Raw genomic sequence first — 576716 nt, 5'->3', positions numbered from 1 at the left:
GTAATGGAAGACTTCTTTTTAGTTCGATTTTTTGAAATGTTAGTGAGGCGTCTTTTGTTTCTTTTCTTTTTCGCAAGCAGATTTAACTTCCTGTACGTCAGAGGTGGCTCCAGTCTGAACAATATGCATATTCTCAGAGACTTGTTCTGAGCCATCAGTTATTTTTGCTGACTCGCTTTGAATACGCCTCAGACATTTCCTTGAGGATTTCCTTTTTACTGCCAGTGGAAGTGTTTTTTTATTTTTCGTCTTTTGTTTGAAGAAAAAAGTGCTGTCGCCATGGATTAGATTTTGAAATCGTATCCAGATCCTCCACTAGGTTTTCAGCCACAGACTGTGGACTTGAATGAAGAGAGAGCCTCCTTTTCCGCCTCAAACACTTCCTTCACACAATTGCCTTGTGCAATCCCACAAAGAGCCCGCCTCATCCACTACAAAACACGAATCTTGTTTTGGACAATTGGCCAGTGTCTCATTTCTTGAGGGACTGCGGTTGCTTTTTCCCCTCTCCCAGGACTCCAGCCTGGACCCGAATGCGTGTAAACCTAAAGTATACGCTTTTTTTCCCCAATAAAATGCTGTCACACAGGTTAACTAAAGCATTTAATACGTAATGTAGCGCTGTTGGATGGAGTCTGATGATGATTCCAGCATTACACACAAGGGGCTGTCAGGCCCTGAAGAGTCCGGCCAGGAGGTGGGTGAGCAGGAGTCCTCTCCACCATATCCCAGAGAAGCGGAAAGACGTCATTCCTCACTTACCCAGTCCCAGGGATGACATACTCCGGTCCCCTCAACACCTGCCGTGAATTCTGACTTCTGTGTGAACGAAGTTCAGATAATCACACACACTCAACAACTCCCCCGTGACCAATCGTATGCTACAACCGAAAGACGCCACGCTGTGGTATTAGATGGAAGTGCGTTTTTTTTTTAAAGTCCATGATTTTCCCTTTCAATTTTGGCTTCAATGTGCTTGAGCATGGATGCTTTTGACGCTCATTTTCAGCACAGACTGAAATCATCAGGTTTTCTTCCATTGAGGCGTTTGAACTGGTGCCTTCTTGATCCATAACTAGAGGGGGATGCACTTGAAGCAAGGAGAAACTACTCCTAATGTGTGGTTTGCTGCTGCATAAATAATGCATAGACATCCTTTCGAACACAAGGGCTCAGAAGTTTGACGTTTACCTTTAGTTCAAAGTTCGTTATTCCACAGCACCCACAGCAACTACAATAACTGCACTTAGCGAGCACTTGCTGCATATGCACTGCACAGCAAATTCGGTTTTGTAATCTCCTCTCTTTCAGTTGCCGTATGCAGCTGAGCGGTCCAACGCCAGCTACGATCATGGAGGAAGATCAGTAGTGTGATTCTCCTCTCCTCTCCAATAACGGCACTTAGTGTGCACTTGCCACATGTGCGCTCGGCACACCGATTTCGGTTATGTAATCACCGCCCTCTCAATCACAGTACGCAGCTGAGCGGTCCAAGCCACCTCTTTCTTTCAAATGTTCCCTTTCCAACCGATTCCTCTAATATTCTCCCCCCCCCTCCTTCTCTCCTGTTGCTGCCTTTTGTCGCTCACTCTCTACGCTCTGTCTCTCTTCCTCATCCCATGTCTACTCTTTGGTGTGCTCTTCCATCAGTCCCATCCTCGTTTTTCCTATCCTATTTCATCTCACATTCCCTTTCATGCACCTACTCCCTTTCCCACTCATTCTTTTACTGGCTGTATCTCCCCAGCTCCTTTTATTCCAGCGCCAAGCCTTTCTCACTGAGTTCCCCGTTTTCTTTTAGCCCACCTTGCTTCCTGTTTTCTACCCCCGCCCCCTGCCCTGGTCTGCCCCATTTGCTCTCTGTATCCTTTACTATCTTGTTGTCATCCAGGACTCACTCGCCATCTCGAAGTCCACTTTGCCTGCCTTGTGGCTTGGCAGGCAATCAAACAACCTGAAGATTAGCAATGTATGTGCTACTGTAATTGCAGATTGAATCGGGACATAAAGGGTACACCTTAATGCAAAAAGACTCAAGTTCTGCAAAGGGTTAACCCAACTGTGAGGTTCTTGGTCAGCCTTCAGTGAGTGGGTGGGTTGGTCTGGGCTCTGGTGACTACAAGGCTTAGTCTCCTCCAAAGAGACTGAGTTAGGCTGGCACCAAGATGAAGCAACAGCTCCTTAAAGGTACCCCCCCCCCAGACCTCTCTGTATGGTCGATGGCAAAATACTGAATGTCTCGGATGATGAGAGGAAGACAGATCTAAATAATACAAACATTCCCCTGAAAAGAAACAAAGTTCATAAGAAGTAAATAAACTGAAAGCAGAAATTAAGAAAACTCTAAAATGGCCAAATCAAAGTCCTCCTGTCCAGGTAATTTCCTATTTCCCCATGGAATTTAAAAAAGGGTTTGACATTGAAGAAAAACTGCAAGTGAGTGCATTTGCCTATGGGTGAAGCGCAGCGTAGAAGTCTAATTAGTGTAAACATAGGGGTGGAGACTGAGGGCAACAGTCACGCAGATCAAGCTACCACATGTATTGGGCACATGGAAGATGTGCCCATTCGTGGAGAATCTTGCATTGTAACTTGACCAGAGGAACAATCAGGAGTCAGGAGAAAGTAGACTTTAGTCTGGGTAAGTCCCGCTCCCAAAACACCAGCACCTTTCTGGTTACCTCTTTCAGGAATCGTTGTGTGCACATTTCACATTTTGGGCAAGACATTAGACCCACTGGAGTCTAAGGGTCACCATTCAGGTCTTTCAATTTCAAAACAATGAAAACAAATGCATGCTCTTCACACGTGGGATATTCTCTTGCTGAAGGCTTCTCTAGAAACCCAAATTGTAAAGCACTAACCAGTAGTAGATGACCGCAGTCTCCTCCCAGGAGCTCTGTATAGTACCCATCACCAGTTCCAGAGCTCCTCAGACCAGTAGAATGAATGACCTTTCATGCTCTCTGTCCACCTCACTGTCCACAATACCGCCGATAGGCCGAGCCTTCCCAGCAATTTCCCAAATTCAGCTGCACAGGGTTCGTCGACTGGCAGGATTTGGGGAAGGCTGTGGTGAGTTTCCAATAACCAGTGGAGAATGGTTAAGAGCAAAGCATGACCTTCCCCCTTCAGAGGTCTAGCAATCTCTAAAAGCCTAAGGAAGATCGGCACCCCCCTCACTCAGATGGGGGCTTGGAACCATCTCAGTGAATTAAAAACGAACCTAGCATCCTACTGGCACATATGCGGGTGGAGGAAGGAGGCATTGCCACAATTACACATGGTCCAGGCAGGGATGCCCTTTGTCATCTTGGTTAAGTAACTAAATAAGACAAAAAAGAATCAGGAAAGAGAACAGCACATAGTTTAGCCTAGACAACATTCCTACCTAAACTTGAGACATTCCATCTCCAGGAAGTGGAGGCACTGATTGTAAATGGTAAAGCCCCAACACTCTTTCCATCTTAGCACTTCAAAGAAAGCAAGGCAAGAGGGTAGGCAACGTAACCCAAGCTTGTTGGATCAGGTGGAAAAATAGCAATGCCTCCTTCTGGCCAGTACGAAGCCCCAGTCCCATCTGGAAACAGACTATAGGCTTAATTAAACATGACCTGTGGTGGGGGTATCAGCGATTTGCCCAGCAGAACAGCAATTCCTCAGAAAAAATGTCTTTTCAGAAAGTCAAGGACGTGCACTGCCACTTTGATACAGCCTAGGTTCTTTGTGGGCAGTCTCCATGCACATGTTTTCCCTCCCAGCATCAATCCTTTGCAGAGATGGGGGAAGTGAAAGGGGGTTCCAATGGAGACATTCCTCCAATGACCTCTCATCTGTTTAGATAGACCTAAGCACAGGCCCAATTTATAAACCTGCGTACTGAGGATACCCCCGGCTGGCCAATAGAGCCGAGGTTTGCTCCTAAGAGTACTTTAAGACAAGATAGCTGCACCTTGAGATGAATGGGGGTGCAGATCCAATTACTCCAACATCAATCAATAAGGACAACTCAATGGTTTGGCAAAGGGAGTCCGTTTAATGACAAGTACAAAAAACAAGGAGTCATGGAAATCAACAGTGATGCGATCGTCCATCTCGTTTCAACTCCAACGAACTTCAGAAAAAACACATCATTTATACTCAAAACTCGTCATAACTGACGCGTAACACTCAAAAGTTTAATAAGCATTTCTATTGGTTCGGAAAAGGCAACTTTAATATAGGCTCTATAACTGTATATGGTAACGGAGTGAGGGGATTGGGTAAACACTGTCAGGTGGGCATCTAAGCCCTTCCTTCAAAAATGACTACTGTAGATGTCACTAATAGTACAATGTCTCATTGGTTCTACTAACTATAGGACCCTAGATTATTTGGTCCATTGTGATTGGGTTGGCAACAACCCCATGCATACATTTCCACTTTACTTAGCAGCATGCAGAATGGTCAGCCAGGAGCAGGGTGCGCCCCTTAGCTACCCGGCCTTCCTCCAATTAAGGTTACAATCAATCATTGCCTCCGCAACTATGTGTCAATTATCTCACTATGGTTGGCCTCGAAATTGCATCTTCCGTCTGGAAAGGTTCTGATATCTCTGGCTTGGGCTGATGCCAGGTGTAGGTGTGAACTTGTGCTTCTCCTTGCTCAGCTGGTCACGTGATGCAGACACCATGAATCTGTCTAGTTTCTCGCATTTTCTGTATTTGATTCTCATTCAGCTCGCCACCATCCTACGCCTCCTTATCTTTCGCATTTCAGAAGCAGGATATTCTGTTCTTAAGTTTCAATTATGTGAAGCTACTGTTCGTTCCTCTATTGATATGACCTTAGCTTTCATGGCACGAGTTGCATATGCCGAGTTTCGATTCAGCCATCTATTCTCGTTTTGCTAGAATATGAAGCTTGTCGTGCTTGGCCTATAGTAACCTTAGTTGATTCTGCTTTTCGTGTAAAGTGGATTTGTACTTATAATACTGTGCTTTGTTTGAGGTATATTATGTAAACATGGCGCTTGCCACGCTATTCTTCTACTAATGGTAGCAAGCCGCACTGGTTTCTTAGCTTTCTTGCGGTTACAAGCATATATACAGGCGTTAGCTGGTTGGATATCTTCATCCTGCTTACAGCTTAACTCTCTTATGCTTTTGATAGCTTTCTATCACTTAAAGCTCACAATCTCTTTTCTCATGGCATTTCGTCTCTTTGTGTCATTCTTGGTTCGTCATTTGTTCTATCTGTGAGTCCGTCCGGGCTCTCGTGATGTCACCATTCGTCTTCCATTGAGATCTTTTTGGTTTCTTCCGGGGCGGTACTTAGGCAATCTTCATTTCGTCTCATTTGCTGATAGGGTTTTCTTAATGGATACCTTACTGTCCATGGTTTTCTTGGCATTGGTATGTCAATAGGTGTTGTTCTTCTAATGGGTACTGGGCAGAGCCCTACTGCGGCTCTCTGCTGGTTTTATTTGCTCATCATACGTCACATATCTTGGCGTGAACGTTCCTGGTACTTCAAAATGGATGATTGGAGTGCAGGTTTTATTTGGGATCTCCTCTACACCTTTGAGGATCCATGAGGTAGCTTCAAACCAGCTCCATCCCAAGTATGCCAGGGGTGCTTAGCCACACCTGGTGCCGGAAGCAACTTCCTGGGTTTATATATGGTACCACCAGTGCCACCTTGCTTCAGTTCTTTTTTTCCACACCCCTGCCGTTCTTAGGAATTGCCCACTATTGTTTCTATACTTGACTGGCAAAGATTAGAAGGAGTTGAAGCACCAAATGTTGTTCTATAATCCGCATTGGCTCTGTGCTTGGCACCAGGCACCATATAATGACATTGAAGCCTGTAGCTTGTGTCAGCCATGCACTCTAGAGCCATTGGGCCGTGGTTGACCACAGTGTCACGCTGTCCAAGACACAATAATGGCGGCTGTCTCATTGTTGTCATTGTCAGAGCTACCCCTCGCCCAGGCACGTTTGCGGCAGATGCCAGAAGATAGCTCTGTGCAAGGTGGTAAAGAATAATAGGTCCAGGTCATGGCTCGTGTGATCCTCCTCCAAGCACATGTCTACTCTGCTTCTAGGAAATGACTTTGAAGGTACCCCGAGTGTAGAGTCTGTGTAGAGCATCTATGAAATGAAGGAAGGTAAGAAAATTGTACCCTTTTCCTCTTGCTCTTCTAATCTGGCTGAGTTGGATGTCTATAAGCAGGGCATAGGCAAGATGGTTGTACAGAAGGCCCTGTTGCTGCTCCTCTGAAATCCCCAGTGCCACCTATTTGACACAGTGTGTGATGTTACAAATAGCTGGCATTGTCTGTGATGCCAAGTGATGCTCTAGTTGTGACACGATGGAGCAAGGACTCCCCCCTCCCAGTGCATATCATTCTCTCGGTCACTCAGAGGCACTGGCTCGCGTCAGTACGATTTTTGATCTTTAACGAGGATCCTGAGTCCCCCTTTGCTGGTTTTTCAGAGTTTGATGGAAGTGACGAGGCTGGCCCCATGAGGAAGATGGCCTGGAATGCATAGATGAGAATGGGCATGACCCTGACATAAACACTGAGGTGTTTTGGGTGTGGCTACCCGCTAATAAAGAAGAGTGCAAGAGCACTAAGGAGGAAAGCTCAGTCACAGCCTCATTAGTGTTGATGTGCTAATGTCTAGGCCTGCAGTGGCCATCTGTGGGGGATTTGTTTGTGCAGTGTAAAATTTTACATCATTTTAGAGGCAAATCAGTTTGTCTGAGGGAACCTGCGTTTAGGTCTTACAAGATAAAACAACTTTGTGTTCTCCCAGCACGACTACGACTGACTTCCTTCAGATAGGTCCCATTGCACTTCCTCACCTTGCCACGATCCACCCCTCTCTCCCTCTCTCTATCACTCTCTCTCTCTCTCTCTTTCTCTCTCTCTCTCTATCTCTCTCTCTCTCAAAGAGATACATAATACTCCATGTGTAACCGGGATCTGGAAATTGGCAGATGAGGGGAGGGAAGTCGTCCAGAGACTCCACTCGTCACCATAAACTATGTGCTTCGTGTTACACTGGCAAGAACCTTTGGTTCAGAGCAACGGCTTCTTGAGATATGAAGCCGCCAGGCCACCATTTCACTTTCTTTTGTATGTTGGTTGGCATGCTGATTGCGGCCTCAAACCTCAATCTAACTTGCTCAGGCGCTGTTCTCAGTGGCCAGCAGGGACTTGTGCCTTTGTCATCAAACAGCATCTGTCAGGCGATCAGGGCAGAGTCCAGAATCATTATTCTTGTAACTCAGGGGTGTACCCCGGAGTCCCACATATGCCATAAACTCCTCTCACACAGTGCAATCCACCACGGGCCAACATGGCACACCTCCCCAACACCAGTCACCACTCGCGTGTTCTAGAAGACACACAACTTTGGTTTTAGAATGAGGCTGAAACCCTGCAGCGGGTTCTTCACTGTGACACGGGGAACAGGAAAGATAAAAGGGGGAGTGTGAATTTCTTGAAATGCATCATCAAGATGGGTTTACCAATCCTTGGCCTAAGGGGATGCCAAAGTGCAAAAAGGTGAAGAGAAGTATGCTGACAGTGAAAGAAAGGGGAGTATGGGATGGGTAGTCCAATTACACTGCAATTTGAATTGGCAGTATCTTTGGTCCCTGAATCAGTGCAGGCTTCAACATCTACCTGGTGTACACCTGACTGATGGAGGATTTGGGTTACAATCTGGTGTGTGCCTCCTTAACAGGGTGACCCCCAAATCAACTAGGTCCAAGGTTTCAATCTGATCCACCACTTTTACTTTTAATATGTGCAGTCAATTGCGCTTTTTACCACTGTGTTATTATTATTATTGATTTATTATTTTTTGTTTTAATGTATTCCCTACTTTTAGTTGTTTATTATTTGAATTGTTTTTACTTGTTTATTCATTTCTGTTTTTATTGAGCGCTGTCTGTTTTTTTGTGCATATTTGTATACGTGTTATATTATTTCATGTTTTGGGGATATAGAATGCAGAGATGCATTTCTGTTTCTACAGTTCGAGGACTACATGCCCCAGAATTGAAAGGACATCTTGGTATACTAACACACATTATATTATTAAACATGAGTACTCATACTGCATGTACTGTACATAGACATTGTATGCGTACCAAAGCTGGGGAACTTCCACCAGGTCTCCCCATTGAATTGTGCGCTTAGATTTGATGGGAGTGGTAGTCCAAAACAATTGATGAGTTCAGGAAAAAAGAGTAATTTGGGGACAATGCTTTGCAGTAGTTGGGGTGTGTACCCGTACATGTATTGGACATATTTGTCTCATGTACCCAAGCTGGTGATCGAAGTGAACTGTTTCTCCAGCACCCCTCAAGGAATTATAGTGTGACTTAGGGAAAGGCGCACAGTTTTTGTCCCTTGTTATCCCTTGCCCATCCCCAGACCCCCCACCGCCATGCACCCCACACTTTAATTCTCTAATCTTTGACTGATTTTACATTAAAGTGGAGCATTTACAATTTACATTGCCTGTGGCGTATCACGGTACACCCCACACAACCAACCTGCCACCAACACATTCAGCAGCCTTTGCATTCTTATTTAATTACTACGTGACTGAGGCAGTGATGCGTGGCTTTTCATATTTGGTTTCCTGGCCAACCTCCACCGATCACGCAACTTCAACATTCATTCTCTTGCCTCTGACTGCCTTTACCAAAAGGGGCTCACTCTAGACTTGGATCCACCCCCTGGCATTGACTTAAGTAATGGCTCTTTAATGGGTGCTTAGAGGACGACTGTCAGGCAATCTATTGTGGAATGGTGTGTCCTAGACTTCACTCCTCACCCCTTCATGGGACTGCTATATGTCTGTTCATACAACAGAGAAGTTCATTCACTCTGGTGTCCCAAGAAAGTGATTGTTACCATTGTTCCACCCCTGCCCCCAAAGAGATCACAGTTGCCAATCACCTACCTTCTAAACCCAACTGCCCCTGGCCTTCTCCTCACCCACTCCCAGCCAGGTACTCCTTACCTCCTCACCCATACCCTTGCAGGTCCCACTAGCTCCTTGCCCCATCGCCATCCCCATGTAATGCCTACCTGCCCAATGGCTCAGAAAAAGATGATTCTAAGTATCCCGTTGTCCAATTAGGAACTGAAAACCATTCAAGAAGCGGGTTAGAACGTCATTGTTAGTATCTGCGAGCACTGCTGGGAGATAGGGTTATGTTATGTTAAAGGTACTTGTATGGCGCACCGTCACCAACAGAATTGGTCCCCGGGCGCTGTGGCGGATCTGTAAACGAGAAGGGCGGTTGGGTTAGTCGGGGGGAGGGGAGAAGGAGAGTGGGAGAAGTGGTGTGCTGTTGGAAGCTTCTGCTCGGTATACACCGAGTGCTGGGCTTTGGTGCTGGTATCGGATCGGGCGAGGCCTCGAGTGCTGTGGGTGATGATTATGTGTTGTTGATGCGGTGTGGTAAAGTGCGTGCGGATTGCTGGGAGAGAGATGGTTGTGTAGCTTTGTGTGGGTTAAGTATGTAGAGGATTGAAGGTTGGGTTAGTGGGGTCTGTATCCTGGTTCAGATATTTATGGTTCCGTTAGAGTTGTATATCTGTGGGTTGGGTTGTTGCTGGTTCCTCGTGGGCCGAATCGCTTTGTTGGTGCTGCGCTAATCCAGCTATATCATAGTGAGTATTGTTTCAATTGGTAGGTGCATCGGAACCTTCGGGTGTGGGACTGTGTAGGTAATACCTATTCTCAGGTTATGTAGTGTGACACTGGTCGGTCGAGGCTTTGGACGGTTCAGGGTCGGTGTGGTATTGATGTGGCGTCCTAGTGCATCTGTCTTGGTGAGCTTGTGTATTCAGTTGTTTGTTTCCTTCTGTCCTGTCTGTCTTTCCGTTGGTTCTTTGTTTTCCGTGGGGTGAACATCTTTGGGGCTATTGTTTAGTTGTAGTTTTTTTGTGTGGTCGGGCTTTGTGCTTTCTGCTGTGTATTGGTGGACAGTGTGTAGTGATAAACAATCTGTTTCTCAACCACTGGATTGGGGCTCATGGTGCAGTTCTCCCTTTCCCTCTCTATGTTTTGTCTTTAGCGCTGTTGGGGATGGTTATAATTTAGGTCGTGGTCCACTCCATGATACGTCCTAGTGTTTCTGTCTTTGTCTTGCTATGTTTACGGTCTTTGGTCGTATTGTGGCTGTCTCCCGTTCGGTCGTTTAGAATGTCGTGGGATATTTACCTTGGCTTTTTCCCCATTGATTGATCGGTGTGTATCAGGGTCTCTCTATGTTCATTGAAGTTTTAGTTGTGTGTGTGCCCCTGTGGCCGGTCTTTCTAGTTATGACGTGAACAGCTAGGTCTTGAGTAATTTCCTGAATAATAGGTGGTTTCTTGTGTTACATATGTATTTTGGAAGGTCATTCCAGGTTTTCGGGACTTGGTGAGAGAAGGAGGATCCTCCAAGTTTTCTTTTGTTGTAGGGTTTCGGTTCCAGGCGGATGTCCATTCTTGATCTGAGCGTTCTTGTTGGATGATGTAGGCGCAGTTTGTCTCTTAGGAACTCAGCAACTTCGTTGTGTACTGCTCTGTGCGTAATGCACGTTGTTTTGAATTTTATTTGTTGTTTTATTGGTAGCCAGTGCAATGTTTTCAGCGCTGGGGCAGTGTGTTCCCTATGGGGTAGTTTCAGGAGTAGTCTGGCTGCAGCGTTTTGAATGCATTGTAGTTTTTTTAAGAGTCGGTCAGGCATGCCTAGGTATAGGCTATTGGCGTAGTCTACTTTGGACCTGACGAGGGCGATGATGGTGGTTGTTTTGTTGGTGAACGATAGGAACGGTAGGATCCTCTTTGCCGCTCGCAGGAGGAAGAAGCATTTCTTGAGGAGAGCGTTTTCTTGTGGCTCTAGCGTGAGATTATTGTCCATCAGGACCCCCAGTTTTTTACAATCGGCGATGGTGCTGGGGTTGCCCCGAGTTCCCTTTGCCAATGGATGAATTGGTTTTCACCTCCATTTTTTGTGACTATCATTATTTCAGTTTTGCCTGGGTTGATTTTGAGGGAGTTGGAGTTCATCCAGAAGAATACATCGCGCAGGCAGTTTTCTAGTGTTGAGTTTATTTCTGGGATGTCTTGTATTTTGAAGATTATTTGTGTATCGTCAGCGTAGTTGTAGCAGGTGAGGCCGTGGCTTTTGATGATTCTGATGAGTAGATACAGGTAGATGTTGAATAGTAGCGGGGAGATGATCCTTGTGGTACTCCACAGGTGGAATCTCTTGGGCTGGATTTAAAGGGTTTCATCCATACAGTGTACGTTCTGTTTGTTAGGAAAGATTTGATCCATAGTAGGGCAGTGTCTGTTATTCCGAGTTCTTCTAATCTCATTATGAGGGTGTCATGGTTGACTGTGTCGAATGCTGCCGATAGGTCTAGGAGTATCAAGGCAGTGCTGTTGTCCGAGTCTGTGTTGATTTTTAGATATGATGCGCATTACTGTATACATGTGGGCTCACTTTTGACCGGTAGGGGCAGAGCTGCCAACGAGTGACCTTTGATGGATCAGACACAGTTGTTGCCCTCCCTCTTCTTCTGAGGACCACCATCATTGCCTTTGTGCATGCAGGTTTCATACGCACCACACCCATCTTTGTAACAATAAAATAAGCAAATCCTTCCAGTTGAAACTGTGCCCCTCAAACCACCACTCTCTTTCCCCTGCCCTCTCTCCCTTTCCTGTGGCTGGTCCACTCGTCGCTCACAATATTTCCCCCAGTACTTCCTCTGCCAATTTTGCCCTTACTCCCCAAATTCAGTGGCTGGGCCACTGGCAGCTGCCTAGCTCCCCTGCGCCCCTCCACCCTGCCTTTACTCCTGATGCAAGGGGCTGGGCCACTGGCAGCTGCCTAGCTACCCTGTGCCCCTCCACCCTGCCTTTACTCCTGATGCAAGTGGCTGGGCCACTGGCAGCTGCCTAGCTCACCTGCGCCCCTCCACCCTGCCTTTACTCCCGATTGCGAGTGCCTGGGCCACTGGCAGCTGCCTAGCTCCCCTGTGCCCCCCCTCCACCCTGCCTTTACTCCTGATGCAAGTGGCTGGGCCACTGGCAGCTGCCTAGCTCCCCTGCGCACCCCCCCCCTGCCTTTACTCCTGATGCAAGTGGCTGGTCCACTGGCAGCTGCCTAGCTCCCCTGTGCCCCCCCCTCTACCCTGCCTTTACTCCTGATACACGTGTCTGGGCCACTGGCAGCTGCCTAGCTCCCCTGCGCCCCTCCACACTGCCTTTACTCCTGATGCAAGTGACTGGGCCACTGGCAGCTGCCTAGCTCCCCTATACCCCTCCACCACCCTGCCTTTACTCCGGTGCAAGTGGCTGGGCCACTGGCAGCTGCATAGCTCCCCTGTGCCCCTCCACCCTGCCTTTACTCCTGATGCAAGTGGCTGGTCCACTGGCAGCTGCCTAGCTCCCCTGTGCCCTCCACCCTGCCTTTACTCCTGATGCAAGTTGCTGGTCCACTGGCAGCTGCCTAGCTCCCCTGAGCCCGTCCACCCTGCCTTTACTCCTGATGCAAGCGGCTGGGCCACTGGCCGCTGCCTAGCTCCCCTGCACCCCTCCACCCTGCCTTTCCCCCTGATGCAAGTGGCTGGTCCACTGGCAGCTGCCTAGCTCCCCTGCGCCCTCCACCCTGCCTTTACTCCTGATGCAAGTGGCTGGGCCACTGGCAGCTGCCTAGCTGCGCTGCGCCCTGTCCCCCCTGCCTTTACTCCTGATGTAAGTTGCTGGTCCACTGGCAGCTGCCTAGCTCCCCTGCGCCCGTCCACCCTGCCTTTACTCCTGATGCAAGCGGCTGGGCCACTGGCCGCTGCCTAGCTCCCCTGCGCCCCCCCCTGCCTTTACTCCTGAGACAAGTGGCTGGTCCACTGGCAGCTGCCTAGCTCCCCTGCGCCCGTCCACCCTGCCTTTACTCCCGATTGCAAGTGCCTGGGCCACTGGCAGCTGCCTAGCTCCCCTGTGCCCCCCCCACCCTGCCTTTACTCCTGATGCAAGTGGCTGGTCCACTGGCAGCTGCCTAGCTCCCCTGTGCCCCCCCTCTACCCTGCCTTTACTCCTGATACACGTGCCTGGGCCACTGGCAGCTGCCTAGCTCCCCTGCGCCCCTCCACACTGCCTTTACTCCTGATGCAAGTGACTGGGCCACTGGCAGCTGCCTAGCTCCCCTATACCCCTCCACCACCCTGCCTTTACTCCTGGTGCAAGTGGCTGGGCCACTGGCAGCTGCATAGCTCCCCTGTGCCCCTCCACCCTGCCTTTACTCCTGATGCAAGTGGCTGGTCCACTGGCAGCTGCCTAGCTCCCCTGTGCCCTCCACCCTGCCTTTACTCCTGATGCAAGTTGCTGGTCCACTGGCAGCTGCCTAGCTCCCCTGCGCCCGTCCACCCTGCCTTTACTCCTGATGCAAGCGGCTGGGCCACTGGCCGCTGCCTAGCTCCCCTGCACCCCTCCACCCTGCCTTTCCTCCTGATGCAAGTGGCTGGTCCACTGGCAGCTGCCTAGCTCCCCTGCGCCCTCCACCCTGCCTTTACTCCTGATGCAAGTGGCTGGGCCACTGGCAGCTGCCTAGCTGCGCTGCGCCCTGTCCCCCCTGCCTTTACTCCTAATGCAAGTGGCTGGGCCACTGGCCGCTGCATAGCTCCCCTGCGCCCCCCCCTGCCTTTACTCCTGAGACAAGTGGCTGGTCCACTGGCAGCTGCCTAGCTCCTCTGCGCCCCCCCCACCCTGCCTTTACTCCTGATACAAGTGGCTGGGCCACTGGCAGCTGCCTAGCTGCGCCTCACCCCTCCACTCTGCCTTTACTCCTGTTGTACGTGGCTGGGCCACTGGCAGGCTGAGTGGCAGCTGCCTAGCTCCCCTGCGCCCCCCACCCTGCCTTTACTCCTGATGCAAGTGGGTGGGCCACTGGCAGCAGCCTAGCTTCCCTGCGCCCCTCCACCCTGCCTTTACTCCTGATGCAAGTGACTGGGCCACTGGCAGCTGCCTAGCTCTCCTGAGCCCCTCCACCCTGCCTTTAATCCTGATGCAAGTGGCTGGGCCACTGGCAGCTGCCTAGCTCCCCTGCGCCCCTCCACCCTGCCTTTACTCCTGATGCAAGTGGCTTGGCCACTGACAGCTGCCTAGCTCCCCTGCGCTCCTCCACCCTGCCTTTACTCCTAATGCAAGTGGCTGGGCCACTGGCAGCTGCCTAGCTCCCCTGCGCCCCCCCGCCCTGCATTTACTCCTGATGCAAGTGGCTGGGCCACTGGCAGCTGCCTAGCTCCCCTGCCCCTCCCCCCCGCCCTGCCTTTACGCCTGATGCAAGTGGCTGGGCCACTGGCAGCTGCCTAGCTCCCCTTTGCCCCCCCTGCCCTGCCTTTACTCCTGATGCAAGCGGCTGGCCCAATGGCCGCTGCCTAGCTCCCCAGCGCCCCCCCCCTACCCTGCCTTTACTCCTGATGCAAGCGGCTGGGCCACTGGCCGCTGCTTAGCTCCCCTGCGCCACCCCCCCCAACCTGCCTTTACTCCTGCTGTAAGTGACTGGGCCACTGGCCGCTGCCTAGCTCCCCTGTGCCTTTCCACCCTGCCTTTACTCCTGATGCAAGCGACTGGGCCACTGGCCGCTGCCTAGCTCCCCTGCGCCTGTCCACCCTGCCTTTACTCCTGATGTAAGCGACTGGGCCACTGGCCGCTGCCTAGCTCCCCTGCGCCCCTCCACCCTGCCTTTACTCCTGATGCAAGCGGCTGGGCCACTGGCCGCTGCCTAGCTCCCTGCGCCCCTCCACCCTGCCTTTCCTCCTGGTGCAGGTGGCTGGGCCACTGGCCGCTGCCTAGCTGCCCTGCCCCCCTCCACCCTGCCTTTACTCCTGATGCAAGCGGCTGGGCCACTGGCTGCTGCCTAGCTCCCTGCGCCCCTCCACCCTGCCTTTACTCCTGGTGCAAGCGGCTGGGCCACTGGCCGCTGCCTAGCTGCCCTGCCCCCCTCCACCCTGCCTTTAATCCTGATGCAAGCGGCTGGCCCACTGGCAGCTGCCTAGCTCCCCTGTGACCCTCCACCCTGCCTTTTCTCCTGATGCAAGTGGCTGGCCCACTGGCAGCTGCCTAGCTCCCCTGTGCCCCTCCACCCTGCCTTTACTGGGCCACCGCCAACCTTCCCCCCTGATGACTCTCTGTTCCTTCGCCTCCTTCAGTTCCACTGTACCTTAGGCAACTTTGGCTCAAATACTGGATGACACCATCTCACTGAGCACAGTATCCTGGACCCTGCACTGCCTGCACTTTTAAGTACTTGTGTCCTGGCTCCCACAGTAGTACTTCTGCCATCATTCTTTGGCGGTGTATGCTGCTCTACGCATATATTTCTTTACAGTATGTACTTATGAATTGTATTTAATGATGACAATGGTACAAGCAAAAATCATCATTAAACAAAGGGCATGACAATATACAATGCTATCAAGGAGATACATAAGGAATAAACATTCACATATGGGGGCATGCAGTCTGTTTCCATTATTGGTTGAGGCCCATTGCTCTTCACACTCACAGGGGACACTTTCTTAATATGGTTTCACGTCCTTGCATATGTGCCTTGGGTCAGGACCCCTCCTATTTTTACAGTAACTATTGTTTTTAGTGTGCTTTATCAAATACTGACATACTCTCAGAACTGCATCTCCGTTTTTACGATAAGAGGACTACCAGTGACGTCATTTGGGGGTCGGCAGGGGTTTCAAATGCGACCCCTGGGTTTCCCTTGCTACCCCTGTGGTCACCCTTGCTACCCCTAAAAAGAAATGTATTTAAACGATGTCTTTTTTAAAAAAAAATGTTACATTGACGCTCCTGGGCTGTGGCCAGTGCCATATGGCTCTTTGTTTCTGGAGAGGCTGGAATTTATGTTGAGGCCTCTTAAGAAAAATCAGGGGGTTCCACGAGTGTAACACTGAGCAGCGAAAGAATAGGAATAACAAATAATTTGTCTTTCTGGAATTCTATACAATAATTGCTAGACTCTTTATAAGGGTGAACGGTCATGTTCTATCGCTTCCCATGATGTCACTTCGGGGTGGGGTCAAATGACATTTCCTGTGATGTCATCAGAGATCAAGGATCATGTGATGTAATTTCCACTACCCCTGGCATTTTGGTGAAATGACGTCCCTGAGGACTACATGTCCCAGAATGCATGGGGCACATTGGTAAGCAGTGACCACAATGCACAGAAAAAGTAAGGCATTTTCATGATAGAACTCCTAGTGCCATGTCAATGGCTTGTGTAGCGCTTAAAACCAACGGGTTTATTTTCAAACACCCCAGTAATTCCTATTCCAATGTGTAGCCACATACCGTAGCTGCTCCCCACGGGCTAATAGAACTGATGCTCATATTGATATATAGTAAAGTAATGCAAGCCAAGCAGCCCACTCAGAGGCCAGTATCCTCACCACTTCACAACCCACCCCGTGCATATGAACCCCGGAGAAGCATAGCTCAACGTTAACACACCCTCTTGCACCACCAGGCGTTTGGCATTACACACATTGGCACATCATGATTGGCATGGCATGGGCCGCAGGTGGAATTGCACGCTATGCAGGAGCTATCTCCTTATCCGCGGGTGCCTTCCAATGAAAGCCACGCACAATTAAAGGTGAGAAACGAAATGTAGAAAGGCAGCCCAAACCATAAGCCACGTTTCTATAAAGTGTAATGTGCTGAGCAGAGGGCGAAAGGGTGATGTGGCCCAAAGCACAAATCTAAGTTCCAAGGAAATACATTTTAAAAAGCCCGTCCAAACTGTTTATGAATATGTGTATCTTGTAAAAACCAAAAATATTAGGACGGGTAATGCTTTTTCTAAATCTGTAGCTCTGTAATTAAAAGGTGCCACTGTTTAGCAGGAGTTAAGCCATCAACGTACAGGACTAGGGGCCCATTTAAACCATCAATGCACAGGACTAGAGGCCCATGACTGAAGCCAATTGCCACCGACTTCTTGAGAAAATGCAATGCACAATGTTGCTTATGAATTGAAATTCCACCTGATCTCACACGCCTGCCTTTTGATAGACAGCACCACAGTGCGGGGAGCCTGGGTATGTTTGGAATGGACCTGGTTTGCGCATGCGCGGGGCTATCAGCGACTCAAGTGCGCACCATGAACACAGAAAACAAGTGCGATGGGCTAATGCAACTGGGCAGTACTATTTTTGTCTACACCACAATGTGGCAAAAGGTCAGATAAACAGTGGCTTGTTTATGTACCTCACCAAGAGGAAATAAAAAGGCGTGAGTAAGAAGGAGGCACGCGGAGAAAGGGCATACTTTTTTTTTCTTTTTGTTTAAACTATTTATCGTTTAGAATACAAATTAAACAAGAAAAGGCATACACTTATTAATGTCAAAGGCATGCACTTGAAATATACAACTAATCATCCAATTATAACGACAGCTGCAAGTCTTTTCCTAATCTACTGTACAAACCTCTATTTTACAACGACAATCCAAAACATATAACAATTGAACACATCAACATACAATATATAACAGAATATCCTTGTAACCTTCCTCATATCGTGTTACATCTATCAACATGCTTGGCAAACTAATACTTGCCACATAGCTCGTTGAAAAATCCCCAGATGTGGCACTCCGGCTGCTCGTCGCTCTGAAATGACGCCGGCAGCAACTGATGATTCTATGTGAAATTGGCGCGTCGCCTGTTTGAAAAATTGTCAACAATTATATTTTCCGCGATGGCTTGGCTCTTCCCTTTGGATGCCAAAGAAGTGAATTGAATGACCTGGCCCCTTTGCCGACTGCCGTCATGACGCCTTGGACCTTGACGGCTTTACCAACGGGTGCCCCCTGCCCCCTCTTGGTTCAGCTTCCCTCAGATCTCCTCGCCATACAGTGCTTTACCATTGGCACCCAAGAGTTCCCCTGCAACCATTCACAATCCCCTATGACTCTTCACTTGTGCCACCCCACCTTACCTGGCAGATACAAGTATGAACCCCCCAACCCCCCAGTGGCGACTCACCCAGCTCTGTTCTCCGGTGTTGATCACTGGCCATTCTTTCATTTTGGTGACACCGCAGATGCAATGCCTCCCTTGAGGTCCCAGGTGCTGCTCCAGACGCTTCACCACTTTTCTTGGTGCCTCTCTCCCATCATGCCTGTCTTTCCTCTACACCACTGCCAGCATGGTTTTACTGTCTCGGGAGGATAGCTCAGGGGCAACATGCTCGTCTGGGAAGCAAGACAACAGGGAGCACCAATAACCAATCATATCATGTCACAGTCCCCCACAGCCACTGACACCTCCTTTTCGCCGGTTTCTTTTTCACGCATGCATGTTTATAGTCTCATTGACAACATAGCAATAGCTTGATTGCTACTACTAATGAACATTGAATTTTTTTTTTGTCAATGTATTGATTTTGTGAAAAGTAGTGAAACCATCATCAAGGGAGTTCAAATTTGTCAGAGTGATGGAAGACATGAGCTGCTTACATCAAGGCTATTCCATCACTACCCCAACGAAATTATTCTAACCCCTTTTTGGTTGATCAATCACTTACTGCTGACTGACCTGTTTCTGCCTGTAAATTCTCTAATGGACACAATTCGGAGGATAGATGTGATAATCTTCTAAATTCTTTCTGCATACTAGAATCTAAGGGCTCTGTCACAAGTTGGGCGGTAGGTATCCTGACGGTAAATCCGCGGGGATATCGCCCAACCCAAATTGCATTACCGCAACTCGTTCTGGTGGTATTAGTGATGGATCCCGAGTTGCGGGGGCTGGGGGGTGGTTGCTATTACCGCAGCGCTAAGTGCCGACAATGGGTGGAAAGTGGCAAGATTTACCTCCAGCGCTGGAGGTAAATCTCCAACTATCCACCCAAACTCAGGATTGGGCAGAGCGGTAATGCAGCAGTAATAGCATTATGCCGCATTTTTACTGCTTCACCTAACCCATGCTGATCCCCTAGGGCAGGATCTCCAACTGTTGGCCCTCTAAAGGGGTTAAGCTACAACCCCCATCATCCCTAGCCAGCATAGTCAATGGTGAGGTATCATGGGAGCCATCGTGCAAAACATCTAGAGAGCCACAGATTGCCAAACCCTGCTCTAGGGCATATTGGCCATGGAAAGTATTATGTATTCTACCATTAAGGGAACTCTCGCAAATTCGCCGAAATATTGGGTCTCATCTGAAGTTTGGCAGTATCCCCGGAGTAAATCCACTGGGATACCACCAATACAAATAGCGTTACCGCAACTTGGTCTGGTGCTATTAGTGCCGGATACCATGTTGTGGTAAGGCAGGTACTCCTCATTTTGTTAAGAGTCCATAGGACTCTATGGGGCAGTATCAGCGCTATTACCGCTGGCGCTAATAGTGCTGCGGTAATAGCACCGCAAATTTGTTGAAAGTTGCAAGATTTACCTCCAGATAACAGCTGGAGGTAAATTTGCTACTTTCCACCAAAACTCGGGATTGGGCGGAGCAGTTATCCGGTGGTAACAGTCTTACTGATGCATTTTTGCTGCTCTGCCCAACCCCTGATGAGGCCCATTGTGCCTTTTCATAAACTTCACATCTAGGCAAAACCAAGATCTTCCAGTCATGGGGAACTAGATTAAGATCTCATATGTTTTTTTCCAAATGGAAATTTGTTTTATTATTTTCTTTTTAGGTGTCATTCTTAAGAGTATTGCTATTAATTACTTTTGGGTGGCTCACCGCAAATGGGAGAGGAAAGAAGAATCTTGTTTGGCAGGTCTTGCTCTCACATATATAACATACTTGCCCTAAAGCTAAAATTGAGACAGTGTGATGTACAAAGAGATTTGAGGGCTGAAACACATGCAGTGTAAATGTTAAATACTATTAATTAATGGCCCTGAAACCTTACCAAACGCAGACACATTTGTTCATGAGGTTCTGTGTGCCATCAGCTACATTGCCAAGACGAATACTAAGTGATGCAGAGTGACTATGCTTTAATGAGTAAGATGGAGGTATTAATGGCCCAATTACTTACCGGTAATCTTCATTACACCGAGTCCCATTCTCCTTGTCACAGTCCTTGCGCCCCTCGAGACAAGCTCTGCAAATTGCACTTTTTAAAACTGCTATAAAGACCCCTAGCACCGCCATAGTTGTTCTTCTATGTTGTTTTTTTTGTCATGTGCCCTATATAAACCACCCACTCCCACAACACAGCCTGTTATATGTCAAGCTAGCTTCGCACAGGCTGCGGGGAGGGAGTGTAGGACTATGACAAGGAAGACTTGGACTCAGTGTAATAAAGATTACCAGTTGTGAGTCTAGAAATTACCCTTCCATAGCATAGACGGTATATTTTGTTGACCGAAAACCAACCGCATCATATATTCAGCATTGTTGGTATAGACTCATGAGCATAACCAAAGAGCGTCCATTTTGTAGGAATAGAATTCGACATTTTTGTAATTTTTGCTTTCTTGCTTTCTGTTCAAAATGCTTTGCTGTAAGTGAATTCTATTTCGTTTTCGCTCATGCATAGAGCGAGGCCACAAGTTACATGCTGAAACGCAGCCCAGACAACCAGACAGCAATGCCCCAGTCTCCTCCCTCCCAAGTCCTTTGAAGTAAGCAGTAAGGCATTTAATCACTACACAGATGCCAGCTAGTCTCGCTGGAGCGGCATAAACTGTAGAAATGAACAGTTAAAGGCTGAATTATGCTCTTTTCTGCAGCCCCCCTTCATTGCGCCCCTGTAGATCGAGCTGACCTCTAGCCCACAAATAGAAACTTGAAGATAGTGAGGCCTGCAATGTGTCTCTCCCCTGCATGCAGCTTGCTTGTAAGAACAAGAGCATTATGTTCGCTAAAACAAAGAATGGTGTCTGCATCTTTGCAAATTGCAAACTGTTGCTGAATAAATGTCTGAAGGGTGTCATATTCGTCATAATTGTCAATCATCAAACCATTGTAAAGAAAGATACATTATGGGCGGTTTTGAATGTGTCACTACTGATAATAAGATGATCATTTTGTATATATGTAACTGATGTAAAATGCACACTCTCTTGCGTCCCACGACGTGAGACCCAGTCGGCCCACTGAGACTATTTGCTCTGCAATAAACCCTAGATTTTGGGAACTGAACCTCTTGTCTAGCGTATCAATTTGTGTGTGGTGATTGTGCCTTGTTTCCATACGCGAGGGTCCACTAGGGACCCCATCAAGATGACACCCGAATAGGGACCCTCCCCCACTTGCTACATCGTAAATGTAGTAATTTAAGGAAGGTGAGAGAGAAAAAAAAACAAAGTGAGGACGAGACGATCGAGCCGGGATCGAGAGGTGTTCAGGGTGCCCCTGTGAAAGTGATGAGAGACTCCTTTGCAGATCTGTACACAACTGATCCCTGATCGACGTGTCCGGCCAGAGACCAAGAAGTTGAGGGTCCCGAAACGAGGCAGAGCGAGCCAAGATACGCAGACACAACAATTCTTGGTTGCGTCAGTATATGGATGAATTGCGTCTTGAAAGACGACTTGGTTGATCAGGTGAGTCGTGCACCAATTCAGATAGCCCTGATATTGGTTGAGGGTTGCTCTTGCAAGATCAAATGCCCAGGGTAAGGTACGAAAAAGTTTAAAACATGCCCGGAATTTGTCTTCCTGTCTAGTGGGATTTTTCCGCTGCAGTAGACAATCTTTGGAAACTGGCCAGGCTGCGCCACCCGAAGGGTCGCCAGCGTATGATATGTATGTGAAGTATGGTATAGGGGCAATAATGTTTTGTGAAATTTGACATAGGCAAACCAGACATGAGGAAGATTTGCAATGGCCTAAACATGGGAGTTATGAGATGCCGCGTATAGATTATTTGGAATCAGTATTGCTGCGGAAAAAAGCACGCCCAGCGACTTTTGACGTCATTAGGGACTGGAGGAAGGAAGCTATGATCCGTGTGAGAAGCAGGGAGAAACATGCGTGCAGGCATAAATCTAGAGAAGAAAGAGCGCAAGAGCAGGACAACAAAGAATGGGATGAGCAAATAAGACAGACGGATAGATGCGTCAAGATAGGTATAGACAGAATATATCCCCAACAAGAGTTGCATTCATTAGACAAATTAATTAATAAGATATTAAATGAAAAGAGACAAGAACGTCCCAAAAATAAGACTGATACAATTGCATTAGCTCCCATTGCACAGCCCATCCCCATTGTCCAACCACCATTACCGCCGCAGCCACCACACCCCCTTCCAGTCATTCCAACTGCACCAGCCCCTCCCCTCCATGTTGTTTCACCCCTGCCTCCACCTACTGAACTTGAATCCATTGCAACACGAGAAGAGAGTATGGGAAGAGCGGGGACGGCACAAAGTGAGTGTGCTAGAATAACCTGTAGTGCGGTTAGCAAGGAGAGAAAGAAGGAGTTGAAAGAACAGGCAGAAATTTATATAGAAGGAGGCGATGAGACATCAACGTTAGTTTGATGTATGATTATAGGAAGCTGAGTGAAAAACAGGTATTGTTGGAATGTATGGGAGAATAATAATGGAGAGATGGAAGTGATTAATTGGAATGGTGCCGCCACAGAAGTTGCGGGATTTGAATGCTTTTGCACGGTTCAGAGAAAGGGATACAGAAATGAAGGAACATGTGGATAGGCTTTTTGAATTTAAAAATGAACTTGATGAATTGTATGCTGAAATGTTTTCCATGCCTGGGTTTCGGAACAAGGACGTAAGGAGAGGGAGATAAGAGGCGGTACCATACGTACAATGGTGATTTTTTCCGCCGTCAAAACAGGCTAGTGAGGAAATGAAAATATGCACACGAGAGGCGCTTAGATGGATCACAGATGCTAGCATTCCTACAATGGAAGTGCATGAAATATTTGATCAGTCACATTAGCAATGCAAAGAAAGGCACTGCAGGTGATGGTTGAATATTTACAGGATAAATATATAGATAATAAGCAAATTTGTCCATCTGAATTAATGGCAGGGTATAAGAGAGCATTGACACAAGAAACAGGAGAGACTACCTTATCCCTTGACTTGGCTATAGTGCTGCATATGAGGGAGGGGGAAGGTAAAGCGAGTGCGATATTTCCCATTAGAGAAGTTCCACCCACTTTTGTTCCAAAAACAGAGATTCCAGGTGTAAACGGAGCACCAGCACAAGTGACAGGAGCACATTATACAGCACAATATGTGCATGTCCCTTTCTCCAGTCGGGAGGTGAATAATATAAAACAAACAATCCCTGATTTGAGAAAAAATACGGCGGGATTCTATAAAGAAGTAGAGTCGTATTTGAAATCATCCATTTTTACTATGAATGATATTGACCGAATATTCCCAGTAATTTTTCCAGCAGACATATGGAAGCAGATAAGAGAAGTAGATGATCTGGATAGTTTTGGTGACACATGGGAGCATTTAGCGAAAGAGGATGCAGACAGGAAAGCAGGCGAGAAACCATCGTCAAATATGGCAGCATTACCAGCACGCATAATACAGAAATTGAAGGAAATAGTTCCAGAAAAAAGAATTGTATGGGACAAACTAACTGCATGTGTACAAGGCAAAGATGAGTTAGCTACAGACTATTTCAATACATTTGAGGAAGTGTTTACAGATTTTAGTGGGCAAGATGTAAGTACTGAAGTGGGGAAAAGATTATTCGTTGACAAATATGTGAGGGGAGTAATACCTCCAATCCAAAATTTGATAATGACATCTGAAAGTGCATGGCAAGCAAAATCACTGAGTGAAGTATTACACATGGCCCAATATTATGAGATCAGGGTGAATACAGAGAAAGAAAAAGAAGTAAGAGATAGAGTTAACCTAAAAACGAGGGTGTACAGCAAGTAGCGGGCCACAATAGAGGAAGAGGAAATGTGCAAGGGAGAGGAAGTAATTCCAACATTCATGGAGGTCCTCTGGGTTTAAATCAGTGTGCATATTGCAGGGGAGAGGGTCATTGGCGAGCACAATGTCCACATTTGCAGAACAGAAATGGGTATGGTCAAAGAAGACAGAAGAGAGGTCGCCCGGAACACATGGACAGGATAGAAATAATAATATGCAGAAAACCAGAATAATCAAGGAAATAGCAATCAGAACCAGAACCAAGATCAGACTCCTTTCTTCCAAAATCAAAGTCAGCACAATGGAGGTGGGGGCGGAAATATTTTTGATATACAATCAAATACATACTATTCCGGTGATTACACATCAGATATTGTTTCCCCGATAGGACAGCCAAGACAGGGGTCAGAATCAGTGTCTATTCCCGTTGACCAGAAAGGACCCTACATAGAAATGAAAGTTGGGAATAGGGAGCACATTTTTCTTGTAGACACAGGTGCACAGAAGTGCTCGATAGACCATCATTGGTTCCAGAAATACCGCTGTCAGGGCAAAAGAATGTTTCAGTAGGGTTCGCAGGCACCCCAGTAATTAATCCTGTGTCCCAATCAGTACCAGCTACAATAGGGCCATTCACAGAATATTGTCCATTTTTATTGACACAGAATTGTGGTGAAAATATGTTAGGTTTAAATTTGTTGAAAAAATTAAGTGTGATTATCCATTGTTCTCCTGATGGAGTGTTTCTGACAATATCACCGCAGAATATACCAGTGTCCGAGTTCTTGTCCAAACCTCTGTAAGGAGAGTTAAGTGAAGAACCGACTTGTTTATGGGCAATGAATGACAATGATGTGGGATGTTTGAAGATAGAGCCAGTGAAAATTGTTTTGAAAGAAGGATTAACATTGCCACGTATTCCGCAGTATAAGATTTCGATGGAGGGTGAGAAAGCATTGAAAAGTATTGTCTCAGATTTGGTAAAAAGGAATGTGATTGAAGAGATTACAGGTAGCACTTGTAACAGTCCCATTCTCCCAGTGTATAAGAAAGGAGGTAATGAAAAACCGTTCCATTTCATAATTGATTTACGCGCATTGAATAAAGTGGTTGATCCTCAGTTCCCATTGGTCCCAGACATCACCACAATTCTGACAATGATACCTGCCTCGGCTGCATATTTTAGCGTGATTGACCTTAAGAATGCATTTTTTAGCATTCCAGCACACCAGGATATCAGATATTTATTTGCTTTCACGTTAGGGGGGGCGGTCATTTATATTTACACGCATTCCACAAGGTTATACGGAGAGTCCAAGTATTTACAGCAGAGCATTAAAAGAACAGTTAGATATGCTAGAACTACCGGCGGGTTGTGTATTATTGCAATACATAGATGATCTGTTGATTTCTGCTGATACAGAGGAGATTTGTAAAAAGAGTACTGTTTTATTATTGTCACACTTAGCAGCACATGGCCATAAAGCGAGTTTGAAAAAATTCCAATATTGTCGAAAGGAGGTGGCTTATTTGGGCTACCTACTTTCGAAAGAGGGGAGAAGACTGACACCAGAAAGGATAAAGAGCATCTCTGGTATGCCTATTCCAAAAACGCAGAAAGGAGTCAGAGCCATAATAGTCATGGCTTCCTATTGCCACCAATGGATAGCACATTTTTCGATGATTGTGAAGCTGATGGTGGCTTTGACAAAAAAGGATGTTGTGATGCCTTTGCAATGGAATGAAGAATGCCAGAGAGCATTTGATCTGCTCAAAACTGTGTTGTGCTCTGCCCCAGTTCTGGGCACACCAAATTATGAAAACGTTTTTAGATTTTTTGTGCATGAGAATGAAGGCTGCGCGCTGGCTGTTTTAACACAGGAACAGGGAGGAAGAAATAGACCATGCAGTTATTTTTCTTCTGCGCTGGACCCTGTAGCAAGCGCTTTACCATGTTGTTTGCGAGCTGTTGCAGCGACTGCTGCGTCAGTGAAACAAACCGAAGGGATGGTGTTGGGGAACACCTTAATTTTGATGGTGCCACATGCCATAGACGTTCTCTTAAACAGAACGCAGATGCAACACCTCACATCTGCTAGATTAACTAGTTATGAAATTGTCCTGTTCGCACCAAACATTCAAATTTTGAGGTGTTGCACTTTGAATCCTGCAGAATTAATGCCACTGCCCAGGGAAGTAGTAGGTGGGAATGAATCACCTCCCCATGATTGTTTAATGGTTACTGAGGAAGAAACGAAAGGAAGAGTTGATTTAACAGACACCCCACAGAAAGAGCCAGTTGGAGAACTGTTTTGTGACGGCTCCTGTTTTAAATTACCTGATGGCACATCAACTGCTGTCTATGCCATTACGACACAAAAAAGTATTGTAGAAAGCAAAAGAATCCCCTACAACTCTGCACAAGCCGGGGAGATAATTGCGTTAACCAGAGCATGTGAAATTTCTGAAAATCCGAATGTAAACATATATACTGACAGTCAGTATGCCTTTGGGGTGGTACATAATTTTGGCCGACTCTGGGCTGAGAGGGGGTTCCTGACATCACATTGAACTAGGATTCAACATGGCCCTTTGATAATGCGATAGCTCTCTGCACTTAGGTGTCCGAAGGGACTAGCAACAATAAAATGCGAGGCGCATAAAAAAGTAACATGTAAAGTGGGAGAAGGAAACGCATTTGCAGACAGAATTGTGAAACAAACTGCCACTGATTTAAGCGCCAAAATATTAACAGTACAGTCAGAGGAAGTGCCCTGCAGGATAGAGAATGGGATTGCTACAGTCAAAGAGATGCAGGCGGACGCAACTGCTGATGAAATACAAGGGTGGGCTGAGGGCTCTTCAGAATTAGATCTGGAAGGTTGCTGGGTGGACAGAAAGAGTAGAAATTGGATGTTGCCAAACTCCTATGTAACTGCAATGGTCACTATGGTCCACAGTCCCACGCACATATGTGCAAAGAAGATGATTCAACATTTGACTTCAATGTGGCAGAACACGCAACATAAGAAAAAATGCGGAAAGGCTAGTACAAAATTGTACAACGTGTTTGCAACACAATGTTGGAAAAGGAACAGCTGTACCAACAGGTAGCTTTGGCCCCCCCTCCATGCCATTCGAGGTGATCCATTTTGATTTTATAGAAATGGAAAGGTGTCGAACTTAAAATACATTCTGGCGGTAGTGTGTGCATTCAGTAATTGGGTGGAAGCATATCCACTGAAGGATTGTACAGCCATGAGCTCCGCTAAGGTGATGCTAAAGGAGTACTTTTCACAGTTCGGCCTGCCCCGGGGTATATGGTCAGACAACGGCCCGCATTTTGTTGGCGCCATAATATTACAGATTTGCGCAGGTCTTCAGATTGATAAAAGATTCCATTGCGCCAGACATCCGATGAGTGTGGGTCTTATTGAAGGACAGAACGGCATATTGAAGAGTAAGATCAGTAGAATTTGCGCAGGAAACAAGTTGAGATGGACTGATGCATTGCCACTAGCTTTGTTGTGCATGCGTACATCTGTGCAAGCAAGGACCGGGCTCTCCCCCTATAAAAATTGTAATGGGGAGGCCTGCTAATGTTTGGTGTGCGCCGCAGCGTAGACGGTTGAATGAAGTAGAATATCCTGTGCTTAGTACATATTGTTACATCTTAATACAGAAGCTTTGTTTGATTCATCAGCAGGTGCAGGAGGCTCTTCCTGTCAGATATACTGGTCCGGGGCACTCTCTGCAACCAGGCGACTGGATCCTTGTAAAAAACTTCAATGAAAGTCATCACTTGCGCCAAGATGGCATGGGCCCTATCAAGTTCTCCTGGCAATGCAGACAGCAGTCCGTGTAGACGGCAGGAAGGCGTGGATACATGCCACTCACACTAAGAGAATTCCATAGCCATTGAAAGAACTGCCCGATCCAGATGACAGGGAGAAGACAGCTGCCTCCGAATTGAAGGAGATTGTCGCCAGTTCTCTGCCACAAAATCTGCCTGAATCTGATACAAAGCCTGAAAAGATTGCTACAGAGGAAGAAGGTCCAAGAGTGCCCCAACCTCATCCAGCACAACCTGTATCGCTGCAGGTTGACACGAAACCTGCATCATCACTGTGGTGCCCAACATCTCTCGCTGCGCCACAGGCTGGCTTCGAGCCTGAATCTGGAAGTGCACAAGCACTATTTGACGATCACACAGTACCCGTAGTAATGCAGTACAATCTACGTCCTTGAAATCGGAAGTGATCAGATCTTTGTTTCATTTTCTTTGTTGCCTCTATTTCCCATTATAGATGAAGTGGGAACCGGAGGACTAGGGGAGAGAGGCGTGGGAGTTGTGCAAATCTGACAGCTCAGGAAAGCAGCTCCCTGGTGCTATCTTTGGAAACAAAATCGATGTGTTGATCACCCTGCATGGACAAGCGGGGCTCATATGGTACAAAGGCAATTGATGACTGTTCTGAGTTCTTTCAGCAATGTGCAGAAGCACGATAATCTTGCCCAACCTTTAGCAATCCAGGCTGCAGAGAACTGGCTAAAACACTTTGTCAACATTTCAGGACTTACTGATATTTGAACGAGTGCAGCGGTGAGAGGTATTCACGATGAACATTGTTGGAAAAGAAGAATCAAGAAGATGCCTGCATCAGCTCCTGCACCAATGCTGATAATGTAGTGAATATAGAGACTGTAAAATTGCAGAAAAATAATTGCCGTAAAAGGTGTATGCTAACAATCGCAATAATCATGTGCGTTATGAGTATATTAGCACCGATAACGATAGTCCTTGTATTATGGTATTTGGAAGAGATACATCAATTGGGAGTGTTCTTGCCTATCATAAATATTTCTGTCACTGAAAGCCCAGTCAATGTCATTTCCTATACTTTGTCCCCGATGGAGGAAAGATACAGGGAAGGATATGGGATTAACACGTTACTTCTGATAATGAATATGACACATGCAATTCTGAGAAAAAAATAATTGTTGGGTGTGTACACATATACCACAACATGGTGGGAAGGGAAAAGGTTGGTATGTGCAGCCATTGTCGTTAAGCTCTGCATGTTATGTGTCCCTAAGTGCACTATATTATGTGAAATGGAATAAGAGTGAAACGGGTCAATTAGATAGGACAAACATGGACTAATTTGAAGAAATAATAATGAAACCTGTAGGTTGCTCTATATTTCGCAAAGCAAGACCAATAACACCAGTAGTAATGCCACAAGATAAATTATATGTGCCATATAAATCATCTGTAATCACGTTTCACATGAACCCAGAAGGGAATAAAGATACAGTGCCCCCTCCTATACAATAAATTACAGTCCTCGCTCTGTTCCATTTTGCTTGAAAAAGAAAGGCTCCTATTTAGTAGGAACATTCACTAGGTGTATGAACATTGCAATCCTTGAGAGAGAGGAAGAACCAGTATACACAGGTGATCCTGTCTATTTCATATGTGGGGAAAAAGCTTATCCCTGGTTGCCGAGAAATTGGGGAGGTACTTGTTACTTAGGGATTCTATTTCCGGGGGTATTTCTTTCAAAAACATCAGACATAGCAAAATTGTCTAGATCAAGGCCGCAGCGAAATGAGGAAGGAGGATTCATTGCAGAAGATATAGCAAAATCATTCATACCGTTTTGGGGTCAAGCAATAAATTCATATAACATAAGACAGCTGTCCAGAATTTTAGAGAAAACAATAAATGGAACAACGGATATATTGTATAATATGACTCTAGAGGAAAAAGCAATCAGACTAATGATACTTCAAAATAGGATGGCTCTCGACATCATTTTGGCTGATTGTGGAGGAGTTTGTAAAATTGTGGGGTCATCGTGTTGCGTATTTGTAAGTGACTCCTCCCCTACGATTTTTGAAGCGATAAAAAAATTACACGACCTGAGCACTGAACTTCATCCTCCAGAAGGTAGTTGGGAATTAGACATAAGCTCCTGGTTTTGGGAATTATTACATTCATGGGGATGGAAATTGGTTGCAATTTTACCTGCAGTGCTCAGAGTTTTCTTAACATGTTGTTGTTGCATACACAGTCTACCAATAATTTTCACTGAAGTAAGTGATGAATGCTTACACATGGTGACAGAAAAAAAACTGCCGGACTGAATTCAAATACAAATCATGAAATGAAAACAGTGAAAGAATTCATGTCAATTAATGTTGAGGATAATGATGACGATTATAGCAGTATGCAGAGTTCAGAATCAGATACATGGTCAGAGGAAGACGCAATGTTAGGCTGATGCGTTTGGCTAACGGCCAAGAGGAGGGTTTGTGAGTCTAGAAATTACCCTTCCATAGCATAGACGGTATATTTTGTTGGCCAAAAACCAACCGCATCATATATTCAGCATTGTTGGTATAGACTCATGAGCATAACCAGAGAGTGTCCATTTTTCAGGAATAGAATTCGCCATTTTTGTCATTTTTGCTTTGTTGCTTTCTGTGCAAAATGCTTTGCTGTAAGTAAATTCTATTTCGTTTTCGCTCATGCATAGATCGATGCCACAAGTTACATGTTGAAACGCAGCCCAGACAACCCAGACAGCAATGCCCCGGTCTCCTCCCTCACAAGTCCTTGGAAGTAAGCAGTAAGGCATTTAATCACTACGCAGGTGCCAGCTAGTCTTGCTGGAGCAGCAGAAACTGAGAAATGAACAGTTAAAGGCTGAATTATGCTCTCTTCTGCGGCCCCACTTCATTGAGCCCCTGTAGATCGAGCTGACCTCTAGCCCACAAATAGAAACTTGAAGATAGTGAGGCCTGGAATGTGTCTCTCCCTGCACGCAGCTTGCTTGTAAGAACAAGAACATTATGCTCCCTAAAACAAAGAATGGTGTCTCTACCTTTGCAAATTGCAAACTGTTGCTGAATAAATGTCTGAAGGGTGTCATATTCATCATAATTGTTAATCATAAAACCATTGCAGAGAAAGATACATTATGGGCGGTTTTGAATGTGTCACTACGGATAATAAGATGATCATTTTGTATATTTGTAACCGATGTAAAATGCTCGCTCTCTTGCGTCCCACGAGATCTGAGTGACACACGTTGCAGGACGGGAGACCCAGTCGGCCGACTGAGACTATTTGCTTTGCAATAAACCCTAGATTTTGGGAACTGAACCTCGTGTCTAGCGTATCAGTTCGTGTGTGGTGATTGTGCCTTGTTTCTATATGCGAGGGTCCCCTAGGAGTCATTAACCCTCATTCATCTTCCTCGTTACAATCCTTACTTACTAGAGGACCTACCAGGCAGTATCCTCGCAAGACCAACATCTGCACACAGAAATCCGCTGAGCTTTGTGACAGGAACACTGAAGTAAATCACCGCAGACTGGTGAAGTTATAATTTCTTTATGTCGTATCTGTAAATACTCTTTTCCTTGGAAGCCTTCCCCAGAACAAAGTTAACCTTATTCTCCTCTTGTTTCTCCTTTAGTTCCCTGACCACATGAACATTTATCTTACTCAGCTTAGCCCTACCCAACTACGGTGGGCATGCCCTGGTATTGGGCTTTCTCCCTCTGAGCATCTCAAACAGTGATACCTAACGGTAGTCAAATGAGCTGTAACCCTATAAGCTACTACTGTATCATCAGCAACTTTTCTCCAAGCTCTCCCTTCCCAAATAGCACTTCGGATGTTGTCTTTAATGACTCCGTTGAATTGCTCTACAATACCAATTGCCTCAGGACGATAAACTACACAGATGTCATGCTCTATGTCATTCCCTACCAAAAATATCTCCATCTTCTCAGACACCAACTGCACCCCATTGCCCATTAAAAGTATGGAGGGATACCCTTCCCTCTTAAAGCTGGCATACAGAAAACAAATGATGTCACTAGCACAAACATTTTGTGGCCAGAATGTCTTTACCTAAAGAGACAACATATCCACTAGCAATAGACAAAATATAAGAGGGTTCGTTGACTTCGCAGGACCCACAATGTCATGTCCCACACGGTCCCAGGTATGGAATGACCATCAACAATGTCATCGGTTTAGATCTGCTGGTGCAAACTTTGGCACCGTTCTCACACTCATTATATACTCTCATCAATCTTTCCCCTTGCACATCCATCCCCGACCACCAACAGACTTGCCTTATGAACTGTTTTGTCTACCATAAGAATTTCCCACAGGAGGAAATAGCTTGTCATCTCTCAATATCATACACCCCTTCAGGTGCAGTTAATCAAAACCATTTTCACAGCATCAGGTAGCATCCCTCTGTGTATCTATTCACTCTTCAAGCCACTTTCAATCTTTTCCTTCATATCCATCATGACAGGAGCCGCACCCATAGTAACCTTCCATTCCTCTTCAGATACTGCTTCATGATCAACTTCCAGTATCTTTTCCTCCCTCACCTCATCCTGCTCCTCTACCACATCAGTAAGACCTGCTACTTTCTTCTTAACACCCGGTTATATCAACTGCCCCTTTATATGATTAAGTTCATTCAGAGCGCATTATAAATACCCAAATCAAATCAAAATCCTTAAGCACTTGGAAGGCAAAAGCTATGGTACATTCTTTCCCATCGCTCTCAACCCATGATTGCTGGCATCAGTGGTCAATATGCTCCTTCTCTTAGGATTAAAATTGCTCAAGGGGGTAGCTCTGTTCAGAGCCAATTTGACTTCCTGAACCTCAGATTCACATCCTGGATCACATTGAAACGTCCCTCCCTTCTTCACCAATTGCCTCGAGTTGTGAGTCCTGATAGAAAGATTCGGAATACATTTAGAGCAGTACTCTGCCATCCTGAGTAATGTCACAATCTGTTCTTTGCTGCTTGAACTGGGAAAACCCAAGATATTATTGACCAGTTCTTCCTTTGGGAAAACCAGACTCTGAAATCTCATAACCCAAATATTTTATAACTCCTGTGTGGAACATGCATTTTTCCTTGCTCTGTGCAACCGCTGCTCGTGTTCTTCCACAGATTTACCATAAACTAGAACATCATCTTGTAAGCGCAACACGGCCTCATTGTGAAAGGAATTGTACAGAAATGTCGCCCTCATTTGTGCACCCCCGCAGTTACTGCGACTTTGGGGGCACACAAAATGAGGGCGACATTTACTGCACCCAAGCAGTGCGGGAGTTGTGGGGGTGTCCCCCGCTCTGCTTGGGCGCCGTAACAGGGGTCAGGGGTATCGGGGGTGTCCCCCGTTTACCATTTTGGTAAGCGGGGGACACTAAAGAAAAAAAGAAAAGCACCCTGCGGCGTCAGCTCTAACCCACGTTAGTGGAAGGAGCTGACGCCGTAGGGATAGTAGGGTGCAGGCGGCACACACAGAAGTGTGTTGTGTGTGCCGCCGTGAACGGTAAATTGGGGTGGAGGGCAGGAAGGGAAATATAAGGCCGGGGAGCGGGCACAGTGATCTATATGATCCCTGCGCCGCGCCATAACTGGCATCGGCATTTCAGCCGTCGCAGTTATGGGTGGCGCAGTGATCACATAGATCCTTGTGAAATAACGGATTCATCAGGCGTTGGAACACGCCAGCCACTCACACTAATCCAAATAGCATGTGTTTGCACTGAAATAGTCCTTCTGCGCTAATGAATGCAGTGATGTTTCTAGATTTTGTATTCAAAACAATCTGGTGGTACACGGATTTCAAATCCAGGATACTTTGCACTTTAGCACCACTAATGGTTCCTAATATGTCAGTGATCTTCGGTAAAGGATACCTTTCTGTACAATAGACCAGTACACAGAACGTAAGTCAATACACAGTCTCAATTTTCCATTAGGCTTAAGTACAATCACCAAGGGAGAAACCCACTCTGACAAATACATCCCCTCTATCACTGCAATTGGGTCTGTATCTATAACCCTACAGTCCCCTTACCTGCACTTATCAGCCAGCCCTTGTCTGCACTTTAAACCTTGCACTTGCCAACTTGTTGGCTGCACCACCAGTTGTTTGTATCCCTTGCTCTGCACGTTTCACTTCTTCTCCCTCCCTTGCACTTTCACCCTTCCCTATCCCCTGCACTTGCGCATTCTCAATGTCACTGGGCCTAGTAAGATCATTGCTTTTTCCTCCCTTGTTCCCCTCCCTTGCCTCGTCACGCTCTGAAACACTTGTGTAGGAGCGTGATACAAATAAAATATCATGCCATATCACATCACGCCTTGTTTCTCCATTAGTTCTAGCTCTTCTTTCACCTCATTCCTCAGATTGATGGGGACATTCCTCACATTATGCACCAGGGGATACACAGCTTCCTCAGCATTGGATTCGAGCTTGATGCTTAATCTCTTCTGGTGTGACCAACTCACTAACTGGAAATTCCCTTTACTGGAGATGTACACTTTCCCCCTGGCATGCCTGTCCTTGATTTCCATTATGGCCCAAAATCCTCCTACCAAATTAATGCATTTGCCCCATAAGCTATTGGGTTGTTGTCTACTTTCTTCAGCATGATTCTTTCCATCCATGTGTTCTGAAACAATAACCTGGGCATGAGTGTATACTTGACTCCTGTGTCTATCACCATATCTATTTGTTCCCCTTCGTTCTTAATCACCGCCATAGGTTTCTCAGCATAGCCATCTCCATCTGCAATGCTTCCTATGGCATCTAACATGTCCTCCACTGCATGTGTGCACTAATCCAACGCCTCACATAATTCGTCCACACAATCAATTGATTCCACTTTACTCCTGCAGCATGCTGTGAAGTGCCCCTTTTTGTTGCTTCTCTTGCACATTGCCTTGAGACCTGGACATTTGTCCCTATTTGCAAAGTGGTATAGACTATCACATCAAAAGTATTTCGTTGTCTCCTCTTCCTTTTCTTTGAATTTGGCTTGTTTCTTCTTAATGATTTGCTTCTTTTTCTGTAATGTCTTCCCTTGCACAGCCAATACTTTCATTGCTTGCACGGTCTCTGCCTTCTTAATTTCGGATTCAATCCTTTTTTCCAGCTCCTTCACTCACCCGTGTGTATGTTCAACCACCTTTGCAACTCTAATGACTTCTTCTAAGGAGGGGTTGTTCTTGGACCACAGAGCCTCTCTCAACTTACTGTTGCTGCATTAAATCATTAATTGGTACCATATTCTTTCTTGCATGGTGCTCCCAAAGTCGCAGGACGACGCCAATCCCCTTCAAAGCAGTGACATACTGTTCAACTGACTCATTAGGTTCTTGCTTCCTTTTTCCAAAATGATAACGATGTAAAATAATGCTCTGAATTTTCTCATAATGCCTAGCCAGCATTTTTATACATTTCTCAGACTCTGTTAAATTAGCAGATTCATCTTCTGATAAGGCTGGTAGGTTTTCAAATTGGTCTTGCCTATAGTTGCCTAACTGTACGTAGTCATCGAATTACTTCTTCCATCACTTCCTTGCATCTGAAGAAAGTACTTAAGGAGTGGTATTCTTTGCAAACTTGTCGTGCTGTGCTACTTATCTTCAGAAGGACTGAGATGTTTGTTTTTTAAAGTACTGAGACGAGGAAGGAGAATTAAAACTGATCATTATGTCCATGCCTTAAAGATAGTCATGCAGCGTTTATTTATTTATTTATTTATTACAGTACCAAGACGATGAAGAGGAGTTAAAACCAATTATGTCTGTACTTTGAGGACAATCAGCATTCACAATGGCTACATGTTGTCCGACGTTATAGGGTCCTTTCCAGTAATGTTTTGCTTCCTCCCAAGCTTTGCGTTGTGCGCAGCCGCACCTTCAGAGGTCTCTTCCTCTGATGTCATGCTCTCCGGCTAATGGTAAACACTGGGCTCGATCACTCCAGCCTTCAAAACACGCGGCCAAGGTGTGGGTCTCCCAAATGCCTCTGTGTGGCCCCCACTTTCTTCAGTCAATGTCGGGGTGGTGGTAGGATACCCCAAAGAGGTCCAGAAGGCCTCCGGTGGCAGACAGGATAGGGCACTGATACAGAGCTAACCGCCGCAGAACACAGGTTCCACATGCGGCTGGAGCTCCTCGGTGAGGCTACTGGCGATGCGACCACTCGTCGCCAGTGAAGTTAGTCACTGCAGACCGATTAAATGATCATTTCTTTATTTTGTATCTGTAAAACGCCCCACTGGTTCTTCTTCCAACTTCTCTCTTCAACGTTCTCTACTTTCTCCCTTCACCTCCCTCATTCTATATTCCACCTTCCATGTTCTGATTCTAACTAAAGAAGAACGTTACAAACATCTCTGACATAGGTAAAGACATAGACTCTTGGCCACCCGGCCGGATGTGAAGTTTCCTCTGTTATATTGTAACATGAGTAGGTGAGACCTATGTTCGAAAGGGTCCTATGCCCTGACCTGTGGAAAGACCTGTCCAAAAAATTAATTCACAGCAGGAAGGGGTGTGGGCCAATGACAAATGAAGGCATAATGATTCATCCACTGATGACTAAGTATTGACCCTGGTAGCCAATGGCAAAGGCCTCAGGGAATGAACATTCATGCACATAACCCTCAGATGCCGAGCAATTATAACATTCTTTACCTTTTGAGAAAACCCATCCTTCCAGAGCACTGTTAGTAGATGATATGGGGAAGAGCACTTTGTTTTTAAGGACCCATATGGGGATTTGAACCAGTGCTGTGCAGGTAGGTTACTGGTATCATAGCACACACTGAGATATCATATTGAGACCTAAATAACCTATGATACAGGAAGAGGCATCATGGACCCAAAATATCAACAATCTCGATTCAGGCCTGCCTTGATAGAAATGAAAATGGCCAGACATGAATTAGCATAGACTAAGTGCTGGGAAACCAGGAAGGATTGTATAATGTTCGAGATCGAGATCGAGTGATGATATTATGGAGAACACATATAGCTGGCCATTTCCTCAGAGCCCCGAATTCAGGGATTCACTGCCTACCTGTGCTAAATCCAACCAGAATATATGGATGGACACCCTGTCATATTTACTAGTGGGATTCCAGAGATCTGGAAACGGTCATACTAAAATGGCAGAATCAAAACCTTGTAAGGCCCCCAATGGGAAAACACTTCCCAGACCACATCAGGCTACCCGAACACGTGCCACAACTCCCGATAACTAGCAAGCTATTCAGACGCCACCCCAAAGTCCTCTTTGCACTGTGAAGATGACAAAACCAAGATTGGTTTTGGTGAAGAAACAGGGGTGCCTCGCGTTGTCCCTCAGGCAGAAGGAATTTGAGGGAGTCAACAACTGTATCTCAGCCTATCAGGCGTACAGATAGATGCGCTACCAATGCATACCGCACTTCAGGCGACGAGGTGCACACCTCCCCCAGCAGGATCCCTTGACGCTCTAGACTAGGATCAATAGCTGATCTAAGAGCTGCAGTATTTCCCCACTCTGATGAAACGTCCATATCAGATGGAAACCCTGCAAACATTTGCCCACTGTTGCATCCAATCATTTGCAATGCCAAGTGCCCATGAGGTCGCCCTAGTGGGTTCCTGCTCCCTGGACTTCTCATTCCCCATAAGCCAATTCCTGCCCGGCTGGGCCTCTGCAAGAGCTATTGGATTAGGGTGACTAGACGTCCGGGTTTTTGCAGCTCTGTTCCCCATTCTCAAGATTATGTTTCCATTGGAAAGTGCAGGGGTCCCAGTTTTTGGTAGTTGGTCTTCATATCTGACAGGCATGAATGCACAATATCAAACAAAAGAAATGCTGCATTTTACAACTTAGGATAGTGTTAGTTTGGGATAAATTCATTATAATATGTGTTTATTTGAACAGTAACACTTAAACTCCCTTCTCCTCCAACCGCTACTGAAGTGTAGTGCCTTGACAGCCACTTTCAAGAGTTAGTCCTTCTTTTATGTTAGCTGCCCTGTCCCTGTTTTTTTACTTCTTAAATCTGGTCACCCTACGTTGGATGCTAAATTAAACAGTGTGCCTCACGGGGTCAGATGAAGCAATTTCTCATAGGAAGGTTTCCCTAACACTCAGAAGAGTGCTCAACTGAAGCAGTTTATTTTCCATGACAACAGGAAGGCCAAGGAGATCAACAGGGTCTTGTATTTGTGATCAAGCACTGAAACAATGATCACCGCCATGCTTGCTATTTGCTGGTGTAGCAAACATTTACGATAGCTAGTCTCCGGCCACTTGCAAGGCAGCGGAAACTGCATTTCCTGCAATCCCTTATTTGGGGAAACATCTGTGTGTGTACATGGTGGGGAGCAATGGGGAAACGTCTGTGTGTGTAATGGGGAAACATCTGTGTGCGTACATGGTGGTGAGCAATGGGGAAACATCTATGTGTGTACATGGTGGGGAGCAATGGAGAAACATCTGTGTGTGTACATGGTGGGGAGAAATGGGGAAACATCTGTGTGTGTAATGGGGAAACAAACATCTGTGTGCGTACATGGTGGGGAGCAATGGGGAAACAACTGTGTGTAATGGGGAAACATCTGTGTGTGTATATGTGGGGAGCAATGGGGAAACATCTGTGTGTGTAATGGGGAAACATCTGTGTGTATAGGGTGGGGCAATAAGGAAACATCTGTGTGTGTACGTGGTGGGGAGCAATGGGGAAACATATGTGTGTGTACATGTGGAGAGCAATGGGGAAACATCTGTGTGTGTGATGGGGAAACATCTGTGTGCGTACATGGTGGGGAGCAATGGGGAAACATGTGTGTGTAAATGGTGATGAGCAATGGGGAAACCTCTGTGTGTGTATATGGTGGGGAGCAATGGGGAAACTTCTATGTGTGTATATGGTGGGGAGCAATGGGGAAATATCTGTGTGTGTACATGGTGGAGAGCAATGGGGAAACATCTGTGTGTGTAATGGGGAAACATCTGTGTGCGTACATGGTGGGGAGCAATGGGGAAACGTGTGTGTACATGGTGATGAGCAATGGGGAAACATCTGTGTGTGTACATCGTGGGGAGCAATGGGGAAACATCTGTGTGTGTAGATGGTGGGGAGCAATAGGGAAACATCTGTGGGCGTACATGGTGGGGAGCAATGAGGAAACATCTGTGTGAGTACAGGGTGGAGAGCAATGGGGGAAACATCTGTGTGTGTAATGGGGAAACATCTGTGTGCGTACATGGTGGGGAGCAATGGGAAAACATATGTGTGTGTACATGGTGATGAGCAATGGGGAACCATCTGTGTGTGTACATGGTGGGGAGCAATGGGGAAACATCTGTGTGTGTAATGGGGAAACAAACATCTGTGTGCGTACATGGTAGGGAGCAATGGGGAAACATCTGTGTGTGTGATGGGGAAACATCTGTGTGTGTGATGGGGAAACATCTAGTGTGTATATGGTGGGGAGCAATGGGGAAACATCTGTGTGTGTAATGGGGAAACATCTGTGTGTGTATATGGTGGGGGCAATGGGAAAACATCTGTGTGCGTACATGGTGGGGAGCAATGGGGAAACATCTGTGTGTGTACATGGTGGAGAGCAATGGGAAAACATCTGTGTGTGTAATGGGGAAACATCTGTGTGCGTACATGGTGGTGAGCAATGGGGAAACATCTATGTGTGTACATGGTGGGGAGCAATGGAGAAACATCTGTGTGTGTACATGGTGGGGAGAAATGGGGAAACATCTGTGTGTGTAATGGGGAAACAAACATCTGTGTGCGTACATGGTGGGGAGCAATGGGGAAACAACTGTGTGTAATGGGGAAACATCTGTGTGTGTATATGTGGGGAGCAATGGGGAAACATCTGTGTGTGTAATGGGGAAACATCTGTGTGTATAGGGTGGGGCAATAAGGAAACATCTGTGTGTGTACGTGGTGGGGAGCAATGGGGAAACATCTGTGTGTGTACATGTGGAGAGCAATGGGGAAACATCTGTGTGTGTGATGGGGAAACATCTGTGTGCGTACATGGTGGGGAGCAATGGGGAAACATGTGTGTGTAAATGGTGATGAGCAATGGGGAAACCTCTGTGTGTGTATATGGTGGGGAGCAATGGGGAAACTTCTATGTGTGTATATGGTGGGGAGCAATGGGGAAATATCTGTGTGTGTACATGGTGGAGAGCAATGGGGAAACATCTGTGTGTGTAATGGGGAAACATCTGTGTGCGTACATGGTGGGGAGCAATGGGGAAACGTGTGTGTACATGGTGATGAGCAATGGGGAAACATCTGTGTGTGTACATCGTGGGGAGCAATGGGGAAACATCTGTGTGTGTAGATGGTGGGGAGCAATAGGGAAACATCTGTGGGCGTACATGGTGGGGAGCAATGAGGAAACATCTGTGTGAGTACAGGGTGGAGAGCAATGGGGGAAACATCTGTGTGTGTAATGGGGAAACATCTGTGTGCGTACATGGTGGGGAGCAATGGGAAAACATATGTGTGTGTACATGGTGATGAGCAATGGGGAACCATCTGTGTGTGTACATGGTGGGGAGCAATGGGGAAACATCTGTGTGTGTAATGGGGAAACAAACATCTGTGTGCGTACATGGTAGGGAGCAATGGGGAAACATCTGTGTGTGTGATGGGGAAACATCTGTGTGTGTGATGGGGAAACATCTAGTGTGTATATGGTGGGGAGCAATGGGGAAACATCTGTGTGTGTAATGGGGAAACATCTGTGTGTGTATATGGTGGGGGCAATGGGAAAACATCTGTGTGCGTACATGGTGGGGAGCAATGGGGAAACATCTGTGTGTGTACATGGTGGAGAGCAATGGGAAAACATCTGTGTGTGTAATGGGGAAACATCTGTGTGCGTACATGGTGGGGAGCAATGGGGAAACATGTATGTGTAAATGGTGATGAGCAATGGGGAAACCTATGTGTGTGCACATGGTGGGGAGCAATGGGGAAACATCTATGTGTGTACGTGGTGGGGAGCAATGGGGAAACATCTGTGTGTGTACATGGTGGAGAGCAATGGGGAAACATCTGTGTGTGTAATGGGGAAACATCTGTGTGCGTACATGGTGGGGAGCAATGGGGAAACGTGTGTGTACATGGTGATGAGCAATGGGGAAACATCTGTATGTGTACATGGTGGGGAGCAATGGGGAAACATCTGTGTGTGTACATGGTGGGGAGCAATGGGGAAACATCTGTGTGCGTACATGGTGGGGGGCAATGGGGAAACATTTGTGTGTATATGGTGGAGAGCAATGGGGAAACATCTGTGGGTGTAATGGGGAAACATCTGTGTGTGTACATGGTGGGGAGCAATGGGGAAACATCTGTGTGTGTACATGGTGGAGAGCAATGGGGAAACATCTGTGTGTGTAATGGGGAAACATCTGTGTGCGGACATGGTGGGGAGCAATGGGGAAACATATGCGTGTGTACATGGTGATGAGCAATGGGGAAACATCTGTGTGTGTACATAGTGATGAGCAATGGGGAAACATCTGTGTGTGTACATGGTGGGGAGCAATGGGGAAACATCTGTGTGTGTACATGGTGGGGAGCAATGGGGAAACATCTGTGTGCGTACATGGTGGGGAGCAATGGGGAAACATCTGTGTGCGTGCATGGTGGGGAGCAATGGGGAAACATATGTGTGTGTACATGGTGATGAGCAATGGGGAAACATCTGTGTGTGTACATGGTGGGGAGCAATTGGGAAACATCTGTGTGTGTACATGGTGGGAAGCAATGGGGAAACATCTGTGTGTGTACATGGTGGGGAGCAATGGGGAAACATCTGTGTGTGTATATGGTGGGGAGTAATGGGGAAACATCTGTGTGTGTATATGGTGGGGAGCAATGCCAAAAAGGCGATAGCAAGCTCTGACAATCCTGGGGCCCTGGAGTTCAGGAGAAGGAAGGAAGCCTGTGCCAGGAGCTTATGTTCTGCAGGTGCCCACATCAATGGGACAGGGTTTAGAATATCCCCATGGAAACAGCTGTCTGCTGTCCAGCTAGACTGCAACCAAGCCATGTCATTTTGGTAATAAACGAACCATAGGATGCATAGATGCTTGGTGGCCTTGTCCAAACCTGACGTCCACTTGTTTGCCTCGGCTTTGCTGTACCAAAGTAGTGCTTAGGGACTGACATGTAGTGTGGCTGGAAATAACCGAAAGGTTTGGGGGAGATGTGCTTACCTTGCGGCATGTGCTCCTTCCATATCTAAGGTGGTGGAGCAAGGGACCTCTTCCCATGGAAACTTAAATATAGGCCCAGCAATGTCTAGTCTTATTCTGAACTGCGAGGGCCCAGGCACCAGGTGGAATGCTCCATGGGTGCTCACCCTACTACAGCTCTGCCCATGTGGATCGCTGCTTCTCGCCCCCTGAACGTGGGATAGAGGTTCCCAGAGGCATTGCTCGGAGGGTAAGGGGGGGCTAAGGGTGCTATAGCCCCGGGTCTTTTGGTTGTAGCCCTGGATAGAAGCTCAGGGACTACAATCAAAAGGCTATAGCTAGCTCCGAATCCTGCCAGTCCCGACATTACTTTAGCTCCTGATCTTTTCCAGACCTAGCAACACCCCTGGCAGGTTCCCATGGTTGCCACGAGTAGGGGGTGAATAATTGGGCACGCCAACCAGCCTGCCTTCCGGGGTGCACGCAGGCAAGTAATGGACTTCGTGCCTGCCCAGCAGTGCTTAGAGTGGTTCATCCACCCAGGCGTGCTGCGTAGTTCTCAGTGTTGGCAGACATTATCGCGGGGAGCCAGGCAATATCCGCTGCTGACAGAGGCCCTAGTGTACGGCAGGCAGATACCACTTATCAGAGCCTCAGACATATAAAGACTGAGGAGTGGGAGATGAACTGTGAACTGAGCTTGTGCCCCCCCTCTGACCATAGGATGGGAGCTGGATAAGAGAAAACTGATGCCCAATTTCCTGATGGGTCATGCTGATGTGGAGAAATGTAACCACTATCAATGAAAAAACGCCTGATCTGTTATTCATTGATGTATATATTATTAGAAAGCTTCAGGCTTCAAGCCAAGCCATTCACCACTTCACTTACTCTGCTTCTATTGTGAATCACTTGCCTAAGGACCCTTCCTCCTGATTGGAGGCATGATCCGGCCTCCCACCGGGATAGGTCCTGCGCTTAAAGCACTTAGCGAGCCGAGTTTACCTTGGTTTTCTGGGAAGGAGCTGCAGAGAGACTAGAACAGTGAGGAATCACAGCCAAAACTATTTAAAGTGAGTTAATAGTTGAAAATATTTATTTATTTATTACTATAGTTGTATTTTAGTTCATAGAACTTTAACAACTGTATCAACAAACAACTTTATAGTTATGAATGAAGATTATGATGTTTTTGCGTCATATTTAACTATAGTATGTATGTTTATGTTAATGTTAATGTTAAAGGACATTTGTACCGTGCACTATCACCACCGGAGTGGTCCCTTGGCGCTCTGGTGGCTCTGAAAGAGGAGGGGAGGTTGAGTTAGTGGGAGGAAGCAGGAAATGTGCAAGAGAGCAGTGATGTGCTGTTGGCGGCCTCAGCCCGGTGGGTCCGTTGGCTGGGCCTGGGGTGTTTGCGGCCCTTAGTCGTCGTGCACTGTTGTGCAAGGCTATGTGTGTTTTTTGTTTTGTTGTTGTAATGTAGTGATGTTTGTGCGGTTTGTTGTGCTGTAGGTTTTGGTTGTGTTTGGTTTGGAGTTTGAGAGGTGTATGCAGAAAGTGAAATTGTTAGTAGGGTTGGTTAGTTTGCGTCTCTATCCTGAATTGAAGCGTTCAGCTTTTTTAGTCTCCCTTGTTGCGGCTCTGTCCAGATCTGGGTCTGACTGGCATACAGGTTCCTTACTCCTCTAGCCCCCGCCTCTAACATGCTCTCTCATAGCTCCCCTTATCTTCCATTCATACTCCTGTGGCCATTGCACCTGCCAATGGCAACCTCTCGGGTAGTGGGGTGATTGCCAATATCTCAATAATTCCACACCTGTGTAGTACCTGGCGGTGATTAAGTAAAGGCTTGCGAGAGTGTTGATGGGATTGTCTGGGGTAGTTGACTCAGCCTCTGTGCGTGCCGCCTGTGTTCCAGTCTATCCGGTGTCACCCGTACAGGTGCCGTGGGCGTTACTCTCTCGGGTCAGGGATGTCTGTGTCTTTTCGGTTTAGTCATCCTTTTTTTCCAGTTTTGGTTTCTTGGTTTAGTCTGTGGTGTTGTAGAGCCAGGTTTTTAGTGATTTCCTGAATTTTAGGTGATCTTCAGTGCTTCTTATTTCTTTTGGGATGTTGTTCCAGGTTTTTGCTGCTAAGTGGTAGAAGGAGGTGCCTCCAAGCTTTTTCTTATGGTATGGTTTGATTTCCAGGCGGATTTCGGATTTCGGATTTCGGATTTCGGAGTTGTATGAAATGTATACATAGGAATTTAACAAAATGAGGTGGATTTATATGAATGTATTTTTTGTATAGGAATTTTTTATGATGAATGCAGGATTGTTATGTATTGTCATTGTTGTGAGAATAGTTGAAAATAGCTATTTACCCTGAGATATTACAATGGAAGCTACAGGTGATAAAGGTTTCTGTGGGATTGTGTCGACCAGGCTCCAAACAAGATCGCCAGGAACTTAGTTGATTTGCCCACCCACAGACCGTGTGAATGAAAGTCTAAAGCACTTCACATTCCCAACTAAGTACTAACAAGGCCCTAGACAACTGAGTAGATCAGCATACCTGCCAGGTATTCGAACATGTGACCTGCAGATTGCTGATCACACACAGCTCTCAGCAGCCAGTGCTGACAGACTCTAATTCTTACCACCCCTTCCACCCCCCTCTTGAGCCTGCCTCTCTGTGGGAGATAGCAGATAGGGGAACAGGAGTGTTCATCCTGAAATGGTTCTTAGCCTGCTTAGGTAGTGCTCTGTGACCACTAGCTGCTCTGCCCACCATTACCAGGAAAACCAGATCCCCTATTCGATGCCCCCATTGCTCTTCGTTGAGAATTAATATGAACGGGAAAGCAGTAACTCCAGCACTCCAGGGCCTGGGAGGCGCTCCCCTGACGCTCACCTGCTCAGCAGGGTTGCTGGGAGGAAGTGGAGGATAAGTCACTCCACAGACTGGCCTCCCCGGCAGTTACCAGGCAATCTAAAATCTATTTTATTCGGACTGCGTCAGCAGAGAGCCCGGCAGATCTCACTGACAAGGATAGGGAGGTGACTGCGTCAGCAGAGAGCCCGGCAGATCTCACTGACAGAGATAGGGAGGTGACTGCGTCAGCAGAGAGCCCGGCATATCTGACTGACAGGGATAGGGAGGTGACTGCGTCATCAGAGAGCCCGGCAGATCTCACTGACAGGGATAGGGAGGTGAGTGCTCAGCAGAGAGCCCGGCAGATCTCACTGACAGGGATAGGGAGGCCTCATCGATTTCATCGAAGTCACATCCATCAAATGTATTGGGCCGAATTTGGCTGCAGATATATGTGGGGGGTGAGTAAGGGTAATAATTAAGGTGGGGAGTGAAGGGGTCTGCGGGTTTCTCCCCCCACATATATTTGCAGCCAATTGGCTTACTAGAAGAAGGCGGGTGAAATACAAAAAATAGATGGGTTTGAATACTACCAATCACATAGCAGCATAACCACATACATTTGCATTAATTTAAAATTACTTCTATCTGTAGTTACTTATCTCTCCGTTGTAGTTCGTGGAAAGGTTTGAAGAACCTTCACGCTGCGGAGACAACACCACACGTAATTAAATATTTGGACACGGTAGACTGTCCAAATATTGACCATAGGGTAATGATGTGTTCTCACCGAATCGCTCGAGATATCTACCGGGCTCAGGTTATGCGACGCTCCCACGTGTGTACATTCATCTGCGCCATCACAATGTTTTAGTCACTGTTGCACCAGGACACTGCAAGAGACGGTGCTGTTTGGTTTTGTCTCACTTGCAAAGGGCCACCTATAGGCGAGGCGCAAGCATTAAATACATATAGATGGACATGAGATGAGTCATGCCAGTGGCAGATGTAGATCCTGGGTGCTCAGCCACTTTACTGGAATAGGGTGCCGCCGCCACGCCAGCTTGTGGAAGGCTTCCCCAAGCTGGCGTGGTGACTGCGCCCGAGAAATGCCCCCGTGAAATGCTCCTCGCCCTGTGCTGTGCGCCAGCCCAGGGTGAGGAACTCGAACAGGGCGCTACCAGTGCCAACGAAGGGGCGTTTTTCAAAGTCCTCCCCATGCTGGCTCGGCAGCAGTGCCTTATGTAAGTGAAAAGCTCTCCTCACGGGACGGTGGGGGGGAAGAGGGAGGGAGGACTTTTCACTGAAGTAGGGGCTGCCTCGCCAAGGATGCAAAGGGTGATTACCACTTCTGCCAGCACAAGGGAGCTTTTCAAAGGCTCCTTGGTGCTGGCGTGGCGGCGGCTATAGCGCCCTTTGCAAATTATATCGGTTTGGCGCGGTGTGCGACCGATCGCCCAGGTCACTGCACCCCCACCCACCTTCCAATCTCTCCCGAGCACTCCAACCTCACCTCGGCATCATATTGCTGCAACCATCAAATGTCACCACAGCAAAGACCAAGCACCCCCCCCAGCACAGCAACACACCCACCACTGAACTGAATGTCAGTGCTACTCCCAACACCAACCCCCAGCGCCTCGCCCAACACCCAACCTCACCCCAGTATGTTATGCCAGAATCCACACCACCCAACCTCACACTGTCCTCCCACCACCCAATGATACATCAGCACACCACTGACCAAACTCAACACTGCATCATATCCCAGCACCCAACCCAATACCAACAAACCCAGTAAAATAACCATCCCCCACCACCACCACCCAGTTCTCCAGCATCACACCCCATCACCTAACCTCACTACAGCACTGACCTCAGCACACTGCCACCCAACCTCACTGCAGCATTGCATTCCCCCAGCCAACTACACCCCAGCGCCTTATCCTAGAGATGCCACCAACCACGCCTTATCATAGAGATGCCACCAACCACGTCTTATCCTAGGAGATGCCACCAACCACACCTTATCCTAGAGATGCCACAAATCCTAACTCGCCCTGGCACCCACCCACTCCAGCACACCCCAGCAGGCCCACCACCCACACACCCAAGCTGAACACAGCACCCCCACAACCCACCCAGAAACAAGCTAGACAAAGAAACTCCCACCACCCATCCAGATCCAATTTTAACCCACAGCCCTTGTCATCAACCCATTGCCAAGCACCCCACCGCCCACCAACAACTAAACTCACATGAGGACCCGCCAACTCTAAAGCCCCAAAGCTTACAGCAATCACCCACCTCAGCTCACCCCCAAACACCATGCCCTAAATTCAAAAAGCACAACACAGCACCCAGCCCAACCCACCCTAACTGACAAAAACACAACCCAGCACCCACTCCAGTACCTCACCAAAGCACACCCTCAACCTACCCAGCACTTTGCACCAGGCACTTTATGTAAAAAAACACTCCTTACTTCAACGCCAGACACCTTATCCCTCAAGATATTGCAGACTCAAAAGAATTTCTCCTGACCATTAGTTAAGATGATCTATCTTCCTCTCTTGCTGCTCATTTAACTGGCAAACCAACTTCTTCTTCGACAGGGGCGTTGCTAGGGGGGGCTAAGGGGGCTATAGGCCCTGATCTTTTGGTTGTAGCCACGGATAGAATCTCAGGAGCTACAGCCAAAAGACTAGCTAGCCCCCACTCCCAACAGTTGTGACATCAGCTTAGCCCCGGGTCTTTTCCAGACCTAGCAACTCCCCTGTTCTTCGATGCGTTTCTAACCACCTTCCAAACCATATTCGACAAAATTACCCTGTCCTCCCAACCCATCAGAAAATCCACCAACATTTGGTACTCACAGGAACTTCAGGGAACTTAAGACACTAAGGGCCTCATTACGAGTCAGGCGGTAACCCTGCTGGTGCTACTGGCGGGTTGCCGCTGGACTCATAACATTTTACCGGCTCCTGACTTCCTGGTGCCATGGGGACATTACAGGTCCCGGCGGCACAGGAAGTCAGGCGCTGGATTTCGTAACTCCCCATTCCCATAGAATACAATAGACACCCATGCTTCATCTACAAGACATCCATGCTGCACTTCTAGTATACAAAAAATGTCTTGAAGGCAAAATGTGAGTCTCTACATACCCACATTATATTTATTTATTTATTTCCACTTGTTAGGCGTTTATACAGGAAGCAAATACTGTTTCAAAGCGCCCACAGGGAAACAGGGAGGGGACAGGGGATGAAAGACAATGTAATTACAACAATGTTAAATAATTAAATACAATAAAACAAGAAGAGACAATGGGGAGGGGAAGACAAACCTACTATGACTTGTGAGTTTTCAGAATGTGCAAGTGCAGAGGGGAGATGGGTATGGGATATGTGCTGTGGTGCTCATGGAGAGCAGCAGAAGAAGTGCTTTGAAAGAAGGTAAGTGCAACCTCCAGTGGTGGAGGATGAGCCGACGCAAGTGCAGAGGATAGACAGCAGCTGGGATGATAAGATGTGGGAGGTCAGGGCACGAGGATGCATAAGGGCCCTGCACACCAGTCAAGCTACTGTGTGATTAGCAGGGGATAGAGGGAGGGAAGGAAGAGGTAAAGAGTAATGTCTTGAGGCTTTTCCAGAACTTAAGGAGGTCCTGTTCAAGACGAAGAGGGAGGGGGAGGCTGTTCCAAAGAAAGGAGCCCACTGACGAAAGTGATCGACCACCTGCTCTCTGTTTAGCAAACCGCTTCACACGCAAGGAGTTGGTGCCAGAGGAACGCAGGTGTCTACAGGGGGAGTATTTGGTCAGAGAGAGTTGCAGATAGAGTGGTCCCCAGACAGTCTTGTGGATGATGCAGAGGGATCTGAATTTAATCCGTGCTGCGATTGGGAGCCAGTGAAGACTTTGAAGGGCAGGAGATATGCGGTTCCTGGGCTTGAGGCCAAGGATAAGTCTTGCTGCCCTATTCTTGCTGGAGAGGTTGCAGGGTGCACGAATGTAGATTAAGGAGGAGGCTATTGCAATATTCAAGCCTAGAGAGAACCAGAGCCCGGGTAACATTGAGTCTCTGGGGGAAGGTGAGGAAAGGTAGAATTCCTTTCAGAAGGAAAAGCTGAAAGTGGGCCTTATTCACAATGTCCTGAGTATGAGGGAGGAAGGAGAAAGAGGAGTCAAAGACGACTTTGTGTTTTCTGGCTTCTGAAGATGAAGTAGGGGAGAGTCCATGGAAGAGGGCCAGAGTGAGGGGTAGGAGTCAGACGCCGGGGTCCCGATATGAGGATCTCTGTTTTGCTTGCATTGAGGCAAAGACCATTAGAAGTACACCGGGTCTGGATGACTGAGAGGCAGTCAGGGATGAAGGAGGGTGCAAGGGCATCTGTAGAACGTTTGAAGAAGAGTTGTGTGTCGTCAGCATAGCACTGGAAGTTGGGGAAGGAGGAAATGAGGCATGCCAGCAGAGTGAGGTAAATGTTAAAGAGCCAAGGCGAAAGAATGGAGTCCTGGGGGACGCCACAAGTGGAGGCGGAAGTCGGGAATGAGAAGGTGCCCAGTATGACTTTGGAAGAGCGGTCAATGAGGAAGGAGGTAAGCCAGTCCAGTGCCCACTCCTCAATACCAAGGGTGTCAAGAAACCTTTTTATGAGGATAGAGTGGTTCACTGTGTCAAATGCAGAAGAGAGATCAAGGAGGATGAGGACAGCAGTGAAGTTGGAATCAAGTGATGCGAGAAGTTCTTCACAGGTGTTCAGAAGAGAAGTTTCCATGCCACTTTCCCAGGAAAGGGGTGAAGGAGATGGGGCGATAGTTGGCTTGGCAGGAAGGGTCTGCTGGCGTTTTTTTTAAGGAGGAGGCGCACAAGGGAGTGCTCGAGGGAGGATAGAAAAGACCCAGTAGCAAATGAGTGGTTACAGAGATCAGCGAGAGCAGGCGTGAGAGAGGAAATGTTGTTCTTGATGGTACTATGATTCTGGATGAACAAGGGGCAACCTGTTTGGAAGAGACCTTTATGGAGTTCACAACCCTGGCGACTCCTTCCGGTGAGACAGAGAGAATGAGGCAAAGAAGGAAGGAGGAGGGTGAGTGGTCAGGAGAGGCAAGGGGGGGATGGGTTGCAAGAGTGCATTAACTCCACTTCTAAGCTGCCTGCCAAACCTTTCTCTATAGTCTGCACATTCACTAACCCCTTGCACTAGGCAGCAACTCATACCTACTGCTAACTTAGCTAACACACCCAATTAATTATTTCTTAACAAAATCCATATGAGTCATAGTAATCAGATAGATCAGTAATCTCCTAAATTAGATAATGTCAATCTATCTGACGTTACTTCACTGATCTATTCATCACTACCAGTTCGGCTTACTCATTTGTCTTTAATGAGGTTGTCATGATTCCTGCCCCTGGCCCTAATAGACAAGCCATTTGGGCTGTGCCACAATCTTCCATCATGGCCTTAAAGGCCTCACCATTTCGCCCAAGGCTCTCTTGGAGCCAGTCCTGGTGCCTTTGGCGCCAGGCTCATGTGTAAAGCAAAGAGAACTTGAGAACTGGGCTTGGCAATAGCCTTTTACACAACATGGATGCCCCCGCATAGCTCAGTCCTAGAACCGAGCTATGCGGTCTAGTCTTTTAGGTGTGGTCAGACCCAGGGGTACTTGGGATACATGGGGGCTATAAAAGCCATGCCCAGCCTGAGGAACCGCTTCGCGTTACTCTGCGCTTGGCAGCATGACGCTCTCCTCATTCAGCTCGGATCTTCACCACCATTCCGGAGCTGGTTACCTGCAAGAACAAGTACACTGTTAGTCTACACTTACCTGTGAGTGAATCCTGCTCCTGTCCTCCGCTCCTGGGTCCTGAGAATTTTACGTCTCAGCGACGTTCCCTCGATCCTGAAGAAGCCGCAACCCGGGAAGAAAAAGAACAAAAGAAAACAGCATTAGTAAGCGTTTATGCTTCAATACTGGAAATAGCCAAAATATCGCACGCCTACCTGGGTTTAAATCGCTTTCGGCCCACTTCCACTCCAGGCCATAAGGATGACCTGCTAGAGAGAAGAATCACTGATTAGCACACAAAAGATCAAGAAGGCGGCGCGGGCTACGCTTTACTCACTGCTCTCCATCTTCTCAGCAGCATCCATTCTGGGACATCTGAGCGGCCTGTAAGGAAGGGAGAACAAACAGATCAGCATAAGAAAAGGCACATAGCGCTGCTTATTGAGCTTTCACTTACCATCTCGTGCGCTGCCCCAAGCAGCACGGTACCACTCAAACTATTCTTGCACCTAAGGAAGAAAGAGAGACATTAATAGGGGAAATTGCAAAGTAAAGGACAAAACTGTCAAACCAGCAGTCTTACCTGGACAGACTGAAGTCGCAGCAGATCTGGACTCAGAGGGGCCAACCAGTGAAGCAACAAGGTTGCGACGCGCCCATCCAATAAAGCACCCCTGCAAAGAGAAGCCGGACGGAGAGCGCACCATACAATAAAGTAGGGTGAGGAGAGCACTAGGGAGGAAGTTGGGTCCACAAGGGAGGTGGGCTCCAGGCAAGAAGAGACAATAAAATAAAACCCAAATTCCTGTGTTTTCAGACCCAGTCCTCGGCCGAACAAGAGTCCAAGGGAAGGGGTTCGAGGTCGGAAGTGGTCCAACCAGACTGAGTGGCGTCCCCGTGGATATCAGGTGAGCGTTACAGAACACAAAGCCTCACAAACTAAAATGCACCTGGGCGTCATGGAAATGTCAGAAGCCGATCAGTTAGCTCAGATGCTGGGGCAGTTACATGCTGAGGTGCATCCAGCCAGACAGGAGACCAGCACCCTGCAGAGGGAATTGATAGTGGCTAAGGAACGCACGGATGACCTGAGTAGGCAACTTCTCCAGTCACAGGCAGGACAAGCCCCATTGCCTGGGAACGTCTCATCTATGTCAGCGCCAGCAACCAATCCTGTACAGATAACCCTTCCAGGAGCAGTTCCTTTAACCCCACCTGAGTGCTTCACGGGAAACCCAAAGAAGTATGCAACATTTATGAACCAATGTCGCCTCCAGTTTCTTTGTAGGTCTGGGGCCTTCCCTAATGACCAGTCACGGGTTGCTTTCGTGCTTTCTTATTTGAGTGGCAGTGCTGCGGACTGGTCTGTACCTTTTGTTAGTCAGGATGATCCACTGCTACGTGACTTCGGGAGCTTCCAGCAGGAGATGGAAAGACTCCTTGCTCGTCGTACCCATGGACAGGCACTAGACAACAAGCTTTTGTCCCTTTGTCAAGGAAACCAAGACCTACTAACATATATAGCGACTTTCAACAGGCTCGTGGTTGAAGCAGGGTGGCCTGTGGAGAAGAGAACTACGCTATTCCACCAGGGATTACGGGGGGAGCTAAAAGATGTTCTTGCCCAAGTGGTTGATCCACCAAAAGACTGTGCAGAGTTTATTAACCTTGTGGTTCAACTAGAACACAGGTTGCAAGACCGAAGGGCAGATCGGGGTAGACTGGTCACTCGTCCTATGTACGTTCGGTCAAGGGACAATGCCCCACGAGTAAAGGACAATTCGGTGGAACCAATGCAACTAGAAGGGGTAAGGCCCCCTCTAACCAAATGCCGAAAGAGACAAGAGAAGAGAGCAGCAGCTATGTCTATACTGCGGAAAATCAGGTCATTCAAGAGGGCGCTAGAGGGCCAACCAAGATGGCCGCCAAGGCTTGAGCTCCCGCGCTGCCCCGGAATAATCCGAATGAATCCTGCTGTTCCAGAGTTGTTTTTTCTCAACCAAGTGGTGTCCCCGGCTCCTGAACTCCTGGTCTCCCCTCCCCCCTAATCCAGAAGAAAATCGGCTCTCCTACGCGCCGCTACAACCCACCAAGTGCTGGGGCCTGGCGAGTCGCGTGGGCCTGGCGGGCCGCCCCCGCGTGTAAGCCACTCCTGCGAGGCGGTCGTTCCGGGTGTCCCAGGCCCCGGTGCAACCGTGCTGCCCGGAGCGCGAACGGAGGCGGACCATCGGTGCGAGCCCCTAACAAAATATCGGTGGCCCCGCCTCCCCATCGCCCGCTCCTGCCGTTAGACAGAGGCGGTGAGCCGCGCTCCGGAAGGCGGGCACACTTCGATGCCCGACGCGACCGGGGGCTGAGGTGGCCCGTATTGAGGGAACCTGAAGAGAGAGGCGACGATGGAGCGAAGCCCGGACCGGTGCCAAGACTGAGGTACGAGTGGCTGGAGGCGGGAGCGGGGAGAGGTGACTCATCATTCTTAACATCCTGCTTCATTAGGCCGTCTCCGCCCCAGAGTCGAACCCCAGTGGCCCCGTCCGCTCCCGGCGGCCCTGCCCTCCAGTGCCACAACAGAAGGGGCCCCTCGACCCTAGGAACCCAGGACTAATACAATCCACCCGCTATCCCCGTAAAATCAACTTGCCTGGGCAGAGCACCCACGCAGATGGAGGTACAGCGGAGGAGATAGCGCTGCCGGAGGGACTCCATCAACCAGGGCTCCCGCAAACTCACCACAACTATCACATAGCGGCCAACTTTTAAACTGAAAGCGAGCCGGCCCCCGCTCCTGTCCTTCTCCCTACCGACAGAACGGGCCTGGCACGACCACACACTTACTGCAGAATCCTCACAACCACACCAGACGGCGCCATTTTAGAAGGCACCCTCACCTGCCGCCACCCTTGGCTTCTATCGTGGCTCTTGCCCCTTCTAAGGGCTCCACAGAGAACCCACTTCACAGCAGACCTTCAGTCAAAGTCTACGAACTACACCCATTCAACAAATCACGATGGGGAAAACCGATAAAATGCAAAGGAAACTGAACTTTGACAATGGCACAGCAGCAAAAACACCCTGCCTACAAGACGATGACGATCCCACACCGAGAAGCTCAAAGCAAACGGAACCAGGGAACAATTCGCTGGAAATAAAAGAACTCCTCCTTGAACTGAAGGTGGGCATCGGCAGCCTGAACAGTAAAATGGATGGCCTATCCTCTAAAGTGGACCATTTACAACACTGCATCGACACCCACACAGAGCGCCTAAATGAAGTCGAACAGCGAGTCTCTGGCTTGGACGATGGCGCGGCCTCCCTGTCGAGCAAGGTATCCAGACTGGAGTGTCAAATGGCCACAACTCTGGCCAAGTGTGAAGACTTGGAGGGCCGATCTAGACGGAATAATATCCGCATCATCGGAGTGAGAGAGCAAGAATCCCAGTCGAAGATGGAAGAATGGGTTGAGTCACTCTGTGTATCTCTCTTTGGTCGAGAAAACCTCTCCCATCTGTTCATAGTGGAGAGAGCACACAGAATCCCATCCGCCAGACCGGCCCCTGGAGCTCCTCCCAGACCGATTATTGCAAAATTACTTAATTACAGGGACCGGGACACCATCCTCCGGCTGGCTAGATAAAAGGGAGAGCTGCTACACGACGGGGACAAAATCCACCTCTACCCCGACTTCTCTCCTGCAGTCCAAACACAGAGAATGGCATTCACCAACGTCAGACAAAGGCTCAGGGACAACCAGATAGCCTACTCAATGCTGTTCCCAGCACGGCTCAGAGTGCAATACAACAGAAGGATCCATTTCTTCCAATCTCCTGAAGAGGCCCACACATACCTCGACCAGAACGGATGCCCTCACCAACACCCTCATCAACCCCGTTCCCAAAGAGAAAGGAATCCTAGAAACCCTCCTTAAAGAACCGGAGACTAACACACCCTAATGGACCACAACAAACCCACCGGAACAAGAACAAGATGGAAGAAAGCGGGGCAGGGACAATTGGGAGGCCCCAAGCACCCCTTATACAGTATTTTTTACTTCATTCAAGTTGGGAGGGGTCCCGACGGACAAGTTGGGGGTTGTCCGCATAATGGGAAAAGTTCTATGGTTACAGGGGGGAAGACCGCTACAGGCAGCCTGGAGACCCCAAGGAAAGTCTCCGGCGTCAGTTCGTTTACGGGCCAGTTGGGGGTTGCTCACAAAGACAGTTCACCAAAAGCAGAGGGGGGAAGCTGCACCACCCACCCACTGCCACTCATCACCCCACCATCTCTCATCTCATCATTGGCACTACTGCGCCATCCAACAAGAACCTCACAAACAGCAACCAAGGCGATCAATTCAAGGTTGACTTTGACGCTCCTGGTCCATATAGACCAATCAAATGGCAAGATATACCCTAATCCGCTCCATTCAAAGTTGCAACTTGGAACATAAGGGGGGGTAACATCCCGTCCAAAACACGGAAAATTCTACAGTATCTGAGGAGACATGAGGTAGATGTGGCTATGGTCCAAGAAACACATCTAATCCCTGGCAAAGACCACACATGGGCCAAGTCCTGGGGCTGCCACAGATACTTCTCATCTTACTCGTCCTACTCCAGGGGAGTCGCTATCCTAATTCACAAGAGGACTGACTTTCACCTAATCAATACAACAAAAGACTCAGAAGGCAGAACCATCCTGGTGAGTGGCATTATAGCAGGCAAGAGAATAACCTTCGTCAACTCTTACGCACCTAATGTAGACGGCCCAAATAATTTTGGCTGGGTTCTGTCACAACTCTCCTCACAAGAACCGTCTACAATAATATGGGGTGGAGACATGAATACGGTTCTCGATCCAATTACAGATGGATCGAGAGCCATACCTCAACCTAAATCTAAAGTCAGCCTACAAATAGCTGAAATATGCAGTGCATTCGATTTAAAAGACGCTTGGAAAGCGGCCAACGGAGAAAGGCGTGACTACACATTCCACTCGACGGTACACAACTCGAGCTCAAGAATCAATTATCTGTTCGTCTCAGCAAATGGCCCTCTAAAGTCTGGTCCCTGCCACATACTCCCAAGAACTCTGACCACTCCCCGGTTATCCTAAACCTCAACCCCTGTCATCCTAAATCCACGCTGCAACGCTGGCGCTTCAAAACCGGTTCCATGCAAGACGAGGTGTTCGCTACCGAACTGAAAGAGGAGATTGACACATTCTTAGAAAACAATATTGGCTCAGTCTCCTCTACCTGCACGATCTGTGAATCTTTCAAGTGCTTCTTTAGGGGAGTGTGTCAAGCCAAGGAAAACGGCATCCTCAAACTCATTAGACGAGAGCTGGCAGCCAGTGAGGACCTACTCAAAAACCTTGAACACCAGGACACGAGCTCAGGCAACCCGAGAGTAAAAGCTGCTCTGAGAGAGGAACTACAGAAATTCAACGCCACGGCAGAGCGAGAAATAAAATTCCTAAACCGCGGCTACCAAATCAGACAGTACGGCGAAGGTCAAAAACCTGGTGCCCTACTAGCAAAATTAATAAAAGCCGACCGCAAGCTAACTCCAATCGAATGCATCCGCAATACACAGGGAGCGCTAATGTACACAGATGAGGAAATGGCGGAAGAATGTAGACTCTACTACCAAGACCTCTATAACACCCAACAGAATGGAAACTAAGATCTTCCACTCGAGTATTTAGAAGACACAGAATTGTTTTGGGTCAAAAGTCAGCTACGGGATCCTCTCAACAAACCTATCACACAAGAAGAAATCCTTGAAGCTATCAAATCTCTTCCAAAATCCAAAGCCCCTAGCCAAGACGGCCTCACCGGAGAATTCTATAAAGCCTTTGCGAATACTCTGGCCCCTCTCCTAGCAGCTGTGTATGAGGAAGCCCTAGAAAAAGGCACTCTCCCACAGTCTACCTGCGAAGCCAATGTTGTCCTCTTGCATAAACAAGACAAACCTCCAGAGCAATGCGCATCCTACCGTCCCATCCCCTTGCTAAACCTAGACAATAAAATTCTAGCGAAGGTTCTCACAAGGAGGCTGATGCCACTGATGCCCGCCCTGGTACTTGCTGACCAGGCAGGGTTCATACCAGGTCGCAACACAACCTTTGGAATCAGACGGCTGTTCGCCGTCATGGAGGCGTTGGACCCATCCCAGCAAGCAATTGCCGTCCTGCTCGACGCTGAAAAAGCGTTTGATTCGGTGGAGTGGCCATTTCTTTTTGCAGTGCTCACCAGGATGGGACTGGGAGCACGCTTCATTAAACTAGTATCCCTGTTATATACCAATCCACAAGCAAACATCATAGTGGGGTCAGCAAAGTCAGCTACCATCAATCTGCGGCGAGGTACCAGGCAGGGCTGCCCGTTGTCAGCCCTTTTGTTTGCCTTGGTAATGGAACCACTCGCCTCTAACCTGCTGGAACAGTGACAACATAGAGGACTCATCATTGGCCCACATAAACTCATCATTTCACTGTATGCAGACGATGTCATGCTATTTGTACGAGATCCCGCAGATAATCTGAACCCGGTCATGAGGGAGGTGATCAAATTTGGTGCAGCGTCTGGGCTGAAAGTCAACCAGTCAAAATCCATAGTATTCCCACTGACCTCGGCGACCAAACCCTTTGCCGATGACTTCAAGCTCACGTGGAAGACATCCAAAGTCCGGTACCTTGGAATACAACTGTCACAAAATCACCAAGAAGTGTTCCACGACAACTACGAAGTAGTCGCCAAATCACTACAGGAGAAGGTAGCTTGTTGGAAAACCCTACCGCTAACCCTCTGGGGAAGAGCCTCCCTAGTTAAAATGGTGATCTTACCTAAGATGCTGTACTTATTCACAAACATTCCCTTATTATTACCGCAACCCTTCCTGAAAAAATTGAAAAGTATGGTCCTCGATCTACTATGGGGGGGCAAACCAGCCAGAGTGGCACACTCAATACTGACTCTTCCAGTGACGAACGGGGGTCTGGCCTTGCCAGACATGGAGAAATACTTCTGGGCGACACAGGAGCAATTTCTTGGCCATTGGTACTCGACACAAGCAGTCAGACCCCACGTGTAGGTGGAGCGAGCCCTAGTGACACCCAACGTACTGAGGGTGGTTATCTTCAGCCAGATCCCGGTCGCCAACAATACCATGAATGTTGTACTCTCGATGTATAAAATCTGGAAGAAACTCGCACAAAAATGTGAAGTACGATCGAGGTACTCTCCACTCCTCCCCATCAAATTCATACCCGGGATCCCGCTGACGTCTGAAAGAGTTTTCCATCAGTGGGTGGAAAAACTTAAGATAAATTCTATAGGAGACCTGTTCGCCGATGATACCTTCCTGACTCCAGAACAGGCGAAAATGAGAGGCGGGACCACAGCGCTCGACATCTTTATCTATTTCAGAACTCGCCACACATTTCAAGCGCTCCTACCCGACTTCCCTCACCAACCACCGACCTGGCAACTTCTACATAACGTAATACAATCACAAGGAGAAGGTAGACTGGTCTCACAATTATACAAAGCCATCATCACCAACACAACCTCCGACAACTCCAGAGCAAAAATCAGATGGGAGAAGTCCCTCGGTACAACCATCTCTGAAGAAGACTGGTCGTTCATCCTCAAGCAAACGCAAAAAATTGCACTGAACACACGCCTCAAATTAATCCACTTTAACTTCCTTCATCAAACCTATCACACACCAGCAAAAACCAATAAACACCATCCTGAAACTCCCTCAAGATACGGGCAATGTGGAGCAGCACCAGCTGACTTTATCCATCTCACTTGGGACTGTCCCAGACTGACCACGTTTTGGAACCAGGTTCTAGTTACTACTGGAGCAATCATCGGTGAAGCTATTCAACCTTCCCACATGGCAGCCCTACTGGGATTGACAAAAAAGCTATCAGCACCAACAAGAAGACTGGCTGGCCTACTGTTAACATTTGCCCGGAGAAGGGTCGCCATGGCATGGGGCCAAGGTCCGCCCCCCACAGTCTCCGCCTGGCATAAAGACATCCTCTATTGCCAAGATGTTGAAACTGACTTTGTCAAACTGCTGCCTCTCCACGCCCGTCCTCCTGACATATGGGGCACACTGACGCTGTTCCTGATGAAGGAGGCAGAGGATGCCCCAGCCTCCCCTACCAGTACTCATTACTTATTGACTGCGACGTTGTTAACACTTAAGCCCAACACTCAGTGGCACCCTATGATGAGGAACTGGCTTGGTGCAGAGTGTGCCGCCATGGAAACCGAATACCATGATGGGGGGCGCAGGGTAGGGTGCGGGGAGTGGGGAATGGGAATGGTGCAAGTTAATTCCACCCTAATGTGGGTGAGAAGTTGTATTGTGTTCAGAAAACCAAAAATAAAGGTTTAAAAAAAAAAGAAAATCAGGTCATTCCTCAAAGATTGTCCCGTGAAACTGCTGAGGAGAATCGTAGGAGCCACTGACAAAGAAAATACAAATGAGGAGCCGGAAAACTACCAAACCCGGCAAATGCAGGGGTCTTTTTGTCAAGCGAAGAAAGTGAACTACAGACCTCCCATTTTGCGTCGCCCGTGATCCTAATCAACCACCAGCAACCGTCTAGGATGCATGCCGTAGAAGCATACATTGACAGCGGAGCAGTTGGGAATTATATGCACCAGGATCTCGCAGCAAAGATTGGGCTTCCTCTATGCCCTAAATCGACCACTGAAACAGTCACCACCATTAATGGTACGGAAATAGCCTCCGGTCCAGTATCCCAATGCCCAACAGTCTTAACCCTTCTGTGTCAGGATGGTCACTGGGAATCTATTGCCTTCGACCTCATCAAGGTGCCCCAGTTTCGGTTGATCTTAGGGATGCCGTGGTTGGTAGCTCACAATCCGCGTATAGATTGGCATGCAAGGAAGTTAGTCTTTTTCCGAAGGCTGTACTTGCACTTGTTACTACCAAGGAAAGAAGTCAACGAATACAAGCTCATCTGTCCATGGAACAGCGACAATAACTCTGGGTGCGACCGGTACCCTATCAAGTGAATACCAGGACTTTCAAGATGTGTTTCAGAAGGAACAAGCTAACACCTTGCCACCGCACAGGCCATATGATTGCCAGATCGACCTGGTACCTGGTGCACAAATCCCTTGTGGTCGAATCTATGCACTTACTGAACCTGAGAACCAACATTTGAAATCCTATTTAGATCAATACTTGGCTAATGGTTTCATCCGCCCTTCAAAGTCACCAGCAGCATCTCTCCTATTCTTTGTGCCAACAAGGGAAGGAGATTTGAGGACTTGCATCGACTACCACGCATTGAACCAAATCACCATTAAAAATCGCTACCCCCGCCGCGTATTCTGGAACTGTTAGATCAACTCAAAGACGCCCAAATCTACACTAAATTGGACCTTAGGGGAGCGTACCATCTCGTTGGAGTGAGAAACCGGACGAATGGAAGACCGCTTTTCGTATCAAATATGGTCTCTACGAATACCAGGTAATGCCATTTAGACTTTGCAACTCTCCCGCTGCATTTCCATATTTCATGAACGATGTCTTAAGAGTACTAATTGATGTCTGTGCCTTAGTCTATATTGACGATATTCTCGTATACTGGGCTTCAAAACAGGACCACGTCAAGCATGTCCGTTCCGTTCTTACGAAACGCCGCCAACATCACCTCTATGCCAAACTCGAGAAATGCTCATTTCACGTTACTGAGGTACAGTTCCTTGGCTTCGTCCTCACCCCAAAAGGAATCCGAATGGATGTGTACAAAGTCGATGCCATTCTAAACTGGCCATCACCAAGGAATCCAGAGCATGTTGGGTTTGGCAAATTTCTACTGCCGATTTATCCCAGGATTTTCTCAGATAGTGCATCTGATCACATCACTATTAAGGAAAAGCAACAAAAAATTCCAATGGACAGAGGAAGCAGAAAAGGCCTACCAAGAACTGAAGGTGAGGTTCACTTCCGCCCGATCCTACGACATCCTCGCCCCAGACCTTCCATATGTGGTGGAAACAGATGCCTCAAGCATGGCAATGGGTGCTGTCCTCTCGCAAAGGGACCCAAAAATGGTCAGTTGCATCCCGTAGCCTTCTGATCGCGTAAATTCTCACCACCTGAACTCAATTACGCTATCATGGATAAGGAGCTTCTAGACATCAAATCAGCCTTTAAGGCCTCGCGACACTATCTGCTAGGTGCCATGCATACTTTCACTGTGATAACTGACCATCGAAGTCTACAATATCTAAAAACAGCAAAGGCTCAATCCTCATGACATCTACACTGGGCCCTTTTCTTTACGGAATTTGATTACATAATCACGTTTTGGCCCGGGGTGAAAAACGGAAAAGCTGATGCCCTTTTACCGTATGGGTATTGATGAACAGGTGTACATGACACCCGATCCAGTGGCCATCATTCCAAGCGACACGCTCCTGGGCATTACAACAACAATGACTCAGAAGGAACTACAACAAGAGATCCAACATTTGATGAGCCCCTAGCTATTACAAGTGTGGAATACACGGGGATAACACTATACAATCAAGGACCAACTTCCATATTTCAGGAACTGCTTATTCTTGCCCAAAAAGGAACTACAGAAACAGGTCATCTCAGGGTATCTCAGGGTATCATGACTCTTTGATTGAGGGTCACCCTGGGATAGCTAAGACTCTAGCCAAGGTAAAACGAAGCTACTGGTGGCCCACGTGGCGTAAGGACATCATTCAATTTATCCTATCCTGCGGCGTATGTGCGCAAAATAAGTCAACAAAACAAAATCCAGCTGGATTCCTTAGGCCATTGAAATTCCACCGGTGCCCTGGCATACATTATCTCTTGACTTCATCACTGATTTACTGCCCCGTCAAGAATGCAATACCATTCTAGTGGTCGTATGACTTCATGGGTTTCCTTTGGTACTAATCTCAGACCGAGGTACCCAATTTGTGTCCAACTTCTGGAGGAAATGCTGTTCCATGGCTCAAATCGATATCCGACTATCCACTAGCCACCACCCCCAAACGGATGGCCAAACTGAAAGAACGAACCAAACACTCGAACAGTAGCTGCACTATATGCTACATCAAGTGGAAGGAAGTTGGAAAGACTTGCTGTGGATAGCTGAATATGCCTATAATAACTCCTTGGACAGCAGTACGGGACAGATTCCTTTTTATACCATATACGGCAGACATCCTCTCACCTCCGAACTGGACGTTCCCACTACCCTGGAAATGCCAGCCATTAAGACTTTGCACACCATCATTTCTCAGACCTTCAGAAAGGCAGTTGAACATTTGCACCAGGCTAAAGATCGCCAAAAGAAATATGCTGACCAGCGTCGTGAAAGGGCTCCCAACTACCAGGTTGGAGATGAAGTCTGGTTGGCATCAAAACATGTGCCTATAAAAGGAACCCGGACATTTTGCCCACGATATTTAGGTCCTTTCACCATCAAATCTATTATAAACCCAGTAGCAGTTAAACTGGCCTTACCTTCCAACATGCACATTCACCCAGTGTTCCATGTGTCCCTTTTGAAACATGTCCAACCTGGAACTCGAATTACTATACCACCCAAACCAGTCATGGTCAATGGAGAACCGGAATTCGAGGTCAAGAACATCCTGGACTCAAAGTATATCAGATCTAAATTATATTATCTAGTGGACTGAATGGGGTATGGCCCACAGGACAGTACATGGAAACCCTGCAATTATATCCATGCACCACTTTTGATACGGCGGTTCCATCATGACCATTCCACCAAGACAGGACCAGAAGAACTGCTCTGAGAGGGGCCTTGGGGGGGAGTCAGTCATGACCCATGCCCCTGGCCCTAATAGACAAGCCATTTGGGCTGCGCCACGATCTTCCATCATGGCCTTAAAGGCCTTGCCATTTCGCCCAAGGCTCTCTTGGAGCCAGTCCTGGCGCCTTTGGCGCCAGGCTCATGTGTAAAGCAAAGAGAACTTGAGAACTGGGCTTGGCAATAGCCTTTTACACAATATGGATGCCCTCGCATAGCTCAGTCCTAGAACCGAGCTATGCGGTCTAATATTTAAGGTGTGGTCAGACCTAGGGGTAACTGGGATACCTGGGGGCTATAAAAGCCACACACAGCCTGAGGAACACGCTTTGCGTTACTCTGTGCTTGGCATCTTGACGCTCACCTCGTTCAGCTCGGACCTTCACCACCATTCCGGAGCAGGTTACCTGCAAGAACAAGAACACTGTCAGTCTACACTTACCTGTGAGTGAATCCTGCTCCTGTCCTCCACTCCTGGGTCCTGAGAATATTATGTCTCGGCAACGTTCGCTCGATCCTGAAGAAGCCGCAACCTGGGGAGAAAAAGAACAAAAGAAAACAACATTAGTAAGCGTTTATGATTCAATACTGGAAATAGCCAAAATATTGCACGCTTTCCTGGGTTTAAATCGCCTTTGGTCCACATACACTCCGGGCCATAAGAACGACCTGCAAGAGGGAAGAAACACTGATTAGCACACAAAAGATCAAGAAGGCGGCACGGCTACACTTTACTCACCGCTTTTCTCAGCAGCATCCATTCTGGGACATCTCAGCGGCCTGTAAGGAAGAGAGAACAAACAGGTCAGCATAAGAAAAGGCACATAGCGCCACGCATCGCGCTTTCACTTACCATCTCGTGCTCTGCCCCAAGCAGCATGGCACCACTAGAACTCTTCTTGCACCTAAGGAAGAAAGAGAGACATTAATAGGGGAAATTGCAAAGTAAAGGACAAAACTGCCAAATCAGCAGTCTTACCTGGACAAACTGAAGTCGCAGCAGGTCTGGACTCAACGCACCCCTGCAAGGAGAAGCAGGACGGAGAGCGCACCATACAATAAAGCAAGGTGACGAGAGTACTAGGGGGGAAGTTGGGTCCACAAGGGAGGTGGGCTCCAGGCAAGAAGAGACAATAAAATTAAACCCAAACTCCTGTGTTTTCAGACCCGGTCCTCGGCCGAACAAGAGTCCAAGGGAAGGGGTTCGATGTCAGAAGTGGTCCAACCAGACTGAGTGGCGTCCCCTTGGATATCAGGTGAGCGTTACAGAGGTTCTTACCGGTGACATCGTCCTATTGCTCCTTATGTTCAAACGTGCTTGCTCCCAAGATGATGCATTGCCAGCACTGGTGCCCAGGTTAAGGCCTCAGTCCTGGCTCACTGTGTCATTAAACTTATGAACCTTTCTCTACAGGAGAGGGCTTTTCCTCTTGGCATCAAAAGTGCTCTTATTACCCCATATGAAAAAAAAACAATCCTACTGTCCTTAAGAACTATCGCCTAATAGCAGGCCTGCCATGGAGGGCTAAAGTCATTGAGAAGGTCGAAGCCTAACAATTACCACTTTTATTGAGGGCAACCCCATCTTCAATGTTATCCAATCCGGGTTTTGCCCCACGTGCAGTACTGAAACTGCCCTGGTCACTGTTTGGAATTACCTGTTACACCACTCTGATCAAGGCCATCTGTCTCTACTGGTCATGCTGTACCTGTCCGCTGCCTTTGATTCGGTGGACCATTCTGTTCTATCCAGACTCTCCCGTATTGTTGGCACTCAAGGAGCAGACTACAGTGGTTTCGTAGCTTCCTTGCCAGTAGAACACAGATTATCAAATTCAGACCTTTTGTCTCTTCCCCAGTCTCTATCATCTGGGGTGTCCTTCAGGGACGTCATTTGGGGGTCGCCAGAGGTCGCAAGTGCGACCTCTGAGGTCTCTCTTGCGACCTCTGTGGTCTCCCTTGCGACCTCTAAAAAAAAAAAATGTTCTTATTTTTTAAAAAACATTTTTTTTGCAATGCAATGCAAGCTCCTGGGCTGTGGCCAGCACCATGTGGATCTTTAATTCTGGAGTGGCTAGCTTTCTTGTTCAGGCCCCTTTAAAACAGAAGAAAAATAAGAACAGGAGTGCCACAAGTCTAACACTTTCAGCACTGACCCTAAAAGAAAGAATAGCAATGCCAAAAAATGTGTCTTTCTGGAATTCTATACAATAATTGCTAGACTCATTAAAGGTTTATTTCAGGCACACTTCAGGGGGCGAGTCATTGATTTAGTCTGTTCTTAAACGCCTCAACTCAGCCTTTCATCCTTCTGAGGTTTATAAATGGGTACCAACACAGGTTGGGTGATATTGTGTGTATATTTCTTCTATGTAAAGCGCTTAAGCGTAAGTGCTATATAATAACACATCATTATCATTTGGTCATGAACGTCTGCTTGCATTCACAGTAATTTGGTAATATGGGCCTATACACACTGATCTTAACCATACATATGGCGATCCATTCTTGTATGAAATGCACATCACGTTATAGTGATATCGTAACCACATTTATCGTAGTGTACAATGCTATGTAATGCCACTTCTTGTGTTGTCAACGGGTGAAGGGTCGTGTTCCATCGCTTCCAGCGATATCACTTTGGGGTGGGGTCAGATGACATCACTTCCTGTGATGTCATCAGGCGGTCAATGGTCGTGTGATGTCGATTCCGCTACCCCTGACATTTTGGTGAAATGACGTCTCTGGTCTCCTTCAGGATTCCTCCCTCTACCCTATTCTTTTTTAACATCTATATTCTCCCACTAATGTCCATCATTCAAAGTTTTAACGTTCAATTTCATTCCTATGGAGATGACATTCAACTCTACATCAAAAACAGAGCTGATGCTTTTGGGCCCGTAACATCTTTTGCAAGACTGTAACCAGCATTTTGCCACCCTCGCTGTTCAGTCTGCTGATTATCCTGGGGACTAAGGTAAATAATCTGGATTTGGAAATGTCACAATCTGGACACGTCACTGACAGTGCCACGTGTGCTTTCATGCACATTCAACTTCTCTGGCGTGTTCTGTCTTACTTCCCACAGATCTGCCATGCACCAGTGGTCAGAGTACTGCTTATTTCTAGGCTCAACTATGCAAACCACTTTATGAGGGAGGGTCTACCCAAATACCTTAATACCAAAATTAAGCGACCTATTTCATTTTAATTTGAAACTGCTGAAAGATTCTCCCATCTCTGCTGCAGCCTTCATTGGCACCCCATACAATCTCGAACTTTATTCAAGATCGTGTTCCTCGTATTTATTAAATGTGTGCACGGACTGGTTCCACCTTAACTTGCTCCAGAGGCGTTGCTAAGGGGTTGAAGGGGGGGCTGAGGGAGATATAGCCCGGGTCTTTTTGGTCATTGCCCAGGATAGAAGCTCACGGTCTACAAACAAAAGGCTAGCTAGCCCTGGGTCCCGACAGTCCTGGCATTAGCGTAGCCCCAGATCTTTTCCAGACCTAGCAACACCCCTGACTTGCTCAACGTATTCAATTGCACCAACCTTCACGTTTCCGCCGATCTTCAAACGCTCCTCACTATCCTCACAAGTCACTGCTCTTCTAGGGGCAAGAGGTGAGTTTCTGTGCTCGGCCCAAAATCTTGAACAACCGGCCCCTTTCGCTTTCTTCCATGGATTCTCTAGCTTTCTTTTTTTCCTGACATGAACCCCCTAGAAGGATCACCAGCACAGGAATTAACTCAGCAGCTTCATGAGAACATATTATACAATCCAGCTGTGCCCAGATGCAGCGGACTCTGCCCGGCACATTTGTTATCTGCGCAAAACAAACTAAGCTACCTCATCCCAGCACCCCAGGACCCACCCACCTTACCTGCCCTTTAATCATCCCAGAATCCAGTACAGCTCATTCAAGATCACCCCAGCACCCTCCCATTGCAGCTCACCCAACACCTCAACACACATTCATCCAACTTATGCAAGCGCCCACTCACCATAGCATCCCAGCACGCACCTGCAACTCAACTAAACACCCACATACCCAGCATACCTCATCCCACAGCTCACCCTATCTTACTCCGCCAAACTCACAAAAGCTGCTGCCTAGCCTTGCTCATATTAGCGCATCCTAGCAACTCTCCACACTACCTCATCCTAGCTCACCTGAGCAATCCCTGCTCACCCAAGATCACCTTAGGTACTCACTCACCATAACTCCACGCAGCAGCTTGACTCACCCAGCTTAGTACAACCCAGCACCCTATTCTAGCTCACCAGCTCTCCACACCACCCTACCTCAGCAGATGAAAACCCAACTTGCTCATCCTAGCTCACCTCAGCAACTTGTACACCCACCTACTCTCCCTCACCCCAGCAACTTCCCACCCTAGCTCACTTGACATGACCATAGCTCCCCTCGGCAAACCTAAGCTCATCCGTCAACTCCCAAGTTCACTCCAGCAACAACCCCACATGCCTACTCTAGACAAGTTCATCCCAATAACACCAATACGCACCCACTATAGCTCACCTCAGCAGCATCCCATAGCTTACCCAAGCAAGCCCCCACTCACTTCCCGTGAAATCCACCCAATCTAACCCCCCAGCAATCCATCTCCCACTCAATGCAGCACCAACAGTAGCTGTACACCCACCCACCCTAGCTCATCCTGCAAAATGTAGCTCAAGCTAACCACATCAACACCCACCCACAGTCCCTCACCTAAACAGCCCCCAAACCCCACAGCCAAATACACCCCAGCATCCCATTAAATGCACCTCCATCTCACTCAAAGAACGTTGTACTTACCCAGCCTATCTCACACCAGTACACCCATAGCTCACCCAGAACCTCATGCTCAGCCAAGCACCCACATAATACACCCTAGCAACTCCCCCCACCCAAGGTCATCCTGGCTCATCCATCAGCCTATCCTAACTCACCATAGAAGCAATAGCTCATCCCAGCAATCAATGCCCACCCACCCAAGTTGACTACAGGAGCCCCCATCCTCTCCCTTCATCAACCCCATCTGCACCCTGAGCTCACCCTAGCTTACAGAGCTTACCACAGCAAACTTCACCACACAAGCTCATCACATTCACTGCACCCACCCTAGTACATCCCAGCTACTCCACAACCCTGACCTTTGCTCTTCCCAGCAGCACCTGCCCTTACCCACCCTAGCTTACCCTAGCACATTTAGCTCACCCAAGGACCTAACCACCCAAGCTCACCCCAGCAGAGGAATGTTATACCAACATACCCACCCAGCTGCCACCACAAACCTACAACCATTCATCCACACAAGCCTACCTCAGCAGCTAACACCCACCTGCCTTAGCTCAACCCAGCCACCACCAGAAACCAACACCCCCTAAGATCAGCCCAGCAGCCCCCACCCACCAGAGTTCATTCCAACAACCCTCACTTCTGCAACCTCCACCCTTCCACTCTCCCTAGCTCAACCTAGTACAACCCACCCGAGAATATCCCATCAATCCTCACCCACTATAGGTCTCCCCAGTAACTTGCATCCTACCCACCCAGTCTGAGTACTGGCAACATAGCCAACCTCTCTACAAACCATGACAACATCATTGTCCTGGGGGGCTTCAACATTTGGTTCGAAAGTGAAAATGAAACTACAACAAACTCCACCACTGCTCTACTGGAAACACTTAACTTAAAACAATAGTAAATGGTCCCACCCATAGAACTGGACACACTTTAGGCGCAATCTCCTGCAGAGAGGGACTCTCGACTGCCACCCCACCGGTACCAATAATATGTAGCAACCATCATATGATCCTGTACACCGTTAAAATCCAGAGCCGCATGATGCCCACTGGAAAAGAGTTGACCTGGAAACCTTAAGAGATATATTGGAATCTACCAAACCCGACATCTCCCAGCTAAATAGAATGACACCAGACTCAGTGGAAGAGAAGCTTCTTCACACCTGGAGCACAGATACGCTACATCAACTGGCACCCCTAAAACTCTTCAAACCCACACCAAACAAAATAGCAGCGAGATGTTTCACAGAATAACAGAAGGAACTCAAAAAACAAACTGCAAACTAGAAAAATGATGGAGAAAGCACTGGAACCAATTGGACAAAAACAATTACCAATGACAAATTTGAATAGACAAATCATCAGTCCTGAAAGAGAGACAAACATTACTACACTGCAAGAATCCAATTGGCAACAAACCTCCAAAAATAAATGTTCAAATTCATCAAGGAAATTAAAAACCCAACTTCTTGCAACAACTGCATAGTACCATTGCAAACCCAATGTTTAGTTTAGTTTAGTTTCGTTTATTTACTTATATAGTGCACCCAACCCAGGGGTATCTGGGCGCTTTTACCTAGATGTGACAATATCACAGCCCATCTAAGAGTAAAAATAGAAGCAATACAACATATCATCGATACAGACAGCAGTACCACAAACACCCTTTCATAAACCAGCACTCCATCATCCACTACAGCACTCAATCGATTTGAACCTATAAGCGAGGAAAGTTTCAACAAACAAATAAAAGACACCATCATTGTTGAATCTCCCAGTGACCCATGCCCACCGGTTATCTACCAAAAACTTCTCAACCACAAACACCAGCCTTATACTTTTGACTAATGAATCTATCCCTAAACACAGGAATAGTAAAACATCATTCAAATCAGCGTACATCAAACCCCCCTGGAAAAGATGAGACCGGAAATACAGAACACCCTATGAACTACAGACTGATATCAAATCTACCATGCCCAGTTAAAAGTCCTAGAGAACTACGTCTACAAAGACCTACTCAATCATGTAGAAAGCAAGGAAATACCTGACCAATCCCAAGTCGGCTTCAGACCCATGATAGAAGCTAAATCAGCACTCCTCTCCATATGGGACGACCTAAAAATAAACAAGGATAACAGCAGTCAATTGGCCCTCATACTACTGAACACATCAGCTGCCTTTGACAGAATCAGACACACAAAGCTAACAAAGAGACTGGAGGAATGCAGCATTAAAAGCTCTGCACTTCAATGGCTGAAATCATTCTTCACCAAACAAACCAGAAGAATTCACATACTCCATTTACATCAAGCACTATAAATATCACCTGCAGTGTACCATAAGGATCAGGCCTCTCCCCGCATCTCTTCAACATCTACTTGACCTCTCCTAATGAATCTCATTCAAGCCCATGGCCTGACATCGTTAAGGTAACTTCTGACCGACAGCCTGACAACACTCTCAACAAATGCCTCACTGACATCAACACCTGGATCACAAACAACAATCTCAAGATAAATCCAACCAGAACAGACATATAGATCTCCTCACCAGAAGGAAATGCAACAAAGGCATACCTGACCTGGCCACCGAACATGGGAATGCAACCAGCGACATCGACAGTGGTAAAAAATCTGTGAATCCTCATGGACAACGGCCTCTCTTTGGAACCACAAGTCAACGAAAGAACGAAAAATAAATTCTAGCTCCTGCGACTAAAAAGAGGGATCCTCCATTACTTCAATTTCCCAAACAGAACCCTAGCGATCCTCGCATTGGTATTATCAAGAGTAGACTATGCCAATAGTTACTACCTTGGGATACCAGAACGCCTCACAAAAAAACGAAAACACATTCAAAATAATGGTGCAAGACTACTCCTGAGACTAAATAGAAGAGACCACATCACAGCGGCTCCAAGAAGTCTACACTGGCTACCAGTAAAAATGCAATAACTTCAAAATCATCTGCATTGCCCATAAATCACTACACGGACAAGGAGCCAAATTCCTCAAAGCTAAAATTTCCCATTACCAACCAGGAAGATTGTGCAGCAAACTCCAAGTAGAAACAAGAAACTATGTGGAACTGCCTTCTCCTATCTGATAGCCAAACTATGGAATTCGATACCAACAGAAACAAGAATGACTGAAGACTACCTAACATTCAGAAAATGACTAAATACCTGACTTTTCAACTCACTGAGATAAACATAGATGCACAAACCATACATCTGGACTAAAGCAAACACTGGACAATACAGAATGAAGAACGGGCAATAAAAACTATTCAACACCCATAGATCACCAGAAACCAACTAACCACCCCTTTCTTTTTTTCCATATCCTCACACCCCCCACATACTACACATGCCCAGAGGACTAGTGAAACAACCCCCAAAAACATGCACCACACACATCCACATGTAATCAGGCTACATACCCAATACCTGCAGACAACTAACAACTCAGAGACTGGAAGCCAACAGAACAAGCACAGTGCACATAACAAAGCACACCTAGAAAACTCACACGCACAGACACCAGTTTCTCCTGGTTCTGCATGCATCAACAGATTATCACAGCTTCCCTCCTATCCCTCTCTCCATCACTAATCAACCCCACCCACTTTTCTCACAGATCCACGTGAGCGCCTAGAGACAATGCAAACGACAGCGGTGCATGGTATCACTCAATCAGCATAACATAACATCACACTCTCACCCCAGTCCCCCAAACTGAATCTCGCCCCAGCAGTCCTACCACACACCCCAGCTCACCTCAAAAACCGAAACACAAAGGATGTCTGCCCAATGCACCAAGCACATAATAACACAAAAAAACCTAGTGGTTCTGCGCTTTGCTAAAATTGTATAAGTGTTGGGGCTATTGTGAACCACAAAAGGATATGACAGTCACAGACATTCTTTCTGTTCTTTTGTTAGGCTTGTTGGGGCTTAGAGCCTTTGTCTTGCTTTTTGCTGCCTAGAAGCACCAGTTCAGACTGAGCCCATTAATGGAGTTAGATTAACTGTGTTAATAAGCGGTCAGTGCAGAGGAGTATTAGCCGTGGGTTCTATTCACCTCAACAACCAGACTAATCACCCACCAGTCGACCCATCCATCCTAGCAATACCCAGCACCTCAGCACACACCCCTGTAGAGCAACCCGACCACCCCTACTACCTATGTCATGTTATGTTATAAAGCTTTTATACTGAACCATAACCACTGGTCTTATGGTGCCAGGATTCTCCGTAAAATAGGGCATTATGCTCCTGCTAAGGGCAACCAAACCTTGGTATGTGCAGGTAGGGAAAAGGTGAGAAAGATGGAAACGTGGAAGCAAGGATAGAAAATAGACAATTGGAAATGTACAAAGAGGGTTTAAAAGCAAAAACTGTTGGCTTTGTTAATGCATTATTATGCATGCAGCCAATCAGACAATGCATTCATCTGTTGTGGAGAATGCTGGGAATAGAAGCTCAAAGGTGTTCATGTTAACTCCTGGCTCTACAAGCAGAGGACACTGTCTGCTCATTTTCACCTGACTGACTCCCCTCTCCTCCCACAACTTGCCCTTCCCGGCAGTTCTGAAACCACTCCTCTGGCAGAGCATTACTACTGTAAACATATGACCAACGTAAGAGAAAAACACCTGTCGCAACCTGTTGTATGGATCTCTAATTTACAACAATGTTTGTTTCCGAATTTTGGAAACAATTTAAAAGAAGTCTTTTTTTTCATGTTTTCATTATATTGTTAAAACACGGACACATCTTATTAGAGGCTCTATTAAAATAGAATTATTCCTTGCCTGTTTAATTGTCTCGAATTATTTTAATATGCAATCCCCAGCGGTGTCCAATAAAAGCAAACTTTAGGTGTGCTGAGCATTGTGCCTGTTTTGATGGCTGCCTGGGCATGTTCAAACTTCCTTGGTCAAGCTAGCATTCAACTTTTCTCGGTCAAAAGGTCTGATCCCGAAATTAGAGTGGAATTTTAGGAATCTGTCGGGGTAGAGTAGACAACGTCAGTTTCTAATTTTAAGAGAAGGTTCTAATTCCTTGGCGCAGCGCGGTGGAGGAATGGTGGATTTCAAAAAGCAAAACGCCCCTGGGCGTGTCTCCCTCATGTGCGCACTGCCATTATAAACATGTCCTGGCATCCAGCATTCCATCACAATTACGCCTAGTAGTGGCTTTACGCAGACTACACTTAAATCATACAGGTTAAACAGGTAATCCTAAAGAAAGGTTGTCTCACCAAATAGTATACAGTCGTTTCATCGACAAGTCATTTTTACGAGTACAGAATTAAGAAAAAGGTCATCAAAATTTTGGGGTGGGGAGGCGTGGCAAAGGGCAGATAAGGGGTTAGGGGTTCGGGAAGAGTTCAAAATAGGTGGCGGATGGGAGTTTAGGGGGGAACCCCACTTTCACAAATAAAAATAAACGATGAGGTTTCTCATAATTGTGTACTAATAAAAACGGCAGTCGTAAAAATGACTGTTGTTGCAAGGACATAGAACCCCACCAAATAAAGTGATCTGACTGCAAACATTTCCTTGGAAAGAGAATGTGTTAAATTCAAGCAAATACAATTCTATGCCTTTGCTTGTGGGGGTCATTATGATTTGGGTGGTAACTGCAAAATCTGTGGTATTTGGCAAACAAGGCAGATTTGACCATACGTCCAATTCAAGGTTTGGTCGAATACTACCAATACTACTGATGGACATTCTGCTGAAAATCTGCCTATTTTTTTTTTATTTTTAAACTTTTTTTTTATTACTTGTGTATAATCACTTTGTGAATTTTACAAGGAAGAACTATTCTTTGTGATTCTCTATGGGCAGAACGTTGCATAAACCTGACGATCGTCATTTTTCCTTCTCAGCGTGGGAGTTGATTTTTTTGAAAGCGATGTCGAATAATTTTGCTGCAGTGATAGTCCATTTGGTGTTTTCTCCGGACAGCAACCTGTTCCACCAGACGTCTTCCTCTAAGATCGAGGAATCCATCCCACGTGGTGACAGGTAGGCTGTCCTTTCCAGGTTCAGTACTGGGCAGTTCATCAGCAGGTGCCTTAAGGTTTCAGGCTTGTCAGGTGTAGCACATAGTCTGCCTTCCTTGGTCCCAGACTGAAGTCTGATGGATAGAATTTCACACGTGGGAAGCAGGTTCAAGCGTGCTCTTAAGAAGATCTTCATAAGACGTTTGTCTGGCAATATGGCAGTGGAGTTTTAAGCTTGTTGAAACTGGGTGGCAAATGCTTTGCTAGTTTGTTCGCCTGGGCTTTATCAACTGTGATGATCCAGTCCTGTGATTTCATTTTATACTTTATTCTCTGAGGGTTCTTTATAAGGTCATCTTCCGTGCATGCCAGTTCTCTTAACGTTGCTTGTTGTTTCTTGGCCCAGGTGTTTAGGATGTTGGTATGCCCAATGGTAAACTCTATTGCAATGATCTTGTAGATTGGTAGTGTGTCCGGAAGAAGAGTTCTTCTAAAGAGTTGCATAGCACTCTGATCAACTGTTGATAACAGGGAAAGCAGGCCCATATCACGCCTGATGTTTTCTATTGGGACTGAGTTTGGAAGACCAAGGACTGATCTCCATAATAGCCCTTCAAGTTTAGGCCAGATTGTTTCCGGCATGGTGAGTGTTGCTCCCATTCTGTAGGTTAAGGCTGGAACAACTTTGCCTTTGTAAAATTGTATCACCGGAACCAATGAGAATTTCCCATATTGTTTATCGATTGCTTTCATCTGAGCTGCCAGGTTCCTTGATTTTTCCCACAACGTTTGTTGCATTTTTCACTCATGCGCTGAACTGTCAATTGTTACGCCCAAGCATTTAAAATGGGAGACTACTTTGATGTTAATGTTTTCCAGGTGCCATCTTCAGTTACGTCTATTGTTCGATTGACGTTTTTCAAAGATCATGACTTTGGTTTTTAGTTTGTTAATTTCCAGATTGTTTATACCCATATACTGCACCAAGTTTATGAGTTGTCGTTGTAAACCAATTTGAGTGTGGTCTAACAAGATTAGATCATCAGCATATAGTATACGGGACACGTTAGTGTTTCCTATTTTTGGTGGAAAAGCTCGGATTGATGGTTCTGTGTCCTTGAAGTCGCCCAGGAAGCTGATGAAAAGAGTCAGGGCTAGCGGGCAACCCTGTTTGACTACGTGCTCCGATGGGATCTCTTTTGATAACAGGCCTTGGTTGTTCATCCGCACCCAAAGTTTGGATCTAGTATTTATCTCTGACATTTCCAGTTTTTCAATTTAGACCAAAGAATGCATCGGTCCACTTTATCAAAGGGCTGGGAAAGGTTTACGAAGGCCAGAAACACTGTTGGTGCCCCTTGCTTGACTTTGGATTTTATTAGGTTCAGCAGAAGAATATTTACAGCTGTTCCGCTGTTTTTTATGAAGCCCATTTGGAACGGGTCGTTCGCTGGTGATGACTTTGCCCAGAATTGGAAGTGTTTGAGTAGTAGTGTAGCAAAGATTTTTCCAATGATGTCCAATAACGCTATCGGCCGATAGTTCATTGGCTCCTCTCTGTTGCCACGTTTGAACAGTGGCACTATCACAGAATAAGACCAGGAGATCGGGATTGCCTTTGATGAGCAGCAGTGATGGAATAAGATGTTGATGAATCTGGTCCATTCTTCCAGGTTTTGTTTAAGGTCAATGTAAGAAAGACCGTCTGGACCTGGGGTTCTTGAGGATTTTAGACATTTGATGGCGTCCCTGATGTCGTCTTCTGCGGCTAGGTTAATCCACGGCCCGTTGCTCTTATGTGCTAATGGTGGAATTTGAGCCCAGGGGGCTGCGAATAGGTTTTCAAAGAATTCGATCCAGTTTTCTTCTGTGACTGAGTTGGCTAGTTGGTTATCTTGGGTCTTGCCAGTTTTCCTGATGAGAGACCAGAAGTCGCTGGATTTTTTGGTGCTCAGTGTTCTCAACATGGCCTCTGCGTCGTTTTGGTACATTAATCGTCTATAATTATGTAGCCAGGATTTATAGCTCTTTGCTTCTAGTTGCCACTTTAGCCATGAGGATTCGGTGTTCTCGGTTTTTGCTTTTCTTTTCGATTGCCTCAGGAGCTTTCTTCTTTCCACCAGGGTTCGGTCATAATCATGATTATGCTTCCTGCCCGTTGTTTTTCCTCCTTTTGGTTCGACCTTGTATTTTAATAGAAATGGGAGATAGTCTGGTCGTTCCATTTCTTTCGGTTTATTTGAGATGTTTCTTTCGTAGTTATCCGTGATGGTCTTGATATTGGTGGCAGTCAGATGAAGTCTGGTTTGTTGATTGTTTGCCTCCATTGATGGGAGAAATAGTTTACCCTCTGGATGGACTGATGCCCACGTCATAGAGAGCAGATTATGATTGCTTTCTATGGTCCGGATTACTTCGAAGGATTCGATAAGTGACAATAGGCTGTGTGATACAAAAAGATAATCAAGGGTTGCCTTGGAGTTTTCGCACTCCCACATCAGGATGATTTTTTCCCAGGGTTTCAGCCATGCCACATTATGGAAGTTCTGTGAATTCATCAGCAACAACCATGCGGTTCCTCTTTCTTCCGTCGAGCATTTATGATTGGATTTGGGCATGTTGACACTTTCCGGATCACATTTTGCGTTCAGATCTCCGCATATGATTATGTGAGTTGTGTTCTGATCCACTCGGATATTCTCAATGGCGTCTGTAACTTGGTTGCAAAAAATGTTAGTTGATGATTTCTGGGGATTCCAGTAGATGTTTATGATGGCTAATTGGGATGTGCATGATGTTCTGGACCTGGTGTCCTGGTAGGTCCATATAGTTAAGACCGCAAGCATCCCGTATGACTCTACTAGTTTTTTGGTGACCCTTATTCCTGAGCCAAGCTGGGTTGCGAGAAGGAGGCCTGAGGACGGGCATCCGAACATGCCCTTCGTGGCTGCGAAAGTTCGATCGCATCCAGGTTAGGTTTTTCTCTTAACCAGGTTTCCTGGAGGCATACAATGTCATACACCCCCAGGACCTGGTTGTTTGGATCAGTAAGATGCATGTGGCCTCGAGTATTCCATGAAGCCATTGACAGAATATTTGTCACAATTGATCGGGGGATGGTGAAGCCCTGATCCAGTTTGACCTCAATTGTGATTGCTATCTGCTAGAATTTCCCTTTACGGCTGCCTTCAGCCATTGGCACGGTCCTTTTGGGGATCTAGTATCTCTTTTCTCTTGGAATTTTACCCTGGTGCGAGGGGTATGGCCACTTGACTTCTCTGCTGATGGTGCAATGTTTTGTGAACTGGTGAAGTAATGTTTTGTCAGATCCTTGTGTGACAAACCTTGAAGAAGCCGTGACACGGGTGTCGTTGTTGGTAGAAGAGAAGCGTCTTTCTGAATGGACCATGTAGGATCTTTGATGGTGGGGCTCCCGGACAAATTCCCTTCTGCCGTGTCTGTTGTTATAAAGATCTTGGGTTTTGGAGTAGTAAGGGGTTTTGTGGACCCGACCTTCATCTTGTTGTGCTTTGCAGGATTTTGTCTGTGGATTTTCAAGTTCTGTTAATAGAAAGCCAGCTTGCTTAAGTTCATTATAGGCCTCCACCGGAATTTCCTGAAGGGCCCAGGATTTTATGTGGAGAAATGCCTTTGCCTTTTGGTCCCTATGATAGGACTCAATCAAGCAGAAATCTTCAATTTTTTTGCGATCTCTGAGACTCTATTTTGTTCAGAGTTTTCAACACCGTTTTCCTATTTAGTTTCATATAGGTGGATCTGCTAGATACTTGCTCCAGTTTGAAGACTCGGGTCCCCCTTGAGATTTTTTCTGTACTGATTGAATGTTCAATGTGCTGTTTATCAGTTGGTCTTTCGTCTGGCAGACGGTGCAGCTGCCTTTTGGATGGCACATCATCGTGAGTGGAGAGGCTGCTTATGCTTGGCGAGTCTTCTCCATGGGTTATTGTCCTCAGAGCATGTTTTTTTTCTTGATGGTTTTCTGTCACTTTCTGGTGGGTGACCCCTTCTGACAGCTGAGTTTTTTTCCCAGCTGGTAGTTCCTGTGTCACGTTATGGATGTCATTGCTGACGGCCAAGACTGGCCTCAGGCTGCTCTGGGCCAGAGAGCTAGTTGGAGATGCATCTGGGTGTAGAAGTGATAAGTTCATCAGGCTACTTGATGCCAGAAATTCAGCCGGTGACTTAGGTGATTTGCTGAGGTCAATGAGCAGTAGCGCCTCTCTTTGTTTGTTTTCTTTAGGTTTTATTTTGGCCGATGTTAGGTCATCTTGATCATTCGGTTTATTTGGACCTACAAGTTTTTCTTTGACAGTGGCTATTTGTTTTACTCCTGCCAACTGTAAGACTGGGCCTTGCTTCTTTGCATGACTAGTCACTGCGTTTTTTTTCGTGGGACTAGTGAGTGTTTTGTTGACCTCTCACTGTTCTCTGGTATCTGATTATTGAAGTTTGAGGCCAGGGTGCCTCGGGTGATGGTTTCATCAGTCTGTGAAGCTTTCTCTGATTTCATTGTTTGAACTTGAATAGTTGGAGTGGCATCGCTCTGTTTAAGTTCTAAGCGAGCCAACTTTGCCACCCAACTGGCTCAGAGGTTGCTGTGTTTCGTTTCTGCTGTTGTTATGTACCCCTCCTCGAAGGTAAGTTCAGACTGTATTGTTTCCAGAATCGACATGTTGTCTTTTGTAGTGTCGTTAATGGCTTCATATAATTTACAGAAGGGTGTCAGAGCTATAGTGATGGCTGACATGATTGTAGTCAGGTCAGGCTTCTTTTTGGGCGACCCTTTGTGGGGATAGCCTGGTAAGTCGCTGTATTGTCTGCTTTTCACCGGACAATCTCTAAGTTCCATGGATAAATCAGGAAAAACAGATGACAATTCCAATGAAGAGACCTTCTGTTGAACCTTTGCTCTCGTTGGCGTCGAGGGCTGTTCGCTGCTGCTTGAATTTAAACTCACATTGACTGGGTGAGATGTCAATGATTTGCTGCCTCGATAGGGTCTTTGCAAGTGGATGCTTGCCCACGGTTGAGGGCTCATTGAATGTCTCACGGTGATCTCTTGACGTTGCTGCTCCATGATTAGTTGCCTTGGAGTTGCATTTGGTTGGCTAATTTGCTCTCCAGGAGGCCCTGTCACTGCTTCGATTGCTTCTTTGCCAGCAGACGGTGTAGAGATTTTTGACTCAGTCATCTGATGTCGGGTTTCTGGTTGCATAGGCTTAGGTACCTGTTCAGGACCTGGTAAGAAGCTTGATGATGAGGCGCATGGTATTACATTAGATGGTTGTGTAGGGATTGGTATGAGGGGCATAGTGTTTAGATTGTCTGTTTTCCTCAGTTTCGGTACCGGGAATGTTTTTTCCAGGACTTCCAGAATTTCTGCGTCTGAGAGTTCCGTATCCACATTTAATTTACGTTTGCATTGTTGTTTTTGAAGAGATTGAAGAGAGCATTCGATATCGAGGGGTTTGAAAGGGTTTGTTTCCCTATGTCATTTTTCTTGCATGGATTCGAGTTGAGTTTTCTCCCATCCAGTGATGTGGCATTTTTTCCTTTTGTTTTGCTGCCAGTATCTGCTCTAGATGGTTGGTTTTCGCTGGCCTTTCCCCCTTTTGTTTTTCCGGTTTTGTTTTTATTGTAAATTATTTTCCTTGGCAATGGGGGGGGTAGATTGTGACTATTTTGTGTACTATTCTCAGGGGCTGGGCTTATTGAATCACCATATTCAGCAGTGCTGGCGTTCTTTTGAAAAGCTTGAAGAGGCAGGCTGACCGTTGTAGGGCCGGAACTGACCTGTGACGGATCATTGATAGGAGGCCGTGGACCCCCACCCACGCTGATGATTCCGTCCAAGGGGGGCAGGCCACAGCCTTCAACATGTGATGGTTCAGCGTGGATCATAGCCGTTGCCTGGATTGCTACCGGTCTGGACAGTCCAAGACTGTCTGAACTGTGCCCAGGATCGTGTATGATGTTGTCATTAATATTTCCATGTGTAGTGAATTGAGGCGTCAGTGACCCAACTGAGTCTGTGGTGTCAGGCTGGGCCGGAGAAAGGGCCGGAGAAAGGGCCCGCCCAGGTCGTCCTCCGACAGCCTTGGCCGTCATCCCTCTCGCCGAAGCGGGACTCCGGCCAACGCTAGACCCAAACGCTGGAACAACCGTTGTAGTGGCCGCAGCTGCTGGAGGATCGGATGGCGTACGCAAGTCTTCGTAGACCTGCGGTGAGTTCCCAGGACATTTGTTCTGCTCCCCAGTTGAACCAGAACAGTCTCCGACTGCCTTGGGCATTAGGGTGAGGCCAGCTTCTTCTTGGGCAGAAAGTACGGGGAAGCTTGTATTTCTCTGGCTCCTTGCAGGCGTGGATGCTTCTAAATTGAAGATAGAGGGATGTGACAAGGTATGCAGAGTATGTGGAGAACTCGTATTCCGCGGACGAGGTGCTCCTCTGGCAGGTACGTTGTTCTTACCTCTCTTCACAGGGGAGGCTGAAGCTGCTTTGTCCGGTCGCTCTCGGGGGATTACGCTGCTCGGAAGGCAGTGTTTTGGCTTGCTGTCAGGTGAGACCGGGGAGACATGGCTCAAAGCCGTCCCGTTTGCCATGGCCCCCTGCCCGCCTCGGCCAGCCGAGGACTGCAGGACTGATCTACTCGGTGTCTACTCCGCGTTCCACTCCGCGGAAAGGTTTGAATGTTTTGTGGGTCCTCCCACAACAATAGCAATGGAGGAGAGACTGGAAAGCGACAAACAGCAGATCGGGGACTGCAGGACTGCTCTACTCGGCATCTACTCCTTACTTTTACTCCTGGTGCTGCCTGGAAAAGTCTGCCTATTTTCATCTACACCTCAGAGGTGGAGGAAAAAGTTCCAGTGGGCCAAATATGTCTTTCACTTTGTTTTACTTAATAGAAGGGAAGCATAGACACTTCTCCTCAATACAATATTTTTTTTTACAATGGTCCATGGTAAGCGGGTGAAAAGGTGAATATCATGGATACGTCCACTCACTATCTTATCCATTCTAATGCAGAAATGGGGCAGTACTGAACCTTTTCTGCATTAAAACCTGTACTATATTGGTATAGACGAATACACTACATTATCTCTTTCCACCATCACACTGATGGGGAAAGGAGAATAATGGCAGAGGTGGTTGTGATGTCGTGAAGCCATGACTCACATCACGTGATAAAGGAGGGTGGCCGGAATGCATGGGGAGCAGGGTGGGCGGGACAGGAAGGAGTAAATTGGTTGGAGGAGCGCAAAGCATAAAGTTACGTGTGTCCCAATCCTGCCATCTTCGCGCCTGTCATTGGGGAGCCGTGTAGTACAAGGGCAACGCATGGCAGGAACGGGGAATGCTTCCCCACCCATTGGTGGGACGACACCAAATTGGTGACAAAAAGCAGTGGACCCGCTCTGTGTAGTTGGCAGTTGCTGTGCTGCGATAAACTGGCTTAGCGGATGACCACGGGTACGCTGCGCCGCAGACCACAGGGGCATCAAGGACTGGGACACTCCTTCAGAGGTGCCGGCAACTGCCATAAAAACAGATCGAAGTGTAAGTTATTGGAAGGTGCGAAAGAGCAGGGCTCCAGCAGAGCCAGCGCAGTGTAGAGGGCATCACTTGAACTGCCTCTATGCCGGAAGAGGCAATTTAGCAGAGCATAGTCAATTTAGAGCTGCGGGTGAGCAGTGCACAGCCCAAGCAAAGCAGAATGTACTGCAGAGAAGGAGGGACACAGCATACGTGTGCCCAAGAGGCAAGGAGGCAACACTCCACGGACAGTCTAACAGGTCACATAGGGCCGCACCCAGCACCCACAACCATATCACCATGTCAAATACAGAGAACCTCACAGTGCCCATCATGCCGCAAGGGGGCCTACTCCCAAGTCTGCAGGAGAACCTGGCCACTTCCATATCTCAGAGACCAGCAATTTGGGGCATAGGTTGGCCAGGAATTTTAACAAAGAAGCTGCGAGGCTGCCTGGAAAAAACGACCCTCAGCAGACAACAAACTTAAACTCACTAAACTCTCATCTCTCTATAAAAAAGAAATATGTCTAGCAAAACGTACATCCTTTGATATGCGTATATCTCAATCCAAATCCGACATGAAAGAACTATTCTCTATTCTCAAAGAATTAGAGACACCCATAGCACCCCTTAACAGATGCATTAAAGTTAAATGGTGCTCTGAAATCCAAAACACTCTAGCCAACAAAATATCCACCCTAAAAAATAAAATTTCTAGCAAAAGAGCTTCCTTAAACAATTCCGCCCAATCCAAAACTTCTGTAAGCAGCACCGCTAACAAATCCATCCGATTCAACTTCACCAAAGTTCTATTCTTGAAGTGGAAAGAATCATCCTGTCCCTGAAACCGTCTAACTGCCAGGGCGATCTCTGTCCCACACAGCTCATCAAGGATGCTGCCCGAGACCTCTCTCCATTCATATCAAAGCTAATCAATTCATCTTTTTCCACTGGAACTATCCCCACCAACCATAAACAATCCTGGGTACTCACACTCCTAAAAAAAAACACTCTCGACCCATCCACACCTACCAATTACAGACCAATTACAACAGTACCTTTCCTCCTAAAATGTTTGGATAAGGTTGCCTATGTACAAATACAAAAACACTTGGAACTACACCACTTACTGGGAGCCAGACAATCAGGCTTCCTTCCTCAGCACGGAACAGAGACAGCTCTTATCGACCTTAAGACCCAAATTGATGAGTTTAGAGACAACGGCAAAGCTGCCCTACTCCTCCTCCTAGACCTCTCGGCTGCTTTTGACTTGGTTGATCACACTATACTTTGCAACCATCTTAACACAGCAGCTCACTTTTCGGACAAAGCAATTATATGGATTAGATCCTTCCTAAATGGCAGAACTATGAGGGTTTTTTCTCCTACCGCAGCTGCCGACCCTATACCAATCACCTGTGATGTGCCTTAGGGCTCTTGTGTCTCGCCCACATTGTACAACATTTTTACCAAGCCCCTCTTCGATGATCTGGATCATCTCGCTATCACCTACACTAACTATGCAGATGATACCCAGATCCTCCTCCCACTTTCTGGGGATTATGAAATGGATTTGGCCTTGGTGAATAGAGTGCACATCATCAACCAGGCATGGATGGCCACGCATGGTCTATGCCTGAATGATGATAAAACTGAACTGATCATACTGGGCACTACATCCAAAAAAAACTTGGACCCGATTACTCCTCTTTCATAATCCATGGTAACAGAATCAGCGTAGGACATGAGGTAAAAACACTAGGTTTTTATCTTGACTCGAACCTTACATTCAGCAAACAAGTTAACTCACTAGCGTCCTCTACGGCTTACAAATGTAAACTTATCCGCACCTTATCCGCACAGCTAAGCCATTCCTCTCTGACACGAGCTGCACTACCCTAGCAAGAGCCCTCATCCTATCTCACCTGGACTACTGCAATGCTCTCTATCTGGGGTCTACTAAAGCTACGATCAGAAAAACATAAACTCTGCAAAATAATGGTCTTAAAGCGGCATTAGGCATCTTCAGAAGAGACCACATCTCGGAGAGTAGCCGACAGAATAACTGGCTTCCAACAAATGATAAAATCCTCCTAAAAACTTTGTCACTCACAGACAAATCCCTTAATAATGCTGCGCCCACCTACTTGGTTGACAGATTCCACCGACAGATATCTTTGAGACCTTTTAGAACTGCCTATAAAGACTGCCTCTCTATTCCTAAGTTTAATCGTTCATCTATAGGTGGTAATAGTTTCCCGGTGAAAGCTGCTAAACTGTGGAAATCACTACCTCCCACATTGAGAACTGACCTACCGTACCAAAACTTCAGGACTAACTCTATCTTGTGGCTGAAAGCGAATGTGCAATAAACATTGTATCATTGTAACTAGTTAGGATTCGCTCCCTGAAGCTACTCCCACCTCTCACTATATACTGCTGTTGCATGTAAACTGTATGTATCACTGGTACTACTGTTTTTCGCACCAGTTACCTGTAAATAGGTCTTATTTGTGTATATACTGTATTTAATACCTGTCTGTAAATATTTACGCTGTTGTAACTAAGCTTCACATATACGTGTAATTGCTGCGCCGTGTTACCTGAAGGTATGTCGCGCATTATAAATTATAAAACAAGCAAACAAACAAACAAACAAACGTGTACATCAGAGCCATAGGCCCACTAGATGACGACAAGAAGCACAGCCTATTCTTGCTTTCCATAGGGCCCAATGTGAGAGATATTGTGGATAAATTCCTGGCTAATGCCATGGATTCACATGCTACTAGTCAAGAGGCGCTCACACCAATGTGGACTATGAGTGCCACGTGTTCCACATCACTATGCAGAATAAAGGTGAAACGATGTAAACTTTGTGATGCGCATATGCATTTACATGAAACACTGTAACTTCAACAATTATTCCAACAAAGAAGTACTACGGTGCCAGAACATAGCGGGGTGTGAATCCACAGCATTTCAGAAATGCCTACTCCAAAAGCCCTGGTCGCTGGAAGAAATACTTCGACTGTCACGCTCCGACACAGCTTTGGAGATGCAGGTCGAAGTCATGAGCAACATAAAGGTGTCCAGCCCACAATCAGAATTGATCAACAAAGTAGTGACTGCAGCAATACATTAAGACAATGGTGAACCTTTCTGCTACAGATGTGGGTATGAATTCCCACATGAGGGCGCATGCCCCACTTTGGCCAGAAATGTCTCGCAAGCAAGAAGGAGAATCATTTTAAAGTAGTGTGCTGAATGTCCTGCAGCCAAGCAGGGGGCGAAGGTGCAAGTACCACAATACCACATGTCAAAGAGCGGTCAGGTCTTTACAAAGCGGGGGTGCCACAACTTTACAAACACCCTCATAGATGCCACAAGGAGAGGAAGGAGGAGGGGAGACAACACGAAAAAGCAATGCTTGAATGGTGCTCTCATCGCTCGTCCACATCTTAGCGACGGATACGACCAAAACAACATATTCGGTACCTAGTGGAACAATCCACGTCAGACAGTGACTCCAGTTGCATGTCCGCAGAAGAACCAAGAAAGAAAGGCTACCTATATAGGTTAGGAAACCCCACAGCAAAGGGCAAAGCCCCATCATTCTGCTACAAGTCAGTGATATACAGGTGGAATTCCTAGTGGATACAGGGTTGACAGTGAATGTCAACAGTGAAGATGTCTACAGCAACATTTCATACACTCCCAAACTCAAGCCGGCAGAAGCGAACATTTACTCATATTGGTCAAAGACCCCACTACCATGCAAGGGGTACTTCGTGGCTGAGGGCAAATACAAATCACAAACCAAGAAGCTACCAATTCACGTGTTGGAAGCAGCGGTGGAAAGCAGCTTCATCCTGAGCGAGCTGCAAGACAGCACTAGATATGGGACTGATCCATGTACTATATCAATTCATGGCTTACAAATACATAGACTCAACAGCGAGAATTGAAAAACCTATCCCCATGCTCTTCAAGGGCCTCAGAAAATTGAAATATAGACAGATTAAAATGCACATAGATCTGGAGGTGCGCCCTGTTGTGCAACACTACAGGAGGACTACCTGTGAACATTCAACGGAAGGTAGAAGAAGAATTACACAAACTACTTGAACAGGACTACATTGAGCCGGCGGTAGGAAAGACCCCTTGAATCTCACCCATAGTCCCTGTCCCCAAAAAGGATTCTACGCCATTTGGCTATGCGTCGACATGCACAGACCAAATGAGACTATAAAGAGGGAAAACACCAGGCCCCATGGATCACAGACATGATCCACCTCCTCAATGGAGCACATATCTTCTACAAACTGGACTTGAATAAAGGATACCACCAGCAGAGATAATTTGATGGTGCATATTGTCAACTGACAACTTGGCCTACTTCGACACCGCAAGAAAGACAGAACTCACTGTTGATGCCAGTCTGGTGGGACTTGGTGCCATTCTACCACAAGTAGACCCAAAGTCACCCAACAAACAGCATATTGTCTCTTATGCCAGCAGGAGCCTCTCCAAGGTGGAACAGGCTGAGAAGAAAGGTTTAACGGTGGTGTGGGCCTGCAAGCACTTTCACCTGTTCCTATGCGGCAAGCCGTTTACCATTGTGACTGATTACCAGGCCCTACTGTTGAACTATGTCAATCCCCAACCCAAATTCCTCCTAGGATTGCCAGATAGGGTCTATGGTTACAAGACTACCGATTTAGAATCACGCATCGGCCCATGAGAAGAGAATCCTACAGACCTCCTATCCCGCCATCCTATCGCCTCGTCGTCAACGGGTCCAATGATAGCAGACCAGTACATCCGTTATGTGGTACAGACAACAACCCTGAAGGGGGTCGACATCCCACAGATCATTCAGACGACGGAGAAAGACCAGGCTTTTCAGATCATCCTACAGTGCTTGGAGTCAGGCTGGTGGAAACATGCTGAGCAGGTGTGGGGGAGTGCCTGTTGTGAGGTGCGACGAGACATCAGAGGCTTGCTGCTTATCATGGACAAATTAACCTGATCATAGGAAGGGCTACACTTGAAGGGGCCTAAGATAGTCATCCCTCAAACCCTAAGATGGAGGATACTGGAGCTAGACTACGAGGGACACTGGGGCATAGTATCCACCAAACGGTTGCTGCAGCAAAAGGTCTCGTTCCCTACCTTCACACTCAAGTAGAAACACTCCTCAAGAATTGTCCCACGTGCGCTGTGATCAACCTGTATACCAAACCCAAACCGCTGAAAATGACAAAGCCTCCGGAGAAGGCATGTGATGAAATTTCTATTTATTTCTTTGGCCCCATTGACAGAGGCAAATGCATGCTGGTAGCATGGATGAATGCTCCAAGTTTCCAGAGGTACAACTGGTGAGCTCCACAGCTCTCAATAGGATTTTCACAGCCTATGGTGTTCCCCGAGTAGCAAAGCTGGATAACAGGCAACCTTTCTGAGGTCAGTACTTTGCTGAGTACATGGTGTTCAAACACAGGAGAATAACACCTCTTTGGTCCGAAGCTGAAGGGACGGTAGAGTGTTTCATGAACAACATCAAAAGAAACGTCCAGATCGCTCACCTGACGGGAGACCCTGTGAAAAAAGCGCTGTACCAACTTCTTCGTTAAAATACCCCCCACAGCATGACGGGCAAGGGCCCCTCCGAAATCATGTTTAGCATTAACATCAGAACATGACTGCCATACCTCACCCTACCAGAGGAAGCCTACGCGGAAGATCGTATCATGAGGGTAAGAGATGACCGAGCCAAGGAGGGAATGGAACATGAAGTAGATGTCAAGAGACAAGCCGTGAGGTGAACCTACATCAGGGGGACACTGTGATAGTGCTACAACCCCACACTCACAAGCATATCGTGGTTTTCAACAGTGCCCCGTTGACAATCACGAAAATAAAAGGGTCTCTCATAACTTTTGGTGATGAACGATGGCAAGTGACACACAACTCCTCTCATTTCAGGAGGGTAACCGGGAAAGTGGTGAGGAGTTCTGCGAGTGATGAGACAGAACTGGAGGAGTCCAAAGCCCCATATGAAGGAGATGGAGAAGAGTCCAGCCATGACATGTGGGACCCACATGCTGGTCCTAACCCCGAGAAGGTGAGTCATCCTGGCTGTCCCCAGAGAGCTAGGAACAGACCACACAGGCTCATCGAGGAAATGGATTAAAAGTCAACTGTTTAAAAAGTGGTGAGGTTGTGATGTCGTGAAGCCACGACTCACATCACGTGATAAGTGAGGGTGGCTGGAAGGCACAGGAGCGGTGTGTGTGGAAAGAGAGGAGTCATGAGCGCAAATAATACATTTACATATGTCCCAATCCTGCCGTCTCCACCCCTGTCATTGGGGCGCCGTGTGGGAAGTACAAGGGCAGGAACGGGAAATGCTTTCCCACCCATTGGCGGGACGACACTAAAGTGTTATTCCTGGGATACTGTCAGGGGTATTCCAGAAATACCACCTTCCCCAGTTATGAACTCTGAATAAAGAGAATTTTCAGAAATGCCACTGGTAACTTTCTCTGGGGGCATTTATTTCCGAAAATCCACCCAAATCTAAATAATGCACCGAATCAGGCGTTAAGGGGTTAACGGCGCCGTAAACGGCGCCGACCCTTAACTCCTGATTCCGAGGTCCCTTTGCGCCATGGTGAGTTTAACGCCTGCTTTTTGCAGGCATTAAAATCCATGGCGCTAAGGGACCATGGTGCTAATTACGCCACCGTAATTTACCGTGGCGTAATTAGCGCCTTCCCCACTCCCATTATGCCCTATGGGGCAAAAATGGGAATGGGGAAGGGTAAAATGGGAAATGGGGATTTACCGCCCCACTCACCTTGGAATGGGGCGGTAAATCCGCCATCCACCATGGTGTAAACATAGTTTACACCATGGTGGTAAGGGTACGAACCAGGCGGTAACTTACCGCCTGGGTCGTAATGAGGCCCCATGTCTTCAGAAGGACAAGTCCTAGGGCCTAATTTACTTTAAAAGTTCCAAACATATTTTAATAATAGAGATGGGCCCTGCAGAGAGGAGGGCTGCTGCTGATATTCGCCAAACTCTCTGAGGACTTTATTCATTGCCGCTGCGTGTGCCTGTGCGCCTCTGTCTGGACCCCCTGGAGCCCTTGCCACCTCCCCTCCTAGTCTGGCGCCCAAAAGAAGGACGACGCCAATTTTCCTTCCGGACACTCACACAACTCTCAGTCAGGGCATTCGAGGGGAGGACATAAAGGTAAGGACAGCGCCTGCTGGAGTCTGTTCCAGACAGTTCTACGGAATTCTGCCTGGGCCATCCTCTATCATGGCGAGTTTATTCTTGCTAACAGACATTGAGAAGGAGCTCCCACCCTTGCCCTGAATCTTTAGCATGCATTTCCCCTAACTGCCCCACTGAACTCCCACTTGCCTGTGCTCTCCTAAACTGTTGCTCTGTCCTGCGCCATGCTGGCTTTATTTATGATATCATCGGTGATAAAGACATCCACATTTTATTTCTCATAAAAATAGGTCTTGGAGTATTCTGTGCCTGCCATTGCCTCCCTTGTGCCACCTGGTAACACTATTTGACGTATTCCTCGTGCGATGAGGGGGGAGGATTGCGGTCATTGCCAGAAGGATTTTTCTGGATCTATACTGTCTGGACTGCACTATTGCACTAACTGGCTTAGAGGTTCTTCTGTCCGAGGAGGCATGGCCATGCAGGACATCTGGCAACAGTGACTCCGGGTGAGCGCCTGCTCGGAGTGCCGGCCCTAGAATTTGCGGGGCCCTGGGCGGCACAATATGTGGCCCCCTTATTTGAATTGCAGAAAATGATGTCACAAAAATAGTCTTTAATATCCGTGGGAATCAAATAAACTAACGATCAGCGTATGAATTGTAACTGTTCATATCACTTATGAAAGCAAAACCTATTTACTGGGAACATATAAAAGCAGTCAGAGAAAGCAATTTCTGCAGTTCTTCAAATGTTATCAATAGGGCTCTAGTTCAAGAAAATGTGGGGCAGGGCTCATTAACATACACACAGGGACTGTCTGTATCTAAAAGTGAAATATGCAAATACAATTCAACTGACCTTCCCTAGTGTCAGGTCATTAGGAAGGTGGGGGAATGCACAGAGCCTTGCGCGGCAGCAGCACAATGATGCACACCCTGACACCAAGCTGGTTGGAAGTGAACTGACTTATTTCGCGCGGGATGCGCACGCCGCGTTTCCAGGTCCATGACCCTTGATTCTTATTGGGCCGTCTGGATGACGCCAGCATCTCGCGATGCTACATCTCCCCCCAAAATAATTACAGTCCTCCCCCATTTCTTCGATCCAGCGTCGAGGCTTTCGTATGGCGCGACAAGGTCTTCTTTATTAACGAGATGCAATTGTCCCATCCACATGGTCTGCCATCTTGTCGTGCTCTTCTCGGTCTGGCTCATCTTCATCCGCTGAGTACCCCGATTCTCTTCGTCTCATTTCTTCTTCATCTTCATTTTCTTGCTCTTGTCTGTATGTTTGAGTGGTGCCATCTCCTGTTTTTCTGAAGAAAGAGCTGTTCCTCGTAATGACCCATCCATCTCTTTCCGCCGTGACCATTGCTTCCTTGATGTGAGATACTGTCATGGGTCTGGGGTCGAACAGTGGCATCTCCTTGTGTGTCTGGGTTTGCTTTACCAATACTTGTTCTCCTGGTCATATATCTGCCTCTCGTGTCCTTCTCCTACGGTCCGCGTAGTCCTTCATTTTTTCTCTGGCTCGGGTGTCTCTTTCCCTTGTTTTTGTCCTTTCTTCGTCCATTTCCGCTTCCTGATATTCCTGTGGTATTCTTGACCTGATGGAGCACCTGAACATGTTCTCTGCCGGACATTTCCCTTTGGAGTCGGTTCCATGTGTTAAAATAACAGCAAAAATTGCTGTTTACACAAATAATTGTGGCAAAAAAGCTGTGGTTTTACCGCCGCAATCCATGTAAAGCATGCGGGGGACACCCCCGCAACCCCTAGACCCATTATACCATTTAAGGGGAGCAGGGGACACCCCCACAACCGCCACTCCCCTTAAATGGTATAATGGAGTACACCTTTACCGGGTCAAACCACAGCATTTTTGACACGTTTTTTTTTGTAAAGGCAAAATTTTTGCGGCATTTTTATTACTGCATACCGTGGAGTCATGCAGTGTGTTCCGGCAGTCACTTAGTAGTTGGTATAGTGCCTGCTCCGTGGGCATTTGGGTGATGGTTGCAATGTGGATTGCCCCTTTAATGTCAGCCATAAAGTGCTCCACCACTCCATTAGCTTGAGGTCAAAGGGGTGTAATTTTGTTGTGTCTCAATCCCAGGTAGTTTTCAAAGCTCAGGAAGTCTTTGCTGCTGAATGGCGACGATTGTCCGATTTTACTACCTTTGGTACTCCAAAAGCTGAGAAGATGCGATCTAGTGCCGGTATCAGCACAGTGGCTGCTGTGGACGCCACAATTTCAATCTCGGGCTTGCGTGAATGTTCATCTAGTGCTACCAGCACATATTCCATGATCGTAAGGGTCCAAAGAAGTCTATCGCCACTTCTTCCCATACTCCTTCAGGGAGCTCCGAAATGTGTAGTGGCTCCAGGAATCTTGTGGTATGCAAGCTGAGGCAAATGTGACCGTATTTTTGCATTTCTTTGATACGCCTGTCCATTCCTGGGAGCTATACCTGGCTACGCAACGTGTTTGGTGGAGACGATGCCCCAGTGACCCTCATGTGCTATTTCGATGACTTTCTGCTGGAGGGTTCCCCAGTATGACTATTCTGTCTCCTTTCAATAATAAAGATGACAGTGATATGGATAGTTCGTCTCTTGATTTTGCCAATGTTTTGAATAGCCTCTCATCCAGCACTGGAGTTGCCTGATGTGCCTCTTCCCCTGACTTCTATCTCCCGTTACCGATGCATGCCATCACGAGAGCCAGCATGGCATCCTCGCCTGTGTGTTTCGCGAGCTCCGTTGTTGCTATTGCGGGTGGGATGACGTGGTGAACGATATAGATAATATAACCATCCGCCCTGTCGTGTGAGAGTGTACTTCCAGTGAGCGGATGTTGACAGAAGTCTGCTGGATTTTTTCTTCTTTGCCAGGTTTGTGTATTATGGAGTATTTGTATTCCTGGAGACGGAGACCCCATCTTGCGATCCTTGGTGGCATTTGGGCTGTTGGCTTTTTTTATATCGTGACAAGAGCCTGGTGGTCCGTGATTATCGTGAATGGTCGTTCATACACAAGTGGAAATATTTGCAGGCCCACACCACTGCAAGGGCCTCCCTTTCAGCTTGTGAGTACCTCTGCTCTGCCTCTGTTAGGCTCCTTCTTGCACTATTTTCCTTTTGGCGTGCTCACTTCCAGAGTGTTGAGCTAATATTGCCCCCAGCCCCACAGGGCTTGCGTCGATGGTGAGCTCTGTCTGCAGGTTTGGATCAATGTATGACATACATACGGCCGCAGCCATGTCCTCCCGTATGGTGTTGAAGCGTTCTTGCTGTGCTGGTCCCCACATAAATTTTGCATCTTGTCTCGTGAATGCTCTTAGGGATGCGTTAGTGGTGGTGAAGTCTGGGAAGGATCTGGTGCAATAATTGGATAGACCCAGGAAGGATTGCACCTGCACTATGTTTCCAGGTCTCGAACACTCTGTCAGTGCTTTAATTTTGTCTGGGTCGGGTTGGATTCAAGTCACACTTGTCTCTATTTAGCATGAGATTGGCATCGCACAGAGCCGTGCATACCTTCTGGCAGGTGGCGTAATGTCTTTCTTGTGACTGTTCGAACACCAGAATATTATTGCTATAGTTGATGCAATGCGGTATGTGTCTGATGAGGCGGCATATTTCTTCTTGAAATATCTTGGCCACTGACGAGATTCCAAAACTCATGCATTTGTATCTAAAGAGTCCCAGGTGTGTGGTGAATGTTGTAATGTAACGCAACTCCTCACTGAGCTCTATCTGGTGATAGCCTTTGTTCAAGTCTAGGCGGGAAAATACTGTGGTGCCTTTGAGAAAGTGCGTCATGTCAGTGATGCTGGGCGCTTGGTGGTGTTCTCGAAGGATGCTTAATTTGGCGCCCTCATGTCGATACACAGTCTGATCTGACCATCTGCAATTTTCTACGGCCCGGGACGATTGGTGAGACCCATGGGGTGGGTTCACTCGTAGGCTCTATGATGTCCCCTTCTAACAAGGACAAGAGTTCTTTCCAACTTGGTGTTGAATGTTGAAAGGAATCCCCCTAAAATGTTATGCGACGGGTTTCACTGTCGGGTCGATGTGTAGGGATATTTTTCTTCCTTTGAGCTTTCTGATTCCTTTGAACAACAAAGGAAGCTTGCTGCCACTTTCGCTGCTGGAGACATGAATTTCCCTGCCATGAGTCAATAGCGGATGTTTATAATTCCCATTTGAACTGCAGATTTAAAGCTTAATATACAGCCGCTTTCAACCTCTGTGGCCAAGACATGAATCAATAAATTGTCTTTCTTCTCTTTGTGATGGCACGATGTTCTGAACACACCCAGGCAGGGCAGTGATTCCTTGGCGCCATACGCATAAATGTCTACTTGAGCCTTGCATAGCCTTGGTTTGCTCTTCAGTTTGAGATAATCTGACATGGCGTTGATGGTTGCTCCTGAGTTTACTAAGAATTCAAACTCCTGGTTCTGTATTGTCAACGCCAGGTTGGGACTATGTTCTGATGCAGTGGGAGTCCCTAGGGCATAAAGATACCACTTTTTGCCTTGGTCCGTGCTAGATTGTGACTCTGACTCGCTGGTGGAGGGAGTGGGTGTGTCAATCTGTGTATTCTTCGTCTCCCTTTCTGGTGACCCTCCAGTGACTTTGAGTGCTTTACTCTTGCATGTTGTCTTTCCTTGTGATATTTTCTTTTGGGGTCTCGTGTTCTGTCCTCCCTGTGGTAACGGGGTGGGGATCTCTGTCTATTCATGCCCTGATCAGTGGAGGAGGTCCTCATTTACTTTGTATTTCGGCACATTGCGCAATAGTGGTCTTCTCCTACGCAGACATCGCACGTCCTGACCAATGGCTGGGCATGATCCGTCATGGGTAAGGTCGTATCTGCATTTAAAACAACTGACTTTTCGCTATCTGATGTCATGAGGCATTGTCCCATGTGATGTTATTTTATTAATTCCCTCTTCTTTGATGACAGGCTCTGTGATCTGCGTCTTGCTTAACGTGGAGATTTGCAGGTCTAGGGCTGATGAGGTTCTCACCAGCACAAGTATTTCCACCGAGGAGTGCAGTCCTTGCAGCAACTTCTTTTTTAATGACGGACTCACAGCCTGCGATCACTTGGGATTTTACGTCCTCCTCATTAAAGTGGAATTCACAGTGTCTCACTCGGGCTCTTAATCGGGTGACAAATGTGTCCATACTCTCCCCTTTTAGTTGCGTGGCAGTGTGAAAGATGTGCCTTTCGTAGTCTAAATTGCGATGCGTGGCAAAATGTTCTTTTAAGATCTTTTTCAGGCCCTCATACTTGTATTCCACATCTTCTGGCAATTCACGTCAGGCACCTCTGGGCCTGCTGTCATGGTGAGTAGACCAATGATCTGTTTGTCCTCATAGAGGCCTACTGCATCCAGGTAGGCGTCAAACTCCTTCATCCACCTGGTCCATCGTGGACCCAGGCTGGTGGTGTCCACTGTGTTGAAAGGCAGGATTCACGGGATAGGGGAATGCATCCCTCCCTTTTTGTTTGTGTACGCTGGCTGGCGCGGCTGGGTTTTGTTCCTGGTCTGTCATAGTGCTTTTTTCTTGACCTGCGTCACTCTGCCTGTGGGTCTGAGCGACAATGGCTCTTCTATGGGGTTGCCAGGCTGGTGCACCTTCTTGTGGCTGGTGTGCCTGATGTGCCCTGGTGCTCCCTTGCTTTGGTGCCCCTCTCAGTCACTCTGGGGCAATTAAGGGAGTTACAGGCCTTGTGGGGTGCTCCTGTGTGCCTCACGCACTCAGCCGTGGGCCTTGTAGGCCTTGATGGTTCCTTCCTTGCAACATCCAATGTCATTTCGGAACGTTGCAGATGCCGTGTGTAAACTACTTATCATCCGCGGTCTGGGTTAATTTCCTCGTTGCCAGTGTGAGGTCGTTCGGAAGGTGGGGGAAAGCTCAGGACCTCGTGCGGCAGCAGCGCAATGATGCACACCCTGACACCAGGCTGTTTGGCAGTGAACTGATTTATTTTGCGCAATGTGCGTACACCATTTCTGGGTCCATGACCCTTGATTCTCATTGGGCCGTCCGGATGACGGCAGCATCTCGCGATGATACACCTAATAGAAGAACATTCACAATACAAATGAGCATGGGCTTTCAAAAAATGAATCATAAATAAACCAAACATTACCAGATAGAGGAGATTTTCCTATAACGCTGCTGGCAAAGTATTAAAGGTGTGCCCCTTTTAAACCCAATAATCTATATTGAAATATTCCATTGAAAGCAAAATACCAATACTAGAGATGTGCTTTTGAAGACACTTTTATGTGGTCTTGTGGGTGTGTGCCCAGAGAACTTGAGGACCCGCGTCAAATCCTGGTGGACGAATACCTGAGCAAACAAGCTTTTTCTGCATTGCGGCCTCAAAAACACCCAAGGAGAATAGCATCCACACTGTGAAGTGGGAGGATGATGTTAAACCACATGTACCCTCAACTTGTACCATGAAAATTAGTGGAAATTAGCAAAGTAGCAAGGAGAACAGCATCTTTTGTCACTGTATTGATGAACCAGGTAAATTATCACAACCAGTATGCCCCCTGATCCTTTCCCCTCCTCAGCCCAATATTTGGCTTTCAACAATACTCTTTTATAAAGAGGACTTGAAAAGTACACCCCAGAAAGATAGGAATCCTTATAGAAACAGATACAGTACAACTATTGCATTATTTTCTCCCATCTTGAAGAATACAAATACCAGAATGCAATTCAGCAAAAGGACAATAAATGGCTTGTAGTCTTTCTTTCAAGACTTATAGACGCATAACAAAAGATAATGTGAAAAAGTAATCTAGGTGTTTTACATGGTTTGAAAACATCATGCTTCATATGTTGCGAGTGGAAAATGTGACATTCTACAAAAAAATAAACCTATTTGGCACACCAAAAAGCGAACACATGAAAACCAGCGGGAGATAGTTTACATTTTTTTTGTTAACCTATTTTAATTGTCTTCAAAGAAGCCGGATTTGAGCAGCAAACATTTTTTTGTGTGTAATTTCAAAATAAAATACCCCTTTTGAACGACTTTTCCAAAACAGTGGTTCTTAAACCGACCATTACTTATCAAAAGCTTCCACTATAAATGCTCTGCTAAAACGAAGTCCTAACTGTTAGGCCCCACGCGGTCTGATGGGCGGAGTGTATATTTGTCTCTAGAAGAGAGTCACTGGATGTGGGAGCTGAAAGCACAGCCTCGCTAAGATTGGAGCCCTGTGCTTGGAAGCAGGGCAGGCGTGCAGCTCCCGTTTAAAGCAATTTGCATTATTTCATATACTCTCTGCAGCTGGTGACTACGGCCCCTAAGAAGCCGAGCCCAGGGTGACAGCTGTTGTAAAGCCTTCATGCTAGACATCCAGAGTGCACTTCTGAATCATAGACCAGCTGTAGTCTAGGTTTGGTTCCAGGTAGGCTTTATTCACATATGTACAATCTGTACAATACTCCAGTTACTCTCATCAGTATTTACAGCACACGTAGACATGGACAGGAACATGGGAAGGTATAACATTAACTTATAAAGGAGCTGACCCACCAGCCATCCATTCAACCCAGCTCAGGCCCCCAACTGACACTCACAGAACATTCACACACACAACCACCCAACATTCTCCTGAGCTGCATTCAAGCACCAACATTTTGCAGCAAGCATCCAGGCCAGTGGCAAGACAAGACTACACTACAACATCTCCCTTTCATACCAGACTCACCGCACACAGCATCTCCCTTTCATAACAGACTCACCACAGACTCTCACCACAACATCTCCCTATCACCAAACCATCTAACCAAACAAACGCCTTCCATTCGGACCTGCCACATCCAAACACAGAGCCTGCCACACTCTGGCACCAACCATAAACAATCAAGGAAATCAATCATACATCCGGGTGGGAAAAACAGGGGGGGATCATGCATTTGCCCCGCTACGGACCTGGTGTCACCACAACATGACACCCAAGGGAACATAGTCCAAGTCCAACCATCTAACAAACAAAAAGAGGTGTTGCCATGACAGGACAACAATTGCAGAGGGGATACTTGGATCACACCTCTTCCTCTTTACACCCTCACATCTCATCCAAACACAAATCGCTCCCACTTGACTCCCTCATACATCCTACAGAATCACCATCACACAAAAAACAGCTACCACCACAACTAACAAGCAAACTACAACCAGCCACGGTGAACATACGCACACATCACTTATCACCAATATCATCCAAGGCAGACACTACCAGACCCATGCCAAGACACCAAAAAACAAATGAAATGCTCCTGGTAGCATTCACATTTATTTTTTTAACATAGCTATAATAACTAAAAACCATAACAACTCAGAACAGTGGGTACCCTAATAGGCTATGTATTCTTCACTCTCCTTAGTGCACTTTAATTACATTAGAATTTTCAAATTTTCCATAAATCCTCACACCATTTTTTATTTTTTACTTAATAAGCGCGCAACTACTGAAGATTGCTGCACCATTCAAACTTTAAAAAAACATTTGTTGGATGGCCCCATACAACTTTGCATTTTCATTTTGTATAAACTTCACACAATTATATATAAGTGCACAATTAATGAAAAATTGTCGCACCATCCAACCAAAAAAAATACTTGGTGGATGTTCCCATACAACTAATTTGTGGCCAACTATTCACATTTGCATCACCATCAAGACAAGACTACACTACAACAACGGCACACACTGCTCATGCCCCGGGCCATCGTCCTGCCTGCTCGAGCCCTGAAGAAAAGAGAATGATATTGTAAAATGCCTAGAAGGTGAAACAATCCCCAGAGCCTCGTGGGGGCAGAATGGCAGTGTTTTACAAGCTGTGAGACAGTGTGAGAGGCGTCTGCACAGAGAGCCGTCTATAATATCGCTGAACGCCAGAGAAAACGTACCTGCACTAGAAAGGCTGAGTTCTTTTAGAGTATAGAAGACTGGTGGTTAATAGCTGCCGATTATCACAATACGGCCAGCCATCAGGGAGATGAAATTCTAAATGCCCACTGATTATTGCCTCATTGCTTTTTTTTTTTGAAAACTCTTTTCATTGAAGTTTACAACAAGTCCAAAGAAGCAAACGTTCCCTCCCACAAATTGACGAGCATTTAAAGTCAGAATCAGCTTCGTTCTGAGCGGGCCCTCCAGTTCTATTGTAGGTCCAATAGTCTCAAACGTTGCGGGCACCATATCACTCTGTAGTCCTCCTTGAGAAAAGCCATTATTTCCCCCAGTCCGCTGCAAAGTTCTGCACCTTATTGTCCATTGCGTAAATTGCCCACTCCAAGGCCACTATTTCCCAAATTTTCCGTAGCCAATCCTGGTACAAGGGGGTCTCGAGTCTTTACCACCTCTGCGCTATTAACATCATAGCTGCTAGAGTCAGGACCACCCTAGCTTTCTCTCTTCCTCTGCATTCCTCACCCTCTGAAGCCCCACGGATGCCCAATAGGATCTGCACTGGTGTCTCTTCCGCTCCCGGGCCAAAGGCCTGTTCCTGTGCCCTTTGTACCTCTTCCCAAAAGGGTTAGATCTTGGGGCATTTCCACCAAATATGTTCAGCTGTTCCTGCCAAGCCACACACCTCCAACAGCTACCAGATTGCCCTGGGAACATCTTGTGAAGCCGGGCGGGAGCATAATGCCACCCGAATAAAATCTTATATCACGCTTCCTGCAGCTGGGTCGCTCAAGCCAGTTTAGGTATCCTCCTCCATAACCTTTCCCACTCATCCCTACCAATATCTCTACTTAGCACCTGGTCCCACTGCTGCATGTAAGCCCATTGAGAATCCATGTGGGAGCTAACTAAAATCTTTTATATATATTAGAAATTAAGCCCTGCGTTCCGTCGTTGGTTAGAAGGAATCTCTCAAAGCGCGTGGGTTCCCTTGTTGCTGCCTGTCTGACTCCCGGGTAAAGAACCCAGTGTCTTATCTGTGCATATCTCAGCCTTTCCCCCTCCTGTATTGCGAATTCTCGTTTACATTCTTCAAACGAGAGCAATTCTCCTCCCCTAAACATATCACATAGCTTCCTACAGCCTCCCTCTTGCCATCTCCCAAACGCCCCTTTTTCCAGACCCAAGGTGAACTCTCCATTGCTAAAAATGGGGGTAAATGGCGATGGGTACGTAGTAATTCCCCTAGATCCCACCAGCCTATCCCAGGTGTCCGCCATTAGCTTGATTATTGTGCTTTCATAGAGATGCCGGGGTCTGTGCACTTTTGGCAGCCAAAGCACTTCCGCTAAGTTGCGATGAGCCACCGCCCTATCCATTCTTATCCAGAGTTTATCTTGCTGGCTTTCTTCCCCTTTCAAACATTCCCTAATGATTTGGAGCTGAGTTGCTTCATAGTACTGCCGAAAATGTGGTAACGCCAAGCCTCCCTCCACCTTTGGAGCCATCAATAAACTACCACTCAACCTGGATCTCTTCCCTTCCCAAACAAAATCTTTAGTCAGGGAGTCCATCTCCTTAAAAAAGTTTGAGGGGACCGGCTGCGGGATTGCTTGAAATAGGTACAGTAGCCGCGGAAGTGTTACCATCTTTACCGCCGCTATTCGCCCCAACCACGACACCCTAAATCCCCACCATCTATGGTTATCCCTCTTAATTTCTTTAAGAAGGGGGGGAAGTTTGCTGAATACCACCCGGCTAAGGTTGCTGTAATTCTCACCCCTAGGTATCTAATCCCTCCCGGGCTCCACAGAAGATGAGTGCTTCCCTTTGGCTCATCCCGTTCCCTTCCCCTTAGTGTTAGATTTGAGACCTCAGATTTGTTAGTGTTGGTCTTTAATCCTGAGACCTAACCAAATTTTTCCAGCAAGGAGATGCTAGTCTGAAGCGAGTCGCTCGGCGCTGTTAACATGAGCAGCATGTCGTCTGCGAAGGCCGCAACTTTCTGCTGCTCCCCCCTGAGCTGCCCCGTATCCCCGCCACCTCCCTTATTGCCTGCAGAAGAGGCTCCAAATAAATTGCGCAGAGAATTGGTGACAATGGACAACCCTGTTTTGTTCCCCTCTGCAAGTTTACCCGTCTGGAAGGAGTCCCATTCACCATTATTCTAATAGAAGGGGCTTGGTAATTGGCCTGGACCATTGTCATGAATTCTCCCCTAAAACTCATCTTCTCCATTACATGGAACAGGAGGACCACTCCACGCGGTCAAATGCTTTTTTCGCATCAAGAGCCACCAAGACCGCGGGAGTGCTCGTTCTCTGGGCCTTTTTTCGACTAAATGGGCTACCCGTCTGATATTATCTGCAGTTTGTCTGCCTTTGACGAAGCCTGCCTGGTCTGGATGTATTAGAAGAGGGAGAATGGCATCTAATCTATTTGCCAGAATCTTTGTATATATTTTCGCATCTATATTGATCAAGGCAATGGGTCGATAGGCTGCTCTCTCTTCTGGGTCTTTATGTGGTTTTAGAACGAGGGTCACCTTCGCTTCCTCCATAGACAGGGCAATTCTACCTGACTGTCGAAACAAATTAAACAGGGAGGTCAATTGGGGGGCCAGCTGTGAGATAAACAATTTGTAAAAGGCTGCAGTAGAGCCATCCAGGCCTGGGGCTTTGTTGACTGGTAGGGCTCTAATCACCCCTCGGACCTCCTCTTCTGTGATTTCCCTGTTGAGGGCCTCCCTCGTCTCCCTACCAATTTCCCGTAACTGTACCGACTGTAAGAACTCTTCCTGCTTAACAGTACTTGGATTTTGGGATGCGTAAAGGGAATCGTAATACCCCACCAGCGCTTCCTGTATTTCTTCCCGCTTTGTGACTTTATCCCCCGAGGGTAATTTCAGCGCTGAGATTGTGTTTTTCGCCTTCTTTCCCCTGAGTAACCGCGCTAAGAGGGTGTCAGCTTTATTTGCCTTCGTGTAATATTTTTGTCGCACCGCCAACAGTGCTCCCTCTGCATTCTTGGTACGCAGGAGGTCCAACTGCCCCAGCCCTCTCCTTTATTCCCGCATAGCCACCCGAGAAGGAGTACTTCCTGCTGCTTGTCTAGCCACTTCCATCTCAGCCTCTAATTGGGACTCCAAAGCCTTCAGTTGTTTCACTCGGAACGCAGCTGCTGCAATTGAGTCCCCCCTGATAGTAGCCTTAAATGCGTCCCACCTCACCCCCTCTCCCGTATCCTCCTTCCTGTTGACAGCAAAGAAGACTTTAATCTTCTGACCCCACAAGGACTGCCCTTGGCAATTTCCAGCCCCATACTCCTCTCACCCTTCGGCCCAGGTCCAGCACTGCCGAAACTATTTTATGGTCTGCTATTCCTATCGGACCCGTATTCACCTCCCGGATGCCGCCGACTAGACCCACCGAAGCCCATATATAATCTATTCTGGATTGCGTACCATGAACTCCGGTAAGAAGGTATAACCTTCCTCTTCCCCCTTTAGTTCCCTCCATACGTCTCTCAAACCCAGCTCACCAATCTTTTCCTTCAATTCAGTCGACATTACCGCCCCTCCTCCCCTCACCCGATTGGCATCTCTGTCCCTCTCCCTATCGGAAGCTATATTAAGGTCTCCCATCAATACAATCTGACCCCATGAATGTTCTTCTAGCACTTTCAGAACCCGCAGCAAAAACTGTTCCTGACCGGAGGTAGGGGCATAAACAACCGCAATGGTGTAAAGTGCATCCTGATATCTCCCCCTGACCACCAAAAATCTCCCCTCTTTATCCCTTGTTACTGTATCAACTCTGAAGTCAACCGAATTCCTAATGGCTAGGGCCACCTCTCTTGCTTTACTTTGCTCTGAAGCATGGAGAATGTGATCAAACCCCCACAACCTCAGCCTTCCCTGATCTTTGCCCAGGAGATGCGTTTCCTGAAGCCCCATAATGTCAGGTCTTTCTTTTCTCGTGAAGTGTTCCAGCTTTTTCCTCTTTAGAGGGGAGTTCAACCCCCTCACATTATGTGTCAGCCACTTAAGAGGCCAGGGCTTGAAATCTGGTTTCCCCAGTAAGCTGTTACACTCCCGCCTCCCCCTCCCTTGAATGACTCGCCAACCCCCGTCCCTTGTCCCTCTCCCACCTCCCTCCCTGATTCCCCCCTTCCCCCCTGGAAGGACAATCCCTTCCCGCTTACCCTCCACTCCTAGCTCAGACATTTCCGCCCTTTCCGTTCCCAAAATGGTTGCACCCCCTAAGACCCCTAGTTCCAAATAATCTTTTAGAGGCCCACCACCCCTTTTATCGCTGGCACAACTCAGGAGTCAGACAACGATACGTTTCTCTCTTCACACAGGTTTTCTTTTCGCAGCCTCTTGTCCCTTCCTTCTTGTCTTCTCCTTTTCTCTCCCAATCTCTTCCATTCCCAGAGTTTTGGTCTGGGGCGACCAGATGAACTCGACGGGGCTTCCTCCGACTCTATTCGGAGGAGGTCAGCCCCTCCCTGCAGGGACGTGATACGCCTCGGGATCCCTTCCCATTCAAAAAGCAGACCAAATGGGAATGTCCATTTATATCGCACACCCTTCTCATTGAGGGTCTTCAATATTGGGCCCATTTGTCTCCTTTTCATTAGTGTGCTGTTTGCCAGGTCCTGCAATAGTGCAATCTGTTGGCCTTTGAACTGAATGGGTTCCCACTGCCGTGCTGCTCGCTAACCTGCCTCCTTCTGGGTGTACCTTATAAAGGCAGCTAGTACGTCTCTAGGCCTCGCCGTCTGGCTTTTGGTTATCCGCCCGGTTCTATGCACTCGATCCAACTCAATCTTCTCGGGGCTCCCTTCGTTCAGGATTTCCGCGAAAATGCCTTGGAGCACCACCTTCAAGTCCTTGTCTAATACCGACTCCGGCAGCATTTTCACTCTGATATTGATCCTTCGGGATCTATTTTCCAAGTCCTCCATTTGAATTTCGAGATTTCGTGTTGCCACATCCAGCCTCTCAATGGCTTCGCTATTAGCTGTTGTTTCTTCGTCTACCTCTTGAAGGCCCCTTTCCAGCGTATCCGTCCTCTCCCCCAATTGCCGCATCTCCTGTCTTATCTCCCCCAGAGCTTCAGTCAGATCTGCACGCATCAATTGAAATTGAACTTGGAAAGTTTTGGCCAGATTAGATTGTGATGCGTGCAGCTCCCCCAGAAATTCCTGTCTGGACATAACAGTTTGTTTCTCCAAGGCCCCTCGGGTAGAGTCCTCCCCCAGCCTCTCTTGAAAAGTCCCATGTCCCTCCTTTGATGTATGCACAGGCCAGATTGCAGGGAGTGTGCCCGACGTGTCACTCGAAGCCTGAGCCACCTTCCCCCCTTTTCCTTTCGTGGTCATACTGCTCCCTTCCCCGTCCTTTGCGCCTAAATAGTTCACTGGAAGTCTATCCATGACCAATCTTCGTCCCACAGAACCTCCTCTGGGCTCTGGAAAAGCTGTGATATGTTGCCACCGGGGGTCGAGGATTTTTGCCTCAAAGAACCCCTTTTGAGAAGTAGACCGCCGGAAAACAGCAAGGGGGAGAGTTGTGAATTGCTAACTACTACTTCTCTAGCCCTCTCATCCGGGGCCTCCCAGGTCGTAGCAGAGCTGGCCTCTCTCCCAGGCGGCGCTGAACTAACTCTCACTCTGCGCCACCATAAACAACAGGGGGAGCACCCAGTCTTCTATCAGACTCACGCTGAGATCTTCTCCACTTCGTTTGAGGGGGAGGGGCAGGACTGCCAGACCCAGCACCAAGACTGTCACAATGACGCCCTTCTCAGAGGCCTGCATCCCGTTCCCGTGCCACTCCGTGCGTCTCTCTACCTCTCCTGCAGCCGGCGCAGTGATCGCAGCTCCCCCGTATGAAAGGGGCTCAAGCCGGGTGCAGGCCTCCACTGCCGCCCAGACCAATCCCTCTGACCTTCAGCATCTTCCTGATGCTGTTGGTATGTTGTTGTCTCCTCCACCCCCCTGCTCTTCAACCGCCGCCTCCCTTCTCCTGCTGTGCGGTTGTAGCGTGTCTACTCACGGGAGGGCTCTCAACTGCACAGCTGTCTGCCCAGGGGAGCGGGCGTATCCCCACACAATATTTCCCGGCTCACCCGCTCCCTCTGGCCTCCTCTAGATCCCCGCCGTACCTCTCCTTCTGAGGTGTCTCCTCTCTCCTCTGTGCAGCTCCACCTTGTTGGGGCCTTTCCGGGTGCTCTGCTCCCGGCACCACCCTCGTGGGGGGGCGCAGATCAACAGGCCGCGTCCGCGGGCTCACCCGCTCTCCACGGCGGCTTCCCCCAGAGCCAGTCTGCTTGGCACTCCGTCGGCAGCGGCGGTGGGGCAGGGGCTGACCGCTGAACTACGTCTGTGGGTTCTCTCTCCCCCGCAAGCCGCCTCCAAATTCCCCCGCGGCTGTTCCTCCTCGGGCAGCTTCTATCTTTGCACTTCCCGATCATTACCGGCGCTGCCCTCCACCGCCGCGTACTCCTCTGGCCGTTCGGCTCCCTTCGGCTGCGCACTCAGCTGCGGCTCTCTCCCCGAATGCGCTGCTCCTGAGACCTGCTCCAGGCCGCTCCGTGAAGCCAGGCAGCGTCTCTCCTGATCTCCAAATCTCAAGACGTTTTCCCGGACAAAACCGTGGTCCGTTAGTGGGGCGGTGGGCACTTTCCAACAGTCAGGTCCGGGGAACGCCGTTGGCACGTCTACTCAGTGCCGGCGGCCATCTTGGAATCCGCCACATTGCTTTTTAACACTGGTTCCTCTTCATCACCCCTTGCTGACAAAGCAGGGTGTATAGCTTTTCAGTGGGCATTTAGTGTTTTAGCTCCCTATAGGCTGGCTGTCTAGTAATAATTAGCAGATATTAAACATGGGTTAATTTCATTGTTTCAAATGTGCGCTTTTCAGAGCTTGTATTTCAAGCTTCATTTGTGTCAGTCCTTCAGGCCGCCACTTCCAAGCGCACATTTAAAGCCCCAGAATGAAAGCATTATGGAAAATGATCCATTGCAGCATTATACAACTAATGATTGGCACATGGAGGTAGTGTCTGTGGCCCTCCCCTGAGCTTCGAGGGTCCTTTCAATTGAAAGGGTTGAAAGGCCATGGTGCCTACCCTTCCCCAAACTCATCTCGAAATTGCTGCCCTAACAGTGGGCACATATCCTTGGAACAAAACTAGAGGCAGTTGTGTGGCAAGGGACCCCGCAGAGCCTCTTTGCAACAGGCATGGGGGCAGTCTGGGTGACTCCAGATTTGGGAAAGTGACAATGGTGTAGTGTTCTGTACTGTCAATTAAGCACTGGACCAAAGCATTCATGCACTGCTGATGGTTTATTAATTGTACTTTTTGCTTTCATATTGATTCTGCAGTACATATATATGTATATATATATATATATATATATATATATATATATATATATATATATATGTATATATATATATGATATATATATATATCTTTTTTTTTCAAGCAACAAACTTTAGTTGCAGAGACGTTAAGGTGAGAACTTAACAAAACCACACAGGATTTTAATTGATGCAGCTGCACGTCTTCGCCCCTGTTGCACCAGCCAATCGCATCACGCGCTGTGGTTACACACCTGAACATGACTCGGAACCGCATCGACAACTGGACCAACCACACACTGCAATGTCTCAAAGTGGCTACACCCATGACGTATGATGAAATCTATGCATGCAAAATAGACCAATTGGACGCTGAGCTTCACTGACTCAGCTACGCATCTGTGTGAGTGTTGTGCCAGCCAATCTGATCACGTGCTGCGGTTAGGCGCCTACACATGACTCCTAACCACATCGACAAATTGACCAACCAGACGATGTGATGTCTCAACGTAGCTACACCCACGCCATATGACAAAATCCGCTCGTGCAACATGGACCAATAGGAGGCCGAGCATCATTGTCGCAGCTACACGTCTTTGTGCCTGTTACGGCAGCCAATTGGATCACACGCTGCGCTTACACACCTACACTTGGCCCTTAGTTACATTAGCAAATGGCTCAATGACATGCTTCAATTTGTTGATGCGGCAACGCTCCTGCCGTATGACAGAATCTGCGCATGTGAAAGGGACCAATCAGGGCACACGGAAGTACATAGACGTGAATAATCACTACACCCACAAAAAGTACCTTTATATTGATCATTGTTATCAGTGCTTGTTGGTGAACAGATATCCAAGTAACTGCAAGAGCCTTTGGCGACTTCACGCTTACTTTTCCATTCTTTTTGCCCACTTTCGACCTAATACTCTTTTCCCTTGTCTTGTGATTTGTTCAATTAGTTTATTTTTTGTTTTACTTTTTTTGGCATTGTCTTTTTAGTATTATCATTTTTGTTGTTTTCTATTCCCCTGTTAGACATTTAAACATGTCTGGCAGTAATAGCAGCAGTGATGACAAGGTTGTGTGGGTCCCCAATCCATCCCCACCCTGGAAGAAAGCAACTGGAATGCAGGCCACTGCAGACAGTTAGCGATATTTCAAGGTGAAAGAACACTGCTCTAAAAAAGAGGGTGTACAATGCGCGTTGTGCAAGAAAACACTGAAACGTGGACCTTTAAATGTTCCCTCACAAAGCCTGGGAACATCAGTCATGATAAATCATCTGGTGCAAGTCCACTGGGACAATGTGGATGATGTGTATCGGAAATCACATGAGCACCACAAAATTAAAATGCACGGGCCTCATGCATTAATGTGACTGAAAATCAGGAGCACCTCCATCCACGAGTGGGACACCACCAACAGTGGATGAACCCTCAACTTTTGCTTAAGTGTCAATTCCACCTGTTGCTATGTTACGGCTCCCAGCGTATCAGTTATAAAAGTAATGTGCTGCCTATGCCACAATTGGTTTGCCTCGGGAGGTGCCACAACAAAAGATTGGGACAAGTTTATATCTGAACAACAGGTTAATTATCATCCTTGTTTTTTTTTCATTGACGACATATTCCCCCCTTTGTGAGATTTATTTAAAATGTACCAAAAAAATACATGTTACTTTTTATTTTAATTCCCTTTGTTATATGTTTCATCCTCATGTGTTTTCTATTCCTGTTACACCCACCTCTTTCCTTCCCCCAAAAGGGCTCTTTCCGTCCCCCAAAGTTTTCCCTTGTAACCGCGGTTATAATGTGTCCTGATGGGGTCTGTAGCCGCGGATAGGATCTCACCAATCGTTGCTGGCCTTAGACGAGTGTTCAAATATCTGCATCTTGTTGGCTGGTGCGGTAGCTACAGCTGTATATTTATATAAAAAAAATACAAATCTAAAAATACAAATCTGTGTGTGTGTGTGTATATATATGTGCATTCAACATACATATATATATATTATATTCATATAATGTCTTACCTGATATCTTTGTATGTATGTACCATCTTGTTTTGAATGACAGCAACATTTCTGAAACAGAATGAAATGTATTTCATAATAGAAATAGAAAGAAAAAAAATATTTTATTGTAAAACTTCAGTTTAATATATTCTATCAAACTTTTGTTACATTAGATTCAAATAAGTAAATTCTTCTCTCCTTTCTAATGAATTATAAGCCAGGATCAAATTTGTCGAACAAAATGAGGACTGAAGAAAATAAAAAGTGAAAAAAAAGAAGAAAACAGCCTCATCACGTCCTTAAAGTACTATTGGGAGCTCAAGTTGAAACTAGCTGTAAAACTGCATCAGTAAAGTTAATTAGACCACAAGAGAGCTTGATATTGTGGCCTGCTACAACATGTTCCCACAAATCGTCAGGCACATAGATTTGAGGTTTAAATTCATTTAAATGTAGTTCACGCAGTTCAGTCAGCGTTGGGCATGCGGTAACCAGATGTTTTAGAGACTCGACTTCAAATGATTTGCAAAATAGACAAGTGTTAGCTGTTGTCTCTTTGTTCTTACGAAGCCAAAGCATTTCATTGGTATTTAAGGCATTCAGTCTGAGTCTTAAGAACTGTGACCTATGGTGGCGAGATGGGCAGTTCGTAAGATACTTTGGTTGGAAATATAATTTCACCAAACCTCTGGAAGTAGGCAAAGTAGATTTGAGTGCTAGGCGATTATTATAAGTTATTATCCAGTCCCATGCAGCTAGCTTCTTTTTGGCATGTTGAGGGCGAAAAAGTAACCCTTCTTCGGATATGCCGGCTTCTACCATAATTGCGTTTAATTTGGAATTCCATGATAGTATAAGGGAAGAATCATGACTTTCTTTTTCATTCCAGAAGATTTTGTATGCAGGAATGGAGGAACCAAGCAGCATTTTGCATAGGGTGGATAATGATTTCCAGACAATCGTCATGTAGATTGAATTTAAAGCTAATTCATATCTCAGAAGTGACATTGAGATATGATTAGGGAGGCCCAGCACACGCCTCCAAAACTTGCCTTCCAATTTATGCCATAGGTTATAGTTAACATTCCAGGCTGATTCGTCGCCTAAGGTGAGAGTTGGAATTACCTTCTGAAGGTAAAACATTATTACGGGAGTAATTGAAAATTTCCCGTAATACTTGTTAATTTTCGGGCCTTGTAGACTCAGATTTTTTGTTTTGTCAACCAGGTCGCTGATCCAGGCGGCTTCACAGATCGAATCGTTGACCATTACGCCCAAGTAGCGAATTGACTTGACGACATTTAGGGCCTTTTTATCAATAAACCATCTGAAGCTCCTATCTTTCTTTGACATAGTTCGTCCTATGCACATGATCTTGGTTTTTTCTGTATTTAGGAGCAGATCATTGGCAATTAGGAACTCGTTTAGACGGAGAATAAGATGTTGTAGGCCAATTTGTGTTTGATCGACCAACACTATGTCGTCTGCGTAGACCAGATATTTGACAAAGGAACCGTTTAGTTTTGGCGGAAAGCAATGGACAGAATTTAACCACTCTGGTAGGTCAGCAAGGAAGAGTTTGAAGAGATCTGCGGCGAGGAGGCATCCTTGTTTAACCCCTTTGAATGTTCTTATTGACTCAGTGCGATCGCCTTGTGAATTCACTGTTATTTGAATGAGGTATTACAGTGCAGGGCGATGATGGGTTCTAGCAGATGTTCTGGGCACTGCCATGATCGTAATTTGGCCCATAATTTGCTGCGATTGATGGCATCAAAAGCTTGACGAAGAACAACGAATGCAAAAAAGATTTTTTTCTTTGCCTCCAGTGCTGACAATTTTAAGATAGACAAAATTGTGAGGTTTACGTCGACTCCCACTTGGCTCGTAAAGCCCGTTTGGCGACAATCAAATTTGCCCGCTGAGAGAGCCCAATTCACCAGTCGTTGGTGCAGGAGAGAGCCAAAAATGTTCCCGATAGTATCGAGAAGGGCAATCGGGCAGTAATTCACAGGATCAGCTCGACTTCCCTTCTTACATACTGGGACCACGATTGCTTTTGACCAAGAAGAAGGGAGCTTCTTGCTATTTGTGATCTGAAAAAATAGCCCGTTGATAAATTTGGCCCAATGTACTTTGTGCTTTTTGAGCAGAAGGTTTGAAATTTGGTCAGGGTCAGCAGCTCTCGAGTTCTTTAGCTTAGAGATCGAGCTCTCAAGCTCTTTGCAGGAAGGTGTTATGTCCCAGGCAACAGTTGTCACAATGATCGACGTGGATTCTTCGCACGCAGGCTTTTCATAAATTGAAGTGAAATATTCCCGCCATTTGCTGCTTGTAATTTCATTAGAAATTGATGAAATGGATTTGGAGCAACCCTTGTTCAGGAGTGCCCAAATTTGGCTTGTGTTTTTAGTTACAATGAGCTTTAACATTGTTTCTGCTCGACTTTGGTCGATTATAGTCGAGTGCGATTTTAGCCAGTTTCGATATATCTGACGCCGTTCCTTGACTTTCCTTGCCTTGGCGCATGGATTATTGAGCTCTCTTTTGATTAGCCGTAAATCTTTCCTTAATGATTTTTTAGCTAACGCTATTTCAGCACTATATATATGTTTTGGAGATGACCCAAGCAATCTTGAATTAGAGATTTTCAAGTTGTAGTCAATCAGCAAGGGCGTATATTCCACGATTTGCAATGCATTTAGACTGTGGCTTAAAGATGCGATTGCACGTCCATTCGTTACTAGTCTGTTTCCTGCAGAATTCGTTTGTAATTGGAAGGAATATTTTTCTGACACGCTATAAGTCTTCTTTCCAAACAAGCCGTAGCAAGTCGTGGTCGCTGAGTGACATTGGCTGCACATTAAGGGAAATGGCTTCATCGAAAAGCTCCATTGAGGTCCAGATATAGTCAAGGGTGTTTGTTCTTGATATACTATGCCAAGTTGGGTTGGGAGGGAGATCACCTTTAATAGATCCATTCATCATTTGACAATTGCGTTGAAGGAGAGCATGAGACCAAGTTTGACTTCTACAAATGACTTCATTGCCTGGAAGCCGAGCATTTGTCATGGTGGATGGATCAAATTTAAACCAACTGCAAATAAGGACGCCACATATAATCACAGAAACGTTGTTATAGGCTAGAAAAGTGTCATCGATTACTGTCAATACTGATTGGATGAAGGACGAGGCTGAGATCATCGCAGGGTTCCACTATCCATTGATTAACAGATTTGAGATAGTATTAATCAATGATAATTTGATCAGAGTGCTTTGAACAAATGGATTAGGATTCGAGAAAGCTACTAGAGACCACCAATTCTGTATTTTCAGAAGGGTTATCAAACCAGCAAATGGACAGCCCTTGGTGTTTTGCCGGCATGATTTATCAAGATGGTAAATCCATCATGAGTCGGGGGGTCACGTAGCCAAGTTTCATGTAAGCAGATAACAAACACACTCTCCAGGGGTTCTTGAAAAGTGTTAAAAAGGTGCGTCAACCCTCGCGTGTTCCATGAAAGCAAGGTTAATTCCTGTTGTGTGGAATTAGCTCATTGTTATTTATGGGGTCCTTTTGGAAATCTTCGTTCATTGTTTGCCCTTCTTTCAAATGCCTGATGCATAGTGGCATCAAGGATATCTGGTGAGGATGCTAAAGATTGACGTAGAGCTGACCGCTGCTCAACCTTGCGACTCTCTTCATTATCATAATTTGCTTTGAAAGATGAGAGGGATCTCATAAGAGGGGGTTCAACAGTGAGGTCGAAACCATAGAGCAAAAGATCCTCATTTGCTTGTTGTAATAAGTTTTTCACAGCTGAAGAAGATATATGAAGAAGAACTTGATCAGACGACAATTCTGTTATATATTCTACGATTTTAATGGCGTCTGATGAGATTGATCGTAGTGGTGGAATGCATGAAAATAGTTTTAGTATATTTGCTCGATTTAAGTTGACTTTGTTGCCATCCGAGTGAATATTTTGGAGACGGAGTTTCCCCCGGCAGGATGATTTCTCAGAGTTTGAAGTTCCGGAAGCTCGATGTACTTGAAGCGAGCGAGACTTCCACTGGTTTAGAGTTTGTTTAGGATTTAACTTTGAACTTAGAAATTGCTGAGAAGCCTTCTTGATGATGGCAGTTGGCTGGCATGCATTAGCCCCAAATTGCGGTTTCCTCAAGGTTCCAGTAGCAGCTGATCTATTCGTCGCAGGTGGCTCAATTAATGTGACCCCTTGTGTTTCACTAGAGGCGTTGATAGTGCCATCAAGGTCGACTGAATAGGTCGATAAATTGAATAAGTCGATGGAAGAGTCAGGATTGACATTATTAGTGCAAATATCACTAAATGCTACTCGCCGGCGTTTGGCTGAAATCTTTGAAGGCCACGGTGAAACTCCTATTCCTCTCAATGGAAGATTGGAAGCGGTAAAAACTGCAGGAGTTGGGTTTGCTTTACGATCAAACAAACTTGTCTTCTTAGGAGTCGTGATATTTCTTATAAATGATTTCACATGCTGTTGTACTTGTTTCTGTGGTATACTTTTTTTCTTGAGTTGCTGAGCTTGTTTTACAGAAGTTTTTTGCAATTTAATTTCAAGACTCGTGGTGATAGTTTTTGCAGGACCTTTAAATATGTTAAAGGAGTTTGCTGACAAAGAGACATGATCAGATGCTTTTTCTTGGGACGGGATCTCACTTGATAAAAGACTGATCACTTGAGTCGTAGAGGCCTCTGCATTCAAGTTGGGATCGGTATCTTCATGGCAGACAGCTGAGGAGCTCACCATAGAGCCGGACTTGACCGGATCTTTGGCAGGTGCAGCAGGAACATCCAAGCCCTGTGAATGTGAGGTTCGAAGCAGGTTATCTTGCATGTTGGTTGTACCCAAGGGATGGGGGTTGACGTTTTTTTGCACCCATTTCACTGATTCAAGCAAACTTTCCATCAAGGAATCATTCTGACAGTGATGGCGTGCTGCTAAATCACTCAACCTGTCTTGCCATCTTGCAGAGTTTTCAGCATTGGACTCCATTTGAACTCGCAGGAAACCTAAGAATTGCTCAAGTTTATCGATTTTTGCTGTTAAATTGGAGTTGGAGCTCCTTGGTCACTTATTGTCTCAATCAGGGATTCAAAAATTTTAGTGAACGGAGCTAGGGCAACAGCAGAGGCAGCTAGAACATTGTTATGTAACTGCGAGAGGGCTTCAATAGAGAAGCCAAACGATTGCGGGACAAAGTCGTGAGGCGTCGAAGAACAAATTGAGTTTTCCAGATTGTAATGTGGATTTGAGATAGAACATTTTTTGGCGTGGTTTGGCGCTTGAATATCTTCTCCACAATGAGTCAGGGAGGCTTGAGGAGTACTTGCATTCAGCGAAGGATTTGCACACAAGGATTGAGTTGTGGAGGTGCCTTTTGCTTTTAACTCGGCAACTCTTTGCAGGCGGCTAGCACGAGCAATCGCACTCCGATCGAAGTGAGTAGGAGGTGGTTGAAATTCTTGAGCAAGAGACTGAGGTGACAAGATGGATGAACCTCCATAGTTTGTTCATTAGCGCTCGACATGGAGGATCGATCAGCCTCCGGAGCTTGGCAAGCTAAAGCACTGTCATTGCCAAATTCGATGCCATCAATGGCAGATCCTGAGAAAGCGCGGCCAGCTGTATTTATCCCAGTAGGATCGATTGAAAAGCAAGGAAGAATAGTTGAGGGCAGAGAGCATGGAGCCGATTCAAAAGGCCTCATTGAGTTTTTATCATCAGATAGTAAAGTCTGAGTGGAAGGCAATTGAGAGAAAGGACGGCAAGAGGATTTCATCTGGAGCAAAATGTCCCTGTCAAAGGAAGGACAGTTTCTGACGGGATTAGGCATAGAAAGCCGCTAAGCCACGGAGGGTTGCTTGGTGACCAGTGAAGAAGCCAGTTGATTTTTCACAGCAAAGTTTGAGATCCTTAAAAGTTCCTCATCCCTAACTAAGTATGTTAAAGGCCTTTTATCAGTTGGCAGGGCAGTGGTTTGCATAGAGTCATTTGTCGTAACAGACTCAGAAACTATAGATACAATTTGAGTTGACTCACTGGGGTTTGCAATGTTAATGAATGAAGAAACCTGTAGAGGCGCCATGATATCTGAGGAAAGACAGGAGGTAAGCATAGAATGAGAAAGGGGGCTTTCCGTGGAAAGATATAAAAGGGGCGCCTGTTCATGCAAGCAAACCGGAGGGAGAGGGAAAGGGCTGTCTGAAACGGCCTTGACAGCATCACAGGCTGAGGTGACAGCTTCCGCGACAGGCACGCTGGAGGACTGTTCATGATTAGATACTCGGTTGGAGGGGAGGTTAGTAACAGGAGCGCTCGAGGAACAATAGGCTAGGGCTTAGGCTGCTAAAACAGCAGGACATGAGGTAGAGGGAGGAGTTGGAATCTCTGGTACCTGACATTGTTCACCGGGATGCAACAGGGATGAATGCGGCGATAAGGGGGCAGCCATAGTCAATGTTGGAACGTGAGAAGATTGGGCAGCCAAAAGAGCCCGCCCCGTGGCTTTGCTTACCTTGTCCCCGACGGCTGCCTTCATCGTGGACCAAGGATTTGGCATGCGACGCAGCTGGGAAGATTGCTTTCGAGTCTGTGGGCCATCCGCAGATAAAGTCATTTCTCGTGCAGCCACCGAGAAATGGGGGAGAGCGGGTACAGCGGGCTGGTAGCGGACTGGGGCAGACTGGGACTCAGCTCCTTGACTCCGCGCCACGCTCCGCGCTCCAAAGGTGTTTTTAAACACTAAGGCTGATAGAAACAGAAACAGGACTGGTCGTGCAGCACCTCTCTGGACAGCAGAACGTGGAGATTGGGGCAGACTGGTACTCAGCTCCTTGACTTATAATCATACTAAGTGAATACTGAATGTATTCCTAGTGCAAAACCAATAAAGGTGTTTGCATTAATCATGCTACAGAGGAAAACAACTTCTCATTGGAGAGAAAAAATCTCTATTCAAATATGACATCTGTGTAAGGTACAGTGAGCTAAAGTGTGGCTGCGGACTCCTGAGTGGGTACCTTCCCAAAGAGCAGGTCAATGGGCCATGTTCTTTCTCGCAGAGGGGTGCATATGGACTATTTTTCTATTTTGTTCAGTTACAATTTCTATCATAGCTCTTAATGCATGAATTCAAAAAGATGTACTTGTTCCTGCTTGTCCACTAACACACATCAATAGAGGTTTGTATTGAACACAAGGAAATTCATGCATGTCACGCTGTAAACCATGTAAGAACCTATCTTTGATTTTATAATAGACCTCTTTTTGCTCTATATTAAGTTAGCTCTATACTATTTCATCATAATCTGCACCTGCAACTTTAGTTTGTTGCATTGCACGTTCTACTTCTTTCATTGCAAGCTCAAAATCAGTTTGAATAATTGCATCACAAAGCACATTTTGATGCAATTATTTGATGCAGAATCTTGACTGCCCTTAGGAGTCTCTGTTGCCAATTGAGCTGTCAAACATTACTGCAAAAGACAAAAATGTAACCATTCCTTTTTCTCTGATTTTTGGCAAGATAGTTTCATGTGGTTGGTGAGACTTGCCTTTTCATGACTCACTAGACAACCATCCATGTACTTTAAACTGTCCTCTGTCACTGTTTGCTTTAATATTTTGATATGAGTAGCGTTCTGCTACTTCATATAAACAAAGATCCTCCAACTCTACAGATTGATTTGGATAAAATGTGTCAATCAAGTTGCTTTTCAGAACCTCTGTACTGTCAGGTACTGTAGAGCTAACTGCTGAATTTCACTCAAAGGCTTCAGTACCCGATTTCTAGTAGAATCTGGGCCAAGACTTAACCAAAGTACATTAATGCTACATCCATCCCAAGCAATGGCTGTTTCGTCATCAGCAATATACTGTACATCGGTATTTGCATCCAAAGCTAAGCAATGACAGGGTTGTAATCATTAATGAATTGGCATTACTTATCTCTTTTTAAATGATAGGTATTTCTTGGTGATTTACCAGTAACATGGTGTCGAACAGATGACATCAAACTATTTGGTCAACCAACAGGTGTTATGGACCTTGGAAAGCCAAATCTGCACTGAGTGTAGTGCTTGTCTTTGCTTTTGTATTTTCTCTGACAGTACTTACTACATGAGTGCCTTTGAAATCTTTCTAGCTTGTTCCGTAGATCAGCATTCACATGCTGAGCAGGAATGGAACAAGTAACATATTTTTCTACTAAACCCCAACACAGAGCCATCACCTTCTTTACCAAACTGAGGTCCATCTTTAATCCACAACAGCATATGTGGATCCCCACATGCCTAGTACTATTTCCCTCAAAAGAAAGGTTCCACAGTGCCTAGTGGACTATTTTCCTTATTAGATATAAAGTGTAACATGGTTAAAAAGAAAGAACTGCAATACACTTACAGGGTCCATTTACTACAATTATCCTGGTGTCATGTGTCCTATGTCTGCTTTTTGTGTATTAAGTTCATGAATCTGCTGTGCAGGATCATCCCAACCATACTCAGCACAACTTAAAGTCACAAACCAAGTTGGAGGGCCCAAATGTCTGATCATGCATCTAACTTCTGAGTGCCTCCTATACGAATATTCCTTGGTTCCTCACATTGTGGCAAAATATTGGTAAGTTTACCCTCTAAAACTTCATTTTTTTCTTTACCCTGTTGCAGCATCTCACATGTAGACAGATTTTGAAATTTAATTCTGATCTGAAGTGTATGAGCAACGGCATAACATCATGTTGAAAATTCACTTTCATACAATAAGTGAAAAATATATTCAACATTGGTGCAGAATCGGGAATCTTCAGAATACATTCTTGTACAATGATCTGAAGAAGAAATTGGAACCTTCCGATCATCCAATATGCCTCCTGTTCCAGTAGGAAAAAGCATAGGTGAACAACAAGCTTCTTACGTCTTTTTTCGCAGACACTGATTGGTGCACCTTTCGTTGCTTTCATTTGGTACAATTCTTTTTTTAAAAAACGTTTATTTTTGTCGGCAGAGGTTCACAAGGCACATACTTCAAGCCAACAAACAATTAAATCAAGCATAGCATAAAACATCGTAGTGGTTACAGAATATAGTTCCAACAGTGGTTATAGAGCATCGACAGATACAGAAGTACACAGCAGAAATCACGGTGTATGGATGGAGACCGGAGACAAGCCAGATCCGTGCGTGTTCTCACTTTGATTGTTGAGATATGTATTAAATTCTTTCCAGATGTTCCTGGGGCGAGATTGGGCAGGCAGCATTGTCAGGTATTCCTCCTCACTGTTCTGCGACCATGTGAGCATACCCAGCTATTTCTGAGAGGCCGGTGGGGAGGAGCGCTTCCAGTTCTGAAGTATACATTTTTTGGCAATCATGCAAGTTATATTCAAAAACTTTTTCAAGCGCTTAGTTTCGTCAGACCTCCAGACCCCAAACAGAACTGCCAAAGGATCGGGATCAATTACAGTTTCAGTTACTGCACTTAGTGTATGAAGGACACTGTCCCAGAAATCGGACAATTTGTTACAGGTCCAGAACCTATGTAAGTGATCAGCATCCACTGCCCTGCAGCGCGGGCAGAGGTGCACCTCAGAGCGAGCAAACCCTGATGTCCTGCATGGTGTATAGTAAAGCCTATTGAGAAGCTTGTATTGCATGGCACGAAAACGGAAATTGAGGGAAACTTTTTGTGTGTGGCAGCACATGTCCTCCCACAATTCATCAGGTATTTCTAGGCCCAGTTCAGCCGACCATCCGTCACACGCCCCAAGAGCCAGAGTGGGGATGATGTCTTGTAGGATTTGATACAGTGAAGAGACGATGCCCCGTGCACCGCCCAAGTTGGCGATGTAGGCTATCGCCGGGTTATCTGGGGGCTCATACGGAAAGGAGGGCCATATGGTGCGGAACGCGGCGCGAAGCCTGTAGTATTGAAGAGTCTCTAGGGGGATCTGGTGTGCCCCGGTCTCCAAGTTTGGGGACCTATGAATTTGCCTTCGGGATAAAAGTTGGACAGCGCCCGATACCCTAGTGCACCCCAGTGTCGGGCCAAAGCGGTATCAAGCGTGGGCTCCAGGCCAGGAAAGGCCCACACGGGAAGCCATTTGTAATATGGGGAGGGCCCACTTGTCGAGTGTAGCAGACGTGACCAGGCATACAGAGTCGCAGCACTGGGGTCGACGGGGGAATCAGATGTGTAGCGTTGATGTAGTATGAAGAACATCAAGATAATACCAGCGGAGGCAAGCCATTCTAGTTTGACATGTGGGCGCACTGGGGAACTCGGGTACCAATGAGTAGCATGCTGGGCCTGGGCCGCGATCCAGTATAGTCTAGGTCCGGAGCAGCAATACCACCCCGTTTGTATGAAAGTGCCATGTCAGTCCACTTCTTGCCCACCGCACCGGAGTGCCAGAGAAATTGTGCACAAAGTGTATGCAATTTAGTGAAGTAAGCCCTCCCAGGCCATATAGGAATGTTGCAAAAGGTGTATAGGAGCTTGGGGAGCAAGATCATTTTAATAAGGGATAGACGGCCAGCGACGGACAACGGAAGAGTGCGCCATCGTGAAATTTTGGTCTCAACTTTTCGTACTACAGCTGAGTAATTATCGGCAAGCAAGGTAGGCTTAGTGAGAGACATCTGCACCCCAAGGCATCTAACACCCTCAGGGGCCCAGTGCAGGGGATACTCGGTGGTGGGCTGCAGGGTAGCTTTAGTGAGCGGGAAAATCTCCGATTTGGAATAGTTAATCGTAAATCCGGAGTGGGTGCCGACCCGGGTGATGTCTCTCAGTATGGGATCTAGATGGGTTGTGGGATCTCTGACGTATAGTAGGACATCGTCAGCATATAGAGATATTATTTCAGGATCGTCAACCAGTCGTACTCCTTTACGCGAGTGACGTGCACGGATAAAGTCCGCCATCGGTTCTATCACCAAAGCGAAAAGGATCGGGGAGAAGGGACAACCTTGTCTGGTGCCTCTGAATAGCGTGAACATCTCGGATGTTAGTGAGTTGACTCGTACCCGCGCAACGGTGGGAAGTGTATAACAGTTTAATGAACCCTATCATGTTAGGGCCAATGCCCATTGTTTCGAGGACCAGCCACATGTATTTCCAAGGGACCATATTGAAGGCCTTCTGAGCGTCCAGCGTAACCGCTACGGCCTGGACGTCTTGATCTATACGGCACATGACATTGAATAATCTCCTGATGTTATGGGAGGTGGACCTGCTGGGGACAAAGCCTGCTTGGTCCTCTTGTACCAAGTGTGTCATAATGGGCAGAAAGCAGTTAGCAATGATCTTAGCAAAGATCTTTGTGTCTAGGTTAATGAGGGAGAGAGGTCTATAGGACCCGCACTCATCCTCAGGTTTACCTGGTTTGAGCAGTACCGTGATGGCTGCTTCCCGCATGGAAGGGGGAAGGATAGCGGCTCGGCATGCCTCATTCCAGACCTCCAAGAGCCGGGGGGCCAGAATAGCTACGTGCTCTCGGTAGAAGTCCGCAGTGAGGCCGTCAGGTCCCAGCGCCTTGCCTATAGGTAAGTCTGAGATAGCCGATACTATTTCGTCTAGCGTAAACGGGCATCCAACTGGTCCCGGGTCTGTGGGGAAATTTCCGTGGTGGGATCTGGTCGGGGAGTTCTCGCATATGTTGTTCAGTATGCTCTACGGGCTGGGAGTAAAGGGATCTATAGAACTCAGTAAATATATCCAGTATTCGATGGTCCGCTCATTGAACGTCACCATTCCGATCTTTTATGGAAGTGATCTGCGTACGGCCCAATTCCCCCCTCAGAAGTGTCGCAAGTGTCTTACCGGGCCTGTCCCCCTCCCCAGATTTCCTAGATTTCCGGCTGAAATAATGAACTTCGCTGGTAGCTAGAGTGTTAAACACCTGGAGCTTGTCAGAGATTTGGGCCAGAGTGGTGGGGTCAGTCCCGGAGGAGCAACATTGCTCCAACCTTTTCAGTTTGGCCTCAGATCGCCCAAGAGTGGCTCTAATAGCTTTCAACACCCCCGCCTCCAGGGAAATAGACATACCCCTAATGTAAGCCTTAAAGGCCTCCCATCTAACCGCAGCGGACGTGTCCTGAAGAGAGTTAAGCTCAAAGAAGGACTCAATGTCAGCTAGTATCTCAGATTTAAACACAATGGGCCTCATTACACGGACGGCGGTGGACCAAGGTGCTATTAAAATACCGGCACCGCCTTGGTGGAAAGGGGAATTACCGCCCGATTCCAAGGTTGGTGGGTGGTAATTCCCCCTTCCCCCATTGCCCTTCCCCTTTCCCATTTTTGCCCCATAGGGCATAATGGGAATGGGGAAGGTGCTAATTACGGCACCGCAAATTGCGGTACCGTAATTAGCTCCCTGGTCCCTTTGCGGGTTGGTTTTTAACGCCTGAAAAAAGCAGGCGTTAAAGTCTCCAACCCGCAAAGGGACCTCGTAGTAAGGCGGTAAGGGTTAACGGTCACCGGTACCATTAACGGTGACCGTGAACCCTTACCGCCGTCCGTGTAATGAGGCCCAATGTCTTTTAGAGCTTCGGACTTAAAGCGCCAAGTGCAGAGTGTTGGGATGGGAATTCCCAGTCCTAAGGACAATGTGATTGGAGCGTGATCCGAGAATGTGCGGGGCAAAATGCGTGTATCTTCCACCCTACCCATGACCTCTCTAGAGACCAAAAACAGATCTATCCTGGACGAACTATCGTGTACAGAAGAGTAATAGGTGTAATCCCGCTGCTGGGGGTGAAGTGTTCTCCAGGCGTCACAAATGTTGAGCGACTGCATGTGGCCATGCAGCCTGCGCGCCGCACCAGACAGAACTCTGGGTGCCGTGGCAGTTCTGTCCAGGGCAGTGTCCAGTATAAGGTTCAGATCCCCCCCCATATGATCTGCACCCCCACGAAGCCCAGCAATATGGTAGTTACAGTGTCAAAGAATTCCGGAGAATCTACGTTGGGACAGTAAGTGTTAACCAGCAAGTACTCTTTATTGACCAGTGTGCAGTGTAATATAACATAACGACCCTCAGGATCGACATAGCTTTTATGCAGCACAAACTTGATTGATTTGTGGATCATTGTGAGAACGCCCCTAGATTGTGTGGAGTAAGAGGTAAAGAACCTGGCAGAGCCCCATGATGGGGCAACAGCCCTCGGAATAAGTCCATCGGAGTGTGTCTCTTGTAGAAGCAATATCTTGCAATTGTGTCTGTTGGCATATGCAACAATCTTACGGGCCTTAGTGTGGTTGCTCAACCCCCGAATATTCCAGGACATTATGAGAGTAGCCATTTCAGAGGTAGGTATCTACAGATACAGTACCCACAAATCAGTGAACATCCCAGCTCCCGTGATGGTATGAGCTCCCAAAGTTGGAACAGCAAGTGGGCATGTGGCCCTTCAGCATGCGCGCCGCGAAACCTTGTGTGCCTTTTTGTAAAACAACCCCTTTCCCACCCCCCACCCTCACCACTAACCATAGATCAGCAGTGTGAACATCACCCACCCTTAACAGCGCGCAGTTGGGCCGTCCCCAACCTGGCCCAATCTGCCTCGAGGCCCAAATGGGGCCAACACATACCAAAGATTTGAAAAAAAACAGTGTAATCGCAATGGGGTGCGCCATTGCCGTGCACTAGCACGCTTGGAGCCAAATGGCTCAGTTGCAAAATGAACAGTGGTGGCGGACACATGACACAGGCCCCGCCCGCAGAGCGGGTAATCGGGGACAGCACACGAGCCCCTGCGGTTCCGACATAAACCAAAACAGTTTCGACAGTCAAATATCGTACATCCCTACATCCCATATGCGGGGAGCGGGGTATATCGCTGAGAGATTAAAGACCTGAACAACAGGAAGACAGAAATTGAGGTAGGACAACAGAACAATGCGAGACTAGCTCTGTGGAGTGCGTCGCAAACACGCCAATAAGGATGTGCACATTAACGCTGCAGCTCGTAAGGACTGCAGGGGCGTGGGTCATCGCACGCGCAAAACGTTACAATAAACAGAGCAGCCTTACCAGTACCACAGTGCAGATTAAGTAAACAAGTTCAATAAATGTCCACAGTCCGTGCCATTCACAATTGATTAGCATCCACACAGCCATGTCCAGAGCCCTGAAGCGGTATTTGCATCTCAATGAATTTCACCGCCTCGTCAGGGACGGTGGAAAAGTATAGTTTGCCCTTATGAGTGAGTTTAAGACGAGCCGGGAATAAGATGGCATATGGTACATTGCGTTCCCTGAGCATTTTCTTGACGCCAAGGAATTGACGTCTCTCCTGCTGAACCGCCACCGAAAAGTCTGGGAATATTCTGATGGTGTGAGACTCCAGTTACAGCTCCCCTTTCTCCAGTAACAGGCGAAGGATGAGGTCCCTGTCACGATAATTAAGAATCTTGGCTATAATAGGTCTGGGGCTGTCGCCAGGTCTGGGTCGCGGGGCAAGGGCCCGGTGAGCCCGCTCCACCGTGAAACAAGGGGAGAGGTCTGGATCCCCCAGCAAGTCCTTGATTAGTTGTTCGACTGCATCTTCCATGCGCCCCTTCAGGGCAGTTTCAGGGACCCCAATGATGCGAAGGTTGTTTCTGCGGGAGCGGGACTCCAAGTCATCGCATTTTGCTTTAACACTCTTCATGTTGCGCGATAAGGAGTACGTGTATCGCATCTTCATTAGTGGAGATCCGGTTTTCAGCCTCAGTGATTCTAGATCCAGCCTGGTCTACACGGGTCTTGGGCGAGGCGAAATTCGCATTGATATCGTCAAGCTTCTCATGAAAGGAGGCAAAGTTTTAGCCATTGATTCCATCATGGCAGTGAGGTCTGGCGCCGCCACCCCCGGATTAGGGTTGTTGTCAAGTTCTTCCTGCGGAGGCGACGTGTGGCCCACCTCAGGTCGAGGGACCGTCTTAGTGATTTTGTCCATGGCACCCCCTTTAGCAGATCCTTTGGAGCGACTCGACATGGCCGGAACCACAGGGGGAGGTAGCAGGGTAAAGGGAGCGGGCTCCGGCGGCGTAACGGGCTGCCGCAGGCATGATAAAGATTGGTCAGTCCAGCCAGTGATTTAGGCATTGAAGATATCCCGTGAGGGCGCGGCAGCCGTCCCCGCCGGCTCACGCCAGGCAGCCCAGCCCAGGCCCCCGCGGCCACAGACGGGTCGCAGATGCGCCTCGGTCGCCAGCGGCCTATGCCCCCAGCGGAAAGGATTGTCTGGTGGGGCCGGGGCAGGAGCGAGCCGGCCCACGAGTGTAGTGTGTGCCCCAGGGTGCCAGGGGCAGAGCAGCCAGCAGCGAGTCCGACGGGAGGCACCCGGTCGGGTCACGATGAGAACAGGGCCCAGCGAAGGCCCAATGGCGGCGAGACACGGCGGGACAGAAATCTCCAGTTCTGAGGGTCCGATTTCTCCCAAAACTCGACGTGCGGATAGAGCTCGTTGGCCGCAGTGCAGGGATCGTAGCAGGGACACAGGATCCAAAGCAGAACCGCAGATGTCAACGGATAAAATGCGGCTAGGCACGGAGCTCTTGCACTAGGCAGCCATCTTGCAGGCTGCTCAACAGCGCCCCCCCACTTGGTACAATTCTAAACTGTAGCCCATGACTTCACGTGAGGGTAGAGGATGCACAGTGCAATGTTCATACAAACTATTCCCTTCTACAACAGATAGACATTTGAACTGTCCTTCAATGCTTTTGTTTGTTGACTCAACATCAAGTCTGGTAAAGTCAGACTGCTGTATAAATCATTGTGCTCCAATAGAAACAGCAATGCGTTCTTTACCTTTCCAATAGCTATAAGCTTTTGCTAAATGTTCTTATTTCATGTGGCAAACACCATTTACTAAAACAAAGAATCTGCAGCATCACACTTCACTCCTAGAATGTTCACATTTTCTTGCAAATTGAGAGGTAAATACACAACTTTGCCTCTCACAACTTGCACTAATGATTTTTTTAGGCAGGTTTGACATCTTTGCTTGCAATCTAACAACTTGGAAAGGATGAACAGTTTGCAAAGCAATCACTTCACATGTGTTCAATTTTTGAAGCACAACAGGGATATCAGGCACTACCATGTCGTTCAAGGCACTTCTTGGAGGAATACTTGTTCGATTATAAAAGCCAACACAGTGTCTAAAAACATGAATTGCCTCACTTGTGTTAAATCGTTATTCTATAAACGAATACAGATAAAGTTGCTTCCAAACATCTTCTACACTATGTTTAACGTTCTCAATGTACACTAGTTGCACTTGAGACTTATAAAAAGTGTGCTGACAAGATGCGCAAATAATGTAAGGTCTTTCAGTAGAAGACAACTCAAACATTGCAATACTTTTTTATACTATTCAAAAATCAGATCATTTGAAAGCATAGGATCCTCATTTTCACTTCCTGTAAGTGTTTCATCTACGCACACATAATCTTTTAAATGCATTATATTTATCATTTGCTGTGTAGAAACTAAACAAGTGTTTGATTTAAAAGTGCAAGAGACATACTTGGTGTTTTCCACTCATATACGTTAACTATGTATGATGTGCAGACATTATCTGTATATGATGAAACTGACCCTTACATCTACTTTTATCAAGACAAGCTAGAGAATGACCCAGAAGTCCTGTTTTTTTCACGAACTTCACAGCATGATACATACATGTGGACACATTAATCACTTAGAATGGTTGCTGTAAGCACCTTAGCTGTGCACAGTTGCCTCACATATCATGTATACAGCTATGTGCGCAGCAGTTAAATGTGCACAAATGAACATCATTAGAATGCTCCCAGTAGTGAAATCTCTGATTATTTAAAAGTCACCAAATAATTTTTCTGTGTGAATTTTACCAAGGAAACAGGTACCCTATGTATTCTCTGCTGCATCATGATCTGTCCTTGAAAATTATTATTTTTGTGCAAAACTTACAAAAACCTCTTTAAGACTTTACAAGAAAACGTATCAATATTGCACACATAATTACATGTCCATACCTCAGTTTGCTTTTTTGGTTTTTTTCTCGACTGACCTAAAGTTTCAATTTCTGTATTGACAGACCTTAGGATTTCATCTTTTTTTTTTAAATCACACCATTTTGGACTTCATAGGTAAGTCCACTCTCATCAATAGCAAGGGGAACTATCTTTCCCTGACTGTAACTCTCCTCATTAAAAGATCGTTCTGTATGAGAAGTGTGTTTCCACCCTCTGCCACATCACACAAGTTGTCACATATAAGTACATGAACTGTTTCTATATTTCAATGGAATGGTGTAGTCAACTTATGTTACTTCTTAAGTTTGTTGAATACAAATATTAACAATTTTTTTTTCATATGAAAATCTTTTAAAATCATTACTTCTACTTTTTGAAAAATGGTTCACAACATATCTAGATTTTGGTTTCACACTTCTCTAAAGATTTGTAAAAACTCGAGAGTGGAACATATTCCTATATATATCTTTACTCCTCTGTTTCAAATGTATAGCACATTTGCTTTCTTTTCATCTAAAAATCTTTGTTTTTTTTACTAACTATTAATGGATTTGGTAAATGTTTTCTTTTATCACTTTCACTTAAAACATTCTGGTTCCATTAAATTGTTCAGTTGACACATCTATCTGAAATTGCAAATTTTCAAAAGTATTATCAATAACAGCTATAGATGTATTATCAACACTATTTATATGTACATATTTGGAAACACTGCTTTTTAAAATATTATATTATAAAACATTACTTCCCTGCAATTGATCCTTTCTTCTGGCACATTGTTCACACTTCTTTGTAGGCATTGTAAAGGAATGCTGTAAAGAAAACATATATAATTACTATATACACACCTAGGGCCTCATTACACGGATGGCGGTAATGGTTAACGGTCACCGTTTATGGTAACGGTGACCGTTAACCATTACCGCCTTACTACGAGGTCCCTTAGCGGATTGGTGCTATAACGCCTGCTTTTTGCAGGCGTTAAAAACCAACCCGCTAATGGACCTTGGTGCTAATTACGGCACCGCAAAATTGCGGTGCCGTAATTAGCACCTTCCCCATTCCCATTATGCCCTATGGGGCAAAAATGGGAATGGGGAAGGGCAGTGGTGGAATGGCAAATTACCGCCCTGCCAACCTTGGAATGGGGCGGTAATTCCCCCTTCCACCAAGGCGGTGCCGGTATTTTACCGGCATGGACCAAGGTGCTAATAGCACCTTGGTCCATGTGCTAATACCGTCATCCGTGTAATGAGGCCCCTAGTCTTGTAAAATAAAAGAACGGTTAAATGTGGGCTACAATGTAATACTGACACCCATAGTCTACCTGTTTTTTGGCAAATTCACACCAAAAGATTGTTTGTGGACTCTTTTACATAATCAGAGATTTCACTACTGAGAGCATTCTAACGGTAGTTATGTGTGTGGAACGAACTGCTACACCCATTGCTTTATACATTACATGTGACGGAGGTGAGCACAGTTGACATTCTCACAGAAACCATTTTAAATGATGAATGTTTCGACTTCTGAGACTCATGCTTTTATAACCCGAATAGATGGGTACATATTGCTGTGATAAAACCTACAGTAACCTACGCTATCAAAGAACTTAATCTTCTTTAAAAAAAAGTCTATATTATAAGAAAATGTCTTTAGCACTGTACCTCACAATACTCTTTTAAATGTCAAAGAATAACTTAAAACATGGTACCTATTCTACATAACCTGACCAGGCAAAATCAGCCCATACTCCAACTTTTAAATGTGGGCATTATATGTGGGAAAACTGTGCACAGCTCAGGTGCTTAGAGCAACCACTCTAAATGATGAGTGCTGACACCGCATGCATAGGGTACCTGTTTTCTTGGCAAAATTCACACAGAAACATTATTCGGTGACTCTTTTAAATAATCAGAGATTTCACTACTGGGAGCATTCTAAAATGTTCATTTGTGCACATTTAACTGCTACGCCAATAGCCATATACATGATATGTGAGGCAACTGTGCACAGCTAAGTTGCTTACAGCAACCATTCTAAGTGATTAAAGTGTCCATGTGTATGTATCATGCTTCTACAAAATGAATAGAAGGAGAGTTGCATCACACAAATACAGGCAACAAAACTGTTTTCCACTTGACAGAATATTGTGCTTCCATTTCTACAATTTATACTGAAAAAGCTTATATTAAGAGAAGGTTTCCTTTCACCACTATACCTCACAAGGGTCTTTTCAATTTCACAGAACTTCTTAAAATACAGTGCTCATCCTGCATGACATGACCAAGCATAATTAACCTGTACTGCAAATGTGAAAGATGAGCAGCATTCCATACTGAAGCCCACAATACGCAAATTCTTCTTGGGACAATTGACAGTGACAAACTATTCTGTAACTCTTTCACATCACAAGGCATAAAATAACTAGTATCACATGCAATTCACTGGATAAGAATGATTAATTGCTTTTCATTTTATAAATCATGTCGCACTAACTGCGATGTAGTTTCAGAGAAGGTGAGCATGTTTATTATTCTTTGTACCAAGCTCCAGGATAATACAGGGCCTAATATAGAGGAAAGCAGAGATCCAGGCTGCAGGCTGACCCCTAGATTCACTTTTAATGAGCACTTTGGCTGATGGAAACTGCAGATAAGGGTGACTCTGTGGGAGCTTGTCTGTCTTCCACTGTAAATATTGGGAGGGACAGCAGGATGGCACTAAAGAAGCTAGCCCTTTCTCTCTGATCTGTCATTGCTTCCACCTCTTTACCCCAGCAGTTTTCCATGTGTTTGCTCACTTTTGCACCCTTAAAAGGTCTACCCCTTTTTTTATGTTCACTTTGCTCTCATGTATCCACCAACCCTATAACTTTCTATCTTGCTCATCTCCGCTCATCACTTTTGAGAAGCTCTTCTTTCATCTATTTTTTTCTCACACATCTTGCTTCCTAAATCAATTGTCTAATTCCCCTCTCTTCCCTGTCCACCTTTGCTGAGCTCTATATTCCACTCAGACTGCAATGGCCTTAAACATGATAGGGCTTCATGTGCGCATGCAAAAATCTATTTTGTCATGCATCTGAAAGGATGTGAAAGGCTGCGTGTGCGAATGTGCATTTTTCGTGTGCATGCATGTGAAAGGCTACATTTGTTTGTGCCTGAAAAGCAATGCTGCATATGCCTCATTATAAATCAGGCAGTAAGGGGTTAACGGTGCCGGTAAAGGTGCCGGCGCCATCAACCCTGCACCGCCTCATTACGAGGTCCCCTCGCGGGACCCGCTCTGCATGTCTGGTTTTACCAGACGTGCAGAGCGGGTCCCGCGAGGGGAAGAGGGAGCAAGCAACGGGCCGCTCGTAATCAGCCCGTTGTTTGCTCCCTCTCCCATTCCCATTCAGCCCTATGGGGGCTGAAATGGGAATGGGGAAGGTCCGGGCCCGGGTTCCTGGAGGGAGGAATTACCGGGCCCTCCGAACTCAGAATGGCCCGGTAATTCCCCATTCTGGGAACCCAGACCCGGACCCGAATTTGGCGGCAGCCATGCCGCCAATAGCGGCATGGCTACCGCCAAAGTCGTAATGACGGCCTAGGTGTGCACATGTAAGGCTGAGGTCTGTGTGCATGTGAAAGTCTGCATTACTCATGCGAAGCTGCGGTTCCATGGTATGTGTTGCTCTGTGTATTTTACATGTTATCATTCGGAGATCATCTTAATTCAATGACCGCACCAAAAGATAAGATAATGGTTAACCCATCTATTACCAGGTTCTATTGTCCGAGCCAAGCATGCAAAGTGTAGACTAGTCTTTTTTTAAATTAATACACATGCCATGTGATGGGAACTTAATATGCATGTTGGCAATAAACTCATGACAAACATGAACGTTGCTTTCCATTGAAAGTTGCCAGGTTTATAATTTAAGTGGCTGTGCAATACATGTAGCCTCCCCTAATTTGCATATGTATTGACATCGCTGGAAGCGATACCACAGAAAATGAGCACATATGTAGACTTGGATATTAAATGTGATGATGGTAAGTTACATTCCAAAAGTTTTTATAAGTAAGCCAAGAGACAAATAACTTTGCTGTGCAGATTAAGTGGCAATATCATTATTATATATGAAGCAGTACTTTGAGTGAGCTTTTTTGTGTAGCATACACATGTCAACTGAATGGCTCGTGGGCACACACGTTAGTTAATTCTGAAGCCGGGATTTGAGACCAGTCTGCAACATAAGGCCCTTAACCAAATATCTTCCCAGCTTTAGTTGGTAGAAATAGTACTTTGGTTTGAATAACACTCTGTTTTGTAGAGATGTTTTGAAACTTAGAAAAAAATAATCTTTCAAGCTGAACAATGTATAAATCCATGCTGAGAATAAACACTATGGTCGTAGCTTTTGTTACTAATTCTTGAATGGAAAATTACAAGAACGCAAAGTAATTTTAAGCTAAAAAACATCCTAGGAGTTTGGTAAATGTACATTTAAGACTTAGACACACATAAAAGGTATTGTATGATAAGGTCACCTTCTTGTAGTCATTGTTTGACAGAATCAAGCTTGCTACTGCATATCATGTGATGGAAAAGTAAACACTTGTCAGAAACAGTGGTTCATCAATGAACCACCACTAATAAGGAGCGTTTCATTTAAGGAGGAGACAGTAGGGGAGGCAATGAAGCTGTGGGGGGAGAGAGAGGACAGCAGGAGAGGAAAGGAAATTGATGTGGCACGGGAAGCGTCTATCAAAAGAGGAGAAGGTTAGCCTGAGGGCCTTGTATCAAGACGGTACCATTCAGATAAACATTAATGATGACCTTAGAGGAGTGGAAGGGGGCCAGGAGGGCCTCCCACCGGGTGCCACCATTAATGGGAGAAGAAAAGAAAGGAGAAAGCACAGAGACCATGTGAAGCGTCCACAGGTCTGGCGAGGGAACGACAAAAAGGATGTCAGTGAGGGTTTGCCTGGAGGAGGCGCTGGTATAGGTGTCAGCGATAGGGTGGCCTGGGTTGAGACCAAGATGTCATTTTTAAACTTCTTCCTACCAGATTTAGTGAGTAGAGCAGGATAGTCGACAGAGAAGCAGTTTGAAAAGATAGGAGAAACAGAGAGCACCGTAGAGTAGGTAAGAGAGAGTAGAGAAGAAAGGGCGGGGGCAGTGAGAACACTAGGGAAGGCCACAGGGAGGAGCGCAAGCAGACAAGAAAGAGAGAGACGAGACAATAGAACAACATGACAGGAGCTCAGATAATGGTGGAAAAGTTCTCTAGATGAATGCGTTGCTAAGAAGTCAAGAGCACAGAGAGGCACCTCTTTCACAACATCATTTTAAATACCAGAGAAAAACACACCATAGAGTAGGTAGGGTAGAGGAGAGAAGAAAGGGGGTGTGGAGAACACTGGGTAAGGACACAGGGAGGAGCGCAAGCAGACGAGACAGTGAGAGACGAGACAATAGGACAAGACGACAGGAGTTCAGATAATGGTAGAAAAGTTTGCTAGATGAATGCTTTGCTAAGAAGGCAAGACCACAGAGTGGCACTACTTTCACAATATCATTTTAAATACCAGAGAAAAACACACCTAAGTCTGAGAGTCTTGTACAGAGGGAAAAAGGCCCAGGTTTCACAATGTAATTTTAAATGCTGTCACAATGAAATGTTTAAATACCAGAGAAAAACACACCTAAGTCTGAGAGTCCTATATAGAGGTAATAAGGCCCAGGTTTCACAATGCAATTTTAAATACTGTCATAATGAAATGTTTAAATACTGGAGAAAACACACCTAAGTTTGAGTCTCCTGTATAGAGGGGAAAAAGGCCTAGGCTCACAATGAAATTTTAAATACTTTCACAGTGAAATGTTTAAATACCGGAGAAAACACACCTAACTCTGAGTGTCCTGTATAGAGGGGAAAAAGGCCTAGGTTTCACAATGCAATTTTAAATACTTTCACAGTGAAATTTTTAAATACCAGAGTTTAAATACTAAGTTTGAGAGTCATGTATAGAGGGAAAAAAGGCCTAGGTTTCACAATGCAATTTTAAATACCGGAGAAAAGGAGTAGAACACATCTAAGTCTGCGAAGCTGCTATGTGGCCGGGTTAACAGGGTAGAGTGAAGGCTCTATGCCTGACCCGGGCCACTCCTACCTTACTTAGTCACTGCTGATTGATGGCTGGCCACTGGTTTCCCCTGTGGACACCTGCGGACACAACAGGAGCCGCTGCTGTGGGATTCGCCCTTTGCCTTGGGGCCCTTAGCCGCAGGGGCTGCTGGGCAGAGGGCTGGGTCAGCTAAAAGGAGCTATCAAGCCAATCAGGGGAGGAGGGCAGTCTGGGAGGCGGGAGGAGGGAGGCCGTGGATGAGGAACAGACAACAGGGACAACGAGAGGGAGATACACGGCCAGAAGGCCCAAACAGTTACCAAAATTAAATGCAGATGGAGCGGGGTAGATTACAGCTCCCAAACAGCACCTACCAGGAGATATGGAGAGTGGAATAAAGCGAGCAGAAACCTAGCTAATATCATCAAAGCTGAACAAGGCGTAAAACAAGGGGTAAGACCACTGTGGCGATGGGTACAGATGGCACAGTACACACAGAAGCCAAAAAGGTCAACAATATCAACGAAGTGTTCACGAAGTTCTACTCTGAGTTATACACAAACATAGACCAGGCGACAACGGAAGAACTCAAACAGTACTTGACATCCTTCCCACTGCCCCAGTTGGAGAGGAGCGAGAGAGAAATGCTAGACCTCCCCCTCACCCTCGAGGATGTTGGTCAGGCAATCAAAGATCTAAAAGCCAGCAAAGCACCCGGCCCGGATGGTCTTCCGGCAAACTTATACAAATGCTTTAATACTGAATTGGACCCCAGAATGCTGGAAGTATGGGAAGAGGCTATAGAATCCGGCAGGCTCCCAGACTCCATGGAGGGGCCATTATCACGGTCCTAATCAAACCACAGAAGCGCATTTCATACCGGCCCCTGTCCCTGATAAACTCAGACACCGAAATATCTGCTAAAGCAATCGCCAATCGTCTCCTACCAAATATGAACAAACGGACACACCCGGATCAGTCAAGTTTTGTCCCCACACGATCTACAGCCCTAAATCTCTGCAGGTTCTTTGCCATAACATCCAACTGGACCCAAAAGCAAAAACAGTGGCGATCACGTTAGATGATGAGAAAGCATTTGACTCTGTCTCCTGGAGCTACATGTACGCCATATGCAGTTCGGGCCCAGTTTCATACGATTCATCCAAGTGCTATATCATAATCCGAAGGCCAGAGTCAGAACAGACAAAACCCTATCACCAGAATTTACACTGCACAGAGGCAGGCGTCAGGGATGCCCACTGTCACCCCTCATATTCGCCCTCACCAAAGAGGGCATGGCGGCAGCCTTGCGACACAAACACTCATGGTGGGAAATTTGTATCAGAGGGCCCCCCAGTTCACATCACTATATGCTGACGATACCATGTTATATAAAAGAGACCCAAGACCAACCTTCCCCCTGTGATGCAAGCGATCAACAAATTCGCTAAATTCTCAGGCTACAAAATCAACCGAACTAAATCAGAGGTCATCCCCCTAGCACAGGGTACTGATAGGATGGCTGCCACAGAGCAATTCCGCTGGTCTCCGAAACACAGCCCGATACCTAGGCATTATAATGGCCACGGACAAACAAACCCTCTACACCACAAACTACAAGCCCTACATAACGATATTCGAAGCTAAATTGAGCGTCTGGAACAAGCTCCTGAAATCTATATATGGCCGAATAGCCCTGTTAAAAATGGTAGTGGTGCCCAAGTTACTTTTCTTATTTATCAATATTCCAATATGACCAGGTCGCCATTTCTTTGACAAGCTACAGAAGCTTGGCTCCAACTTCATGTGAGGGTCGTACAGTGAGGCTTAACTGGCCCAAACTATGCAAGCAGTATGACACATGCGGACTGGCCGCCGCAAACCTCCTGCTGTACTACCTCGCTGCACAAGCACACTTTGCAAAATATTGGTCCAATGGCACGGAGCAATATGCCCATATACAAGCGGAGAAGTTTGCATCTGCCCCCACGAACCTGCAATCTATGATTTTTGCAAAGGCAAGGAGAAATATGGATGGGTGGATCCTGGATCCTGCACAACGCAAGTTTGGGTCAAACTCTTCCACAGGGTGGGATGTACAGAACCATACTGGCCATACTCCCCCCTTTGGCACTACCGTGACATGGCACTTACGTTTGATGCGTCTACGAGACCTTTTTCCAGAGGAGAGTTTTGTCTGATTAGATGAGGTCCAGGGGAAGGTTGGGACCGGTCTTAACACAACACTGCAATATCACCGCTTGAGAACAACATGCAGAAACAAGTGGTCGTCATTTCCTTCAGCCCCAAATCCGCATCCATTCCTGATCAGTACCCTATCACAGGAAGGGTTCAAAGGTAGCATCTCAATGCTTTACAAGGCGGTTCAGGCACACATCCTCTCAAAAAACAAAATGAAAAATAAGTGGGAAAAATCCCTGAACATATCCATAGAGGACATGCAATGGGCAAGATACTGCCACTATACCAAGTCCATCTCCCTCTGCACAAACTTTAGACTGATACAATTCAAAATGCTAAACCATCTGCACATAACCCCCAGTAAGATGAATACATTTGACTGATCCAAGCAGACACGCTGCCCCAAATGCATTTCCCCTGACGCTGACTCAATGGATATGTACTGGGATTGTCCCCCAATCAGACAGTTCTGGGAGGAAGTGGCTACCGCACTAAGCGACATTTTGGGAACGCAGATCCCAGCTAACCCACTGAAATACCTGCTGGGTGACATAGGTAAAGCATCAGAAAAAACATGCAGACTCTTTGCACTGGCAGGAGAGGTGGCTAAACAGAATATCCTCAAATGCTGGAAGGCAAAAGTGGCCCCCACAATCCAGTCATGTTTCAAGGACCTGATCTCTGTACACAAATGTGAAGAGAGTAATGTCAAAGGAGTCACTTCTACCTGTAGACCTAAAAACATTTGGGCACCGCTCCTCTGATATCTAACCGACACCTAAAATGATACAGTGAGTGGGTCGGCAACACACATTCCCGTGTGATATGGACCAAATGCCCGCAATTCTACCTCATGGACCTGTGACAACTCAATATGCATAAACCTGTACTGTATAACGCAAATGTAATGTAACCGTAAATTTGAAAAAATAAAGGTTTTAAAAAAAGAACAGAAGAAGCTTGCTTACATAATACTTTAATACATATATGTATATCGCTCAGGCTGTGTATTAGGATTGTGGTATTTTCATCGCAGATGGTGCACGTGGGCACAAATACTGTATGGTGCTGTAGACTTGACTGTTGGAGGACGATCCAGGGTGCACAGTAAGAACTGCACCGTGTTTGGGTCAGCGAAATAAATGCCACATACATAATAGAGCATTCAGTTCTATCACACAACCTTACTACATTTCCACGTCCAACGCACGTGATTATCTTGTGCACGCTTGGATTTGAAGATACCCTAAACACATTAGACTCAGACGCACATGGAATATAGATTCCAGTCTTGTTCTTGTGTGAATCGGAGGAGGTATAACCTTTTTTATAGTGCACCATGATGAGTTCCCTAGAAAACAGAGAAGCCACTCAAAGAGCACAAGCTCATTCACTCGTCAATGAGACAATCACCACAAAGAAGACCAGTAATAGTATTGTGGCCATTGTAGTTGATAATGAAAAAATAACACTACTCAAGGAACTTGAAAAATGACAAAAAGAATAAGTAAGAAAGTGGTGGGAGCAACACTCCCTACAAAATTACATCGATGTAGGAAGGATACTACAAGGACTATGGATACTGACAATCCCGTCCTTTGAAGAACAAGATCCTGAGATGTTGAAAGAATGGGCTGTGGCCACTAATTGCTGTTCTACTACTTTCTTGAAATTATTGGTCAAATATGCTAGTGGTGACCGTGAAAAGATATTGTTGAAGATGGCAGAACTAGAAGCCACATTGAAACTTATACCGGAGAGTGGGGCAGCTAAAAAACTAAAAATGAATATGGAGAAGAATCTTCTGAATCATGAAGAAGAGATAAAGGCTCAAAAATGGAGAAAGTTTCTACGAGATAAGGAGGATTATGAGACAGGGCGGGTTTATACTTTGCCCGCAGATTTGATCAACTACATCTAACTGCCATGAGTAAACCAATGGAACAAATGCAAGACAATGAGACCATGCTAAATGACACCCCTTCAACATCTGAGTCAGATGTCACAGGAAGCGAAAATGAGGAATCAAGTATACTACAACAAGATGGCAGAGTGGAAAAACAGGGACAGGTAGGAAATGCAATAGGAGGTTGAGGAAGAGGCAGCGGAAAAAAATGAGGAAGGGGCAGAGGCCCAGGAAATGCAAAAAAACAACACACCAGTCAGATTGCTACACTCTGGGAAATAGACATCGCCAAGGAACCATTGAGAAACCAGATGAAGATAATCAATTTATCGGATCATATTCTTACTGAAGACCAACAAAAAGTTCTTCATCTAGGGCTCAATTTCTGCCCCACTGCACATTACGATTATGTGGAGACACGTATAGAGGTTGATCATTTTATACGGAAACCTAGGGCCTCATTACGAGTTTGGAGGCAGCCATGGTGCTATTAGCACCATGGCTGCCTCCAAACTGGGCTCCATTACCGGGTTCCTGCAATGGGGACTTACCGGGTCATTCCGACATAGGAGGACCCGGTAAGTCCTCCTTGCAGGAACCATTCCCCATTTGAGCCCCCATAGGGCTCAATGGGAATGGGGAGGGAAGTAATACCGGGCACATTAAAAATTGCCCGTTATTACCTCCCCCTTCCCCTTGCGGGACCCGGAAAAGACGTCTGGTTTTACCAGACGTCTGGTCCGGGTCCCGCAAAGGGAACCTCGTAATCGGTGCTCCCGTAATGAAAGGTGCTGGTCCCGTACTGGCACCCTTCATTACGGGAGTGCCACTATTGTAATGAGGCACTTAGACTATTGAGGTTTTTTGCCGCCAATACCTACACAAGATCTATCAAACTGACTGCTATGGGCAGGACAGACATCAATATTCCCTGCAGGAAGATGATAGTGCCGCTACCAATGAGCCACTTGATTTAGAAGCTTTAGATATTGCCACAGATTGGACGACTAAAAGCCTGTTGAAATCTAAATCGAGATTCAGTCCTATTGTTCCTTCAGGGAGCAATATTGAGGCCTTTCAAACACTGGTCATAGAGGATCCTAAACATATCCGCAAGATCAAAAGACGTCCTTAAGAGAACATGTCACTGGCCAACAAAATTGCACTCAAGAACTGCATAATCTACCTAATTGCATTATCAAGCCATCTGATAAAGGACGCAAAATTGTTATCATGAATAGGAGTGATTATGTGAAAGAAGCATACAAACAATGAAATGATGTTCAGTGTTATGAAAGGATCAGTTCTAATCCCATCAAAGAACTAGAAATGAAAGTGATGGCGCTCATAAAGGTTTGGGAACAAAAAGGCATTCTGGAGGAACAAAACTGCAGATTTCTCTTCACTTCCAACTCCATCACACCTACTATTTACTTCCTCCCTACAACCCATGTAAATATGACCAAACCCCCTGTTAGACCGATTGTCACCTTTTCTGGTTCCCTTTTGGAAAATATGTCCAAATACATTGATGAAACATTGTTCCTGTTTGTTTCTTTTCTCCATTCGTATGTGCGTGATACTACAGACTTTCTCTTCCATATTGATAGAATGCCATGGGAAAGTTGTTACATACTGGCCACCATGGACGTGTTTTCCCTTTATACTTCTATTGCACACAATTTTGGCAAAAAGGCATGCAAACACTATTTGAATACCCGGTCCCTCAATAATTTGCAACATACGGCCATGTACCTGGAGATGCTAGATTTGTGTCTGAGAAACAATTAACTCACGTTTAACAATGAATATTTTCGACAGCTGCAGGGTACTGCAATGGGGACGGCGTTCGCACCCCTATGCCAATCTAACCATAGGCTTCTGGGAGAAAACCATTGTTTGAACAGAACAAAATGAAGCCATAACAGAAAATATAATTTTATGGTTTTGATTTATTGATGATTTGTTCATCCTTTGGAAAGGGACAGTAAAAGATTGGCTGCATTTTGTGAAGCTACTTAACAGTAGTGATTACAATCTTAGATTCACTGAGACACATTGTGATGAATGGTGCAATTCAATCTCTTTCTCCCCTGCAAGCACACTCTCCTCACCTCAGCTGTCTGAGTTGTCGGTCTCTTGTAGGCGTCGTCGTGCAAGGTGGTCTCTTTCCTTCTTACGATGAATGTGCTTGTCACAGAGGGAAGCCACAGTGACTGCTGGATAAACAGCTGTCCCGCGATTCCCTTTCCGGAACCAAGCCAGAAATCAGGGAAAAACCCAAGAGGGAAAAAACCCTGGGGTGTAATGTAGACTCTTCCAATCCGGATGACAGGACAATCGCTGATGAGAGCAATGGAGCGAGACGGATAGCAGAGTAGAAGATGTCCAACAGTCCAAACCAAGGAGTAGCAGAGTTAGGGAAGTCGGAAGCTCCTTGTGGCAGTTTGAAGATATGGCACTGGAACCAGGAAGAGGAAGAGGGAATGCAGAAAACACAGCTTAGAGAAGCCCAGCAGAAAGAGAGTACGGGAAAGATCCCGAAATCAGAAGAGAAAGAGAGAGGAACGGATAAAACACACCAGAGTACCGCCCAGAGCAGCGGCAGGAAATGAAGCAAGGAGTAGCGTTCCGAGGAAAAACAGGAACACAGGCAGACAGGAAAACCCTCTGGCAGATCCGAAAGGCGGACGGCAGAGGATCGGAGCGAGGAAACCCGGAAACAGGAAAACATCCAAAGTGGATTGCAACGCAGCGTCTCCCAGGAGGCGGGGAGTTAAATACCCCCAGCGGCGCTGCATCATGTAACTGGGGCTGGTAGCAAGAACACAGAGAAGGGACTAAAACACCCTACCTCTGTGTCTCCAGCTCCAATGCGGAAACATCCACCAATTTTGGCTATGGCCGTGATGGCGGATGACACACATAGTTATACTTGTCTTACATATCTAGATGTTAACCTGCGAGTTGTGGACCAGCAACTGACTTCTGAGTTACACAGGAAACCTACAGGGTCAAATGCCCCAATATATGCCTTGTGTGGGCATCCCAAGAAACTTCTATGGAGCGTCCTCTATACAAATGTATCCGTCTCCGTAGAAACTGCTCCACCTTGGACGTTTTTGACAAGGAAAGCAGAATAACGGCGTGGGGTTTTCACGAACAAGGCTACCCCAAACAAATCATCGAACACCCCTATATTAAGGCACGCCTGTCTGAGAGACTGAGTCTTCTTACAGCTCCTAGTGTCAACAGTAAATCCAACTCAGAGAAAACAGTGACACGACTCATATTGACGTCAGCACTGAGGCACATACTCAAGAGACATTGGAAGGTGTTACTGGCGGATAATGATTTATCAAGCAGACTCAATGCCAACCCTGATATCAGTTTTAGACGTAATTGTTCTCCAAAAGATACTCTTGTTAGCAGCTACATGAAACACATCAAGCATAACTGAATGTGGCTACAACATCAGAGACAGGGATTCTGCAAATGTACAAGATGTAGTATGTGTAAATATGCTTGAACTGTTGTTCCCTGCTCACATCCGGTTTTGGGACAGAGTGTTCCAATACCTGACAAGATCACATGTGATTCCGACTAGGTGGTGTATGTTTTTCAATGCACATGTAAAAAATTGTACGTCGGGAGCACCAAGTGTAAGTTAAAAGTTTGTATACAGCAATATGTCAGAGATATCATTAACAATGAAATAGAAATACCCCATGACAAACATTGTGCTGATTTTCACAAAGGAACTTTGGAAGGTTTTGGCTTCTTTGGTATAGAAGTTGACCAACGAGGTGGGGATCGAGACAACAGGAAACATGCTGTATTTTGGACTTGGAGAGTATAAATCCCAATGGACATAATATTGACGAGGAGCTATACACATTTTTGGGACAATGATGTCAACCATATTGGAGTGATATTGTTACATTAGTATATGTAATAATGTTTAATTCTGCACAATTACAATCTGCTTGGCACATGACTAGCTGTTTAGATCTCGGGATGGCACACCTAAATAATATTTTAATGGTTGGATCTTTCTTTCTCTTGTATTCTTTCTTCTTTCTTTGCCTTCTTTTTTCTTCTTTGTTCTTGGATATGAACCTTCTGTTTTATATCTATTGCATTAGAAGGGGCTGCCCATTAATTCTAATTTTACTTAGGTGTAGGTTGTATCTAGGTATTATTGCTAGATACAAACCCTCCCTCCCCCCACCCCTGCCTCCCCTCTTTCTTGTGGGTTTTATCACTTTGGTATAGGATCGGGGGACATTTCCTCCTTTGTTGGCTTGCTCTTCTTTTCTTTTTCTCTTTTTTATTTGTCTCATTGGGTCTATTACATTGATTATATATATATATATATATATATATATATATATATATATATATATATATATATATATATATATATATGTTCGAGTTTATTGAATTGTAACAACACTTCTGTGTTGGTGGATATTCATTTTTTCTTCTTTTGTATTCATCCTGGGTGTTAGTAATAGGAGTCACTTGGCTGGACATTGGATAGGAATTCTGACGTGGTTGCTTATTGTGGTCCGACACATTGCCACAGTGAACAGTGTGGGCATTAGTACATTGGCAGATTGTTTGTCATTACAGCAAAGTATAGGGGGTACTGTGAACTTAAATGAGTAGAGAGATTTGATTCTGTACTTGCACTTGCACTTTACTACATTGCTCTCTGTTGCACAGCATTATGCACTTTCTATTTTGGTTCTCTGAATACAGTGGTGAGCTGAGACATGAGCAGCTCTAACTCGCAATACGGAATGCATTTTAACCATGTATTTGACAGCGTCCTATTTTCCGAAAATTAGCATTTGCATTTTATTGTATTGCGTGACATTGCACATGAGTCTGGCTGAGTATTGTCAACTTGGACTTGGATATGCCTCTTTTGGCCCCGTTATCATTGCATTTGCAATTTAACCTTATGCTCTTTGTTGCACAGCATTTTGCACTTTGAACTGGGATCACCTAGCTAATTTGTTAGCAGAGATATTGGCGGCTTGAATTCGCTATGTGACACATTATGGTACGATCTATTTTCGTATAGTCACAACGGCAGCATTTGCACTTTATTATACTATGCGATATTGTACACAAGCTTGTAGAAGGTTTTGTAAATGTGTACTGGGACATGCCATCTTTAGTCCTGCGGTTTTGGCATTTGCACCTTAATCCGCTGCTTCTTGGTGATAGCGCCAAGCACTTTAAAACTTGAACTACCAAGCCGAGCTACCAGCTGTGATACTGGCAGCCTGAACTTGCAATACAGTTATGAGTGTTATTGTTATTTTGCATTGCCACTTTATTGCAGATCATCTCCTGCCGCATAGCAACATGTATGTTCTCTTCATGAGATCTGTACGGACATCATGTCATTTTTAGTATTGTACAATGCATTTTAGATTTGGATGTATGTTTTGAATACAATATTAATTGTGTTTTTTCACACTGTTCATTACGCATTGGGTTTTGACAGCATGCACGATATGAGTTGAAAGTATTAATCTGTTATATGCACACAGTATTGTTTCCTGATACCAGACTGCATTTTCTATTTAAATTCCTGGCAAACAAGTCTAAATTGAATGATGGTGGTGAGCATTCGATTCTATGTCAAGACTCAGAGGCTCAGATTATGCTCTGAACTTCTGTATACTACTCGAGCAGCGAAAATTCAACAAAACAATTATGAAAAACAATAACATCAAAAACTACAATTCCCAACAAAACCATTAAGTTTGTAGTCAGTTTTTCATAAGTTGTTAACATCACGTGATTTCACAGTCCAATTACAACCTCTCACATCCTCTATAATAGCTGTCACCATAGTCCTTCCTCTTTCTTTGCTGCTCGAGCAGCCGAGATAAGTACATTGTTTTTCTTTCTTTACTGTGTGTGAATATGAACTGTTTATTATTGAAATGACTGCGCGCAAGAGTATTTAGATTCATTTAAGCGCAGCGCGTCCAGAAAGCACGGCGGAGCATATCCGCGTAGATTAGGAATGCTACGGTTCATTCCGGCGTTCAGGGACAACAGCAGGTGGCACTGTATAGCGGATGTTCGTAATGGCGCGACGGGGCTCGTTGGGTTCCGGCGCCGTTACGAACATTCATAGTAGTGAGAGAAGTGCAGAGAGACTTTCATGGTGTTGCCTGATAGATTATTGAAATAAAGAGATGCAGGAGAAGGATTGTGAACGATCCACAGGCGCCATCTGGTGGACAGAGGGCAGAGGCGCAGGCGGAATAGCCACGTATATATAATAAAAAAGGGGAGAGCAAGAGGAGCTCTTTTATAAACCTCTGAAGCCACCTAGTGGCCGGAAAGCAGCACCGCAGGCACAAGGAGCCAACACTGTTCCAAGGATGCGACAGGCTCAGTCCCAAGAAAAACTAGGAGCAGACCCCTGACAAACTTCCTGGCTGGGAGGTGATATCCTAAGGTATTGAACTATAAGTCTCTTATTGACGGGCTTAGTCCCAAGACAACCTATATATTATCGCAGAGACTCGCCTAGCTACAAGTATATACATATTTGACGGGGGCAGCCCAGGTAAACTATATATATATATATACATATATATATATATATATTATACGGCACATTGATCAAGATGAGTGATTACTCAGAGGGAACATAAGGTCCTCATGTGAGTGGCTTATGCATGAGCAAAGCAATTCAAAGAATGGATAGTGCCGAGAGAGGCCCCATAGGAAGTGGGGCATATTACAAGACTTGGCGGCTTTGTCGCAAGGCAAGGTGCACAGGAAAAAAGGGGGAAGTAAGAAAAAGACCTGCAGGGATTGTAGCGCCCAGACCCCCCCGGGTTCACCTTGCAGATCCAAAGCGGGGAAAAGAAAGGCGAGGTCTCCTGAGAGACGTGTCAAAAGCTTGAATGAGTCTGATGAAGATTACTGCAGAAGCAGTTCAAAATCTGAGGTATACAGTACATCAGAGTCCCAGACCTCCCCAGATGAGGACGAATGGGAGCCCAAAAGCAAAAAAGGCAGGACGGAAGAGGAGGACCCACTGAAAGATGAGTTTGATCGGGACGACCTGGTGCATCCGAGGTCCAATGAGTGGGATCCTCCGGAAAAAAAGGTTGCAGAATATATCAGGAGACGATTGAGGGCACCGTTGAGCAGGCAAGTAAGAAGCAAGGTAAAGGCGGAATGCCGAAGTCCGAGGGTTCCAGACGGGGTGGCTGAGAGCCCAGAGAATGACGACAGGATACTCACGTTCCTTGGCAGATATGGCAGGGACGTGAAGAAAGGCATTGACAGGTCCTGGAGGTCCTGTCAGGATAAATTATTGGACATGTTGGGGCCGATTACAAAAATCTGGCAGCTGGCTGAGGAAGCCAAAGCTAAGAAGGGGCCTTTGGATCTGGACATTGTGGCTGGTTGGGCGCAGAGGACCCTATGCCTGTTGGGTAACGCTAACACGGCGCTGGCCACTGAGAGGAGGAGGTCCATTTTAATGAAAATGGACACCAGGCTAGGTGAAATGGCGACATCAGAACAGGCAATGGCAGCGAAGGGCAAGCTGTTTGGGGACCTGTTTATCAAGGATATGGCAAAGTTTGCCAGCACATATGTGTCTATGAACAGAGCCCAATCTTCATTGAAGAACATTTTCGGACTAAAGTTTTTTAACAGGGCTGGAGGAGGAAAGGGCCGCTCATCCAGCCGCGGCCAATATAGAAGGCCCTATAGCGACAGATCCAATTGGAACTAAGAAGACCAAAGGTCGAACCCCTTCTTCCCTTCCTGGGGAAGAGGCAGGGGTAGATTTTGGAGAAGTAATAATAGACAACAGCACCAGAATAATTCAGGTGAGAGAAATAAAAGCAGTAGAAAAGGTGGATGTGAGTATTTCTCCAGTAGGAGGGAGAGTGGAGTTACATGTAGAAAAATAGTAGGAGTCATCCCCGGATGCGTGGGTGAGACAGACTATGCAAGGTTTTCAGTTGGTGTTTTGGCGAGAACCGTATCAAGTAATGTTGCCAAGGCAGATAAGGTTCAGCAAACAGGACGAAGAGCTTCGAGACAGAGAGGTAGAGCTACTCAAGGTAAAAAACGCAATAGGCCCAGCCTCAGAAGGTCTGGGAGGTTTCATAAGCAACCTGTTTTTAGTGAAAGGGAAAAACAAGGTAAGACCGGTGATAAATCTTAAAGGACTGAATTATTTTCTAGTGTACAGACACTTCAAGATGGAAGGGATTCATCTCTTAAGAGATGTCCTTCAGAGAGGAGATTGATTGGCAGGGATAGATCTCAGAGATGCATATCTAACGATTCCAATTCAAAAGGATCAGAGTAGGCTATTACAGTTTATATGGAAAGAAGAGAAATGGGAGTTCAAATGTCTTCCGTTTGGTCTGGCATCAGCTCCATGGTGCTTCACCAAGCTGTTGAAACCAGTAGTAAGATACCTGAGAGAGCAGGGGATCAGGATGATTATTTATCTGGACAATATCAGCCTGATGTGTCAGGACAGGGAGATTCTGATAGAGCAGGTTCGGATAACAACAGTTTTGTTGCAACAATTGGGGTTTTTGATAAACTGGGAGAAGTCGGAATTAGAGCCAGTGAAGGAAATGGAATTCATAGGCTTCATTTTAGAGACAACTCAGGGTTCTCTCAAACTCCCATTAGAGAAGGTGAATTCAATAAAGAAGGAGATAAAGTGTATGATGGCAAAGCAGGAAATTTCATTGAGGGAAATAGCGAGATTGGTAGGTCGTCTGTCATCATCAATTCAGGCAATATTTCCAGGACCTCTGCACTGCATAGCGTTGCAGAGGCTGAAGATAGATCATCTCAGGAGAGGTCTATCTTACGAACAGAAGGTGGTTATGTCGCAGGAGGCGAAGTTGGAACTGGAATGGTGGTACTACCACATGGAGGCATGGAATGGCAGGGCGATATTTGGCTCATCCCCGGACCTAGTGATAGAGTCAGATGCCAGTCGATGGGGATGGGGAGCCAGATGTGGAGACCAATCGACAGGGGGGAGATGGTCGAGCGAGGAGTTGGGGACTGCACATCATTTACCTGGAGCTTCTGGCGGGATCCTTCGCAGTCCGTTGGTGGACTCGGGAAGGAGTGAATGGTGCCATTCTTTTAAAGATGGACAATGTTTTGGGAGTCAGATATATAAATCGACTGGGCGGAACAAGATCAAAGATGCTGACAGAGATGGTCAAAGAGTTTTGGCGGATATGCCTCCAGAAGGGAGTCAGTGTAAGAGCGGAACACCTGCCAGGAGATCTCAATCTGGTAGCAGACTGGAATTCAAAATACTTGAGGGACTCCAGTGATTGGCAACTGGACAACTCAGTATTTCAGGAGATAATGCATCACAGAGGTCCGTGTCAGACAGATCTGTTCACGTCGAGATTGAACAGGAAGGTCTCCAGGTTTTACAGCTGGAGACCAAATCCGGAAGCGACAGCAACAGATGCATTTTTCCAGGTTTGGGGACCAGCAAGAGAATATGCTTTCCCTCCGTTCACCATGATAGCGCGTACAGTGGTGCAGGTCAGGTGACAAGAAGCTACGGTGATTCTAGTGACACCAGACTGGAGAAGGTTTCCGGACCTTCTGGAGTTGCCTTATGACGCTCCAATTCTGTTGCCACGCAGAGAGGGCATATTGTTAAATCCATCAGGAGAAACTCACCCATTGGTACGGTCAGCGAACTTGAACCTGATAGCATGCGCGATTTTAGGAAGAATTGGTCTAAGCCAGGACTTTCATGGACGCCTCAGGAGTTTATTAGGGAGTCATGGGCCTCAGCTACAGGGAAGGCCGATAGAGTGGCATGGAGTAAGTGGAGTAATTGGTGTATGGAGAGAAAGGTTGATCCCGTACGAACAGATGTAGTTCACATAGTGAATTTTTTGGCAGCACAGGCGGCTCAGGCAAAGGTTTACAGGACCATTAACAATTATAAATCGGCGATATCAACAGGTTGTGTGTACTTTGAGGGTAGGCCGGCAGGTGAGCACCCTCTGGTATGTAGGCTTCTGAAAGGGATCAGATGCATGAGACCAGCCACACCTAGATATTCCCATTTGTGGGATGTGAGTGTGGTATTAAAGATGTTTGAGACTTGGCCAGACAATGAGTGTCTGTCTAGGAAAGCGCTGTGGGCTAAGTTAACTACTTTGTTATGTTTGATTTCATGCAAGAGAGTGTCTGATGTGAAGGCTTTAGAGGTAAATAGGAAATCCTTTTCACCTTCAGGAGTAGTATTCTATATAGAGAAGAGAGCGAAGACAAACATTCAGTCAGTTGAGTATATGGCTTTTCCGGGGAAACCTAAATTGTGTCCGGTTAGATGCTTGAAAGTATATGAAGACAGGGCGAATATGGTGAGACCCAATGGGGAATATCAATTGCTGATAGCTATTAGGAAGCCTTTTAAATTGGTAGCATCAGCCACCTTGTCTAGATGGGTAAGGTGGTGTATGGCAGAGGCAGGCATAGATGTAGGTCAGTTTGGAGCACATTCTAAAAGGGGTGCTATGGCGTTGTCGGCCTTTATGGCAGAAGCCCACCTAGAAGATATTGTGAAGGCGGCAGACTGGTCTAATGAGGAAACGTTTAAGAATTTTTATTTTAGACCGGTAGAACAAGTAGCGTCATTGGTGGTAAGTAAGCTTTAAACAAGCATAATCTGAGCCTCCGAGTCTTGACATAGAATACAGATTTTCCATACATTCGTTACAGAAAGTCATGATTCTATTAAAGACTCGGAGGCGAAAGATTATTCCATCCAATTTCAATTGCTACAATTAAGAATGTGTAAATATGTTATTTGGAAAATAATGTGATGTTGTATTTGATATGGTAATGTTATTGTTATGCGATTGCCCACCCGTTCATGATGAGATTGGTAATGGTTTATACATGTTTCAACAGGGGCGGAGCAGAAGATAACGCCTTGAGAGGGGAACAAGGTGAAGTTAAAGTCATCTACCGGTTGGGGCACAAGTTTGGATGTTCCTTCAGCAAAAGAAATATGAAGGACTATGGTGACAGCTAGTATTATAGACGATGTGAGAGGTTGTAATTGGACTGTGAAATCACGTGATGTTAACAATTTATGAAAAACGGGCTACAAATTCAATGGTTTTGTTGGGAATTGTAGTTTTTGATGTTATTGTTTTTCATAATTGTTTTGTTGAATTATTGCTGCTCGAGTAGTAAAGAGAAGTTCAGAGCATAATCTTTCGCCTCAGAGTCTTTAATAGAATCATGACTTTCTGTAACGAATTATGGAAAATCTGTATTGCTTATGCTAGCATACACATATACTATAGACACGAGTGCAGGCATTGCAACATGGCCGCCAGTGTGCACCACTAGACATGAGTCCTACTATCATGTTGTTAGCAGATCTGTGACCAAGACTCCTCCTATAAACATGCACCTGGGTTCACAAGGCAGTTTATGTGAACAAGCGACACACTAGTCGTGAAACACGTTATGCCGGCTGAACTTTCGGTTTAAAAAAATCTCTTTGAACGCAATATTTTGATGGTTTTAATATGTTTTTGAAGCACCCATAAAGGTATTTTGCTACAACTCGGACTCTGCTTCCTGGGTGAAATCAATGGCTCTTCATAGAGTGCAACTCGTCTTTCTGTTGCGTCTACAGCAGTAATTGAACATATATATATATATATATATATATATATATATATATATATATATATAAATTACAGAGAGAAAAAGAGAACCCCTTTTTTGTATGTACATAGTATCATATTAGCAGGTGAGTTGGTTTTAAATTTGGCCCTGGTTCTTCACTTGGGCCCCCTTAGGACAGTGCTAACTAGGCCTTTGTTACATTACAAGGTTTCATAACCTCTGTCCTGGCTAAAAAGGGAAGGAGAGGTTATGCGAAGTGTGGGCCCATGATATGGGTTGCAGCATATCTAAGGGCAGAGATAGCAGACATATACATTGGGGGTTGGGAGGCGGCATCCAGATTCTTTGGTTTTCTCTTCCAGGAGAGTAGGTGTTAATTCTCTTAAACGTCTATAATTCTAAGGTTCAAAGTGATGATCTATACTAAGAACAGTTAGTAGAAAGTGCAGCTAATTCCCTATCCCCTTAAACAAGGTCAGGCAATTTAGCCAGAGAACTTGCACCTGCAGCCTGTTATCAATAGTCAGGTGTATAAAAGGTGGGTCAATCTGGAGCAAAGCAGCAGAGGAGCGGTAGAGAGGCCAGCACAACTTGTGGAAAACCAGAGGAGAACTGGATGCTGAGACATTATAGGAAGACCTTGTGTGGTGAAGTGTCAATATATGTCGAGTGAGCCGTGTCTCTAAGAAGCTGGAGTACTAGACAGAGAAGGGCACCGTGAAGCTGGACGCTCCTGGTGTCATGTTCAAGGAGTGCTCGTTCCACTGAGTGGAGAAGTCCTCCAGGGGTTGTCGGAGGGTCAGGCGATGGAATCCTGACGTCAAGTCCCAGAAAGCAGCAGATTACAAACAAATACGGCATCCAGGGAGTTTCACTAAAATGATTTCCTGAAGCCCAGCGCAGTGGCGTAACACAACATTTGGGGTAGCCCTGTGAGCCATGCTGAGGGGAATTCCTCAGTTCGGCAACAAATCATGGGTCGCGCCACACTTTGGGCGGCCTAGATTATGCTGCTTGCGCAATACACACAAGCATGCTGCTTCAGGGGTATGCCGCACACTGTACTAGGAGCAGCATATATATATGTGTGTGTATTAATGCATTATACAGCAGATTTTCTGAGAATAAGAGTTTTTGCAATTGTTTTGTAGGGTAACACCAGTCCAAAAATCCAATACATGCAAGTCACCAACAGTGTATAGGAAAATTAATGCTTTAATTAATTTAATACTTTGCTATTAAAAATGCCATGCCACAATGAAAACATGTCCAACTGGCTGCACATTATAGACCAGTGTAGACACATAACATATTACATTAAAGCATGCAAGGCCACATTTAGACATACCTAAACTGGTTTCACCAGAATGGCAGTTGAAGCAATAACACTTATCATGGTTGATTTATCACAGCTGCCCAGAAAAACATACAATGCCACAATAAGAAACGGCTAGACTGTCAGAAACCAAATGCCAGTCTAGCCAAGTAATTACATTTAGCAGAACTGCTTTATCAGAGATTCCCAGTTAAAGAACGTCAAGCCAAACTAAGAAAGGACAATACTGGCTGCACCAAAATGCCTCTCTAGCCACTGATACCACATATCATGCTTGCTTAGCCTAGAGATGGATTGCCGTTACGATGTATCCTACAATCCCTGCCCACCCACATATCCCCTCTCCCTCCAACCCCCTGCTCCAACCCCCAAAATCAGCGCATCGGCCCAGAACTACCTCCACATGCTTCTTCTTTGTCCCAGTTCTGACGTATGAGGCACCTTGGCTCGTAGGTAAGTACAAGGACGAGGAAGAGTGGGGCTAGAAGTAATGAAGATTACAGGTAACTAAACCAGGCATTACCTCATGTCCCACTTTGCCTCATACACAAGTACTGAGATGACGAAGAATGGGGATATGAGTTATTAAGATTACCAATAAGTAATCATGCCATTAAACACAAGCAGTGGCACAACACCATTGATCTGACTGGGCTTCAGTCCTCTCCCCCACCCCCTGAAATGTTGGGCTATGTTAAGTCGACCTGGCTGACCTACAAAGCGGTTGCCGGACAGAACAGGACACAGATGTTAAACGGCACGTGTTTTGTCGTTAAGGTCCAGCAAATACTAATGTAAAGCATTTCACTGTTAGTTTTTAGGCAGTTGAAATCGTGATGTGGGTTTAGTACCTGCATGCCAGGGGAGTGATTGAAACGGTAGAGAGAAGACAGGAGACCGCTCATTCTCACAGCAGTCCATAAGTGTGTGCTTTCAGACTTAAAGGAGATTTAACTGCTTGTAACATTGAAGCTGCACTAGAAAAGTCGCATTAGAATGCATGAAGACGTTAGATGCCCCCACACAAATAAGTTTGCCCCTCCCCCACCGCTCGTGAAGTTAGCGCCTCTCCCAACATTTGAAGGGTTAGCAGTCTCCTGAAATGTTGGTTTTGTTGAGCCCCTGAACACAAGCACACACACCATTCGCCATACACATACAGCACACAACGCACACCCAGCCACTCATATATTTAAGTGTGTACCCTTTCACGATACAGGCACTCCCAGGCAGCCATCCATACATGTAAGTGTGCACCACTTCACCATACAGGCACACCCAGGCAGCCACCCATACATTTAAGTATGCACCTTTTCACCATACACTCACACACTCATACCCAGCCACCAATAGATTTTAGTGTGCACACTTTCACCATACACTCACACAGGCATACCCAGGACGCATCATGCACTCACTCATTAATGCACATTACATTATATACATACATATTCACAAACGTACATGCATTCGCACACATTTAAAGAAAATAAATGTTCTTACCTTTAATCCGTTGGTCCAGGGAACGAGACCTTCAGCTCCCTGCAGCAGCCAGGAATGCTTGTTCCCGTCATCAGCAGAGGATCTGGAGGCCTCCGTGTCAAGGGGGGGAAGGGAGTCCTATTACTTCAAAAAGAAATGGTGTGTTTTTGAATTCACTCTGACTTCATAAACAAATTAATTCTGATAAAGGACCAAACCAGAACAAAAATATTTTTTTTATGAAGGCAGAGTGAATTGAAACGGAAACTATGGGCCTCATTATGAGTGTGGGGGTCCGGAAACAAGGGTGCCGGTAAGCTTACCGATACCCTTGTTTCCGGACCACCACAGTCCGAGTCTGCCTGCTGGCGCCGCTCTGCCCGGCAGGTCTGAACCTTCAGGGAAGCACCAGCACCATTAGTGACGGTGCCAGTGCTTCCATGAACCCATGGGGACTAACATTTTCCGGCACCTAGCTTCCCGAACCACTGGGACTTGTAATGTCCCGGTGGTACCATGAAGCTGGGTGCCGGACATGGTGTTACGAGGTCGGCGGCAACCCAACCTATGCCTTGGAGGCCTAGCCTTTAGGCTTCCACGTCATAAGGTTGCGGGAGTCCTCGAACTTCATAAAGAAATAGAATCTTTTTTTTAGTCACTCTGCCTTCATGAAGAAATTATTTCTGTAAAAAGAATCTTTATGAAGGCAGTGTGACTTCAAAAAGAAACTTTCTTCTTTTCAGTTTTGTATTTTAATTTATTTTTTTGTCTCCCTTCCCAGTACATGGGCGGGCCCCCCACACAGTGGGGGGTGCAGGTGCCCCTGTTACGCCAGTGGCCCAGTGCACGAAAGCAAAGACATTACAATGTATCAGGAGTGCTTGTGCAGTGTTGGCACGTCTCTGAAAACCTCCAAGTGAAATAGAAGGCGAAGCTAAGACATTACAATAATAATAATAATAATAATAATAATAATAGAAAAAATATATAATAATGTATTAGGAGTGTTTGCACGCAGTCGGCACATCGTGGAAAGCCTCGAATTGAAATAGACTAAAGTCTAAAAGTTCAAAAAAGCTAAGAAATTCAAATTAATAAAACTAAAGATGCTGGCAATGTGAATGTGCAGCCGAGACGAGCCAGCTAAGTGGGAGCAAAATACAGAATAAGCAGATTTATGGTAAATCAACAACTCACATTACAGTAAGAGAAAAGAGAAACGAGAGAAACTTCTATTACACAAGGTATTGTGAACTTTACAGCTTAAAGGAATCTCCAAGATGACAGAGAGTGGGGCAAGGACTACTGGTTCCGTGACCTGTAATAGGAGGGCCGTGTGGCCCATAAACCACGCCTAGACCAGGGAGTCCCAGCCCATCCAGAAGGAGGCTGAAGCTTGGAGACCCTTTTGACATTTGGGTTAAAAACCAAGGTGGGAAGCTTGACAAAGAGACCTAAGCGCCCTTGGGACTGCGTTCATTGTAACTTTGAATTTGAAGCTCCCTTAGAACTTTGTTTATTGTATATCAGTACTTGAAGCCTGTGGAACCCCTGATCTCCTTTGAAACATTGTTGTTTTTGATGAAACCGTGCTTAAGCTTGGGGAAGGGATCCCTAAGCACCTTTTTGAAGTTTGTGTTTCGAACTGTATCCTGAATCTAAGGAAGGGAACTAGAGATTGCTCCAGACTTTTACTTTGAACACTATTTTGAGTTAGAATATCCCTAAACTGTATTTAGGTATTAGACATGAGGGCAAGAATAGGTTTGACACAGATATTCTCTTGCTTTGTACTTCTGGACATAGACGTTACTTAGTTTCATTAGGTAGGGCAATCCCCACCATAGCTATAGGGTCAGCTAGGCATTACACCCACCCATCCTGACATTTCAATACAGGTTTTCAAAACGATTACATCTGTGGTCTGTGTCATCTCTTGATACCATGCCTGTCTCACATAGCACACATGGCTCCTAGGACAAGGGTGGTTTTTAAGCACCACATTTTGGCCTTCTGGTGATTTTCTCACCCTACATTGGTTTTAGAGAGTAGGTCTGTAGCAACTGCAATATAGTTGTGGCTTCACCAGAGGGGCAGCACATTTGGCTGCATTAGTAGCCTAATGTACTTGTTTGGTAGCCATTGCAGTACTACTGTATTTGGAATTTGGCTTACCTGTCTATTGGATGTTTTCACTTTGAAACTGTGCTGCTGCAATTTTAGATCGATGTCTAGCCATCCTGTGTCCTTACTCTCAGCTGTGGTTGTTGTCTGCGAGAAAAGATGCCCACTGGCTTCCTATCAAAGAACGCATAACATTCAAGGCTCTGACGATCACACACAAATGCCTCACCCAGACCACCCCAGCCTACCTAGCAGAAAGAATACACCAGACTCCGGCCGACAGACCAAAACGTGACCAATACTCCCACTTACTCTCAGTACCAGCATTCAACAGAGCCAAAGCAGGTGGCACCAGCTTTGAATTACTAGCCAAAAAAGCCTGGAACGTGCTTCCACTTAGCTTAAAAAAAGAAGAATCCCTCACAGTTTTCAGAAAGGTGCTAAAAACAAAACTATTTAACTAGACCACCTCCCAAATGTACAGTATCCTACATTGTTCCTCTGTAACCATGGAACACCAACTGTCATTAACATGTATTACTGCTACTTTGTATCACTGCTTCTGTCATATCTGCCATCTTGTATTAAGTGAATATTCTGTAACAGCGTCACGATGCCCCAGGGCCGCTGGGCGCTTTATAAATTCAAATAAATAAATAAATCCTTCCTGGGCTGTCCTTATCCTCCCCCTAGTCCTTGCCATTGGATTATAATTATAATTGTTTGTTTATAAAATGCTTAATACTGGAGACCAGTTCCTAAGCGCGAGACCAGGATTCGAACCTGTGTTGCTATGCATTGTCTTGCTTCCAAGACAAACAGATTGCCCCTGAGCTATCCTCCCAGCCCTAGAGATAAGCTGGTGCACTGGGATATCTGTCTGGGACCATTTCTAGCTGGCATTACTGCCGTCTTCTTGAATCATCAGCTTGATCGAGTACCGTAGTGAAGGAAGATGCTCTCATATACCCTACCTCTGTTATTCGTCATATTGTGTCCTGGCTTGCTTCCACTCTTGTTTCCTTCGTGGGACCATATTCTGATGGCTGCCTTATCCACATTAACCTCCCAGCCATCTCAGCTTCAGGAAGATGAGTTTCTCTGTCTTCCTGGAGCCATGTCAGGAGCCATGTCTGGCACTGATTTTACAATTGGATAGTGTGTCTTCACTCCTGAGAAGGCTGATTTTGGGTGGGTTGTCTGGGTCGTTGTTTGGCTGGGGTTCAAATTCCTGGGTAGTCAGATACCATAACTCGACCTGAAACAGAACACGTTTACCTACTGAATTGTTTCACTGTTTCTGAGCTGTGTCTTTTGGTACTGCCATCATAAGTGCTCGCCTCTGGGCCCTGGGCTGGTGGGTTATTCTTGATACTAAGCCTGAGGTCCCCCGGTGGTCCAGCGTCATGGGTTTCTGCAGACCCCCTTCTACCATGTTGTGCTCTAGACTTTCATTGTGAGAATCCTGCTGTTCTTGCTTTCTTCCTGGGGATCCTAGGTCTCAAGTCCTGGACTGGAACTCTTTGTAAGGGTATCATCTGATGTTCCATGGGGTAACTTGCTACCTTATCCATACCTGTGGGGTAGAACTCAGATTTAGCTGACTTTTCCCCATAACCATGGCTGTGCCTACAAGTATGTCCTGATCGTTCCTATGGGAAACTTTTGAACTCACTTTAAAATTGGCTTGAGAGATACTTAGCTGTTCATGGACATCGGTCATGCACCTACCCCCTCGTGGGTCCTCAGAGTGTTAACCCAAAAAACGGGATTTGTAACATGTACGACTACTTTTGAATGTTCTACATTGCATCCCTTATCACAGAACTGTCTTAGCACTGTTTTAATTTCTAGCTGCTTTTGTATTGATGTCTAGGAGTGTAATTAGACATTCTGGGTCTGGTACTATCTGGGTTTGGGTGCTTAGATTTTAAACCCTTTTCCTCTATACATACTGTATTTAGTGTAAAATGTGTATCATTTATGTTGCTATGTATTAGAGATATAAGAATGTATTCTGACTGTTTTCTGTGTGGCATTTTGGGTCCCGATCAGGACTTTATTAATGTATGTTTTCTTTGTATATGGTTCCCTTTTATTCCCACTCCTTAGCCCATTTCTGTAGTGCCTGCCAACAGGTAGTGAGCTTAGTATTAGAAGTCTACCCTGATAATTACTGTTTTGTATATATACACTGTGTTTCACTATGTGTTATGTTTAACCAAAAGTAGCTATTTGACCATATATACTGTATGCATGCTTGTATAATCAAGTGTATATTTTTCAGCAAACCAGTGCAGTGTATTCTTTGGGGGCAGCTGTGGGAAATAACTATACTACACTACCAGCCTTTCTCCTCCCTTGAGTTCAGCCTGACTGCTACTGCTACTACTATAGAGAGGTCTGTCTCTACCTTCTGGGTGGAACCATGTTTTTCCATTAGGTTAGATGGTTTCTGTTAGGGAGAATTCTCAAGAATGTGCTAATTTGCCTTACTTTTTGAGACCCCCAGCAACTTTTCTGGATTTCTAGGATTTTAATTTTTACCTGGAAAGAGTGTGAGCCTTTTTTTTCCCCACTCTTTCATGTATTTTAGAAAAACTCCATAGGCATCATCTTTTTCTTGTGTGTCACACAGCACCTTCAGTGCAGTGGCACAGGGGTGTCTTTCAGACTACCCAAGGTCTAAATACTTTCTCTGGGACTGACTACCATCTCCCAGAGCATGTGAAGTTAAATTGACTTTACTAGTCCTTTTAAATTCATTGACCCAGCACACACTATCTTCCTATAGAGTGCTGGAGGGGTTGCCTAGCATCCCCTGTGTCTAAACACTCATGTAACAGTCAAATGTTACCCTTTCCTCTTGAAATGGCTGGTGGCAGTGGTTTTAGAACAAACTACCATGAATTCTCCCGACAGCGAACACCGGTAGCTAAAAATCAGGTCAGCCATGTTTTCCAATATGGCGGCCATGACCCCTCTGTAAGAACAGACTCCGGTCATCCTTTTTCGCTGTTTCTTTCAGGAAATGTCCTTCTTGTGTTTAACTCTGCGCGCCAAACCAGGTTTGGTCCCTTTGTTCGATGCCCTTTAGCAGGCTTCACTGCTGAAGCCCTCCTCTGGCGCCTGAGTGTCTGGGGTGGGCAGGATGTGAGGGAGGTGCCCGAAACACCATGTGCTTAGTCTCCTAGGAGACCTGAATGCATTCTGGCGTGATTGGCTGGCTGACTGTCCGGCAAGGACAGCCACCCTGCTGGGTGAGTGACAGCTAGGCTGGAATGAATGGGAGAAAACTGTTTAAAAGCAGGTCTCTCAGACTTGGAAAGCAGAGTCGACCACTGGAATGAAAGAACCGAAGACAAGCTGAAGGAAGACAACTGCTGCAACTCCTGGACCATTGGTTTGCCTGGTGAAGCCCTGCTGCAGGTCCGAATTGCCTGAAATACCATCGACAGAGAAGCTCCTTCAAGGACGACTTCTTCCCTGTAGCTGTTGGGAAACACTAACTCGTAAGCCACCTGGACATCGCCTCCATACTGGTCGGATTTTCATCAGAGTGCTGTTGGGAACCGGATAGCCAGTGAGAAAGATACCAGTTTGTGGACTTTAAGGGACTCACACCTTAAAACCGACGCTTAGCCAAGCTTGTGGCCTCTTGCCTGGACAGTGCAGGAACCTACTGATGTCCTCCTTCTTGTCCCCATGACTGAAGCTCAGGAACAGCGAGATCTGCAGGAACTGCCAGGAACAACTGCCTCAGTTACAGCTTTTCTTCCTCAATAAGGTACTGTGCAAACACGGTGTGGAAATCCTTTCTGCTGTGGTGAAAGTTTGTGAAACTTTCCCAACTTTGGAGTCTTGTTTGCTCCTAAACCACATATAACTCTTTTTCTGGCAAACTACTTCCTCGAACATTGGCAAAGACTTAACCGTTTACTATCAGAACTGTGCTATCCTATCCAAGACTCTGAACCATTGACTTTGCCTATGCCTATTGAATTGAATTGCCAGTTGCAGTGAACTGAAACTATTTGCCCTGCCTATGAAAGTAATTGTGCTTTCATTCTTTTAACCCTTGTCTTTCTACCCCTTTTGAAAGTTACTGAAGTGCCATTTTGCTCCCACTTCGGGAGAGCCTCACTTGTTCGGAAACTTATTGGTTGTGTACTGTAGTGTATTAAGATTGTGATATTGAGCTGCTTCTTACTAGTGGAATGTTTTCCAACTGACTGTGTAAATAAATGTATATTCTTCTACCAAGAAACCTTGAATAGTGTTTGTTTGAACTACTGTGATTGCAAGTCCTTTGTGTAACATCTTGTACTGCTCACATTACTCTTGAGATAAGTCTGGTTGCTCAGCCACTGCTACCACATAACTGGCTTGTATCAAAGGTGAGATTGTACTTACACCTGTAGTCTTAATTGTGTGTAGTGTTCCCAAAGGGTACGGCATGTAATTCTGCCTAACAGTTTCACATCCCTCACCAGAGGGCTGTGAAAAGGATTCTCTGCCAGTGTCCATCTCAAGCGTTTAAAACCTCCTTCTTGGGTTCACCACCTCCTCTTCCACTGCCTGATGTTACCACCTCCTCCAGACTCTTACCACCTTCCCCTATTGTCACAATTTCCTCCAGATCTCCCTCACTTCCTCCTGATTTTACCACCTGTTTCAGACTGTTAGACCTCCCTCCCTGTCCCAATTCTTTCTCTCCCTCTCCCTTGCAGCAGCAGCTGCTCATCTCCATTCTGGTATCATGCTCCAAAGTAAGTCCTACATCTCCAACCACAGCCTCCTCCAACAACTCAAACTCATCAACTTGGATTGGCCTCATTTATACTGTTTCATTTTAAAAGCCAGTTCACGTGGTACACTTGACTGACCTTGTATCAGTCCCCATGCATCAGTCCCCTTGCTGTACTTTTTAGCTGTGATCACTGAGTACTTTATCTCAGTCATTTAGCCTTTCCCAACTGGTGCTATGCTTGCCCGCAGGGATGAGCACCGGATCCCCAAAATTGAAGCACCTCAGCTTTACTACCCAATCATACAGGCAATTGTTTCTCTTGGCTGACCTGCAACCTCTGTTTGGTGAGGCATCGGATGGTCCTCAATCGCTCTTGATTTGCATAGATACATTCTCCAGACTCGACCCCTTCGTCATTGCCTCCTTCCCAACCTTCTTTCAGGCTATCGATGGCATCATGACGTACATTGCCAACTCAAAAGGGGAGAAGACAGTTGATGCATGCAATGTTTTCTTGGTGGCAAGCAAGGACCATGGAAACAGTTTATCCCTGTTTATTAGGTCTTTGGACACCATCTTACAAAGAAAGTTCTTTATTGTCTGTTTAAAGAGCTCCACTAGGCCATCGATTTGAGGGGGTAAATGGAGGCTCAAGGGATCATTACTGGGAAAATGAATGGAGTTACCTAATCTGTAAGGATCTCCTTAGAAAACTCTACCCAGGAGAAGTAGGGCATCAGATGTTTGATCATGCTTTGCACCGTATTATTCCTCAAGGGAAATGATTCAGGGTACCAGGTGGCTGTTGTGAACACAGTCCAGCACAGGCGCTCACCCCGTTTTCACTGCACTAGGGTCACCCGCATTTTCCGCGTTGGCAGTTGCCATGGCAACCGGGCAGACGCTATGCACTGAACCGTTGCGCTGCAGCGGTCATGTTTCCCCAGTCGAATGATGTACGGATCATTACGGTCACCTGACCGGCAACGAAAAGTCATCATGTTGAGTCTGTTTTCTCTGGCTCCATAAAGAACTGCTGGTCAGGAATACGGACGCTTCTGATTGAAGTTAGTACCCGTGTTTTTGCTATTGTTCTGAATACTTATGTTTCTGTTCTATGATCCTCGTCACGGACTGCCTTGCCTCTCAATTCTGTTTGGGTACTGTTTGGGTTCTGCTTCTGATTACATGGTAACAATTGTTTTGCTCTGGATTGCCCATGTTTATATTCTGCTCTCTGAATTTGTGGGTTTGGATTCTGCCTGTTGTACCTTGGGAATTTGTTTAGTGCACTGAACTTAGAACACCTTGCTGAAATCCAACTGTGAACCATTCTGTCGTTAGTGCATCCTTGTGCCGCCCAGGGTACAGGTCCTTACTAATCATTCTAACCCCCCAACTTTCGAATTCCGCTCTCATTTTTCTTGTGGATTATCATGGATTCTCTTCTGTGGTTTCTCTTCAGTTTCTTACTATTCCTATAGGTAAGAAAACCCTTATTAAGAAATACTCTCTGTTTAGGAAAGTCGATCAAGTGACTTAAAACTCTGTTCTCACTATACGGGACAGGAAGAGTAGATGTTTTTACACCATCAGACGACCATTTGAAATCTCAAGAGTGCCATATTATAAGGTCAGTGTTTCATTTGTCCCTTGTTTATTTGGTCGGTTTTCTCAATTCAACACTAAGGCCCTCATTACAACCCAGGCGTTAAGGGGTTAACAGCGCCGTAAAAGGTGGCAGTGCCGTTAAACCCTTAACGCCTGATTACGAGGTCCCTTTGCGGGTTGGAGACTTTAACGCCTGCTTTTTGCAGGCGTTAAATACCAACCCGCAAAGGGACCTTGGTGCTAAGTACGGTGCCGCAATTTGCGGCACCGTACTTAGCGCCTTCCCCATTCCCATTGAGCCCTACGGGGAAAAAATGGGAATGGGGAAGTGCCATGGCGGCATGGGGAATTACCGCCCCGCCAACCTCGGAATGGGGCGGTAATTCCCCATTCCTCCATGGCGGAGTCGGTAAGTTACCGGCATGGACCATGGTGCTATTAGCACCATGGTCCAACGACAGGGTCGTAATGAGGCCCTAAAACCTGTCCTTATTCTTACAGCTTGGGGCAGACCTGGTGGTGTTTTTTCTTTGCTCTTTCATATATATACGAACAGAGGGGTGTATCAAGAGAAAGGTGGCCCTCATTGAGGGGACTCTGGCCTTTCGGTCTTGGTTACGCAGCCGTATAGACCCAGAGTGCAGTCTCTAGGCGTATCTCCTTGGTGAGTACTGACAGTGGCTTAGTCAAAGTTGACTAGGATATCATGGATCCCTAACATGGACTGGGGGAGAGGTCCTATCACATCCATGCCTATCCAGCAGAAGACTTGTTCTTTGATGGGTAAGGATATGAGAGTAGCCTAGCCTACATCACTGTGGGGGTTGCAGGGTAGGTTCTAGCATTCAGGGCATTTTGAGCAAAACGTATGAATATCTCGGTATATGCTGAGCCTGACTTTTTGTGATCCCTCTGTGACCCTAGAAAGGTGGGAGTGGGCCAAGTCTGTGACTGCCCTTCATAACTCAGGCGGTACCAGCAGTCCATCTCCCTTTAAAAATGTTCAAGTGCTTCTCCCTTCAAAATTAGAAGGGAGCCTCATCAATGTACCCTCTGTGCCTTGATTGGAGGAGGTGAGGAGGCCAAAACTGTTTGGCAGGTGGCAGGAATTGAAGGGGGAAGCAGGGTATTGTATGATAGAATGTTGCAATGGCAAATGAGCAGGTTAGGTGGCTGTTACTGAGATGTCATGTTTACACCTTCCTGTAAATCCTATGGCTTTTTCCTATTTCCGCGGCAAAATGTGCTGTTTCAACCTGGGTATGGGTGCAGCTCCCTTGCTTCACTCGGTGTGGGAACATCTGCCCCATAGCAAAAATCAAAAGCTGGCATCTATGAATATATATGCACAGTAACTGAACATATCTTAAATTTTGCTCAATTGACCTATACCTTCAGAAGAAAGTTGCCAAGACAAAAGGGCATTGGCCTTTAAAAAGAATTAATCAGCACCATAAAAATGACCTGCGTGGGGAGATTTTCCCAAAACTATGCTGGAAAAGTATAAACGGGGCCCACTTTTTAAACCCAATAATCTAAAGTGAAATATTCAATGGAAAACAAAATCCCAATACGAGACATGTGTTTTGATGACACTTTCATGCAATCTTGTAGGTAAGTATTGCTCTTGGAACATGACAACCTGGATAAAATCCTTATAGCCAAACACTTGAGCCAGTTTGCCGGTCGCACAAACAGCTGAGTGAGGTAGCGTCAACCCTCTGAAAAAAGTAGGCACACCCACAAGTATCCTCTACTTGTGCCCTGAAAAGCAAAACATCACCACAACAAGTGAAAATAACCTCTCAAGGATTGGAACCTTTCTTATCACACCCTGGTCAAAAATAAATGACTCGCTTGCCCTCTAATTTTCCCTCACCACCATGTTTGGCTTTGAACAGTACTCTGTTTTATAAAAAATAACTTGAATAGTATACATACCATAGTAAGGTACACACACAAATATAGAAATCCTTATAGAAACAAGTTAGACAAAAATATTTGTGGCATTATGAATGGGAGACTAAAAATACCAGAATGCTATTCGGCAGAAGCCAAAAAAGGTCCTTTGGGTTTTGAAAATGTACTTTTAAGACTTTGGGCCTCATTACAAGTTGGCCAGTGCGAAATTAACGTGCTGGTACTAATGTATACCGGCACGTTTCTGCACCGGCCAACTACCAGTTTGCTGGTGGGGTGGATGAATCACCTCCAGCTAAGAGCTGGAGGTAATCCCGCCACCCTATGGCAGAAATTGCTGGTATTACTGGCACCTGTAATACCGGCAAAGTCCCCCGTGGAATCCTATTGGGCTCCATGGAATGAGGACTAATGCTGCATGTCTGCACTCGTAGACTGAGTGCCAGTAACGGTAATTCCATTTGCCGGTATCCTGGGGGATTTACCGCCAGGATACCAGAAAGGTTGTAATGAGCCTCTTAGACTCATTACAAACGGTAATGTGTGAAAAGTTTACTTGTTTGTGTTTCAATGTTTGACAAATAGTGGCTTAATATATGGTGTGATGAAAATATTACATTCTACCAAAAATAAACACTTTTTGGTGTGTTAAATATGAACATCTGAAAATAATGTGGCATTAAGCACCCGTTCCAGTACCGGCTTTTAACGAGGGACCCGGGACGTTAACACCCCTGGAACAGGTGCTTAACGCCATTAGCACCCCGCGGTTACCAAAACAGTAACATGGGGTGCTAAAGAAAAACGGAAAAAAAGATTTAATTCATTGAACAGGATGCGCAAGGAGTCCTGTTCAATGAATTAAATCCTTTTCTAAGGTGGCCGCCATGGAAAGGGATGGCGGGGTTCTTCGAAGCGCTGCTTCCCTTTCCATGGTGGCCAGAGAAGCGGAGAAGCAGCTGCGGCAGAGGCCTGTACCTCTTATGACCTCTGTGATCCGATGGGGTACTCACGGCTCTTCGGGTTACGACAGATGTGAAGAGGTAAGAGACGTCCCCCCAGAGGTCCAGAGGCCAGATAATCTGTGCTCTGTGCTCCCAGGGGGCCGCCCCCTGGGAAACCCTCTTGGGGAAGAAAACCCAGATCCTGCAGGTCTTGTGTAGGATGGAACTCCCAGTTCGTCATGGCAGGTAGAATTTCCCGACTGAAGCCAACAGGGGGAAGAGGTACTGGAATAACAGTCGAAAGCAAACAGTGAGTACCAAGGAATAAGGAGAAAGGAGGCGAAGGAGAATAAAGGAGAGAAAGAGTAGAGGACCGCTGGAACCAGGAAAAGAGGAGGGGTAAGTAAAGGCAAGAACGAGTGAAAGGAAGGCGTAGCAGAGCCGCGAACGGCTGCTAGTAACAGAAGCTGCCGGCCTAGGGAGACCGAAGCCGGAAGAAAAGAAAAGGCAGAGGGCGGCAAAGATGGGAAGCAGAAGAAGAAACCGCAAGCGGCAGAAAATAAATAAGATGCGGAAAAGGAAGGAGGGAGGGAGCGAGGGAGTGCTCCGAGGAGAAAAAACTGTCGAAGGCAAGTTTTACGAGCGAGCAGCTACAAGGGTAAAGCTGAAGAGCAGAATAGCAACGCAGTTTACCTGTAAGTTCTCGGTGTAAAAGTACGAACAAATGGTGAAAAGAGAGGAAGGACTAAGGTGGAAGAAAAGACTAGACCTGCATTGTTAGTTGATAGAAACATTATCAAGGAGCCGCCATCTTGGATTCCACTGAGTGTATCGTGATTGATGTAGCTTCCATTGTCTCCATAGGTTTCTACGCGTTCTTGTAACAGTATGCCCTCCCCGTGGGGGGGAAGGTCCGGGCTTCCAGGGATGGCATCGATGGAATCTCCTCACCAATGCAGGTGCATGCACTGCAGATGCTGGTTCCCAAGTTCTGTCGGATGGGTTGTACCCCTTCCATTCAACCAAGTATTGTAGGGTTCCTCAGTGATACCTGGAGTCAGCTATGGCGGAAACCTCATATTCAAGACCTTCTGGTGTGGCAATAGGGGGAGGTGATATCTCTCCTTGTCTGCAGAACCTGTCAGATACATGAGTTTTTAGCTGGGAGACATGGAACACATTGTGTATCCGTGACCAAGAAGGCGGTAGTTGTACCTGATATGCTACCTTTCCGATCTCCTTGAGCACCTGAAAAGGACCAAAGGATTTAGGAGAGAGTTTGGAAGGTATCAATCTTTTGGGGAGATAGCGGGACGATAGCCAAACTAGATCCCCCGGTTTATACGTGGGTTATTGAGATCTTCTTTTATCAGCTTGGAATTTGATTCTTTGTTGAGTGTCTTTCAGGATGGCACGGGCAACGTTATGTCCTGATTGAACGTGTGCCACCCACTCCTCTACTGAAGGGGAGTTAGTTATTCGAGTGGCTTTGATGGGTAATATTTCAGGATGAAAACCATAGTTACAATAGAAAGGTGACATCTTGATGGCGGAATGTTGCGCATTGTTGTAAGCTATTTCGGCATATGGTAACAACTCAGTCCAGTTATCCTGTGTAGCGGAAACAAAACATCTGAGGTATTGTTCCAATATTTGATTTAATCTTTCGGTTTGGCCATTGGCCTGTGGATGGTAACCTGAGGTAAGATTCCGGTGTATGCCTAAGGCTTGGCATAGATTCTTCCAAAAGGTTGAAATGTATTGTGGCCCTCTGTCAGAGACAATGTTCTTAGGTAAACCATGTAAGCGGAAAATTGTATGTAGGAAGCAGGATGCCATTTGAGATGCCGTAGGAAGCTTCACCATGGGTATGAAATGTGCCATCTTAGTTAATGAATCAATGGTCACCATAATTGTGGTGTTGCGGTTGGAAGGAGGCAACTCCACTATAAAGTCAGTCGAAATCCTTTCCCAAGGTTGACTAGGAAGGGGAGGTTGAACTAACTTTCCAATCGGAAGTCTTCTTGGTACCTTTTCCTGAAGACAAACAGGACATGCAGTGACGTAGTCTCTGACGTCCGAAGCAACAGATGGCCACCAGAAGTGGCGGTTGACCAATTCGAGGGTGTTGGCAATTCCCCTATGTCCTGCAGTCTTATGGTCATGACACATGTACAATACTTGTTTCCTGAGGTATTCGGTAGGCACATATATCTCTGTATTGTGGTAGAACAACCCTTGTTCTTCCTGGAGTTGGTATTTTTTGGTGTCTATTTCATTGGCTCCCGAGAGCTGTTTGCGAATGTCCTGAAGAAAAGTGGATATCAAAAAGATGAATGTAGCTTGAGGCAATATCTTCTGCTGAATGCAAGTTTCTTCTGTTTGTAGACTTCGGGATAAGGCGTCCGCCAATCGATTGTTAGTGCCAGGTATGTGAGTGATTATGAAGTCAAAGGAGGAAAAGAAATAGGCCCATCGGGCTTGGCGACTGTTTTGACATTCATAATTTTGGAGTACTTTCAGGTTGCTATGGTCAGTTCGGATGGTGATGGGATGTCTTGTTCCTATCAGCAAATGTCTCCATTCTTGGCATGCTTTCTTTATGGCGAGTAATTCCTTTTCAAGGACAGTGTAGTTTTATTCCGAAGGAAGTAAAGTCTTGGACATGTAGGCTATGGGGTGTTCGACGCCAGACAGGGATGCTTGTTTTAATACTCCTCCAATTGCCGAATGCGAGGCATAAGTTTCGAGAATGAAAGGTCTTGTTTGATCTGGTAATCTAAGAATAGGTGCAGTGGAAAAGGCAGTCTTGAGCTTGTCAAAGGCTTGTTGTGTTTCGGTAGTCCATGCATACCTTTTACCTTTTTGAAGAAGAGAGGTCAAAGGTTTGATGGTCTTTGAGAAGTTAGGGATATATCTTCGGTAAAAGTTTGAGAATCCCAAAAACCTTTGGACCTCTTTTACCCCTTGAGGAGCCTTCCATTGCTGTATGGCTGCTACTTTTCGTGGATCCATGGAAGCCCCTTCGGCAGAAAGGATAAAGCCCAAATAGGGGATATTCGTTTGGTGAAATGAGCATTTCTCCAGCTTGGCAAATAAGTGGTTGTCTTGGAGACGGTGGAGGACTTCGGAAGCATGACCCATGTGTTCTTGTAGATCTTTTGAGAATATCAATATGTCGTCTAAATAGACGATTAATGAATGGCGGAGTAGATCGGAGAACAAATGATCAATGAACCTCTGAAAGACAGAAGGAGCATTAGCCAATCCAAATGGCATCACCCGATACTCGTAGTGGCCGAATGGCGTGCGGAAAGCGGTTTTCCACTCGTCTCCGCTCTTTATCCGAATCAAATGGTATGCACCACGTAAGTCTAGTTTAGAAAAGATTGAGGCTCCTCTGACTGCTTCTAGAATGTCTTGAATAAGAGGCAGGGGGTATCTGTCTCTATAGGTAACTTTATTTAATCCCCTGTAGTCAATACAGGGTCGGAGTTCTTTACAATCCTTCTTTGGTATAAAGAATAATGAAGCTCCAGCTGGGCTCTTGGATTCGGTAATCAAGCCGTTACGTACATTGGTTTGTAAATATTCTCGTAAAGCTTCCTTCTCTGGGTTAGAAAGAGTATACATTCTTCCAAAGGGGATCTGTGCATCTGGCAATAGATCAATGGCGCAGTCGTCTCGTCTGTGGGGAGGCAACTCCTTGAATTCCTCGTTGGAAAACACTCAATGGTATTCATGATAGATCTCCGGTAGCAGGTTTAGATTCAACACTACAGAAGAGGAATTCTGCAGTGGTAATTGAGTTTGGGAGATGTGTACACCATTGTCAGAGTTAGGTAAGCACGTAGCAGTGCAGTATTCAGATCCTAAAAACATAGTCCCGGCCTTCTAGTTTATGTAGGGGTTATGTTTAGACAACCAAGGCATTCCTAGGATAATAGGATAGTGAGCAGCTTTGATAAGGTCAAAGATCACCTCTTCTTTATGTGTGTTTATTTTCATGGTAAGGACCGATGTATTTTCTTTTATGAACCCTGAGGATAATGGTTCTCCATCAACTCCTTCGACAGGTATAGCAGTGGTCTTAGATAGATGAGGGATCTTATGTCTGTAGGCCCAATCAATGTCCATAAAAAGACCCGCTGCTCCACAATCCACCAGAGCCGGTACCCTTTCGATCACAGAGTCTTGAAATTGAATGGTTAATGGTACCACTACCATTTGAGAGGCGTTTGTGACGCAGTTGAGGGAACTTTTCAAAATGGACCCATTCACAGTTCCCTTTATGAACGGGTGGCGGCGTTTCCCGATCGCCGTGGAGGTATCAGGTTACAGTCCTTAAGCACATGTTTGTTGGATCCGCAGTACATGCACAATCCCAGAGTACGTCTCCTGTTCCTTTCCTCAATGGTGAGAGGGCCTCGGGTGGTGCCTACTTGCATAGGTTCATCTTCGGCTACACGGGATGTCTTAATTGTTTCACTTCTAAAAGAAGTTGGTATCCCCTTTGCCTTTCCTTTCCTCTTTTCCCAATTTCGTTCTTGGATGCGATAATCCATTTGGAGGACAAGGGTGATCATCTCTGCAAGATTATGTGGGCGGGGAACACGAGATAATTCGTCCTTCAATTCCTCATTGACATTCCTTCTGAATATGGTCAAAAGGGCATCATCGGACCATGCTGTCTCATTAGCCAAGTGTTTAAATTGTGTTATAAAAGACATTAATTCCATGGTTCCTTGCTTTAAATCAAGAAGGTTCTCCTGGGCTGTAACCACTAACTCCCTGCGACCAAACATGGCCTGTAGACTATTAAGGAACCCAGCCAAAGAGTCTAAGAGTTGGTTATTAGTGGTCACTAATGGAGTAGCCCAGGCCAGAGCACTGCCCGAGAGGTTAGATATGATGAAACTAACCTTGGACCGTTCAGTAGGGAAAAACACTGGTTTGAGCGTAAACTGTACAATACAAGAATCTATGAATTCTTTAAGCTTCCTAGGGTTACCTTCGTACTTCCCCCTTTCTTTCCTCTTTTTTTATTTTTGTATTATTTTGGGCGTTGCTATCTCTTATGACCTCTGTGATCCGATGGGGTACTCACGGCTCTTTGGGTTACGACAGATGTGAAGAGGTAAGAGGCGTCCCCCCCAGAGGTCCAGAGGCCAGATAATCTGTGCTCCCAGGGGGCCGCCCCTGGGAAACCCTCTTGGGGAAGAAAACCCAGATCCTGCAGGTCTTGTGTAGGATGGAACTCCCAGTTCGTCGTGGCAGGTAGAATTTCCCGACTGAAGCCAACAGGGGGAAGAGGTACTGGAATAACAGTCGAAAGCAAACAGTGAGTACCAAGGAATAAGGAGAAAGGAGGCAAAGGAGAATAAAGGAGAGAAAGAGCAGAGGACCGCTGGAACCAGGAAAAGAGGAGGGGTAAGTAAAGGCAAGAACGAGTGAAAGGAAGGCGTAGCAGAGCCGCGAACGGCTGCTAGTAACAGAAGCTGCCGGCCTAGGGAGACCGAAGCCGGAAGAAAAGAAAAGGCCGAGGGCGGCAAGGACGGGAAGCAGAAGAAGAAACCGCAAGCGGCAGAAAATAAATAAGCCGCGGATGCGGCAAAAGAAGGAGGGAGGGAGCGAGGGAGTGCTCCGAGGAGAAAAAACTGGCGAAGGCAAGTTTTACGAGCGAGCAGCTACAAGGGTAAAGCTGAAGAGCAGAGTAGCAACGCAGTTTACCTGTAAGTTCTCGGTGTATAAGTACGAACAAATGGTGAAAAGAGAGGAAGGACTAAGGTGGAAGAAAAGACTAGACCTGCATTGTTAGTTGATAGAAACATTATCAAGGAGCCGCCATCTTGGATTCCACTGAGTGTATCGTGATTGATGTAGCTTCCATTGTCTCCATAGGTTTCTACGCGTTCTTGTAACAGTACCGCCACAACAAAACAGGTAAGTGGGGGTGGATAAAGGGGAGAAAAAAAGGCTACAGAGGGTGGGGGGGATATGGCGGCGGGGGAGCCTGCCGTCAGATGGTTTGGAACGCGGACTTGCATTGGCAGTTCAAGCCTGCGTTCCTAAACACCTGATTGGCTGACCCCACCCACCAGGGTGCTAATGTTTGTTTAAAACTGTTTTGTGTGATATATTTTAAGTGGCCTGGAGGAGGGTGTAGATTTAGGCAGCTAAGTGGTGCTTTGTGTTTGATTTTAGAATAAAAATGCCCCTTAGCATTTCTTAACACGGAAACATTAAGATTATCTTGCCCAAAACAATTGTCTCTTAAATGAGCCATGAGTTCTAAATCGCTCCTACTTTCAAATCTCCTCTAGAAGAAAGAAAGTTATAAGTCGTAATTATAGAGCCTGCAGACCTTTGATGGGCTTCTGGGATGGTTGTCTTTAGAGCGTCTCAGGGACTTGCGAGGTGACGCTGTGGCCTCACAAACATAAAAGCGTGAATCAAACAAGGAAGCAGCACAGCCCTTCTTCAAAATAATGTGACTTTGTATAGTCGAGGCAGGCTCTGGTGCCAGCAGGGCTCCCCTGCAAAGGGGCCCTGGGCAACAGCAAAGACTGTCCATGCCTCGGGCCGGCTCTGGCCCATACAAAATTAATTGCAAACTGTGTGTCTTCTTACCCAATTTTTCCACAGAAAGTCCTGTAAAATGCACCATTTTAACACATCATTTTAAAAACACTCTCAGGTGGAGAACCCCACTAACCCCATTTGTTTGGTTTGGGCTCTCTTGCTGTGCATGGTCGCTCACACATATTAGACACATACATTTACGCCACTCCAGTTTAAAAATTCACCAGCCGCCACTGAGAATGAATATCCTTCTTCACAGAACCATTCTCCATTGAGAATTATAGCAGCATCCCAAATACTGTCACTCATCTCATACACATCAACTCTCATGTCTGCCCTTCCTTGTACTCCCGTTAATTAAGCCCATTAATTTGTTCCAAATCTCCTACCTGAGCAGTCAGATCCCATGGCAACTCCCACTGGCTCACCACACAATAAATCACCAAATGCAGAGCAAGAAGCACTGGGAGGCCTGACGTGTCCTTGGAACCAGTCTGACGGGCTCCAGAAAATGAACAAGCGGGGCAATGAAACTAGAAACACCTAGAGAGCAGGTAGTCCTTAGTCATGGGTCGGCAGTGCCACTGGCACCTGCTGCTTTGGCTTGTGTGCACACGGATAGAGTAAGGGTGGTGTTCTGCACTCAAATGCCTCATTCCTGTTTCAGCAATCTCAATGGGGACCAAGTGATGGTTGGTGGCAGTGCCTTAAGTGGCACAGCAAAACGAGCCAGGGCCCATGGAGGATAGCTCAGGGGCAACGTACTCGCCTTGGAAGCAAGACGGCACGGAGCAACACACGTTCAATTCCCGGGTCTGCTCTTAGGCACTTATGGTTATTAACCATCTCGATTAACCTATATGCTTCCCTAACAAACGTCCCTGGAAGCACTCATGCATTGCACAGGATGGGGCGGGGCTAGATTCAACAAACCCTTGCAACATGTTTTTCTCTAGGTGAGAAACAAGATTCTGTAGGCCACTATCTCCCAAACCTCGTTTAGATTCTGCTCCTGCTGAGCAGCCAACATTGCACTGTGTGTCAGGCCAAGCAGGGACCCTTCTTGAATGCCTAGGAGAGTCTACTGAATGTATTAATTGAATACGTCTCCCCATTCTTAGGCAACAACTCTTGATGAATGCCTGTTTCTCAACCACTGTCTGATCCAACAGACACATGTAGCAGTATATATGGCTGGCCTCCTTTCATGTCCTGTTGTACTTTAGCTTGAACCCAACTTTCCAATAGAAATCTGTTCATATTATTATTGTAATACGCAAAATCCCTATTAATGCTCATCGCTATTCACTGTTTGCACAAGAAGAGGATACGCTTTTAGGGTTGGGGGAATTGCAAAAAAAAAAAAAAATGTTGAATGGAAAGAGGCAGGAGGGAAAGGGTAAAGTAAATGTAAGATGCCGGTAGCAGAGTACATATGTGCAAAGGGACAGAAAAGGGAATTGATCATGACACAAAATTGTATACGTGCCAACCCTGGCAATTTATGAGAGAGACTTTGGGCCTCATTCCGAGTATGGCGGTAAGGGATAGCGGCCACCGGTAACGAGACCGGTGGCGGTATTCCCTTACCGCCATACTCCGAGTTCCCTCTGCGCCCTCGCCCTTAACGCCTGCTTTGAGCAGGTGTTAAAGTCGAGGGCGCAAAGGGGCCTGCAAGCCAATAACGGTGACCGTAATGAACGGTCACCGTTATTTGCATCTTCCCCATTCCCATTGAGCCCTATGGGGGCTCATTTGGGAATGGGGAAGAGCCTTGGTGAATGGGGAATTACCGCCCCGCCAACCTTGGAATGGGGCGGTGATTCCGCCATCCACCAAGGCGCTGCCGGTCCGGGTACGGCATCAACCAAGGCGTTAATAGCGCCATTGGTTAGCGCCGTACTCGGAATGAGGCCCTTTGATTGAAAATATTGCTGTTTTTTTTTTCTGCCTCCTAAAATAATTGTAACCCCAATGGGAAGATTGGATTCTCCCGCTTTCTGTAACAAAATCTCCCTCCTAGCTGCTCCAGAATGGTGGCATGTATGAAACTGATATGTTTTATTTGAATGTATTTATTGTGTTTTTGGTTTCCGGCAATTCTTCAAATTTATGGACACCAGGTATAAATGCATTCTGGTCAAACCTGGTTACAACATGCACAAGAAAGGAAGGGAACTAAAGACTGGGTGCTAAAATCAATGTTACAGGAGAACACGCAACATAAGGAAAAAATAATAATATAGAGAGAAAAAAGATTCAATTTACTCTCTTAAATATCAGCAGATTAATTGATCATTTATTATTATACAGCAAAAAACACTGTCCTAATTACAATTAAAACTACAGTTAATAATTCAAGATAAAAACTACCAATAAATACGTAGTTTCACAAATATTGAATACATACACTTAAACCACCCATTAAATGAATCATTCATACACACACAAAATACAAAACAAGTATACAGATCAAGCTACAAACATTAATACATACAAAATCATTAATTTACTATTTAGCTACAATAAAGTGCAAAAGTGAATATCTACAATTACTCTGGCCTTTCAACTAAGGCTAGTCCCTACCCAACATGTTTCATTCCTATCAAGATATTAGGGAATTGTAGGAAATTCTTCAGGGGAATTTCCTTTTGAATTCTGTGTAGTCGTGGTGAACACAACCTCAAACAGGGAAAAAGATGGCTTCTTATTAGGTCTGTGGTGTCCTACTGTAAACTCATTACATAGGTCAAACCAAGGAGTGTCATTACTCACATCACTCTTTTCTAGAACACTTGTAGTAAGTCTTGAAAATGATGATGTGTGGATGATTAACTTCTCAATCGTGCATTTTCCTTGATTTCTTGGAAATAGTCGACTTAAATTACACACATCCCGGGATCACACTCGCCATCGAGTGCCCACACCATTAATCTGTTCGTCTGCCTTGCAGCCGTGTTAATCGCTGCCAATGCCTTGTTGCTCTATCTGCTCCTGTAACATTGATTTTAGCACCCAATCTTTAGTTCCCTTCCTTCTGGTTTCCAGCAAACCTTACACAAATGCAACACTGGGATGAACATTTTAGAAGACGTTCCCAGGGAAACCCACAGAAGTGGGCCGAGTGCTAAAGTTGAGGGGTACTGTCAGCACTGGGGGGAAAACATTAGGAAACAGATTGAGCTTACATAGAAACAGGCATCAAAGATCACGGGGAGATAAATGGAAGGTCAGGAATTAGGAAAGTTAGTTGATTCCTAGGTACTGTGATAGGAACTCAACACCACTTATAAATGATGGCAGGTTTGACAGTGTAGACATAGGAAGTGTACAGAAAGACTACAATTTATAGGGGACAATAACCAATGACATGATTGGCAATGACTTTCATTTCTCTGCTATGTTCCTTGGTAATCCATGTTGAACCCGCACTGCTGCACTCTCCAGACGTTGCTTCCTGTTCCCACCCATTGGCTCCTTGCTCACTGGTACGTCTCTTTCCACAGCAGTGGTGAGTGGGCATTAATGGTTACGCTGTGCTCTGCTTTAGGCTACTCATTGTGTTCCGGAATTCTTTCTTACTAGTAAACTGGATCCCTGCAGCATTGACTTCTCCAGCAGCAACATGCACTCTCCACATGTATGCACTAGGTGGCTTCTCCGTGCTGTAGCTGCTCCTCCGTCCTTCACATCGACTACTGTCATCCTGAACACACTCCTCAGTTTGACCTGGCTTTTTTCCTTCTGCTGAGGGGACCTTTCTTTCAGGCCCTTGTACTATTCTGCATAATGTGTATTCTGGTTTCTTTGGCACTTGTGGGACCTGCTGAGATCAGATGGCCTTTAGTCTCATCCTGAGCAAGCCACCTCATCCTGAGCAAGCCACCTGCTTGGCACTTACATTTTGTTTGACTGCATGCTTAAGGCTTCATTGGGACACAAGGACATACCTTGGATGGCAACAACGTTCATTTCTATTCTGTAGGTGTACCCTGTATGAGCCAGTGTTTTGTTTCCTCTCTGCTGCCAGAGCAGTCGCGCGGCTTAGTGTACCCTAGTCCCTGGTTGGTAACCACTTCGGTGAAGGGAACGGACTTGCGTCTAAATCCCGACACAATGCTCATTGGCCCTGACAATCCTGACAGTGGCGGGGGCAGCTTTTGGTGCCGGGGGGTGGAATAATGGGATACCAGCGGGAAGCTGTGGGCGCACTGGGTACCATGGGCAGCCAGAAGGTGCAGTCGCCCCACTGCCCTTTCCCTGACTCTGACACTGAATCTTGAGCTTTTGGGGCCAGTGTGGTGTTTTTCAGGGTGTCACAACCAGCAGGCCCCTCCGAGTTCCTGAGGGCATTGAGGCCAGTGTGGTAGCTTTGGTCCATGGTGCCACAGGCCTACGGGTTGTTGCGAGGTGGTGGCTGTGGCGTGCTCCAGCTTATGTTAGAGGCAATTTCACCTCCAAGATGTCATGTTTTGTTGCTGATTTATAATGTCAGTGCCGTGCTGAAGTTACTAGTGCCTCTCACTCCAGTTGGGTTTAGGTTTGCTTTTCTTTGTATTTTGTGAGTCACCTCTCTTCATGTGGGAAATGTCAAGAAGTCCTTTAGCGGGTTATTCTTATGATGTAAGGGTGCTCTATGAGAATTAACAATGCGTATGCAATACCAGAAATTGAGCGTGTACAAGCTTCTGTTGTGGAGCATACGTTAAATGTAATCTTTGACTTAACAGCAGCCAAACAGTCCATTTTCAGCAGCTAATCAGGCTGTCTTCAGTTCGCGATTCTACATTAGACTTGCTAAGCTTCAAGTTAAGTTAGTCAATGGATTTGAAGTAAACACCATGGTCATGCCAAGATGTTGTGGGTGGAATTCTTTCCCCTTTGGTAGGCATATGAAGACCTATTTCACATGTATTGGTCCAGGGAAAGATCAATAAGACTTTGCAGTGTCTGCCATTTTGTGTTTGGTATTTGTGGTTGACCATGCCATCATTGGCTCAAAAATGGTATTTGAAATAGTCACAAATTAGAGTCATGCTGCAGGTACATAAAAGAATTTGAGTGCACTTGTCAAATACCGGTAGGTTATTTATGGTTTATTGTGATAATTTCGAATTACATTATGTTGAAAGTCATAATGTCGAAAATAAAAGTCGGAAAAAAAAATGTCGAATGTCTATTTTTGTTTGGTTTTTGTTCGAAATTGGGGGGTTCCCCCCAAACTCCCTTTTTCGTATTTATTTTTGTTTTACCCCTTTTCTTTACTTGCAGAACCCAAAGAAACATGTAAATAAAAAAATAAAACATTCGAAAAAAAAAACTTCAACATTTTTTTTTTCGACATGACTTTCGACATAATGTTTTCGACTTTTTCACTGCACACCGTTATTTATTATAGGGAGCGGTTGTTGGTATAGGGAATTCCCCCAGAGAATGTGGGCAGAATACTCTTTCACATTCGAAGGTATTTTCTGGGCCCAGCTAGACAGAGAGGGGCCGATTCATGGAACAAACGTGCGCCGAAAATCTACGCGCAAGCAGGCGCAAGCAGGCGCAAGCGGAAAAAAAGAGGCACACGCGCACGCGTGCGATTCATGGAAGTCCCTGTGCGTGTCTTCCTCGGGATGTGCGCCAAACCCGTGCATGGCGCACACATCACTGCAACATCGCGAAAGGCGTGCGCGACGCGCACAGTGAAAGCGCACAACCGCAGCGCACACACCAGAAAGTGGGCGGGTCATGGGGCGTAACGCGCGGAATGGGGAACATCACGCGAAAATAAGGGCGTAACTGGGGATGTACTGCAGGGAAGCAGACGGAACGCCCACACGCACTCGAACCACACGTATTCATGGAATCGAATAGGGCAAAGCCACGCACAGCCAAAGACACGCACAAGCTGAAACACGGCCGCCACACGAAGGCAGGCGGTAGAGTCCCAGCGCATCCAAAAAGTGGCGCGCGGGAAGTTAAATACGCGATTGAGCGGGTACGTGGATTTCAGGGGTGCGCGAGAAATTCTACACGCGAATGGCCTGGGTACGTGTATTACAGGGGTGCGCGAGAAAATCTACACGCGATTGGCCTGGGTACGTGGATTTCAGGGGTGCGCGAGAATATCTACACGCGATTGGCCTGGGTATGTAGATTTCAGGGGTGCACGAGAAATGCTACACGCGATTGGCCTGGGTACGTGTATTACAGGGGTGCGCGAGAAAATCTACACGCGATTGGCCTGGGTACGTGGATTTCAGGGGTGCGCGAGAAAATCTACACGCGATTGGCCTGGGTACGTGGATTTCAGGGGTGCACGAGAAATGCTACACGCGATTGGCCTGGGTACGTGTATTACAGGGGTGCGCGAGAAAATCTACACGCGATTGGCCTGGGTACGTGGATTTCAGGGGTGCGCGAGAAATGCTACACGCGATTGGCCTGGGTACGTGGATTTCAGGGGTGCACGAGAAATGCTACACGCGATTGGCCTGGGTACGTGTATTACAGGGGTGCGCGAGAAAATCTACACGCGATTGGCCTGGGTACGTGGATTTCAGGGGTGCGCGAGAAATGCTACACGCGATTGGCCTGGGTACGTGTATTACAGGGGTGCGCGAGAAAATCTACACGCGATTGGCCTGGGTACGTGGATTTCAGGGGTGCGCGAGAAAATCTACACGCGATTGGGCCTGTGCGAGTGGGGCAGTGTATTACGTGGGTGTGCGGGAAGTTGAAGAGGTGAATTGCCAGTGTGGGTCCTCCCAGGTCTCCCCTCTACCCCCTCCACGACCTCTGCAGGCAGCCCACACCACAGGGGACTACCCTGCACCCCTGGTCATGTCCCGCAGGCAGCCCATCCACCATGGGCATGCCCCCCAGCCAAGCCACATGTCCCCTTGCACCCCCACCCCCCAGCACCGTGGGGCACCTGCCAGCAGGCCCCCAACCATGTCCCACTCATGTCCCCTTGCCCCCCCCCAGTCACCAGGGGCAGCCTCCACCAGGCCCCCACCCATGTCTCCCACCACCCCCACCCCTCCAGTCACCAGGGGCAGCCTCCACCAGGCCCCCACTCATGTCCCCCTGCGCCCCCACCCCCCAGCACTGTGGGGCACCTGCCAGCAGGCCCCCAACCATGTCCCCTTGCACCCCCACCCCCCAGCAGGCCCCCACCCATGTCTCCCACCACCCCCACCACCCAGTCACCAGGGGCAGCCTCCACCAGGCCCCCACCCATGTCTCACACCACCCCCACCCCCCAGTCACCAGGGGCAGCCTCCACAAGGCCCCCACCCATGTCTCACACCACCCCACCCCTCCAGTCACCAGGGGCAGCCTCCACAAGGCCCCCACCCATGTCTCCCACCACCCCCACCCCTCCAGTCACCAGGGGCAGCCTCCACAAGGCCCCCACTCATGTCCCCTTGCACCCCCACCCCCCAGCACTGTGGGGCACCTGCCAGCAGGCCCCCAACCATGTCCCACTCATGTCCCCTTGCACCCCCACCCCCCAGCAGGCCCCCACTCATGTCCCCTTGCACCCCCACCCCCCAGCACTGTGGGGCACCTGCCAGCAGGCCCCCAACCATGTCCCCTTGCACCCCCACCCCCCAGCAGGCCCCCACTCATGTCCCCTTGCACCCCCACCCCCCAGCACTGTGGGGCACCTGCCACCAGGCCCCCAACCATGTCCCACTCATGTCCCCTTGCACCCCCACCCCCCAGCAGGCCCCCACTCATGTCCCCTTGCACCCCCACCCCCCAGCAGGCCCCCACCCATGTCTCCCACCACCCCCACCACCCAGTCACCAGGGGCAGCCTCCACCAGGCCCCCACCCATGTCTCACACCACCCCCACCCCCCAGTCACCAGGGGCAGCCTCCACAAGGCCCCCACCCATGTCTCACACCACCCCACCCCTCCAGTCACCAGGGGCAGCCTCCACAAGGCCCCCACCCATGTCTCCCACCACCCCCACCCCTCCAGTCACCAGGGGCAGCCTCCACAAGGCCCCCACCCATGTCTCACACCACCCCCACCCCCCAGTCACCAGGGGCAGCCTCCACAAGGCCCCCACTCATGTCCCCTTGCACCCCCACCCCCCAGCACTGTGGGGCACCTGCCAGCAGGCCCCCAACCATGTCCCACTCATGTCCCCTTGCACCCCCACCCCCCAGCAGGCCCCCACTCATGTCCCCTTGCACCCCCACCCCCCAGCACTGTGGGGCACCTGCCACCAGGCCCCCAACCATGTCCCACTCATGTCCCCTTGCACCCCCACCCCCCAGCACTGTGGGGCACCTGCCAGCAGGCCCCCAACCATGTCCCACTCATGTCCCCTTGCACCCCCACCCCCCAGCAGGCCCCCACTCATGTCCCCTTGCACCCCCACCCCCCAGCACTGTGGGGCACCTGCCACCAGGCCCCCAACCATGTCCCACTCATGTCCCCTTGCACCCCCACCCCCCAGCACTGTGGGGCACCTGCCAGCAGGCCCCCAACCATGTCCCACTCATGTCCCCTTGCACCCCCACCCCCCAGCAGGCCCCCACTCATGTCCCCCTGCCCCCAGGTCCTGACGAAACGCAATCATGGCAGTAATGGGCAGCATACCCAGCACAAACACCCAGGCAAGGATTGCATCCACCCACATAGTAGATGCAATTACATGATACAACCCCAATGGCAAGTATGTAAATGAACACATGTCCCTCACACACACATACACAATGGGTGCAAGTGAATGTCAAAACCCATATCATGACATGCATGAAACCAATGAGAAAATACCACAAATGTAAGTAATAAATATATGTATTAAAGATGAAAATGAAGTAAAGAAATAAAACACACAACAATGGGGATGACAAAACAAATGGTCCATGTCCGAGAACAAATAGAAAAAATCAAAAAACAAAGGAATCCAAAAAATAATGTAGTCCAAAGCAAAATAATGGGGGGAAAAATAAGGAAAAACCATTGCCTCATGGTGAACACAAATATAAATCCAACAAATGTTTTCCAAACATCAAACTATGTACAAGAATATCCCAGGGTCCATGAGCCCAACACCATAAATTAAACCTACTACTACTAACTAATAATAAAAATATATACAGAAAAGTGGCCATTGTCCGAGCGGTCCAAAAAAAACTTAAAAAATAAAGGAAACCTAACACTAACTAACTAAAGAACTATATACAATGGCAGCGGGCAAGTCCTGCGGCTCACTCTGTGATGTTGCCGGCCAGGGCATCCTCGAACTCCATGTCGATGTCCCGGAGGCGGGACTCTGTCCTGGCCCCGAGGTCTCGCAGGGACAACCCCGTGTCCACCTCAAACTCCCTGCGAGCTTCCTCGAGGCACTCAGCCCGCCTCAACGCCCGACGCATGGAGAACTCCGCCCTGACCATGGTGAGCCGCTCCTCTTCCGCCCGCTGCCGCTCCGCACCTATCCGCTGGACCAACTGTTCCCACACGGAAGACACTGCCATCCCAGGGTTCCCCTGCCCTCCGGCCGATGCCTGCCCCTCTGATCTTGATGGCCCCGAGCCATGATGCCTCCCACGTCGAGCCTGCTGCTGCCTCCGACGCCACTGCCTCTGCCAGCACGACGGCATCCAGGCTGATGGAATCCACCGATGCCGTCGTGCACGTGCCCTGCCAGATGATGCCGGCACATCCTCCATCTGCAGGGGGACAGTTGCTGGTGTGTCCACCCCTGCTGGACCTTCGACTCCCGACTGTGGCAGGGATGGGGTCCCCACCGAGCTGGCTGCGTTGGTCGGGGCAGGTCCACAGGGGGCCCTGGTGGCATCTGGGCCGGAAGACGGCATGGAGCACGACTGGCGCATAGCCTCCACAGAGGAGGAGAGGGTCGCCAGAAGGCCACACACATGTAGGAAACCCCCGACCATGGCGGCTCCCAAATGGTTCACGTACGCACGGTGCTCTTCGTGATGATGTGCATGCTCCTCCCGGGAAGCATGCACCTCATCACGAATGCCAGCCGTGCGCAACGCGACACCAATCAGGACCCTCTCCACACGGCCAGGGGTCCCCTCGTCCGCAGGTAGAGGAGTGTCAGATGACATGGACATCTCCCCTACCTGCGGACGGGCCTGGGATGGGGCATCCCTGCTGGTGCATGGTGGTGCAGTCACAGTGTCAGGGACAGTGACATGCACAGGCACCTCCACGGCGACCTGTGCTGCCTCCTGCCCCTGGCCCTGGACTGCACCACTTGCACCAGCGGGGATGCCCCCACCAGGCCCCATGTGTGGCTCAGTAGCGGCCTCCTCCCCCTCTGTGGAAACCACCAACCTGGATGTCTCCACGCCGTCTTCCGCCGGTGCAAGCCCCTGTGGGGGCTCACCCACCCCTTCCGCTGCAGCCGTGGTGGCATCCCCGCCGCTCTGCTCCAGAGCGCCTTCTCCGCCCTCTTCTTCACTTGCCACTGTGTAGAGGGAGACATAGAACACAAGCATCAGGGTACTGTACAATGGTCCCCTAGACAGGAAGCAACAGCAGATGAGTGGCACTGTCATACATCACTTCCATCATGTCCCGCCACAACACATGGGTCAGTGCAGGCAAAACACATACAGTAACAGGCATGGCGCATGCCATGGACATTGGCATACATGACCAAGGGACTCATGATTCATACAATGTTGGTTTCAAACTCACATGCATCATGGGTCTTGCCATCACATGCACACACCTCACCGTAGTTCCATCCATCTGGCCTCGTACACCACAGACGCAGTGGATACAAGGATGACTAGGCTGCATCAGTGAATCTGAACATTGTCACAGACATGTGTCATGCATCCATGGCAGTTACAAGTCACAGACACGCAGTTCAGACACACACACATGGGCACCATACGTGTACATGGGACCAGCACCCATCCCTCACCCGCACCCATGTCCAGGAACAGAGACTGCCATGCTTCCATGTGTCCATTCCGCACAGAGCCCCCCATGTTGCAATAGAACACATGCACCAACCATGTGGTTCACACATCACTGTACTCACATGCCTGACCATGATGTCCCTGCACACACACATACGTACATGGCCTATGTCACACATACAGGCAGGTATCAGACAACCAGCACACTGCAACATGCCCTGTCTCACACAGTAATGCTTGGCCACTTACCGGCCAACTCCAGATGGATCTGCCTCCGAAGGATCTGGGCGTGGAGCGCTGGGTTTACGCGTTCCAGGACCCTCATCTCGATGTCACTCAGGCGTGCCCGGCCCCCCTCCGCGAGGCGCCGGGCCTTATTGAGGGTCCTGGACCTCAAGTCCTCCCAGCGCTTCTTGATGTGCTTGATGTCGCGGGTTGCCACCCCCTCCGCGTTGATGGCAACCACTACATCGTCCCAGATCCTCTCCCGTCCTTCCTTGTTGGCGCGTGGTCTTCCGAAGAGGGCATCATAATGCCCCAGGACATGCTCCACCAGGACACCAACTTCCTTCTCACTGAAGCTGGTGGCCCTCTGCCTCTCTGGCTGGGGGTCGCCACTGGTCTCAGATGGTGCTTGCCCCGACATGGCGACCCCCGAGGCAGGCGTGGGTGGGCAACTGGGTCCTGGGGCTGGGCTGTGGAGCGATGGTATCCCAGTCGGGAGTCTACTGTTCCAGCAGGGGTCGACACAGCAACTGGACCCCTGCAGATGGCTGATGTGCAGGCACCAAATGGCAGGGCACGGTGGCAGCAGGCAGGCAGGCAGGCAGGCAGCAGCAGATGGCACGTGGGAGGCTGCTCGGGGCACTGGGGGGCAGTGATTCGGCCTACTGGGCAGGAGCGTGGTCTTCCGTGTGTATTCGTGGTCAGCTTGATACGGAGTGATTTGGCACGTGAAAAATCTGCACGTCAGCGTGTAATTCGAGGAAAGGCCCGTAGCGCGTAAGCGCGTCTGCACGCATACGCATTTTCATTGGACCAAAGGCCCTCAGCGCGTGAGCGCGTCTGTGACGTGTCGTGCGAGGGTGTATCCCTCATTGCACGTGATGACAGAACACACGTGGATTACAATCAATCGCGTGTGAAAGTTCACGCCACCCCGGAACACACGTACCCAGCCCAATCGCGTGTAGATTTTCTCGCGCACCCCTGAAATCCACGTACCCAGGCCAATCGCGTGTAGAATTTCTCGCGCACCCCTGAAATCCACGTACCCAGCCCAATCGCGTGTAGAATTTCTCGCGCACCCCTGAAATCCACGTACCCAGGCCAATCGCGTGTAGAATTTCTCGCGCACCCCTGAAATCCACGTACCCAGGCCAATCGCGTGTAGATTTTCTCGCGCACCCCTGAAATCCACGTACCCAGGCCAATCGCGTGTAGAATTTCTCGCGCACCCCTGAAATCCACGTACCCAGGCCAATCGCGTGTAGATTTTCTCGCGCACCCCTGAAATCCACGTACCCAGGCCAATCGCGTGTAGAATTTCTCGCGCACCCCTGAAATCCACGTACCCAGCCCAATCGCGTGTAGAATTTCTCGCGCACCCCTGAAATCCACGTACCCAGGCCAATCGCGTGTAGAATTTCTCGCGCACCCCTGAAATCCACGTACCCAGGCCAATCGCGTGTAGATTTTCTCGCGCACCCCTGAAATCCACGTACCCAGGCCAATCGCGTGTAGAATTCCTCGCGCACCCCTGAAATCCACGTACCCAGCCCAATCGCGTGTAGATTTTCTCGCGCACCCCTGAAATCCACGTACCCAGGCCAATCGCGTGTAGAATTTCTCGCGCACCCCTGAAATCCACGTACCCAGCCCAATCGCGTGTAGAATTTCTCGCGCACCCCTGAAATCCACGTACCCAGGCCAATCGCGTGTAGAATTTCTCGCGCACCCCTGAAATCCACGTACCCAGGCCAATCGCGTGTAGTATTTCTCGCGCACCCCTGAAATCCACGTACCCAGGCCAATCGCGTGTAGAATTTCTCGCGCACCCCTGAAATCCACGTACCCAGCCCAATCGCGTGTAGAATTTCTCGCGCACCCCTGTAATACACGTACCCAGGCCAATCGCGTGTAGAATTTCTCGCACACCCCTGAAATACACGTACCCAGCCCAATCGCGTGTAGATTTTCTCGCGCACCCCTGTAGCGCACCCCTGTAATACACGTACCCAGGCCAATCGCGTGTAGAATTTCTCGCACACCCCTGAAATACACGCTCCCCGCTCTGCGTTTGCTGCTGCCCTTTGCGCTGGATTGGGGATTTTGATGGCTTTTCCCTGCGCAAGGGGCGTTCTTGGGGGCGTAACTGACGCTGCTGCAGGGTCGCTGCGCCACTCTGCGCCACGGCTGGTTGTGGATGTTGGAATCCATGAATACGCTGTGCGCCTGAATGTGTTTCGGCGCACGCGGCTGGCGCAGACTACCGCACGCGCACACTGTGCGCCAGCCGCGCGCGCCACTTGTGCGCCGAATTCTATGAATTGGCCCCAGAATGTCATCTGTGAGTGATCCAGCATATCCCATGCTAAGTCAGATGGGGAATCAGACTTGCACGTTTGTTATTGAGTATTGGGTCAGATGATGGTGTGATTGTATTAGAAATTGGATCTCACCAGTGATGTGCCTAAAAGCAAAGAAGGTTTTAGACTTCCCAGGAATATTATGCGGGAAGTAAACATGGCAGCTTAGGGAGTGCGTTCCATATTATTAGGCCACGATCTGATATGGAATATCTTGGAGGTTACTGCTTTTTAAAGCTCAGGACTCAAACATGAACATTGCCAATGGATATTGAGTGCCATAATCTTTTGAGTTTCCGTGATTTGTTATGTATCTGAAAGCTGCAAGACCATATATTCTGCTTACAGCATTATTTTGAGGCAGAGGCTAATAAGCAGTAAGGTTGACTAATGGGTAATGTGGCAAAGTCCCCTCCCTATGCTTGCGGATCATCGATGTGGTGCTACAAGGCTGGGATTGCTCTTCCATCCACCCCTCCTTATCATGCAGACTTTAACGAACCGTTCATTTTACACAATGCATCCAGGATAGAGCTGGGGGCTGTACGAGTCCATTACATTCTTGGGAAAGAAGGACCAAATGTTTATATCAGCCAAAAGCTTTTCCCATGAGAAAAACAACAACACATATGTTTACACGACCAGTCGCAAGTTTAAACTTATTACCAGCCATGAGTGCCTCAACTGGCCAGTGCGAAATCAAAACACCAATGCCAGGTTGTTAAGATATTTTCCTAGTTTACACACCTACACCTTTGTGGTACCACGAAGGGAGGCCTGCTTGTTTATTTCCTGAGTTGAAACCCTTATGATATCTCTGGCGGGAGCTCCAGTGAACGGGGAAGATATGTGATGAAGTCCCATGCCTGTGCCTAGGTATCATGGCTGTGGCAGTGTCGGAGACTGGGTGCTACAACCTACTAGGTGACATTAAGCTGGTAGGATGTACATGTAGACACCCCACCTTGCCTCAGGCCTAAAGAAAAGGAGTGTCATAACACTCATTTCACATTCCCCTGTACTTTTAAGATGTCCTTATGCACTTAGAAACACTTGTGTACCTGGACACTCTTAGTGTACTCTTTCAAAATACCTCTCTGAGAGTGGGAAAGGGGACAAATAGCACAAATGAGGATTCCTGTATACTCTGCATTAAATCACAGAGCATTTCAGGACTATAACAGTGATTAGAGATCTCTACATTTGATAAACAAGTCTGTGATAAAAGGATTGTATGTGTGAATCGCTAAATGCATAACTGATGCATGGCTTGGTGCTCACATCACGGTTCACAATACTCACCCTAATATTAAAATGTTTGTAACCATGAACCATGCATGCACATTTGGACAGCTTATATTTTTGGATGCGAGTATAAAATGGCTTCAACATCAACCACTGAAATGGGGAACAATGGCTCTTTTGCTTCTTGTTTCTGAGGAATTGTATAGAGGAGGAAGGGCTGGGTCCCAGTGTGAGCATGCCCAACCCCAATACAGAACCATTTTAGGGAATTATATCTACAGACAGGGCAGGATACCGCACAAGAGAGACCCAATAACCAATGCACAGAAAGGCTACAAAGAAAGGATTGTACCTCTTTCAAACTTTAGCCTGAGCAGTAATAAGCTGATGACGCGTTTTAAACAAAACCGGCTTCTAATGCGTGGTATAGGGCCCACAGTTCCTCAGCCACTACCTCCTCACCATTGCGCAGGCCTCAGGGGTTATTTCGGCAAAAAAGAGCAGGCCCATGCTTTATCTAACAGAACTGGCATTAGCATATCATATTAGTGCTGGCCTGAAGCTATTGAAAATCATCGTGTGGCAGTGTAGAAAGGCGGTTGACCTCGTGGATTTACAATTTGAGGCAACTTCTTTGATTGCTTCATGTGTTTTAGTGTGGGCACAGTATGGCATGCTCGTCAGAGTCACATACACAAAACAGTTCAGTGTGCTCTTGTATGGACATTGGGCACATCAGACAAAAACAGGTATATGTGCTGTTACATAAGGGAGCACCACATAGACCCCGTTAACCAACAGGGTGGTGACTTGTGCAGTGCACAAATCATTGCTGCACACAGCACTGCATTGATTTGCCATGGACCTTGTCTGCATGGTGAGACTTAATGAACTCCACTTTCCTAATCAAGTGACATTGAGTGCCAAGTGACATTGATTTGCCATCTGGTGTGCTCGCTAGGCAGTGGTTGGCATGTTTAGACAATTAAAAGACCTTTGATGCTGAGAGGTTGCATTTAGTCCATGTCCCAAAGCAGCCACTCAAATACTTAAGCAAGAAAACCAGAGTTAGCCTTTACAGGGATGCTCCATATGTAACTAAAAAGTAAAAAAATGTTTTTAAAGTTTTGGCGTGTCAAATAAAGAGACATGCATATAAAGAAAATAGTTTAAAACTTTTCTGTGTGGCAAGTTACATCTCTTTTGCATAGGTTTGATATGCTGATACTTGTGCTGACCTGGTGGATAAAAATGACCCATGTTTAATTCTTAACACTGAAATATGTTAAGCATATACTGTATAAAAACAATGGATTGTTAAATGAGCCATCACTTATAAATTGCCCCACTTGAAAGGCTGTCAACACAAATAATGAGGGACGCAGGTTGTGTGACTCCAGATCATCTTATATGCTGCGTTGGGAATATGCATTCCTTTGTTTGCATATTCCGACCGCATTGCAGTCATCTACAACTCAACAGAGATCAGCCAGCCGCACATTGCAGAGCAACGCTCACCGGCACAGTAGGTTGCTCAATCTGTTGTCCGGCAGCTTTCTGTGTGGTCCCTTAATGCTCCCACCTGCTGAGCTATTTAGCTCTGCGCCCCGCCTCCCAGGCCATGAAACAGAGCTGCCTGTAATTTTCTCTTTTCAGGCTGTGGATGCGCGCCCCCCTGGGCATGAGGCTGTGACCCACCAGAGGGGTGTGCCCCACAGTTTGAATACCGCTGGTATAGCGTGTTTTCAGGCTAAATAATCCTGGAAAAAAGGAGTATTATCCATAGATAGTGTGCATGCACAGAGACAAGACCTAGTTCATATCATAATATATTAAAGAGAACACAGTTGGGTATCGATATTGCCTTATGCCAGACTTTTCCTTCCAGTACCTTACATTTTATTGAATCTGCTAGTTTGCAGGTATCTAGACCATACATAATTACTGGTAGTACTTTCACCTGAAAATAGTTGATCAATGGGGTTATTGTATTGTGAATCAGCAATATTTTCTACTTATTTATTTCATTTGAGCCCCAAATTGTTCTGCTTTGTATTTTTAACCTTGTATCCATGTCAAATTTGCACAATACGTATTTGGGATCATAGACTATTTCCAATTTCTCTGTCCCCAGCTACCAAACGAATCCTTGATTTTTTTTGCTCTGGAAAATCTAATCATTTTTGTTTTGTTTGCATTCATTTTTATTTAATTATCCATAGTGTAAAAAGGTATAATGTGCCAGTCAGACGTTACAGGCCTATTTGTGTGTGATCCATAAGAATAACTTCATCTGCGTAAGTAAGCCAGCAGCTTTTACTCCCTGCTAATTGTGAAAAGATAAAGGCAACTTTTTCTAAATAATCAGCCATATCAGTAACATACAAATTGAATAGGCACGGTGCTAAAACGCACCCTTGTCTGAGCCCTTTAGATGTCGGTATATCCTTAGATAAAGCTCCCTGTAAATTAATTGTTACTCTAAATTTGGTATTTGAGTGTAAGTAGATCAGAATGTTTAACTGGGATTTGCCAATTACGTAGCTTGAGCCATAATCGCGATCAATTTACCATGGTGAATACCAATGATACATCTATACAGGATGCTTATAACGGAACAGCGCCTATGCCACATGATTTCTGAAAGAAGATATCAATAATAAATCCATTTAAGGAGGTGCAGAATCCTTTTCCAAACCCTGTTGAAATTTGGACAATCTGCCCACTGACCTAGCCCAAACTTCAATGTCTCGCCGAACCAAGACGCAAAGATCTTACTCTCTGCGTCAAGTAAGGCGATCAGGCGATAATTAACTGGACTATGTATGTGCCCCGTTTTATAAGTGGGGATTATATCTGATATATTCCATGAGTTGGGAGTGCTCCTGGTATTTAATATATTTTTAAACAATAGGTAAAGGATGGATGCCCATAACTCTGGTGAACCCTTAAAGACTATGTTGCTAGGGCCATTTGGACCCAGTACTAGGGGGATTTGATGCTTTTTTAATCAGTCTCAAAGTGTCACTACTGTCTATGTATATGTATATAGTCCTTCCTGCATTACATTCTGTGGATCATTCTGTGGCACATTGTATAGGGCAACCAGGTATCTTTCCCAATAGTAAGCAGTTATGGGATTATATTGGATTTCCTTATGTTTTTGTTTGAAATTCTGAATAAGGGACCAAGCATCAACTGAGTTTCCCCTAAGAATAGCTTGTAACGAGTGCTCTCCGTCTCTTTGAAATAACACATGGTGATGGCATTTCAGTCAGTTTTTATATGGCTGGCAAAGTTTACATTTTTTTCCACTTGTTCAATCTGGGTAATGGGTAGCACTTTTGTTGACCCGATGTACTTACAGTTTTCTTTTCTTAGTTTGAATTTCTTGATCATATACATGTGGGTGTGTTATTATTTCACCCCCACCCATGGGTAAACTATGAATTTTGTTGTATATAAAAGTGGCAAAGCTGTCAGTTTTAAATTCCTCTGTTTTTTTCTCTTAATGTGGTGCTATTATCGTGTTGGGTGTCCAGTTAAAGGATCGAATACAAAAGGTTTGAATGCAAAGGTGAGAGTCAATAGGATCGAAAACAAAAGGTTCCATTTTTTTTGTTTAAATGATATATTTTTGGGGGATTTCCGTTTAGGTAAAAAAAAGTGTTTTTTTTACAAAAAAAATGTAAACAAAAAAATAAAAGATTTTCGAACCTTTTGTTTTCGGTCCTTTTGATTCGAACCTATTGTATTTTGAACCTTTTGATTCGGACCTTTGACCTATAACCATTGTGTTGTCATATCTGGAAAGTAAAGATTTGAACAGTTTCTGGTCTCCATGTTATACGATTATTTTTGGGAAGTAATAATAAACCTACAGGGGCAGTATGTTCAGGTTGCACCAAGCCCACATTCATTGTAGCAAATAGCATATGGTGATCACTAAGGTTTGCATCCTTAATGCAAACCTTTTGACAGCCATTAAAGAGAGACTCCTGTGAATATGTAATCTATTCTTGAAGAATTCAAACCTTTATAACAGGTGTTTTTATTTGGTTTGTCTCCATTCATATTACCATTAAGCATGTGCAATCCCTAATCTTTCATAAGGGAGTTGCATTTGTGTTGATATAGTTAGCGTGGCAGTCGTCAACATGAGAATATACATCTTTCTCATCGGTAATATAAGAAAACAGTAAATTAAATCACCTGCAATTAAGATATCCCAATTTAATGAATAACAAGTGCATAATCTAAAATGTAATGTTCTTCAGTGCTGGAATTTGAGGAGTTCCAATAGATATTAATCATCATTAGATTTCTTTCTTTCATACCATTCTAGTATTGTTGGCTTTACTAGTAGTAGGCCACTGAATGTATCCATGAATTTTTCAAATAAAATAGGTACATTATTCTTTATGGCTCATTTCAGACCCCAAGAGCCTCTTCCACCATTGTTACAGGTTGCCATTTGTTGAACCAAGTGGTAACCACCCAAATAATTGATGACTGAACAAATAGAATAATATGAGTATTAAGCTCAGTACTGAGTTTCCCGTTATGCAACAATTTTTTATAGCCCCTAATGTTCCAAGACAGAAAAGACCCAATACCTTTCCACCCTAAGGACTGTTTCCACCATTTATACATAGTTCATTTTCTTTTGTAAGTACCGCCAGAAGCCAAGACCAATCTCTGTCTACCTGAACTCTATTTTGGTCCAACTCTACCAATTGGACCCTACGATTTGAATTGTGTTTATTAATGCACAATCAAAAGGTGCCACATGGTGCATATCCAACATAGAGGCACAGAGGTCAGTGGTTTTGCAGACTCAAGATCAAATATTGGAAGGCAGAGTGAGACTCAAGTGCTCACATCAAGCCATTCCAGACCAATTAGAAATGAGATCCAAGTTCAGCATATGGGTGTGCGAAAAGTGAACAGTACTTCACCTTCATGGATCGATCCTGAATATCATGAGGCATCAGCTCACAAACTCATGACTGGGTTGAATTGCAGAGGATCCGGAATCAAGTGCACATCAGGGCAAACACGCAAGGACCAAAGACATTCTGTACAAATCTCTCAGTACCAAACCATAAAATTGGAACAAATTCTAGATACCGAGGATCATCTAATCTTGAATAGATGAGTGGTGTTAGATCTCTTTCATCACATTCCAAATCTGCGACAATTGACCAAGAGATCTTAAGACCATAGTGTTTGTTGATGAACAAAGAACTGATCATGTATATTTGCATCTTACATCTCCGGTGATCGGTGATCAAGAAAATGCTAATTAATGCAACTGAAAGCCTTCTAATGTTAGGATTTGACTTGACTATAATCCGACCCCAGGAAGGCAAGAAAACAATGTTTATTGAAAGATCAACACAAACCGAACTCGAACAGAAACAAGACCCGAGACAGAGTTCGACTGAGGAAGACCCCATCACCAATGCCAGAGTCGAGTATCAAGATTCGTTGAGGATAGGACGAGATCCATCCGGACCAAAACAGAAATTAAATGCCACATTTCAAAGGAATTCATCTACCCGTGTCACCACTATTGCAAACAAACCTCCATCAGTATGTACTCTTACCGAAAAACATCACAATTGGTCTTGGTTATCACGAGCACTAACAAGTCAAAATGACCTTTAGCAATCCTATAATTCAGCAGTGCATACAAATCGATTCAGCAGTGCACAACAAACAAAGAACCTTACTTATTAAAGCTAGCCTCATGGAATACTCATGGCTACTTCCATCTCACCAAAGCCAGTGACATCAACTTGGGCACTTTTGATGTCCTTTGCCTACAGCAGACATGGCTTCGCAGCAAGCCATCATTAGACAGCTTTGAGATGTCATTGAGTGCAGCGACAAAGGGAATTAAAGGACGACCATCATCAGGCCTGCGGACAGCAATACAATTCGGAAGTTCGTTAACCTCATTGCAATGTATATCGAAGAGTGCCTTGTCCCAGGAGACTGTGGTTAAAATGGGAAGTTAACACATCCCTCAAAACCTCTGAAGCTCCAACAAAGGTCGTATTGATCAACATTTACTGGAACCCAGCATTAACATCTAATGAAGAGTTAATTGATCACATAGCGAATTTAATTGATGATGCTTATACAAATCAAAAAACAGGCTACGTGATTGTTTGTGGACACCTCAATACTTCTTGCATAATCAATTCTGCAGATGTTTTAAGCACAGCCCATAATCCTTCCAGAGAATCCTGAGCTACCATGTGGAACAACTTAATGGTTAGTAAGGACATGTATATGTTAAACGGGAACACAAAACAAGATATATCCCCACAAACAACATAGGAAGGGATGGGCTCATCCTCCATCATAGTTTACATGTTAGTTTCAAAATCCTTTTTACGGCTTGTAGCATCATTTAAGATAATAAAAACAAGAGAAGGCGATCACCAATTACTATGCATAGAGAGGTCAGGATCCACAAATACAACACAGAAAAACATGCGAGCTGACATACTTGTGAGCAATGATGGACTCAGATTGAATCTGGTGCATCGGAACATTGTAAGCTTGTTTGGAGATCTACAAGATGAGATCTCGATGATTGACTATATTCCACTCTTAGAACCACATTACTGTAACTCATTCAACAGACGATGGACGCCCAAGCATCATCTGCATGCCTACAATCAAGAATTAGTAAATCATAGAAAAGAAATGCAAAAATTTGAAAGACTGGCTAAAAAAAAAACATCTATTCGACCACGAAAATGTTCAACACCCAACATCAATTTGATGCTGAAACCATGCTCAAGATCTTGGTTAGTAAGAACACCAAGGATTTTTGGACATTAATAAAAACCGTCAGAGTACAACCGACTGATGAACAACTAAATCCGATTAGGTATGCTAGTTGGATGCAACAATTTCAAAATCTATACACTGCTTCTCATCAAACAAGTCTAACAGGCCAGATGACAGAAGGTGTAGAACCATGGATTTCTCTGCCAAGTTGCGATGACTTCACGCACCAGATCACTCGATTAAACAACTCTCGAGCTCCAGGCCCGGACGAGCTTACAAATGTCATGTTAAAAGACCATCCGGCGGAGTGGGCGTCTTCCATACACATTCTGCTAATGAGAATTTCCACCACTCACCAAATACCATCTTCCTGTAAGAAAGCGATAATCGTCCCCATTTTCAAAAAGGGTGACAGGGACAACCGAAAAAACTACCGTCCCATCGCACTTCTAGATGTTATTGGTAAAATATATGGTGAATATATGGTGCAATCATCCTTGAACATGTCTGCACTTGGTGTGTGAAAAACGGAATTAACGACCCATTGCAAACAGGATTCGCTAGGGGTGTTGGTACTTCCACTAACATTTTCATCATCAACATCTTAAAAAGCTGCGCCCAAAGTAAAAAAGTAAAATTCTTCATGGCTTTCATCGATCTGGTCCAAGCTTTCGACCAGATCGACCGTCGACAATTGTAGATTAAATTGAAAATGAAAAACTGTCTGACCTCCCTTTCTGAACCAATAAATGCCATGCATCAAAACACCTTGTTGCGTGTGCGATTGAACAGAAACGGTTTGTTATTGGACAAAATAGCCACAGACAGGGGCATCAAAAAGGGCTGCCCCATGGCCTCGGCCTCATTCAATTTTTTCCTAGCGGATTTGAAACACACGGATTCTACTATAAGAACTTTCCCGCCAGCGATTGGTGGAGTTTTTTTGCCTGGTCTACTTTATGCTGACAATATCGTTTTAACAGACCAAACTCGGATAGGGTTGCAATGGCAACTGAACATCCTGCAAACATTCATCGATGTCAACAGTCTCGAGATTAACAAATCCAAAACCAAAATTCGAACTCTCAGAAACTCGAATAAAGGAAAGAATGCATATACCTGGAGGCTGAAAGGTGAACGTATCGAACAAGTTACCACATTCATGTACCTTGGGGTTTGCTTGAGTGACACGGTATCTGAGGCCCCCATGATCATTCGTCTAAAAGCCACAGCAAAGGCATTGTCAAGTCAGGCACGTGCTGTGAACCAGTTTTATGGGCAGTTTTATCATTCGTCTAAAAGCCACAGCAAAGGCATTGTCAAGTCAGGCACGTGCTGTGAACCAGTTTTATGGGCAGTTTTCCATCCTACCTATTAGTATGCTCTATTGGTCAAAAGTCGTACCCATACTATCTTATGGAACAGAAGCCATGCCACACATGCCAGAAAAGACGTGGGCCCTCTTGGAGAGCCTATTCTGGAAAAAAGCCATAGGTCTTCTGCAATCTCTTCCAATCTCAATCATACAGCGAGAGCTAGGTCTTTCCTCACTTAAATCGACTATTCTTTGGAAGAGCTTCTCTTTATTCAGCAAATGCTTCATGCCCGGTCGTCCAGAGATCTTGGAAATGTTGCGCAAGGAATTAATGGCATCATAAACCCCCATGCTACAACAATGGTGAGTGAAGATCTGCTCTGCACTGAAAGAGATCGGCAGTTCACTTGAAGTTTTGACCACTAATCCCATACAGTGTAAAACAAAATTAAGAGAACTAGACTGGATCAAAACTCTTGAACCTGCAGGAGAGTATGAATTAGTTGCACACATCTCTGCAGAACCACGTCGACAAGAAAATAAGAGATACATTTCTGAGAATACGATTTAACCTTCAACCAACGAACGAAGTACAATACATGCGTGGCCTGTGATTGAGTAACTTCTATCCCTTTTGCAAAAAGTCATCTGAGACAGAAAATCTGAGGCACTGGGTCACTTCTTGCCCAGCTCTCATTGAGAGACGAACCACTTTTTTTCCACTATCTATTTACCAAGTTCCAAAAACAGGACATGGATGCTGGTTGGTCAATATTGATTGCTGGGCATAAAACGAGTCACGTGATTGCAATGACAACATTTCTAGAGCCCTTGTTTGTTGAAGTGTAATGGTGCTCACGCCTCTTCCGCGATGAATTTTCCGTGCGAAAAGGCCTTGAGCCCTCAAGAGAATGGTGGACAATGGAAACAACGGCCCTCTACTGTTTGGTTCCTTGAGGCTCTTTGTATGGAAAGCACACTTTTCCACTCATTGATCTAGACTTTTTGCACCCATCTCTGTTAGTTTCTTTTCCTTTTCATATTTTACATTTGTATACATTTTTATGTCCTAAAGAGTGACTGTAGTTGTTTAAATGTTATGTAACACTGTTTGATATGTATATCATATTCTTTTTTTGCTAAATAAATTGTTATCAATTTATATGCAAATAAAATAAAAAATACAAAATGCACAATATCTTTAGATCTGTTCCATATTTTTATGCTATCAAATTTTATCCTACTTTGTTGCGTCCCCACACCATTAATGTTACCAGAGCTAATACATGGGACCATATCAGACCCCATTTGTTTCAATGCCTCCAATTCCGGTAGTAGCACAGCATATACCGCTTTGGAGAGGATATTAACAGCAACTATATCAGTTTGACTAGGCTCGAAGAAGTCTACGCCTTTGAGGTCATAAATCCTAAAAACTGTATAACATTGATTAATGCTAGCATATTTGGGTGGTTCAGTATGATTTGATCATCTTTTCAAAAGATAAATTCCAATGTTGGAAACAAATATGTATTCTGGACCACTTTTTCGTTTTGAAAGCTAACTTGCCTCTATTTCCTCTGATTGAAGCCCCTTCATGGCCAACCCTTCGGTCTTCCTCATGATTCCTCTGCCTTGACATATCTGTCTGTTCCTCATTAATAATTCCCACCTTGTGTTGAATGTCCCAAGAAGATGTTTGGTTGTTTTTCTCTGCACCGAGTATCTGATTTTGTTGAGCAGCCGTACAATGTTTCAGTGTTGTAATATTAGAGTTGGTATCACTCAAATTACTGTTGGCCGACACAGCTGCTTATTCCGTCACATGTAAGGTCCTAAGGAACATTCTTGAGTTTTCACTATTTGCCGCCCCTTTCTTTGTTGATTTTTAGATTTCTTTTCGGGCAATTCACTATCTTTTCTCAATGGGCTTAATGCGTCCTTTCTTTGTGTTTTCTAGAGTGCTCGTTTTCGGACTTCATCTCATCTATCGCCACAATCTCATTGCTCTTGATTATCAATGAGTTATTTGACTCAGCCATGGTTACCATACAGTTACTAAGACTGCTTTATCCTCCACTGTAGATTGACTTCTTATGCCAAGTATGTTTGTTAAACTGGGTGACTCACCACTTGGTAGACTTAAAATTGTGTTTTGAGGAGGAGGCTTCTAATTTTCAAGCGTTACCTTTATTTCCCCTAGCACCAGCGTATGAGATGTAACTTCATCTCTGATATTATCAGAAAGGTTGACAAATGAGCGAAGCACTACATTCAGTGCTGGGATTATGCGAGGAGCCAACTTTATTTTTCATCCGCATCTCGTAAAGTGTGATGTAAGCGAGGGGTGTCAGAGATGTAACTTGACGGGTTGGTGCTAATTGAGTTGTCAACTCTGTTTCTGACCGTGATCTCATTTGGTCGAAACCCTCTTCTTCGCATTGTGCCATTGATGAGGCAGCAGGATCTGCCTCAACATGATTTTGTTGACTAAAGGAGGCAGCCATGTCTTCCGTTTCCAACATGCTACATCATTAATGCAGTCTGGGCCGCTGGGTTCAATGCTCTTGTTTGAGTTAGGTCTCAACTCAATGCTTGTGCCTTTTGGTGGAAAAAAGTCTGTGATTTTATGCCCCGGGGTCATACTTTGAGGGGGACACTGACTGTGTTTAGCAAGGCTGCTATTCTATCCCTTGTACTTATCTTGTTTAAATTCCTTTGATATGAACCCTCCTCGGTAGCTCTACATACCATGACTGAACTTTGGGCCTTCTTAGTAATAAATGGTGAGTGAGGAGCCTTCCTGTGCAGCTCGATGACTCAGATTTACTGTGCAGGTTATATTTGTAGCCCACAAGGCACTTGACCTTGCCTGCCATTAACTGTCAGTAACTGCACTCACTCTCACACAATCCGCACTGTGAAGGTCTTTATCAACGTTGAAGGGTGTAACCCTGTTCTGCTTCTTCAGGGGAACAAGAGTCAGCAGTCTTCTCTGCCAGTAACTGCACTCACTTTTGCACTTTTCTGCGCTGTGAAGGGCTTCTTCAACGTTGCATGGTGGAACCCTGTCTGCTTTCCCAGGAGAAAACTAGCCAGCAGTCTCCTCTGTTAGTAACTGCACTCGCTGTCACATTTTCAGTGCAGCGCTCTGCACAGTGAAGGGCTTCTTCAACATTGCAGAGTGTAGCCCTGTTCTGCTTGCCCAGGGTAACACAAGGCAGCAGAGTCCTCTGCTAGTAACTGCACTTGCTCTCTCAATATCCGCACAGAGCTCTGCGCCGTGAAGGGCATCTTCTTTACTTAACTTTACTTTATTGCATCTGTAACGCGCACAATGGACCCGGAGGCATGATGGCGCATACAGACAAACAACACAAACAATATAACAACATAAAACATAAAAAAGGAAGGCCAGAAGCTAAATAACTGCAGCACAATCGCTAAAATAAAGAACCATGAAAGACTAAGTCCGCATGAATAAATCTGTAACATGGGAGGGCCATTAGGTCATAAAGTAGAGGAATGCCAGATCGAGACAGGGAGCCTAGAGTATGAGTTTGTAGTTTGAGCGGCCCTAGGGAGATATTTAGATGATCTAAGGTAAGAGGGTAAAACGCTAAACCCACAACCTACCAGTACACAGTCACTAGATTGCTGCGAGCACCAGTCGCTCAGGTCAATCCTGCGTAGGATCTTCTGGTCCGATATTCTGACCACTCCGGGCCCTGTTCTTTGGTGTAACCAAGCGAGCACCATGTTTCGCAATGTTTCTCTGGATTCTTTCCCTTTCACCTTCTCAATATTGGTTATCACAAAGTTTCTTTGGTCCAGAACGAGGATTTAATACACATATTATCAATATTGGGCATTTGTGACTCCCTTGTATGCAAACTCCTAAAAGTCGCCTGTTTAGGAGTCAACCCTACAGATTGTTTAACGGAGATTAGACCGGGATTGGGATCAGGCAAATCAAAAGTCTCCCGTGGTCGTTCACCCGCCAGGCAGAAAGTGGGCAGAACAGTCCCACCTGCAAGGGCAAGCCTGAGAAGGGAGAACAAAACACCATCTGTTTGGCAGCCCTGGTGAACACCGTACTGGTGGGGGGGGGGGTTGGGGTTTGTGAAGATTTTTCAATTCCTTCAGGTTCTAATTGAGTAGGTTTCTGCTGGTGTGGCAAAGGAGGAATGAGCGTGTTGGAACCAGCAGACATCAATCTCTGAAAGTCTTCCATGTTAGTACAAGCTGCAATGACAATGATTAATTCCTCCACAAGACGTAGGCAGAACCACAAGGTCAGTTCATCACCCACCACACCAGAGAACTTGTGAAGGGCCTAGGGACCTGCAAAGGGACCTTCGCGGTAAGTACGGTACCGCAATTTGCGGTACCGTACTTAGCGCCTTCGCCATTCCCATTATGCCCTATGGGACAAAAATGGGAATGGGGAAGGGCCATGGGGAAATGGGTAAATACCGCCCCGCCAACCTTGGAATGGGGCGGTATTTCCCCATTTCACCATGGCGGACACGTTACGATACCGGCACCAACCATGGTGCTAATAGCACCATGGTTTAGCGCCGGCATCGTAATGAGGGCCATAGTCTCTTTTGATTTTCTGTAAACTCTCTGTAACCTTCTGTAATTTTCTATAATTTTTAATTTCTCATTTTTATGTTTTGTAAAATAATGCTATATTTCAGATGAAGTTAATCTGATTGGAAAATAACTATAAACATATTAAAATGTATTCTGTTTGTAGAAAATAGGTAACTGTAATTCATTCGCTATACATATATACACATGGGGGGTCAATACGACCCGGGCGCAAAGGAATACCGGGCACCGGTAATGACACCTGTTGGGTGTCTTGACCCACGTTCAAGTTATTATCCTGCAACATTTGGTGCTGTGGGCTTAGAAAATCCAAGATGGCGGAAAAGCCGACATTTGCGCCAGAATCCAGGAGAACTGCGCAGTTTTGCGCACACCAAAATGGCCCCCTGACCTGCCACCCACCAGTGCAAAGAAAAATGGTTCTGTTCAAAATCCGTTTTATTAATGTCAAAAATTGCTAAGATCATGGGCCCGAAACCACCAAACAAAAATCCAACTATGGCTGAGTGTTTTACTTTACTCTACTGCAGGTACACATCAATGCCATGTCAAGCAAGGATCATATACTATCAAGTAAAATTATTTCTTTTGAAATGTATTAATTCAAGACAGCTGTCAAAAATAGGTGCAGTACCGGCATTGGACACTGACCGGCGCTGGCGCTCTATAAATCCTGACAGGAGAGCTGGCTTGCAGAACTGTGAAGTGAACAGAAGGGGGTCTTATGTAATTAAAAGTTCAAAAGACTTGCTTTTCCTGAGAACCATTAACACCTCAGAGACACACACAACAGCCCAGGATATCACATGGCCCTGTTGATTGAGAGGAAGGATTTTCTCCTGCAGCCTGCAGGATACAACACAATAGACCGTTTCAATTGAATAGAAATGCAGATCAGGGTGTAGCTGGCAACAGCTGCACTGCCAAGAAGGAGAGGCCTCTGATCTCTGACTCGCCAATTTTCTGGGGGCGGGCCAGACTGGATTGTGGATTCATATTGCAGCAAATATATGTTTAAGTTAAATTGCTTGTAAAATCTTGTATTAAGCTCACAGAAATGTACAATTCGGGGGTCCTTAATATGGAAAATGCCCTCACAATCTGAGACCAAACTCCACTTTGTGCGGTATTCTGGGACCGAACCGCGCTATTTATTAATATTGCAGACACTGTGTTTAGGATAGAGACATAGTAATTTCCAGTAATATGCTCAGGGAAGGGGTGCAGGTCTGTGTACATTTTGAGGAAAAACCAATATGGCGAAAGTCACCGAAAAAGCACAAAATGTTGCCATTTGTGAACCCAGGCTCTGAGGGGGATCAGAGTTGGGCGAGAGTGTATCTTAAATTAATCTGTGAATTGTGTATGTAATTTCAACGACGTGTGTATCTGGGAAACCTGTTAGTTATGAAAACTTCATTTTCTAAGTAAAAGCAATGGGGCGTTTCTGCAATAGACTGTAAGACTCTGACTCACTCTGACACACTATCCCTTCTCAAATCAGGTCACAGAGAATCCTTGACCTATCAAATCATGAGAGGGTTGGGCATGCAGAATGAGCCGACCCACCCACTTTCAAAAACACATAAAAAGAGACTGCTCGGACAGGCAAGAGATTCATTTTCCATTTTCTTGCGGAGCATTTTGCCGGACCACACAACATCTAGAAGGAACATCCAGAACTTAGACTCCAGATAGACTACAGAACTGAAAGCGAAGGCCCAACCCATAAGCTGAGAACTCTTCTCAGCAGGCCTTCAGAATCCAGCAATCCAACCAAACTATTCTACAGCCGGACGAGCTGTTGGATTCTTTACCAAGAACTTTTGCCAGAACCGGTAGCAGACCCAGAAAGCAGTGCTGTATCCAGAATCCACTTGATCCAGACCAGCAGAACCACAGACCAGACCGCTGTGAAGGGCCGACAGCAGAACCACAGACCAGACCAGAACCAGAGATCCCGAACCAGAGAACCAGTACCAGAAACCGCCCGGAGTCCAGTCCAAACCTGCTGACCAGACCCTGGCGGCCTATTTCAAAATCATAGTGTGAGTACTCAGCCAGAACTGTGCAAATCAATCTCTTAGTTTAAAATAATCTAATTCAAACTATTTTAACCTATTTAGAACTGCATCATAAGAAATCGTGTGTCCATTCTGCAAAACTGTCATCTGTCATGCTGAGCTTTACTTTTATTTTGAGAATCTACCTCCATTAAATCATCCGTATCTTTTGAACCGCGTGTGCTAGGAACGTGGTTTAACTTTCATCTTAAAGCTACGATTCTAAGCTTTCCAACAAGCCTAAACCCCTATACTTCCCCCGTAATCCCGATCGACGCACTCAGAAAAAAGTGCCGCGAATTGACAGTTTGCAAAATTTCAACCACGTGTAAAAATATCTGTCTTTTGCTTCCATTACTGAATCCCGTTTTCAACCTGATAACCATCCCTGAATCATTGGTAGGGCTGGCCTGAACTGATTTATAGTATCTCTCACTCACCCTGAACCTCTAGAGGGAATTAAAAGCATTTTCAGCATATTTTTCACTTCATTGCCACCACATTTAAAAGGATCTTGCCTGCTTTAAAATCATACCTGTTTTCCTCTAAGCTCGCTGGGGGGAACTGGAAATTTGTATTGCATTTTGTATTCCTGAGAATTGTGTGCTCTCCTTCCATCTCCTTATCTTGCATAGGGGGGGAGGGAAATGTCAAAGAAAAAGTGATCATATTATCTTTTGTTGAAATCATATCAAGTTGATTTCTGTGCTGCATTTTTCCCTCATTGCTTTTCCTTGACACCATAAAAGTATTTTCTGCTACCTTATCCTTCCTATACTGACTCCTCATTGATTGTAACGAAGCGTGCTAGTGTCAGATTATCTATTGTTGATCAACATTATATTCATAAGGGTGCTATCAAATATTAATTTATTATAAAAGTGTGATATATATATATTGTGTAATTTTTCCAATAAATCTTTTAAATTGCAAAACAAACCTACTTCTTGACTCAGTGAGGTCAGGGGGATTCAAAGAGAGGGGCGTTATATAAGGGTTTATCATCCAGAGTATAACTTGTCATAAAAATATATAAATAAGGGCTTCCCTTGAGCAATCCCAGACAAGGCACTGACTTAGTGGGAGTGCTTGACTGGAGTCACCTAACAGATTGGGGGCTCGTCCGGGATTCTGGATTTGATCTATCACATGTGCAGATTAATACAGTGTGCTAACTGACAGGATATATAAATTCTGTTGGATCACCACGCCGTGTTACACTGTAAAAACACCCCTCAAAGGAACGCTCTAAGGAAACGGTCTGTTTTGCAAAATAAAATACAAACTTCTGTAAATCAGGAAGGAAATCAATTTCTAGAATGACGACCTTGGCAGATATCAAAATAGCCAGAGAACACCTCTTACATAAGCTATTTCTGAGAGGTGAGTGGGCTCATCAGGACCAGGCGGTCTGGTTGCAGGCAATCGCACCCCAGATCACTGAAACAGGGTCAGATATATGAAGAGATCAGGGTCCCTTACATGTGGCCACTAAGGCCAAGGATGAGCACAACAAGATTGCCAGGGTAGCGGCATATTTATATTTACATATGGGAGCCATACAGGACAAATGTGCTGAAGGCCAAGATCTGGCAAATAGGCAACTGATGGCATTAGAGAAGGCCCAATCTGACCTGGTCTCTTCTGAGCAGAGGCTGCAGAGGAGCCAGGAGTCAGAAAATGATAGTAGGCAATCTATTATTAAAATAAAGGAGGATATGGATATCCTGCAACAGGAAAGGTCTGACCAGGATAACAGATTTCTGGCCTTGCAGAAGGAGTACCAAGAAGGTTTGGACGCCCTACTGCAGAGCCAGAAAAAGCTGGAGCAACAACTGGACTTCAATAGGGCATGCGCAGAGCAGGTAGTCACCCTGAAAAGCCACCTAAATAGGGAAAAGACAGAGAGCAATAAACTGATTTTGAAAGACCTGGATACCCAGGCAGAGTTTGATCAAGAACGCCAGAAAGCTGGTGCCTTTCAAAGGCAGAGGGACTACCTGGCGGCACAGATGAAGGCGCTTAGTCAGGAAAGGGAAACCTTAGGCCAGGAAGTCTGCCAATTAAAAGAAAAAATTGAAGAAAATCACTTGGCCCTGCAGGGACTGGGCGACCTCCAAAAAGAGCATCAGAACTTGTTAAAGCACAGCAGGAGGGTGGAAGATGCTCTGGCAAGAAAGGAACAGGCCAGTAGGGATGGGACTCAGGAGGTTACCCTCCTGCAGCAAAGACTGGCCCAGTATTCCAGGACCAACCAGGAAGCGCAGAGAGAAAATGAGGCTCTCTATCAGCACAATGATAGGCTCCAGCAACAGGTAGCCATGCAGGAGAGATTGATAGAGTCTAGTAAGGCCTTAACTGAGGAACTGAAAGCGCAGGCTCTTGCATTGCAACAGGGAGCCGGGGCTGACAGAGATGAAGTTCGCTGGGAAAGGGAAACACCTGAGCATAACCTCAGGAGCCCTAGTACCAGAGGCCTTCATCTCTCCCAGTCCTTGGACTCTGCCACCCCCATGTCCCGTGGAGCACATGAGCACAGGGCCACAAGGAGGGCAGATTACTATCCAGCAAAAGTATGGGGTTCAAAGGCCAGTACCTCCGAGGAATGGATGGGCGGGCACCCGGGTATGGGCACCCAAGCACAGTGCAATTTAGTGGGGAACCCCAGGAAAGTAGGCCCACGAAGGGCATCCTAAAAACCTCTGCCCAGTTAGGTCAGTGGGGGGGTACCCATCAAATCCTGGCAGCAAGGAGGGATCTGAAGACTCCTCTGAGCGGCCCAGGACACAGGAGACTAGGTCCCCACATTCTGCCAGCCCTTCCCAGGCTCGCAGAATCTGGGAAAACCTGGAAGATCAGACGGGCACCTCTGGGAGCAGTGCCTCTGAGTCAGAGGATGAGTGGACCAGGGTTACCCGAACCAAAAATGCCAATAAGGCAAAAAGGGCCTTGCTTAAGGACCCCTTAAAGCAGATTAAGGCAATAAGGAGTGTCATCACCCCTTATCACAAGAACGTCAAGTATTCTGTTTGGGAACACTTGGAGCTTTATGAGCAAATGATGGAGACTTTCCATTTGAAAGACAGCAGTAGCTGCATTCAGTATGTAAAATGGACATTCTCCCCAGAATACTCCAGTTTCTTTGCGGGGCTGGAGGACCAAAATCATTCAAGATGGTCCACCTACAGGGCAGCCATCTTGAAACATTTTTCTGTTCACAGAAATCCCCAAGAGGCTCGCAAGGCAGCCTACAATTTGCAATGTGGGGAGGATCAGGCACCACAAAAATTTGTGCAGGAGTTAAAGCGTGCTTTTGCGCAGACTACAAAAAGGGTACGCACAGACAGTAAAGAATTTGTTAATACGTTTTTCCATGCCTTACCCAAATACATAATGACCCAGCTCGTGAGAGACTTTCACGAGAAAAGATCTTTAGACTGGGTCATTGAGCAAGCCACCCGCATCTATGAGGTGCAGAAACCAGTGGAAAATAAGAATCAGCCCAAAAACCCCAAAACCAACAGCACCCCTGCTGCTGCCAAGGTGGCAGAGGTAAAGGTTGCCCCCGTTTTAGATTTGGAGATGGGGGGGCCTAAAAACCTGCCGGCACCGAATAATTCTAAGCCCAGAAGGCCCTCGGGCCAGTCACAGACAGGGAGTCAAGGAGGTAGTCCCACAAATGGGGTCCCTTGCTCCTCTGACTATGTAAGTCCCCGCTATAAGGGAAGCAGTCCAATCCTGGGTTATGTGTGGACTCCTCCGGCCCAAGGGGGGGGGATCCAACCAAGCGCCCAACCCAGGAGGGCAGAAATTCACCAAATCCTGGGCAGAACTTGTTCCCCAGGTATCCACCCAACTTCCAGCCCAAAAATCATCCATCCTTCTTTCCCCAATTCCCTGAGCCCAGACAACCGAATCCGGGAGAGGGGAGGCCAAGGGTGGAGGGGTACCTAAATCTTCCCAACCCAGGGTACTACCAGAGAAGGGATAGCTACCCTTCCCGGGATCAGCCCAGGGGAGAAAACAGAACCCCGTATCAGCCTGAGCGGGTTTCCCAACTTGAGCGCCAGGTCCAAAATATGGCACAGGAGCTGGGTCGCATGCTAAGGGCTCAGCAGAACCCTCAGTTGAGCATGTCGGCGTAGAATGCCCCAAAACTCTGGGCCTGGTGCTCCAGAACAATGATGGGGGCAGCACCCCGATAACCCACCGGTTCCCAGGGAGGAGGCACGGGGGAAGGGGGGTGTAACGCCTTGGAGGAAGCTTCCTTCCCCACTTGTAAACAGCCCCTGGAAACCCAGGAACAAACAAAATCTCCTACCCCTGGAAGTCTGCCACCCAAGGAGCAGAGAGGAGGTAGGAGAAACAAAGGACCCAAACAGACCCATTTTGTGGAGGAGGTACAGGTCTTCCAATTTGAGGGAGAGGGATCTTCAGAGGATCCTGGGAAAAGGATCTTCTCCTTCAGAGATGGGGGAACTCCTCCCAAGGAAAAATGGGTCCCTCGCCCGAGTGTGTGTGAACAACGGTAAGAGCTTCATCAGCGAAGCCATGTTCCGCCAACTCCCAAAAGATCCAGCCATTCCCGCATTCAAACTGATAAACAAATGGGAAATGGACCTGGATGCACCTAATTCCAAACATCTCCTGCCAAGCAGGTGTATGCTCAAAATCTCCATTGGCAACAAGAGCATAGTCCATAATTGTTGGGTCGTGCGAGACGTCACTGCCGCCTTTTACTTAGGCAGTGACATTCTCAATCGCTTTGCCATTAGTTTGGACCTAATAAACTTCAAAGCTTGGTCCCGATTAGCGGATAATCCCATGGGCTTTGATGATCCAGAAAAAGCATTTAGGTCAGCTCAATTGCTACCTTATGCAGTTGAAATTCAGGTTAAAGAGGAAGTCACCATCCCAGAAAGGACCCGACAATTCTCCATGGAAGTGAAAGTTAAAAGAGGACAAAAATTGAAAAACCCTGATGCTTATATTCATCTAAATGCTTCTCTCCAACAGCAAGTGTTGGGGGTAAACCCAACACCATTAGTCAACATAGAACATGACACCATTCCTATAGAGGTGGATAACAGCGACTTAAAGAGTATTACTCTAGCCGCAGGCACCATTATTGGAATGGGGGTTGATGACCGACATTTCTCCATTGATTTAGGGAATGAACTGTTAGGACCAATCCCCAAGGACTGTTTTGACAGTGACAGTGATGACCATACTACACCAGACAGGATCTTTACCCGGCATGGGGGGAACTTCCTGGTGTTCACTTCCTGCCCTTATGGTAAGGAAGATGTGACTTGTGACTTCAGAAGGGATGAGGTGATTTTCCAGGTCCATGAGGGCTGCCTTTCCCACCTGAAGCCTCCAGTCCAAATCAGCACTCTGACCACGGACTTCTCCACCCAGCTGGAGGAGGCCGCTGAGATAGCAAAACCAGAAGTCTTTCCAGGCTTCAGGCAGATGGTGGAAGAGAGAGTCAACCTAGCTGATGCCTGCGTGACTCTGGAACAGAAGCAAAAGTTGAAACAAGTTTTCTTGGATTTCCAAGATCTCTTTGCGGTAGACTCATATGACTGTGGTCACACTGACATCCACACAACAACAATTCCCACGAACCCTGGCATGACTGTTTGTGAAGCAATATCGCTTGCCTCTCGCATCCATGGAGTCCCTTACTGAAATAATTAAGAACCTTGAGTCCCGGGGAATAATCCGTCCAGTCCGCAGCACCTTCAATAATCCGGTGCTGGGAATATTGAAGCCAAACGGCCAGTGGAGACTGTGCGCCGACCTTAGGGAGCTCAACAAACGGGTCCATACTTCCCGATGGCCTCTGCCCTACATTGACCAAGGGCTGGCCCAGATTCAGGGGTCACAGGTATTCACTGTAATAGACCTGACCAATGGATACTGGACCGTGCCTGTCAGTAGGGAGGACCAATACAAACTGGCTTTTACCTTTGGGGGCCAGCAGTACACATGGACCCAGACTCCCTTCGGATACCTCAACTCCTGCAATGAGTTCAGCATTTTCCTACACAAGGCCCTGCCCGACCTGGGTGCAAGGGGTAACTTGGCTTATGTAGATGATGTCCTCATCAAAAGTTCATCTGAGGAGGAACATATAGCGGAGATCCGTTATGTTCTGACACAGTTGAGGGCCGCCGGAGCAAAACTTTCCTTTCAGAAAGCACAGTGGTGTAGAACCCGTGTTAATTTCTTGGGGCATGAGATTACTCCTCAGGGTCTCTGTCCCCAAGAAAAGAAAGTGGAAGCACTGCAGAAACTGAAAGACCCCACAACTCTGCGGGAACTAAGGAGCCTCCTTGGACTGACTAATTACAGCAGAAAGTTCATTGAGGGCTACGCAGAAATCACCAGACCCCTGATTCATCTCTTGAAGGGGGGGTAAAGTGGGAATGGGGTCCAGAACAATCCGAGGCAGTGAGACAGTTCAAAGGAAGCCTCTCACAAGCGCCCTGCCTAGCTTACCCTGTCAGAAACAAGGAGTTTTACCTGGAGACAGAGTTCTCTAATACGTGTTTGACAGCAGTATTATACCAAAAGCATGACAAGGTCAATAAATGAATCTCCTATGCGAGCAAAACATTATCCTCTGTGGAGGAAAAATTCAACGATTGTGAGAAGGCACTCCTGGCAATGGTATGGGCATTGAAGAATTACGCCTGTTCATCCAGGGGGAACATATCATAGTGGAGACTCCACACCAGCCTCTGCAATATCTCCAAAGTGACCGAATCCGGGCCGGAAATGTGAGTAATTCCCGAATCACTTCCTGGATCCTGTCAATGCAAGGCTTTCCTGTGGAGGTCAGATATGGCCAAAACAAGAAGAGTCCCCTCGCGCAAGGTCTGGCTGACTTGCATGATTGTGCCAGAGAAAACTGTCTCGAGGACGAAAGTCTAAAAATCAAGGACAACATGGAGGCATACCTTAATGCCCCACACAAAGTCTTTGAAGAAAACAAGTGTGAGGGAATGCCCACTGTCTATGTGGATGGATGCTCTTACCATGTTGACAACAACGGGGAAAAAGAACTGGTGGCCGGCGTAGGGAACGCATGGGTGAATGAGTCCCCAGAACACTCCGCTGGGTACAAAAATGGTCCCCGAAGTAGTCAGGTGGCAGAATTGATGGCTGTGTATCAAGCCATCCTCACTGCTGTCCAACATCAACTCCGCGAACTGGTCATAATCACAGATTCAGATTATGTACGGAATGGGTTCGTGGAGCACAAGGTTAATTGGAAAACCAGAGGCATGTTATGTGCTAATAACAAACCCTTGAAACATGGGAAGTTAATCCAAAACATTGATGATCTGGTCACCTCGAATGGGATGACCATCTACTGGAAGAAGATCAAGGGTCATTCCAAAGTAGAGGGACCAGACAAAACTGGAAATGACTTAGCTGATCAGCTGGCCAAACCGGGGCCATCCAAGGGGATCTAATAGAAATAGAGTCCCTGTTGGGGGAACTCCAGGTCACTGCTATCACTAGGTCCCAGACAAATGCTCTCAATGATCTTTCAACTGCACAATAGAGTAAGGAGACCCCAGACGCTAATTTGATTATGGCTCAGAAGGGGGATCCAATAATTGGTAAGTTTTACCAACACATTGAGGACCCTGAAAACTTTCCCCTGATGGATACCGATTACATTGGGAAAGAGGACCTTAGAGTGTTGATGAAATGTCCAAAAATGTTCCAAATCCAAGACGGTTTGTTGGTAAGGAAATCCCAAGATGGCCATGATCAGTGGGTGGTTCCTACCTCATTCCGAAGCCTGATGTTAAGTTACGCCCATGATGCGGCCACTGCCGGTCATAGGGGGTTTCACACAACACTTGAGATCTTAAGAGAGGTTGCATACTGGCCACACATGGGGCAGGACCTCGACCAATACTTGAAGGGGTGTCTTGTGTGTGCACAATTTCAGCCAACATCCCTCAACACCAGGTGCCTCTCCAAAAGAGGGGGATGACACTGCCATGGTCAGATTTGCAAATCGACTTCATAGGCCCCGTGATTCGCTCCTCTAGGGGAAACAAGAACATGTTGACGGTCACATGCTTGTTTACCAAGTGGGTGGAATGTCTCCCGACCCCAAACGGCAAGGCAGAAACAGCAGCTGCCCTGATGATCAACCACATCTTTTCGCATTTTGGTCTACCCCAAAGGATTGAGTCAGACAGAGGTAGCCATTTTACCAGCAAAGTAATGACTAAGATGTGGGAGATACTGGGGGTTAAAAGGAAGCTACATATTGCTTACCGGCCAGCCTCTTCTGGTGCAGTGGGGAGATACAACAGAACCATTGTGAGCATATTAAAAAAGTTTGTGGCAGATTCTGGGCCAAGTTGGGATATCCGATTACCTCTGGTCCTAATGGCCATCAGATCTACCCCTTCATCTGCAACTAAAATGTCACCATTTGAGCTGATGACTGGACGCAAGATGGTGCTTCCCCAGCATTTGCCCTACAGGCCCCAGGAGCAGACATTGATAAATGCCTCCACAACTCATGAGTATGTAGAGAATTTAAGGAAACACCTTCAACAGGCTTTTGCCTATGCTTAGCGGAATCTAGAAAGATCAGCTGATAGCCTGAAGACCCATTACAATTTGAAAACCACCATGAAAGAGTACAATGTAGGACACCGAATTTATCTATACAATTTCCAAAGAAACCAGGCCAAACAGCGAAAATGTTTGCCTACATGGAAGGGACCTTTTGAAATTATAGACAAGATCTCCCCAGTTGCCTACAAGATCCGCATCCCCAAAGGTAGTTTGGCAGAAGGGGAAGACAAGTGGGTCCATATAAATCACTAAAGTGTTAAAGTGTCCAGAGTAATTCAGTTCCAACCCTAAAATATCCCACATATAGTCTCTAAAATATTATGATTCTTGAATGAAAATGTCTTCTAATTATATCTTGTTTTTTTTTTAAATAAGAATGTAAATGTCTATTGATTTATAAAATGTATATGCCGCCCCACTATATCAATAGTGGGGGAGAAATGTCTACGAATAGGTATTGCTGCTTTGCTTTGTCATCCTAGGAGAAAGAAAACCTGGGGACTGACCACAGAAGATGACCTGGGGACCGGGAGCAAAGATCCGAGGGGCCCGGTGTACCGCCCAATACTCCCATCAGGACCAGCGAGGAGAACCGATCGATCCACCCTGATGGAGGAAAAGATGCTAAACTTTGTCATCTGCGGAATCGGAAGAAGATGATGCGGACATCCCAGTGCGTGGATCAAAACATCCTTTGCACCCGACTCCCCCTCGACTCGAAGTCAAAGCACAGTCGGGCGGGGGGGCTTGTTGGGTGTCTTGACCCACGTTCAAGTTATTATGCTGCAACATTTGGTGCTTTGGGCTTAGGAAATCCAAGATGGCGGAAAAGCCCACATTTGCGCCAGAATCCAGGAGAACCGTGCAGTTTTGCACACACCAAAATGGTCCCCGGACATGCCACCCACCAGTGCAAAGAAAGATGGTTCTGTTCAAAATCCGTTTTATTAATGTCAAAAATTGCTAAGATCATGGGCCCGAAACCACCAAACAAAAATACAACTATGGTTGAGTGTTTTACTTTACTCTACTGCAGATCCACATCAATGCCATGTCAAGCAGGGATCATATACTATCAAGTAAAATTCTTTCTTTTGAAATGTATTAATTCAAGACAGCTGTCAAAAATAGGTGCAGTACCGGCATTGGACACTGACCGGCGCTGGCGCTCTATAAGTCCTGACAGGAGAGATGTCTTGCAGAACTGTGCAGTGAACAGAAGGGGGTCTTATGTAATTAAAAGTTCAAAAGACTTGCTTTTCCTGAGAACCATTAACACCTCAGAGACACACACAACAGCGCAGGATATCACATGGCCCTGTTGATTGAGAGGGAGGAGTTTCTCCTGCAGCCTGCAGGATACAACACAATAGACCCTTTCAATTGAATAGAAATGCAGATCAGGGTGTAGCTGGCAACAGCTGCCCTGCCAAGAAGGAGAGGCCTGTGATCTCTGACTCACCCAGCTTCTGGGGGCGGGGCAGACTGGATTGTGGATTCATATTGCAGCAAATATATGTTAAAGTTAAATTGCTTATAAAATCTTGTATTGAGCTCACAGAAATGTACAATTTGGGGGTCCTTAATATGGAAAATGCCCTTACGATCTGAGACCAAACTCCACTTTGTGCGGTATTCTGGGACCGAACCGCGCTATTTATTAATATTGCAGACACTGTGTTTAGGATAGAGACATAGTAATTTCCAGTAATATGCTCAGGGAAGGGGTGCAGGTCTGTGTAAATTTTGAGGAAAAACCAATATGGCGAAAGTCACTAAAAACCACAAAATGTTGCCATTTGTGAACCCAGGCTCTGAGGGGGATCAGAGTTGGGCGAGAGTGTATCTTAAATTAATCTGTGAAATGTGTATGTAATTTCAACGACGTGTGTATCTGGGAAACCTGTTAGTTATGAAAAATTCATTTTCTAAGTAAAAGCAAAGGGGCGTTTCTTCAATAGACTGTAAGACTCTGACTCACTCTGGCACACTATCCCTTCTCAAATCAGGTCACAGAGAATCCTTGACCTATCAAATCATGAGAGGGTTGGGCATGCAGAATGAGCCGACCCACCCACTTTCAAAACACATAAAAAGAGACTGCTTGGACAGGCAAGAGATTCATTTTCCATTTTCTTGCAGAGCATTTTGCCAGACCACACAACATCTAGAAGGAACATCCAGAACTTAGACTCCAGATAGACTACAGAACTTAAAGCAAAGGCCCGACCCACAAGCTGAGAATTCTTCTCAGCAGGCCTTCAGAATCCAGCAATCCAACCAAACTATTCTATAGCTGGGCGAGCTGTTGGATTCTTTGCCAAGAACTTTTGCCAGAACCGGTAGCAGACCCAGAAAGCAGTGCTGTATCCAGAATCCACTTGATCCAGACCAGCAGAACCACAGACCAGACCGCTGTGAAGGGCCGATAGCAGAACCACAGACCAGACCAGAGCCAGAGATCCCGAACCAGAGAACCAGTACCAGAAACCGCCCAGAGTCCGGTCCAAACCTGCTGACCAGACCCTGACGGCCTATTTCAAATTCATAGTGTGAGTACTCAGCCAGAACTGTGCAAATCAATCTCTTAGTTTAAAATAATCTAATTCAAACTATTTTAACCTATTTAGAACTGCATCATAAGAAATCGTGTGTCCATTCTGCAAAACTGTCATCTGTCATTCTGAGCTTTACCTTTATTTTGAGAATCTACCTCCATTAAATCGTCCGTATCTTTTGAACCGCTAGGGACGTGGTTTAACTTTCATATTAAAGCTAAAATTCTAAGCTTTCCAACAAGCCTAAAACTGACTTGCTACTCCTTATAGTTCCTCCGTAATCGTGATCGTCGCACTCGGAAATAAAGTGCAGCGAATTGACAGTTTGCACAATTTCAACCACGTGTAAAAATATCTGTCTTTTGCTTCCATTACTGAATCCCGTTTTCAACCTGATAACCATCCCTGAATCATTGGTAGGGCTGACCTGAACTGATTTATAGTATCTCTCACTCACCCTGAACCTCTAGAGGGAATTAAAAGCATTTTCAGCATATTTTTCACTTCATTGCCACCACATTTAAAAGGATCTTGCCTGCTTTAAAATCATACCTGTTTTCCTCTAAGCTCGCTGGGGGGAACTAGAAATTTGTATTGCATTTTGTATTCCTGAGAATTGTGTGCTCTCCTTATCTTGCATAGGGGGGGAGGGAATTGTCAAAGAAAAAGTGATCATATTATCTTTTGTTGAAATCGTATCAAGTTTATTTCTGTGCTGCATTTTTCCCTCATTGCTTTTCCTTGAAACCATAAAAGTATTTTCTGCTACCTTATCCTTCCTATACTAACTCCTCATTGATTGTAAAGAAGCGTGCTAGTGTCAGATTATCTATTGTTGATCAACATTATATTCATAAGGGTGCTATCAAATATTAATTTATTATAAAAGTGTGATATATATATATTGTTTAATTTTTCCAATAAATCTTTTAAATTGCAAAACAAACCTACTTCTTGGCTCAGTGAGGTCAGGGGGATTCAAAGAGAGGGGCGTTATATAAGGGTTTATCATCCAGAGTATAACTTGTCATAAAAATATATAAATAAGGGCTTCCCTTGAGCACTCCCAGACAAGGCACTGACTTAGTGGGAGTGCTTGATTGGAGTCACTTAACACACCAGTGCTGGTAATCCCTTTGCGCCCTATTCCGAGGTCCCTTTGCGGGTCCTTCCTTAACGCCTGGTTTTAGCAGGCGTTAAGGACAGGACCCGCAAAGGGACTTCAGAGCTAATAACGGTACCGTAATTTACGGTACCGTTATTATCACCCTCCCTATTCCCATTGAGCCCTATGAGGGCCATGACTAGCACCAACCTCAGAATGAGGCCCATGATCACTGTATATTTTGGTGTCTAACTAAGAATAGTGATCCTTATATAATATACAATGGCAAGTGCTAATCAGATCAGACATAACAAATAGAATTCTCCAGACTGCAGTAACGCCATACAATGGGTCAGTGATATACATATCCCGACCCAAAATGGCGATCGGAACGCAATGACGTCATTATGCATTTAAACATCAGCGTAAATGACGCTGTATAAAATCTGCCATTTTGAAGTCAATTGCAGAAAGACAAAGTATTTGTTATTCCTATTCTTTCTTATTTAGAGTCGCTGCTCAAAGTGTTACACTTGTGGAACACCCTGTTTTTTTTAAGAGGCCTGAACAAGAAAGCCAGCCACTCCAAAAATAAAGAGCCTCATTGCACTGGCCACAGCCATGGGGATTTGTGGCGGATTTACCGCCGATGGAATTACTGCACGTAAATTAGCAATTTTTTTGCAAATAAGGGTGAAGATTTACCTCCAACGTTTTAATGGAGGCAAATCTTCCTCCCTGCCACCAAACTCGTATTACAGCGGTGCAGTAATGTGGGAGTAAAATCGCAGTAATTAAATTACTGCCACTTTACCACCGTTTTTACCCGCACCACCGTACTTATAATGAGGCCCAAAAGTGTTTGTTAAACCATCATTATGGTGATGTCAGATATTTTTGTCACATTTTCATGGCTTCATCCCGGGAAGTGGGTCTGCGATTGTGTAGGCCAACTGTTTGCAGGTTCTTTTTTTGTGGTGGAAGTGTGTCTTTCTAAATGGCTACATTGGGCTCTGAATTTGTTAATTGCACTAATGTCAATAGTGTTTTAAAATGTTACTAATAAGGCGACGAGATGGACAGTTTAACTGTCGCTCCTGTGTTTTTATTTGGAATCTCTTGCTATTTTAATTTTATTTACACGTGTGAGTACAGGGATTGTCAAACCTTTGTGTGGTTGTGTGGTGAAACCCCTTTGAGTAAACATAATGTTGGTGGAATGCTTTGATAGCAGTCCATTTAATGTACCTCTTGTCAATCCTCTGGACATCTCCTGAGCCCCCTGGAGGGACAGGGTTCCTGTTTAAATATTGCTAGTTAAGTAAAAGTAGTCACCCTCTTCCCGTTTTAAAAGAGCCTTGTGAACAGCCACTGGAAGTGTTCTGTGCCCTTCTGAGCTGGGGCTGCAACACTTCTGGTTTAGAATTAGAGTACTTGGGGATAGTACCAATGGAACATTTTCTGACAAATTGTTGCAGTTGTTCGGTTTTTCTGCCTTACCGGAATGATGGCGATGCTTCTTGTGCTCCATCTTAGTCTTTTTGTGGACTTGCTTGTGGTCTGTTGTACTCCTTTTATTTTTGGGATTGCCTTGAATCAAAGGAAAATGTATATTTGAACAACTAAATGTGTTTCTTATCATTGTAACATGACACTTTCGATAAAGCTGTTTAACCAATGGTTTTGGGGGCGGATGGGTGAAGGGTTGAGCCCACACTAGGGGTAAGATTCAAGATGTAGGACCTGGTCAAGTGACTTTGTTCTTACTCTGATTGGCCAGAGGATTGTCTTCGTAGAGAGACATGCCAAATGTTATTTTTGTAAAGACATAAATGACGATATATGTCTGTGTGATACCTACCTGGTGATTTGTCCTCTTTGTTTGCTTTGAACTGTTTAGAGGTTCTATGCAAATTGAGTAAACTTTCATTGCCATGACTTCATAATATACATGCAATGACATGGTTCTCTTTCTAGTTATATCTAGAGGTCTACAGGCGGTAATTGACGCATTTACCTGCAGAGCTAAGAAGCAAGGTGAAAAATGCAGGAATGATGGACACCTGGATGGGCAGCTGAGCACCCAGAAAGTACTGTGCGCATCTGGGTTGACAAGACTGGAGAGAGTGCTTAGGGAAAGGTATTGGCACCCTTTTAGGTTGAGGTCTAGTATACCAGAGGTCAGTATCTGATCTTGGGTTGCTTGTTGGATTGCTGCAGAGAGGCACTGCTGTGATTGGCTGATGAGGACTGTGTGCAACGATCTTGTGAATGTGTAAGGTCTGCATGGATGTATCTGGTGCTCCATCATAATCAGGGGTGTGATTCTGGTATAATGTACTCTCATGGCCCTCCTTCTCTTAGGCATTGCATTTCTGCCTCCACTGTGTTCCAGCTCATTCTGCCGAGTGGCATGTTGCAGTAGGATTCTTATTTGCCACTGGCCTGGGACGCTGCTGCTGCGATTTGCATGTTGCTATGTACACTTGTTTAGACTTCAGCTGCCCTAATTAGCACCAAGCAGGTGATTACTGTCAGGTTTTGGGTGGTGATAATTGGTTTGGCTCATTTCTAGCGTTTTAGGTGGGGACTCTTGGCATTAATTCAACTAACATTAACTGTTGCGTAAGTAGCCCAGGCACGAATAGCTCACTGGTTAGTTGCCCATGCCATGCGGTTTGCTCAGTTTTTATCATGTTCCCCCATTCTCTAAATGTGGGTGTTCGTCTCCAGCTCTGGTTTTGTTTTCACATCATGATTATTGGCTACCTCCCATGTCTCTATGAATTTGAGTGCTGATAGTGTGACATCACCTTTTCTGGAAGCTATATGCATGCACCTACCTCCCCTTCTGTGAAGTGGAACTCCCCATTGCTACTCTTCCTTGTTAAGCCTGTTTGTTCTTCAAATTCTGTTGCATCATCTATAAGGCTGTCACCCTGAAGTCCCCCAAGCTACCTCACTGAGAAACTCAGCATTTCCAGAGGCCTGCGATCCACCAGAAGTAAGTACATGTGAAAACTTGAACTCCGCTGGTGCAGGAAGGAAAGAACCAGAAGACAGGCCTTCTCTGTGTATGCCCAACACTCTGGAACCTCCTCCCCGTTAACATCAGACTCGCCCCATCGCCTTCACAGTTCAGGGAAGAGCTCAAGACCTTCCTGCTCGAGGAATGCCTCCGTCCCAATGCCTAGGTCCACATACCCGCCGCTCCCCAGCCTACCCGAGACTCTGATCTCCTCCTCACTGTTTCCTCACCTGGTTGCCTGTGGATCCCTTGCTGCCGATTGTCCACTCTCAAACTCCCCCGTCAGCTCCCAGCTCTTTTCTCTGCTTCCCTCGCTGTGTTCTTCCCCCAATGATTATAAAGCGTGCCGTTGCTTCCTGATGCTAGCTATGCACTCAATAAATACCGTAATAATGATACTGCTGAGCGACGCTGTCAAGACTCCTCCATTTAGAGACGCATTGCTTCTGGAAAATGCTCACCTATTCCACTGTGCATCGGCCAGATTCACTGCAAGGAGGTTTCCATAGGCTCTAGTGGAGATCCTGGCTATTGTCCCTCTACCAGGCGTAAAGCTTCCTTTTGCCCACCTATTGGTAGGTGTGGTGAACCTATCTAGACCAAACTCACAAGGGTGAAGTGGAATAGGTACACTGAATAAATGGCTGTTCAGGCAGAGGAAGGTTTTAACTGCTTTAGAACACTTTCTTTCACTAAGTTTCATATTGTAAAGGGAAAAGGTGTGTTCTTTGTGAAAAATAAATCTCTAGAGTTTCCTAACTGCTAGTGGCAACTGCACGGATAGTGTGGGTCTAGAGGCTTATCAGGATTCAAACACGTCCACATGGGATGGCAAGTTCCTTCTATAGGTCTGGTTGCAGCCACAATGTGGGATCATGGTTATGGGATAGCTTACGGTTTATAGTGATAGCATCAAATGCCTTAGCATCTAAAAAAAAGCAACAAAAAAAGCATCTAATGCATTTTTTTGTTTCATTTTTTTTATGGGGGGTCCCCCATCCCCTGTTTTTTTACTCCTTAAAACCCATTATTATTAAAAAGAAAACATTTACCTTTGAAAAAAATACATTCGATGCTTTATTTTTGATGCATTTTCTCCGATGCTTTGTCATTCAATGCTTTATATTCGATGCAATCACTGGATACCATAGCTTACATATCTTGGTTGAAGCCTTCAGCATGCTTTATGAATGACACGGTATCTGGCCTTGGTGCTCAACTCTATCATGGGAATCTGTTTAGAGTACATTGCTGTCCTCTTCAACTAGGCTTGAATATCAAACTCTTGGGAAAAGAGGCAGAGTTTTCGTTAAAATCAGCAAATGGTGGACTTGGCCCCTCCAATCATAATCCTTTGGCTCAGTAGTGTTGGAGACTTGTAGTCCTGTTCTCCATTTTCAGTTTGCTCCATTGGCGCCTATCTTTATCATGGTAGAATCTCTTTGTCGCTGATGCTGGCATCGAATAGCGAGAGTAGTCGTGGAAGACGTCGAAGCAGATGAGGGGCCACTGGAGTGCTGCCTGCCCATGCTGGGGTGCGGACGCAGCCTTTAAGATCCAGCAGAGATACACCGCCCTTGAGGATGGTATTGGAAGAAAGGATGGCTCCAATCGTTCAAGAACAGATAACGGGGCTGGAAGAATTGGGAGGGAGCTTGAAGTACCAAAGTAGGGTACCAATGGAGGGGAGGTAAGGGCACCACTTTCTGGTGTTCGTGCAAGCTTGACACCAATCTTGTTGTGCAGCCGCAGGTCCCTGGCTTCGTCAGCGGAGGCGTATCCAGGTTCTTGGAGGGTCTTCTCTTGCCGCAGAGCCTTTTCACTGGCCGAGGATGGTGAGCGACGATTGAGAGATTTCTCCTCTGGCAGTTCGGCCGAGACAGGAAAGCGAGCACCAAGCCATTGAGGGTAGGAGGTCTAGAACTCTAAGATCCCGTGCAGTGTGTTGCAGACAGTGGTTCTCGAGAGGCCTTTGCAGGTTCTTCAGAAGGGTCTGCACCTCGGGAGGATAGCTTAGCGGCAACGTGCTCGCCTTGGAAGCAAGACGACACAGAGCAACATGGGTTCAGTCCCCCGGCCCGTGGATAGAAACCTCTGGGTATTAAGCGCGTTATAAATAACCTATCATATCATATCATCTGCAGCGCAGGGTCTTATACCATCAATCTTAATATGAAATCGGAGTTAGGGAGTGATCCCCAGCCCAATTACCATGCTTCCAACTATCTTAAAGATTCGGGGAGTCACCCAATCGGTGGTGGTCCCAACATTCAGAGGAGTCATTCCTATGGGACAGAATTGGCTGTCATTCACTTATCCTCTGGAAATCCCAGGCAACAGAGCCATGATCATATATGATCATGTGTATCACATGCACACCAGCATGGGGGTAATGTGTCACCATAGTACATTACCACTGGATTTTATACAGGGGCACCTCTACTATAAATATGCTGTACTCTCTGGAAATGACAAAACTGCATGGGACCAGAAAGGCTCTTTGAAGCTAACAGCTCCACCGGGGGAAAGGCTGAGTTCATGCCCTCAGGAAGTGAAGTCCTTCGGCGGCGCACACAAGAATTGAGAAGGAATTAGAGCTCACCAAGGTGAAAGCCAAAATTCGCAAGGTAACTGGACAGGACAGCAGCAGTTAAGGAACGGAGGAGGGCCTCAGTACGAGTTTTGGTGGTGCAGTAACCAAAAGTGCTAGGAAGTCTGTTACCTTCCCTTTTTTGGAAGTAACGGAATTACCGTCATTCTAGCCACACTGCAGAATTCAAACTTTGACCTTAAAGTGGAGGATTTACCTTGGTTTCCAATGGCCAAGAGGGCGCCACCCATCACTACGTGTTCATGGATGCTTGCGGCAAAGATGACAAATCACGCAGCTTGGCAACCCGGGGAGACTTCCCAGTGCAGGATGCGGCACTCGCTCGCGTGCGTGCAGGTGCACAGGAGCAGCACGTGGCAGCGTATACGGGCGTGGGCCGGGTGAGCAGCCGCCCAAGCTCTGCGGGTACAAGTACCCGGCCCTGCCAGAGCAGCTCACTGCGTCACGCCGTCTCCTCAGAGCTGAGAAACCGACCGCCGCGCCGAGATGTCTTACGTGCTAAAGCCGTCATACCAGCCCGTGTACAACCCGGTGAGTTTCAGCCGCTGCGCGGCCCGAAAGTATTATTACGAATTCAACAATGGCATGTAATTAATGAAATAAGAAATATGCAATCTGCCTCCAAACTATCAGAGGCTCTGGCTACCCCGGACTGCGAGAGAACAGTTATTAAAACAAAGCATTGAATACATACAACTAGTGAATAGATCAAAAATACACGCGGGTTTTATTATTAAAGAAGCAATTATACCAAGTAGGTTAGAGCGGCGCAACTGCCCACCAGGGGTTTCTTCTCATTTTATTGAAATTCGATTTAATTTCATGAACGCATGTTTGTTTAAGGGGAAAACGACACGAGGCATATTCATAGTTTAGAAACACTTCTCTGGGGGTCTTACTTGTAGTGTGTATCATACCTCTTCATTCCTGGAGCCATCTACACCCGAGGACTGCAATCTTTGACTCTCCAGATGTTTTAAACTACAACTCCCTTGACCCCTCACCATTGAGTATGCTGGCTAGAACTGATGGGAGTTGTAGTCTAAAACATCCGGAGAGCAAAACGTCGCAGACCCCTCATCTAAACTGATGGGCCAATTTTATATGTCGATATGTAGTGTTGATGAACCTGTTTTTAATAAGTCTTAACGAGCCACTCACATCTATCCCTTTCTTTTCAAAAGAATCCAATAATTACCAGTGCCTCCCGAGAGAGCAGCAACACAAATAAAGAAAGTATGTTTGTCTAGCTAGAGAAAGGGTTGTGAATGGGGTAAAGTAGAAAGAGGACTTGATTGTGTGCAGTTAAAGAGCTGAAGGGAAACATGTTTTCGGGTGCTCCTGTTTGAAACACAGCTAGGATGTCTCATGTCTATACAGCAGAACCCATAGATCGATCTTCCTTCCTTCCTTCCTTCCTTCCTTCCTTCCTTCCTTCCTTCCTTCCTTCCTTCCCTCTCTCCCTCCATCCCTCCCCCCTCTTTGTATACTGCCTTCTTTCTTTGCCTGGTCCTTTTTTGTCCTTTTCCCCTTTTCTTTTTCCTTCTTTTTTGCTTTCCTTCCTTTCTTTTTCTTAACTTAGTTTCTTCCTTAATTCTTTCCTCGTCTCCAACTTTTCCTATTTCTCCCTTTATGTTTGTCGCTCTCTTGTGTTCCTTCTCTTGCCCACCTTCCTTGCTTCTTTCCTTCGTCCTTTCTTATTATTTTTAATTCTTGTTTTCCTTTTCTCTTTCATTTTTCCTCTTTCCTCAATGTTTTCACTTGTTCCCTATTTCATTCCTTTTCCCCTCTTTCTTTCCGTCCATCTCTGTCTTCCTTACACTCATTCCGTGAGATTGTACTCTTCGAAAGTTGCAGGAAATGAATTGCACAGCTCGGACGTGTAAGACTCGCGGCCATCAGGAGGGGCGCTCCTCTAATGACTTGGATTCAGCAGATGCCCTTGGGTTCTGTGCGCTCTACAAATGTCAAATAAATACATTCAATAAATATAGAACTGGCCAGCTGGTTCTGAGCTGTTAGGCCAATGGCATCTGGTGATTTGAAATGGTGGGCTGTAAGCATGGTCTCCAAATTGGCCTTTGAAAGCCTGAACCACCTCTGAGGCATTTGGGAGGCTTAATTTCAGCACAACTGGATACACAGTCATCAAATTAGCAATCAGTTCTGCATGGGAACACATAGCATACTCCAATATATTCCAGGTTGACAAGGGTGCACACAAGCATTGTGTGCACACATTTTTACGTTGGCCGTGCACAAGAAAATCATGACGCTATGTTTAAACAGTATATACCAGCACTGCCGTTGCAACATCATTTGCGCTGCTTTCTATGCTCAAAGAAATCCGCAATGAAGCATGCCAGCCATTGCACCTGTGAAACACATGTTCATGCGTCTTGTGCTCAAATAAAATCAGGAGCCCTGTCTGAAGCATACATGCCAAGTCAGTGCAGCCTTTTTCAACAGCACTTTCTCCTCCTGTCCACATGCAGGAGCACCTCTCCACCCTTTGAGTGGCTGGGCTGGGTGCAATCAGGTGACTTTGTTTTTGATGGTCGAGAGCCCATTGAAGTCTATGGACAAGTACAAGGCTTTTCGTGTGTGAACTGCTTTCTGCAGCGGGTGACACCTGCCAGATGCATGCGAGTTGTAAGGTCTGCATCTAGGTGGGGAATTTTCCTCCAGATGATAGTGTGACTTCCAGGCCATGCGTTTGGGGGGCCGCTGACCGCCATGCCAACCAGCTAACTTACATGCCAATATGTCAATCAAACTATGCTTCATTATAGTTCAGAACTTAGGGTCAAATTGCACCCCTTTTTTGAAGGGGGTGACATCTCGGGATTACTGGTGGGTTGGGCAGTAGAAATGCTTTCGGTTTTGTTCCTGATCCTGGCACAAGCGCAGATGGCCTTTTGTGGTCTATTCAGGGCGCTCCTTTCCGAGGCTGTCTTTTTCACAACACATCTACCCAAGTGAACAGCAGTGACCCATTTCGCCATGGCATTCATTATGATTTATGTGTTTAATAAAACATGTTACAGTGTATAATTATAACTGTTCTTTATATAACGCGTGTTAAGAAGGATTTCTGAAGGGGCAGAGGTTCAGAAGGCCAGCCTAGTTTCTTGGAACAGGGTAACCTCTGGACAAGCCAGACCAATCAGGGTAGCTATGGCAGGCGCTCAAGACTAGGTCTCAGGAGCGTCAGGGTGACTGAAGGACCTCAATGAGCACACAGAGCAAGAACACTTACAAATTACTCCAGACAAGTGTTATATCAAAAATATAGACACATTTATTACAAGGCCTTTGTAACATAGACCACAGTAACAAATCACAGTAACACTAAGTAAAACAATACATCACACTCAATACAATATATATACAAGACCATTGGGGTCTAAAGGGTTAAATGCATGAAATATGTCGACAACCTATATGGGAAGGAAACAGGCAATGCAGATAGTCTTTAGGCCCAGTTCGGCATCGACAGTACACCTAACTAAGAGGCAGTCCAAGCCCTAAGAAGAGAGGAGCCTGGTGCTCATTAGTACATGCAATGCAAATGATGCGGTTGTTCCAATGGGCAGAACAGGGTCTCTTCAGGGGTCTGTAGCAGCTCTGGAAGGTGGATCAGACGATGCAGAACAAGTTCCCGCTATTCAAGAAGGACCTCCACTTGAGGGCAGAAGCAGTTTGAGAGTGCGGGATGGAGTCGCTATTTTGCAATAGCTGTGGAAAGGAGAAGGACCCTCAGGGGCCACTCGTGCGTAAAAATGGGCTCTTGCGCTAGGGGCCACCAGTTGGGGTAAGGAGTACCACCGGTCCCCGACACAAGCAGACCCAAACTTCGCCAGTTCAGTCCACTTCGCTGGCAGGTTCGAATGCAGCAAAAAGGACGTCTCGGCACCTTTCAGTTCCTAAAATACAGTGATCTTTCCCAAACGGCACAGTGGCGATTCCTCCGCTCCGGGTGGAGGAATCGGCCCAGTTTCACTGCAGCAGGCTTCAGGGGCAAGAGGGTCACAAATGCAGCGAACTTGCACAGATCGTTGCCACGACAGGGCAACATGGTAACCGCGTTTACTCTGGTCCTGGTGCACTCGTCTCACTTCAGACCTGGGAACGGCAAGTGTACGAAATTCGTTGTGAGGATGCCGGGGACACAGAGCTAGCAGTATACCACGTTTCGAGGGCCTCTTCGAAACGGCGGCGGTGACAGAGCAAAGCAACTGGGTAAGCTGTTCAGTCCACTGGTTGGCCCTGGGACACTTCCAAGAAAGCTTACTTGCAGGGTTTGATGACAGTGCCGAGAATCGTTGGTCCCACTATTCCAATGAGTCTAAGCGTCTTCACAGACCTTCTAGGACGACTGGGTGCAGAGGTGTCCCACGGGACGACAGCAGTCTCAGGGTGCCAAACCTTCCAGCAGGTCACCAGCGGTTCCTCGACTTAGCTTCGTAGTTGCAGGACACTTGGATCCTATCCTTTGTTCGGTGAGAACTCAGGAGATCGACCTGGTAGTGGTGTTTTCAGCCTCCTCTTATCCAAAGTTCCCTTCGCGCCAAAACGGAGAGGACCCAATGGGAGATCTGCTCACAAACACACACTCCATACGTGGACCAATCACAGACCACAGTGGTCCCAGGTATTCATGGCACTCCAGACTCTCTGGCACCCAGGATGTGTATTGGAATCAGACATTCCAGCCCACATCCTGGAGGCACACACACAAGGCCTGCAGAAGCACGCAAAAGCATTGGGATTCGCGGGAAAGTGCATGACCAAATAAGGACTGACCCAGGTCGACTCGAACTGGGGAAGGTGAAGGAGCAAGATGGCCAAAGGACAGGACAAAGAACCTCGTGGCATGGACATTTTGGAGCCAGGCCACCTATTTGTGCCAAACGCGGTTAACGCGGATAACATGGCAGGAAAGGGTTAAAAATAATGCGAAAAGATAGCTGCCACCAGTCCTGTCCATGACCCATCTGCACAGCTCATAAAAAGTCCAGCGAGAGTATCTAGGGCCTTTGGAAATGACTATAGAACCAAGTGTGCTGTATGGTAAGATACATTGCACACTTGTTACATGTTGTACAAAGCTGCAACATGAGGAAAGGACTAAGTGAAACAAAGTCTACCAGGACTGACTGTTTTAGGGGCATGTCAGTTTCGCCATAGAAAGAGAGTGAAAGCCCAGAGGAGTGCAGCTGAAGGCTGTGCTTCTCTGGCAAAGTCAGTCAATGGTGTCTAAACAGAAGCAAAAAGTTTGGGGGTTGACACATGGAGGGAAAATGGCATACAATTATGAAATCTTTCCTAACACTGCGCTTAATACAAGAGATTGGTTTTTAAGCGCAGGGTCGGGATTCAAACCCGTGTTGTGCTGCGTTGCGTTGTCTTTGCTTCCAAAGCCTGATGCTTCTCTCCCAAAATATGCCAGCATTTTCACAACAAAACACATTTTCATGCTGTGCTCTGCCTCGGACCCGCCCTATATTTATCTCCCTGTCAGAGAATGGCCCATCTGGCTCGCACTGCTCCAGATTGAGCCCACATGGCCCCCTCTTCCACAGCCCCCCTGCACCCCATGTCATTCTCAGTGCCCGCGTTCTTCTCTGTCTATCTTTCACTTCTCCAAATCGACCCTAGTATCTCTCTCGGAGTGCTCAGTTCTGCCCCAATGACAGTCTCAGAGGCCATGCCCTGCCCAGTGCCGCTCCATCAGTGCTCAGTTCTGCCCCATTGACATTCTCAGAGCCCATATCCTACCCAATGTCACTCTGTCATTAGAGTACACAGCAAACTACCTAGTGTTTGGGTCCCCGTGCAGGGTCCACAAACAGTTTGTGTTCTTCTGAGCTGCAAGCAGCTCATTATATACCCCTGTGTCCTTGTATATCTGTGGGAGCTGTGAAGCTAGCCCCCAGGCTGGCATGGAGCCGACTGTCTGGCCCCTGAGGGGGGCATCCCTTTGTTGTTCCCCTCCCTGGCTGCCCTTGCTTCCCCTGGGTGCTTAGCGCCCATTTGTTATTGTGGAAGGGTGAGGTGTTCCCTCACTCCTCACCCTTCCTGTACTTTGTAGCCCTGCGACTGTGTGGTTCCCTGTGTGCTGGGGGGCAGAGGGGAGCTGGGCCTTGGGGAGGGCTGCTGCCCCTCTCTTGGGCCTGCTGCCCAGCAGTTACTCGGCCTCGCTTGGGGCTACCCGGCAGCGTTGCCCATCACTACCAGCCCACGTGTCTCCGATAGCCAAAGGCCACCCAGTTCACGTGTGGAGCTCCACCTTAAGGTCGGAGCTATCACTCAACTAATACGAAACCTAGCTTGGCTGAGATGTGGTTAGATTATGTATTGTAATGCTCCTGGCCTGGGAGTCGCACTATACACTGGATGAAAATGCAGCGCCTTGAAGCCCACCTTGCAAGCCACAGGCATGTGACGAGTCAACTGCTGGGGAATCAGTTCGCACGTATGGAAAGCATCATAGCTGTCCATAAACTTCAATGGGTGCCCACACGCCAAAAACAAAATCATCCGATTGCTCCCCCTCCCCTAGACACGATCATGAGGGTGAGGGTCGTTCCCTTCGCGTGATAGGAGAAGGCAGGAGGGCTATGCATTTTAAGTAAAACTCGACTTCTACTTTCCAAATGTTTGGCTCAATTATGTATGAGCTGAACTGGTTGGTTTCACGCATAGTGAAAGCCAGTCTGGGTTTCAGGCATAATATATGCACAGAATCGCTCTAGGAGTTAAAAGCAGGCCAAGTAAATGTTAATTGTGCGTGTCCTGTAGACCCGAGCAAAGTTTAAAATTCTGTAATCGTTAGAGTTAAGCCCTAAATCACTTGGAAAGACCATGTTTTACAACTTTAACTGAAAAGTTGTAAACCAGCACCACCCCTTGGAAGTAGTACCAACATACTGTTACTCTCTCATTCTGTATGCCATGTAATTAGTCATGTAATTCTGTAAGTAACCAATAAGCCTAAGGGCGCCTCAACCTGTATGTCAAACATCTTACATATTCTTGTAACAGCGCCTCGATGCCCCTGCGCTGCAAGTTGCACAATACAAATACAAATAAATAAATAAATAAAAATATTCCAGTTGAATGTTAATGTGATGCGTTTCCCACCTGGCCTTGCCCTCACCCCCTCTTGAAGACCGTGTCCATCAGTGCGCCTCTTGCATCCAGTGTTCGCATTGTTAGGGGGTGGGAGGTGTTTCCCTGTGTTTAGGATCCTTGACTTGCACCCTTTATTAACGAGTTCTCCATGGCCGGCTTTCCATGCACCTGCCCTTGCTTCTCCTCGGGGTGGCACTGCCGGAGATGGGTGAGCGCCGTGCATCTGTGTGACCTTTTGTCTCTCTCTCCCCTACAGCTCATTCCTGCCTGCACCCCAATCGATGGCGGCCTTCACCAAGGGATGTCTGTGAACATTAAAGGGAAGATCCCCGCTAATATTAGCAGGTAACTGCGCCGCCCAGGTTCCTTTTTGCATGCCGTGATCGACTGATGTTTTGTTTTACAGCGCTGAATGCCAGCGGCACCGCCTCTAGGAGCTGCTCATTATCTCCAACCCCAGTGCACATGAGCACGGTTTGTGAAGAGATGCGGTGCGGGGATCATGCACTGTAATACAAGGGAAATGGTGTCTTATTTATGTTTAAAAACTGTAGGTTACGCAAGCTACGCCCCCACGCCTATCATTCTGTGTGACGGAACGAACATGCCCACTTTTTGAAATGTCAATCATTGGATGATGGGGGCTGGCAAGAAGCAAGTGTGGCTCATGATTCTGGCAAGATCTTGATAGCTGGCAAGTCTGGGCACCTCCGGAGGGAATCCCGGTACGCGCTGCGGGGTATCGCATGGGGTGGTCAGAAGTGTTTTGCAGTTTTAGGGGAACCCATTAAGAAAATGTGCAGTGGAGTAAAACACTTCGAGGGGGTATCCAGAAAAAATGTAGCCGACAAATATGTAGTCAGTGAAAAAGTCGTGGTGAAAATACAGACATGCCAACGTTCTGAAGCCCCTGAGAGGGAGATTTCAGCAGCGAAATCAGGAGAATGCATTTCCCCCGTAGGAATGCATTGGAGATGTTGCTATTTTAGGCGGGAGACAGTAACAAATAGTACTGTTTTTAATGAAAAAATCGGGTGTCTCCCACCTAAATCGGGAGGGTTGGCATGGATGAAAATACCTCTGCAGTCAAAAGGTTGCCGAGCAAAAAGTAGTCAAAATTGTAGTGCTGGTAGTGTAATTGTTAGGGTTAAGGAGGGGTAAGTGGGTTTATGATTGTCTGGTCTAGGGTTAAGATAGGCGCTAGGGTAATGATAGGATTTAGACTCAGAGTACATATGTTGGGTTTGTGGCTAGGGTAGATTAAGTGTCAGGGCAAATGTTGGGATATGGGTTTGGGTAAGCATAGGGGCTAGGGTAAGGATAGGATTTAGACTTAGAGTACATATGATGGGTTTGTGGCTGGGGTAGATTAAGTGTCAGGGAAAATGTTGGGATATGGGTTTGGGTAAGCATAGGGGCTAGGGTAAGGATAGGATTTAGACTTAAAGTACATATGTTGGGTTTGTGGCTAGGGTAGATTAAGTGTCAGGGAAAATGTTGGGATATGGGTTTGGGTAAGCATAGGGGCTAGGGTAAGGATAGGATTTAGACTTAGAGTACATATGTTGGGTTTGTGGCTGGGGTAGATTAAGTGTCAGGGCAAATGTTGGGATATGGGTTTGGGTAAGCATAGGGGCTAGGGTAAGGATAGGATTTAGACTTAGAGTACATATGTTGGGTTTGTGGCTAGGGTAGATTAAGTGTCAGGGAAAATGTTGGGATATGGGTTTGGGTAAGCATAGGGGCTAGGGTAAGGATAGGATTTAGACTTAGAGTACATATGTTGGGTTTGTGGCTGGGGTAGATTAAGCGCCAGGGAAATGTTGGGATATGGGTTTGGGTAAGCATAGGAGCTAGGGTAAGGATAGGATTAAGACTTAGAGTACATATGTTCGGTTTGTAGTTAGGGTAGATTAAGTTTCAGGGCAAATGTTGGGATATGGGTTTGGGTAAGCATAGGCGCTAGGGTAAGGATAGGATTTAGACTTAGAGTACATATGTTGGGTTTGTGGCTGGGGTAGATTAAGTGTCAGGGCAAATGTTGGGATATGGGTTTGGGTAAGCATAGGCGCTAGGGTAAGGATAGGATTTAGACTCAGAGTACATATGTTGGGTTTGTAGTTAGGGTAGATTAAGTGTCAGGGCAAATGTTGGGATATGGGTTTGGGTAAGCATAGGGGCTAGGGTAAGGATAGGATTTAGACTCAGAGTACATATGTTGGGTTTGTAGTTAGGGTAGATTAAGTGTCAGGGCAAATGTTGGGATATGGGTTTGGGTAAGCATAGGCGCTAGGGTAAGGATAGGATTTAGACTCAGAGTACATATGTTGGGTTTGTAGTTAGGGTAGATTAAGTGTCGGCAAATGTTGGGATATGGGTTTGGGTAAGCATAGGGGCTAGGGTAAGGATAGGATTTAGACTTAGAGTATATATTTTGGGTTTGTGGCTAGGGTAGATTAAGTGTCAGGGAAAATGTTTGGGATATGGGTTTGGGTAAGCATAGGCGCTAGGGTAAGGATAGGATTTAGACTCAGAGTACATATGTTGGGTTTGTAGTTAGGGTAGATTAAGTGTCAGGGCAAATGTTGGGATATGGGTTTGGGTAAGCATAGGCGCTAGGGTAAGGATAGGATTTAGACTCAGAGTACATATGTTGGGTTTGTAGTTAGGGTAGATTAAGTGTCTGCAAATGTTGGGATATGGGTTTGGGTAAGCATAGGGGCTAGGGTAAGGATAGGATTTAGACTTAGAGTATATATTTTGGGTTTGTGGCTAGGGTAGATTAAGTGTCAGGGAAAATGTTGGGATATGGGTTTGGGTAAGCATAGGGGCTAGGGTAAGGATAGGATTTAGACTTAGAGTACATATGTTGGGTTTATGGCTAGGGTAGATTAAGTGTCAGGGAAAATGTTTGGGATATGGGTTTGGGTAAGCATAGGCGCTAGGGTAAGGATAGGATTTAGACTTAGAGTAAATATTTTGGGTAGTGGTTAGGATAGATTACAAGTGTTGGTATATGGGACTGGGTAAGTGTTAAAGAAAGGGAAATGGAGGTTGGAAAGGGATAGTAAGGTTGACGTAGGTTGGGGGTTAGGGTAAACCCAGTGGCTATTGTAAAGTAAGCATTTGGGTAAGTGTTAGTATTACAGGAAGGGTTTGGGTCAGGGCACGTGATAAATCATTTGTGGCATACTGGTGATGGGGTCGGAGATATGGTCACTGATCATTTTTTATTTATTTTGCATCCAGTAATACACAAATAAAAGGCATTCACATGCTGAAGGGTCATTGTTCTGTGAGCGTTCAGGGTAGGATAAGGGTTGCAATTAGAGTTAGGGGGAGGTTTAGAAATGGAGCTACGGGGATTGGGGAGGGTTCGTTAGCGGGTTGGGTCATATTTAGGGTTGAAGCCTTGTACTTTTGTGTATTAAAAATAGCTTTTTTGGCGACCTTATTACTGGCAACACATTTTCCCACTTTGCATTGCTTGTATTGAATGACTACATTTTTTAAAACAACTTTTTGCGGACTACTTTATTCTGGGGATATTTTCACATAGACCCATAGAACCCTTGAGGGTTAAGACGCGGACCTTAATGCAGGTTATGCATATTGTTGATTGGAAAGATATTTCTCTCAACTTTTATGGTTCTGTTTTATGTATATTGGTTCAGACGCATAGGACACATTTTAGTATAGAGACTCGATATAGCAGTGCATGCTTCTCTGGGGAATTGGAACTATGTAGGGAGTTAAGTCTAAATGAATGTGCCACTTGCCACTGGCACTGGTAAGCATAGACTAGCATGTGTGAATTCTCCTCGAAGCTTTACTATGCCGCTAACTGGCAAGGGGTGTCAAGTGCAGGGAAGAACAGCACTTTCCAAACTTCCTCAAGCCAGCAACAAGCCTAGAGTCCATCAAATTCTCCAGGAGCCTTCTCAAGCAAAGAGACGCTATCAATGTTCCTGGGGCCAACCACAATTCTTTAGACCACACCAGTCATCTTGAAAGCGGCCACACATAATTATTATATTTATTGAGCACGGACCTAGCTTCGGGTAGCAACAGAGCACTTTACAAATCATAGGGGGAAGGCAGGGTCGGATTGGGCCATGACATTGTCTCGGGCACCAACGAAAAAGGGGCCCACAGTTGCACATGGGAATTCTTTCTTTTTGTGACGCTGTTTGAATAGTACCCATGGGGCAGTTTTTGGTAAAATGTGATGCAAATTGTACATTTTAAAGAATATTTATTCAGCAACACTATTAGCCGCATAGTGAAGGAACTCATCAAACTGGCCCACATTGCCAAAAAAAGTGGCCTACTTTGACCCAAAAGAAACGGGCCCACACAAGCATTTTGTGTTTTTGGTTCGGCCATAGGGCTATTGCCATGTAAGCTTGTCCGAGCCTGGGGAAAGGACATGGTGAGGGAAGCAGAGATTCAAGGGAGTGTGGAGCTAATAACGGGTTAAGGGGAGGGCGGGCAATTTGACAGTAAGGGATCAACAAGCAAACAGGGGAGAGCAGATTGCCCAGTCTCAGGCCACATGTGGAGTGGAGGGCATATGTGCCTCTGTGTTAGAGAGGAGCCTTTGGAGGGGAACCGAGCGGACACTGGCATTGCAGTATACCACGGGCATTGAGCAGACACAAGAGAACAATCCCCTAATAGCAGAACCCAACCGTGTGATACTAACTAAAGGTGTTGGTCCAGCAGCACTAGGGGAACGGGAGCATGGTGTGAGGGACACTCTCCGCAGTGCTCTGCATACATCCAGGTCGTCACTGGAAGATGTGCACGACATCTATGAATGGACCAGAGGGTTCCTGCATGAGCACTGCACAGGCGTTGGCACGTTGCGTGTAGTGTGACTGTGCGCCAATTAACAGGCTCACGCTCAGGCTCCAGATACTCTGCCACTGCCGTGAAACATGATAACAAGAAAATACTGTTATAAGCAACAGCTTAAGCAATATCTAAGCAACACTCCTACACCACTCAAGTTTAGTGCATACAGAGGAAGGTACTTAACTTGATGGTGTCAGCAACAAAGAAGAGAGGAAGAAATGAAGCTGCTGGACTCTCATATACACTCACATGTAACCACACTGGGTGATATGGGAGCATAACCTAGGTCTCCACTTTGGATTGGGATATAGGGCCTCATTACGAGGTTGGAGGTAGCCTTGCCGGTTTTACCGGCAAGGCTACCTCCATACCGGCAAGAAAATCTGGCACCCGCGAATCAGCAATTACCCGGATATTTCGGCCCCGCTGGACCCGGTAATTGATCTTTTAGCGGTTGCTGGTATATCCCCATTCCCATTTCAGCACCATAGGGCTCAATGGGGATGCCTGTAGCACCGGCACCGTTCAGAACGGTGCCGGTGCTACAGGATTGCTGTGCTCGTGGGTGCCTTTCATTTTGCCAGGGCACACGGGTTACAAAGGAACATACAAAGTACTTTATTTTATACTGACTCCAGTTACAAAAACAGAGCAAAATCAGATAGCTATCGGCCCTCAGTACAGCACAACGAACTCCAGCGTGGTTCAGTGTGTTCAGTGAGAGACGTTGTACATTAGAATGCATTCGCTTTTTATACACTTGGTGGGCGCGATGTCCAGCCCCACTTCGGGTTAATATTCCATTTAATACATCACCGATCTAGGGTTCGTGCCAAGTCTCAAACAACCGCATATAACTGGTTTGCCTTTAATACATGTATCAACAAGCCTATGGAATAACTGTGTATTCTAAGATTTTCCATGCAGGCCTTCTTAAACATTAATACAATGTAGTTAAACAGATTTTCTTTGTTCAGTATTTGAACACATTGTCTCAACATATGCTCGTGGATTAGTTTCATTGCACGAGTAATCCTTCTACACATAGGTCAACAAAGGACAAGGTCTCAGTTCACGACCTCAACAAGTGGCCTGCAGGCAAGTTGAACATTAGCTATGTACAGAGGTCAAGAAGGCCATGTTGTATTCTGGAATGACATCGTCCACCATTTTAACTCACAGGGTGACTTTTACACAACGAATCCTTAAATGGCGGTTTGACCTAAAATGGCGGCTTACATGGATTTAAGGTCAGGACCTTGCCACGCGGATTTCTTTCACAGGCGACTTTCGAGCAGCTTGGCGTTGGCCAATATTAATATATTTATTAAAATAGGAGGCACAATATACTTTCTCTTTCGACACCATTTAGTTCTTTGTCTTCTTGTGATGCTGTCTTTGTGGTTTGAGATGGTTCTACTTCGAGAGTTGGTTCTTTCATTAGTTTTATGTTTCTAATGAAGTTTCTGGCTCCACCATTACAAGACAATTTTCCCATCAGTTGATTCTTGTTTTTTTTTGTTTGCAGAACTGTGTTTTTTTTTTCTGGCTCCTAGCTCCTTACCTTTCACTTCGCCAGTAACTTTTATTCGAACAAATACTGCAAAGATGTCTTTGGTTGTTTTACTAGGGCCTACTGGGTCTCCCCCTCTAGCACCTAGGTCAGACTGTGGATGGAAATGTTTCCCTAGGTTCAAATCCATGTTGTGTTTGCCTTTTGTCAGCTACGAACACATGGGTGTTTGATTCGTGTTGGGCGGAACTGGTACCATACAGTTTACAAGCAATGTATTTCTTGTGCTTCCTGAGTTATTTGCATGCACAATTTCACCTGTCGGGAGTAAGGGATTTTCTAGTTGTAAGGGATCAGTTATTGTTCCTTTCCTATCGTTTGATCTCAATGGTTCTTCGTTTCGCTCCGGTGTTAGTAGATTAACTATATCTCTGAAACCGTTTAGGATGGATCTCTTGTCTTCACGTGCATCCTCCATTAATTCAATCAGAGTTTTTTCTTTTTCTCTGGCTCTTCTCTCCTTTGTGGCTTCAATGTACGACTCTATGTATATTCATTTTGTCTGCATGAGAGCCAGTAAGGTAGACTGGTCCTTATAGTTTTCATGTAGACCTCCGTACAGTTTAAGAAACAGAGCAAGAGTTATTGTCAACATTGAGCCAACTGCCATTTGTAATTTAGTGCATTGATCTGCCCATGCTAGAATAGGGTCCTTTGTCGGATCTTGTGGAGGACTTTTGTGTCTATTATGCACTTTGGTCAATTTGCAGGTTATTTGGCTTTGTTTTCCTCTTTAGTCCGGTTAGAACTCTGATCCGCTTCTTCAGTGCCATCACTGTAAGATGATGATATAGAGGTATGTATTTCACTTAGGTCAATTTGATTTTGACTCACTGACAGGGCTTTAAGTGGGGTAAGAAATCGAGGGGGGGCCCTCAATTGGGGGCGTGGCTTGTGGGAGGGGCGTGGCCTAAAAAGTATGCAAATCGTAGGGTATACACACAAATATATATAAATGTTATATATTTGTGTGCGTACCCTACTATGGTTTGTGTACTATGCAAGCCATCTTTTAGAAAAGATGGCTTGCAAAGTACACAAACCATAGTAAGGTACGCACACAAATATATAACATTTATATATATTTGTGTGCATAACCTACGGTTTGACTAGTTTTCAGGCTATCTTTTTTAAACATTTCGGGTTTATAAAAGATGGCTTTGAAAGTACACAATTCAAGCCATCTTTTATAAAGCTTTGACTACGGACAAAATTGTCCGTCGGCAAAGCTTTATAAAAGATGGCTTGAAATGTGTACTTTCAAAGCCATCTTTTATAAACCTCACAATATGTTGAGGAATCCCCAGGTTCGCCGAGGGTTAAATTCGCCTCGGCGACCTGGGGAAACAAAGGGACAGTAAGTCAGTAACTGCCTCTGGTGACCTCTCGCGCGAGGGATCACCAGACGCAGTTACATGACTGACGGAAGTGGCAGCCAGTCACAGCGTCGCTGTGGCTGGCTGCCACATCTGTCAGCTTGCCTGACTTCATTACAGGCGCATCTCCCGTCGTGGCTGCGGCCGCGACGGGATAATGCATCCCGCGACTCCCGCCAATGTTGCTGTAGGACGGGGGCCCCGGCAGGCCCCCGGCTCAGTCCCACTTTTTGGAGACTACCGGGGCCCGGCCCCGAAGGCCCCGGCCCACTTTAAGCACTGCTCACTGACTTAGTTGAGGCTTGCTTTTGCCTTATTGGTGTTACTGGACTCTCGTCAGTTTTCCCCATTCTCTGTCATGTTGCTTACACCTGTTTTAAGTATTTTTCTTTTTAAGGTTTTTTTTGCACAGTGGAGTGGTTTAATTCCACTTCGACAATTGGTCGTTTGTCTCTACGGCCATAAGGAGTGGATGTTTCTGGCTGTTTTATTACAGGCGTTACGATGCGGTTTCCTGGTTCCAGGTATTTAGACGTGGAAGGGTTGACAAAATTGTTTAGAGCATGGTTGTCATCTTCAGTTCCTTGTGAGTGACCAACAGTCATATTATTAGCGTTTTTTTGGGTCCTGTGCCCGCTATTTCTCGGGCAATCTGAGGCATCTGGATCTTCAAATGGTGCAGCTGTGATATTTTTTTTTGCAAGTTCATTTTGCCCGGATGCCTGAAGTAGTTTGTTGTCCGTTACTTCTCTCCGTGTGTTTGAGTGAGCTTGGACCAAAGTAACTACTTTTTACGGAGTGTTATCCAATTCCTTGTTTGTTACCAGGTGGTCTTTTGGCTGGAAGTGCCATCTGATGGTTTTTAACTCCGGGGGTAGGTTTGTTTGAATTTTTGCTTGGCCCATTTTGAACTTTTGAGCGGTTGTGAGGGCCAGCGTCATCTCGTAAGTTTGAGGTTTTTCTTTAGCAGGAATAAATGATTTCTTTGTATTTGGGATGGCTGGTATTTTATTTTTTGGCACAATGTCGCTTTCTTGAGCAGATTTTTCCGTTTGGGCAAGATTTTTCTTGTCTTTTAGCCGTGCTGTAATCAGTTTTTCCCTTTCCTGATGTTGGTCTTTTTGTGCACATAAGGGGCTTTCACTGGGTGTTTTTTTGTTGGTACCATTTGAAAGGGGCAGCCCGTTTTTTTCCGCTGTGAAGGTATCATAAAAGAAACCTAGGGCGTCCATGTACGCCGGGGATTCCTCAGGTGATTCCTCCGGTCGAGGTTTTGTCAGCAAGGGGCTGTCAGGTACTGTCAGGATACAGTGACATATTCTGAATTACATTAGGTATGGGGAAAATTAGTATAGAAAGGTTTTTGGAAGTTATGATGAGTTTAATTTTAAAACAGCCAATTTTGCCCTTAACATTCATTGCAGTCTATGGAGAATGCCCCAAGCCAAGATGGAGGTCTTCAGTCTAAGTTCTGATTGGCTGGTGATTGTTTATAGGGAAGGCAGTGAACATTCTAAACTGCCTTTCATCGTCTTTGCCCAGCTGAGAGGTCGTGTACTAAGCTGCTCCTGCTTAACTTGTTCAGGGGTTTCAAGTTTCAAGCAGTCGAGCGGCTTCTTTGGAAAAGTAAACAGGAATCTTACGGAGCTTCATTTTGTCACTGAACAGGAGTAAGAAGATTTCGAGTTATCCAAGAAAATAAGTTTCCAAGACTCTTCACAAGATAAGTTCTTTTAAAACCCAAGACTCTTTTTATAATGTCATTGTAGAAGAGTTAAACTGATTTTCAAGTTCATATGAAAACATTAATTAAGAACTATATTGCTGTCGTATGTTTGACTTTGCTATGCTACGTTATCTATCAAGCGCGTGGTTTTTCCGTTAACAGAAGCCTGCGCGTGAAAGTCTTGGCTTGTGAATCTAGCGCAAGCTCTTTGGTGTCGCGTGATACTATTGTGCGTGTGTTTTTTCTACCCGCGGTTGGTTATCTGCGCGTGTACGTTTACTCGCATCTTGGACTAAGCGCGTGTGGATTTTTCCCGCGGTTTCAACTTCAGCGCGTGTGCGTGTGCTCGCATCTTGGACTAAGCGCGTGTGAATTTTTCCCGCGGTTTCGACTTCAGCGCCTGTGCGTGTGCTCGCATCTTGGACTAAGCGCGTGTGGATTTTTCTCGCGGTTTCGACTTCAGCGCGCGTGCGTGTTCTCTCATCTTGGACTAATCGCGTGTGGTTTTTCCCGCGGTTTATATTTTAGCGCGTGTGCGTATACTTGCATCTTTGTCAAAGCGCGTGTGGATTTTTCCAGCGGTTTCGATTTCAGCGCGTGTGAGTTTTCTCGCTCCTTGGTTAAGCGTGTGTGGTTTTTCCCGCGGTTTAGTCTTCAGCACATCTACGTTCTTCACTCAGTTTGGATTCTGATGTATGTTCAAGATATTTCCACATGAGATTTTTTGTTGCAAGTTTCAAGAACAGTTTTTATTATGTAAAGACACTCAAAAAATAATAATAATAAGAAACACTAGAACTTCCATTTACTTTTAATGAACTTAAGACTTTGTTCAAGCTTCTTGAGTTTAAAGAAGATTACCTGCAAAGTTAATTTCACATTCATGGACCTACTAAGAAGGCTGAATGATCGTTGAGATTCAAGTCAACTAGTAAGGAAGTCTAGTCAGCTTATCACTTCTCTGGGCATTTTGTTGAGAAGTTCCAGGTATGGTTTTTACTTTATTTGGTAAAGGATATTGATAATTAAGGTTAGTTTAGTACTCCATGAATAACAAGGTGTATTATATGTTTATGTTTTACTACAGGTGAAGAAACAGCTAGCCTTTAGCTTCCAGCCTGGTGTTTGTTAATTTGTCCCTTCCCCCTTTCCCCTGGAAGCGAGGTAAACTGAGCAGTTTATAGTATCAGCTCAGAGTGCCACATTTTGGGTGGATTGTCGGGGGCTCAGCAGCTTCTGCAGACACCAGGATCTCAGCCTGACAGAATGAAAGGCCAATAAAAAAAAAGTCTGCCCAAGCTGTTTGAACCCCGACGAGTCAGCCATGGAGGCGTTGGGAGAAATGGTTAGGGAAATTAGAGAAGAGTTACGGGTGGCTCATCTGGAATACTCAAATCTTAATAAAAGAATAGATGAGTTAAATTTAAAGGTAACACAAATACAAGAAAAAGAAGTGGAAGTTTCGGGAGGTGCAGGAAACCCACCTGAGTTGGTGAGAGTAGGGGAAGAACAAGAACATAGGCTTCCAAGGGAAGTGGTGGGTGGTTTAGGAACTTTAGTTATGCCAGGTCCTTTGGCTGCTCCTGAGCGTTTTTTGGGAGATCCGAGAAAGTTTCAAATTTTCCATACTCAGTGTGAATTACATTTCTTAAGTCGTCCTGAGTTATTTTCAAGGTCACATTTACATTATCTTATTTATCAGGAGAAGCCTCTGCGTGGGGAAGTCTTTTGGTGAGTCAAAAGAGTTTGGCTTTGAATAATTATTCCCTGTTCCAGGCCGAATTTAAAAAGATGTTTGATAAGAGACAGGTATCTTTAGAGGTAGATGGAGAACTACTGGAGCTGCGTCAGGGAGGAAAGGAGTTGATTTCTTATATCACTCAATTTAGAACTTTAATTTTAGAGAGTAGATGGCCAGAGGAGAAGAGGGCTTCCTTATTTTATCGGGGCTTAAAAGATGAATTGAAAGATGCTTTGGCTGGTGTTTTGGAACGACCAACTACTTTAGATGCTCTAATTGATTTGGTAGTTCGGTTAGATTTTCGTTTAACCGAAAGACGTTTAGAGCGTAGACGTTCTCAGGGAGAAGTTAGGTTTCTAGGAAGAGTAGAGAGATCTAAGGTTGAGGTGGTGAACAGGGAAGTTAAGTCAAAGGTAAATGAGCTGCAGAATCGGGTGAGAGGTCCGTTGTCAAAGGAAGAGAAGACAAGAAGAAGGGAGAATAATTTGTGTCTATACTGCGGTAGGAGTGGTCATTTCATTGAAAACTGTCCTTTTACCTCCAAGAAGATCTTCAATTCTTCAGGCAGAGTACAACAAGTTGCTAACACGATACAGACAGCTGTTCCTCACATAACTGTGAACGTATCCTTAATGTTTGAAAAGAAAATCTTAGGTTCTGGGCCAATTATTATTGATTCAGGGGCTACAGGAAATTTTATGGACAGAGGATTGGCAAAGATTCTAGGTGTTCCTTTAGTGGCTAAGAAAGAAGTGGAGCAGGTAAGGGCAGTTGATGGTACATCTCTTTCTTCAGGTCCAATCACTCATAATACAGAGGTACTTGAGATGGAGTTAACTGGAGGTCATATGGAAACTATCTCTTTTGAATTAATTGACGCTCCAATCTTGAAAATAATCTTGGGTATGCCCTGGCTTACTCTGCATAATCCTAGAATAGATTGGAGTGCAAGAATTGTATCCCTAGAATCAACTTTTTGTAAGGAACATTGTTTCTTAGGAAAAAGTCATGAAGAGGAAGAAAGATTTGTGAATTCAGTTTCGTTTTCACTTGCAGAAAGAGGGGCAATAGGTTTTGATGTTGGAGCAGTAGTGGGTGAACTTCCTACTTGTTATCAGGATTTTTGGGATGTATTTGATGAAAAGGAAGCTGGAGAGTTGCCTCCTCATAGACCGTTTGACTGGAGGATAGATTTGGAGCCTGGAGCTATTTTACCTAGCAGTAGGGTTTATGCCCTGACAGAAAAAGAGAATGACTATTTGAAAGAATATTTAAAGGAAAATTTGGCTAAGGGTTTTATTCGGCACTCTCAATCGCCGGCTGCCTCACCATTGTTCTTTGTGCCAAAATCTGACGGTTCCCTCAGAACTTGTATAGATTATAGGGCGGTAAATAGAATGACAGTAAAAAATAGGTATCCGCTCCCTCTTATCTCTGAGATGTTAAATCAAATCCAAGGTGCCACCATTTTTTCTAAATTGGATTTAAGGGGAGCTTATCATCTTGTACGAGTTCAGGAGGGGGATGAGTGGAAGACGGCATTTAAGACCAGATTTGGCCTGTATGAGTACCAAGTGATGCCATTCGGTCTTTGCAATGCCCCAGCGGCTTTTCAATTTTTTATCGATGAGGTTCTCCGGGAATTTCTTGATATTTTTGTTATCGTTTATATTGACGATATTTTGATTTTTTCCCAAAGTTTGGAGAAACACAAAATTCACGTTCGACAGGTCTTGAAAAAATTGTGAGAGAATAATCTTTACGCTAAATTGGAGAAGAGTCAGTTCCATACGAATTCGGTGGAATTTTTAGGTTTTGTGATCACTCCTTGTGGTCTGGAAATGAATCCGAAAAAGGGGGAAGCGGTTCGTGATTGGCCTACTCCAACGAAGGTGAAGGAGATCCAGAGTTTTTTGGGATTTGCCAACTTTTACCGAAGATTCATTGAAGGCTTCTCCAGTTTAGTAACTCCAATTACTCGACTTTTGAAGAAAGGAGTTCCTTTTGTTTGGGACGTTAAGGCTAATCAGGCTTTTCAAAAATTGAAGGAGAAATTCATAACTACTCCTATCTTGATTCATCCTGATACTTCCAAGCCATTTTTTGTAGAGGCTGATGCTTCCAATGTGGCAATGGGAGCAGTGTTGTCGCAGAGGCATAATGTTACTGGACAATTGCATCCAGTGGCCTACTTTTCTAAGAGGTTCTCACCAGCGGAAGAAAATTACACCATTTCAGATCGCGAGCTTCTTGCTATCAAAACAGCATTTGAAGAATGGCGACATTTTTTAAAAGGAGCACGTCATACTGTGACAGTATTAACTAATCACCGAAATTTACTTTTTTTGAAGACAGCAAGAACTCTGACACCTCGACAACTAAGGTGGTCTTTATTTTTTGCAGATTATGATTTTATAGTTACTTTTAAGCCAGGAAATCAAAATAAGAAAGCTGATGCTCTGTCACGGCAATTTCCAGAAAGTGAAGTTAAGTCGGTCTGTGAGTCACTTCCTCTGATCGCTCCAGAACGTTTTGTTCTTGCTGGAATTGAGAAAGAAAACAAAATCTTCAAACAAGTACGAGAATCCATTTCTGAGACACAACTTGAACATTGGGTTCGTTTGGATCCAGCTCGCAAGATTAAAGATGGTTTGCCTTATCTAGACGACAGACTCTATTTACCATCTATTGAACTTAGAGAAAAGATTTTGAAGGAATGTCACGATTCAGTTCTGGCAGGACATCCAGGATATCGGAAAACACTAGAGTTGGTCAGAAGACATTTTTGGTGGAAAAAAATTCGACAAGATACTCTTAATTTTGTTAAGACCTGTGAAGTTTGTGCTAGATCCAAGAACCTCATCGGCAAGCCTTCTGGGCTATTGGAACCGTTGCCTGTGCCACCGCGGCCTTGGTACTCAGTGTCTTTAGATTTCATCACGGATCTACCACTAGATAAGGGGTGTACATCAGTATTGGTTGTAGTTGATTTACTCACTAAAGAAGCACATTTCATTCCAATGAAGGGAGAGGTTACCGCCGATAGTTTAGCTCACAGTTTCTTGCAAGAAGTAGTAAAACTGCATGGAATTCCCAGTCAGGTCATCTCAGACAGAGGGTCTCAATTTATTTCTAAGTTTTGGAGAGCTTTTTGTAAGAGATTGGGAGTTGAGGTATGTCTATCATCCGGTTACCATCCCGAAACCAATGGGCAAGTGGAAAGGATAAATCAGGAGTTGGAGAAATATTTGAGGTGTTATCTACAGACAGGGGAAGAGTGGGTAGATATGTTGTGGGTGGCAGAATTTGCATATAACAACTGTAGTAAGGATGCTACCTCAATGTCTCCATTTTATTTGGGACGAGGTTTTCATCCTCGTTTTCTTAGTATAGAGATCAATAATGATGCTGGAAACCCGGAAGTGGAAAAGAGACTAGAAGTCATGAAAAGAAATTTGGAGAAGGCAAAAGGGGTGTTGGTGGAGAGTAAACAAAAATATAAAAGATTTGCGGACCTTAAAAGAAAGACTAGTCCCCAGTATAGGGAGGGAGATTTGGTATGGTTATCAACCAAATTTTTGAGAATTAAAGGAAGAAATAAGTTTTGCCCTCGTTTTGTAGGACCGTTTGTTGTTGAAAGGGTGATAAATCCAGTGGCTGTTCGCCTTAGATTACCAAGACATATGAAAACTCATCCAACTTTTCATGTTAGCTTGTTGAAACCTGTGGTTAAAGGAACTAGATTGACACCTACTCCTTCAGCAGTTGTATTTGAGGAAGATGATTCAGAAGAATTTGTAGTTAAGAAAATTCTGGACTCTAGAATAGTGAGAGGAAAGCTACAGTATCTCATTGATTGGGAGGGTTTTGGTCCTGAAGAACGCACTTGGGAAAAAGCAAGTGATGTACATGCTCCTCATTTGGTTGAAAGATTCCATAAGAAATTTCCATTGAAAAAAGGCCCAGGGACTGGGCGTTAGAAGGGGGGTACTGTCAGGTACTGTCAGGATACAGTGACATATTCTGAATTACATTAGGTATGGGGAAAATTAGTATAGAAAGGTTTTTGGAAGTTATGATGAGTTTAATTTTAAAACAGCCAATTTTGCCCTTAACATTCATTGCAGTCTATGGAGAATGCCCCAAGCCAAGATGGAGGTCCTCAGTCTAAGTTCTGATTGGCTGGTGATTGTTTATAGGGAAGGCAGTGAACATTCTAAACTGCCTTTCATCGTCTTTGCCCAGCTGAGAGGTCGTGTACTAAGATGCTCCTGCTTAACTTGTTCAGGGGTTTCAAGTTTCAAGCAGTCGAGCGGCTTCTTTGGAAAAGTAAACAGGAATGTTACGGAGATTCATTTTGTCACTGAACAGGAGTAAGAAGATTTCGAGTTATCCAAGAAAATAAGTTTCCAAGACTCTTCACAAGATAAGTTCTTTTAAAACTCAAGACTCTTTTTATAATGTCATTGTAGAAGAGTTAAACTGATTTTCAAGTTCATATGAAAACATTAATTAAGAACTATATTGCTGTTGTATGTTTAACTTTGCAACGCTACGTTATCTATCAAGCGCGTGGTTTTTCCGTTAACAGAAGCCTGCGCGTGAAAGTCTTGGCTTGTGAATCTAGCGCGAGCTCTTTGGTGTCGCGTGATACTATTGTGCGTGTGTTTTTTCTACCCGCGGTTGGTTATCTGCGCGTGTACGTTTACTCGCATCTTGGACTAAGCGCGTGTGGATTTTTCCCGCGGTTTCGACTTCAGCGCGTGTGCGTGTGCTCGCATCTTGGACTAAGCGCGTGTGAATTTTTCCCGCGGTTTCGACTTCAGCGCGTGTGCGTGTGCTCGCATCTTGGACTAAGCGCGTGTGGATTTTTCTCGCGGTTTCGACTTCAGCGCGTGTGCGTGTTCTCTCATCTTGGACTAATCGCGTGTGGTTTTTCCCGCGGTTTATATTTTAGCGCGTGTGCGTATACTCGCATCTTGGACAAAGCGCTTGTGGATTTTTCCCGCGGTTTCGATTTCAGCGCGTGTGAGTTTTCTCGCTCCTTGGATAAGCGCGTGTGGTTTTTCCCGCGGTTTAGTCTTCAGCACATCTACGTTCTTCACTCAGTTTGGATTCTGATGCATGTTCAAGATATTTCCACGCGAGATTTTTTGTTGCAAGTTTCAAGAACAGTTTTTATTATGTAAAGACACTCCAAAAATAATAAGAAGAAACACTAGAACTTCCATTTACTTTTAATGAACTTAAGACTTTGTTCAAGCTTCTTGAGTTTAAAGAAGATTACCTGCAAAGTTAATTTCACATTCATGGACCTACTAAGAAGGCTGAATGATCGTTGAGATTCAAGTCAACTAGTAAGGAAGTCTAGTCAGCTTATCACTTCTCTGGGCATTTTGTTGAGAAGTTCCAGGTATGGTTTTTACTTTATTTGGTAAAGGATATTGATAATTAAGGTTAGTTTAGTACTCCATGAATAACAAGGTGTATTATATGTTTATGTTTTACTACAGGTGAAGAAACAGCTAGCCTTTAGCTTCCAGCCTGGTGTTTGTTAATTTGTCCCTTCCCCCTTTCCCCTGGAAGTGAGGTAAACTGAGCAGTTTATAGTATCAGCTCAGAGTGCCACATTTTGGGTGGATTGTCGGGGGCTCAGCAGCTTCTGCAGACACCAGGATCTCAGCCTGACAGGGGCCTCCCTGCGGTGTACGCTGAGAATAACTGCACTGTGAGGCGGGGCTTCGATAGAGGGCAGAGGCCTGCGCCGGGAGGGGCTTCGCAACTGGTCCGTGCTCGTTGGAGTCATGCAGGTTGAGCCTGTGATTGACGCAGGCAGACCCCCTGTCCGCTCTGCCCCCCGCCTCCCGGCTCGCGCACACAGACCCGGACAGAGCCCTGCAGGGCCCCCGTGCGAGGGCTAACCCATCTGCAGGAGAGGCACGCGGCGGGGTGCTATCCACATGGTAAGCCACGGAGGGGGACAGGGGACAGTCAGGAGTCGCTTGGGGTAACGGGAGAGACTCACCTTGAAAGTCTCAATGTCTGCACTGTCCATGTCCATGAATATGGGCAGTTATGATGCTCGCAGTGTTCACAGTGCCCGTGTTACCTACTGCACCTTCAGAACATACCTGAGCCTCGGAATCAGCGTCCTTTTTGCTTGTGTTTTTGCTCAGCTCCAAGCAAACAGGGCCGTGCTTCGACTGGTGAGGGCTCTACTCACATCCCGCTGAGAAGTTTTTTGTGTGGCTGTGAGTTCTGGGAGCGGGCTTGCCAGTGTCGGGGGGGGGGGCATTTCCATGACTCAGCCCCCTCAGCTAACACTCAGCCAACACTCCGCGGAGGCTCCGCGTCCTAGTGGTGAGTTTTATGGAGTAGCAGGAAGCAGAAGATAGAGCTGGTAGACAGACTCAGCAGAGGGTCTCAGAAGTGTTTACTCCAACCAACACTCAGCCAACACTCCGTGGATGCTCCGCGTCCTAGTGGTGAGTTTTATGGAGTAGCAGGAATCAGAAGATAGAGCTGGTAGACAGACTCAGCAGTGGGTCTCAGAAGTGTCTATTCCAACCAACACTCAGCCAACACTCCGCGGACGGTCCGCGGACGGTCTGCGTCCTAGTGGTGAGTTTTATGGAGTAGCAGGAAGCAGAGGCTAGAGCTGGCAGACAGACTCAGCAGTGGGTCTCAGAAGTGTTTACTCCAACCAACACTCAGCCAACACTCTGCGGACGCTCCGCGTCCTAGTGGTGAGTTTTACGGAGTAGCAGGAAGCAGAAGATAGAGCTGGTAGATAGACTCAACAGTGGGTCTCAGAAGTTTTTACTCCAACCAACACTCAGTCAACACTCCGCCAGAAAGTATTTATTCTAGGCGCAGGTCAGGGTTACTGCGAGTTAATGTACGTTTCCACAGGTTTTAATGTAATCCTCCCTGGGATCTCAGGGGATTTATGCATTTTTGGAAGGATTTCCCATCTCATCACCTATTTATTCTGCTGCTGTAAAAGAGCCCAGGTCTGAAGGGTAGCTTTGCAGTGAATGAATGTAACTTATAAGAGGTTATAATGTAAGGTTGCTGGTTGCTTTGAAAGGCTTTCCAAGTGTATAAGCACCCCGGATTACCATTTCTTTTGACGCCAAGTCTATTTGTAGATCAAATTAATTTGTGTTTCAAACCCATTGTCTCTATTCTGGGCCCGAAGACTGTCCTGGGACTTCAGGCCCAAAGGCTGATCAGTGCTGAAAGAAACAGCAAGCTGTACAGTAAACTGAGCTGTTTTGCAAAAGCTATCTGGGTTCCTCCCTAACCGCACATATTACCTGAACTTGGCAACTGCAGCTCAGAGGCTTGGTTGGAAAGAGGTGGTTTGAATGCAGATTATTCCCAGGTGAGCCAAGCAACCACCTAAGAGGGGCCCATCTTCACAAGAACCCAGGACTCCACATACGTGTGCTGATGTGGCACAATGACTTCTAGGACAGAGGCCCCATGGTTGTATCCTCAGTAGGAAACATGCATAATGTAGGATACGTACCCTGAAATGAAAACGTCTTCAGGATCACCTGCTTATCCCTGCAATTGCATTTGCCACGCGTGGCTCAATGGAGCAGAGCAGCCCTTCAGTATTAATCTGTGGGCTCATTTGTGCTTAGGTTTTTAGCTTACAGTCTAAAGGTTTTGCTCGCCACTACTCAGTGCTGTGAGGAGGCCTTCCTATTACATGAAGGGCTATACCGACCAGAAACATTGTTGACATCTAAGGTGTCAGACATAAGGAATTGACTTTATGAACCAGGTCCATTCCACGTCCTTGCCTTTTGTTCCCAAAATATTGACCTCCCAAACTCTTGGATCATGCTGCCTGCTGATTTATCAGATTGGCAGTCCCAGAATTATCATTCAGGAATGTACGTGCTGTATCATAGAAAAACACATGTATTTAAAGCTTTCATATCTACCAGAATTGCCAGAGCACACTTTTGAGCCCCTCATGCACCCAAAACGATGCGAGCTCTATCTTATAATACCCCAAATCTGCCTTGGAATCCTAGTAGTTATGTCAGGTCAACATATACACTACAGGGGCACCTCTAGCTGAAAGATATTTCAGATATAAAGGATGAACACACATCCAAACTAGCATAGGCATTGATCCATGCATCTGCAAACCCCTATTTCGCTTTCCCTCTCTCTTACTTCACCCATGCTCATGTTACTCTTCCCAGCAGACTAGGGTCTGCTTGCCCCGGGCTGAGGCACAATGCAACCCGCACAAGGATTCAGAGCTTTGAAACTACTGCGTTTGTGATTCCAAACAGTACAAAAGCATAATAATATAGCATGACATAAAACTAATATGCACTCATTCATCCACCAAGCTGCTGACCTCATCATCACACATGAACTCAATGCTATTTTGATCACAGAAAATTGTCTCTCCCCCACCTCTACCCATATCTTTGATGTCCTCACCCTACCTGAGCACAGGATCCAACATGGAGACCTTTCGGGGAAAGTATGGAGAGGCATAGCAGTTATCCACAAATCAGACGGGACCTGTGCCATGCTCAGCCAAGCTTCTCTCAAGCCACCTTGCGCTATTGCAGAAACAGACTGCCACATTCCATCTGATCTACTTTCCACTTCACAGGTATGGATCAAATTTCTTTGTTGATAGATTCGACCTCCTCACTTTATGATCAATCACAAACTCTGTAAACTTCTTCATTGGAAACCTCAATGTACCAGAGACCCAAGCCACTAAAAATAACAGGAATTCTCTGTCTCATGGACATCTCAATGTCACCAGGCTTAATAAGATCATTGCCTCTGTCTTTCCTCTGTTCCCCCTCACTTGCCTCGTTGCGCTTTAAAACACTTGTGAATAGGTGCGCTATAAATGCCATATCATATATCATATTCCATGGACATGAAACAAAACGTATTAAAGCCCACCCACATCAGAGGAAACATATTACACCCCAACTTCTCAGCATCTCTCCTGATACAATGTCTTAACCTTATTCCACTTGGCTGGACAGACCATGATGCCATCCCCATCCTCCTTTCATATACACCCTCCTATCCAACAAGGACAGGGTAAGCCCACCATGTCAGGTCTTTCTTTTAAGGACTTCTCCTTGGAAGTACTAGAACACAAACTAGCAACTCTAAACAACTCCACCAACTCCAACGTGGGCTTTGCCTTTGCAAGTCTCAACCAAACCATAATGAAACTGGCTGATGCACATGCCTCCTAGAAACATTGTTGCTTCAGGGCTAACACCTTTCTCCCCTGGAACATGGAAGAACTAATCAACAATATGCACACCATCAGGTCGCACATTATCAGTACCAAAGCTGCAAATTATTCATCAACTATCTTGGATGATGACAACGTGAGTACGGCTCTCTTCATGGAAGTCAAACACTGCTCAAACCCACTGTCCGGCCTGGAAATCCCTGCGTCTTCAGAAATATTCAACGCTATGAACAACTTTTTCATCTAAGAACAGATTAAATACAACAGACTAATAGCACAAAATCAGTGCCCCCACCGCTCTCAATCCCACAGCACATAATCCAGACCTTCACTTCCTTCACCCCACAAAGATCTTGCTGACACATTCACGTCACTTAAACCAACCATATACAAAGATGACATTCAGACTGATGTCATCCTAAAGCAGATCAAGGGAGCCACCCTCACCCTCCTCTTCAAAACAGTCAATGCCTCACTGACAAAAGACATCTTCCCAAGGACACTAAAAACAGAATTAATTGGCCCTCTCCTCAAAAAATGCACCTTGGTGCCAGGTTTTCCACGTTCAACCTATCTTCTGCGTACCATCAAATAACTCTGCATACCGAATCCTGCTCCCTAGTGTCGTTTGTTGCCCGGTTTGCATGTTGTCACTTGCCATTTGGTTTGGCGTCCGCATCAGCAATTTTCCAGCATTTGATGAAGGCATTGTTTGGGGAGATGCCTGGGGTCAATTACTTCCAGGCTGACATTTTAGTGTGGGGAAGGGAGGAACAGACGCATAACAGAATCGATTAATGCAGATTTTGCAGGATAGTGGTCTGACAGTGAAGCTGGCAAAGTGTTGTGTGCGTGTCCGATGCGTCACCTACTTGGGCCGCACAATCAATGTAAATGGCATAAGACCCAGGGAGGGACTGGTGAGGGATATGCAGGAGGCACCGTCCCCTGTGAACAAGGAGCAACTCAGGTCATTTCTGAGTATTATGTTAAATCCGTACAGTCTTATGCAGAGAAAACAGCATGCGAGTGCTACTCAAGAAGAACACACATTTTGACTGGGCACCCCAGTGTCAAGCGGAATTTGTGGGTCTTAAGGAGGACATGGACAATGCATGTCTTTAAGTTTGTTTGATCCCAGGTGTAGGACGATCCTGACAGTTGATGCCAGTAATGTAGGTTTGGGTGCGGTGTTGGTGCAATGGTAAGACAGGCAGTGTAGGCCTATGGCGCTCGAAAAGCGATGTGCCGTGATTGAGAGGGAAGGTCTGACAGCATTTTGGAAATCAAGGCATTTCAGGGTGTTTTTGTGGGGCATTCCATCATTAGAACGGATTATAAATCACTTACATACCACTTACCATGAACCACTTAAATACGTTTTGACTACCAAGAGGTTAGGTTCAGTTTCCCCGAGAGTAGAGAGGTGGATGGTGTATCTTCAAGAGTTCAGTTTTGTGTTGGGGTGGATTCCTAGACCAAAGAATGTTGCAGCAGATGGTCTGTCCCTATTGCCCACTCCTGTGATCTGCGGGGTGGAGGAAGCTGATGCCAGCACACAAGTAGCAAGTGTGTTTCCAGCAGTGGAGAAAAGTGAGTGGGAAGAAGAGTGTGCCAAGGATGTAGAATTGTCCTAGATCAGGGCAGGGTTGCAGGCTGACTGAGATTTTACTAGTGGTGTTGGTAAGTCTTACATGCATGTGTTGAACATGTTGGCAGAGGGCACGTGGGATGTGACCAGCGTTGATAGGTTAATTCCATTTGTTAGAGCAAGGTTGGTAGAAATGGCCCATGCAGGGCATCTGGGAAGGTCATTGACAAAGAGGATATCTCGAGAGCCATGTTCTGGCTGGGGATGGATGAAGAGGTGAAGGTTAAGGTGAATTATTGTGGTGTGTATTCCATCAGTGACAAAAGCAGGGTTTTGCGCTCGCAAACGTACCTAGTGGCGGTTCTGAGTGAAGTATGGTCTAAGTATGGTTTAAACTTGTGCTGGAAATTATGGGGCCCATGGATGCGCTAGCCAATGAATTGAGGACTGGGGTGGTTCTGGTGGACCACACGTCACAGTGGGCTGAAGCATCCTCAATGGAGTCAGTGACTGCGGAAATGGTAATTGACATTTTGAGCAAGGTTGTTGACAGGGAAGGCGTGCCTGCAAGCATTGTGACCGATAACTCGAACAAACACACCCATCCACTCCCGCTCCTCCCCCACGCCCTCACCCTCCTAGCAATTTACCTTTCCGAGGCCTGTCAAATAAGATTTAATAACACGAGCAGGTGTTTCTCATTATATGCAGGAGTTTTTGAGGGAGTTTGGCACTAGGCATGAGAGGACTTCCCTGTATAACCCCTTGGCCAACAGACTGGTAGAAAGGATGAATCGGTGGCCAATGGTTTGTGTTGGCGCAGTGTGGTGTCAGAGGCATTGACCGCATATAGCCGCATACCATCTTCACTTACAAGGTGTACCCCTTTCGAGCTCAGGAAAGAAAAGGCGCAGATTCCAAACTCAGGGCGGCTGCATTGGGTGGCGTTGTGATGGCCGGAATTAACATGGCTGAGATGTTGGAAAGGGTGCATCTGCGTCAGGAGTGGATGATTTTGCGGCAAGGGACCAGGTTCCAGACCAAAGTAATGTTGGTGACAGCGTGAGGCTGAAAAATCCCAGGTTTGCACACAAAGGGAGGAGTATGTATATGCCGCCGCAGGGTGTGGTGAAGGTGGGAAAGGAAATTTGGTGCTGGATGATGGTTCGTGATGGAGCCAGAAGAGGATTGTAGTGCAAGACCGTGGTCCAGCAGTTGCAAGCGGAACCTATGGGGCAGGGTTTTGGCCTTTGCCAATGACAAGTGGGGAGAGTATGCGTGGTAGAGAGATAGTTTGCGGTGAGGGCCCAGAGGTCTGTGGAAGTTCAGGTGAGAGTCACAGAGAGGGGGAGAGTGCCGTGTCCGATGGTGCGGTGGGTGGTATGGATGAGGTAGAAAATGCTGGCACCCATGGTTGCGCAACGAGGATCAAGGTGCATCCAGTGAGGTTGAGAGACTACGTGTGGAAGAGGCATTGATTATTGACCTTACGGGTGCAATAGGCTTCTGGTTCATTATTTGGTTCTACAATTGCTTCCGAAGTTCTTTTTCTAACCTTGTTTTTGTGTACAGTTAGCATTTTAATTGTGTTTGTTGTGTTTGTGTTGTAGGGAGGGAGAAGTGTTGTAATGGGTCTGTGGAAATCCGTTAGTAGAATCCCCCATACAATGTGAAGTTGTGCGGGGATTCCATGTTGCGATTCTTACCTGGACGGTTGTTGGGGGATCTGGTGTGGCAGTATGCTGCGGGGTCCGCTGCCCAATACATAATCTCCTCTTCACACTGTCTCCAGCCATTACATCAAAGTAGTGGGAGTATGAAAAGCATGAAGGAGAAAGCAAAGGGATAGGACAAAGCAGAGGGAGAAAAACTGGATGAAGGAGAAGGCAAAGGACAAGGCGAAGGACTGCTACAAAGGAAAGAGAGATGGACTGTGACAAAAAAGAAAGAGAAGGACTGGGGTGAAGAAGGAGGAAGATTGGCACAAAGAAGAGGTAGGACTGGGTTGAAGGAAAAGGAGGAGCAGGGAGAAGGGGGAGGACTGGAGCAATGTAGAAGAGGACTGCTGATGGAAAAGGACTCGGACAAAGAAGGAGAAGAACTGTGAGGAAGGAGAAGGGCTAGGACCAATGAGTAGGACTGGGTAGCTAAAGGACTCGGGCAAAGGAGAAGAAAAGGACTGTGAAGAAGGAGAAGGACTGTAATATAGGAGAAGGTGAAGGACCAAGACTAATTAAAAGGATTGGAATAAAGGAGAGGGACTGGTATAAAGGGGAAGGACTTGGATGAAGGAGAAGAAGGACTGGGACAAAGGAGAAGGACTGGGACAAAGGGGAAGGGGGAGGACTGGTGTGAAGGTGTAGGAGAAGGATTGAAGATAAAGATGCAATTTTACCTCCAGAAATTGGCTGATTTACTACGCAGTTAATCTCTGGTGGCTACCACCACTTGCAATCCCATGGAAACTCCACAGACCAAGTGGCAGGAATGGTAATAGAGTTTGGTGGTAAATCAGCAGATTTATCATTGAATTACCATTTAACTCGTAATGAGGCCAATATCCTTTATCGTCACATATAATAATAGACTTTAATGGAAGCTGAGGCCTCATCTGTGGTAATGAAGTTTGCTTGGAGGTTGAGGTGCAAAATAGCTGCTGTTAGGATCCAATCAAAGGGTTCATTTATAGGGCCTCATTACACGTTTGGTGGTATTTTGGCGGTAAATCCCCCGACATACCACCAAACAGAGTTAATGCCAGATTACAAGTGGTGGTAGGGCTAGAACAAAGGAGAAGGACCGACAAAGAAGAAGGCCTGTGATGTAGGAGAAGAAGAAAGGCTGGGAAGAAAAAGATTGATTGAGACAAAGGAGAAGGCCTGGGACAAGGAGAAGGAGAAGAACTTCCGGTCCCAACACCACAGGCCCGCAAATGCAGGACCACCGAAGAGTACATTGAACCGTGTTTAAAGCCCCACAGGGGCACGGCCGGCATGAGAGGGAAAGGGAGTGACCCCCACTGTCTGCAATTGCGTCACCATGGGTAACAAAGGGTAGGAAGGGGGAGGGGATGGGGAAAGGGTAGAGTCCACAACTGTGCCACCCTAAGACCCCAATTTGCTGCAACATAACATGACTGGAACTGGCTACAGCCTGGTCCCAGACTTTCCATTGGTTTCGGCCTGGAGGAGACAGACAAAACACAAGCAGAGGACTAGGAGGGGCAGGGTTGTATACTCCCTGTGAGGAGTGGGGTAAAATTTGGGATTTGTTTGGCAACTTCGTTGGTTTGTTTACTGACGACAGGGAGCCTTCAGTTACTAAAGACTGTGACGAGTAAGGGTGGACACGAGGTAATGTTCAGGTGTGTCCTTCTGCTGGCATATTTTAGGATCACCAGGGTAAGTGTTTTGGCAGTGGCCAAGAATGGTGATAGGAGGACAGAACTGGTTTCACGGTCCACAGGTACAAATGTGACCAAGATGGATTGTACGTATGGGCAGAGGCGTTTTAGCACTCGGCTTACCGACAAAAGGACACCGGGCCCTGCCGGTTCCTGGTCCGACACATTCCCATCTCATCACACTAGCCACAACACACACAGGCCTGCTTCCCTCCTTGCTGGCAGTCAGGCACATTGGAATAACAAAGAGCAGGTTTAGCGCTCGCTCACAGGTCCTGGCCAAACATTTGTCAGGGTTTGTGGGTGCCCATTTCAATATGATTGCGCCCCCCACCCCCTTGCCTACAGTTAGGTGGGGTGGCCACAGTCTGTGGCACCCTTGGTTTGCTTAAATAAGAATGGATACAAAGGAATGCCCTGTAATCTTTAATCTCACGGGGCAGGCACCCATAGGTGAGCTGAAACACTAAACTGCCACTGAAAAGTCAGTAATTACTCTGTCAGCAAAATGATGACGCAGATTAAACTTCGAGTAAAAGGCAAAGAGGTGTAAACACTGCTGGATGCTATCAAAGGCAATCTGTTACCTGCTGCCAAGCATACATTTAAAGCCTTCAATTAAAGCAGTGGTCTTCAAACTAAGGGGCACGAAGGATTTGCCCAATACAGATCAGCGCAATGAGTAGCGCCATCACAGTACATAACATTACAAGCAGTGGCATCAGTCTTCAATACTCTAGGATACCTTTGGCAAAGACATTCGAAGAAGTTTTCATGTGCAAACTAAGAGAATAATATGCTGTGCAATATATAAATATTTACTATTATAAATATAGAATGAGATAGCTTAGTAAACCACAAGGGTTTATCTTCATAGAAAAAATTGCAAACTAAATCACTTCTAGCAACACCTAATCTCAGCAGATCAAGCACAGTGAGATTAAATGATTTGCCCAGGATCACACATTTAGTTAAAGTGGGGAAATCAGTATTTGGACCCAGGCTGTGATTTAAGCAGTTGACTTCATATCTTCCCAGTGATAGCTCACATAAATATTTTTTAAGGTTTCCAAAAACTAAATAATTAGTTTTTCTATCAATGCTTTGAAAAGTATACAAATCACATAAAAAACCAACCTGACATTACATACATTGTTAAGAAATAGGTTATGCAAAAAGACATGTATAGCTATATTTTCACCACCTTGGATGTACAATTGCAGCAGCAGCCTACAAAGGAATGTGGACCTAAAAACAATATCTTTGGTTTTAAAAAAGGTATTCAGAGTGAAGGAGAATTCAGTATAAGGTAATCTGCTTGAGTCAGTATTTTAAAAAGCATGCATCATTATGGTTTCAGTACACATTCCTTCCGCATGAGGGCAGCATCATTCGGTCTGAAATAGGACTGCAGTGGAGAGCGTCAGGAAGGTGGAGCCCTGGTGTTCTGAGTCCTTTCAGTGTTATATTCGCCAGCTGCAAAAGCTACTGCAGGGAACTCTGCACCTTGACCTTTACAACGATTAAAAAAAGGGTACATTTAGGAGAAGACTGGCCACCGACGAAGGGGCCCGAGGATGACACACTCAATCTTTTCCGTAATTGGTTATTTATAACGCTCTTAATACACAGAGGTTTCTGAGCCGGACCCAGGGATCGGACCTGTGTTGCACCATGTTATCTAACTCCCAAAGAGAGCACATTGCCCCTGAGCTATCCTCCCAAGACAACAAAGTGTGCTCAGCAGATCATTGCAGGGGGTAATGGTGTATATGAATGGGGTGAGTGTGCCACCAGGGCATAAGAGAAACAAACCCTCTGAGATTTTTCTCTCATGATGATTTTTTAGTTTGTTTACACAATGGGACAAAAACAAATTTCTCCCCATTATCCTGATTAATATTGTCTAGTTCTGTGTTACTGTGTCTGTGAGGGGTGAAAGGGTAACCCAGACAAAGGCACATCTGACATGCAACTGACTTTCACGTATTCCCGTAAGCATTTAACGTGCACCAGCCCTGTAGAATGTCGCCACAATTTAATGCAATCCATTCTAAACTCTAAAGCAGAGTTCTGTCACATTCACGAACGAATTTGATATGCGCCAGCACATCTGCCAATGATTCGACTGACTCTTTGCGGCACCTGCATTTAATGACGTCGCCCCATTTAATCATGTATCCAACAGAATGGTGCTTATTTCATCTCCCTCTTAAGGATAAAAGGCTGGTCAAGGCACACCCAGATTGTCAGCGGTACCTGCTCGTGTTATTAAATCTTATTTGGCAGGCCTCGGAAAGGTAAATTGCTAGGAGGGTGAGGGCGTGGGGGAGGAGCGGGAGTGGATGGGTGTGTTTGTTCGAGTTGGCGGCAAAAGAAGTATGTTAACATGAGGCAAGCGGGGATCTGGCAGAAAGTACTCAGCATTGTCCCGCCCTCCTCCTTTCTGGAACGATCTTCCAAGCACATTGAATTCTGGGAGGACCCGATTTATCACGCGCTTATGATTCATCAAAGGAGTCCCTCAGCTCCAGGCAGAAAACTTATTTTTCCACTGTTTTGCTTCCAACACCACTCTTGTCGGTTACTCATCGTGAGATTAACTTCCTTGATTTTCCTTGCAACCCCCCTGGCTGGCAACCAGACTCTTTTGTTTCCAAAGTTGACCGTTGCCAAAGCTACGTCCCCAGAGTCTGCCTGGCATTTAAGGTAATGGAACACATGTATACACAGACTCGGGTGACCAGTTTTTCAAAACAAAAAAACGGGACGGCCAACAACATAAAAGAGGGACTACCCCATCGCAGCCCACCAATTACCGCCCCTCCCCCAACAAGCCCACACAACCATCCCCAACCATATTTCCAGCACTTCTCCTTTCTATAAACTATATAATCTCATTTGTGCAGTTTTTTCTGTGAATCGTGGCATGTTAATCAAAACGAGCGTTAGCTCTAATTGATATTACATGGCTTGCTGTACAATAATTTCCAAGCCAGTCTGTGGCACAGTCAGTAAGTGTTCTGCCTTGTAGCTGAGAGGTTGGGGGTTCGAGCCAAACCTCCAACTTCGTAATTCTGAAAGTGTTGTGAACAGGGCTGGACTGGGAACTAAAAGAGGCCCTGGAAATAATTACTGGGGACCAAAAGAGGCCCTGGAAATAAAGTTCAAAGTGGCCCTATATGACACATTTTCAGCATGCCCAATGCTATGAGAAAATGTGGAAATACCACAGAAAAGAGGCCCAGGGTGCAGAGGCCCACCGGGAAATCTCCAGAGTTCCCTAAAGGCCAGTCCACCCCTGGTTGTGAAAAATATTCACGGTTTTAATTACCTTAGCCCCCAAAACATGCAAACCCTGGACGGGGTTTCAAAAATGAAAAAACTCCAGGGACGCAGGGCGAGGAACAGTCTGGTCACTCTGAAAGGCAAGCAGGGTTGGGGTACACAGTCACATGATGGTGTGTGACTGACTCTCACAAGTTGCGCGGTGTCATGAGGGTCACTTTCAACCGGTCCGCATTTTTTAAACCAATAGCCCTTTGCATTCTTGTTTCTTATTTATGTTGTTTACACACCAATGTCATAGCTCTCAACCATTTGTCTTGAAATCACCCTGTTTTGTTTCTGGCGGGTGAGACGCCCATTGGAATGAATGGGCGTGCAGGAGGCCTGGCGGGTGAGTCAGCCCTTTGCAAGGCGGGTGACACCCGCCAAAAGCGGGTGAGTTGAGAGCTATGCCAATGTGCTTTCAGCTGTCGCACAGCACCTTTGAGGTATGTCCGTTCGGTAGATTAGTAGACACAGTGGGGGAGGAGGGGTGAGAGACTCAAAGTTGCATGAGAGAATAGCAGCCTCGGCGTGCACCTTCCTGGACAATAAGGGGGCCCATGAGAGACTAAACGTTGCAGCATGTATCTTCCTGAACGGCAGGGGCTCATACGAGGCCGCGTGCACCCTCCTGAACAGTAGGGGGCTCATGAGAGACTAAACGTAGCATCATGTATCTTCCTGAACGGCAGGGGCTCATACGAGGCGGCATGCACCTTCCTGAACAGAAGGGGTCTCTCTCTGTATCGTCCTGAACGTCAGGGGCTCATACGAGGCAGCGTGCACCTTCCTCAAAAGAGCCGGCTCTCTCTATAGCTAACTGAACGGCAGGGGCTCATACGAGGCAGCGTGCAACTTCCTGAACAGAAGGGGGCTCATGAGACTAAACGTTGCAGCATTTATCTTCCTGAACGGTAGGGGCTCATACGAGGCAGCATGCACCTTCCTCAACAGAAGGGGCTCTCTCTATGGCTAACTGAACGGCAGGGGCTCATACAAGGCAGCGTGCACCTTCCTGAACAGAAGGGGTCTCCCTCTGTATCGTCCTGAACGTCAGGGGCTCATACGAGGCAGCGTGTACCTTCCTCAACAGAAGGGGCTCTCTCTATAGCTAACTGAACGGCAGGGGCTCATACGAGGCAGTGTGCACCTTCCTGAACAGAAGGGGGCTCTCTCTGTATCGTCCTGAACGTCAGGGGCTCATACGAGGCAGCGTGCACCTTCCTCAACAGAACCGGCTCTCTCTATAACTAACTGAACGGCAGGGGCTCATACGAGGGAGCGTGCATCTTCCTGAACAGTAGGGGGCTCGTGAGAGACTAAACATTGCAGCATGTATCTTCCTGAACGGCAGGGGCTCATACAAGGTGGCATGCACCTTCCTGAACAGAAGGGGGCTCATGAGACTAAACATTGCAGCATGTATCTTCCTGAACGGCAGGGGCTCATATGAGGCAGCGTGCACCTTCCTAGACAGAAGGGGGCTCTCTCTGTATCTTGCTGAACGGAAGGGGCTCATATGAGCAGCGTGCACCTTCCTGGACAGAAGGGGGCTCTCTGTATCTTCCTCAACGGCAGGGGCTCATACGAGGCAGCGTGCAACTTCCTGAACAGAAGGGGGCTCATGAGACTAAACGTTGCAGCATTTATCTTCCTGAACGGTAGGGGCTCATACGAGGCAGCGTGCACCTTCCTCAACAGAAGGGGCTCTCTCTATAGCTAACTGAACGGCAGGGGCTCATACAAGGCAGCGTGCAGCTTCCTGAACAGAAGGGGTCTCTCTCTGTATCGTCCTGAAAGTCAGGGGCTCATACGAGGCAGCGTGCACCTTCCTCAACAGAAGGGGCTCTCTCTATAGCTAACTGAACGGCAGGGGCTCATACAAGGCAGCGTGCACCTTCCTGAACAGAAGGGGGCTCTCTCTGTATCATCCTGAACAGAAGGGGCTCATACGAGGCAGCGTGCACCTTCCTCAACAGAAGGGGCTCTCTCTATAGCTAACTGAACGGCATGGTCTCATACGAGGCAGCGTGCACCTTCCTGAACAGAAGGGGGCTTTCTCTGTATCGTCCTGAACGTCAGGGGCTCATAAGAGGCAGCGTGCACCTTCCTCAACAGAACCGGCTCTCTCTATAGCTAACTGAACGGCAGGGGCTCATACGAGGGATTGTGCATCTTCCTGAACAGTAGGGGGCTCCTGAGAGACTAAACATTGCAGCATGTATCTTCCTGAACGGCAGGGGCTCATATGAGGCAGCGTGCACCTTCCTGGACAGAAGGGGGCTCTCTCTGTATCTTGCTGAACGGAAGGGGTTCATACGAGGCAACGTGCACCTTCCTGGACAGAAGGGGGCTCTCTGTATCTTCCTGAACGGCAGGGGCTCATACGAGGCAGCGTGCAACTTCCTGAACAGAAGGGGGCTCATGAGAATAAACGTTGCAGCATTTATCTTCCTGAACGGTAGGGGCTCATACGAGGCAGCGTGCACCTTCCTGGACAGAAGGGGGCTCTCTGTATCTTCCTGAACGGCAGGGGCTCATACGAGGCCGCGTGCAACTTCCTGAACAGAAGGGGGCTCATGAGACTAAACGTTGCAGCATTTATCTTCCTGAACGGTAGGGGCTCATACGAGGCAGCGTGCACCTTCCTCATCAGAAGGGGCTCTCTCTATAGCTAACTGAAAGGCAGGGGCTCATACAAGGCAGCGTGCACCTTCCTGAACAGAAGGGGTCTCTCTCTGTATCGTCCTGAACGTCAGGGGCTCATACGAGGCAGCGTGCACCTTCCTCAACAGAAGGGGGCTCTCTCTGTATCGTCCTGAACAGAAGGGGCTCATACGAGGCAGCGTGCACCTTCCTCAACAGAAGGGGCTCTCTCTATAGCTAACTGAACGGCAGGGTCTCATACGAGGCAGCGTGCACCTTCCTGAACAGAAGGGGGCTCTCTCTGTATCGTCCTGAACAGAAGGGGCTCATACGAGGCAGCGTGCACCTTCCTCAACAGAAGGGGATCTCTATAGCTAACGGAACGGCAGGGTCTCATACGAGGCAGCATGCACCTTCCTGAACAGAAGGGGGCTCTCTCTGTATCGTCCTGAACGTCAGGGGCTCATACGAGGCAGCGTGCACCTTCCTCAACAGAACCGGCTCTCTCTATAGCTAACTGAACGGCAGGGGCTCATACGAGGGAGCGTGCATCTTCCTGAACAGTAGGGGGCTCATGAGACTAAACATTGCAGCATGTATCTTCCTGAACGGCAGGGGCTCATATGAGGCAGTGTGCACCTTCCTGGACAGAAGGGGGCTCTCTCTGTATCTTGCTGAACGGAAGGGGCTCATACGAGGCAGCGTGCAACTTCCTGAACAGAAGGGGGCGCATGAGAGACTAACAGCCCCTTTGTGACAGAAAAATGTTGTGGGTTCTGTTCCACTGCTGCCCAGAACTTTGTATACAGTGCGCTTATTTGGTCATTAATGCAGTATGTATTGCACTTCACATACACTGAGCTTTTACATTCATGAACTGCCTTTTCATTTGTTTAGCAGTCGATCGCCTCCGAAAAGGCACCTTGGCGATGGAGGGAAGTTGTCCAAAACTATACAGAGACAGACATGAAAATTAAGAGTTCACGGAAGCAGCCAGAGGGAAACCAGCAGCAGCGACCGGCAGGGGGGGTCAACCAGAGGGGGAGGCCATCGGAATGGCCTTGGCGTCATACTGTCAGGTTCGTAGAACAAATGGGTCTCCCAACATAAGAAAATCCCAGGTGGGTAAGAAGAGGGGGAGCACCCTCAATGAAAGGGAAGGGAGTAGGGAACCCTCTAGGAGAAAAAAAGATGACTGCGTGTTATTCAATGACAATAAGAGATATTAGTACCCCGAAAGAGTCAATGTGCTTGTTACAAGCAAGCTCATTGGCCCTCGCTCGGGCCTTACCTCGCCGACAAGGCTCTGAAGCCTCTGCTTCTCCGCTGCGACATCCCGGAGTGGCCGTCATAGAATGGGGGAAGGGACTACATGTAGTCCCTTCCCCCATTCCATGGCGAATATTTTTTTTGTTTACTTTTTTTCCATTGGTTTTTAATGGCTACCATGAAAATGAAGAAGGGACTATGCATAGTCCCTTCACCCTGATCCCTGGCGGCCATTCATAATTCCCTTTACTGAATAAGTGCAGACCTAACATGGGTAGGGCCTAGTGCCCAAAAGTCACAGGTTTCAATACAAGGTTTCTCTAGGGAAGGTATTCTATACTGTGACGCAATGGGCTTGTGGTGATGATTTAAAGCAGTTCAAAACTATTTCAAATTTCAATAACAATTCGTCAGAAGACAAATATGTTCTCCTCTCTCTTCTGGACCCATGGCTAACCCATGGGTAGGATCTACTTTCCCAGGTTTGACGTCCAAAGGTAAGTAAGAGGGAGATAGGAGACAGAGGGCTTTGCACCCCTGCTGTTATCCTATGGAGAATATGGGTGTGGGGGGACAGGCACATGTATTCTTTCCCCCCCCCGACTCTGATTTACCCAAGGGTCACAATGGATCGTCCGTTTTCAATCAGGGCCTCATTAGGACCCAGGCGGTAAGGGGTTTACGGCGGCGTAAACAGCGCCGACCCTTACCGCCTGATTCCAAGGTCCCTTAGCGCCATGGAGGATTTAACACCTGCTTTTAGCAGGTGTTAAAATCCATGGCGCTAAGGGACCATGTTGTTAATTACGCCACCGTAATTTACGGTGGCGTAATTAACGCCTTCCCCACTCCCATTATGCCCTATGGGGCAAAAATGGGAATGGGGAAGGGTAAATGGGGATTGGGGACTTACCGCCCCGCCAACCTCGGAATGGGGCGGTAAATCCGCCAACCACCATGGCGTAAACATAGTTTACGCCATGGTGGTAAAGGTACGACCCAGACGGTAACTTACCGCCTGGGTCGTAATGAAGCCCACAGTCAGTTGTCCTCGAGAAAGTGTTTAGTGTTTGTGTTGGGAAAGGGGGTGGGGAGGGTTGAGTTCTTAAGTATCCTACCTGGAAGGATGGGTTAAAGGTGTTACAGGGAAGGGGATACCATGTCTCGCCATCCGGTGTCCCACTTCCACTCCCCAAGGACCCCTCAACCAGGTGATCCTCCCACACTGGTCCACCCCCAGGAACTGGATCCAAAAGCAATGGCCGTGTCCTGGCCACCTGATGGCAGATCCCCGGGGACAAGCGGGTGAGACACCTTCAGGTTTCTCACAGGTGCCCTGGTGTTGCAGGTTACATTTTCCTTCCAGTCGGTGCAACTGCAAGATGCAAGCCCAGTCGAGGAAGAAATGCAGAATTTCACGAGGCAGACATCTTCAGGACACTTCATGGGATGGAAGATGGCGAGTTCCAGCGACAATCACCGTTTGCAGGCGACAACAACTGTCCTTCCAGTCACAGTCAAAGAAGCAGCTCCAGGACAAGTTCCCTTGATGATCGGGAGCTGAGCATTTGGGAGAAGGCGACTTATGGCACAAGCTAGTGACCACCTAAGTTCTGAGCTTGAACGTGGAAAGAAGACGATTGTGGCGAGGTAGCCCATGAGGGAGCTGGTTAGTCCAGCGGGCAGTCCAGGTACACTTCCGAAGGCTCTTGAGATATGCAATCTCAAGAAGACATCGAGACTAGTTGGTCCCACCAGTCCAAGGGGCATAGCATCAACAAGGGTCTTCTGAGATAAGGCAGAGGAGCAGGGCTTCACTGTGCCAATCACTGGAGGACATGCTGGCCCACTGCAGAAGACGTCCTCGGTCGTCAAAGGGCTGCTCTTCTTTGAACGATTCTTGGCTTCAACGTAGATCCGAACCATGACTGCATCATACACTTGCACCCGTGCCAGTTCTCTGGGTTTAACCTCCGAATTGGAGACAGTAATGTGTGTATGCGCTTAAGATCCGAAACAGAGGAGTAATCTTTATAACAAGGAGTGTAATTCAGAGCATCAAATTATAGGGTACAATGTCACAGCCCGTTTGCCTCAGTGGGCGTGACTCCCTTAAAATAACGTTGTTTACAATTCCTTTTCTTATCCAAAATAAAATCTGAAAGCAAGTCCAAGCCCACCAATGGAAGGGATCTGCACCATTCAAACAGCCAGTAGCATTCCAACCGTGGACAACTACTGATTTCACATCCGCCCCAGCAGCAGGCTTTCTAGCACCATGGATGTGGACTAGGCCTATATTGTGACAGCCCCCTTCCTGTCGCTAACACACACACCGAGGCTCACTAGCCCGTGAAAGCAGCAGCTTTTCCAGGCAAGTGTATGACCATATGTGGGTTTTCCTGACCTGGAAATACAGGAGGAAGTGGGTAGCGGACCTTTCAGGACAGTCTTATTCCCTGTCAGCACCAATTTGTTCTCCAGATAACACTTCTGCGCTGCAATGGCTGTCTGGGTCCCTGGCGTTGTATCCGCCTGATTCTCCTAAATCCGTTCAGCCTTTGCTTACATACCACCTATATACAGGAGACCTCTGTATATTTCACAGAGGCCCCGTACCGCAAGCTCCTAAGATCCTGAGCCTGCTTTTTACGTACTGAACTTTGTTATTTCTTCGCTTGCTAAACTTTATGAAGTAATTCAGGATGGCGTTAAATCCCAGGAGATGACTCTTTCCATCATAGTAGCCAAGCTAAAATTTCTCAAAGGTTTTATATTTGCAAAGGCACAACACCATGAAGTGGTAGTTGCATCTCAACCTAGCCTATACGCCGATTTCTTTGTACTTAGTCAACAGAGCTGTGGTCAAGGCTACTTACTATCTTCCACTGTAATTGTTGCAGCCTTTACCGCTCAACCCGTTGTTTCTGGAATTCACTGTATTGTTATGTTATGTTATTTGGCATTTATGTAGCACTCTATATATCATTGGTATGACCTCAAAGCGCTGGTAGGTTGAACACCCTCGGGGACCGGGGTCCAGGTCAGTTCAGAGAGTAAGGTGTCATAAGGTGCATGGGTGCACCGATTATGTGTGCAGCTGAAGCGATTGGCCAATGGTAACTGCATCCTAGCATTAGGTGTGGTGGTATTTGATATCGGTAGAATGTGTGCAGTCTGGGCGATGTTCACCAGGACTGGGTTCTGGCTGCGTTAGTCCTATTTAGGACATTTATGTGTGCAGCTAGGCCGAATTCGAGGAGTATGGCTCCATTTTATCAGAGTGTTGAGGTGTTCATGAAGTATTGTTCGTATGTGAGCAGCTAGGCCGAAATTGATCGAGAGATGTAGCTGCGTTCTAATTGTGTGTTGGTGTAGAGAAGAGAGTGAGTGTAGCGATATGAGATGTGAGTGTATGGGAGGAGGGTTGATCTAGCGAGCTTGCTGTTCCGGATTTAAGGTCTGCGTTTGCGATTGGACCGTATTGTGCACAACAAGACGGTCTCCTCCCACAGCAGGTCTGTCTGGTCCTGACAGAAGGACTGCCCCAATTCCTCCCCCGGTGTTGGAGGAGTCTTGTAGATCAAGTGTTTCTGCTATTTACCCACACTCCCACCCCCCCGGTTGAACAATTTACTGCTGAAAGTGGAGTGAGGGGTGCCATGCATGTTTTAGCTGGGTCCCCCAGGTCTCTGCAGAGTGGGGTTTGTGTTGGGAATGACCCGGTGTGTGCCATGGGTGGCATGAGGCCCGTTTATAGTGTCCTTAAAGGAACGAGCAACTAAATATTTACTAATTCGACCCTAGTTAGGGGTCCACATTTATCTAGAACAACGGTACAGCCCATAATTCGGCCAGCAATTCGGCCTCCTCATGCAAGAGCAAATATACGCACCAACTCTTATTAGAAGGTTTATTTGCCAAAGATGAGTTCCAGTTGCTTAATCGTTCCTTTGTTTTGGCACTGTTTAACGAGGTGCCAAACCTTAGAGCAATATCATCGCGCGTTATTGATTACGTCACATTTATCCACAATTTTAACACAGACATGGTCATCCTGAATGTTGTGTCCAAAATTGTAAACAACGTTATTTTAAGGGAGTCACGCCCACTGAGGCAAACGGGCTGTGACATTGTACCCTATAATTTGATGCTCTGAATTACACTCCTTGTTATAAAGATTACTCCTCTGTTTCGGATCTTAAGCGCATATACACATTACTGTCTCCAATTCGGAGGTTAAACCCAGAGAACTGGCACGGGTGCAAGTGTATGATGTAGAGAAAAAGTGTAATGGAGATGGTTCCTGGCTAGCCGGCGCTTTGAGGACTGCGGAGTGGAAGCCTAGCCTGTAGCTTCTGAAGTCAGTTTGAAGCCTTATCTTGGAGCAGCAGGGGGCATCGTCATTTGACATGTAATGCTGAACTGGGGGCAGAATTGAGAAGTTATGACATGGTACATTTACAGGAAATTTGGCTAATGGATAGCCCATTGTTAGATGGCTTTGAAACATTCTTTCATCCTGCAAGAAAATCCAACATAGGTCAACCCTCGGGTGGATTACTAACCTCCATCAAATCGGGGGGTGGGATATCTATTAAAACTCAGTACAACATAGTCCGAGGCGCTCTGGCCACTGAGTTGGTGTTTCAAGCAGTATAGTCACACTTAATTAACAGGGAATGTAGACAGATGGACTGTGACGCCTTGGTCCTGTATTGCACTATAGACTATAGCCATATACTGCAATTAGCAACCCCAGCCAGGCACCGGCCCTAGAATGCTCATCATTTCTCTGCACCTGGAAGCTAGTTACCTTGTAGAGCACCTGGCAGGTGGACATACACAGCACTTGAATTGCTAGACCCCTGGAAGACCGGGCCATGTATTGCAGATTGAGCTTAGATTCATATTAGACCTAGGTGCTCTTGACACACCAGATGCCTACAATCCTTGAGGATAGTTAAAGCAGTAGGCACAGGAAGACAATCAGGGGCAGGGAAGTGTCTTCAATCCATGGATACTCACACATACCCCCTACTGCCCTGGAACTCTGCACACCATCACAAATACTAGTTTGCATCTTCCCCCACGATAAATTCAGTCTAGCTGCACACACAATCATCTACCACCTTAGACATTGCAAAGACCACTAGAATGCAGCTACCCCTCATGAAAGATTTTAGCTAGCTGTACACATACTACCTGTCTCACATACTCTACGCACCACCTCTAGCATTAGAATGCAGCTGTCCCCCAGGATAGATTCGGTCTAGCTGCACACATCCCTAGTGCACACACGCACTATTTATTTCTTTGACCATTTCCACGTACATGGACTTCGGTCCCCGAGGGCCTTCACCCTACAGCTCGTTGAGACCATACCAATGGTGAAAGGCACTATACAAATGCCCATTAACATAAGATAACATATATTGGCATGAGGGAATAGCCCCTCTTTCCAACCTTTTGGATAAACTTGTTTTGTTTGTTGAAGATCGGTTTATAAGGCAACCCAATGGCGAAATTTTCCTTCTGGGTGATCTGAACTCCTTTGGCAAGTGCAGAGATCAGTGCGTTGTCATGCTGGGACCCACAATTACGACTGCTGGTGACAAAGAATCAAGAGAATCCAAATGGTTGAGCAGCTTAAACTTATTAGGGCTCTGCATGTTTAATGACAATGGGGGTCATTACGACCCAGGCGCTAATTGCGCCAACTTTACCACCATGGTGTAAACTACGTTTACACCATGGTGGATGGCGGATTTACCGCCCCATTCCAAGGTGAGTGGGGCGGTAAATCCCCATTTCCCATTTTCCCTTCCCCATTCCCATTTTTGCCCCATAGGGCATGATGGGAGTGGGGAAGGCGCTAATTACGCCACCGTAAATTACGGTGGCGTAATTAGCATCATGGCAGGTTAGCGCCATGGATTTTAACGGCTGCTAAAACCAGCCGTTAAAATCACAATCAGGCGTTAAGGGTTAACGACGGCATTAACCCTTAACGCCTGGGTCGTAATGAGGCCCAATGTGTCGGGGGATATCCCAATGCAGGTGGCTTGGAAACGCAGGAAGGATACAGCTAACCTGGCTTCCATATTTACAGATGATTTTTTATTTACATTGTGTGTTGCATTTAGGGTAATTCACACCTCCTTTAGTGATCATAGGTAACCGCAACTTTTGCCATCCATTTACTTACCCCAGAGGGAAGTTCTCTACATAAGGTCAAGGTAAATTCAGGAGGAAATTGTCTCTCTTGATTCCCCACGAACTGTGGGCCAGTTTAATCATTGGTTAGGTCCTATTTTAGCTTATACAACGTATGACTGGAAACCTTCAATTTTTAACTCTTGCAGCTTCCCTATTTTTATTGACACTACCTTGAAGGAGCTCTTGGGGAATCACAATAGAAAGGGCACTAAAACTAAAAGGCTACATAAACATTATTTTGATTTAGTGGTGAATGAATAAAGGAAAAACCTCAGGCAGGACATGTGATCTGTGTATAAGGAATCATGGGATTTGCTTTCAGCTACTAGAGAAATTAGAAGGCTTAAGCAGGTATATCATAACTGGATAAGGAATCGTCATACAGTCGCATTGCATAGGGATGCTGAAGCGATGTTAAACATTGTCAACTGTAGAGCAGAAATCCGTAAGTCGTTAATTCTGTTGGAAGAAGCCAGGAAGAAGTATAAGTAAATCTGATTTTGGAAGCCTCTGGGATTAACATTTTTGAGGCCTTGTATACAGCTTCTAATTGCAACCTCGATCTCCCAAATTTTGGTGATGTGAACTCTGTCCCTGTCGACTTGAAGGTTTTTTCTATTTTGGGGAAAATAGCATTGGGGATTATTAAGAAAGAAAGTCTATGGGGCCGCAGGCCCCAATAGAGTGGCTAATTATTTATTTTTAGTTCTTCACCTGAGACTTGAGCCACAATTTTAACTTTTTATTTCAATAATCTATTGGGAGTCTGATGACTTTCCTGTGTCGTAGGAAACGTCAAATGCAGCTCCAATTTTGAAAAAAGGTTTCTGCTCTGATCCCCCTAACTACGTCCCATCACGGCGATGGACACGGATAGCAACATTTTCCTGTCCGTCCTTTTATGTCACCATACGGCTTGAGCTGACAGTGTTGGTCATCCATGTATTATCCAAACAGGTTTTTGGAAAAATGTAGGAACTTCTGCAGATGGTTTTAAAAACACGTTTGGATGATTAGTGACAAAAAATATTCTTTGATTTATTTTGCCCCAATTCACTTGTCAATGTCTTTCGATTTAGTCAATCGGAAACTTTTATGGCAAAAGTTGCACAAATGCGGCACACCGCCGGGGTTGCTCCATCTCATTCTGAAAATCCATTCCAATTTGAATATTCAAGTGAGGTTGAATGCACGAGGCAGAATTTCCAGGTGAATCTACACCACCTCTGGTGCATTTTAGCCCCCTGCCTTTTTAATTTATATATTTTCTGATCTTGAGGATTATTTGCAAAGAAATAGTTTTGTCCCTTTGAAGCCGGCTAACACAAAATGTATGGACTTCGCCTATGCAGACGACTTTCTTCTTGTAGATTGCACAGCCATTGGTTTGCAGAGGCTTTTACATAATGTCATCCTGTTCCCAAGAGAGAATTGTTTGAAGATAAAGCCTCATCAACAAAAATCTTGCAGTTTTTCCTTGCGGGTGGGGGAGAAACAAACACAATCCTTTAAGTGGGTTTTGAACAGTCACTCCTGCAAAAAGTAGAGAATATCATATATTTAGGCTCCCCCCTCTGGGGTAGGGCCTGTAAAAGTACTCTTTGGTTATTTGAGGCAAAAATCAGTAGCCCCAGCTGGGCAAATGACAAGGCTAAATCTTAAACATTGCAGGTTTTCAGAGCGCCCTCTGATTAAATACTACGAGATAAAGGTCATCCCTAAAATTATTCACGGGATGGATGTTATGCAAGTCTGGGTGCTGGAGGTTTTAGAGTCATGTGAGTCCCTGGTTTGGCATATAGCTTTGAGTTGCCACACCTTAGCGGTGATACAATATAAGCTTGGTCTCAAATCTCTTTTAATCAGGTGCCAAGTGGCAATTTCTCTTGTTTTTTTGAAGATCTTGATACCTCCGCCCCATTCTCTTTTCATAGTACGTTCAAGTGCTTACCAAGCACAAAGGGAGACAACCTTCATCAGATATGTGGAACGTTGTAATGCAATACTGTCAGAAGTAGGGCGGACTTCTGTCGACTTGGTGGGAAACCCAGTTAAGGCAAATTTGGCCTCGTCTCTGAAAGATTGGATAAATACAACATAAACTATGCATGCATATAAATCCTTGTCTCATATGCGAATGAGCACACGCCTCCTGGTAAACTAGCCTCTTCTATATATTAACTAATAGCCTGGCAAGTATCCATTTTGTGCGTTTCAGATTTAATATTGTTTCAATTACATCAACTTTGTTAGGCTGGACATTAATTATGCAGGATGAAGATTTTTTGTAGATTCTGTAAGGATTTCAATATTCTGGAAACTTTAAGACATTGGGCCTCATTACGAGGTTGGAGGTAGCCTAAACTTGTGAAAAAATCTGGCACCCGGCATGAGGAATTACTGGGGTATTCCGACTTTGCTGGACCCACTAATTCCTCCATTGCCGGGTGCCGGTGCCTGTCAGTTCCCATTCCCATTTGAGCCCCATAGGGTTCAATGGGAATGGGGACATCGGATGCACCGGGCCTGGTGGCTGACTGGCACCCGCGAGCACAGCTAGTAGTATGGCAGTACGGTAGCAACAGTGCCGGTAGCGCTACCGGCACTGTTGTCACCGTACTGCCATACTTGTAATGAGGCCCATAATTTCAGATTGTTATTCACTTTATGTACAGCATAGTTTATCGTTCAGTACATTTGTGGGAAAGCTTGATTTTATGGACTGTCGTGCTCTTCAGATTAGATTCTTAGTAGGTTATACGACATCTGTGACATTGGCTATTGTGGGGATTTTGAGGCATTTGAAGCTTAAGGAGCGTTTATAATACTCCAAAACTGGAGAGTTATTCTGTAATATGAAATCATTTTAAGTGTGTAATTTTGTGACCTGAGATATGTGATTTTACTTTGGACATTTTAGTGTTCCGTTGCACGTTTATTGGATTCTGTCAAGACAGCACTTTTATCACCTCTGAATTTAGCCACCCTGAACTTTGAATTCCACTGCCCCGGAAAACTCAGCCATTCCAAACATTACTAAAACTGAACTCAAAGCCACAAAGGCGATCAACCACGAGGCAACCACCAGTGTACTGGGTACTTCCCCCCCCAACCCAACCTTGCCCGCTTCAACTCCAACTGTTCCGAAGCATACCACGATGAACCTCAGGAAACTGCAGAGACCAAGAGATAATTTCACCACAGGAGAGCAACCAAAGAGCATGTGAGGCCCGGACAACCGCAGGTCTCTCCATCACGACCCTATAACCACAGCGAGGAATTAGCCACTCTGTTAGCCCAGCAAATACTGTCGACTCTGGTTTGTATTTGCCAAATTCCACGGCATAACTGCAGTGATTAGAACCACCAAGACTTATCAACATCAGGGAACCCACCAACAAAGGCAGCTGACCACCGGAATAGCTTGACCCACACCTAAAACATCAATAGACCACTGACCCACAACAATCATGAAACATCCACAACTACAAATATGCCCTGATTTCAAGAAGGACAAATAAAAGAGGATGGAAACTACCTACCAGAATTCTCAACCCCTCTAAATCACCTCCAACCCCCTCTGCCAATGGAGAAGACAACTTTGGAAAGACTCCTATAAGAAGCAGAGCTACACTAAAATCCCACGCCACCTACACATCTTACATAACCAGAGATTGGAAAAAGAACCGCCCCGACAACCAAACATTTAACCACAATCACTCAGAACAGAGAAACCCATCATGCAACCTAATGGAACTAAACGATGGGACAGATGACCCAACTGCACACTGGCCAACAAACATGCCAGCTCAATAGAGAGTCAAAGGACTGAAAACACCCGGCCCAACTGAAACGCCAGAAATAAAACCTAACAAAGAACAAGCCAAACTGCACACACTGCACAGCATCCTAATCAATGCATGATCTATGGCCAAGCACAAAACAGAAATATGCAACCTGCTAAGCGAAGGCGACACAGACACTCTATTCTTCACAGAAACATGCCTCTCAGACAACTACAAAGTAATCACTCATGAAGCCATACCGAATAACTACAAACTATTGAAATCTAATAGAGAAACCGGAAGAGGAAGAGAAACCGCTCTACCACACAAAAACCATATTAGCTCATCAGTACCCTCAACAGACATAGAAGACTGTAAATCACTCCTAGTCAACCTCAAGCTCAAAGATCAATTCAACATACTCTTCCTTCCAATCTACAAACCACCCACCTATAACCCTAACTTGCTGCAAAACTCACCAATGCCAAAGCTAACCTTTCCATAAGGCACAATTAGCGCCATGACTGCCTCCAAATCCTTACCGACTCCGCCCTGGTGAATGGAGCTATTACCGCCCCATTCCAAGGATGGCGGGTGGTAATTCCCCATTCACCAGGGCCTCAATGGGAATGGGGAAGGCGCTAATAACGGTACCGCAAATTGCGGTACCGTTATTAGCTCCAAAGTCCCTTTGCGGGTCCCGTCCTTAACGCCTGGTATAACCAGGTGTTAAGGGAGCACCCACAAAGGGAACTCGTAGTAGGGCAGTAAGGGATTACCGGCACCGGTGCCCTTACGGGTGCTGGTAATCCCTTACCGCCCACCTCGTAATGAGGCCCATATTCTTTAAAATGCACAATTTACTTCACATTTTATCCAAAACATCGCTATTGGGTACTACTCAAACAGTCTATCACAAAAGGAATGAATTGTCATTTGCAACCTTGGGCCGTTTTACTTTATTGGTGCTCGAGACAATGTTATGCCCATGTCCGACCCTGCCTATCTCCCTCACTAAACGACCTAATCCACTTTTCCTTACAGAGCCACGTGAGCGCCTGGAGCCCATGAAAGTTCCAGCGCTGCACAGTACAAATCAACTTAACATAACATAACACATTAGCAAAAGGTAAGGGAAGTGGAGCTGCAGGCTTTAGTTCCCTTGAAACGGTCAGGTCAGGTCAGGATCAAAAACAAGGCAAAAAGAATGGTTTTCAATCGAAAACTATCAGGGAAAATTGTAAAAATAAAATCTTTCTGAACAGCACTCATGCTGCCAAAGTTACACCAGGAAAGAAATAAACACACCTTGCCTATGAGCCATGACCCATCAAAAGAATTAAAGAAAGAATGAAACAATGACAACCACTCATGAAGACTGGAAAAACATAATAATCGATGAAAAACTATAGGTAATGTGTGGAATATTCCATATTGTATTTGTGTCTGTTTTCTTATGAGAGTTGTAAATGTTGAATGAATTTTCTTTCTACAACTAATATATTTATAGAATTGAATCATGATCTATGGGCAAGTTCTCTTAACTAAGTAATAGACATTCAGTGGCCCTCATTACAACTCAGGCGGTAAGGGGTTTACGGCGCCGTAAACAGCGCCGACCCTTACCGCCTGAGTACGAGGTCCCTTAGAGCCATGGCGGACTTAACACCTGCTTTTAGCAGGTGTTAAAATCCATGGCGCTAAGGGACCATGGAGTTAATTACGCCACCGTAATTTACAGTGGCGTAATTAACGCCTTCCCCACTCCCATTATGCCCTATGGGGCAAAAATGGGAATGGGGAAGGGTAAATGGGGATTGGGGACTTACCGCCCCGCCAAGGTCGGAATGGGGCGGTAAGTCCGCCAACCACCATGGCGTAAATGTAGTTTACGCCATGGTGGTAAAGTCACGGCCCAGGCGGTAACTTACCGCCTGGGTCGTAATGAGGGCCAGTGTCTCCATTTAAAATAGGAAAAGAGTTGAAATAGAATGGACCCATCCCACTCAACACACTCTTATTGGCCACGAAGTTTGTCAGTCCCAGATTTGCCATTCTGGACTTTGTGTAATGGGAGACTGTAAAGACGCCGGAGGGGGGTGTCTGTACTTCCGCTCTCTATATGGTAGAGGAGAGGCACAGAGGACCCCAGCCAAGATTCTCTATTGTGGTAGCAATGGACGAGCGATCAAGGCCTAACTTCTCAGGAGGTGATGCGGGCTGGTTCTTAAGTACAGTGTAGTCCCCAAGCACCCACAAAGGAATGTCCGCACACTGTATCGCTTAAAACACAGTCTTTATATAATTAATATTCCAAGGTATATACATTATCACGATAATGCACTGGGTGCTCGGAAAATCAACAATGGTAAATATGTACAGTTCTAAAGTGGTACTACAACGACTATTAGATCTCATTAAAGTGCATCAACTATACGGTCAAAATGTCACACAGATCAATAAAGAGGAAACCAGCAGTAGAGAGAGGATGGAAGGCAAGAGGGTGGAACAATTGGCAGAATACTGGTCACTACCGTTAAACACAGCACTGTGTGGAGATCCCCCCACCTGGGCAACCTGTAGGATAAAGATACAAGCCCAGTCCATATATTGTTCTCTCTAGACTTACCAATAGTTCTGCAACCCCAAAGTACCTGGCATTGTAGCGTTCCTCGTCGGGGAATCGACGGCCCTTCTTGAGTGCCCTCCCTTTAAGGCAGGATTCATGGGTCGTCGAACGTCCGACGGAGAACATGTTGAGTTGTTGACGGGGAAGCGTAAACGTCCTGCAAGGAAGAGGTGTGTGGGGCACCTCGGTGTCGATAGTTCTGGACTGCAAAAAGTTTGAAGAACTGTGGCCCTGCAAGGGCGTTGAGTCGTCAGCATCTCTGTGTTCTTTGGGTAGTGGGAAACCCACCGGCGGATACTCCTCAGCACGTCGACTGTCAGGCCTTCTCCAGCAGGATACAGCGGCGACGATGCGGACGAGAGCGTCCTTGGATCAATGAAGCTCTTAGGCAAACGGGAGCATGGCGGCTCCAGTCGGCGACTGCAGTCGTCGACAGTGGTGGACAACAGTGTGGGCGCTTCTCCTTGTCATTACGCAGCGGTCCCCATCTCGGGTCGGCAGCCTGTCGAAGGTCTGTCTACCAGGGAGCTTTGGCAAAGATCTGCTGGTGCACGATGGTCCCTCGTAGCTCGGGAAGAGGACGCCTTACCAGGTCCTCTCTGGGTCAGTCCTTGGAGACACAGCAGCTTTCAGATTGTGAAGGAGAGCAACACCAATTCTTCTCGTCCAGCAGGGCTTCAAGGTCAAGCTTCAGTTACTCCAGTTACTCGTCGTAGTGGACTTAAGCTTCTGAACTCGATTCCTAGCAGTGAGAGGTCCCCAGATATACTGTTGATCTCCCATTCATTCCGCTGGGTCATACTCAAGCATCCAATCACGACTAAGGGCATTCATGTAGACAGGCAGCCAATCAGGCACACAGTGCATTCAGGCCATTCACTTCTCTCCAGACACTCACAACAAGTTATGTGTATTGGGACAAATACAGAGCCATTCAACACTCCATACTGCATTCATACCGGTTTCGGGCAGGGCTGTCTCAGTCATTGTGTCAACCACCAGATACCATACACCCTCAAAATAGAATGCGTATTCGTCACCCACTCCATTCACCCCGGTCCCACCCACAGGCGTACCCACACATACGGTCTTTGAGAAGGCTCCAGCCAGTCTGGTCGGCACTTCCCCACACTACCATATATGGAAATTCCACCCAGCAGCCAGTCAGGGGGAAGGGACAGAGTCAGGCCTCCCGGGACTTCGGGAAGATCAAGGTAACAAGTGATGGAAGGCAAAAGGCCATGGGGGCCATTGTGTCTCCATCTGGAATCTACCGATTCCAATGACAGGGCCTGGGCATCCCAAAATGGAGGACGCTCAGGGCACCAGTCATTTCAGCACGGAGCTGCCACAAGCCCGTACCCTGCTCTGTGGGTCACACACAGGTGCCCAAAAACATACACTAGGGGCACAGGGTTTCACCCCTACCCATGGGTGCCATAAGGGTATCCCATGCTTCTGTTCACCAAACCAAAAGAGAGAGCTGCACCGCCAGGAGTCCCACAAGAACTCCTGCACGGAAAACACGGCAGAACACACGATAAAAAGCAGTAAAGGACAAGGATACGGATGCATTTCCAGCATCACAGAGACATAAAAAATACTCCTGGGCAATGAAAGTTGACACCTCAAAGTTCCCATTGAGACACCCCAAGTCCATTAAGCACTACTTTCTTTGAATAGCTATGTATCCCCTTCTCCTTCAGACACCTTAGTATTTACAATACTAATATATGAATTCCTGATCTAAGATCTACTTTGGCTGAATCGATATCCACACAAGCTATCACAAATACTATTCTTCTTCCTTTAACTTGTCTCACCTGTGTTTGAACACACATGTTTTATGTGTATCATGATGTGGACAGGCCAGCGGTCCCTCTCAAAGCCCCTCTCACCCCTTGTCCCTTTCTGTTGGTCTGTTTGGTTTACCTAACTTCACAACGTTGCCCTCTTCCTTTACCCACAGACCACTGTCTGTCTCCCCTGGCACAGAAGCAGTGCATCACTATCCAAACAAACCTTGGCGCGTTAAGAGCACTACGGTGGTGATGGATGCAGCACAAAAGCGTATTAATAGAACATGAAATTTGGGTAACGGGGCCTTTACGTGTCTGACCAGATGTAACAACGTCACAGGGGTAGCGCAGCAAGAGCAAGCTCAGCTTCCCACCCCCCCCTTCTTAAGCAAGCCAACCCATTAAAAAGATTTTGAACTTAGCTGACAACCGGCACAAGCGGTCCGACGGGCTGATTTCCACTCTAGTTGTTGTTTCAGTCCACTGTATCGGCCCAACCTGTTCCAACTGACTGTTGAGAGTCACAGTAGCAGCCTTGCTTGTGTGGACTGCTGCTGACGTGATCGTTGGTGTGCTACGTATCAGTGTTTGCTTAGCAACGTATGTTCTGCTTGACACCCGCCCATCTTCATTCCCACTGAAGAGTCTTGTTTCTGTTGTGTGGTTGCAGTCAGGTAATGGTATGTGTCCCCACTCCTCCGCCGCCCCCGGGACGCTTGGGTATAACAGTCTTTCTCTAGTTCAGTTTAGTGCACTTAACTGATTTTGACTCCAGTTCCTGACATAGTCCAATATTACCACAGACCAAGGACCTTTGCTACTAGCCTATGGTAGGATAGATGCGGAATCCTTTGTCCCCATCAATCTTCAAAAGTGTTTTATTCTGATTCAATCACACTGCCCTAGGTTGTGTGGATACACCCTTCTACGCTCCCCAAAACACTTCTTGTCTCAGCTCTAACAATGTCCTGCTCTCTGAATGAGCTACTCCTGTCTGTCGACATCTACCAGTCCTGGCATGACCAACCACTCTGGTTCTAGCTCCCAAACAGGTCTTCTGCCCTAAGCACTGTAAATGGTGTAACACCGGTGTTTGAATGTGGCGTGGTGCGATATGCCCATGTCAAGTCCTCTAATACTGCTACTGGATCACTGTTCGAGATGCGGGCTAGTTGATACTGCCGAACCTTTCCACCATGCTATTTTCTATGGGGCCATAGGGTGCTGTAGTTTCAAGGTGGAGGCTTGCTTCCTTTAAAAACTCAGTAACTAGGTTAGGCTTAAAGTGTACACCATTGTCGGTCAATACGTGGAAGGGAACCCCTGTTCGATGAAGCTGCTGTAGCCTCAGTAGACCACTCTTCTTGTAGCCATTTTGAGTGATAAGTCATGAGTACAAAAATAAACCTTCTCCCATACCATTTATCGGTCAAAGGCCCAACTATATCCAATGTCACCTTTTCCCATTGGGACCTGGATATCCTAACCAGAGCTAAGGGAGGTTCCATGCTGGAATGAGACTATCGGTCCCAGCGCATAGGAGATAATGCTTGATGAATCCTTCCACCTCAGAGTCCACGTTGGGCCACCAATACCATTCCCATACCCTTCTTTTCATCGTGCTCCTTCCCTAGTGCCCAGTGTGAGACACTTCTAAAATACGTGTTCTCACTCCTGTTAAGGGAACTATCTTTTCACCTCTTAAAAGCACACCATTTTCCATCCACAGCTCATTCCGTACCTGGTTGATTTGGTCACTCGCCTCTCCTGCCTAGGATGACCACCCTTCTATCAACCCGTCTACCCCGTGCTAAACCCCACAGTAGCTGTCATTGGTGGTGGCCTGGGCCCTCATGTGTCCTTCTGGGTCCTGGCCTTCTGTTCGATCGTCCGCAGCATCTAACCTCGCCCTTCGCTTACCTTCGGGCACCACTCGCACTGTGCTGCCTCACAGGCCTGCACTTTTTGGATGGGCTGGTGACCCCTCTTCCATCCAGTGGTCACTGGCTGGCACTTACCCTTTGCCTTGCAACTCCCTCCGTGACACTTCACTCCTCTGTGGATCCTCTAGCACATACCCCTTTCCCCTGTCCCTTCTCTCCCGCGGCACTTGCACAATCCAAATGTTCGCAAGGCCTACTAGGACCGCTTTTTCCTGTATTTGGCGTATTCCACTCTCTTGATGTTTCCCTTGTCCCCCTTCCCTTTGCCCTGTGGGCGCTTTGAAACACCATTTTCTTGTTGCCCAATCTCCTTTTGCCATGCTCCCAAATGTGTGATATTCACCGCTGCTGCATGTGCTACGGTTGACCACTGTTCATCTTCCATATGCTTTTCTGGCTAAACAGCCTGGCACCCCATTTCTGGGGCCGGGGATGTATACCACTGTGCACATGAGCACCAAAGCCCACCTGCTTATTTTTGGAGACATGCACCTATGGTGTCGTGTTAACGCATATAGCAGCGGTTTATAGCCAGTCTCACTTACGACCGGGATCCCACACCAAAACAACTTAAAATGTTCAACTGCACTGCAGCACTCAAGGGCCACCCTTTCTACTGTGAAATAATGTCTCTCTGCTCCCTGTATGGTGCGTGATACAAATACTACAAGAGCTTCCTGTCCATGGCGTATCTGGGTGAGGGACACCGCAATGTCTACATTGCTTGGATGGTTTGGGTCTACTTGACCTAAAACATGTGACCTAATCACATTTGATCGAATTTATTTGACCTTTTTTTCGGTCTAAAATGACCCCCCACAACCCCTCCCACTTCCCCTCAACCTAATGTATACCCTTACCCACCCCATATATATATTTAATTAAATTTGACCGAGAAAAAGGTCAAAACAATTCGATCAAATGTTTTAGGTCAAATGTTTTAGGTCAATTATGCTAATACCGCTGGGATCAGTGGTGAGAATGGTGTGTACGCTTGGGTCAAACATGCCCAGGGCGGGTGCTTGAGCAATACATTCTTTGGTGGGATTTAAATATCTCCTTCTGGTGTCTCAACCGCTCAAATTTGATATGCTTATTTAGTAGGTCTCGTAGAGGTGCGCGCCTAGTCTCAAAGATTTGCACACATTTTTAATAGCCCCAAGAACGCATACTGGTGGCATTTTTGTGTCCTTGGGTCTAGGGGCTATTTCCACTGCATCTACTAGACTGGGTTTTGGGCAAACCCGTTTGTCATTTACACCAGAAGGAGCTTGCAGAATTGCATTCAACTGTGCGCTTGTTGGATGCGCTGGAACAGGAGGGCGGGCTCTGAAAATCCACCCCAGCCGCGGAACCTTCTGTGGAAAAAAAATCACTGCAGAAAACCACTTGTGGGATAATCATAGACGGGAGTAAATCGGAAAAAGTCTTCTCTCACTTTAGACTTTCCTAAAATGCGTACAAAAACTGCCGAGCAGCGTGTGCGATTGCGAGTGGGCGCAAGTAGCGCGCACCGGACAAGTCCGGCAGCCTTCATAAATACCCAGCTGTCTTAGTGGCTCGCAAACTATAGAGCTCTTTTGTTTTGGCAGGTCAGCAGACAGGCCTTGGTCATAGTGCAAAAATAAGCCCAAAAGTGATTGGGCTTCGCAACAACATTTCTATTCTGCTGCCATGGCACACAGAGCAGCTTGGACGGTGGCCAACGGCAGTTCCCCAATTGCGGTTGACGTTTTTGCAAGAAGTGCGACGCACCGAGCGACACTTTCAAAGTGAAAAAAGTCACGTGGATCATATGTGCTCTTGTAAAAGGCTGTTGCCCCAGCAACTACTAGTCCCGTGTTTTTTCTTGTGGGTTGAATTTTCAGAAAGTTTGCAGAACCTGGCTATATTTGGTAAGCCAATCAAAGCTTGCTTTTAATTACAATGTGATTGTGTGAACAAAATGGACCTTCCTGTACTTATCACGTTTGCTTTTGTACAGCTGTTTTGTTTACAAAAGGCTCTACTTTGAAGAGCACAGCCTGAGCGAGGCTAATTATCAACTCCACACAAAATGGCGAACCAAAAAAAGACTCCGTGGATCTGGTTCTGAGATCGGTGCAAAAAACGATACTGAAATCCTAGCTCTCAACCTTTTGTGTTGCCAAGGCGGGTGAAAACGCGTGCATTGTTTTGTTGAAGTGAATGGGCTTGTAAGTCAGCTGATTGCAATGCAGGTGACAACCGCCAAAAGCCTGTGAGGTGAGAGCAGTTTTACAATCATTAGAGAAAAAGGCAGTAAATATGAATGTGCGGCCATTTTCAGACAGATGGACGCTCCTCACATACTCCAAACAGTACGGTTTTGGAATGGGCATGGTGACACGGTCATTCAAACAGTCAACGCACTGCTCTGTATACATACTTGTGCATGCTACTCGACCTTGCTGGCAAGTATGGGGGATGTTTGAAACTTTTCTTTGACATACTGTGAACACACTGGGCCTCATTACGACCTCGGCGGTAGCCATGCCGCTATTGGCGGCATGGCTGCCGCCGAAATCGTGTCCGGGTTCCCAGAATGAGGAATTACCGGGCCATTCCGAGTTCGGAGGGCCCGGTAATTCCTCCTTCTAGGAACCCAGACCTTCCCCATTCCCATTCAGCCCCCACAGGGCTGAATGGGAATGGGCGAGGGAGCAAACAACGGGCCGATTACGAGCGGGCCATTGTTTGCTCCCTCCTCCCCTCGCGGGACCCGCTCTGCACGTCTGGTGAAACCAGACGTGCAGACCGGGTCCCGCGAGGGGACCTCGTAATCAGGCGGGACGGGGTTGACGGCGCCGGCACCTTTACCGGCGCCGCTAACCCCGTCCCGCCTGGGTGACTTGCACCATTTTACAGAAAGCACTGGTAAATATTTGATCACCCATCACCATGGGTCTGGTACATTTCTCTTAGGTCGAGTACGTATAAAAAAAAACAAGGAACTTGCCCTGCAGTTCTGCTGGGACTTTTGAGAATTTGCGATACCTGATCAGCTTTTGGGAGCGGGCTTGGCCATCACCAGTCGATGCCACTCAATCAGGCTAAGACCTTCTTTGGCTCAGGCTGGCAGAGCATTAGTGTTCTTTAATTGGTTGTTACCGATCTCAAACCTATTTTATTGGTGATATCGAGAAGTGCTAATCCTGTTTTAGTAAAAGTCTTTGAGCAGTGCTGGCATTGTCCCATTAAAAGCACAGCTGCAGGAAGAAGTGCTCTTTCAGTCTATTTGAAAGTAATCAAGTACTGCTGAAAAGTGGCACTGTCAAAAAAGTTCTGACAACAAGAACCTGGGACAATTAATATGTTCATAAACACGTAAAATAGTATTCTCATTTTAGTTGTGGCTATTAGGTGGCACTTTGGCACCATCTATAAATTTAAAACAATTGGCATAGGAATACAAAAGATCAGGAGATGGGACGTGTTGCGGGGCACACAGCCTGTGGGTGTTTTTATTTTGTTACCCACCCATTGATTTCCCCATGGTATGGCATTCCCTATGCCCATTCCTACCCTCTTCTAGGCCTGGCTCCAGCAGGGGGGCTAAGAGGGCCAAGCCCCCCAAGGTCACCTCTGGTCCCCCCTTGAAAGGATGCCATGCCAGTGGTGTTAAACACCACTGGGTCCCAAGGGAGTAGGAAGGTGTGGGGTGGAGGTCACTCTAAACATGCAATACCAACCTCAGACAACATTCTGAGAGGTTGCACTGCAAGGCGCCTGGCCAGGATTGTTTTCTTGCCCCAGACAATGATTTATGCCCCACTGCTATGAAAGCACACATGACCAGGAGATGAAGGGCCATTCACACCACCAAGCACTTATTCAAGCAGGTGGCCTACAACTATTTTTTCAAACCTGGAATCACAATTTGGGTTTTTGCAATGTAAATAATGTTTATCTTTTGTGGGAATATAGTGTTTTTTCCCATCATGCTTAATAAAATGGTTAACTATATCAAACAATAAATGACAGGTTTTGCTGCTTGAACACAGATTTCTGCAGAAGGTCCATCATCTGACTGTGGGCCCTTCCAAATGTCATTTAAAGTATATATTTTGCTGCATTAATTGCTTGAGTATAAGTGAAAAGATAAGGTTGGTAGTAACACAAATTTAATTCTGGAGGGGAGAGTGTAGTAAAATCAAAAAATGATAGATGCAAGGGTTTGAATTCAACTTTACCACTACTGTTGCTCTGCGCAACTTTCCATGCCATCATTCTGTAGCTTGTCTGTGCCATTACAGAAGGGGACACACCATTAGCCAATGACTCTTGCTGCTGCCACCAAAAGGTGCAATTCAATCTGAATTGCTAGGCCATGTTCCCTCTCCACTGGAACACAAGCAACCACATGCATTTTTAGGCCTTTTGGTCTAGCAGTTTAGGCAGGGCTTCTCACATTAGTGACATGGCCAAAGTTGATTTGCAAACAATGGTATGGAAGGCTGGCCAGAGCAATGGCAGTGGTTATAATTGATTCGGAGGGCCTCATTATGAGTGTGCCGGTTCGGTAACAACGGTGCCAGTAAGCCTACCGGCACCGTTGTTACCAGACCGGCACACTCCGGCTGTAATGCCCCAGTAAATCCAGTAAACCAGGCGCCGGAAAATCTTGCAAGTCCGGTGTTAGCCTGCCGGTTTTACCAGCACGGCTACCCCCAGACTTGTAATGAGGCCCAGAGACTTTTGCCTATTAGGTGCAAGCTAGAACTCATGCAGTGGAACACAGATAGGATGGAGATTATTTTGTGAGGAGAAATGAATGCACATCCCAAGGTCATTTACTCACCCAGTGACTAGCCAGGCCTTCCATTGTTTTATCTAAGCATTCTTTTGAATGTTCAATTACTTAATTGTCTGTGCAAATGAGCTCCTGGTGTAATAGAAATCTCTTACTGTGTTTCTTCAGCCAGTTGATTCTATAAGCAATATCTTTGTCACTGGCCCTCATTACGACCCAGGCGGTAAGTTACCGCCTGGGTCGTACCCTTACCACCATGGCGTAAACTATGTTTACGCCATGGTGGTTGGCAGATTTACCGCCCCATTCCAAGGTGAGTGGGGCGGTAAATCCCCATTTCCCATTTTACCCTTCCCCATTCCCATTTTTGCCCCATAGGGCATAATGGGAATGGGGAAAGGCACTAATTACGCCACCGTAAATTATGGTGCCGTAATTAGCACCAAGGTCCCTTTGCGGCATGGGTTTTAACGCCTGCAAAAAGCAGGCGTTAAAATGACCATCCCGCAAAGGGACCTTGGAATCAGGCGTTAAGGGTCGGCCCCGTTTACGGCGCCGTAAACCCCTTAACGCCTGGGTCCTAATGAGGGCCACTGTCTCTGTTCCTTGTACTGAAGTCTGGTCTTAAACAAGCAAAAGCAAAGCCAACAGTTTTGGCTTGTGCATAGGTATTAGACAGACATTTGCCAGCCATGCCATCATATGCCCAGACACTCGCACCATTTTCTAGCTATTCCCCTCTTATGTGCTGGGTGGTACCCTTAAGGAAGTTCCTGGCAAATGCCTACCCATGTTTAATCAAAAGCCCAAGCTGTTGGCTTTGCCAATGCATGTTGACTTCAGTTTGTCCCTTTAAGTGTATGTGTATATGCCGATATGGATGCCTTGCTTGCTACACCAAGGGAGTCAAGCAGCACTTGACTGAGCTGGTCCAACTAGGCCCTAACTGAAAATGATAAGGCTAGGATGGCAAGTATGGACCAGTTTCAGATCTTCTCATGCGCACTTACCAGTGGGGATCCGACATAAATAGAACGTATGTTTGTCTGTGTAGAAGCCTAGTCTACTCTGCCAGAACGTTTCATGATTGAAACTGATACGTACTGACTTGATAACCCCATACTTTTTGAGTAATTTAGTTTGCATTCAAACAGAATACATCATGTGTATTGTGGGTCTTGTTTGGAAAGTATGTTGTTATTACTGGGTGCTGGGTATTTAGGCAGTGCAGGAAATGAAACATGAACACCTGTAAAATAAAACGAGAGAAAAGTGTTTCCTATCATGTTGAGGACAACATATAAAAGGTGTACATCTTTGTAAACTAAAAAGCAGTATTGAAATTGTTCCTAAAGAGTGCAATCAAAGGTGGATTTAAGATTTGGACAAGGGACAAATGTCCATGCCCCCCTGCTCTGCTTCTTCAATCTCAAATCAAACAGCCAGGACTGCACAGGCCCTTCCAGTGAGGTCTTATCGTTTTAATGTGTCTCAGAGGTAGATTATTTCAACAGGAAGCATTAAGAGTTAAAAAAAAAAAGGTAACCGGCAGTGACCTTTGCTATGGCACTATTTTCTTTAAATTATTTAACAAGCTATTTAAGTGTGATTGTTGGGTAATTAGAAATGAAGGGTATACAGAACAATGTGTGTGAAACAATTACCTTGTCATGAATTTCATTTCACTTTGTGTCTGATGATATTTTGTATACATTCTCATTAATTTCTATGCTTGAGCTTGTAGGCTTCCATTCAAGATGAGAAAAATAAATCTACAATCATAAGGGGCCTTTTTCCAAGTCAAACAGAGTAGAGAAAGTGGTGCTAAATGCATTTATTGATACTTTTTATGAGCTGTAGGACTTTGCATGATTTGGCAGGCAAAGTAGGAGAACAGATCAGACTTAACAAGGTCCCACTGCCAAATCCGATTGGTTTTCTACCAGCATATGTTTTTATGTTGTCGGAAAACCAATAGATTCCTATGGAATCCGCCTGACTTTTGTACCTGGTAAAAGGAGGCAGATGCCAAAGGAATACATTGTGGATGGCTCTCACAATCATTAACTGTGGAAGAGGTTTACACTTTTCCAGACACATAGTGCAAAAGTGAAGCGTAAAGGCAATTCTCACCTGTGTTTTACTCTTTACTTTTCCAGTACTTGGTGGAAACAATTAAAATTAATGAATGGTCCCTTTCGCAAAATGTGCAAACAGGAGTTGTCCCCGCCTGTGCAATTTAGGATGAAAAAGAAATCCCCCCTTACCATTTTCATCAACATATTTCTATAATGATGAATATGAATACATTGGCCCTCGTTACGAGGAAGGCGGTAGAGGGTTAACGGTGCCGGTAGAGCTGCCGGTGCCGTTAACCCCCACATGCCTCATTACGAGGTCTGCTCGCAGTTCCCGCAAAGGACGTCAGGTAAAACCAGGCGTCCTTAGCGGGATCCGCAGCAGACCAGGATGCTAACAACAGGCCCATCATTAACAGGCATATTGTTAGCATCCTCCCCATCCCCATCGAGCCCTATGAGGGCTAAAATGGGAATGGGGATGTACCGGGTCTGGGTCCCGGGAAAGGGAATTACCGGGCCCTCCAGGGTGCTCATTCCTGGAACCCGGACCTGGTACCTGGTATGGGGGTAGCCATCCCGCTAAAAGCGGCATGGCTACCTCCATGCTCGTAATGAGGCCCATTGTCATGTTGATTTATCATGTGACTTGTGCATTTTTAAAATAATCTGTCTCAAATTGAGTATTATTTTAGGTATTCAAAACCAAACTTCAACCCATATTTGTACCAACTTGAGCTTGGAAGATGCATGGTCAAGCATCTAAATGTCAGGCTAGGTTCAAATTCTGGCTTGTGTGATCCTGGACAAATCATTTAATTTCACTAAGCCTTACCTGCTAAAATTAGGTGCCCCTAGAAGTGCTTCAGTTTGCATTATAAGCTATTCCAAAAAGCCTCACTCATGGTTTAATAGTTGGGCAGCACTCGCATTAGGACCCACCAAGAACACACACACCTTTCTTTGAAAATATCAGGCCACATTTATTGAACAAAATGGTGTCATTCAATATCAAATTAAAGTAAACATATAAAACAAAAAGCCATCATGGACAATTGCGTATTATAACTAGTATGTAAACAGTATGTACCAGACAATGATGTACAGGGGCATGGTAGGGGAGCAACACCCTCTCCTCCCTACCCCGCACCACCAGGACCGATACCAAGAGGCCAGAAATCCCTCAACCTGGACCGTCTGCCTCCTGATGCAGCACTCCCAGCCCCAGCACTCTCTCCTACATGCTAGCACTCCTTTGGCCCTTCAATTTAATAAAAATTGCTGCACAAATGCAACATAAAATCAAAGGTGTTTAAAATGAAATTTAGTAAGAAACAAAATATCCTAAAACGTGCTTCAGTATTCCGGGGGGGGGAGGTCTATCTTTCACAACAAGAAAACAAGAAACACAACACTCCTCCGGGGCCTGCTGGGAGTTGCCACATTTTTCAGGAAGATATTGTTAGGTGAAGACCATCTGAGATTGTACAAGGACTGGGGGCCTAATTGCTCGCCCTTTTCTTCCCTGTGTCACCTCTAAACCCATCACTTTTTTCAACAGTTTCCATATTTGCATACTTAGCTTATTGCAAGGATCTCATGCTGCACCATGATCGGCGTGGAGAACCCACCCAGACCTATTTCTTTCTAGTACTGGCATGGTGGTCTTGCATTTACAATTTAAGTGAACCCTCAAAACCTCCTGGTACTAGAATTCACAGCATAACACCAGGATTGGGTGAGCCACCCACGGAGGACATGGGACCACTTGTGATCTCCCAACTCATAGAAGACTTAAACAGCATGGGCCTCATTCCGAGTATGGCGGTAACGGATACTGGTCACCGTTAACGAGACCGGTGCCGGTAATCCCTTACCGCCACATTCCGAGTTCCCTTTGCGCCCTCGTCCCTAACGCCTTAGGCGTTAGGGACGAGGGCGCAAAGGGGCTTTTTAGCCAATAACGGTGACCGTAAAGTACGGTCACCGTTATTTGCAATTTCCCCATTCCCATTGAATCCTATGGGGGCTCATTTGGGAATGGGGAAGAGCCCTGGGGAATGGGAAATTACCGCCCTGGTCAACTCGGAATTGGGCGGTAATTTCCCATTACACCCGGGCGGTGCCGACCAAGGCGCTACTACCGCCATTGGTTAGCGCCGGACTCGGAATGAGGCCCCATATCTTTTAGAGGGGGTTGTTGTTAGGGAGAATTCTCAGGAATCGCTGATTTCCCTTACCTACAGAGTCCCTCAGCGGCTTTGCTGGATTTCTAGGATTTATGTTTTCACTTGGTAAGAGTGTGAGCCCTTTTTTCCCACTCTTACATGTGTTTTGCTGTGTGTGTTTAACATTTTTGCGTTCATAGACTGTGGAGCCTCACCTACTCCATAGGCATCTTCTTTTTACTGTGTGTTACACAGCACATTCAGTGCAGTGACCCAGGGTTGTCTTTTAGACTTCCCAACTCAGACTCCATTTTCTGGAACTGACTACTGTCTCCCAGAACATGTAAAGTTGCCATTGACTTTATTAGTATTTTTAAATCCACAGACCCAGTACAAACCATCTTACATGGAGTACTGGAAAGGGTTAATACTTATCCCTTTTCGTCTGTTTCTCTTGGAGCATGGTTTTGCTCCCTTTTCATCAAGACTTGGCTGGTGTCAGCGGTAACTACCCTATTTTTTCTACCGCGGTTATCTTAAATACACTTGGTATTGTTTTAGGCTATCTTGGTAGCCTCAAACTTAAACCCGCTAGACCATATACGTTTTTATACGGTTCCGGCTTGGTTTATTTGCCATTTCTTTTTGAAAATGTCTTTCTCGTGTTTTTCTTTGCGCGCCAAACCAGGTTTGGTTCCTTTGTTCACTGTCTCTTCGCGGGCTTCTACACAGAAGCCCTCCTTAGGCGCCTGAAAGTCTGGGTAGGCAGAATGTGAGGGAGGTGTCCTAGGACCCCTGCGGTGGGTTCCCTTGGTAACCCAAGTCACACTCCTGTTTGATTGGCTAGGGGACTGTCCGGCCAGGACAGCCACCCTTCTGTGTGATTGACAGCCAGGCTGTGTGAATGGGGGAAAACTGCATAAAAAGCAGGTCTCTGGGTCTGGAAAGGTAGAGGCGCCACTGGAACAAAAGAACTGACGAGGAGCTGACGGAAGAGGAATCCTACCACGACTGAACCGCCCAGTGAAGCCCTGCTGCAGGTCCGAATCATCGAATTCCAATGACAGAAGATCCTCCCGGAATCTTGTTCCCCTGAGCTGGTGGGACCAACCAGTTCACCCAAACTGCAAGCTAGGACTCCCTCCTCTGGTCGAATTCGCTGTACAGAGATACAGAGGGCCGGATAGCCAGGAAGGTCGGACCCTGCTTGGGTTTTAATGAGCGCACCTTTTATTCGTTGCTCTGCTGCTGGTATCTTCCCTGGGCAGTGCAGGACCCTCCAGTCTTCCTACTTCATGTCAGTCCGACAGTCGCTTCAGGAACCATGAGCCTACAGGAACTGCCAGGAACATCAGCCTCAGCTACAACTTCTTCTCCATTTAAAGGTACTGTGCAAATCCGGGTGTTCGTTTCATCCAGCCGCAGTGAAGCCTTTCACCAATCTGAGGGCTTGTCCTTCTCTACTCTTTAAACTAACTTTTCCGCCGACCAACTCTTGGCAAAGACTTAACCGTGAACTACCCTGAAGTGTGTGATCTTGGGCAAAATACTTTTGTCCTATTGACTTTGGCCCTAAGCCTATTTGATTTGATTTCATCACTGTAGTTCCTCTTTCTAGATTGCCCTGCTTACTTGCCTGTTGGTGCTGCTCAAACTCTGCCTAACTTTGTCTTTCCCTCCCTTTTTAATTACTAGAATGCCATTTGGCGCCCCCTTCATTTTGTGTGCTTAACTTGTCTGGAAACTATTGGGAGTGGTGTGGTGTATTAAGAGTGTGATTTTTTTTTAACTGCTTTACCTTAGTGAAATGTTATACAACTGATGTGTAAATCAGAGGCGTTGCTAGGGGGCGGCTAAGGGGGCTATAGCCCCTGGTCTTCTGGTTGCAGCCCCGGATAGAATCTCAGGAGCTACAACCAAAAGGCTATAGCTAGCCCCCAGTCCCAACAGTTCCAACATTAGCGTAGCCCCGGGTCTTTTCCAGACCTAGCAACACCCCTGGTGTAAATAAATGTATATTATTTTACTTAGAAACCTTGAGTCAGTGTTTGTTTGAATCATAGTAATTGCTGTCCTTTGTGTAAATATTGATACTGCTCACTTGCTCTTGAGATAAGTCTGGCTGCTCAGCCATCGCTACCACTTTTACTGTGTAGTACAGGCTTGTACCAAAGGTAAATTTGTACTGTCACTTGTAGTCTTAATTGTGTGTGGTGTTCCCAAAGGGTACTGCATATAATTCTGCCTAACAGTTGTTTGAAAGACAAGTGGAAGGGTTGGAGCAGAGGGGGTTCTTATTTATGAAACGGCAGCTGTCGAAAGCTCGATATAATTGCAAAAAAAGGAAAACGGGTTTATGATAGAGCAAAGAAGATTGAGCATGACTGCAACTCCCAGGAGACATTAGTTTGTTACATAAAAAACAAGGACTACATGTACACAATGATATGCTTACCCTAAGTTTGAATATAATGTGCAAAGCGTCAAGCATATAAATGGTCCATTTTAACACATATTTTGAGTCATATGCAGGTCGCACTGTTGGTGAGAATGGCAAGTGTAACATCACATGTACCGATTAAGCTTCCTCACTTTGGCTATTACCAGGTTGAGCGATGCCACCGTTCCATCCTTGGAAAAGCATGGAAGACTAGTCACACAGCGTAACGTTGATGGGTCCTCTTCTTTAACATGGCGCCAAATGGAAACCCAGTACTAGGAGTGGAATGGAATATGGCATGGAAAGAAGAGATGCAATGGACCGCGGAACAAAATTAAAAGGGATAATCTGCTTATCTGGCACAGTTGTGTATTGCCATGCCTGTGAACTGGGCAACCGTGGAAAAGTCCAGAAGGGGACAAATATTGTAATTTAAAGAAAAACGGTCAACATTTTTAATTTTACAGTCTCTAAAATACTGAGGGGGACGGCGTCCACCCTCTGAAAAAGTGAGTGGGCGCCATCCACCCGCGTGTACCCTCGTCTTGAGCCCTGGAGTGGAGGCATATGGAATGGTGGTTATGGGAGCTGAAGGAAGGTGACTGGAGGGGGGAAAGGTGAAGGATGATCGGATATATTAGCAATGGGAGAGCAGATGAGAAGGGAAGATAGGCAGATTGATGTTGCAACAACATTTTCCTTGCTTCTTCTTTTGTTCTGTACTTTGTTTTATATAAGGGTGTCCAATTATTTTTCCATCTTCTGGATCACGGATCTGGGAAATCTGGATCAATGTGACCCACACCCTATGTAATTTGGACCCCGCTGATCACAAACCTGGCCCACCCAGATGAAAATTACTGGAGCCGGGCCTGCCCTCTTCCATTACCCATCACCCAAACCACCCCTTCTTGCGATCACTTTGAGCTATCCCTATTTCTCAGTAACATCTATATGTTGGGTTGTATGGGCCTGGAATTGTTATTTTTCAGGAGGCTTATTTACAGGTGCAAATCAGCAAAAGGTTTTAATAAAGAGTACCTTCAGCCACTTGATTTATTTAAGCAATATGTGTGCCCCTGGATCTAGTACTGGCAATGAATTCCTGTTAAAACCAAGCATTGGCAAAGCCAACGCCTTTATAGGCATTTGATAAGCATGTTCCAGTCACTGCCCTTGTATACCTTGGTACTCACAGCATTTGCTGCAATCTTATGGCCAGGTACTTATCATTATGGCAGTGCCTGACGAATGACTATACCATGCCTAGACTGAGCCAAAGGTGTTGGCTTTGCCAATCCTTGTAGTCTTTTGGGATAGCAGTGGAAGGAATGGTAGTCAGCAGAGCCAACAGTGGGTGAGGCTACAATTACGCTGGGGTGGCACGAGGCTGCTAGAACATATTTTGGAACAGGCATACATTGATATACAATTTAAACACTGAACAAGACCCATGTAAAGCTATAGCATGTTAAGAAGGTGCTCCACTGGACTCTCACTCACCTTTGGATAATGTTCAGAGGAAGCGACCACCAGAAGTACCTAGCCAATAGGCTTTGGGATCAGGAGAACTCCCCAATCTGTTCTTCCTGGCCTCTCCAGAGTTGATGAAAGGTGCTTCATCAGGAAAACTCCCCAATCTGTTCTTCCTGGGCTCTCCAGAGTTGATGAAAGGTGCTTCATCAGGAAAACTCCCCAATCTGTTCTTCCTGGCCTCTCCAGAGCTGATGAAAGGTGTTTCATCAGGAGAACTCCCCAATCTGTTCTTCCTGGCCTCTCCAAAGTTCATGAAAGGTGCTTCATCAGGAAAACTCCCCAATCTGATCATTCTGGCCTCTCCAGTGTTGCTGAAAGGTGCTTCATCAGGAGAACTCGCCAATCTGTTCTTCCTGGCCTCTCCAGAGTTGATGAAAGGGGCTTCATCAGGAGAACTCCCCAATCTGTTCTTCTTGGCCTCTCCAGAGTTGATGAAAGGTGCTTCATCAGGAGAACTCCCCAATCTGTTCTTCCTGGCCTCTCCAGAGTTGATGAAAGGTGCTTCATCAGGAGAACTCCCCAATCTGTTCTTCCTGGCCTCTCCAGAGTTCATGAAAGGTGCTTCATCAGGAAAACTCCCCAATCTGATCATTCTGGCCTCTCCAGTGTTGCTGAAAGGTGCTTCATCAGGAGAACTCGCCAATCTGTTCTTCCTGGCCTCTCCAGAGTTGATGAAAGGGGCTTCATCAGGAGAACTCACCAATCTGTTCTTCCAATCCTCTCCAGAGTTGATGCCCTTCAGGGGCAAAGCGGCGGGTGACACGAGCATCTGAAACAGCCACGTCCCTCTGAGAACAGGGTCTCCTTGGGAGTAGACCTCTCTGTTTTTGAGGACCATGCAACAATAGAGACGGGGTTACTTCTGAGTCAATCGGCGGAGAGAAGCCAATGATGCAAGCCATCAAAGCACCCGTTTGATTGGAGCTTTGCTAGGCTTCGTTGCTGCTTGGCCTTCTACATTTGTAACAAGTCGTACCCACTCAGACCATTTTTGCAGTTTGGTTCCCCTTAAATCATATATATATATATTATCCCATGTAGTATGATTTCTGGATTGGGTGTCCTTTTTAACCCTATGGGTGCTGCAGCTAAACATTCTTGCAGTCCAATAATCGAAATCGCGATGCCTATCCCTATTCCTTCTCAAAGAAAGCCTTGGGCTGGCTTGCTGCCACAACCCGAGCAGGAAAATCCCTCTCTCTTCTACCAAGGTATCACCTATACTCCCCCGAGACATCCGAATAGTCTGGCTGGAGTCTACCACACCGCAGTCCTCTACTGAAAATGAAGCCACATCCTGACTGGCATGTTTGCGTGCCCACAGTCTGCATGTGTTGGGTGCCATGGGGTAGTCTCTGGGTTCATGCTCCCCCAAAGTTCATATGTATGGATGCACTGGGTGAAGTCTGCTTTACAGAGCTCTGTTCGGGTGGAGTCTCCATAGGCGACAGCTACACTGGTGGTGTAATGGGGAAGTCTGTATGTACCCAATGGGTGTAGGCTGCATGGGAATTGCACGAATGGTTAGAGACTGTGGGCCTGATTCGTGGAAGTGTTTTATAAAGGCGCAATCCCATGGGAAAGCGTGCTGTGAATCAGGCCATGTATGCCTGCGTGGGTGTAGTGTGTGAAGCAGTAATCTGGGCGGGAACTGCCTGTGCGTATGTAGCTTGTATGCAAGTGGTCTGTATCATTGTATTCAGCCTGTATGGGTATAATACATATGTATGTAGTGTGCATTGGCATGGTATGCACTGTGTATTCTTTGTGGAGGCAGGCTCCATAAAAGTAGCCGGCACGTGCATTTTACGCGTGATAATACTCCATGTGTATTACGTTGCCTGTTACGGTGCTGGAGCTAGGAGCAGCCTGTAGGGGTGTAGGTGAGCCGTAGCCTATGTGGGTGCAGTCTGTGAGGCTGTGGGCTACATGGATGTGGTCTGCATGGGTGTTTTCGGGATGGATCATGTATGTATGGGCGTTAATCTGCATGGCATTACCATACGCACGCACTTTATAGCTGGTCACACATTGTCGGGGTCATTTGATAAGACGTGTTAATTGCACGAAGGGGACTCTAAACGTCACCACGTACACGCTGCTGTTTCCAGAAGGGCAAAACCAAAGTGTAATAGCAGGAAAAATTGCATTTACGCCTTGTTTTTACAATCCGTTCACCAACAATTGCAAGTGCAGCATTTGCAAAGGGAATTAATCGGTTTGCTTTTAGAAAGGGCAAAAACCGCTGAATTCCATGGCAGTTAATTTATTTTGTGCCAGCAGGAAAATGTCATGGCGGGGGAAGAAGGCTTGGCCGAGGAAATGTATTCCATTCCAAGCCCCTTCTCTACCTCCAAATGGCTTCCAACTCCCCGGAGAGTAAAGGCAAGGGCCCTCATTACAAGTCAGGCGGTGGACCATGGTGCTATTAGCACCATGGTCCATGCCGGATTCCGCCATGGTGGATGGCGGAATTACCGCCCCATTTCAAGGTGAGTGGGGCGGTAATTCCCCATTCACCATTTGCCCTTCCCCATTCTTGCCCCATACGGCATAATGGGAATGGGGAAAGGCCATGGCGGAAGGGGGAATTACCACTCCCCCAACCTCGGAATGGGGTGGTAATTCCCCATTCCGCCATGGCGGAGTCGGAGAGTTACCGGCATGGACCATGGTGCTATTAGCACCATGGTCCATCCGCCAGGGTCGTAATGAGGCCCAAAGCGCTTCAAGGCAAGGGAGGGAACAAGGGAAAACACATTACACGGTAGGTGGTAAGGGTTTACCAGTACCGGTAAGGGCACCGGTACCGGTAAACCCTTACCACCTTACTACGAGGTCCCTTTGCGGGACCCAACCTTAACGGCTGGTGTAGACCAGCCGTTAAAATTGGGACCCGCAAAGGGACCTTGGTGCTAATTACGGTACCGCAATTTGCGGTACCGTAATTAGTTCCTTCCCCATTCCCATTGAGCCCTATGGGTCAAAAATGGGAATGGGGAAGGACCATGGAGAAAGGGGGAATTACCGCCCGCCAACCTTGGAATGGGGTGGTAATTCCCCTTTCCTCCATGGTGGTACCGGTATGGTAACGGCGGCAACCATGGTTCTAATAGCACCATGGTTTACTGCCTACCGTGTAATGAGGCCCTCTAGACATTCTTATAATGTGATAATGTTAATGTCAAATAGACCCAAACCTTTGGAATGCTTGGTGGCTCCCATTGCATTGTATGTATGTTCACAGAAAGGCAACTACAAGGCCCTTCCCTTACACACCCTGGTGTCAATATTACATTGTGCATTGGAGAGAGGGCACACAATGCTCGGGCACCTCTGCGTGGTAAGCCTAGGTGCAGCGCAGTATCCGGGTCAGTTAGAATGCCGGGCCTCATTAGGAGTTTGGAAGTAACCATGGCGCTAATAGCGTCATGGCTGCCTCCAAACCCTTACCGACTCCGCCCTGGTGAATGGAGCTATTACCGCCCCATTCCAAGGTTGGCGGGGGCGGTAATTCCCCATTCACCAGGGCCCTTCCCTATTCCCATTTGAGCCCTCATAGGGCTCAATGGGAATGGGCAAGGCGCTAATAACGGTACCACAAATTGCGGTACCGTTATTAGCTCCAAAGTCTCTTTGCGGGTCCCGTCCTTAACACCGGGGCCTCATTACGACCCAGGCGGAAAACCATGGTGCTAATAGCACCATGGTCCATGCCGGTAACTTACCGACTCCGCCATGGAGAAAGGGGGAATTACCACCCCATTACAAGGTTGGCGGGGCGGTAATTCCCTCTTCCTCTATGGCCCTTCCCCATTCCCATTTTTGCCCCATAGGGCATGATGGGAATGGGGAAGGCGTAAATACAGTACCGCAAATTGCGGTACCGTAATTAGCACCAAGGTCACTTTGCGGGTCCATTCCTTAACGGCTGGTAAAACCAGCCGTTAAGGTGGGAACCCGCAAAGGGACCTCGTAATCAGGCGCTAAGGGATTACTGGTACGGGTACCCTTACCCGCACCGGTAATCCCTTAGTGCCAGGGTCGTAATGAGGCCCCAGGCATTAAGGGAGGACCCGCAAAGGGAACTCGTAGTAGGGCGGTAAGGGATTACCGGCACCGGTGCCCTTACAGGTGCCAGTAATCCCTTGCCGCCCACCTCGTAATGAGGCCCAATTTATTATCTCTTACCCGCCGTCCCCCCCCAGACATAGGGTGGTGTAAACTGAATGGTTTTGCATGGTCGGTGAGGGGCGGGGGTGGGGTTTAAGGTGGCCACAAGGAACGATGTGGCAGGCCAATGGGAAAATTGCATCTGTTCAGTCCAAATTGCCGTGGTAAAATGTCAGTGCCATTCCCTTCGCCCATAAGGTAGGGTACGGTAAATGGCCTTGTTTTGGATAGTTGAGGGACTCGTAAAGTGGGTCCATCCCTTTAAAAAAAGGGTGGGGTGATTGTCACCGCCTTTTTCTAGAGTTGACATGTTAACATTGAATCCATTGCGGCTACAGTCAGGATTCCATCAATGGCTTCCAGGAGAAACACATCACACACAATCCTCTTTCTACCTGCTGAGGCTAATGAGAGATGTTCTCCACTTTCTACTACCAGCCTAAAGAATGACACCGCTCCTCGCTGGCATTATGGGCCTCATTACGACCCTGGCATTAACCAGGCGCTATTAGCACCATGGTTGACGCCAGTAAATTGCCAACTCCGCCATGGTGAATGATGGAATTACCGCCCCATTCCAAGGTTGGCGGGGCGGTAATTCCCCATTCACCATGGCCCCTTCCCCATTCCCATTTTTGGCCCATAAGGCTCAATGGGAATGGGGAAGGCGCTAATTACGGCACCGTAAATTACGGTGCCATAATTAGCTCCTAGGTCCCTTTGCGGGTTGGTTTTTTAATGCCTGCTAAAAGCAGGCGTTAAAGTGCAACCCGCAAAGGGACCTCGTAATCAGGCGTTAAGGGTTTAACGGCGCCGACACCTTTTACGGCGCCGTTAACCCCTTAACGCCTGGGTTGTAATGAGGCCCCAAGTCTCAGTTGGACTATTTAAATATATCAATGCCAGGAAGTGGCAGCCGCTGAATTGTTTTACTGCGCCGGAGTAAATTTTCCCACTGAAAACGTGCAAGTGATCAAGCATAGCAACAAGGTTTCACCCCAGAGAGAACATTTTAAATTACAGGTAACAGCAACTTACAGCATCATTTCTGTGAAAAATTGCGTCAAAAGCCCCACAGTTTGCATTTGGTTGTGTAACATAACGAATGAAAAAATCAGTTAGCTGCAAGTCACCAACAGTGCACAGGAGACTTTTCCAACTCATTTTCATGATGACTTTTCCTACAATGTATGTCAGTATAAAAACCTTTACATGCTGGCTGTGTGCATACATGCTGCATCAATATATGCAAGTATTACCATAGAATGCCTTGCAGCAGTTATATCCAAACTAGCTGCACCAATGTAGGCCAGTCTAGGCGTGTAATAATACTCATAATGTTTGCTTCAACCTTGTTGCCCAGTAAAAAACGCCATGCTAGTGCCACAGAATGTAGGCCAATCTATCCACATAACATTTATCATGTTTGCTTTACCCTTGATAGCTAGTAATAATGCCATCGCACAGTAAGAACATGTAACTAGACTGCTGCTGTGACAGCGTAGACCTGTCTGACACATAATAATAGTTATGTTTGGTTTAACCTTGATGCTTAGCAAAAAATACTATACAGAACATTTAACAAGAATAGCTGAAGTAATGTAGGCCAGTCTAGCCACATAACAACATAGCATAATAATATAACACATAACAACACTTATCATCTTTGCTTTAACCTTGATGCAGAGTGCAAAATGCCATGCAAGAGTCAGAAAATGTAACCAGACTGGTTGCAGCAATGCAGGCCAGTCTAGCCATGTAACATCACTTATTCTTGCTTTAACCATGATGGCCAGTAATAAATTCCCTCCACACCCTCCAAATCAGAGGCCCACTTCCCAGCACACATGCAACCAACCAAACGCATTAATTCAGCAATCATACAAATTCACTCATGCACCCCATACATGTTCACAGCTTTCATAGCTGTTTCACCTGCTCCCCCATAAAATACACTCTCATTCACATACGTCTCAACACTCGCATTCACACGCGCACTCAAAAAACATACACTAATTCCGTCACATGTAACTAATCACACATACACATTATTATTTTCCTCACCTGCAACTCCAGTCCAAAATCTGCTCCGCTGCCACCAGGGCAGGTTCCCACGACAGTGCTCCAGCTCATGCAACAAGACAGGAAACAGGGAGACCTTTATGGTTATTGCACATGCATGGAGGAGCCAGAGCACTCCTTGCACTATACCCCAGGCATTCTGAATGTGTGGTGTGGAACAGAAGGGCCCTCGATGCACATTCAGAACTACAATACCCCAGCCTGCATCCGCAATGGGCCATGCCAGGCTGGGGAAGCGAAATGCCCCTTCCTTTGCATGGCCCATTGGACATACCTGCTGGGGTACACAAACTGTTAAAGGGAAACCACGTTTCCTTTTGACAGTTCAAGCCAGCTCAGGAGTACTGCTTGCTGCAGCTGAGGAGCGCTGAGTGTTCTCACTGGACTAGCTTGGCAGCTCGTCAAAAATGGGTGGGTCACGCCTCGCTGTCCATTATGGATGAGACACCCCCGATGCCAGGTTCATAGCTAAAACATTCCCCAACGCCAAAAGGCGTACATCAATTCTGAGCATCTTATCTTTGATCTGAAATGAAGTAACCACACCCCCTGGTCTTTAAAGTCTGTACACTGACTACCATCTGAACACCATACAGAAGACGTGAAGCTGTTATGCCTGATGCACAAATCCATTTATGGTCAGTACCCTCGATACCTCACCAAAAAGCTACAGCCCTACCACAAGGTTTGTTTCTTACAATTTTCTGGTGCTGCACCAGCTAAAAAAAAATCTGTTATGAGTTCGATGGCACACCCATCAAGACTCCTCCCTGTGGAACTCTCTCCCTCTTGTCCGCACCTCTAGCTTGAAGCATAAAAGCTCAAAGAGGTATTCCTTGCAGTAGCACTGTCCCCAACCTCCCTCGCCACCTTTCCTTCACCGACAGTGCTCAGCTGTTAGCACTATATTTAATTATTATTAGTATTGTATTATATTTAATAAGTGAGCAGGCTTTGATGGGCTCACAGCTCCACTCTACATTGGACACCTCCAGAAGCATTTGAATGGTTCGCTGCCTTTTCCATCGGACAAACTAGAAGATCATAGCTGGCTACGATCAATGAATGAAATTATAGAGGAGCTAATCGCACTGAAAAATGGCAGATGGTTTCAGTCGCTGTTCACAGAACTCCTTTTCTCAAGTTCCCAGGACCAAATACTCTCCATAATGATCTAGGGACAGTGCACGGAAGACCACAACACTCTCCAAATGCTTAACCCCTCTCTGAGGCCTCCTCTGGCCACCTCTCCCTCTCCTCTTCCTTTTTCCTCTTTCTCTCTGATAACACCTGACTATGGGCCTCATTACACGGATGGTGGTAAGGATTTACCGGTACCGGTAAATTCCCCTTTCCGCCAAGGCGGTGCCGGTATTTTACCGGCATGAACCATGGTGCTAATAGCGCCATGGTTCTCCGCCATCCGTGTAATGAGGCCCTATGTCTCTAGATAAGTCTGATGCTTCCCTGCTCTTCCAAAACGACCAAGGACTACATTTCGACCCTTCCTCGTGCCTTGGCAGATTTCTGCAATCACTCTTTTGCCACTCAGTCTTTCCCCTCTCTCCTCAAGCACTCCCTTGTGCACTCCCTCCTTTAAAAAAGCCTTCTGCCGACCCTACCTGCTCGGCAAACTATCGCCCCATTTCACTCCTTCCTGGGCAAACTCCTGGAAAAGCTAGCCATCTCCCAGCTTTCTCTCCACACTGAATCTATTGGCTGTCTCCATGACCACCAGTCTGGCTTCAGAGCAGCTCGAGGTAGGGAAACTGCTCTCCCGAAAACTCATGAAGATCTACTCTCTAATCTTGATTCCTGCTCTCCTTCTGTCCTCATCCTCTTTGACCTTTCCTCTGCTTTCGTCATGGTCAATCAGGCCTCCCTGATCAATCAACTCTGTGAGAACCTGGGCATCATGGATCAGGCCCTGGCGTGGCTGACCTCCTTCCTCCTGGACCGACCCGCCCTGGTCCAACTTGAGTCCTTTCCACCACCTCTCTCACCACATGTGATGTCCCTCAGGGCTCTATCCTCTCACCCTGGTTCTTTAATGTCTATCTGGCCCCTTTGGCCTACCTGATCTCCACATTCTCTTTTAACTTTTAGTGTTATGTGGATGACACTCAGCTCTCTTTCAGGCTTCCTTCAACCGGCTCATCTCCCTCGCTCATTCTTGGCAGTCTATCCGCAATCCAGGACTGGTGCGTCTCCAACAGTCTCTGCCTTAATGCCAGTAAGACAGAGATCCTTCTCATTGGGACCCCTGCTCCTGCTTTCCCTCTCTCACTCTGGCCGCCCTCCTTGGGCCCTCTACCCTCACCTTCCTGTGAGGCAAGAAACCTAGGGGTAATCTTCAACTCCATGCTCTCCTTCTCTCCTCACATCATGGACCTTGCCAAAAAGGCTCATTTCCAGCTGCACCTCCTCACTTTCGCCTAGATGCTCTCTGTCTCCAGAGCCCTGGTTCACTCCAGGCTGGACTACTGCAACAGCCTCTTTCTCAATCTACCTGCCTCTACCCTCCACCCTCTGCAACTAATCCAGAACATGACTGCACGATTTATCCTTGGCCTCAAACCCAGGGATTGTACCTCTCCAGCCCTGAAATGGCTCCACTGGTTCCCGGTGGCTGCAAGAATCCAGTTCAAGACCCTCTGCATCATCCACAAGGCTTTCTGGGGCCTGGGCCCGCACTACATCCAACTCTCTTTGCCGAAATACCTTCCTTCTAGAGCTCTTCGCTCTGCTACCTCCAACTCTCTGTTGGGCAGATGCTTCTCTATACAGAGAATTGGGGGTCGATCTCTTTTCTCTGCAGGTGCCTCCCTCTGGAACGGACTCCCTGCCCCTCTCAGACTTGAGCCGGACCACCTGAAATTCCAGAAGCAGCTCAAGACCGTCCTTTTTGCCACTGCCTTCTCTCTCTCTTGCTTCCCTGCTAACTTACATGTCTGCTGCGCCATCTGGTTGCCTGGTACCCGGCTCCCACTAGACCAATCTTCCTTGCACTGCCTCTGGGCCTGCCTTGCAGTTAGGGGCTGTAAATTGTTACCCCTTGTCAGGAATCCACCTGGCAGAGGAATGCGGCTTCTCAGCCCCATTCCTCTGCCAGGCACCCTCCACGTATACTACAGGCACGGCCCCTCCTGCCGCGGAGGTTGCCATGGCGATGGTGAAAGCCTCTGCATACACGACATCATGCAGCCGTGTGTACGGTGACCAATGAGAGGACCGCCCCTCGCGGTCACCAGACATGTTGTACGTTACGTGCGTCAAGGAATAAGTATTGCTTTCGCCAGTATCCCAGTGCTTCTGATTAGAGGTGTTTCTTGATTCTACGCACTCTTTGCTACCATGTTTGATCCTTCGTTGCGGACCCATTTCTGTTACCCAGACTCCGCCCCCTGCTTCATCCTTGGAATCAATCGACCTTGGCATTGCTGGCTCGGACTGCTTACGGATTGCTTTTGTCTTACGTTTCTGCTCCTCGCTGCCCGCTCCACGCCGAAAAACTGCTCCATCCCTGGATTGCATCGCTTACTGCTTCTGCCTTATCTGCTGCCAACTCGTTGACAACTGCTTCTGTCAGCGGGTTGTTGTTCTACTGTTTCCTCAAGGTATTTGCTAAGAGACGCTCTGCTGAAAACCGCTTACCTGCCTTCTTGTCCTTTGGAATTTGTCACCGCCCGACGCCACTGACTGTGCATGGACTACAGACGTTTTGCTGTGCTTGCACCATCCCGTGTGATTTAGACGTCCTTGTGCCATCGGGACAGGTTCCACTAACCATCCCTTTCCCTTGCGTACGTACCATACTTGGATTATTTCGGAACTCCGCCTTTCTGTGCTTCACAACTGAACTGCTCCTTGTAAGATTACTACTTCTGTCCTCATACTGTCCCGATCTCACCATTACCCAGTCTTATCCGTCTTACCTGTTTCCCTGCCGACTTGGGAACACAAGGGACTCTCCACTGCATCACACGCATTGCTGTTCCGCCCTGAGGAGAAAACCCCCATTCTAGAGGTTAGCGTTATTTCACTTTGCTCTACTCTCAGCAGAGCTAACCACCTCTCTTCTGCCGCCCATTTCTCCCCATCTGCTGTCACGTGGATACAGTCCTTCTTGGCCAACAGAACCTTGAGGGTCTTTTCCCTTGTGGCAGAAGCAGACCCCATCCACATCACTTGTGGTGTCCCTCAAGGCTCTTGTGTTTCCCCTACCCTATACAATATTTTTACAAAGCCTCTCTTTGATAAATTGGATTGTCTGGGTGTCACCTACACAAACTACGCGGATGACACCCAGATACTCCTTACCATCTCCGGCAACTACAATACTGATGTTACCAGGATCAACGAAATCTTCTCCGTCATTCAGGCATGGATGGCCACACATGGCCTCTGCCTGAATGACGAGAAGACTGAACTGCTCATTGTCGGTTCACCAAACAACTTACAAAAATTGAGCCCCAACTACTCCAAAATCATTATCGATGGCAATACCATCCCTGTCGCCAATAATGTGAAGACACTTGGCTTTTATCTCGATGCCAATATCAACCTCACTAAACAAGTCAATTCGACCGCCTCAGCCACCGCTTATACTGGAAAATTAATTAGAGCCTCCAGACCATTTCTCTCCACCAACAGTTGCATTACACTAGCTAGAGGCTCTCATAGAATCTAAGTTAGACTACTGCAACAGCCTCTACCTAGGGGCCAACCAAGCTATAATCAGCAAACTCCAAGTCCTTCAAAATAATGCGCTACGAGCAGCACTAAATATTCCAAGGCGAGAGCATATCTCTGCCACCAGAATCACATGCAAATGGCTCACCATTCAACAGAAAATCAACCTAAAAACTCTCTGCCTCACCTATAAAGTCCTCAACCACCTAGCCCCCCCCAACTCACCAACAAATTCACCATGAAACCGTCCATCAGAACTACCAGATCCTCCAACACCTTATGTCTCACGGTACCCAGATTCACTTCGAAAAGATCCGGAGGTTCGAGCTTCACTGTCCTCGCTTAAAAGTCAACCTTAAGCCAGACGTAGCTATAACTTGTATATATTGTATATGCCACATGTATGTCATTACTGGATGTTTTTACCGCCATTGCCTGTATATTCTGTATATAACCTTTGCTAAAGTATCTCTGCCAATTTACCATATACTGTGCCTTGTAACCTGTACTAGCGCCCTTTTTACTCCCGGGTCCGGAGCGCTATATAAATAAAATAAACAAATAAACAAACAAACAAACTCTGTATTGCTAATTACTGTCTTTTCCATATTACAGCTGGTGGTTTCGTGTTGCATGTTTTCAGTATCTTTCAATTGATTGATTCCTCTGCTTCTTTCATAAGCACATCAGACGGGTACATTGATAGAAAGAACTCGTCCTCGACTAGCGAAGTACAAATTTTCCAGCCCCGACTTCTGAAATTCTTGGAGTGTCTCAGATTCCTTGGGACCCATGTGGCAGTGAGTCATAACACCCCTACAGCCCCCTGCTTCCTAGCACTTATCTAGAGCCACGCTGCTCTAGCTGCACTTACTTGGAGTCAAGCTGCCCTATTTTCACTCCCCCTTCCCCTTTCCCTTGCACTTACACCTCTCACCTCCACTTACACTTCTCGTTGTCACACTTGCACGATCCGAATGACACAAGGCCTGGTAGGATCTTTTGTTTTGTCTTCCCTCCCTTGTATTGTGGCACCTAGAAACACCTGTGTACAGGTGTGTTATGAATAGCATCCCATATGATATCATATATATACGCCCTCAAAAGATGGTCGCATTTTGGCACACAGCGTATTATCTGCCTAATTCGCAGGGATTTTGCACTACTGTAATAAGTAGATAATTTACAAGTAATGTGAATAACACCAAAAGGTTACCTTAGAGAAACACCAGTCGTTCTCCCTCCTAAGCTGCCTTCTTCAGAAAGATTCCGACAGGGGTAGAGAACGAGTGCCTCCCTGAGACCCTTCCTCCGCCCACAACACAAGGAGTAAGGAGGGGAAGGACCCCAGGGAAACCCTCTGGGGAAGAAAACCCTGTGTCGATGCTCTGGAGGGATGTCGTCTGTCTGGAGAAGTTCTTGGTACCCGGACTATCCGCTGAAGGGGAGCCGTCTGAATAAAGACAGAGGAAAGTGGTAAGTTTAAGAAGGGAAACTAGAAAGCAGAATATGGATAGAGAAAACGAAGAGTACCTGATCGGAAAGGGGGTACCACTTATCGAGCTATATTGCAGATGTTCCGATAAGACTCGGATAGGAGTAACCTTGAGGCCGTTCCCAAAAGAGAACGATTCTCAAATCTCAATGCTGCGGATCGGACCCCGCATATCCCTGTTTCTGCAGAGGTGAGACAATATGAGGTGTCAATCCTGGGTCTATTTCTAACCCACGGGTCTACAAGGGACTATAAATTCTCACGTACCGCTCGCCAGGGAGAATTTCTCACTAGCAAACCGATCAGTGAGGTTCAGCTTGTAAGGAGTGAGTCTGAGAGAGTCCACTCGAGTCTCCGATGTCGTGCAAGATTTGGGAGAAGGAGTCAGGTCTGAAAATAGGTGAGTGAAAAGGTAGAATTACACAGAAGGAGTGACAAACAAACTAGTATGCAATAGATCCTAGTGTCGAACTCACGAAGCGTTGTTGTGGAAGAGTAGCAACGTGTCCGCGCGTTGTCTGCAGGAACAGATGAACCGGCTCCGGAGCCGGGGGGCGGTCCTTCCACCGCACGGTCCTGGTGTAAACCTAGACCCACACCGTCCGTAGCGGCGGCCATCTTGGGAGTAAAGATGGCCGCAATCCATCTAAGAGACCATCTATGCCACAGAGACCATGGTCTCCGCAGGGGCGTGACAGTATGCCCCCTCCGAAGGGCAGGGGCCCCCGGCTTCCCTGGATGGTTACGGAAGAATCGGCGAATAAGAGCCGGTGCATGCACTGCAGAGGCAGGTTCCCAGGAACGGTCAGCAGGAGTATAACCTTGCCAGTCAATCAAAAACTGAAGGCGACCTCGAAAGATACGAGAGTCACAAATATCCGCCACCTCATATTCAGGACCTGACGGGGTAGACACCGGAGGAGGGTGAGTATTCCTTAATCTTGAAAACCGATCACACACATCTTTCTTCAGTTGGGACACATGAAACACGGGATGAATCCGGGACCAAGAAGGGGGAAGTCTGAGTTTGAAAGCAGAGGAATCCAACTTCTGTAGGATGGGGAAAGGTCCGAAATATTTAGGAGACAGCTTGGACGGGACCAGATACCGTGGTAAGAAACGAGAGGCCAACCATACCAAATCACCCGCCTTCAGGGAGGGCGCTGGAGAACGGTGCTTATCTGCAAATCGTTTGACTCTATCCTGAGCCTCAAGTAGCGAAGATTTGGCCGCCAAATGTCCTGTCTGGATAACTTGAAGTAGGTTATCCACATCTGGAAATCGCGATGAAGAACGAAGGCCAGTAGGAAAACAGGATGGGTGAAATCCATATGAGCAAAAAAAAGGACTGGAACCCAGAGCGGAATGACGGGAGTTATTGTAGGCAAACTCCGCCAATGGTAATAGAGAAACCCAGTTGTCCTGTGAGGCCGAAATGTAGCAGCGCAGATAGCCCTCCAATGTCTGGTTCAGTCGCTCCGTCTGGCCGTTAGTTTGAGGATGGAAGCCAGAACTCAATGCCCGGGAAATTTTGAGGCTTTTACATATCTGTTGCCAATAACGTGAAGTATATTGGGAACCACGATCGGAGATGATGGTTTCAGGAAGCCCATGGAGCGTGAAGACCCGTGAAAGGAATATTTTCGCCATCTGAGCTGCAGTGGGAATGCATGGTAGAGGAATAAAGTGTGCCATCTTCATAAAGTAGTCGAATGTAACCATAATTACTGTACAGCCCTCCGAGATAGGGAGTTCGACTATGAAATCTGTCGAAATTATCTGCCAGGGACGATCAGGAATCGGCATCACCGATAGGAGACCAACTGGGGCCGATCGAGGGACCTTTGTTTGTAAACATATGGCACATGCTGAAACATAGTCTCTGATATCTCTACTCAACCTTGGCCACCAGAAATGGCGTTGAATTAATTCCTTGGTATTAGCCATACCTCGATGCCCTGCCATCGGAGAATCATGACAGAGTTGAAGGACTACTCTTCTTAATTCTTCGGAGGGAATGAATAACTGTTTGTCTCTATAGACGCATCCTTGAGATGAGTTAAGCATCCAGAGAGCGGCAAATCGAGGATTGGTCTGAATAAATCGAGAGGTATCCATAGCCACCAGTTGAAGAAAGGTGGTGATTTCCTGCAAAATTCTGGCCTTGGGAAACAAGGGTTCGGAACGGAAAGGAGTGGTTGAGTTGTAATCCTTTCTGGATAATGCATCTGCCTTGAGGTTGACTCTTCCCGGTATGAAGGAGAATACAATATCATAGGGCGAAAAAAAATGGGCCCAACGAGCTTGGCGGCTATTTCGTGTTTGAGAGTATTGTAGGGCTCGGAGATTGCTGTGATCGGTCCGTACTTCAATGGCATGTTTGGCCCCTAGTAGCAGATGTCGCCACTCCTCAAAGGCTCTCTTAATAGCTAACAATTCCTTTGCAAGGACTGAGTAATTGATCTCTGAAGGTGAGAGTGTTTTAGATAGATAGGCCACAGGACTCTCGTCTCCTTGTTCATTCTCTTGCAGTAGAACGGCACCTATCGTATGATGCGAGGCGTCCGATTCTACAATGAACCTCTTGTTTTGGTCAGGGGTGAGGAGTATAGGTTCCTTGGTGAAATCTTCCTTGAGACTCTCAAAGGCTATTTGAGCCCCGTCTGACCAAAAGAACTTTGCATTCTTCTTAAGGAGAGCCGTCATAGGGAGAATCTTCTCTGAATAGTGGGGAATGAAACGCCTATAAAAGTTGGCGAATCCTAAGAATCTTTGCAGATCCTTAACACCCAGTGGAACTGGCCATTCTGTTATAGCAGAGACCTTCCTGGGATCCATGGCAACTCCCTCGGCGGATAGTATATAACCCAAATAGGCCACTCTATCCTTGTGGAATTCACACTTGTCTAACTTGCAAAAAAGATGATTCTCCTCCAGTCTCTGCAATACTTCCTTCACATGCCGGATATGGTCGGACATGGATACGGAGAAGACCGGTATGTCGTCTAAATAGACAATGACGGTATGTAGAAGAATATCCGAGAATATGTGATCCATAAAACGTTGGAAAACAGCTGGTGCGTTGGAAAGTCCGAATGGCATCACTTTGTATTCATAGTGGCCCAAGGGAGTACGAAAGGCAGTTTTCCATTCATCCGCTGCGCGGATTCGGATAAGATGGTAAGCTCCGCGTAGGTCTAGCTTGGTAAATATCTTGGCACCCTTTACTGCCTCAAGAATATCCGGGATTAAGGGCATCGGATAGCGATCCGGAGTGGTGATCTTGTTCAAACCCCGATAGTCTACACATGGTCTGAGTTCTGTCGAATCCTTCTTAGGGATAAAGAACAGTGAGGCGCCGGCAGGAGAAGTGGATTCCTGAATGAGACCGTTGTGTAAATTCTTCTGGAGATACTCCTTTAGGACTTCCCGTTCGCGCGCTGATAGTATATACATGCGCCCAAAAGGGATTGGAACACCAGGTGCTAGTTTAAGGGCGCAATCATCTCTACGATGAGGAGGTAATTCTGCGAACTCTGAATTGGAAAACACTACTTGAAATTCTTGGTAGTCAGGAGGAATCTCCTGGATGTTATGTAACACCGAGGTAGTGCAATTCTTCTCTTGGATGGAGTGTGTAGAACAGAATCCTAACGCTCCACCTGAAAGGCAATGAGTAAGGCAATGTTCTGATCCTAGAAAGATTGTGCCGGCCTTCCAATTAATGTATGGATTATGGGTTCTAAGCCACGGTAACCCCAATATCAAGGGATAATGTGCTGTACGAATGACATCGAATACAATAGTCTCTTGATGAGATGCAATCTTCATTTGAATTGGTCTTGTTTGTTCCCTGATAGGACCGGAAATCAATGGACTTCCGTCAACAGATTCTACTGGAACCACAATGGCTTTTAGGGAGCATGGTATATTCTTGTCATTCTTCCAATGGGTGTCTACAAAATTCCCCGCAGCTCCGCAATCAATCAATGCGGGAACCAAAATTGGCTCGGAGGTGCCCCATTCCATTGAAACCTCAATGACAATCATGGGAGGATCGGGTGTGTCTGTGATTTGAGAAGTCAAAGACTTGGTTGAGGAACCTATTATTGGCTCCCTAGCCGCGGTTCCCCATGCGGTTGGGAGGAAGCGTTTCCCTGTCGTTTAGTAGGGATGATGGGGCAATCCTGTACTGGGTGGTCTTTGGACCCACAATACATACACAAGCCTTGAGCTCTCCGTCGATTACGTTCTTCCAAGGTGAGTCTACCTCTTCCTCTTGTGATTCCTATCTGCATTGGTTCATCAATTGGGGTTTTCATGGGACTAGTAGGATGCGTAGTCAATGGTCTCACAGAACGATTTCGACGTCGTTCTCTGAGCCTTTCCTGTAGACGGTAGTCCATCTGCATCACTAATGTAATCATTTCCGCTAGGTTGGGAGGTCGAGACACTCTAGACACCTCGTCTTTAAGTTCCTCATTCAAACCCCTACGAAATAGTGTTATCAGAGCATCATCAGCCCAAGAGGTTCCCGCAGCAAGCTGTTTAAAAGAGGTGATATAAGACAGTAGATCCTGTGATCCCTGTTTGAAGTCCAATAATTGCTCTTGGGAGGAAACAGTGATCTCTTGTCTACTGAACATGGATCTAAGACTGTTCAGAAAGGCGGGATAGGAGTCTAGCAGAGCGTTGTTTGTCACAACCAGTGGTGTAGCCCATGCCAATGCCGGTCCAGTCAAGTTAGCTATCATATGTCCCACCCTGTCACGATCACTCTGAAAGAAGGCCGTCTTGAACGAAAACTGGACAGTACATGCTTCGATAAAAGCTTTAAGTTTGTGGGGATTCCCATCATATAAACCCCCTGGAATGGGACCTGGAGGTAATTCTGAACAACTAGGTACCCTTCCTACCTGTTGTCTCAAGAAGTCATTTTCCTGTTTTAATGCCTGGACTTCCGCAGTCAAAGACTGGACTGCAGAAACCAATTGCTGCTGTTGGGCTGCGTCCATGATATCTCCTTGAACTATTGAGTTCTCCAAGGCAACCGTTCAGCGCCTGGGAAGCCCCAGTAACTTCTAATCTTTGTTTTGGGCGTTGCTAACTGTAATAAGTAGATAATTTACAAGTAATGTGAATAACACCAAAAGGTTACCTTAGAGAAACACCAGTCGTTCTCCCTCCTAAGCTGCCTTCTTCAGAAAGATTCCGACAGGGGTAGAGAACGAGTGCCTCCCTGAGACCCTTCCTCCGCCCACAACACAAGGAGTAAGGAGGGGAAGGACCCCAGGGAAACCCTCTGGGGAAGAAAACCCTGTGTCGATGCTCTGGAGGGATGTCGTCTGTCTGGAGAAGTTCTTGGTACCCGGACTATCCGCTGAAGGGGAGCCGTCTGAATAAAGACAGAGGAAAGTGGTAAGTTTAAGAAGGGAAACTAGAAAGCAGAATATGGATAGAGAAAACGAAGAGTACCTGATCGGAAAGGGGGTACCACTTATCGAGCTATATTGCAGATCTTCCGATAAGACTCGGATAGGAGTAACCTTGAGGCCGTTCCCAAAAGAGAACGATTCTCAAATCTCAATGCTGCGGATCGGACCCCGCATATCCCTGTTTCTGCAGAGGTGAGACAATATGAGGTGTCAATCCTGGGTCTATTTCTAACCCACGGGTCTACAAGGGACTATAAATTCTCACGTACCGCTCGCCAGGGAGAATTTCTCACTAGCAAACCGATCAGTGAGGTTCAGCTTGTAAGGAGTGAGTCTGAGAGAGTCCACTCGAGTCTCCGATGTCGTGCAAGATTTGGGAGAAGGAGTCAGGTCTGAAAATAGGTGAGTGGAAAGGGTAGAATTACACAGAAGGAGTGACAAACAAACTAGTATGCAATAGATCCTAGTGTCGAACTCACGAAGCGTTGTTGTGGAAGAGTAGCAACGCGTCCGCGCGTTGTCTGCAGGAACAGATGAACCGGCTCCGTAGCCGGGGGGCAGTCCTTCCACCGCGCGGTCCTGGTGTAAACCTAAACCCACACCGTCCGTAGCGGCGGCCATCTTGGGAGTAAAGATGGCCGCAATCCGTCTAAGAGACCATCTATGCCACAGAGACCATGGTCTCCGCAGGGGCGTGACAACTACACCCTGTGCCTCTCACCCCCAAACATATCTTTTTTCGGCCACCCTTGGCACTTGGGGACGAGGGGACCACACAAGATAAATCAACAGTCAAGTGGGCAAAATTGTGGATTTCTGTATGAAATAAAACTGAGTTCTTGGCTCTGTGTGAGGACAGGAAAGCTGAGAGGGATCTTCTTGACAGGAGCCTGGATATAATTGATCAAAAATAAATTAAAAGGCTGTCTGTTTGCCTCTACAAGAGAAATTCTGTTAGCTAACCACTAATTTAAACTATGCACTCGGCACTCATAATCTTGCCTAGATTAAGAGGGTGGGGGTGCGAGGGGGAATGCAGCCTCGCTAATAATGCTCACCACTGGAGAAGGCTCTGGGCAATTCTTACACATTCCCTTACCGGCTCCTACATCAGCGCCTCTTAAAAGAAGCCCTCTGAAAGTCTTTGCAAACCATGTTACCGCACTGTGCGGTGCTGCCGCATGTAACAGCAAGCCAGAGCTAGATTGGTTGGGCTCCAGCAACAGTCAATTCCCCTGGAGAATCAGATACATACAGTTGTAATGCCTGCTAAGGAGTCACAGGGCTGCTGTGGAAAATGGAGTAGTCTTCCGCTCGGTCCTCCCTCGGTAGCAAAACAGGTTGTGGCATCTGCAGCAACTTGTGCTAAGGTAGTCACTACCATCTACTCTGCAATTAATAACCCAACAAAGGCAACCCTAAAGCAAAGGGCGTGTTCGTTTTGGATCCTCTGGACGGTTGGAGAAAGCTAAGCCTGTTTGTACGTTTAAAGGCCGCTCGTATGGAAACAAGAATTCGTACAAGCGAGCTCTGATTAGAGCCTGGAGTATAATATTAAGTTAAGCAAATATATTAATTTGAGGTTTACTTGTGTTTTCATTTTATCCGATTGTGTGTACTGTAGGGGCTGCAATGTACACTGTGGTTTGATTCATTTCCATCTTCGCGCTTGTATAATTAACTGTAGCGAAGTCTGGGCTAAAAGGTAAATTGAAGTGCTTTAGATGCCACATTTAAATGTTGCCATTTGCATGATTCATGGCTTGAACCTGTTAATGTAGTTCCTGCATAGAAGATCCTGGAGGTAACATATTAACATTTGGAAGGAAAATTTTGGAATCCACAAATGTAAATTGGTGATCTAACAAAAAATGAATTGGAGTTTACAATACATAAACCAAATAGCATTCTTCCAAATGTTCTCTCAATGCAAGCTACTGAAGCTAACGTGTATAAGGGTGCGTGCATTTTGACCCTCCTTTAAGTCTGACAGAGAAATCCTTGCTGCTACTAATCAGTGTTCCACTTGTCGTGTTTTTAAACTAATCTCGTGGAATATTGCAAGGATCAAGAATAAATTACACGATGTAGGCTAGCTCAAATATTTTTTAAATAATTATAATTTGTTTAAAAGACCTGGCTGGCAGATGATTTAAATGTATGGGATTCTTTTGGAAATGGCGTAGTAACATTAACACACATGTCGCGTCCTTTTCGTTCATTGAGGTTTATGCACGATTGCAATCGGGCTGTTATTCTTTCTTTGAAGACCAGTCTTGTTCAGCTCAAAACAATCTTTTAACTACTATTAATATTCCACCAAATTAGAAGGGCTAATGCATTTTAGCATCAATAGTGGCTTGCATGATTTGAAGAGAACATTTTTCCCAAAGTACCATAGTAATGGACGATATGATTTCTAAACTTGGGCCTAGCATTTTAGAACATGAAGATAGAAGTTTACTGGAAGAAAATTGTGAGATTCCTCTGACAAATGGATTAAATCAGAGGCCTGGTTTTACAGGTCAGCTATAGATAGCTACATGTTGAAGTATGCACTGGAAGGAATTCCTTCCAAGTCTACATCTAGAATACTGTACTAGGGTGTCTACTATAAGTTATTTTATGGTTACCCACTATTCGTTAGAAACATCAGAGATGTTGCAATTATAGCTCGATCTGAAAGCATTGATTACCCCCTCACTGTTGCTTGGGGGCGTTCACCTACGATATTACCTGTTGGTCAAGAGGTGACTCTTCTGGTTCACCAGTTAACAATGCCTAGGTTGGGGAAAGAAGAGCTGGATGCGATTCTATAAAATCATAATTATAAATGCATACAAGAATATTTTAAAGCAGAGCTCCGATCCAGAAGGGGACGTACATTGTTTAAACTTTTGATTACAGAAATCTATAGAACAACATCTTCGCAACATAAGGTTGAGACAAGGGGTAAGACAGCTACTAATAACAATTTTCTGTGATTTGATCCTGAATGTCAGTCTTTTAAGAGTTTGTTAATAAGGAAGTTAAATATGAAAAGAATATTTTGGGTCAAATTCTGGAAGTTGGCTTTGACGGATTCTGAGTGGACCAATTCCATCCCCCCTCAGCGTGGATTACTAAATTGCAAGATATTCTTTTTGCAACAGAATCAAACAATACTCTTTTTGATGCTGACTCCCAAGGAAACAAGATTGTGTTCTAGTATGATGAGATCTTAAGGTACAGGAGGGCTTTTGAAAATCGGAAAGCTGCCAGCCCTGGTGGTCTTAGGTCTGATACTTGCCCATGGTTCCCGGAGTGGTGGGCATCGTTATCATAATGTATCTTTGCTATCCATTGCCCATGCAAATGTTTCCTACCAATATCGTGGCAACGCAGCCGAATAGTCCCCTTTTCAAGAAGGTTCGACATTTGATCTGCATTGCTACCAACCCATTTCCGTCCTTGATGTATCAAGCAAACCATTCACCAAATGCATTATGATAACATTGGGCACCAGATAATATGATGACGAATGCAGGGGATGGTATTAGGATATGATTTAGTGCTAATGGTCATCGTTATATCTCAAACATTAATGTAGAGAGATACACCAGGATCAGAAGGCGTCATGTAAATGTAGCGAGGCTTTGACTCTGTTAATAACATTTTTAAAAATAATTGCTTTCGATGTTGATGCAACACATTCAGTTAAGTTATGCGGAAACCTTAGTTGCTTTGTGCTGTTCATCAGGTAGAGTTAATCCACTTTCTACACATGGTAAGCAATATAATGCCTTGTTGTTTGGTGATGACATGGCCCTTTATGATTTAACGTCAGGTAGGTGGTAACTGAGTTTATCATATGCTTTCAGTTGTCATAAATTAAATTTATATTTAACAAATGCAAAGATTATGGCATTCGATAAAGGTGGTGATCGTTTTCTTGGCACTTGGATGGTGCAAAAGTTGAAGTGGTTAATTCTTATTTCTATTTAGGATTCATATTTTTCTAATAATGGAAACTGGTCTCCCCACAAAAAGAGGAATGCAAAGAGTGTCTCTTCCTGAATTCGAGTTCTGCTAAAGTTCTACCATAATTATGGAGAATGCAGGCTGGACAAATGCTCAAATGTGTTTGAGTCTTAAGTTCGATCTGTAATGTTATAAGGTAGACTAATATGGGGGTACAGCATATGTAGTGTTATCAAATCAAAGCGCTACACCCTAATAAGTTAAATATAGTTTAGTTAACACACATATAATAAAATCCAACAGGGTCTCTTGAGCTGTTCATCCACTTGTATTTTAATGGTTAGCCAACACGTGTTTTGACCCATAAGCATACAGGTCTTCCTCAGGGCTTTCTTCTCTCTTGTACTTCGTAGCCTATTATGATCCACTAATGTCACCTAAACTAATAACAGTAGGCGTCTACCGCAGATTCCTGTGTACGCGTGCCTCTAAGCTTGTGCTTATGCAAGAGGAGTTCCCGAGGTTCCCTTATGTCCTAATCAATGGGTCCAATTCAAATGGTCAAGCGTTCTCTTCATGAGATATTTGTGATTATATTCCACATATCTTTGTATTTTGTTTTTCTGCTTTTGTTTCTTATAAAGGTGTGAATAGAGAAATCTGAATAAAATATTATTGATTTGATCTAGGGGGAAATGGCTACAAGACCACAACACTCTTCAAACTCTTAGCCTTTTGAGTGAATTTAGGGATGGATATGTATGCCCTCAAATGGTGGTCACATTTTGCCACAAGTCCGAATTTGCAGGATGTTGGAATACAGCCCTGTGTCCTCCACAACATATCCTTTTTACAGCACTCTTGCTACCTGAGGGATGGGCGGGCCTCAAAAGATGAAGTGGGCGATATTAAGGGTTGCTGTATGTATTTATTTTATAAACAGGGTTGTCCATTTCGATCAGAAATGACTTAAAATAGAAAAGGTGAAGGTGGGAGAGGCAGTCCCCAGAGTAGTACAAACATGAAAATAAGTGGTGAGCCAGTTTATGAGGTTGTGAACAAAATGGGACATAGCCAGAAAAAGAGAACCAGTGCCTTACAATGGTAACTTTAACCTAAGGGGGCAAGTGCTCCAGACTGCATAGGAGTACTGTACAAATATACAAAATGACATTATTACATCACACTAGCGGAACTCATGGGGTCAAGTAGGGAGGGTGGGGAGAGGAATGCGTGAAGCTCCCTCTTTGGCTTGTAGGTGACGTTGAAGTCAGACGGATTGTGATGGGCTGCTGGTTCCAATGGAGCGGGCGAGTAGGGAGAAAGAGTGAAAGCCGGATGAGTCAGAAGGTAGCAAGGTACAGTGCGGTTGAGTGCAAAAGAGGAGTGGAGCGAATGATATGGTCAGTAGATAGAGGTACAGTCACCCAGGTGCTGAAGAGGAAGACCATTGATAGCTTTGCAGACTAGGAAAGGGAACTTGACAAGGGAGAGTGGTTGTACATGGAGAGCCAATCATCATGGTATCAGTAGGTAGACGTTGGGGAGGATCTAGTTAGGTTGTAGAGAATGTGAGAAGCAAAGTTGAGGACTTTTTTCTAGAAGGAGGAAGGAGGACAACAGAAGGCCAAGGTGTAGGCATGAGCAGTTGTCAGGTTTGCTGAGAGCAAGGATGGAGATTAGAGTTTACTAGCACGGTTAGTCAGAAATAGTCACATGTTCTAAACAGCTCAGCGGGCTAGAATGAGTAATAGAGGCGATGGTAGTGATGAACTGTTGCAGTCTGCAGGTGACTATGAAAGCGAAGCCTGGGGTTCCGAGCCTTGGGTGAAGAAGTAGGAAGAAAGAACATTGGAGAGGAAGGGAGGGGGTGGCATTGAAAGCTCAGAGCAAGATAACTCGTTTCGAACAGTTCAGGATTAGGCAGCAGAGAGCCATGCAGTGACAGATTGTTGTGCAAGAGTATACAAAGCCATATGCAACTAAAGGTGGCAGAGTAAAATCCTATAACATGATAAATGTTCATCTTATGGAGTAACAACTGCAAATGAGATGCTCTGGGTAAAAGGGCTGCAGGCTAGATGGCACAGCAGCTTGGCACTCCACCAGTGAGATCTGAGTAAGAGCCCAGTCAGGCTTGACTGGCAATATATGCCCATATGTGACTCTCTCGAAGAGTCATCCAGTGTATCCATGCATAAGTGGTCCCTGACTTGCCTAGACTTCCATTGAAGCAGGTCGATAGAGGTGCTACTCGTGGTAGGTGGGCTGCCTGTGAACAGGTGCTGCGCCATTCCCTTCCCAGTGGTGTGGGCCTGTGTGTGAAAGGGCTATAACCAGCCAGAGGCAATATCAGGTTGATGTGCCTACTTTTAGATATTGTACTAAATATAAATGTACAGGAGATAAACAAGAGCCCTGGTTGAGCTGCTGCCATCTTGATTCTTGCAGGTTTAATGTGGATTTCAAGTCTGGGCAGTCCAACGATGCGGACATCGCATTGCACTTCAACCCTCGCTTTGACTGGTTCGACAAAGTAGTCTTCAACAGCTATGAGAATGGAGCGTGGGGCAACGAGGAGAGGAAGAGTGATATGCCATTCCAGAAGGGGAAATCTTTTGAACTTGAATTCAAATTCGCCAAGGATTCCATCCAGGTAAAAGGGGAGGCGCTAGATATGGAACCCTCGTCGCCCTATTCGTTGCAGCCATAAGTAAGGAATGAGTCACGTCCTGTAGCAGGAAAGAATATGACAGGAAAAAGAGGTGCAAGGCACAAATGAGACAATAGGAGTAGTAAGCATATTGACATGGGAAGGTGGGACAAGCGGGGATGTGAAGGTGGGTGCTGGGGAAATAGGTGGCAGCCCAAAAGGCCATATCGAAGGATTCCAAACCTGCTTGGGAAATTTGACTGAGACATCAAAGTAAAAAACACACTTTTTTGTTTGGGTTATTAGGTGTTTCTTGAGACACCTATAAGCCAAAACTATTGCATTAGAGTACAGATAGGGAGAAATGGAATATGAGGAGAGACACAAAGCTTGCAGGTGTTGTTTGGTTATTTGCCCACACATTGCATGCACCTGGCCATCCAAATTCCAACGGCCATTCCCACACAGTTCCTGCCCCTCCCTACCCAATACACCTACTACTCATGGGAACTCTTTGGGCTCACTTTATTCAAGCCTTACCATCAAACTTTGCTTTGCACTCGAAACGGGTGCCAGTGTTTTTTCAAAGAATTCTCCTAAGAGTTAATGACTTAATTGGAGTTGTAAGCCTGCTACTCGTGTAATAAAAATGTCTTAACCAGGTTTGACTTCAGTCACTTGATTGATGAACACTCTGCTTGTCCTTCACTGAAGTCCTGCTAAAAACAAGCATTGGGAAAGCCAACCGCTGTGCCTGGCAATGGCCTGTGCCAAGCCTATACAAACGCCCAAACTGTTGGCATTGCCAATGCTTGTTTCTCTTTGTTGTTGCATGGAAACTTCAACTGGAAACCCTTCAACCAGCAGTCACCTTAACCCTGCTAGCAAGGCCAAAAAGCGGACAACTCACCCTGAGCAATGATTTCCTGGTGGTTTCACACATCATTCTTATCAGCCATACCTCTGTTTACTAAAAAGGTTCATCGATCACACGTCTTTACTCTCTTCATAGAAATTGTTTGGTGGAAAGACATCCTGTCCTCTTTCTGTTGCACTGACAGACAGACTTCTGTGGATGATGACTTGCACACAGGAGGAACAGACGGTTTGCTCCTTTGTGGACCCTCAGTCACGTTTCTATGCTTGTTGAGGGTGATGGCCCATTAGCAGACTCGCTAACAATCGGCAGTAGGCCTTCAATATCTTAAACATCCATTTGTCCTCTACAAACTTAAAGGCACAACCTAATCCATAAGGGCATTCCCTGTGGAAGATAGCCCAGATGGAGTCCTCATCATACAGAGACACCATCCAGCTTCACCCCGCATTTTGATAGCACACACAGGGTGATAGTTAGGGAATCCAGAGTTGTTATCCTGTCAGCTGAGAGGTCTTCAGCCTGTGGCTCACCAGATCTTTTGGACTACGTCTCCCATGATTCCTCACTATTGACTGTGCTGGCTGATGGTAGTTGTATTCCAAAACATCTCTAGAGCCAAAGGTTGCAGAAGCCTGTACTAGCTCCTTCTACGCGTTTAACTGTGTCCTTTTCTCTGGCCAAATGACTGGCCTCACCTCCATCCATGTTTGCTGTAAAGGTTTTCTCCCCATGTGGGCAGTGCACATAACCTTGCCACCCTCCCAGAAAGCTGGCCTGTGCAGTCAAAGATCTTATCCTCACATGATCTGACTGTTTTTGCTATGCAAGCAAGAACCCGAGGAATGAAAGAAACGTATTGCTGAGGTGCTTGCAATGGTGACTGCCATGGCAGGTCTCCACATATCCCACTGCACACTCCGCATGACCAATAAAAGGGTTTCCCTGCTCACGTGTGTTAGTCGCTGATCTTTTGGTGCCAATTGTGAAAATGGATCCGAATGAGCCAGAAACCGCGTGACCAGAGAAATCCTCCCCAGACAGTCCTTCAAGAAGGTACGCGCATGAATCTGTAAGACGCACACCGAAACGCAAGCCACCTAACTTCGGGCATTTCTGGCTGCAATGCTCCCATACAAAGGGCCTGATTCACAGAACGTTACCCTATGGCATTGCACCATTATAAAACACTTCCATGAATCAGGCCCAACAACTCTAAAAAGTTTCCATAAAGCAACCAGAATTTGCCGCAAAGTATTCTGCATTGTTGAGAAAGCCTGGAGGCTAGTCCACATCCCATTGCATCTCAAGAACAAGTGGACACTCAATTTTTTTTATTGTGGTGATCTGTGCATGCGTCACACGCAGATGAATGGTGTCAGCGCGTATCGGGATGGAGGTGGAAACAAACAATAGTTGGCGGAAATGGAGGTGGTGGCTGCGGCTGATCTGAGAGTTCTCCTGGGCAGTTAGTGAGTGATTAGTTTGGTTAGGTATTTTAGCCCTTTGATCCTAAAAAATGTGTGTTGGTTTAAGCAGGGAGTTTAGATCTGGTTATTCACTGATAGAGTCAGTAACATTGAATAACAGCTGTGTGCCGTTATCATAGAGCTGAAAGCAGTCAATGTAGTTGTTTAGTATGTTGGTCACGGGGAGCGTTTACAGGTTGACAAGTGCAGGAGAGTTAAAGAACCCTTGTGGAACTCACGACTGAATGGGAATCGGGTGAACAGGAAGGTCCCAAGTCGATGATTCTGGAAAGATTCAGTCCAGCGATAGGCCTGAGCCGCATGGCTCATCCAGTGGTGTTGCCTGGTCGAAAACATCTGCTGTTCTATTGAGACATGGGCCGTTGATCATTTGGAGAGTATTATACCTGTTGGTTGCCATTCACCACCGTGCCCACTAGCTTTGTCTCAGTACTTCGATTCGGCCAAAACCCAGATTTTATTTCTTGGTAAGGGCAGAGTGATCCCTTATATCTTTGTAGTCGAGTTGTTGCAAGTCTTCATATTATCTTGGCTGAGAAAGGGAGACTTCATATTGGCCAGAATTTGGACAACTCGGAAAGGGGGTTCTGCATTAACCTTTTTGAGGAGCAGTAGAATTACTGCTCGTTTCAATTCTTTGGGAACTATACCAGTCTGGAGCCATGTATTTCAGAGTACAGTGTGATGAGGCGCCAGTGAGCAGTCCTGGTCTTTTACGATGAAGGTTGGGGATGGGTGGCAGAGAGTAGAAGGTGCTTCCGGGTTCCTTATCAGGTTCATAATGCCTACCTCTGTATTCAGGGTGAAGGAGCAGAAGGTGGTAACTCTGGTTGAGAATGGGGTGCTTTATGGTCTATCCCAGTTTGTGTTTAATTGAGAGGTTGTCAGTTAAGAATGCGGCCTGTTTCTCTGTCAGTTTTAAGGACGGTTGTTCAAGAACAGATAGGTGTTTGTTGTTGTGGTAGTGCTCCTTTGCTTTTTGGAGGCTTCCAGGATTCCGTTGTTGGAGTCATCATGCTTTCTTCATTTCATGGCTCACCGGTAGCCTCTGGCATGTATTTGTTAAGGTAAGGCGACCTTAAAAGTAGGTGTTCAACAGTTTACAGTCCAACCTTCTACCTGTTCTTTTTCGGGAGGTTCCTTCTAGATTGTACAGTTTGCTGGACCTTATGAGCTGGGATTTAGCTCTCTTTGTGGACACTGGAGCTAGAATCTCTTTTGTGAAAGCGAGCTCTGTAGAGAGGGTTTGGAGAACATCCGTATGGGAGTTAGTTGCCATGGTGGAGAACATCCGTATGGGAGTTAGTTGCCATGGTATATGTAAACAGAGCTTTGGAAATACTGCTGAAATCTCCCACTGGTATGTTCCTGAGTGGTCTCCAAATGATGACATCATCAGTTAGAGTCCTCTAGTTATTTTGATTGTTGGGCAGCATGATTTGGTGGCCTCCAACAAGTGGTCAGACCAGAATATTTTGGCTAAGCTTGGTTGGCTATGGATACGTTAAGAGATCCCAGGGGTGATTCTGAAGGACCCCAACCATCCAAAGCTTAAGCTCACATGTTACGAATATTTGGTGGTTGGCGTTTTGGTCACAAAGGAATTCGAGCTGCTGGTTTGGCCAGGTCTGACTTCTTCCTGGTGGTCGATAGGACACGATTATTGATGTTGGTGGTTTAGAATCTAGTATGCACTTAATCATAAGAGATTCAGATATTGGGCATTGCTTAGCTGGAACAAATGTGCAGTTGAGGCCCTCTTGTTAGAGAAGAGCCACTACTCCAGTTTTGTTGCAGAAGTGTAACAAACGTGAGCTCTGGAATGAGCCATGAGGACTTTGAATGAACTTGCCCAAGAACTGAGAGGCAAACAGACTTCCTAACAGTGTTAGTGTGACACAAATCACATGTGCTGTGTCAATAATAATGTAGGAAACTAGTCCCTGACAAACGACTGGGGAGCTTCAGGGCTCTTATTTCAGTTACTGCATCCCAGAGCAGGCCACCGGCGTGGTAGGAAAGATACATGAAGGACAGACACACTGGGCACACCATCCCATTCAGCTCCCAGGCACCAACTGACTCTCACAGAACATTCAGTCAGGCATTCCCCAAGCAACCTCTCAACATTCCACTCAGCTCCATGCAGACCTGCCATGCACTCCAGCAGCACACATTCACAAGATGCAGCAAATACTCTAAGGATACCCGAGTGTGATACCTACTGGAGACAGAAAGCAAATGGAAGAGGCATAGCACTTTGGTCTTAGGATTTAGATGGGGCCCAAACAATCTTGATACCGTTTCCAAAAATGGCAACATCTATCTTCTTAAATCACATTCTGAGGTTTAATGGGATTGCTGCTTGCCTCCCCTGCTTATAAAAGTATTCTACAGTCTGTGAGGCAGAACAAACCTGCATATTTTGGGGCATAGAGATACTATATTGCTCACGCTGAATGTCGCACAATTTCTCTTCACACAGGTGAATGTGAATGGATCGCCTTTCTACAAGTACCAGCAAAGGATGCCACTGAACGGTGTTAAGTGCCTGGCGGTGGCTGGGGATGTCAGCATTGAGTCCATCACCTTCAGCGGAGTTTCTGGAGGATCTGGTGACTATGGTGGATCAGGCAGCCATGGAGGATCTGGTGACTATGGGGGATCAGGTAGCCATGGAGGATCTGGTGACTATGCAGGATCTGGAGGATCTGGTAACTATGGGGGATCAGGCAGCCATGGAGGATCTGGTGACTATGGGGGATCTGGTAGCCATGGAGGATCTGGTGACTATGCAGGATCTGGTGGATCTGGTAACTATGGAGGGTCTGGAGGGTCTGCAGGCTCTGCAGGATATGGAGGGTCTGGAAACTCTGGAGGCACAGGAGGGCATTGGGGATCTGGGGGATCTGGAGGGTCAGGAGGATATGGAGAGTCTGGTGGATCTGGAGGGTCTGGTGGGTCTGCAAGTTCTGGGGCATATGGAGGATCTGGAAACTCTGGGGGCACCGGAGGACATTCGGGATCTGGAGGCTATGGTGGATCTGTAGGCTCTGGGGGGTCTGGAGGGTCGAGTGGATCTGGAGGTTATGAAGGGTCTGGTGGATCTTTAGGCTCTGGGGGATATGGAGGGTCTGGAAACTCTGGAGGCACTGGAGGACATTGGGGATCTGATGGATCTGGAGGCTCAGGAGGAAATGAAGGATCTGGCAACTCTGGAGGATCTGGAGGCCATTGGGGATCTGGTGGCGATGGAGGCTCAGGAGGACATGGAGGATCTGGAAACTCTGGAAGATCTGGAGAGACTGAAGGACATTGGGGATCGAGTGGATCTGGAGACTCAGGAGGAAATGGAGGACCTGGAAACTCTGGAGGATCTGGAGGGACTGAAGGACATTGGGGATCTGGAGGATCCAGTGGAACAAGTGGTGTGAGTATGGGCATGGGGACAGTGATAGAGAGGCATGCGAACTGGGAGAAGGCAGGCATGAAGAGGAGTAAGTGGTGTGTGGAGAAATCAATAAGGCTGCTTAAAGAATGTGTAATGTGAAGGCATTGAGTGATGGGGAGAGGTGAGACATGGTGAGTGATACGAGATGGATATACGGGAGTACCCGTGTAACAGTGATGGCTGAATGATGCAAGTCCCTCAGTGAGTGGTGTGGCGGAGCAGTAATGAGGGGAAAGTGTTGAGGGATAGAATGGTTGAGGAATGGAGCATTCACGAGGGATGTGGGACAGTTGCTAAGGGAGGGATGCATAATGCTTACGGGATAGGTTGATCAGCGCCTTGAAGCAGAATTCACACCGCTTTTAGCACACTGTTTTATCAATCTCCGACTGTTTGCAAGGTTATTAAAAACCTATTATTTGGAAACGCTCTCTGCTTTAACCTAAAGCCACTTGTCTATTTCCATAACCTTGGTTGGGGTTTTTTTTTTAAATTGGTTTCATTGTTTTTTGTGAAACCAACTGCCTAAGAGCAGGCTGCAGGTCTGTATACAATAATGACTGGGGCGAGGTGCATTTATCACACGTGTATATCACAAAGTGGAATGTAGAGAGCTCTTAATCTGGTCCATGTCAGTTGTCGGATGCTCATCCAGTTCTGATTATGCTCCCATCACTTAGCCTTCTGGTTCCTGTGGTCCTGCAGTCATGGTGGGAAAATAAAACGACACATGATACATAGGCAGGAATGCATAATGATGTGAACTGAAAATCCAGCACTCTCTGAACATCTCAACCCCGGCAGGGAAAACTTCAGAGTTTTGTTTCTGCATATTTGTGTTAAAACATATCTAAATAATGAAGATTCCCCCTGCTAATAGCGCAGGGAGCTCTTGATTCTATTAAAGACAAGGAGGCGAGCATTAAGCTTCATCTTCATTATTTCCCACTCTCCAGCAGTTTCAACAAATATAAACTTTTGTAAAACTTTCATTTAAAATGTAACTTTTTTTTTAAAAAGAAAACTTCAAGTCCCATCATTCCTGTAGTCCCACAGTCTCTGGCCATGTGACCTAGTCCTTCCTGTTCTACTGTCCTTCCTCTTCTTAGACTGCTCGAACTGCAATCCGTCTTAACTGCATAACCAACTGGTCAACTTGCGCAGAACTTCCTGCTTTGTGCTGGGTCGATCTCTCACATTCGAACTTGCGAGCTTGCTCCTGACCCTTTGATCTGCTCAGGGCTTTCAGCCGTTCTTTTGCTCATCCCCTAATTCTAGGAAAGAAACAAAACGTAAATGTTAGGACGGGGAATACACACCCTATTCTGGAAGGAATAGTCCTGTTAATTATCAACAATGCATCACATCAATTATTTCCTCATTGCATCAACTTGTGTATTCGGGACGGGAATTTAATGCTCGCCTCATTGTCTTTAATAGAATCAAGAGCTCCCTGCGCTATTAGCAGGGGGAATCTTCATTCTATGTCAAGACGGAGGCGAGCATTGAGCTTGTTCAAAGCTTCGAACCACCGTCTCTGCTATTGAATTTATCGGTCTAAAATAGATTGTCCTGAGCGTTGTATTGCTAGCCCAATCTGCTGCTTTCATAATGTGTTGCAACGCTGCGCCTTGCCCTACTGCTTTCGAGGCCATCACCCCTCTGACTGAATGCATCCTGAATTTGGACATGTCAATTCCTGCCAGACTCATAAAATCTCTGACCCATCTCGCTATGGTGGCTGTCGCTATTCCTCTATGCGGTTTCCTGCGCGCTATTAGCAGTTGAGTTATTCCTGCCGGCCTGACTTCTGCTGTTCTGTTCTTGGATTCTTTAATACATGTTGCAACGCACCATTTAGGGTGATCTGGCATGTATGGGTATGTAATCGTAGAAGAATCTGTTTTCTTCCTTCTGGCTAAGTTGACTGTCACTCCCTCTGGTCCATAAGTCTTTCGATTTATCTCCAATGCTTTCACGTCTGCTACTCTCTTGCATGATACCATGCACAGGGGCATAGCTAGCTTTCCAGACAACTGACCCAGGGACAAATACTTGTTGTTGGGCCAATCTGCCAGAAACTTCAGCACTATCGATACGTCCCATAGCGTGTCGTATCTAGGTTGTGGGGGTTTCCTAAATCTTATCCCTTTCAATAGTTTTATCACCGCTGGGTTCTCGCCTACTGGAATCCTTTCCAATGGCAGATGTCCTGCCGAGATTGCGGACCTATATACTCCTATAGTCCTGTAAGCTTTCCCATCTTGTAGCAGTTCCGCTAAAAAATGTATTATATCGAATAGAGGGGTAGAAACGGGATGAATATTTCTCCTTCTGCATCATGTCGACCACCTATTCCAAGCTGCGTCGTAGCTCCCTCTGGTAGAGGGTGCCCAAGACTCCGTGATGAGGCTCGCAGCCTGCGCCGACATTCCCAGGAGATTCCAGCGTCTCCTGCTATCCTGCACGCCATCAGCGGTAGTGTCCCCTTCACTCTCAGTGGGTGATATGACCCAGCTGGGTCTGTGAGCAGGCTCACTTCTTGAGGCAATAATCTCGGGTAGTCTATCAACAGCTCCATGAGCGTCGGGAACCAAACTTGCGATTTCCAAATCGGAGCCACTACTATGAGGCTCGCTGCTTCCCTGCGCACCTTCGCTAGTACCCTGCTCATCATTATAAATGGCGGGAAGATGTAGAGCACCTGGTCTCTCCAATCCTGCAGGAAAGCATCCGCTCCTGCTGCTGCTGGGTCTAATCTCCAGCTGAAAAACCTCTCTTTCTGTGCGTTCAGTCTGGACGCAAAGAGATCAATGTGAATCGGTCCCCACAATCCTTCCAGCTGTCGGAATGTGCCCCGCTCTAGCATCCAATCGCTGGAGTCCGAGAGGTATCTGGAGTTCCAGTCCACTATCACGTTCAACGATCCTGGAAGGTACTCGGCTATTACTGAAATCCCTGATTCCAGACAGGTGTGCCAAAAGTCTTTGGCTATCTCTGCCAACAATTTGGATCTCGTCCCACCTAAATGATTTATGTACCTGACTGCTGAAATGTTGTCCATTTTCAGCAGAATACAGGAATTCACTTTCCCTTTGATAAAAGCCTTGATCGTAAAAGATCCGGCTAATAGTTCCAGACAGTTGATGTTCAGCCGGAGTTCTTCCGCACTCCACCTCCCTCCTGTCTGAAGATCTCCGCATCGGGCTCCCCAGCCTGCTCGGCTGGCATCCGACTCTATCACCAAGTCTGGACGGTGCCGAAAATGGCTCTCCCGTTCCAAGCTTCCATGTTCGCCAACCACCACTGTAGTTCCGTCCTGGACTCCTGATCGATGTGAACTAAGTGGTGATAATGTAGGCCCTGTTGTAAGTGTCTTATTTTGAGCCTTTGCAGAGCTCGATAATGCAGAGGACCTGGAAAGATCGCTTTTATCGAGGCTGCCAATAAGCCTACCACTCGTGCTATGGTACGGAGGGATATAGCTGTCTTGCTGAGGCATGTCCTCAATTCTCTCTTTATGTCTCTGATCTTCCTGCCTGGAAGCTCTAGAGTTGCTGCTCTGGTATCTAAGATGAACCCTAGGAATTCTAATCTCCTGGCTGGTTTCATCTCTGATTTCTCTTGGTTCACTAGGAATTCCAGAGACGGCAGGAGCTTCACCACCCAGTCTGCTTGATAGCGGAGCGTTTCTTTGCAGCTGGCCATCAGTGGGATATCGTCCAGATATATAATCATACGAATCCCCTTCTCCCTGATCGCTGCTGCTACTGACTTCATGATCTTCGATGATCTTCGTGAAAGCCTACGGCGCTGATGCCAGCCCAAAAGGCATTGTGGCAAATTGCCATAACTGCCCGTCCCAGTCGAATGCCAGGAAGGGGCGAAACTCTTGGTGTACTTGTATCGTCAGGTATGCATCTTTCAAATCTATTCTCACTAGCCAGTCGTCTTGCCTGAGTGTATCCCTGAGCTGATGGGTCCCTTCCATCTTGAAATGGTTGTAGACTACCCATCTGTTCATGTCCTTTAGGTTTATCACAGGTCTTACTTTGTCCTTCCGATGGACTAAGAACATGCTGCTCACAAATTTCGGGAATGTCTCGCATCGCTCTATCGCTCGCTTCTCTGCAAGCTTTTGCAGTTTTGCGTATAATAGCTTCTTCTCTGTGTGTGTCGCGGCTAGTGGACAGGGTGTTTTGCTTTGAATAGGGGTCCCTATGAACTCTATGTGTATGCCTTTCACTGTCTGAAGGACCCAGGCGTCATTGGAAAGCGATCGCCAGTTTTTCCAAAACCTCTCTGTCCTCCCCCCCACCGGTGGGTATACGCAAACTCTCACCTGTGGGGAAGTTCTGTCCCCTTCCCTGTCCTCTGCCTCTCCTCCCTTTTGGGAAGCGACCTCTCGGTGGGAAGAAGGAGTCCGGTTGTCTGTTCTCCCAGTAGTTGTTTCGATTTCCCTGAGGCCTTCTGAATGCCTGGGAGCGACCGGTCGCTCAGCCTCTGAACCGACCGTTCCCACCAAAAACTCTCTCGGGAAAGATCTTCTTCACAGTCCTTGCGCCTATTCTAGGGAGGCATATGTTCCCACGAACCTCCCCATTTCCTTGCCAAATGTGTCACCAAACAAGAGTCCTTGCGCCGCCTTGCCTGCTTCATAGGACGAGAGATCTCCTAGTTTCTTTTCGATTTTAAGCAGGAGGCCTCTTCTGCGCTCTGATGAAATTGCGCAATTTGCGTTGCCTAAAAGGCATATGGCCCTCTGCGTCCAGTTTGCTAGGACTCCTGGGTCCACTGCCTCACCAGTGTCCTTAGCACGTTCCGCTAGATCCATAATTTTCGCTAGCGGACCAGCTATGTCCAGGATCTTTTGCTGGCAGCTTTTCCAGGAACGGCCTATCTCTTTCCTGGGATCTCTGTTCGATTTAGCAATGAAGGAGAGCATTTTCGGATCGAGTTCCGGGGCTTCCGCCACCTTGCCCGGCAAGTCCGGTCTCGGACACTCCACTCTCATTCTCTGTCTTACTTCCTTCTCTAATGCTTTACGCAGTCTTTGCGTCATGTATTTCGTAACCCTCTGTGAGGGTACCCATTCTGATGATCTGGGATTTCTTATCTCCTCAAGCTGGAACATATCAGAAGTTTCATCCTCTTCTAGGTAGTTCAGCTTCCTGAGCCATTTCTTCGGAGGAGGCTGACATTCCTCGTCCTCTTCATTATCTGCTTCCTCCTGAGAAGAGTTTGTGGATTCTTGTGTTTCCTCTTCAGGGAAACCTTCCTCTATGTTGCCCTTATTATCGTCCCCTGGGTAGGGGGGTCTCGAGGCTCGACACCTGCGATTTCTTCATGAACGCTTCCCTTAGTTTGCTGAAAGCGTCATGAGCCTCTGGGGCCTTAGAACCTGCCCCTTCAATTTGGCCCGGGGGGTCAGAATAGTCTTCGCTCTTCCGGGCCTTGTTACACCCCTTTGGGCCCTTTGCTGAGACCCTAGTGGACGTGCTTTCTTCGGTGCTTAAGTGTTTCTGGCTGAAGAATTGCTCGATGGTCTGGAGTCTCTCCTGAAGGGGTTTAACCCCCTGAGCCACTGCCTCTGTCAGTGAATCCCCCAGCACTTCCTTAAAACTATAGGCCAGGCCCTCATGGGAGGCTGCCTCCTGTTACTCCTCACTCCATTCGAAATGGGACATTATAGTGCTGTCAGGTGCCTTAAATACCTTAGGAAGGTGTAGTGGCACGTCCACTGATCCACTCTGTGAGGCTGCACCTTATCTGCCCTCAGTATGAGTTGAGCAGTAATTTCCTGGGACTCTTACACTGTCCCTCGTGTAGATTCTACACTTAGTAGTGTCTTTGAAGCTGAAATCAGCTAATTAAGATAAATCTGGAGCTTATTACTGCTCCGTAGCGAAGCGATTGGTATGTGTGCTCCGAAATCCTTGTCTGCACGGAGTTACCCGTGTTAGGCCCCACCTACCCGAGGGTGGGGGCTCCTCTCGTCTGAGCGTATCGCTCTATTTCAACTGAGGAAAATGTCCTCCACACGCGCGCTGAGTTTATGAATTGGCTCAGTCCCCCCCAAGGGTGGGGGCTGGAGCTCATAGGCTGCGCTGCGAGCGTGGAGGTTCCCGCTGGCGTTGTGGATGACGCGCGAGTGAGCGGGAAACACAGGGTTTCCCCGCTCGCGCCTAGCCCCGCCTCCCCAAGGGTGGGGGCCTGCCCGCTCCCAGCGCGAAGACGCGCTGCGGGCTCAACGAACCTTCCTGAGGGGAGTCTGCAGGCCCCTGAAGTGCTGGTAGTGTGGCACGGGGCTGCAGGGTCCCTCACGATCAAAATCCAGACATACAAATATCACGCTGCGCCGCGCGCGCGCTCCCTGATATGACAGAATGTATAGAAATATAAATAATCACGCTAAATCATTAAAGTCAGTACTCCAAAACCGGAGCATATGAAAAGGTTACTTATCTCATGGAGAGCAGGAAAAGAAGAGGAAGGACAGTAGAACAGGAAGGACTAGGTCACATGGCCAGAGACTGTGGGACTACAGGAATGATGGAACTTGAAGTTTTCTTTAAAAAATGTTTTTAAAAGTTACATTTTAAATGAAAGTTTTACAAAAGTTTATATTTATTGAAACTGCTGGAGAGTGGGAAATAAAGAAGATGAAGCTTAATGCTCGCCTCCGTCTTAATATAGAATCTACAATGGTAGCGCTCTCTTTAGTGCCACTCCTTTTCCCTCATTACTCTTAGGACCAGAGCATTTTCTCTCTGAAGACTGAAAAGGATTGATTTTGAAGCCCACATACTGATCCTGCTGCCGCCCCCCTTCTCCCCTTCCCTGACGTGTTTGGTACAAGTCACCCTTTTCCTGTGAACCCTTGGCTATTAAGGCAAAGGTTGCACCGTAAGACTCGTGCCTTTTCCTCCCATTCTGGAAGTCATCCCCCAGGCCCAGATTGTTTAGGGCTTTTAAAAAAAAGAACTGTGCAGAAAGCATAATATGTCGGTGCAAAACTAGACGATGCAACAACAGAAGATGCAGTTTGAAGGGCAGAAACCATCAAACAGTGTAACTAGGAATCCTTGCAGCTCCACTTAAACCAGGCTATCTGATCCTGGGCACATCAGTCTACCTAAATGAGGCTTATTTTTCTTTACTTACAAAAAAAGGATAGCTTACAGGCGATTCTGGTGTGCACTACACAAAAAGCCTCACTACTACAAGGTGTTATAGGCTGGGGTGTTGGTCCTTATATATAGTTTTGATCATGTTGGTAGCGAACACCACATCCTGAATTGTCGCTCATCTTCCCGAGGCAGTGGTAGGTGTGGAGTTTCCGTTCACCTTTGGTAGAGAAAGCCACACACTTATCCTCAAAATGTGGATAACATTTCCCGTCTTGGAAGGATAGCTCAGGGGCAACGTGCTCGCCTTGGAAGCATGACTACGGAGCAACACAGGTTCGATCCCTGGTTCCACGCTTAGAATCCTCTGGGTATTAAGCAATAACCTATCATATCATATTCTTGGAAGACAGAATACTTCTATGCTGAAATGTTTTAAGTTAAAGACTCCCGTGAGCAAAAAAAACTGGATACCAATAGTTAGGTAGAAAACCTGGGATTTCTGCTTTTCACATCTGAAACAGCGAAGAGGGCAGCCTAGTAGTTGACAAAGTCTCCATATGGCCACGGAGTGCCGAGGGAGGGGCTTCGGGAGAGGTTTATGGAAAATAAGAAGACTTGCGAGGCTACATTACTGGAAGTCATATTCCTGACTCTTGCTCTGGAAACTTTATCTGGGATTAAACTCCCAAAATGGCTTAAGTAATGCGTGGGCAGCTGTGTGCGCCGCCTGGAGATGTGGGAAGGTTCTGGCTAGGCTGCCTGCCTACCTTTGCCACGGCACCCTTACTCCAGGGGCTGCCGGCTCCTGCCATGCGGTCGCCACCTGCCCTGTTTGTGCAGGGGACAGTGAATGAGCACAATGGCCTAGTCTAGGGCATGAGGAATGCTTGCCTCTGAGGCCTGGCACTTGCCACCCGCTGAACATTGCTTTAGTGGTGCCACACCCACCCAGGCCATGGGCTGCCAACTGCTGCTCCCCCTTGTGCCTCTGGGAAGTTGGGGTGGGGGATGGGAGTTGCCTATGTCGTAATGCTGCTAAGAGCTCGGGTGTGCCTGGTTTTGCATGGACCTTTCCAGAATTAGGCCCCAAAGAGTTTTAATTTAAAAACCCATCCCGGTTTTAGGAATGGATTGGTGACCACTGCAAAGATGTAATCAATCACGGTGACATTCCTTGATGATAAACAGTTATCTTGCTTTCAGCTATCACTTTTGTCACGTACATCACTTCCACCCCAGACATGTCAAGTTTCTCGACCTGGTGGGAGGGATATTTTGCTCCAGGAAACAGGAGAAAGGAATTTTACCCATAGGATTGCATTGGGGTTTTAATTATTTTAGGCGGGAGCGAGTGCTAGAGTTTGTCTCCCTCTGCTGGAGACTCCCACGAGTTGCGGGAGACTTGGCATGTCTGTTCAGCGGGTAGGCTCAAATCCCCAACTGTTCTCTTCACTGCCATGCATTTACTGATTGCGCCACAGGGTGGGTAAGAAACACTCACGGCAAAGCCTATGGGCCTCATTACACGGAAGGCGGTGATCCAGGGTGCTATTAGCACCCTGGACCATGCCGGTAAAATACCGGCACCGCCTTGGCGGGAAGGGGATTTACCGCCCCATTCCAAGGTTGGTGGGGCGGTAAATCCCCCTTCCGCCATTGCCCTTCCCCATTCCCATTTCTGCCCCATAGGGCTCTATGGGAATGGGGAAGGCGCTAATTACGGCACCGCAATTTTGCGGTGCCGTAATTAGCTCCGAGGTCCCTTAGCGGGTTGGTTTTTAACGCCTGCAAAAAGCAGGCGTTAAAGCACCAACCCGCTAAGGGACCTCGTAGTAAGGCGGTAATGGTTAACGGTCACCGTTACCATTAACGGTGGCCGTTAACCATTACCGCCTTCTGTGTAATGAGGCCCTATAACATGTTTTGTGTCATAGCCGAATCTGCAGTTTATATGGATGCATAGAAGTATTGGAAATTGTACCCATTTTAATGTGTAATCCTACCCAGTGGGGTGGGGTGGATGGGATGGTGGCACTAGTCCTACTTTTATGTTTGTGGCCTATCCCGTTTTTTCATTTTAAAAATCTGGTCACCCTAGGTGTGCCATGAACCCCGACTAACCCTTATGAGAGGAGCATGAGGTAACAAATGTTATGCCCGCTAACAGCCCCAGGGGGTTGAAATGCTTTGTCCGCTGGTTTAGGATTCAAAATGGTGACTTGTGCCTTGCACACATCTCTGTACAAGGCAGACCAATCAACTGCGCTTCCTTACAAAATGCATTCAAATGATCTTTGTTTGTTAACATCTTGGCAGGTGGAACACATGTGGGTTGGCAAGTGTGGCAATTCTTCAGGAGGAAAGCTATGGGGGCGTAGCCAGTGTGTTACCTGCCACCAGGTGCCTGCATGTCATTTGTCTTGATGTCACTTCCTGTCATGACACTTCCTATGAGAGCAATAGAGTAAAAGGTTGCGTTTGAAAGCTTGCACCGCCCTCTAACTCACTTATTGTGGTGTGGCCTTTTTCACAGGAGTGTGTTGCCCGTTTAAGAGAATGGGCCTCATTACGACCCAGGCAGAAAACCATGGTGCTAATAGCACCATGCTCCATGCCGGTAACTTACCGGCTCCGCCATGAAGAAAGGGGGAATTACCACCCCATTACAAGGTTGGCAGGGCGGTAATTCCCCCTTCCTCCATGGCCCTTCCCATTTTTGCCCCATAGGGCTCAATGGGAATGGGGAAGGCGCTAAGTACGGTACCGCAAATTGCGGTATGTACTTAGCACCAAGGTCCCTTTGCGGGTCCCTACTTTAACGCCTGGCGTAGACCAGCCGTTAAGGTCGGGTCCCGCAAAGGGACCTCGTAATCAGGCGCTAATGGGTTAACGGCGCCGCAGCCTTTTACGGCGCCGTTAACCCATTAGCGCCAGGGTCGTAATGAGGCCCAATTTGTCATGACTTGGTCATGACTCAAATTAATAAAAAGGGGTTCTGGGTGCACGTGCAGGCAGTGCAGCCAGAGACTGACAGAGTGTTTATTTGGTGTCTGTGTCTCATTGTGTGCTGAACCAGCCATGCGATCACAGCCTTTGTATACCCCTTGGACTGTGTGCCCACTGTGCCATGGGCTGAGTGCGCTGGGTGCCCCCAGTGCCTGTGTCCGGTTGGGTGCCCCCAACCACTGCAGGGTGATATGCTACCCTGACGGAAGCTGCGTGAACGCAGCGAACCTGAACATGCTGGATGCCCCCCATCAGTTGCGTGTCCAGTCTGGGTGCCCCGAGCCGAACACAACATTGGCTACGAGGAGTTCGAGCCCCCGTGCCCTAGTGAAGCAGCAGCCACCGCCGGAGGAGAACGTGTGTGTGGCCCGGCCTGGGTGTTGGCAAGCGGCCTGGCTGCCATCTAGTGTGTCACTGTGCCGTCAGGCCCTAGGTGATCCCAGATCCCATTTTCCCAAGTGTCCTTGTCGATTGAACTGTAACCTGATTCTGCTTTGTATTATGTACCATGTTTGTAATCTAAGAGATGCGCCCGGATGCCCCTGGGCCTGGTGCGCTATACAAATAAATAAAATACAAATAAAATACAAAAAAAATACAGACCCACCGGCAATGATTGCTGTGAGTGCCCCGTGTCGGTGTCTGCGGCGCCAGTGATTCTGCTGCGCTGCGTGATCTCTGAGTTTTCAGTAGACACTGGGTAATAGGGGAAGGTGCAGTCAGACATCGTGCTGGAACCATGGCCAGTGTCCTTCACAGGAAAAGAAGCAGGATTGTTTTAATTGTTTATGGTGCACGTTCCGTGTGCTGTGCTCCCAGGTACGTAAGGGGCATCAGATAGCATCTGGACATTCAAGGAATACAAGGGTGTTGGAGGGGTGAGACGGATTGACACCATTGCTCTGGTAGTAGGCAGTGTGGAATCCAGGGGGTTGCGGCGCCCAGTGAATGCTTGTGTGCCCCTTGTGTAAAGGTACATTTTGGTGCACAGTGGCAACCCGCTGGCACGTGTGCAGGTTACACCTACATCTACGACCCGCCATGGGGGATGAAGAGGAAGGTGCCCAGGAGGCTGGTGGGGCATAGCAGCAACACGGACAGCTAGCGGCACTGCATGCATTTGATGTGGTGGGAGCACCTCCCTGTCTAGGACCCCAATGGTCAGCATAGGTGGAAAACCTTGAACTGTATTTTGAGGCGGTGGAGATTAAGGAGAAAGCAAAAAAGCCAACTTTGCTATACTCAGCAGGCCCTGCTGTCCAAAGTTGTTCAAAACTCTGCGTCCCAGGGATCAAATATATGCCGCCGCCATTGCGACACTGAATGAATACTTCCTGTCCATGATTAACTGTGATTATGACTGGTTCAGGATGAGACGTGCGAGACAAGACCAGGAGCTAGTAGAGATACGAGCAACTGCCATGGACGTTTCGAGGCAGCAGTTCAAGTAGGAAGCCCCCATCCCCATGCAGCAGGGGAAACTGGAGGAGGTGTGTGTCGTGGGCAAGTGGCAAGGAAGCAAGCCAGAAAGAAAAGGGGAGTGGCCACTGAAGGAGACAGGTGCAATTCTATGCCCGCAGTGCGGATGGGGCCTGCTGCAAGCACATGAGTGCCCGGAACAAAGGTCATACGTGCAGGAGGTGCAAGAAGGAAGACCATTTTGCAAGCGTCTGCCAGCCCCATCACTGGCTAGCCCAGTGGCGCCAGCAGCGGGGAGTGCCTCAAAGGATAACACTAGACAAGCAACAGGAAAGAGCCCGTCCTGACCAGCCGTGGCCCAGCTGGTGGAGCCAGAGAGAGGACACTCTGGCTATGTAGAGGACGATGATGATGATGTGTTCTTCCTGTCCTGCACCCAGGCAAGGGCTCAGGGGCATCTCCATCAAATGCGGGAGGACTGTAGCATGGTTCCCCGAGACGAACAGGTTGAAATATAGGATCGCCAGGTGCCGAGGGGGTTGTAGTGATCAGTTACAATGTTAATAGTATTGGTGTGCGGACTGGAATGCACTAAATGTTGCAGTGCTTAGTTACATGGTTCGTAGTATTGGTGTTGTGGACTAGAACGCACCAAATGTTGCTGTGCTTAGTTGCATGGTTCATGGTATTGGTATGCGGACTGGAATGCACCAATGTTGGGTGGTTACAGTTACGGGGTCAGTGTTACTGTTGTTCTTATCATTTGGTTATGGGAAATGGGGAGTGTGGTGTGGCCCCGTTAACAGGAGTGTGTTGTTTAAGAGAATGAGTCATGACTTCATCATGGCTCGAGTTAATAAAAAGGGGCTCTGGGCGCGCGTGTAGGCAGTGCAGCAAGAGGCCCAGAGAGTGTTTATCCAGTGTCTGTCTCATTGTGTGCTGAACCAGCCGTGTGATCACAGCCTTTGAATACGCCTTGGCCTGTGTGCCCACAGTGCCAAGAGCTGAGTGTGCTGGATGTCCCCAGTGCCTGGGTCCGGTCGGGTGCCCCCGACCACTGCAGGGCGCTGTGCTACCCTGATGGAAGCTGCATGATCGCAGCGAATCTGATCCTGCTGGGTAACCCCATCATTTGCGTGTCTGACCTGTGTGACCCGAGCCGGACACAACACTTAGCCCCACCAAATCGAAAAGTTGGGACTCCTGCTTGTGGGGGGTGCGTGAAAAGAGGATCAACTAATGGTTTCTTGGAAATAATGCACAGAAGGGGTCCTAAATTTGGCCCTAACGCCATCAATTACTGCTCACGTGATTCAGATGATTAGGTACACGCTGCCTGGTTGCTACAAAATATGGATTTACTTGAGGCAGTTTATAGCGTTAATTACAATGATAACATAGATATGTTTCACAATCGTTCAGGGGAGCGTTCCCTGGATAGCACGCACGTTTCCCTGCCACGTGACGGAACATTGACGCTGTGGCGTCTGGACAGAGATAACGAAGCCGATAGAAATCTGCAGACCAATAGAATACGGGTGGCAGAGCACACACAAGAGGCTCTCGTGATCTAACCGCTGTGAAGAAGCCCATTGACCCCTGTTTCCCCTCCGCTGCCTTGATGCGTTGCAGATTGTTCAATGAACAATTGAAGACAATGATGGGCACATAGCAAGGACCGTGCAATCTGTTCGGATAGAGCGATCCTTGGCTCTGCAGCCCTTGGAATCTGGAGGAACCCAGCATGACGTGTCAATTAGTCACGTGATGATATGATTATTATTGTTAGTGACTGCTAGCTGAGGGGCACATGGTCGCTGCAGGCAGCTTAAACGTGCAAAGGACAGACTGCAGGAGAATACACAGTCGATTAGTTTCGGCCACTTATTTGTGTCCTGAATCAGGTGACTTAGAATTTGGGTAATAACAGGACCATAGAGCATCATTTTAGTGCTGGGCTCGCTCAATAAAAAAACGAAATTTAACATGACGAAGAATATGAGAACGCTCGAAATATCCCTGCAGGGGGACTGATCCAGGGTTAGCAAGAGACCAGCAGAGTATTGCGATGCGCCCCTCCCGGACAAGGTAAGAAGTTAGCAAAGCCTATACGGGCCTCATTAAGAGTTTGGCAGTGCATTAAAACCCCATTGTTTTTTGTAGAGGAGATGTACTCTACACAAAACCATTACTGCACACGATAGGAATGATATGCAATTCCCAATTGAGTCCTACGTGGAGCAAGGCAAGGGTGTGAAGGACTCTGAAACATGTGGGCCCTTCTTGTTACAACAAAGTGGCATTTTTCAGCATGGTTCTCAGGGTGAAATAGCCATGCCGTCACATAGCTCATTGGTTGACTGAGCTATTTCGGTAGCTTTGTAACACACCAATTGAGTGCGTCAGAGCACTTGAGAGTAGAGGATTAGAGGAAAGGAAGGTTGAGAGTGGGTTGGGAAAGGAAGCACGGTGAGGATATGTAATATGGCACGTTCCGTTCTACCCTGCCCACCACCCGGGATGCAGGTCATGCCTGCAATTACGGAGACAGGAGACAACAACTTTTTATTTTATCATAATGCCCCCTTCCTTCTATGTCCCCCCCTTGTTCCCGCCTTCACCCCAAACTGGTCCCTCCTACATAACGAGGCCAACAGGCTTTATAACATTGTGAAACGGTAGATGGAGACAGAGAAAAAGGACAGGGTGACAGTGAGGCAATATTTTTCAACAACAACTAGTTACATTCCACAGTAACCAGGTTACAGCACTTTATGTGGATCAGTCAGATAAGAAGGTTTTGTAAAGTAGAATTTGTGGTGCCCTCCTGAATTTCACATGATCATTCCTGAAAATCAGCAAATTAGGAGGCTGTTCCGAAGCTCCGGTCGCTTTTAGCAAACGTGTTTTTTTGCAGTAGATTGGTACTTGGTAGGATAATGCTGCCTGCAGCCAATAAACAGAGGGTTTCTTTCCATGCCATGATGCGCAAGTGTGTTTGAGATAGAGCTGGGTTCTGGGATCCAGTAGGCACTGTAGGAGTCACAGTGAATTTTTTATTAAACGCATTCATGTATAAGACATGGTACGGAATTTAAATTCATTGTTGACGTAATGGTAATTCTATTGCCCGAGGACCAGTCTGTCAGTTGTAGCTTGCTGAAGTCTGCCATTTTTGAATAGTTCAAACTTTGCCCTTAGTGGTGATCATCCAGGAAGCATGAAACCAGGGTTTTTGGGGACCATCAATGTCTGGTAAATAGATTTCACATGGCACCCCACTTCTACGTATGCCCATTACAAAAACCATCTGAGGTTCAGAACATGATTTAAGGCCAGTTTGTTTAAACAACCCTTTGACGCTGGACTCCATGCCTTTGTTGTGCTCCTACCCTGCTCTATCAATTACTGTTGCTCATTGGGGGGACCTCTACAAGCGATCGCCTGCTGGACTTTATTTATTTATTTGAATAGCTCAATACAAACGCACAGAGGCATGGGGGCGCTTAACAAGACGAACATCAAATAACAAAACGAATACAAAGAACAAGATCACAGCGCAAAAAACGAATGAGCAGAACACGATAGTTTTCAATCCACGTTTGAAACTGGTGAGCGATGTACATGCGTGCAGATCCGGTGGGAGTGTATTCCACAATTTAGGAGCTGCATGAGGGAAAGATCCCTCTGCCACACAAGATTAGTCGGTGGAACAACCAGGAGAGATATGTTGTTTGAGAGCAGTGTTCTGCGGGCAGGCAGCCATGAGATACATTTGTCTAGGTTCTCCGGTCCTTGACCAAAGAGGTAACAATGGGTTATACAATGCATAGGAAACTATATCCAGCCGCTCACTGGTAACCAATGCAAAGCTCTTCTAGCAGAGGATACATGATATGTTCTAAGAAATCCTTCCACAATGTGTACAGCATTGTTCTGGATGACCTGTAGCGGGAAGCGTTCCCCTTTGGCAATCCCTAATAGAAGACTGGCACAATAATCCAGCGGGTATCCTATAGTGGCGCATGCCATCAAGGCACAGTTGGAAGTTTTCAGGAAGGTCTGAAGCTGTGCCAATAGTTCATATGATACGGTGTACACGAGACCAGACTGTTCACCTGCAACTGCATGGTCAGCTCTTGGTCGAGGGCGATTCCCTGTCCATCCTGCTTGGCTATGGGCGTTTGGCCATCCACTTGCTGGCGCTGTGTCTATCCCTTGAACTGTGGCTCCCCCACCTGTGAGACATCAGTCGACCAATGGGTGGTCCCCACCCACCCAGCCAGCATCTCTTCCCAATTCACTTCCTCATGGCATCCAGGGTCCAGGTTCTCGTCCATTACCTGCACTTATGCCATGACATGCCTTCCTGCACTCACTCGTGTGCACTTCTCCCAGTCACTGTTGAATGTAATTGAGTGCACGTTTCCATGGTCCCCTCCCATGCACTTCCGGATATGAATGACCAAGGGCGGTGAACGCTCAGTCTTCCTCCTCCATCCTCTTTCCTCAGGGCGGCCAGAAGCCAGCCTGTTCCCATTGGGTGCCTGAAAAATGAATACAATCAGCGTCCCTGCAGACAGATGGATCAGCCCCCCTGTCCCTTATCCCGTGTGGAGGGAGCAATAGAACACCCCCGTAGGTTTGCATGGAAAGGATGTGCAGAGCACCCACCTAGGAGGAGAGTAAAGGAGCACTGTACAGGAAAGCTCCTCCATGCACCCAGCATGACCATCACCCTATGACTGCCCTCCTATGAGCACAGCCACATTCCCCTGATGTCATCCATGAATAAACACACACCGCTGTGACATTGTGCAGCCTGCCCATTGTGTGCTGTGGCTCAGTGACCGTGGTTGGCTGAGTTGTCTATTGTTCCTGCCCCTTCCCTGAACCAGGAACCTTACCCTTAAAGAGAACTGGTCAGTAGAGCATCTATCGCAGTAGGAGACCGGCCAGAGGCTGCAACGTGGCGGATCAGGAGAAGGGCAGCGTGCATGGGGTGGAGCAGAATCGGAGCTGAAAATGAATTTACCGTTATGATAAACTAAACTGGCTGGCCTACTCCTTGACACACCATCAACATGGGGTAGGCTGAGTGAAATGTGAGTGGGTTACTTGGACTATGACAATGGGATTGCATAAACTCTGAGGACATGACACAGAGTGTGGTAGATTGACTGATGATGGCCCATGTAATAGTAGGACTAGATAGACTGCAGGCACCCCCTGTAATTGGAGGGGTAAATTGACTGCAGGCACCCCATTTAATCGGTGGGGTAGATGGACTGCAGATGCCCCATGTAATAAGTTGAGTAGATTGACTGCAGACGCCCCATTTAATCGGTTGGGTAGATTGATTGGGTAGATTGATTGCAGACGCCCATGTAATCGTTTGGGTAGATTGATTGGGCAGATGGACTGCAGACGCCCCATGTAATTGGTTGGGTAGATTGATTGGGTAGATTGCAGGTGCCCCATGTAATTGGTTGGGTAGATGATTGTGGGTAGATTGACTGCAGACGCCCCATGTGATCGGTTGGGTAAATTGATTGGGTAGATTGATTGCAGACCGCCCATGTAATCGTTTGGGTAGATTGATTGGGCAGATTGACTGCAGACGCCCCATGTAATTGGTTGGGTAGATTGATTGGGTAGATTGATTGCAGGTGCCCCATGTAATTGGTTGGGTAGATGATTGTGGGTAGATTGACTGCAGACACCCCATGTGATCGGTGGGGTAGATGGACTGCAGATGCCCCATGTAATCGGTGGGGTAGATGGACTGCAGATGCCCCATGTAATCGGTTGGGTAGATTGATTGCAGACGGCCCATGTAATCGGTTGGGTAGATTGATTGCAGACGGCCCATGTAATAGGTTGGGTAGATTGATTGCAGACGCCCTATGTAATCGGTTGGGTGGATTGATTAAAGACGCCCCTTGTAATAGGTGGAGTAGATTGAATGTAGACGCCCCATGTAATGGGTTGAGTAGATTTATTGGGTAGATTGATTGCAGATGCCCCATGTAATAGGTTGAGTAGATTGACTGCAGACGCCCCATGTAATTGGTTGGGTAGATTGATTGTGGGTAGATTGACTGCAGGCACCCCATGTAATCGGTGGGGTAAATGAACTGCAGACACCCCATGTAATCAGTGGGGTAGATTGATTGCAGACGCCCCATGTAATAGGTTGGGTAAATTGATTGCAGACGCCCCATGTAATCGGTTGGCTAGATTGATTGCAGACGCCCCATGTAATAGGTTGGGTAGATTGATTGCAGACGCCCCATGTGATTGGTTGGGTAGATTGATTGGGTAGATTGATTGCAGTTCCCCCATGTAATAGGTTGAGTAGATTGATTGCAGACGCCCCATGTAATCGGTTGGGTAGATTGATTGCAGACTCCCCATATAATCGGTTGGGTAGATTGATTGGGTAGATTGATTGCAGACGCCCCATGTGATTGGTTGGGTAGATTGATTGCAGATGCCCCATGTAATCGGTTGGGTAGATTGATTGGGTAGATTGATTCCAGATGCCCCATGTAATAGGTTGAGTAGATTGACTGCAGACGCCCCATGTAATCGGTTGGGTAGATTGATTGGGTAGATTGATTGCAGACGCCCCATGTAATAGGTTGAGTAGATTGATTGCAGACGCCCATGTAATAGGTTGGGCAAATTGATTGCAGACGCCCCATGTAATCGGTTGGGTAGATTGATTGCAGACGCCCCATGTAATAGGTTGAGTAGATTGACTGCAGACGCCCCATGTAATCGGTTGGGTAGATTGATTGCAGACGCCCCATATAATTGGTTGGGTAGATTGATTGGGTAGATTGATTGCAGATGCCCCATGTAATAGGTTGAGTAGATTGACTGCAGACGCCCAATGTAATCGGTTGGGTAGATTGATTGGGTAGATTGATTACAGATCCCCCATGTAATAGGTTGAGCAGATTGACTGCAGACGCCCCATGTAATCGGTTGGGTAGATTGATTGCAGACGCCCCATATAATCGGTTGGGTAGATTGATTGGGTAGATTGATTGCAGACGCCCCATGTAATCGGTTGGGTAGATTGATTGCAGACGCCCCATGTGATTGGTTGGGTAGATTGATTGGGTAGATTGATTGCAGTTCCCCCATGTAATAGGTTGAGTAGATTGATTGCAGACGCCCCATGTAATCGGTTGGGTAGATTGATTGCAGACTCCCCATATAATCGGTTGGGTAGATTGATTGGGTAGATTGATTGCAGGCGCCCCATGTGATTGGTTGGGTAGATTGATTGGGTAGATTGATTGCAGACGCCCCATGTAATCAGTTGGGTAGATTGATTGGGTAGATTGATTGCAGACGCCCCATGTGATTGGTTGGGTAGATTGATTGGGTAGATTGATTGCAGACACCCCATGTAATCAGTGGGGTAGATTGATTGCAGATGCCCCAGGTAATAGGTTGGGTAAATTGATTGCAGACGCCCCATGTAATCGGTTGGCTAGATTGATTGCAGACGCCCCATGTAATAGGTTGAGTAGATTGACTGCAGACGCCCCATGTAATCGGTTGGGTAGATTGATTGCAGACGCCCCATATAATTGGTTGGGTAGATTGATTGGTTAGATTGATTGCAGACTCCCCATGTAATCGGTTGGGTATATTGATTGCAGACACCCCATGTAATCGGTTGGGTAGATTGATTGTGGGTAGATTGGCTGCAGGCACCCCATGTAATCGGTGGGGTAGATGGCCTGCAGACACCCCATGTAATCGGTGGGGTAGATTGATTGCAGACACCCCACGTAATAGGTTGGGTAGATTGATTGCAGAAGCCCCATGTAATCAGTTGGGTAGATTGATTGCAGACGCCCCATGTAATAGGTTGAGTAGATTGACTGCAGACCCCCCATGTAATCGGTTGGGTAGATTGATTGGGTAGATAGATTGCAGATGCCCCATGTAATAGGTTGAGTAGATTGACTGCAGACGCCCCATGTAATCAGTTGGGTAGATTGATTGCAGACGCCCCATGTAATAGGTTGAGTAGATTGATTGCAGACGCCCCATGTAATAGGTTGGGTAAATTGATTGCAGACGCCCCATGTAATCGGTTGGGTAGATTGATTGCAGACGCCCCATGTAATAGGTTGAGTAGATTGACTGCAGACGCCCCATGTAATCGGTTGGGTAGATTGATTGCAGACGCCCCATATAATTGGTTGGGTAGATTGATTGGGTAGATTGATTGCAGACTCCCCATGTAATCGGTTGGGTAGATTGATTAGGTAGATTGATTGCAGACGCCCCATGTAATAGGTTGAGTAGATTGATTGCAGACACCCCATGTAATCGGTTGGGTAGATTGATTGTGGGTAGATTGACTGCAGGCACCCCATGTAATCGGTGGGGTAGATGGCCTGCAGACACCCCATGTAATCGGTGGGGTAGATTGATTGCAGACACCCCACGTAATCGGTTGGGTAGATTGATTGTGGGTAGATTGACTGCAGGCACCCCATGTAATCGGTGGGGTAGATGGCCTGCAGACACCCCATGTAATCGGTGGGGTAGATTGATTGCAGACACCCCACGTAATAGGTTGGGTAGATTGATTGCAGAAGCCCCATGTAATCGGTTGGGTAGATTGATTGCAGGCGCCCCATGTGATAGGTTGAGTAGATTGACTGCAGACCCCCCATGTAATCGGTTGGGTAGATTGATTGGGTAGATTGATTGCAGATGCCCCATGTAATAGGTTGAGCAGATTGACTGCAGACGCCCCATGTAATCGGTTGGGTAGATTGATTGCAGACACCCCATATAATCGGTTGGGTAGATTGATTGGGTAGATTGATTGCAGATGCCCAATGTAATAGGTTGAGTAGATTGACTGCAGACGCCCAATGTAATCGGTTGGGTAGATTGATTGGGTAGATTGATTGCAGATCCCCCATGTAATAGGTTTAGCAGATTGACTGCAGACGCCCCATGTAATCGGTTGGGTAGATTGATTGGAGACGCCCCATATAATCGGTTCGGTAGATTGATTGGGTAGATTGATTGCAGACGCCCCATGTAATCGGTTGGGTAGATTGATTGCAGACGCCCCATGTGATTGGTTGGGTAGATTGATTGGGTAGATTGATTGCAGATCCCCCATGTAATAGGTTGAGTAGATTGATTGCAGATGCCCCATGTAATTGGTTGGGTAGATTGATTGCAGACTCCCCATATAATCGGTTGGGTAGATTGATTGGGTAGATTGATTGCAGACACCCCATGTAATCGGTTGGGTAGATTGATTGGGTAGATTGATTGCAGAGGCCCCATGTGATTGGTTGGGTAGATTGATTGGGTAGATTGATTGCAGACGCCCCATGTAATCGGTTGGGTAGATTGATTGGGTAGATTGATTGCAGATGCCCCATGTAATCAGTTGGGTAGATTGATTGGGTAGATTGATTGCAGACGCCCCATGTGATTGGTTGGGTAGATTGATTGGGTAGATTGATTGCAGACACCCCATGTAATTGGTTGGGTAGATTGATTGCAGACGCCCCATGTAATCGGTTGGGTAAATTGATTGGGTAGATTGATTGCAGATGCCCCATGTAATAGGTTGAGTAGATTCACTGCAGACGCCCCATGCAATCGGTTGGGTAGATTGATTGCAGACGCCCCATATAATCAGTTGGGTAGATTGATTGCAGACGCCCCATGTAATCGGTTGGGTAGATTGATTGCAGACGCCCCATGTGTTTGGTTGGGTAGATTGTTTGGGTAGATTGATTGCAGATCCCCCATGTAATAGGTTGAGTAGATTGATTGCAGACGCCCCATGTAATCGGTTGGGTAGATTGATTGCAGACTCCCCATATAATCGGTTGGGTAGATTGATTGGGTAGATTGATTGCAGACGCCCCATGTAATCGGTTGGGTAGATTGATTGGGTAGATTGATTGCAGACGCCCCATGTAATCGGTTGGGTAGATTGATTGGGTAGATTGATTGCAGACGCCCCATGTAATCAGTTGGGTAGATTGATTGGGTAGATTGATTGCGACGCCCCATGTGATTGGTTGGGTAGATTGATTGGGTAGATTGATTGCAGACACCCATGTAATTGGTTGGGTAGATTGATTGCAGACACCCCATGTAATCGGTTGGGTAAATTGATTGGGTAGGTTGATTGCAGATGCCCCATGTAATAGGTTGAGTAGATTGACTGCAGACGCCCCATGTATTCGGTTAGGTAGATTGATTGCAGACACCCCATGTAATCGGTTGGGTAGATTGATTGCAGATGCCCCATGTAATAGGTTGAGTAGATTGACTGCAGACGCCCCATGTAATCGGCTGGGTAGATTGATTTGGGTAGATTGATTGCAGATCCCCCATGTAATAGGTTGAGTAGATTGACTGCAGACACCCCATGTAATCGGTTGGGTAGATTGATTGCAGACGCCCCATATAATCGGTTGGGTAGATTGATTGGGTAGATTGATTGCAGACGCCCCATTTAATCGGTTGGGTAGATTGATTGGGTAGATTGATTGCAGACGCCCCATGTGATTGGTTGGGTAGATTGATTGGGTAGATTGATTGCAGATCCCCCATGTAATAGGTTGAGTAGATTGATTGCAGATGCCCCATGTAATCAGTTGGGTAGATTGATTGCAGACGCCCCATATAATTGGTTGGGTAGATTGATTGGGTAGATTGATTGCAGACGCCCCATGTAATCGGTTGGGTAGATTGATTGGGTAGATTGATTGCAGACTCCCCATGTGATTGGTTGGGTAGATTGATTGGGTAGATTGATTGCAGACGCCCCATGGGATTGGTTGGGTAGATTGATTGGGTAGATTGATTGCAGACGCCCCATGTAATCGGTTGGGTAGATTGATTGCAGACGCCCCATATAATCGGTTGGGTAGATTGATTGGGTAGATTGGTTGCAGACGCCCCATGTAATCGGTTGGGTAGATTGATTGGGTAGATTGATTGCAGACGCCCCATGTGATTGGTTGGGTAGATTGATTGGGTAGATTGATTGCAGACGCCCCATGTAATTGGTTGAGTAGATTGATTGTGGGTAGATTGATTGCAGATGCCCCATGTGATAGGTCCACCATTTCCCAACAGCAGAACCCCTTTTGTGCTGTATCCAACCCTGGGATGTGGTGTGAGTGAGCAGCTAATCTGTGGCACTGTCGATTGGGGGCTGGGGTTATTTAGTCAATATGGGGTATAAATCCGCTGAGGAACTAGAGGTAAATTCTAAGATGGAACACCCGAGGAGATCGCTGAAGTTGGTATGCATTTTTTTATTGGTGTAATTCATGGAAGGGGCTTTGAATGGTTTGTCTTCTTGGGTTGTGTTTTGCATGCTGGAACAATGTCAGATTTTGTCAGGAGCCTACAATCTTTGGCTTTGTACTACAAGTCCCATCATTCCTAACCAGCATTGCCAATGGTTAGGGATAGTGATATTTGTAGACCAAAACAGCTGCAGATTGCAGGCCTTGGAATTGTGTGATTGAGCTGAAACCAGTGATATTAAAGATTCCAAACACTACTACACGCCAAAGTCATAAGGGAAGAAGTATGGGATTGAGCCCATTATAATTAAAACCAGATCAACACAATCAGTGGATATATTTTGAATCTCTGGAGTACACTCAAGTAGCCCAGATGTGAGAAAGGCTCTATTGAGCCGAAACACGTGTCATCATACAGGGCGTTTTGATTTAATCTTGACTTAATAAAATACAACAAAATTAACAAAAATAAATTGGCACAGAGTCACAGAGTTATTTCCTTGTCCAATGTAATCTTAACGGCATAGGCTTTATACTGTGAACTCTGAGGAATTGCGACATTGCAAGGAAACTATAGTCTTGGAATTCCAGATTTGAGATCTGTAGCAGATAAAAGGAATAATAAGGAGTCGCCCACTAGACCGGCTGTAAACAATAAAAGCCAAAAAATGTCTGTGATATTAAAGGAGTCTCGCCAAACAAAACAGAGGCACTCAGAGAAAGCAGCTACACATGGGTATTGATGAAGATAGAAATAGGCTTGATTAAGACAGCTATATACCAGGGTAATCACACACCAATAGAACAGCCACATACAGGTAAGAAGCAGAAACGCCAAATGTTATAATGTTATAATGGATTCTTTCACTTTTTTCAGGGGAATGGAGACTGACCCACAGCTAGGCAACAGGGGTACATGCCAGATTTGCCTGGCTGACCAAGGACAGCTCTTAGGATAACAATGAGGTGGGCAGGATACGGTCAAACACATATATGACCTTCTTTAAGCCGGAGCCACAGAAGGCCGTTTTGAAAATGAACCTTCATCTCTTGCGTATATATGCATTTGGTGTGAAGTTATAGTTACGCAGGTTTTAATAAGGTAGAGTCTTTTAGGGTTCTCAGATCTTGACCCTACCTCAAGGGTCACCTACCTCCGTTGAGACCCTGGATAACAAAACCAGCACTCAGTAGCTTGGGAGTATCTTCATAACTAAATCTACTCAACCAGAGGCTAGTCTCTCATAGTATACATTGAGGAGACAGAAGATAAACTGATTGGTTGAGCAGGATATGTTCGTGGTCCTGTGGGACCCACTATTAGTGATAGGGCTCAATTGCCTAGTCAGGTGTCTTGGATAGGCTAATGCCAGAAGCCACATTTGTTTAGTAGGAAGCCAATTTACCAGTCGCAGCTCTGGTCCTTCAGTGAATGTTTAGTGGTGCTGCAGGCAAGCAGGAACAAGGACGGCCCACTTGAGAAGATGCTGGACAAGAGGGACGGTCAACTGTTGTAGCTAGAGTACGGTTCATCTGTGCTTTTACCAGCTCCAACCGGCTGGAGGGTTAGGACCGCTTGTTCTCTCTGGTCTCTTGAGAAGTCTGGCATCTGCCAACTATGGCAGACGGATCTTATTTGGTTTAGCGTTCTTTCATGCTTCAGGATTGTTAGAAAAAATTATGGAGCAGCCCCCCTAGTTTATATAGGTAGTGGCGTCACAAACGAAAGGCCCACTACCCACACTGTTCTTCTATTACATCTTGATGATGTGTATTGGGGTAAGAGGGTAGGGATATAACGATAATCTCTGTCGCGTCACATTTCTTTACAGCCTCACGTATCTCTTAAAACAGTTTGACTTCCACCCCCGCAATTCTCTTGATGGTGGCATGCCTGTCCCTGCTGCAGACGTGGCAGCTACGATCCTAAAAGAGTGAGTGCCGAAGACTCCTTCTGTTGCCCCTACGACCGGCCTTAGCATATATGGATGGGCCAGGCACCAGTTATACTCGTGCCTCTTTGAGGAGGGGCTTTGCCCATCCCTCATCACCGCCAGAGCAGAGTACGCATGCTTGGGCTGAGCCATACAAAGTTAGTAGCGTAGCAGCTGCCTAGAGACAGTGAGAGCACACCTACACATAGGCAGTAATAACCAGTAACACATAGGCAGGAGCAGAGAAGCCATACACCCGTGTCTGGGCAGAATAGAGAGAGCTGCATGTAAGCTACACAGCAGCAAAATAATAACTACACGAAGTCAGTGACAGAAGAGTACCACACAGGTATACACAGCTACACAAAGATGGTGACCAAGCAGACTCATGCAGGCAGTGACAGAGTGACCATACACAGCAGGGACAGGTTAATGCCACACTAAAGAGCTAAGGAATTCAAACAAGCACACATTGATCAACACAAGAGGCAGCAATCAGCTGTTGCACAGGGTCGTGACGGTCAGAGTTACTAATCACAGGCTTCCATAGCCAGCAGGGGACTGGCAACGTTTGACCTGGATGGCAAGTGTAATATTGTGCCCTCTGATATAGTCGCCAAAGTCCAACTCCTAGAGCAAGTAAACTCAACACCAATCTCTCCAGCACCCATATATTTTCATATCGTCCCCCTCCCAATAAACTGACTTCATATTCCTTTTATGCAAAACAACTTTCAGCTATGGTAGTGATTTCTTAGTGACCTAGGCCCCAGGAAACCACCCTCACATACTAAACCTAGTACAACATTTGACCAGTATAATATTATTTAGTGACATGGGTAAGTTGCAATTTGTGCACGGTGTTGCATCCCCTCCCATCCCATCGCATCTTTACATTTTAACCAATGTAAGGCAGCGAGACAGCTAGAGAATCCGTTGGTAGTGCTGTACCAGAGTCGCACCAGGGGCTCTGGTGTTGTTCTGAGAGCTAAACACCTCTCAGCAAGTCAATAGATCCATACCTGGCCTCCTGCCTCCCCTCTGCACTGCCCAAAACCAATAACTAGCACCCTGGCGTTCTGCCCCTCCACAACACCCTCACTTATCATCCTGCCGCCCTGCACCACAAAACCTGCACCTGGCATCCTGTCCCTCCACTGGTACGCATTCATTAGATGGCCAATATTATTATTATTTTGGGGGGTAACCCTATAGATTCTATAATCATGAGGAAATGAAGGCACTATGAGGCAAAGTGATTCCCTCAGAATCACATAATATGTGAGGTATGAAAGGCAGGGTTTGAGCCCTGGTTTCCTGGTTCTAAAGTTAACAATTTAGACAGGAGGGGCAACCTCCTCTTCTCTTTTTCACTCTCAGATTTAGAGCCTACAAAACACTGTTTTAGGAGTTATTGTTTAAAGGCTAAAAGTGGTACATTGTTCAATACATTTGACTTTCAGACAGTTCTAAACTCTGGCTTTCAAAGCACCAAGTCACATGATTAAGCAGGCTAACAAACTATAAGAGACATCTTAATAGAAACATATGTCGAAAAAGAAGGTATGCCTCACTTCATCGGAAAAAACAAAAGGGTCAAGCCAGCCCACAAGCAGATCCAGTGACATTCAGTTTAGGCACTGATCTCATCAACATCCAGTTAATCTGAGCTACCTTGACAGATTTGTACCTTTTTCTAATTCATCCTATTTTCTTTGCCCGCTGACTGCCTGCGTCTTTCCCCTGCACTTCATCCACAATACTCATCACCCATTTAACAACTCCCCTTCTCTGACCCTGCACTCCTCCCTTTGCTCATATTACTCAGTCACCAATTCCTTGAAACTCATCCTCTTCAGTTACCCATCGTGCCTAGAAACACTTGTGTACAGGTGCGTTATAAATGATGCATCATATCCTCACACCAGTCCCATTTCTTGCTCCTCACCACCTTCTGTTGCCTTGGATTCCATGTAAGACGGTAGACAGCCTTGGTTTGACAGTCAGCCTCTGTCAATCAGGCAAAAGAGCTGTGATTGTGAGCTTGCTGGTCATTGTGGCACGGGGGTACGCATTTGAACACCACAGAGCTACAGACACCGAGGGGACTTGACTTTCATTGTGCTCTCAAGTTGCACTTACTTGGAAAGTCAGCTGTATACTTCACGTCATGGAGTGGTGATGGAACGGGTGTAAGGGAGACCTATTATATTTTGTTCGTGTTCACAAGAATGTGCATCTTTCTGCTCTTGTTTGCGAGCCGCGAACGAACGTCATCACCACAAACAATACAACAACCACTACTATGACCACCTGTGACTACCTGTACTAACATCCATTGTGGCTATTCAGGGTGAAACTAGAATATTTTCATAATGAACTCACCAGTGGTCAAGAAATTACCACAACAGAGGGGAAGCATTCTTACAAGGTGAAACGGAGGACTAACTTATGTCATGTTAAAGGTTCTACCACTGCGCACTGTTGCCACCTGCATGGTTTCTTGTCTCTCTATGGACACTTACTTCCTTAGCAACACAGAATTATGATAAACTGCTAAGGATTGTAACAGACCATTGGTGTAGGTCCCACTGTGGTGCCAACATTACCATCCAGGATCACAGTGTTTGTCCTTCAAATGCGTACATTGCCTTTGGGCGCTATGACCATGACCGGCCGCACCCAGTCTCTCCTCCCTCTCACCCTGGAGGCTCATCTGTGAGAGCACTAAGACATATTGTTCAAATCAAAGCCTCACCCCATCCTCACAGAAGTCGAAAGGCCTCCCAGTCAGGCTAAATTCCGAAGAATGTTCAGTTTTCTTTTTTTGTCTTCCTTTTTACATATCACAACCCGGGCCCAAAGACCAACCACTCCGCCAGCCTGAAGACAACCCCCCGCACCCCACTTGCTCCACTTTCCAGCCCACCTCTGAATAGCGCTGCTTCACACAGGCACTAAGAGAAGTTATATGCAGGCAGGTCAGCTTCAAGTAGCTCCAGAGCAAATTCACCAAGTGAGAGAATAGATCCACGCAGGCAGTGACCGAGCACCTTTCGCGGTTATTGCAAGGAGTTGCTACGCACAGGAAGTTGCGAAGCCATTTTGCAAAGACAGGAAGTGACAGCACCCCCGCACACAGGCGGTGAGTTGGCAACTTCAAACGTTGGCGCAGTGGCATGCAGGCAGGTATGCAAGGCTGTGGTGTTGTGTGGCTCTGTAGGTGGGTACTGAGGATTGCAGTCTGGGTTTGGAAGCATATCCTAGGTTAGGCTGGTATTGAAGAGGCGGGGTGGAATTGCTGTTTCATGTTACCGTTGTGTTTTTTCTTTTCTAGGGTGGATGGAACAAGCCTGATTCCGGGTCTGGAAATCGTCTAGTAAGTATATTCTCCCACAGGTGGGAGGGGAGGGCAGGCTTTCTCTGTGACGGCGGCTCATTTGTGGAATGACCTGCCGCTTGCACGTAGAACTATTTCAAATCATCTACATTTCAGGAGATCCCTGAAAAAACTCTTCTTTTCTAAACTACAGTGTTTAGCTACGTGTGTTCCCAGCGCCAGGATACCTCTGGGTGAAAGTGCGCTATATAAACTCTAATAACATAACATATGAGCGTTCTAGCAGCAGGCTCCATTCCCAACTAGGTCACCACCATTCCTCCGTTTGCTTAGGGAAGGGACACATCCCTCCCAACTTCCAAGGGCCATTTGGTGTGATGCTAGGACGGGTGTATTGGAATGCTCCTGCTGGGGTTGAACATGGTAAAGTGCAGTGGTAAACGGTCAGCCGCGCGTATTGTTAGATGCTTTATCCTTCTTCTATGTCTAGCTTTTCCAAACCAGCGCTTGCAAGGGTCCCCATGTTAAGCATGTGCAGTTATCCAGACCTGGTGTTATTCTGTGGCTTGCAGTTTTGGTTTTCCCGTTTAACATTCAGGACTACAAATACCAGAGTGCACAGGTACATCTGACACTGGAGGACCTACTCTTGCATGGCATTGGACAATTGAGGACTCGTGTCAAAGCTGGCAAGCAAGGGCCTCACAATCATGGCTTTCTGGTTGCTTCGGCGAGCCTGTTTCTTTTCAGATCATTGGAAGTGGGGTGGGGTGGGGCAGGCAGCAGACTTGAACTAGGCCTCAATGTGCCATTAAGGATTCAGGCAAATGCGTGTGTATGTCCATCTGTCTAATGCTGTCTCCACTTTCTCTGTGTTCCTTTTGGAAGGTTACCCAAGCTGTGCATGTGGCCCTGTAGCCCACCTTCCCCATAAGCATGCTGAGCTGAGCCAGTGGCTGCATGCTGCTTCAACCACATTGCTGCACGCCCTACAATCCCGGGCCTGACTCTACACCTCTTGTTCTCTTGCAGACTGTTCCATACCACGCCCCTATTCCCGGAGGACTCTCCGTCCAGAAGACTATCGTCATTCAAGGGTTCATTCCCCTTGACTCTAAGAGGTACAGGAATAATTAAGTTGCACTCATTCCCATGTGCGCCTGTCCTAGGAAGTGACGCCATCCTCTGGACTCGGCATGGCATCCTAACTGTGTACCTTTTTAATGCCACATTTTTTTTTCAGATGCAAGGAATCTGTGGCAGTCGCGCTGCGAAGCAAACTATGCAAAGATGTTGCTAGCTTGATAGCTTAATAAAATGGCGGAGTGGGAGGCACAAAGGGACTAATACTAGTATTAGTATATGGGGTTTACAGTTCTCACGATTCTTTAATTAGAGGGAGTTTGAGAGAACGTAAAGATGGAATTGGAACCAATTGAAACAAAGTCTTACAATGTTGGACAGACCTCCCGGCCGTGGCTTGGAGTTTGTGTGAGTAACCTTGCATTTTGGCCCTCATTATGAGTTGGCCGGTCCAGAAATAAAGTGCCAGTAACAATGTGTACCTGCACCTTTCTTGAGCGGCCAACTCCAAGTCTGCCGGTAGGGGCTTTGATCTGCCAGCAGGCCTGACCTGCCAGTAGATTCGGCCCCTGCTGGGAGATAAATGCCTGAATCACCAGAACTGGTACCAAAGGTCCTATGGGACTCCATGGAATGGGGAGTTACTGGCGTCTCCACTGCCCGTAATGTCCTGGTAATACTGGGATATCGGGTGGTAGAGATAGTGCAGTAGTTTGCCAGTATCCCACCGGAATTACCAGCGGAATACCGGGAATCTCATAATGAGCCTATTTGTCATCTGGTTGCAGGTTTTGGCTCGGCTCCCGAACCTGGTCCTGGGTGCCCCAAGGTGGGGATTCTTCCGAGGCCCCCCAGTTGCATTTTGGCAATTGTCTCTGGGTTTCAACAGGCAGTAGCAGATTGACTACACCTTCCACCTCAGGGGCCAGCTCCCCCGGGAGTCGGGCATCTGGCTTGGGGGTATGACTATCAGATTACCATATTACTGAACTAGGGCTTTTGGGCTCCTCTGACCCTACCATAACTTCCCCGCTCCTTTGTTGAATAGCACTTCCTCCTTCCTCCTCCCACCTCTGATCTGCTCTGGTAGGGCCTGGTTTGCCGGAAACCCCCTGGTTTCTCTGTCTAGTAAGGGGGTATGCTCATCTCTCATCTCCCACCTCCTCCTATCTTTCATTCTGTCTGCCCCCCTAGTTTTTCTCCATCACCTTCCCCAGATGGTAATGTTTCCCTCTTTTTCCAAAAGTCTCTACTCTTGCCCTTCAGATAAATCTATCCTTCCCATTTCCTCACCAACTTTCTCTCTACGTGTTAACAATTCTTCTTCCAGCTTCCTTACTATCTTCTCTCCAGATGACAACACTCTTTCGTCAATATAACTACCTCCCACCAGCATCCATCTTCGAACGCTTAGCTAGATGCCAGAGTGCTCTTTTCATAAGGGCTTTCTTCCGACTTCTCTCCAGGGCCAGCTCTTCTCCCCATCACTGGAGCTCAGCCTCTATGGTTTCTTGGAAGTCTGTCTCAGACTCCTGCCCAGTCTCCTCCCCTAGCTCTTCTCCCTCTCTTATTGCTAGTGGGTGCTTGTCTACAAACGACTGCCTATTGGCTTCCATCAGGCTCTGGGGATAACACCCCCCCTTATCTTCCGCCAAATAATGTTCCCACTGATGGTAATAGCTCTTCCTCCTCCAAATGATTCTTTGTTCTCGCTCGTCAACCTCCTTCAGAATATTCTCTTTCAGTACTCCTCTGTCTCTTCACCCTCAACCAAAACGTTTCCTCCAGTCCCTACTGGAACTCCCAATAACATCTGATTGAACAAGCTGGTTTTTGTATTTTGTTGCTAACCCTCCCACCCACTGGGTCATTCTCAGGGTCATGGGTGGCACTTGTGTGGTATAGGCATGTCTGCACTCTGATTGGAGCAAAACAAATATGTGATGGCTGGAAGGGATTCGACCTACAAGTTTGGGTTATTCTGCCCCTTTGGGGTGGGACCAAGCCTGGTTTGCTAATGGTATTTTCCGGTACATATTGGTACAACAGACAGAACATCGATGGTCTGGCGTGTTGCCCAGAGCAATGCCAGTGGTTATTCATTCAAATTCTTCCAGCCATCCCCTTTTCTCTTTTTTATGTTCTCTATTTGGGCCATGTATCTGTGGTCATGTTGGCTAAAAGGGGGCTGTTTCCCAGAATGTAAATTACAAGTCAGAGAAACATTTGGTAAGAAGGGGGAGCTGTTTATTTAATATGCAAAGCGTGTGGGGCACCATGGCTTATCCTGTCCCACACACGCGTGCAACGCATGTTAGTTTGATTTCCTTTCTATTCATTTGTTAAATGCAACTTTGTTTCTATGGAACTCCCACAGGCTTGCTGGAACGCCTCATCCTTATGAATGTTTCCTCCGACAGCGCCACCAAAGAAACAGATGCATTTCCGCAATTGCCTGTGAACTTCCCACATGGCATCTTTGTCTCTTTCAAGGGAAAGGTGTTAATTCACAGTGGTGCTTGGATCTGGCTTGAGCCCTAATGAGATGTAAGAGTGTGCTCATGGGACTGGACGTATGTGGGGACCTACTGGTGTTAATCTGGGGCTGCTCCATATAACTCTTCAGAGTCCGATAACCACTAGCTTTGGAAGGCACCGGAACCTTTGACAACCCCATTGTCAGACCCTGTTAGAAGGATTTTCAGAACCAACATGTGAGGGTTCCGAGAGGCATATTTATATACCAGTTCAGTTCTCTGGTTGTACCGTGTTAGTCAATGGTAATATAAATGGTGTGGCTCCAAATAAGACCAGATGATACTTTATATATTACTTTTTATTCCCTCTGGGAAAGACCCCGTTATCTTTGCCTGTCCGTGTACCTGATTTGTAGTTTTTCTCAGCATTAGATGATGAACTCCCCCTCGCCGCCCCCCCCAACACATTGCAGCCTTCAAGTTCTAAACGGAACGGTGTTAAGTAGGGCATGGATCAGTGTAACTGAAGAGAAGGGAAAGAAAAAACCAGCCCACACTTGCATGCTCTCAGGAAAGCCGAAGAGGAAGGGTTTGTGTCACACATAGGTGTAGTCCAGTTGAAACTCGGTATGTCAGGGCGGTCCCTTTGCTACATCAGTGGTGGCCCAACCACCCACTTATGCTTGTTGCCTGTAGAAGGCCAAAAGAGGGGAGACACAACCAGTTATGTGTTAGGCCTATGTCTAATGGAGCCCAATGTGGTACGTTTGTGTCAAATACCAACACAATCATGTGGAAATTCTGGGGTTTGACTGAGGACCATGGTCCTGACAAGTCGAAGCAAGTTTTTGAGCTGGAGCATTTTGAGGGTAGATGGGGCTGGGTTGGAGGGAGTCTGGCAACGATTCTTTCCCTTAGAGAGGTTGGTGGGGCTGGTGCAGTGTCCGTTGGACACCCGTGAACGGCTTTGGAAAAAAAATGATGGAAAGTGTCGGGTCTGAATGTTGTGATCCCTGTTTCCCTATCAGTGTAAAAAGTGAGTGTGTTAGTTGGTATAGTTACTCATAAAAATGTTCCTACGGCCAGCATATTGAAAATGTGCATGCATTTGAATTTGAATTCAGAGGTCTTTATTGGCTTTGTCAGTTCGGAACATACCCTGAATTCATTTTCAAAGTCATTTTCAGATCATCAAGGGTATGATTAGCTTCCGTAAAATGCTCACCGACTGGAATCCTTTTTGCGCATTGCTTGATGCTCTGAAGATGGAGGTTAATGCATGTATGTAGAGGTTAACCAGTTTCTCCTACATAGTAGCCCTGCCCGGGGCATGCCATGTGCATAATCAAGTAAATAATATTGCCAGATGTGCATGTAAAACACCACTTCATTTTGTAGCCCCGCCCCATGTGAGGTATCTTGATTGTGTCCAAAATGTTCATATGTGGGCTCAGAAGACTGTCCAAAAGCAAGGAGGGGCATCTCAGGGAAAACGTGCCCAAGACGTTCTTTAGCAATCTTGCGGAGGGCTGCCAACTCAAGATTAGATGTGACTACCAGCGGCACATGGGCATGTGTCTCATTCCCTCTGTGTTCTAAGGGGGTTGCTCTATAGGTGGTGTGTAGAAACACACCCCCACCACCACCACCCCCCCTAGGCTAACAAAGATATTAATTTGCAAGCTTTTGTAATTTTCAAATGACTTCTCCAGGCATAGGAAGAGAATGAGGCTTTTGGAAGAGCAGGGCAGCCAAGTATTCACTGTCGGAATGTCTTATCGGTTTGTATCTGTGCCTTATCCTTCAGAAGTTCCCCCACACGCATTCCAGTCACAAAGATTTAAGTGGGGCACTGAAAAGGACATGCAAGCAGGCAAGAGACAAAGACAGTGCTGGGCTGCACTCAAAGAGGCATAAAGGAATGGAGTAGTGTCATTTTCTCTGCCAAGCTTAAATGTAGGTGGACATGATGGGCAACAGGTTTAGAGGAGATGTGCATGCAAATGACTATCTAAAACATACTGGCCTTGAATAGGTTTGCACATGCTATGACTGACATTACCCCATTCCTTCATGCCAAAGAGAGGTATAAGACCCCAAACCTCCAGTAAGGAATAAGTTACTTACCTGCAACTCCTGTTTTCCAGCATTGGTATCTTCCATAGATTCCCATGCTGTGAATATTCCCCGTCGCCAGGATGGGAATCCTCTGTAACATAGAGCAGTCTAAACCTTGTCACTTTTGTGCTCTAGTACAGTCATTTTTCGGGGTCATACTGCCCACAGCCAATAGGAATACCTCCCTTAGGCTCCTCCCCTGTTGGCCATCTTCCGATTTTGTCAAGCGTACGTGAGTGTCAGTAAGAGCTAAAAGACAAGCCATGCAGGGTAGGAGAGAGGGTCGCATGTGAATCTATGAATGCTGGATAACCAGAGTTACAGGTAAGTAACTTATTCCTTCTCCAGCATTGGATCTTTCATAGATTCACATGCTGTGAATAGATTACAAAGCACTATTAATAAACAATATATAGGGGCAGAGGCAAGCTCCCAGAATTACTTAGCACTGGAAACGTACTAACCTCATGCAAACAGGTTCCTCAGAACCGATTGACTGACCCATGATTCTTCCACTGAATCTCTGTCGACACACTAGAACCTGGTGAATGTATGCACCTATCTCCAGGTGGCTGCACGGCAGATATCAGGCAGCGGGATCCCAGAGAGGTGCACAGAGGTAGCCGCTACTGCTCTGGTGAAGTGACCCCGGGGCCTTCCCAGAAGTTGCCTGCTCACCTGTTGATGGCAGAAGGAAATGCAGGCAGCAATCCACCTGAAAATGAATGACTTAGACAGATCCTTCCCTGGCCCAGTAGGTCCAAAGGTCATGAACAATTGACCTGTTGAACGGAATGACCACATCCAGCGTGTGCAGTGCCCGCTCCACTGGGGATGTCGGAGTGCCAAAGAACCCTGGTAGAACCACCGGCTGAATCAAGTGGAATGAGGATGGCACCTTAGGCATGAAAGTTAGGTTAGTATTAAGGATAGCCTTCTCTTTGTTAAACGCTAAATTAGGCGGTTTGCAGGAAACACCTGTATCCCTCCCACTCTCCTGCCTGATGTTACGGCCACCAAAAAGCAGTCTTCCAGGAAAGATGCTTAATGGATGCCTCATGCATAGGCTCAAAAGGCGTTTATGAGTTTTGAGAGTAGCACATTTAGTTCCCACGCTGGAGCTGGGCGATGGTCAGGTGGAAAAAACCTGAAGAACCCACAGAGCAATTCCTTTTCTAGCCGGTGAGACCACAGGGATGGTGTGCCTTTGAACGGTTGTATGTGGAAATCGCAAGTAGGTGCACTTTGATAGAAGAGTGCATCAAGCCCGAACGGGCCAAGCATAACAAATAAGGCAAAATGTCTTCTGCCCGGAAAGCATACGGCTGAAATAGGTTGCTCCTGCACCACACTTGGAAGCACTTCCACTTGCTTCTGTAACCTCTCGAAGTGGACGGAGCTCTCGCCCTGGCTACAACCTCTTGCAAGTCTTGCGGTAAGGACAAAGATCTGAATTCTAAGAACACAGGAGCCAGCCTGTCAGATTGTGTGAGGCCGGATCGTGGTGCAGCAGTGCCCCTTGGTTTCTGGACAGGAAAGCCTAGTGCAGGTTGAATTTGAGAGGAGTGCTGAGGCGAGGACAAGGAGGTCACAGAACCAAAACTGTCTGGGCCACACACAGGCCACTAATATCAGTTTGCACCAATATAGCCTGAAGGTGTGTATGACTCGAGGCACTGGCGGGATTGGAGGGAATGCATAGAGGAACTTCCCCTCCCATGGAAATGCAAAGGTGTCCCTCAAGCTCTCCAGATGAGGGAATTGGCTTGAAAAGCTATTGTATCGATTGTTCTGTTAGGTGAAAAACAGGTCGATCTCCGGTGCTCCCCAAGTCTGGAACAACAGGCTATGTTGATCCTCATGCAGCTCCCACTCTTGGCAAGAGCCCAACTCACTGCTGAGGGAATCCACTAGAGTATTCTGAATTCCCGGCAGATAGAGCAGAATGAGAAACATATGGTGCTGCAGAGCCCAGTGCCAAAGAGCCTGAGCTTCCTTGGATAGCTGAGGGTATCTGGTTCACCCTCAAACCCCTGTTTAGGGACATAAAATATTGTCGGTGCAGACCCGTATGATTTACCTCTCCAGCAGGGAGAGGAAGGACTTCAGGGCCCAGAATATTACCCGCAACTCCAGCAGGTTGATGCGTAGGCTATTTTGCTCTTGGGACCAGAGGCCTCTTGTGTGTTGGGCCTGACCGTGGGCACCCCAGCCCTCCAGGGATGCATCCGTCGTGACGGTGACCTAATGGTCCAGCAGCCTGAATGAAGCACCCTTCACCAGATGCTCCCTCAACGACCACCAGCAAAGGTTCTGCCTGAACGCTTGTGTCAGAATGATGCGTTCGTCCGAGGACCCTGATGCCTGTATTCATTAGGCATCTAGAAATTCTTGCACCGGCTGCATGTGCAGCCTGCTGAGTGATCAAGGGGATGCATGATGACATCATCCCCAGCAATGACTTGTAATTGCGGTCTGGGGTCATCTGAGCACTGCTGAGGCAGTGTAACTTTTCCAGAAGCAGTGCCACCCTTTTCTCCAAGGTTCTGGCTGTGCCGGCTTGGGTGTTATGTTTCGCTCCAAGGTAGAGTCCCTGTCTTGATGGTATTAGGCGTGACTTTGGTTCGTTTATGGAGAATCGGAGCTGTTGTAGACACTGGATGGTGGACACTGTGCTGACTTCCACCATTGGTAGGAGGGGAATTTCACCAGTCTTCTAGGTATGGGTATGCGTGGATGCCCTCTCGCCTTTGTTGAGCCACCACTGCAGTGAGGCACTTGGTAAACACCAGTGGAGCTGATCGCAGGCCGAACGGTAGGGCCTTGAATTGATAGTGCACTTCTGCCACTACAAAGCAATGGTAACACTAATGTGAGCGCAGAATAGGGATGTGAAAATAAGCACCCTCGAGGTTGAGAGATGCCAATACATCTCCCTGTTGCAGCTGAGACAGGACCTGTTGCAGCATCACCAGGAAGTAGCAGGAGTAGATTCCTGTTGCCAGTTCGTCCTTTGGCACCTTCTCCACTGCCCCTTCTGCCAGTATTGAGCACACTTCTTGCAGCAAGAGATGCCATAACTTCTCGGGCTTGTGCGTGGGTGGAATGTCCGGTGGAAGTGTGCAAACTCCAGTGAGTGACCCTGTTGGATGAGGGATGGCACCCATTAGTCAGATGTGATGTTCTTCCATTCTTTGACGAATTTTGACAGTCGTCCTCCTACTGGGGTGCTGAAGAGGGGGGACCGGGCCCTGGGCTGGTCATGGTTGCTTGCCGGATTGGCCCCTTGATTGGGGAAGAGCCACGGCAGCGCTGTGAGCCTCTATATGACTGGGCTTTTCTTCTGTACTGGTCCCATGAGGAGTAAGGTGACTTGTATGAAGATGACTGGTATGTTGTAACGCTCACCTGATTCTCGCAGAGGCGCCGGTCTTGACTGGGCGACTACCGTATCTTCAAAGGTGATGTGTAGCACCCGGTTGGCTCTTTGGGCTGGACCTCTGTGCACTGTATGCCTGACGTGTAGAGTAAGATGTCTGCAGATAGAAAATATGGGGTTAATGAACTGGGGTTATTGGGGTGTCCCTATCTCTTTCCTCTTCTCCTCTCCTGTAGACCCCCAAAGGTTAACGCTCTCACCTTAGGTAAGTGAATGCCGAGCTCTCCATCTGCCTCGGGGCAGGGTGCTGTAACCAGTTTCTTCACTGGATAGGTAGCGCAGGCCTCTTGACTTCAGAGGACTGCTGTCCGTCGTTTACTGCACGAACGGTAAGTTTCGAGTCATTCAAATGTCTTTAAAGTCTTTAGTAATGATGTCTCTTGTTTTGCAGGGTTCCGGCGATGGCGGATGACGGGCTGGAGTGAGTTGAAGATGGAGCCCGTGTGATGAATAGAAGCGCCTGGAAGCACGTAAGTAAGCGCTTGTTGCCTGCTTCACTATGCGCTCTAACTGTCTTTTTATTTTGCAGGTACGAGTTCGGAGCGGCTGCAGGGTGCCGGAATACCCACTGGATTAGATGTGGAAAGGAGTAATGGCACGTGAGTATTAAAGTTCCCCAATGTCTTTAAACGCACCTTGTTTTGTCTTTCAGATGCGGGATGCAGCGCCGAAGGCCTCCGGAGCGTACGAAGAGTAGGTAAGCCTTTGCCTTTCAGATGCCGGAATGCTAACCTGTTCTTTCTTGTCTTTATAGGTGTTGCTGAAGACTGGATTCAGGATGGTAAGCCTTTTTCCTTAGGCCCAGGACCGGATGCAGAAGACACGATGAGCGTTCTGCTGCAGAGGTTGCAGAATAACGCAAAGCAAGATTCATCCACCGGGTGTCGTTTAAATAGCCTCCTGTAGTGCTTAGGTGTCTCCTTCCACAGCCACGCCTAAGTAAGAAAAGAGTTCCTGGTAAGAAAAGAGTTCCTGCCTTCCAGAAGAGTTCCAGTGTTCTGAATCTAGGGAGTGGCTCCAGCCCTACCCAACAGGAAAAGTAGTTCCAAACAGAAGAGGATCAGAGGCTCAACTGGCAGGCAAGTAAGCAGCATGGTCTGCTGAAGGTAAGTCCACCCAAGCATTATGAGCCCGGCGCTTCCAGCGCTGGGACTGGGCATATTTATGAGCCTGGTGCCACTGGCGCCAGGACTGGGTCCAAAAGGTCCCAATTGGGACTGGTTGGCACTCGGAACCTGGGTTATGGATCTGCTTCCAAGGGAGTTGGGAAAACCCTGACCTTTTGGAAGCAGAGATCATGACAGTACCCCCCCTCAAGGCCCCTCCCAAACCGGGCTTCTCCGGGGGTTTTGGCTTGTCAGGAAATGTTCGGTGAAATCTTTTGATTAGGCGAGGAGCGTGGACATATTCAGCAGGTTCCCAGGATCTCTCTTGGGGGCCGTAGCCTTTCCAGTCAATTAGGTAGAATAGTTTAGATTTGGAGATCTTGGAGTCCAGAATGCTTTTGACTTCAAACTCGAGTTCTCCATCCACTAGGATAGGTTTTGGAGATTTGGTTAGACGGGTTTGAGGTTGCACGGGTTTTAATAGAGAGACGTGGAAGACCGGATGTATCTTCATGTGCGGGGGCAAGTCCAACTTGACCGCTACTGGGTTTACTATGGTAGTGATGGAATAGGGACCAAGGTATCTTGGGTTGAATGTGCGTGGCCCTTTTAGAGATAGATATTTGGTGGATAACCAGACTTGATCCCCTACTTGATAGTGAGGGGCTTCCTTCCGATGTTGATCTGCTCCTTTCTTGTATTGTTCTTTAGCCCTTTGAAGGTGAGAAACAGCTTCCTTAAAGGCTTGGGTGATTGTAGAATGCAGGTAGTCTACTGCTGGTGTTTCAAGATCTTGGAGGGGATCCAACTCCGAGGTTCGAGGGTGACTGCCGTACAAAAGAAAAAACAGGGTTTTCCCAGTTCCCAAATGGACAGAGTTATTGTAGGCATACTCGGCTATCCAAAGGATATCTTTCCAAGTTTTTTCAGTTTGTTGCAGCATGCAGCGTAAATACTGTTCCAGAGTTTGATTGGTCCTCTCGGTTTGTCCGTCGGTCTGAGGGTGGTGACTGGTCGATAGTCTCACATCAATTTGAGCCGACCGACAGCAACTTCGCCAAAAATGAGAAATAAATTGACTACCTCGATCCGAAATTAGAACCGAAGGAAAACCGTGCAGTCGGACGATGTTTTCGAGAAATTCTCGGGCCAGAGTTGCTGCTGTTGGCAAGCCTTTGAGCGGAATGAAATGCGCCATCTTGGAGAATAAGTCCACGATTACTAGAATCGTATTGTATCCGGAGCATGGAGGTAGATCGGTGATGAAGTCCATAGAAAGCGTATGCCAAGGGCGAGGTGGGATGTCAATAGGGCGTAAGAGGCCTGCTGGTCTTTCCTTTTGACTCTTGTTTTGGGCGCATACTCCACAGGACATTATAAAGTCTCTGATATCTTTTTTCCAAGACGGCCACCAGAAGTAGCGCTTGATCTTTTCTGAGGTCTTGGCTATACCGGGATGACCTTCCATTAAAGAGTCGTGATAACAAGAGATTACTTTTTTCTGTAAATCTGTGCTGGGTAGGTATAATCGTTCTTGGAAATACAATAAGTTGTCCTTTGCTGCAAAGTCCTTTCCCTGCAGATGCCAATTCTGTATGTCTGCTGGAGTTACAAGTTGCCTGGCTTTATCCTTAACTTCCTCTATGGATTCTGTGGCGATTACACCCAGAATTCTTTGTTCGGGAATGATTGGTACAGGTTTAGGGTTGACCAAGTGTTCTTCCACTCCCATCCGAGAAAGGGCATCGGCTTTACCGTTCTTTGTACCAGGTCGATAGGTAATTATGAAGTCAAACTCGGCAAAGAATAATGCCCAACGGAGTTGTCTAGAGGATTGGGCTTTTGCGGTCTTCAAATATTGCAGGTTTCGGTGATCCGTAATCACAGTAACGGTGTGTCGGGCCCCCAGCAGATAATGCCGCCAAGCCTTAAAGGCAGACTTGATAGCCAGAAGTTCCTTGTCAGTAATCGTGTAATTGATTTCAGGAGGCGAGAATTTGCGGGACCAAAATGCCACGGGATGCAACTGATTGGTTACCGGGTCCTTTTGTGATAGAACTGCCCCCATGGCAAGGCTTGAAGCATCAGTTTCCACGATGTAGGGGAGTTCGGGGCGAGGGTGTTTTAAGATTGGTGCAGAGATAAATTTAGTCTTCAAATCCTGGAAAGCTTGTTCCGCCTCGGTAGACCATTCAAAACGTTTGTTTTTCTTTAACAAGGCAGTGATGGGCTGGACTATTCGAGAGAATTCGGGGATAAACCTGCGGTAAAAGTTAGCGAAGCCTAACATGCTTTGCACACCTTTTACGGAGGATGGTGATGGCCATTTGAGAACTGCATCGACCTTCTTTGAATCCATACGCACTCCGCCAGGTGATAATATGAATCCCAAGAATTCAACTTCAGTCACGTTGAAAACACATTTTTCCAACTTAGCGAAAAGTTTGTGTTGACGCAATCTTTCGAGGACCATTTTCACGTGTTTCCGATGTTCAGATTCCGATGAAGAATAAACGAGGATGTCATCAATGTAAACAACAACACATACATCTATGAGCTCTCTGAGGACATCGTTCATAAAATATTGAAAGGCGGCCGGGGCATTGCAAAGTCCGAAGGGCATGACCTGATATTCAAATAGCCCATACTTGGTGCGGAAGGCCGTCTTCCATTCATCGCCCTCTTTTACTCGTACCAAGTGGTAAGCTCCTCTAAGAACCAGCTTTGTATATATGCATGCTTTTCTGACTTGGTCCAGGAGTTCAGGGATCAAAGGTAACGGATATCTATTCTTAACGGTGATCTGGTTCAGGGAGCGATAATCGATACAAGTTCTAAGGTCTCCTTCCTTTTTTGGAACGAAGAACAAAGCTGAAGAAGCAGGGGACTTGGAAGGACGAATAAACCCATTTGCCAGGTATTGATCCAGGTATTGTCGAAGGTGAAGGTTCTCAGGCTCGGTGAGGGCATAAATTCTACTACAAGGAGGAGTAGATCCAGGTATCAGGTCTATCTGGCAGTCATAAGACCTATGAGGAGGTAGAGAGTTAGCCTGATCCTTCCGGAAAACATCTTGGTATTCTAGGTATTCGGGAGGTAACTGGGGAGTCTCTGAAGAAATTGCGGCCAGTGCAACACCAGGTGGAGGGTGACAAGTAGAGACACATTCTGGAAACTGGACCGTTCTTGCTCGCCAATCGATCAGAGGATTGTGTTTCTCTAACCAAGGTATTCCTAGAATAATCTGAAACTGAGGGGCCTTGATCACATCGAACACGATCTTCTCATGGTGTCCATCTTGACTTACTAGCGTCACCTCTTGAGTGGTATGCGTTACTGGCCCGGAGGCTATCTCCGTACCATCCACCGTAGTAATGACGTCCTTTACAGCCTTGGGACAAAGAGTTAGATTCATCCTCAAAACCATTTCATGATCCACATAATTGCCGATGGCACCGCTGTCGACGTAAGCTTCAATTGCATGTAATCGATCCGGATTATCAGGGCTAATGAGGACCATAGGTATCACGAAATGCGAGGTCACGGAACTGGTTTTCACGCTCGGCAAGAGGACCTCTATTCTTGTCGGGCGAGGTCCTTTCCCTGCTCAGAGTTTGTAACTTTGGTAACTGCAGCTCCTACTGCCTTCTTGGCAGGTTTCACCGGACAGTCTCGAAGAAAGTGCCCTGAGTTTCCGCAATATAGGCATAATTGCAACTGTTTCCTCCTTTCCTGCTCCCTTTGTGTTAGAGGACCTTTCAGACCCCCTATTTGCATGGGTTCCCCGGAGTCTACTCCTTTGGAAGGAGTTGGCGGTTTGGAAAATACTCGAGCATCAAACTTGGAACGATCGGCCTTCCTGTTCTGCAGCCTGTGATCTATTTGAACGACCAAGTCTATATAATCCGAACAGTCTTGTGGGGGATTCACTACTTGGGCTAAAACGTCTTTGAGCTCTCCACGTAGACCTCTATAAAACAGCGTAATCCTTTTGTCCTCAGGCCATTGAGTTTCCACTATTAGTCTATTGAAAGATGCAATATAAGCCAAAAGGTCTTGATTACCCTGTCGCAACGAAAGAAGCTCATTGTCCAAGGCCTGCCCCTGTGAATGTCTTGCGAACAGTTTTTCCATACTAAGCTGAAAGGCTTGAAAATCATGGAGAACCGGATCATCTTGATTAACTAGAGGGATCGACCAGTCTGCCGCATTGCCACTAAGGTACGAAAGTACAAATGCTACTTTTGCTTGATCAGTTGGAAAGGCTGCTGGCCGGCATAAGAAGTGCAACCGGCACTGATTGATAAATACTGCAAACCTCTTTGGGTCACCAGAAAATCGTTCGGGCGGAGCCAGAGGTACATTCCCAGGTAGGTTGATCTGCACTGGATTCATAGAGGATGTTGAAGGAAGATTTGCCCCTGATGCGGGTAACGGGGTCTGTCCGGCTTGTGACTGTAGCACTTGTCTAGCAAGATTGTCTGTTCTCTCCTTGGAAATAATTAGTTCCCTTCTTAGAGCATTCATTTCCTGACGAGCTGCATGCACTTCTGCCCTTAGTTCCCCAAGTAACCGGGCTAGGGGGTCAGTATCCGAGGTTTCCATAGCGCCTGGGCGAGAGTTTTGCGGTAGGCTTTGCGTTCTGTAACGCTCACCTGATTCTCGCAGAGGCGCCGGTCTTGACTGGGCGACTACCGTATCTTCAAAGGTGATGTGTAGCACCCGGTTGGCTCTTTGGGCTGGACCTCTGTGCACTGTATGCCTGACGTGTAGAGTAAGATGTCTGCAGATAGAAAATATGGGGTTAATGAACTGGGGTTATTGGGGTGTCCCTATCTCTTTCCTCTTCTCCTCTCCTGTAGACCCCCAAAGGTTAACGCTCTCACCTTAGGTAAGTGAATGCCGAGCTCTCCATCTGCCTCGGGGCAGGGTGCTGTAACCAGTTTCTTCACTGGATAGGTAGCGCAGGCCTCTTGACTTCAGAGGACTGCTGTCCGTCGTTTACTGCACGAACGGTAAGTTTCGAGTCATTCAAATGTCTTTAAAGTCTTTAGTAATGATGTCTCTTGTTTTGCAGGGTTCCGGCGATGGCGGATGACGGGCTGGAGTGAGTTGAAGATGGAGCCCGTGTGATGAATAGAAGCTCCTGGAAGCACGTAAGTAAGCGCTTGTTGCCTGCTTCACTATGCGCTCTAACTGTCTTTTTATTTTGCAGGTACGAGTTCGGAGCGGCTGCAGGGTGCCGGAATACCCACTGGATTAGATGTGGAAAGGAGTAATGGCACGTGAGTATTAAAGTTCCCCAATGTCTTTAAACGCACCTTGTTTTGTCTTTCAGATGCGGGATGCAGCGCCGAAGGCCTCCGGAGCGTACAAAGAGTAGGTAAGCCTTTGCCTTTCAGATGCCGGAATGCTAACCTGTTCTTTCTTGTCTTTATAGGTGTTGCTGAAGACTGGATTCAGGATGGTAAGCCTTTTTCCTTAGGCCCAGGACCGGATGCAGAAGACACGATGAGCGTTCTGCTGCAGAGGTTGCAGAATAACGCAAAGCAAGATTCATCCACCGGGTGTGGTTTAAATAGCCTCCTGTAGTGCTTAGGTGTCTCCTTCCACAGCCACGCCTAAGTAAGAAAAGAGTTCCTGGTAAGAAAAGAGTTCCTGCCTTCCAGAAGAGTTCCAGTGTTCTGAATCTAGGGAGTGGCTCCAGCCCTACCCAACAGGAAAAGTAGTTCCAAACAGAAGAGGATCAGAGGCTCAACTGGCAGGCAAGTAAGCAGCATGGTCTGCTGAAGGTAAGTCCACCCAAGCATTATGAGCCCGGCGCTTCCAGCGCTGGGACTGGGCATATTTATGAGCCTGGTGCCACTGGCGCCAGGACTGGGTCCAAAAGGTCCCAATTGGGACTGGTTGGCACTCGGAACCTGGGTTATGGATCTGCTTCCAAGGGAGTTGGGAAAACCCTGACCTTTTGGAAGCAGAGATCATGACATATGTAGAGCGGTTGTCCCATGAAGTTCTACCATAATGCACTTTTCCAGTGTGAAAGGATTGGTGTCTATGCTGTAGTGTGCCCGAGGAGAGAGCAGTCTTCGTGTCTGTTTTGATAGACAGCAAGGCCTCATCAACGTTCTTCCCAAATAGCTCCACGCTGTCGAAAGGCATGTTTAGAACCCTGGATTGGACATCAGGTCAGAAATCTGTGGCCTTTATCCAACCTTGTCTGCGAAGAACCATCCCATTGCCAATCTGGTGCAATCCAGTGTCGGCAATATCCACTGAAACTCTATTGGCATGGTCTGATGCCAGTTCACCCTCTTGGAAAATGTCCTTTGCCTCTTTTTTCTTGTTGTCTGGCAGAAACTCCAGGATGGAGCCCATTTTATTCAACAACTTGCGATCATATAATGCAAGAATGGCCATGGCCTTAGCAGCCATGATAGTCGTGGCTGCTGTTGTTGGGGCGCTGTTTGGGGCCTGTATTTTTTCTCTAAATGGTCCTTTTTAGCAGGAGCAGTAGCGGAATGCACCAAGGTGACTAGGCCATCCTCCCAGACGTCCTCAAAAAGCGGGATGGACATGACAGAATTTGTTCGCTGTTCCCTACGCTGATATAAAACACTGTCCTTGCGTTGGTCCTCAGGTATAAGGCCGAACATCTTGGCTGCTCTGCCCATGAATGCATGGAAAGTTCCCACTTTATCAGGTGGAGAATCCCTGATTGGGATGTCATCAGGCTCCCTGTCAGCTGGGACGAAGTCTTCAAACTCTTCAGTATTTATTTATATATTTCAACATTTGTGTAATACCCAGACCCACAGGTATCACTGCGCTTGTACAGGGTAATAACAGAGTTCATGCTTAGAGTGTCAGTCAAACTTATTGAACAGCCAAATTTTAAGTGTGGAGGTAAGGAGTTCCACAAGGCGGGGGCTGTGATGCTGAAACTAACCCCTCCTGCTCTGGCTAGTTTAAAACATGGAACAGCTAGGGTGAGCTGGTCAGAGGAGCAGAGAGATCGACAGTGCTGTTTCTTTGTGATGCAATGGTTCAAGTACAGGGGGGATTCATTAGAGATGCATCAGTGCGCTATAGTCAAGGTTTTGAAGTCAATCCGTGTTTTTATTGGTAGCCATTGAACTTCTCGTCGAGTTGCAGAAATGTGGTCCGATTTGCGGAGGCCCAGAGCTGCCTGGAGGGCTTTGTTTTGAAGCAGCTGTAGCTTAGCTCGATTGGACGCGGATGCGGATAGGCCCATGAATAGGGCATTGCAATAGTCTAGTTTGCACAGGATAATGGTTCTGGAGTGCGTGAGGCAGTTGTTGGGGCTCAGGATTTGTCTGTTTAATGAGCAGTTTCGCGGTATGGGCGGTTGAGGATGCCAGAACATTGACATGCTTCGTCATGGTAATTCCGCATCGAGGTAAACTCCCAGGGTTTTGGCATGTTTGAGGACAGGGATGGTAGAGCAGTCAGTGGTGGAGGGGGCGTAGGAGGGGTGGAGAGCTTTGAGGCAAGGGGGAGAGCCTACATTGAGTAACTCTTACTTCTCATCATTGTGACAAATGTTATGGGTAGCCATCCAAGAATGAAGGTGCAGTTGCCGGAGAGGGGGATGCAAATGTGCGTGTCTGCAGAGTTGGTGTAGGTGATGCCTAGAGTGTCAAGTATGTCAAAGAGGGGTTTAGTGTAGGTGTTGTATAGGGTCAAAGAAAGGCAAGAGCCTTGTGGGACACCAAGAGGGATAGGGTTGGCTGAGTGGTTGTCAATGAATACTCTGGTGGTATCGTCATGTAGACAGGATTTCATCCATCACACTGCCTCGGGTGGAAAGTGGAAGATCCTGGAAAGGTTTTGGCAGAGTAGGTTGTGGTCCACAAGATCAAATGCAGTGGAGAGGTCTAGGAAGAGTAGGATGCAGAGGCGTTGCTGGGAGGGGCAGGGAGGGTTAGGGGGCTATTGCCCCTGGTCTTTTGGTTGTAGCCCTGGATAGAATCTCAGGATCTACAACCAAAAGGCTAGCCCCGAGTCCCGAAAGATCTTTTCCAGACCTAGCAACACCCCTGGTAGGATGGCACCATTGTCAGCATCTCTAATGCTGTCAAGGGCCATTTCAGTACTATTTTCAGTCGGAAACCAGATTGTCTGATGCCAAGGAGGGAGTGTTGTTCTAGGAATTGCTGGCATTGTAAGTAAGCGATGCAGTCTAGGATTTTGAGAACAAAGGGTACTGTGGTAATGGGCCTGTGTTGGGTCCAGGGAGGATTTTGTTTAGTAGGGTGGTTATCCAGGCTGCTTTAATTGTGGTGGGTATTTCGCATTAATCAAATGAGGCGTTAACACATGTTGTAATGATAGGGGTAAGGCTGGTGGGTGCAGAGCTTTATGATGTTGGCAGGGCAGGTATCTACTTCGCGATTGGAAGTTTTGAGGGCCTGGATGGTATTCAGAACAGCTACTTGGGATACAGGTTGAAAGGAAAAGCTAGGGACTGTCTTCGAAGGGGAGGTGTGTGGGCTAGGGTTGGGCGATATGAGGATGGACTGGTGCGTAGGTTTGGCAGTGAGTAGGGCTTTCTTAGTCTTTATTTTGTTACAGAGTAAATTGATTTTGGTAGTTAGAAAAGTTTGAAAAGTCGTGCACCACGCTTTGTCGGGCTGAACTAAGGAGGTTTGTGCACAAGGGTTTTCTATTTCGCGCAAAATTGCAAAGAGTTCCTTGGTGTTGGAGCTTGCCGTGCTAATTCTGTTGTCATAGGAGTTAGCTTTAGTTGCAAAAACAGTGGCCTTGTAGGTCTTGGATGTGGTGGTGTGTAGGGGGGCATTCTTGGGGGTGGGGTGTGTCTAATGTTGGTGCTCAATGGCTATTTTCTGTCTGCAGAGCAGAACTAGTTCATCTGTGAAGCAGATGTTAGAGGGTTTGAAGTATTTCAGAGATTTGTTTTTGAAGGGAGAATTTTGATCTAGCATGTCTAGGAGGCTGTCGTGGTAGTGGTTGGTGAGGGCCACGGGGCTCCTGCAGTTGGAAGGCAGTGTGTCAATAAGAGTAACCAAGGTGGGTTTGAGAGTTTCATGAGTGAGCTTCCAAGTACTTCTCGCTAGGATTTGGATGAGTGGTGGTCGGGTGTTGTTGTTCAGAGGGTTCGAGTGATGTAGTTTAAATTCAATCAGATGGTGATCGGACCATGGGACTAGGCTGATGAGAGATATGTCAATGGCCCAGGTAGTTGTAAGTATCCAGTCAAGGGTGCGTCCTTTCATGTGGGTTGGGGCAGAGACAGGTTGTTGTGAGAAGTTCATGTCGTGGAGGGCTTCGACCATAGTGGTAGCTTTATGATCAGTGGGATCATTCAAACCCAGATTGAAGTCACCTAAAATTATGCATTTGGTGGCTGGTTTGGGGAAAGGTGTTATGAGGAGAGTGATTTCGAAGTCTGGTGAGGCAGAGGCATTAGGTTGCCGGTAGAGCAGGAGAATGGTGAAAGAAGTCTGGGGATTAGTCTTAAGTTTAAGTAATAGCGTTTTATATCCCTCAGTAGCAGCCAGAAGAATGCAGCGGATATGGAGGTCAGATTTGTAGATGATGGCGACTCCACCACCAATGACATTAGCACGGCCGGTTCTGTGGATCGAGCAGTTAAAGAATAGCAATGCTGAGCATAGGGCCCTAGGCACTATGTAGCCAAGATTCTGTGATTGCCAGTAGGTCAATTTGGTTGTCGAGGATAAGGTCATGAGCTTCTATAGTGTTGGCTCCCAGGGATCTGATGTTAATAAGGGCACAATTTTTTTTTTTTTAATTCTTTTTATTTGACTTGACAGCACAACAAATGCAAACAGAGGGGGCCACACGGCACCAATGAGTAGTATACGCAAAGCAAGAAGTAAATGATACATTTTAATTAGCGTGGATCATATAAGTAAACAGAAAGGGAAATCAATGCATTGATACATACACCAGAGGGGAAGGGGGGGGCAAGGCGGATAGGGGGGACCCAGTCTAGGGGGAGCTGCATGGGGAAGCAGAGGGAGACACTGGTGGCGAGGCCAGGGCCGACATGTAGGCACGAAATCTCGGCCAGATATCTCTCGGTCTGGAGTGAGAATGCTGCAACGTGTTCCAGGATTTCTCAGTATCGTGGGCCCAGGAGACCGATCTGAGCCATTGCGCGTATGTAGGCGGTCTAGGCCGGAGCCAGCAGAGCAGTATACAGCGAACCGCCAGAAGCATGCATAGTCCAGCTAGTTTCTTAGAGTCACGGTGCAGCCGAGGGAGGTCATGGAACAGGCAGTGTAGTGGAGTTGGAGTAATGGGGTGTTCCAGGACATCTGACAGGGTGGTACAGATATCTAGCCAAAATTGGGTGAGTCGGGGGCAAAGCCATAACATGTGTATATAGGAGGCCTGGTCAGCACCGCATCTGGGACAGGAGGGGGATGTGGTATTGAACATGCGATGTAATCTCATAGGGGTATGATGGTACCTGTGTAGGACTTTGAACTGGATGAGTTTGAATTTAGTGTTATAAGAGACCTCATGAGTCCGGGCGCACATCCGAGACCATCTCTCGTCAGTGATATCGGAGCCAAGGTCCTCCTCCCATCTGCGACGGAGTTCAGTGAAATGGGGGGCCGCTTTAGCCTGGATTAAGGAGTAAAGTCTGGACACCTTGCCTCTGAAGGAGATGTAGGAGCAGAGCTCTTCCAACAAGGGCTCGTCGGGGGGAATGGCGGGGAAGTCTGTATATCTGGCTTTGAGATGTTGGCGAACTGAAGAGTATTGTAACCACGCCGAAGGTCGGCGCCTAAGTGGCGAAGGGAGATCAGACCATTCAATGAAGTTACCCTGGTTAAAGGCATCGCGTAGTTTCAGGAAGCCTGCAGTGGCCCAGCGAGTGACCATGGAGGGTGAGACGTGTGGGACGTCGGGGAGAAAGTTCCACAGTAGCAAGTCGCCGTGGAAGGGGTGAGGGGTATGCATTGTGGACCAGAGTTTGGTGAGAGCCAAGGATGTGCTGACCACAGGGTTTGCAGAGTTTACGTCTGGGGGAACTGGTTGGAGGATCAGGGAACCAATCACACGGTCGCACACAGATAGCCTCTCAAGGCAGACATGTGGGGGGGGATCGGTGGTGTTGAACCAGTATGCAGAAAACTGTGACTGAGCTACTATCCAGTATCTAATGAAGTCGGGTGCGACGAATCCGCCCAACGCTTTAGGGGAGGTAAGTGTGGTCAATTTGAGGTGGACGGCCCCGGAGTGCTAGAGGAAAGTGTTACATATACTGCGTAGTGATTGGAAGAATCTATCTCCAGGCCACAGCGGCAGATTGGTAAAACGGTACAGTAATTGGGGCAATACAACCATTTTAAGAATTCCAATTCTGCCTGCAAGTGAGAGAGGAAGCCTAGTCCAGCTGGAGGTTTTAATTTCTAGGTTAGTTAGGTATCTTTGGTAGTTATCATTTCGCAGTTGCGACGTATGGCGGGAGACCACCACCCCAAGGTAGGTAAAGCTGGAGGGGGACCAGCTGAACCCATGCAGTTCGGGGGGGGTCGTGTAGATTCCGTGAGCGGAAATAGTGTGGACTTGGAGCAGTTGACCCTAAGACCAGATATGGATCCAAAGCGAGTAACATCTGTCAAAATAGGGGGAAGGTTGATTTCGGGGGAACGAACATATAGCAGGGCATCGTCGGCATAAAGGGAGACTATGTCCGCCCGGCCAGATGTGCGCAGCCCCCTGTGTGAATGTGATTGACGAATCATATCTGCAAAAGGCTCAATTGCTATGGCAAAAATGAGTGGGGAAAAGGGACAGCCTTGGCGTGTACCCCTGGATATCTGAAAGGAGGGAGATAATCTGTCCTCCATACAGACCCTGGCCGACGGGGCGGTGTACAGTAGCTTTATCCAGAAACGGAAGTTGGGGCCGAATCTACATTTCTCGAGTACACACCACAGGTATTTCCACGAGACTGAGTCAAAAGCCTTCTGCATATCCAGTGTAGCTGCCACTGCCTGTGTGGCTGGCTCTATTCTGCTAAGTATATTGATAAGCCTCCTTAAGTTTAGGGATGTAGACCTCCCTGGGACAAATCCAGCTTGATCTGGGTGAATAATGTGAGACATGCTCGGGGCTAAGCGGTTGGCTAGTAGTTTAGCGTATATCTTAATATCGCTATTAATCAGTGAGAGGGGTCGGTATGAGCTACATTGCGTGGGAGTCTTACCAGGTTTGAGGAGCACTGTAATCAGTGCCTCTCGCAAGGATGGTGGAAGTATACCCCTATCGCATGACTCTTCCCAGAGGGTGAGTAAGTGTGGCGCTAGTTGGGTCTTGTATAACTTGTAGAAGTCCATTGGTAACCCATCCGGGCCGGGAGCTTTTCCGGATGATAGTGAATCGATGGCCTCTACGACATCCTGGAGGGTAAAGGTCCTTTCGAGGGCGGCAATGGCGTCCGGTGATAGGACCGATAATGGTAGGTTCTCTAAGAAGGATTCAATTTCAGAAGTCTGGGCACTATCGACCTCCATGTACAGGGCAGTGTAGAAAGAATAGAATTCTGAATTGATGTCACGGGGGGACGTGGCGAGAATACCATCAGGCCTAGCAATGGCTGGAATGTTAGGTGCGCTGAATTCGCGGCGCAGCAGTCTAGCCAACATCCTTCCGGGGCGCTCGCCCTCGCCATATTTCCTGGCGATCTGGGGGGAGTCCAGGAACTTGACCTCACGGTCAGCAAGGTATCAGAATTTGTGTAGCTCAGAGCTCAACAGCGCTAGAGTAGCAGGTGAGTGATCAACGGCGTACTGGGCTTCGTAAACCAATAGGGCCGACTCGCTAGTGGCGATATCGGCGCGGATGTCTTTCAGTATGCCATTGCTTTTGGAGATGACGACCCCTCTGGTGTGTGCTTTAAAGGCCTCCCAGAGCACTGCTTGTGTTGTGACGGAATTTGTGTTAAACTCAAAGTATTCTTCAATGGAGGACTCAAGCTCGGAGGCAAAGACCTGGTCAAGTAGTATATATGGGCTCATTCTCCACTGTCTAGTTCTGTTGGCGCCCGGACCCCAATTTAGGGAGATGAGGACAGGTGAATGGTCTGATAATGTTCTGGGGAGAATGGCTAAGTGAGTTATACATCTGATCAGCATATCTGTGACAAGCCATCTATCAATTCTCGAGTGCGAGTCGTGTACAGAAGAGTAAAAGGAGTATGTACGGTCCATGGGGTACATCAGACACCACGCGTCGATCAGGGACAGGCGGGGGAGCGATCTCAGGATGGTATATGCTGCCCTGGACAGTTGCCGGGGTCGAGAGCCAGACCTATCCAGGTCCACATCGAAGATCGTGTTAAAATCACCTCCCCAGAGGATAGGAATCAGGGTAGCTCTCAAGTATAGTGGCTAACTGCAGGTAGAAGTCAGGATCATCGACGTTTGGGCCATATATGTTTAGGATGGCTATCTCCTGCAGCTGTAATATGCCTGTAATTAGCACAAACCGACCCAGTGGGTCTATATGGGAGTGTTGGCATGTGAACTTTAGACTTCTATGTATTAGGGTGAGGGTGCCCCGGCTCTGGGTGGAATAGTCGGTGTAGTATCTCTGGGGTCCCCATTGTTTGGCGAATCGCTCCGCCTGTTCCGAGCGGGCGTGCGTTTCCTGTAAACATAGGATCTTTACCCCGTGGGGTTCGGTATGGAGCTGGATCTGACGCATCTTTTTATAATTGCCTAACCCTCTAATGTTCCAGCTCATAAAGGTCAGGGTATCATCAGCCATATTTGGAGGGGTGATAGTGAATTAAGTGAAAATGATGGATAGTGAGATGAAAGGTGTGTAGCCACGGTGTATGCTGCAATCTCGCTAAATGAATGAGTTGATTGTGCGTGATGTCAGTGGAACCTCTGGGGGCTGTCAAGACTTTTTTAAACCAAACTGTTCCCTTACTGCCCCTCACCCACATCCCTCCCCCAATCAGAGGGATGAAACCCAACCAAACCCAAAACAACATTGAACTTTCTGGCATCAGCGCCTGGGGGTCTGTTGACAGCCGAGCGACAGCGCGCCGGACTGGGGAGAGCGTAAGGAGTATGATGCTGCATAGTAGGATATATTATGGTATATATTACAGCAGGAGAAGGAAAGAGAAAGAGAAAGAGAAAAGAAAAAAAAAAAAAGGGGGGGGGTGAAAAGGGGGAGAGTGACCTACGGAACGATGAGGTGGAACAACATTGTAGAGATAAACATAGTGTCTTGGGACATATGATGGACCCTGTGAGAAAGAGTGGACTAGTGGTCAACAGCATATGGTTACATTATAATAGCAGGAATTAGAGACCATTCGGAGTGACACCAGTGATTGAATGTCCATCGTGAAGAGAGGGGAGAGTGCAAGGAAGTCCCCTGTGCGAACCAGGTATAGTGAGAAACATTGAAGCATATGAGATTCATGTTAGGAGTGCTTGGGTTAGCCAGGGAAATGTTCGTCCATGAATTTCGAGGCCTCTTCTGGGATGGTAAAGAAGAATGTCTGATTGGCATGTTCAATCCTCAGTTTAGCAGGGAAGAGCATGGAGTATTTAACTCCCAGGTCACAGAGTCTCCTTTTTACCGCTAGGAAAGTTTTGCGCTCTTGTTGCACAGCTACCGAGTAATCAGGGTAGAGGTGTATCCTCGCTGCTCCAAGATGCAACTCTCCCTTGGCTCTAGCCGCACGAAGCAAGGCATCTCGGTCGCGGAAATTCAGGATTCTGGCTATGATGGGGCGGGGTGGGGCACCAGGCCTAGGTTTTTGAGCCAGGGAGCGATGAGCTCTTTCACAGCAAATTGTGAAGAAAGCTTGGGGTTGTCGAGGAGCATTAGGAGAGTGCGTTCAATGTAGTCCTCCATAGGTTCCCTGATGTTGTCCTCTGGTATGCCGACTATGCGGAGGTTATTACGCCTGGAGCGGGATTCGAGGTCATCGTTCTTCTTTTCGACACTGGAGACCCGGTTGGTTAGTGTAGACACAGCGGTGCGTAGGGAGACCAGATCGTCTGCCACGGCACCGACCCTCGTCTCGACCTCAGCCACCCTGCCGTCGGTTTTCTCAATGTGGGCTTTTATGGATGAGATCCTACCATTCATGTCGTCCAATTTAGTGTGCAAGGCAGTGAAGCCCTCCCGCATGTACTCAAGCATCTTCTGTGAGTCATCCGGGGCTGAGGGTGCTATGGCGGAAGATGATTCCTCCTGGGGGTCCGTGAGTAGCTTGGAGGGCGTCTTGGTGAACATATTTAACGAGCTTTGCTTCCTGCTCGCCCCGGCTCCCTTAGTCATGGTGGCAGGGCGATACCCGGACGCCGGGCCCTATCTGTATACAGAGGGGTCGAGCGCCGGCCTCCTCTCGAGTGAACGCCCCGGCCGGGGGGTGAGGCGAGGACACCGGGTAGGGATATTGGGTATAGAGCCGGTGTAGGTTCCTTAAATAATGCCGTGGTATGGCGGATGCAGTAGACCGCTGGGGTGACGCCGCGATCTCCCAGGTGTATATTTAGGAAAGTGAGGTGGGCTAGGAGAACGGTTCCATATAGAAGCACCGCCTAAGTCGTATGATCAAGGCTAGAGGATTGCGTGGTTAGAACAATTGATTAAGCACTGCACCGTGAGGCAGCAGGGACACCACAAGATCCACTCCAGTAGTTTGTATTAATAAGTTCAGAGTCCGATGAAGTATTGTATTTTAGCCCGTATGCCCATCTGCACAGCCGTAATGGCAAGGAGAGTCAATGTTTATGGCGCAGCAATGAGGGCGCACAGTGGGGTGTTTGTCGGCGGGCCGCCCAGGGCACGGACAAGGAACTGCGAAACGTATATTCGGGGGTCCCCAGTATATGTGCAGGGGGGCAAGGCGCCAGCAGGAGAGCAACAATGGCGCCGCACGGACCAGGCGCAATCCAGGCAGGTGCCTCACAGGGCCGCGGGCTCCGCAGCAGCTCCTAGCACCAGGGGTCCAGGGCCAACCCTCGCCGCCTAGGGCAGGCAGAGGGTCCGTAATCAAAGCGGGAGTGGTGGGAGGGGGGCCAACATGGCACACAAGGAGTAATTAGGCTGGCCGCAAGGATCACCGGCGCCGGCCCCACCGGCCACCCCGGCCTCCTACCTTGTAGTTGTCAGGGTGTAGTGATCTTGAGTTGGGGGCAGCCGGGGGGGAAGGCAGCCGATGCGCGGGCAAAAGGGCCAGCCGCGGTAATCAGGCAGGCGGCGCAGGAGCTCCGGGGTCCCAGGATCCAGTTGATGCCGTGAAGGTGGCGGCCACTCCCGAAGGGGCCAGGGTCCCAAGATTGCCCACAGCAGGGTGACGAGAAGAGCAAGAGGGGGCAGCCTCGCCGGCCACCGCAGTTCGGCGCGCCTCAGGGGGCCCGGCGCCCCTCCCCCACAGCGGGCCGCAGCGCCGCGCCCTCAGGTGGTGGCGAGAGCCGCGGTCCCCGGAGCCGCGAGGCGGGGGGAGGAGGCAGCAGCAGCCCAAACACAATCGGAAGCACAGCTCAGCGCCCAGGGCGCGTCCAACCTCGGAATACCGCAGGAATGTGTCGGAGGGGCTCACGAAAAGGCACCAGCAATGTCATGCGGATAAGGCAGCGGTGAAGGTATGGAAGTGTCGATTATTCGCTCTCCCCGTCCGGAGCCTTCCACTTAAGCGGCCATCTTACTTCGGCGCAACAGCGCCCCCGTAATATAAGGGCACAATTAAGTGTTTTTTTTCTGGGCAGTAGGAGGTGATTGGTTGGCATGCTGACTAATGGTAGGGGGAAGGTGCTCGGGTGGTGAAGGTTGCAAGGTCCGACTGGATACCCTAAGCAGTTGTGATAGGGTAGGGCAGCCGTTGGAGATGGTGCTGGGAAGTTCTAGAGTTTAGGTTGTGTAATCTTAGGGCTTCTGAGGGGGGGGGTCGTCATGGGATTAGGTCTGGGGGTGCAAGTCGATCATGGAACAGAGCCGGTGGCAGGGCATTCATGGGCTTGGGTAGCGCAGGAGGCAGAGCACTCAAGGGCTTGGGCAATGCAAGAGGCAGGGCACTCATGGTTTTAGGACAGGTAGGTGACAGGGCACACATGCCGCTTAGTGGGCTTTGACAGGAAGTAGCTTCAGTAGGGTGAGATTGCATAAGAGTGGGGAAGGAAGTGTGGGATGTTAGACTGAATGAAGGGTTTAGCAGGGGGCAGGAATGAGGTGCGCCTGATAGGTGGGTCTGTGGGCATATCTACTACGCCAGTAAAGGTATTCAGGGCGGTAGGGGGTACAGAGATAGAGTTCCCAGAGGAGATGGGCAAAGGGGGTGGGCCATAAGTAGAGGCTAACGGGTTGCTGCGGTGAATAATCCTAGGATGAGGCACACAAGGCAGTGCCATCATGCAAAACACATAATACTTTATTGTCAGGTTGGGCACATTTCAGGCAAACATATGGGGTGGCATGCATGAAAGTGGTATCTAGCAAGGCACCCATCACTTTTCAGTGAAGTGGAGCATATAACGAGCTAAGAATTGGAGCAGCTGAGGCACGCAAAGCAGTAACAAGCGAGTCATGTAACAAAATAGAGGTAGCACCAGGTGCATTTTGAGTGCCAGACGATATAAAAGGGTTGAAGGCCTTTAAAGATGTTTCATTGCATGATCAGCTGTTGATGATTTTGAGGGGGGGTGCCAGGGTGAAGGAAGGCAGGCAGTCGGGGGCAGGGCATATGTTGGGTATGGGTGAGGGTAGAGAAGGTTGCTTCTGAGCAAGATTGTGTTTGATGGCCAGGTTGGTGACTTGATGTGTACCGCTGGGAGTACGCGATGCTGAAGAGTAGGTTGGGCAATGGACGGGACTGATTGATGCAGTGTGTGCAGCTGAGAGAGAGGGTTAGGATAGTGGGTGGTAGCATGCAGCCACATTGTGAGTGTCCGAGGGGGCAGGTTATGTGTTAGGGGTGAAACAAGGACCCTGGATGCAGGGGATGAACCTGAGATGCAGTGGACAGACAGAGGCTTGTATGAATCATCATGGGACTTACCTATGTCAGAGACCACAGAGGGGCAGTGGCATGGTAGGATTTTTTGGGTGGGCAGCCTGGTAGCCAGCTAGCATGGAACAGAGTTGTGCCCAGGCCTCCAGGGCCCGACAAGTCCCGACAGGAAGTGGCCTTGTATCTGGGACTCCCTGAGCTGGGCCTGCCGGCTGTGGATACTGGGCTGATACTGGCCCAATCGTAGTGCAGCTAAGGCAGGAGCTGTGCAGAGGCACTGGAGGAGGGCTCTCCAGAGCACATGGCAGCGGCCATCTTGGATGTATGCGTTGATGCCACATCATCCAGGTCTCCTGGATCAGTGTCTGTCCCCGCATCGGACAGCTGCCGGGGCCTTGGCTGGCGTTCAACCCTTCTCAGGGGTTGAACGCCAGCCAGAGGGCTATCTTCCCTGGATGGGCCTGGAATGTGTGCGGAAGGCCGCTGTGGAGGAACCAGAATTGGTACCGGAAGCCTTTGGTGCAATGTAGCCACCAGTGAATTAAGGGATGTTAAAATGTCCACTGACAAGTTCGTCTGTGGAGGAGGCTGCTGATCTGGCTGCGCCGGATGCCCGCCGTCCCCTGTAGGGGTAGGGTGCAATGGTGGCAAAACTGGCAGCTTTATGAGGCTTGCTTTACCACGTGCTTCCTAGGAGGCGGTGTCTTGCATAGCAGGGACGAGGGAAATGACAGAACAGGACAGACATCCTGGTCCTCTTCAGAGGAAGAGAGACTCGGTTCCACTATGGCGGTCCCCTCTGGAAGAGGCCCCACTCCAAGGTCTGGGCATGAGGACCGAGGGAGCGCAGCTAGCACTGACTGCATGTTGGCGGAGGTGTCAGAATTTGTTGTAACAATCGATGGTGCTGTAGGCTTGACCAAGCGGGAAAATACAGTTATTGCCATCGACTGGCTTGTTGACGAGGGAACAATAGTCGTGGCCGTAGCGATTGTTTACGAAGTCCTCATTGACGGGGTAGCCTGTTTGCTCGACATTGTCGTCAAGCATCTTGACAGTGGGGCACTCATGGACGGTGTAGCTGACTGTGGTGGACGATCTGGAAGAAGACTATGGCGTTGACGAGGACTTACTTGGAGCCTCCTTCGAAGATGAGGTCGACAGTGTAGATTTGACCTTCGACGACGAAGGGCTACTAGACTTGAAGTGGACTTGCCTGAAGGGCAGCTCGAGGGAACATGCCATGGCTGCTCTTTCCTTTGGCGGACCCCCTGGGCACTGACCTTGGATGAGGACTGGTCTTTGTGAGATGATCTCGGCTCGTCGTCTGAAGCATCCCTCTGCTTCTTCCTGCTACTGGCATGGACTTCATACGATCTAGACCTCTTACTAGAGGTGGTTCGCTGGGCTGTCCTGCCCTGCCGTAAAGAGGCATGGCTCTGTACAGAAGCAGAGTCAGAGGCCCCGCCAGCATCCTCGAGCCACGGAATGATGCACTAGTGACTATCCTGCAACGTCTTGCTGGAGAAAGACTGGCAGATCTCGCAGTCTTGTATTACTTGATGCGGTTGAAGACAATAAAGACAGTCATCGTGCTGGTCTTCGAAGTAGATGTTTTTCAGCACACTTGAACAGGCTCTTCCTCATGGACTCGGCCATGAGGTAGACCCAACGAAGATTACCAGCGGCAGGAACGGTCTGCGGACTCCGCCGTGTCGCCGTCAGTGCCAGCTGTTGAGGAATCATCGAAAGATGTCGTTTTTTTCATCGAAAGTGTGATAAAAGTTGATTTTAAATGAAGAAAGAGAACATTTGAGGACACCCTTCACGAACGTGCAGTAAATTATGTGAAGATGGTCGACAGAAGAGGAGCTAAAGGAGGTGTTCCTATTGACTATGGGCAGTATGACACAAAATGACTGTACTAGACACAAAAGGGACTGAAAGTTTAAGTTTAAACTGCTCTATATTACCGAGAATTCCCAGCCCGACGATGGGGAATAGTCACAGCATGTCAGTCTATGAAAGATGCAATGCTGGAGAACTATGGCAATAATGGCTCAGGCCAAATTCTACCCATCCCAAATCGTGCCAAAATGGAGACTAACACTGAATGATGCTGAGCTGAAAGAGGGTTCCAGGGTAGGAGAGTAAACATGTTACCAGAGGTAGGGGTCAGCGAATTACCCAGGAATAGATGTGTGTGGTATCTGCCTTTCCTATAGTATGGTGGAATGATGAAGGCCTGCAACCCCCTGCGTTCACACACACAGACAGTTTGTAGTTTGACAATCTAGAGACAATGACCTAGATAAAAACATTAATTTGGCACTGCAGTAAGTAATACGAACACAATCCTACTTAGTCCTAAAGATAGGGGAGTCCAGTTTTTAATTATCCTCTTAACATGGGATTTATCCTGGTTTGTAAATTTACATTTTGCCCTACAGAAGAAAAATTCTCCCACCATACACAATGTGTGTGCGATGCAATCATTTGCCGACTGCTCCCCTTAGAATTAAGGGAGTAGCTTATTGTCCTTGTGTTCACCATTGGGGCATCTTCTGTGTTGGATCGTGTTCACTGTGCACAGCATTTGCACTGCAGAAGTCCATTCATTTTCTTCTACAGTTGGGTTGTTGACCTCTCAGATGATTGTCGCCACACTTACCACCTCTCACAAAGGGTGCTCCCTTCTGTTGAGTGTGTATGTGAGATAGGAAAGAATGGTTTTCAGAGAGGCAGTGACCCGCCCTGCCCCACAGCAAATTAACTCTCTAACCTGACCTACCATGAGAGTCAACACTCCTATCTCAGATGGCTTATGCATAAACACTTCCTTACATCTCACCTCTCACAATGACCTTTATGCTACCCTGCCCAGTCCCCCCCCTTTCACTTTCTTTGCTATACCTCTGTAAAGCGTTTGATAAAATGCATACCTTCTCAAATATATGGATATTTCCAATACAGGAGCTGGAGAGTTTTTGATTCTGCTGTCACAGGTCAGCATAATGTTAGCTGACATCAATACAGCCAAATGTTTTCCTTCAGGATACTAGGGGCCTCATTACAAGATTGGCGGTGTGGTGAAAAAGCAGCCGCCATTCTGTTGCCACCACTTTTTTTGATGGTAACAGAATTATAGCCTCTTTTACCGCACCGCACAATTTCAAGTTTGGAGGCAAAGTGGGGGATTCACCTCCAGCATAATGCTGGGGTAACCCCTCCACTTTACCTAAAAATATTAGTGGATTTGTCTCGCAATGTTATCTTTTGTGGTAAATCCACATCTCCATGAAGTCCTATGAACTCCAAAAATGTGGATTTACACTCCCTCGCACCGATTGTAATCCAGGGGTAATGTCACAAAATGAGTGGCAGTAACAGTAAACTAGCTGGGCAGTAAAATGGCAGAGGGTAGCAAAGAGATTCTTGGGGTCCTGCATCCTGGGTTCACTCCACTAGGCTTGCTAAACAAATTCTCTATTTTGTAGGTTTACCGTTGACTTTAAAGTGCCCTCCACTGGAGACATCGCCATGCACATCAGCATTCGATTGTCTGAGAATACTGTTGTGAGGAACGCCTTAATTGATGGCAATTGGGGCAAAGAAGAGCAGAGGGTACCTTATAATCCATTCAAAGCTGGACAAAAGTTTGAGGTAAGTGGCAACGTCCTCACTAGCAGAAATGGGATCCACCATTTTTACCACAGAATACGTGGTTAACTATTGAATGTCAGGAGGGAGTATTACCTCACCTGTGCGCCCTTCAACCGGTGCTTGAACCATTTGTCTACATCGGGACCCCTGCTAAATTGCAACCCTAGAAGTACCTTAGGAAGAAATTGCTTCCTACTCTTCATGGGTGGGGACAAGCAGAGGGTGGAATTTGGCACAGTACAGGATGAGGCACGATGATGACCTGTGAAGATTGTTTATGAAAGGAGGGAGACTCTGAAGGTAGCTGACAAGAGAAACGAACTGAATTATATCATGCAAGGCACCACGCGTGGCAGATTTCACATGAACGCGGCAGGGGAGCGAATAGGGGTGTACTGCACAAATATACAAGGAAGGACAGAATTATAATGCAGACATTTAAGGAAAGCTGATCCTGGAAATCGCGTCCCTGTTCCCCTTATGTTTAGGTTAATGGGGCAACTTCAGCATTTGATAAGGTCCGCCTCAACACTCCTAAATAATTACTAAGGCAGTGGGTCAGTGCACGTATGTGCGTGTGTGAGAAGTTAATATCTGTTGCGGTTCCTATGGGCCCCCACTTGCGAGAGCCTATAGTTAGAATTTGAGAAAGCAAAGCAGGGGAGGGCCTATGCTTCACGATTGAAAGGACGCGGATCAAAACACTGCCGATTCAATTGGATACAAAGATTGGGGGATCTGGAAGTTGCGCTTATATTGCAAGCTATTGTTCAAGGTTGTAGAAAGAAGGAATAAAGGAATTGTCCTTTGTTGTCGCTGTATTTGAATGTCTTCAAGAAAGGTGGGTTATTTCAGGCTATGAGGAGGCCAGGGTTAAGATACACGTGGATCAACCCTGATCTATCAGCGAGGCATTACGGGTAGAGCAGAGCCGCTAATCTCATGCACTCCTCGATTAAATGGCCTGAAAAGATGTAGCCACTTTTTCTCTTGGATCAGAAGCCACAAATTAGAATGTACCTCCTTTCCCCTCGATCATCCATGTTATACGGTTTTACAGGAAGCAGCAGGATAGTCTGGTTTCTATTGACCCATCCCGGAGGTGGAAGCTCTACATGCATGCAGACATGTCCCATTCCATTTTCAGAGGTGCTAGACCAGTCCTGGTTTTAACTCTGCATTCCGGGACGTGTAGTCCTGGATTTCCACATTACAAACCCAGGACTACAAGTTCCTGAATGCAGAGCTAAAACAAGGACTGAGCTAGTATCTCCTAAATGGAATGGAGCATGATGGAAAGTATAAGAAGAGCCTCTCAACTGTGTTCTAATCAGGGCCCATTAAGCTTGGAAAGAGATACAGCACATAACTGGCCATTTATTGTGCTCAGGCATTAAGTGGACTGGAAGAGGGTTGATGGATAAATCATTTGTCTTGTTATGTGGTGTCACTGAAATAAATCCTTCTCTTCTTGAATCTCCAGATGTCCATACGGTGTAAAAGACAAAAATTCACAGTGTATGTGAATGGAAAGCCATTCTTCGACTTCCACCATCACATGAAAGACGTCAAGGATATCAACGCCCTGGATATCGAGGGGGATGTGGTGCTCACTTCTCTTGATATCTGAGCTCAGCTACCGACAGAGCAACATCAGGCCAACCCTTATTCTTTCTTTCCAATGCAGTATATCATTCATGCAATCTCAGGGGCCGATATCGCGATAGACATGAACAAAGTCCTGAATATGCTCCCTGTTCCCCAAAAGAAAATCTGAATTTAGTCATGTTATTAAAGGAATAATTCTATTTTTATTGTCTGTTCCCTTATAACCTAGTTTTCTATATTCTCACACCTTGAAACATTCTCTTAGTAAGGTCTTTTACCGAATCATTCCTTGGCGAGGGGCTTCTCTGGGAAAAGACATGCACACACCCTTTTCTTTTTCGTCATCCTTCCAGTGGTCGAAGTGGGCGGGAGTGGTGGGAGTGGTGCTCCTCTACTTCTTTTAATTAAGTTTTACCGTTCCTATACTTTTATTTTAAAAAGAAACTGTTCCGGAATGGTTAGGTTTTAAAATAAAAGTCTAGGAAGAAGTTGAAACTTGCACTTTCAGTGCACTGCACTGGACGTTTCCTTAAAGAGCAGGCATGTGTTTTGGGGGTTTCAATGTGGATGGGAGGGGGAGCGGCGATGGTGTCTGTGGGGAGCGTTGCAGGCCAGTAGGGATCATAGTTCCACTACTTCTTTTCTTACACTTCGACCACTGCATCCTTCGTCTACTGCCATCCGCATAGAATTAGCCCAACGCTTTTAATATTGCGGCAGGATTTAGGATTATAACTATATCGAGTTTAAAGGGTAGGCAAGCGGATTTAAGTAAGTGGGTTCGAATGGAAGAACTAGTGTGTCTGTCCCGCCCACTCATATCCCACTCTCTCCCGTTCCTTCCACTCTGTTACTATTCCTGTACCATGTCCTGGTGAGATGATGGCCACTTTAGGATCCGTGCAATGGTGCTGGCCCCTGAGTCAGAGCAGTACAAGCAAGCAGGACACTCAAAGGAGAAACTGGTAAAAAGACCAAATGAACGCTAAAAACATCACATCTGTTTGCTCATTGTTATTGGATTTATTTGTATAAAAATGTAATACTTGGGTTTGTGCCGCAATAAAAGTCTGCCAGGAAAGCTTACACTGTGTGTTGTCTCGCTCCATCATTTCCATCTTAGCTTTTGCCCACGGTTCCTTGCCCCCCTCCCACAATCCAAGTCCTCCCACACTTCGCCCTCCTTGCCGCATCTCCCATTCCGTGTTTGATTCCAGAGAAGGGATCTCAGGCCGCGGACCGTGCGAGCAAAGCTTGGCTGTTTGTAGAAATATTATGCGTTCTTCTCTCTTTTTTTGGGGTAACTGAAGGGAATTCGATGGCGACCAATCAGCAACAAGCTCCAGAACGACTTGGATCACCAGAAGAGGACTAGAAACCATACGGCCTAAAGAAAGGGAAAGACAAAGGCAAGAGACTGTGAAGAGATTATCTCAGCCAAAGAAAAACAAGCAATGCTGTATCCCATTTTAGTGAATCCCTAAAATTGTCCATGGATCTGGGTCACCAGGCATAGTTGACGGAATCTAACAGAAAAGGTGTTATCCAAACTTAAAGGACCTGAATGCTGAACACCTGCACTAAAAAAGCAATGGCCTGGTGGCGAGGAGACCATAGGGGTGGTTCCCCACCAGCTTTTAAGGAATCGCTTGGCCGTTTCCATCATCTGCATATATGATGGGCAGGCTAATTCAGCATGGACATGGCAGGTGCAATGCACATATGGAGTTGGGAGTTCTTGTGCGAGACATTCACGCTACACATGCAGTTCCCGTGTGCACCGAGTAGTTGCTCATGGGCCCAAATGCTGACTGGTGAAGTTCAAACACATACAACCCTGAGGGACAGGGGCAGCTCACCCACAATGGGTGACAGGGCGGCGTCCCACCCATTTTGGATGAGCTGCCACCAAGCCAGCCCATTAAAAAGACTGAGTGTTCCCTGGGCTGGAACATGCAGCTCAGGTAGTGTTTGTGGGCTGGCTTCTTGTTCGTACCCCTTTGCGCATGTCCAATGGGTCATGCATGTCCTATTGAGGATGCAGGCTGGGGTAGTGGCGCTCTGAATGTGCGAGGGGGCACTTCTTCACCGCCTCACACATACAGAGTTGTCAGGGCATCCTCCAGGTCATGCTGCAGCGCCTACATGCATGTTCAGGAACCAGGAAGTGCTCTCCCTGCTTCCAGTTCATGTTGCGCGAAGCCAGTCGACGCGTGAACTGGAGGAGCGGATTCTGGACCGGGGTGCCAGCAGGTAAGAAAAAAAATGTAAATGTGTGGCATGTATGATGAATGAGTGGATGTTTGTTTGCCTGAATGAGTATGCTGTGTGGGTGCATTTGTGAATGAGAAACTGAATGACGTGTATGGATGCGTGAGGTTAGATCTATGAAGGTGTGAAAAGAAAATACACCCCAAATCATAAATCTGATTTGGGGGTGCATGGGAGGGAAGCCCCTTAAATCAGAGGCCAGCTCACTGGGCTGGTGTGCCCCTAAATCAGAGGCCAGGTCACTGGGCTGGTGTGCGGGCTGCTTTCATTTACTGAATCCAAGCAGAGACCTGCTCTCTGCAAAGCAAACAGGTTCTCATATGGGAATTCTGGCATGAATAAGTGCACGCAGCATGGAAATGTATGTTCATAGCCAGCATGAACATGTTATTTTTAGGTTGCCATAGATTGTGTGGGGAAAGGAATCACCAAATGCGCTGGGAAATGCTCCTATGCACTGAGCTGGACTTGGAATCAGAATTGGCCCCGGAAATGCTTTTCAAAGTTGCTCTGAATTGCACGAGCAAGGCCAACCCCTATAAGAGGGTTTGGGGAGTTCTCCAAGAAGAGGATTTGGAAAGGAAAATGGGTAACCCCAGCAAAGAGGCCCACGGTGCAGAGCCCCAGCAGCAAATCTCCCGAGCTCCCTGTGGGCCAGTCCACCCCTGCTGGGCACTGTTGGTGACTTGCATCTATTGGATGTATTTTAAAATGATATTTGTATTGCATTTCCAGTAACAACAATCGCATAAACATAACACACGACACACATTCTGGATCAATCAAGACATTGCCATCCAACGGCTGAGCTTTGAGTGTGCTGGAGTTCTATAGTTACACATTGAGCTGTGAAAAATGAGCACGGGTGATAGCCTACAGCTACATTTCAGAGCGGTCTCGGGTGATGCAAGGAAAAGAAGGAAGAAAAACACGACGAAGTTGTATAACTGGTATGCCCTATGGGGGGGGGGGGGGGCCTAAAGGGTGGATTCCCGCCCACAGCCCTGGATTCCTATCTCAGGGTGTCACCTCCGGTCATCCCAGCCTCTAGCAAATCACTGTGAATGGCTGCATGTTATGGGGCTTACGGTGTACATTCGGAAAGTCATTTTGTTGTACACATCTTATAAAAGGGTACCAAATGTCAAGATATTTTGGCATCTCACTCCGATTGCCAGCATCAACTTTATCCATGGCCACTCCAATCCATATTCTCGACCACCATTTATGCATATTCGGGCTGGGTTTACCTTCCAGTTCTGTGCTAATGTAACCCTTGCTGCTACCAACAAATGGGTACATTTACCCGTTTTATTAGACAGCTCATAAACCCCCTGAGCATCCATATTCCCCAATAATACCGTAAGCGGATCAAGTAGCACGTCAACCCCTCTTATTTTCTTGATGTGCGAAAGCACTTCCTTCCAATAGTTTTAGATGTGTGAGCAGGTCCACCATATGTGAACAGTGTGCCCCGGGCTTGGCCACATCACCAGAAACTCAGGGATGCTGACCAACTCATACGATAAAGCCTTTCTGGAGTGAGATACCAAAGACATATCAATTGATAACTATGTTCTTTTAATTGTACACATTGCGAAGATTTGGATGCTCTAGTCCAAATATTATAACAGGCCAAGTCATCTATAGGATCTCCATATCCTCTTTCCACTTAACTATATAGTTATGAGGAGGCCCAAAACGGTGCCCATTAAGTATCTTACATAGGGTGGAGATCTTTCGACATTGCGGGACCTCGACAAATATATCCTCGAATTTCGAGGTCGCGCTACATCCACCTCGAGTCATTTATTACGACTACCAATCCAATGCCCCAATTGCATATACGAATACTTAGCAGAGTCTGGGAGCAAGAACGTATGTCTATATTCATTAAAGGACCTGCGTTTTCATCCACAAACAATTGGCCAATCCTCCTCATCCCCCCCCCCCGACCCATGGAGAGAAAGGTGTCGGGGGTTCATGCCTGGGGTAATGCAGGATTCTACATTACTGGAGTAAGTGGTGACGGGATTGTAGTTGATTTGTATTTCATCCCCGCTCGGTCCCAGCTATAGACTCAAATCCTGGTGGCTGGCAATATCCCTTTAAGGTGGCACCTCTGCCTCTGAGCTATCCAGCACTAGTTGTGCATCGCCCCCCACCCCCAATTCTTGCTGTTCAATTCCTAACCATTGTTTAGTGCCCTCAGGGAAGCCGCTATCAAGGAACGTGACTAGGTGGGCAGCATAGAAATAACTTTCCCAATCCGAGACCCGCCAGTTCTCATCACTCCCTGGCGGCCATTAGCCTGCGGGGAGAAACCCAAGGTGTTTTATTGGACCAGACAAATCGAAAAATGTGTGAATTTTTATTCGGGGCTTCTATCCTGGTCTGTTAATTTGGGAAGGGCAGCTGCCTGTAGAAAGGGAGTCTGCAGAACCCCATTTAGGCACTCACCTTGAAACAGCTGCCCACAAAATTGGGAAAGAAAATATTCTCCTTGTCTGGTTTTTGTTCATTCCCATCTCTTTCTAGAAGCGCTTCAATCGTGTTCCTCACCCTTTGAGTTTTCAGTTTATAGGTCAACTTACACAATGCTTTGTTAAATGGGTTCTACGTGATTTCATCGGCGCACTTTTCATCGCGGGGTTTTTTGCCGCAATTTTTTTTCTCAAAAAAAACTTCGATTTTTTTTTGTTTTTTGAGGGGGTAACCCCCCCTAAACTCCCCTTTCTTTTTTTTAACATCCCGAACACCCAAACCCATTTTTTTAAAAATGTACCCCCCAAAAAATTCGATGTTTTTTTTACGAAAAAAAAATCGCGGCAAAAGACCCCGCGATGAAAAGTGCGGCGATGAAATGACAGTATACCGTTAAATGTACTAAAATAATAATGCTTGGTGTTAAGCAATTAATAAGAGATCACTGATGCCCATAAAGCCTTCAACTTCGCTCTTGCGGTTTGTAGTCTATATACTTAACTTGAGTTCTGATGCTTACATTGGGCTTCCAACTCCTGAACCCGCCTCTCCATTACCTCTTGATGTGCTGTTCAGACTTTTTTCCTCTGCAAAGCCTGGCTAATGAGTTTCCCCTATAATTGTAGGCTCATAGACCTCCCAAATAATCTCTAAGGAGGTCTCATTATCAGAGTTTCTGCAAAATACTGGGTGATTCTAGCGGAGATTGCATCCCGGTATAGTGGATGCCTAAGCAGGGCATCATTTGTGCACCAACGCAATGGTCTATGAGTTTGCTGGGAACCCAGATCTAAACATAAAGGAATGGTCAGAGACCGTGGCCAGCTCAATCGAATAATTGGAAATGAGCGACAATGGCGTACATGCCACCAGAAAAATAGTCTAACCTTGGGGAAGTGCTGTGAACATGTGAAAAGTGTGTGTACCTTTTTGGGTCGGATTATACTGCCTCCACGCATCCACCAGCATGAAACCCTCCATAGCACGCTCAAGAGAGGGAAGTAGATGTGCATCGTCTGCGTGCGCAGCACGGGACCTATCTAAGCGATCATCATTACTACATTCCAGTTTCTCCCCAGGATAAGTTCACCTCTTTGAAATTGGGCTCTCCGGGGGAAAAGATGAGCATAGCACAATTTGCTCACAAATCTGCCATGATTATCCCTGGTCACGGCTATTTTTGTAAACGCCACTGTTTCATCAAGATCGCTACCCTGGCCTTCTTGCCCACAGAAGAAGCCAAGAACTGATGGGGGAACCAGGCTGACTGAAGTCTGGGCCAATGCCTGCATAGGAGATGCATCTCCTGCAATAAGGCAATGTCTGCTCCCTGCTTTACCAACTTAGTAAGAATACTTTTCCTTTTCATACGAGAATTAAGGCCCTGGACATTTAGGGAAACTATTTTAAGGTCCATCCCGTATTCCTGTTGCTCTAAGTGTCACAAGAGAAAGGACCTATTCTAGGGTCCCAAGAAGAGTGATTATCCCATGCCCCCTGGACTCCCTCACGTCTCACCCAAAGACTGACCCCTTGTGCCTCCTTTTTTTTTGGCTCTGCTATTTCCGGCATTGTTGCAAGCACATATATAATGATCCATCACCAATCCCCGGATTGCCATCCTCCTGTAGACCCCAGATCACTGGTGTCACAAATATCCCCCCCCCCCCATCTTTCCCATGCATGCAACAGCCCTGGAGACCTTATATCAGAGCACACCAAATTACAAAAAATACATTCTAAAATCAAAAACATCATAAACATCATAGCTCCGTGGTGGGGAAACAGGTATTCAACCCAATTAGGGACGCCTGCTCCCACGGTAACTGTGCCAATATAATAAAACAAACACTGACAAGAAACAGAACTCTACCCAACTGCTACCAACCTGCAAACTAGCCCCCCCCCCCCACTGCACTAGCATCCTCTGCAGACTCCTCCAAGCCCCATCATGGAAACAGTCACCCCCTCAATCTGTGCCCATTCCTTTAAATCAAGTGAAGTGGGCTCATTGGAGTGGGCAATCCTGACCCACTTTTATCAAGGGCCTTCTTAGATTCTGGTGTTCTTCTCTTAGACCCCACTCTAGATCACCCGGCTGTGGCTGAGAAGCCTTCCCATTCAGGCACCTGTATCTCCAACCGATGGATTTTGAGCTTGTCCACTGCTGCCCACAGGGAAGAGAATTGGTGCTAAGACCCCTCATAGGAGAAATATATTTTTATGGGGTAGCCCCAACTGTACAAGAGTACCTTCTCTTGCAACCAGCTCGTGAGCTGCCTCAGTAGTCAGCGTTTAAATATGTTTGTTTAGGCCAAATCCTGAAACAGTTGAATGGTCGACCCCAAAAACAGATATCACCTTGCAATCTCGCCTTCTGCAGAATTAATTCATTTGATGTAAAGAAGTACTCTCGCTAATACACAGGCGTAGACAGGGTAGGGTCTGAGCTGGCAAGGCCCACCCATAAACTATAAATGCCCACTCAGCAGGGCTGTGTGGGCATTTACAGATGTTAATGTCACTGTGGTGGGCCCAACTACAATAGCTTCAAGCCCCACTTGTTAGACAATCTTGGCTACGACTCTGCTCATACATCTGGGATCAAGGCTCTTCGCTGCTGGTATTTTGTGAATACACTATGGGTCTGACCAGCATCAAGTCCCTATCGATGGAGTCCCCAATTATCGACTTAAACTGGGGCCGACGTATTCTTCAAGCACTTGATTGGAAATCTCCTTGGTGAACCCTCAAATTTTAAAGTTGTTCCTTCGGGATCTGTTCTCACTGTCTTCAATTTTATCCTCTACTGGTCGATGGCAATTCTTCAGCTGCAGGACCCATTGTTTGAGCAAAGTCTGATTGTATGTGTGCTTGCAGAAGGCTGTTTCTAGATCGGTGAGCCACTGTTCCGTAACTTGGGAATAGTGACTGAGGTCCCAAAGAGATTCTTTTATTTCTTGCATTGATGCCAGCATGTCATGCTGCAGGGATTGCAGCAATCGCGCTAGATCTCCCATTGTGGCCAGTTGTAAATTGCCATCCTGATGAGCCAGAGATAGGGAGTCCATAGAGGAGCCCGCGGAAGACGCCTTTGTGGATTGCAGCATAGCCTTAAAGGAAGATCGGCCATTGCAGTTTTTTGATCTGGATGGACTAATCATGAGGCGCCTGCCCCACAGAGCATGAGACTTAAAGGGGCTTTGTTGCTTTGCTGATAAACGCCCCCCTCCTTCCTTGATGCAGGTATTCCAGGATTCAACCCTTTTCTCCTCCAAACCTATTCAGCCCCCAGACCTAAGCCAGAGTCGAGTGGGCGGCTGGGACACTAGCTCTTCCGCTGGCCTAGCACTGATGCTCCAACTCCAGGCCCCACTTGGCTGCTGAAGCCCCCTCCAATATGTGGCCCTCCGCCACCTCTGTGTCCTGTCCTGTGCTTTAGGCCCCCTCCATCCTCAGGCATATTACAGGGGCCAATGCCACCCCGTCTTCCCATCCACTCCACCCACTGCAGGGCCTCGGGCCCAGATGACCCAGAGAGCCCAATAGGGAGATCTCTTACAGGGCACAGAGAGGCATGTATCCAAACCGACTCTGCGGGGCATCTTCCGATCTGTGTCTTAGACCACCTGCCTCTGTATGCCCGTCCCTCCAGCTCACCCTGTGGGGCATAGCCACCTCACCTTCCATGGTGCTTGCCTCCCTGTGAGGCTATGGGGTCCTGGTGGCGAAGAGTGGAAGCTTCACCCTCCAAAGTTTCCTGCCTCCCGGAGTGGCCACAGGGTCCTTGAAGTGAAGAACGGAAGTATCAGGGATATCTTGGAAGGGCCAACGGGACACCCACTTCTGGTCCTCCCCGGCACGATCAAAGATGCTGGCTCCGATTCCACCCCGCCCCCTCCATGCCACTTGCAGCACTGGCTACCTCTCAGCGCTGTACCTCGCTGCTCCGTCTCGGTGCCCAGGCCGATCTGCTCCTGTCGCCTCTGCACGGACACCAAGGGGGATCCCTGGGTGTCGCACTACCGATTTGAGATCGCTGGGTTGCAGCCATACCGCCAGCCTTCCGCCATCATTCTGCTGCTGTCCACCATCTTGGCACGAATGGGACCCAGCCCCGAGCTCTACAACTGTTGGGGGGGGGGATTTCTCAGTCTTCACCGCAGGCAAGTAATGTAATGAGTAATTTGTGTAGCGCCTTTCACCATTGGTGTGGTCACAACACAATGTAAGTTAAACGGCCTTGGAGGAACCGAAATCCAGGTATGGGAAAATCAAGGAAATCCTAGTATGCGTGTGTGCATTTTGGCCAATACGAGGATATGAAGAGGTGGCTAGGTCCCTGCTAGTAGTCAAATAACAAAGGTTTGTGTCCCCGGTCCGTACTTAGGTAACTGATCTCTTTGCAGTTTGATTTTAGGTAGAATCCATGCTTTCATTACGGCAGTGCTGCGGAACTGCAGAGAATCATGTCTCCAACAGGTTCCAGTATAATGCATACTTTTAACCCATTAGTCAAAAAATGTTCTTGGAGGGGGGGGGAGTGGGAGATCCCACAACGCCCTTGCTTGATTTGGGCTCCCTCGCTACGCTCAGCTGCCCACGCATAGTTGTGGGAAATATACCCCACTAATTAAACAATTCGCCAGCCACCACTGCTGAGGGATATTGAACACCTGCCAGTCTCTAACAGCCAGCTCACTCCATCACAGCCCCTTCAGGGGAAGGACCAAGAGGCAGAGTCACACGCCAAGGTTGGATCGATGCAGGTCATAACTGCAGCCGGACAAAATTGCACAGAGCCACAAAGGATAGCACCATGGCATTCCCACTTGCACCCCAAATAAGACAATCACTGTCAGAGATTAGATCTAGCAAAGAGTTAGCCTCAGACTGCTCTCTCTTCAACAAGCCACTTCCAGGAGAACCCTGGTCAACCAGAGTGGGTTGATCACCCCTTTCCCTCTCACTTCCTCCACAAGACCGCCTTACCAGCAGTACCCCACCCCTGCCTGAAAACCATATCCCCAGGGACCATGCCTTTGGTCTCGGCTGAACCATCCACTGGCCAAATATAGACCCACCCCATCACGCCAGCCATTACTGTCTATAATAAGGCTGTATATGTGCTTCAGGTCTGGGAATCCCCCTCACTAACCAAACAGGATCTCATATGTTCAGTGGTGAATAGGGATGAGACCAGCCCTTAAGTAAATCCATTTACAACATCCTGTGAGTAGGACAAAGACATTGAAAAACTGTAGATTTGTAAAGGTTTATGGTCTTTTCAACGAAAACATTTAATCGGAAAAAAGGAAACCCATCGAAGGAAATGCATCGAATGGAAATGCATCGAATTGCCATTTTTTACATGTAAAAGTACATATCCATCGAAACTTGTCCATCAAATATAGGAATGGACAAGTTTCGATGGATATGTACTTTTAAATGTAAAATATAGCATTTCCATGCATTTATTTTACACGTTAAAACCTTACATGGAGCTAGCCAGTGCTGAAAACTTCAAAGTATTTCGGCACTGGCCGGCTTCATGTAATGTTTTAGTGTTAATTTAATGGGGGGTTCCCCCCCCCAATACCCTCAACCCCCAAGGGCACTCCCCTAACCCAAACCCTAACCCAAACCCTTGCCCTAACCCTAATTCTAGCCCTTGCCGTAACCTTAACCCTATTTCTAACCCTTGCCCTAACCTTAACCCTAAACCTAAAATCCATCGAAATGCATCGAATTTTATTGAATGAAAATGCATTTTGATGGAAAGTATTTTCAATGAATAAAATTCCATGGAAATGAATTCGATTAATTCATTTTCGATGGAAAGTCCAGATACCATTTGTAAACAGCCATTAATTGTGTAATCAAACCCTGCCAGCCTTTATTTCCAAGTTAACATCACTCGGTCGCACTGAATTAACAAACTCGCCTTTCCTGCATTTCACATTACAATGGAGAACACGGGTGCATTTTTAGTGCATGTAGGTGGCTGGGTTGGCTAAACCTTTTGCAGATTTCAATGTTCGTTTATGCGTTCGCCGTTGACATTAAATCCTCTTGGTGTGTACTTTGTTACTTCATATTTATTGAAAAGCAGAACTAATCTAAATCCTTAAAGTCAAATCGCAGAAGCATCATATGTTGGTGTAAAAATAGAGATGTAGTCCTGACTCAAATTCTGGCTTCAACATTTGACAAAACGGTGTGATTCCGGGCAAATCCTTTTACCTCACTGTGCTCTGTTTTCCTTGTGTAGCGTAGAAGGGATTCAGTTTAATATTAGCGCTATACAAAAATGCCTCAAGCAAGAATGGCTAAATAGACTATCGTGTCGCACCTCATATCGTAAGGTTTTTATGTAGCGCTTGATACCGCATTTTCCCGATTCCGAACGCTTTATTAATAAAGGTTATTACACAATTTAATGATAGTTAATCAACCTTGAAAAGACCAAGATCTTTACCAGTCCCACTGGGGAAGTGTAGTCTGGCCCATGGGTGTTGCTAGGTCTGGAAAATATGCTGGGCTAGTCTAATGTCGGGACTCGGGGCTAGCTAGCCTTTTGGGTGTAGCCCCTGAGCTTCTATCCGGGGCAGCATCCAAAAGACCTGGAGCTATACCCCCCCACCCCCAGCCCCAGCGGGTCAGCGACGCCTCTGATCGGGCCTCACGTTAGAGGAGATCACTAAGCATGTGAGCTATCCACCCGTACATTAAAAATATTGAGCGAGTTTCCACATGTTGAAAATAACATTGTCTGCAGACAAGTGTATGGGAAGCCCGTCCAACGCACGGAATGTACACACCTTCCCGCTGGATCTGACCATTTGTATAGATTCATAACGAGTGAACACCACAAACGCATTTGCCTCTTGACTCCCATATGGCAATGCCACTTACGATGGTGCTTTCCTCTCAGAATGATACATACTGACATTCGAGAGACTACCCCTGCTGCCCCATAAATACCGCTTTTCAGGTTTGTTTTTTTGTGCTCAGATAAGTATTATCAATTCCCATACCTCCAGACTGTGCCTGACTTCCAGGCCCGGACTGGCCTACAGGTCAATAGGGCAATGCCTGAATCAAAAACGCAAAATGCTAGTGTGGGCCAGTTTTTTGGCCAATGTGGGCCAGTTTGATGAGTTACTTCACTCTGCGGCTAGTACTTTTTACCATCGTTGCAGACTAATTATTCTTTAAATTGCACACTTTGCATCAGATATTAAAACACTCCCCCTTGGGTACTAGTCAAACAGTCTGTCATGAAAGGAATGAATTGCCATTTGAAACTGTGGGCCACTTTTTCATTGGTGCCCGAGACAATTTTTCGGCGCCAGTCAGACCCTGCTGACGTCTGAGGGAAACGTCACTTTCAGGGCTGCAGGAGTGGATTTGGGTGATCTGTACACAGTGAAACTGATCGGGCCTCCGTTTTGACAGTACATTGAAAACAGGAGCCCGAGCAATTTTTGTCCCCCGCCTCCATTGTTAAGGAGCTGGGGGGACAGCCGCAACCCCCGAGGCCGCAGATATCGAACATGGGGAGCGGAGAACACCACCGAAACTCACGCTCATGTTCAGTATTCAAAATAACGGTAGGTTCGGAATTCGGTCAATTCTGCCATGCATTCACATTTTTTAGAACTATTTGTGTAACACCGCAGGAGCATTTGTATGGTGGGGAAATCTGCCTAACTTTATACGCATCACATTGACACCTCCTAACCTACATCACACTCCTCGCCTACTTTATTTTTTTAACACCATAATATTTGCCAATGAGAATAACCCAGAGGTGTAGACGCGGTAGGGCCTGAGTGGGAAAGGCCCACCCAAACTCTGAAAACCCCCACTTATCAGCGCTGTGTGGGCATTTACAGATGTTAATCACTGCGTTGGGCCCAGCTACATTAGCTTCAGGCTGCACTTGTTAGATAATCCTAGCTACGCCTCCGATAACGACCGAAGCACTGTTTGCTGAACAGGATCACTTACTACTATTGTAAAGCAGGAAAGAGATCTACTCATTATGCATTGGATGTATATCGGGTGAACCTAGCAATCAAGCAACGGAGCACTGTACAAAATGGCGGAGGGTAAAGACAGCGAACAACGAGAAGAGCCCACACAAAGAGGATCCCTCCGTTGGGCCATGTTCACAGAGACATGTATGGAAACTGCATACGTGTGTTTGAGATCTGGCACGATATCTCTGCTTCTCATCCTTACACGCTCAAAGTGTGCCATTTAGCTGGCTAATGGTGAAATCTGTCATTTACAATGCAATGTAGGTTGCATATGCAAGATGAAACGAAGGCCTGGTTCACAGGAGCATGCAAAAACCCAATCAAATCCTTCAATTACAATATCTCCCTTAGTTTATGGGGATCCGGTCCAGTATATAGGTTGATGGCCCACCCTCTAGTGACTGAAATTCTAAATCTACAACTGCTCATTAAGACTAAAAACTGCACAAGCTCGGCATTGAAAGACTAAACTGTTCTAAAAAGTAACCCTATGGATATGGATGCTTAACATGGCTCTCCTGCACTCTTTACAGGGTAGCGAAGGGTATTTTATACTCCACACAATACCACCATAGTAGAACCATGTCCAGATCGGAGCACAGTGTGACCAGAGCGTGGTATTGCAGGGATAATGGAATGGGGAGTAGTTGAGAGGGATGGGGGAGTAGAAAAGAGACAAAAAAAGATAAACAAATGCACAGTGTGACCAGAGCGTGGTATGGCAGGGATAATGGAATGGGGAGTAGTTGAGAGGGATGGGGGAGTAGAAAAGAGACAAAAAAAAAAGATAAACAAATGCACAGTGTGACCAGAGCGTGGTATGGCAGGGATAATGGAATGGGGAGTAGTTGAGAGGGATGGGGGAGTAGAAAAGAGACAAAAAAAAGATAAACAAATGCACAGTGTGACCAGAGCGTGGTATGGCAGGGATAATGGAATGGGAAGTAGTTGAGAGGGATGGGGGAGTAGAAAAGAGACAAAAAAAAAGATAAACAAATGACTCGGTACAAGCTGGTTAAAAGGGAAGCGGGTGTCGGCCAGTAGTCACATATGTACTCATTGGTAATTCGGTCACAAGCAGGATGATCGAGAGAAGAGTGAAAAAAGCACCCCAGGATGGCAAGCCATTTTTCATGTAGGCCATTTCTAGTACAATGCAGGTTATGGTGGCGAGTCAGAGCATGGCTGGGTGACGGACTTGGGGTGTTCTCACGCGTCCCTTGGATGTGTGGAGTTTCATCACCTGGCAAGTTCACTGAATCCAGAGAGTAATCAGCGGGTGCAAGAGAACGGCCTGGCAGTGTCAGTGCCAACATTTGGGGGGTACAGTTGAATGCCGAGAACACAAAGGGAAGAGGAAGATCATGTGTCCCCTCAAAGAGCTGGGAAACCTTTCATTTCTTCAAAACATTTTCACATATTGGTTCAGTCCCTTGTTTTGTCGCTCATCGATTTTGGTAACTCGGTTTGGATTGGACTCTATATTTCCTCCCTGGCTACTTTGAAAGCTGTCTTTTTAACAATTCATTTTGAAGCAGCATGATCATCTACTCCCTACGAGATGATATATATTTTTTTTATATCGTGCCCATACACACGTGTTTCAGGGTGTGACAAGGGAGGGGTACGAGGGAGGACAAAACAACGATCTTACTAGGCCCAGTGTCCCTCACCCAGCTCTCAATTGACTCCAAACATGCTAACATTGTACAATCAATTCAGGAAATGCTAGTCCAGTCCTGATTTCAACTTTGCATTCTGGGATTTGGAGTCCTGCATGTCCCAATTATAAACCCATGACTACAAATCATAGAATGCAAAGTTAAAACCAAGACTTGACTCATGTCGCCGAAAGGAAAGGATGCTGGCTTAAATACTCACTCATGACTAAAAAACAACCAGAACCCTCTTCGAAGTCACAGGATAAAAATTACTGTTTAGTATTAAACTTGCAAGAGCTGAATGCATCTAATTGCTCCTTTAGCTTTTAGTGAATCTGGAGGGGTCGTATACTAATGATTGCTCTTTCAGAACGGTCTATAAAGTGCTTTTTCTTCAAAATTGTCCAATAAAAGGCACAATTGGCCTAGAGGTGTTCATGGCATGGAACCTCAGCCCAGCAATCCTTATAAGGGTACCACGTGTCTGCTTCTTTGCTTGCTACTTTTAAGTTGATTATTTACAGCCCATCACTTATGTTCTGCAGCTTCCACTGAAAAGTAAACCCCAAAGATTAAACCAAAGTGTCCACAAATTAACATTTTTGTCTATGCCACCCACTGAGGAAGGGCGACACCGAATTTAGTACCGTCCAGTCTGACATTTCAGCCAAGTCCGAAGTCGAAGCCCTGCTGTAAAAAAAATTCCTGCCACTTTGGGAATCGTCAGAAGGGCGAGTTCTGTCTAGACAACAAAAAACATGTGCAAATACAAAGTTACCAAAACAGTATTTTTCACTGCAAGTCACGAGAACACCATGGGCCTGCCTGCATGTGATCAGTAAATGTCTTTCTGCCCTACAGTACAAACAGTGCCATCGGCAACGCCGTTTTTATTTATGTCAGATGATCCTTCATACATGCCTTATTTTGGTTCGTTTGAAGTTTGAAAGAATTTGCTTGTCCGTCACCATGGCCTCTGTGCAACCAAGGTCTGCAGTGGTTTAATCTCCACAATGTTTAGATTAGTCATGGCAGTTGGATCCCCACAACATAATACATTGAGGCATAGATAGTGGGAAGATGGATGCAGGGATGAGCCGACTGTAGAAAGGGTATGTGCGGGCCGGGGGATGGAAGGGAGCCTTCCATCATGAAGGTAGCCATTGACCAATGCGCGATGATGCTCAGTTCTACATGCAAGTAAACAGCCCACAGGACATGTACTTTCCGCAATTACCTAGCCATCATCCCGTCGTGGATGTCTACTGCCTTCCTGAAACGTACCTATCCTTTACCGAATTCGGCCTCATTGCTCCCCTGCTAGACTGCAACAAAACAATCCTTAGGCTTCACCACTGACAGCAGCCTGTCCTTCCAGAAACACATAGCCAGGAAGGCCGAAACGACGGGGCTCCAAATTTCTACCCATCGCAAAATCCTTCATCCCGCAGCAGCACTTCCGGCCCGTAGTGCAGGCCCTTGTAGTCTGGCACATCGATTAGAGAAATGCCTTGCTGACGGGGTTCCCCTAATAGCAGTCTATCAAGCTGCACCACATCTTATTACAGGTCTGCAGAAATTTGACCAAATCTCCCCTGTTCTAAGCAAACTACATTGGCCTCCACTCCAGGTCAGGATACTGTTCAAGATGCAGGTATCAAATAGAAAGCAATTACGAGTAGCATACCATGGCACCTGGCGGCTCAGGTCCACCTACCTGGTGACACACTCCTTGCAAAGCATAGTTGACCAACCGCCTATAATGGCAACTCAACCGTGAAAAGAGGACATGCAAACAATCCTCTTATCACGCACCCAGCGTCTTGAAGTTAATCTAGGTATCAGCTCAGAATGCCCCCACAATTCTCCAATTTCGCAAACCTCTCAAAATGTGGCTTTTTAACACAAATGGTAAAGGACTAATCCTAATGGACGCACAGACAAATGCACATACGGCAACTCACAATACTGCACTACGGTTAAAAGATGGCAGCCAAAATGCTGGCTACTTTGGTGGGTCAGATGATGTTAACTGAAAGAAACAAATGCCCATCTTTCCGTACGTTGAGGGATAATTTTTTAACTCAACTGGAGCGACTTAGTGTTCCAGTAGTGATTCTCTTTTCCTTCATGCAATGTCAATCTCTCTTCATTCAACGTTAATCTCCTATCTCGACAGGGATGAGTGTGAGCGTTTCAGTAATGATTATCTTTCTCTTCATTCAGTGTCAAACTCTTACCTTGTCTGGAATGGGTAAGAACATGCTAGTGACAAGTCTCTTCAGTCCCCCTCCCAGGTCTCCTGTTTTCCCCATTTCCTCTTGTGCTCAGAGACAATGTCACTGGGACGACTGGCTGTGACTTTCTTCTTCACTTGACAGGTTGTCCTCTCATAGTTCTTGCAATTTCATACACAGTCTCTGGTTTACCGGTTTGTTTCTTCTTCCTTTAGCCAAAGAAATCCGGAAAGCAAAAAAACCCACTACAACTCCCGAAACCTAAACTGCAAAAACCCAAGCAAAGAACTCCACAAAATCTCTGAATTCACCAAACCGGCTTGCACCACGACCGTCGCCGACCTCCTCACAATCACTGTGCGGATAACTCTCCCTCCACTTTTACACCACAGCTCTCGAAAGAACAAATACTCTAGCCACCAAACTGGCTCTCTTACATCCACCAGGCAATACTCCCCCCATACCGACCTGCCCACCAGCTGCAACCACTACACAACCAACGTTCGAATCCTTTAGTCCAATATCACCAGAGCAATTTCTCAAACTTCTATCTGCCCGCAAACCATCTGGCTCTCCGCTAGACCCTTGCCCAGCCACAACCCTCAAAGAAATGTTTGCTTCCACCTGCGCAGGAGAACACGCAAGATCCATCATAAATGCCTCCCTTTCCTCTGGTAGCTTTCCCGACGCATTCAAAATGGTTCATGTCAAACCTCTAATTAAAAAACCTTCCCTCGACCCTCTCGAGCCCAAAAACTACCGCCCCATCTCAAACACCAGGTTCCTTGCCAAACTCATTGATCGAACCGCCTACTCCCAACTAAATGCCTTTGTCGAAGCCAACAATCTCCTAGACCACGCACAATCAGGTTTCAGAGCTCGTCACGGAACTGAAACCACCCTAACCTCAATCTGGGATGACCTTAAAATGACAGCAGACTCCGCGGGATGCGCCGCACTAATCCTTCTTAACCTATCCGCCGCCTTTGACACAATCAATCACTCAATCCTCCTAGACCGCCTCCACTCCCTAGGAATTCGTGGAACCGCTCTTAAACGGATAGCTTCATTCCTCAAAGATAGGTACCAAATAACGATATTCTCCACCTATACCTCCCAAGCCCGACCGGTCGACACGGGAGTCCCACAAGGAGCATGACTATCTGCCCTCCTGTTCAATCTCTACTTGATCACCCTCCCACCAATAATTCGTTCACACAACATCCTGTGTTACAACTACGCTGACAACACTCAACTCATTCTAAAACTCCTGAACTCAAAACCCAACTCCCAACCTGACCTGGCCTCCTGCCTCCTTGACATAGAACTCTGGATGACCCAAAGCCACCTCTTGTTAAACCCCTCCAAAATGGAAATCATGGTCTGTGGCAACTCCAAACTTCTTCCGCACCCACTACCCTTGTCACCCGCCATGGGCAACTCACCAACCCCATCCAACTCAGTGAAAAATCTTGGATGCACCCTTGACTCTGACCTAACACTTTTGCGTCAAGTCAACAACGTCTCAAAGTCCTGCCACTACCACCTTAAAACCCTTAGGCGCATCTTTCCATATCCTTCCTTTCCCAACAGACTCTCCGCGGTCCAATCAATCGTAATATCAAGACTGAACCATGCAAAGCCCCTATACCTCGGAATCCACGCCTACCAACTGAATAAACTCCAAAGGGCACAAAACACAGCAGCCAAAATGCTACTTGCGCTCGGCCCAAGAGACCACATCTCCCCAGCCCTTAAGACGCTGCACTGGCTTCCTGTAGCCCGAAGGGTGACTTTCAAAACCTTATGCATCTCCCATCGAGCACTGCATAAAACCGGACCTCAATATCTTCAAGACAAGCTAAAAGCCTATCACCCCCCACGCACCCTAAGATCAAGTTCAGCCGGCCTCCTAGTCATACCTAAGACAAACTCAGTCAGGTTAGGCGGATCATCATTCTCAGCCTTGGCCCCCACGCTATGGAACTCACTCCCACCCCACATCCGCCTAACTGAGGATTTAACGTCTTTCCGCAAACTGCTGAAAACCTGGCTCTTCCCCTAAAACCAACCCATACCAAACTAACCCAAACAGAAAACAGCATCTCAATGACACCAATCCAACAAACTATGTGATGCGAGAAATTGACAGCTAGTAACCCCTAATATAAACTAGAAAGACAATCAGAATTAACCAAATAAAATAGATCAAAGCAATGAAGTGGTTAATAAGAATAAATCATACGGAAACAGTAAAGAGACTTAAACTCCTGAAATGGACATAATGCATGAGGAGTGAACGAAGTGAATGGCGTGGATGAAATAGTTAGAATGGATAAAGCAGGTGGAACAGATGAATAGGCTGAGTGGAAGAATGCTTGAGTGGAAGAACAGATAACTATATAGTTTGAATGAGTGTGGAAATCGAATGAATATGTAGATCGGAGGAGTGTATAGAATGGATGAACATGTTGAGCGGATGAGTGTGTAGAGCGGCTGGGTGTGTAGAGCGGACGAGCGTGTGGCACGGATGAGTGCGTAAATTCAGAGAAGCGAGTAGAACGCAGGAGTGCGTAAAACAGATGAATGTGCAGAACGGTTGAGCGTAAACAGGATGAGTGTGTAGAACAGATGAATATGTGGAGCGGATGAGTATGTAGAGCGCATGACTGTGGATAGCAGATGAATACAGAAGTGCGGAGAGTGTGTAGATCGTTGGATCAGATGAATGTATAGAGCGGGTGAGTGTATAGAGCGGATGAGTGTATAGAGCGGATGCGTGGATAGAGCGGATGCGTGGATAGAGCGCATGCGTAGATAGAGCGCATGCGTGGATAGAGCGGATGAGTGTATGGAGCGGATGAATGTAGAGATGAACATATAGAACAGGATATTGCTGCTGAATGCATGAAATGCACAAGTGCTTGAAGGGGATGAATGCAGGGAACGGATGGGTGCGGGGAGCGGATGGGTGCGTAGAGGGGATGAGTGCATAGAGGGGATTGAGCGCATAGAGGGGATTGAGCGCATAGAGGGGATTGAGCGCGTAGAGGGAATTGAGCGTATAGAGGGGATTGAGTGCGTAGAGGGGGTGAGTGCGTAGAGGGGGTGAGTGCGTAGAGGGGGTGAATGCGTAGAGGGGAGTGAGTGCTTAAAACAGGTGAATGGATAATACGTGTTAGGGCATAAAGTGGATGAGTGCCTGGGGTGAACGAATGCCTGGAGCGAACGAGTGCCCATAGTGAACAGACGTGTTGTATAGAGCGGATGAGTACGTAGAACGAACGAGCACAGATTACATCTACGTACTGATGAGTGCGTAGAATGGAGGAGTACGTAGAGCTGTTGAATGCGTAGAGCATGGGCAGACAGTAGTGCATGCGTGGGGCAGACAAGAGTGCATGCGTGGGGCAGACAAGAGTGCATGTGTGGGGTAGACTGGAGTACGCAGGGCGGACTGGAGCGTGCGGGGTGGGTTGGAATGCATGAGTGCGTGGAGCGGACCGGAGTGTATGGAGCAGACTGGGGTGCATGGAGTGGATAGGAGTACATGGAACGGACTGGAGCGCATAAAATTGCGTGACGTATATAGTATGGTTTGGAATGCAGGAATGCAAAGAACGTTTGAAAGAGCATATAACCCATCATATCACACCACCACGCTTACTCTCTCCTTTACATCACCACTCAACTAGAACACAGAGATACTATGACACCATTCGGTATAACTGTTCTCATACCAACATCCACCGCTCACTCCACATCACTCTAAGTAAACACTGCTGGTTACACCCCCAGCCAAGCGTTCTCCTCAGGCCTAACGCAGCCACATCCTGTCTGGATAAATCCTGCCAGAACGAACACATACTCCTGATCTCTCAACCACCACACCTACCGCTAAGAAACAGCTGTTACACAAATACTGCACGAGCTGCACACATACCCGGTGCTCACACGCACCTTTTGACTCTCTCTACTGATCTGAACTTCGGTTCCCAAGGGCGTTCAACCTACCAACGCCTTCAGACCATACCAAGGGTATATAAGGCGCTATATAAATGCAAAATAACATAACATAACAAAGTGGTATTGGCACTGTTCATGAATATGCGGTTTTATTGAATTTCCTCGACACTCGTTTTTACGGGTGTTTTGCCGTGGAATTATTGCCGAAAAAAAGGTTTCAAAATTTTAAAAAATATATATTTTTGGGTGGGGTTCCACCCCCAAACCCCATGTCATTTACCTAATTTTTTTATTTTCAAACCCCCCAAACCTTTATATGCCTTTGATCACCACCCAAAAATAATTTCTAAAAGAAATGTTCTGCACAAATGCTGCGGCAAAACACCCGTTGTAAAAACAGGTGTCGATGAAAGGACGCTATACCGAATATGCTGTTCCACCTCTGCTCGACTTCAGTCACGCCACCTGTTCGCTCTTGTTCTGGACCTGGACGTCTCACATTCACATCAGCTTCTCTCGTCCCTTCTCTTCTCCACTGCCACGCGACAGAAACTTCAGTTGTATTCCGCCCCTGTACAGGATGCCGCTCATCCAGCTTTTCGTCAGGATCCTTCTCAAAGCAAGTTCGTAGGTCGAGGGTTGGCTCAGTCTCAGCATACTTCTTTTAGCACGCTTTGCTGTGACTTCCCCAGTGTACTGTCACAGTCCTTTCTCTGTTTCATGGTCTCTATTCCTCGTCTGAATACCATAATGTGTTTCCCTTAGAGCAATAGTCAGAGTATCTTTCTAACAATAACAGTTTTTGGCATGTTTTTCATATCTTTCTTCACTGGATGTTTTTAGAGGTATGTTTGGTGGTGTTTCTTAGGGAATTCCTCATCAGAACAGGAGTCTGCATCCTCAAAGGGTGGGTCCCGCTTGCCTCTACCCCTAGGAAGGCTATTGCGGAGCAGGCTCACCTCCCTAACCTCACGGGGAAAGGCTCCTCCTTGGGAAGAAGTGACGGGTTCCCATGATTCGTCACACTACTCTCACCCTGTACTTAGTTCCACTGCTCTTGAGCTTGCTCCTCTCTTTAAAAAATAAAATAAAAATAAGGTACATGAGAATCTTCCATTATAACAAAGAAGAAAACCATTATATGTCAACAGAGAAATGACCACAACCAAACAGTCCACTTTATAAATTGTGGTGATGACGTTACATTGAACCACAGCAAAGCCCAACAACACAACTAAACTTCAGAAAGTTACCCCCATGTCAATTTCCACATAAATTGGATGCTTTTCCAAAATCAGCGCAATTGAAATAATTTCTTTCCAGTTAGTACGCTTTTGTCAAATAGCAATTCTGCACAAGGTAATTTAATTTTTTAACCCCGAAATGCTGAAATTTAATCTGAAATGGCTTCCCAACATTGCAGACAGGTTCTATTTTGTGAAGGCTTCTGAAATTTCTATATGAGATATCATAAGGAGGTGTGCCACACATGGCTCAATGAGGGTTAGAAGAGGAGTTGCAGAAGGAAAATATGAAACATTTTTACGTTGAACCGGGAAGGTGAGGCGACTGAGTAGAGCACAATGCAAGTGGACTCTGCGATGCCTGGCCATTGTGTGAGCTGCCACATTGCACTTCAGACTTTAACATCCCTGTTCAGAGCACAGACTGAAAGCCTCATTTTTATTTACTTAGATGTATGTTACCATGAAGCTCTACCCTCTGTATAGCAGCCCGGATGTCTTCTTTGAACTCTCCCCCTTGCAACATTGTGGTTGCACCACTGTCCCTTTTCTGCTTCTGTGAAATTGCCCCCACTATCATCAAGAAACTGCCGCCAATGGATTACTATGAAACTAACACTATTGGACTATTGAATCTCTTAACGTCCTTCCCATGATACGGCTTACTCTGGAAATGTGCCACCACAACCCAGAGGAAACTACCACCCGTTCCTCCATTCCCCATCACCACTCTAACATTGAAATCACCACTTCATCAGTGAAACTGTGAAACTCCCACCACCTGTTCTCAAAAACAACCAGTATTCGCCCTGAGAATCTTCTTGGAAACGGTTAGCAGTCACATTCTGAGACAATGCCAGGACACGCCCTGAGAGACTGCCATCAGTCCTTTGCCAACCTACCAGCAACACTCTGAGAAACTGTCACTCCTGGGGCCTAAAAACTGCTACCATTCTCCCTGAGAAACTGCCAGGACTCACCCTGAAAAACTACCATATACTGCAACCAGCACCACACAAGAACACTTACTTTGAGAAACTACCACCATCCCCCTGCCAAGCGAATGCCTAAACTCTGCACCCAGAGAAACTGCACGCCCTAAGAAACTGCCTGTCCTCACACTAAGAAGCTTCTATTACTCACTCCCAAAAAAACTGGCATTGCTCACTCCATAACAACTGCAGCAAACAACCTGAAAAACATTCACCACTTCGTATGAGAAAACGATGTTACTTAGCTCAGCATACCAGCAGAACTTCCCTGACAAACGATCAGCATTCCCACAAGTAAGCGCCCGGAGCAAGCGACTGCCACTCGTTCTGAAAATCAGCTTCCAGTCTGACTGAGAAACTGCCAGCGATTGCTGTTAAAAGTATGCGTGCACCCCGCCCCTAAAAACTTGCAATGCCACGAAGAGCCAGGCAAGTGTTAATAATACACTATAGAAATAGTGCTACTCTGCTGCCCTCCAGAAATGGCACCCCTTCCCACATGCTCGTCTTTCTGCAAATCAATGCAACTGCCACAGCGCCATGCCCCAGCAGCACACTTGCCCACTTTATTATTATTATTATTATTATTATTAGGGTATTTATCGAGTGCGGCCATAGCTTCGGAAAGCAACAGAGCGCTTTCCGAGTCACGTAGGGAAGTATGCAGTGAGATACAAAAAAGACGCAGGGCAAACAATGGGGCACGGGTGCAATGTGCTAGCAATGGATCTACAAGCAACCAGGGGAGGAAACCAGGTAGAGCAGATCCCCGATTTCCAGAAAGGTGGGGAGTGGGGGTGTGTTGCCATAGGTGTTTTGGAGGAGCCTTCCCTTGAAGGGAAGGGTCTTGAGCTTTTTCCTAAAAGGTAGAAGTGAAGTAGCCATCCTTGTGTTGATGGCGAGGAGGCTCCGGAGTCTTAGGACTTAGAAGGCCTGTCTTCTGGTTCTTTCCATCATGCACCAGCAGAGTTCAGGTCTGCACACGCCTTTACTCCTGGGTGTATCAAAGGCCTCTGAAGATGAGCTGCTCAGTGACGTAGCCTTGGGGACTTGAGGGCAACTGACTTGCAGATGATGCAGCAGGATTTGAAGGTGATGCAGGCCTGCAGCGGAAGCTAGTGCAGTTCGATGAGGGTCAGGGGAAATGGTCGAATTTGAAAAGGTCCTCTAATGAGTTGTGATGCAGCATCTAGGACATGTCTCGGGGATACCAAGCTGGTTGCCGGAAGGCCTTATAGACGTGCATTGCAGACATCCCGATGCGAGAGGACCAAGGCTCGGACAGCCGATCTGAAGTCGTTTGCCGAGATTAACGGCTTAATTTTCCACAGGATGGAAAGCTGGCGCCAAGCCGTTTGAGTCTACCTTGAAGAAGAGGCGTCTGTTGATGTAGAACCCATGGGAACTTGATGCAGGTGATCAGCTGGGGTGTGAAGCTCTCAATGTTTATACTGGAGGGCCAGGTCTGTATGTATGCCCAGGTGTTTGGCCTTGCTGGTCAGCAGTAGGATTTCCATCTGGGTGGGGTTGAAATTCAGGTAAACACTTTCAAAACTGCTGCCGTTCTCCCAGTCTGGAAATCTCACCAACCTTTCTCCAAAACTGCCATAATGTACACTCTGTCGATATGTGCAACCAACCCCTGAATTGAAAATGGGACCCCGTCCTCCCCCTCCAAAAAATGCGACCTCTTTTCCCTTTCTAAATTGCTACCACTAGAGAACTGTAAGCCTCCAAAATTGGAACCATTCACTCCCACCTTACACCAGCACCCCCCAGAATGGGCACTTCTCACCAAGAACACTACCTCTACGACCCCAGGTTCTCCATTCATCCTGCTCACCAACAGAATGCGCCCTATCCAACTGGCCATTTCTACCTCTAAAACTGAAGAAGCTCCATTTAAACTGCCACTCGCCCCAAAACGGGTGTGAAATAAACCCAAAACGGTGTCACAAGCCAAAAAACGGCTTTTACTCACACCATGGTACTGTGCTCATTTAAACCACAACGATGGCCCCTCGTCCCCAAAATCTATGCCTACCTCTGTGGCCACTTCATCTGGACTCAGATGTCGCTCACTCTATGCTATGTAGTCACTCACCCTTGGGCAACGCCTGCTTTTCCACCCGTCACAGCGATACATTTAACGCAGATGTCCCCTCGTATCTGAAGCCACTGGACACGCTCCAGACCAATCTGATGTTTGAAATCAAGGCAGAATTTATCATCCACAGCCACCTGCAGAAGAAGAAGCACAATGTTAAGCAGGGACATTGCTTCGAGGGGCATAGCAAATAGCAGTGCACCTAAAGAGATTCAGTGGAAAGTTGGCATCATGCTTGAGAAGTGACAAGAGGGCCTTTCAATGAGAGGCAAGACCTGTGAAGCGGCAACATAGGGAAATATTGTCGAACAAGAGGGCATTGTAGCGAGACAAGAGACATAACAAGGGGCATAGTAGGGAGGTAAGCCATGAGACGGAAGCATCTCTGTCCGAGAAGAGACAAGCGGGCATTGTAGTGAGAGGCAAGGCATGACAACCAGCATCAGAGGAAGGGAAGCAAAGAGACATAAGCATCACTGGCTGAGAAGAGACAAGCGGGTAAGCTAGAGACGAGACACGACGATAGCGCCTCACAATGAAAGATGACAAAGGGGTGCATCATTGACAAGAAATAGGGAAGATGGCATTGTAGCAAGAACCAAGATTTGAGAAGGTCCATCCCCATGTGAAGCGCGACTGAGCATCAACATCAAGGAAGAGTCATGAGACGGTGGGAATCGTGGTCATTTACTACAGGCGGGAGTTGGACTACTCCTGTTTCGACTGTCGCAGTACAAAATCCTATTAACATTAAAAAGCGGGAAAAGAAAAGCGCACATAACTGAGAAGACATCAGAAAATACATCCCTAAAGGGAAAGACTAAGCATCAGAGCTAATTGTAAAGACTGGAGGTGGGCCTGTACTTCCGCTCTCTATATGGTAGAGGAGGGACACAGAGACCCCTGCCAAGATTCTCTATTATTGGTACGTGGTCGAGCAATCAAGGCCTAGCTTCTCAGAAGGTGATGCAGGCTGGTTCTTAAGTAAAGTGTAGTCCCCAAACCCCCACAAAGGAATGTCCACACACTGTCTTGGTTAGAACACAGTCTTTATATAATCAATATTCAAGGTTATTTACACTATCTCAATAACTCACTTTGTGCTCAGGAAAGTCAGCTACCTAACCACAGTTCTGTGTGGAGATCCCCCCACCTGGGCAACCTGTAAAATAAAGATATATAGCACAAGCCCAGTCGATATATTGATCAATAGTCTTATTCTCTCCTATGATGTTTTTAACCCCCCAATGTACCTGGTGGAGTGGAGTTCTTCAAAGAAGCGTCAACGGATCCTTCTTGAGTGACTCCCTTTAAAGCTGGAGTCACGGATCGTCGAGAGGCATAGAAGAATGTGAACTTGGCGTCGATGGAAAGTTCGGGGATGCCGAGGCCATGGTGTCGATCCAGGCAGTACTCGTCAGCGACGGCCTGCGAAGATGAGGTGTGCGGGGCACCTCGGCGATGATTGTTCAAGACCACAAAGAGTTTCGGAAGAACTGTGGCCCGACAAGGGCGTCGAGTCATCGAAGTCTTTGTGGTCTCTGGGTGGCGGGAAACCCACCGGCAGATTCTCCTCGGCGCGTCGGCGGTCTTGACTTTTTCCGGCAGGAATAATGTGGTTGACGGTGCGGACAAGGAGTCCTTCGATTTCAATCTTCTTAGGCAAAGGAGTGTGCAGCTCCGGTCGTCTGCGGCACGGCGTCAAGTGGTCCCCGCGTCTGGGCAACAGAACTTCAATGGGCATCCAGCGGTTACACAAACCTGCGAACCCTGGTCGACAGCAATGGACTTCGACGGCGGCGATGTCCGGGTGCTTCACTTCGGTCTCCTCAGCGGTCCCGTCTCGGGTCGGCAGCCTTTCGAGGGTCTGACTTCCAGGGAGCTTTGGCGAAGGTTAGCGGTGCTCGATGGTCCCTTGGAGCACGGGAAGAGGGCGCCTTACCAGGTCCTCTCTCGGATCAGTCCTTGACGAATTCGGCAGCTTTCAGATCAGGTCGAAGCAAATGCAACAGCATGTCTTCTTCTTCCAGCTGGGCGTCGAGGATCAGCAGTTCCAGTTACTCTTCAAGTGTAGACACAGCTTCTGAACAATTTCCAGTGGTGTGAGGTCCCCAGATATACTATTCTGTCTCTCATCCACACTGCTGGCTCACACTCAGCAGCCAATCATACAGAAGGGCATTCATGCAGTCAGTCAGCCAATCAGGCACACAGTGCATTCAGGCCATCCTCCTCCCTCTCAGACACTCATAACAAGCAATGTGAATTGGGACAAGTACCCAGCCATTCAACACTACACATTGCATTCAGGCCAGTTTCGGGCAGGGCTGTCTCAGTCTTTGTCTCTCATACCAGAAACCAGACAGCCACAACAAGAAGTGCATATTGGTCACACACTCCATTCACCCAGGTCCCACCCACAGGGTGTACCCACAAAATACAGTCACTGGGAAGGCTCCAGCCAGTCTGGACTGGACTTCACAACAACACCATATATGGAACTTCCACCCAACAGCCAGTGAGGGGGAAGGGACAGAGTCAGGGCTTCCCAGGACTTTGGGAAAACCAGGTAACAGGCAATAGAAAGCAAGAGGCCACAGGGGCCATCTTGTTTTCCATCAGGAATCAACTGATTCCAATGGCAGGGCCTGTGTATCCCAAAATGGAGGATACTCAGAGCACCTGTCAAATTCAGCATGGAGCTGCCACCAGCCCATACCCTGCTCTGTGGGCCACCCACAGGTGCTCAAAAACATACACTAGGGGCACAGGGTTGTACCCTCCACCCATGGGTGCCATAAGGGTATCCCATGGGTCTGTTCACCAAACCAAAAGAGAGAGAGCTGCACCGCCAAGAGTCCCACATGAACTCCTGCGTGGAAAACACGACAGAACACACGATAAAAAGGCAGTAAAGGACAAGGATACGGAGGCCGTGTCCCTCCGATGCATTTCCAGCATCACACGAATAACACCAGAAGGAGCTACACTGCCATAAACAATGAAGATCAGTAGTGAATGAGGGACGAACAGACAATGTTCTGGTAGTGCGAGAGGAGAAATGAGTAAAATGATGTTGTGGTGAGCAGAGAAGAAACAAACGCTGCAGTAGAGAAAGATCTGAAGACACATTGTGGTGAAAGGAGAGGCGATGGCACTATGTAAGAGGAGACATGCAAAGAGGGGTTTCGTTGTAAGAGAAGATAAAGGGTGTAGCGAATATTAGAGGAAATGGCAGTAAGAGAAGAGAAATGTCCACCTCAGATGTGAAACTTGCAGTGACTGGTTAAACCCTGGCAGGGCCGGCTCAGATTTCCATTCTTCTGAGGTCCAAAAGTAGTACTATTATATGGAGTGATAAAACTCCTATGAGCACCTGGGGTAGAATAATGGAATACTGGGATGCAATCGGGAACCAGGGCTTCCAGGCAATAATGTAGCAATCACGCCCCAGCAGGTTAACGGCTGGTCCACCGAGCCTCGGTGAGGGCTGCGGGCCGCTACCGGCCTGTATGCCCCTCTCTTGGGGTGTGATTGCTATTCACACCCTGTGGTGCAAATAGTTTTCTTTTACTTCCTCAGGAGACTGGCTGCGCATATTGCGTGACGCCAATCTTCCCTCCCCAAAAAAAAAAATAAAGATGGCCACCGCCATATTTACATGGCAGCGGACAGGGGGGGGATCACCCGGGACCAGAGCACAAACCTCCTCTCCAGCAGGTAAGTGGGGGGGGGGTCGGAAAGGGATTTCATGTCTTGGGGGGGGGGAGGGGTGCGGTAACAGGCAGAGGCTTTCTGTTGCCTTCCCACAATGAAGATGGTGCCACCCAAGGAAGAGCCTCGGTTGATTGTAAAGAGAAGGTAGGACACATTGTATTCTTGCCCACTCTACTCTTCCAACCACCTAAATGGCTGAGGTGCGAATCACCAGTATATCCATGGATCTTTGTGGCTCCTAAGATTCCATGTGCCACACCGGGAGCTGATGTAGGCCCTGTTCCTTCACTGCACTTCTTGCCCCCACTGCCCTCTTTCCTGATCCGGCCACGTATTGTCCAGTGCTCTCTACATTGGCCCACAGTGCTCACTCATCTCCAGCCAGCTACGCAGTATCAAAACAAACTAGGGTGTTTGTGAGGCAATCATGTCTCAATGGCTCCTGATTCATTGAGTTCTTAGTGAAAATCACTGGTTACAAGTAGCACCCTGACCCAGTGACCAGCTGCTAATAGCATTACTGCCCTCTGGGGCAGGCTTCTGAGCTCTGTGATGAATCTCAGGAATTCTTCACTTCTCCCCAAGGGGGAGCCCCACACCCCATCCCAGTGAGGCTAGGGAGGGGACCCCACTCCGCAACACTCTACTTAGGGGTCGAGGCAAGTGGTACCTCACAGAGTGTAACGCCCACCGTGGTGACAAGGACTTCCGTTCCTTTGATAAACTCCCCAAAGAACATGCCAACAGTACCTCTTTAGGAATAAAGATAGAACAACGATGTGCTACCTGTCAGCAACAGTGTGTCACTTTAAATCAGTGGTCTTCAAACTTGTTATGCCAAGGCCAACCCCTGAGCAAAAAATAAAATTGGCCAAAACCCCCCTACCACTCCCCTCTGTGTTGGTGTTATTTTTTTTTACATAAATGGTTGTGGAATGTGTGGTGCCATAATATTGAAGGGATAGGTCATTGGGGAGACATTACAAGACAGTAGGACAATCACTTCCAATCCAAACATAGAAACAGTGCAAGTAAACAAAAAGTTCTCCGGTAGGGCTTTTATTTTCTCAAAATACATTCCGATTGGTATATTCAGTGAAAGGCAATTGATTTTACAGAGCTAGTACTAACAGGAAGGGTGGGCCTGTCTGAAGAAAGTGAGTCAAATTGTGGCTTTATTTTTGAGACCGCCACTCTGAGGTCGTCCTCCACTTCCAGCCTCGTGCAATATTTAGCTTTCAGTACAGTCAATGCTGAAAACCCTATTTCGTACAAGTAGGAAGACCCAAAGGGTAAGAGAGACTGTATAGCAGACCTGAGCAATGTTGGATACTTCAGGTTTACCTTCAGCCAAAAGTCACCCACTACAATGTTCTTAAATACAGATTGCAGGGTAGTGTCAGAGTGAAGCTCCATCAGCTCCTCCTGTCTATCAACTGGAAGATGCACCACCTCCTCTACCAGAAAAGGCTGCATCGCCCAGCCATTAATGCCAGCATTTTCTTCAGGGAAGTATTTATCAAAGCTGGACCTTAATGTGGTTAGGTGACTTGTGATTGGTGCTTGGACATGCAGCTGGTTGTACTCTATATATTGTGCAAGCAATGGGAACTGAACTGCTACCCCAGCTCCAATTATTCTTTTCCAGAGGTCTAGCTTCCTCTTGAAGGCAAATACATTTCTATTAATTGTAAATTAATTAGCATTGGCTCTTTGCAAAGACATATTAAGGGGTATTTCGCTTATCAAAAATATCAGCAAGGTATGCCAAGAGCACAAGCCAGCGGGGATCACACGTATGGTTTGCTTTGCCAGTGCCCACATCCAAAAGGAATTGCCGCACTTTGTTTCAGAGTTCAAACACATGTTGCAGCACTCGTCCACCTGACTTCTGTGTGAAAGAGCAATCCATCATGTTCTGACCCCATTTCTGCACACAGAATTGCAAAGAGACGTGTTATTGTCGACTGTGCTTTGATGTCATTAACTATTTTTACAGCTGAACTAAGTACATCAGAAAGGTCATTGTCCATATTCCGAGCAGCAAGCACTTCACAGTGAATTATGCAGTGTGTCCATGCATCATGTGGAGGGACCGCTAACACTTTGGCCTTCAACCCCGATCTATCTCCTCCACACATTGAAGGTGCACCATCCTGGCAGAGTCCTATGCAGGCTTCCAATCACAAACTATGGCTGCTCATAAAATCATTAAAATGTCAAACAGTTCTGATGATGTTGCCCTGGATTTAAGGGCCTTACAAAAGAAAAAATCCTCCAATACTGTTGTTTCCCCACACTGACTTGCATAGGCTATTAAATGAGCCACTCTGGATACACCTGACTCATCCAACTATAACGCAGACACACTGGTTTGCAGCTGTGTGATTAATTGTTCAGTGATATTTTCTGCCATCTCAGACACAAGTCGGCTGATGGTGGTGTCTGACATAGGAATCATTTTTAGCTTGTCTGCTACACTTTTAGTGCCCTTTCTCCTGCACATGTTCATGGCTGCTGGTAAAACGACTGCGTCTGTGAAAGGTTTTTTATTTTTGGCAAGGGGGTAAGCAATATCATAAGAGGCTTTAATTGCACTGGCTGGAGTAGAAGCAATATTTTGCACTGTAATTTTCTGCTGACTGATTGTAACTTGTGAGCAAAGATGTCTCTGCATGTGCCAATGAGATCCCCATGTTTTGTTTCCAAGTGGCATCTTAATTTGGTTGGTTTCAGGCTCTCATTGGCTAAAATTGCTCCACACCCATAGGCCTCGTTTCACCTCCGACCACAATGGAAGTAAATCCATGGTCTAATTATGTGGCATCATAATTCCTGGCTTTTGCAGGGTTTTTTCCCTGTGTAAATGTCTGTGTCTGCCTTACTTTTGATACTACCATTTTTGGGCAAAAATAAGTGTTCCATTTCAAAATGGGTTCCTCACCTCTGGAAATATATTAACTCTTGTATTAATGCCTTTTCACATGCGTTGTTGATAATTTACATACCCAATGAGGTACAGAAGGATTTGAAAATGATAATTCCAAAGATGGGATTGGGCGTTTGTGGGATGGTGAGTTATAGTGGTCTTATAGTATACTTTTCAAAATACACAAATCACATAGTATGTCAACCAAACAATGTATCATTTTGTACAGCCTAAAGGGGGCCACTTGACCCAAAGTAGCACACCAGGAGATGTATTTTGGAACACTCAATGTTGTAAACACACCTCTAGTTCAAATTTTGTAAATAGTTTTGTAATTACAAGCACCCATTTAATAAAGTCCACACTTAAAGCACTGGATCAGCATTCAGTAAATAAAATAACTGTAAAATTAAAATGATAATAGCTGTCAGCTTTGCATAAAATTAAAGAGAATTTTGTGATTATCATGCACTGGCAAGCAGGCTCTGCTGCTGTGTGAGAAGCGAGGCCTCAGTTCCATCAACTTGAGCACATCAGCTACGGTCCTCATTTCTTCTACAACTGAGGTTACACCTGTGTGCATTGGAAAGTGCACAACCAGAGCAGGAGAAATGAGGACCATCGAGGCTCTGTTATATCAACTTCAACAGAACCCCACACGGTCCTCATTTCTCCTCTGCTTAGTGAAAACAGTCAGAGGCACCCCTGTGGTGCACACATTACGAGGGTGACAAAGGTAAGGTTAGTAGCTGCTGTTTACCACAGACGGCAAGCCAGCAGAGATCTTAACCACTAATGCCCACTGAGCAGCTATAAACCCTTTTATGTCAGCAAGTGGCTGATGTGGAGGAACTAGGGTTAGAAAGCAATGAGGTGATAATACTGTACTATATCCCCTGAGAGGTGACGCCGGGAGGGCTCTAGGAAACACAGATTGCAATGCAAGCACTGCAGAGTGCACATTTTAAGTTCCAGAACAGAAATGGAGAAAGGAATACATTGCCGTGTTAAAAGAATGCACATGGGGGCACTTGCTGCCCCCCCACAAAACTCAGTGAAGGCCCCTCTCAAATGACAAAGTTGAAATGCCCTGGTGCCTCCTTTGAAAAGGTTGAAATGCCCAGGACCATGGGGCTCTGTTCTCTCAACTTGAACAGAGCCCCCACAGTTCTCATTTCTCTCCTGCTAAGAGTGGAACCAGTCTGCAGCACACAGTCTATAATGCAAAGTGCACATTTTATGCCCCAAAACAAAATACAGAGAAAGGAATGCATTGCTGCGGTCAAGAGATCTGGCTGGCAACATGGGGGTAGTTGCTCCCTCCCACCCCCAAACCCTCAATACACAGTGAAGACCCCTCTAATTTTTAAATGGGTGAAATGCCCTGGCACCTTCCCTGGCTACTGCAGGAGACATACATGCCATGGGGGCTCTGTCCTACCAGCCTGAACGGAGCCACCATGGAGCTCATGTCACGCAGCAGCACTTGCACTAGGAAAGTGCACACCCACCGATGCTGCAGGAGAAACGAGGACCGTGGGGCCTCTGTTCAGGTTGATGGGACAGAGCCCCCATGGAGCTCAATTCTCCTATAGCAGTGATTGCATTCAAAATGTGGACAGCCACGGCTGCTGCAGTAGAAACGAGGACTGTGGGGGCTCTGTTCTATCAACTAGACCAGAGGCCCCATGCCTAGTTTTTTCTCGTGTTTTCCAGGCACGTACCTTTTTAAATTAAAAGAATAGCAAAGCAGGAACCTCGGGCCAGAATGCAACTGCAGAGTCGATGGGCAGCAAGCGGAAGCAGGATCACTGAAGCTACAGGTGAGCATTATTTATTGTTGGAGAAAGTAGTGCCATCCATCCGCATTGGCTGTCAAACAGCCAGATTGTGCCGGCAGCACAGCTTGTGACCCCTTGCAAAATGCAAGCATCAGAGAAGCAGGCTGCCACGGATTGGTCCACCCACCCTACCAGCTCCTGCAATCTGAAAGTAGGGCAGGACACCATTATGTCACTAATGAGCCATCATTAGTGATTTCCTGCTCTACATTCAGATGGGGGGGGCAGGTTTTAGCGGCAAAAGAAGGTAAGTGCTTTTCCTTTTGTTTCGTTCTTTTTCATGAATAGACTGCTAATGGAGCCTGGGAACCTCTTATACAGGCATGGCCCCGTTGCACTAACGTGTGGCAAGGGCCATAATGGATCGAGCTGCTGCTGGTTGATGAAGCAACAGCCCGATCAGTTTGCATCCTCTTTTATTTTTTCAGGCTATGGATGCGCGCCCCCCTGTGCATGAGGCTGTGGCCCACCAGAGGGGCTTGCCCCAAAGTTTGAATACTGCAGCTTTAAATGGAACGCTCCATTTATCTGAGATGAGGAGGATGGAGAAACGAGAGCGGCCACAGCAGGTGGAGAGAAAGTGGCACAGAGATTCACCGGGGAAGGCCCACAGCACCGCAGTACCTGGGAGGGGAGGAGACTGAGGTTGAGAAGCCTGCGACACACAAAACTGCTCGCATACAGAGAGCTGGACGTGCATCATCCTGTAAGCTGGAGAGCGTGAGAAATGGAGGTGGCGTGACCGTGAAGATCTCGTGGTGGACCGCCGTTCTCCGAAACTTTGCCAATCCCACTACGCGGTTGGAACCATATAACATACCGATACCTGAAATGCCAGACAGAAATCAAAAAGGAGGATTATGGAGTACGGCCGTTGAAGGAATAAAAGAAGCCAGAGAGGTGAAGGAGACAACCAACCCTGAACAAATTGAGGCCCCGGTAACGTTATCCCTGAGAGTACCAGGTAATGGGGAAAACAGGAGACCCAGGAGGCAGACTGGGAAATGTTATGGGACTACTCCTACTCGTCCCGTCAAGCTAGCGAAAGTATAACATTGAAAGCAAGAGAATTGAATGACAATCATTATGGGAGTATTCATACTCGTCCCTATCAAGCTAAAGAAAGTATAATGTTAAAAGCAAGGGCATTGAATGAGATTGAGAGAAATTTGGAAAACCTAAAAATGAAGAAAGAAAATAAAACTACAAGAGAAAAGCCTAAGGAGAAAGGCAGAGCGACATGTATGTCCAAAGACAGAAACAATATAGAGAAAGAATATTGTGAATTAAGCAGAAGGGAAGAGAACCTAAAGAGAGGATCATAAAGGTTGGAAAATATTACCCTGGAAAAGGGAAAAATACCCCTTCAAAGTAAAAGTAATGAGGGGAATAATAAGCAGAGGGAAACCAGTATCAAGGAAGAAGATCAAAGGTCAAAGAGACCTGGTTTCTTGCGACGTTGCTGCTTCTAGACTTATGCAGTCCTCCGGAAATAACTAGCATTTTGACAGGGTAAGGCAGCTTTTCAGCTGATATATTCTTGAATATAATTCAGACTGTTTGACTGATGATCCCAGCTGGGATCGGCAGGTAATGAAGCATTTTGAGAATGGGATAAATGCAGTCCAGTTTCCTGATGCCGGTGATCATTCTGATAGCGGCGTGCTCCACTGCTTTGAATGGCGGGAGGAGTGAAGGGTTGACACCTAAAAGGAGTGCAGTGCTTTTATCCAGGTGTGACAATGGGAATGCTTGAATGGTGGGAATAAGGGGCATTTTCTGCAGGAGTATTAACAGACACCAGGCCATTATGGCCTTCTGAAACCGAACCAAAGGTGTGTTCCCACCAGGAATTATTCACAATACAATAAATCCAAAGATCTTTTAGCAAACAAAACCCTAAAAGGTTAAATCGTGTCAATCTTGATTAGTGAATACATCATTAATTACTTGTATTTATTTACATTACAAATAATGCCGTCTCTCGCATACTGATCAAATCAGCACTAATCAGTCAATGAAAAAATATAATTTATTCTCAACATAACTACAAACATGTCATTTTGCTTCGTATTTATAACTAGAGAAATGCTTTGGAGACATCAAACAAAAAACAGACAGACAAAACACTTTATCAATTTTGTGCCAACAAAAACCCATGCAAAATGGCTTAACTAGTGACGTAATAAGGAGGAGGATCCCTGCAAGCTAATGAACAGAGACCAACCACACCCACTCTAAAACAGGCCGCACATACGTTCAGCCAAATGAACCTCAATATTCTTAAAGTAGTATAATAAATAGTCCACTGCAGTATCAGGGTCGACGTACACAATACATTTCGTCAGAGTAATTAGATTAGCCGCCTTCATCCTTCATCCTAGGTCCTGATGATGGCGGCTAATCGAATGACGATGCGGAAACGTATTGTATACGTCGAGCCTGATTTTGGCATTGTGCTGTTCCAGTGGCATATGGTGATTTGCCAGAATGGTCATGGTGCGGTTAAAGGTTCAGAGGAGAAAGTATATGCCCACGGAACAACTGTCAGTAATCCAAGGCCGGACTCGGGGATCCCTGGATATAACCCCTTGAAAAAGCTGCTAAAAAACCAAGGGGTCGGCTTGATAGGCATTGGGATGTGAGCGGTCAACTGAAGTGCGATCGTGCCAGAACACTCAACAAGGAGGGCGATTAGGAGACAAGACATAAGAAAAGGGTGATGTTGTGAGATTTAACAAGGAATTGTAGAGCGAGGCGACACATGAAAAAAAAGGCACTGTACTTGATCCGGTATGACAAAAGGACAGGTAGTGAGACACAATATGAGAAAATGGCACTGCAGTGAGAAATGAGGAAAGGGCATTGTAGTGAGTGAGATTTGGGAAAGGGACATTGCAGTGGTTTGAGATAAGCGAAAAGGGCATTGTAGGGAGAGTGCCTAAGAGGTGGCGTGGTAGTGCGAAATGAAACACGATAAGTTGACCTGACGGGCAAGACATGAAAGGGCGCGTTTGCCCTCTTTACCCGAAACCGTGAATCCGTCTGAACATAACTACACCAGGTGCGGCTGAACACAAGTTCACGTGCCCGATGCACTTCCGGTTGGCCGTCTCTTTTGAAGATTCTCGATGTGATATTGTGCAGAGCGCAGGAAAACGCTTCTGGGTGAGGAACAGTTCCAATTGATGCAAGGTGCCAAGAGGTGTGAACAAATTGAAAGGGGCGTGTGTGTGTGATGCAGGATATATTGGAGGGGGTGGGGGCGGGGACAAGAACACACATTTCCCACGCTGTAACACGGTGGTAGGGTGCAGGTCAGAAGGGGTTGATGTGGCGCTGCCCGATGACGGGAGCGCACGCGGTGGCGTGACGTTGCACGCCGTCGCGTGCAGTATAAATAAACGGGGCGTTTCCCGGCCGCGTTAGAGCGACCGGGAAGCCCGAACCAAGACGGACGTGTTGGTCTGCGTTCTTGGGGCTGGGGCTTACGGCGAAGCGCGCGGGGGGTGCCAGTCACCCTCAACAGTGGCGACGAGTGGGGGAAACGATTCCCGGGCCCGGCGGTGATCATCGGAACAATTTTTCACCGGAACGAGGTCGAAGGACAGACTTTGTTTCATGCCGCGGGTAGTGCGTTGCCCACGCGGCTGGCGGCCATTTTGTGCAACGGCTGTGGGATTTCAAGGAGCTCCGGTTTGGGCCCTGAAACGACCCCAGGCCTAATTTTTGGACACTTCAGTAGCTGACAGCTACATCTACACAGAGGTATGCATATTTATTGCATTGACTCAATTTTGGGTTTCCTACGTCGAGTGGAAGCTAGGAGAAGGCCTATCTTGACTGGGCCTGCTGAATCCAGTTACTATTTTGGCTACCAATTTTTGGAACACTCAAAGGCATTCTGCGTTTTCATCCCTTTCATCATCATCCTGGTGACTCCATCCATCTTCATCCTCTTCATCATCACAGAGGTGGCAGGAGTCACTGTATCCAGGGGTGGTCCAGGCTGAGAGTCACTGTGGGCTGAATGTTTGAGTTGCGGCCCCAATCAGCATTTTGAGGGCGCCTGTGCGCTCAAACTCATGAGTGACACCGAGGACCAGGACGGAGCACACAGTGTGGCGGCGCAGTTTCATCCTCGTGCACCAGTGGCCCCGCAGGGTCTTCTACCTCCAATGCAGCAACCAGCAGCTCCAGTGGATGGTCAGGCATCGGTTCCCGCCCTTCAACCCCCAGTTCAACCTGCTGCTGCTCCTGGTGTTCAGCAGGCAGCGCCTGCCATGGCGCAGGTACGTGCGCATGCTGCCCTGCAGCCCATCCCCGAATTCGACCAGGGCGAGGAGGAGGCTCAGGCAGAAGAAGCAGAGGAAGAAGATGAAGAGAACATATTCTTTGTCTCAAGTGTGGAGCTCCTAAGAGGCAGGAATCGACGTCAACCAAGGTGCGTGGTCGAAGTGAACCAGTCTCCCGATCCCTGTACTCGTGGACACAGGGGCATCGGTGAACGTCATGGCCCGAGAACATTACAACACCATGGATCGGCCGCCCAGGCTGGTCACGCCAAAGGCCCGCATCTTCGCATTCGGTGGTGTGGAGCCCATCCCTCTGGACGAGGCCTTTGTGGCAAAAGTGGAACACGATGGCTCCCACATCACAGCCCGCTTCTACGTGACACTAGTGAGTAAGAACACTTTGTTGAGTTGTGCAGCGGCGGAGGCTCTCGGCATCGTAAGCTTTGCGTACTCCGTCTACCTGGAGGACATTAATGACTTGCTGGAGAAGCATCATGCCCTATTCAAGGGGATTGGGCAGATGGTCGGGGAGCCGGTGCGGCTGCACATTGATGAGTCGGTACAGCCGGTAGCCCTCAAACATCGGAGGGTACCTTCCCACCTCCGTGAGCAGGTAGACAAAGAACTGGACAGCCTCGTTGATCTAGACATTATCGAGAAGGTGGAGGGACCGACTCCCTGGGTGTCCCCCATAGTGGTGGCAAGGAAACTCAAACAACCCGGCGCAGTCAGGATCTTCGTAGACATGATAATCCCCAACAAGGCCATTAAGAGAGAGAGGCACCTCACACCGACGCTGGATGACATCATCGCGGAGGTGCAGGGTGCTCGGTTCTTCTCGAAGCTCGACCTCAGGGCCGGATATCATCAGGTTGTCCTCCTCCCGACTCAAGGTACATTACCACCTTCACCACGCACCGGGGACTATATTGCTACAAGAGGTTGAGTTTTGGGGTGTCCTCGGCCGCGGAGGTATTCCAGAACATCATTCGGGGTGCCCTAGCCGACCTCGAGGGCGTCCTAAACATAAGCGACGACATTCTGGTCTTCACAAGGACCGAGGTGGACCACCTGAGGCGTCTGGCGAAAACATTCGAGAGGCTGCAGTCGCTGGGACTCACACTACATAAGGAGAAGTGCGAATTTCTGCGCCCCTCCCTGGAGTTCTTCGGGTTTGTGTTCAGGGAAGGGGGGGTGTCTCCTGACCCGAAAAAGGTACTGGACATACGGAAGGCCCAACCACCGGAATCTGTGTCGGAGGTGCGAAGCTTTTTGGGCATGGTCACATACTGTGGCCGGTTCATCAAGAACCTGGCATCCAGGTCTGAACCCCTCCGGGCCCTGACAAGAAAGGACACCGTCTGGAATTGGGGTCCGCTGGAACAGGCGGCTTTTGATGACATTAGGGGCGCCCTCACGGCCTAGGACACGATGTCATTCTTTGATCCCGCCCTACCATCGGAGATCATCGTTGATGCTAGCCCATTCAGCCTGGGTGCGGTGTTGACACAGATCGACCATGATGGCGGCGTACGGCCAGTCGCATATGCCAGTAAGGCGCTGTCAGACGCCGAACAACGCTACTCGCAGATTGAGCGGGAGGCTCTGGCGGTTCTGTGGGGATGTCACCATTTCCGGCTTTATGTACTCGGACGCCCGGTGACGGTGGTTACTGACCATAAACCTCTGCTGCCAATCCTAGCGGGGTCGTCATCTAAACCGCCGGCACGCATTGAGAGGTGGATGCTGGCTCTCTTGGAGAATGGGGTGACCCTGGTTTACCGGCCAGGGGTAAACAACGCAGCTGACTACCTATCCAGACACCCCGGAGCGCCTGGAGAAGGATATCGTGACATCTGTGAGCAAGAAGCTGAGGAGCATGTCCAAGTTGCGGTAGAGGTTGCCACGCCGAATGCCATGCCTCTCCAGGAGCTGGAGGCTGCGGCGGCACAGGATGAGTGCTTCAAAGTATTGAGGCAGTCCATGCAGCAAGGTTCCTGGAAGCCAGTGCTTGAGGCCCTGGCGGGACGCACTCAGGAGGCCCATACTGGTCTAGAACAACTTTGGAAGGTTCGCGAGGAACTGTCCTTCTCGGCGTCGGGCCTGCTACTTCGGGGTGATCGGATTGTGGTTTCCCAGTCAAAGGTGGGTGAGGTGATCGCGCTGGCACACCGGGGCCACCAAGGGGCCGCCAAGACCAAGGCCCGCCTCCGGATGAAGGTGTGGTTCCCCAAGCTGGAACGCAAGGTGGACGAGTTTGTGGCGGCTTGTGTCTGGTGTCAGGCAGCCTGGCCCTTACAGCGGGAGCCGGTCATCGAGGCGATGCCGAGGGGACCCATCCGTGGGAGGTGGTTCATGCCGATTTTGGGTCCACCACCATGGGCACCCACTTCCTGGTCTTGGTGGACGAGTACTCCCGCTACCCCGAGGTGGAGTTTGTGGAGTCCGTGGCGTTTGAACACGTGGTGGTGGCGGTGGAGAAGTTGTTTGCGGCTCACGGATTCCCTCACACGCTGTGTTCGGACAATGGTGCGCCCTTTCAGGGTGAACGATTTGCTGAACTGATGGTGAGCTGCGGGGTGGTGCACCGGAAGATCATGCCCCTGTGGCCTCGAGCGAATGGGGAGGCAGAACGCCTGATGAGGACCCTCAATAAGACAGTTAGAATTGCCCAAGGACAGGGGCAGTCCCTACAGAGAGCCCTGTACCAATTCTTGAGAGTATACCGCACCACGCCACATGCGTCCACGTGGGTGGCCCCGGCAGAGGCAATGTTCAGAAGGTGTCCGCGAGGGCTATTGCCGGAGGTCGGAGAGCGAGAACCCGCGGTGATTGACGACCAACGGGTCGAGATGGACCGGCAAGCAAGAACTGAGCAAGAAAACGTGCGGAGGGGGCTTCGCCCACAACAGCTGGAGCCGGGCGATGAGGTTCTCATTCGCAATCGACACCTGCATGGAAAACTTTCTTTGCCGTACGAGCCTGAGCCACTGGATGTTGTGGCCGTCCGGGGCTCCATGGTGACGGCGTCGGATGGACGGTCGGAAGTGACGCGCAACGTGAGCTTCTTCAAAAAGATCAGAGACCCTAGAACTGACCCACCTCCTGACCCGGACATGGGAGGAGTCCTGGAGAACGAGGGAGACCCACCCTGCATGCCGGAGTCCCCAGTTCGGGGTCCGTCGGCGGACAGATCACCCGTGCGGGAGGTGAGCAGGAGCTACCACCAGAGGACTGGGCGAGGGAAACCAGCTCGCCTCACCAATTACGTGCTGGGACAATTGGCTGAAGATCCAGAGGCTGAGAAAGTCTAGCTAAGGGGACCCGGGTGGATGCCAATAAAGGGGTGCTCAGGGGACAGGGGTTGTGTGATTTGTTTTCGTTGTCCCATTGTTCTCATGACTTGTTTTAATTGCAGTGTTGTATAGTTTGCAGTGAAGAGTTCAATGACAGTTGTTGGTTCTCCCCGAAAAAGGAGGAGTGTGCCGCTGCCCGATGATGGGCGCGCACGCGGCGGCGTGACGTTGCACGCCGTCGCGTGCAGTATAAATAAACGGGGCGTTTCCCAGCCGCGTTAGAGCGACCGGGAAGCCCGAACCAAGACGGACGTGTTGGTCTGCGTTCTTGGGGCCGGGGCTTACCGCGAAGCGCGCGGGGGGCGCCAGTCACCCACAACAGTTGAGGCAGTGAATGTGAGGGAATTGGGGAGCCCCTATTCCTGAGGCACTAAACAGTGCATGGGGGCGGACCACAGCAATGGTGCTTTGGGCCAGGGACAGCGTGAGGCCATTTCAACCTTTTCAGTTGATATGGTCCTCGAGCCTCAGGAGGGGCGGGGTGGGGGGGAGGCTAGCAACTGCCCCAATGTTGCCAGTCAGTCTTATAACATGACAATATATTTCCTTCTATATTACTTTCGTTCTGGGGTTTTAACGGTGGGCTTTGCAGCACTCGTGCTGCAAGCTGTGTTTGCTGGAGCCCTTCAGGCTGTCAATTCCCTCATGGTGTACAGCAGTGTTCTTCTCAGCTCGTTGCCTTTTAACACAGGTTTCTCCACATCAGCCATTTGCTGACAAAGAAGGATATCTAGCTGTTGGCATTTAGTATTTCTGCTGCCTGGCACTCTCGGGATAATTGGCGGCTATTAACGCCCAGCTGCATTTCTTGTTCTCCATTATAATGTATGCACCGCAAGGGTGACTCAGATTGATTTCTGCTCTATCATGTTGAAATGGGCCACCACAAGTCTTCAGCCGGACCTGATTGCGGTTATGTGACATGAGGCTGTAAGCTGCGGTAAGCAGAAACGGGGGTAGGAGGCCTCCCTTCTGCCAGCATCCGTCATCCTTACCAAACCTGCGGCAGTGCCATTCTTGCGGCAGAAGTTCTGGCTACTGTAGGGCATAGAAGCTCTGGCAGGGTCCCAGTCACATGCTAAGGTCTGCTTTTGGATGGGATGGGTGAGGGAGACATTCTTACACGTTGTCCTCTCACAAATGAATTTAGTTCAAAATTCGGAGAGCACAGAATAGGTGCATTTTATTGAATGTGAAGACAGGACGAGGCATTGTAGTGATGCAACATAGGGGAGCTTGATAAAGAGACGCGACATGAGTAGGGAAATTCTAGCAAAGCACTTACTCCACTATCCCATTCCTATATCATGCTCTACTGTTCTCATCCCTGGTTCACGTTTCTACCTCCCCTGCATCATCGGGGCTTATAGCCACATCCTCTCACCCATTGTTAAGGAGACTGGTTCTCGGCTCTGTAAATTGATGTAAAACATTTAGTAAGCATTTTTGTGCCAAAAATGCACTGCTTTCCCAGTAATTTCCATAGATAAAAGATTTGTAAAATATGAAACGTGAGGAATAGGAAGATTTCATTGCAGTGAGAGACGGAATATAATAGGAGGATGAAAAAAATGAGGCATAAGACGGTGCACTGCAGCATGAAAAAGGCTTTTCTGCCAGAGGCGAGGCATGGGAACGTCCTCTCTGTGCAATATGTCGTCAGGCATTTCAAAGCCTGCAGTTTAAACGTGTTTGCCAGTTCAATTTTTTGGCGGGGGGGGGGTGTGGTGGGAATGGGCAAATAAGTGGTAGGGGTGGTTGGGTATAGGTAAACATAGGTGCAGGAGGGAGGGATCAGGTGGAAGCCAACATAAAAAAAAAAAATGGATGAACTATCAAACACGTTTAAATTACAGGCTTTGAAATGCCTGACGATGACATGACATAGAACCCTCTTAATATGCCCTTAAAACACAGCCAAATAAGCATGTGCCCCTTGTATAACCGGCTAAGAAATGCGTGTATTGTACTGGTCATATGTATAGCACCATTTTACCATTGTTAAAGTCTCAATGCGTTGTTAGTGGGAACGCCCTTGGAGAACCGCAGACCAGAGTGTTGGAGGTCATGTAGTACGATTAGGATGTGTGTATGTATTTGGCCAAAAAGGGCTTAGCAGGGATTCATCCCAAATAGGTCGACCAGGCGGAACATTAGCAGCTCCATCTGATCCTGGGGAGGGTGAAGAGGCAGCGGCAGTCGGTGGGTGGACATTTTGGCCCTGGATGCACAAAAAGCTTTTTGACACCACTTAGAGAATATACCTGATCGCGGTATTGTGGAGAATGGGCTCTGGAGAGGGATTCAAAGGCTGGATCCAAGTGCTGTATAATGGGCTAACAGCCCAGGTGAAGATGAACAACAAGGTCTCAGACAGATTCATATTAGGCCATGGGTACCAGGCAGGGGTGCCCACTTTTGCCTGTGTTTGCGCTGGAGCCACTGGTGGAGTGAATAAGAGGGGATCCGGAACTGTCTGGATTTGCATGGCCGGGAGGAAGGGCGGAACGGATATCCCTGTGCGCAGATGATATTCTGTTATATGTGACCAACCTGGAAGTCTCGATACCAAGGAATATGGCCATTCTGAGGAATTTGGGTCATACTCAGGCTTGCAAATTAACTGGTATAAATACATCAACTACCCCGTGGATTGCGGAGAGGGGAACCAAGGTCGTTATCCGCAGCTGAAAACAGAGGAGAGCGGGTTTAAATACCTGGGAGTGTTTATCCTGAAAGATGAGAATTCCTTCACAGAGTTGAATCTTCACCCAGCGTTCCAGCGGTTCGAGCAGAATACTCAGCAACGGACGACCCTCCCATTCGCCTTGATGGAAAGAGTGTCAGTATGCAAGATGGTGACTCTTCCTAGACTGCTATACATGGTGCAGCATGCCCCGACTGGGATACAGGCAAGGGAATTTGATATGATCAATACAATACTGAGGGAATTCCTATGGGAACACCCCCCCTTCCCAGAGTCAGATTAGAAACATTGTGCAATACTTCATAGGAGGGAGGACTGGGTCTCCCTGACTTACGGCTTTATTGCTGGGTGACTCAATTGGCTATAGCAAATGGCTGGGCAAACCAGGGGTAGAGATAGTTTGGTAGACAAGGAAGTGGAATTGATGGGTAGGAATGGATGTGAGGAGATCTTGTACGGGAAACTATAAGGGGCCAGTTGCCTACCACTAACGGCAGCAGTGGAGGTGGCTTGGAAACAAGCCCATAGTCATATGGAATGGGGGGAGGAAACTTACAATGGCTGCTAAGATGTGGGGGAACAGAAGCATTGAGGGGATCCAACATTTGCGATGGAGGAAGCACATGGGGATACAGAGGATAATCGGCGTTGTAGTCCCCAGGAGGGATTGGGTATTTTCAGGCGTTAAAGGAGCAATGGGTACTGCCCAGACAGGATCACTACAAGTACGTACAGCTCAGACATGCCTTGGCACCTTATGTAAATAGAGGGACAGAGGTTCCACAGAGGAATGTACTGGACGGAGAGATTATGAGGAAGCAGCTCTCAGCCCTTTATAAAGCTCTGATTCTTAACTTCACAGCACCACTAGATAAGTTGAGGGAGAGATGAGTACGGGACTTGGAGGAGATTGAGGGAAGAAGATTGGGGAGGCATTTAGATACCCCAGGGAAGTAGCCATAGCGGCCCATCTGCAGATGATACAATTTAAGTACCTGCATAGAGTCTATTACTCCAGGGACAGACTTAAGAGAATGGGTAAAGGGGAAGACGACACATGTCACAAATGTAAAACCCATGAAGGGTCCTTTATTCACATAGTGTGGCAATGCCCAAAGCGGCAAAGGTATTGGGAGGGGGTAAGGCGAGAAGTGGAAGGGATCTGGGAAAGACCAATGAAATGGGATACCAAGGGGCCACTGCTGGGGATTTGGGGAGAGGATAAAGTGAACAGATATGAAAAGTGCTTCATAAACACAGCATGCGTACTGGCCAAATGGGTGATTGCGGAGAAGTGGATGAACCCTGAGACCCCAATAATTGGAGCATGGAGAACAGGGATGGACATTATTAAACATTGGGACCAAGTAGTGTATAAACATAGGGGGTGTCAACAAAAATATGAACAGGTTTAGGGAAATGGGGATGAGGGGAAAGGGGTAGAAGATGGAACCTGTGGGGGGCTGGTGATGAGGTAAGAGATGGGGAGGATGGGGGGAGGGGAAGGGGTCTTTGGTTCAGGAATACAGGTGTTGGTGTCTTAATGTGGATGATTTTCACTGCATTCTTTAATGTGCCTGTTGTTGATGGGCAAAAAATCAATCAAAAGTAGTTTTAAAAAAAAAAAGGCTTGGCAGGGCGGTCCAGACTCCGATAGAGAAGCAACCCATGCAGTCAGGCATGTGGATGGGTGCTGAGAGGAGTAGGGTGGCGTCAGTGCTAGAGAGTCTCTATGTGTTCAGCGTGTCCGAATTTGTCGTAGGTTTGCGCTGCATTCTGCTGTCAAAGGTGTTGAAGCGTAGTTTGGTTTAACTAGGCAGATCATTTATGTGAACAGCATGACTGAAATTTGTTATTGTCCTTACTATATTTACTGTATACTGATGTGTGTGGATAGCCATGCCTGCGGCCAGTGAAATGGTGTATTATACCTATCTTGCCGCCATTGATGGCTCTTTGTTGTTAGGGCGCCCACTCAGGTACTTCTCTTCTTCTGTCGGTTCTTGTGGCTGTGATAAACACTGTTAGCAACAGGGACAGTCTATGCTGCAACTATTCACCACAGGAGGTGCACAAGTTGTGCCTTCAGCTTCTTCTAGGTGGGTAGGGTGGTGAGTGTACCCAGATATCGAACGCTTATTGATCATTTTAAGGAGGTACCTTTACCAAGGGCTGCCCATCCCATGGTTCATATTTGCGAAATACCTGCCCAACCTCCCCCCCCATTCCTTCCGGAGCGATGCTGAGCTGGTTCTCGACTGCCCGGTTGTGGTGTTACATAGTGGAACCCTACCTGGCTTGCTGGTTCGGGATATGGCCAAAGCAGCCCAACTTCCCTTGAATTCCTTGCAGTGTATCCCAATTTTAACCTGCTTGTTTCCATCACACCACCAAACTGGGGGTTGCCGAATACATTATGCTCCATCTATAAGCAAGTTGTTTCTCACACCACATATTAGACTGGGGGAGTTGATAGGTTTGAGTTTATTGCACAGAGATGGCAGAAGTCCAAGATATCAAAAGCTTTCCAGTTAAGGAAAGAAATACAAAGCCTATTCAACAGGAGCTGCGGCTGTGGCAGGGTACGGAACCTGTGCATCCATCTACAAGACAAATTGGAAATGTGTATGAGATGCCGCACATGGTAGGTGTATTAGGTGACACATTGGGAATAAGTATGCAATGCCGCACCTGGTAGGTGTATTTGGTGATGCACTGGGAATTAGTATGCCAATGCTGCATCATGTAGGTATATTAGGTGACACATTGGGAATGAGTATACCATGCAGCACCTTGTAGGCATATTTGCACATTGGGAATTAGTATGCAATGCCGCACCCGGTAGGTGCATTTGGTGACACACTGGGAATTAGTATGCCAATGCCCCACATGGTAGGTATATTTGATGACACACTGGGAATGAGTATACCATGCAGCACCTTGCAGGTATATTTACACATTGGGAATTAGTATGCAATGCTGCACCTGGTAGGTGTATTTGGTGACACACTGGGAATGAGTATACCATGCAGCACCATGTAGGTATATTTGCACATTGGGACTTAGCATGCAATGCCGCACCCGGTAGGTGTATTTGGTGACACACTGGGAATGAGTATACCATGCAGCACCTTGTAGGTATATTTGCACATTGGGAATTAGTATGCAATGCCGCACCCGGTAGGTGCATTTGGTGACACACTGGGAAATAGTGTGCCAATGCCACACATGGTAGGTATATTTGATGACACACTGGGAATGAGTATACAATGCAGCACCTTGCAGGTATATTTGCACATTGGGAATCAGTATGCAATGCTGCACCTGGTAGGTGTATTTGGTGACACACTGGGAATGAGTATACAATGCAGCACCTTGCAGGTATATTTGCACATTGGGAATTAGTATGCAATGCCGCACCCGGTAGGTGTATTTGGTGACACACTGGGAATGAGTATACCATGCAGCACCTTGCAGGTATATTTGCACATTGGGAATTAGTATGCAATGCCGCACCCGGTAGGTGTATTTGGTGACACACTGGGAATGAGTATACCATGCAGCACCTTGCAGGTATATTTGCACATTGGGAATTAGTATGCAATGCCGCACCCAGTAGGTGTATTTGGTGACACACTGGGAATGAGTATACCATGCAGCACCTTGTAGGTATATTTGCACATTGGGAATTAGTATGCAATGCCGCACCCGGTAGGTGTATTTGGTGACACACTGGGAATGAGTATACCATGCAGCACCTTGTAGGTATATTTGCACATTGGGAATTAGTATGCAATGCTGCACCTGGTAGGTGTATTTAATGACACACTGGGAATGAGTATACCATGCAGCACCTAGTAGGTATATTTGCACATTGGGAATTAGTATGCAATGCCGCACCCGGTAGGTGTATTTGGTGACACAATGGAAATGAGTATACCATGCAGCACCTTGTAGGTATATTTGCACATTGGGAATTAGTATGCAATGCCCCACACGGTAGGTATATTTGATGACACACTGGGAATGAGTATACCATGCAGCACCTTGCAGGTATATTTACACATTGGGAATTAGTATGCAATGCCGCACCCGGTAGGTGTATTTGATGACACACTGGGAATGAGTATACCATGCAGCACCTTGTAGGTATATTTGCACATTGGGAATTAGTATGCAATGCCCCACACGGTAGGTATATTTGATGACACACTGGGAATGAGTATACCATGCAGCACCTTGCAGGTATATTTACACATTGGGAATTAGTATGCAATGCTGCACCTGGTAGGTGTATTTGGTGACACACTGGGAATGAGTATACCATGCAGCACCATGTAGGTATATTTGCACATTGGGAATTAGTATGCAATGCCCCACATGGTAGGTATATTTGATGACACACTGGGAATGAGTATACCATGCAGCACCTTGCAGGTATATTTGCACATTGGGAATTAGTATGCAATGCCCCACATGGTAGGTATATTTGATGACACACTGGGAATGAGTATACCATGCAGCACCTTGCAGGTATATTTACACATTGGGAATTAGTATGCAATGCTGCACCTGGTAGGTGTATTTGGTGACACACTGGGAATGAGTATACCATGCAGCACCATGTAGGTGTATTTGCACATTGGGACTTAGCATGCAATGCCGCACCCGGTAGGTGTATTTGGTGACACACTGGGAATGAGTATACCATGCAGCACCTTGTAGGTATATTTGCACATTGGGAATTAGTATGCAATGCCGCACCCGGTAGGTGCATTTGGTGACACACTGGGAAATAGTGTGCCAATGCCACACATGGTAGGTATATTTGATGACACACTGGGAATGAGTATACAATGCAGCACCTTGCAGGTATATTTGCACATTGGGAATCAGTATGCAATGCTGCACCTGGTAGGTGTATTTGGTGACACACTGGGAATGAGTATACAATGCAGCACCTTGCAGGTATATTTGCACATTGGGAATTAGTATGCAATGCCGCACCCGGTAGGTGTATTTGGTGACACACTGGGAATGAGTATACCATGCAGCACCTTGCAGGTATATTTGCACATTGGGAATTAGTATGCAATGCCGCACCCGGTAGGTGTATTTGTAGTATTTGTAGTACATTGTAGTGATGCAACATAGGGGAGCTTGATAAAGAGACGCGACATGAGTAGGGAAATTCTAGCAAAGCACTTACTCCACTATCCCATTCCTATATCATGCTCTACTGTTCTCATCCCTGGTTCACGTTTCTACCTCCCCTGCATCATCGGGGCTTATAGCCACATCCTCTCACCCATTGTTAAGGAGACTGGTTCTCGGCTCTGTAAATTGATGTAAAACATTTAGTAAGCATTTTTGTGCCAAAAATGCACTGCTTTCCCAGTAATTTCCATAGATAAAAGATTTGTAAAATATGAAACGTGAGGAATAGGAAGATTTCATTGCAGTGAGAGACGGAATATAATAGGAGGATGAAAAAAATGAGGCATAAGACGGTGCACTGCAGCATGAAAAAGGCTTTTCTGCCAGAGGCGAGGCATGGGAACGTCCTCTCTGTGCAATATGTCGTCAGGCATTTCAAAGCCTGCAGTTTAAACGTGTTTGCCAGTTCAAGTTTTTGGCGGGGGGGGGGTGGTGGGAATGGGCAAATAAGTGGTAGGGGTGGATGGGTATAGGTAAACATAGGTGCAGGAGGGAGGGATCAGGTGGAAGCCAACATAAAAAAAAAAATGGATGAACTATCAAACACGTTTAAATTACAGGCTTTGAAATGCCTGACGATGACATGACATAGAACCCTCTTAATATGCCCTTAAAACACAGCCAAATAAGCATGTGCCCCTTGTATAACCGGCTAAGAAATGCGTGTATTGTACTGGTCATATGTATAGCACCATTTTACCATTGTTAAAGTCTCAATGCGTTGTTAGTGGGAACGCCCTTGGAGAACCGCAGACCAGAGTGTTGGAGGTCATGTAGTACGATTAGGATGTGTGTATGTATTTGGCCAAAAAGGGCTTAGCAGGGATTCATCCCAAATAGGTCGACCAGGCGGAACATTAGCAGCTCCATCTGATCCTGGGGAGGGTGAAGAGGCAGCGGCAGTCGGTGGGTGGACATTTTGGCCCTGGATGCACAAAAAGCTTTTTGACACCACTTAGAGAATATACCTGATCGCGGTATTGTGGAGAATGGGCTCTGGAGAGGGATTCAAAGGCTGGATCCAAGTGCTGTATAATGGGCTAACAGCCCAGGTGAAGATGAACAACAAGGTCTCAGACAGATTCATATTAGGCCATGGGTACCAGGCAGGGGTGCCCACTTTTGCCTGTGTTTGCGCTGGAGCCACTGGTGGAGTGAATAAGAGGGGATCCGGAACTGTCTGGATTTGCATGGCCGGGAGGAAGGGCGGAACGGATATCCCTGTGCGCAGATGATATTCTGTTATATGTGACCAACCTGGAAGTCTCGATACCAAGGAATATGGCCATTCTGAGGAATTTGGGTCATACTCAGGCTTGCAAATTAACTGGTATAAATACATCAACTACCCCGTGGATTGCGGAGAGGGGAACCAAGGTCGTTATCCGCAGCTGAAAACAGAGGAGAGCGGGTTTAAATACCTGGGAGTGTTTATCCTGAAAGATGAGAATTCCTTCACAGAGTTGAATCTTCACCCAGCGTTCCAGCGGTTCGAGCAGAATACTCAGCAACGGACGACCCTCCCATTCGCCTTGATGGAAAGAGTGTCAGTATGCAAGATGGTGACTCTTCCTAGACTGCTATACATGGTGCAGCATGCCCCGACTGGGATACAGGCAAGGGAATTTGATATGATCAATACAATACTGAGGGAATTCCTATGGGAACACCCCCCCTTCCCAGAGTCAGATTAGAAACATTGTGCAATACTTCATAGGAGGGAGGACTGGGTCTCCCTGACTTACGGCTTTATTGCTGGGTGACTCAATTGGCTATAGCAAATGGCTGGGCAAACCAGGGGTAGAGATAGTTTGGTAGACAAGGAAGTGGAATTGATGGGTAGGAATGGATGTGAGGAGATCTTGTACGGGAAACTATAAGGGGCCAGTTGCCTACCACTAACGGCAGCAGTGGAGGTGGCTTGGAAACAAGCCCATAGTCATATGGAATGGGGGGAGGAAACTTACAATGGCTGCTAAGATGTGGGGGAACAGAAGCATTGAGGGGATCCAACATTTGCGATGGAGGAAGCACATGGGGATACAGAGGATAATCGGCGTTGTAGTCCCCAGGAGGGATTGGGTATTTTCAGGCGTTAAAGGAGCAATGGGTACTGCCCAGACAGGATCACTACAAGTACGTACAGCTCAGACATGCCTTGGCACCTTATGTAAATAGAGGGACAGAGGTTCCACAGAGGAATGTACTGGACGGAGAGATTATGAGGAAGCAGCTCTCAGCCCTTTATAAAGCTCTGATTCTTAACTTCACAGCACCACTAGATAAGTTGAGGGAGAGATGAGTACGGGACTTGGAGGAGATTGAGGGAAGAAGATTGGGGAGGCATTTAGATACCCCAGGGAAGTAGCCATAGCGGCCCATCTGCAGATGATACAATTTAAGTACCTGCATAGAGTCTATTACTCCAGGGACAGACTTAAGAGAATGGGTAAAGGGGAAGACGACACATGTCACAAATGTAAAACCCATGAAGGGTCCTTTATTCACATAGTGTGGCAATGCCCAAAGCGGCAAAGGTATTGGGAGGGGGTAAGGCGAGAAGTGGAAGGGATCTGGGAAAGACCAATGAAATGGGATACCAAGGGGCCACTGCTGGGGATTTGGGGAGAGGATAAAGTGAACAGATATGAAAAGTGCTTCATAAACACAGCATGCGTACTGGCCAAATGGGTGATTGCGGAGAAGTGGATGAACCCTGAGACCCCAATAATTGGAGCATGGAGAACAGGGATGGACATTATTAAACATTGGGACCAAGTAGTGTATAAACATAGGGGGTGTCAACAAAAATATGAACAGGTTTAGGGAAATGGGGATGAGGGGAAAGGGGTAGAAGATGGAACCTGTGGGGGGCTGGTGATGAGGTAAGAGATGGGGAGGAGGGGGGGAGGGGAAGGGGTCTTTGGTTCAGGAATACAGGTGTAGGTGTCTTAATGTGGATGATTTTCACTGCATTCTTTAATGTGCCTGTTGTTGATGGGCAAAAAATCAATCAAAAGTAGTTTTAAAAAAAAAAGGCTTGGCAGGGCGGTCCAGACTCCGATAGAGAAGCAACCCATGCAGTCAGGCATGTGGATGGGTGCTGAGAGGAGTAGGGTGGCGTCAGTGCTAGAGAGTCTCTATGTGTTCAGCGTGTCCGAATTTGTCGTAGGTTTGCGCTGCATTCTGCTGTCAAAGGTGTTGAAGCGTAGTTTGGTTTAACTAGGCAGATCATTTATGTGAACAGCATGACTGAAATTTGTTATTGTCCTTACTATATTTACTGTATACTGATGTGTGTGGATAGCCATGCCTGCGGCCAGTGAAATGGTGTATTATACCTATCTTGCCGCCATTGATGGCTCTTTGTTGTTAGGGCGCCCACTCAGGTACTTCTCTTCTTCTGTCGGTTCTTGTGGCTGTGATAAACACTGTTAGCAACAGGGACAGTCTATGCTGCAACTATTCACCACAGGAGGTGCACAAGTTGTGCCTTCAGCTTCTTCTAGGTGGGTAGGGTGGTGAGTGTACCCAGATATCGAACGCTTATTGATCATTTTAAGGAGGTACCTTTACCAAGGGCTGCCCATCCCATGGTTCATATTTGCGAAATACCTGCCCAACCTCCCCCCCCATTCCTTCCGGAGCGATGCTGAGCTGGTTCTCGACTGCCCGGTTGTGGTGTTACATAGTGGAACCCTACCTGGCTTGCTGGTTCGGGATATGGCCAAAGCAGCCCAACTTCCCTTGAATTCCTTGCAGTGTATCCCAATTTTAACCTGCTTGTTTCCATCACACCACCAAACTGGGGGTTGCCGAATACATTATGCTCCATCTATAAGCAAGTTGTTTCTCACACCACATATTAGACTGGGGGAGTTGATAGGTTTGAGTTTATTGCACAGAGATGGCAGAAGTCCAAGATATCAAAAGCTTTCCAGTTAAGGAAAGAAATACAAAGCCTATTCAACAGGAGCTGCGGCTGTGGCAGGGTACGGAACCTGTGCATCCATCTACAAGACAAATTGGAAATGTGTATGAGATGCCGCACATGGTAGGTGTATTAGGTGACACATTGGGAATAAGTATGCAATGCCGCACCTGGTAGGTGTATTTGGTGATGCACTGGGAATTAGTATGCCAATGCTGCATCATGTAGGTATATTAGGTGACACATTGGGAATGAGTATACCATGCAGCACCTTGTAGGCATATTTGCACATTGGGAATTAGTATGCAATGCCGCACCCGGTAGGTGCATTTGGTGACACACTGGGAATTAGTATGCCAATGCCCCACATGGTAGGTATATTTGATGACACACTGGGAATGAGTATACCATGCAGCACCTTGCAGGTATATTTACACATTGGGAATTAGTATGCAATGCTGCACCTGGTAGGTGTATTTGGTGACACACTGGGAATGAGTATACCATGCAGCACCATGTAGGTATATTTGCACATTGGGACTTAGCATGCAAAGCCGCACCCGGTAGGTGTATTTGGTGACACAGTGGGAATGAGTATACCATGCAGCACCTTGTAGGTATATTTGCACATTGGGAATTAGTATGCAATGCCGCACCCGGTAGGTGCATTTGGTGACACACTGGGAAATAGTGTGCCAATGCCACACATGGTAGGTATATTTGATGACACACTGGGAATGAGTATACAATGCAGCACCTTGCAGGTATATTTGCACATTGGGAATCAGTATGCAATGCTGCACCTGGTAGGTGTATTTGGTGACACACTGGGAATGAGTATACAATGCAGCACCTTGCAGGTATATTTGCACATTGGGAATTAGTATGCAATGCCGCACCCGGTAGGTGTATTTGGTGACACACTGGGAATGAGTATACCATGCAGCACCTTGCAGGTATATTTGCACATTGGGAATTAGTATGCAATGCCGCACCCGGTAGGTGTATTTGGTGACACACTGGGAATGAGTATACCATGCAGCACCTTGCAGGTATATTTGCACATTGGGAATTAGTATGCAATGCCGCACCCAGTAGGTGTATTTGGTGACACACTGGGAATGAGTATACCATGCAGCACCTTGTAGGTATATTTACACATTGGGAATTAGTATGCAATGCCGCACCCGGTAGGTGTATTTGGTGACACACTGGGAATGAGTATACCATGCAGCACCTTGTAGGTATATTTGCACATTGGGAATTAGTATGCAATGCTGCACCTGGTAGGTGTATTTAATGACACACTGGGAATGAGTATACCATGCAGCACCTAGTAGGTATATTTGCACATTGGGAATTAGTATGCAATGCCGCACCCGGTAGGTGTATTTGGTGACACAATGGAAATGAGTATACCATGCAGCACCTTGTAGGTATATTTGCACATTGGGAATTAGTATGCAATGCCCCACACGGTAGGTATATTTGATGACACACTGGGAATGAGTATACCATGCAGCACCTTGCAGGTATATTTACACATTGGGAATTAGTATGCAATGCTGCACCTGGTAGGTGTATTTGGTGACACACTGGGAATGAGTATACCATGCAGCACCATGTAGGTATATTTGCACATTGGGAATTAGTATGCAATGCCCCACATGGTAGGTATATTTGATGACACACTGGGAATGAGTATACCATGCAGCACCTTGCAGGTATATTTGCACATTGGGAATTAGTATGCAATGCCCCACATGGTAGGTATATTTGATGACACACTGGGAATGAGTATACCATGCAGCACCTTGCAGGTATATTTACACATTGGGAATTAGTATGCAATGCTGCACCTGGTAGGTGTATTTGGTGACACACTGGGAATGAGTATACCATGCAGCACCATGTAGGTGTATTTGCACATTGGGACTTAGCATGCAATGCCGCACCCGGTAGGTGTATTTGGTGACACACTGGGAATGAGTATACCATGCAGCACCTTGTAGGTATATTTGCACATTGGGAATTAGTATGCAATGCCGCACCCGGTAGGTGCATTTGGTGACACACTGGGAAATAGTGTGCCAATGCCACACATGGTAGGTATATTTGATGACACACTGGGAATGAGTATACAATGCAGCACCTTGCAGGTATATTTGCACATTGGGAATCAGTATGCAATGCTGCACCTGGTAGGTGTATTTGGTGACACACTGGGAATGAGTATACAATGCAGCACCTTGCAGGTATATTTGCACATTGGGAATTAGTATGCAATGCCGCACCCGGTAGGTGTATTTGGTGACACACTGGGAATGAGTATACAATGCAGCACCTTGCAGGTATATTTGCACATTGGGAATTAGTATGCAATGCCGCACCCGGTAGGTGTATTTGGTGACACACTGGGAATGAGTATACCATGCAGCACCTTGTAGGTATATTTGCACATTGGGAATTAGTATGCAATGCCGCACCCGGTAGGTGTATTTGGTGACACACTGGGAATGAGTATACCATGCAGCACCTTGTAGGTATATTTGCACATTGGGAATTAGTATGCAATGCCGCACCCGGTAGGTGTATTTGGTGACACACTGGGAATGAGTATACCATGCAGCACCTTGTAGGTATATTTGCACATTGGGAATTAGTATGCAATGCTGCACCTGGTAGGTATATTTAATGACACACTGGGAATGAGTATTCCAATGCCACACATGGTAGGTATATTTGATGACACACTGGGAATGAGTATACCATGCAGCACCTAGTAGATATATTTGCACATTGGGAATTAGTATGCAATGCCGCACCCGGTAGGTGTATTTGGTGACACAATGGAAATGAGTATACCATGCAGCACCTTGTAGGTATATTTGCACATTGGGAATTAGTATGCAATGCCGCACCCGGTAGGTGTATTTGGTGACAGACTGGGAATGAGTATACCATGCAGCACCTTGTAGGTATATTTGCACATTGGGAATTAGTATGCAATGCTGCACCTGGTAGGTATATTTGGTGACACATTGGAAATGAATATTCTGCGCCCCTACCTGGTAGGTATATTTGGTGATTTCAATTGTCAATTTGAAGTCCTTCTGCTTCTTGAAGGGCATTTCATACTTCCTTTCTTCTTTGCCCCATTCCCCATTCTTGAAGGTGTTGCAGACGATTTTGTCGCGCCCATCATAGCGAGGGTTAAAGTGAAAGGCCACATCACACCCGTCACACTGTCCTGTGGCAAAATTGATTGCAAACCTATGGGGTCATAGACAAAGAAAAGCGTCAGAAGAAAACCTCAAAAGTTACTTCTCCACACAAATGATTTCCCTCCCTCAGTTGCATGCCAATGTGCTTTGTAATGATTTTATACTGGCGTTGGTTCTGGTTTTCTAACTCCCCACTCCAGTGCAATACGCTTAGTGCCACCCTGGGATCTTCATGATTGCCTCTCCTCCTCTCCCTGGGCCGCCATCACACTCGCTGTTTTGTAGTTTGTGCTAAAATGGATTGCCCTGGTGGACTCAGGTGGGTAGTAAGCCTGGTTGCACAGAGGATGCCCCAAAGAGAGTACAAGGTCACCATTACCTTTCCATCTTGGCAGGCACGGTGCCAGTGATGGTGAAAATCATCCCCGGGATACATCCACCTTGTAGCTCAGCAGTGTATGGAATGGCCTGTAAGAAAGAAAGAGAGATGGTGCTATCAATACGTTTGAATGATTTCATCACAAGCTTCCCATGGCTCCCCATTAGGTACCTTCAAGGTTCCTAAAGTATTTAATAAAAGTAGCCTCATTTTCTTTTCATAAATCATGTTCCAAAATGTTGTAACTCCAGTACCTACAGTTTCCACGATATAAGCTGGTTATGACTCATGTCCTGCATCTGCTACGTCATGGATTGCAGTCTACTGTTGTCCCCCTCAGGCCATCACCCCAACGCTCCCCTCCACCAGCACCACCATACGATGTCAATCTGATTCCATCCATAACTTTCCCCCTTCGTCTCATCAACCTTTCCATCTACTCCCTCTTTTCTTCCACTCCCATGTCACCTCCCACTCATCTATAACACTACCATTACCTCACCCTTCTGTGGCGAGTCAGGAGGAGGGCACGGGCTCACTGAGAATATGGTTCTGAATGCTTTATTAAAATAAACTAATAAAGTCTGTGTTTCCCTAACACTATGGGTGTTCCCTACCTATGTTATTAACTAAGCTGCTCGTCAGTCAGTCCTGAATGTCCAAAGGAATAAGTCAGCTGTCAAAAGCTATCCTTACTGACTCTACCACTATGAAAAACTAACTCACGTCAGGAGAATGAATCCCTTCTCCTGACGGTACTCCTAGTAGCAGTCTTTAATACCAACAGTCTCTCGTGACTTCTTGGACCAGAACCTCTTCAGTTCCTTGGTTGGGTATTGGGCTTTCTTTAATACACAATCCGCAAATAGTCTCTCTTGAATTCTTGGATCAAACGCTGTAGATCCGTAATTGGGTTTTCTCTCCTCCTTGAGGATCTCATATTAATTCTCCTTTCCTAGTTGCCGCTTGCTGAGCTTTGTTGTACTTTACTTGTGGTGCGATTCAATTGTTTACTTTCTCTAGGCTCTCTACCATCTCTGGTTATCTTTTCAACACTATATTGGCTTTGCACAATGTGCCAAATTACTTTTCCCCTTTCCCCAGATCATTTTTTCTATTCTTCTCTTATTATTCACTTGTTCAACAGTTCCTTCTCTCGAGTCACAATACTTGCATCTCCTTTGTTTCATGCTTAACACAGTTTGATATTTTCTACTGGGACGAGTTAACTGTGAAGTATAAGGATTTCCATGGGTCCTCCCAGGCTTCCTGTTCTCCTAGTCACCTTGGTTTTGATAGGAGAACGTCTTCGGGAGCCTTCTAGCTCAGAGGTCCTTTCTTGGTTCATGGACTACCTATGCCTTCTCTTGCCTGACATTGATCTTGTTGTGTTTTCCTGTGTCTTCGTCGCGGTGTCCCTGTCCTCTGTTGTATGACCGGACACCCTGTAGGCTTCTCAGGTTAGCGGTATCGGTGAAGTTGTTTGGACCCCCGGCCCACCACAAACTCCCTCCTGTGGTCTCACCACCACCTTTTATTGGGCTCTTGCCCTTCCGCTCTCTCATGCTTTGAGTTTGCCATAGCTCCAGTGTCTTGTTCTGTGATCCTGGGCGTGTTTGAAACTTGCTGGGTTCTTGCTTTCCTTCTCAGTCAGGAAGGGTGCAGATTGAGGCCTCTTCCGGTTTGTGTATGTGGCTTTCTCTCTCTTCTCCGTCTCGTTCTCTCGGATCTCTCTCTGAGTGCACCTTTATCCACATACTCAGATCAGTGGATGGGGCATTCTGATTTGAAGAGACATGATCTTTTTCCGTAAGAGTACAATAGCTATTAAGATTCTCTTTGTCCCAGTATTGATACTCTGTTATTGTGGTTTCTTCGTCCCAGTCTTGATAATTTTCAGGATTTGGTGTATCAAAACATCTCATGTAGGCACAAGTAAGTGCCGCTTGAGGGAGTTCCTCACAGGAAGGGGAGTCCTTGTCCCCAAAGGGGGAGTCTCTCCTGGTGAGGTCCCACTTGCCACAATCCCTAGGGAGGGTATTGCGGAGTGGGCTAGCCTCACAGGAAGGGGCGCCCCTTTGGGGTGAAGGGGCAAATTCCCTCGATTGTCACACGTCCTACCTACTTTTCAATTATCCTCCTTGACCCTTTTTCATACAAGGGAAGACTTTTACAGAGTATACCAACCAAAAGTGGAATAATAGCAGGCATTGGAAAAAGGGCAGAGCTGGGTTGAGATATCATCCAAAACACTGTTCATTTCATCATCAGTGCTATACAGCAAATATCCTCCAGCTTTTCAATCGTTAAAAATGTAGCAATATAAAATATCAGGTTGCTTCTAAAAAAGGCTTGGTCCCAAAAGGGGGGGGTCCAACGTGAACTGCTTGGTCACATCCCTGCTGCACGAGACCACATGCAACCCTAGAGAGCCAAGCTACACCTCACTGATGATGCCAAACCATTACTGGGGTTGCTTGTGGTCTCACGCAAAAGGATCCGACCCCCCCTCAATTTGGGCTCGCACCAAGCCTGATTTGTATATGGTTGTTCAGAATGTTTTTTCTTTTTGCAACTTTCCTGCCATAGATTTCTGTGGGAAACCCTTTATTTTCTCTTTGTTTTTAACCCTGTCCTGACGTTTGGGGACAAGTAAAGCACGCTTGACTTTCTTTGGTTGACTTGATCATTTGTATGGGGAAATGAACTATCCCCTCAAATAATCAATACTGAGACTATGTCTCTCGTTGTGAATTCTTGTATTGCTACAATTGCACGCATCACCCTATAGTGAAATGCAGTTTGGATAATGTGTAACCTGATATCTCTTATATAATGGCGTTTGTTTTACTTTTACAATGTGCCTAAAACAAGCTGTGATCTTTTTTCCATTTTTGTGACTTTTTACTTGTGCATTTCTGCAAATGGCTACTGAAAGATGGCTAGCACCATAAAATGTCTGTGCCACGATGTTCTTGGCATGTTCTTTGGCCATCTTCTTCTTTGCCCTTCTTCCTGCCTTCTCAGGTAAGGAGGTTCCTAATATGGAAATCCTTTACCTGGGGAAAGCTGTGGCTTTCGCAGGCCAAGGGTTGTTTTGTGTGTGCGCCAGAGAAGGAGGCTGGGGCACTGTCTAGTCCCAATTCACATCTCTGGTGTATGAATGTCTGTTGCTGAGCAGATGTGGTGACCAGGGACTATTCATGATTGGATAACCCTGGGCTGTTTGAATGTTGCAGATGCTTGCCATTGGTGGGCTTGCTCCCAACCTGAATCTTGGATAAAAGGAGGGCTCCTGCAACTGTTCATCAGATCACCTTTGGAGCCAGGAATTCTACGAAGATCAGCCTGCTGACGACCCAAAGACGACCCCTGCAGTTGACCAGCATCAACTCCAGTGCTGTCCTAGCAAAGCCCTGCTCCTCAGTCCCGATCTCAAGGCTTTCGTCAGTGCTTCGACCCCTGGTCCAGTGGGAACAACCAGTCTTTATCCCTGCTCAAGGATCCATGCCTGCTGAGCCTTCAGAAGTGTCCCTGAATCAACTAGTGACCATCACCAGATCTCTCCTGGCTACCTCACTGCAGCCGTCACCGTTCTGAGCAGAGCTTTGAAAATGGGCGGATCTTCAGCTTGTGGCACAAGTGGCCTGCTCCTGCATTTTCAGCCTCACACCAAGGGAAGCTATATAGGGCTGCTGATGTGTTCGCAGCTGGAAGATCGTCTGATGTAGTCTGGCCGTGGTGATCATTGTTGAATCTTGCCACCTTCTTGTCCCTAAGGTGTCACATGGTCATCTTGTCCCACAGATGTCTTCACTTTTCTTCATTTGGATGTTCTACTGGAAGTGGTTTGGAACAGATTACCAAGTACCTTGACCGAGAAAAATTCAATCCAGCGAAACAAAGTAACTTGTCTGTCTAGACAAGCCTTGTAAAAGGAACCAAGGCAGAAGAACAAGCCTGCATAAAAGTGTGGGACCTCCACATGTGGTTACCTGAGAACTCAGCTGCGGGGTACATGTACATACCCACCCCCCTCCGGTCTCCCATAGGGTAACAATGACAAAGTCCTGAACCTAAATCACTCTGACCTGACCTTTGGTGGTGGGCCTTAGGTTACAGATCTATCCCTGGCCCAACCCTAGTGTTGAGTCCTGATCTGAACTTTATCTCACTTTTTGACTCCTATTAATCATAACCATTGGCACTGCAAACCTATATACATACCTACCTGAGTGCATACTTTGGAACTGGTGACTTAAGTGTTAGGGGAGCAGTTTTGTAATTATTCTGAAGAGTACTGTATTTCTATGCATCTGAGGACTTTCCTGTGCTTCGCTGGTCATTGAATCAAACAGTATTCTATCTCTCCTAAGGGGTGAATGGATATATCGGTTTTATAAGGGGTTTGTGTGACAATGTTTGCCTAGAAGTTTTATCTGCTTAGCGTGCAATCTAAAGGCCAAATAGAATGTATTTTTATACTTACCTATATAGCTGGAATGATTGGTGTTGGTCTGTGTGGACACATCTGTGCCCTAGACCCCTCTCATGCCCTTCCTGTGACTAAGTCTTGCAGCTCTGCTACGATACGTTGATTAGGTTTGGCTAAAATCTCACGGTCTCCCTATACACCATAACAGGATGACCTCCCAGAATCCTCCCACCAGGGCTGATTTTGGAAATCCATGCTAACAATGGTCTTTCCCCTTTCTATAAAGGTTTGGCAGGCTGAAGAACAATGGTCTGGAGGGTTGCTAGAGCAATGCCAGAGATTTAAATTAATTCTAAACCTTCCAGCCATCACCTCTCGTATTTTTCTTAGTTACCCGAGTGGTACAGGTATACCCAGACTAGTTGGTCAGAGGCGCAGCCAGGATTGTCAAACTAGTGGGGCGTAAAGCTAATGTACTTGGGCCCACTGCAGTGACATTGACATCAGACAGACATCAGACACCAACATCTGTAAATGCCCATACAGTGCTGCCGAGTGGGAATTTGCAGAGTTTGGATGGGCTTTGCCTGCTCATGCCCTACCCGGTCTATGCTTATTGCTATGAATCAGTAATGATTCCCCCAGAAAACCTGGCCCGGGAACCTTCTCATGTGGCCAGGGAACGGCATATGCTTCCTGATCAAGCTCCCTGGAGGTGGTGTTCTGCAGGAGCATCACATAGCGGTTGGGGGGGGGGGGGGCTAAACGGTCAGGAAGCCAGGGAAACCCCAATCATTTAACTTTCCCCAAAACCACACACTTCTAATGGCTTATTGCTGTAGAAGGAATAAGAAAACCTAATTCTGTTTTTGGGTACTTCAAGTCCTATAACGACCCATGCCTGAGGGAGGCAGAGAGACTTAAAAGGCCCCCTCCCGTGCAGGCCATTAGATGGAGGTGGAGTTGGAGTAACAGTAATAGTAGCAGAAGGAAACACGTTGGCAGTCCACACCGAAGCTGGTGGAAAAAGAGGGCATCAGAGACCATTGTAAAGCAGATTCCAGCTGCCGGGGTTCTGCAAGGGTTCTTTTCCCCCTAAATCTGAGGTTGCGGAGCAGAAAGCGTGTGTGAAGACGGCTGACCCCCATGTGAACAGAGTTTCAAAGACTGTGCAGCAGAAAGCTTGCATCAGACCATGGCCAGGAACTGGTGTGCTCCCATGGGTCACAGGAGCAAGTCATACTCCGTACTCAACTGGCAGGAATGAAGGCAACTTCAACAAGGAAGTGTGTTCGTTCGGAAGGAGCCAAAGCAGTGGAAGACGTGCAGCGTTCGAATCCCTTGCACTAACAAAGGCAGGCAACAGTAGCAAGGAGAATCACGTTGATTATCACACAGTGATTGTAACTAAAGTAGCACTTGTGTATGAGTGAAACTACCGCAAATACACAAATTGAATATTACACTGAAGAAAACAGATCAAATACTAATCGGGTGTGCCTAAAAGTGATTCTGAAGTGAAGGCTAACTGAAGAGTCATTGGTAAGGCAGTGGAAAAACATTGTAGCACTAATTAGAACCCTGGGCCGGTGAATACCCCTTTCCTATTGGTCAATTTGCGGGCTATTAGAAACGGTATAACTCGCAGTTTCATTATACCCTGCAAATTTGGCCTTTGCTTTTTTGTAGCTCGGAAAGTCGAGCACTAACAGTGCTTACCCACCTCTTGTGGCCTTATTTAAAATAACATTTGCCTACAAATACTGGTTCCATGTGTTAATATCCCTGAAAAAATAGCGCCGTACAAGAATGGTGCCCTTTTTTGTGGCAATATTAACCCATGGAACCTGCAGGGGAAACCGGCAACCCACATATTTGTTTAAAGGAAGTGGGGGACACCCCTGCAATCCCTTCTCCCATTTAAACCTATTAATAACCCCATCAACAATATCACCTATGCCGTTTCCTGACGACTATATATATATGCAATATTATTGGTGGGGATATTACGTGATACCCATATACCGTGCTTTTTTTGTTTTTGTTTAAATGCACAATGGCTGGAGGTCTCAGTGAGGTCACAGAGGGACCCCTTTACTTGTCCCTCACCCCCCACCATTCTGTGAGCCCAAACACTCACCTCAGGCTGTGCCCCCTCCCTCCTCACTGTGCACTCACCCACCTCAAATATCCTTTTGTCTGCTATCCCTCACTTTTTGTCATGTTGTTTTTCATGTTTTTTATAAACTTAAATATTCTATGTGGAATATTTAAGCTCCCCCCCAAAAAAACAAATATTTAAATATATGTATTTTTACATAAACTTTGTGTGCGTTTGCCCATGGGTTCTAATAGCTTTATAGACCTTGTCCTCGGACTGTACCGTCGTTATGGGACCTCATACCTCATTAAAGGCCCTCACGAGCCCATAACACCCGGTACGGCCCTCGCTGCAGCTCTATAAAGCTATAATCTAAGTGACTGACCTTTAATAATTGTGAGTTCCAGGGAACAAGCATTGCCCACAGCCAAGGTTGGTTCAGAACCAAAAGAGACTAACAACAAGGCATACCACTGAGTTTATGTGACCAACGGGAAGAGAATGGGAAAATGCAATGTCTTAAAGGGGTGACGCTTTTTGATTGTGCTTGTTCCATAAACTTGAAGCTGGTATAACACCTCACATTGCCAAAGTCAAAAGAGCAATGGCAAATCACATCCTTAAGGGCATTTTGGTTACTGGTGTTACAGAAAGGCAAAAGTGGCTAAAAGGCTGCCCTTTTAGGAGGTGAATGTTCAGTAGAAGAGGGCCTTGCTTACATGAAGGTGTTGAGAAGCACTAATGTGAATCTTGTCTGTTCTGAAAAGTTGTTGAAAGTCACAAAATTGCAAATTGCTCAAGCTGTTATAAACTATTGGTTGTCAGTAGATATATTACTTCAAAAGAACTGTGGATTTTGGAAAAATATCGGGCAGGCGAGTAGACCCGCATGGTGAATCCTTATCGAAGTGGGCCTGGTCTGAGAGAAAACCAGGTGGAAGTAGAAGTGCTGTGAAGTTATCCTGACAAAGATACAAACTGTGATTTATGGTGTTGACAGAAGAGTTGAGAAAAGTAGATATTGAGAAGTTGTATTTCTTTTACATTTATGAGTTGTGGCAAATCACCCTAACCAAGAATATCATTAATGCTATTTGGTGAAGTGGAAAGCCTTATTCAAGGAAGCAGGGGAACCTTTCCTTTGTTGAACGTAGGATTAACAGAACTCTTTTTGACAAATTGAAGGTGCAAATAACTGTGTTGGAAATTTGTTGCAAACCCAGATTTCCTTGTTTCTTTTGTTTGGAACTGAATCCAACTTAAAACCTGGGGAAGGGAAGTTCACCCAGGTTATCAAAAGAGACTGAATACATTACACATGCAACTGTTGTTGTTTTAAATAGCAATATATTTTCTTGTGTATTTTATGCACAAGTGTGAGGGCCAGATATCCTTTGTTAGAGTGTTTCCTTTAGTTTATTTTAGATAGGGATAGTGAGGCGTTTATTGTGGGGTTCATCCCCTAGTCCAGGGGCTGGAACGGGGGATAAAGGCCATTAGCACCGCCTTTTGCAAGATGGCTGCCATGGAAAGGAAAGGCGGGGCTCTTTACAGAGCCCCGCCTTTCCTTTCCATGATGGACAGTAGAAAGCTAAGGAAAGGAGCTGATGTGGTGGCGGTACTGGCCGCTGCCGGAATAAGGTAAGCAGGGGCTTGGAGGGATAATTCTTTTCATTTTTAAATGGGACGCGGGGCAGGGAGATGGCAGCGGGGGGGATCCGGCCATCATGCGGCTTGCAACACGGGCTTGTACCAGAGGTTCAAGACCGCGTTCCTGGCCATCTGATTGGCTGGCTCCCCCCGCCCGGGTGCTAAAGAAACTTATGATTTAAAAAAATTAGAAATCATCTAAAAGTTGTACGCCTCACATTTCTGACCCCTCACACTATGGTGTTGGTACTTCACTTCTCATCACTATCGGGGAAACAGTTCATTACCGCAGCGCTCTGGCAGCCCTGCACTGCCTCTCTTCTGCCCTCCTGGTAAGCACATGCTGGAGGCCACTAATGCCCGCTTATTGCATCCTAGTCGCCTGCCGTGAAACGGACCATCTCAGAATTTGTTTTAAAAAAAGAGTAATCTCTGAAAAGCGGGGCAAATAACTGATGGAGCACACACAATTGTGAACAATGCCAAAAAACATGGAAGCAATTTAGGCTGCTTTATTGCCTTAAAGAAAGTGCTTATTGTGACTTTACCTGCGTTTCTGCCTGATGTTCCTGCCGCCACAAGATTGCCGCCCTCTTTGTTGTTTGTTCATGGCATCTTGTGGCCTTAGCCTGCTCCCTCTCTGTTGGCTATCTGTGCTTTCATTAGCCAATCATTTGAACTGGCAGATGGGAGCCAGCAAATTCAATCCAAGGCTCACATCAAAGGCCCTGTCTGTTTCCAGTCCGTTGTAAGGCCGGTCCAGGGGTCCCCAGCACTCCTCCTAACCAACATGATCATATGGAGGCGTTGCAGCACAACCATACCTCCCGGGTCCACTGAATACCAGGGGACAATCTTTCAACTTCCCCGTAGCTCAAACTCCACAACCATACGCGTGCTTCTATCCTCCACACGTTTGACTGTTCCACCCTCCACTCCGTCTCACCTGTACTCTGCTCACAATACCTTCTGAAAAATCGAACTAGGCTGTGTGCATATGCTGCATTGTATTTTATTTGTGTTTTGGCTAAAAATCATACTGGGCTGTGTGCACAGGCTGCAATGTATTTTATGCTGCTTTAGCTAAAAATCGAACTGGGCTGTGTGCACATGTTGCATTGTATTTTATTTCTGCTTTAGCTCCTTCGAGTGCCTCGTCTGCAGGCTCTCACTCTCTCCTAAATCTTCTCTCCTTCTGGCCACCTTCTATTGGCCACCAGGACAGTCCACTCCCTTCCTCTCGGAATGGACTGACCTGGCCTCCTCTCTACTATTCTCCTCATCTCAACTCCTCCTGCTGGGTGACCTCAACATCCATCTGGACTCTCCTGACCCCTCAGGACCTTTCAGCAACCTATGCGATTCTCTCTCCCTCTCTATCTTACCCTCTGACTCCATGCACACAATGGGCCACACATTGGATGCTTTCATCTCTACCAACATCCCTCTCTTCCTCTCTCTTATGGATATATCACTCTCTTCTCTCTTCACACTTAAAGCTCTCCTCTTGCATCAGCACACCCGGCGTGGCCACTTGGTTTCAAAGTCACCAGACCCATGAAAAGAGTGAGAGTGGCTGCCTTTGCCTCCAACTACTCTCCGCCTCCTACTCTTGCGGCTGACTCCCACCCTGACACAGCCCTCGCTAACTTCAATCTCTCTATCTCTAACACTCTTGACACTCTTGCCCCATCATGAGGGTCCGACTGAAGCCTTCCAAAAACTGAAACTCTTGGTACAACTCCGATGTAGCTGCCCTCAAAAGCATGTTTGGAGCAGCCGAGCAGAAATGGAATTCATCAGGTGGACCCTCTGACAAACTGGCCTGCCGCCTCCTTCAAAGGCAACATCAACTCTGCATCCACCCCAAGAAAAGAGTCTTTATTCAAGCACAAATTTCCGCCGCATCAAACAACACGGCAGAACATTTCAAAGTCTGTAAGGAACTGGCCAATCCTGCAGCAGCCTCCTCTTCTGTCATACCCACCCAGGACCTTTGCTTGTCCCTGGCTGCACACTTCACTGCACAAATCCAAGACATACTTTCCTCTCTCTCTTCCACACCACATCATACACCAACACCTCTGGAGCCTCCCTTGGCCCCTCCACCACTTCCCCTCTCTTCTCTCACTCCCATCATACCTGATGAGGTCGCCAGACAAGTCCGGTCTATGAAGGCTTCATCCAAACAGGTGGACCCCTGCTCCTCAAAACTATTAAAGACAACATTGACTCTCTCGCTCCAACCTTGGCTGATCTCTGCAATCTCTTTTGCCGCTGGAGTTTTCCCAACTTCACTTAAGCACTCCCTTGTGCACCCTGTACTGACCCCTCCATTCTGGCAAACTACCACCCTATCTCTATCACTCCTTTCCTGGACAAACTCCTGGAGAAGTTGGCTATCTCTCAGCTTACCCTCCACACTGAATCTGTGAGTTGCTTCCAACACCGGCAGTCTGGCTTTAGAGCATCCAGAGGCACAGAAACTGCTCTTATGAACACCTGTGAAGATCTGCTCTCAAATCCTGACACTAATACTGCCCTCTGTCCTCATTCTTCTTGACCTCTCCTCTGGCTTTGACACGGTAAAGCATAACATGCTGATCGCATGTTTCCGTGACACCCTGAGAATCACAGGTCAGGATCTGACATGGTTAACCTCCTTCCTTTCCGACCGCCCATCCCAGGTGGAACTTGGGTCCTTTCTCTCTAATATCACCATTTCAACTTGTGGCGTTCCCCAGGGTTCTAACCTATCCCCCTGGTTCTTCAATGTCTACATGGTTGCCCTGGCACATGTGATTGCCACCTTCAGCTCTAACTTCCAGTGTTATGTGGATGACACGCAACTCTCCTTCAGGCTACCCTCAGCCACCTCCTCTTCCTCGCTCATATCTGTCTGTCCGCAATTCAGTCATGGTGTGCTGCAAATGACCTCTGCCTCAACGCCAGTAAGACTGAGATTGTTTGCATTGGGACCCCTGCTCCCGCTTTACCACTCTCACTCTGGCTGACCTACCTTGGCCCTGTGCCCGCATCCACCTGTAAGGCAAAAAACCTTGAGGTCATCTTCGACTCCACTCACATTTCGGCATCACTAAAAAGTCCAACTACCAGCTGAGCCTCCTCAGAGGTTCTCACCTTCCCCCAGTGGCTCACTGTAGCCAGAGCCCTGCTTCTATATAGGCTGGACTACTGCAACAGCCTCTTTCTCAACCTCCCTGCTTCTGCCCTGCGCCCTCTGCAACTCATCCAGAACAAAACCGCAAAACTTATCCTTGGCCACAAGCCCAGGGACTGCATCTCTCTCTGGCGTTGGAATCCCTCCAATGGCTCTACGTGGCTGGATCAAGTCCAAGACCCTCTGCATTGTCCACAGGGCTTTCTTGGGCTGGGGACCTACCCATCTTCAACAATGCCTCCCCAAATACTGTACTTCACCGGCCCTCTGCTCATCTACCTCCAACCTCCTGCAAGTGACCCGGTTCTCCAAGCAGAGATTCGGAGGGAGAACATTATCCTCTGCAGGGGCCTCCCTCTGAAATAGCCTCCCTGCCGCCCTCCGTCCTTAAGTTACGGAAACTTCTTAATACATTCCACTTCACCTCTTCCTTCTCCCTCCCTCTACCATGCTAACCACTCTCTCTGCTCTATCCCTCTCTCACTCCTTTTCAGCACAGCCTGTTGACTGGCCGCCTGGTGTAACTCAGATCTCACAGGTCCCCTGTATCCTTGCCAATCCTCTCGCACTTTCCTCCGGGCCTTGCACTTGCCTCATGGTTACTGTACTTGGTCAATGGCCCATGAGAGTGGCATCTCTCAGCACTTACCCCAGCTTCTGACTGACTGGGCACACTTGGTCCCCCCACTCCCGCCCTCTCCCACACCTGTCTGCGTACTTACACAATCTGAATGTACCATGCCTTGAACACCGTCTATCTGTTTTTCCCTGGTCTCCCCTCCTTTTATGGTTGCGCCTTGAAACACTTGTGTATAGACGCATTACAAATGAACAATAACTAAAATAAATAGATACCCAAGTTACACCTCGCTGATGATGCCCAATGAGGCTGAAACATGTGTCGGGTCACACAGAAGGGATGGGACCAAGCAGTTCAGGTTGGACTGCACTTGCTATGGTGGGACCAAGCCAGATTTCCATATGGTCTTCCCCTGTCTGTAAAGACTTGGCAGGCAGAAGAACGATGGTCTGGGGGGTTTTAAGATCGATGCCAGGGGTCAAAATGTATTCTAAACCTTCAAGCCATCACTTCTCTTGCTTTGCTTAGAATATTGGAAACATTCATAAATATGCCAAAGGACACTGCAAAAAAGTCACTGCAAACGGTTTTTCTCACCCACCTACAAAAGCATGATTCGGGATAACAGTAGCTCTTCTTCTGACAATTAGACTGCTTTTAGATTGAAATTAGTGCTGTAGTGGTAACACTAAAGGACATTTTTTAAGGTCCAGTGTTGCACAACATGGCCTTTTAGAGGTTTGGGATATGGTTTGCTAGTCCTACAAACTCATTATTTCCAGCTTTACTCTATGCTCCCCCTCCTCCTTGGGGGAGGAGGAGGGTGGAGAAGAGAATCTTGGACCATGGGTTCATGAAATCCAAGCCTGACGTTTTTTTTATGCAAAATGCATGTTTCAAATTTTTGTGGGCATTTTTATTAAGCATGCCCAAAATTTTAAATTTAAAACATGCATTATTATTATTATTATTATTATTATTATTATTATTAAGAATGCTCACAATGTTCTATTTGAAACATGTCTGTGATGGTGGTTCGGCAAGAAATCCTTTGAGTGAGTAATGGAAGTTGGGTTCAGCTCTTTTCGTTGGTCACAATACTCACCCTGACAAAACAATGTCTGCACACTGCAAGACATATTCCAGTTTGGACCACTTTTGAACAGGACGTGGAGCTGGCTGTTCCTGCATTTAGTCTCATGCCAAGTCTTCTGGAGCTGGGATTGGAAACATATCTGGGAGTTTCCTGGGTCAGCCCTGGTCCTCGGGGCTGGTGCTGGAACTGAGAGCTTTTCCTTTATATAGGCTGCCGCTGCCATGCCACCACAAATGAGCCTTGATAGCTTCCGTGAGCTGGCATGGTGGTGGAGCCAGCTCAAACGTTTGGGGAGTGTTGTGGGGTGTGGGTGGTTGGATAACAGTTTTGGAAGCTCATCATCATAGGGTATATTGAGATCGCCTGGTGGGCTTTTGTTCTCTGCCACTGTTAGTGGAGTCGATAAGGGGGGCTGGGTGGCCCCGTGCCCTGCCTCTGAAATCCTGCCCCCTCCCCCTGTGTAGCCCCCCCCTACCTAAGGCAAACTGGGACCGCGTTCTCTGTTCTTGGTGTTATTTGTGACACTCACTAAGGCAAATGTCTGGATATCCCTTTTGTCTCAAAGCTAGCAGCAGGAGCCACTTCTCAGGTGTTCCTGCCTGGCTTCTGCTCAGCCACCTCCATAGTGTGCAGAGCAGCGTTCAGCCCCTCACATCAGAATGTAGTGCACGAAACTGCTAAGGATGGGCCATTAGTCACAGAATGGTCTTGTGCTTGCATTCTGATGGGAGGCGAGCTGCAGTGGAGTGTGGGTAGTTGGTGTGCACAAAAGCCTCTGCAGGAGTGCCTTTCATAGGCGCCCTCCCCCCCAATTTTGTCTGTGCCCCCTCCTACTTTTGTCTTTGGCACCCTCTGTGCCTCTCCTAAATTTGATTCCTGGTGACACCACTGGCCACTGTAGGTTTGCTGCTGCTGCAGCGCTAATGAATGTTCAGATGTAAATACTCTGCTCTCCCAGGTGTGTAATCTGATAGGATCTTGGTAGCACCCTTTCCCATTGGAGCCCAGGGCTTAGCATTCGGACATCAAGGCAGACTGCTGCCTTCTGCCTGCAACCGTCTCAAGCAGGGGCTAATGCCGGTCCTGCTCTCCATCTCCAGTGTTTGCCCTCACTGCCATTTGATATATGCGCTTATCACCCCCACGCTCACAATGGTTCAACATGGTAACGGCTCCTCCAAGGCAGCAATGGCAGAACTTTTTATTGCCCGAACAACTCGCAAAAAATATCTAAAATTCAAGAGCCAGGGCAAAAAGGGGACAGGCCGCAAAAAGGTAGAAAGTAGACCGGTCCTACATCAGTGTAAATCGTCCAATCACAAAGCCGGGCTGGGTGTACATTACACAGTACCCTTGTTCTGAGGAACAGCAGCATAGTGTCGCAGCACAGCAAGTGGATTTTTGATACCGTTTACGGATGTATCCTCTAAAAAAGAAAAAACGCCCTGGGCAGGAACGGGAGAGTGCTGCCGCTCATATCTCCCAGTCCAGTCTCCGAACCCCACCCCCCGCCTCTCCTCCCCCCAGCCTCTAGGTGTTGGTGCTTTTGCACGGACGTTAAGTTTACTCTACTAATGACAACCCGCAATAACAAACCAGTGGCACATTCCACAGTGGGGCTGGGAAAAACGTTCAACATTCCACTGGCTCAGAGCATTTAATCTCTTTTTGAATTTAAGTCAGTACAGGAGCTCCACATCGGTCTCACTCGTGTTGGTGCCGCCCAATTCTGAGAACACGCCTAATCCATCAATGATGTTAAGACCTCTGAAATGCGCACTCAGGCAGGGCCGGCCTTAGGGCAGGGCGGGCCAGGCATCCGCCCAGGGCGCCATTAGGCCCGCGCCACGCCAGCTCAGGGGAGTCTTTCAAGGGCTTCCCCGAGTAGCTGGCGTAGTGGGAGAAGGCGCGGCAAGCGCCCTTTTGCTATTAAATGCGCCTGCGGTGACGGGACATATTTAATAACAATAGGGTGCTGATGCAAAGCATCATGTGATGCAAAGCATCAGCACCCTATTCACATGATATCCCCTCGCTCCAAAGCGGGAGTTTGGCGTGCATTGGAATAGGGTGAACATGCATTAGCATGAACGTCCTATTCCAGTAATTAGCTCCCTGCGAGGCATCTGAATGAGGAGGTTGAAAAAATAAATTGGCGCATCCTGCCCCCCCCCCCACACACCAACTACCCCCTGTTGACCAGGGGCACGCAGGGAGGGGGGTGCCAATTCGCCCACAGTGCTGATGCCATTAAGGCCAGCCCTGCACTCAGGGGCCAGATAAACTGGCAGAACCGCTCAACAGAGCTCTGCAGATGCCCCTGCCCTCACACAGCACTTCAGGATGGGACACTAGTGCAGACGGGGCCGGCCCAGGCATGGTTAGTCTGTGCGGCCATAGGAGGACATGCGGCCCCAGCCGCCTACTTCCAGCATAGAAAGCAATATTTTTTCCAAAAGCAGCTGTCCTACCTCCATGTAAGAGGCTCAACTTCCGTTCTGTTTGCCCTGGTGAGGCAACGTGTCACCTCTCAACCTGCTGCTGAGACGCTCTTGAGACAAATGCCCCCATCCCAGTGGCCGACTAGACGCTGGCACGCTGCAGGCGTGGTTGGCACCGCTCATGACTAAAAGCAGAGCATTTAAGATGAGAACAATTTACAAGTGGTGGCCTATTTAAGGGACCATTGTTTTGGACACGACATTCTTAACATTTCCTTGTTAAGAACTGCAAAGGTATATTTTTATTTTGAAAGCACACGCAAAGCAGCAGTTAGCTGCCTAAATTCTGTGCTTATCAACATTGAAACACAAACAAGTAACCTTTTCCTACATTAGCTTTTGTTATGAGGGTTTAAGTCTTGAAATGGGGAGAAAGGGACTGGAGGCAGCACATCCTAGCAGTACTTGAGAAGTTCGCTGTCTCCTCTAGTTACTGTGCTTTCGTTTAGTTAACCCAGTGTTTTATTTCTGTAATATATATTGGATCGGTTTTTAGCATACAGTATATTCTAAAATCAAATCCTAAATTTAGAGAAGAATTACCAGTAACAAAATATACCATAAACAACTTACTAAACATGTATTCCCATTATTCATCTTAACTTATTAAAATCCAACGCATAGTTCATACAGTCCCATGTACCCTTCCCATGTTTCATCAACCTCTTCTCTGCCTATGACACCAAGGTTACCCTCTGCATGGTTGCCAAGGATCCCGTTTCTTCCATCCATTTCTCTATGTTATGACCTTTCGTTGACTTCCCACTTCTCAGAATGGTTTACTCTCCTACGTCTTCAGTATTCCTTGCCCAGATGATCACTTCTGATGTGTGCCTTCTCCTGCCTTGGCTGACACAATAGGCCATTGAAAAACAGGGCCTTAACACTCCACTTGAATGCCAGGCCGGATGTAACATTATTTCTTTGAAGTGTGTCTTTCAACGAGGGCATGATCCTTTCAATTCCGAACGACCCTAGCACTTGTCAGATGTTATCGAATTCAGAACATGCATTTCCTCTGGTTTCCAAATATTTATTTATTTTATGTATTGGTTATTTATAATGCACGATACACAAGTGTTTCAAGGTGCAACAAGTCAGAGGGCAGCACGCAGGAAAAAGAAGAAAGTAAATTATTATTATTAGGCCTTGTGGCATTCAGATCGTGCAAGTGCAGTAAGGAGAAGTGCAGAGGGGAGGGGTGGGAAGTGCAGGTCAGGGACCAAAGGGCTGTGAGAAGGTGAGTGCCGGGGGGGAGGGGAGGTGTGGACAAGCCAGGGGAGAGCAGAGAAGTGCAAGGGAGGGTTGGTCCATGAGTTAAGTGCGAGGTAGGGGGGATAGCAGGACTAACAGGGGTGCAGGCCCAGCCAGGTAAGTGCAGGAGAAAGAGCCCGGAAGGGCAAGTGTGGGGGGAGGGACCAAGTGCAGGAGTAGACTGGAACAAGGGGCGCCTGGTGCCCTGTAAGATTCTGAAGGAACCAGGCAGCCAAGCCAGTCAGGGGCAGCCGCGGAGATTACAGGGCCTCGGAAAATATTCCAAGACGGTTCTGTCCCTGAATACATATGTTTTGCATGTTGACACTAGTCTTGGGAATATTGCATGGAATCTTCGACCCAATGTGGCACATCTAGGTTTATTCCCAACACTTGGCACCATCTCACCCTTCTGTTCTCAAAAGATTGCACATTATGGGACTGTGCACCTGTACATGATGAGGACTTTGTATTAGCATTGTTTAAAGAGAAGATGGGGCTGACTCCCCACTGCTGCCTACCCCATCCTCATTTCCAAGTCTTATGTGCACCTCTTGACCATTCGTTGTAGCTTTTGATAGTTGCCTAGCTCTTTGCTGGCTCATCTAATGCTTTTAAGCGAGAGTGTAAGCATAATTTATCAACCAGAAAAATACCACATTCACGCTGCTGATGCTATACCAGTGACGTCCCATTCTCCGAACTATGGCAGCCTTCCAAAATGGCAGCCTTCCCAAAATGAAGGACACGTCCGGCCCATGTTATGCTACTAGTTTTTTATACTGTGCACGTCGCCACCATACAGGACTTAACCCACCGAAACCTAGCAGACTGTGACCCAGTGAAGGCTGGCACCAAGCCCATAGTCTGCGGGGTGAAAAGGAGAGAGGTCCAGAGGTAAAGAGGGCGAAGGCAGTTAACAAGACACACCGATGTGAATTCAAGGAAGCATGGAAATGCAAGCCTGGGGTGCAGGATAGTGGTCCCTGGGCTCTATGTGAGCTAGTGTGGTGTCATGATCAGAGACAAATGTGCCCACGAGAGACTGCAAGGCTGCCCATTATTGACCAGCCAAGATTCCTAGGGCCGCTAATGATAAGGGCACCAGTTGAAATCATTTAACAGATGTGTGGGCCTTATGGCGTGCTCATGGGCTCCTATGGTTATGGAAAGCGATTTTACCAGATCATCAAAATGAAGTGCCTCGTAGAGGAGGGTCTGTAGTGCCGAGCCTGCAGACAGAAGCCATGAGCTGGCCATGCGCAGAGGGAATATGGGGGGCACAATGGAGGGTGAATGTACCAAGAGTAGAAGATCTCATGCATCCCGAGCCAACCGCGCATGGGCACCAGAGGAGGGCTAAGAACGTGTCGTACCTAAACGTAAAGTTGGCGGAGGAGATTGGGCGATGCTCTGTGGTGAGATGCTATTCTACAGTGATGTATGTGGCAAAGAATTGTAATAACACTCTGGTCTCATTGTAAAAGTCTCAGAACTATTATATAGGAGCCTGTATTCCATCTGGCTGCAAGCAAGGAGCCAAATCTAAAGTCCCTTCCTTTGTTCATGGTAGATCTTGCATGGCTCCACCACTGCTTAAACCTGCAAAGCTACATATGAGGGGAGCTGAGTTGATCAAAACATAGTCCTCGTGACTGATCCTTCCTTAGCGGATTGTAGAGCCTTGAAGGATCTGCTATTGTCTAACCCTGCAGAGTTGGAAGGCCCGTAGGACGTGATCTTGTGAATCGATGGAGAGGAGGCCTTAGCTTGATGTGCCAAAATCGGTTCCAGGGGCCATTAGTTATTAAATAGAGGACATACCCCAGTGGGGCGAACGCCTGTACTTTGTATTTATGTAGTCGATTAACATCCTAAGCCAGCACAGATGTTCAGTCGATTAACATCCTAAAGCAGCACAGATGTTCAGTCGATTAACATCCTAAACCAGCACAGATGTTCAGACGGGGCTAGTGTAGTGCCCATTAATGAATGGTCTGTCTATCCGGGGCCGCTGTGTGCCGAGGGCTGGCGCCTATTCTGCTAGAAATGGGGTGCAGAGAAGGGTTTGCAATGGATGCAAGATTACCTCTAGATGTTTGGGAAATAACTTTTCACATATGCAAAGGTTACGCAGTTGGGGGACAAATAACGTTATTCTGTAGCATTTCCGGTTTCCTAATTCCTTCCTGCTTATGGTTGTGCTCTGCTCAGCCACGCCCACTCCACATCTTTACAGCCCAAAAGATGCCAGGTAGCCAAAATGTACATAAGCGATTGTTAAAGACGTAGCAATAATGTGTAATGTATTTATTATATTGCTGTATTAGCTTTTATGGGGACATCGTTCCCGGAATAATATTCTTCGACATATGCAATTTACATGGCATAATGGTATGTTCCATCTCTCTTCTGCTCCTTCCTCACTTCCCAACCCCCTCCCTCGTTGTCATGTCTGTGGTATCCCAGGCCTGGGTGAGGGAGCGAGCGCAGGTCGCAGCAATAACAGGCCGACACGGAGCGGTGCTGTAAAACTTCCTTCTTTATTCGTGCCTCAACATTAACTAACTCGCCCCGCCCCTCCCGCGTCACTTCCCTTCTTTTCCCGCCCGGATCCCTCCCGCCCCCGTCGTCCAGGATACGTCAACATGACATCTCCCCCCTTTTTTAACCGTTATCACACTCATCGCAACAGGCGATGATCTGGCAAGTCTCTAGTCCATTTCCTCGATCCACCGGCGAGGTCTGGTCCGAACTCGCTGTGGCCGTGTCAGCTCAACCATTGGTGACGGTCTGCTCACAGCCGTCTCGGCTTCTGGATCTTGATCCGATTCGTCGGCATCCCACGGATCCTCTCCTTGCTGATCACTGTATTCTTCCTCTGGTGGGGCCTGTACCCTGCCGCTCAGGCGTCTTGTTCCGGGCGGTGGGAGTTCCTTGAAGTGGAACGAGCTCCGGGTTATCGCTCCCGTGGAGCCTTGTGCCGTGATCCTCGACCCTTTCCTCTGGGTAACGAGAAGAGGCTCTTCCCGAAATGCAGGCGTGTGCTTATGGGTCGAGGGTTGTCGAACGGCCACCACATCTCCTATGGTTATTTGGGATGTCTGGGCTTTTCGGCGGGCGTCGGTATATTCTTTCATTCTGTTCTTTGCTGCTTCATCCCGCTCTCGGACTTCCGCATCCATCGCCGGGCGTGGTGCACTTGCCTCTGCTTGGGGAATTCGGGTTTGAGGGTTGCGCCCAAACATGAGTTCGGCAGGGGTCTTCCCTGTGGTGCTATGGGGCGTTCCCCGGTAGTCCCGCAGTAGTTGGTTGAGTACCTGTTCATATGGTTGTTCCGTGAGACGAGCAATCTGCAAGGCTCGCTTGAGATTTGCCATGAATCGTTCGATCATCCCGTTTGCTTGCGGCCAAAGCGGGGTCACCTTCCGATGTCGGAACCCCAAGTATTCCGCAAACCTGGCAAATTGATGTCCACAGAACAGGGCCCCGTTATCGGTCTTGAGTACTTTGGGCACTCCGTAGGCAGAGAAAATGTGGTCCAGTGCTGGGACGACGTGATGCGCGGCCGTGGACGAGATCATCTGTACTTCTGGATATCGGGAGTACTCATCCATTACTGTGAGGACGTACCTCCCCCCCTCGATGGGTCCAAAGAAGTCGGCGGCCACCGCTTCCCATATGTTCTGCGGAAGTTCGGACATTTGCAGTGGCTCCGGATGTCGGTTTGGGGTAATGATGCAGCAGGTGGGGCATGTTCTCAGGGCGGCCTCCACTCGGGCATCCATTCGGGGAAACCACACCTTTTGGCGCAGCATGCGCTGTGTGGAGACAATGCCTCGGTGAGTCTCGTGTGCCAGGTTGATGACCTTCTCCCGCAGGGTTGCTGGGATCACTAGCTTGCAGTCCTTGAGTAGGAGGTGGTCTTCTGATACGGCCAACTCTTCTTTCACGAGGAGAAGTCGTTCCACGTCTTCCCACGTTTGGCCCCCTGCCGCTTTTCCTCTCTCCTTGGCCCTTCTCCATTGTCCAGATGTGAGGCCTTCACATATGATGCGGCATGCAGGGTCGTTTTCAGTTTCTCTTGCCAGTTCCTCTGTGTTAACCCCCTCCGGCATGGTTTGATGAACCAGGTATCTGAGGTAGCGGTCCGCCACCGACGGTTCAGGTCTGCTCTCGTCCCTCGGTCTCCTCGACAGGAAGTCAGCCGGGTTTTCACCCTTCCCTGGTCTGTGAATGATGTTGAAAGCGTAATCCTGCAGGCGTAGCCCCCACCGGGCGATCCTAGGGGGCATCTTGGCTTGGGGATTGCCATAGAGAAACAGGAGCGCCTGGTGATCGGTGACCACCTGAAATGGCTTTCCATACAGGAATAAGTGGAAGTGTTCACATGCCCACACCACCGCTAGTCCTTCTTTTTCAGCCTGGGAGTAGGCTCATTCAGTGGCGGATAAGCTGCGGCTGGCATAGGCAACCACGTGTCTCTGTTGTGGGTCTTTGGGATCAACTTGAGCCAGGATGGCCCCTAGTCCCACTGGACTGGCGTCCACTGTTAGTTCTGTTCTCCGGTTGGGGTCGTAGTAGGCCATGTTTTCCGCCTTCGCAACCCTCTCCCTGATGGTTTCGAAAGCTTCTTGACATGCACCGGTCCACTCGAATTTCTCGTTCTGGTGTGTTAGCTTCCGCAAAGGTTCACTGACCGAGGCAAAATCCTTGATGTACCTGCTGCAGTAGCTGGCTAGGCCTAGAAACGAGCGAAGTTCTGACACATTGAGTGGTGCAGCTGTGTCATTCAGGGCTGAGACTTTGTCCGGATCTGGGGTCATCCCCACCTCTGAGAACACGTGGCCAAAGAATTTTAGCGTGCTCTTCCGGAACTCGCACTTGTCCTTGTTGAGTGTGAGGTTTGCATCGTGTAGAGCTTTACACACCCTCATGAGGGTTTCATCATGGCTCTTTACGTCAGTCCCAAACACCAGAATGTCATCCGAGTAGTTGAGGCAGCTGGGGATGTGCTTTATGATGTTATGGACCTCAGCTTGAAAGATCTCTGCGGCTGACGACACCCCAAAGCTCAACCTTTTGTATCTGAATAACCCAACGTGGGTGACAAATGTGGTTATGTTGCGACTCTCGGGGTGTAAAACCAGCTGATGGTATCCCTTCTGGAGGTCTAGTTTTGGGAAAACCTTGGCTCCGTTTAGCAGATGTATCATGTCCGTTATGCGTGGCGCAGGGTATCTTTCCCTGCGGATTGCCTGGTTGGGACGTCTCATGTCGACGCACAACCTGATGGTTTCAGATCCCTTCTTCGGGACGGGGACGATGGGAGAAACCCAGGTGGTTGCTCCCGAGGCCTTTTCAATGATGTCCTGTTCCAGTAATTTCTTTAGCTCATCCTCTACCTTTTGTTGGATGTTGACAGGGATCCCTCGGTAGGGCTGAGCCACTAGGCGTATGGAGTCGTCTATGTGTAATTTTACCTGTCGGTTCTTGAGTTTTCCAACCCCTCTGAATATTTTTGGGTACAAGTTGTTGATCATGTCAATCGGGTCGATGTACTTGTGAACCATGATGTTGTATAAGATGTGTATCAGGCCCATATCTGCGGCGGCCTTGAAACTCAGGACGCATCCGCTGTCCGTTTCGGTGGCCAGGACGTGGATTGGGACTTTCATCTCTTGGCCCTTGTATCGGCATAGCCCACTGAACCTTCCTACGCACTTGAGGGGAGTTTTCGCCCCATAGGCGTAGATATCAACGGTGGCTGGCTGGAGCTTTGGTTTCGGGGTTAGTTCGGCGTACACCTGTTCACTCACCACGTTGACGGTGGCGCCAGTGTCAATGAGGAATTCCGTTGGTCTTTCCTGCAGCTTGATGATGAGGGTGGGGCTATGAGCGGTGGCTGTGGGATTTCCTAACGCGTAAACGTACGCCTTCCTTTTGTGATCACTCCCGGAAGAACTAGGGTCTGATTCTGTGGGGGATTGTTCGACTAGATAGCGAACGTGGCGTCTTGATCTTCTTTCGGGTTTGGCCCGTGTCACGAATCTTCTCCTTTCTCTCCTCTTTTGGCAGTCGTCGCCGGAGTCCTTCTCTCTCTGGTCACTTCCGGGTTGACTTGGAGGGTTGGAGGTGTTACTTTGGGTCGAGTGGGTGCTCGGTGTTCCCCCATATCGGTTCCTCGAGCGAGTGGTGCTGTCTCGGGGCCTCTCTCTCCCTCGGTCCCTGAACAGTCTGCACACCCCTTTGAAATGGCCTCTTCACCGCATGTGGTGCAGCGTTGTCCTACAGCCGGGCATGTCCCTTCGTGGGGATATTCGAATCCACACTTGTAGCAGAATAGTTCTTCTGTCTTTTTCTCTAGGTGTAGTTTGTTCAAATTTTCGCCCAATGGTGTGCTCCCGAAACTTTCTACTTGACAGTCGATGGCTCTTTCGACCCTGGCCAGTGCCAGTATCTCCTCTAGCGTGTGAGACTTTTGGAGCAATTTCCTGCGGAAGGTTTGGGATTCGCACCCTGATATTATTTGCGATCTGAGGGCTTCAGTGTTCGAATAGTTTGCGAAGTCACAGTGCTTGAGTTTGGTGCGGAGTCGCATTACATACGCATCCATGGTCTCCCCTTTTGCCTGCTTTGTGATGTGGAACAGGTGCCTTTCATAGTCGACATTGGTGTGAGGCGCGAAGTATGCTGCTAGGGCGTCCTTTAGTTTTTGTATGGAGTCTATGGAGTCCTGGGGCATCTCGTCTATGATGTCTCGGGTGGCGGAGCCGACCGCTAGCTTTAGGAGGCACACTTGCCTTGCATCTGCCACTGGCCCCGTGGCCCCCATGTACAGGTCAAAGTCTCGAATCCATTTGGTCCACCTGGGGCCCATGTTGCTCGTGTCCGTCACGTCAAAGGCTCCAGGCATCTGGGCGGCCAGTGTGTCCGGCAGTTGGTAGGGCACGTGATCTAGCATTTGGTCTAGGGGTGCTGGGGGCCCATTTCCTGCAGCTCCCGCACCTTGGTTTGCATCCCGATCAGACATGGTGCTGGGAGCGTGGCTTCCTTACGCGGGATTCCGCTGTTGCGGTGTGATGGCCGCCTTAGGAGGCACGAGCACCATCGATGGGCACCACGCCTGTTGAAGCGCTCTGGCGTGGGCCTGGCCCCTTGTGCTTGAGCCGGCACCGTATCCTGCCGCGTATCACTACGCGCACGTGCACTCGCCTGCTTCTCCGTGCTCACCGTCGCGGCCCGGATCTTCTTTCTGTCCTGTCTGCCAGGTTCCTGTCAGGTTCCGCGACACCCCGACGCTGCAGCGACACCCCTCGCTTCTGGGCTGCTATGGGCGTCGGTCGGCGGGCGTTCTCGTCGCTGTTGCGTGCCGGTGCACGGCGCTCGTCTCCGGGGACCCTGCCTCTCAGAATCCCATCCTTGTCGCCATTGTGGTATCCCAGGCCTGGGTGAGGGAGCGAGCGCATGTCGCAGCAATAACAGGCCGACACGGAGCGGTGCTGTAAAACTTCCTTCTTTATTCGTGCCTCAACATTAACTAACTCGCCCCGCCCCTCCTGCGTCACTTCCCTTCTTTTCCCGCCCGGGTCCCTCCCGCCCCCGTCGTCCAGGATACGTCAACATGACAATGTCCTCTCCTCACCTCTTTAGCTTCCCCCTCAGCGCACGGGAGCCTTGGAATGCGCCAAAACAGGCCACACAAGTAACGTGCCCGATGCCAGGACGAGGTTAACTAAAGGGGCTGTGTGGAAGTCTTCGGTGCATGTTTGCTGGTGGGCATGACCGTTTATTGTAGCTCAGATTTGCGATGTTTAGCAACACGATGCCTTCCTTTCCAGGTGCCTACACATTGCCGGATTGAGTTTATACATCCCTGGCTTTCGGGGATTGCAGGACAATGCGAAACACGAAATGCCACATTCACCAGGCTGCCTACAGTGGATTGCAAATACCCCCCACCTGAGCCGCCTGCTCACAGCTCCACTGGCGCAGGGCACCCCACACAGATGCGACTCTCTCTCCCCAGTACCCGCCGCTGGCCACTGGCCTGGGGAAGAGCCTGAAATGCAATAGAAATGACCACATTCGCCAAGCTGAGCCGCCTGCTCACAGCTCCACTGGCGCAGGGCACACCACACAGATGCGACTCTCTCTCCCCAGTACCTGCTGGCCACTGGCCTGGGGCAGAGCCTGAAATGCAATAGAAATGCCACATTCACCAGGCTGCCTACAGTGGATTGCAAATACCCCCCACCTGAGCCGCCTGCTCACAGCTCCACTGGCGCAGGGCACCCCACACAGATGCGACTCTCTCTCCCCAGTACCCGCCGCTGGCCACTGGCCTGGGGAAGTGCCTGAAATGCAATAGAAATGCCACATTTACCAGGCTGCCTACAGTGGATTGCAAATACCCTCCACCTGAGCCGCCTGCTCAGAGCTCTACTGGCGCAGGGCACCCCACACAGATGCGACTCTCTCTCATAAGTACCTGCTGGCCACTGGCCTGGGGCAGAGCCTGAAATTCAAAACCGCAGATATGTCTATTGTTCAGACATTACACAGCACCCTGGACTACCTGCCCATACCATCGCATGTCTATTCTATTCTATTGACTGGCGCTCACAATGCTTTTCTTCTCCTCTTACACAGGCTCCGATTACAGTAAGTACAGTAGGGTGAGAGTTGAACAAGGACCTTCATTCCCTAGAGAGATTATGAGACTGAATTTCAAGTCCCCTGGAGGATAAAAAGGCAGCAAAACCTGGCCTAAGAGGGGTCGCCAGCTTTAATACTTTTTTTACCCCCATATGGAATTTTCAATGGGCCTCATCACAAGATGGGTGGTATCCTGACGCTGAACGTAATTACTGTTACCGGCACTTGGTCCGGCGGTATTACCGCTGGATAACAAATGGCGGTGTAAATCCCCCATTTCTATTTTAGTCCATAGCACTCAATGGGGCATTTTCAGTGCAATTACTGCAGCAGTAATTGCGCCAAAAATGAATGGAAAGTCAGCTGATTTACCTCCAACGTTCTGCCCAACTTATAGTCATTGGCCGATTGCGGCCACAGAATGGGGTGACAGTTTTTGCCGTCGTGTATTCCCACTATGCCGGCAATGAAACACGTGGCCTAACACCAGCATGACATTTTCATTCTGGCGTAAAACCAGCAAAATCCCAAGGAAATCACCGGTTTTCAGCACCCACTAAAAGCCGGCGGATCTCACAGGAATCCATTGTAAATGCCATTTGCCATCCGTAAATGAGGACATCTGTAAATGATGAGCAGCATTTATGCTTTTTGCAAAATGAAGTGCAAAATAAGGTGTTACGGCTATTTTACATGCATGAACACATTTATTGTGCAAACGTTGCTGGTCCCCTCCGTGCAACTAACTTAAGAAAGAGAGCCCCTTTAGTCGTAAGTGGCCACGCACCTGCAATCAAAAGAGAATTGGATAGGAATTCCTGCCACTCTAGCCCTCCTAGACTGAGCTCCGGCATCGTTCTGAAAGGGCATTTTGGGTGGTCCCATCTTGAGGGGTGTCTCCGATCTATGCACCCCTTTTAACTATTGAATGATTCCATTGGAGAATGGAGAGCAAGCTTGAGGAGTGAGTCTTGTGTGCAGGGTAAAGTGGTGTAGGGCCTCTGGCCGTGGATGTCCTTTCGTGTTCCTCTCCACTATGTGGTATTTGGCCTCATTCTGATACCCGGTTATTAATCAGGGGTAAGGAGCATGACTGATAGTGCGGCAGTGCTCCTAATCCACACACATGTCCTGGGCAGCACCTACTCGTTCTTTCACGAAAAATGTATTATGTATGATAGAGAATGTGCATAAATGTGAGGAAATGGCCTCAATAATGAAGAGGATAGTACCTTGCAGTACCCCCAACTCTTAAAGTGAAAAACTTGTCCGTTTGATGCTGATTTGTCAAAAGTAAAAATATACCATTATGCAATTGTTTGTTTTGATATTAAATACATCAATCTAGAACTTGCTTTTTTGATCTCCGAAGAGGGATGTGTACATGGCGGCTTGTTCCATTTTTATACTTTTGGAAGGGGCGGGGCAATGAGTGTCACTACCGGTTATTAATATCAAGGGGAGCGTTAAGCAAGAGAACCACATTTGTTTTAAGAGAGACAAAGATACGGGAAACAGCAGGGTACACCGTGTATTGACCCCCACAGTGACATGTCAAATGTTGTTCCCCAAAAAATAGGAAAATGGGTTCCTACAAAAACACACACCGAAATTACTGTGCTGGCTTACAGAGTGCATAGTGGTAAGTGTATGTGGGCCTTAAACACTGGGTGTAAATTAGCATGGACTTATCACACAGGTGCTGTACCGTGAGGTATTACTGCATAGCCCTCTGTTGCCTCCTTGTCACTAAGATGGGACGATTGCTACGGCTTTATTTTGAGAGCAGTCTTATATTTTGAGAGAGCAGTGAGCAGTCTTATATTTTGAGAGAGCAATCTTATATTTTGAGAGAGCAGTCTTTGACAGAGGCCAGCAAGCGGGGCCCACCTGGTGGGAGAGGTAACATCCAAGCACTGCCAGACTATCCTGCAGGGAGATCTTCTGCTGCCGAGGACCACCGCCTCTCAATCATGGGTAGAAGCAGGGAACCCCTCCCTGTGGCCATTCCCGATACCCATCTATCCTGCAGGCATGGAATTGGAACAGGAGGTTGCGGACTGTTAGCTGGAGATGAAAGTGGGCACCGCTGCCTGCCCACCTCCCCCCGCCCCCTCCTACTGCAGAATGGGTCCTAGCGTCCACCTCTTAATTGGTAAATTACTTTACTGTTGATATCTAAATGATGGCATGGGTTTCTGCAATCAATACAATCGGGATGGCCGCCATGGGCCTGGTGCGGAATGTATGCCTTCCCTGGCAGTCACTAGATATGTTCAGAAAGAAAACGAGACTTTCCATGTTCGTTCACGCGGGCTGATATTGCAACTGGCTGGTGCCCATCGATGCAGAAGGCTATAAAGTTGTACACTAAAGAGGGGCACTGTTTGGGCATGCGCATGTCCTAAGCAAACCAGACTTTCCGTGTTTACACTTCATAGACTCTGTGAGCGGACTGTTGAACTGTGGAGATAAGCTGCGGAGACTTGCTTGACTCTTTTCAGGGAGAGGTGGGCCGCTGCACGCTAGCTTGCAGGGCCATTGGTAGGGTGTACACCGAGTTTCGGAGACAAAAACTGGCCTAAAACATGTGGGGAGTCCGAAGCCTCTGGGCGGCGCCCAATCCCCGTGCCAATTTAGCAGCGAGCGCGTGCAGAGGGTCCCGCCTGATCGGCGCAGGGGATTCACTTGTGTGGACGATGAGTCACTTTCCGGACCAGTACCGTCCTCTCCGTTCGACTGTGACCCCCCCCGCCCCCCCACCCCGTCCCTCTGTTCGCTTCTTCCTCCGACACCCTGTATATTCCCTCCCTCTGTACTTTGCGCACCCTCCATCTTGTAATTATTTCTCTACTTCTCTGAGTCTCCTCTTTTATACTTGAACCCCCCCCCCCACCCGCCCATTAACGTCTCACTGTCCCCTCTTCGCCTCACTTTCAAGGCCGTGTCTCCCTCTCGCACTACCAGCTATCCCCTCGTGCCAATGTGCCACAAACAGCCCCTGCCAGTCTCTCCGTCTTCTCTTGCACACTTTCCTGTGACTTTTCGTTCTCTCACTTACACCTCCCCGCCTCCATCCCTCTCAGGCAAGCACAGGCCTCCCCTCCCACCCCCGTCAACCCCTCCTTTCCTCTGGCTTTTCTCATGCTCTGTGAAATGCGGATGACTCATGCCTGCGGTTAGGAAACTTTTCAAGGGGCACAGGGTGTGTCTGCAGAGGCGAGTAGAGACATCATCCTCGCCAGCTCATCTCAAAGAAAGAGGCGAGGGAGGGAGGGAGGGCTCCCACACCTGGAGGGCAGGAAGTACGGGGCGGGGTCCTCCCACAGAGGACCTGGGAGACAAAGTTACCTGTGTCCTGCCTGCCCAGGCGCATCTGAGGTGACTGGTGGATGTGGCCCGGTGCCACTAGAATGCAGGCGGAGAAACTCACGCCTGGACCTGCCAACACCGGGTCACGCCCACTCATGGGCGAATCGGCGCTAGAGGGGCACAGGGTGGTGGGGATGGGAGATGGATATAGCACGCTGAGGTGGGGAGATGAGATGAAAGCTTAGAGGCAGTGGTCTTCAAATTGGGGAGCCGGCCCCCTGGGGGCGGGGGAGGCACACACAAACATATAGGCAGATGTTCTATTGCGTATATTCTAAAATTAAAGAAGTCGCCTTAAACCTTGTTTTAAAGAGCCTGGGGCCCCTGGACATTGCTTGGGCCCCCTGGGGGGGGGGGGGTTTAACCAACCCCTAGGTGGAAAGGGCCCAGAAACAATATGTCTACTCAAGGGGGGGAGGCGCTCGGTATGAAAAGTTTGTATACCACTGGCTTATGGTGAGCAAAGAGCTGGGTTACAGGGAGGGGGAGTGAAGTTTTGGGGGTCAGGGCTAGGCGAGGGTGCCTGGGCAGAAAAGTTGGGATGGGCCAAGGATGGGTGCACGGTAAAGGAGTGACCGGCGGAGGATTAACATATTGAGCTATATTGCCAGTGCTCCCAGAGGGAACAGGGAGAGGCGCGGAGCAGTCCCAGGCTGAACTTCAGTGCATGGCTTCGAGGGAGGGAGTGGTGTCCCCAGCGGAAGGTGGCCCCGTAAAGCCGTTAGGGAAGGGAGCTCCCCGGGGAGGCAGAGTCCCATGGGCGGTACATACCGGATTGTAAACGGGTTGGGCGCCCAGGATCTGGTAACTCGCCATGGCTGCTGTTCTGGGAGCGTTTTCCGCGTTTCTGCACCGGGGGAGGACTTGGTCTGCACAGAGCAGCTCTGGAGGGTTTGGCTCTTATACCCTCTCTAGGGCGGGGCAGGCCCCGCTGCCTGGCCCGGCCCATGGAGCAAGACATTCTTCAATACCGACTGCAGCAGGCGAGGCACCGATCTGAGCGCTTTCCTCTTAATCACAGGAAGTTCTCTGCCACACAAACCACACGTTGTGAATTCCTAAAATAAAACATTAGTTGAAGGGAAGCTGTGCTTATAATGCAAAACCTAAAAAGTAGTGAATTTTAACATGTATGGCTAGCAGTGCAACCACGCCTTGCCAAACCCCGCTATTGATGGCAGATGACATCACAAATGCCTTCATCAGAAATATCAATATGGTTACATTTCACAATACCAATAGGGTACGAAACGCTTCACTTATCTAGCAGTGCATGCTGGCTGGCTACGGGGGCAAGTCATGGTTCGGTTTTTTAAGGTTTGCATTACAACAATTCTTTTGAGAATGTTTATGTTTTTTACGTATGTATTAACACAATTTGTTATATTAATTTTACCTCCCCCCTGTTTTGCATATTAAGTAACTTTGAGTCTCACCCTAAGTTACCCGCGTTATCCAGACACGGACCCCTTGCTCACTGTTCTTAGAGCGGAACAGCGCCACCTCACTGATGAGCCCTGACTCGGCTGAAACACCTGTCTGGGGTTGCTGTGGGTACTCTTGTTCAGAGTAGAATTGCCTAGCATTTGGGTGCTGGACTGCCCCTGGGCAGGACAAAGACTGATATGCAGGGATATTTCTTCTCTGTGAAAGGGACTGTGGGCTAAAGACTTGGTTGAGACTCTCCCAGGGGCCATCCACCCAAGAACAGGTCAACGGGCTGTGTTCATGCTGGTAGAGAGACTCCCAGACCCCCCTTTGTTTTGCATATTAAGTAACTTTGGGTCTCACCCTAAGTTATCAGGGGAATCCAGACGCGGACCGTTTACTCACTGTTCTTAGAGAGGCGCAGCTCCACCTCACTGATGAGGCCCGACTCGGCTGAAACACGTGTCTGGGGTTGCTGTGGGTACTCTTGTTCAGAGGAGAATAGCCTGGCATTTGGGTGCTGGACTGCCCCTGGGCAGGACACAGACTGATATGCAGGGATATTTCTTCTCTGTGAAAGTGACAGTGGGCTAAAGACTTGGTTGAGACTCTCCCAGGGGCCATCCACCCAAGAACAGGTCAACGGGCTGTGTTCATGCTGGTAGAGAGACTCCCAGACCCCCCTTTGTTTTGCATATTAAGTAACTTTGGGTCTCACCCTAAGTTATCAGGGGAATCCAGACGCGGACCGTTTACTCACTGTTCTTAGAGAGGCGCAGCTCCACCTCGCTGATGAGGCCCGACTCGGCTGAAACACGTGTATGGGGTTGCTGTGGGTACTCTTGTTCAGAGGAGAATTGCCTGACATTTGGGTGCTGGACTGCCCCTGGGCAGGACACAGACTGATATGCAGGGATATTTCTTCTCTGTGAAAGTGACAGTGGGCTAAAGACTTGGTTGAGACTCTCCCAGGGGCCATTGACCCAAGAACAGGTCAATGGGCTGTGTTCGTGCTGGTAGAGAGACTCCCAGACCCCCCCTTTGTTTTGTTATATTAGTATACAAGACAACAATAACGTCTCGTAAAGCTTTTTTATTTACGTTTTAGGGTTTTAGAAGGATATGCTTTACCCACGTAGAGCGCCTGCCTGCTTGGACATCTGTCGTGCGCAGGTGGCTCTGTGCCCAAAGATGGGCCTGGTTTAATTTCCCAGAGAGCATGGCCTGCACCAATGCACAGTGTACATTTTCCCTGGGGCCTGGCCCTCGGCCCTGCCCAGAGCACAGTGATCTTATGTGCAGTATTCAGCAGGCATTGCCCTGGGCCATGCCCAGTGGCCACCTCGCCCCTACATGCTGGGCATGGTCTTTGACCGTGCCCCAGGTACAGTGAGACTATACTCGCAGTGTCTGATGGTCATAGCCACACAGGTTGAGTGATACCATCTTCATGAAACATTTCAAAACAAATCAGAGCAGAGGGTGTATTGTTTCTGGAAAGTTTCCCGCCGCTCCCTTCACGGGGACCAAGGTTAAATGGGACCTCCTATAACGTTGCCTGCTGTGGGCAGAATTTCACAAAACCTATATGTAGGAAGTTGATTTCTTTTGGAAGGCTTATGACTGTCCTGATAGGACAGAGCTATAAGCCTTCCAAAACTCCCCCCGCCCCAGACCCCCTTGGAAACCTTACTCTGTTTATCAGGGGCATTCTAAAATGTGTAACACCGCCCCTTAGATACCCCAGATCCTCAATTCCTGCAGCTAAAATTAGCATTATTGTCTAAAAATAGGCCATATTCCAATCCTCTGGGGCATGGCCTTGCTGTCCCCAGGGCAGGGTGTGTGCCCTTTCAAAAGGATTTAGCACTGGGAACTCAGGCTAGAGTTCACACATCCAACATAGTTGCCAGCCTAAAGTGTTCAGCTAGGCACCAGCCAATCACTTTTCCAGATGTGAATCTGGGGTTACAAACTGTCGGCAACACTATATAGCCTTTTGGTCCCATATTTTAGAAATTTTATTTTGGCAAAACTGCCGATTACATTTTCACTAAAATGATGATTTCAAGTTGTAAAAGCCAACTACTAATCTAAGTCTCTTTTAAATCTGTACAGATGTTTTTACATTATTTGAGAGCAGTAATTCCCTATTTGCTAAAATCAAAATTGGATGTATACTTTGCCCCAAAGTTTCAGGCAGACGCATCAAATGACTGCAAAGTCATTAGCATCAAAGTATAAAACGTGAGATCAACAACATTTTACCTGAAACTAAACAAACACGTCCATATGAGGAGCGCCAACATGCACTCCCCAGAGATGTGGTGTACAAATCACCGAACAGCGAGTTGGATTTCCTCATTTCCTTGCCGCCCACCATCCTTCTTTTGTTATCTTCCCGTGTGCCCCTCCTGAAACAAACTGCTTTTTGCATCTGGCCCGTGTTAAAATCACTTTATATAAATAAAAACTTCTCTTATTTTTTGCTATCCAGCTTAACTACATACAAGTCACCGCCACCAACTCTAGAATATGATACATAGAACCCTGCAATATCCACATAACCTGTAGGGGACTTTCTTTTTGCACTTGGCGAAGGGCGCTCAGCCTATCAGGTGGCTGGAACAGCAGGCAACAATACACATTCCCCACCCGCTGTTCCACCCACCCAAAGCACTTCCCGGGGCGGTGACATTTTTGTACTTTTTTTTTTTAATGTGGGGAGGAAACATGGTGGCGCTCCCTGTTGCCTCCTCTCCATCCAACCCCCCCCCCCCACCTACTCAAAACAATCCCAAGAAGCCCTTCCCCAGCGCCACCCTCCCTCCCTCTCCACTTACCTGCTGCACCGGAGCTTTGTGCTCTAGTCTGGCCGCCACCCTAGAATTAGAAAAGGGACCTCATCCCTTTTCCTTAGGGTGGCAGCCTGCTTGTTTCTTTTTCTTCTGAAATTGGCGTTGCTTACGGCAGACAATCTCCAGAGGAAAAAAAAGAAAGCCATTCGTAACCAGGATGAACGCCGGGGTGCGAATATGGCTTTAACTCTCTGGCCGCGGGGTGGGGAGGCAGACATTGCCGGTAACCGCCCACATCCCTCGCCGAGGCCCTTGCTTTGCTCAGGCCTACCTTAGCTCAGGCTTGCGGGCCGTTAACGCCCATGTATACCCCACACCCTCCACCGGGGAGTGAAAGCCATAAATACATGGCAGCCTGAAATATTTGTTGAATCGGGCTAATTTATTTTTTATTACAAGCTGTTTGTAGCACCACTATTCAGCTATAATAAGAAAATGGGGGTATGACTGTAATAACCTGTTACTGTTGAGTGATAACATCACAATGGCTGCTGCTTGATCAGTGTCCATACACTAGGCAGTCAACCAGGTCTATCCACGCAGATCTTTGACTGGAACCAACAGTTTGAAAACAATCCTGGCTGAAATTATTAATAAACAACCGAGCATACCAAACTCCAAAAGATTAAGTGTAAGCATTAACAATATCAGTCTTTCATATGCCCTAAACTAGAACTAAAGATAGTCAATGGTAATAAACTATGAGAACCAACTAGCCCAATTGTATTGATAATTACTTTCGATTTAGCAGCTCAATTTCCCATCGATAGATTATCACCAGTGTGAGCAAATCCCAATATTTTTATTGACACCTAGGTCATCCATAACATTTGGGTTTCGTTGTTTTATTTTGTCAGAATCCAAACTACACTAACATCTTCTTGTGCAGTTGGAGTTGATTTCGCGAAATAATTCTTATTACATTGAGAGTACCAACTCAAAATTCTGATATCCCATTCACGCCCGAAGAAACTCTAGAGCAGAGTGAAACACATGTTGTTCAAGGGTTTAAACAAAGTAGCCCATGGGTTTAAGTAAAGTATAAAACTGCTCAAGTTTATTTTTTGGGAAGTCATATTACAAATTGCAGATTGCAAATGTTCATTTTCGCATACTGAATACAGTTTATTGAACTCCAATGAGGTCTTTGGCAGGCACATTTTCTGCATATTAACTTTTTCTGTAATGCTCATTAACTATTGCATGTCTATATTGTGCACTTCTGGAGTTTAAAACAGAAGAGAAACCACCCATCTGCATGATGTCATTTATTTTTAAACCACAAAACTGTTTTTGGCTGCATTTTATTAAACTGCCTAAACTATTTTTCTGAAACAAATTACAAACTGCAGATTAATGCGTTTTTATTCAACCAGATTCTACACTGATTATATGTATCTACAACTGCAAGATCTCCCATCAGACTGGGCAAGAGGTCAGGTATTGCACGGGATGACTGTGTGGCCTTCTACCCCCACCATATCTAAAACAGTTATTGAAAGTCACCTCAGAGGTTTCTCTGTTCATATAATTCCTTAGTGACTTGCAATAAATGTATTACATACTGTAGTGGGTGCTTTATCCCATATACTAGCCGTAGCCACAGCCGTTGCCCGGGTCTGTAGCTGACATGCACGTGGGGGTCTGCTATAGCCTTGTTTATGTTATAATGTGTCCTAACTGCCTATTTATCAAAATTCACAAAAATCGGCAATTTCCCAGAATCGCCTATACTGATAGCACAGGGCCGGGCCCCGCTCCACTCCTCTGCAGGGCCAATGGGTGGGGTTGGTCAAATTTCACTGTCGCCAGTACACCCCAAACTGGTATGCCGAACATGGGCCAACATTTAAGCCCACCAACTGTTATGGGCTGTAGCCAATCCCGAATATACAAAAACACTTTCACAAATATATATATATATATATATATATATATAGAGAGAGAGAGAGAGAGAGAGAGATATTGCAGTCAGTGGCTACATCACCACTCGCCTGTAATACAGTCATGAAATCACACTCAACGGTAGTCACATATTACCCACCCCCACACCTTAGTGGTCTCAGAGGGCCTTAATGTGGCATAAAGCACTACATAAGCAACAAGCATGGCATAGCCTTATGTTGTGACAGTCATTAGACATGTGTAGCCTCCTTTACAGGAACCGTGATCTATGCAATGATTGCATTCGCAGACAATATATTATGAAAAGAATTACTCCACCCCCCAACTGCAGCGGTCCCAAAGTTTGTGGCCATGCAAGTATGGCATTTGGCGTGATGGCCCATATACCCGATTTCTCTCTCCTCGTGTGTCTGCTTTATTCGGCTTTTACACAGTACTCTCTGGGCTCTTTCACTTCTGACAATCGGCTGGGCAATCCCGGATTTATCGCTCTGTGGCCTATGAGTGGGGTCAGAAATGAAAGCCAGACACAAAGTAGTCATGTTTTTAGTTAAAGCCTCTTATTCAATTTAAATGGGTTGGGGAAATGCCTCTCTGACCCTATTCTAAAGAGGAGTTTCCCTATCTAAAAAACAAAAACGAAGGATCTGTTTCGGGGTGTCATAAATCAAAAGCTGTCCTTGTTTCCAATGTCCTATGCTGACCCTCACACTACAAACAAAATAATAAAGTGGAAAGGGAAATGTCTTATACCTGGTATTTGCAAAAAGTGTTCTAAAAAAATAGAAGAGCTCCAACCTAAATGTTCTCCACAATGGAAAATACCTTAGTTCCAGAAGTGGATTCCCTTCCCCTGGATTCTTCATTGGTATAACAAATGTCTCAGAGTCCAACAGTTATCTGTGTCTTTCTTGGCCCACAACAATCCTGTTAAATAAAAGCTGTTGAGCCTTGTAAGTTGTTCTTTAACAATAGTTCCTTCCTTTTACACAAGTTCCCTCTTGATTTAACAAATACTGTCTCTGCCCGACACTCCTTTTAAGTTTGAAATTTGCCTGGTACACTCCCCTGTCAGAACTCTTTATGCACTTCCCACTGCCTGGTGTACTCTCCAATCGGGACTTCTCTTCTATCCACAACTGCCTGGTGTATGATTTCCAGGGCTTCTATACTATACCTAGTTTAACACCTCTAGAAAGCTTTCACTCTGATGCCAGGTCAACAAGTAACTGTATCAAAAATAATCTCTATGCAACAAATATACTGTGATTTTGGACATATTTCTAAGATTAAACGTTCATTTTCTATGTATCACAGAAACATGGATTTTGTCTCACAATACAACTGTTGCTGCCTTTCCGACTACATCTTTGACTTCTTTTGACCATGTCCCCCATGCCACTAGCTGCCGCGGGGGCACCAGCATACTCTACCGTTCCCGTTTCTCTCCTATTTCTTCCCCAGTTACTATTCCATGTTATTCCTCCTTTGAATTTACTTATAAACTCTTTGCTAAACATTTTTCTATCTCATTCATCATTGTTTATCGCCCCCCTGGCCCAGACATTGACCATCTTTTGTCTCACATTCAGCCTAGCCCCATTCCTGTCGTATTACTAGGCGACTTTAATCTTCACTTATCTTCTACACATTCTACTATTCCTTTTATCCCTGTTCTTGATTCTCACTTTATTTCGCATCTTGCCACTCACCCATCACACATCTGGCTCCTCTCTTGATTTAATCTTCAACTCAACTTTCAATGCCCCTCCAGTGCTAGTCCTACCTATCTATCTTTCGGATCATTATCTACTCTGTGTCACAATTCTCCCCAACCTCCAAAAACTCTCCTGCTCTTTCCCAACAACATTCTTTCGACATGATCTATGAAGCTTAAATCCCATGCTTTTTAATACTACCTGTACTTCTGCCCTCCCGTCTTCTCCACTCTTTTCCACCCTCAATGCTGATGAGGCAGCTTCTGTTATTTCCTCATCTCTTTCCTCCTCCCTAGATCAGCTCTATCCTCTGTCCGCCTTTCACCCTACTCGGAAACCATCCCAACCTTGGCTATCCCCTCACCTTCGCGCTATGCGTCGCTTCCTTCACCGACTTTAAAGGTGTTGGCTTAAATCCAAATCAACACTTGATCATTCTTCCTACTTTTTCTATCATGTTCTCTATGACAAATGTCTTATGTTCTGCTAAGCGTGCTTACTTCTCTGATCTTCTGCACACTCAATCCACTCTCATTAGGCATCCCTTCCAAACCCTTGCACAACTTCTTTCTCCTCCTAGCCCTGACTATTCTCTTAACTCTACTTTGTCTGCCTCTGACTTTGCTCATTTTGTCTCTTCGAAAATCCTTTCTCTTCATTGTGATATCAAAGCTTCTCTTCCATCAGGCACATCACCTCCTCCTACATCTATTCTTCATGCCTTAATTTCTCACTTTGCTCGAGTTACCAATATTGATGTTCTTCTACTAGCCAAAGCTCACCCTACTGCCTCTCCCACTGAACCAATTCCTTCCACACTCATTCCCAAGATCTATCCTCTTCTTTTACATTGTCTCTTTCTTTAACATCTGTCTTTCTACATCTATTTTTCCTGCATCTTTTAAACACGCATCTTTTATTCCTATCCTAAAGAAACCCACAGCCAATCCCTTGAATGTTTTCAATTTCCGTCCCATTTCTCTTCTATCATATCTTCCTAAACTTTTAGAACATCTTGTTTATTCCCAAATCTCCTTATTTGTTACTGACTACTCTCTTCTTCCTCAATTTCAACCCGGTTTTCATCACTTCCACTCTACAGAAACTGCCCTGCTCTCTGTGCTAAACTCTCTTCTTTCAGCTTGTTACTCTAAGCACTCCTCTTTTCTTATTCTTCTTGATCTATCCGCTGCTTTCGACACTGTGAATCACTCCCTTCTCTTGGTGTCACTTTCTTCATTTGGTCTCAAAGATCCTGTTCTGTCCTAGTTCAACTCCTATCTGTCCAACTGAAATTTCTCTGTCTCCTGGGTGGGCAAGACCTCTTCGTCTTTCTCGTTCAATCACAGGGTGCCTCAAGGGTCAGTTCTAGGCCCTTTTTTCTTTTCCTTATACACATCATATCTCGTTGCTATTATCTCCTCCTTTGGTCTATCACATCATTTCTACACTGATGACACTCAACTATTCCTATCCTTTCCCCCGGATATTCATCACACTCTCTTAGCCTGTCTTGTCACTGTTAAATCCTGGATGTCCTCTCATTTTCTCACCCTTAATGCAGGAAAGACTGAGGTATTGTTCTACCCTGCAAACACTCTTCCAACTCCCTTTATATCCTTCCCACCTTCCAAACTCCGAATCTCATATCTCCCTCACTTCTCGTTCCTGTCGCTTTCATCTCCACAACATCTGCAAAGCTCACCCGTTTCTAATTTTTCAAGCATCCAAACATTTAATCTCCTCCCTGATCCTTTCACAACTCTTCTACTGTTCTACCACTCTCTTGGCCTTCCCACATCTCATCTTGCCCCTTTAAGATCAGTCTTCTACTCTTCTATTCGTCTAGTGTGCCTTCTTCCCTATCAGGACTCATTTGCTCTTCTCTCGCAACACTTGGTTGGCTGCCCTTCCACTCTCAAATTAAATGTTACTTTCTCTGCCTTATTTTCAAATGTCTCTATGGTCTCGCTCCTAACTACCTTTCTACATTCCTTCTCACCCCCTCCGGTCTTCTTCCCACTTTAGACTGCCTGTTCCTCACCCCCTTGTGCTCAGTCTCTCTTTTGACCTCCTTGCTCCTCTCCACTGGAATCCTCTCCCACTATCTCTTCGTTCCAGCACTGTCTATTCTCTTTTCTATGGTTCTCTAAAAACATACCTACTTCAACACCCCTGAGTGATCACCCTCTGGATTTTACTGCTTACTCAATTTTATTGTACCGTGTTTCAATTTTAATGCTCAGCGCTTTGGTTTAAGGCACTCTATAAAAGACAAATAAAATACAAATACAGTTATCACCTGTAGAGGGAGCCATTGCCTTACGCATACACTAATAAGGCTTCAAGTTCCTGTTCCAGGCCAACAAAATAAGTATTTCAATAATGATAACATACAATTAGCTGCAGAAAAAGCCCTTTCTTGGCTTTGGATACTGACAGAAAGGTAATTTGGGCAGGATTCTGTTTGGGGTCTTGGGAATCTGGAAGAAAAAGGTGACAGCTAGATATGGGGGAGGTTTTGGGTTCCCCTGGTTCTGATTCTGGGCTGCCCCCCCCCCTTTTTGGAGGCAGTCACCAGGATGGGTTTGAACCAGGGGATTTTCGTGCGGGTCATTCTGGGGTTTGATGATAGGCGCTGCTAACTCGGTCCCCACATCTCCCCAGTCTGGATTTGGATCCTTTGGGACCCATGTTTCTTTGGGAAGAGTTTCCCCATCCCTGAAGGAGAAGATCCTTTTCCCAGAATCCTCTGAGGATCTTTCTCCTTCAAACTGGAAGATTTGTACCTCCTCCACAAAATGGGTCTTTTTGGGCTCTTTATTTCTCCTACACCTCTTCTGTTCCTTGGGTGGCAGACTTTCGGGGGCAGAAGATTTTGTTTCCGGTTCCGGGGTTTCCTGGGGCATTCTACAATTAGGGAAGGAAGCTTCCTCCAAGGCTTTACACCCCCCTTACCCTTATGCCTCCTCCCTGGGAACCGGTGGGTTGTCGGGGTTCTTCCCCCGTCATTGCTCTGGAGCACCAGATGCTGGATTTGAGGCATTCTGAGTCGCCATGCTCATCTGAGGGTTCTGTTGAGCCCTCAGCATGCGACTCAGATGCTGTGCCATGTTCTGGACCTGGCGCTCTAGTTGTGACATCCGCTCTGGCTGGTACGGGGTCCTCAAGTCTCCCGTGGGTTGATCCCGGGAAGGGTAGCTATACCTTCTCATAAAATACCCTGGGTTAGAGAAGTTTGGGTACCCCTCCACCCTTGGCCTCCCCTCTCCAGGATTGGGCTGTCTGGGCTCAGAAAAGTGGGGAAAGAATGATGGATTGTTTTGGGGTTTAAGTTTGGCGGGTACCTAGGAACAAAATTTTGTCCGCTATTTGGGGAATTACTGCCCTCCTGGGGGAAGTGATGAGGGAAGTGTCCTGCTGTCTGGTTTGCCCCCTCCTACCCACTTGGGCTGGAGGAGTCCACACATAACCCAGGATGGGTCTATTCCCTTTGTAGCGTGGGCTGATGTAGTCAGGGGAGTTAGGGGTCCCATTTGTGGGATTGCCTCCCTGGCTCCCTGTTTGCGATTGGCCCGAGGGCCTTCTGGGTTTGGGGTTGTTTGGATTCTGTGCGGGAAGGTTTTCAGGCCCTCCCCCCATCTCCAGATCTAAAATGGGGGAAACCCTCACCTCCACCACCTTAGCAGCAGCAGGGGTGTTGGTTGCTTGAGGGTTTTTGGGACTTTTTTTGTTTTCCAACGGCTTCTGCACCTCACAGATGTGCGTTGCTTGTTCAATGACCCAGTCTAGTGATCTTTTCTCGTGAAAGTCCCTCACTAGCTGGGTCATAATATACTTAGGGAGATCATGAAAGAAGGTGTTTACAAATTCTTTGCTGTCAGTGCGCACCCTTCTAGTGGTCTGCGCAAAGGCGCGTTTCAACTCCTGAACAAATCCTTGTGGAGCCTAGTCTTCCCCACATTGTAAGTTATTGGCTGCCTTTGCGAGCCTCTTGAGGATTCCTGTGAACGGAAAAATGTTTCAGGATGGCCGCCCTATAGGTGGACCATCTGGAATGATTCTGATCCTCCAGCCCCGCAAAGAATCTGGTGTACTCAGGAGAAAATGTCCACTTCACATACTAAATACAGCTTTGGCTGTCCTTCAGATGGAAAGTGTCCATCAGCTGTTCAAATAGCTCAAGGTGCTCCCAAACCGAATATTTTGCATTCTTGTGATAGGGCATGATGACGCTCCTAATGGCTATTTGTTTCAGGGGATCCTTGAGCAAGGCCCTTTTGACTTTATTGGCTTTCTTAATTCGGGTCACCCTGGTCTACTCATCCTCTGACTCAGAGGCACTGCTACCAGAGGTGCCTGTCTGGTCTTCTAGGCTCTCCCAGATTCTGCGAGCTTGGGAATGGCTGGCAGAATGTGGGGGCCTAGTGTCTTGGGTCCTGTGGCGCTCAGAAGAGTCTTCTTCTGACTCTTCCTTGCTCCCAGGATTGGCTGAGTATCCCCCCCCACTGTCCTAGCTGGGAAGAGGTTTTCAATATACTCTTAGTGGGCCTACCCTCATGGAATTCCCCACTAAATGTTACAGTCTGATCTCTGGACAAGTAGTATTTCTGAGGATCCATTTCTCTGATTCTCCCCTCATTGGAGTCTCCCTGATCAGAAAAGATGGCCCTAGTACTTGGGAACCCATACATAGATGCCTGCCAATCCAATTCTGGGAGGCGCTGACCTAGTGGCCCCATATTTCCCCTTGGGTTGAAGTCTACCATCCCCATGGTCCTTGGCTCATGTGAGCCAGTGGACATGGGGGTGGCAGAGTCCATGGAGTTGAAGAGATGAAAGTCTCTGGTGCCAGGGTTCCTGAGGTTATGCTCAGGTGTTTCCCTCTCCCAGCGGACCTCATCTCTCTCAGCCCCTACTCCCTGTTGATATGCAAGAACCTGACCCTTTTGTTCTTCTATCAAGGCCTTACTAGTCTCTATTAGTTGTTCCTGCATAGCTACCTGTCTATGGAGCCTGTCATTTTTCTCAATGAGAGCTTCACGGTCTCTCTGTGCTTCCTGTGTAATTTTGGAGTATTGGGCCAATTGTTGCTGGAGGAGGGTTACCTCCTGAGTCCTGTCCTTACTGGCCTGGTCATTCTTTGCTAGAGCATCTTCCACCTTCCTGGTGTGCTCTAACAGTTTTGCTTAGTCTTTTTAGAGCTCATCCAGTCCCTGAAGGGCCAGGTGACTTTCTTCCATCTTAGTATTTAAATAACTGACCTCTTGGCCTAAGGTGTCCCTTTCCTAAATTAGAGTACCCCTCTGTGCAGCCAGGTCGTCCCTTTGTTTTTGGTTTGGAGTGCACCAGCTTTCTGGCGCTCTTCATCAAATTCAGTTTGGGAGTCAAGGTCTTTCAGGATTAATTTATTATTTTCCTCTTTTAAGGATTCTAGGCCGTTTTGCAGGGTGACTATCTGCTCTGCACAGACTCTATTATAGTTCAATTGCTGCTCCAGCATTTTTTGGCTCCGTAGTAGGGAGTCCAAACATTCTTGGCACTCATTTTGCAGTGCCAGTACTTTGGTATCCTGCTCTATCTTCTCTTGCTGCAGGATATCCAGATCTCCTTTTACTTTTATCAGGTACTGTCTGGTTTTATTTTCTGATTCTTGGCTCTTTTGTAGCCTTTATTCTGCAGAGTCCAAATCAGTTTGGGTTTTTTCTAATGATTGTAGTTTCCCGTTTGCCAGATCTAGGTTTTCGGCATATTTTTCCTGTATTGCTCCAATGTGGAGGTACAGATATGCCTCTATTTAGGCAATTTTAATTTGCTCTTCTTTTACCTTAGGGGCCATATACAATTCACTAAGTGTCATGTGTAATGGACCCTGATCCTGCCATGTATTTAATCCTGTGGCAGTGGCTTGTTCTTTGATTTCCTGCAGCCAACCATTCTGATTCTGCTCTGCCCATTCACTCCTGACAAATAATGTGTGCAGTAGGTGTTCTTTTGCCATATTAATTTCTACTGGGGTCGCCATTCCGGAAATATTAATTTCCTTTCCGACTTACAGGAGTTATTTAATTTTTTGCAAAACAGGCCAACTCTTAGAGTGTTTCTATTGAAGGGTGTTTTCACAGTGTAGCACAGTGTGGTAGCCCCACAGGGTTTATGTACCCCATCAGTTAGCACGCTGTATTAGACTGTCACAAGTGGTATGTCTAATTCAGGATCTCGTGACGAGCACCCAATCTGTAAGTGATTTCAATCCGGCACTTCACCTAAGTCAATGCCTAGTGTGTAATGCACAACTGAAACCCTTATTTATTTGTGTCTAAAAGTTCTTTTATTCTGAACGATGTACCACTTATATCAAGCCCCTCTCGTGGAACCCCCGCCCCCCCGGTCACACTGAACCAGGAATAATACTGGTTTGCAAAGTTAAAATATTTATTTATGTAGTAACTGTCAGAACACTGATTCCTAGTGGACGTTCTCGCTTACCCGACAGACGTTCGGGGGTCAAAATAGCGAGGAACAACATCAATCGATTCCGTTCCTTTAAAGGCTTGTTTCAAAGGCATTGGGGGTTGCCATGGCGACGCTGGCCGCTAGTACGCCTGCAGTCACGTGTTGCTCCGGTTTCCCGTTCACGTGACTCCCGCGTTGTGGTCACGCAAATTTAAGTCCTCCCCGTTTGCTGCTTCGGTGCTTCTGATCGTTTTCCTCGGAACACAACAGTGGCACTTTGTTATCCTGGATCTTGCTCCTTCACGACCTTTTGCCTGTCTATTGGATTTGCTCTTGTCTTGCCCACGGTACTTCTGCTACGAACTGCTGCTACGACCCAGACTTCCTTTTGACTTCGATTCACGTCTCCTGCTTCACTTTGTCTGCTTACCTGGTTTTGACCCGGAACGCTCATTGTTTGGATTGTTTACTTACGTCTCTCAGAAGAAGGATCTTTCACCCTAGGCGTACACGTGCCGGCAGGAATAGGAAACGAGTTCTGGACTAGAGACTGCCTATAGCACTTTTGGGAACTCGCTGAACACTCTAGGCGTACGTGTGCCGGCGGGAATAGGGTTTGCACTGGTCTCAAGAAACCTTTCAGCACCTGTGAGACTGCTTTCTTCTCGGACTCTCCCTTTGGATCCGTTTAGATCTACTACATCACACTTACCTCGTTGCATCTCTTCTTACGGATATACAAGTAAGAATTCTCACCTAGTGTTCATTTTCCAGTTCTTGGCTTTTTGGTTTATCTTTGTCTTATGTAAGTTCTTGTATCATTCCAGAGGCTGATTAGTTCCAATCTGCTGTCGTTTTTCTTGTTGGACATGTTATGCACATTACCCTACTGACACTCAGTGAGCTTCCAGTGTGTCCTGTGTAGTTGCCAACCATCAGGAAGGAAGTTGCAGTCATCAGGCGTTCCAGAGTGTCCTGATCCTTCTTCAAACATCTTTCAACCAATTGAACACTCAGACTGTTTTTATGCACAACTGAGTGTTACATTGGTGGGAAGAATAAACTACTGCACTACGGGTTCAACAGCTCCTCTTCGGTCACCAGGTGCTTTACCCTGTTAAGGTTCACTGTTCTGACAGAATCAGAAGCCTTAAAATGGTCACAGCCACTGATCCTTTGGCTACTTTGGTTCAATTAGTGGCTGATTTACGTGCTGACATGCAAACTGCCCATGATGCTACCCATCGCCGTATTGATGACATTCAAGCGGGATTAAGGGTTAGCGCCATAGAACCTCCATCTATTGCAGTGGCTTCCGGGTCTGGTACGGCCGGTGCTCAGGCCAGGGCAGAGCCGGTTCCGGTAGTTATGACTGCATAGTTTCCGTTGGCTCCCCCTGAGCGTTTTTTGGGCGATCCAAAAGCCTTCAGAACGTTCATCAATCAATGCAGACTGCATTTTCTTTGTAGACCAACATCGTTTCCCGATTCAACCACTAAGGCCGCTTTTATATTGTCTAATCTAGGGGGTACTGCTGCAGTCTGGGCTAATCCTCTCTTGGAACAAGGAAGTAATTTGTTATTTGACTGTGACGCTCTCATAGAGACGCTTACGAGAGTTTTTGACACCCGATACAAGTCTCAGGCCACTGATTTGGAGTTATTGAATTTACAGCAAGGCGATTCTTCTCTATTGACGTATCTTGCTAAGTTTAACCAATTGGTTGCTGAAACCAACTGGCCAGACGAGAAGAAGGCGGCCTTATTTTATAAGGGTCTGTCAGACTCCCTCAAGGATGTCATTGCTACGGTACCTGTGGTTCCCGTCTCCTTTCCTGACTTTTTGTATCTAGTTCTTCAGATCGATGCCCGTAAAGCGGAAAGGAAGGGGGAGAAGAGGACTTTGCCCCGGTCCCTGTCAGCCTGACAAGTTCGGTTTCAGGTAATGGGGAACCCATGCAAATAGGGGCGGTAAGAGGACCACTGTCTAGCGAAGAAAGAGAGAAGCGTAAAAAGAACAATTTATGCTTTTATTGTGGTTCCTCTGGTCATTTCTTGAGTTTATGTTCCAAGAAACCCGCAAAGTCGGGAAACTCCAAAGCCCGACAATAGAGGGAGCCCCTATGTCGAGCACTGATCTTCTGGGCTCCAATTTCTCTGTTCCTTTCACTATTAAGGTTGTTCTTGCATCTCCGGACGGCCAAACCTGGTCCTCTGAAGCGGTTTTGGATTCCGGGGCTACTGGAAACTATGTTGATCTCCAGTATGTTAAAGACCGGAACATTCCACTGGTACCAAAAGAACAACCTGAAGTGGTCAACGCAGTTGATGGTACCACACTGCTCTCAGGTTTGGTAACGGAGTCTACAGTGCCCCTGAACTTACTTATAGACGGCTGTCATAGCGAAGTCATTTCGTTTGATGTCATTACTGCACCTCAATTTCGACTAATTCTGGGTCTACCATGGCTTAGGGTCCATAATCCCTTAGTGGACTGGGTTGCTGGGTCTGTCTCGTTTACCTCAACTTATTGTTCAGGACATTGTGGCCCATCAAGCCAAGTGAAAAACAACCCATGTCAAGCCTTATTGGAATCTGTTTCGATGGTAGGTGGCATTGTCAATACCACTTTACCCCCAGAATACAAGGCTTTTTTCGCAGATGTTTTTGACAAAGGTGAGGCAGAAAAATTACCGCCTCATCGTATTTATGACTGTCCCATTGACCTTAAGGAGGGAGCTAGAATCCCCTCTGGGAGGATATACTCTCTTACTTTGAAGGAGGATGCAGTATTGAAGGAATATTTGGAGAAGGCTTTGGCTTCTGGTTTCATTCGCCCCTCCTGTTCTCCTGCTGCATCTCCCCTGTTCTTTGTTCCGAAAAAAGAGGGGGACCTGAGACCATGTATAGATTATCGGGACCTGAACGCAGTTACGATACGGAATCAGTACCCCATACCACTGATTTCTGTACTTTTGGACCAGCTAGGCTCTTCAGTAATATACACCAAATTGGACCTCAGGGGTGCGTATAATCTGCTGAGGATAAGAGAGGGGGATGAATGGAAGACGGCATTCAAAACTAGATACGGCCTATTTGAATATTTGGTCATGCCGTTTGGGCTATGTAATGCCCCTGCCACATTTCAACATTTTATCAATGACGTTTTTCAGGACATGATTGATCGGTTCGTGATCGTCTATTTAGACGATATCTTGATTTATTCCCCTTCTCTTGAACTACACATCCAACATGTTACTGAAGTACTACAACGTTTGCGTAAGAATAAACTATACGCAAAACTAGAGAAGTGCATTTTTCATACTACTTCAGTTGAATTCCTGGGCTATGGCATCACTAACCAGGGTGTTCAGATGAGCCAAACTAAGGTCAAGGCAGTACTGGAATGGCCAGTCCCAGGCACACTAAAAGCTTTGCAGTCTTTTTTGGGGTTTGCAAACTTTTATCGTCGATTTATCAGGCAATTCTCTAGCATTGTGGCTACACTTACTGCTTTAACAAGTAATAAGCATCCGTTTCAATGGAATCCCGAAGCACAAAAATCCTTTGAGACTCTCAAGGAGGCGTTTACTTCAGCTCCGGTACTTCAGCACCCTAACGTCAAACAACCGTTTGTTGTGGAGGCTGATGCGTCAGACGTGGCAGTAGGGGCAGTCCTGTCCCAGTTTTGTCCTGACACAGGGGTCCTCCATCCTGTCGCTTATCATTCACGCAAGCTTACTCCATATGAAATAAACTACACCATCACTGAACGTGAGCTGTTGTCTGTCCGGGAGGCCTTTACAGTTTGGAGGCATCATCTCTTGGGAGTAGAGACTCCGATTCAAGTATTCACTGATCACAGAAATCTACTGGCCCTTCAATCATTGAAATACACTACAGCGCGCCATGCACGTTGGCATGAGTTCTTCTCTATGTACAACTTTGTACTGACCTACCGTCCGGGGACACGTTACACTCCAAGGCAGACGCCCTATCAAGACTTTATGAAGACCCGGTGCTTCGGCCACAGGAAGGTCGCCTACTCTTGCCCAACCAGGTTGTTTGTGGCTGCACATTGCAACCATCTTTGAAGACCGCCATTCAGCAGTGGGTCTCAGAAAAACATCCAGAATTGGATGATCTTAATCTGGACGTTATTCAATCCTTGCCATACGTTCAAGGTAAAATATATATACCAGATTCTCATACCCGCAGAACTGCCATGTCTTGGTGTCATGACTCCATGTTGGCTGCACACCCCGGTCCTCGAAAAACTTTGGAATTACTCAAACATTGGTGCTGGTGGCCTTCCATGTCAAAAGACATTGTGCTGTACATCGCAAACTGCGCAGTTTGCGCTCAATGTAAGACTGCCCCGGCCAAACCAATGGGTCTTCTACAACCCCTTCCAGTACCTGCTAAACCCTGGGTTATGCTTTCCATGGACTTCGTAGTGGAACTACCTTTGATTGGTGGTTTTGACACTATTTGGGTGGTAGTCGACAGTTTTACGAAGTTGGCCCTTTTTGTGCCTTGTCGGGGTCTTCCATCCGCTACTATCCTGGCAGATTTGTTTTTACGTAATGTCTTCCGTTTCTTTGGTCTTTCGGAGTTCATAATATCTGACAGGGGTGCGCAATTCACCTCTCGTTTTTGGAAACATCTTACACAGTCTATGGGCATTGACGAGAGATATTCTACGGCTTACCATCCACAAACAGATGGCCAAACCGAGCGGCTCAATGCCACCATGGAACAATACTTGAGATGCCTTATTCTACAACACCAAGAAACCTGGCTCTCCGTATTGCCCATGGCAGAGTTCGCTTATAATAACTCCGTGCATTCTTCTACGGGGGTCTCTCCTTTCTGTGCCATGTATGGACACACCCTCGCTCTCTGCCCTTGGACTTTTGTTCATCCTCGGATTGTCCAGCGTTCCAATCTTGTCTTAGGGACCTGACATCATTACGTAAGAGCGTTATGTAACACTTGACACATGCTCAGGAACAGGCTAAGAAGTACGCCGATCGCCATCGCCAGCCATCACCGCAGTACACTGCTGGTATGCGTGTTTGGCTCTCTACCAAGAATCTCAGTATTCCAGGTCGCAAGACCCTGTTACCTCGCTTTGTGGGTCCCTATGTTGTCAAGGAGGTGATTAGTCCCCTTGTGGTCAAGTTGGAACTGCCCGCTGCTTGGAAAATACATCCTGTATTCCACGTGTCTTTGGTCAAGCCGTGTTCTGAGCAGGTGAGGCTACCTGCCCGTCCCCCCCCCCCTGTTGGTACAAGGGGTGGAGGAATATGAGGTTAATGCTATTTTGGATACTAAGCTATCTCGTGGCGTACGTTTGTTTTTGGTGGATTGGAAGGGTTATGGCCCGGAGGATCGCACCTGGGAACCTGAGTCCAACATCCATGCCCCCACGCTGTTATCCCGGTTTGTAGCATCTGAGGTCTGGGGGGACCTTTGGGGGAGGATACTGTGAAAACACCGATTCCTAGTGGACGTTCTCGCTTACGCGACATACGTTCGGGGGTCAAAATAGCTAGGAACAACATCAATCGATTCCGTTCCTTTAAAGGCTTGTTTCAAAGGCATTGGGGGTTGCCATGGCGACGCTGGCCGCTAGTACGCCTGCAGTCACGTGTTGCTCCGGTTTCCCGTTCACGTGACTCCCGCGTTGTGGTCACGCAAATTTAAGTCCGCCCCGTTTGCTGCTTCGGTGCTTCTGATCGTTTTCCTCGGAACACAACAGTGGCGCTTTGTTATCCTGGATCTTGCTCCTTCACGACCTTTTGCCTGTCTATTGGATTTGCACTTGTCTTGCCCACGGTACTTCTGCTACGAACTGCTGCTACGACCCGGACTTCCTTTTGACTTCGATTCACGTCTCCTGCTTCACTTTGTCTGCTTACCTGGTTTTGACCCGGAACGCTCATTGTTTGGATTGTTTACTTACGTCTCTCAGAAGAAGGATCTTTCACCCTAGGCGTACGCGTGCCCGCGGGAATAGGAAACGAGTGCTGGACTAGAGACTGCCTATAGCACTTTTGGGAACTCGCTGAACACTCTAGGCGTACGCGTGCCGGCGGGAATAGGGTTTGCACTGGTCTCAAGAAACCTTTCAGCACCTGTGAGACTGCTTTCTTCTCGGACTCTCCCTTTGGATCCGTTTAGATCTACTACATCACACTTTCCTCGTTACATCTCTTCTTATGGATATACAAGTAAGAATTCTCACCTAGTGTTCATTTTCCAGTTCTTGGCTTTTTGGTTTATCTTTGTCTTATGTAAGTTCTTGTATCATTCCAGAGGCTGATTAGTTCCAATCTGCTGTCGTTTTTCTTGTTGGACATGTTATGCACATTACCCTACTGACACTCAGTGAGCTTCCAGTGTGTCCTGTGCAGTTGCCAACCATCAGGAAGGAAGTTGCAGTCATCAGGCGTTCCAGAGTGTCCTGTTCCTTCTTCAAACATCTTTCAACCAATTGAACGCTCAGACTGTTTTTATGCACAACTGAGTGTTACATTGGTGGGAAGAATAAACTACTGCACTACGGGTTCAACAGCTCCTCTTCGGTCACCAGGCGCTTTACCCTGTTAAGGTTCACTGTTCTGACAGTAACATTAAGCAATCTCTTTAATCACAAGGAGTAATAATGAGCAAAAACAATGCAGCACAGAATTAATACTTTTGCGTGTGTGTGTTCAATCAAATGGTAATGTGGTTACTATTTCTCCCAGCACACCCCTCAACCACCAATATGCAATATAAAGAGATAGAAGGAGAGAGAGCAGGTATTCAGGAATGCAGAATTCCAACAAAATATCAATCCCAATTTCCCACCAGCAACACGAGAGAGAAACAGAATTGATTGGCAAACTGTCAAAATGGTTTTAAAGTTACCTGAGAATGGATTGGGTAACACACTAAATATGGTTAAATTGCTGATATGGTTTAAGTTCTAATGGGAGCCGCTTTAGGTAGTTATAAACAAACACTAGCAATGATTTAACACTAATAAGCAATGTGAAAACTTAAAACTGAGGTCGGATGCAATCAAAAGCCGTTTTACACGTTATAGAAGTTTCCTAAAACAAAATTTGCGGCAAACTTTTCCGTGCGCGGTAATCACGATCGCGGGAAAACTATATGGATTTTCATTTCTAGCATGAAAATTGAGAAAGTTATGGACGTTTTAGTGGAGGTTGTTTTTCTGAGATAGGCGCAAAAAAGGGAAAACAGGGAAACGCTTCTTTATACTAGATTATGACTATAGAAAAAAAGAATGCCACACATGAATCTCCATCAATCTTGGCCAGGGACCCTTCATGTGGTGGATAATCAATTTCTTTCTGGGATTCAAATTATTTGTTCACAACTCTAATGATTTATGAAATTAAATACAAATGAGGGACTTAACGCAAGAAAGTTCTGACAATTCAAAAGTATTCCTAACAATATCAGGTTCTAAATACAAAAGAGGATGGGTTTAAAACAGGGATTACTATAGACAGTACACATGCTAGTGACACATTCCTATCTATAGATACTCACTATCTGGGTTTCAAACGGAACCTCACGGATTCTGGTCACAGCTCGGCACAGGACTGGATCGGGTCTGCAATGGTTCTCTGGTCACAGCTTGGCACAGGACTGGATCGGGTCTGCAATGGTTCTGGACAAAGCACAGCACAATGGAATGGGATCTTTTGGTTCTGGTAAGGATTCTATCAGGAAAGCAGCACAGCCCGGCTGTTTCTTTGGTACCCTTTAGATTTTGTGGGATTCTTTCTGGTTCTTGACATTCAAGGCCTAGTTGAAAATGGTTCCACTAATGGAATGGGCCTTTCTGCTTGCCAAGTTTCTGGAGTCCGGAGCAAGGAAAATAGATGGTTCTCTTTCAGGGTGCTACGCCAGCAATCATTTAGTGGGTGAATCTGTGTGTTTCTAAGTCCTTAGCTGTCTCTTTGTATGCATGTGATAGAGGGTGTGTGTGCTGGATTATCCTAAGTGCGCCCCTTAGGCAGACGAGTGGCTAGAGTCTCTTCTCTCCCTTGATTGGAGGAGAAACCAGGGTGTCACCACAATGATGTGGGTTTATGAGCCAGAGAATCCTCCCCTTGTCCCTTTGAACATGAAATCTACTTTTGGTATAATACAAATTTACATGTGTGCAATCTTTATAACAATAACATATATAAATCACATATTTTGTATGGCAGATACTCTTCCAAACCTCGTCGATGTCAGATCTTGTGTCTGCTTTTGACAGAATTCTGCCCTTTTTGGCCGGAACACAATATCTAGTTTATCCAAAAATGTGTACAATTGTGCGCATTGCTTATGGGAATAAGAGTGTGAAGCTTCGTGCTTTTGGCATAAATACATTTGGTGTAAAATGATATTTTCCCCTACTACTTCCCAGAACATCTCACAGAATTCTGGCATCTCTTAAACCATGCCTCCAGAAATCACAATAACAAATCAGCTGTTGACATATTTTTCACAATTTTCCACAGTCATTGATCAGTCTTTTTAAAAATTAACTTTTGCCTTTGTTAAACAGCAAATGGTGGTTTGTCCCTGCCTCCTTCTCCTTCTGGCAGCTCAGAAGCAATCTCCGCCCCCTTCCTTCTGGGAGAGGCCATTTACGACTCTTGACACTCTACATATCCTTTCAGCCAGAGGAAGTCCATTGTCCTCTTCCCCTACAGCCCAATATCTCATCCCCTGATCTAATCCTCACAGAGGTGTGATTTCCTGGCCTTCATGGGGGAAGCTATCATACTGGTTGGGTGGCTTTGAGGCAGCTTAAATTCAATGTCATTTTGTCGAATTCTTTCTTCTCGGTTTGTGACAAACTTGCAATTTTCAAACAAGTAGCTAGAACACTTATTCCAGCTTCTAAATCATGGGTTTTAAATAGTTACAACCTAGGTTACTCTCAATAACAGGTCACTTAGTTTTCAGACATTAGATTTCAATGGTACAAGTTTAAATCCTTATGATGCGATCTACTGACAGCTGTCATACAGGCAGCCGCTGGTACTGCGCCCAGATTTTGACAGATTCCGCTTTTCATAGGTTCATAATGATTTCTTGAATGAAGTGACTAGTAACAGCCAGCAAGAATATTGGATGTTTGATGGTGTTTTGGACCGGCATTCTGCATTTTCAGCAACCAAGAAAAAGATTTGGAAACAAGATTCTGGATTTCTTTCAGTAAAACACTGCTTTTCATGCAGTCTCCATTTTTACTTGTTGTGAAGCCCAGTGACATGTTTCAGCATTGAGGTCTCCGTTCCACCACTGACAACATGCATGGTAGATTTGGCAGCCATCTTTTCGTGTTGTAAGGCACGATTTCCATAGGTTTTGGCGCGCATAGAAGTGTTGCGGCCATTTTGATAATTCTGGCACCATCAGCACACAGTGATGCCGCAGGGCAGAGCATAAGTGGGTTAATACATCCCACATATCCAAACCAATTGTCAGCTCAGATCTGTAATACAGACCATATTGAAGTGAAACACACTACTTGGGTGTGCAACCTCATGCCAGGCTTCCTGTTATTTGTACCTTCATTTTGTATCCGATGTCCTGTTTTGGTTTAACCAGGTGATTTAAATAGGGGTGGACAGGCCTGCAGGGAGATTTCTCAGTGAGCCGCTACACATTTAGTGTGGGTACCCAAATGATTTCCTGGTTCTCTAACCCGCTCCCCTAGACACTCCACGCCCTTCCTTCCAATCTCACCTTACCCCTCTTCCTTTTTAAGCAAATAATTTGTTACGTTTACAATATCTCATTCCTGACTCTTAAGAAATGTTTTATGACTTTTATTTGTGTTTAACTATTTTTAATCACCGTTTAGGGATGAGTTCACTATTTGGACACATGCATCCTTTTTATTCAGGCAGAGAACTTTCCAAACACTACTCATAGTAGTTCAACCTACTAGCTTTATTTGCGCACACGATGTAATATGGGGCCACTTTAAAAACACATTTCCATGGCCACTTTTGATTCCCAGTCCGCTCCTGGCTTTGAAGAAGCAACTCTGTTAGCACATTATGAAACAAATAAATCGCGAAAATAGGGAAGGACCCATTGCTAAGAAGCAGAGCAGTAACAACTGACAGGACCAATGTCACGAGGGAAGACAGACATATTTGGCAGTTGTGATCCAACAGTTGGGCTCCTGAGGAGAAGATGGAGTGTGCATAGAATGTGGTCTGCTGTGGAAGCCAGTTGCCGGTCTATCGTGCTGGCCAGGAGTTTTGGGGAGTCTTGTCTTCACTTGCTGTCAACTAGTAAGAGACACCCCTTCAAAGACATCAACTCTTCGCGGAGTATGCATAGAGTGTGGTCTGCTGAGGCCTAATTAGAAACATGCTAATTACTGCGTAGACTGCAAATCAAATGTATTGCATTCAGAATGTCATTTTCATTCCAGTGGCTAGTGTGGCCTTGCTTTAGTGTTTCTCGCAGAGCAAATAATTACACAGAAGAGACTGCCTGGCTGAATTGTACCATATCATTTGCAGTGAAACTTCTCAATGCTACAAGGAGCTACATTTTAAAGCTAGGTTTTCACAGAAAAAACACCTAAGCGGTTAGTATGGTGCCACACCACCTTCTGATAGCGTTTGGTTTTAAAGCATCACTCTTTATGTAAAGTTAATGCTAATTAATAATGCATAGTTCAATATGCAGATATGTGCCTATGATCTAATCAACTTGTTGTAGGAGCAATTTTCTTGCCAGTGGCAGTAATTAAAAAAAAATATTTAGGGTTCCCTCTGATACCCTACATCTATGGCGCTCGAGGGACGGGGATCATTCAATGCAATGTTTGGTCATTGGTGCGATATTTGTCCTATGCAGAATATGACATTGCAGTTGCAAGAGCCTGGAACTAAGGGAACCCTGGTTCACATGCATACATATATAGACCACTGCTGAATCCAAACATTCTCTATCCAAATCCCATCTCTGATCCTCAAGGAGACCAGTGGTCGATCAGAGTGTTAGGGAGAATTTTCATTTCTGTGCTCATTCCTCCCACCTTAGAGACCCCCAGCTCTTTTGCTGGACTTAGGACTTTTAAAATTTTAACTCCTGAGTGAGTGGGACCTTTTTCCTCACTCTCATGTGTTTTTCCCTAATTTGGATTTTGTGTTTTCACTGTTTTTGGAGTCGACAAACTCCATAGGCATTTGATTTTTGTATAGTTACACACTGCACCGTCAGTGCAGTGTCACTGATAAATCCTTTAGATTTCTCTTAAGGTTTAAATACCCTTTCTTGGGTGAACTACTGTTTCCAAGATTAGTAAGGTGAAATTGATCTTTTTTACCTTTTCTCTTTGTAGGTGCAGCACACACCAGTTTATGTGGTGTGGTCGTGTGGGGTTACTTAGTAACCCCTTTTCCTACTTTCTCATCTTACCCTCACTGTTTCAAATGGCTGGTGGCAGTGGTTTCGTTTTTACTACCATCGTGCCTTTTCCCCACAGGCTGAACCCTCAGCTGCAGTACAGCACCCATGGGTGTCTATTTTGTCAAAATGGTCCCTTTCTTCTTCTTTCACCATTTTCTGTTTGTGAGGTCTTTCTTGGCTTTTACTCTGTGTGTTCAGACACGTTTGAGCCCTTTGTGTGTTTTGCCTGTGGCAGGCTACAGCCCTGAAGCCAGTATGTCTGGAAGGATAGGATGTGAGGGAGGGTCCCAAAACTCCCCTGTCCTTTGTCTCTAGGCGTGCCTGAATTAACCAGTTCTAATTGGTTAGCTGGCCAGCCGACCGGCTAAGTGATTACAGCCTAGGCTGTTCATGATTGGATAAACTTGCTTAAAATACAACGGTTTTGGGTCTAGAGGTAGTTGAGCACTTGAAAAAACATCCAAAGCAGAAATCATGAAGAGAAGCCTGCTGCAACCTCCTGGAACTTGAAGTACCGTTGAAGCCCTGCTTCTTCCCTTGGGTTAGTGGGACCAACTAATCCCAAGACGAACTCTACCTTGGCTCAATCCCGGACTTGCTGTGCCTCTCTGTTGCTGCAGAAGCCCAATGCCAGGGGTCGAGTGTCCATAACCGAGTGCAACGTCTGCCGCGGAACGAATCTGGTCAAAAGCTCCAGGAGCCTCCTAAGGACACTCCAAAAGCAGGAAATCCCGATCCAGAGTCCCCTCCCCAGAGTCTAGGACCGAGGGAGCAAGGAAAGTCCAACCAGAGATATTCGTTCTGTATCAGTGCTGTTTGCGAAGTGCTGAAACTGCGAAGTTCCTCTTAATCGAGGATAGCTCTTAGCGGTATACCTTCCAGAGTACTGCCACAGGAGGCCTCCAGACGTCCTCCCTCTTGTCCCCATGACTGAGGCTCAGGAACCAGGATCTGCTTGGCTGTAGCAAGACTGAATCCAGCTGGACCACTTTTCTGCTAACCAGAGGTACTGTTTCGGCTTGGGGTACTTACCTTCTAGACTTAAGTCATGCTTTCTCACTTGAGATTTGCACTTGCTTGACTTTGAGTTGATTTCAACTCCCCTTTTGCACAGGCTTAACAGCTTGTGTTCCTACAGTGATTTTCTGAACTATCTGACTTTGTGAAAGACTTTTATCCAAGAAGTGCATCAGATCTATAGACCCTGTCCAATTGTCTTTGGCTGTCTTGGCTCCCTAAAGGCACCTTTCTGAATCCATTGACTTTGGTATTGCTTGTCCTTCAATAGGTTGTAATTTGTTGAACACTTTTACTGCTGGGAAAAGCTTACCTAGATTTCATTGGAGGATTCAAACTGTTCTCACTTCATAAGAAAGTATGTTCTAACCTTTCTATTCTGCCTTAACCTTTCCTTTCTGAAACTCAGAATCTAAAAAATATTTTGGTGTTATACATAAATGCAATAATATCCTTGTTATTGAAGTCACTTCAGGGTGTAGGAGAAATGTATACGCATATCCAAAGAGTTTTCACCAACTTTATTGATTTTGAAAAGTGATACCAAAGTTTGCTTGAACCGTTACAAACAATTGCCTTTTTAACAAATGCTTAACTAAAACGTATGTCTAAATAAATAATTATTTATAACTAAAACCTTGAATGTAAGTGTTACTTGGTTACTTGTATTGACTGATTTCATCTGTACAGCTCACATTTACCCCTCTTGAGATAGGCCTGGCTGCTCAGTCACACTACCAACTTGTGTAGTACAGACCTATACCAAAAAGTGGGTTACCTCATACCAAGCAGATAAGTGTTGTGCACCAATTCTTACCTAACACAGGGTTTAGTGCTCTATAAAACAATGTAATCGCAGGGCTGCCCCTTGTTGGATTGATTTCTAAACTCTGGTCTGGTGGACAGATGTTTAGGAGGCCACCCTAGTTATAGTGAACAGGGGGGACTGGGAGTTTAGCCAACACAATCAAGGTAGCATGGAGAGTGGCCAAGTCTCGGGAGAGGTGAATGGGGGGTCAGGCGTCTACAGAGTGAAATATACAAGGATTACATTTAGACAGTAATTGAAACACGCATTGGCAATGCCAATACTTTGGGCTTTTGTTACCTGCCAAATGCCTAATATTTCTACACTAGCCAAAGCTATTGGTATTTGGCAACGTTTGTAACAAGACTCCAGAGAAGGATATGCAGTATTCATAAATTGAGTGGCTCAAGCAGACCTGGTTTTATTACACCAATAGCGGGTTTAAAACTCCAAATTAAGCCATTCACTCTCATGTGACCACTTTGAAAAAAACACTGGCGGGCACTTCGAGCACAACATTTGATGGTACAGCTTGATTAAAGCAAGCTCAAAGATTTCTCATGAGGAGGTGATTTGGGCGGGGGGGGGTTGGAACTGGGTGGGAATGGCCATAAGGGATTATCATGTTGCAGGCACATGCAAGAAACATGAACCATTCCCCTAACCCAATGAACCCAAAAGAAACAGTCTGACTCACGTTGACAGACACACTGCCACCTAAATTATAAGTGACACAATGTGCCAGCTAAATCATGGTGTCCAGATGTGGAGAGTGTCTTCTCTGTACTTTGTTTTCGGGTGCCTCAAAGTGGATGGATGGTCAGGGGAAGCAGAGGAATGCACAGATGTAGGTCATTTGCGGAGAATCCTACAGGAAGGCCGAGCTCGCTGCATTATTAGCAATGATTTGCACTAGCAGTAAAAAATAAATCAAGCCAATATTAAATGCGGTTGACAACACCGTGGGAATAGGAGGGGAAGAAGCAAGAAGGCTGATGTGCTTTAATCTCATGTGAGAAACCCAAGGGTGTTCTCGCGGATAGACCCTGAAGATATTTTGTTCAGGTGGCCAGGGCACGGCCATCGCCTTTTGAACCAGACCTTGCGGGTGGACCAGTGCGGGAGGATCACCTGGATCCTTGGGAGACACACGTGTGTCTCCCGAGGGCAGGAATGCCCTCGGGAGACACACTGTATTCCCCCCTTTCTGACACACCCCGACACCCCCTCAGTCTACATGGGATATGTTAAACAAATCCCATCCTACCCCAGTACTGTTCCCTAAAGGAAAGAAGGCGAGAGCCTCATGGGAATCCAGAACCCATATACTCACAACCATACATCTACCTTCCCCAATCTGAAAATACCCTACCCAATTCCCCCATAATTACCAGAAAACACTACGACTTCCCAACTAGCCCCCCTTTATTTATATAAACACTGAGACGGAAAAGAGTAGGACTCAGAGGATGAAGACCTTTGAGAATAAACACACTCGGACAAGAGGACGGACTCTTCCTTTTTAAAAACATGGTCCTCTTAATAAGGACAGGCCTCCCTCTACAACCACTCACACCTGATTTTGGTTGACTCTCCCAAGGAGTATAAAACACAGGGTACACAGACTCACTCTGAGCGAGCTAGGGATGCTGGATGGTGCACCGAAGACAGAGGGAGAGAATTCGAGGTGGAGACCCCCTGGAAGGCATGGAGAAAGAAGGATTGCCTGATTGCTGGGCCTGTGAGTACAGGGGAGGCTGCAGTGGGGAGAGGGAACTGTACCTCAAGGGAGCCAAACCAGGGGCAGCTGGGATTGCCTGGCAGTGCCCACACCATATCTCCTCCCTTGGGCAAAGCAAGAAAGCACAGGCCTTTTAGGGGCAAGTGGAGAGACCCCAACCTCAACAAGTATCCCCTTGAACTCCTGCAGCTCCCAAAACCGCCAGAGTACCAAAAAGAGGAGCTAACGAAGTGGGAGCAAAATCAGAGTGAATGATTATGGGACTTGAAGTACAAAGATTTATTTGGTGAGAAAAGCTGAGCAAGGTGGAACACGAGCAAGAGCAGAACTTCTGGGGTGAGCGACTGACCAAGGGATGAGGGCAAAAGATAAAGAACTCCAGGAGTTTCCTGCAGCAGGTTGTTGCCTCCAAAAGACTGCGAAAGACAGGTGGAGCAGGCCAAATCCCAGACAAGAAAACCGCATGGTGTTTGAAGGATGGCAGCAACCTTCCCGGATGAACATCAGAGTTGGGGAGGTGAGGCCAAGCCTGTGGTATTATGAAATGAAAGACTGGTGTGTGTTAAGGAAAGATTGAAGTTGCAACAGTATATCGCACAATTGAAGGCTGCACGCATGTGGATGAGACACGAAGGAAGGCAGACCTGTGATGAACTTTGAATTACTGATAGCTGTGAAACCAGTGATACTGAATAGCACAGTGGTCCGGCAAAAGGAAGTAGCCCATTAGAAAGTCTCTGTAAAAGGTCAAATGTTTTTGTCATGAAGCAATAAAGTGAATTAACTATAAAAAGCAAAGTGATTAAAATTAACCCTGGGAAAAGGCGAGGGGGAGTAAAAAGGTGAATGTTGAACTTTTGTGCTTATGACATCGAACTACCCAGAGCAAGAGATACTCTGGTAAATAACACAAGAGTGTGAGCTGAAGAGAAAGTCAAAGTGGTCCTGCTGAGGTCTATAGTAAAAGCCACGCACATTCGAAAGTCTTCGACATCAGGAAAAGATCCGAGCCCGACTGAGGGAGACCAGCAGAAGTGTGATAAGTTGGGGGATTGGAACTCCTAAAGGATGTGAATTAAGCTTGGTGAAGGGAATCCCTGCAAGTGTTGTGTTTGAAAGGTCAGAGCCCGACAGAGGGAGACCTAAGGGAACATTTTGCTTTGAAAGGTCCAAGTCTGACTGAGGGAGACCGGTGTGAACTTTTTGTTCAACTGTGTTTTGAAAGCTGGAAAGAGAGACTTTAACGTGGAAGGCCAAGCGGGCCTCGATCCATGTTTTGAACTGCCTTTGTTTTGAGAACCTGGGTGTGTCATCCTGTCTTCAGGGACCGCCTTACGCTGTGCTGTCTAACGTGGGGAGGAGAGCTGACTCAGCCACATTTATTCTTTATATTCTAACACTGATTTTGCTTTGCATACATATTCTCCTTTACACACTTTTTATACAAGAGATAGGGAAGGCATTAGGTTCTGTTAGCATAGGCCATCTTGTTTTGTCAGACTCCACTAGGAATGTTATTGATAATTTGTAGTTGAGCGAGCTCCCATCATAGACGTAGGGCAAGATAGGCATTCTTCCAACCCCTTCTCAAGAACAATAAAGGTTTTCCAAACTTATCTTTTGTGTCTGTCTTGCTTTTGATAGCATGGGTTCCTCACACTCAGGAATAATAGTCAAGGGTTTCTGGGTCATAGACACATGAATATTCGGAAATGGAACATTAGAATATGAAATGTTTGCCATTCTCTCAAATAGACCTTTCTGTACAAAGAAGTAGGGAATGCATGGGGTGGACGGCTCCAGCTTTAAAAATATATTCTGGCTCCTGAGCAGAAGCAGCAGGATTTGCTGGTATTCTGTAAATTATCGTCAGACATCCACTTCGAAATATACAGCGACCAAACAAAGCTTGTTTTGTAAATGAAAATGTGATGTCTATGGAGCTGGTTTAAAGTTGTGCGAATTGATTGGCTGGGCAGGCTTTCCCTTGTCGGGGGTTTCATCTCTATCGTTCTAAGCCCGAGTTTTGGTTGGCATTTTGCCTTGGAGTTGGACCCAAGGGACCAATTGGAAGAGTTGTGAGGGGGAGAGGTGGAGCCAAACCTTTTTGTCATGATCAGTAGGCATTTCGAAACTCCTATCCCCAGAAACCGAGGCAGAGCGCTTAACACTTGCACCACTGATGCCCCAGTTACTCATTAACATCCATTAACTTACTCTTGAGATTTACAGTGCTTAGATTCCTCTCTGCTATACAGATCAAAGGGCAACCGTACTACCTTTAGCACCGCAGAAGATCACGGTTTCTTTTTTAAACATTGTGTGAACACCTTTATTCAGGGTATTATTGCCTACAGTAGTTGGTATCCACCCAAAATTCTGAATATTAAAAACCGCATGCGAGAAAATGCCGAATTCAGCAGTGTAAAAAAAAAAAAAAAAAGGAAAACGCCAAATGTCGAAGGAGAGCAGGGGTTGAGGGGTGTCCCCCGATAACCTTTTTTGACATTAAGGGAATTTGCAGGGTGGCGGGGTTGACCCCCACTTCCATAAAAAAGAAAAGCAGGGGACGAAGACGGATTTTCAGAAAAAAAAGAAGAAAATAAACGGACCATGTTGCGGAAGTTCCGCCCCTCAATGAGGAGGCGAAACTCGCGTTGCAGGTACAGAGTCGTGGCCGTGCAGAGGAAGGGCAGGTAAGTGAGGAGCAGGAGGTACGTTTTTAAGGGTAGTGGCGTTGGGGAATAGCAGGCGGGGTCATGTACGAGATTATGTTGAATTCGTGATTTCGAATTCTACATTTTCGTATATGAAATAATCATGTACATCCGCAGTAGTTGTGTGCTCTTCACCCGGTCGTTTACACTTATTTGCTGTTCACCATTATTATTTTTGCATCAGTGTCACATTTCCGCACAGGTTCCTGCAAATGATACAAATGGTTGATTTCCTGCTACTGAACAGAATTGGCAATTATTTTAGGCTACAAAGTAATTAAAGGTTATGAATGAATGTTTTTGTCATCTTGCAAAATGCATTTGAAATTTTGTTTGTATTTGATTATCCTACATGGGGCCAGCAAACGATCAATATTGCTTTGAAAATGACACTGGCAACTTAGTAAATGGTGTCAGGAAGCATATACTCCCCCAGGGCAGGGGGAGGCAATACTGTCGGGAGAGGGGCCCGTGGAGTGGCCGTGAGGTGCAGGACGAGGGAGGGGGAGCAGTAAGCTACAGTGCCATAAACTGCTGGTTTTGTTAATGCTCCTTGTTTTTTTTTAACAATAATACATTACAAGGAACAGATACAGAGACAAGCATGCTACTTATGAAGTGGCTGAAGGAAATGAATTGTTACACCAGGAGCTACTTTAAAGCTGTAATGAAGTCATTTCCTTTAAGACAGCTTGCTTACAAATAACAATGGCAGCCCCATAACATCTCAGTTTGGTGTTCCTGTAAGATAGAGCTAGTGGTGAACCACCAGGAGGGTTTTTTACACAGAGGGGCTGGTAGTGATTGGGAATGGACATTGACTAGCATGGCCACGGGCAGACTACGGGTGGGAAAAGGGGAAACAACCACCACAGGATTGTGCCCCTGCTCACTCCGGAGCTTCTTCTGATCTGTACGCCACTGACAATAGTTTTGTAGATGGTAGGAATGGACAGTGAGCAATGGTGGGCAAATTAGCATCTGCGTGGGTCCAAAGAATGAATAGGCCAATGTTTGGTTGTAGGCGGTAGCTGAAGTGTGCAAAGTCTGTGCAAGAGACAGCACTAAGCAGGAAGGGAGCCTCTCCGAACGCCCATAAACCGCTTTTACATGGTGCTTACTGTTCGCATTTTGGTTTCGTAGCACTTTCCATAAAGGTGTTGCTAACATCCAACTTCTCCTTTAAAAATTAAAGGTGGGGTCGGCGTACAGGGTGAACAGAATTATCAAAATATGAGCCCTGAACACACTTTGCTATCTGCCGGATTACATTCAGGTGGCAATGGCAGCAAGCTATCCTCTGTCTATTTTTGCCACTCCATACCTTCAATGTGGAGAAAACAGAAATTCGGTAAGCCACTTTGTTTCAAAGACTTCGGGTGGCAGCTTCTTGGCTCACCATACTTTGCGCAATAGTGAAGCTGAGATTTAGGGCATGCGTGGGAAGCAAGGCCTGGACCCAGCTCCTAGCCCAGAGTGCTCCAGAAGGATGGGGAAAACAGCTGCAGAAGGAAAGGCCCAGCAGAGCTGCTGGCTGCGAGGAGCAGAAAGGAAGGAAAGCAGTGGATGAAGCAGTCGAGCAGGTTGCGCAGGGTGGAAGAGGTGAAAGTGGGCCATGGGAAAATGGGGAGGATGGGCATATGAGGCTCCGCCGGCTGTGGCATGCAGCCCAGGGCAATGCCACATGGGAAGCAGTGCTCCCACCCCATACTTACCCCAACCTGTCTTAATGCCCTAGCAAGCAGGACCATTGTCCACCAGAGCAGGAGTAGGGGATTTGGGAGGCAATGGTTACAGAGGTACTGGGCACGAAGATAGCGAAGGGGCAATCACAGACCACATACTGCCGAGGACGAGCAGAACAGGCGAGTGTATGGAAATGGAAGAAGGACTGCACAAGATGTTTGGAATTACTCAACGACACCCCAAATCCATGTTAGCTCAGAGCATTCACAAACTAAACAAACTATCCCTCATTTCATTGCAAATCAAAACAATCTCCGACCCCAAAATGCAAATGACATTAGCTATTTTAATAAAGATTATACTCACCAGATTTTTTAAAACAAGCTACTAAAACGCAAATTACTCTACATATTTTAAAAATGATCATACTCACATGATTTAATCTATCATTTTATTTGGAAGATGCATGGTATATTTGCTATTCAAAGATGGCTTCTAGTTTTGGCTTGTTTCCAGAGAGCTTCCTTAGAGACAGTCATCCAAGATGGCTTCCTCCATGGAAGAGCTCAAAGAGATCAGAGTCTCTGAGATGGGCTGGTAGTGGTGGGATTAGCGATGGGAATTACATTGGCTAGGGGTAGCGAAAGGGGAGGGATTACAACTGTGTATTCCTGTGTATTCCTCCTCAAATGTCATCTCCATTGGAAAAGCATTACAGACCCTCATGAAAAACCCATATTTGAAGGTTGTATGTTAATGACAATAGTTTTGTCTTAAAGGTAGAACTTTCAACGCCACCTAATAGCCCAAACTAAAAAAACTATATTTACTATGGGCCCCAAAACACACTAGAAAAATGTACCCAGCTCTCTTTCAGGCTCCCCTCAGCCACCTCTGCTCCTTCTCTCATACAAGACTGCCTGGCCACAATTCAGGAATGGTGTGCCACCAATGATCTCTGCCTTAATGCCAGTAAGACTGAGATCCTCATCATTGGGACACCTGCTCCCTCCTTTCCTAACTCTCTGGCTGGCCACTCTGGGCCCTCTTCCTGCCTGTGAGGCTAAGAACCTTTGTGTCATCTTCGACTCCGGAAACTGCTCTCCTGAACACCAGTGAAGAATTGCTCTCCATTCTTGACTCTAATCTCCCTTCTGTCCTCATTCTCCTTGATTTATCCTCTGCTTTTGACACAGTCAATCATGCCATCCTGCTCAATCATCTCCGGGACAACCTTGGAATTACTGATCAGGCCCTGGCCCCTGGTTGACCTCTTTTCTCACCGACCAACCCTCGTGGGCCCAACTGGGGTCTTTGCTCTCTTCTATCTCTCTCTGTCTCTATCTACTGGTGGTGTTCCCCAGGGGTATAACCTCTCCCTGGCTCTTCAACCACTACCTGGCACCTCTTGCCCACCACATCGATACTTTCTGCTCCAAATTTCAATGTTATGCGGATGACGCTCTCTTTCAGGCTCCCCTTAGCCACCTCTGCTTCTTTTCTCATACTAGACTGTCTGGCCGCAATTCAGGAATGGTGTGCCACCAATGAGCTCTGCCTTAAAGCCAGTAAGACTGAGATCTTCCTCATTGGGACACACACTCCCTCCTTTCATCTCTCTCTCGCTCTCTGGCCATCCACTCTGTGCCCTCTCCCTGCTCCTTCCTGTGAGGCTAAGAACCTTGGTGTCATCTTCGACTCCACCCTCTCCTTCTCTCCTCACATCTCTAAGAAGGCAAACTATCAGCTGCACCTCCTCAGAGGTATTATTCCTTTTCTCACTTCCACCAGAAGCTCACTGTGTCCAGAGCTCTGGTCCTCTCTAGGCTGGACTATTGCAACAGCCTATTTCTAAATCTTCTTGCCTCTACTCTTCAACCTTTACAACTTATCCAGAACAGAACTGCTAGACTTGTCCTTGGCCACAAGCGCAGGGATCATATCTCTTCTGCTCTGAAATCTCTTCACTGGCCCCCCCGTGGCTGCAAGAATCAACTTCAAGACCCTCTGCATTGTCCACAAAGCTTTATGGGGCCTGGGACTGCTCTGCCTCCAACATTCTCTTCCAAAATATCTTACTTCTCGAGCTCTCCACTCATCCACCTCCAGCTCTGAGGGTCAGACACTTCTCCAAGCAGAGAGCTGGCAACTGATCTATCTCCTCGGCAGGGGCCTCCCTCTGGAACAGCCTCCCTGCCTCTCACAAACTTGAGCAGAACCACCTCCAGTTCCAGAAGCGACTCAAGACCTTCCTTTTCACTTCTGCTTTTGATGTCCCCGACTACTCTGCGCACTGGTCACCTGGCTACCCTCCGAACTCGGATTCAGCCTCCTGCATGTCAAATTGCCCTTGCACTGCCTCCTGGCTCCCCCAGCACTTAAGGGTCTGTACCTGCAACACTACCGTCCCATCTCTCTGCACTTATGAGCCACCCGGTGGCTGCACTCATTGAGTTACCTACACTTCTCCCTTTCCCTCCCCCCTGGTACTTCTCCCCTCCCTCTTCCCCGCACTTGCACGATCTGAATGACACAAGGCCTAGTAAGATTGTTGTTTTGTCCTCCCTTTGTTTCCCCCTCCTTGTCGCACCTAGAAACACTTGTGCACAGGCGCGTTATAAATGTCATATATCATATCAAACAGGTAATGTTATCACACATTACTTAATCTAAAACATATATACGGTAAAAGTCAATGTAAAGTATACAGTTCACCCCCATTACCTGCAAGGTAAGTAGTTATCAATTACACCGACAGTCAACAGGAATAGGAACCCTAAGTTGAATGGGGCCTTGTGCCCACAAATTCACAAGTACTGTGGTATGTACGGAGGAGGGTCGGTCAAAGTGGTGGCCTTTAAAACATACGTTTTTATTTCATAAATGAGAAGAGAGCCTAACTCTCCCTATCACTAGAGTGCTTGCCCTACCTAAATGAATAATAACTCTGGTGCTAGTTGTCAGGGTGGTTGTCAAACTAAAGAGTATGTCCTCTGTCCAACTCTGACCCTACCACTAATCAAGAGGATTTAACAAACAGAAATAATGCCAGGAGAATGACTCCCTTCTCCTGGTTCAAGTGGTCAGCGTGAATATGTGTGATTACCGCGCAGCCCATAATGTGGACAATTAAATTGCCGGCACCCATTATGGCCCGGCACAGTGATCATAGATCACTGTGCCCTGCATCCCCCGCAATCGCCACCACCCCCTACCCACTTACTTGTTCGGTGTCATACAGTGAAGTGTGCAGTCATCTCTTCCTCGACCCTGCAGCAACAGTTCTTGCCAACTAACGTGGGTCTAAGCTGGCGTCTCAGGTTTCTTTTTTTTCTTTATTGTCCCCTGTTCCCATCTAATGGAAGCGGGGGACACCCCGGCAACCCCTGACCACCACTACACTAACAAAGGGGAGTGGGGACATCCCTGCAATCCTTGCTCCCATTAGTCGGTGTAGTGGGGGTCAGCATTTAATTTCCGTGCAAAGGCACGGTAATGAAATGGTCATAATTTTGGGGCAGAAATGTTGGTAATGTTCTGTCAGCCTCAGGGATTCTTTCTAACAGTCTTGTGCAACAGTTCTCAACAACAAAGGTGAAGCCAGGATAATGACTCCCTTCTCCTGGTCAAACTGGGTCAACCTTCAGGCGGATTTCTGACAATCTTTTGCAATGGCTTCTGATTCAACAAAAGGTAAGACCAGGAGAATAACTCCCTTCTACTGGTCCAAACGAATCAGCTGTATGGGCTGTGTTTGTATAATCTCTTGTAACACATGGGGCTTCCTCTCGGGGAAATGAGCAGGGGGGTATTTAGGGAGAGAGAGTTGGATGTAGTGAGATCCCAGGCCCCAGAAATCTCCTTGTGGATGATGTAGAAGTCTTGAACCTGATCCTCGCAGCAACCAGGAGCCAGTGGAGAGATTTTAGGGCTGGAGAGATGCAGTCCGTGGGCTTCATGCCAAGGATACATTTTTCAGTCCTATTTCGGATTTCACTATTCTTAACATTGTTAGAGAGACAACTCTTGTAACTTCATTTATTCTGAATGTCTCTTATGGTTATTGTGAGGAGGAAGATTACTCACGATAGTCTTCACTCTTGGTGTCTAACACTGTTACTGTGACTAGGGAGATAACTCCCAATGCACTCTTCACTTTTTCCCAAGCCCCTACCGGGTCTACCGTAGCACCCGCTACCATCTGTGTGCCCGGGCCATGTCGGCGGTTCTTCCTAGGGTGTTGGGTTGGCTCGTTACCTTTGGCTGTTCATCGTAGCTCTCTCTGTGCTCCCTGCTACAATGCTTCAGCTTCGCAGGGTCACCGGCCTGTCGGTACCGGCATTGTTGAAGAGATCACACGGTCCACCTTCCTGAGGTCCCACCACTGTCTGCCTTTCTCCAGCTCTGTTCAGGTCGGGCCTCCCGCTGGCTCTGAAGGTTTCCTCCAACCGTTCCACAGAATCCTCTTAACCGAGGACTTGCTCCTTCTTCTGACTTCCTCATTCCCAGGTTTGAATTTCCCAGGGCTGACCGGCTTCACGCCGGCTTCCTCCTTCAAGTAGTCCTCCTTAAATTGGTATGTCCTGTTGCTAGGTCCTCCCCAGCGGAGTACTACAGTCTTCCCTTTGTGTCCATGGAGTACTCTTCTTGCATCCTCAGGGCCACCTCTTCCCAGTATTGTTTAGAGCTAGAAAAGGAGTAGTGTGCATAACTCCTTCAATCTTTCTCTTCTCAGTACTTTTGGGTGATGACTCAATATTACTTTGTATGTTCCTCTCATTCTTCCTTGTCTTGGTTGAGTCAGATCTTTAGTGCGGGAAGGAGGGAACATTGCAGTATCAAACAGTATTGCTTTCGTGTTGGTTCTCTAAGGACCTTAGGGATTTCATGCTCTGAAGGTAAGAGGGGTGGGAGTTCCATCACGGAACGGGAGTCCTTATCCCCATGAGGGGAGTCTCTTGCTTGTGAGGTCCCACGTCCCGCCACTCCTAGGGGGAATATTGGTTAGTGGGCTCACCTCCCTAGCCTCACAGGGAAGGGCTTCTGCCTGGGGAGAAGTGACGAGATTCCATGAATCGGCACAGTACTTTTGTAAGTTCAGAAAAAGATAGAGAAATGTTCCTGTGGCTGTCAAGATCAGTCCAGAAGACTTTCAAAGGAGAATACTAGTGAGTAAAGTAGTTTTCTGTCTTTTGGAGGGCTTTTGCAGCACGTTTTGGCAGAGCCAAATAATGTGAAACAAATCAAAGCGTTTCGCAAACTTTGTAAAGGAGGAGATAGAGGCACCAATAGGTATGGCGACTACTCACCACCCCAGACTTGGCAGGTCGAAGTGGGATAGCTCGAGCTACGTTTTCCCACTGTTAGTTCCAGTTGAAAATGCCCAGGATCCGCCGGAGCAAGCAATGTTCCGGTTGGGACCAAGAGCTGAGTGCAACTCTTTCCAGCTGTGAAATGTAGCAGATACCAATCCAGGACTCTTCAAGGCACTCGACAAGATGGGCGAAAGTCGGTTCCAGTGACAGTCGCCAATGCACAGTGACAGCAGACGCCTCAGTAGTCGTGTTCAAAAGAAGTCTTCCAGTCCAGGACACTCTGATGATGGGATACTGAAACTTTGCAGAAAGGCGACTTATGGGACTAGCTGGAGACCACCAAAGTTCCATGTGAAAACGTTGAATGGCAATTCTTCTTCAGAGGTTGCACAAAATGGAGTTGGTCAGTCCACTTGGCGGTCCCGAGATGCTTCCAAAGACTCCAGGATGCAGGAATGCGAGGAAGACTTTGAGACTGTTTGGTCCCCCCAGCGAGCGTCCTCTGAGATACGTAGCCAGACCGGGCTCCACCAGGACAGCAACAAGAAATGGTCACCAGGCCTCTTCAGGATCCGTGCTCTGGGCTTCCGTCATCTGAACAGCTTCGCAGGATACTTGGCTCCTCTTCTGATCTGCTGGAATGACTGTGAGAGAACTCTGTGCAGAAACTCAGTCCTCCAATAGAAAGATCTGCCCCCCAACCCTCTCCTCAAGGGATCCAATCGGGTCCACTGTGGCCAAACTCATGCACAGGGGAGTTGCTAGGTCTGGAAAAGACCCGGGGCTAAGCTGATGTCCGAACTGTTGGGACTGGGGGCTAGCTAGTCTTTTGGCTGTAGCTCCTGAGATTCTATCCGGGGCTACAACCAAAAGATCAGGGGCTATAGCCCCTTAGCCCCCCCTAGCAACGCCCCTGTTCATGCATATACTCTAGACACACCGAAACCAGTATGTGGATTAGGAACAGACAGTCCCAACCCACTTCCTGGGTTTCAGCACACATAGCCTGCAGTAGCCTTCGAAAAGCACCTTTTTCCCGAGCAAATGCATGACCATAAAGGGAAATTCCTGACCTGAGAAGCCAGGGAGAAGACCAAAGAACAAAATGGCCATAGAACAGGTGAAAAATATCGTGGCACTGCCATCTTTGGGATATACGCAAAGTGTGTCAGTGGAATCAAAACAAGTTATGGAGGAGGCCGGCAAAGGGTTAGGGAGAAGGGCCCCCAAATTCAGAATCACAGATCAAGCCACATAAAAAAGAAAATAATTGAAAAACATGAATTTTTTATTTACATTTCATTATTTGTTTAAAACATACATATTAAATCATGTTTCGAGCTCATATCTAAATAGCAGCATTTTGTTAGAGAATAAAGTGCATAATCAGACAAAGTGCTTATATAAAAACAAGACTGATAATTCAGTCAGTACTGGCTTAATGTAGCCGAGCTGTCTGAAGATCAAGCCGGTTGAAGGGGATCAACCCACTGATGGTCAGAGGCTACGGCTGCATTTATCAATGTAAGAATAACCACAAATACACAGACAAAGCAAAGATGGTTTCTTCTAACGTTGGAACTAAAAGGGGTGCCATCTTTGGACACTAGCCAGAGTCTGTAGCTAAATATGGTACTCGTGAGAGCTAAATAAAAATATAGCAGAAATGTGTCGCTCTAAGGGGATATAAAAGTATCCCCATTGCACTACATTGGAAGATGCATTGTGCAATATTAAAAGGTTACCCAAAACAGAGAAACATAGTGCTGGCTGTCTGGAGGACTAGTCGGGGTCCCTTAACAAATGAGCAAAAGGCAAGCGGAGTTCTAAAGGGCCCGCTTCACTGTAAAAAGTCAGGACGGAGTCAAAAGGAAAAACGTTTGGGGGTCCATAAAATAGGCAGGAAAGGTTGCTCAAAAAGAAAACTTTCCTAACACCCCTTCTCAGCTCAAGCCTGGTTTTAAAGTAGTGGGACTAGTTGGGCCTTTAAAGTGAACCCCGGGCCAGCACTCCCTTGCAACCGTAGCTAGCCAGCATATTCAATGACCTTAGTGGTGAATGGTGCAAGCGTATCACCTACATGTCATAAAAAAATAAGAAAACCTCCTTTAGGCCAAGGACTCCAGCCTTTCTCTGCCATGGCTCTTTGGAAATGTGGGAGACGCAAAATGGGACAATTCCCCCGAGGAACAACGTCTTTTGACCCTATTTCTTGAATGCTATGATCCATATTTTACAAACTAGTTTGAGCATGCAACGGTGTGGGTTTCAACATCGTAGTCTCATCAGAAAAATGCTTCATGTCCAGTGGGGTAATTTGGCCTTCCATAATGTGCCAGTCCGAGCTGAAAACACTGTTAATCACCAAAACAAACTGCAGCTGAGTTGCTATGTAGCGTGATTCAAAATACGGGGATCCCGACCCCCTCAACCCCTCTTCATAACCCCTTCTTTGGGCCAGGAGGATTACTCAGGGGTAATATGCTTGTCTTGGAAGCAAGACAACATGGAACATCATGTTTTCGATACCCTGTCCCACTCTTAGAGGCTACACTCAAGCACGATGTGTGAAATAAAAGCCCAATGTAATCATTATTATTTCTTTAAGTGTGGGGGGGAACCCCTACATCTACCATAACCACAGTACTGTCATGTGTACTATCGCAAAGTCATTTGCTATCTACAAAAGGGCATGAGACGGAAAAATACGCTGCAACTTGAAATTGGGGACTTGAAAAGAAAAGGACCAACAAAAGGTGTAAAAAGTCTTTTAGGATGTCTCCTGGAAAATACAAAAAACGGTCTGGATTCAATCTTTGTGATCAGTTGACAATGATTCCCGAGGCACTGTCTCTTTCTGGTCATAGCCACTCATAGGACTCAGTAGCCCCTGGGTGTTGCTCTCTTCGGTTGAGTACGAAGCTAGAGAACTGCTCCACCCCACCCCCAGCAGGATCCACATGATCCACCACTACTGTCTAATGTCGATCAACTGTGCCCTCACCTGCTGAGCCCAATTTACAGCAGGCGTGGACCTCCTTACTTATTTTACTGGCTGCAGGTTTGGGCCACTGACCACCTCCCTGACTAAGGTTGCCACCAGCCCACATGCTCTCTCCTCAATGCCTCTTTGCCTTTTCGTTCCTAAGGACCTCTGCTATAGACCCTCGTCTATCTCATGCCTTATCCAACTCTTGTACTCCTCACTCACCATATCCTTGTTCATCCACCTTTCGAAAATGCACCCCTTCTGACTGCAGTGTTCACCAACTTCTCTATGGGTTTTAGCTGAACCCCTTCTCCAGTCTTCTCCACTTTCTTCCCCTTGGTTAGCATAGTTTTCTCCTAGTTACTGCTGTTCCACCCTTCTTCCATTGTGACTTTCCGGCCTCTCCTTCTCTGCTCCTCCATTCTTTCCCTAGGTCTCTCCTTTTCCCCTTTGATGTTCCTTTTCTGCCTAACATCCTTCTCTCCTCCCCTCCCTCATTGATATTCCTTTACTCCTCTCTCCCCTACCTCCGCCCTCCCTCCTCCTCTCTTCAAAAGCCTTCTCAAATATACCCGACTTCCAAACTCGCCCCAAAACGCTCTCCTGTTTAGTCTCCAAACACCTACACTGCTAGCTTCTCTGCTTTGACACCTATTTTATGTAGTCAACATCTGAAAAACTTGCATGATAAAGCAGGCTAATTCCAGGCCTACGTGTGTACCAGTGATTTAAGTGGGATTAGAAATTGAGGAGAGGCTATTGTTGGGGCGGGGGGGGGGTGGCCTAAGTACAGGTGTACTTAGGCGATGCCTCCTACCAAGAGCCCCCCCCTCGCTTAAGGGCTGCTAAAAGAAGTTGAGCTGGGGTGCACTGGCATGATTTCCTTTGATGCACCCAGCCCCCCTCCTTTTAAACAAAAGAAGTAGCTGGGCGCATAAAAAGTGTGACACCAGGGTGCCCCAGCTCACACGCAGCAGGCAGCCTTTTCATTCAAGGAGTCGTGTGGTGCAACACGTTAACCACTGGCTCCTTGAATGAAAGGGCTGCCTGCTGCTGATGGCTCTGTACTCTGGAATAGGAGGAGGGCTGGACTGCCCAGCTCTCCTTTTGTTTCTGAGTAAATAGTCATCACCCAGCATTAAGCTGGGCTCGGAAACAAAAGGAGAGCTGGGCAGTCCAGCCCTCCTCCTGTTTCAGAGTACAGAAACATCAAGCGGCCTGCACGGCATGATTAGACCTGCTACCTGCAGGTGTCAGTACTTCAGTTTAGAAAAAGGAAAAGGCGATGCTTGTTTCTAATCTGAAGTGCTGACACCTGCAGGAGGCTCGTATAACCGTGCAGCCACTACACGGGCTGCCTCAGGTGTCAGTGTGGCTGAAGCTAGTCTGGGGTGGGCCCCTGCAGGGACCTGTCTTGGGAGCCCTTTCGGGAGACTGCTGGGGCTAGCCCCGGTCCATTTAAAGCACAGGTGTGCACATTTGAGCATATGGAAACTATTTACTATGGGTTTAACATGTTACACGCATGTACAGAGTTTGCACATGTATTTAGTTCAAAATGCATTTATTGACACAGGCCTTAGCCGACAAATTGACATTTCTCTGCATTGCTCTGTTAAAAAATCAAATAGTGTATGCTTTTGTTTTAATACAGTACCGAGTATTGATAATGTGATAGGGTCGCTGCCTTGCTCTAGGGACCACAAAGGAGGGGACTCGGGAGGCCAGGAGCCTTTCTGAGCCATTAGAACATGACCCTGGGGAGGAATGGAAAGGGATCACTTGGTCCCTGGTGCATGGGAACGGGCTGTCGCAGAATCACCCTTGAAGGCACCCCACCAAAGAAAAAGAAGCTCAAAGTCTCCTTGGCAGACCCGAAGATTAAGAGCCAGAAAATACCTGTTCCTTTATTTAGAGTCAGTCACATTCAACCGACGCGAGTATCGAGGCTTCTAATATTGTTGCAGTTAAATTTGAACCATCAGGTAATTTCATAGCTTTAAACGGATACGCTGTGGGCCATGCAGTTCCACTGATGCAATATTTCAAGTTTGCAGCTTTCCAACTGTGGTTTATATCACATTGCTGACAGAATTGATCTTTCCTGAGCTTCTTGTTTGAGCTGTGTCGGCTAGTCTATATTTCCAGATTGTGATCACTCAGTCTGTATTTAATGTTTGCAGTGCTTTTTTGTGTGCTTTTTTGTTGCAAAAAAACTGGGTATTTTGCAAGTTTTACCAATACATCAATAACTGTAGCATTCTAGCTTGTTGTACTGTCCTAGTTCTGGGCAATGCTGCAGGGGGGCCCCCGCCCAAGGCGAGGCAGAGTAAATGATGTTACCATCCGGCAGGCTAGGAGAGGGGCAGCTCCCGCCCCCACGCCTGCTCCTCTCCCCCACAAGCACAAAGACACGCAGGCTCTGTCACACAAAGCTGAGGAAGGGTGATTTGCGAACAAACACCTCGCCCTTCCTCCAAACAACAAGGTGCTAAGCACCTACGGAAAACCAACAGGCGCGCAGGGCCCAGGTTCAAAGACCTGTCCCCTCCTCAGGGGGCCAGACTTGTCAGCTATCCAGCCGGGGGCTGGCGCACAGCCCCCACTACTATACACATCAACGACCCAGGGCTTCCCTGGGTCTGATAAATAAAAGCAGCATGCTCTAAGAGAACACAATCTGTTTGGGGACTTTGAAGGGGGATCCAAACTGACAGGAGGTTCGCTGTTCACTCAGCGTCTTCCACACTTTGCTTCTTTAGCAGTCTTTTAAAAGTGCACTGCTTATGCAGCGTCTTTTCTCCCCTCCTTTGAACGTTGTACTGTTCAGAAAACTTCTAACTATAGGCGAGCGGTGAGAAACCGCGCTGAAACAGAAGACACCCCAGGGAGAATGCGTGTCGAAGCAATATCCAAGGCCGGCACAAACCAGCGTGGAGGGAAAAAGAAACAAAGCACCCAGACGCGGGCGCCTGTGTTTATTTCAGCTTCCACAGACCTTCAAAGACATGGGTCCCAAGCGAAAATCACGGGAACCTCCAGCACCGTCCCAGAAACCGAAATCACCCCACTTGCTGGCAGCCATGGAGGCAGCACAGCACTATGGCTGGGCCTGGGTCAGAGAAAATATGTACGGCTTACCAAACGAAGGGGTCCCCATACCAACCAGTCATGAGGACGAGACAACACCGGCAAAGAGAAGGAAGTCTGCAGAAGGCATGGGAAAAGGTAACAAAAAACGGTCTAAATTGTACGAGAACATGAGTGAGATGCAGCAATTATTGCTAGAAATTAGGGGCAAACAAACTCTTCCCACAGCCGAGTCCAGGCAGGCAGACCCCACCTTACCACTAGTACCGGACATCACAGTTACCACCCCCCCCCCCACCAGCAGCAGCTGCACTAACACCAATGACGCGGGTGCCTACAACACCAACATCAGCAGTCCCAGTTTTAACTATGCCAAATATGACAGCTCCTGACTCAATGGGTACTTTAAAAGCATGGTCAGTCCCCATTACAAATACCCCAGGACAGTCAGGAGCAAGCAACAACAACCCAGCAGGGACAGTTATGATTAGTAGTTCCCAATTAGATCAAAAACTTAAATCTTTTCAAGCAGAAAATTGAACAGATACAAAAGTTGTCTAGCATAGAACATTGACATAACAATCAAAGAAGCCATCTGGGTGAAAGAGTTCATCGAGATCTTTTCACTGATAGAAGCCCATCGCAAAGGGAAGGATGCTTTTAGAGACCCCAAAAAGATAGAGGAGAAAGCCATAGCCAGAAACGCCCAGGTAGAACAGAATTGGGACAACTGGCTACAGGCATTCCCCATCTTGGCAACTATTTACGAAGAAAAATTCCCTCACGCCGGCAGAAAATTATGGGCATACGTGGACAAAATCAGAGAAGTAAAAATCGCTCAAAAAGGGAAAACCTGGCTAGCATACGACATTAGATTCAGGAGAAGCATGTCAGAGAGGCCAGCCATAGAATGGGAAGAGGTCCAGAACGACTTATACATGTTAAACGCAGAGCCTCCTTCAGAAGAAGATATCGCGCAGATAGCCCCCAAATATAGCAACAACTCACAGGGCCCCAGACCCTCCGACAATGGAAACCACAAAAAGGGGGAGCAGCCCTTTCGGAAGAACCAGCCATGGGGGCTAAAGCTAATACCCACAGGCAGACAAAAACCATTCTCTGAAATCCAACACCCCTTGTAAAAACTTTGGGGAAAACCAATGCACATGGGGAAAAGAATGCTGGTACAAACACACGTGCACAAACTGCAATGGTGACCACGCAGCAAGTAACTGCACCAGACTAGCAGCCAAAAATACAAAAGAATAGCATCATATGCATCCCGCCAACCCCATTTCTAACCCGAGCTGCTCACCCATCAACCCAGACAACTTTAGAGAGGCCCTCAGGAATTATCCAGACAAAGAAACCAGCGAAGCAATCCGGTAGGGTTTCAGCAAGAGTTTTGTCATCCTGTTCAAAGGCATCGGGTCCCTGAATGTTCCAAACAACCTAAAGTCAGCCAGGGATAACCCACAAATGGGCGAAAGTAAAATTGAAAAGGAATTACTATTAGGCAGGATCGCGGGACCTTGGGACCGCATGCCCCTTAAAGAGTACATAATATCGCCTCTAGGACTGGTCCCCAAAAAAGAACCTGGGAAAATTAGGCTAATTCATCACCTATCTTACCTCAAAGGCCAAACACTAAACGACGGCATCCCGCACACGGAATCCGCGGTATCATACACACACTTTCAAGAAGCGGTAAGACTCATGCAGAAATGCGGCACGAATGCCCTGATGGCCAAACTGGACATCAAATCCTCTTTCAGATTACTGCCAGTCCATCCTGACTCACAGCGCTGGCTAGGTTTCACTTTTAAAAACAAATTTTATGTAGACAGGTGCCTCCCCATTGGATGTGCAGTATCTTGCGCATTATTTGAACAATTCAGTTCCTTTTTTCAATGGGCTTTTCCAAGACAGAGACCAGGGTCCAGGATAGTACACTACCTCGATGATTTCACGGTAATGGATCCAGCAAACTCTGAAGAATGCAGCAGAGCCCTGGCGACATTAGAAGAAATGGCCGCACAATGGGGCATCCCCCTGGCAGCCGTAAAAAACGAACAAACCAGCCACCAACATAATCTTTCTAGGCATTGAAATAGACTCTGCAAAGGGCCTATGCAAAATTCCAGAAACAAAAATAGTAGAACTCCTGGAAAAAATACGAAGCTTAACAACAAAAGACAAAGGCACAGTGAAGGAAATCCAGTCCCTAGCTGGAAGCCTCAACTTCTGAGCCCGAATTATCCCTCAGGGGAAGTTATTCTCCAGAAGGCTGGAAATAAAAATCAAATCTTGCACCAAACCCCACCTACACATCCGACTAGGCACAGAGGTGAAACAAGATCTGGAAATTTGGGGAAATTTCCTCAAAGATTTTAACGGGACAACACTTTGACGTACGCCATTGAACACATCGACAAAAAGGGTCCTTTTCCCCGATGCAGCCGGGAGCAAGGGGTTTGGAGCCATACTAGACACAAAATGGGTGGCAGGACACTGGCCCATAACATGGCAAGCGGCAGGGTGGACAAGAAACATCACCCTCCTAGATATATTTCCCATCTGGCTTACTGTACACATCTGGGGCAGGCAGCTAGCGAACACGGAACTCTTGGTCTGGTGCGACAACATGGCCATGGTAGGCTCCATAAACAGAAGATCCACTAAATGCCCTTTAGTGCTGAAAGTCCTACGAGCCATTACAGCGGTCACACTACAAAAAACATTGTGGTCAAAGCAAAGCACATTGCAGGAGCAGACAATAATATTGCAGATGCTTTATCTTGTTTTCAGTGGCCAAGATTCTGAGAGCTAGCACCGCACGGCCACGAACAAATGACGCCAATACCAGCAGAATGCTGGGCAATAATGGGAACCAAAAAATAACAGCATCAATGCCAGCGCCAAAGAGCAATGGCCGGGTTGCCCAACAAGAACCAGGCACCACAAAAACGGGTGCCAACAAAATAACGGCATCAACGCCGGCGCCAAAGAGCAAAGGCTGGGGTGTTCAACAAAAAGCAGGCACCTCAGAAATGGGGGCCTACAAAATAATGGCATCAACACCAGCGCCAAAGAGCAATGGCCGAGGTGCTCAAAAAGAAACAGGCACCTCAAAAAGGGGTGCCAATAAAATAGCGACATCAACGCCAGCGAGTCCAGGCTGGGATGTCCAACATGATACAGGCACCTTTAAAATAGGTGCCAACAACTACCTGCCCATAGAAAGTTCGAATCCTGGCCCAGGTTTCTTAATGGAGATGGCAGAGAGAGCACTGGCAAGCACTACTGCAACTCAGTACAGTAAGTGCTTACAAAAGGTATTTAGAGCCACAGGGTTAAACCATGTCGAGTTAATAACGATTAAAGACATAGAAATATTCTTAAAATGGGTGCATGAGCAGGGCTTTAAGAGAGACTGGGCAAAAAAGACACCTAGTAGCAATATCATATTTCTCAAAATTATGTGGTGACTCAGATCCCACCCAGAACTCCCTCATTTCCTACGCTATGAAAGGATGGGCCAGAATGGAAGGGCTCCAGACAGACACTCGCCGCCCTCTCGATTTCCACAAACTGGTAAAAATAGCAGACCAGTTGGAAGCCATATGCTGGCACCTATATGAGCTTGTACTATTCGAAACCGCATTTTTTCTAGCCTACTTCGGGGCCTTCCGGGTGGGAGAGCTCACCGCCTCCAGCACCAAGACCACAAACGGTTTAGGCGTCATGGAAGTCAAGGTCAGACAAGAGAGCGTCAACATAGAAATCCAAAACACAAAAACTGGGTCCAAAAGAACCATTAACATTTGTTGCATCGACAATGCAACAAACTGCCCAGTATGTATCACCAACCTTTATTATGCACAAAGGCCCCAGGTTGGGGGGAGGTTTTTAATCCACCGAGATGCCTCAGCACTAAGCCGCTACCAATTTAAAGGGGTGCAGATGAAAGCCATCGGTAACGCGGGATGAGACCCAAAGGACTTTGGCACCCACTCCTTCAGAATAGGTGCCACCACCTCAGCGTGGCAGGGAGGCCTGACAACAGCACAGCTAAAAAACATAGGAGGATGGAAGTCAGATTGCTACAAAAGATACATCAGACCACAGCTAATATAGTCATCCCCGTGTTGTTTTCTTCCTCTTCCTCCCCCCCTCCTGCAGAACCAACAGGCGACGGGAAGACCTCGCTCAACTCAGCATGGATTGTCGGCCACTCATTTGTCTTCAGGATGGGCCGATGGGTGGAAGAAACCAAAGAAGGTCCGCCGTTCAAAAATACCATCGCTTCATGGTGGGGTTACAGGGGCCTACGGTGGGCCGACATCCACGAAACACTAGCAGAGCTGGTCGCATACAGAGACCTGCCTGAATTTCTCATAATACACTTGGGGGGCAATGACCTGGTGAATTCATGAAGGAGAAACTTATTTGAGGAAATCTGCTCCTCCTTGGCGGGAATTTCCCACAACTGGAGGGAAACGGAAATATATTTTCAGCCATCCTTTCCAGAAGGAAATGGCTGGGGGCCCACTGTTACAAATCCGTAGACATTGCCAGAAGAAAACTCAACAGGGGAATAGAGAAATTCTGTGCAGCAAGAGGGCTGGGTTTCATAAAACACCCGGCCATTACCCTGGGGGAAACAGATCTTTTTCACAAAGACGGTACCCACTTATCAATCCAAGGCATGGAACATTTCTTTCGGGAATTCTCTGCAACTCTCGCAATTCGAGGCTGTTATTAGGAGACACTTTCGGGGGAACACGGCCAGCCGGTAACCTGCCCGTGTGTGGCGGCACGGGCCAGAGGGGGTAACCTCAGGACACAGTGCCCAAAAGTACGGTGCCCAAAAGTATGATATTATGATATGTGATTATTTGTTTATCTGCATAACCATATCTTTACAATAAAATCCTACGGCCTTATATTGCCAACACTTTACAAAATGTTGTGAGACAAATCATTTCGGATGAGGGTCGGGGTTCGGCTTACAACGATGCATGCATATGGGTTCATCAGTTATGGGCAATGCCGCAGGGGGGCCGCCACTCAAGGCGAGGCAGAGTAAATGATGCTACCATCCGGCAGGCTAGGAGAGGGGCAGCTCCCGCCCACATGCCTGCTCCCCCCCCCACAAGCGCAGAGACACGCAGTCTCTGCCACACAAAGCCGAGGAAGGGTGAGGTGTGAACAAACGCCTCACCCTTCCTCCAAACAAAGTGCTAAGCACCTACGGAAAACCAACAGGCGCGCAGGGCCCAGGTTCAAAGACCTGCCACCTCCTCAGGGGGCCAGACATGTCGGCTATCCGGCAAGGGGCTCGCGCACAGCCCCCACTACTATACACATCTGATAAATAAGAGCAGCATGCTCTAAGAGAACACAATCTGTTTGTGGACCCTAAACGGGGACCCAAACTGACAGGAGATTTGCTGTTCACTCAGCGTCTTCCATACTTTGCTTCTTTACCACAAAACCCTCCCACCCTACAAATAAGGGAGAAGAACAAAGGGAAGAAGTACAGGGCACTGTACGGTGTCCACAACGAGTCGTGGGACATGAGAAGGCGGCACGGGCCAAAGGGGGTAACCTCAGGACCCGGTGCCCGAAAGTATGATAATTTTATGATATGTGATTATTTGTTTATCTGCATAACCATATCTGTACAATAAAATCCTTTTATTGCCAACACTTTAGAAAATGTTGTGGGACAAATCATTTCGGTTGAGGGTCGGCTTACAACGATGCATGCATATGGGTTCATCAGTTATGCTCTCCATCACTGTGTGTATTTTGGGGCCTGTTCTAAATCCTCAGCCAGTTTCTCCTCCTGTATTTGGTTTCCTATACTGCCAAACTGTGGGGGCACTGCTACTGAATTCTGTAATATACTGATCAAAGGATTGTTTCAAGGGTTTTGCCATTTGATCGTGCAATGCCTGATAGTGTAGAGAGTTTTTATAACTACTCTTGATATGGCACCAGAATAAAATAATTGCTATAGCCACGCAGAGAATAATATAGGGGGGCTGTGGACCCTCTTACTCCTTGTTCATCTTTAAATGACCTAGTTAGTTTATTATTAATCTTCAAATTGAATCTGATTTGAGTTTTGCATGGATTGATTATGTCATAAGTCTCCCGCACCTATTCCAGCCAGTAGTAATTTAAGATTCAGTGCTGGGTGTCAGATCAAATCAAACTTTTTTGGAGAGACTATAAAGCAAGCAAATATTTTCCCTGTCTTTGTTCTTTCCATATTTGCTAATCAAGGACTGCAGGTGAAGATATGGTCTATGGTCGGTTGGGTAGGAATCTTACCCGACTCTTATGTAAAATGTTACTGTTGATCAGGAAGTTGAGTATTTTTTGATTCATGAGGCTGCAAAATAGCTTGCTCTGGTTAATGTTTACACTTTGGATCAAATGTCTGGGAAGTGCCCAGATTTCAGAATCATATTGAATAGTTTCACTAGTGCCTTTTGGATTTGGTGTGGGCTCATTCACAGGTGGAGAGATTTGTCTTTTAAAGACTGATCCAACCCAATAACACCCTGGAGCCAGGGGGCAATTATGCAATGGATGGTAGTAGCAGGCAACGGTCATCTTATGATGCTTGCTCTATTAGGCTTTTGAAACTCTTTCCTGAGGTCTTGGCCTTAACCTCCTCAATCACGTTGTCCCACTTACCTTTAAATCTACTGTTCTCTCTCTTCTCCTTAAGAAGTCTTTGCTTCATTCATCTGTGCCATTGAGTTTTCAACCCTTTCTAATCATCCAGGTTTAAACCTCCCTTGAAGAGTATCAATCCCTCCAAGTCAATTCAGGCAAGCTTTGGGAGAAGCAGGAGCACTGAATCCGTGCTAGTGGAGGCAACCACTGATAATGGAACAGCTGTAACCCATGCCCTTTTAGGCATCTCTTAAACCTTTGATATGGTTGATTACAAGACCCGAGTCAACCATCTCTATTCACCGGCATCAGAGGCTCGGCCCTTGTTGGCTTCATTTTTTTCACCCTGTTGCACTCCCTCCATTCCTCTTTGCTTCCCCTAATATGTGGTGTCGCCTCCTGCTCAACCTCTTTGTCAAGCCCCTAACAGCACCCATTCAAATCTCTTAGATGTGTCTTTCTTTACTTATGTGGTGAACACTCAGCTACTGATCCACACCAATAGTGGCACTGGTGTCTCGCACATCTGCTTTCAAAATTGCAAAGCTGTGAAGGATTCTAATCGGTCGACACACACTGGACCAGGACCCTTGCCCTTAGCCTTGGATGTTGGATGTAGTGCGCAATTGGAATGCTTTCTCTTTATTTTCAATTAATTCGAATTGAGCCGATACCCAACACGTCTCACACCCCCTTTCACAAATACCCCACTTCACAATGGACCATGAACCAGGCCGGTGGGTGGTAACACAATATTTATTTATTTTAATTTCAAAGAAAATCACAGTTTTTATATTGGGCAGCAATCACCAATGGGGTGATGATTACAGTGAAAACTACTGAAATACACTTGGGTAACCTTCTACAAGAACATAGCCAAAGCACAGTTGAATAGGAACACTTTTTCAATTAGGATAGATAGCACCAGAGTTAAGGCTTCCCCCTGCAATGTTCCATCAACCCACAATCGAAGATGATTTCAAACCCTTTGCAATGGTCTAACAAATAATTAATTATTTGTGTAATTAAATAATGATGTACATATGTTTTATCACAGTCTCAGGGATGTCATATCACTAGCAACTATAAGGTAAGGTATCACAAAAGTCATATAGTTCACAAAGCAGGTTGAAATTGAAAACACAGTGCAGTCAAATCACACATGGAAAAGTTGCATTTTTCTCTTTTTCAGCCTTCAATGTCAAAAACTTTTTTTTTTAAACGGGTGAAAAACACTGAATCGGAATGCGGTTTTTAGGCTAGGTGATAGATGCACATCACAGGGACAAGATAGAAGTGCAAGTGGGAATATAGCTGAAGAATTGAATGAGATTTTCAAGGTGGAATGAGGTTTGATTTTGGTAAAATAAGAGCAGTTTAAGATGAGAACATCGGTTTTGAAAGAAAAAGGATACGTTTTACTTACACAAAATTTAATGGCTAGAAAAGAGGAACGCCACCCGTCAATATAAAAGTTACGCTGCAGTTGTAACCATTCATGCAGTGTACCCCTTTTCTTTAGGGAAAATTAATTAATTTAATCAAAATATTGCTAAGGACTTATGATCTATGTAAGACAGAAATTAAGAGAAAAGTGGCGCTAATGCTTGGAGATCAAGGACAAGATGCACAGAGAATTCCAACTGTCTTTACTTAGAGGGTAGAACAAAGGCAAAGTATCAAGATGGGGTAGACTATGTGTGGCTATGGGATGTGAAATGCTCACAATCTGCACTTGAGTTTGGGGATTTGGAACAGCCAACTGGGTTCTGGACTCAAAAGGTTCTGGTCACAGGAAAGCGGGCGCTCCTTACAGCAAACAGCTGGGTAAGTCTGGTCACTGAATGATGGCAAGGGTACAGCGGGCATGCAGGTAATGAATGGGCAACAAGCCAGTCTGGTCACAGGATGCGTCCCCAAAGTACCACAGCTTTTCCCCTTGGTTATTAGGATTTTAGTGGGGTTTTCTGGATCAATGGCCTTGCTGGGATAGGGTCAGCAATGCTTTGGCCTTGCTGGGATAGGATCAGCTGTGCCTTGGCCTTGCAGTAGAGTCTGGAACCTTGCAACAGTGGATCTGGAATGTCAGGATATGCAGGTGCTGGAAATTCAGGAGAGAGCCTGTCCCTGTGAGCTCACACCCTTCATATAAAAGTGGGTGACATCACCGGTTTATTGTTGGGCAGAGCTGAGCTAAACCTACCCCCAAGAACCGGATAGGTCACCAATGTTGGTTTCCTCCTCTAGGAGGGCACTCAGTTCAGGGGGTTGTGTTTTATGAGGTGTAAAGCTTTCCCACAGTCCTTTTTGCCAAAAATCATTCTTGACATAAATTGCACATTTGTACAATTGTTGGACTTTAACAAAGTATATAGGCAGATTACATATTTCACGCAGAGCACGGCAGTCCAATTCTCATGTTTGTAGGACTTTGTTTCGTTCGTCTAATAGTTTTTAGCGGTTTTTCAATTAAATCACTTTACCTAAAATTCTATAACTTTATACAGGTATATATATTGTCAGAAGGCATGTGAATATTGAATCTTAAAGTGGCATCATATACACTTTCCTCAGAATATCCAATTCTCTGCCATTTCTGTCCACAATATGCCAGTGAAGCCTACCACGTCTTATGTAAAAGCCACGACAATCACATTTAACCTGTGAAACATTTCCATTTCTGCGCTGTCCGGTTACAGAATTAACAGTCTTAAAAGTTTATTAATCAAATAGTAGTTTGAGACAGATGGTCTGGCCTTTGTCCTTCAACTCGCCCCATTTTATTTTCCAGCTACCACCAACTGTCAGTTCAGCCCAGGGTAGCCATGGGGGTTTCCCAGTTTGATGGAATGTTTATTGCCACTTCCCCACTTCACATGTAGGCGTCCCAGAATCTATTATCTCAACCTGGATCACAGACAAAAGTCTGATGAGCATGTGATGGGTCAATCACAGTTTACAAAAGGTATCAATTATCATGCATATGTCCCAGAAGTTTTATGGTTGTTCCTTTTGGGGGAGGGCCTCCGTTTAGCCAGCAGAAAAACCTGTTCTGGAGTGTCCTCAGTCACAACAATGCATTTAATTCTTTATTTTATTTTGTTCTGAGTCAGAAGCAAGCTTCTTGAAACAAAACATCCCATATATGTTTCCCAGCAAAACCCCCTCTACCTTGCTAGGTGAGGACAGGGCCAGATCCAACATACACTTTTAAAACAGGTATTTTTCTTATTTTGCAAAAGCATATTTAAACATGTGGTGACGCCTGCTGGTATGTCCCTTTCAAAAGGTTTTCTCTTCCATCTGAATCTCCCACATGGTTTTGCAGCGCTAGTCAGTTTCTCTCATACAGCATTCTGTTTAAGACACAGATCCACTGAAATTGACATAGGCCTAGAGAGCTAGGCTTTCTTTTGAAGCAGTGATTTGTGACATTTTGTAGCCCAAAAGTCAAGCGTTTTTCCGTGCAGCTGAAAGTAAAGCTTCTGTTGATTTCCCAGACTTGGTCTGACCCAGCTTGCCATTCAGGAATAATGCTGTCTCCTGCTGGGGCACAATCTGAATATGGGTGGGCATGGCAGGTCCTCACTGATAAAAGCAGAGTAATGTAGAACAGATGAAAAGAGCATCAGAGCGGCATCATTTTAAATGTAACATATTTCCCCTTTTCAATGGGAAACTTTGGGCTAGCAGCCAAGCAGTACAACTTTTCACTTTGCTTCTTTAGTACACACAAGAACACACTCTGGCAGCCTTTCTCGGGGTGCTCCCTGTTCCAACTTGCCCAATGGTGCTTGGCAAAACAGTCAGCCATCCTTTTGTAGCTGCAAAACGCAGTTTTGATGCTAGGCAGTGGTGCTCAAAGGAGCCAGCGCTACCATTTAGCTGTTTATTGCTGAAGTGCAGCTTGGTTATGGATGGGAATCCTGCTGAGTGGACCAATGTATCCCACAAATTGAACATCCACTCATGAGTAAATAACACTCTGAAACTAAACTCTGGTAAGACAAAAGCCATATTCTTAGTAGGCCCTTCTTTTCTGTGGTCCTCCATAATGTGGCCTTAGTCACTTCTGCCATGTCCACTGTCTGTGTCCAGTCAGACGAGTAGGATTCAAACTTGATGAGCACCTCTCCTTGCCCCCAAAAATCAGTAACATTGCTTCATCAACTCTAAGTACGCCGAACGATCTTCCCTTTTCCACCTCTGCACTAACTACTACTACTGCTGCTGCTGCATCTTGGTTATATTATTGTAGTTGGCTTTATGTCAGTATCCCCTCCGAATAAATCCTCCATCTCCAACATATCCTGTATACAGAAGCATGCATGATCTATAGCTCCAGTAAACCTCACCAGGTCACCCCATTCATTTGCTTTCACCACAGGCTCCCCATCCACTCAAACATTATTTGTAGGACATTTTGTAGAGCTTACTGCTGCTTTGATCAACCAAATCACTCTTTCTTTCTATATGATTTAAAAGAACACACACCATCCCAGACTGTCCTCTCTTGTCGGCTCCCACATTTTCAGGTTCCTGCATTCTGCTGCTGTTAGAATGGCATTCAATCTTTTTCTGTGCCTGCCACCCAGGAATGAAAGCTTCCATTCCACTTGATTCTCTTCATCACTACTACTGCTCCCACACAAAAAAACTCTTCTTCTGTGCCTTCTTGTCTTTCACCAGTCTGTCAGTTGTCCCCAGCGGCAACAGCCCCTTCAGTGAACGTGCACTCTATAAGCTTTATAACCTATCTTTGGTAATAGAGAAATTCAGAAACAGAGTGGCTTGTCATCTTAAGATAGATGGCAGTGAGAGAGTTGGAAATGCAAGTGGGTACCGCTTGGATGAAGGAGGATAAAGAGAACATTATTTGGGCTTTGTCCACAAAAAGATGGTAAGTAAAGCCAGAGGAGGAGATCAGCTTCCGGAGAGAGGAGGTGAGGAAGTGAAGAGTGTGAAGATGGTGGGACTAAGGACTATTATCACCTAGTTATCACTGCCACCTTTTGATTTGACCACCCTTGACCCCTCCACTCGACTGCTCCCTTTTCCACACGACTGCTCCCTTTTCCACTCGACTGCTCTCTTTTCCACTCGACTGCTCCCTCTTCCACCCCCTTTTCCACCTGACTGCTCCCTCTTCCACCCAACTGCACCCTCTTCCACCCGACTGCACTCTCTTCCACTCGACTGCACCCTCTTCCACTCGACTGCACCCTCTTCCACTCGACAGTTCCCTCCAGCAACTACTTCAAACACCCTCCCTCAGGCCAGGCTCTGAGTTGTAGTGTGGGGATTCCCCCTCCCCCTTTCTTGATAAGGCCAGGGTATTTCCCTTGCCATACAGGTGTTATGAATCTGATGAAATCAACATGGATTCCCCTGCGGTGACCTCACCCCATGAGGCCTGGGGACTGCAGCCGCTACCTGGTCCTGGGGTCGTATATTTGAGGGAGGATAACATGGGAGGAGACAACTACAGGGGAGGTGTCATGGCTTCATTGGATGAGGCATGGAGTTCCCACTTTACCCATGAGGAAAACCCCTTGATACCCAATACTCTGATGGTCTATTGCCATGCATCTGTTCCCCAACCAGCCCCCCGTAGGGAAAGTAAAGAAACCTTTTCCCAGCACCCTTTAGACCAAACTTCCATCCATAACCTGCAGAGTAAAAGCTCCAAAAAACCCACTTTTAGTTCTAGTGTTCCTTCATGTGGAACTGTTCTTCCATATAGAATCAATGAGAAAGATTCTCCAAGAGATATGCATCAGAAACCATCAATGGATTTCAATTCCCACCACCACCGACGGACTGACAAGAGGAGAATGAAGGAATTGATACAGAGCAGTAGGAACGTCAAGCTTAATGAGCGTGCTAGCTGGGTAAAAACAACTGTGCACTGGACCTTTAAAAAAGGTAACCGAACTATGAGAGAGACCTCAGGAGAAGACGTGGCATCTCCATTGAAGGCGGACAGAAGTTGGAGGAACGAGCCAGTATGCGGAAGCTGTGGGCGAGAGCTAGTGTACGGAAGCTGGCAGTGCGAGACGGTGTGGCAGAGCAGAGGGGCTAACCAACACAGAAGGAAAGTAACATGGTGGGACCAAGGCCTGCTGTGGAGACGCCAGTAACTGCGAGAGGATTCCTGGGTGCCCAGCAGCCAATTAAAGCAGCGTTGTCCTTACCGGGAGTGGAAGAGAAACCAGCGTGCAGGCGCAGAGCCGCAAGAGAGCCTGGAGACATGTCAGAGCGGCCCAGAATGGGAAGCAAGTGGCAATGGTACACTACATAGGCACGAGCAAGACTGAAGATGTTACACAGAGCCGGTGAGTCAGCTCGAGCAGAGTGAGGACCCCAGGGCATTTCGGCGACCGCGCCAAAGAAAATGTGAACATTCTTTATTTATTTTTAAGGCACCGAAAACCCACAGGCATCAGGGCACCGGAAACAAAAACACAAGGATACAACATATGGAACAGGACAAGCAGGCAAAGGAAAAGGACTAAGGAGGTCTCAGTGGAAAAGTAATATTTTTAGCTGTCGACAAAAAGTGCTTTGCTCCTCCAGATCAAGAGGAAGGGAATTCCAAGTTTTGACAGCACTGATATGAAAAGATCTTCCCAAGCTGTTGGAAAGTTTAAAATGTGGGCTTTTAAGATGTAGATGAGCGCAACTTTCTTGAAGGCATGTAAGGGGACACTAGGTTTTTGATGTACATTTGGATCAAGCCATATAGTGATTTATGGATAAGAGTTGCTGCCTTAAATTGCAGACGAGTAGCAATCGGGACCCAATGTAAGTCTTGTCTACTGTAAGTGATGTACTCCTGTACTTCTTTTTCATGTTGCGTACGGCATCGTTATGCATCGCCTGTAAAACCTGTAGATTTTTCTTATGGGAACCAATCAGAAGGGAATTTCAATAATCTAATCTCAACGGAATGGTCGTCCGTGCAACAGAGGAGCTGTTGGATTCAGACAGGAAAGGACTAAGATTCCTCAATATTCTCAAATAGCAGTTTTGAATTTCAGAGCTAAACAGGGAATCTAGATGGAAGCCTAGGATTTTGACCCTTTTGGACTCTTGAATACTATAGTCATGGATGTAGAAGGACTGGTACCTTGGGTCAAATTTAGAAATGGTACGAGCAGTGACAAATATCAATTCGGTCTTATTTCCGTTGAGACACATTCAGTTTGAATTCATCCAGGCTTCAATGCGGCTTTAGATGGTTTGTACGCTGATGGAATCAATGTCATAGTCTCCTGTTAGCTTGAACACTAGCTGAGTATCGTCAGTGTAGTTAGTGAAAAAAACCTTTAACTCATCGAAGAGGTCACATAGGGGCCTGACGTAAAGGTTGAAAAGCAGGGGAGGCATACAGGCCCCTTGTGGGACACCACAGCTAATAGGAGCTGGGGACGATGTAGCGTCACCCCAACAAACACAAAGTCTGATGTGATATGAACTTACGGAAAGTGAAATGATGGTTATCTGTGAACCAAAAATGCAGAAGAATTTAAGCACTGTGAAGTTACAGAAAGTGAAATAAGATTTACAAAACGAAAAGGCAGAGTGTCAATGTGAACCCCAATAAGCAATGAATGCAAATGTGGGGAAAGCTTAAGAGCAGTGAAACAAGTAGATATACCAAGCTAAGAAATGTATGTGTTACTTGGATGTAAAGAGGAACTATACCATGCTAGTGTAAAAGCCTGTGTAAATGGGCTAAAGTGCGTAAAGGAAGACATTTTCAGAGTGTTAATATATCATGTGGTATATTTTAATGTAATTTATGTTAATAGAAAACAAATGTGTAAAGGATCTTGCTCCTTTTATGTGGAGGAATAGTAACCTCAAACAAAATCCCTGGGAATCCGATCAAAGATCAATATAGTACTTACTGCCAATTGTTGTATCTGCTCCCCTTTGTCTTGGATTCCACTTACAGGTTTTGGAATCAAATATATAATGTTGCGGAATGTCGGAGTAATACAATAAACGTGCAGCATGATTCTCTTTATTCAACTTGAAGTATGCTGTTAGTTGTATCCCTGTCTTTCATTTATGAACAAGAATTGCATCAATGTCCCAACCTAATTACTGAGCACTGCTTCAAGGAATTCACCACAGAAGCCTTGGATGGCAGCATTCAAGGGCTGACAGCGGCCCCTTGTGAAACAATGGACTTCCACTCCTCTGCAGCACACAGCATAAACACCTTTGTTGACCACTTTGGGCTGCAGAAACAATATAACATCAGGAAGAGGCTCTTCCCCTACAACACTTGCAGTCCTAGGAACTCACTGACATTAAATGCACCATTCTCTGAGCAGAAAAGTTCTAGCAGAAAAGCAAGAACACACCCACCTTGCCACAAAAAATAAAAAGGCAGAAAACAAATGCAAGGCCAACTTTCAAGCCATAAAACACAACAGTAACCCTTTCCCAGACCACAAAACTCCTCAATTGGTAGTACAATAGGATCCCACCAATAATTGTCTTATTGGCAATATCTTAAAATCAGAACTCAAATCGAGGCTGCTTCTAACCCAGCATAGTTGTTGATCCAACTTGAGGTCAAATCCTAAATGGTTGAATTCAAGCCCAACATGACCAATGAACACTTGAATATCATTGATTCTCTCAACCAGCCCGATATGAGGATGATAGCCTACCTGCCACTATCTTCAAGTAAATTGAGGACCAAACCCTCTTACCCCTTATTCAAATTGTCAATGCATCCTTCAAGCAGGGATCATTTCCCACCTCATTCAAGAGAGACTTAATATACCTGCACCATAAAAATGTATCTGGACCCCAATAACCCAGCAAACTAGCGCCTGATCACACCACTAACCTCCTGTTGTGGGATAATCATTGAGTAGCATTGAGCCATGCAGCTCAAGGACAAATTGAGCAACATGGTCTACTTCTGAATCTGGACTCAGATTTATGTGCGGTAGTTGCCACCGTACATGTCATTGAGGACACAATCCTCATTATTGATGAAGTGGACTGATGTTTCATGGTGCTGCTGGACCGTCACGCAGGCTTCAACAGTCATCACCACGACTCTGCTAACACTACTAGCTACACAGTCAGGGTTCTCAGACTGTGCTTGACTGTTTTCCCACTTACCTTTCCGTTGGGTACCAACTGGTTCAGATGGAAAAAGCAGATCATCCCACAACCTTGTCCCATGTAAGGATCCACAAGGTTCCAATCTGTCAACTGTAAGTTTCAATCTGTGGATGGAACCCCTAGAAACTCTTCTCAATGGCCTGTATATCTCACTCTCCTCGATAACTCATATCTCAGTCCATCAATACACAGATGAAACTCGGCTTTGCCTACAGGGCTGCTTCACGAGGACAACTCCCAATTGAAACACTGTCTCACTCTCATGCAATCCTATATGTGCTGAAATTACCTAAAACTCAACCTCACTAAAACTGAGCTTTTGTTCCTCAGCAATCCAGTGAAACATACACTCAGCCTGTCGTGGCTATCCACAATGAAGGGTTTGTGTCGAAACTAGTTCTGAACGTTGCCACACTGGGGCTCATTGACAGCAACCTCTCCTTCAAACCTCAAATCACCAATAAGGCCCACACAGCCTGGTGTCAACGGTGACTCCTGGGGAAAATAAAACCAGTTTAGCCACCATCTGGTTTCAGGAGCTAGTACTTTCACACATGAATGGAGAAATGCAACCATCTCCACTACAGCCTTTGTGACATTCAAAGTAGTACAACACATTTCAGTCAGACTAATTGCTGTCAACAGAAAATATGACCATCTCCAGAGACGTTTTATGGGAGGGCAAAAGGGGCACTTGCCCAGGGCCCGCACCTTGGAGGGGGCCCCACAAGACTGCCTGATCTAAAGAAGTAAGATTCCTTTGTTCACCAGACTTAAATAGCACACATCAGGATATTTTATGGCATGGTGCTGAGGCTCTAAACCCATTGCCTGTCTGTTTTGGCAAGTACATTCTGCCTTGATCAATTCATCACGTCATGCTTTCTGTATTCACTGTGGTATATATATATTTTGTGTGTTCCTTGTGACACAACTCCTGTAGCATTCTTTCCTTCTTGTGGGAATTATGTTGATCATGTGGAATAGCCAAATTTAAAATGCATATTGGTAAATTGTGTGCCAAATGGTTCAGAAGTTAGCTCAGTGTGTTAAGCACTCATTGCAGAGATATGTGCTCCTATGCAAGATTAGAATAGCACATTCCTGTAAAGCTGGCTGAGCCTTTCCTATGTCTGAAATGTATAAACCTCCCTGCAAACATACTTGGTCTTGCAGCACAACAGGTGCTATTATCAGCAATGTACCATCACCAGATAGGGGTTGCTATAAAAACTAACATGTCATCCTCATGGTGAAGGTCTAGAAATTGATTTGTTCAGCTAGGGTGTTATAAAACCTAGGCAATCACCTCCAATGATGAGCATAAACTGTTAGTCCAAGAGATTAATAAGTATCTAAATTTGGAACCAAAGCATTCATGCTTGTATCCAGGCTTTGCCAGCAGACCATACAGTGATCCTGTTTAAATCATCTAATATCTTGTACATTAATGTACTGTCTTCTGTGAAGTTTGCCTCCTCGCATGCTGGTGGCATTGTTTAGCCCATTACTTGATCTTTCTTCTTATGTAGGCTATTTGAGTGGAATGGGTGGTAGACAGAAGGGAGCGGACAGGGTGGTGCAGGACTAGGGCAAGTATATTTTAAAGTCTGCTCAACAAAGTATATTTTATATATTATATATATACTTTATATATATTTTTTATATTATATTTTTAGATAATATATATATATATATCTATATATATATAGATATATATAGTGCAAGTATTTTTTAAAGTCTGCACAACAAAACGCTTTGCATTTTTGTAAAAGTCAAAGGTTTGTCAGCACGTTTATAAATGACAATTTCACAAGCCAGTGTTTTGGAACTATATAAAGATTTAAAATACAAAAGACCAACCCATATTAAATCTGTTAAATCACACTGATTGGTATGCTGGTACTTATATTCTTCTCTGGATGATGGAGAGAATGAAGCTAGAATCATTTTGTGTTACACTCTTCTATAATATTTTCTTTTTAAAAATGGTCATGTTTGGTAAAGTGATTGATATGCTTTCCAAGTCCGTTTTTTAAAATACGATTATTTTAGTTCATGGTAAGAACTGGTATTGAAAGTGTACAAATGCAGAAATTGCAGAGTTGGCAAACATCCCGGATTCACCCCTTAACAAGTGTGTGTAATGCTGGGCCTCTAATTAAATGTTGTATTGCCTAGCCTCTCGAAATTACCAGTCCCTAAACCTTTCAACATTGTCAGCCCTTCAGAGACATTTTCTACTCAGGGTATGATCTTCAAAACAGCCTCACTCATGGTTTCACTGGCTATAGTGTTGCTTCCACTATAATAGTGAGCATTGATATATTGCACACCACAGGCACGTTATACTTTTGATCTCTAATGGCAACACTATTTGAAAACCATGTCCCACTTGTAATCTCAATCTGTCTGGATACAGACACCTTCCTGGTAGCTTCTAATCTGCATCCACTATCCATGCTATGGTATGTGTAGCTTTCTCCTTCCTACCAATTGGTCTCCTCTATCCATGCTTGAGTGCGTTTGCCTTCTGAGAGGCAGCAATTGTGAGTTCTCTGTCTATTCTGGGTTGCATGTACCTTTTACATAGAATCCTGCATCAATACTACAGGCCGCATACCTTCCTGGATTCTATTGATAAAATGTCTCCTGAATCTATGCTAGAACAGAAGTAACCTCTTCGTATACTGCTAATGTTGGCCTTCAAACGGCACTTGATTATCATTCAGATTAGAGCAAGAATGAAGAGGGTAAGGGGACTTAAAGGGAGTAAACATCCTTATTTCTAATGCTGTGAGCAGCATCTCAACCTATGGGTTGTGATTTGGGGATGGAGGGTGGGCCGATATTCTTGATCACTTAATTCCTTTGGTTTGCTGGAGATGGGCCCCAAAGATGTCAGTGCCCAGGGCCCCAAAAGTGCTTAAAATGGCCCTGAACATCTCTTCTCCCATGCTTGGGTAGTTTCACTAGCTACCAATACATGACCAGATTATCTTTAAAATGAATGGTCTATGTGGGGTAGAGCCAACTGCAGCCTGAGGTTAATCTTGGAGAGCGCCTGTGCAGGGCTTCCCTGTCTTTTAGCTCGTCACATCCTGATTTACAGGAGAAATCAGAAGCACAATGAGCGAAGGTAATGAGCACTCCAGGATGCTTGGATCAGTTTACCTAGATACTCTGATTAGGGACAATTAGCAGTGGCTGCTCCCTCACCATGCCACAGACATTAGAAGGGCACTTACCAGATTCTGTGGTGTGGGGCAATGGTGCAAGTTCACCAGAAGAAAGCATTGGACTCTGTGGTGTGGCTGACGACTTTCCTGCCTGTTCCTCTGCAAAGCAGGGGCGGCCAGATGGACAGACCTTTTAGCCAGTAAGCAGAGACTTCCTGGTGGCCCTGACTAACATCAGCAGGTCACTCTGGTACATGCAAACTCTTAGCTTCTACAAGGGTTTCACTGTAACAATTATTTAGGAGTGTACAAAGTATCCTCAGCTTGTTGTACAGGTCGTATAAAGAGTCAAGGCAGGACCTATTTGGTGCTTGGACCTACTCCCAGGGCCGGCCTTTGGCCCGGCCACCCAGGCGACTGCCTGGGTCACCACATTAGCCCTTCTGCCACGCCAGCACGAGGGATTCTCATGTGCTTCCCCGGGCTGGCAAGGTGGATGCAGACGCTGCAGGCAACCTATTGTAATGAAGTGCACCCCGCTTAGCAAACCAGCACGAGAGTGGTGTGCTTTTTATTACAATAGAGTGCGCTGTCAAACCAGCATGGGGCTGACTTTGAATGAAAGACAGCCCCATGCTGGTTTCACAGCTTCACTCTATTGAATCGATTAACTCCCCGCTCCTGCATGGGAGTGGGGAGTGAATCACTTCATTAAATCGAGTGCCTCTGCTGGTTTTGCAGCAGTGCTCTATTTAGCAGAGCAACTAAAATGTTGGTGCCCCCTCCCCTCGCAGGGACCTGGATTGGGGAGGGGGATTCTAGGGGATGAGGGGTGCTGGGTGTTTGGGGGTACCTGCCCTGGGTGCTGCCGAAGCTAAGGCCAGCTTTGCCTACTCCTAGAAAAAGATGCAAGGGGTGGGACTGACAGTAACAGAGAGGAAGATGAAATGGCACCAGGTGAGAAAAATATCCTGCGCTCACTAAATGCCCATCATGTGGATCTCAGTACAATAACTAAGAAAAGTGAGACAGTAGTTAAAACGGCTCAGACTAAGTTTGAGGATCTGGTGGGCAGGATGCTGCACGTGGACACATCTTTGGAAAATGCTGTAAGGTGGTTGATAAGTTTGGAGACCAAGGATGCAGAGCAACTGCCAATGTGGAGTTTGTTGGCACCTTTGAAGTTTGTGCCATAAGGAGACGCTCAGCTGAGGATGCTGGGAGAGCATTGCAGCATGTCTGTGATTTTGACTAAGATAGAGGGCTGTCTGATAAATTATGTGGCTTGACTTTAGGGGAGAGTCATCCTCTGGTGCGCTGAGCAGAATGTCTAGCTATGAAGGATTTGATGCGATGGTTTGGGGCAGGTACAGTGACGGTTGTTTCATGCTCTCTGGAACTCCTGGAATGAGTGCTCAACAAAAAGAAAGGAGATTGAAGGGAGAACCATCAGCTTTTTCTCTTCTCTGACCGAAGCCTGGAAACTTTGACGAGCAGAGGGGTCCCTTCTGCAAGTCAAGTGGGACTCAGGCACACAGGGGATTTCAGCCACTGCGGGTTTCCCCAATTCATTTGAAAGTGGTACACATGGGGAAAAAGTACTTTTCTCAAGAGGGAGGTGCGAGGAATACATCTACTGGGCGGTCCACTGGGAATGTGTGAACCTAAATGTCCTGCTTTTCCCCAGGTGTGGTTCTGTGTTACAGGACGGGTGGATTTTCTTCAGCCAGATCTGATTTGAAACTTAACTCCTGTGGGGCGGAGGGCCCATAATTGGAAACAGTCTCCAGAAATATGAGAATTTGGAGGGTTGAGACTTAACTCTGACCTTTTTCCCTCTCGAGCTGTAGATATCATGCAAGCTGTTTTGGTTTGAAATCATTTTCTAAAAGGGAGAGAATTATACAAGCTGAACATTTTGGAATAATTGTGGGTTTCTGAAATTGTGGAAGGTCTTATAATGAGCTCTTCGTGCTGTGTTTTTATTTCCCAATAAACAGATCAATAAAACACATTCAAGGCTGCGGCAACTGAAGCACCGCCTTATCTACCAAAGCAGCTTGCCATCTGTGGAGGCCAGAGACATTCCAGAAGCTGCAACATCATGACAATGGAAACGCAACACATGTAGGAACGAGAAGACCAGGGAACAGGCTTTCCAGTCAAACACATTAAACACTATGGAAGAAATTCCGACTATAAATCCGCAAGGCTCAAACGGCTCCTACAATTCAGGGGAAAAGGAAAGACCTTCCTGCTAAAACATTTCTCATGTAGCATTTCGTGTCATACAACACTTAGGCAGCCACCATCTGACTCACATGGGGCTCTCCACCCCAGACTTCTCTTGCAAGACTCGTACACGCGCTGCACGGTGTTCATTTGCTTTGCAGCTATGCGTTTCCTACATAAATACTCTACATGCCTGCATCCAGTCTTAGAGAATTTGTACTTATTGGCATATGTCCTGTCCCACGTCTTCTAGAGTCTTCTAGAGTCTTCTAGAGCCTTGGCACATATTGCAAAGCACCCATGAGTCATAAGGAAGAAGGGCAGCATCTCTTCCCTAATTAGCCTCAAATGTAATGACTAAATAATGGACGAGAACATGGAACAGGAGAGAAAGCCTGGGGAGCGGTGGTCACAGAAAGCATGCAGCATAGTCCAACCCACAGCTCTACAGATAACATCTAGTGGCGTGTGGTTGCTGGAACACCACTGAACATATTCTTTGCGTTGAAAGTATGTGTCAAAATACCCAACAGAGGAGGGATCCTCAGTCTGGTATGCTTACATGATGCAAGGAACTATCCTTTAATGCCTTGAAAATCTATATCCCTGCAGGCCACCATAAGTATCAAATATTCGTACTGAGGCTTGTAGATGTCAAATAAATTCTGCCTATGTGGCACTTCAGAGCTGTTCTTGCATTAAGGTTAAGGCGAGTCCGGTTTGAGGAAAAGATGGCAAAAAGGTTGGAGGTTGATACTTAAATATGAAACAATTTTGGGCAGAAAGGAGGAGCTGCAGAATTGTCAGGAAAGAGTGAAGAAACTCCCCAGTGGAGAACACATTGAGTTTACTTATTCACCATGTCAATGTGATCGTGAATAACAGCATGGCTTTCCAGCTTTGGGGCAAGTTATCACAAAGAAGGACGTGCTGGTCAATGCTGCTAGCACATTTTTTATATCCTAGAAAGTCTAAGGAAGAGTTTGATTACTTTGTCGAAGCATTGTTCCCACAGGCACAGATTTTGGTTAAAGCGGATTTGCATGACCCCACCCTAAAGAAAGATTCCCCCAGGTGGAAAGTAATGATGATCAAAAAAAAAAAGCGGTTGTGCTCCAGCAAAGTTGGGGCCTCCAGCAGAAACTGGGGCGTAAAGCCCATGAAAAAAACAAGCTTCACCAAGGCAGAATAATAGTTGTGAGTTCAATGGGAAACCGACGAAATGTGAGATTTTCAATTTCATACCAATGACAAGGCACTTGAGATAGTACATTACTTCCAAAAGACAGATTTACAGTAAGCAAAGAGAACTTAAAAACACATTAAATCCACTAGGCGTCGTAAAACACATGTACATGAAATAATAATCACAACAATGCATTAAAAATACAGTTTGGTAAAAGACAATCTGAAACAGAAATTATACAAATTATACATAACATAAAACAATAACACTGAGCATTTATCTAAATGGAGTTCTGTACAATGTTGGGTTTTGATAACATTTGCATAAATCATTTAGAATGTGCAACATAGGGGCTTTTTCATTCACCAAACAACTTTTGATGGAAATTACAAGTATTATGGGTCTACCTAAGCTTTAATGATCAAAATAATGATAGACTTGGTCCAAGGACCATGAAAATATGTTACACTGATACTTCTGCCTGGAAGTCCTACGAGTCTCCTTAAAGCTGTATTAATATTGTGCTTTTGGGCTGCAATCTTGCTATGCACTAAACCAAGATGTTCATCAATTAGTCTCTTAGACTTATGGATGCCAAGCTGAACACTGAAGGTAGGCATTCAGAACAACCTGGTCCTACTTTTGTGATAGAAGCTAGAGACTCTACTGTAGAAGAAATAGTCATGCTACAGTCAGGGGAAGCAGACCAGAGTACTACAGCTCATGCGGCCAGCTGCATGTAGCCAACATCCTGTGTCCAACCTAAATTAGAGTATGACTTTGGGGTCAATGGGGAAAAGGTGGAAATGTGTACGTGACAGAACAGCTCATCATAAATGTACGTCCCATGAAGAGGGCTCTCTTGGCCATCCACGCGGCAGACACTGCTTTTGACGTTTTGATGTGTTGCCAGCAGATCTATTGACAGGAGTCGCCATCTCTCGACAATCAAAATTACTACTTAATCAAGGAGCTCCCAGTTCTGTGAGGTATCCATCTATCCGCTCAAGCATCTGCTCCAGCATTGGTACAGATCAGTCAAGACTTCTGCTGATAGGTACATTCCCTGGTTTATGACCCAATTCCAAAGTTGCATCATAGTGTTTCTGGTACTGTTAGTTCTTGCCCCCATTCCTACAGACTGCTGGGATATGCATACCCTAGGAACAGAGAATTAAGCATTACCTGCAAAAATGGAAGTCTCTTTTGTGATTGCTACAACCAAGAGAACAAGAGGGGAGGTGGGTCAGGCGGATGGAGCAGCCATAGGAAGAGGAACATGGACTACCAGAGCAAAAGTCACTAGTGTGAGTATTTTGTGCCCACTTGCACAACTTGGCCCATTTGATCAAGCTCATGGAGCACCCAGAAGTCATATTACAGAGCATGGCAGCAACGTACCTCAATTAAGTCAAATGTTTTCTCAAGCAATGCCTGAACAAAATAAAAAATAAAAATCAGACTAAAAGCTAGTGTCGAATGAGTAATACCTTTAGAAACTATGTGGCATAGCCCAGATTCCCGCTCTGCAGATTACATTTAGGGAAACATACAGAATCAACGGAATACCACTAATACTGCCTATGCCCTTACAGCAGGCGCATAAATCCTGAATAGGAGGAAGCTTCTGAATGCTTGGAAACCTGCTTTCCAGAAGAATGCTTGCTGAATGTCATAAAAAGAAGATCCGAACCTCTGAACTCCTTAGACCTGGCCATATAGAATTTAAATTCCTAGAACTGATGTAAACTCTTATCTGCCTCCTTTTATAACATAACCAGATGTGATCCTGTTTCACATCGAAATCTGACAAAGGTTTGGCAAGAAATTAGGGGTGGATTCTCAGAACCACCTTGTTGAACAAAGTGTATGAGACTGTTGGGGTGGTTCATAAGGGTGCCACGTGTAAAGAGAAGTTGAATTGTGCACATCATATTGGTGGCTGGGTTGACAGCGATGTTGACATCATGTGGCAATTTAGTATGAATCTAGCGTATCTAATGGGAATGAGATATGTATTATTGTTAGTGTTTGTTTTTAGTTGAAACATTTTCGAATTGCATGTGCACACCAAGAGAAGTGTCAAAACTGCAGATACGTGGGGGGTGCTGTTGCGCGGGTAACAAAATGGCAGCTGCCTGAGAATTTCCTGAAACGGCATCCTTACCCTTTAAGAAATCCTCCACTTTGCGGCCTCGTTCACCCTCTGGAACCGGAACATATATGTGTGAACTCGTTGGGCACCCATCGTGTTAACAGTTAACCTAGAACAAAAAACCTCTGGGCAGAACGGGGCGCCTTCCCTCGACAACCCCAGCTCAGCTCCCAAAGAACTGCTGGGGGAGGGGTGGGCCTCACGGCTCCTGTCGCGGGGCGGAGCACCGCGCAGCAGATCGCAGCTACACCCAGGGACCCCTGCTCTGCCCCGACTCCCCTTCTGTGAGAAAACACGAGATGTAACCTCTGTGTCCGGAGCGAGAGGTACCGACATCGTCCAGCGGCCGAGCAACAACGCCAGGGAATGCTAGTGAGGCGAGATCTGAGCGTGGACCTAGCTGGCACAACACCAGACTGTGGCTGAACTACACGGCACACCCTACACATGAGGGTGACACTGCTGGTGCAGAGAAGCCATAGCAGATGAACAGGAAGAACCCTGGGAGACTGCTCAACCTGACGGTAAGCCAAGCTGTAGCTAACGCACACTCCCCCAGCCCGAGACCCACCTGCAGCGGATACCCGTAGGTGGAGCTGAACACCCACCACTGGGGCACATCTCCTGAGGATACCACTAGTACCTTTGTGGACTTGCTGCAAATACACGCAGTTCCCTGATTCACAGAAGGAGCCCAAGTAGAAGCAGCACACCCACACAACCAAAGCAGAGTAGGACCTCAGGCGGCTCTCCACCTCCTGGACAAGAAGCTCGCCCTCCAGTCCTTTATAGGAGTAGCAACAGAACAAGCAACTTGGTCTGAAAGGGCGCTGAATCCCGTCTCACACGGAGCAGGAAACACCCTCATATATGTATCGGAAGGCAGGGATGGTGGAATTCGCTGTTTTCCAACGAGCCCATAAACAGCACGTAACACTTGGTGAGGCATAGGGAGAGCCACACCGTAAAATCAATATATGGCCTTAACAGTGCCCGGCTGATCCCGCAACATTATAGACTGGGACAGAGACGCAGCATCAGGGGCAGGAAAAATCCACAATATAACGTACATGACCCATCCTAAACCAGCACAAACAAATAGGGCTCACGTATACTCCCATATGAGAAAGTAGTCAGAAAACAGTTACCGAGAGGGGTTCATCCTCTAAGGCCAGAAGATCAAAGGATCGTTGGCACTGCTGACTGATTGGGGGAACATAGAGCTGCAAAGCCCCTTCCCTGAACTACGTCATGGCCTCCACTGAGATAATCACTTATCATGAGGAGAAGTGCCTAGGTGGACGGAGGTGAAGGGTGCGACATTGGAGGGCAAGTACTTCTGGGACTCGTAAACATAACAGACACGGCCAGGCTGGGGTCTCTTCCTCACTGCCAGACTACTGGATTGCATCCTTGCATTCCCAGGCAGGGGGAGGGGACTGTACCGCGGGGTCCCAGTGCAATATAAGCAGGGTATAACCGCACTCATTAATAACACCATAAATGGCAGAATAACCCCGCAACCGCTGGCAATACCCAGCCCACGGCCATATAAGCACAGGTGGAGACTCTTACTGCTATGAAGAAGGGTCGTGCCTGAAGTCCAATTTACCACTCCAAAAACAATACAAAGGTAATAAAGACCCCACGACTTGGCCCTATACCGACAACCTTAAAACTGACATCAGAGCACAGCGTAAGCGGCAAGCTAAGACACTTTGAACAGTTACCGCACAGCAAGCCTAGAGTCACGAGCAGCAACTCCCAGGGGAGGACCAACCTGGAGACAGCCCTACCATGGCCAATCCTAAATGAACAGGCCAAAATGGATCAATTTGCCCGTGTGGATCAGTCGCAGCCTGCACCATCCCAAGAACAGAGCCAAGCACCATCCCAAATAGACGTTGCAGACCTGAATCAGACATTATTAGCCCTGAAGAGCAGCACTGATAACTATGGGGTAAAGATCGACGCCCTGACATGTAAGGTGGACATTTCAGTCAACAAACCCCAGCACCAGATGAAGCAGGACCCTCTCCCCCACTGCAGGAGCAGTGACAGTGTTCCGGATGAGCCTCCACCGTAACAGTAAGCCCCTGGGCTGCATACTGATCCATTTAACTTGAAATGCTAAATCCGAGCGGACTCAGAAATCTCTACACAACTTTACTGCTTTAGCTGAAGCCGCAAGCTTACCTGCTTATTTGAGCTCCGTGCGCTGCATTCCTACTTTAAAGCCACTACAACCTGCAGCATACGCAGGTACGAATGCACACGTTTTGCCCCTCCAAAATGGCTGCCCGGTCTCACTAAGCTGTTCTCATCCAAATTGCCCCAGCTTCCCCAAGGGTGTTCAGGATTGGCTGGAGCCTCTTTTTACCTGATGCCCATTCGCCGGCAGGCAAGTAGCCGGCCTGCCCTCTAAGGCCCAAGCTCCAAGGCTTGCTTCCTGTCCTGAGCCTGTCACGAGCCAAAAAGAGCCCAGGGCCACACACTATGTCTGACTTTATTCAACTAGGAGCTACACTCCGTCTCCCTTCGCCCAGCCAGTAACCTGGCAAGACCACAAGACTCCTGCACACCGCTCATTGACTGCCAACACACTGTGGCACTGCACTGTACCCACCTTAGATAGCCTACTCACTGACCTTTCTGACCTCTTGCATACTGCGTTTACCGACCTGATACAAGCATCTCCCCCTGCACCTGGTTTACAGTGCAATCATTGCCTATTTGTACCACATATTCTAAATGAAAAAAACGTTCCCAAGACTCTATAGGTCAACCATCTGTGCCAAATTGTTGATTGCCTGTAGCCTATTGTGCCTGTGTTGAGTTGTGCCTAATTCAATCCTAGCCTGCGCCGCACTGCACCTATAGCCTAGCCATGTTGAACTGTGCCCTTCTGAATTTAGCCTTGCACCCACTGTGCCTGTGTTGAGTTGTGCCTAATTCAATCCTAGCCTGCGCCGCACTGTCCCTATAGCCTATCCATGTTGAATGGTGCCTTTTAGAATTGAGTCCTGCACCCATTGTACCCGTGCTGAGCTGCGCCTAATTTAAATCTAGCCTGTGCCGCACTGCGCCTATAGCCTAGCCATGTTGAACTGTGCCCTTCTGAATTGAATTTAACCATGCACCCATTGTGCCTGTGTTGAGTTGTGCCTAATTCAAATCTAGCCTGCGCCGCACTGCGCCTATATTGATTTGTGCCTAGCCTGAATTTAGTCCTGCATCCCATTTGCCGAACTTATCGTTGCAGCCCACTGTGCTAAACTGAGCCTACCACCCTAAACCTAATCTATGTAACCATTGTGCCTATTCTGAATTTAGCCTAGCCCAGTGTACTCATACGCTCTCACTCATAGGGTACTCTACCTTAGAACTCGCCATCCTTACATAACTCCACAGCATGACTAGCATAACAGGCAGACTATTAACCCACCTATGTCTTCTGATCATTATCCACCGGATAGCTGGCACTAGCCCCCCTACAGCTATCATCAGAGTTCCAAATAACTCCACCATTGCTTCCTTAGATACCCTGACTATTATGGATCACCAGGTTCCAAGTCCTTCAACTGCCTTTCAAAGTAATCCAGGGAGTCTACTCTTTAGAAACTCTAGACTCCGAGCAAGACTCACGAGACTGCATGAGCCCCTGACCAGAACCCTTCCTCCCACCAATAAAAGATCCAGCAACCAGAAGGTAAACACCACTCGCCTCAATAGCCTGAGACCTCTAACCCCCACCAAAACTAAATCTACCCATCCTACAGCACCTCCCCTCAAAGGAGGATTAATAGATGCCAGATCCTTGACTGCACACGCCACGGATATCTGTGACCTGATCTCGCTCGATAACCTAGACTTTCTCGCGGTTACAGAGTCTTGGCTACATGACGCAGCAGGACCGCTACTCTCCTTAGCTATCCCGGAAGGATACACCATATTGAGACAGGACAGAACCAATATACGCGGCGCCGGCATCGCTATCATAGCCAAGACTAGCCTAGGCATGAGATCCACGCCCACCATAGTATCCGACTCATGTGAAATGCTCACCATCAAACTTCCTCTAGCTAGCTCCCAGACATTAACTATCCACCTCAACTACAGACCACCTGGACCTTTAGGGTCCTTCGAGGAGGGTATCAATAACCTACTCTCCAATAACCTCAAAACCTCCTCACAACTCTTGTCCTAGGGGACTTCAAACTGGGTTTCAATGACACTCTTGACAAAAATGCCACAACCATCGCCAACACTCTCTCTGATCTGGGCATAACGCAAAAAAAGCTAGAACCCACACATAACAAGGGGAGAATCCTCGACTGGCTTGCTGACTACAATTGTACCGCCAACATCAAATCCATTACCCCCTCAACCCTGGACAGATAATTTCTTCGTGTCCTTCGAACTATCCATCTCTAGACCACTATCGCCAGCACCCACCATGCCCTACAAGAAATAAAAAGAGCATCACCAAGGATAAAGTGATACCGCGGCGATCCTCCCCACGCCTAATCGACTAGCGGATCACCTGGACCCCAAAACACTTGTCAACGAATATAACAAATCATGCTATCCACCCTGGACAACATCGCCCCTCTAAAACTCAGACCGAGTAAACCCAAATCCCACCTAAATAAATGCTTTACTCCCGAACTAAAGGATGTTCTACTACTCAAAAGAAACTGTGAAACAGCATGGAGACTAACCCCCTCAGAAGACCACAAGAACAAACTATCGGAAATCTCCTCTCTATACAAAAAGGAAATCCACCTTGCCAAGCAAAACTCATTCAACAAACGTATATCTAATGCTAACTCGAGCATGAGGGAACTGTTTACCATACTCAAGGAACTAGAGTCACCCATCCCTATTCTGGACACATGCTCCAAAGATAACACATGGTGCTCTGATATTCAACAAGCACTATCTAACAAAATAACCATGCTCCAACAGAAAATTGCCAAAAAAAAGCCTCCATCATCCAACCACCCCATACCAATAACCTAAACACAGACCCCGCTCCGAAGGAACGGGACCCAGCTTCACGTTTCATGTTCTCCAAAACCTCTATCATCGAGGTGGAGAAAGTTATCCTATCTCTTAAGCCATCAAACTGCCAGGGTGACCATTGCCCAACCCAGCTCATAAAAGACGCTGCCAGGGAGCTCTCCCCTTTTATCTCGAAGCTGGTCAACGCCTCATTCACGTCCGGCACTGTGCCGACTAATCTAAAACAATCCTGGGTACTACCCTTGCTCAATAAGCAAACCTTAGACCCACTTATACCCACAAACTACCGTCCAATCACGACAGTACCTTTTCTGCTTATAATCCTGGATAAATTGTCTTATAACCAAATCCAAAAATTATTGGAACAACACAAGCTCTTAGGAGTACGCCAATCAGGATTCCGATCCCAACACGGCACAGAGACCGCCCTCATTGACTTGAAAGCACAAATAGACAAATTACGGAATAAAGGAAAAATAGCTCTCCTCCTGTGGCTGGATCTCTCGGCTGCATTTGACCTCGTGGACCACGGGGTCCTCTGCAGCCACCTAGACTCAGCGTCACATTTTTCCAAAGAGGCCATATCCTGGATCAAGTCTTTCCTCAGCGACAGGACTATGCGGGTGTTCTCCCCAGCTGCAGCAGCTGACCCGATCCCCATCTTGTGCAGAGTTCCACAGGGCTCCTGCGTCTCTCTTACCCTATACAACATATACACCAAGGCCCTTTTTGACGATCTGGACTTTCTTGGTATCACCTACACCAACTATGCAGATGATACCCAGATTCTCCTCCCACTTTCTGGGGATTACAACAAGGATTTGGTCTTGGTGAATATGGTGTATATCATCATCCAGGCATGGATGGCAACCCACGGTCTATGCCTGAATGATGACAAAACAGAGCTCATCATCCTAGGAACTCATGCTAACCTCAAAAAAAAAGCCAAGATTACACGTCATTCAAGATCGATGGCAATATCATCAATGTGTCCAAGGAAGTGAAGACACTTGGCCTCTATCTGGATTCAACCCTTTCTTTCGAAAAACAGGTGAAAAATATGGCATCTTCCACAGCTTACATCTGTAAGCTTATCAGAGCTGGCAAACACTTCCTCTCAGATAAAAACTGCATTATCCTAGATAGAGCCTTGATTCTATCTAGGCCCGATTACTGTAATGCCCTCTACATTGGTGCTAATAAATACATCATCCAGAGAATTCAAATATTAAAAAATAACGCCTTGCGTGCTGCTCTTGGTGTGTCCAAACGATCTCATATATCCAGGATCAGGCGCCATAATAACTGGTTGTCCACCCAAAACAAAATCTACCTAAAAGTGGTATCCCTTGTACACAAAGCCCTGAACAATTCTGCAGCAAGCTATATCGCAGACAAATTCCAAAAGAGAATTTCCACCCATCCTACAAGAACCCCCAATGCCAACAGCCTCATCATACCAAGATTCAGGCTATCCAAGGCTGGGGGAGCTAGCTTCCAGGTATGAGCAGCCCAACTATGGAACTCCTTGCCCCACCCTCTACGTGAGGCGCAGCCTTTTCAGAAATTCAGATCTAATTACATCAACCTTCTGAAATCTGCGAATGACTAGCCTACCACTATGAGACCCCTGTGTAGATATATGATAGACCCATTCTGCTACCTAGGTGTTCATTATCTCCTTCCCCACTGTTCAGCGATGCTTTGTCCTACCAGTGCCTGCTCATACTATCTTCCTTGTAATCTGTATATATTCTTATGTAACGTATAATTGACTGTGTATATATTGATTGTATGTATTTTGCTATCTATGTATCCTGTAAACGTACCTAAGCCTTGCATATTCTGTACTGCTGTGCCCAGCTACCTTCGGGTTTGGTGCGCATTATAAGTGAATAAAACAAACAAACAAACAAATTGACAAACTATGTGGGCGCATGTCAGAAGCCGAACAAAGGATAAGAGACGGAGAGGACAAAGTGGCCACCCTGCAACGAGAAGTGGCAGAACTACAACAATCCGTCAAGAAAGTAATGGCCAAGAATGAAGACTTGGAGGGGCGGTCGAGGAGGAACAATATTCGGATCCTAGGCATTCCGGAGTCAACCCCGATTGATAACATGGAGAAGTTTGTGGAAACCCTATTGGTGGAAATCCTAGGCAATCCCCCTCTCACATCCATGTTTATGGTGGACCGGGCAAATCGATCACTGGCTGCCAACCCCCCCCCACCCCAGCACGCCAGAGCACCTGATTTTTAGCCACAGGGACATCCTGCTTCGAGCTGCTAGACAGAGGAGGGAACTGTGATGGGGATCCTCTACAATTCGGCTACTTCCAGACTTCAGACAGACGGTCCCGGAGCACCGCAAAACCTTCCAAGCTGTGAAGAACATTCTGCGCAAAAAAGAAATACAATATGCAATGCTATACCCGGCCAAACTTAGAGTGCAACATAATGATACGATGACCTTCTTTACATCGCCGGATTCAGCGGAACTCTTTGCAATGAACTTCCCTGACCCTAGGGGCTCGCAGAGACACTTGCCCTGTCAGCCCTAATATATCACTAAATGGAAATGGATCTTGATATATGGCCCCAGCCCAGATCTAACATAGGTTCCAGGGATGCTGGATGGGGCCAAGGAGCGATACATAGCTGCCGTGGCCAACTGGAGTGAACTAGCCACCATTAGCACTCCATTACCTGCAGCCACTGCGGTCCTGTTACATAACATTAATGTGGGAAGTTTGGGGTAGGAGGAGTGGATGGGAGCTGGTAGGTTTCTGTTTCTGTCGTGGAAGGGGATAGGTGGGATTGGGGGTATAAAATTGGTTTCTTACACCAATGCCAACAGTTATAGGTGCCAACAGTTATAGGTGTTAACAGAGGAAGTTGGGACTTGCACCGAAAAGAAACTATTGGGAATGGCCACAGTGAAAGCCAGATATCTGGTGGCAAGGTCCTGGGGGGCAAATAAAGCTCCACGTTTACGGGATGGTTGGAAACTATGAGCATGTGTGAGCAAAGGGAAACCAGATATGCTTCAACGCTCCCGGCCAGTAGCAACCCGTTTGAGTAATGGCCCCTTTTCGTCAATACTATTCAGATACACAACAGGTTGTGCAAACCCCTGAAGCAACTCCATAAAAACAACACTTAAGGGCCGGGAAGCAGCCCACCATTACCAGACTGGGGAGATGTGACACCAATACGAGACATACACTGAGTAGGGTGCTTCTGAATATTGATCATTAACCCCTGTAGAGATGGGTGGCAATGTCTCCTGAATGAAACTAATAAAGCCCACTGCTACCAACGGGTATAAAGGGACATGTAATTGTAATACCACATAGTATGGTAGAATGTAGACAAAACTGAAAGTATAACACCATGTTTGAAATTGCTGTGAGCCGGGTGGAGGGTAAAGGGGGATATGTTACAGGGTGAACAAGTGCGGAAGGTGTTGCTTACTTGTCAGAAAATCAATAAAGAAAGTTTTAATAAAACTGCTGATACAATATAAACACAATACAGGTGTGTCATGCCACATAGCGCTTCACAATCAGTCAGCAGGAGCTCTACATGTGCATGCAAGGTAAGAGATTGGCAATGGGAAAATAGTGTGAGGGGATCCGGTAGTCCTGAACATACATGTATAGGTAACACATGCATGGGGTCTCTAGGAAAATAGGTTTTGGGGAGTATTGCCACTGAATTCACTGACAAGTTAGGAATTGCACTGACTAGAAGCCTGGGTTGGGCAATTGAACTCTGTGTGACTTAAAAACGAGTTTTACAAGGTTGGAGAAAGACATCAGCAGTTGCGATGGATATCAGATGGTCAGTTTCAGGCAGGTCTTTTTTATGGTATAGGTGCATTGTGAAGAGGAGATGCAATCTCTGTAAGTATATAGTGTCTTATTAAATATTCTGGCCACCTATTAGGGCTGGACAATTAAACCTGATGTGGGCTGCTTTCGGGGAAAGGAGCACCGACAGATGATGGACTTTTAATAGAGTTGTCAAGATGTAGGCTGGGAGCATGTGGGATGAATGGTAAGTCACATAGTTTAGAATGAAATGTTGACACCAACATGTTTGGGCGATAACACCTGCAACAATAGTTCAAAAGGAAATGTGTTTGCTCTCCTCTTCTTTTACATCAATGGAATTTCCATAGAATAGCTGTGTGCGTCACAAGTAGGGGTAAAGGTTTCTAACCAGATGGTACCTGTGATAATTGAAATTGTAAGTTGTGTAAACTCAGTGGTCGAAGTGTATGAAAAGAAGTAGTGGAACTATGTTCCATACTGGCCTGCACCGCCCCCCACAAACCCCATCACCACGTCCTCTCCCATGTACAATACAAACCACAAAAGACATGTGCCTGCTGTTTAAGGGAGCATCCAGGGCAGTGCGCTGAAAGTGTAAGTTTCAACTTCTTCCTACACTTTATTTTAAAACGAAACCATTCCGGAACGGTTTCTTTTTAAAATAAAAGTATGGGAACAGTAAAACGTAATTAAAAGAAGTAGAGGAGCACCGCTCCCGACTGCTCCCGCCCACTTTGAACACTGTGTAGCGGTGTAACTAGGAGATGGGACCAGACCAAATATGGAAAAGCCCCAGAGGAGGGGTGTAATGTAAATATGAAACAAGCAATTTTAAGTTCAAGAGTATGGTGCTTAGATCAATGTATCCAATAAAAAGTGTGGGAACTAAAGGGAATATGGTTACATTGTATAGGTTTAACCAATCATGTGTATGGGAGTGACTCTGTAACAAAACCTTTTGGAGTGTTTTAACTGTTGAAAATTGTATAAAACGTGTGCTTTGTGTGGTTCAGAGAGACGGGTTAGTTTGACTCTTCGATGTCATCTAATGCCTCCCAGCCGTTTGTACAATAAACTTGCTTTACGGAGAAAGTGTATACATACTCTTTAAGGGTGGGCCTGCTTTTGGTTACAGTGATCAAAGGCCCAATCCCACAGCTCCATAGTCGAGAGAACCCGGAGGTCACTCATTTATCCTGCTTCTGTGCCATGGCTGCAAGTAAAATCCTCAAATTCTACTAAGGACAAGGTAGAGGAAACAGCCTTAGGGGTCTCTGAAAGTAACGCTTGGCTCCCGGATTATGCAATCGGAATGTATGTATGCACCAGTGGTGTCAATGGATTATCTACAAGACTCCATCTGCATTCCCATAGGCCAGATAGGATGTAATGGAGAGCAGCTGATCGAAGCACTAGGAGGGGCAGGCTCTACTGCCTCTGCAAGTACCAGTGGCAGAGGCAATTTGAATGTATACTAACGTCTTGCGTTCTATCCATCATGCTTTGGCACCCGAAAATAAAGAAGTAGAATTACTGGCAACATTGGCACTGATCCAGACTTAATGTGGTTGGTTTGCAGTTTTAGAAAATGTAAAAATGTGGTCTCAGGAGTCCATAGTAAACAGTGGTCAGAGTGACACTGTTCGAGACACTGGAAAACTGCACATCAGCACTTGGGAGATGTGCTGGACTCTGCTTCCATCTTGCCTCACTCCAAGCCGTGCACCAAAATCCAGTCTTCTGTGGCAATGTGGATGGCATGTCAAATACGGAGTATTGCTTGGGGTGTATGATGATAGAAAGTCAACGGAGCAGTGTGTCCTCAGTTATTGATTATATTGTGACTCCAGGGGGGGGGGTGTTTTCTGATGTATATAGTTCAGATGTGTTTAGTGCACAATATTATATTTTTGTACATATGTTTATGTGAAATTTTTGAAAATAAAATGTTTTAAAAAAAGAGATCCATCTGTGAGTGTTGAACATGAAGCATGTCCAAGGCTTGTATTCATCCTTATGTGGGAGTGAAAGGAAGAGACCTCTATGGGGGAATTTGAGGTCATGCTATGTATGGGGACATGTCATGATGAGGGTGAAACCACACACTGCACTGTGCAGTGCCTCCTGCTGGAGGTTTACAGGCTGAAGAGATTGTCTCTTGTTTGTATATGGGTATTCTCTGATCTCTGAGGCAGGACTGAAAGTTAAGATGGTGAGCACCGGAGTTCTGCCAATTTAGAATTTAGCACATGCTTTAGTTTTAGAGAGCTTTTTAAGCTGAAGGGGCAATAGTCACTGGGACTGCTAGATGTATCCATGGTAACGGCAATAGGGATTATAAAGAGAATTTAGCTTAGAAAGTGTACTAATCTAACCCTCCTCCTGGACTCTGTAGAGCAATCAGGGGTAGCCTTCCTATCCTAGCAATACAGTTACACTGTACAAGGGTATATATTTGCTTAATTCAACCATCACCTGCTCCATCTTACACTGTGTTTTTGTGTGGCAGTTGTATCTTCTAGGAAGGTAGCATTTCTATCATAGACAATTGTGATGGTTTTCCTTTTAGATCTTTCTGCATCCCCAATTAATGTGATAATAAGAGAAACATGAATTTAACATTGGCTCCAATGTTCAATTGCATAAACCAATCGCGGTAATAAAAGTACATTTTTCTAGGCTTTTCTTTTACGTAGGCACCACAATGTCCAGCATTTGTGTGGATAAGAACACGCAGTACGATAGTGCATCGCACGTGATGATGTCACTACGCTCGAGGGCATGACGCCATTGGACGTATTTTGACGCATACATATAACAGGCATTTTGTAAACAAGACCATGATTTTTATGCAATTTGGTGGTACCTGGCGAATTAAATAGGAGACACAAATAGCGAGTGAGTTAATATGGTAAATATATCCTGGTATACACTGATATATGCTGAAGAGTAGTACTCTATGGAGATACTTATAAGAATGATTGGTAACATCCAACTAATTCTTCCTTAGAATTTGTGAAGAGAAATTCTGGAAAATAGATGTCCCGCACCATTGATTTGATTCTCTAAGCAAGCAGAGACTCTTAAGTAAGTCATGTGGTGTTATGGGCTACTCCTAAATATACACCTAGGGATTGCTGTAGAACCCACATAGGAACATGGAACTTTTGTAGCTAATTCATTACATTTTCATGTTTGTTACAGTCGAGATTGCGATTGCTAGTATAAACAATTTTGGAACCACTTGCTGTGGTTATTGCTACTTGGAGGGAAGACATAAGAACTAGTGACCCCAGGTAAGAGTGTGGTTTAGAAAGTGAAGGGCCACGATTGTCCTTTGTGAGTGAGAATTTGTATGGTTTGTTTACAGTCACGCTAAATCGAGTCTGTTTGTTAGTGTCTAGAATGGAATAAGAGGATACAGGTTGATAACTCCAAAGAAAAAAGATATCGCCCACAACAACCATTTGAGGTTGACCAGAGGCTTGGGGATATGTACCCTGGGAGCCCGGGAGGTATGTCATTTATAGCATGCCTATAAACCCTTTTAGGGATTGGGGAATTGAATTGATCGAAGTTAAATAAAGATCTATATCTTAATATGCAGTACTAATATGGGTTGTCAAAGTATAAGAGGAAAAATCTAATAGACCGAATTGAAAGGAAAAAAGGCCCCAGTGTGAAGAGTCCCACAGAGGTTTTGAGTGTTCTATGTGATTAGGACCCATAGACATTGATCAACTTGTGTTTTTTTATGTCTTGTATTTTATACAATGTTGTTTTATGTAATATGCTCATTTTATGATTGTTCCAAAAAGTTTTTTTGATTAATACAATTTTTATTATTTTGTATGAGAACATAAGGCATTTTGCGAAATTATCTTTTTGGAGTCTCAGGAGAAAGGCACTTTGATATACATCATCTTTTTGTAGAACAAACATTTATTTCATGTGCATTTGTTAACTGCTAGTTTTAATAGGTTTATTGGTTATGGGGGTTGGGTGGGCTTTCCCTACCCCTAGGAACTGAGAGGCTGTGTAGCACTCTCTGGGAGCATGTAGGGAATGTCCTTTTAATTTGGAATATACATTCAAAGTCAAGTCAGAAAACATTGTATATTTTCAGATCTTAGTCTCCTAGTTGTGGTTTGCAGGTTTCGACCTTGTGAATGAGCATCGTTTTGTCCCTGTGAATGAGTATCGTTTTGGCCCTTGTGCATGAGGATCGTTTTGACCCTTGTGCATAAGTATCATTTTGGCCGTTGTGTATAAGTATCATTTCAGCCTTGTGAGTGAGTATCATTTCGGCCTTGTGAATGAGAATCGTTTCAGCCTTGTGAATGAGAATCGTTTCAGCCTTGTGAATGAGTATCGTTTCGGCCTTGTGAATGAGTATCGTTTCGGCCTTGTGAATTAGTATAAGTAGCTTAAAACATGTAACAGACCAATATTTTTTATGTTCAAGAAAAAAGAAGTGCCTGAACCACCTAATACATTTTTGTGAAAGGATTTTGCTTATCTAAAAAGTAAAGTAATATGAGAATTATCCATGGAATAAAAGAGAAACCCTGTGGTTGAAGGGTCAAATGTTACAAAAAATAATCATGGAGATATGCACGTACCCAAAGTAATGCCGAGGTGGGGCATGGCCAGACTGTTTACAGGTGGAGACACGGGAGTGTTATCTCTGTCACTTTACCCTGTCCCGGCCACCAGTAATGTTCTGGGGAGAAGTGTCCGTACAGGCAGAGATGATAATGAGAAGATTGGTGCAGCAAGGAGCCAGCACGGAGCGGCAATCTGTTGGGAAAATCAAAATTGGGGAGGGACTTGGAGAATAATGAGCAGTGACAAAGTAATCTCCCAAAAGAAGAGGAGCCGGTGAGAGAGAGTGACCACCACCAGACACAGAGGATCAGTGATGCTGCAAGCCATTCCAGGAGAGAATCCCAGCAACAAGGAACTTGAATGGAGAAATATTGCACTTTGGGAATTGAAGTCCAAATTCACAGATATCGCTGACAAAAAGGTTTGTGGATTATCAGAGCGAGAAGCCTTTCTCCTTTGCTGATCCGCCTTGAGAAACATTACATACTTGGAATTGAAGTCCAAATTCTCAGAATGCTTTCAAACGGAGATTGAATACAACATCATTACAAACTGGGAAGCAAAGTTCGAGGTCCAAGAACTCTATTAGAAAGCGAGTGGTTCGAACAATATAGTATTATGGGAACTGAAGTCTCCAGAAACCTCTGTGGAAGATTGCAGAAGAAACCTATACGGTCAGAATGTAAGTCAATGTTCGCAGATCCCTCTTTAAGAAGCTGTAAGGAGAATCATTGCTTACTGGTGATTACAGTGCAGGTTCCCAGACACACACGATACAGAGCCTCAAGGAATTGTGGCTAGTGACCAGGGAAGGTTGTGAGACTAGCTGTTGAAGCTTGCATTACGTGCAATTTGTAAATTTTAAGCCTTGTTATGGGTAGTGGGATGGAGTCACTTGAAAGGGGGCAACCGGGTTAGACCAGGGATCGCTAGAGACAGGAAAAGCCACCAGCTATGTGATGCAATACCTGCAGGTGGTATATGGAGGATACCAGGGAGCTCCAACATTCATCTCTCTGGCCTGTCAGCCAGTCTGGAGTCACCTGTACAGAGAAATGTCTACAGTGTATTCCTCAAGGAAATGTCTCATGAGGAATGAGGATAAGTGCCGGATATGGGTTCTCTGACCTAAAAAACTTTATCTACTGCCCATTTGACCAAATTTTTGTGACCTAATTTTTTTGTACCTACTGCAGATGCAGACCTCCCGCGTCCCAGCATCCCGACTTCCCCCACCTACCTATTCGCTTACCCAACCCCACAACTATTTTTAAATTAAAGTGTACCATTTGATCTACCAAATTAGGTAAAAAAGATGTGGTCAAATGGGAGTAGGTGAAATTAGAATTAGGTAAAATTGCCAATACTCAAGTGCCTAGTCCTGCCATTTTCTGAGAGACAGTTCGGGGGGGCGGGGGGGAAATCCCTGTGAAACAAACCTGCAGGAAGGGCTAACCAATAATACATTTCACACAGGAGATTTGCAGCTTGTGCCTGGCCCCATCCGGGTGTGCAGAAGCAAAGCGGGATTCAAGGATATGTTCACCTCAGGTGCAAAAATCCTTGAGTGGATCACAGAACCGAGCCCAGCCAGAAACCAGCACCACAAGGAATGAAACACTGAGGGACTGCATGCACACCAAGTGGATACACAGGGACCAAATGAGCAAATGTACTCACAATCACAACCCCCAAAATATGGCACAATTCGAAAGCTGTAACGCCAGTAATTCTGTACACAGTGTTTTTGAGGCTGCAAGGCATCGGATAGGGTTGAATGAAGCTATAAGAGATGCCACTACACGCCTGAAAAACTATTGGGAAAGCAGGCCCTACACCTAGGTCATGCATGAGTCATATAAGCCCAAGTTACTGGTGAAACAGGCCCATCAATGTGCGCTATCATTGCAACAATTAGGGCCTAAACAAACTATATGTGATTTATTAAAGTGCAAACCTAGCTGGGAAGCAACAGAATTCTGTACAATGGGTACGAACACATGGTGTTACAAGTGGGTTGTAAGAGAAGCTGGGTGATGGGTAGGAGAAGCAGGGGTGAGGGGAACTCCAAAGAGGGAGAAAAGGGTTGAGGGGAGCGATCATCAATTGCTGAGATGTTCTTTTCAGAGTAGGGTCTTCACATCCTTTCAGAAGTGTAGGATGTAAGGGGACAATCTTTCCTGATATATATATGTAAATAATGAAAAGAACAGAATATGAGACAGAGATAGGATGGTGTTCCAGGGAATTGATGCAGTGAAGAGAGCAAGAGAGCGCTGAGAAACAGAAGGAGGCTAAGCAAAATTGGCCCCACTGTGAGGGAGCTCTCGCTTGCAGTGGATAACAGAGCAAAGTATCCTCTTGGGGCTGCGACACTGAAGATGTCAGTAGCCAGAAGCTACTGAAGAGAAATATCAGGCATTCACTTGCTCGGGATGCTATCCAAGATCCTGGTTCTTGCTACAGAACCACCAGATCAAGAGAAAAGCTTTGATCTTGAAAATCTGACTGAGCCTATACAAGGCTCAAGACCATCAGGATGGCATTCAGTGAGGGGGAATACCAGTCCAAATAGAAATTCTTAAAGACTTCAATAATACCAGAGGGATTCGTAATGATAGAGCCGGAAGGATTTTTAATGTGAGAGAAGTGTTTTCTGTTCTCTAGCTTTAAGATAAGAAGCGAAGGCTTCGCCTGCTTTTTTGGAGGTTTGGTAGATTTTGGATTTATATTTTAAAATAGCACCTGAGGCTTGTTCAGTGAGTTTATTAATTTGAAAACGCAAGGACAGATCAGTGCAAGGGTCTATATTTGAAGACAAGCGATAATATTGCTTCTCTGCATTGGTGAGCTGAAGGTACAGGGCATCAAGGCCTTATATCATTTCTTTTTCATACTAGAATAGCCAATTATGTGACCTCTTAGGGCAGCTTTAAAAGCATCCCAATTAGGGGTCACTGAGGCATCATTATCTGCATTTTCAGTAAAGAAATGTTGTTGGAAAGACATAAGTGACTCGATAAATTGTTGGTTCTGAAGTAGACTGTGAATTTTCATCTAGAGGACATTTTTTTGATATCGGAGAGATCGAAGGTAGTGATGACAGGGGCATTGTCAGAAAATATAATGTTAGAAATGAATGAGGGAGTCAATAATAGTATTCATGAGGTATGTGGTAGTGAAGATGTAGTCAAGGCGTGAGAGGGTGTCATGGGGATGAGAAAGGAACGTATACTCTAAGTCAATGACTTGCTTGACTCAATTGACACAGTGTACTCCAATGGTCAATGATGCCAGTTTCTGTTAGGCAGTGCATTAAAGCTTTATAGGACTTGGTACTTTTAAAATAACACTTGAATGTTCTATCCAAGAAGGGGTCTAGGACATGGTTCACATCACCACATAAAATAAGGTTAGATAGATTTGATTTGAGAATAATCTGTTTGGTATAATCCCAAAAATCAGGTTTGGGTAGAGTGGGACCGTAAATACACATAACAGTGATAACGTCAGATCAGGCCCACCTCCCATTGGCATCAACATCTTGACTTAAAAAATTATATGATAACCTCTTACTGATTAGTATGGCCACTCTACCCCACCCGCCCCCCCGCCAAACAGCTGGACTAGCAATAACATCTTTGACCCAAAAGGATAGAAATGTCATAGCTTCTGTAAGAGAGGTGGGTTTCCTGTGTAGAAGCAATTGACAGGTTTAACTTTTTGAGATGAGAGATCATTTTAAACATCTTAATTGGGCTATTGCAGCCCTTAATGTTCCAGGGTACACAGCTAAAAACCATTGTACCTAAGAAACATGGTTAGTACAGGAGCAGAAAAATACCCAAGGAAGAAAGTGTAATATATTATAAGGCGGTTACTGCCTTGATATTCGTGGCGGCTGCAGTGATTACCTTCTTTCCAAAAGCATCTAAGCATTTGGCCTCCTTGTCTGGAGGGATGGAACAAGATGAAGATGGGTTGGTGGGCAAATTTCAGGCAGCTGCCGAGATAACAGAATTGGGCCATGGTGATGGTTTTTCTCCCAAATAACTTCCAGGAGTGGGATGGACAACATTGATTTTCTATGCAGTTGTCATGTCCTCTTGGAAGCTATGGGAAAGCTGGCGGCGCCATCAAAAGATTCCATCATGTTACCGCTGTTCCTTTAGCAACGGTCTAGTTATTTTTTCCAAGCTGGCCGCTGCCAGGTTTATACTCTTACAACATCAGTGCCCCGACGCGTTGCACCTTGGATTCTTCCCGTGCAGACACGCTCCCTCTCCTTATCGATTGCGATAAAGCTCTCTTTCAGCCCTCCGTGCTTCTGTCCTCCTTGTCTTTGCCCTACCTTCTGTTACGTGTTCTTTCTTTCTTGCTTTTTCTTTCTTTCTTTCTTTCTTTGTTTCGCCGCTTCACGCATCTCTCACGCATCTCTCATGCATCTCTCATGCATCTCTCTCTCTCTCTCTCTCTCTCTTTTCTGTCCTACACAACCTGTTTGTGTTGTCTTCTATTCTGCTTCCTCTTGTTTTCTTACGTTTCTGGCTTTCCTCTGACATTTCTGTCACCCGTTTTCACAGGATCCCGTTTCCTACCTTTTTCTTTGGCTCGCTTCATTGTTCGTTTTCTTCTGTTCCTTCCTTCTAGGATCCAGCGACTTCCGGGGCTCTTTGATCGGGCGATACCAGCCTGCTACCTTTCCTTCCGCTGGTGCTGTGTTCACTCTGGAATCAGAGTGACCTGGGAAGTCACTTCAATTGTTCTCTTCAGTCTACAGAATAGATCAGCCAGTCCTGCTTCTACATGCACTGAAGAGGACTCGATGCACAATCATAGACCATCACAGCTGGACTCACAGGGTTTTTGTGCCTGAAGGCTTTTCCCTGTACTTTTGGGGCTTACTCCAGGGTAGTTCACTCTGTTGGGGACCTTCCTACCGACAGAGTGGCATTCCGAGAAGAGAGACCCTATTTACTTCACAAGAAGGAAAGGAAAGTGATTACCAAACAGAGGATCGCCAGGGGAAAGAAGAAGGACCCAGAAGAAAACTCTGCAGAAGAAACAGGTGAGGAGGAAGGGAGGGAGACAATAGCAGGTTTTGACAGCGTGCAATGCCAAGGAACACTATGGCCTCATTAGAACAATATCATGAACTAGTTACAGCCATACAAGGCTTGACTGCAGAGATGCAGAACCTCCACTCTGAGAACGCAGCCCTAAGACAACAAGTCACTGCCAGAGATGAAGGAATCCAGGGTGACTTACCTCCCTAACCGTTACCTTTCAGGAAATACGATGGCAACCAAAAATCTTTAAAAGAATTCCTGGATGCCTGCCTAATGTACTTTACTTTCAGACCACGAGCATTTGAGACAGATCAAGCCAAGGTTGGGTTTCTGGTATCCAATCTGGTAGGCAATGCCCTGGCGTGGGCGACCCCACTAATAACCCAAGCAGACCCGGTCACAAATGACTATGCCCTGTTCACCCAACGATTTAAGGACCATTTTGAAAGACCAGAAGTCTAATACTCCACTTACGAAGCCTTAATAGACTTACGACAGGGTACCCAAGATGTACAGACCTATGTTTCCGCCTTCCAGCGTCTGGTGGCCAATGCAGGATGGCTGGATTCTGCCCAACAAACTCTGTTCCGTCGTGGACTTCACAAAGATATTAAGGACGAGTTGGCCAGGACGGCTCGACTCCAGACCTTCCAGGAGTTAGTAACTCTCGCCCTACAAATGGAGTATGTTTTGGTGAACGAAGACTGGAAAGAAGGCGCCACCGTACCGGCCTGTCTCCCCTGCTCAATATCCCTCCAATGGGAGAGAAACTCGTCACTCCTTCAGGGGACGAGCCAATGCAGATCGGCACAGCAAGGGGACCCTTGACTGCTGAGGAAAGGAAAAGAAGAAAAGAACTTATGCATGTACTGTGGCTCTCAGAAACACCTCTTGAGGAACTGTCCGGAGGAACCTCCTTGACAGGCGGGAAATGCCACTCCCCGAACCTAAACAGGGATAGGTCGGGGGTGATTGCCATCAGTCACTGAAATCTCTTCAAGACATCCAGAAACCACGATGACAGTCGCTTCATGGTTATTAAGGTGAAGCTATCTGCTGACAGCAAAGAATGGGAGGCCCTAGCTATGCTGGATTGCGGGGCGGCCGGCAACTTTCTTGACATCGGATGGGCTGAAGAAAACCTGCTACCCATTCGCCAGAAGCTCCAGTCGGTTCCAGTGGAAGGCGTTGATGGTTCTCCCTCATCGTCTGGACCCATAGAAAAAGAAACACATCCACTAAGAGCCATCATCTTCCAACATCAAGAGGATATCCTATTCAACCTCATCAAAGCAGCCCACTTCCCTATCATTCTGGGTATGCCTTGTGTTCGTCATCACAACCCTTCCATCGACTGGGCAGTCAATACTGTTGTTTTCACATCTTCCTACTGCAGAGATCACTGCTTGGGCCATCCTAAGTTAGTACCCCTCCAGGGGGTTCAGGGTGAAGGTACGCCAGTCATGGTTAGTTCACTGCCCTTCCATTATCAAGAATTTCTTGATGTTTTTGAAGACAAGGTTCATCACCTCCTTCCTCCTCACAGAGCAGAAGATTGTGCCATAGAAACAATACCAGGAGCCTCCATTCTGTTTGGTAGGATGTCCCCTCTTTCCGTTCCTGAACGTCAAGCCCTCAAAGACTACCTAGAGACAAACTTGAAGCATGGCCTCATACGTGAATCAAGATCCCCTGCAGGGGCTTCACTTTTCTTTATTGCAAAGAAGGGATCTTCCGAGTTAAGACCTTGCATTCACTATCGTGGGCTTAATCAACATACCACCAAGGACTGCTATCCCATGCAGTGGATATTCTGATCAAGGATATTCTGGAAGCTGTTCAGGGGGCCTCCATTTTTACAAAGTTAGACCTTAGGGGAGCTTACCATCTGTTGCGCATAAGATCTGGAGACGAATGGAAGACAGCATTCAGAAATCACCTAGGCCACTTCGAGTACACTGTCATGCCTTTCGGTCTGGTCAATGCCCCTGCAGTGTTCAAGAGATTTTTTTCTGACAAGGCATTGGCCATTAGTGCCCTACTGAAGAAGGGAGTACCGTTTCTGTGGAGTCTCGAGGCAGAGAGAGCATTTACCCATCTCATTTACCCTGAAGGCCTTTCCCTGTACTTTTGGGGCTTACTCCAGGGGAGGTCACTTTTTTGGGGACCTTCCTACCGACAGAGTGGCATCCCGAGAAGAGAGACCCTATTTACTTCACAAGAAGGAAAGGAAAGTGATTCCCAAACAGAGGTTCGCCAGGAGAAAGAAGAAGGATCCAGAAGAAGAAACAGGTGAGGAGGAAGGGAGGGGAGCAATAGCAGGTTTTGACAGCAGTTCCCTCCGCTGATACAGAAGACTGTCCTTTGTCTGCTCTGCCGGCGCAAGGCCAAACATTTAAGCAGATCTGCCCATCAGTATTTGGAAGGAACCCCCTTTCATCTGGGGGTGAAACCCTGGTGGGGATGTATTCTGTTCGCAAGACAGCTGGGATGATATCATCATACTCATCCATGTCTGTTATGTGCACAGATCCTGTGGATCTTGGTCAGTGTCTGTGTTGGTTAATTGTAGAGCTGGGATGATATCATCATACTCATCCATGTCTGTTATGTGCACAGACTGTTGGGTGCGCAGATCCTGTGGATCTTGGTCAGTGTCTGTGTTGGTTAATTGAAGAGCCTGTAGCCGCTGCCACTCCCCTCTAGTAGGATGAAGGGGGGCAGGAATACCACTAGCTCCGTCCAGTGGGTGCCTTGGCTCTGGTGGCAACAGTGGTGCTGCTGGTGGCAGTAGCGTTGGGAAGCACTGCTGCAGGGTGGACACTAAGGTGGTTAGTGTGTTTAAAATATCCAGAGACATATCCCTGTCTCTAGGTGCTGGTGTGAGGGGTGCCAGACAGAGAGTGCCCTTTGAGGGGCTGTTTTATGAGCTAGCAGCTGTTCTTGCCAACAAGACACCTTTTTGCACTTGGATGTAGGCGCATGCTGAGGCAGAGAGCTGTGAGAGACATCACGCCTTCCCTATCATCTGATGACTGGGGAGCCTCCAGTGGTCTGGGCATCAGATGGAATCGCAATCTTGGTGGATGTAGCTATATGTAACTGTATTTCAAAAAGAATGTGGCAACGGAAGCGAACCCCTTCCATGAGCACATTGCCCTTTGGAAACGCTACATCGACGACGTCTTGATCATCTGGGATGGTACCCCCAACGAACTCCAGGCTTTCCACCTCTGGCTGAATGCACGTAGCCCGCACATAAAGTTCACCATCCTTTGGGACCATCACCAGATTGATTTTCTGGACTTACACATATACAGAACGGGGAACCAAATCAAAACAGAACTCTTTCGAAAACCGACAGATCGTAACACCCTACTCCACTACAGCAGTTATCATCCCATGGGGTTAAAGTATAATCTACCATATGGACAGTTCCTACGTATTCGTAGAAACTGCACCGATGTCGAAAGATACAGGGAACATGCAAAAGACCTACAAGGATGTCTAATTGAGAGAGGATACCCACGGAAATCCATAAAGCAAGCTAACAAGAGAGCAAGGAACACACCGAGGGAGATCTGCCTCGAAAACAAGCCCAAAAGGGAATTAGGAAGACTAGTATGTGTGACCACCTTTGGACCATTGAGCCTTTTGATACAGAAAACCGTGAAGAAAAATTGGCACTTGGTCAAACAACCAGGCACTTTGAGTAAAACACCATGTTTCGCCTTTAAGAAAAACAAAAACCTGAAGGATTCCCTAGTCCATACATTCATTGGCACACCGGAAAGAAGCGAAAATACTCTCTGGGATCTACCACCCACCAAGGGACATTTCAAATGTGGGAACTGTGTAGCATGCCCGCTCACCCTGCAGAAGAAATCGTTTGAACATAAGACAATCAAATGGACGATGAAAGAGCGCACGAATTGTAACACCAAAGGTGTGATATACATCATACAGTGCCCCTGTGGATTACTCTATGTAGGCAAGACCATTCGCCCAATAAAAATGCGCATCTCTGAGCACCGATCATGCATAAGGAACATGGAGGCAGATAAACCCCTGGTGGAACATTTCAATAAAGCAAAACACAAAGACACAGACCTTAGATGGTTTATTCTGCAGAAGGTGACCGCAGCCAAACGGGGAGGGGACTTGAATAAGACCCTGACCCAACTTGAGCAAAGATGGGTCCATAAACTAGATACAGTGCAAGCTGGACTCAACATTTCACTTGAGTGGAAGTCTTTCTTATAAACACAAACATGCTGCTCTTCCATCACATGTCTGCCCCCGCCCAGATTAGATGCAGAGGGCTCTGGGTCACAGACTATACTAGACCACATAGTGATTTGTTACACTTCAGGGAGCGCCGACTTTTGGGTCATCAACATGTTAGGCTACATTCTAGAAATGGACAACACACGCAGGATTCTGCTTACATACACTGTGGTTAGGAATTTAATACTATGTATTTTCATGTATTCAAACTATGCCTAGCCATATATGTCTAGTGCATTATGCTTGCGCCTCTATAATGATAATTTTTTACTGCTACAGCACGTCTGACTTGTCACCATGACAACCGGTATCACCATTCGGTTGTTTCATGTATTCAAGCTATCCCTAGCCATATATGTCCAGTGAATTATGCTCGCTCCTCTGCAAGGGTTTTTACTGCTACAGCATGTCTGATTTGTTACCATGACAACTGTTATCACCATTCGGTCAGCAATTGATTACTGAATCAATTACTGTATTTGTCCATGTATTCAAGCAATGTCTAGCCAGATATGTCTAGTTAAATTATGCTCGTTTTTGTATAATGTTTTTTTACTGCTAAAGCACGTCTGACTTGTTACCATGACAACCATTATCAACTTACGCGTTTGGTTACTCCATAATCCCCTATAAGTACCTAACTGTCATCTGTTTCATTGCCCACACGTTTTGGACCCCCTTTTCCACACCTTTGTAGAGGATTGGGTTACCCCCGGGTGAAACGTGGTATCCCGGCGCCATTAAACCATTCCAACATGGCAGCCGGTATATAATGATCTGCTGCTTAGCGATGGCGTTCATTACACCGCGCTTTTCGCTTCCTTTCTGTCCTGGAGTGACTCAGCAGTCCTTTCAGACCCCTGCAGAACACAGCCTGCACGGAGCATCGCTCACGCTTTGCCACCAAGTACGCTTACGGCACTGCAATTTTTTTGTCGACCTAGATAATGGTTCTCGTATCAACAACATGGTACTGATTTAGTGACCTCTTGCAGGACTGTGCATCACACGAAATCCTCGCGAAATCCTTCCATGATATTATATACATGGTACAGCCAACCATTAAATTGACTTTTTAAATCATTTCACTTGAACTCTCTCCTAAACAATATTCCCTTTCCCTGTCTACAGCACCCCCACACAGACCACGTCCTGATGAATGCCGTAGTAGACACGAGGCCCATCTAGCCCCCTGAGACGGCAGAAACACCTTGGTGTAGACGCACCTCTTACCTACAGTATAACATCACTGTTTGTGTCAAGAATACTATGTTTTTTTCATTTTGTTTTGTACTTGTTATTATGCTGTTCACTATGTTGTGACTATTACTGAATTGTCCTTGGTTCTGTCGCACAAGCATTCACCGGCATCACTGGTGTCTGCTTTCATGGTCTATATGTGTGGTATAGAAAGTAACGTTTGGTGAAAAGAAATGTTGACACATCAATCAATCCCATTCACGATGTATAATACAGTCCAAACAATCGTTTGAGTAAAATACCATTACTTGAGTGTCTGTGTTTATTTATTTTAGACAACAGGGTACACAGGAGAGTGTGAAGGTGTTCCTTCTTTTGACCTGTTCAATTGTATCCGTGTTTATAATGTAGCTTTATGTGACTTTTTCCAGCCCCTCATGCCAAATGATGCGATAGCCGTAGTACAGCGGTGAACACAGAGGGTTGCGCAATAGTATGTGAAGAACCCGGACCCATTGCCATCAACAGTGAAACCACTGGAATTGGAGGGAATGCCATGGTTGCCCACAGCGTTGTGACTGTATTGTGATCGTCGATGGCTTGGTCGTCAATGGTTTAGTGGTCAAGGTAGTCGACATCTTGGTGGTCATTGACGGTTTAAGGGGTCATCGACATTGTGGGTTTTCGTTGCTGAAATGGTCTTTGAAGAGGTCAACGACAAAGTGGTTCTAGTCGAAGTGGCCGGGGAAGAAAAGTTAGCATCAACGAGGATGTTGACGGATGTTGCATTAGCAGAGTGGGCATACGCCTATCCTTGGATGACAGCCAGGATGAACCACTGACCTTTGCTGTAGACAGTCCTGTTGGCCTTTATGCAGTCTTCGACTGCGCCTTCGGGTTGGTCTTGGCTTGTTCCCAGTGTCCCTTTTTACTGCTGCTGGAAGGCTTGTCGTGCGTTCTAGACATCTTATTAGAGGGGGTTCGCTGGTTAGGCCTACCCTGCCTGAGTGAGGCATGACTCTGTACTGAGGCAGAGTCAGAGATCCCCTGGTGCCTTCGAGTCACACAACCAATCTTCAGTGATAATCCTGGTTAGTTTTATTCGAGAAGGATTGGCAAATGGTGTGGGTGGAGGCAGTACAGGCAGCTGTTGTGAATGTCTTTGACAAAGATGTTAAAGCCGCAACAGGAGCAAGCCTTGAAGAGGCATTTTCTCTTGGTTTCAGCCACGGAGTAGGCCCAAAACTGAAAAGACCCTGGAGAATGGGAATTCGTAGGCAGCAAAGGAAAACTGTTCCTGCAGATGACGTTGTTGACGTGACATCGAAAGAAACGATTTTGGATTTAAAAGTAGAGTTTTTCAATCATATTTATAATATTATGGTGAGAGATTTTTGAGGACTCCCACACGAACGTGTGTTAAACAGATCTGAGGATGGACAGCAGGGGTGGAGCTAAGGGAGCCTTTCCAATTGGCTGGTAGCAGCATGACCCAAAAGTGACTATGCTAAAGCACAAATGTGACTGAAAGTTTCCATTTAGATTTAAACTGCTCTTTGTTACTGAGGTTCCCCAGCTTAACGATGGGGAATAATCACAGCATGTGAATCTATGAAAGAGCCAATGCTGGAGAAATAGTAATGGCCATAATTATCGGAGTTAAACCCTCAGTTTGATATAGCCGTATTGAGTGAGGAAGAATTTCAATCTGAATGGAATTCTTTAAATTGATGGTTGAGTGGGACAGGGGTGAATTGGGTTAGCTTGGTATTGTTTTATGTTTCTTTCCAATAAACTCTCTAAATCAGGGCTTTTTGCTGGCGGTACACCACCAACAGGCAAATCCACTCAAATGCTTAACATTAAACATTAGGTGATTAAATCCCTAAATTAAATGGCTCGCCTATTCAACTTACTCGAAGAGGAGGAGCCAGAAGTGAATTACATTCAGTGGACACATTTGATGAAACACAACCAAATTAGATTCCACCATTCTCAGTTTCCACCGATATTTCAACCACAATACGTCCCATCCTCATACGAAAAGGGATATAATTTACTGTAAATGTGGAGGAGAGAGAAGGAATGTAGACACATCATGGTTAGGGGTATCCTTGAAGGAAGTGAGATCACTCTAGCATTGGTGTACGATTTGAATCTGAAACAGAAATGCTGATATCCTTATACGAGTTTGCGAGAGAAGCCATCATTATTGGAGGACCTTAATATCTTGATGTCGGCTGAGTTGGACCACTCAAAGGTAAATGTCCCCAAGGAGAACATAACTCCTAGCCTGGTGTTGGAGACATCTGAAGATATGGGACTGAGGTACGCATGGAGGCAATGTCATACACAGATTAAATATAACTTCTTCTCACATCTCCATCAAACCTTCACAAGAATAGATTATATATTTACTAGTAACACTTTTGTGGCCCAACTAGTCCACTGCTACATCACTCCTGAGGCAATATCTGACCACAGTTTAGTAAGTGTCATGGTATTACTCATGACTGAGCACACGGGGGAAGGATTGGTGGTTGCTACCGAAATATCTACTCAAAGATAAACTAGGAGTGCAATCCATTGTTTTATGAACTTTCCCTGCAGACTGTTTTCTTCTAAACTAGTTTTGCATAATTCCATTACGGCACTGCAGGGACAAAATGTACCCTCTCTGCGCCCCTCCCCCTTTACCTGCCTATGTCGGGGACACCCTGCCAACCCCATTTCTCCACTCTCTCCCCCTCCATGTCATGTGTTCCGCAAGCCGAAATCCCCCACCCACCCTCTTGTTCCCTACATGCTACACACATACACACCTACATATACACATACTTCACCCCAAACCACCTCATTTTTCAAGACGCCACCAGCCCCACTTCACAACTTCCTGGATGTGCTGTAAGTGCATGCGTTGTTCCCCGGAAGGCTGCTATTCGGTGAAAGCAGCCTGACAGGAAACTACATGTGGGGAAAGGTCGCTAGACACAAGGCATCACTGTACAGAACAAAGAATATTTCCTCTTTTATACACACGAGACAATCACACACAACTTCAGGTGGGATGCTTTCAAAGCACTTGCACAAGGTCTACTACTAGCCAAAGCTTCAAAACTCACCCATAACAGAGGTATTACATCAGAACTGAAATACCAAGAAGGGACTTATGTGAAGCTAGGGACCTAGAAAATCAACAGGAAACAAAAGGAGCACTGAAAACACTCCATAATGCAAACTAATGGAGCAGAATGTGCGTTATTAGCCATAATAGGATATTTTATGAGAACAGCAATAAGCCAGGCAGGCTGCTTGCTGGTGCGGTGTGTAATAGATATTTGAAACTGCATCCAGCAGAGAATATATAACAAACTAGACCAGGCACAATACTTACACATAGCAACACTTTCCATAGTTTCTCCAGAGCAGATAAAGATCCTCAACTCCTCTATTACACAGGAAGAAATATGGAAAGCCATTTCAACACTTTAAACTGATAAAGCTCCCGGGAAGGACGGCCTTCCTGGCCTAGTTTATAAAAACATTCAGAGCAGTACTTGTATCACCATTGGACTTGTTAAACTCCTTTTTGTATTCGGGCGAAGTAAGTTACTATGAAAGAATCAAGTGCAATTATCAACCTGAAACCAGGGTGGGCCCAGTGTTGTGTGGGGCATGTAGACCCATCACACTCCTGAATCAGGATGTCAAATTATTCTCTAAATAAATTGCTACTAGATCAGAAGATGTCCTTGCAAACATTCACAGAGACAAATCAGGGTTTGTCAGGGGCCGACAGACTTGATAAGGTAAGGAAGGCTGGCTATCCATCCCATAGATAATTATATGAAATTTCCTAGGGGTCAAGCAACCAGGCTAACTTTAGGTGCTGAGAAAGTGTTTGACAGAGTGGACTGGTCCAACTTGTAAGAGGTAATGAAAGGGTTTGGTTTTAGAAACAGCATAGTGAAATGGATATTTTCATATTACAGAAACCCAAGAACAAGAATTAAAGTAAATGGGCTTCTCTCCGACCCAGTACAACTACAAAGGGGCGTCAGGCATGGGTGCCATCTACGGCCATTGCTATTTATGTAAGAAGGATCTGAGCAAACTATTCCATTATGGGCATCATGTTTGGGGGTCAAGAGTATAATTTGTCAATCTTTGCAGACAATTGGCCAGATTACAAGTGTGCCGGTCCGGACCAGGGAATGAGGAATTAATATTTACCGGCGCCTCACTTGCCAGACTGCTGAGGTTGTAATCCCTGTGTTACCGGCAAGTCAGGTGCCGGTAAATATTTACGGTCTGGCGGCAACCGGCCGGTATTACCGGCACTGTTACCGCCTGACTCGTAATGAGGCCCAATGTGCTCCTACCCATTTGAGAATCATAGGAGTCCCTGCCAGCACTGCAGAGAGAAATAGCCGAATTCTCTAGTGTTTCAGGATTCAAGAATAATTCCCCAAAATCCAAAATGCTGAGCCTAAATATTCCACCAATGAGATCTCCAAAATAGTTGAACTTGGGTGGGACGGTGCATCAGTGAAATATTTAGACTTTAATATCACCAGCTACATAGCAGGCTATTACAAAGGTCAAGAACTGTGGAAACTACTTTGGCTCCCAAGAAACCATAGACCTCAGTCCATCTATAGTAACCCAACCACGGCTTCAGTGCTTGAAGTCTGGAATAGAATACTGACGAATGGAAGAGTGTGAAACTCATACCACCATTCACCCCCATATTTGACAACCCGTAATTCTGCCTGGGGACAGACAAGGGACGTTTCAATACCTAGAAAGAGGGTGAATGCGTTCACTGATGTAATGTATTCACAGGCAGCACCATTAAATCTTTCCCACAGCGTAGAGAAGAATTTTGCCTACAATAATCCAATTGGATGATATACTTGCAGATAAGGCACTTGTGACGAAAAGGGAGATTCAGAAGGGAGCCACAATCGATTGATATCGCTTGTAGCGTTTTCTGAAAGGATTGGTTAGAAAGGAGTTCCTTTCAGAGCTGTACATGATACTAGAGAGTGGGGACCCTCCCTGCCAATAGCTAAAAATAGGGCCCAAGGAGCACATGTCTTGGGATACTGCCTCACCTCAGAGTAATGGGATGATGTTTGGGAAAGAGCTAAGGGATCCTCCATACGTGCACTCCTTGCAACCTTTATGGAGTGGGTTATTACAGATTTCAAAAGTGCTGGGAGCAGAGATTACATGGGACAGAGTAGTTCTCCTGAGATTATCGAACAAAAGCATATACCTTATGAGTTATTCCCGAAAAGCAGTGAAAATGCGCAATGAACTAGAAAATCACCCACACTTGATCCTCAATTACTGCTTTTAAAAATGTACTTCCTGCAGCATGTGTCCGGGTGGTGAGGGCCAGCGCCTGGCTGGCCAAAGAAAAAGGTTCATGAATGCCAATTACGCAGGACAACAATGCGTATGGAATAGTATTTTTGGATGAGTGTAATTTAATGAGGCATCTAATCTGGATAGTTGTTGAGAATCAGAAGTACAAGTTAAACCTGCAAAAGTACATTGATGCATAACGAAAACAGCCGACATGTTTCGACCCAATTGCAGGTCTTTGTCAAGGCTGTTAAAAAAGTGGTATCAATCAATATGTCAAACAATGAGAATCACCCGACATGCAAGTCCAAAAGAAAGCATAGCAATCCCTGCGGTATCAAAATCAAAATTAATCAATGTAATAACCACAATCCACATAGACAAGCATATTGAATCATGCAATCAAAATATACAAGGTACGCCGAGAACGGGTAAAGGGGAGAGAAGAACAGAAGAACATACAATTAGATACTCTTCATGATAAAAGATCCAGTATTTGTTATTCAAGTTGTGTGGTCACCATGATAATACGCCTGGGGTAAAGTCATATGCCCCGTGACTAAAACACGAGAATAAACAGAGTGCTTTTGTGTTAATAATTAGGTGATAAAGATTGTAATTAGCAACTGGTTGCACATGAAAGGAAGACAATAGTGCCCCTCTTACCAATTCAGGGTTAACAGCACTTGCACTGCTGGTGTGCGTAATGCCAGATGGCAAACATATGCCAAATCTGATGTAAATACGGGGGAGTCTGCAATATATTGATTAATTGATTGATTTGTTTATTTATAGAGCGCTTTATACCAAGGCGCTGTACAATGGAACAACTCATACAGTGAACAACAATAATCAATAAACATTGGGAGCAAAATTACATAATGAATCATCCGACAATAAAACAGTGCAAAAAGAAATTAAGTGGGGGGGGAGGGGAAGTGGAGAGGGAGGAGGATTGGTGAGGGTGAACAGAGAAAGATAGAACAAGTGAAGAATAGAAAGGTGGGAGAATGAAAAGGGAGTGGGGATAGAGGAGTTAGAAGAGGGAGAGAGGGAGGAGGAAGAGAGAATAGGGAGGTCTTCAAGGAGGAGAGTGGAGGTGAAGGGATTTAAGGGATGTGCGAAATGAGGGAAGGGTCGTGGAAGAGCAGATTGAGAGAGGGAGTGAGTTCCAGTGAAGAGAAGCAAGGAGTTGGAAGGAGCGGAACCGGGAGGAAGCACAAGGGGAAGGAGGTACAGTGAGGAGGAAATGGTCAGCAGAACTAAGAGAGCGTGAGGGGGAGTAAAAGGTGAGAAGGGAGGAGAGATAAGGACGAGCAAGACCATGTAAGGATTTGAAAACAAGGCAGAGAAAGCAGAATTTTAACTGTGAATGGAAAGGTAGCCAACGAAGATGAGAGAGTGAGGAGGAGATGGAATCACGGGAGGTAAGGAGACAAAGAGTACGAACAGCAGAGTGGTAAATGGATTTAAGGGGGGCAAGCTGGGAAGCAGGAAGTCCAAAGAATAAAGGGGAACAATAGAATAGTCGGGGGAAAGATGAGCGGAGATAAGGAGTTTGGTCGCATGGAATGTGGGGGAGGGACGGATTTTGCGAATGTTGTATAGGTGGTAACGGCAGGTGCGAGAGGTAAGTGAAATGTGTTGTGAAATGGAGAGAGTGGAGTCAAATATAACGCCTAGATTACGAGCATGGGAGGAGATAGGGAGGTTGGAGGAGGGAAAGTGGATGAATGGGGGAGGAGAGGGAGGAGGAAGTGAGTTAGAAGGGAAGAAAAGGACTTCAGTTTTATATGTGTTAAGAGAGAGGAAGCGGGAGGACATCCAGTTCTTAATTGCTGTGAGACTGGGGGAGAGTTTGAGATGGAGGTCAGGTGTGAAGGAGGAGAACGAGAGAAAGAGTTGAGTATCATCAGCTTAAACGTGATGGGAGATAGGGGAAAGGGAGAAAGAGAGTAGAGCATCAAACAGGACAGCCTTGCTATGCGTGATGATTCTAGACCAGAACTGGTCTTTGGGGTGTAATCGTTGCTCTGCTTACTCTTCCTCTGGCATGTGGTGACATGGCTATTTCACTTTGCATTTCTCTTTCTTACTGGGTGGTAGTTCTGATACCTCTCTCCTCCCAACTCTCTCCCACACCGCTCTCTCCACCCAGTCTCTTATTCTTGGTGCATTTCTGGATCTTCTGATGCTGGTTCTGTAGTGGACTGTTCTTCCAACCCGGGACGTCGCTTCATTAACATGGCAACTCTTTCCAGATTCCACTTTTTTGCCATCTCTGGTGCAGATATGATTTGTACCTTTCTATGACCTCCACTGGTTGGCTGTACTTAGATCCTGTTGCTTGGTCCTTGTGAGGCAATTTTCACCATGTTCCCTTCATTTATCTCTGTTCTCCAGACAGCTCTGTGGGTGTTACTTTGTATTTTTATCTGGTCTTTACTCTTTTGGATTCTCCAGACACACTTTTTCATGTTGACCGTGTCATCCTGTCTCACCTTGGATAACTACAGAGGCACCAGAGTGGAAGCAGCCCTCCTCCCCCTTAGTAGCTGAAAGGGTGACGCCTCAGTAACTGCATTCGAGGTGAGGCGATGAGCTACTATCACTTCTTTAGCTGTTTGGTAAGCATCCATCCCTGAGGCCGTGGCTAATTGTAAGGCTCCTTTTATGAACTTATCTGTTCTTTCGACTAATCCATTAGCACAGGGAGGCTAGACTTGATTTGCCCAATATATTATGATTCCGCAGGAATTCTTCTAGTTTACTTTATACGAGCTGCACGCCATTGTTTGTTACGATCTCTTTGGGTAGGCCTTCCCTCTGAAAGACTGTGTTGAATACCTCTATGACAGTAGCCATGGTGATGTTGGGTATGAATTTTACCTCTACTCACTTGGACAGGTAGTCCACCATCACCACTCCATATGTGGCAGGTGACATGGACTCAGAGGACCAATGAAATCCAGGCCTAACTTGTGCCACACACCTGCAGGAACCTCTGTGGTAATCAACGGTGCTTGCTGCACGTTTCATGCACTCCTTCCATCTTTAAATCATTATCTTGATGTCCTGATCATGCACGGCCAACAGTAAGATTCTCGCACTCTTTGCCTGGTCATATTGCCGCCAAGATGTCCTGAGGGTACCCTCCATAAAATTACTTTTTGCATGCCCATGGGAGGTATTACTTAATCCCTTCCCATCAATAACCCCTCAGCTTTATAAATGTCTTCACTCACTTTCAAGTATGGTCTCAGTCCTTCTGGAATCGCTCTTTCACTGGGCAACTCTTCCCATGGTCATGTCTTTGGATAGTTCTTCCCTCCAATGACTTTTGCTCTTTTCTAAGAATTCACTGATTCTCAGATCACCCACTGATGGTACTACACATTCATCTTGGCAGAACATAGAGACACGTTCGTCATGCTTCAACAAGCGTGACATGGAGTCTGCTTGCGTATTTGTCCATCCAGCTATGTGCATTATCTCATATGTGTATTGTTGCAGTTTGGCAGCTATCTTAGCCAGTCTCGGAGTTGACGTCTTCGTGCCCCCTGGGCTTAGCATGTGAATTAGGGGTTTATGGTCTGTGACCAGCGGAAACTTTGTGCCCCAAACGTCTGTACAGAAGTACTCCACTGCCCATGAGATCATCTCTTTTTTGGACAGTAGAGTGTACGAGAGACCCCCGGCCGGCCCATAGTGTCGGGTTTGCTCTGCAGTACTTTAAGATGAGATAACTGCACCTTGAGATGGATGGGGTGCAGGTTTTCTTGCTCCAACACCAATCAGTAAGGACAACTCAATGGTTTGGCAAAGGGGAGTCCTTTTAATGACAAGTACAAAAAAACAGGGATACATAGAAATCAACAGTGACGCGATAGCCCGTCTCGCTTCAACTCCCAAGAACTTCATACAAACAGTAACATTTATACCCAAAACTCATCATCACTGACGTGTAACACTCAAAAGTTAACATGCAATTCTATTGGTTAGGAAAAGGTAACTTTAATATAGGTGCTATATCTGTATATGGTAACGGAGTGAGGGCATTGGATAAACACTATCAGATGGGCGTCTAAGCCCATCCTTCTACCATTACTCTTGTAGACGTCACTAAAAGTATGACGTCCCATTGGTTCTATTATCTATAGGACCCTAGATTATTTGGTCCATTGTGATTGGGTTGGCTTCAGCCCCATGCATAAATCGCCACTTTAATTAGCAGCACGCAGAATGGTCAACCAGGTGCAGGATGCTCCAAGATTCACCCGGCCTCCCTTCCATCAATCATTACTTTAGTGGCTATGTGTCAATTAGTTGGCTATGGTCGGCCTCGAAACTGTATCTTCTTGTTAGAAAAAGTTATGATATCTCTGTCTGGGTGACAGCCAGGCGTAGGTGTGAAACTGTGCCTCTTCTCGCTCGGCTGGTCACGTGCTAGCACACCGTGATTCTGCCTTCTATTTGTGAATTTAATTCTTGTTCGGCTTGCCACCTGCCTGGGCCTCCTTATCTAGGCCTTCCTGAGATGGGCTGTTCTGTTCTTAAGTTTTGATTCTGCGAAGCTACTATTCGCTCCTTCTCTTGGTCTGACCTGGGCTCTTCCTGGCTCACGTTGCCTCGGCTAGGTTTCGATTCAGCCATCTCTTGTCATTTTAGCTGGAATACGAATCCTGTCCTGTTTGACCTCTAGTAACCCGAGTTAATTCTGCTTTTGTGTAAAATGGACTTGGACTTATATAATGTGCTTCGTTGAGGTAGATATGTATAAGTGGCACTTGCCGCGCTCTATGTTCTACTAAGCATAGCAAGCCGCACTGTTTTCTTAGCTTCTTGCGGTTACAAGCATATGTACAGGCGGTAGCTGGTTGAATATCTTCGTCCTGCTTAAGTTTCTTTATATGTCAACATCGTCTCTCCTTCTAAGTTCACAATATCCTTATTCATGATGTTTCGTCTCTGTGTGTCATCTTTTGGTTGTCGTTTCTTTCATCTGTGAGTCTGTCCGGACCCTTGTGACGTCACCATTCATCTTCAATTAAGGCCTTTTGAGTTTCTTCCGGGACAGTGTTTAAGCAATCTTCCTTTCATGTCATTTGCTGGTAGGGTTTTCTCAATGGATACCTAACTGTCCATGGTTCCTGGTTATCGGTGCTTCTATAGGTATTGTTCTTCTGATAGGCACTGGGCAGAGCCCTACTGCAGCTCTCTGCGGGTTTATTTGCTCATCATACGTCACATATCTCGGTGTGAACGTTCCTGGTACTTCAAAAAGGGCGACTGGAGTTCAGGCCTCGCTCTGGACCTCCTCTACACTCCCCCCTGGTCAATTCATCAACCACTTCTGCTTCCTCTTTTGGATTGACCTTACTTGGTTCTTCTGTATTCATGTCTTCTTCATCTTCTGGGTTTGTACATGATGGTTTGAAGAAGTGTCTCTTTGGAGTCCATATTTTTATCACTCCTTTCAGGTTTCCTGTTGTCCTTACATGTTCGTCTTTATTCCATGTCATCAGTTGACATTGTCCATTTGGGCTGTGATAAATCCATTTTCCTTCATAATTTCTGCATTTTCTGGGATAAAGAAACTTTACACCTTCTGGTACGTGTTTGCTAGCCTTCACAAAGTCTCTTATGTCTTCATCAGTCAGATCTCTGGGCTTACATACTGGTTTGACATCAATCATGATCTTCATCCCTATGGCATTGTGAGATTATTATCTTGATAACGCAGAATCCTAATAATATCACTAGCAAGGCTCCTAGGAACTTGAATGCATCCGCCATCCATTGTGGAACCCATGAAAACATTGATCCAAACCAGCTGTCATTATCAACTTCGTCGGTTTCATTGATCATCTGGTTCTGCAGGTTGTTAGCATACCTATAGCTTCTGTTAAAGTTCAATTTCCCTCGTCATGAGAATGTATAAATGTGCAACATGATTCTCCTATTTTTGCACAAACTCCTCCATCCATAGCTGTGATCATGTCAAGTACATATCTGTTCTGGAGAGTCATCAATCGAATTGCTCTTAACTCTTCCTTAATCGCATTAAATCCTTTTATGGTCGTGTTGATGGTCTGCAGTAACTCCCATCTGGTTATCTGCAACCATTTAGTATTTGCTCCAACTTGGAATCTTGGCATGAGGATGGTCGTGAACACTAATGAGGTGAGGCTGAACAGCCTGTGCTCATATGGGATTGCATGAAATACTTCTTCTGATTTGGCAGAGAAGTAATTCTCTCTCTTCATTTGGGTTGTCAGTTCCACAGATCTCCTCTTCCTCAGGTGAGCATCTGCTTTCTGGAAACTGTCAATATTCAGGTCGCTTTTCGGGATCACTAGTGCTGGAACGTGGACATTCACTATTGTGCATATGCCTCCCCAGTTTTTCAGCAGTCTGATGTATGCCTTGGATCTGCATGCCCAATAATGATCCATAATTACTGCAGTCCCATGAGTCATTCCTGGAGCTTCAAAAGTTAATCCGTAGTTCTGATTCTCTCCCATTTTCCTTGTGCCATTGTTCCTGAAGCACGATTTCGGACTTTCTGGTGGCACTATCTGCAGGGGTCCTCCTCTGTCTTCGACCCATGTCAGTAATTTTGTAAGTTTATGTCATAGTGGTTTGCACAGTCTTTGTGAGTTCTCAATTGCTTCCTTGCAGGCTCCAAGGACCATCCATCCTCTGCAGATCACTACTCCTCCTTCCCAGCCGTCTGGTGACAGCATTGTTCCCCAAATCTGCATTTGGCCTCTGTTTTTCCACACTTGAGCCTCTTCTGGAGTTTCTCCTTGTACATTTAGTCTTGGGTTCACTTCCCATCTTATTCCTGCTCCTTTAACTCCATGCTTCTCGTATCTGATCACATGATTCCTAGTATGAGCTCTGTTTCTTGTTTTAATGTCTTGGACATAATCATCTTCATCGGGGTAAGCAGTTTCAGTTGCCCATATCAATGAGGCATCACTTTCCATGAACTGGCATCTGGTCTTGCACATTGCTATGTGTGAGAAACAGTGTGCTGTCGGGACATCTATTTCTACAGCCACGAAGATCTTGGATTTCCCCATGCTGTACGGTAGATGTGCACAAAGCATTCTCCTTCTGAATTTCATCTTCCAACTTTTTTCATGTGCTGGTACCAAATGTTGTTTCCTAAATGTGCTGTGCTATCTAGGCAGTCGTTTAGTTCATTATTATCTTCATGCATGCTTCTCTTTATTCTTAAGGTTTTCCTGTAGTTTGCTATAACTACATCTCTGAATGCCTCTGTACGGCTTTTTCTTGTTGGAGGATCCTCAGGTATCTTGGTCGATGGTGCAGATCTCTTCATCTGTGCCATTTGAGTGTTCAAGAGTCTGGCAGCTCTTTCCTGGTCCTCATGGATGTTTTCTCTGCTACGTGCAAGTACCAATGCCAACCAGCCCGACACTGGTCCGGTATATGGCTGTATTGTGGACCTGGTACTGTCCCTTGTGTTAGGATATGTGTGCTGGGTGGTACAGTCTCTGTAGCTTTGTTCTTCAGTTCCTCTTGTAGTTTCCTCGCTCTGGCTATGCGCGGGAATACTAAGTCTATCATCGTCTGTGCCCGTGCAGAGAATTTTTCCGAATTGGCTTTTGTTTTCTCACAAGATACTGATATGACTGCTTCTGTTGGTCTTTCTCTTAATTCTTCTTGTTTTCTCACTATCTTCTGTGAAGGTTTTTATGGTAGACAGTCTCATCTCTGCTGCTTTCGTTTGTGGTCATTGACACTGGGCCTGTTTCGTGTGCATTCAGTGTGTGTGTGCGTGTAGTTGTCAGTGTTTTTTCTTCATTCATTTCATGCCGACCCTGTCTCCGGCTTTTCTGCTCATTTGTTACCATAAATGTGTATATGTCACTATTAATCACGTTAATTTCAAGTTAATTTATTCTACCATCAGATTTTCTAGGGACTGGAATAACTATATAGGGTCTGGGTGCTCTTGTGGTTTTCATGCGTGTATCATCAGGTGGGTGCACTGAAATTGGAACGCTTCATGCACCAATAAAGAATGTAGTTCTGATTGTTAATGACAGAAAGATAATGACAATTATAATACATAAGTACATTATGCCCTTATACGTCAGACGACAGCATTTTCTTCCAGAGAAGCGAGGGTGCCGCTCTGCTTGTGGGAGGACCAGGTCGCTGCTCTGGACCCTATCTCGATCAATCGCCAAATGTCAATTTTGTTGTTCCCTCACCCAATATCGTTCAAGTTCTGTGTCAAAAGTGTCAGGTGCTTCACAAGTGTCCCCCTCTTGCAAGTGACAATTGTCTCTAAATGCAGGATACAGTTCCTTTGCTAAACTATGGGAAAAATAGATTAAAGTAATACTTCGGTGAGTCACCTTTTACTGTGCATGTTCAAAATACGTGAGCTCCCAGTCCACTCCTCGAATCTGCTTCAGTCCAGAGGACATGTTGCACACTGGTCAGTATGACAAAATAGGGAAAAAATGACAACAAATGTAACAAATAAAGTTCTTGACTCTGCTCCCTCGATCTGCCCCTCGGCGGAAAGTTTTACGGTCTTCTCCTAAGGACTCGATGGAGATTGGAATTTTTTATTTGAACTATAATAGCATGCAAGAGCATATTTAGCTGAGTACATTTTACTGGATCTCCAAGAAATGTAAGTACATCACCATTGGTTGGTCTTCCCACTAGCTCTGGAAAGTTCTCAATGAGGTGAAAGAAGATATGGTATGCATATCTGCTGTCTTCTGGTGACAAGGGCATCTGTCCAGTCTTTGTTGAGATTCAAAATCATATGTTTTTTCCTTGATGTAAACGATGTTTGCACTTTCCGGTCGCGTGGAGTGCGACCAAAATTATGACATTAAAAGATGGCTTAAATGTTCAGTGTTTGCTGGATCTCGAAGGAATGTGAGAGTGTCTGTTGTTCTCCCGACAATAGTTGGACAGTCTTCAATTATGCGAAAGAACAGTGGGTTGATAAGCTCATCTATTTCCGCCTGTGTTGGGAACATTAGCATCCTTCTCGCTGTACTCAGGGAGTACAATGAATTGCTTGGCAATGACAGTAAGCAGTTGTCTTATAATTTTTTCATTTTCTGGATCTTGGAGAAAGTCTGTGACACTGGTGAGCCTCCCTACCAGTGACGGGTATGATCTTAGCACTAGGTTGAAATAAGTGACCACATCCTTTGTAATGTCTCTACTGTGGGACACCATATGTGCTTCCAAATAAACTCTTGGTTTTTGATGAATCGGGATACTGTATCTGTTTCCAATGTAAATATCCTCGGTCAAAACTTGTCATAGTCTTTTTTCTCATCACGGTTGAAGTGTGCCTCAGTTCAAAGTTCACATCAACAAAACATGTTGTGGCTTATATGTGCAATTTTCTTCTTCACCCTGCAACTAGGATGCACAGAGTGTGCATTTTTATGTCCTTCTCCCCTTTTTTCCTTAGAGGAAGTGTCCAAGTTAAGCCACAACTTGCAAACATTATTTGTCTTTACTTTGCTGGTCATGCATCCTCCTTCCTCATCATGGATCTCATCTGCACGTGCTGTGGTTCTTCCCCGTTGTCTGTAGTCTTTTCGCGGTGGGGTGCAGGCAGGGGTGTTCCTTCGATGTATGGCTTGATATCGCCAAGGAAGATCCAAGCTCTTCTTCCTTGTAGCTTGACTGCAGAAGGAGTAACGTCTTAAACTGTGAATGGTCTGTTGAACCTTGGCTCGTCCCACTTTTTCCTTGTATGGTTTCTTACCTAGACGGCGTCTCCAGGGAAGACGAGTGGAACACGTAGACCTTGAACTGAGTCCGGTGTAGTGTCTCCTTCTGTGCTGTGCTGCACCCTTTTCGTCGTCACTGCAGCTGGTCCGAAATTACAATAAGGCAAGATGTCATGCAGTTCAGATAGTTTTGCATTACAGACCCTAAAACCTCTCCTGTCGACTGGGCATCACATCTAGCTCTATCTCGGGGTGTGAGAGGAGTTCTCATTCTTCTTCCTGTGGCTCTCTCGTGTGGCGTAAAATGATGGTCGGAGCCAGGTTGGTTCCGAAGAGCATACAGTGCCAGTGGAAGGCTGTGCAACCATCCCCTCTTTAGAGTAAGCTTCAACTTGGCTATTCTTTCCTTTAAAAAGCCGTTGAGCTTCTCACAGATCCCATTACTTTGTGGATGATACGCCAACGAGAACTTGTGCTTTATACCAAGCAGCAAGCTAATCTGCTCAAAGACTGCATTAACAAAGTGGGCTCCATTATCTGATCTCATCACCTCACACACCCTCCACCTTGGGAACACTTCCCTTACAAAAAATGTGGCCACACAGGTAGAGTTTGGGTGTGTACATGGACCTGCTTCTATCCATCTAGAGAATGGACATACCACAACAATTAAATATCTGTACCCATTACATACTTGAATCATGTCGATGTCATCGACATGCAAGTGCTGAAAATGCCCATTTGGCCTGGGGATGACTCCTCTCATAACTTTTAATGTGTGCCCAGCGGTGAATTGCTGGCAGATTATGCAGTTCATCATAAAAAATGCAACATGCTCCGCTAAGTTCGGTATGAACCAGTCTTCCGGAAGCATTGATGCTAGATTCTCCTTTGTCATATGCGCCGGGTAATGTAGTTGCTCCAGCGCTATTTTTAGTAGGGCTACAGGCATTACTGGTTTACCAGTGCTGTCTTGTCACCAGAAGCTGTCAGAGGGGTTTAAAGAACACCCTCAATGTTTTCACAGGTTTTTCTCTTCCTGTGGTGCCTCCCCTTGCAGCTCCATCAGTTGCATCTGCCCAAGATCGTTATAGGCTTCAGATGTTGTTCGTGCAACCATCATCCTTTCATTGGTGCACGCCACTTCCATAATCGTCTCACTTTTGGATGCCATACGCTTGGCTTCCGTGTCTGCTGCATGATTTCCGCGTGAGACAAAATCTGTCCCTTTTGGTGTGGGCGGTGCATTTCATGACCGCTATGCCCACTGGGAGCTGTAGTGCCTTAATCAGCCTATCCAATAAGGCTGCGTGCTGCACTGGCGTGCCGTCCGCTCGGAGGTAGCCCCTCTTTTTCCAGCACGCTAGACCTGAGTGCACTGTTGATGTCACATAGTCAGAGTCACTATACACTGTTACTTCCTGCTCTGCGTGATTCTCAATGGCGAGTATCAACGCCAATAACTCTGCAGCCTGTGCTGAATAATGAGATGGTATTTGTGCACTAAGAAGCACTCGAAACTCTCCATTCGCTGTGTGCTTCATCACAGCAACGCCTGTGTATCTTTGCCCATCACTTTGTTCGATCCTCAAAGACACGTCAATAAAGACGATCTCTCCTCCTGCCAAGGCATTTTTTTTTACCCTGGGAATTTCATCATAGAATTCTTCATAATTTGTGCAGTCATGTATCGGCTCTCCTTCCGTGACTGGCTCTGCTAGAAACATAGCTGGGTTCACTATCTTACATCAGACTATTTTAATCGATGGGTTTGATATGATCACTTCATAAGCAGAAGCTCTCTGAGATGTCAATGTGCCCTTTGGTTTCTCTAGAATGGCAAAAAATGAGAGAAGTGTCAAAACTGCGGATACGTGGGGGGTGCTGTTGCGCGGGTAACAAAATGGCAGCTGCCTGAGAATTTCCTGAAACGGCATCCTTACCCTTTAAGAAATCCTCCACTTTGCGGCCTCGTTCACCCTCTGGAACCGGAACATATATGTGTGAACTCGTTGGGCACCCATCGTATTAACAGTTAACCTAGAACAAAAAACCTCTGGGCAGAACGGGGCGCCTTCCCACGACAACCCCGGCTCGGCTCCCAAAGAACTGCTGGGGGAGGGGTGGGCCTCACGGCTCCCGTCACGGGGCGGAGCACCGCGGCAGCAGATCGCAGCTACACCCAGGGAACCCTGCTCTGCCCCGACTCCCCTTCTGTGAGAAAACGCGAGAGGTAACCTCTGTGTCCGGAGCGAGAGGTACCGACATCGTCCAGCGGCCGAGCAACAATGCCAGGGAATGCTAGTGGAGGCGAGATCTGAGCGTGGACCTAGCTGGCACAACACCAGACTGTGGCTGAACTACACGGCACACCCTACACATGAGGGTGACACTGCTGGTGCAGAGCAGACATAGCCGATGAACAGGAAGAACCCTGGGAGACTGCTCAACCTGACAGTAAGCGCAAGCTGTAGCTAACGCACACTCCCCCAGCCCGAGACCCACCTGCAGTGGATACCCGTAGGTGGAGCTGAACACCCACCACTGGGGCACATCTCCTGAGGATACCACTAGTACCTTTGTGGACTTGCTGCAATTACACGCAGTTCCCTGATTCACAGAAGGAGCCCAAGTAGAAGCAGCACACCCGCACAACCAAAGCAGAGTAGGACCTCAGGCGGCTCTCCACCTCCTGGACAAGAAGCTCGCCCTCCGGTCCTTTATAGGAGTAGCAACAGAACAAGCAACTTGGTCTGAAAGGGCGCTGAATCCCGTCTCACACGGAGCAGGAAACACCCTCATGTATGTATCGGAAGGCGGGGATGGTGGAATTCGCTGTTTTCCAACGAGCCCATAAACAGCACGTAACACTTGGTGAGGCATAGGGAGAGCCACACCGTAAAATCAATATATGGCCTTAACAGTGGCCGGCTGATCCCGCAACATTATAGACTGGGACAGAGACGCAGCATCAGGGGCAGGAAAAATCCACAATATAACGTACATGACGCATCCTAAACCAGCACAAACAAATAGGGCTCACGTATACTCCCATATGAGAAAGTGGTTTATAGTCATAATGTCGACAAAAAAATGTCGACAGACAAAAATGTCGAAAAAATAATGTCGAAAATAATAATGTCGACATTCTATACTTTTAATGTAAAAAGTCATAATGTCGAAAAAAAAATGTCGACATTTTTTTTTTTGACATTATGACTATAAACCCTTAAAACTATCAACACCTCACCCAACACCCCCCTGCCACCCCCCCCCCCCACACCCCCCAACCACCCTTTCACCCCTCATACTCAACACATACCAATTATTTATTTATTTATTTATTTATTTATTCAATAATTAAATAAATAAAAATTGTATTTACTATGGGGGGGTCCCCCCCCAACCCCCCCTCACCCAACACCCCCCTGCCGCCCCCCCACACCCCCCCAACCACCCTTTCACCCCTCATACTCAACACATACCAATTATTTATTTATTTATTTATTTATTCAATAATTAAATAAATAAAAATTGTATTTACTATGGGGGGTCCCCCCCCCCAACCCCCCCTCACCCAACACCCCCCTGCCACCCCCCCACACCCCCCCAACCACCCCTCATACTCAACACATCATATATATATTTATTTATTTATGCATACACTAAATTAATGTCGAAAAAATATCGAATAATGTCGACATTTTTGTTTGTCGACATTATTGTTTTTCGACATTAATTTGTCGACATTTTGACTGTCGACATTATTGATGTCGACATTATGACTGCACACCTGAGAAAGTAGTCAGAAAACAGTTACCGAGAGGGGTTCATCCTCTAAGGCCAGAAGATCAAAGGATCGTTGGCACTGCTGACTGATTGGGGGAACATAGAGCTGCAAAGCCCCTTCCCTGAACTACAGCATGGCCTCCACTGAGATAATCACTTATCATGAGGAGAAGTGCCTAGGTGGACAGAGGTGAAGGGTGCGACATTGGAGGGCAAGTACGTCCGGGACTCGTAAACATAACAGACACGGCCAGGCTGGGGACTCTTCCTCACTGCCAGACTACTGGATTGCATCCTTGCATTCCCAGGCAGGGGGCGGAGACTGTACCGCGGGGTCCCAGTGCAATATAAGCAGGGTATAACCGCACTCATTAATAACACCATAAATGGCAGAATAACCCCGCAACCGCTGGCAATACCCAGCCCACGGCCATATAAGCACAGGTGGAGACTCTTACTGCTATGAAGAAGGGTTGTGCCTGAAGTCCAATTTACCAGTCCAAAAACAATACAAAGGTAATAAAGACCCCACGACTTGGCCCTATACCGACAACCTTAAAACTGACATCATAGCACAGCGTAAGTGGCAAGCTAAGAAACTTTGAACAGTTACCGCACAGCAAGCCTAGAGTCACGAGCAGCCACTCCCAGGGGAGGACCAACCTGGAGACAGCCCTACCATGGCCAATCCTAAATAAACAGGCCAAAATGGATCAATTTGCACGTGTGGATCAGTCGCAGCCTGCACCATCCCAAGAACAGAGCCAAGCACCATCCCAAATAGACGTTGCAGACCTGAATCAGACATTATTAGCCCTGAAGAGCAGCACTGATAACTATGGGGTAAAGATCGACGCCCTGACATGTAAGGTGAACATTTCAGTCAACAAACCCCAGCACCAGATGAAGCAGGACCCTCTCCCCCACTGCAGGAGCAGTGCCGGTGTTCCGGATGAGCCTCCACCGTAACAGTAAGCCCCTGGGCTGCATACTGATCCATTTAACTTGAAATGCTAAATCCGAGCGGACTCAGAAATCTCTAAACAACTTTACTGCTTTAGCTGAAGCCGCAAGCTTACCTGCTTATTTGAGCTCCGTGCGCTGCATTCCTACTTTAAAGCCACTACAACCTGCAGCATAAGCAGGTACGAATGCACACGTTTTGCCCCTCCAAAATGGCTGCCCGGTCTCACTAAGCTGTTCTCATCCAAATTGCCCCAGCTTCCCCAAGGGTGTTCAGGATTGGCTGGAGCCTCTTTTTACCTGATGCCCATTCGCCGGCAGGCAAGTAGCCGGCCTGCCCTCTAAGGCCCAAGCTCCAAGGCTTGCTTCCTGTCCTGAGCCTGTCATGAGCCAAAAAGAGCCCAGGGCCACACACTATGTCTGACTTTATTCAACTAGGAGCTACACTCAGTCTCCCTTCGCCCAGCCAGTAACCTGGCAAGACCACAAGACTCCTGCACACCGCTCATTGACTGCCAACACACTGTGGCACTGCACTGTATCCACCTTAGGCAGCCTACTCACTGACCTTTCTGACCTCTTGCATACTGCGTTTACCGACCTGATACAAGCATCTCCCCCTGCACCTGGTTTACAGTGCAATCATTGCCTATTTGTACCACATATTCTAAATGAAAAAAACTTTCCTAAAACTCTATAGGTCAACCATCTGTGCCAAATTGTTGATTGCCTGTAGCCTATTGTGCCTGTGTTGAGTTGTGCCTAATTCAAATCTAGCCTGTGCCGCACTGCGCCTATATTGATTTGTGCCTAGCCTGAATTTAGTCCTGCACCCCACGGTACATTTGCCGAACTTATCGTTGCAGCCCACTGTGCTAAACTCAGCCTACCACCCTAAACCTAATCTATGTAACCATTGTGCCTATTCTGAATTTAGCCTAGCCCAGTGTACTCATACGCCCTCACTCATAGGGTACTCTACCTTAGAACTCGCCATCCTTACATAACTCCACAGCATGACTAGCATAACAGGCAGACTATTAACCCACCTATGTCTTCTGATCATTATCCACCGGATAGCTGGCACTAGCCCCCCTACAGCTATCATCAGAGTTCCAAATAACTCCACCATTGCTTCCTTAGATACCCTGACTATTATGGATCACCGGGTTCCAAGTCCTTCAACTGCCTTTCAAAGTAATCCAGGGAGTCTACTCTTTAGAAACTCTAGACTCCGAGCAAGACTCACGAGACTGCATGAGCCCCTGACCAGAACCCTTCCTCCCACCAATAAAAGATCCAGCAACCAGAAGGTAAACACCACTCGCCTCAATAGCCTGAGACCTCTAACCCCCACCAAAACTAAATCTACCCATCCTACAGCACCTCCCCTCAAAGGAGGATTAATAGATGCCAGATCCTTGACTGCACACGCCACGGATATCTGTGACCTGATCTCGCTCGATAACCTAGACTTTCTCGCGGTTACAGAGTCTTGGCTACATGACGCAGCAGGACCGCTACTCTCCTTAGCTATCCCGGAAGGATACACCATATTGAGACAGGACAGAACCAATATACGCGGCGCCGGCATCGCTATCATAGCCAAGACTAGCCTAGGCATGAGATCCACGCCCACCATAGTATCCGACTCATGTGAAATGCTCACCATCAAACTTCCTCTAGCTAGCTCCCAGACATTAACTATCCACCTCATCTACAGACCACCTGGACCTTTAGGGTCCTTCGAGGAGGATATCAATAACCTACTCTCCAATAACCTCAAAACCTCCTCACAACTCTTGTCCTAGGGGACTTCAAACTGGGTTTCAATGACACTCTTGACAAAAATGCCACAACCATCGCCAACACTCTCTCTGATCTGGGCATAACGCAAAAAAAGCTAGAACCCACACATATCAAGGGGAGAATCCTCGAATGGCTTGCTGACTACAATTGTACCGCCAACATCAAATCCATTACCCCCTCAACCCTGGACAGATAATTTCTTCGTGTCCTTCGAACTATCCACCTCTAGACCACTATTGCCAGCACCCACCATGCCCTACAAGAAATAAAAAGAGCATCACCAAGGATAAAGTGATACCGGCGATCCTCCCCACGCCTAATCGACTAGCGGATCACCTGGACCCCGAAACACTTGTCAACGAATATAACAAATCATGCTATGCACCCGGGACAACATCGCCCCTCTAAAACTCAGACCGAGTAAACCCAAATCCCACCTAAATAAATGCTTTACTCCCGAACTAAAGGATGTTCTACTACTTAAAAAAACTGTGAAACAGCATGGAGACTAACCCCCTCAGAAGACCACAAGAACAAACTATCGGAAATCTCCTCTCTATACAAAAAGGAAATCCACCTTGCCAAGCAAAACTCATTCAACAAACGTATATCTAATGCTAACTCGAGCATGAGGGAACTGTTTACCATACTCAAGGAACTAGAGTCACCCATCCCTATTCTGGACACATGCTCCAAAGATAACACATGGTGCTCTGATATTCAACAAGCACTATCTAACAAAATAACCATGCTCCAACAGAAAATTGCCAAAAAAAAGCCTCCATCATCCAACCACCCCATACCAATAACCTAAACACAGACCCCGCTCCGAA

The 576716-nt window shown here is 46.7% G+C and overlaps 2 protein-coding genes across 2 annotated transcripts; one reads left to right on the top strand and one right to left on the bottom strand.

The window, feature by feature from the left end:
• The first annotated feature begins 214005 nt into the window (after positions 1-214005).
• On the top strand, positions 214006-376047 carry LOC138566650 (PE-PGRS family protein PE_PGRS45-like). The gene is made up of 8 exons (XM_069644201.1): positions 214006-214251; positions 221114-221202; positions 307288-307492; positions 312342-313286; positions 341464-341505; positions 342499-342587; positions 373188-373353; positions 374837-376047. Exons 1-8 carry the CDS (start codon positions 214207-214209, stop codon positions 374981-374983), a joined length of 1728 nt encoding a protein of 575 aa, XP_069500302.1. The 5' UTR covers positions 214006-214206; the 3' UTR covers positions 374984-376047.
• Positions 375965-461315, bottom strand: LOC138566651 (galectin-4-like). Its single transcript, XM_069644202.1, has 5 exons — positions 461164-461315; positions 431565-431653; positions 431030-431234; positions 399966-400102; positions 375965-376348 (listed from the first exon to the last, which is right to left on the bottom strand). Exons 1-5 carry the CDS (start codon positions 461206-461208, stop codon positions 376333-376335), a joined length of 492 nt encoding a protein of 163 aa, XP_069500303.1. The 5' UTR covers positions 461209-461315; the 3' UTR covers positions 375965-376332.
• Positions 461316-576716: the final 115401 nt, after the last annotated feature.

This window comes from Ambystoma mexicanum, chromosome 2p (genome assembly GCF_040938575.1).
Source record: "Ambystoma mexicanum isolate Mex_15411 chromosome 2p, UKY_AmexF1_1, whole genome shotgun sequence".
Taxonomy (NCBI): Eukaryota; Metazoa; Chordata; class Amphibia; order Caudata; family Ambystomatidae; genus Ambystoma; species Ambystoma mexicanum.
This window is presented reverse-complemented; position numbering and strand designations above follow the sequence as displayed.

Coding starts and splice junctions, on each gene's coding strand:
- LOC138566650 (XM_069644201.1), top strand. CDS start 214,207: ATGTCTTACGTGCTAAAGCCGTCATACCAGCCCGTGTACAACCCG. Junction 214,252..221,113: donor ACCAGCCCGTGTACAACCCG/GTGAGTTTCAGC, acceptor TCTCCCCTACAG/CTCATTCCTGCCTGCACCCC. Junction 341,506..342,498: donor CCGGGTCTGGAAATCGTCTA/GTAAGTATATTC, acceptor GTTCTCTTGCAG/ACTGTTCCATACCACGCCCC.
- LOC138566651 (XM_069644202.1), bottom strand. CDS start 461,208: ATGGCGAGTTACCAGATCCTGGGCGCCCAACCCGTTTACAATCCG. Junction 431,654..461,163: donor CCCAACCCGTTTACAATCCG/GTATGTACCGCC, acceptor TCTTTCTTACAG/GCCATTCCATACACTGCTGA. Junction 431,235..431,564: donor GTGCCTGCCAAGATGGAAAG/GTAATGGTGACC, acceptor ATGACCCCATAG/GTTTGCAATCAATTTTGCCA.